We start from the raw sequence: 546,635 nt of genomic DNA on the forward strand, positions 1-546,635 counted from the left end.
GTAAAACAAGGATATTACATCCTTTCTCTCAGCCTTTGTCTTGCCTATTTAGATTGTAAACTCTTTGTCAATGAGAATGTCTCTCAGGTGTTCATATGTAGCACAAGGCGGCCTTAATGTGCTACTATCATACAAATAGTCTTTTTACAAAATTACTATTATACTAGAATAATTATAATATATAAACCATAATAAGTGGGGTTTTATAATGTATTTCTGTCATGGTATGTTGCTTAAACAGAGATCTTTTTTTTTCTTTTAATAAATTGATATGCATGATTTTTTGTAATACCATGGAAGGAGTTCACTAAAGAGCCATCTTCCTGACCCAGTGGACACTGAAGTAGTCAAATTTAGCTTTCCTATGATGCATCCATAAAGCTTCCTCATATTTCAGTGTGTGGACTATTGTTTAATCCTGCTTAAATTGTCAAATCTTTGTGCACTTTGCTTACTTGGAAATTTGAGCTGTAATATTATTTGCTACTGTGGTGTACATAGCTATTTATTCTGATTTGTTTTCTGCCTATTGCACCTTTAAATGAAGAGAAGTTACCTATCTGGCTGCAGAAGCAAATGCCATCTTGTGCTCATATGCAGCCTGCTAAAGAGGAGATAGGCACACTGTGCTCTCTACAGAGAACTTATTTTGTGTTGTGTTTTGTTGCCATATAACAAAGATTATTATAACTGAAAGTATGTGGTTGCACTTGGAATATGGAAAAACAGGTTCTAATTGATACATTATTAAAAATATTGTGAAAAACATCTTTAATTTCCATTTTATAGACTTACCCACTGAAAAAAATTAACAATTACTTTGATTTTAAAAGTTCTAACAATAATGCACAAAATTCTCCCTCGGTTATATCTGTGCACAACCCACTGGAGACAATGGCGCAAAGATGTAACCATGGGCAAAAAACTTAGCCCCAAAGTAAATAAATTGTATTAATTGACAAAAAGGAGTGCTTACCTTGCTGAATATTGAAGTACCACAATATTTAAGCCAAGTTATACAATGACTAATTTATAAATAATTTATTCAGTTACACTATTATTGATTCACTTTTCCTCCTGTTTAATATATATTATGCATAATGATAGCCTGCCAATACAATTAGCTATCCATTGTCACTATGCCATTCATGGTATCATATAAAATGAGTCCGTGAGCACATGTGCACACCAAATTAACCCAATAAACAACTAAGGGGAAAAATAAAACCATTTGTTTATGATCTGTATGGATGTTGTCTCTAATTATAGTACTCTATTGGGAATGAACAACACACTTTTGGAAGAAGAAACAGGTTGTAATAAATGTGCCCACTATTCGCAATCAGTTCTGTTGCGTTGCTTCTGTCTTTATTAAACTGAACACAGAGTAACAACCCACAATGTGTTTTAAAGAATCTTTTAAAACAGCTATTCAAACTATACTGGTATTCTTGAAGTCTCAAAATTCATTTAAGATATTGCTGTTAAAAATACTGCAGCCCACTGGGTGGAGTAAGCACACAGTGGGAAAAGCAAGTTGTTATTAAATTTTACAATAATCTGGAGGAAAATATTGTGACTTCATTTTAGGGTGATTTTTCCCTTCAATAAGGACGAGTTGAAATTTAAAATGTGTACAAGGATAAATATAAAACAGTTTTTAAGAGCATTTTTATGCATTATATTTTCATTATGTAAACTTAGCTAGTAAAGCTCCAAGCATTTTCAGATCAGGGCTATTTAAGCTGAATATTGTGTGTGTTTTAAAGAAATTGCATACTATTTTCCCTTTTCTAAGCTGCTAAATGCAGAAAGTGTACATCCACCTGGTGACATTTCTAGATATAAATGCATACTTTTAAGCAACACATGCCCTTTTCCAAGATTTTTTTATTTTGCATTTAACAAAATAACTGCAAATGTCAGGTATTAGTAGGGTTGAAACAACCTTTTCTATTTTGTTGTCTTTAGAACCCAATCTTTTATTCATGACTTCTCTCTTGGTGCTGGAAGGCAGACTGTGTTGCTATAGCAATACCCTGCATATTCTTGTAGATAGCTTACAGTTTCACTTTTTTTGAACAACAAAGAGCCATTGATACTACATGTTGCCAAAGGTTACAAAAGTTGAATTCTAAAATGAAAATATTTCTTCTATAGAGTTGAACACTGTGTGTGAGCCGCAAATTCAAGGAATCAGGTAAGGCTCTGACCCTTTCTATGTACACTGGTGAACCTAGTATAATCTGTTTGACTCCAATTCATTCTTCAGAATAAAAAGTATTTGAAATATGCTCCTTGTTTTCAGCCCCAGAATTTTTAAATGATTTTAAAGAAAACATGAACTACACTAGGTATAAACCCTTTTTTCCCCTACATTATAATGATGCCAGATAATAAAATGTAATCTGATATTCCTGTTATGATATAAAGGTAAATACACTCTCAATGTCCGTGAGAAGTCACCTTATACAATCTCCAGCTGCCCACAATGGATATTAAATATAGATGAGTGTCCCTCAAGAGTTGTGAAGTATGTTTTTTGTTTCCATCTTAATTGTTTTCTCTTCCAGACATGGGTCCCACAGACAGGTGCTTACATAGTACAAATTCAATAACAGTTCAACAAGCTAAATCAGATAAGGAGTTAGATGTAGAAATTCAGGATTGTGATGGTGAAGAAAAGACACTTGCACTCATGACTAAGTGAGAAGCATCAGCATCACAATAACTTGCAGCTGATCAGAAAGTTGGTTGAGTGATATCATGGACAAAAACGTCCCTGGTGGCTATTACAAACCATTAACTGTTAGTAAACGCTGGGACCTATTTCTTTCATCCCTGATCCCGCTGAAGCACACCACAGATTGTGCAAGTTGTTTGTTTAGCAAGTGTCTCCTGATTAAGTTATTTATTGCCAGCTTCAGAAGTAGGGTTGCCAACTTTCTAATTCCAGAAAACCGAACACCCTTGCCCAGCCCCCTGCCCTGCCCCTTCCCTGAGACCCCACGCCCCGCTCACTCCATTCCCCCCCTCCCTCCATCGTTTGTCTCCCCCACCCTCACTCACATGCCCATTTTCACTGCAAGGCTCAAACAGGCACCAGGAGGCGGCCAGGAGCTGCAACAGTTTGAATGTGGGAGATGGAATGTGGAAGATGGAAACTGGACACCTAGTCACCCTAGCTGCGGGAGACTTCCTGTGCCCACTGGCCCCTCGCCCAGGGGTCTGCAGTGCTGCTGTGCCCTGCGTGAAGGTTGGGCCCCAGAGCGAAGGGGCCAAAGGCTGGCCATCTGGCACTGAGGGGGCTCTGCTCTGCCTGGGCACCGGGCTCCTGGCTGAGTTTTATTGTCTGGTTTTATTGCCTTTTTATTTTCTCTCTCTGATTATGATGGTTCCTGGGAGGACTCCACTCTTCCGGGGGCTGCCTAAATCATCCAGCTGGGAAGGGAGGAGGGTGGCTGGAGGGGAAAAGATGGGGTGGGGGTGGAGGAGAGAGGATGGGGAGAGAAAGAAACCAAGGATGAAAGCAGGGTTGCGGTGAGAGGAGGCAGTGAAGGAGAGGGGGGGTATGTGGGGTGAATGGGGATGCAGGGGGAGGCAGAAGGCTACAGATGCATGAGGATGTAGGGGGCACAGGGATGTATAGGGACATAATGGGAGTGCAGCAGTGTATGGAGGTGAATGGGATGCAGGGCTGTGGGGGGTCAGAGACATGGGGGTGGCGGCTCTGGGAGATGGAGAGGATGGGTGGGAGAGCGCTGTAAGGGGTACAGGGCTGGGATGGGTAGGTGCGGGGGTGGGGAGGGATGCAATGATGGGGGGATTGGGTGCAGGGGGTGGGATGGGGAGGGATGTAGTGAAGGGGATGGGGGCGTGGGGGGATTGGGACAAGGAGGGATGCAATGATGGGGGGATGGTGGTGGGGAGGATGCACTGTGTGCTTCATAAATAACAAAGAGGTTGAATTCCTGCTTTGACTGCAAAATGGAACTCAATCTTAACTATGGAATCATGACCAGCACCTGCATAACACATTTGAATACTAAAGGGCTATGTTGATTGTATGTTTTCTAGACAATTTCTCCACTGGTTCCAGAATGACTTTGGCAGGGTGTAATCCCAGCGCACCCCTTTGTGGCCAAGCAAAGCACACTTCCCTCAGAGCCCTGTACTGAGGTTTGGAAATAAATCACTTGTCCTCCAGAGTCTTTAAACAATATTTTCCTTCTCCTGGAGTCTAGTTTATTTAGTTCATACAACTTCTCCAAAAAGAGCTTCCCTAGGGATCAGGGGTCTTATTAGCCCCATCTCCTCTTTGGGGTTGTAGGATTTTAGTTATCATCTTCCTAGCCCCTAGTTCTCCCCTCATGTTCAGGGGTCTTCCCAGCCCTCCTTCTTATTGCTGGAGTTTTCTGTCAAGCTGCTCCCTCCTTGGCACAGGAGGCCCACAGCTCCCCTTGTTGAGCTTGCTCATAACACTTCTTCATCTGGTCCCTTTCTTCAATTAGTCCAGAAGGTTGAGCAGGCAACCTGCTCCTATTGGTGGCTCTGGGGTCTGAGAGAAGAGGCAGAATATATACAGCTCATTCCCAATTGGTTGCGTGAGACTGTAGTCTTGCCCCGCCCACTCCACAAAGTACCTACTCCCAGGCCCTTAAAGAAACAGGTACTGACTTTCTCCCAAACACTACTTATTCCTGGAACTGCTTCTTCTTCACCAATATGCCTTATTTCCTAGATTTTTTGCATACATCAAAGCCTCCCAAAATCTTAAAGGGCCATGGCATGTGCCCAGGGTGATCTGAGCATTAGGCACACTATCCTTAAGGGGGCAGACTACCCTGTCACAGTGACAGATGTAATTAGTTAGCAAACACATTTGATAACTGAACTGGATATACAAATAAGAACAGAAGAACAGAAGAATGGCCATACTGAGTCAGAGCAAAGGCCCATCTAGCCCAGTATCCTGCCTTCTGACAGTGGCCAATGCCAAGTACCTCAGAGGGAATGAACAGAACCGGTAATCATCAAGTGATCCATCCCCTGACAAATATCATGATTATTTATTGTTATTTGTTTCTGGTACTACCCACTGCATATTAGGCACTTGCCAGATGTTCAAGAAGGTATGAACCCAGTAAAGGGATTCAGACAGAGGCATGATCAAATTGACATGCAAGGAGAATAACTTTAGAAGCTACATTTTGTATGGACTGAAGGGAGACAACATGTGTGTCTGGGAGGCTAGAGAGGAGGCTGTGGAAACAGAAAGAAAAGGACAGATTTTGGAGATATTGAGGAAGAATGAAGGGTGGGATTTGGTTATGGTCCAGATGTGTGGAGCAAAAGAGTGAAATTATAAATAGGAATACAAGCTATATAAGGGTACGAGAAGAGAATACATAGGCTATATACATACTATATAACACTAATATTCTCTTAACTGTTTGTTACCAAGATTCAGTGTCTATTTTCTGAATCATGTGCTATGAAGTCTTACAATGTTGGTTTTAGCTTGCACAGCTGCAAATGTTACTGATAGTCACAAAATTACGGTCTTATTAAATCCTGTCATACTATTTGTCTAAATGAGCTTCTGTTTCACTAAGCGCCACAGGTTTAATATGTGCTGTGTAAAGAATTATTTCCTTTTGTTTGTTTAAAATGAGTGTCCTTTCATTTCAATAAATGTCCTCTTTTTTGACTGTTCCACAATATGCTAATGACAATTAATAAGTAGTCTGCCCTTCATAATCTTATATAAAGTAATCTAATATTCCAAGGAAGGTCACAGTATCCCACCATGAGTGGGAATGTTGACTTGGGCTTCAGCATTTTATCTTTCATCTCCTTTGGGCTCTAAGAGTTTGGACCACGTCACAATTCTCAACTTGAATTTCATAAGCAATGAAATAGGCAGTTGAAGAAATATACAAACATACTGTCTCCAGCTAGGAAGAGGCTACTGTTTACTACTTCACCACAGGCATTCTTCTCTGGTTAGCAATACAGATAAATGGTTAATTATATAAAGGTAACATCTCAGAGCCTATCAAAGTGAGAAAGGAAATTTGGCTCTTCACTGTCCTGCTCCCATCTTTCAACTACAGCACACTTTTGTAGTCTTTGACCCAAGTCTCTATTATTCCAGTTGATAACCAAAGGAAACTGAGGTACAGTTGACACCTTGCCCACCTTTATATGCTCCATAATGTTCAGTAATTAATAAACATATGATTGATTGGTGATCCCTCGATTCGAGGATGATTTCTACCATGGATTTACATATGGGTCCTGAGATGCCTCAGGAGTCCAGTCCTGTTGGAAAGATGTTATTTCCCATGGTAGAAGCCTACACATGATTTCTTTTAATATGGGGAAGCTGGTGCACCTATAGCAACCACACGATCATGACAAGTTGGAGGTCTGGGGCCCAGTGGCAGGGAAAGTCCAAGACGACTGAAGATCTCCACTTGCTGCAGCCGTCATCCGCTTTCACAGCCGTTGAGATCCAAGGACCCTCTTCCGCCTGATCCACTGTTGAGGACTTGAGGGATTGGACTATGCTTTGTCTGGGACCTCCCCTCAGACCCGTTCGCCTTGGGAGACCCTACCAGGAACATGAAGCTCCCAACAACTTAGCTCTGAGGATCACTGGAACACGCAAGCCCCTTCATCACAACAAGGTGATGATCCCCAAAGAGGAAAATATAGGGCCCAATTTTCACTGAACATCTGGGAAGTCCAACTAGCTTTAATTGGATTTGTGGGTGTCCACCACCCTTGAATACCAGGCACATAGTTTCCAACTCTGTGTTCCAAGATTTGAGCAAAAGGTAAAATGAGATTCAATGGCCTATGCTACTATGGTAGAAACCCCCTCCCAAGGAGCAGAAGAGATCATTCTTTCTAAAGGACTGGTTCCATATTTCAGTGCCTTTCACATTAGTGACAACACTCTGATAGGAAACAGAGGAGACATGACTAAAAGCATTTAAAAAAAATTATTAGCTCTTATAACAATTCACATGGGACAAAAGAGTGTTTGAACATGGATAACAGAGAAATTAAACAGATATTGTTGTATACTTATAAAATTGGTAATGGTGCAGAGTCACAAGATTTTAAATAACATGATTCTATAATCAGGGTAAAAATAAATGTAATTTATCTACTATAGGAAGCCTAGTAAAATCAAAATCCAGTTATCTGAAGACTAAGCTGAAGAAGTAACTACCTTTCTAAGGTAATGTGTAAAGTTAAAGTAACTGTTATAAATAAACACAGGAGGTGGTCACAGACTGCCAGTGCCTACCATAGAGTGTATTGATGGCTTCTTGTTAACATGGTGATAATTTTTAACATTAGAAAGCAGAATCTTGAAACCTGGCCTTGTGCCAGCTCTAAATATCTCTGATATAGTGATCGCAGCTGGGCTGCAATAGCTGTTATGAGCCTTTATACTTTTCTTTGTCTTAAAATTGAAAATATGTCTATAACTAGAATTCATGTTCCAAGTACTTCTGTGAGAGAAGGGAGATGCCTGTAGGTAACTGCTAAGTGTTGTGTGTTTTATTACTGCGTCTCTGAACCTTCCTAAAGAAATGGAGGTATTTAAATATCATGTGAATGTTTACAGTTTGCATATTCAGAGACATATACTCATACGTACTCTACATAAATTCTACCTACCACAAGTTCTTATTTTTAAGAACATGGATTCAAAAGATGTGAGACCTACCAAGTCACAGATCTTGACAGCAGCTGGTCAGTTTTAGTGCAGTTTGGCTGGCCTGGAGATCCACTGATTCGGGAGTCAAAAGCTTATCCAGGGCAGAGAAGTCTTTCTGGTCATTCTTCCAGCCCCATCAAATAACTGAGCTCTCCATAAGAACACTGGCAATGATGTTTTAAAGTTGTTAGAAGATGTAAAATGTTGTTCATTGCAATGGAGCCATATGATGCTCAAAAGCTACAAAAGGTTACATTAATGAAGGAAGGATAGTTTTGTCATTAAAATACAGGACTGGGAGCCAGCCGGGGTTCTAGTCCCAGCTTGCAAAGTGACTCCCTGACTCTTTCTTGCCTACCACTTTGACCACTTCTGGCCCCATCACAAATTCCTCCAGACTTCTCCTCCCTTTCAAATCAGAGTCAAGCTCCTCATCATTGTTTTCAAAGCACTAACAACCTGGTTCCTGCTACCTCTCCATTCTTGCCTCCTTTTCTGCTGCTCACCCACAGCACCCAGACTCATCACTCCCTATATGTCCTTTCCTACTTCTGCCTTCTTGTCTGCCTCCATGCCACGTTCTACACATGGAACCCTTGACTTGACCCTCTCCGACAAGTGACTCCTTGAACGGCATGGCTTTCATCAAATCTACATTCTCTAATCCACAACTCCCACTTTGTAGATTAGAGAATGTAATAAACTGTGGAACTGACAAAATCTGAGGAATTAAAAATAATAAAACTGTAGAATTTACAAAATCTGAGTTATAGTTCTCAGCTCCTTCTCGCTGCTTTTGCCTGCCCCTCACCATCACTGCAGCTGCATGCTGCCTGCATCAGTTATAAGCTCTTTTGAGGCTGGGTCCAGGTTGGTTTACATGTCTGTAAAGCACCCCAGCACATAATATTTTGCTGTATGGCATGGTAAACTGAATAGAGAGCAATGACTTTTCAGGTTCTCTCTCATGTCATCATCCTCAGTCAAAACAAAAAAAGGGTTTTTTTTATAGCAGCACTGACAGCTGGTCTTTGGCAGGTGCAGAAGTTCCTCCAACAAGGAAAGTGATGGGCAGGAGGCAATGCTGGATTTGGGGGAACTTACATTGCAGGTATGCAATGTCTGTGCATCACAGACCTCAGTTCCAGGGGTTTTCCCGGCATAGTGGGGACAGGATGCAGGAGGAGTGAGACCAAAGGAGCCTCTGATATGCAGATCTTCCTGTCCTGCCCCTCATTGCAGAGGGGATTTAACACCTATACAACTTTTAGGGTGCCATTTTCACAAAGGTGGAGGCAGAGTGCAAAGTGCACCCACATTTGCACATGCAAACCGCAAATTTCATAACCGAACACACAAGAGGTACATGGAGTTAAAGTTTCTCACAGCTCTCCAATTAATCTTCATGGAAAAGCCTAATCTGTTGGGCAAAGAAATCCAGGGAGAGCACAAAAAGAAGCAAGGACAGGGGGGTAGTCTTGCATAGTAACCCTATTCAAAAGCAACCAAGGGGAGTTCAGGTCATTGATCCAAATCTGTGTGTCTGAGCTACAGTATGGTAAAGAGCTTAGATAGAACTAACAGCAGTTTCTCTCTCTTTCCCCAAACCTCTCCCAAATTCTTTCTCCTTAACCTTGAGAATGAAAAGGACCTCCCTACCTGGTCGATGGCTCTGACTTGGAGTACTTTTAATGATTGCAAGCAACAGTTGTTAGTTTCCTACAGATATAATTAGAAGCAAAATAAAATGTAGAAGATACATGCTTTGTAAGTGTTAGTAAACTCTAGTCAAAAATGTTAGCGCTGAATATGTTACCAATACACAAATCTGTGCTATTTTCAATCTGAAATTCGACCAACTGTTTGCAATGCCTGAATAAAAGTTTCTATCCACCTAAGAAAAAGATGCACAAAAACCCCAATGCAAAAATTTAAGCTACCTAATCTTATATTAAGTGCAGTCACACACATACAATATATAAATATATAACACATATCTACAAATTTATATTTGAATAAACATATAAGAATCTGCTACCACAGATACTATATAAGTGCATGCTTAAATAGAATTTAAATCATGATTAGAACAAAATCAGTTAATTCTTTAAATAAGGTTATACAAAAGATGCACTTCTGAACACACAGGTAAATGCCACAGAACAGATATTTCAGTACAAAACTAGTCAGAACAGCTCTCCCATAGTAATAAGCATCCCCCTTCTCAGTTCAATAATCAAATAGCTCTGACTGGTCAATGTCTGCTTTTGTCCGGTTCTGACCTACATGTTCCTATGAGGGACATCTTTGTCTCACTTTTCTTTGGTCACTGAGTTCATGTACCTCAATAGGCTGAGACTTGCAGTCCATTAACAAGAGTTCTCAGCTCAGCCCTAGGCCACCCAGAAGCCTTGGTGCATGTTCTCACTGAATGGCTTCACTGGTGGCCCATTCAAATGTGCTAATGTCAGAATAAAGGGTTGAATGGAGGAGCCAATGTACACCATTGCTCAGGAAAAGTGACTGCAGCTTCCAACAAAGCCTCCCCTGTGGTGATGTTAAGCAGAGTTATCAATAGTGCTAAGGCAGAGCAAGAACTAATGCTCCAATCATGTCATCAACAGGTGGCACAGATGCAGCCACTTCAATATAGAAATCACAGGGCAACATTTACTGGTAATTCTATCCTCTTTCCAGTTCTAATGTACAGATAAGTGTGCAGATGTCATGTCTCTCTCTCTTGTGCTGTGTCAGACCTCCTTGAACTGAGTTCCTAAAGACTTTTTTGTTTCCTGTTCCTTTTACTATTCGCACAAACTGTAGGCAATGTTAAAGTCTCATCTACAGCAAAGCAAAAATCTTGGGTTTTTAAACTACAGATAAGTAATTTTCTCCAGTTTATTCAAGCAGCTCAAAGAGAACATTTCAGTACAAAAAGGAAACAATTTTGTTATTCACAAGTCTTGCCACACTGTTACACCAATTTGCTAATTGTCAGAATGCACATTAAACTGTCTTGATTTGTCTTAAATTAACAAACCATGCAACCTCTACTCATCTCACTTGACTACAGCTTATTTTTTTCTTCAAGATTTTTTGGGGGGAAATAGGGAATAGGAAAAAAAGTGTTCATAACAATTATGAGGAATGTGTATGAAAAGACTAAATTTGTTTGTTAAGTACATTATGGGCAGTCACTGAACTGGAGGAGACTGTCCTAGCACATAAAAACAACTCCAATTTTCTAGCAGTAGATTTCCATTGCTTTGCTAGTACAGTAGTATGTTGCTAGAGGAGAAATAGAGGCTTCCCTCAGTTAACAATCGTGTAAGAAGGGAAACAGCCACCATCATAAAATACTTCTTCTGAACAAAATGGGATCATTCCACTATGTCATACTTGAAGACTTAAAAACATAAGTCATTTTAAGACCATTCTTATGGGACAGAGGTGAATGAGACAGAAAACACTAAAGAACCACCATCAAGTGGAAATTCCAAACATTTTCCTAGGGCTAGCACTGGAGGACTCCACCTACAGAACAAGTTACTCAAAAAACTGTAAGTCTTGGAGAGCAGATGTGAACTATAGCAAATTACAGTCTATGATACAAGTGTGTTCTAGAGGTTATTGGTGACCCTGATGCCCAAGCTTAAAAGATTTGGTAGTGTAGGTATAGTGCCATGCAGGATATAGTTTGGTTTCAAATCTTACTTCCTTTCTCCTTGCAGCTGGGAATGCTCCGGAGGGGAGAGAGAATGGCAGCATTCAATGCTATGCAGCCAGAAACATAGCAGCTGCAATACAGGAAGGAATTTGAGTTAAACTGCTGTAGAATCAGGTGGGACTGCAGGGATTTGATAAAGATGCACATGTTCCCTAACCTCCTAAGAAAAGCTTTGTCTTGGAATGTTTCTTTATCACTGTACAGATGTTTCTCTCATCCTGTGTGTGTTGCTCCTGAGAGGTACTTTTTAATAGACATGGAGAAATTACAAGCTGGAAACTCATTATGAGCAACATTCAGTCATGCACCAGCAAAAGGTTTAACATTCAGTCTCTCTCACATTATGTATACAAAAACCATTTTAATGGTAGATGTAGTTAGTAAAGGGGGTCTAAAGTTTATTAGCTATAGTTTTCCCTATGCAGTTGTGGTGCTATGTTATCTTGCCTGATTGGCAAAAGGATTTTTAAAAAGTACTGTTTTATTTCAAGTCTCTGGAACACTTTTCTGCTAATTATATGATATTCACCGAATACATGATACACCTCTACCCCGATATAATGCGACCCGATATAACACGAATTCAGATATAATGCGGTAAAGCAGTGCTCCGGAGGGGGCGGGGCTGGGCACTCCGGTGGATCAAAGCAAGTTTGATATTTCGCAATTTCACCTCAGGGGTTTGAGCATTGCCCTGCTAAACCCAGGGTTGTGAGTTCAATGCTTGAGGGGGCCACTTAGGGATCTGGGGCAAAATCAGTACTTGGTCCTGCTAGTGAAGGCAGGGGGCTGGACTCAATGACCTTTCGGGGTCCCTTCCAGTTCTATGAGATAGGTATATCTCCATATATTATTATTTTATTATTATAAGATTTTTTGGCTCCCGAGGACAGCATTATATCGAGGTAGAGGTGTAATGTGAAAATGGTGTTGGTATCTATATGCCTTGACCTGCATAACTAATTTGTGGCTTCAACATTCATTAATACCACAGCTATCCCAGATGCAGGTTGATAATACCATCCCATATGAAAAATCCTATGGATATAAGACAGAGTGATAACTTTTCTATAGAATCCTTAAACCAACCTAGAACTGGGCTATAATTATTTTTTGAATTACATAGGATAGATTAAAAACACTATAGAAAGGATCTTCTATATTAAATTCTACAAATGTTTAGAGCAATTTCTATCAGATACTATTTAAATTCTATAGACTTCTATTATATAGAATTTTTCCATAAGGATTTATACAGTACCACAGCATCATGTATTCTCTCTCTCTCGTGTCTGAGTGTGGGAGTTTGTGAAAGAAGGAAGAAAAAAAGTGAGGCATATCCAGATAAATCAAGTGCTTCCATTTAATTTTTTCCACTACTATTAAGTTTCATTAAGTTACTACTAGTTTCAGTCCCTCCTCCTCCCCCCACATGAGACAGATCCCATGAAGTCAATGAAAGTTTTTCCTGAGTATAAAAAATGTAGTATTGAGCCCTATGTTGGCATACTTCAGCAATCTAGCTAAACCAATACATTTTGTGGCCTCACACAAAATGATTTTATGCAGTTATTTAATTAATTTTGTATTTCACCATAAGATGCTAATTTCTTCCCACACATTAGAACGAACTTGGGTCTGTTTCCCGGAATTAATAGTAAGAACCTTTTCTGTTGTTCCACCTCTAACTGGTACTGCACAGTTTCAAAAGGCTCCTTGAGAACTCCTCTAGCACAGTACCCCAAGGGGAAGCTAACCGCTCCTTTAAAAATTCTTCTCTAATTTGGTTAGAGCAAAAGCTGCTTTTGGTTAGTGCAGAGCCACCTGTTTTTCATTATTTCCCTTTTCTTTATTCTGTATGCCTATGACCTTTAAGGCTCAGCAGACCTCTCTGGAACCTTAAATTGTAAAGTGGGGAAGAAATGCCTGCTGCTTTGCATGACTCAGTCAGTAGCTCCTTGTTGATGCTTTTATAAACCAGCAATAAAATGGAAGCCCAAGAAGCAAACAATATTGTCCAACCCACAACTAGTTTTTTCCTTCTGAATCCCAAATACTCCTCCTCTAAAAGTAACACTTTCACTCTGCTACCCTGCACCTATTACTTTCAGAGTGTTGTGGCACATTCCAGTGATACTGCTCAGTGGGGCACATGCCTAGGCAGTATAATTTCTCCCTCCTTAGGGCATGTAAAGACAAAAAAAATTCCCAAATGATCTTAGGGTAAATTATATTTAATTTTAAAATAAAATAACTTTCCTTAAATAAAAACTACTGGATGTGATTTTTTTTTTAATTTTCTATCAGTTTAGGGTTATAAAGTTGATCTCTTTCCCCTTCTTTTCCAGGTGTTCTCACCCCCTTTCTGATGTAGGAATGTGTAGTGGGCAGGGGAGGCTCTTAGGCTTTCAGACCTGGATCCCAGGCACACACACCTAAGCACATGCTTTTCTTTACTCACAAGAGTGGTCCCAATGAATAAAGTTAAAACACAGATGTGTTTGTAGGATTGAGGCCCAAGTTTTCTCCCTGCCTTCTCCTGCCCTGCAAGGTGTTTCTATATTACTTGCCTGATGCTTCTATCTATGCTTTTTGGTGTTGAGCATTGTACCACTACACATTCCTTTATGTCCAAATTACACACACTTTTGGGGTTCAAAAATGCAGAATACAAGAAATTCAGATATGAATTTAGGCATGTTTTGGAAAGATGGCAGAATGTCACGGATCCTAAGTTAACCTTTTTGGATTATAACGAGACAAACGCCATCCAAAACACTTTTCTCTCTTATGTATGGATGGATCCAAATATAAAACTGGCCCATAAGACACTTCATTTTATGAAATACTGGTGGGTACCAGCCTTCCAAAAAAAGTGTCTAGTTTCATTTCTCTCTAGCCTGACAAACAAGCAAGAAAGCACTTGCATCTTCAGTATTAAAGATGGTCTAATACTCATGGTTCTATTTTTAAAAATAAATAGCAGATTCAGATGTCTATTGTGTGAGATTTGCCATTTTAAAAAAAAATGTTCTCAGGGTCTTATAAGTTCTATAATAAGCAGATCTACCATTTAGTATCACGCTTATATTGATATACAGCTCTCTTGCTTTCTATTGAGTCTCAGATGTGATCACTTCAAAGAGTATCAGAACAAAAGCAGGAAGGGAAAAAAAGTTCCCATTCCTTAATGCACAAATGTGTTGTGTTTCTCTTTTAAAGTTTCACAATTTCAAGAGTCTTCAGCATGTTAATGAAACATCTGCACTACAGCTTCCTAAATAGGTTTCTTTATCATGCAGTGTCATTAGTTAAGGCTTTAAACATTAATAGGTTGCTCATTTTTAGTTAAAAATGACATAAGCTGTTCTAACTAAATCAGTATAAACTACAGAGCTAATTGTGACAGATTATTTCTGTGGGGATCTGAGTGCACACACTCCATAAGAATTCATAACTACATTGCCTCCTAGCTTGGGCAAGCACTGCTCCGCCACAACTTCCACACCGCTAGTTGAGGATGGAGAGATTCAGATTCCCCTTCCCACCTTTTCCAGTTTCACAGTTTCAATCTATTTCAAGTACTAAATATAGGAAACTAGCAATAGGGTGAATCCCATGGGTTTATGGTGTATAGAAGCATCCTCCAGTTGGGATCCTTACCTGAATTTATACAAAGGTTCCACTAGGTACCATGACTGTTCCCATAAAATCAGCCTTCACCGGTTAGGCCCTGGCTCCCTCCCACCCTATTGTGATCTTCTGCAAGGGGCAGGGGAAGCAGAGTCACCATTACTCTCTCCCCACTTTGATGCGACTGGAGAAACCATTAGTCCTGGTTGCTTCTCTGGTGTATTTATGGAACATTTCTTCTTTTCTCTTGCCCCACCCCCAGCCAAGCGTTCCTATCTCCAGATCCTTTTTGTACTCTCTCTCCAATCTTTAGTGCATTTCTGCTCTCCACCCCAGCTGTGGAATTTTTCTTTCCTATTCTCACATCTTTTCCTCCCCTCTATCATGTTGTTTTCCTCTCTCCTGTCACACCACACTCCCTCTACCTGATGCCTGAGCTAAAATTTGCTGATACTTTTTTCTTGCTTGTGAGAAGCAGCAGGGGAAGAAGTGAACATCAGTAGCAACTGACTTCTCCGTAGCATGCAAAGCAGTGGCCTCTGGGTTCCAGACAAGGGCAGGAAACTGCAATCAAGAGAATTTTTGTCCTAACCTACTTGAGAAGGGGGGTGGGGGGAGAGAGGAAGGAGAGGGAGGCTTTGAACAATAGCCAAAAAACTAGGACAGTCTTACTCAAAATAGCAAGCATGCTGTCAATAGTGTTGCTCTATTGGCACTACTAACAGCTTCCTACAAGTAGTGCTATTCCACTTCAATGACTTTGGCCCAGATCTTTAAAGGTATTTAGGAACCTAAGTCCCCTTGATTTCAGTGGGAGCTAGGCACCAAATATCTTTGAGGTCCTGGGCCTTTATGTTGTCATATTTAACCAGGACTCACTCATTTTCCATTTATGATCCCCTATATTTTGCCTGTGAATCAAGACAGTGGCCCACCAAGCAACATTTCCCAGTTCTTGGTACCTAATCTTCATGCGGCACTCTTCTTCCATGATCTGCTTGTGACCCTAAAGGCCCCTTGGCAAAGGGCCCCCAGTTCCTTGCAAACAATTCTCATCTCATACCTGACAAACTCACTACACCAAACACATTGCTTACAGGATATTGGCCATAGAGGGTAACATGTAAGGTCTCTATTGAGCATCTCCCACCAACATAGCGCTGTCCACACTGATGCTTCTGTTGGTGTAACTTAGGTCGCTCAGGGAAGAGTTTTTCATACCCGAGCGACATAAGTTATACTGACAAAAGTGCTAGTGTAGACATAGCCTTAGAGATGGCCAGTTCATGCAGGAGGGCATTTCCACCCCGCCCTGGTCAGCCAGTAAAGTAACAGAAGGTTCTATTGTCTACCATTGCCCCATCATAGAACTTAAGCTATAGTATAGCCATAGCCTAATACGGAGTGGGAAGAGGTACTTTGGATCCATTCACTGAGGCGACATCTGTTGAGCGGGGTGGTTCCTTTAAGGCAGCCAGATCTGCAACAGACTGACCTTTGAGGGGAAAACCTACTTTATTAGATGAGAAAAGTAACTATTAATAAGGATAGATCCTAGTTCACATCTGATGACTTTGTTTTGTTTTGTAACCATTTATTTCCTTCAGTCTCTCTTGTTTCTAGTGGAATCTCTATTCTTTCTTAAATAAATCTTATTTTGTTTCCTTACAAGTGCTGTGTGTTATATAGGAACAGTGGTTTAAGGTTAAACTTGGATACACTGCTCCTTTGGGAGCAGAGGATCTGAGGCCAGGTCTACACTACCGCGGTAGTTCGACGGCTGGCAATCGAAGTTCCGGGTTCGATTTATCGCGTCTGGTCTGGACGCGATAAATCGATCCCGGAAGCGCTCGCCGTCGACTGCGGTACTCCAGCTCGGCGAGAGGAGTACCGCGGAGTCGACGGGGAGCCTGTCTGCCGCGTGTGGACCGCGTCTGAACCGCGGTAAGTTCGAACTAAGGTATGTCGACTTCAGCTACGTTATTCACGTAGCTGAAGTTGCGTACCTTAGTTCGAATTTGGGGGTTAGTGTAGACCAGGCCTGAGACTCCTACGAGTAGCCAGTGTCAGGGGCTGGATATCACAGAAAAATGCTTCAAGGGGACTTGCATGTGCCTCTTGTTATCCTGCAAGATAAAAACAGGTCTGGCAAAGCCCAAAGGAGAGCTCTTGAGTGGCTGAAAGGCTGGTGGTGTGAGGGAGCTAACACCACCAACTTCCACAAGAAAGACTCCTTCAGGCTGGAGGCAAGGGGTAAAAGGTGACCCACAGAGCTGGGTAGCCCAATATTGTCCCAGTACTATAAGATTCTTTCACTTTGTAGATGCTGTCTCGCAAGGAATTTCTTCATTTTGGAGTTTCCATTTCAGAAAGGTAGGGTTAAAAAAAAAGCTAGGTATTATTCCTAAACCAACTGAAATTGCATTTGTGACATCAAAATGGATTTTTTGAAGTAGTACACTGGATTGACAGAAAAGCAGCTGCACTGCAACAAATGAAAGTGGAAATTAATAAGAAACCAAGGTAAAAGAAAGACTATTGGTTTTGCACACCCACAGCAAATTGGCTGGATTTAGAAAAGCTCACTTTGATCTTTCCCAGACTAATTACTGCTCTGTGTTTGACTGTTTTGTGCATTAGTTGCCCTTCATAGAAAAATGAAACTACTGTAGTACACAGCTGTAATACAAATGAAAATGTGACATCCAATAAACAAAGCATGGCAAAGGTCATCCAGTACAATAACTGTATAATTCAACTTTAAAATGTCTTTTGTATACGAATAATGACACATTTAAGGTGGTTTTGAACAATGAACCAATATTAAATGGTGTGAGCATGGGTTTGAGAAAGAGTGAGAGAAACTACATACAAGACTGATACATAGAGTTTTGTGACAAACACATTTTTCAGACCTACTACACAATTTGCAAGATTAAATTATTTTAAAAATGCATAAATATTTTGAATACTTAATCTATGAGGACTCTGGGAATATATCATCCTTACTATAAGAAATCAAAGAATGGTAGTTCCATAGGTATACTTATTTTGGATTTCATAGGTCCATGGTATCCAAAGGTGAAAGAAAAAATAATTGTAAACTAGTGAAGATCAGCTACTAGAAGAACCAAAATTAGTCTTTTAGTCAACAAGTATTCCTCCTCAAGGCTTTGGAGTATATCAGTTATAACAAGAGAAACAAAAAATGCTTTACATGAAAGCAAACTGAAAACTTCACCCATAATAACTGGGTACAAAGCCAGACCTTCACACTCTATAGCTCAAGCGCCTGTTTTTATAGTTTCCTGTATTCCTTCTGAGAGTCTGATTGGGCTTTCAGTCTCCACTCCTGCACACCTGTAACTCCTTGCTTGCTGAAAAATAAGCAGAGCTTTTGGACACTGCAACCCGCAGCAAAGACAACATTGGTCTCCAGATCAGATACTCAGGAGAGGAATCACACGGAAGTGACATTTCATTGTTAACTAACGCCCTAATCATGCAAGCACTTAGACACATGAGTAGCTTTACACATGTGAGTAAAGTTTAGCTTGTGCTTGTCTGCAAAATTTGGTTCTTATTTCTAATGGAGACTATCTTGTCTACCAAAAGAAAAACATTCCTACTTAAAGTTTGCTTGCAAAATTTGTCTTCATTCCACCAGCTACAGAGGCACTAGTTGCCTTCATAACAGAAGTGTTCTCCTGATTCTAACAACATATTTTTATGATTGTTTGCTATTCTGTATTACCATAGTGCCAAGAGGCTAAATATATTGATTTTTAAAAGCTTGGGCTGCATATATTTATAATATAAGAATAACATAATAGTTTCTTTTGCTGTGAACCCATAAAACCTAAAGCTGCCATAGACTGATGCTGTTAGTGCAGCATTAAGCTCCTGATGTGGATTTGTTCTGTTATTCTCCACCATCCAAAAGTGTTATGGGCATTTGGGACCCTACACACCCTTGTATTCACACCCTACACACTACCTCAATCATATTTGTACAAAATATGCCTTGTGAGGTATCACATGAAAGCTAATAAAACTCTGTTTATTAATATCATTGTAAAATGCAGCTGTGCTAGCCTTTTATGTGAAGTTAAGAATTTCCTCTGTATGATGTGACTAGAACATCTTTAAGAGAAGACTACTTAGCCTAGCTAAAGGTGGTAAACAGGTCTATTCCAGACAAAGAAATGTGGAATTACCTCAATTTACAACAAAGCTATTGAGCTAAATCAGCTGGGGTTATCCTGCTCCTGACCTCAAGAGACAGAGAATTAACACGGCTCCTGCGCCTGAGAGACACAGGAGACTGAATCCCCAGGAGGTCTTCCTGACTTGTATGACAAAAACATCCCTTTGGGAATATAATAAATAGAGGCAGACTCCATCTTTATCCTTCACCTTAGAAGAACTTAATATCTTCGGTGAATGCACAGCGATTGGGGCTGTGTATTGCAGAGAAACATCTCTGAGGAGCTTCAGGGCTGACGTTCACTAATTGTTACCTGCTAGGTGAAGTTTGGTCCAGGGAGCCTTGAGGAGTTTGCTGGTGAAAAAGATGGACTGATGTGGCAGGGAGCAGACAGGCAGTCTAATCGCCTGCAAAATGCTCTCTTGCTGAGGCAGAGAGGTAACACAGTGGCTTGTAGCTCAGCAGCGTGTTATGGTACTTCACAGAAGGCATAAGGAGATGTGGCCTCAGTTCCAAACAGCTTACAAGCAAATTTTAGCTATGACATAATTCAAGGTAACAAAGTAAGGAGAGAGTGGGGTGAGGAGTGGCAAAGGTAAGAGCAATACAGTCATGCCATTACATAAGCAGGAAGTACAGTCTGGTGGTTAAGCACTGGATTAGGATTCAAAAGATTTTGAATTTTTCCGTTTCTGTGTAATCTTGGACAAGTCACGTAGGGCCTGATTCTGCACCTGGCTCAACACAGGTGCCAGGGTCCTCCCCACCTGGAGCTGGTTACAGGCTCAGGACCTCAATGTCTCTGTGCCTCAGCTCTCCAGGTGTAAAATACAGATAATAATACTTCCTCTTCCCCCATCTTTTGTCCCTCTTGTCTAATTAGACAGTAAGCTCTTCAGCATGGGGAGAGACAGCCTCTTACCAGGTGTATGTACAGCACCCTGGCACAATGGGTCCTCAGTCCCAGTTAATACATGTGCACATATTGCTGGTTCTGTAATGCTGGGGTTTGTTCATGTATATAAAAATGAGGACATTTTAAAATAGTTTCTATTATTTTTTAAAACTCATTTTTAAGACAATCTTCTAATTTCTGGGTCCCAATTTTTGAATTTATTTGGGGTGGAAAATACTGGGGAGCAGCAGGGCCCACAGAGCCAATGTGGAGGTACAGGACCCTACCTGATGATTGTCTGGATCTGCGAGTTGGCCACATCCTTGTTCTAGATGGCCAAGTCCCAGCCCTGGTAGAATGATAATATGGACAAATCTCCACAACTCCCTCAGAGATTTACTCCTCTTTAACTCCCTCTCATGGGTTTTAACTTTTACCATTGGATAGGAAAGGGGGATGGGCATGCATGAGGAAAATTGCAGCAAACAGGGCCCAAATTATCACATTTCTAGCCCGGTTTCCCTAACCAGTGTGGATAGAATCCCCCTTACCCGCCGTATAACAGTGTTAAAATTCCATTTTACACTCTCCTTTAGAGGATAGGTAAATAGTGTACAATAACTCATTCCTGCCATCTCTCTAGCTGCAGCCACATTGCACCAGAGGATATGGCCCCATGTTTATAAACTGACGATTAGCACTGCTACTTTATATAACAATGCTTAGCACTTTTATCTCCATTGTGTATATACGTCATATATATAGATATGTCTGCCCCTAGACTGTACATTTTCTCATATTAGGTGTATTTGAAAGCCATGTAAATAAAACCTTGTTTAGTTTACCCTATCATGTGTGGATCTCCATTCCTGTAAGCAATCTAAATGAAGACAATATGTTAGACACACAGTTTTCTTAATGAACAGTGTCCCTTCTTTCTTGCAAAAAGAAATGAGCTCATTACTGTAGGGTGGTTTTTTTCCCTCAACGTGGAACAAATTCAAACTTTCCATACTGCAACCTGAGAAAAATCTTTGGAAACAGAAACTGGATTTTTGTTTAGTGACTGAAGCTGTTTCCAATAAAACTGTCCTAACAATCCTATAAAATAATGAAAAATTCTTTCATGTGATATACAATCAATTATATACTAGTGGCTGAAAGGTTTGGGGGAACTCCAAATAGTTAATGCCCCATATTTTTACTTTTTATGGGACAAATTCTGCTTTAAATTAAATATCTAATTAGGGGGAAGCCATTCATAAATAACAACGTGCATTAAATCAGAATGGGATAATAAGAGTGCTAGATATATGCACCTTGTTTCCATAAAGATTTTGGATTCGTTCATTTCAATCCTCCCGAAGTAATGGAAACGTGTTAATTTATTCAACTGCAATTAACATATCTTCACTTTCTTCTCCAACTGGATGTCAAAATTAAAGCTAATGTGTGCCTGAAAATTGAAAAGTGAATTTCATAAATATATATTTTTGAAAGGTTTTCTATAGGAACAAAATATTTCTCCCTCAGTGGTTTATAGATTATTTCCAGTTTATCAGAGATTTTTACCTTCTGGTAAGGAACTCCATTCCATTCTAGGCCAAAAAAAAAAAAAAAAAAAAGCACCTTAGGGTAAAATATTAAGTCTTTCAGGAAATCTCATAAAATTAACTCAACCAATAATGGAGCCTTAACTGTTCCAAAAATGGCATTTTATTCTCTAAAGGCTGGAGTTTGAAGAGTACTTTTAAATGGTTATAACACTACAATCCCATTGTGTGAATATTAAAAGCACACACAAACACTTCCAAGTAGGAAAGAACACGGGGGATGGTCCTTGCACATCTTACTCGGGTGATTGAGCCCATGCAGGATCTGACCCATGACTACAAAATGTTTACCACCACAATGCAGTTTTTCATCCATGCATTTCTATACAGTTTTAGTATTTTGAAAACCTCACATACAGAATTTAAGGGATTACATACTACTAGATGCAAAAGAGTTTCATAACATATTGCAGGAATGGGAACCTGCACAGCAAGTTGCATTATTGTTATCACTGTAAACAGTGCACTGCTTGTACATGGTATGGTCTTTATGCATAATTCCCAGCCTTTAGTTAGAAGAAAAAGCTAATGTAATTCAAAGTAATTTTCTCCTCTACAGCCAATCATAATACTTTTTTCACTATTCAGTTGTCATTACATGTAATAACCCATGCTCTGCTGGAGAAAATAGAAATATATACCTGGGTTTTAAATTAAAGGATTTTTCTCCACAGTTTTCTAAGGTTCTCCTAAAGAACCTTTCCTCGTGAATGTGAGTTAAGGCACGAGTACCTCATTGTATAAAATGAGAATTAGTACTACATACCAAAACAAATGGGTCTCTTCCCTGCTGAGCTATCAAGTACATGACATGACAGGCAATTTAATTTAATTACTTATCAACCATCCCTTGGTGTCTCTGTTATACAAAGAAAGCCAGTGCAGATGTAGTGCTATTATAAAAAATGAAAGTGTCTAGTAATTTAAATATCAGTAATTATTGTACCACGGTTTAATTTTTTTAAAAGGCAATATTGCCAACTGTTGTTCATATGTACGGTTTATATAAAGTCTGATTCTGATCTCACGGTGATGAAATATGGGAGTAATTCACTGAAATCAATGGAGTTACAATAATGAAAAACTGGTGTATCAGGACCATAGTAATTATAATGTACCCAATGCATTATTACACTGGTGTAATTTACACAGTCTTTAAGCCACATATCTGAGATGGGAATTGGGCTCTTATTCGAACATATATACTTAACCTTGCTGCAATGTTCCATTCAGATAATGATAACACAAGCAGTAGGATTGTGCTTGCATATTCATTGTCAGAATATCTAAAACCTCTTCATATTAAAGCTGACAATGAAAGCATTAAGGTGGCAGTTGAGACCATTTTTGAAGTAAGTCATTCATACTGCTTAGAAGATATTTCTTAGCAGAAATCCCACATTGTAGATCCTAATTTCCTATAGACATCCTGTATGAAAGGCAGTGTTAAAATTATGCCTCTGATAAGGTCTTTAATTGTAGTCATCAGATACAATATATTTATATATTTACAGAAATTGACTATGGAGAAAGTTAGTCACTTCTTTTAACTAAACAAAAATAAAGAAAACCATAAGCAGTATAGTGGGGAAAAAATGCGAAATGACAAATGTGTATAGTCACTAGTGGTAAGATTAAAGCTTTTCCATTTTTTAAAATTTATCTTTTATTTTCTCCAATTTGGAGTACAGAAAGGGTAATCTATTTCTTTTATTAAAAAAAGTTGATGTGAACTTTGCTAACAACAATCAAAAAGTTTTCAAATTATTCTTAGAAGAAATTGTAGTATTTCATGCTAAATGGTATCCACTTCAATACAAAGGTAATTTCTCACTCTCAAAAAAATAAAAATCTATATTCTGCTCTTTCTTGCATTTCTCTTTAAAAAACTCACACTAGACAAACAATTTGATCTCTGGACAGTTTTCTCTTAATCTTTTTACTTTTATATTCTGTTTCTAAAAGGGATACTTAGTTTTAACTAGATTGCAATTTTAGTCTAAAAGAGTTGGAACAGATTTTCTAGAATGAGTTAAAAAGTAGTCATTGAGAGTATTATCTGCAGATACTTTTAGAGATGCAACAGCAAGGAACAATTGTCTCTCTAGATTTAATACAGATAATGTTTGATTCTCTGAAACAGAAGTAGTGTAACTGTGGTAAATGCAATATGGTTGGCTTTTTAAAATGTATAGGTTCTATATTAATTATTTTATTGAGCTCATTTTTCTTGCGTGCATTTCTAAAGCACCCATTCTCACCTTAATGTCAAGCCACTCAGTTTGATTGTTTTATTACAAACATTCTGAACATATTTTCTTCTGCGTACACATAAAGTAAAAATATTGTTATACGCAAATTTTAAATGTAATTCTTAAATATTATGCATTTTTCATTTAGAGGAAGTTGCGTTTAAAGCAAGTGGCCAATAAAATAAGAGAGGGTTAATTATCATATGATACGATGAATAAAATGAGTGAGCATATGACTAATAATTTTTGAAGTTACTAGCAAATCATTTCTGATACAAACATCCTTTGATTTCTGATCATATGATTAGGAAATTTTATACACATAGACCATAATACGTGTATTTGCTCTTCTGAAAATGACAAAGGCCCAGATTTTAAAGATATATGGGTGATGCCCTGAATGCTTAAGTCATTTTTGAAAATGGGATGTAGCCATCTAAATGACTTATGCCTTGAAATGCTGAGTAGAGGTAGATCCACAAAAGGACTTAAGCATGGCCACTGTAGGCACCTAAATGCCTCAAAACCCCCATTCAGCTGCTGCTTAACTCAACAGGTGCCTAAATTCCCCAGGCACATAAGTGTCTGCTGGTGGGCATGCATAAAACCGAGCTGCCTGATTCCCAAGCCCCAGTGAGATTAATCTGTCTCTCACCTGCAGGGCCCAATCCACTAGGTGTGCTCAGAGCAAATAAGTGTTTAAATGATAAAATATTAATTGGAGCAGGGACTTGAACTTGACTCTCCCACATTCCAAGAGAGTGCCCTAACCACTGGCATATAGAGTCAATCCCTTGCTTTTTCTTGGTGGCCCAAAGAATATTTAATTATTAATACAAAGTGGAACAGTTTCAAAAGGAGAGAGACTCCCCCAGAATACCCAATAGCCTGGCGATTAGGGCACTCTCCTGGAATATGGGAGACTTGGATTCAAGTCTCTGCTCCAAAACAGGCATTTGAACTTGGGTCTTCCACTGAGCACCCTAACCATTAGGGTATTGGCTATAATGGTGTGTGTGTCACTCTCTCATCTGATTTTTCATAAGCAACGGCTGAGGGATCTAACTCTGGGAGAGGGTTCATGGCTGTGAATCTTGAACAGAAATTGTCATCTCCCTATGGGCCAAAGTTAGGCATCTAAGTAACTTTGAGGGATGGGGTTTAGGCCCTTACCCTCTCCTTAGCTTTTCCTATTGCTTAGCTTAGGCAAATCCCTGCTAAGCTTTCTAGCATATGCATGGGGAGCCTGAGCACCTAACTCAGGTTTGTGAATTCCATTGGATGGCAGGGCATCCAAGTCCTCTTTGTGGATCCAGCACTTAGATATCTAAGGGCTTGTCTTCACTACCCGCCTGGATCGGCGGGTAGAAATCGATCTCTCGGGGATCGAATTATCGCGTCTCGTCGGGACGCGACAATCGATCCCCGAATCGACGCGCGTACTCCACCAGCCCAGGTAGGAGTAAGCACCGTCGACGGGGGAGCCGCAGTGGTCGATTTGCCGCCGTCCTCACAGCGGGGTAAGTCAGCTCGGATACATCGAATTCAGCTACACTATTCGCGTAGCTGAATTTGCGTATCTTAAATCGATCCCCCCCCCCCCCCCCCAAGTGTAGACCTAGCCTAAGTTCTAACACTTCTGTTCCTAAATGCCTAAGGCCTTGTCTACACTACAGGGAAAAGTCGATCTAAGCTACGCAATTTGAGTTACGTGAATACTGTAACTCAAGTCGACATAGCTGAGATCTAGTTACCACGGGGTCCACACTACGCGATGTCGATGGGATATGCTCTCCCATCGACTCCCCTTACTCTTCTCAATCCAGCGGAGTATGGGAGTCAACTAGACCGGCTAAATTGACCACTGATACATCGATCGCCACATGTCGATCCCCCGCTAAGAGTGACAAGCTCTAAGTCATTTTTGAAAATGGGATTTAGGACTTGCAAAACTGAGCAGAAGAATGCCAGACTATCTTTAAGGATCTGGATCAAAGTACAGAAGGGGTCATATAGCAAAAGAATTTTACATCCCTATCAGGGCACAGATACATCATGCAAAACAAAGTCTGAAACTTTTGTCCTAGTTATGTTTGATCCATAAAATAAAAATTTTACTAATTTAGAAATCTGATGCAGAGAAAGAATAATCCATGACTTTAAAAGCTGATCAGAATTTAATAATTAATCTTTTTCTCTATATTTGCAGTGATTGGGATTAATATTTTAAACTGCAGTACTCTCAGAATGTTTACCATAGCTTTCTAATTGAATATTTTCTTTCTTTTTGCAGCGATATTGAGAAGACACACTGAATTTACATTTGAGAGCCCAGATTCAATGTCTGGTAAAATTAGTAGTGAAATTAATTTACTGATACATGGTGGTTGAGGTAATATCTTTTATTGGATCAACTTCTGTTGGTGAAAGAGACAAGCTTTCGAGCTTACACAGCTCTTGTTCAGGTTATTGAATGATGTCAGTTTAGGCCTTTTGGAAACTCAAAAACAGGAATATCAAGAACGTTGCAAATCAGGATAGAGGTGCACTGTCATAGCCATCTTGGAAAGCTATGAAGTACCTGCTCGAATTAACTCTAGCTAGTAATGTCAACCTCTTACGTTCATGAGAAGTAAAATGTACTTAATTCAAAGTTATGGGGGGGGGAAATTGAAAGAAATAATGTTCATTGACTTCTTTGTACATACTACCCTGTTTCTCCTTTGTACACCTTCCTGAAACACACATTCTTTAAATGAAATTGAGGTGACAAATACAATTACTTTAGATAACATGTCAGCCTCCAAATAGTGCAGCTGAAATTGGAGACAAATTGACAGTCATGGAGGGTCAGGGCTGAAGAAAGGACCCTGAATCTCATTCCAAAAAAGAGGGTGGGGCCTCTTCACGTAGCTCTCAAAAGCATCACTTGAGAACCCACAAATACTTTTGAGTAAATAGAAGTTACAATCACTAGTTCTCTGGACAAATCAATCAGTTATCAGTAGGGCTGTTGATTAATCGCAGTTAACTCACGTGATTAACTAAAAAAAAGTAATCGTGATTAAAAAATTAATCGCAATTAATCACATTGTTAAACAATAGACTACCAATTGAAATTTAATAAATATTTTGGATGTTTTTCTACATTTTCTATTATAACACAGAATACAAAGTGTAAAATGCTGACTTTATATTATTTTTATTACAAATATTTGCACTGTGATAAAAGAAATAGTATTTTTCAATTCACCTCATACAAGCACTGTAGTGCAATCTCGTTATCGTGAAAGTGTAACTTACAAATGTAGATTTTTTTGTTACATAACTGCACTCAAAAACAAAACAATGTAAAACTTTAGAGCCTACAAGTCCACTCAGTCCGACTTCTTGTTCAGCCAATCACTAAGACAAACAAGTTTGTTTACATTTACGGGAGATACTGCTGCCTGCTTCCTATTTACTATGTAATCTGAAAGTGAGAACAGGCATTCACATGGCACTTTTGTAATCGGCATTGCAAGGTATTTATGTGCCAGATACGCTAAACATTTGTATGCCCCTTCATGCTTCAGCCACCATTTCAGAGGACATGCTCAATAGCATAGCTGGGGGGGGAGCAGGGGGAGCGACTGTTCCCCCTGAGCACATTCTCTAAACGTGGTGCCTTAGGTGCTGACTCTGTGGGTGCTCTGGGGCTAGAGCACCCATGGGGAAAATGTGGGTGCAGAGCACCCACCGGCAGCTCCCCGCCCCAGCTCACCTCCACTCTGCCTCCACCTCCTCCCCTGAACTCACGGCCCTGCTCTGCTTCTCCGCCCCCCTCCCCGCTTCCCGCGAATCAGCTGTTCGCGCGGGAAGCCCTGGAGGGCAGAGAAGCGGTGCAGGGGCTTCGTGCTCAGGCCCAGGGAAAAGGCGGACGCGGAGCAGAGGTGAGTTGGGGCAGGGAGCGGTTTCCCTGCGCCCCCCCACCCCCCGCACATACGGAGCCCCATGAACCTTTGGCGGGTGGCTGGATTAGCTCCTTTCTAACCAATCAACTGTAGCCGCCTATCAGCTGTTTTGGAAGGGAGCCAGCAGATGAGGAGCGTGTGGCTCCAGTTTCTAACCGGCTTCCATGGCAGGTAAAAGTTGTCCGTTTCCAGGGCAGAGCAGGCTTTTACTTCTCCCTGAGCAAGAAGCTGATATGGCTGTCCCGGAGGAGCTGGATCAGCAGGTCCTCTCTCCCCTGGGCTGTGGGCAATGTAAATTCCCCATGGTGTGGGCTGCTGCTGCTTGGAGGCTGGGAGCAAGAGAGCTGTCTGGATTGCTCTGTCCGCCCCACCCCATTCGCACTCTTTAATGAGTTTCTCAAATGCCCCCTGGGGCTGAGCGGCTGAAAGCCTGTGCGAGTTAGAAAACCACCCCCAGCCAGCAGCAGTGCTAGCAGCCCATGGGCCAGAGGTGCACTCAAAGCACTTCATGTGGGTAAACAGTTCCCACCCAGCTGCTAGGACTGAGACCCAGGAGACAGCAGTTTCTGGCTAGCCTTGGCCAGAGAAGGGGCCTGGAGAGTGCTGATCTCAAGTCTCTCCCACAAATCTGATCGGTTTTATTTTCAGTGTCAGGGCCGCCGGGAGGGGGGGGCAAGTGGGGCAATTTGCCCCAGGCCCCGCAGGGGCCCCCACGAGAAGGGCTGAGGCTGCCCCCCACCCCCGCCATCCCCCCATACCCCCAGCACCTCAGCGCGCGCGTCCAGGAGCGTCCCTGGACAGCGCTGCAGCCGTGTGCCTCCGGCGGGGCCTGAGCTCCTCCCCGCTCAGAGCCGCGTGATAAGGGGGTCGGGCTGCAAGCTCCGGGCCTGGACGCGCACGCTGAGGTTCCGGGAGAGGGGGTAAGTGGCCGGGGCCGGGGGGGTTGGATAAGGGGCAGGGAGTCCCGGGGACTGAAGAGTCCTTTTACCTCTGTACTATAGTTACACTGTTGAGGTTTGCACCAATGTAGCTAATGCCCAGTCAGTGTTTCCATCACAATCAAGGTTTCAATGAGGGTGTTAATAGAATTTCTCTGCCTTGAAATTTGGTATGAAAAGATATAGGGACTAGATAGCCATGGAGGTTGCTGGACTTGCCTTTTCATCTCTTGAGATCCAGGACCAGCTGGTGTGCAGGAGTGCATTCTTGGGGGATTATTAATGTTGCAACAGAACCTAGAGACCTCAGGTAAGATCAGGGCCCCATGATGCTGGGCTCAGTACAGACACCCTGCCCCACAACACTTCTTATCTGAATGGACAAGACCAACAAAGAAAGATTTATTTCCATTTTAGAGATGGGGAACTGAGGCCTGGGCTATAAAATGACTTGCCTCAGGTGAGACAGAAAGTCTGTGACAGCCAGAATTGAGCACACGTCGCGCAAACTCCAAACCAGCTCCTTAATCACAAAACCATGCTTTCTTTCTGGGGGCTCTCTGTTAATATTCCAAATCCAAAACGAAGCTGAGGTGCTTTTCCCTGCCACTGCAGACATTTACTCTCTCTCTGCATGTGATAAAGCATTGCTGCCAGAGATGACTCAACCCTGGGGCTCATAAAATACTTCTCAAGATCAAATATTTTGCTTGTGGAATGGAGCAGATTGGACCAAGCATTTGGAGTTTAAACACAGCAACCCACCCAGTCCTAGGACCTAGAGCTGGTCAGAAATATTCCGGTGAAGTGTTTCTTTGAAGTTTAGCATTTGTTGAAATACAAGTGTTTTGTGGAGTTGGTTTGGTTTCAGTTAAACCTGCCTGGTTTTCTGCCAGGTCACCTGCTTGGCTCCTAACAACCCACCTGCCAGACTGGCTCAGAATCCAGGGCTCCATCCTCCCTATTGAAATCCTCTTCAAAATAGAATTTCCTTCTCCACACAGCTCAACAAGGGACCGGGGGGGTTGGATAAGGGGCAGGGAGGGGGCAGAGGTTCTGGGGGGGCGGTCTGGGGACGGGGAAGGGGGGGTTGGATCGTGGGCATTCGGGGGTCTGTCAGGACTCGGCGGGGGGGGGTGGATAGGGGTTGGGGCAGTCAGGGGACAGGGAGCGGGAGGGTTGGTGGGGAGGTCTTGGGGGGGGGGGGTGGTCAGGGGACAAGGAGCAGGATGGGTCGGCAGGCAGGAAGTGGATGGGGGCCGGATGGGGGCAGGGCCAGGCTGTTTGGGGAGACACAGCCTTCCCTACCCTAAAGCTTATTCAGCAGTTTGAGGCTTGCAGACAGCTATTTAACACCAAGAGCCAAGCTGTTATCTTTTCCCTTCATTTAATTTCAGTGCCATAGGGAGATTCATGTCAGGGGAGGGTAGCTTCATTTAATATTAGCCACTTTAGATTAACAGTGATAGAGCCAAGAGAGCCATGGGGGAGGGATCACATGAGAAGAGCAATATCTACACCACCTATCTCCTTCCCAGCCCTACCAAGGGAGACCCCCCCTCTCCTGCATTCCCCGAGGCTCCAGAGGGGTTAATTCAGTGGTTCTCAAACTTTTGTACTGGTGACCCCTTTCACATAGCAAACATCTGAGTGCAACCCCCCCCCATAAATTAAAAACACTTTTTAATATATTTAACACCATTATAAATGCTGGAGGCAAAGCGGGGTTTGAAGTGGAGGCTGACAGCTTGCAACCCCCAGTAATAACCTCGTGACCCCCTGAGGGGTCCCGACCCCCAGTTTGAGAACCCCTGGGTTAATTTAATTTTAGCACCCTGTGTCCATTCACAGGCATGTGCTATTTTGAGCATTTCAGTTTTCACAACATAGGCTCATCCCAGATTCTGGAACAAGCTCAAATGCTCAGTTCGTGGAGTATGTACATAAGCTATACTAAAGACAAACACACAGTAACCATCTCCAGTTTGTGAGGGATCCCATGGAGCCAGTCTCTAGGAAACAGATAAATTCATGGAGGTTAAGTCCATTAATAGCTATTAGCCAGGATAAGTAAGGAATGGTGTCCCTAGCCTCTGTTTGACAGAGGGTGGAGATGAATGGCAGGAGAGAGATCACTTGATCATTACCTGTTAGGTTCACTACCTCTGGGGTACTTGGCATTGGCCACTGTCGGTAGACAGGACACTGGGCTGGATGGACCTTTGGTCTGACCCAGTACGGCCATTCTTATGTTCTTATGTTCTAACCTAAATGAACCCAAAGTTATGGAGACAGATATGAGTCAAGGAAGCCAGCAGAGTATCAGAAACCTGGAAAAATCTCTGACTGGATGGGCTCAGGCGTTTGGTCACAAGCTGAGGTGGTTCAAAAGTTTTGGATGTTTTTTAAGCAGAATTTTTTTATTGTTTCTTTAAACAACCAAACACAGCAAGCAGCAAATATTTGGCCACACACTTCTGAAAGCCCAAATCATGTTCAGCTTTTCAATTAAAAAAACCACAACAAATTTTGAAGGAAAGCAGACATTGTCCGTGATTTTTTTCTGCTTCTTAAAAACCCCTATTTTTCGATCCAAAAAAAGTTTTGACGGAAAATATTTGTCCAACTCTTTTAATGAGCTTTAGTGCCTTTTAGCACTAGCTGATGCTGAGAACCAGTGATACCTTGTAAAGGTGACTTGAAAAGAAGTTCTCAAAACTGGGTTTGTGCTGAGATACGGAAGGTTTTTAAATGTTTATTTTTCCCAGGGCCCCACAGGGGCCCCCTTGAGAATACAGTATTCTATAGTATTGCAACTTTTTTTTATGGAAGGGGCCCCCAAAATTGCTTTGCCCCAGCCCCCCTGAATCCTCTGAGTGGCCCTGTTCAGAGTCACAGTCAGTGCTTCCCTGAGACATTTCAATTGCTCTTGATGGAAATTAGACGAAGTATTATTGTACATACCTCTGCTTCTCAATCTTTTTTCTTGAAATAGTCAATGGATCCTGGGGACTTTTGTTAATAATAATAATAATATTTTAAAAACCCTCCCGGAGTGCTCTTAATTCTACCTGGTTGTTACAGCCTTAGAACAGGTCTCTTTAGTAACTTCCTTAACATCTGAGTATCCCTTGAAAATGACATTGTTTAGAGGGCAAATTTTCTTAACATTTAAGACATATAGTGTCGTATTGTATTTTCATTTAGACACAATTAAGAATCGTCCAGTTCAGTTACTGTAGATACATACCCAGGATTTCTTATTACATTGTAAAACTGAACTGTTTCCAGAGCTAAAACAGGCTTTTAGATCAGTCATTTGTAAATGCAAGTTCAATTTTTAAATTTGTTTTTATGTTTTGAATCTTTATACCTTTAATATCTTGAACTGGAGTGTATTTTCATTGGTGCTGGAGAAATATCAAATGCATTGTATAAATAGATTACAATGTTTTTAAGACTTTATTTCTAATTGCTGAGTAACTTAATAGGAAAAGAAAGCACACTGCCATTGGAAAAAGATAACATTTGTATCTACTGGAAATACACCCTAAGGCGTCTTAGAGCTGATAGGAAACAAACAAAAGGAAGTATTTCTTCCCACAATACGTAGTCAACCTGTGGAACTCATTGCCAGGGGATGCTGTGAATGTCAAAACCTTGATACCTCCATTGCCCCCATCATCACACAGGCATGAATGGATTTAGCCTAGGAGGCAGGGAAGCATTAGCCCCATTTGGAAGTGGAGAATCTAGGGCACTGAGAGATGAAGTGACTTTCCTGAGACTAAGCAGGGAGTCTGTGGCAGAGCAGAGAATCAAACTCAGAACACCTGAGCCCTGGGCCTGTGCTTTAACCAGTAGGCAACCTTTCCTACCCTGAGGAGGGGAACCTCCTGTGTCACTTTGAGTGAGTGGGTGGAGTCAGGTGCTAGACTGAGCCACCAGGAGAGGGGAGCAGAGAGAGGCAGAGCGGGGACGGGGCTTTGGGCAGAGTGGGGTGGGGCCTCAGGGAAGGGGCAGGGCCAGGTGGGGCACCCGCCAGCAAAACCAAAAGTCAGCACCTATGACCGTCTCCTCCACCCCTGAGCGTGCTGCCGCTCCCCCCTCCCTCCCAGGCTTGCCACGCAAAAGCCTGGGAGGGAGCGGGGGTGTAGGGGAAATGCGGCATGCCCAGGGAGGAGGCGGGGCCGGGGATTTGGGGAAGGGGTTGGAATAGTGCCTTTTTTTATGTGTTCGCTCCCCTTGATGTTAGAACCTGGCTACAGCACTGGATGCTTCCATGCTGATGATGCTCGTTTTAAAAAAAAAAAAAAAAAAAAAAAAAAAAGCACTAATTAAATTTGTGACTGAACTCCTTGGGGGAGAATTGTATGTCTCCTGTTCTGTTTTACCCACATTCTGCCATATATTTCATGTTATAGCAGTCTCGGATGATGACCCAGCACATGTTCATTTTAAGAACCCTTTCACTGCAGATTTGACAAAACACAAAGAAGGTACCACTGTGAGATTTCTAAAAATAGCTACAGCACTCGACTCAAGGTTTAAGAATCTGAAGTGCCGTCCAAAATCTGAGAGGGTTGAGGTGTAAAGCATGCTTTCAAAAGTCTTGAAAGAGCAACACTCAGAACCCAAACCACCAAAAAAGAAAATCAACCTTCTGCTGGTGGCATCTGACTCAAATGATGAAAATGAACATGCGTTGGTCCGCTCTGCTGTGGATTGTTATCGAGCAGAACCCATCATTGGCATGGACGCATGTCCTCTGGAATGGTGGTTGAAGCATGAAGGGACATATGAATCTTTAGCGGATCTGGCACGTAAATATGTTGCAACGCCAGCCACAGGCGCCAACTTTCCTTGGCACCGGTGGGAGCTCGCGCCCCCCCGGCCCCGGCCCCGGCCTCTCCCCGACTCCGCCCCCTCCCTGCCCCTATTGGATCCCTGCCCCGGCCCCACCTCTTCCCCGAGCACGCCACGTTCCTCCTCCCCCTTCCCTCCCAGCGCTTGCCACGCAAAACAGCTGTTTCATGGCACAAGCGCTGGGAGCTAGGGGGAGAAGCAGGACACGGCGGCGCACTCAGGGGAGGAGGCGGAAGCAGGGCCGGAGGTAAGCTGGGGTGGGGCGGGGAGCTGCCGGTGGGTGCAGAGTACCCACCAATTTTTTCCCGTGGGGAAAAGTCCCGGAGTCGGCGCCTATGACACCAGCTACAACAGTGCCGTGCAAACGCCTGTTCTCACTTTCAGGTGACATTGTGAACAAGAAGTGGGCAGCATTATCTCCTGCAAATTGTAACCAAACTTGTTTGTCTGAGTGATTGGCTGAAATAGGACTGAGTGGACATGCAGGCTCTAAAATTTTAACATTGTTTTATTTTTGAATGCAGGTTTTTTTTACATAATTCTACATTTGTAAGTTCAACTTTCATGATAAAGAGATTGCACTACAGTACTTGTATTAAGTGAATTGAAAAATACTATTTCTTTTGTTTTTTTACAGTGCAAATATTTGTAATCAAAAATAATATAAACTGAGCATAGTACACTTTGTATTCTGTGTTGTAATTGAAATCAATATATTTGAAAATGTAGAAAACCTCTAAAAATATTTAAATAAATGGTGTTCTATTATTGTTTAACAGAGCAAGTAATCGCGTGATTAATTTTTTTTAATTGCTTGACAGCCCTAGTTACCAGTTACCAAAAGGAAAATCTGCTGTATAATAAAACACTCTGCAAAAGTAAGCTTCATTAGACATCATCAGCAGTGTCTCTCTAATATTTCCCAAAACCTGAGTATACATGCATTTTAAAAATCAGACATCTTGAAAAACATCATGCTGTGTACACCAAAGGAAAAGACAGATGCTACTGGAAAATATTTCAATGCCAGTGAATTCACAGGCTCCTTCTATAGAACTTAGTGAAAAATTCATGAAATTACAGCAGAATGAATTCTCATGAACACTAAGGTGTTTGTTCCTGTGACACACACAAATGTCCCTCATCTGAAAGTGTCTTTAAAAAAGGTTATCAGATAATAAGCCCATGTCAGACATCTCCAGATGTTATCAGGCAAAAGCTAGAAAATATTTATCACTATTATTAATGGATTGGGGAAGTCTTTTACTAATTGAGTACATTACAAGCAGCCAGTGCATAACCATGGGAGGAACGCACAATAACAGTGCCGTGCTTTGCTTACTTTCACCTATCCAGAAAATGGTTACATGCTTAACTTAAAAATTAGCTTTAAAAGTGTTTCCCACATTAACTATAGCTCAGTAATTAAGAACATTAACAGTACTTAAGAGTTGCCAACAATGACAAATAATCACAGCATCTTTACTTCTTTAGTATCAGATGGCAAACACAGATTCTCCTTGATTTCAATGGAACATGAGTAAAGTTTGTGGGTGTATGGCTGCACACATATGCAGAACCAGGACCATACTCAGGGTCCCATATTTTCCACAGCTGCAGAATGTCATGGAATCTAACCTTTGCTACAAAATTGTTGTCACAGGGTGAGCTGGCCCTTTCAGAGGGTTGGGGCTCAACCTCACCTGTACCAGGTATAGCCTGCCTCCCCAGGTGAAGGGAATGTGTCTGAGATAAGCAGGGGGTCATGTGACTTAGAACCAGGCCTGTTGTGCAATATGAAGGCTAGCCTGCATTCAGTGAGAATGAAGTATTAGTCCTATGTGAGCTTTCAGAGTATGAGAGGAAGGCTGGGGTAAGTCTTGCTGGAGGAACACCTCATCAGGTTCAGAACTAACAACACTGCACCAACAGTATGCGCCATCTAGGAAGGCTGGATGGATGTTTGTGTTCTTTTGAACTTTGTGTTAATAAATCAGGCTCCCAAAAAGGGGGCATTATTAAGAACATCTGCAGTGTGAAGTTTTCTTAACTGGGAAGGAAGTGGAAATGAGGCACCAAAGCCAGACTGAATAAATCCTACTACAATTATGCTCCAGCTTTAATTTCTAAAAAAAGATTGTTCATTCCTCATGATTGCATAGACCATAAAAATATGAACCCAGTGTAGTCGGATGTGCAGTTGTTTTCCACAGTCTGCAGATACCCTGAAACAAAGACTCTGAAAGAGTGTACTGCCCCCATTGAAAAATGACATCAACTATTTCACACTAACCTTTCAGCAGCAACATCTAGCTAATGTACTCATCCAGCACTCCCAAACCAACTTCCACACCTTCCAAGGTACCAAAACCTCCAGTTTGCTCCAACCTTTCTCTTCCTCACCTTTCAACACTCTTATTCATTGTCAATACAAAAACTTGCAGCATGCTGAAAATTGAATTGTAGAAACATAGTAAAAAACTGGATTTTAATAGCAAAATAATCATACAGGTGCCAAAGTACTCGTTGTATTATTTATTTTTATATTTAATTCAGTAACTGCCCCTGTTTGTTAATTTAAGTGAAGCTGTTGCAGAACTTCCAATCTGCCACAAAAACTCAGAGAACTTGACACAGAATTTCAGTCCAGCTTGCTATACATATTTTTGGATACAGTCACTCATCTCTCCCTCTTGGCTTTTCTCCTAGAGATTGCAGAAACTAGAGAAGTTTGAGGTTCCACAAAGCTTCTAAAACTTTAGAGGCCAAATTGTCAACAGGGCTCAACCCAGCCTCTAAATTTACTTGCACAAATTTTGGATGCATAACTATTAATCCACACAAAACATGCCTTTGCCCATACTAATCAGGTAGTTAGGTGTCCATCTGCCTGCTTTTTGGGTACAAATGCAAATGGGTGGATATAATTGTTGCTATGTGTTAAATCACAGGCCACTTTGGGACCATTTGGTTTGCATATTTTGATTTCTAGAACTTCCTAAAAGCACGTTAGAACTTTTAGAATATTTAAAAATAACACTTTAAAAAAAGAAAATTACTTATCATTGAGAAGAGTCAATAGTCACTTCCATCAATGCCCTAATCCAACACTGGTGCCTGCCAGTTTGCGGAGAATATTATGAAGGACAGAGACAACAGCAGTACCTTTACCACTGAAAGCAGTGAAAACTAGACAAAGGCCTTGGTTACACTCGGGAATTCACAGCGCTGCCGCGGGAGCGCTGCTGCAGCAGCGCTGTGAAGCGCGAGTGTAGTCGCGCCACCAGCGCTGCGAGAGAGCTCTCGCAGCGCTGTATGTACTCCACCTCTCCGAGGGGAGTAGCTTGCAGCGCTGCGAGCGAGCATGCAGTGCTGCAGGCTCTGATTACACTGGCGCTTTACAGCGCTGCACTCGCTGCGCTCGGGAGGGGGGCGTTTTCACACCCCTGAGCGCAGCAAGTTGCAGCGCTGTACAGCGCCAGTGTAGCCAAGGCCAAAGTCTTCTCTATCCCCACATGCAAATGCCCTGTACCTGTTAATTCTTTAATCTCTTATCTAGAAACCACAGCCTGATCCTGCAAACAATTCCACACACAAGTAATGATTAGTCCCATTGACTTCAAGATCAAGCCCAAAGATAGCAATTATTTAACTACAGCATCTACAATAAGTAGCAACAAGACATTGCTCCTACCATGACAACAGCATAGGCAGATCTTTGTACTCATACCATGACCTGTTGACTTCAATGAGACTCCACGTGGGTGCAGGCAGGGCCAGTGCACCCCACCCCCCAGCCCTGCGGCAGCTCCCCGCCCCCCCTTCCGCCCTGAGGCGCCCCCCCCCCCCACGGCAGCTTCCCCCACCCCGGGGAGCCATGCGGCAGCTCCCCGCCCCAGCTCACCTCTGCTCCACCTCCTCCCCGAGCACGCCGCCCCCGCTCTAATTCTCCTCCCCTCCCAGGCTTGCGGCACCAAACAGCTGATTGGCGCTGCAAGCCTGGGAGGCGGGAGTAGTGGAGCTGCGACCGTGCGCTCGGGGAGGGGGCGTAGGAATGATGTAAAAAAAAATTGGGGACACCGCTTTTTGGCACCCCCAAATCTTGGCACCCTAGGCAACCGCCTAATTTGCCTAAATGGTAGCACCGGCCCTGGGTGCAGGGGTTCACGTGCAAGGCTCTCAGCACAGGATCAGGGACCAAGACAGCACTATTTAATTTACAGCACCCAAAGTACATACCAACCAAGAACACACCACTTTACTTATCCAGATTGTATAAAACAGCTAAACCTCAGGGATTTAGTAACAAGCATTCACAGAAATTAACTTAGCACTCCCCCTTCTTTAGTCTTCCCTTCTACCCTGCCTCCTCACACTCCCCCCTCCCCCATAAAACAAACCAGCATCATCACATTCTTTGGCCTTACCTTTCTCCCTCAGATTTGGGGTTCCATGCAGGATGACTGCTAGCATTCTTGATGCCTGTAGAAATAAACTGCTTCCTCCAACCAGAGTGCTGGCCAATGTGCCAATAAGTCCCCTTCATTCTTTTATTGTTCTGAACAGTACCTTGCCGTCCCAAAGTCATTTAAAAACCTTCCACAGGGAATCAGTCTCTCTTAACCACATAAGTTTATTTTTATAGTTAGCACAGTAAGTTTAAACTCCCAAATGTGCTGTTATATATAAGATCCTAGAACAAGAGAGGCGGAAACTTGTCATACTCTTCATCCAGTTATATCAGGTTTCATTCAGCATTTTTTCTACGATCAGTTGGTTCCATTTCTGAGTGGCCTGGGGGGAAAAAAGATACAATCTGTTCTATAGTAACTTCCAGACTACTAAATACTAAGGAAACAGAAATAAGGTCAGCAAGGGAACAGCATTAATTTTTACATGTTAAGATGACAATTAGCACACAAAGAATTAGTACAATGCTTGAACAAGATACAGTGGAGAGAATGAAATACAGTGTTGTGCGAGTCCTCTAGAGGTAAACTTTATTGTAAAATTTAATCTTATGCATGTCCTGTTAATGATTTTGGACCAAATATAGTTTTCTTTTTAACATTTCCGTTCCCCCTTTTAAAGACTCAGAGAGAAAAATCTTCAAATCAAGGACTAGAAGGCACTCCAACCTTCCTTCTTTCCCCCCACGTAAGGCTCCTTTAGAACACGACAGGCAGATTCTCATTGGTACAGCTGTATATGCTGCAATGAATCCACTGAGCCTAGGTCAGCAGAAGGTGGTGTGATGAATTGGCCAAGTAGTACAACTGCTGCTTTTCTCTCTCCTAACTGGAAGGTGACAGGTCAGCATGGAGAGAAGGTTCTAGGGCTGCTGAGGGGACAGTTCATGAATAGCCCGTCAGGGAGGCAGGGTGTCTGGGGACCCTGGGGTTAGGGTGGCAGTTGATGGAGTGTTTATTGGGACTTAATTTGCCTAAATCGTGACACACATAGTGCTACCAAGGATTATAAGAATAAAGCAACTCCATGGGACCTGGGGGAGGAGGAGAAGGGGTGCCAGCTGTGGATCTCATCAAGCTAGGCTTTAGGGTGGTCTGTATAATATCTTGACAGATACTGAGGTGCTAGGATGGCCATTATCAAGGCCAGACTGGCTGTCCAAGGTGGGGTGATGAGCAGCAGCGTAGGCCCAGACAGGCAAATCCGTGCTGCTATGGAAACTGAACTAAAATTAAAAAACAAAACAAAACCAAAACAGGGAGGTCACAAAAAGTACTACACTTCCCCATCCCCCAGGCTCCCGCATGCAAGATGTACTGTACTCAGGCAAATCTGCCTGCACTATGGAGACTACTCCTGGAGTTCTCTGTATGTCTGGGCCCATGCTTGCCAAGGTCACCTACATTCAGTGCTCCCAGCTGCTCTGCAGTCATATGAGTCACTCTTTGTTTCCTGTGGAATCACAACGGGGATGTGTTTGATAGAGGCCAGAACCGCTACCTGCTCCTATACATTGTGGACTGAAAGTACTGCATGGCATCCTCCCATATACCCCTTAGGAAGAACTTGGAAACCGCCTGTAATATTTTATGAATGTTTTCTCTCTTTGATTGTCATGGTATTGCTTCAGTATGGTTTGAAGGGAATAATTCAGGCATGAGCTGACCAGCATGTAGACTGGGAAGCAGGCAAACACTTCTGACAGCCACCCATTCACCAATACTCAAAAGGACAATGCAGATGTCAATTCCTTTGAAGTAGGGTTACCATATTTCCACAATCAAACAAGAGGACACTGGGGGGGGGGGAGCCCCGCTTTAGTCCCGCCCCCATCCACTCCCTCCCACTTCCCACCCCCTGACTGCCCCCTCAGAACTCCCAACCCCCCCCGCTCCTTGTCCCCTGACTGCCCCCTCCTGGGACCCCTGCCACTAACTGCCCCCTAGGACCCTGCCCCCTATCTAAGCCTCGCTGCTTCTTTTCCCCTGACTGCCCCCTCCTGAGTACCCCCCACCCTAACTGCCCCCCTAGGACCCTAACTGTCCCCTGACTGCCCCGACCCTTATCCACACCCCCACCCCATATTCACACCCCCAGACAGACCCCCGGGACTCCCATAAATTAGAGAAGTCCCTTAACTAAATGGGAGAATGGAGGAAGGGACTTCTCTAATTTATGGCACCTTTCATTCAAGGCCCTTAGCGCACTTTACAAACAATGAATTTATCCTCAAAATTCCCCCCCATGAATTAGGGAAAACTGAGACCCCAAGATGTTAAGCAAGTTACTCAAGATCACATAGGAAGTTTATGGCACAGCTAGGAATAGAAACCAGGTCCAGTGTCGCCTAATCCTCTGCCTTAACCACAAGACTATCCTTCCACCCATGAAGTATCTCCAAATGATTATTATCAAACGTAGTCATAACCAACTGTAGTCCATTGGGGAGAAATGGCCCTTCCCCCTCTGGGTCTGTGGGCGGCCAATCCACCTCACTAAGTCTCTGGGAGGTCACCTGGCATGGGGAATCAGAGGGGTGATGGAAACTTGAGCGTGGGTCTGTGATCAGGTGTTCGGTCTTGGGTCCGGGTCGGCACGGGGCCCATGGTCCGGGTTCCTGGACTGATAGGGATCTCTGTGGCCAGGAAGTCTTCCATCAAGGTGACCGCCGCATTCAAGGTTGTTGGGCGGTGGCGGAGTACCCAAGCTCTACCATGGGCTGGGAGCACCTGGATGAACTGCTCTAGGGCAACCTGTTCAGCGAGTTCACTCGCCAAGCATTGCTCTGGAAGAAGCCATCACCAGCAGAGGTCTTTAATTTCCTGGACTACGATGTGAGGCTGGGCACCCGGTAGGTCATCATCCAGAACCGCCAACGGAAGGTCTCTGGCATGATGTCGAGGGCATCTAAGATGGCTGACTTCACCCGCCCATAATCTTGCACCTCATCCAGAGGAAGCCCCCGATAAGTGGTCTGTGCAGTCCCGGTCAAGTAGGGGGCCAGGAGAGTGGCCCACTGCTCTTGGGGCCACCCCACCACTACCACTATCCGCTCAAAGATGACAAGGAACGCCTGCCTCAGAGTTGTCCTTGGGTCCCATCTTGGAGAGTCTTAGGGCACTGAAGGAGTGGGGAGATTATGGCCCCAGCCGGTGCCGGACTAGGTTGAGGCAGCAGGGTGGTGAGTTGCTGGAGGGACTGTTGCTGTTGCTCTCGGTGCTGGGCCCCCAGCTCCCGGAGTAACTTCTGCTGCTGGGCCCCCAGTTGCTGCACCAGTTGCTGCTGCTTCTGCTGCTGGCTCTCAGCCAGATATTTAATGAGCTTCTCAAACTCCATTTTTCCCCCCTCTCTCTCTCCCCCCCCCCTTCTTTTAGGGTTCCCTACGGCGGGCTGCTGGAGTCAGGCCGATGGCCGCATTCTCCACCAAGTGTAGTCCACTGGGGAGAATGGCCCCTCTCCCTCCGAGTCTGTGGGCAGCCAATCTGCCTCACTACGTCTCTGGAAGGTCCCTGGCATGGGGAATCAGCGGGGCAACATGAGCATGGGTCTGTGATCAGGGCTGAATGACAAACATTATTACAGAGCCCAGCCCCTGATCAGGACGGGGCAGCAAAGAGTTTCTGCCTCAGGCTGAGCAGAGTAGGGCCTCCTAGCTCTAGCGGAGGGCCGACAAGTGCAGGATTCTTGCCTAAGGTGGGGGGAGAATGCCGACCACAGATTGGGGTGGCAGGGTGGACGCGGGCCCACCCACTCCACTGCATCCCGGCCCAGGGCCCTAGCAGTGGCAAAATGATCTGCCACTGGGTCAGCGGGGATCCTGACCGCAACACGCTGACTCACTCGCTGGCAGCATTGCAGCCGGATGGGGGTCAGCTACCCCTGGGACACTTCCCAACTCCCCCTCAGAGCATACCTGGCTTTGTAGAGGGTCATCCTGGTCGTCGGGGAAGAGGGCCTCTGTCAGGGCTTGCAGCTCCTCTGTGTTTGGGTCAGTAAATGGCCCTGATGGTCCTGCCCAGTCCTCAGCTTCCTCGGGGTCTGCGGCATCCTCCCAGCTCAAGAGCTTGCAGGAGGTATCTGGCTCCTCTGGCAGCTGGGCCCCAACTGAGTTCTCCGGATGGCCTTTTGTACTTCCTGTCCCACCCACTGACTTCCGGCAGGAGGGTGGAGCATGGTGTGGCTCCGCCCACCCGGGGTCAGTGAGGGGCCCCTCCCTCTCCATGTCTGTGAGCGGCCAATCCGCCTCACTACACCAACTGTCTCATTAATTATATTTTTGGGGGGGTAGGGAGAAGCCAAGTTAATATCGGAGATAATGGGAATAGTCTAATGCCAGATTCCAGGAGATAATACTTGCTGTCGAGGCTCCCTTCACTCAATAAAAATATAAATGCACTATCTGGTTAGTTGTCTATAATAAAACCCTTCATGTACCACAGACAAAAAGTGAATACCCATATCTTGCACCCTGCTTGACTAACCAGTCATATCTTTGTTCTATGTTAATCTAAACAATACCAAGCTATTTATATATCGTTAGGGCTGAAAGGACGGAAACAAATAAAGACCATTATTTAAAATGAGAAACAGCTGTCTCTAGGTCGTATCAGAGATTTTCATTATAGTCCCCAGTTCTGATGAAGCGTGACTTAAAAGTGGTTCATCTAAAGGTGTGTTGGAAATTCCTGATTTTATTGCCAAATTACAGGAACACTTAGTTACATCTCAATTTTTTTTAAAAGAAACATTTCCTGGGAAAATTAAAAAACACAAATACAAATATTTTTGGAGGAAGGGGATGCTTCATGAACGTATCAAATAAACAAGCAGCAAGGTATGCTGTAGAAGTGGTGCAACCTGGTTAAAAAATAAAGATAGTTAAAGAATTAAGAATATTTTGTACTTATATAGCACCTTTCATCATAGCATCTCAATCTTCTTCAGACTGATGCATTACACTTGGGCTACCTCTGCAAGAAATGAAACTGTTGAAAGAAAGGCATGATTTGTTTTAATTTTTGCTATTCAGATAGTACAGACTATATAGATATAGATATATATCTGATAGTCTCATCACTGGATTAGTAAATACAGCTAGAGCCATATTCTGCATACTTTTCTCATGCAAGTAATCCCACTATCTGTGTGAATCAGGGGAGCAGGATTTGGTCTGTGATCTGGATATCATTTTATCACATTGCTTCTTAACCTCAGCTTGAATGTTGGGTTACTTTGCATTTAACTGAGCTATAACCTTGTGATATGTGAGCATAACTGTGTTGAAAATATATTGCATATAATCTTATTGTACTAGCTGTTTATCTTAAGGTACATCTACCCGCCACTCTTCTTTTGGTGGCATGTATAGTAAGTACGTGCATAAACACCCCCCGCCCCCCAAGCATGGGTATAAATAGCAGTGTAGCCCGTGAGGCGCACAGCTTTGGCAAGTAGAGTAAAGACACACTTGAAGGGTGTTGGTATGTGAATACATACCCTACACAGCTCTCTACTTGCCCAAGCCTTACCTCCCCATCCACACTGCTATATTTAGCAGTGTAATGTCCTGCTGCCTCCCTCTCTGCCACCACTCTACTACAGGACACTCACTGCAACATGTAGATACACATCACAGTATGGATGCAGCAGGCTTTTCACTGTGACATATAGCTACACATATTCTACATGCCACAGCCAGTAATGTGTAGTGTAGACATAGCCTTAGGGTATGTCTACACTACGAAATTAGGTCGAATTAATAGAAGCCGGTTTTATAGAAATCTGTTGTATACAGCCGATTGTGTGTGTCCCCACATAAAATGCTTTAAGTGCTCTAGTCGGCGGACCGCGTCCACAGTACCGAGGCTAGCGTCGACTTCCGGAGCATTGCACTATGGGTAGCTATCCCACAGTTCCCGCAGTCTCCGCCGCCCATTGGAATTCTGGGTTGAGATCCCAATGCCCGAATGATGCAAAACAGTGTCGCGGGGGGTTCTGGGTACATGTCGTCAGGCCCCTCCCCCTCCGTCAGAGCAACGGCAGACAATAGATTCGCGCCTTTTTACCTGGGTTACCTGTGCAGACAACATACCACAGCAAGCATGGAGCCCGCTCAGCTCAGCTCACCGTCACCATATGTCATCTGGGTGCCGGCAGACGTGGGACTGCATTGCTACACAGCAGCAGCAGCTAACTGCCTTTTGGCGGTAGACGGTGCAGCATGACTGGTAGCCTTCATCGGCGATCTGGGTGCTGGCAGCCGTAGGGCTGCATTGCACCAGCCCCTTGCCTTTTGCCTTTTGGCAGTAGATGGTGTATTACGACTGGTAACCGTCGTCATTGTACAGCAGTGGCTGGAACTCCGTATGTCCCCCAGTCCCCCATCCCCCCAGTCATATTCTGCTGCCGTCACAATGACGATAATGGCTATCAGTCGTAGTTACCTATTACAAGTTGGATCATCACACATTAGCAGAGTCTTCCCTGAGCAGCAGATCGTGCAATAGGCCTGAAGGCCATCGTCATCATACAGGAAAAATGTGGCTATCAGTCTTAGTACACTAACTGCCAAGCGCCCAGAAGATGCCGAGGGCTATCAGTCATGCTGCACCGTCGTCTTAAGATGTAAAAAATAGATTTGTTCTGTATTCATTTGCTTCCCCCTCCCTCCGTCAAATCAACGGCCTGCTAAACCCAGGCTTTTGAGTTCAATCTTTGGGGGGGGGCATTCTGTGTGACAGTTGTTTGTGTTTCTCCCTGATGCACAGCCACCTTTGTTGATTTTAATTCCCTGTACCTGTACGCCATGTCGTCACTCGCCCCTCCCTGCCTCCCTCCTTCCCCTGGTCCGTCAGATACTAGTTTCGCGCCTTTTTTCAGACCAGACGCCATAGCTAGCACTGGGATCATGGAGCCCGCTCAGATCACCGCGGCAATTATGAGCACTATGAACACCACGCGCATTGTCCTGGAGTATATGCAGAGCCAGAACATGCCAAAGCTAAACCAGGACCAGCCGAGGAGGCGATTGCAGCGCGGCGATGAGAGTGATGAGGAAATTGACATGGACATAGACCTCTCACAAGGCACAGGCCCCAGCAATGTGGAAATCATGGTGTTCCTGGGGCAGGTTCATGCCGTGGAACGCCGATTCTGGGCCCGGGAAACAAGCACAGACTGGTGGGACCGCATCGTGCTGCAGGTGTGGGACGATTCCCAGTGGCTGCGAAACTTTCGCATGCACTTTCATGGAACTTTGTGACTTGCTTTCCCCTGCCCTGAAGCGCCAGAATACCAGGATGAGAGCAGCCCTCACAGTTGAGAAGCGAGTGGCGATAGCCCTGTGGAAGCTTGCAACGCCAGACAGCTACCGGTCAGTCGGGAATCAATTTGGAGTGGGCAAATCTACTGTGGGGGCTGCTGTGATCCAAGTTGCCAGGGCAATGAAAGACCTGGTGATATCAAGGGTAGTGACTCTGGGAAACGTGCAGGCCATAGTGGATGGCTTTGCTGCAATGGGATTCCCAAACTGTGGTGGGGCCATAGACGGAACCCATATCCCTATCTTGGCACCGGAGCACCAAGCCACCGAGTACATAAACCGCAAGGGGTACTTTTCAATGCTGCTGCAAGCCCTGGTGGATCACAAGGGATGTTTCACCAACATCAACGTGGGATGGCCGGGAAAGGTACATGATGCTCGCGTCTTCAGGCACTCTGCTCTGTTTCGAAAGCTGGAGGAAGGGACTTTCTTCCCGGACCAGAAAATAACCGTTGGGGATGTTGAAATGCCTATCGTGATCCTTGGGGACCCAGCCTACCCCTTAATGCCATGGCTCATGAAGCCGTACACAGGCAGCCTGGACAGGAGTCAGGACCTGTTCAACTACAGGCTGAGCAAGTGCCGAATGGTGGTGGAATGTGCATTTGGACGTTTAAAAGCGCGCTGGCGCAGCTTACTGACTCGCTCAGACCTTAGCGAAAAGAATATCCCCATTGTTATTGCTGCTTGCTGTGCGCTCCACAATATCTGTGAGAGTAAGGGGGAGACATTTATGGCGGGGTGGGAGGTTGAGGCAAATCGCCTGGCCGCTGATTACGCGCAGCCAGACACCAGGGCGGTTAGAGGAGCACAGCATGGCGCGGTGCACATCAGAGAAGCTTTGAAAACGAGTTTTGTGACTGGCCAGGCTACGGTGTGAAACTTCTGTTTGTTTCTCCTTGATGAACCCTCCACACCCCCCCCCACCCGGTTCACTCTACTTCCCTGTAAGCCAACCACCCCACCCTCCCCTTCCCCCTTCGAGCACCGCTTGCAGAGGCAATAAAGTCATTGTTACTTCACATTCATGCATTCTTTATTAATTCATCACACAACTAGGGGGATAATTGCAAAGGTAGCCCGGGATGGGTGGGGGAGGAGGGAAGGAAAAGGACACACTGCAGTTTAAAACTTTAACTCTTATTGAAGGCCAGCCTTCTGATGCTAGGGCAATCATCTGGGGTGGAGTGACTGGGTGGCCGGAGGCCCCCCCACCGTGTTCTTGGGCATCTGGGTGAGGAGGCTATAGAACTTGGGGAGGAGGGCTGATGGTTACACAGGGGCTGTAGCGGCGGTCTCTGCTCCTGCTGCCTTTCCTGCAGCTCAACCATACACTGGAGCATATCAGTTTGATGCTCCAGCAGCCGGAGCATCGACTCTTGCCTTCTGTCTGCAAGCTGACGCCATCTATCATCTTCATCCCGCAACTTGCTCTGTTCATCACGCGATTCAGCACGCCACCTCTCCTCTCGTTCATATTGTGCTTTTCTGTAATCAGTCATTGACTGCCTCCACGCATTCTGCTGTGCTCTGTCAGCGTGGGAGGACATCTGTAGCTCTGTGAACATGTCATCACGCGTCCTACGTTTTCTCTTTCTAATCTTCACTAGCCTCTGTGAAGGAGAAACATTTGCAGCTGGTGGAGGAGAAGGGAGAGGTGGTTAAAAAAACACATTTTAGAGAACAATGGGTACACTCTTTCACGTTAAATTTTGCTGTTCACATTACACAGTACATGTGCTTTCGTTACAAGGTCGCATTTTTCCTCTTATATTGAGGGCCTGCCGGTTTGGTGTGAGAGATCACTCACGCATGCCAGGCCACAGATTTCAGCTTGCAGGCAGCCATGGTAAGACACAGTCTTTTGGCTTTTTTAACCTTCTTAACATGTGGGAATGGTTTCAAACAGTAGTGCTCTCATTTCCCATACCAAGCACCCGTTGGGTTGGCCATTTAAAATGGGTTTGCAATGTAAAAGGAGGGGCTGCGGTTTCAGGGTTAACATGCAGCACAAACCCAACTAACTCCCCTCCCCCACTCACCCAATTCTCTGGGATGATCACTTCACCCCTCCCCCCCCCACCGCGTGGCTAACAGCGGGGAATATTTCTGTTCAGCAGAGCAGGAACGGGCACCTCTGAATGTCCCCTTAATAAAATTGCCCCATTTCAACCAGGTGACCGTGAATGATATCACTCTCCTGAGGATAACAAAGAGCGATAAGGAATGGATGTTGTCTGCATGCCAGCAAACACCGGGACCATACGCTGCCATGCTTTGTTATGCAATGATTCCAGACTACGTGCTAATGGCCTGGCGTGGTAAAGTGTCCTACCATGGCGGACGGGATAAGGCAGCCCTCCCCAGAAACCTTTTGCAAAGGCTTTGGGAGTACATCCAGGAGAGAGTTCTGGAGATGTCCCTGGAGGATTTCCGCTCCATCCCCATACACGTTAACAGACTTTTCCAGTAGCTATACTGGCTGCGATTGCCAGGGCAAATTAATCATTAATCATTAAACACGCTTGCTTTTAAACCATGTGTAATATTTACAAAGGTACACTCATCAGAGGTCCCCTGTGTGCCCTCAGGGTCTGGGAGCACGCCTTGGGTGAGTTCGGGGGTTACTGGTTCCAGGTCCAGGGTAATAAACATATCCTGGCTGTTGGGGAAACCGGTTTCTCCGCTTCCTTGCGGCTGTGAGCTATCTACATTTTCTCCATCCTCATCTTCCTCGTACCCCGAACCCGCTTCCCTGTGTGTTTCTCCAGTGAGGGAGTCATAGCACACGGTTGGGGTAGTGGTGGCTGCACCCCCTAGAATGGCATGCAGCTCCGCGTAGAAGCGGCATGTTTGCGGCTCTGCCCCGGACCTTCCGTTTGCTTCTCTGGCTTTGTGGTAGGCTTGCCTTAGCTCCTTAATTTTCACGCGGCACTGCTGTGCGTCCCTGTTATGGCCTCTGTCCTTCATGGCCTTGGAGACCTTTTCTAATATTTTGCCATTTCGTTTACTGCTTCGGAGTTCAGCCAGCAGTGATTCGTCTCCCCATATGGCGAGCAGATCCCGTACCTCCCGCTCTGTCCATGCTGGAGCTCTTTTGCGATCCTGGGACTCCATCATGGTTACCTGTGCTGATGAGCTCTGCGTGGTCACCTGTGCTCTCCACGCTGAGCAAACAGGAAATGAAATTCAAACGTTCGCGGGGCTTTTCCTGTCTACCTGGCCAGTGCATCTGAGTTGAGAGTGCTGTCCAGAGCGGTCACAATGAAGCACTGTGGGATAGCTCCCGGAGGCCAATAACGTCGAATTCCGTCCACACTACCCCAATTCCGACCCCCTAAGGCCGATTTTATCGCTAATCCCCTCGTCGGAGGTGGAGTAAAGAAACCGGTTTAAAGGGCCCTTTAAGTCGAAAGAAAGGGCTTCGTCGTGTGAACGTGTCCAGGCTTAATTCGATTTAACGCAGCTAAAGTCGACCTAAACTCGTAGTGTAGACCAGGCCTTAGTTACTTATATGGCTCCCATTACCATAGTATCTGGGTACCTCACAATTTAATATATTATCCTAACAAAACTCCTATGAGGTAGAGAAGTGCTATTACCTCCACTTTACAGACAGGGAGAAGATACTCAGAGAGGTTCTAACTCCTGGACCAACCGTCCTCTCTGCTATGATCTCAGCTTGATTAATACCATATTACACATTTCCTGATTTGAGGACCTATCCTGCTGCTAGGATATTTTACAATTGATTTCAATGGGAGAAATATTGTACCCTATCATAGCTACACGATTTGGTAGTTGAGTATGTGCACGCACACACATTTTATTTATTATATATATAATATGTATGAATTAAAAAAAATTAAAAGTAAGTTCGGTTTTGATACTTTCATACTGTTTTTCCACATTTCTTAACTTTCACTTAAAGTTTCCTTCTGGTAAAAATTGAAAACATACAGTTCCTTTAAAAGCTGTCTTGTTTTTAGTAAACAGTGATTGTGAGAAATTTCTCTTCTCTCTCATACACCTGGAGTCTGCATTATAGTCAGCAAATTCAGAATTGAAATTCTCACCAGGCATCTGATCCTGTATGTAGGTTCAAGAAGAGACTATGTCAATGTTTGCTTAGTTCTTACCTTAGTATTTATTCCAGCTAACCTTGGAAAAAGGGATACAAAATAATCAAGCCAAGTTATGTAATTTATATTCTCCCTGCTTCATTTTACAGTCAAGTAGATCCAAACAATGAAGCATAAATGGTTCATTATAGTCTTCATTGCCACTGTCAGGACCTGATAAAAAAGGAAACGGTGTGTATGTATATTTTCTGTGCTGTATCTCTCAGCATCTGGAACACAGATTAAAATATCATATTTTACTAATGGTTATCAAGGCTTAGTTACTTCTGAGGCAACATATTCAACGCACAGGGCTGATTCTAGAGGCATGCGAGCAGGGCAGTCACTTCCAGGGGGTGCCGGACTGCTGGGTCACTTAGCTTTTTTATTTTTGGGGGCTTGGTCACAGGAAGGTGGGGACTGGAAACATCTTCCAGCCTGGCCAGCAGAACAGGTAAGGCCACCCCCAGATATATATATATAACACACTACAAGGAACATGTACTTCTTTAAAGGTAAAAAGTGATAATCCCTATTCTTATCTTTGTATATGTACCATTTCCTCTGAGACAGATTCATTCCTGTACTGACACAAGTAGCAGATTCAGGAAAGAGGGGTAACAGCTTGCAGGAGCACTATTTAGGGGTGGCAGGGGGCACCTGCCCCCCAAGTTATGTACCACAGCAGAACAGGGGTGCCATTTCAGATTTTGGTACGGGTACCCCCTGCCCTCCCTAAATGGCACCCCTGCAGGCCAGCTCCACAGCGCAGCATGTCAAGCTTGCGCTGCCAGACTCTGTACCCCTTCTCCAGGGAGCGGCACCAGCAGGAGCTGTGCTTCACAGCTGGGGAGCTGATCACAGTGCTGCAGATGCCGGATGGTGTCTGGTGGGAAGGGTAGAAGGAGCTACGTGCAGCTGCTGGAAGTAGGAGACTGGCCGCAGTGTGTGCCTGGGGCACAGAGAAGGAGTGCAGAGGGCTAGGGCCACGAGGGAATGCCGGGGTTAGGGAAGAAGGCACACAGGAGAGGTTGGTGAGAAGGGGTGCAGGAGGGGAGTGCAGGGTTAGGGGAGAAGGGGACACAGGAGTGGTTAGGGGAGAAAGGGGCACAGGAGGGGAGTGCAGAGGTTAGGGGAGAAGGGGATACATGAGCATCAGCATAAGCACTAGGAGGATAAGGGGTGCACAAGTGGAACTATGTGATGGAGCATACATGAAACGTGCTAGGCTGTACGGATCTGTGCCATAAGTGACTGTTTGGGTGGTTAGCTCAAAATGGAGCTGTTGCATTCTCCAGACCCACTGTCTGGCCATGTGCCACTGGCTCTGCTCACTCTCCCTAACCTATGTGCAGGGCTGAGGCCTGGCAGAGCAGTGCCGCCAGCCGGGGGCCTGGCCCTTCCCAGCGCTGGGGTTAAGGCTCTCATTAAAGTTGCTAATCACCAGTTGTACCCACTAGAGGGTGTTTGCAATTTAAACAGACTCCTCCCTGGCCAAGGTTTCACTGAGGACAAGCCAGCAGGCTGAACTGCACAGCCGTGGCTCTTGGGAGGCCTGGCTGAACATCACATTGACACACATCCACGGGGCACTGCTTAGGCCACTCACAGGGTCAGTGCCGTCATGGGGCTGATTCTAGAGGCATGCGAGCAGGGCAGTCACTTCCAGGGATCTGTGCCATAAGTGACTGTTTGGGTGGTTAGCTCAAAATGGAGCTGTTGCATTCTCCAGACCCACTGTCTGGCCATGTGCCACTGGCTCTGCTCACTCTCCCTAACCTATGTGCAGGGCTGAGGCCTGGCAGAGCAGTGCCGCCAGCCGGGGGCCTGGCCCTTCCCAGCGCTGGGGTTAAGGCTCTCATTAAAGTTGCTAATCACCAGTTGTACCCACTAGAGGGTGTTTGCAATTTAAACAGACTCCTCCCTGGCCAAGGTTTCACTGAGGACAAGCCAGCAGGCTGAACTGCACAGCCGTGGCTCTTGGGAGGCCTGGCTGAACATCACATTGACACACATCCACGGGGCACTGCTTAGGCCACTCACAGGGTCAGTGCCATCATGGGGCCTTTGCCACACAGGGCTGACCTCTGCCCTTGCTTTGACCCTGAAACAACTGCATGGCAGGGGCAAGGAGGAAAGGCCTCCTAGATCTCCTAGAATTGGGAAGTCCCAGGCTGGAATTCCAGCTGCGGGGTCTGGAGACTCAAGTTTTCCACAGCTGCTGATGAAATGATGGCTCCTGTCACTCACACATGGATTTCAAATTACAGTGGCCAGCTTTTACTTGACCTTGTTCTATTCTGTAACAACCTTTTCACTGCGCTGAACAGCTCACTGGACACTGGGGTGGCAAAGGAGTAACTCAGGGAGGTACTGCTCTGTTGTGACAGTTCCATAGTCAGTTGTGCTGCACACAACAGCCTTGGAGAGCTTCACAGCACCTATACAGCCTCTCACTGCAAAACACATTAAGAACTAAAGAAAATCAAACATTTAAAACTCATAATCTAGTTGATTTTCAAAATGTAACGTCTCAGAAGCTCTATATATACACACTTTAAAAAAAAAAAGAATAATGGTGCACAAGTATATTCAATATTTCCTTCTGGTTCCAGAATATGTCTGCAATTGAGAGGAAAGGAGAACTCATGTACCAGACAATATCCTGACACAGCAATACACAAATGATCATGGGAGCAGCAGGGGGGAGGCACCATGAAGGGTGCATTAGAGGTGTCAAAAGATACATACATTTGAGTATTATCAGGGTAGAGGTGGTAAGGTAGAAGAGAAAAATGTCAGGCCTCTATTCTTTATTATTTTTTCCTTGGTTTATACAAACTACCATGTCTATCCTGATGATTTGCAGTACTTAAAAACTCCATGGTATTGGTGCAAAGGAGCACCAGAAGAAAACACTATTAGTACTTGAATTGCAGGATGATTATCAAATAATTGCGGCTGAGTTGCAGACAAGACATGGAAAACCGTGGAAAAGTAATAATGGACCTTTATTAATTGCGGTAATTTGGAAAAGCCAGAGAAGACCTATTTGTTTAAGAAAAATTTGCTGGAACAATATAAACACAAGTATTATGTTATGCCTGCTAATATTTTGGATAACCAGACATTTTGCTTCACCTATATTGTATTAATTAATGTGCGGGGCTGACAGCAGGAACCCCAGCCACCAGCCACCTGGGGCTGACAGCGGGAGCCCCAGCCATGTCAGGGCTCCCACTCTCAGCCCCAGGTGGCTGACAGCTGGGGCTCCCGCTGTCAGCCCCCTGGCTGACAAGATTGCAGTGTTAGCCTAATATTGCAGGATCTGCAATTTCCACAGTATCACAAATTAAGTAGGGCCTTAACTATTAGATATTTATGAGTGGAAAAGTAGCAGGAGGGAACCACAGATTCCTGCACAGATATGGAGATGATCCTGAAGGATGGAGCATGCCACAGAATCAAAGGCAACTATGTCAAAGAGATAAAAAGGGGTGGGGAAAGACGTAGCCATCATCAGAAAGGGGGAGGTTATTACATAGAAGTGAGATGGCTATGCTATTGGCCAATAACGACGCGGATTGAAATTTTCTATTAAAAGCAGTCACCACTCTGCACAATTGTGTGAGAAATGACTAAAGAGATGGGGGAAGGCAACCTCTACAAGCAATTTTCTAAGAAGGGGAAGGTTAAATATGGTCTGGTAGTACAAAAGAGAATCATGGATCAAGGGTAGCTTATAAAGAAAAGAGTGGACAGTGCTAGGTTTTAGAGAGTTGTAGAAGGTACCAGAGGTCAAGGAATTTAATATAATGGTGGTAACATAATGAAAAAGTGTGCAGAAATAGACCTTGACAGCAGCAAATGGCTTTTATTGAACTCACATTCCATAACTTATTGGTTCCCTTCAGCATTCAAATAACTAGTGCTTGCAAAAGAAAATTAGGAATTGCTAGTATTCTTCATCCAGGTTTGCTATTTCATAGACCTCTGTTGCACACTGTAAGAGCATAGCACAAAAAATGCCATTCATCATTGAAGAGGGTAGGCCATTTGTGACACTTGTTCATTATTGTGAGATAATACACAAGCGTTCTCATGATAACGTTGAATTTGTTACTTGTAATGAAAGAAATGCTTCTTGTTACCTGTTAGCATGGTGAAATTTTACACTGGGGAAAATGCAATCACATCAGAGAGGAAAACTACTGAGTTTCACCACTCTGCATGATATACATTAGTAGTAAGATTAATCACTCAGATTGGCAGGGGCTAGATTCTGAAAACTAATTAGCTTCCTGCAAGAATAATAATTGTGTATGTTATGTGGCATTAATGCAAAGGTGCAGAAACATCCAAATGAATGGACAGAACAAGTGATCCATCTGGCTGTGAAGTCCCTGATTGCAGAACATCCTAGCTGACGGCCCAGGAGTGCACAGAGGCTAATGATAGAACTATGCAATTTATTTTCTCTCTCTCTCTCACACCCAGATTCCTATTTACTCCCATGGGACTCCTCCCTCTCCCTTTACTTGCTCCAATGTTATCTACTCTCTGTCCTGGCAGGGCCCATAATGTAGCAGTGACCTAGTGGTCACAGCCAGAATACACACCAAAGGTCAAAACCAGAGAGAGTCTGTGACACTCTGTACCTCAAAATAGCACCCTAGGACCCTATAGTCACCACTGTCATATGATGTTTTGTACAATGCATGCCCCTTGTGAGGTATAATTTTAAAAGGTTTGATCTGTTGAACCCTAATACCACATTGAATTGTAGGTACTATCATTGTATGGGAAGTTATGAAGTATTGCTATAGGTTTGTTCCTGAAATATATTGTGAAGAGGAGAACGCCCACAGCTAGCCTTTCAGTAGCAACAAGGATCAGTAACTTAGAAGATGGACTTACATCCGGACCAGCCAGACGTATGTTGATGGCCCATCAAGAAAAATCTACTATCCCATAGACTCCTCAGAGAGAGCACGTATGCAGAGAGGGCTAACTAAATCCCATATCACAACAGGGATCTTTCTAGCAAATGGAAGGTGGTATAAAAAAGGGACAGTGACATCATCACTTGGCCTCTCTCCTCCCCCATCTCAACACCTAGATCATCATCTGGAAGACAAAGATTTTGAACTGGGCAGATTGGTCCCAGGCTGAAAGGGAATTCAGTCTGTGTATTAGGAACTGTGAGCTGCCTGTAACATATATTAGGATGAGAAACAGCTTGATTCCAATCTTGCTTAGTCTGTAGAATTTAGACTGCAAATTTATTTTTATTTCTTATACACCACCACCCCGCTATAACGCGGTCGTGGGGAGCCAAAAATCCCTACCGCGTTTTAGCTGAAACCCCGTTATATCGGGGTAGGGGCGGCAGGGCTCCAGCGGTGATTTAAAGAGCTCTGGGCTTTGGCTGCTGCGGGGAACCCAGGCCCTTTAAATCGCCGGCGAGCCACACTGCCGCAGCCCCGGGGTAGCAGTGGCAGGGCTCCAGTGGTGATTTAAAGGGCCCAGGGCTCCCCACAGCAGCCAGAGCCCCGGACCCTTTAAAGCACCGCCGGAGCCCCGCTGCTACCGCGCTATACGCAAACCCGTGTTATAGCGGGTCGCATTATAGCAGGGTAGAGGTGTGTGACCAACTTTGAGATCTATGCCTGCTGCTTATAATCACTTTAAATCTCTTTCTATAGTTAATAAATCTGTTTTATATTTTACAGGAATTTGGAGCAATCAAATTTTTGAATTGCTCCACTCCAGCTCCGGGCAAAAACCTACTGGTCCGTGCTCCAGCTCCAAGCTCCACTCCAAAGCCCTGATATTTTACCTAAAACAGTGTGGTTTTGGTTGAAGTGCTTAAGGAATCTCAGCTCAAGTTAACAAGGGCTGTTGCATGTCCACTACCCTTTGTTGGTGTGGCAAACTAATTAATGAGCTTGCACTGTCCAAGAGAGTCTTGAGCAGCATAAGATAGCATATTTCTGGGATTCAAGGCTGATGCCTCTCTCTGTATAATTCATGAGAGACTTGAAGAGCCCTTATGTAATTTAGCGGTGTGTGGGGCTCCACATATTGATGGCTGAGCAATCACATCACCCGGAGGGGTTTTTGCTGCTTGTCACTGGCCTAGCTTTGTGAGAGACAGCCTAGGCTGGAGAGTTAAAGGGGGACAGTGGTCCCATACTTCCAGCTCATACCCCAGGATTCCATCACCGAGTCCAAATCCACACTAAAAGTCAAGTGATAATCAAAGCCAGAGTCAGCATCAAAAATCTCACCAAAGGTCAAGCTAGGGTGACCAGATGATAACTTCAAAATATCGGGACCGCCGCCAGGGAATGCCTTTTCAATTGTTACACTCACCGCGTCCGGGTCTTGGGCAGCACTCCAGCGGCGGGTCCTTCAGTCAGTGACGGTCTTCAGCAGCATTTTGGCGGCGGGTAATAAATCCGCCGAAGAAAGAAGTACCCGCCACCAAAATGCCGCCAAAGACATGGACGTGCCGGGTGAGTGTAACAATTGAAAAGGCGCTCCCCCTGCCTCTCACCACCGCCTAAGCAAAATAAATAAATAAATAAAAATAAAAACAGGCTGCTGTGCCCGAAACAAAATATCGGGACAAATGGCGTCCCGACTGTACTTCGGTTGGGACATGGGACAAACTGCTCAATATCGGGACAGTCCCGATTTTAGAAAGAAAGAAAGAAAAGAAAAAGAAATTAATGGAGATATCCCATCTCCTAGAACTGGAAGGGACCTTGAAAGGTCATCGAGTCCAGCCCCCTGCTTTCACTAGCAGGACCAAGTACTGATTTTGCCCCAGATCCCCAAATGGCCCCCTCAAGGATTGAACTCACAACCCTGGGTTTAGCAGGCCAATGCTCAAACCACTGAGCTATCCCTCCCCCCATTTATTGGGACATCTGGTCACCCTAGGTCAAGCTGGAGTTAGGGCGAGGAACAAAGTGTGGTAGCAGGAACAAGAACCAAGCAAGAGGCAGGAACTTGGTTTCAGGAGTCCAGTCAGCAATAGCAACTGGCTGATCTAAGCAACTATTCTCAACCAGGAGTCAGCAGCCCTCCCACAGGGACTATGAGCCAGTTTCAGGGGGTCTGCAAAGCAGGGCTGGTGTTAGACTGGCTGAGGCCCAGGGCAGAAATCTCAGAGCCCCACTGTCCTGCAGCTAAAGCCCCAAGAGCTGCAGCCCTGCAGGGCAGGCATCCTGGTACCCCTCAGGGTGGGAGCCCTGAGCCCCCCAAGCTGCTGAAGCCCCACACCACTGGGCCCTGGAGTTTTTATAGCACGTTGGGATGGCATCAGAAAGAAACAGGTTGAGAACCCCTGGTATAGGCAAAGAGTTGGATAGGAACTGGAAGCTTTATACTGGTGGTGCCCAATTAGCAGTCTGCTGCTAGTCACCTGAGCTTGCTGAGTCAGCAGGTGTAGCCTCTGGTGGGGGGTATTAGCAGTAATTGTATCAACCTGAGGTTCAGAGACCTTTAGTGCCTGACAGCTCCACAGGCGATGGCTGCTGACCTCCTTTGACATAGGAGATGGCCAGTTTCAATCTTTCTAACATGTGACAGTCTCTCTATTTCTCTAGTCCCCTTACCCACAGGCTGTTCCTGCTATTGAGAATGGGTGGGGGTAAGTTTCCTCTTCTGCTACCCCTATTGTAGAGGCTTCCTGCAGCTTCTCCACATTTTGTTAAGCATGTCTTAATGACAAGTCGTTAATCATCTAAATCATTCAGCTAGGAAATATGGTTAAGAATGTTATGTACAAGCCGACTTAGTTATCAAGTAATTAATGGATATTTACTAGCTGCTATCATCCATTCAGATGGCTTTCTTAAGCCTTTTTATAATGGTGTTTAAAATTAAAACTATTTGTGATCATTTTTAAACATGTTTCAGATAGGAGAGAAGAGTTGTAGTTTTAGGGTCAAATGAGACCTTCACACATTTGTCTGGTTGCTTTTGGTTCTTGTTTTTTAAAATCACAAATTTGCACAAACTGCTGAACAAAATGTAGCCCAAAATGTTAAAAGTATGTGCTAAAGTATATTTTGTTTCTTTTTGAGAGCAGGAGGGTCATTTTACTGCACTAGCTAACACAGATGTGACTGGGGTTTATGTTATTATTTACTGTGTTTTAAAAGCAACTGAAGGCTGATTGATAGAAGCATTTTATATGTTAAAAGAATATATAGCAGTATTGTTTCATTTTTAGTAGAACAATTCAAATTTTGGCTGTGGTTTTTAAATGAAACAGCTTTGGTTGTTTTAAACAAGTACTAGCCAGCTTTACACAACAACTATACTTCATGTATCAGCTATTACTAGCTAGTTAGAATTTTATTTTCCTGTGGAAAATTTTTGATGAAAACAAAAATTGTTGACATTTTGTATAGAAAATTTCAATTTTTTGGTGAAAAATCAAAACCCAAAAATTTTCAGTTGAAAACAGAAAAAAAATTGCTTTCACATTTCCAAATTGTCATATTTTGGTTTTCACATGTTTAATTTTCTGATGAAAAGTCAAAACTTTCTATGGAAAACAGATGCTTTTTCCAAAAGTGTTGTAGTAGATAAACCTAATTTTTGGTTGAAAAATAGTTTTGATGGAATATTCTGACCAGCCTTAGATTAGCACAATTAGAAGTTTTCACCTCAAAGGGTCCAAGTGGCTACAAATAAAAACAAAATTTGCTTTGAAGCCATACATTCAGGACCCATTCCCTCACTACTCCCAACCACACACCCCCACCAGCATAGATTCAAGACCACGAGTATATTGTCCATCAGATCCTTGATGTCAGAATCAGATGGGGTAGACTCTGGCACCTTGTGGACTGGAAAGGCTATGATCCTGAAGAGCACTCATGGGAACCAGTGGAGAATGTCCATGCTCCTAACCTGGTAAACACCTTCCATAAAAAACATCTTAGAAAGTCAGGCCCACTACTGCCCAGAGATTGCACTAGGGAGCAGAGTGACGGGAAGGATCACAAGCCTCTAACATGGTCCCGTGGGTCACCAGCCAGAGCTCAGACCAGGTCCACCAGCCAGCAATTCACCTGAACTACTGGAGAAGGGAGTCATTGAACCTCTAGATCACAAAGGACCCCGCCCATGGAGGGAGCTGAGATGTTCATCCTCACCGATTGGCTGGGAAGCTCTACTTAAACCAGAAAGAGGCACATGAAGTTGTCTGAGCAACTAAAGGAATTGTTGGCTGCTAGCTACTATGGACACTATCTACTTGGCTCACTCCCACTTCCTGTCCTCCTTATCCTAAACCCCTGTCTGTTCCTGCTTTCCTGCCTGCTCCAACTCCCTGCTCCTACACCTTACCACTGATGCTGACCCTGACCTTCAGCTTGGTACCTGACTCCAGGCTCCTGCTGCTAACTATTAGGCATGACCACCTATGTCCCAGTCCCTACAGCCATGACCTGTTGAAACTCAGTAGGAGTCTAGCCAGTCCTGCCAAGCAAATGCAGAGGAGCCCACTGATGATGGGGGAAAGTGTGTGCATGCATTTTTTCCTTACAATGTTTTATTTGCATTTACTTCCTCTCTTTCCCCCTGTCTTCCAACTATTTAAATGTGGTGTCCATCCCATCCCCAAGTGTAAAAGACAAAGGTACCAACTTTTCATTATTTTACTGGTCTATTGTGGGAAAATAAAAAGTTAGAAACTAAATTCAAAACAAATTCTTGAACAGTATTATGGCAGTCTGATTACATGATCCATATCGATTCTGGGTCCTGTGCTCAGGTAGAAGTAGAACAAACAGTGGTACAGTTGGCTATGACCCGGGGAGTCTTTCAATGCCAACTGGCAGAGGGCACACCATAGTCTAACATCAAGCCTGACACATGCATTACACCAACACACTGTTGTCATAATCTTTATATAAGGGTGCCATATGAAAATCAGTAACACACTGGTCATCATATTATTCTGTGATGTACTTACATGTGGTGTATAAGGAATTACAGATGTATGCTGGAAATATGCTCTTAAAAGGTTTTTTGCAAGCAGTGCATAAGCCCAACCTGTCCTAGATAAAGGCACGTTGTTCTGCCTGTTTTCCTGTGTCTCGGGTGTAAATTGAGCCAGGTAATAACTCAACGGACAATGAAAAGTATATCTGCATAGAAGGTAAACAAAGTAATCAAGCTAATGAGCAGGAAGGATAAAGCCTACACCCCCCCCCAGGAAGATTTCCTGGCTCTTGAAACAGAGACAATAGTTTTGGGGACATATAAGCAGAACCAGAAAGCTATTTAGGCGTCCAGTACCTAGGAAACAAAGGAAGAGGAGTGGATTTTCTTGGCTTGAAAACCAAGAATAGTGGAATTGAGTATAGGTGAGAAAGAGAGTGTAGAAAAAGATTGTAACTTGTTGAAATTAAGTTTTAGCCACTAGGAAGCATGTTTTATTCTGTTTCACTTGTAGCTGTATCTATCCCCTATTCTTACTTATCATCACTTAAATATCTGTTCTTTGCTAACAAAATTACTCTCGCTTTGTTTTATTACAAAACCATCTCAGTGCTGTGTATTAAACTGAAGGGGGAAGTCCTCAGTTAAACTAACAGGCTGGTGTGTGCTCTGTATCTTTGGAGGTAGCGAATTTAACAATCTCTGTGAGTATCCAGTGAGAGGGACTGGACACTGCAGGGGAGACAGCTTTGGGAAGACTCAGGATTGGAAGGGCTATTGGTGTCACCCTGCAAGGAGTAACCAGGCTGGTGGAAGCCCAGGTGGGGCCACTGTGTGCAGGCTGCTGGTGTCAGGGCTCTGGGCCAAAGCTGCATAGCACAGAAGCACCCAAGGTTACAAGGCAGGCGGTAACATAAACGCTTATTGATCTGGATGGACCCCAAAGGGGCACACTGCCATCTGCTTTTCATTCCCATGCTAGGCTAGATAGAGGGAGAAGGAGCACGTGGAACACTTTGTTTATGTCTTTTATCCTCCTGAGAGATCTTGATGAAACTTTCCTGGGGATACCTTGCAATCCTCTCCAGAAGGCTTCTAGGGATGGTGTCCTTATTTCTTCCTCCATGACAGGACATTTTCCCAGCCACTCTGCAGTGAGTCCAGCTGTCACCATGGCAGCAAACAGGCTAGTGGCATATGGGCCCAGATGGCTTCAGGACACCAGTAGCAGCTGGGTTCTCTCTCCCTTTGTGACCCTCAGGAGTAAGATATCAGCCAAAATCACCACCTCCTGTGGAAAATGTTGCCAATATTCACTTCCATTGCTCTGTACTCATATCCATTGAATAGAGGCCAGAATTTTATAGCTTCATGCAACAGAAAATCTTCTCCCTCCCTCCCATCTCCTCTCTGCCTGGCAATACTCACCATGGTCTGAGCTGGAGTAGGGTTGCCAATTTTGGTTGGACATATTCCTGGAGGTTGGATCACATGACATAATCTTTAATTAAAGATTAATATTTAATTCCTGGAGACTGCAGGACAATCCTGGAGAGTTGGCAACCCTAAGCTGGAGAGCGGTGCTGTGCTGAGGCGCTCCAAAGCTGAAGTGTCAATAAACACTTCTTATTGAAAGTATTTATGGGAATACGGGAAAGAAGTTTTGAAACTTATCTTTGCCCTTTCATTGTGACTGTAAATCTAATGAGGCATGTGTCTGTTTTTATCAGCAGCTTCTAGCACGATGGCCTTGAGGGGAGACTCCTCCACCCCTGCAGAATGTCTGACCCTGATGAGGAGAAGGAAGAGGACTATGGAGGACGTGTTCTGTGAAATCCTACAAGCAAGTGCTGCATCATACCATCAACAAAGGGCCAATATGATCAAGAGCATGGAGAAAAACAGAAAGGACAAGCAGAGGGCCTGGGAGTACCGATAGGACAAGGAGTGGGAAATGTCTACACTGCATTGTAAACTGGAGTTGAACCCAACCCCCCTACTGTCCACACACAAATCTGTATGACTTGGGTCAGTAGCACTCAGGACCCAAGTCTTAAAACCCACCTAGGGCAGAGGTCCCCAAACTGTGGGACACGCCCCCCCAGGGGTGTGTGAAAGAACGTTCAAAGGGAGTGGCTGGGGCCCAGGCCAGCCCCCATGGCTCTGCTCCTGGCCCTGGGTTGCTAGCCCCAGTTGCCAGCCCCACACCTGGGGCTCTGCTCCCAGCCCCAACTGCTGGCCCCACGCTGAGGGGTGCTCAAACAATTTGTATAGTGGGGGTGCTGTATATCATGGAGACTATTTCAAGCTAGTTGGGTGCGACAGCACCTCCAGCACTCCTAGTTCCAGCACCTATGCTGATGCCTGAGGTCCTGGCTGCTGGCCTTGGCCCCCGGCCAAGGCTCCGCTCCCTGCCCTGCCCTGCCCCCAGATGTGGCCCCAGCCTCGGACCCCTTACCCCTGTCCGTGTCCCCACCTTACGGAGCCACAGCCCCACTCCCGGTCCCAGCTTTGGGGTGGGGGGGGGGGCCTGGACAGGAGTAAGAGGAGGGCACAAGGTAAAAAGTTTGGGAAGCACTGACCTAAGGGGTGGTTTTAAGCCCGAGTCCCACTGAGCCTCAGGTCCAAGCTCTGTCATTTTGCAGCGTGGACACCGCTCAAGCCACAGAGCCAAGTTAGAGGGTCGGCATAGGGCAGTATGCACGTTTCATGGTTGTGTGACCCAGATACAGCAACAGTAAACCCAGGTCTACAGTGCAGTGTGTATGCTCAAGCATGGGCTTAGAAGCACTGAGTGCACAAGCGCGGGTCCCACAGAGCCAAGTTTACAATGCATGTAGACATATCAAATGCGTCTTCACAGGCAGCCAACTCAAATGGTGCAGACCCTCATTGCCCTACAGATCCAAACATCCTGAACTCATCAGCCTTTGCACTCACTGGAGAACTCCATGGTCACTGCTTTCTATACCCCCCAACATACCATGTGGGATCCCAGACCACATCCTTACCCCTACTGCTCCATGCCAGGGGACAGCAAAGAAAACCACAGCTTCAAATACACTGACCTGTGAAACCACAGATTAGTGTATGTATAGCCACAACAAACAGAAAACTACATTTTGTTTACACCAATGGACATAAATGTTTACTTCCTTTTCAATAGGAATTTTAAAAGTTTCAACCTGTTAAATTATGTTAGAAGTTTGTATGACATTGTATGTGTTTGTTGGCACTTTGACTTTGTGTACAGAATTTTTGAACTCAAGAAAGTTCAACATTTGGAGAATCAAAGTATCTTGATTAGTTCACAATAAATGCTACAGAATGCACAGCGGCCATCAAGAAATTGAACAGTACTTATAAATGCCCACCAAGCATCACCCAATTCACAGCAGTAGGCAATGCCCCAGGCCCAGCAGTATTTATAATTTGCAGGAGGCACAATAGATACCAGCAGCCAAACCTAAAACACACATAATGTAAAAATTACACAAGACAGACACTATCCCAAGACAGAACACAACTATGGCTGATTGTGAAAATAAACCTTTAATACCTCCCTCAAAAGCATAGCTCCACATTGGGTTTGTGTAATAGCCCTGCTGTATTGCTGTTCAAAGTCAGCAGACAGCCACTCCACCTCAGCCCTCCTTACTGGTGGCAGCTATTCCCCTTTTGCCTCACATATGAAGTACATACCATGCAACTTTCAGAGTGGCAACTGTGTTAGTCTGTATCAGAAAAACAACGAGGAGTCTTTGTGGCACCTTAGAGACTAACAAATTTATTTGGGCATAAGCTTTCGTGGGCTAAAACCCACTTCATCAGATGCATGCAGTGGAAAATACAGAAGCAGGTATAAATACATGAAAGGATGGGGGTTGCTTTACCAAGTGTGAGGTCAGTCTAACGAGGTAAGTCAATTAACAGCAGGATACCAAGGGAGGAAAAATAACTTTTGAAGTGGTAAGAGAGTGGCCTTTTACCAAGGGCAGCTCTATGTATTTTGCCGCCCCAAACATGGCAGTCAAGCGGCTTTCGGCGGCGCGCCTGCGGGAGGTCCACTGGTAACGCGGATTCGGCTGCATGCCGGTCTGCCAGTCCCACGCCTTCGGCGTACCCGCCGCCGAATTGCCGCTGAAACCGCGGGACCGGTGGACCTCCCGCAAGCATGCCGCCGAAGGCAGCCTGACTGCCACCCTCACAGCGACCGGCAGGCTGCGGCTTGCCGCCCCAGGCACGTGCTTGCTGCGCTGGTGCCTGGAGCCGCCCCTGCCTATTACAGACAGTTGACAAGAAGGTGTGAGTAACAGTAGGGAGAAATTAATATTGGGGAAATAAAGTTTAGGTTTTGTAATGACCCAACCACTCCCAGTCTTTATTCAGGCCTAATCTGATGGTATCCAGTTTGTAAATTAATTCCAGTTCTGCAGCTTCACACTGGAGTCTGTTTTTGAAGTTTTTTTGTTGAAGAATTGCCATTTTTACGTCTGTTATTAAGTGACCAGGGAGATTGAAGTGTTCTCCTACTATTCAAGGGACACCATCATAGGATCTAACCACATAAGCCACACCATACGGGGTTCGTTCACCTGCACATCTACCAATGTGATATATGTCATGTGCCAGCAATGCCCCTCTGCCATGTACATTGGCCAAACTGGACAGTCTCTACGCAAAAGAATAAATGGACACACATCTGACATCAGGAATCATAACATTCAAAAACCAGTAGGAGAACATTTCAATCTCTCTGGATAGCCAGTGTACAGCTTCATGAGCCAGGGGAGTAAGGGGTAGGCTGGGTACCCCAGAATCACTACTGGCATTTCCACATCACCAATGGTAATCTGCCAGTTGGGAAGGAATGTCTCTGCTTGCAGCTTTCTGAATGGTCCTGTTCTCTTACAGATGCATGCATCATGCAACTTCCCTGACCAACCCACACTGATATCAATGAAACATCCCTGGTGATCACTAATGTTTGCATAACCAGAGCAAAGTAGCCCTTTTCGTTGATGCAAGGTGGGCTCATGCCAAGATAGCATTATGCATGCCATATATTGCCCCACCGCAGTTCAGGATCCCCATTGCTGCAAATATCTTGCATATTGCCTAGAGTCACAATCCTGCGGTAGCAGGAGATGATAAATGCCCCATACACTTGCATGACAACAGCCATCCTGTAGATTTTCCAACTCCAGAATGATTTCCCACTGACCCGTAGCAATCCAGCATTGCAAGCTTTCAGAGCTTGATTGCCACTTGCTTCTCCACTGTCAATCCAGGTCTGTTTCTGGTGTCCCTGCAATAGAGGGATGAGTTGAGCTCAGCACAGAGATCCAGGAATGTGACCTTTCACTTCTGAAAGTTCTGATGCTACTGCTCGTTGTCCCAGACCCACATTACGATGTGATCTCACATGTCAATGCTCATTTCTCGGGCCCAGAAGCAGCATGCCACCATCTGCAGCTGCTCTGTGAACATCACCAGCAATCTGGAAATTTTTTCTGTATGTCCATCAAAAAACTCTCCTCAAATATATCTTTGTCTTCCTCATTGTGTTTTCAATTGTTGTGGAATTTCCTGAAATCTGCAAGTACAGGAAAATCATACATCCTGTATTTGCAATATTCCTAGGGAATAGTGCTGAGCTCTGTGGGCTCCATGTTTCTGTCAAACATTGCAGAAACTGAAAAGCAATGAATGGGTTTGCGAGATTTTCAAAAAATGGCATGACAATTATGGGATGTATAATGTATTATAGGATGGAGAAAGAGTGCATGCTGGGAACTTGATCCTTAACTCCCAGAAATCCCTGGGCAAATAATTACTGCCCCACAAAATACTACAAAAATGTCCCCAAAGGAACTGCATGGGACACTGGCACATGGGACACTGGATTGCCTACCCGGCACAATGCACTTTGCATTGACACACACACACTCATGGTGAATACATACAGCGCTGATGCAAGCAAACAGGTATGCATGCACCCAAGCGACATACAAGCTTTGGCAGCTTGCATCGACTGAATGTAACTTGCATCAACTGAAGTTTGTAGTATAGACATGGCCTAAAAGTATGGCGGACTCAAATGAGCTTAACAGAAAGTCAGTGGGAATCAGCATGTTTTTCTAGTTAATTTTTGTTCAGAGATGCTTGTGCTGATGCTGTTGGATGCCTGGTCTAAGGTACAATTCACTTTATAAATCAGAACAAAAATAGTAAAACACTAGGTGATGCTCAAATCAGGGCTAAGGCAGAGGGGTAATTGGTGAGTAGGATGGTTTGACATGGCTTCCTGTCCCAGAGAACTCCAAGAAGTCAAGTTTTGTTTCATTTTCCTCTCCCCCTCTCCCCCCGGCCCCCAATTTTATTTTCAAAGTGAAAGTGGGCAGGCTAGAGACAAGATGAACACAGCCTCTGTAACAGCACTTGCCAGGCCTACCCCTTCCCCTGTTTTATTTAAAGATACCTGCTTTTTGGCGGATTGTTTGTATCAACAATTGTGCTGCATTGAGAGGGACTTGGAGGGATCCAAAATGGAGACTGTTCCATTTATAGGGTAATCCTCTCCCATAGCAGGGATTATACCAGTGGGGAGGGAGAACGGCCCATTTTACACAGAACCTTGGAAAGGAGACAGAGAGACAAGGTAAAGTACTTGTTTTCCTTGAGCTAATTGATGTTATTTTGGAGGTGCATGTTCTTTAACTTTAACCACATTTTGTAATAAAGTCACCCAAACACAGAATCTTACACTGAACAGGGTTTTTATTTACCTCCCTGAACTTCCCATTCTATAAAGCACTGTGACCGTTACTGCTGGAGAAGCAGATGGAATCGTTCAGAGCACCCATTGCTCTACAAAAGACTCTGGACTGGAGAGCCATTGGTGGAAGTCTGCGCTGAGGGATGCTGTGAGGCATGTGCTAAGCAGAGACCCATCCCTGTAAATCTCTCTTTTCTAGATTATTCAGTGACAAACTTGGTCAAAGTCAGGTTCAAGCTGATGAAAAGGTTCTAAGACAGTATGAACAGAATTGGGATAATACAATCATAACCTCTTTTCCAATAAAGATATATGTTGAACTACTGTAGTCACCTCACATCCCCAAGAACAGGTATCTGTGAAAGTATTTCAGGGAGAGGAGAGACATTATAATTGTTGCTTTTTAATCAACATTGAATTCTAATTGACTTTCTTATTTTAAGAAAAAAAATAAAGAAATAGAAAGTTCTGGGAACTGAAGTGAAACTTTGAAAATTAATAGTATTGATAACATAAGAAAACTCAAAGTGCCCTCTTCTGGAAGCTGTTACTAACAGCTAGTTAATTTGAAATATTTGTTAAAACCACAGTATTTCTTGTTTCTGATTATGAGGTACATTTTTTCTGACACTATACATTATTTCTGTTATCAGATTATCTCATAATAGTTTGACCTAGGATTGAACTAGTTTGACTGGAAATATTAATCTGTACATTTAAAATATTATTTAACAGAGGGAAATTGTTATGCATGGCCTTTATGTTATAGAAATGTCCTTTCTTTGAAGGAACTCTTCACAGAAGTGATATTATGAATATCATCTGCAAAACCCAGAGCAAGTATCTGAAACTGTAAATAATATTGCACTTGTATAGAATAAGTATTTGACTTAGACTAAAATTATTGATTTGAAATTAATGTTATTAAACCCTATGTTAATATGTCTTGGTTTTTGCCCCAATTGTTTAAGTTTACTTTTGATATTTTTCCATCCCAGGATAAAAGTATTATATTTAATATGTCATTAGCTTGCAAACACACTGAAATGAGTTTTCATAGTGTCACCACTTCTCATTTTGTATTATTCTTGATGCTCCTTTTTATAAATCCATTTGAGGATTTGTCAGCTGAGAGCAAAATATTGAGTGGGTGAATTTTCATTTATTTAAAAAAAAAAAAAAAAAAAGCCAACCCAGCCTAGTTGTTGGTTTAGTGTTCTCATATAAAACACTAATTCATTGTCCAATCCTTTCTAAGTACTTTCATTAGGGTAACCCTTGTTATATGTTTCCTTTTGTTTAATTACATACTTTGTTTCTATAGCAACTAGAAAGCATATAATCAGTTTCAGTTCCTGAGTCTTTACACAGTGATTTTGCTTTCAGCGTACAGTAGTAAAAAAAATAATCCTTCTTTAGAACTCTAGACACTATCTGCTCTTTCTGAATATCCCTTAATTAGTATGCAGTAGGATTAAATCCAAAAGTAGTTCTATTGCAACTACAAGAAACCGAACAATATAACTAATATTATACTGAAATAGAAAATTCAAAAACTATTGCTAACTAACTCCTGCATGAATTTACTGCCACCTTCAGGCTTTCATCAAAATGCATCTCTGGTATAGTTTTCATGTGTCTTCTGGTCAAATTATTTCCTTGAGGCAGATTTAACTTTACCAAGCGTCACTGACTGTTTTGGATTTAATTTCCTTAGGGGAAGTTAAATGAACCATTAGAGTTTTTTGGTTTCAGAAAAAGTATGTAGCCTGGTTAATTTACACACAGTATGAAGAGAAATTCCACATCTCCTTCATAAACTTGCTCTTTCACTATATCTTCCTCTTTTTCTGTCATTTACCACTGAGCCATTGGAAAAATAAGGGCAGTTATATTGTTTGAAGATTTTCCCATTGCCCTGCTCTGTTGGACAAGAATACAAAATCCAGTACATTGGGCACTTTCTCTGTTTTCTCTTCTGTTAAAAAAAAATAAAAACATTATTTGTAGAAATATAGAAAAGGTTCTTAAAGTATATCCAGATTCTGACTCAGAAAGTTAGTTCCTGTAGCCTGAGTAATGTTTGTAATTTAAAGTCTATAATCTCTGCTATAGCATTATTCCACAATACCTCTTGAGTCCTTAGATATATTTATTTTTAAAATAGGAAATCTCTTAAACTCAATAAAGAAAAAGTTTTACAAAACAAAGATGTTTAAGAGCAGAATTAGAACAGTACAACCTTCATTAAACTGCCTAAGCTGGTGTCCTTGATATATACATATATACACCTCTACCTGATATAACGCGACCCTATATAACACGAATTCGGACGTAACGCGGTAAAGCAGTGCTCCGGGGGGGAGAGGGGGGGAGGGCTGCGCACTCCAGCGGATCAAAGCAAGTTCGATATAACGCGGTTTCACCTATAACGCAGTAAGATTTTTTGGCTCCTGAGGACAGCGTTACATCGGGGTAGAGGTGTGTATATATATATATATACACACACACACACACAACTACATTACAAGAACAATATTAAGGTTGCGAAATCTAATACTTAAAAGTTAGAAAATTCCAGAATTAAGGTGTCCTTGGCCCACTTGTGCATGTGCATTATGAAACAGTCTTTAATATCTGATCTTATACTACTTTTTCCATAGGACTCCTGCCTCATTCAGTACACGGGATGGATGGTGCACAATGAATGAGCAGATATTCAGTGTTTTCTTTTATCCTCATTGTTCAGTGTATGACCTCATGCATTGTTTACTGCATACTATTCACACCTAGCCCTGAAGACAGAATTATTAATTTCCTTATGGGCTTCACAAGCATTAATAAAGTTACCTACTTAAAATCTATTTTTCCACATGACCCCTCAGGAAAAAATCCCCTGCCTTATTCAGTGCACAGGACGGATCTGTGCTGGGGATGAATCAAGGCTGTGTAGTAAAGGAGGCTATTCTCTGTAAGGCTAGGTCTACACTACCTGCCTGAATCGGCGGGAGAAATCGATCTCTCGGGGATCGAATTATCGCGTCTCGTCGGGACGCGACAATCGATCCCCCGAATCGACGCTCTTACTCCACCAGCGGAGGTGGGAGTAAACGCCGTCGACGGGGAGCCGCGGAGGTCGATTTTGCCGCCGTCCTCACAGCGGGGTAAGTCAGCTCCGATACGTCGAATTCAGCTACGCTATTCGCGTAGCTGAATTTGCGTATCTTAAATCGACCCCCCCCCTGTAGTGAAGACCTGCCCTAAGACTCCTGCCTCATTTGTTGCAGAAGTTGGAACTTATGCAGTAAATGTGAAGGAGGCAGGGAATTGCTTGCAGGAAGAGAAAGGAGGGTCTCATAGTTAAGGGAAGACAATTGACTGCTTGAGATCTGGATTCTATCCCTGCCTCTGCCAGAGTTCTTGTGTGAGTACAAGTCACTTGAACCAATTGGTCCAATCACACTATTTAAGCCAGAGGAGGCCCATGAAGTTGTCTGAGCAACTAAGTCAGTGGTCCCCAACGCGGTGCCCGCGGGCGCCATGGCGCCCGCCAGGGCATTTATGTGCGCCCGCCTAGTGCCCAGCAGGGGAGAGAAGCCGCGGCACCTGACAGGGACAGAAAACTCAGGCTGCGGGGCGTGGTGTTCTCTGTTCCCAGCAGGCGCGGGGCCCACCTAGTGCCCAGCAGGGGAGAGAAGCTGCTGCCCTGCGCCTGCCGGGGACAGAGAACTCCGGGGCTGCAGGCTGTGGGCGCCATTGTTCTCGGTCCCAAGCAGGCGTGGGGCCGCGGCTTAAGCCAGAGAGAAGCTGCGGCCCCGCGCCTGCCGGGGACAGAGAACTCTGGGGCTGCAGGCACCAGTGTTCTCTGTCCCCGGCAGGCGCGGGGCCCGCCTAGTGCCCAGCAGGGGAGAGAAGCCGGGGCCCCGCGCCTGCTGGGGACAGAGTACTCCAGGGCTGCGGGCACCGGTGTTCTCTGTCCTCGCAGCTTCTCTCCAGCTTCTCTCTTCTGTCTGGATTCATATATTATGCAGGGCCGGCTCCAGCATTTCTGCCGCCCCAAGCAAAAAAAAAAAAAAAGCCACAATCGCAATTGCGATCGGCGGTGGCAATTGGAGGGAAAAAAAAAAAAGCCGCGATCGGCGGTGGCAGTTCAGCAGCAGGTCCTTCGCTCCTAGAGGGAGTGAGGGACCTGCTGCCCCCGAATTGCCGCAGGTGCCGCCCCTCTCCCTTGGCCGCCCCAAGCACCTGCTTGTTAAGCTGGTGCCTGGAGCCGGCCCTGATATTATGTAATATTAAGTATGATGTTTTTCGTATTATTTAATGTACAAATACAAAATAAGCCTTGAAAAATTGTTGGCGCCCACCACACTCTTCTGAAAACATGAATGTGCTACTGGCCACAAAAAGGTTGGGGACCACTGAACTAGGTGATTTCCTGTTGTGGCTCTGTTGGACCCTGGTTATGCCTGCTTCTTGCACCTAAGCCTGTTCCTGCTCTACTCCTGCCTCACCTCTGTCTTCATTCCTGTTCCCAATGTGCTCCTGCACCAGGCTTGGTCCTTGCCTCTTCTTTGGTTCCTGCCCTTATGCCATGCTTCCAACCATCAGTTACTAGTCCTGGCATGACCCTTGGCTTTGGCATTTAGTATTTGACCTTGGCTCTAACCCTCAGCTTCAATTCCTGGCTTGACCCCTGGCTCTGGTAATTGGTAGTTGACTCTGGTGCTGACCCTTGGCATTGTTCCCCAACCTAGATGCCTGCTCTACCCCCTAGACCTGACTCCTGCTCTGACCACTAGGTCACACTGTCCATATCAGATAATAGGAGTCTCTTAACTAGAGAAGTTTTAGAGTAGCAGCCGTGTTAGTCTGTATCCGCAAAAAGACCAGGAGTACTTGTGGCACCTTAGAGACTAACAAATTTATTTGAGCATAAGCTTTTGTGTATTGTTGGGTGGGTTAAGGGAGCTACTGTTGTGGCTCCTTGTGACATGTAGCAGTTTAGACAGTTTAGTGTCCTTTTTCTTTTGTAGAGATGCAAAGTTGGTGTTGTACATGTCTTGTCTAGTTTTTGAAAAGTCTATCCATGAGGAAGTTTGTGTGGAAGGTTGGTTTTTCATGAGAGTATCCAGTTTTGAGAGCTCAGTCTTAATCTTTCCCTGTTTGCTGTATAGGATGTTGATCAGGTGGTTTCGCAGTTTCTTTGAGAGTGTGTGGCACAATCTCTCAGCATAGTCTGTGTGATATGTAGATTGTAATGGATTTTTTACGCTTAGTCCTTTTGGTATGATGTCCATCTGTTTGCATTTGGAAAGGAAGATGATATCTGTCTGTATCTGTACGAGTTTTTTCATGAAGTTGATGGATTTCCACTCCATACGGCTAAATGCAGTGCCTTGCATAATGACAAGTTTCAGAGTAGTATCCCCGATAATATCACGGCAAACCTGGTGGTTGAACTTTGTGACTTTGTCCTCACCCACAACTATTTCATATTTGGGGACAATATATACCTTCAAGTCAGCAGCACTGCTATGGGTACCCGCATGGCCCCACAGTATGCCAACATTTTAATGGCTGACTTAGATCAACGCTTCCTTAGCTCTCGTCCCCTGACGCCCCTACTCTACTTGCGCTACATTGATGACATCTTCATCATCTGGACCCATGGAAAAGAAGCCCTCGAGGAATTCCACCATGATTTTAACAATTTCCATCCCACCATCAACCTCAGCCTAGACCAATCCACACAAGCGATCCATTTCCTAGACACTACTGTGCTAATAAGCGATGGTCACATAAACATCACCCTATATCGGAAACCTACTGACTGCTATACTTATCTACATGCCTCCAGCTTGAAGCCAGGACACACCACACGATCCATTGTCTACAGCCAAGCTCTAAGATACAACCGCATTTGCTCCAATCCCTCAGACAGACACAAACACCTACAAGATCTCTATCAAGCATTCTTAAAACTACAATACCCACCTGCTGAACTGAAAAAACAGATTGACAGAGCCAGAAGAGTACCCAGAAGTCACCTACTACAGGACAGGCCCAACAAAGAAAATAACAGAACGCCACTAGCCGTCACCTTCAGCCCCCAACTAAAACCTCTCCAGCGCATCATCAAAGATCTACAACCTATCCTGAAAGATGATCCCTCACTCTCACAGATCTTGGGAGACAGGCCAGTCCTCGCTTACAGACAGCCTCCCAACCTGAAGCAAATACTCACCAACAACCGCACACCATACAACATAAACACTAACCCAGGAACCTATCCTTGCAACAAAGCCCAATGCCAACTCTGTCCACATATCTATTCAAGTGACACCATCATAGGACCTAATCACATGAAACTTCATGAAAAAACTCGATGTGCTCCACTGACACAAGGAGCATTGTGTGGACATGCACAACCAATGTAATTAAAGCAGCTTATGATCATTGATGTAACTTGTCGACTTAACTCTGTAGTGTAGACAAGGCCTAAATGTGCTATTTTAGATACACTGAGAGGCCAAAAGACTGCTTCTCTCTGACCTCAGGCACTAAAGTTTCTCGAGGACTAGATATCCAGCCTTTGATGTGCAGGCATTCTTGCCTTCTCTCAGCCCTCATATTGGCCTCTACTGGTATGTCTAACACTGCAATTAAAAAGCTGTGGCTGTTACATGGCAACTGACTGGGGTTTGGGATAAGGGGATGTTTAATTGATGTGTAGAGATTCAGGCCGAATGGGACAGGTGAGGTGGGATGGTCCCAGAGCTTGGGCTGCAGCACAAGCCTGAATATCTATGTCATAATTAAACAGCCCCTTAGCCCGAGCCCCAAGAGCTTGAATCAGCTGGCAGGGACCAGCTGTGGGTTTTCAATTGCCATGTAGACATACCCTAAGAGGCTGTCTAACAATTTGGAAATCTGTCTACATACAGCTTATGATTTCTGGCTGATATGAAATTGCTGTGTCATGGAGTGCCTCAATGTGCAGTGTGTCAGCCATGAACTGACAAGGGCTATAGCAAGTATCTGCCAAACCTGGGACAACAGTGGGTATTAAACCTTAATGGTTGTCCATTCAGGTGGAAATAGGAGAAAGTAGGAGAAGATAGGAGAAAGTAGTTTCTCTGCAGATAGTGAGAACAGAACAAAGGAACCAGCGGTAAGACTTAACTCATGTCTACACTAGAGACCTTACAGCGGCATAGCTGTACTGATGCGGCTGTGCTGCTGTAAGATCTCCTGTGTAACTGCTCTATGCTGAAGGGAGAGAGCTCTCCCGCCGACATAATTAAACCACCTGCAACGAGCGGCGGTAGCTATGTCAGTGGGAGGTTACCTGCCAACATAGCGCTGCCCACACCAGCGTGTCTTTCAGTGTAACTTATGTCACTTGGGGGGAAGGTTCACTCGGGGGGTGGGGAGGGTTCCCAGGCCTGAGCAACATAAGTTATACTGACAAAAGTGCTAGTGTAGACATAGCCTCATAAACTCAAGGGACTCACAGATAAAGGTATGGGCAGGACTGAGGAAGAGAGGGGTATGTTTTTGTAGCTGGTGTGGGGGAGAGTTCCTATTTAACTGTGGGACTAGTCAAAGTAAAAGAAAACTGACGTACAGGAGAGAGAGACTCCATGATTGAGAGAAGCCTTGTGCAGAAGGATCCTGGATACCCCAGTTGACTGTCCTAAGTCCAAAGAACTCTGCAGAGCAGAGAGGAAAGTGAGGCAGGAAATTCATATAGATTGATAGATTCCAAGGTCAGAAGGGACCATTGTGATTATCTGGCCTGACCTTCTGCATAACAGACCATAAAACTTGCCCAAAAACATTCCTGGAGCATATCTTTTAGAAAAATTAGAAAATCTTTTAGAAAGATTAGAAAATCAAATCTTGATTTAAAAATGGTCAGTGATGGAGAATCCACCACAACCTTTGATAAATTGCTCCAATTGTTAATTACTTTCACTGTTAAAAATGTATGCCTTATTTCCAGTGTGAATTTGTCTAGCATCGACTTCTGACCATTGGATTGAAGTATACTTTTCTCTGCTAGACTGAAGAGCCCTGATCAAATATTTGTTCCACATTTAGGTACTTACAAACTGTGATCAAGTCACCCTTTAACCTTTTCTTTGTTAAGCCAAATAAGTTGAGCTCCCTGCGTCTATTACTATAAGGCATGCTTTCTAATCCTTTAATGATTCTTGTGGCTCTTTTCTGAACCATCTACAGTTGATCAACATCCTTCTTGAACTGTGGACACCAGAACCAGACAAGAGTATTCCAGCAGCAGTCCCAACATTACCAAACACAGACATAAAATAACCTCTCTATTCATACTCAAGATTCCCCTGTTTAAGCACCCAAGGATTGTATTAGTCCATTTGGTCACTGTCACCCTAGGAGTTTGTGTTCAGCTCATTATCCACCCCCAAATCTTTTTCAGAATTACTGCTTTTCAGAAGAGAGTCCCCCATCCTGTAAGCATGGCCTACCTTCTTTGCTCCTAAATGTATACATGTACATTTAGCTGGTTCAAAATGCACATTGTTTGCTTGCATCCATCCTACCCAGCTGTTCAGATCCCTTTGTATCAGTGTCCAGTCCTCTTCATTATTTACCACTCCCCCAATTTTTGTGTCATCTGCAAACTTTATCAGTGATGATTTAAACCAGGTCATTCACAGGCGCTGACTTTTACTTTTCCCCAGGAGTGTCCCATACCAGCTTTGCCCCGAGGCCCCGCCCCCACTCTGCCCCTTCCCCCGCCTCTTCCTGCCCCTCCCTCAAGGCCCTGCCCTTGCTCTGCCCCTCCCCCACTCCATCCCCTCCCCGAGGCCCCACCCACTTCTTCTGCCCTCCCCTAAACCCCTCCTGAGCCATCAAACAACTGTTTGGTGGTAGTGCCACCCTCTATCAGCTGTTTGTGAGCAGCCCAGCCCCCACCAGCTGTTGGGCATCAGTGGTGGTGCCCCCCCATCAGCTGAGAGGTGTTTATCTAACCTGTTCTTTAAAAAACTCCACTGAGTGACAGGGATTCCACAACGTCCCTAAGTAACTGTTCCAGGGCTTAACTATCCTTATACTTAGATTTCCCCGCCCCCCCCCCCCCAATATCTAACCTAAATTTCCCTTGCTGCAGATTAATTACTTCTTGTCCTAGCTTCTGTGGATGTGCAGAACAATTATTACCATCCTCTTTATAATGGTCCTTAACATATATCAAGACTGTGATAGGGTCCCCCCCTCAGTCTTCTTTTCTCAAGACTAAATATGCCCAGTTTTTTTACTTTTCTTCATAGGTCAGTTTTATAAACCCTTTCTCATTGTTGTTGCTCTCCTCTGGACTCTCCATTTTGTTCACATCTTTGTAAAGTGTGGCACCCAGCATTGGACACACTACTCCAGCTGAGGCCTCACCAGGGCTGAGTAGGGCAGGACAATTACTTCCCATGTTTTATATATGACACTTCTGTTAAGACATATCAGATTAGGGTTTTTTTCCCAACTGTATTTTTGACTCATTTAATTTTTGATCCCCTATAAGCCCCAGATCCTTCTCAGCAATACTAGCACCTAGCCAGTTATTCCCTATTTTGTATTTGTGCATTTGATTTTTCCATCCTAACTTAAATGGACTTCTGAATTTCATCTTGTTGAATTCAGACCAATTCCCTAGTTTGTCAAGATCATTTTGAATTCTAATACTGTCCTCAAAAGAGCTTGCAACCCCTCCCAGCTTGGTGTCAATCTGGGAATTTTGTAGGGCAGGGGCAGATGACAACTCTTCTGGCCACAGGGGAGAGGGGGAAGGAGGTAGCTCCTCCAGCTACAAGGGGCACAGAAAGTCCCCCTCCAAAAGCAGCCACATTTTTATTCCTGAGCATGCCCTTGTCTGCACTCCATTATCCAAATCATTAATGAAAATATTAAATAGTACTGGACCCAGGATTGCCCCTTTTGGGATCTCACTGGATAGGTCCTCCCAAGTTTGACAGCAAGCCATTGATGATTACTGTCACACTGTCTGGAGTGGTTCTCAGTTCCTGATCTGGGGCTCTTTTTTAGGGAGTATTCCCCTCTCCTTACATAAGTTTAATGGCTTTTGGGTCAAGACTCTCATAAGACTGTGATTCGCTCCCTGTGACTAATCTTTAGCTCTTAAAACTCTCAATATCAAGTTTAAATTTTTAACAGTGCTGGGATTATGATCTATAAACCCAATTGACCTGTGGCATGTGAATCCTGCCAAGACTAGGCCAACTGTCACACTGTCTGGAGTGATTCATGACCATGAGTGCTAACCTCCGGGCAGATTGTCAAGAAGCAGGCCAGAGCCCCCAAATTGGTTGTGTGTTCTATAATTAGATTTCACCAACCCGGTAACAAATGTTAACTGCTGAAGCACTATAACAGTTTTACCATGGAGTCACAGGCAGTCCCCATGGGCATTCCAGTCTATCTTGCCACCCCAGTGATAGTTGGTTGCTATACACCAAAGATCACAAAATATTCAGGTTGCTCCCAGTCCCAAGAGACCACTCACTTACCCCAGGTCTACGTGTACCTTAAATCTCTCAGCAAAAACCACACTTGTAGCCAATCTTGTAATAAATTTTTAGTTGGTTTATTAACTAGGGAAAAAATTAATTACAAGGTTTACAGCAAGCAAGCATATACAGAAATGAGTTAGTCTATAGTTTTAAAAGGTGACAGCGCTGTAGTAATCTGTCAGCTCTGAATGTCTTTCAGGGCTAACACAGGTTGATTCTGGAGATCTCTGCTCCTGGTTCATAGCTGCTGTGGACCTGAAAGACTCCAAATAGCAAAAGAGATGAAAAAAAGTCAGCTATTTTTATTTCCTTCTTCTAGAATTCAAGCTGATGGGACGAGCCCTTTTGCACATAGCCTCTTTATGGGTGTGAAGGGGCAAATAAAGTCTTTGTATAGTGATGTCCCACAATGGCCCATTTACTTTTGACAGGACTTCTTGATGGTTAGAAGAGACTTCCTCCTGACTGGGTTCACTGTTTCAGAGCAAACATTTTTTACAGTTATAAAGCAAAAAATTATATTACCTTATAGCATGTGATAAAGATGTTATAAGTGAGATTAATGAAAGCAGCAACTTACAAGCATTTCATAAAGTCTAAACACTAAACACCTTGTTAATAAAGTTCAAGACCCATCTTAACTATACCAACACAGGTGAAACAGACTGGTTTCCAGCAGTGAATTTGTCAGTGCTAAGATGAGGCCTAAAGCCTTGGCAAGAGCTGGCACCTGGTCTGCCAGCATCACAATTACTCCTTCAATATATGTATCAGAGGGGTAGCCGTGTTAGTCTGAATCTGTAAAAAGCAACAGAGGGTCCTGTGGCACCTTTAAGACTAACAGAAGTATTGGGAGCATAAGCTTTCGTGGGTAAGAACCTCACTTCTTCAGATGCAAGACTTGCATCTGAAGAAGTGAGGTTCTTACCCACGAAAGCTTATGCTCCCAATACTTCTGTTAGTCTTAAAGGTGCCACAGGACCCTCTGTTGCTTCCTTCAATATAGTGTTTCAACCAGTTGTGCACTCATCTTATAGTAATTTCATCTAGACCCCATTTCCCTAGTTTGCTTATGACAATGTCACGTGGGATTGCATCAAAAGCCTTACTAAGCTCAAGATATCATGACTACTGCTTCCCCTTATCCACTAGGACAGTAACACTGTCAAAGAAGAAAGTTAGGTTGGTTTGGTATGATTTATTCTTGACAAAATCATGTTGTCTATTCCTTATAACACTGTTAATCCTCTAGGTTGGTTAATAATTCATTCCAGTATCTCCAGGTATCAAAGTTAGGCTGACTGGTCTTAAATTTCCCAGGTCCTGTTTGTCCCCCTTTTTAAAGATAGGCAAACATAGTACCTTTCTCTCGTCCTCTGGAAACTCACCCACTCCCCATGAGTTCTCAAAGAACTGCTAACTGTTCCAAAGTTGAGTCATATAATTCCTTAAGTATCCTAGGATGAATTTCATCAGGCCTTGCCAACTTGAATACAACTAATTTATCTATTCTTTAACCTCTAATTGTGTTGAGCATCTGGTCACCATTAACCTTATTACCGAAGATTGTAGCAAAATAGGCATTAAACACCTCAGCCTTCTTCTTGGCGTCTGCTATTAGCTATCCTTCCCCACTAAGTAGAAGACCTACACTTTTCTTCATCTTTCTCTTGCTCCTAATGTATTTAAAGAACCACCGATTGTCTTTTATGTCCCTTGCTAGGTGCATCACATTTTATGCTTTATCCTTTCTTATTTTGTCCCTACATGGTTGTACTATTCTTTTGTATTCCTCAGCAGTTCATCCATGTTCCCACATTTTGTGGGATTCCTTTTTGATTTTCAGGTCATTAAAGAGCTCTTGATGGAGCAATACTGGCCTCTGCCTATCTTTCCTTTACATTGGAATAGTTGGCAATTATGCCTTTAATATGATCTCCTTGAGAAACTGCCAGCTTTCCTGTATTCCTTTTCCCCTTAAGATTTTCTTTCCAGGGACCTTGCATAGCTATTCTGAGTTTGTTAACGTCTGTTTTGAAGTATATTGTCCTTATTCTGCTGCTCTCACTCCTTCCTTTCTTTAGAAGCATGAAACCTGTCATTTCATGATCAATTTCACTCAAATTGCCTTCTGCCTTCAGCCTTCAGATTGGCAACTTATTCCTCCCTGTTGGTCAGAGTCAAATCTAAAATGGCTCTCTCTAGGTTACTTCCTCAACTGTCTGAAACAAAAAGTTGTCCCCAGTACATTCAAAGATATTATGTTTTGTTCGATTATTTTTCTAACAGATGTCTGGATAGGTAGAGTCCCTCATTACTACCAGCTCTTGTGTTTTGGATATTTGTTATTTGTTCTAAAAATGCCTCATCCATCTCCTCTTCCTGATTCGGTGGTTTATAGTAGACCCCTCCCTTTTATGCAGCTTAGTCAAGTCCCTATAAAGTTCTGGATGTTCTCTGCATTTGACTAAGTAATTGAGTCTACAAATTTTGCCACAGTACAGCTCCCTCCTTTTTCCTGATCACTAATAAATAGGGAGCACTACCAAAACAAATCAACTCCGCTTGAAGTTTCAGCTTTTCTCTGGCAACTGTTATCCATGTTTACTCCAGGGACTTGTCCCTTTTCTTCTGAACATGCAGGAGTAAAATAATTTTGACAGAATATAAAGTAATTCTGCATTGAAATTAATGGGAAAAGCACTGGACCTGGAATGCCAACTTTAAAAATTCCAAGTTAAAAAAAAAGTAGTTAACTTGTATCTAATGCAAAAAAGTTCAGAATCTGTCTTAGCCTCTTACTTGCCAGGCAAATCAAAGAGGTGCTTAGTCTAAGTAGGTCTACACTGCAGCTGGGAGGTGTGATTGTCAGCACAAGTAGAAAGCATCATGCTAGCACTGCTTGAGGTAGCGCACTAAAAACAGCAGTATGGACTGTGCTGCACAGATGGCAATTTGAGCTAGTCACCCATCCCCAAGCCTTGCCAACTCCCTGGGTTTGAGCGTAGGTAGCTAATCTGAGCCGCCGCCCATGCCATAACATCCACATTGCTATTTTTAAAGCATGCTAGCTCGAGCAGAGCTAGTGCAAGTCTGTCTACTTGTGCCGGGAATCTCACCTCCCAGCTACAGTGCAGACATACCCTTCAAATGATTTATTGAGTAAATTAGGCAAGTCAAAAAGTAAGCTATGTGCTTTTTAAACCCATTCTTTCAATATGGACTTCCAATTTCCTCCCCAGCCCCCAAACTCAATTCTGTCCCATTCATATCAGTTGCAGACAGGCATTACTTTGTACCCAGGGCTGACGCTTGCACTACACTACAAAATTTAAGAGCAGCAATTGTGCCATCTGAATTGGGGTTGAACACTGTTTAGTTGCAAATGCTAAGCAAGCCCTTACTTGTCCACATAGTGTCTGAACAGTGTTAAAGGGTTAGTTGACAAATCACATTTGTTAGTGTAGAGCAGGTCTGGAGAGTGTAATACTGGCTTGTTACCAGTAGCAAGGGATAGCATGGCAACAAAGCAGCAAATACTGAGCTTGTGTACAAAGACTATACTCTCAAGATACATGCCCAATATAAACTAAGATTCCCCTGCACACCTATTCTAGATTGTGAACTATTTTCCACAGTGCTTAAGTTTGCTTTATACACATTCCCCTCTCTTGTAGGCAAAAGTGTGTATTAATGTTACTGTAGCCATCTGTTAAAAATGCTTGAGTAATGCATAGTGTCCATATTACAGTAATGCCCACATTCACTTCCCCAAACCTAAATTAATAAAAGTTGCGCATGTACACACTTAGATAGCATTTGTTAGTAACTTGTGCAGTTCCTTCTTCAAAGATTTTGAAAAAACTAAAAAAGTGTTAACTTTCAAATTAACAAGTGTATATTGCTACAATTTTCTAAACAAACCTTGTTTAGTACATGTGTATGACTTATACTTCTATAGGGTTTAAGCTTTCACATATTATAAAGACATGGGGGTAAAGAAGCCAGAAAGACAGAGACTTGTATTACATCTCTGGTTATATAGGTCCATACATATACTGGAATATGGACTTCTATATTTTAGTTTATTGCAAAGATATTGGGTTTAAAAGTGATTTTCCAGTCAAATATCTGTATTCGCCTTTTTAGGTTCTGTGGAAGACAAACATTTCTAGGCAACATTAAAAGCTACAATATTTTTAGCTCTCTTTAGAATTAAACATCTGCAACTCTCAAGGAAAAATAAAAAGTAACACAACTGTACAAAGTCCACTATCACAGATCATTTATACACTACGTTAAAAAATACAAATATTTTATTACAAATTTTTTTATCAAACTGTGTACATACAGTAAGTACTGTCAAAAGCCAACACATCAATTGTTATTTTATGTACAGTTGGCTAATGTTAATGTGACATGCAGTTTATCCTGAGCAATGCTTTTCTATCACTATAAAGGTCCAATATTTTAGACTTTGGGCAACAGTCAAGTAGTTACCACCCTGCACCAGCAATGACATTTCAGAGGTAAAGCAGTTAAGTATTATGTAGGGCAAAAGAGTTTTCCATTACCATGATCAATTTAAGCAAACATGTTTTCCTTGCTCCACAAAGAGTCATCATAATGGACAGTAAAGTGCACACAACCACCAGGAAAAACTTATTTTTCTCGAATCTCACCTGTTATTCTACATGCTCCAAACATGTACTATAACATTAAGGATTTTAGACTCTGCCCCTGAGGTCTTGAAATATAACTTCTGTGCAAGCTTAACTTTCTAAACTGCATGAAACAATTCCGTTATGAAAAGAGTAAAATATGGGAAATTTGGAAAGATGGCATATAGAATCATAGAATATCAGGGTTGGAAGGGACCTCAGAAGGTCATCTAGTCCAACCCCCTGCTCAAAGCAGGACCAATCCCCAGACAGATTTTTACCCCAGTTCCCTAAATGGCCCCCTCAAGGATTGAACTCACAACCCTGGGTTTAGCAGGCCAATGCTCAAACCACTGAGCTATTCCTCCCCCCCCCCCCCCCAGGTCACTGTTAATTTGTCCCAGAGATACCATTTCTGAGGGTACATTTTACTTTTGACAAAGTGTTTTTAGAATATTTGTTTCATAAGACTATAGATCAGACAAGTGCAGCATGCAATATAATACTTTCAGTTATTTACCATTTACATGGTAATATTGCCAGGCACTCATGCCCTCTGTGGACCACATAGCACTGCCTCTACCTGTAGTGTAACTAATTTTACATTGCCTTTGCTAGTGACGTTCTTGCATAACTTAGAAAAGAAAGCCACCAACATTTTAAATTTATTATGGGGTACTAGAAAGTGCTTCTCAAAAATGTCTTAATATTGACTTTATTTTGTTACAAGTGGCATGGTAAACCTTATAAAAGTCAGAGCTGTCCAGGGTCTCAAGTTTAAAAAATTCTGTTCACTTTGGATAAAAGAATACTTAAGTCATTAGACTATTCAGAAGCAACATTTATGCAGACTAACTTACACTCACAAGACAAACATGACAATTCACTTAATATATGAAGTGAACTGCTGGTAAAAAATAATTGCACAATTACCACACAATCTAGTCACCAATAATAAAAGCAAATGTTTTGCATTTTACAAATATTTTTAAATCAGAAGTTCAGCCATTATCTGTGAAGGCATACTTCATATCTTAGGCACTGGACCCAGCTTAGAGGTAAAATGTCTTGGGCAACATGATTAAGAGTCATCACCTATTCAAGGACATCCATATGAAGTTTACGTACAGTACTACAAATACATCAGATACTGCCATAAATTTAATAAGAATACAAAACATTATTAAATACATCTTTCACTTCATGGCACATCAAGCATGTTAACACCACTTGTTATACATCTGAATTAGTAATGGTCAATTGTGGTTATGTTTTATTGAATATTTTCCTTTCTGTAACTGAGAAATATACAGTTTGGATTTACTTCCATCAGGCCTCTTAAACCACACTTCATCATGGTTAATTGTTGTAATTATGGCACTGAAAAGAAAAAAAATAGGATTTAGAAACAAATGATCTTATAAATCAAAGGATCAGCCCCACAAGTAGAGTGCTCTTTTGGAATACTAAATATTTGCATTAAGAAGTACTAGGCCCAGACAGCTACTGCCTCCTTCCTGATTATGTTGATATTTTTAACAACAGAATTCTGTAGCTGACACTAAAGATACATGGATATATCTAGGAACACTATATCTTCACCAATAATTTTTCATCCAATAAAAATGATAGTTCTAATGAATCTCAAACATTTAATTTGGTTAAACACAGCACTCATCTTCCCTTTTAATGTATAGGGTCTATAATAAAAATACAAGTTTGTCTCATAGTACCCATTGAGAAGACCTTATCAATCCACCAATCTGAAGTGGGCTTCCTGGAAAAAAACGAACAAGTCAAACGAAATTGCTCTCCAGCAAAAAGAAAGTTAGGAAGAACTTGTATTTAACTGTTAGCCAGTACACACGTAAAGGAAAAACTGAACTGGTTGGCTAATTGAACTTTTTTTTTTTTTTTTTTTTTTTTTTTTTTACATGGATTACTTAGTTAAACATTAATGCAAACACTTTTGGAGTTGTTTTTCCTCATTGTTCATTAGTAGAAAGCAGTTTCAAGGCACATTCCATACTTTCCTTTGGACCACCTGATTTAAGGATTAAAATATAAATATAATTAGACACTTGATTGCTAGTGGTGTGCCAGTTCAGTCATTATTACTTTGACACTCAGATGAAGAGAATTCACAGAATCATGAAAATGTAGGAAAGGAAGGGACCTCCAGAGGATATCTAGTCCATCTCCCTGAACAGCAGCAGGACCAAATATACCTAAACCATCTCTGATGGGTGTCTGTCTAACCTGTTCTTAGACAATGCCAAAGATGGGGATTGCAAAACTTCCCTAGGTAACAATTTCAGTACTTAATCTTTATAGTTAGCAAGTTTTCCCCCAATATTTAACATTAATCTCCCTTGCTGCAGAGTAAGACCATTACTTCTTGTCCTACCTTCAGTGGACCTGGAGAACAATTGATCACCATCCTCTCTATAACAGTCCTTAACATATATGAAGACTATCATCAGGTCATGTCCCCTCCCTCACCCGCAGTCTTCTTTCTCAAGACTAAACATGCCCATTTAAAAAAAAAAAACACTTTTCCTCATGTCACATTTTCTAAACCTCTTCTCATTTTTCTTGCTGTCCTTTGGATTCCTCCCAATTTGTCCACATCTTTCTTAAAGGGTGACATTCAGTAGTGCTCTCAGTACTCTAGCTGAGGGCTCAGTACTGAGTAAAGTTGGACAATTACCTCCCAAGTCTTACATACGACACTCCTGTTAATACACCCCAGAATGATATTAGCCTTTTTCACAACTGCATAACATTTTTTACTCATTCAATTTGTGATCCACTATAATCCCCAGATCCTTTTCTGCAGTACTATTGCCCACCCAGTTATTCCCCATTTTATATTTATGCATTTGCTTTTCCCTTCTTAAGTGAAGGACTTTGTACTTATCTTTACTGAATTTCATCTTGTTGATTTCAGAGCAAGTCTCTAATTTGCCAAGGTAGTTCTAATCCTCTCCTCCGAAGTGTTTGAAAGTCCCCCAGTGGCATCACCCACAAATTTTATAAGCACACTCTCCATTATCCTATTAACGAAAATATTGACTACTACTGGACCTAGGACAGACCTCCTGCCACTATACATGTCCTCCCGGTTTGAAAGCAAACCATTGTTAACTACTCTGAGTATGGTTTTTCAACCAGTTGTGCATCCACTTGATAGTAATTTTATCTAGACCACATTTTCCTAGTTTGCTTACGACAATGTCACGTGGGACTGTGTCAAAAGCTTTACCAAAAAAAAAAAAAAATCCAAGGTAAGTGTCCACTGTTTCCCCCTTATCCACTAGGCCAGTAATCCAGTCAAAGAAGGTATTAGGTTGGTTTGGCATGATTTGTTCTTGACAAATCCTAGAAGATAATAAATGACAAGTAATAGCCAACAAGGGCCTTAAAAATATATTCTCTAATAATTCATTCCAGTATCTTTCCAGGTATTCGAGTCCGGCTGACTGGTCTATAAATCCCTCCGGTCCTCTTTGTTCCTCTTTTTAAAGACTTCTGGATTTCACCCATCCTCTGAGTTCTCAAAGATATTCTCTAAATTATATTAAAATTGCAACCGTTTACTCAGCCTTGAAATAACTAATATATATTAGAGGATCATGTAGTACTTGGATATTTGCAGTGTACAAATTACATACCATATATTCTCGTTCATAAGCTGAATTTTTTTAGTAACAAAGGGACGCACCAGAGAAGGGGGTCGGCTTATGAACGGGTATAGAGAGGGAGAGGTGGGACACAGCCCCTCCCCCCAACAGAGGGAGCAAGGAGAGGCAGCACAGCCAGCAGAGCCAGAAGGGAAGAGGCGGGGCCAGAGTCTCTCTGCTTCTGGCCACGCTGCTCTCCCCCCAGCCTCCGAAGCAGCTGCAACTCCGGGGCTGGCAGGCTGCAGCCGTGCTGGTCGGCCCCACCCCCCAGGGCACGCTGTGGCCCCGCCACCCGGCTTGCCGGAGCACACTGCGGCCATGCCGCCCAGCCCAGCCCGCTGAAACATGCTGCGACCGCGCTGCCCAGCCTCCCGGAGCAGCTCCAGCCAGGCGAGAGACATCCTCCCCTGGCCCTCCCCAGATAAGGTGGGAAGGGAGGGGATAGAGAGAGTGTGGGGGTCCCGGGCTAGGGGTGGGGTCATGTGGGGGGTGGTCACAGGGATTACTCCCCTAACCCTCAGCTTCTCCCCCCCCAAAAAAATTTCCCCGCCAGCTGCTGTCCCGGCCTGTCAGGGTAAGCAGCTGGCGCACCGGAACACTTTGATTTCTTAGATTTACCTCCGTGCCTGCGGACGCTCGAGGTAAACAAACCATCTCAGCCCACCAGTGGCTTATCCTGATGGCCCGGGAACCATAGTTTGCTGACCCCTGAATTATAGGGTCGGCTTATGAACGGATCATAAAAATTTTCCATTTTTACTTATCCATCTTGGGGGGTCGGCTTATAAATGAACCGGTTTATGATCAAGTATATACGGTAGTTTAAAGCTGTGGTGACAATAGACAACCTCAAAGTAAGAGCTATTTATTTACACAACTCACATCACAGCCCATATCAGATCTCCAGATTATCTCAATAGTGTAAATTTAACATACTCTTAATCGTTGCTGAATGGCATAGCTGCTCTGATGTAGCAGGATCCAGTGCAGGATGAGGCATATGTCAATCAGAGCATGGCTTTCATAGATTTATGTATGAATGTTTGAACACATTTACCTGCGTGATCCTGTCCAAAAATTTAACAAAAGTCTTCAAACTCAATGCAAGGCAAAATGGGAAAGGGCAAAATGATTTCCACAGATTTGTTTCATGACGGTTAATGTAAGTGCTAAAATAAACAATGTATAATTGTATTCAAATTCTTTCCTGCTTCAGCTCTAAACAGTTTTTTATTTTTTTAAACTCCCTGTTCAAATGTTTTCCCTGATCATAAGAGTAACAAAAATAATCAGTAGATACAGTTGACTTCAATTACTATCGTCCAATTCAGATGGATTCCTCCATTACAGAAGAGTAGTTTCTCACACAAACCTGTGTGGCTTTGCATATATTGGATCAAACTCGGCCCTACGATTTACTTGTATCATACCATTGAAGCTGATGGTTGTTGAAGTTTGAAGGTGGAAATTTAGCTGTGAATACATTTATCCATATACTGGGCAGAGGTTCATATTTATCTACTTTTTCAATTTATTGCTTAAAATTCACTGAAATTTAAAAGGTCCTACAGATTCAACATAATTTGTACTTTAATCCATATTTAACAAAGATTCTAGTCTGGGAATAGTTAAGAGGTTCATGTTCTAAACAGAGCTCCAACTTTTCAGAACATCAGACATTTGAAAGCAAGGACACATGATTTACCACTGGTTTAAAGCAGTTGTCAGCAAGTCTGGAAATATTCAGGTAAGATTCCATTTAAAACTGGGTCAAAACTTGATCCAAACTTAATCCCCTTGATCCAAACACACCAAGGAAAAAGTTCCAGAATCTGGTAACAAGTTTCGGGACTTCAATCTATATGGTAAAATCCTGGCCCCATTTAATTCCCATTAACTACAATGGAGCCAGGACTTCACTCATAGATCAAAATCTATCACATCTCTGCCCTCTTACATAGAAATTGCCATACTAGATCAGACCAATGTTCAATCTAGTCCACTGTCCTGTCTGATGTCAGTACCAAGTCCTGTCTTGCCTCTATCAAGTACTAGAAACTACAAAGAGAACATTTATAGAATTGCCTCTCCCAGGTTTTTAATCAGAGTTTTTCCTGAGGTGGAGCAGCTTGTGAAAGGATTCATTGGGGAAAAAATAGGAGCAAGTATTTGACATTTTCAATGGCTTTTTAATTAATGTATTACACAAATTTAGCATGTGGGCTCAGATTTCATTTTTATAAACAAAGTCTGATAGCCTGATGTCCTCTCTTCTATGTGGAATTGCAGCCAGAGAAAAATATAGATGGAAAGTCTAAGGAAATATAGTATTTTAAGTGTGGTATATTTAGTGGGTTAAGATATGGAGTTTTGTTTATACTCATGTTTTAGGTAGGACTGTGAAGTGATTAAAAAAATTAATCGCAATTAATCATGCTGTTAAACAATAGAATACCATTTATTTTAAATATTTTTGGTTTACTACATTTTCAAATGTATTAATTTCAAATTACAACACAGAATACAAAATGTACAGTGCTCACTTTATATTTATTTTTATTACAAATATCTGCACTGTAAAAAACAAAATTGTATTTTTCAATTCACCTCATACAAGTACTGTATGCAATCTCTTTATCATGAAAGTTGAACTTACAAATGTAGAATTGTGTACCAAAAAAACTGCATTCAAAAATAAAACAAAGTCCACTCAGTCCTACTTCTTGTTCAGCCAATCACTTAGACAAACAAGGTTGGTTATAATTTGCAGGAGATAATGCTGCCTGCTTCTTGTTTACAATGTCACCTGAAAGTGAGAACAGGCGTTTGCATGGCACTGTTGCAGCTGGCGTTGCAAGACATTTACGTGCCAGATTTGCTGAAGTTCATATGCCCCTTCATGCTTCAACCACCATTCCAGAGGACATGCTTCCATGCTGATGATGGGTTCTGCTCGATAACGATCCAAAGCAATACGAACTGTTCATTTTCATCATCTGAGTCAGATGCCACCAGCAGAAGGTTGATTTTCTTTTTTGGTGGTTTGGGTTCTGTAGTTTCCGCATCACAGTTTTGCTCTTTTAAGACGTCTAAAAGCATGCTCCACACCTCATCCCTCTCAGATTTTGGATGGCACTTCAGACTCCTAAACCTTGGGTCAAGTGCTGTAGCTATTTTTAGAAATCTCACATCAATACCTTCTTTGAGTTTTGTCAAATCTGCTGTGAAAGTATTCTTAAAACAAACATGTGCTGGGTCATCATCCTAGACTGCTATAACATGAAATATATGGCAGAATGTGGGTAAAACAGAGCAGGAGACCCCCAAGGAGTACAGTCACAAATTTAATTGACATTTTTTTAACGAGCATCATCAACATAGAAGCATGTGCTCTGGAATGGTGGCCGAAGCATGAAGGGGCATACGAATGTTTAGCATATCTGGCATGTAAATACCTTGCAACACCGGCTACAAAAGTGCCATGCGAACGCCTGTTCTCACTTTCAGATGACATTGTAAATAAGAAGCAGGCAGCATTATCTCCCATAAATGTAAACGAACTTGTTTGTGTTAGTGATTGGCTGAACAAGAAGTAGGACTGAGTGGATTTGTAAGCTCCAAAGTTTTACACAGTTTTGTTTTTGAGTGCAGTTATGTAACCCCCCCCCCCCAAATCTGCATTTGTAAGTTAAACTTTCATGATAAAGAGATTGTACTTCAGTACTTGTATGAGGTGAATTGAAAAATACTATTTCTTTTGTTGATCATTTTTACAGTGCATATATTTGTAATAAAAAACAACAATATAAAGTGAGCACTGTGCACTTTGTATTCTGTGTTGTAATTGAAATCAATATTGAAAATGTAGAAAAACATTCAAAAATATTTAATAAATTTCAATTGGTATTCTATTGTTATAAGTGCGATTAATTGAGATTAATTTTTTTATCGTGATTAATTGTTTTGAGTTAATTACGTGAATTAACTGCGATTGACAGCCCTCGTTTTAGGCTATTATTTCAGACATATACATCAGCTGTCAAATTTTATGTATTTTAAATATTAAGGTAACTAAGCCTCTACACTTAGATCATTTGGTACTTATGCTGGAGGAAGGCAAAAATAGATATCTAGAAGAAAGCAGCTCGTTATCTTTTAAGATAGAAAATATTGATAAGTAACTGACATGGCAACAGCTGACTGAAATTGTAAGGTTGGGCTTTCCATTCACTGTATAATGTATGTTATTGTAAATGGGAGTAGGCTATTTGGCTATGACCTTTACCTTGTAGGGCACTCATCTTTCTTATCAATACATATTGTCTGTCCACGTCCATACCACTCTCCATCATAATAGAGTCTTCCTTCTTCAGACCTAGCACAATGCAGATGCTTTTCTAATTTGACAGGTGCTAAAATGATCAACAGAAATATTTATTACTGACCATGCAGATATTAAAGTCAGGTTTATAAATTTATTTTCAAATACTTAGCATATATGCATGTGCTGATGTAGTTAAGTGTTTAGGGCATTGCTACCTTAGGCAACAATCAAACTAAAATCGAAGATAGTTAAGAGAAGAGATGCTTTTTTCTTTTATCTCCTGAAGTAGTGGGGTCCATTAAAAACTCAATTTTCAGGTAAAATTAACGTTAATTTACATCATGGTAACTGTGGTATATGTGGCAAGTCTAAGTATCAACCATTGATCAAATTTCTTCCTCTTTCTCCCCACACCTCTCCTCCTCTCCAATACAATTGTGTCAGTGTACTATGTCATTAACCACAATACCCCAACAGAAATTTGTCACTAAAGAAAGCAACACCTACTTACTTCCTCTTCTCTTGTTCCCCAACCACTTCCTCCCCCTTGTTTCCCTTTCTACCTAACTTGGGCATCTAAGGTGAATATCACCTTGGTATCCAAACATTGTCCCCTTCCTCTCTCCCAAGTTCTGCTCTTCACTGACTCAGAGCAGCAGAGCATAGTGAAATGGATACGCTCTGCTTAACTTCAATTAGCTGCTGCACACAGAGCAGCTGGGGGAGGTAGAAGCCAGAGAAAAAGCATTTATATGCTGCACTGACATGTATCAAGCCAATCCAATCTGTTTCTCTACAAGTCTACTCCTTCTACTGGTAATCTTCCACCATTTAAGTATTAACCTTGATTTTAAAAACATTTCACCATTTAGAAGATACTGAGACTATAATGAAAATAACTATTTCATACAAATATATGTAAGAAAGACTGTCAGTGGAGAGAGCAACCCTATTGTAAATCACAGAGCACAACAGTGCCTCAACCAAGGCCTGAGAAATAAGAAGCAGCTTAGGGTATGTCTACACTGCAGCAAACACAAAGAGACACACAGCATTGAGTCTCAGAGTCCAGGTCAACTGACGAGGGCTTGTGTAGCAGGGCTAAAAACAGCAGTCTCAGAGACTAGGCCCCAGACCGAGCAGGAGTATCTACATTGCTGTTTGCAGCCCCATGGTGCAAGCCTGAGTCAGCTGACCAGAGCTCTGAGACTCACTGCCATGTTTGTTTTTTCTTTTTGAAGTGCAGACATACCCTTAAAGCCCTCTGCTTTCCTTTCCCCTCCTCAACCACTGCAGTCCCTGTTGTGCCTGATAAATCTCTGTTCTGTCTAGATGAAATCTATGCTGTTGTGCTTAATGAGTTTTGTCTTATGAAACCAGAATGTATTAAGCTGTGAGGTTTTTATTACTTACGTTCCGGCTTTACTCTGTGTGGCCCCAGCGTAGCCATTGCCTTGAAGTACAAAAAAGGAAAAAAGAGAAAGTTAAGAAAGCTTACTTTTTGAACATTTATTAAAAAATGCCTTAAGAAAAGTTCTACTGCAGTGCAGCTCTTTAATATATTAGCATTTACATATATATGTTTAAACGCTTGTTCTAAAAAAAAAAAAAATCAAAAATATTTTATAACATTGCACACCACTGATTAGCTGAATAAAAGCATGCAGAGAAACAGATCCATTATCTGCTTTAATGGGCTTTGATTTTAAATAAATCAGGAGCAATTCTTTATACAATATTTTATAGTTGGTGTTATGTCACTCTGCAGATTGCCAACCAAACCCAAAATAGCACGAAACATTCTTAATTCAGCTTACAATCAATAGCTGCCAGATAAAGATTTTGCATAAAGAAAAGCTCACTCAAAAAGCTATAGAAACAAGCCTCTGCCTAGCTCACAGTTGTATCCAAGTACATTCTACGGTTGTGTGTATAATAATCAGTTTTACTCACTCTCAGCCCTACTTAAGAGCTATTAGGGTGAAATTGTGTCTATGGTCCGATATTTGTTCAGCATAATTCCTGCTGTAGTTTAAGCAAAGCAGTTTCCAACTTTATGTGTTGGACCCTCAATTGTGATGGATTTGCCCATGTTCCCTTGTACCATTCAGGAGCACAGTGGACATTTCTGCTTTGTTCACCTTCTTGCACATGTTTATCTCCTACCCACACCCACCTTCAGTGTCTTTTCTGCATATTTTTCAGCTGTATATTTTTCTATTTTGCTTCCCCTCCTCTAGTGCCAAAGAAGAGGAGGAAGACAGGTTGGTTTTCAAGTAGCCATCCAGTTTTATGTGCAGTCTAGAGAATGTTTACAGTCAGGAAGAGAGGTGGATCCAATGTCATGAAGGTGTCCCTGTCCTGATTCTCTCCTCTAGCCCACCTCCCCTTGAACTAGTCTGGTGTTCCACAAGATGGGAAATACTGCTTATACACCCTGGTGACTAGCTGGTTCTAGGTTTTATTAGGTCCAAGGACATTATGGCAGAAAGGTGGTTTTCTAGCCACTGGGGAGGTACAGTCAGGTTAGACCAGTGGTTCTCAACCTATTTACCATTGTGAGCTGTATATGGGGCCCACAATGTGTTACGTGGGCCGCATCTAATACTACATCTATGCCCTGAGTACGTCACATGGGCTGCAGCTCTGTGCTGATTGGGCCGCAAGCAGCCCAGAGGCTGCAGGTTGAGAACCACTGGGTTGGGACTCTTGCCTCGAGTCCCAACTGCTGCACCACCTGACCGACATCTATGTCATAATGAAATATGTGGTGACAGCAAAATAAACTGAATTTACTATAAAATTAAACAAACTACTGTATTTATTCATTCATTTTCACAATTAATTATAAAATGTTTTTGAAATTTTAAAAAAAGCTGCTGCAGATTTTCCAGCATACTGTACCAGAGTAAAACAGAATTTAGGTCCAGCTTGTTGTAGAGTAAACCAGGCCTTCAGTATGGCATTCCCCATTTTACAGATTAGGAACTGAGGTGAAAAGGCTACGGGTATGCCTACACTGCAACAACAACAACAACACATATCCACCCTGCAGCAGCGAGTCTCAGAACCCAGGTCAGCTGACTTGGACTCACAGTGTGGGGCTAAACACAGCAGTTTAGATGTTCCCGCTTGGGCTGGAGCCTGAGCTCTGAAACCCAGCAAGGAGGGGTGGATCTCAGAACCCAGGCACCAGCCCAAGCAGGAATGTCTACACTGCTATTTTTAGGCCCAGAGAGCCCCATGAGCCCAAGTCAGTTGACCCAGGATATGAGACTCACTGCTGCAGGGTTCTCCATCCCCCATCCTACTCCGTTCTTTGCTGTGAAGACGTACCCTAAGAGACATAGCCAAGGGCAGACTACTCAGTATCAGAGCTAAGTTTAGAACGCACATCACTCTGTTCCCTTGCTATAACTATCAGACTTCATTGCAAAAATACTATTTAGCAATATTTATGCTCTCGATTATTTTAATGGAAGCTTGCCTATATATTTGTAAAATGTATGAGAACAGGGCAACAGGCAACAAAATTGACATTCATCCTCCAATCATACCTTCCTTATTGTTGTCCAATCTTCAAGTATATCGAGGTCCTGTAACATATAAACTATATAGGGACGTTGAAAAGTTAAGGGAATCACTTTTTACAGTGAAATTAGCATAAAAGGTCTACAATCTTCATAAATTTTAAATTACTTAGTGACTCTATTCTGCCATTGCTCCACACACAGAATTCCAAATGAAGTGAAAGAGCACTACAAAAATTAGGTCTGGAGAGCCACACAGCGTACAAGTGTCACTTAAGTTTCCTAGAAGCTATCATATTTACAATTACATTAAGGTTGTTATTGTAGAACACCACAGGGATACAAGACTACAACAGACATTACATACCCATTCTGTACTTGACAGACACCAAAACAATCCTTGTTTCTTGTACTCCAAACAGAATAAATCAATCCTGGCAGCTTATTTTTCTACAACACTGAAAGCAAGCATCTAAATTAACATCTTCAGTGCAGTTTCTTAGTGACTCTAAATCCTATACTATTACATGGAAAAATGTTAAGGTTGAGAAATCAAGTATCTGAAAGACTGGAAATACTGAGTTAAAGTTCAAAAGCTCTACCTTAAAATATCAACTCTGTACCACAAGTTGTTAATTACTACAATATACACAAATACAAAACAGAATATTGTAAAGTAGAGTGTATAAAAGTCTTCAGATCTGTCTTGTTTTTTCAACCTCAGCAAGCTATATAACACAAGGCAAGTTTGAAAAAGTTGATAAATTATGAACGTTTAAAGTTAAATCGCCCTGACTTTAAAAAACACATTAGTTTTGAAGCAGTTTGAGAAACTGGAAGAAAAAGTTTAAGTTGTTGAAATTAAACATTCATTACTAATCAACACTTTTAAAAAAAAAATTATTTTGTAGTTCTCATTGTGATTTCAAGTCAAGTTCAAAGACTATGTACTGTAACATACTGAAAGACTAAGAAATTCCAGTATGCATTACATATTGTGTTAGATAAATTTAACCATACTTTAAGAAATAAGCACAAGACAGCAAATTAACATGGATCTCTGTCTGTAAAAATAAGTAAGAACTGCCAATGTATCTTGTAATTTGAAGCTATTCGGCTTGACACCTCCAGCACACAGCCATCCTGTGCATGAATACTTGGAAATTTATACCACATAATTCCTTTTAGCAATTTCTGTATTAGAAGACCAGACGATAGAGTTACATCCAAACAACTGAATAACCACCACTTAAATTTCTGGCACTAGCTAAAAGCATCTCCACTAAGCTGAATTTATGATAATGCCATCTTAACTGAGTAACATTCATTATTATCCACTGTCATTACGACAGGTCATCTTTCTGAGAAATATTCCAATAAAGCAGCAGTCTTGATGTGTGTGTCCCAATTAGAGACACACAGAATAAAATAGACAGTGATAGACTTTAAAAAAGAAAGCCACAACTTTAACTTCATTTCGCTTTTAAATTTTAATAGGGGGACCTAAACACCTCAAATATCATGTGTTTTGAGTCTGATGTGATATTAAATGGCCTCCATACTAAAAAAATATATATATATATTTAGGGTTGATCCCCTTGGGCTGAATCCTAGGAGTTAGGCCTACCTTTGAATTCTCTCATCCTCCCCTGCAAGGGGGAAGTGAGGGTGCATCTGAAGGGTACCTCAGTTTGCAAAGACTTTAGACCTCCCGTTCCTCCAGGCTAAGAGCATCTACCAATCATCTCCTGGGTTTTGTGTTTACTTCTGGAAGCTGGCTCCTTTGAGCCTCTCACCTGCACTGGACATCAGCTGTAAACGGTGACAAAATTATGAATTCACAGCTTTTGAATCTTGTCCTTTCTCCCTATTAACCTAAACCTGCAAACATTAGCAACCCTGACCTCCGGAATTTAAAATATGCAATCAAAAAGTGATAAACATAGAGCTCTTAAGCCTTAACAATTAGACCGCAGTCAGTAAACAAGGTAAAGGATACTCAAGATATGGAGTTCAATTGCACAAGCTACAGAACATAGTACAAGAAAAGGTCAACAAGTAAGTTACTTTCTGCATAGTGTAACTCCCTTTCAAAAAGTTACCTGGAGAGGGGCATCTTTTGTCCAAGTTTTACCCTGTTTTTACTCCACAGTTGAACATTCCATCGTCATCTAATCTCAACCACAATGTCATATTAAGCCTCCTCTCTCCCCCTACTGCCAAATTCTGTCACTGGTACTAGAAGTGTGTTTGGCACTGTACAAAACAAATACAAATCTTTGCCTCTGAAGTTTCCACCTCTGACATCTCCACAAAAAACCCAACCTTCTACCTCTAAAGCGAAGTCCAGATGTTGGTCATTTTACCTCAGTTACTGCAACCTCTTTCTCTAGTTTTCCTGCTTCTGACAGGACTACTTTTCAACCCCTCAAAAATACTGCTATTGATCATGTCAGTCTTCAAATTGCTTCTCTACTATTCACAAATTCAAGTTTCTAATTTTCACCTTCAAAACACCAACTACAACTCCACCTACATTCATTTCATCTTCCTTTTACCTAGATCTCCAAAGCCATCCTCCAGAATCATTCATTTCATCCTCCGTCTCCTGATCCTCATATCATGCCATCCTTATGCTGTTAACTCCTTATTTATCCTTGCGTTCTGGGAAGCTATCATTTTTATTCAAATTTATCAATTTCTTAAACTTCTGAAAGCATATCAATATTGGACTTTAGTGGCTTAACATTATCAGAAAAATGGTTCTACATTTCTTGGAGATTATGTATCCATTGTCCCATCATCTTGCGTAGCATGTGCAAGGAACTGTATGTTTTTTTAAATTAAAGATTGCCAACTCCTTGGAGTGAGAATCATGTGTTTCTCCATGCACCAAGCATAATGACACTACTTACTAGACATATCAAAAAATGCTTTGCTGTCTTACCAGAAAAAGTTTATGGTGAGTTTTTTAAAAGACTAGAATTTGGGATTAAATCCCTCGTATTTTAAAAGATCACTGTCAATGGCCAGTAGAATTAGTTTCCAAATTTTATCTAATTTAGAGTATTCTCTGTGCCTTCTCGCTTACTTTCCCCTAAACTTCCTTTGAATCCTCTCCCTTCACTCCTAAATTGTTCTGTAAGCATGTTTAGAATATGCTTTTCCTCTCTTTTTGGCCTATGTTACTCTCACTGTTATGATTGCTACTATGTAACAACTTCCTTCCTCTGTTTTTGCTGCCTGGAGCTGATGCCATGGATCAGTGTATTGAAACAAAGTCAAAGCAGAAATCTGGCTGACATGTTCAAGAATTCAATTGCTTCTATTTTTGGAAGTGGAAAATTAGATGGAATTAAAAACAGTCACTTTTGCAATTACTCAACAGTGAAACTAGTATTTTGAAAACAGTGATCTTAATCTGGATTTTCAAGGTCACAAAAGGTGACCTTTCAACTAGATTTCCACCACAATTAGAACAAAATCTGTCTGCCAAGAACAGCAGTAAGAAAGTATTTATTAAGCATTCCTCTAGAGTTGAGCATCTTTTTCAATGAGAGGCTATCAGCAGCCTAGCAGCTACACCTCTACCGCGATAGAACGCTGTCTTTGGGAGCCAAAAAAATCTTACCGCGTTATAGGTGAAACCGCGTTATATTGAACTTGCTTTGATCCACTGGAGTGCGCAGCCCTCCCCCCCCCCGGAGCACTGCTTTACCGCGTTACATCCGAATTCGTGTTATATCAGGTCGTGTTATATCGGGGTAGAGGTGTACTAGGAGATAAGAGATTGTTATGGGAAAACGAATACACCAATTATCAGGGCCGGCTCCAGCATTTCTGCCGCCCCCAGAAAAAAAAGAAAGCCGCGATCGGTGGCGGCAGTTCAGCGGCAGGTCTTTCGCTCCTAGAGGGAGTGAGGGACCTGCCACCCCCGAATTGCTGCAGGTGCCGCCCCTCTCCGTTGGCCGCCCCAAGCACCTGCTTGTTAAGCTGGTGCCTGGAGACGGCCCTGCCAATTATGTACCCAAAAAATAGACAAAGGACAAAATACTTGCATATTTGATTGCCATTTATTCAATACTCAGACAAGATACAGTCACCTGCAAAAAAACCACCACACCTGTCCAATCCTTTTGAAATATTAACATTTGATATACATGCTTGGTCTGTTAGATGTGTATTCAGAGATTTCACTTTATTTAATAAAAATCACTGGAAGTGACGTGTCATGGACTTTGTAATCATGCTCACTCTGATATGGTAGGAACTTGTTAAATACAGAGATATGACACAGGGATAGCTCAGTGGTTTGAGCATTGGCCTGCTAAACTCAGCGTTGTGAGTTCAATCCTTGAGGGGGCCATTTAGGGATCTGGGGCAAAAAATCTGTCAGGGATGGTACTTGGTCCTGCTGTGAAGGCAGTGGACTGGACTCCTTGATCTTTCAAGGTCCTTCCAGCTCTATGAGATAGGTATATCTCCATATTAAAAAAAAAAAAAAAAAAACACTGGATAATGTCCCTCTAAACAAAAATTCACTGTTGTAAATGATTTTTGTTACGGATATTTACATGGCAAGGATTTGCAAGCCTGTTAAGACTTCCTAAATATAGTAAAAAAAATATATTATTGCTTAAGCAGACAATATAACAGGAGAACAAGTGGTAAGAAGGCTATAAAACACAAAATGCTGCACAGACAAGAACGATAGAAAAAGGATATCTGATATGACAACTGGTTTCTTTTTATCTGGACTAAATGGATCCTTCCTTTTTTTCCTGGACTGTAGTTCATCATTCCATAATTCTGAAAAAAGCATAATAAGAATGCTACAATTACATTAATGAATTTGATGTTTAACTCTTTTACAGTAAAAAAATTGTCTGACAAGGATATAAATCAGATTTTCTGGTACATGCTCTTTGTGAGAAGAATGGCAATTTTCACATTTTAATGTACTATATTTTGTAGGCCTTAATTTTGGCAGACAGATAAAATTAACAGATTCTCACCATAGCAGACAAGGCATAGTAACATCTGCTCTAACAGCAGATTGTATCTACTTTAAGTTCATTGAGGCTTAGAATAAAGTCTAAAATATAATTAACAGCATTCCACAATGTGATGAAAGGCTCTATAGATGCAGTACTTGCATATAATTGACCCAGCAGTTAGCTACCAGATGACAGATATGACAATTTTCTGCAATATCCTTGAACAGCCTTATTGAATCAAGTTTAACTATCTTTGGAGTCCATTGTATTAAATGAAAAGGTTAAGTATTATTACAGGCCAGGATTGCATGTAACTTTTCGCTGGGGGGGAAGGGGAGTGAGATGGGATATGAACCCAGGCACATTATGAACTTCAAAGGACTACGTTGAGCAATGTACCAGTCAAGAATGGACTTTTGGGACACAGTATCAAGTGTTTGCCTGGTGAATCTCTATAGATTAATAGAATTTCCCACCTGCAGTTATGCAAAAATCCAGCCTGTTGAAATTACAGCCTGAAGAGGGAACCATTGTCTACTGATTACCTGTTCCCAGAACCCGAAGATCAAAGGCCCAATCTATATAAAAGAAAAGACTAACCTATTCATGGGAGTGCTAGTTCTAAGCTAAGGCTGCTATGAACTTGTAACCACAGAAAAAATGCCTTTGTGAGGTATGAAGGATTGACTCCTACCATAGCCCTGGTTGGAGATGGGGGAGTTCTCTGGTAAGCTTATTGGCATACGTGCAAGTTCTTTTCTTTTCTGTAATGTTTTCTCTGTAATGCCTTCACCTTAAGAATAAATGTGATTGCTTATAAAGGACTGTGTGGTAAATTGTGACTACTGGCAATTACAGCTGCTCATATTCTTTGTAGAGAAAGCAAAGCAGAGAAATAGACCTGCTTAGGTAGTCTGGTTTGATGGGGAAATCATAGTGTAGACAGGGAACGCTGCAGCAGGGAAAAAACCCAGTCAGGAGGGAGAGAGATGTGGGTCTCTGCCCAGGAGAGGTGATGGCCGAGGAGCCTAGAGTGGGTGCTCTTAATGGCCCATGGAGGGACAATACAGGTGCAGTTGCCCTAAACTATGACACCAAGTCATTAAAAATCTTTCAAATCCTATTTACCTGAGGTAATGTCAATGCTATGCCTGTCTTCTTCTAATCTTCTGATCTTCTCTTCTAGTTCACTTTGTACAGTATCATACAACAAGAGCTTCTCACTCTGAAACAAAAGCAAGAAATTATAACTTATGCATTCATGCATGTTTATCAACTAAATGCACTTGACATCAACTGATTTAGAAGTTCAGGTGCAACATGATAAGAGTCGCTTATGCATTTAGATACAGCCATGAAGCATAAGCCACATTTTGCACCTGATTTTGAGTCCCTCATCCACCTGCTTTTTCAGTGTGATGTCCCAGCCCCTTAAAGCTTACACTTATTCCAGATATTTCATGTGGATGCAAGATATACAGATATCAAAGAAGGGTGCATGTGCTGAGGATTTGAGTGGGACCATGATAGGAAGGAGATGTAAAGCAAGCAGCTAGATCTCCACCAGAATGTTCTCTAGTTGGACATTATCTCCCATCATGACTGTCTGACGAAAGACTCACAATGAAGAATAGAGAAGATGGTCGACCCATCACTCATGCTCTTCTCAAGATATGAAGTAGATCTAAAGCAAAAATGGAACACAAAGAGCACTGGAAACAGTCTATTGATTAGGTCAGGATAATGAAGAATAAACCTGAATGAATGGCAGTTCTTACCAAATTGGAGGGGCTTTGGGTGTGGGTCAAGGACGTGGATTGTGTGCATTGATCAAGACTTGCCCACTCCTTCAGTCCTATAAAGTCACTCCCAGGAACACAGGAAATACCAGACTGGATCAAATACATGATCAATATAGTCCGGTATCCTATCTCCAACCAAATTCACTATGGACTTCATATTCAGAATGTACTGTAGTGGTACAGATTAGTGGTGTGCAGATTAAATTGTCTATTTACACCTGGTCAAGTTTTCCAAATTCGTAAGTTTTTAAAAATTTAGGAAAAAAATAATTATGTTTTATTAAAACTTCCCCATATTTTAGCCAGATCTAATCTTTGTTAACTATAGTACTAGTAGAAGTTAGATTCTCTTATAGAATTGTATTAACAATTGTCCTTTGAACTTTTTGAACAAATGAAGAAGTGACTGCTCCAATAGAAATAGTATGTCCAGAATAATGCAACCTAGAGTGTTGAACTGAAACACTCCTAAATCAGCAGTGACAACCATACAATAGTTTAAAACATTGTAATTTAATTAGCACTTTTCAAAGGGGATATATAAACTCTACCACCATTCGGTTCCAAATACATTAATGGCTTATCTTTAATTATAGGTATTGTACTAGCCCCTTCCTTCATTGACAAACAGAAGCAGATGCATACGCAAGCCTGGATTCTCTATATAATCCAACAAATACTTCAGCTGCTTTCCCATCCCTCAAGGTTGCTGGCTTTAAAGTTAAGAATGGTCATACCATGGATTTTATTTACACAATAGTACATATTTGACACAATAATTATAAACTGCTTAGATATGGCAATTAGACTTTTAAAGAAATTTAAAACAGTATCTGAAATCCCAGAACTGTGCAAGTCATTTTGCATTATATGAGTTTTGGGCTTTGGGGAAGTACCTTTATTGCTCCTTTCATTTGCTGGGGGGGATAGCTCAGTGGTTTGAGCATTGGCCTGCTTAAACCCAGGGTTACGAGTTCAATCTTTGAGGGTTCTGGGGTTAGGGATCTGGGGCAAAAATCTGTCTGGGGATTGGTCCTGCTTTGAGCAGGGGGTTGGACTAGATGACCTCCTGAGGTCCCTTCCAACCTTGATATTCTATGATTCTATGTCTCCTAAAGGATGACAAATATACATGCATCTTTGGAGGGTTTGGGTTTTTTTGTTTTTATTTGAATTGCAACAGATAATGACTCCTAGAAGGACTGAGAGAAAATGAAGAGGAAACACTCACTAGTCATATTCTCTTTTATCTACAATAGCACCTGAGGCAGTTCAGTTGGCTGAGAAATGATCTGGTACCAAAAAAACAGTTTCTACAGCTGCACCTAAAATTGCACTGGAATTCATCTCTTCTGTAATATAAAGGCTTGGATGCCTGACTTGATTCATGCGAACATATCAGATTCCCTGTTGTCAAAGATATCCGAAATGTAAAGAAAAAAAAAAAGAAAAGAAAAAACCACATGAAGGAAATACAAGAAAAGATGGAGGCTTTGGAAATTCAAGAAGAAAGCACCAAGACGCTTCCTCAAGTCCTTATTAAGGATAAATTGCCAAGATGTAGATAAGAGAAAAGTTATATTTACCTCACTTTTAAATATACAAAATACTTATGTTCATACACATTTAACCCCCATTTAGAATTATAAGTCTGTTTCACAACTTTCTATTGTAACTTCCACATCAGTGAATGAAAGAGGTTAAGGACTTATGTCCGTTAATGTTAATAACCTACAGCGCATTTGAGCTCCTGCCAGTGGGGGAGGGGCAGCACGCTCTTAGAAATGTCCCCTTCCCCTTGTGCAGCATGTGGTCATGCCAGCTGGGACAGACCCACATCATTCTGGGAAGTACTGAAAACTCTGATAATCTGGGAATGCATAAGTAGCCATCCCCCTAGAACCCTCCACCAGCCCCCACTTATCCTGAGAGCCCCCACACACATCCCAGCATCCCTGACATACTTCTTGCTTGTTGCAGCTCCACCAGCTAGTTCCCCATCCCCCAACATCCTCGATTCCTGCCACAGCCCCCAACATCTGCCACTCATCACCATTCACCCTGCAGCCCCCCCCCCCCCACAAACACACACTCCCACTCATCTCATAACCTGTCACCAACTCACCCCCAACTCCTCCCCAGCCACTCACCGGTGTCCTCCCAGCGCAGCACTCCGCTCCCATCCTGAGCTAGAGAGGCTCTGCCCAATCCCAGCAGCTCTGTCACTATCATCACCCACCCTGCACTCCATGAAGCAGGCCAAATTTGAGTGATGAGTGGCTTTGCGACCCTGTGCACCACATCATAACACTACGCATCCAGTGACTGGGGCCCCGACTGAGATGGGGGCCCTGTGCAAGCACACGGAGTGCTTTAGGACAGGCCTGGATTAACCAAAGGCAGGGCTCTCACTGAAGGGGATTGTATTTAGGAATTTGTTTTCAATGGGTCTGTAACTCTTGTGATTTATGTCAAGAGAGTGTCAGATTTCTTTGCTAAGCCTATGCTTTACTGCCATGTTATCCCTGAAGGGTATAACAAGAAAATTGGAGCTCCTACAGCTTGGTGTGGGGGGAGGAAACAAAGGCTTGTCTAACAACTGGAGGGTCAGGAGGGCTAAGGCACTGGGTCTGGAGCGTTGGAAGCCAGATTGCAGGGTCCCACTGCCCAAGAATGGTGTCAGACATGAGGGAGTATGCTTCAGAGATACAGAGCTCGGAACATGATCAATCACTATCCAGACCCAGGAGGCTTAGAAGCACATGGAATTCAATCTCAGTAGACTGATGTCTATTCAGAAATGGACTAGATCAGGTTGTGACAATTTACATCCAGGTAAACAGGTAATAGTATCAAAATATGAAGATCCATATTAGTCCAGACATTTCAAGTATTATATGCACTCACAGAAAGAAATTCTGCTTGTAAAAACAAAAGCTTCTATCTCTGGGTTTAAAGGTTTTGATACTTTTTTCCACCTGAACAAGGATCAACAGAATTACCGTATATACTCATTCATTAGCCCGTTCGTTTATAAGACAACCCCCCCAAAATGGATAGGTAAAAATAGCAAAAACTGTATGACCCTTTCATAAGCTGACCCCATATTTCAGGGTTTGGAAAACTTTGGCTCCCGGCCTGTCAGGGTAAGCCACTTCCCGCAGCTCCCACTGGCTGGGAATGGTGAACCACGGCCACAGGGAGCTGAGGGGCTCTATGCCTGCAAATGCTCCAGGTAAACAAAACGACAATGTATTAGATATTCAATTTAATGATTAAAATCCATCACATTTTGGTGTAGACCCGTTTATAAGCTGACCCCTGCTCTTTGATGCGTCACTTTTTTACCAAAAATATTCGGCTTATGAATGAATATATACAGTAATTGTTCTACAACTCTGTCTATGCAAATACTTTTCTATCTATTGCTGAAATTATCAGAGATTCTACTGAAATAGAAACATGTCTAATTCTCTCATACCCGTTTTTGAATAGTGACAACATTATTTTCTGCCCATAAGCTGCTTTTAAAAATAGAATTATTGCAAAATGTGACTGCTGTATTTATGGTAGAATACCACTAACTATTTTCTCAGATGCCTATTATATAAAAGAGATTCCAAAAATGATCGGAGGTCTTTTCAATCTTAGACGGGCCCTGTTAATGAAAGTAGTATTAATCTTGTTTATGTAAACCAAACTGACACCTAGCTGAGGTCTCATTTCTTTAAGTTGTTAAGGATGTATTTCTTTTGAAATGATAAAGAAAGTTACATCAAAATATTGAAGTTACAGCAATAATACAAACTTAAAATGGACCGATCTTGGAAACTGTTGCACATCCATTAAGGGCAGACTTGATTAGCCACCAGTTTAAACAAGTTGACAATACCTCACAGTGCTGGCGAGAAGCTTGAATTTCACATTCATATTTGTTCTTTACAGACTCTAAACAGAGCTCTCTATAGATACCTGCAACCAGACAAATTACAGCATTATTACTTTTTAAAAAAAGATAAGAGTAACTGATTTCAGAATTATCTGTCAAGATTGCTATTGCTAGTCCTAGAGTAATGCACATATGCAAAAAAAAACAAAAAAAAACTATTTTACATATTGACAGTGTTCAGACAGTACACAGAGTATAAAACTTGTATGGAAAAATAACTGACTGAACTCAAGAGGCTGCAGAGAAAAGTGCCCTCAATTTTGTTCACTTCTGTATTTATGCAGACTACAAGTTTATCTTGCTGGCAATATAGGTAGAAAAGAAACTAATTTATCCCACAAAATTCTGTCAATGCAACACAAGATAGACTTACTATGTTACAGCTTTGCCACTTCTGGCTGAGATAACTTGGTGCATTGGAGGAAGACTGTTTCAAGCAGAGAGCGCAATATTTTTTAAAAAGGTACATGTATGTGCATACAGTGCACTAAGATAATGGGGCCACAACCTGGCTGAGGTCTCTAGGTGCTACCGCAGTACTGTGTTTAATAGTAATGAATGGGAGGCTAACAATAATACAGTAATTAATAAGGCAAGAGAAGAGGGCAAAATGTATACAGCCAAAGTTAGTAGTTCTTGGGTATTACTAACTGTTTGGTGGTCTCTAAGCTGTTCTCAAGTGACGGGCCCACATCACAAGCTTCCACAACCATTGATCTTGTGGGCAAACTTATGAGATAGGCCAAAGATTGAATTGGCCTTCACAACATCCCATGCTTAAAGTATAACTGGGTCCAAAAAAATAATTAGGTAAGTTCATGGTGGATAGCTCCATCAATGGCTATTAGCCAAAATAGTCAGGGACAAACACCATGCTCTGGGTGTCCCTAAACCGCTGACCGCCAGAAATGGAACTGGACGACAGAAGATGGATCACCTAAGAAATTGCCCTGTTTTGTTCATTCCCTCTGAAGCATCTGGCAGCAGCCACTATCGGAAGACAGGTTACTGGGCTAGATGGACCAATGGTCCAACCCAGTATGGCTATTCTTGTGTTCACCTGTGTGACCTAGGAGGACAAGCTTCTTGCTTGGAAAACATGGGAACTGAAGTGCTCATCTGTGGGGAACGGATAAAGCACACGACCAATGTGGTTGCAAGCTGACTCAAACTCTGTTTATTACAAGCTTTCTTTTATAGTCTCTTAACATTACATAACACAATTAGGCTATAATTACACATCTACTGATTGGACGAGAAGGAGAATCATGTGTTTATCACATGTATAGCCCCACACCGATTGGTTCAATTGTTCCTTACATAAGGCCTCATCTTATATAACCACCAGGGGGCCTTACATAAGGCCTCATCTTATGTAACCACCAGGGGGCCTTACATAAGGCCATGATTTATTGCCAGGCAAGTGTCCCATCGTGACCCTTACCCTCTCATGGAAATTTACATCCCCACACTCTTCCATTCTTATTAGTGGTCCATGTTTCTCTTCTCTAACTGGAGAACTTGAATCTCCTGGACAGTCTCTTGCAGTTTTCAAAAATCACTGAATTCTCTGTAACCTCAAATTCTATTTGCATCCATTTCTGCTCATATAAGTTTTCAATTAAGGGCTCTCAATAGTTAAAACAGAATTAAAAACTGTCTTATGCCAGTACATTTGTTTGCAAATTCAGTTGGTCTTTCACAAAGCATTTCCCCAATAAATGAGTACAAATTAGCAATTTCTCTACTCCCAAGAAAAAAAAAGTCTTTTAAAAATTAAAAGGGCATTTTACACACCGATTTGAATAACCACTTTTATTAAAAAATTGTGTCAGCAAATATTCGCTTTTAAAAACTTTCAGCCTGCTTCTCCAACCCTCCCTACACAACAGATGTCAGATTAACATCTTAATCTAGCAATAAGAGACCTAGAATGAACAATTTCTATCACTGAAGTTTTACTCATTTATATCCCCCATCTAACACTGTGAAGAGTTAAGATGTTAGAAGACAAATCATCACGTTTCTTAAATGTTCTTCTCATACTCAGTGAACTGCTTACCAACAAAACATCTTTTCAACTCACTTTTGGGTAATGAGAATATAGTATGGGTAACAGTTTTAGATATTTTTAGAGTTTAAGAAATAGAATTACTATAAAATAAAACTGAAATGAATGCTATTACTGATTAATGGGACATGATAATATAGCACTTCGGATTCAGGCTAGAATTAAAACTCCAAGTTAGTGGAGTGCACTTGCATATCGGTGTGAAACAGCATCTAAGCAAGTTGGCTAAAGAAGTGAAGAGGCTGATAAAGTGTGCTGAGAAAAAATTTGGACTATTTGTTTTAAATCTTTTATCATTTGTTTATAACCTCCCTGGTTGCTAACTGACTGATGGCTGTGTAGCCCAAGGTCCAGTGTGTTTCAGCAGCAGCAGTAAGAACTATAAGTGGACTACAAACTGCTGCATGTTGGGAAAACTTCCTGGGTCCTGCCAGAAGTACCCTCTGCCTTCCCAGCAGGAAGTTTTAGCATTGAAGCAGGGATCCTGAAGCAAGCAGAGAAGAGGCTGCTGGACTGCAATCCTGATGTTTCCTTACAAAATGAAGCTTTGTTTCTGGTCGTTTGTCTCAGCGGGTCTTTACTGAGGTGACCACATGCTGGCACACAATGCCAAGCACACTGAGGAATCTCAAGCCCAGTTCCCCAAAGTTTTGTAAAAAGCTACAAGGCAGACATACCCGATTCTTGTACAATCTCAAACTGGGATGGTGAACAGTAGGGGGATTACAGATGGAACAACCAAAAAACTGTTGAGCTGTATGTCAAATACCATGACAATTTAGAAAACTTCTGTAGCAAAGAATGTAACAACCTGTTTAATGTATTAAACATGAAAAGCTTCTCAAAATTATCTGAGTTTTCCTCTCCAAGAAGTAGGACTATGTGTATCTGTATTTGGATGATTCATGGTAAGGGTGGTGTTCCTTAACACTGAGAACAAGACTACTGACTATGTTAAATATCCCAACCGTGGATAACATTGGTATGTGCGTGTATGGAAGATCTTGCACTTTTCAGAGGACAAATCACAGTATTATAATGCAAATGAACTGAGTAGCTTTCCTCTTCAAATAATTTGTTCAAGAATGAGGTCTAATATTGCTTTATGTCAGCACCTTTCATAGTATTTGAGTTGCTATGTCAGTTTTCTATGATCCCAGCCGGGGCGGCGAGTTGTATGGGCCTGTGGTGCCCGGGCTCCATGAATATTCAGGGCCTGGGGGTCCAGGTCCACCAATGTTCGGGGCCGGATCTCTCCCCCGGCCCCGCCTGCTGCTCCCACGTGCCTCTCGGCCCTCCCTGCTGCCTCCGGGCGATTTAAAAGGGCCCAGGGGTCCCCAGCTACTGCCACCACCGGCAGCGCAGCAGGACTGGCTACACTGTGACATGGGCAGTGTAGTCACCCTTTATAGCCATGGGAGAGCTCTCCCGGCAATAAAAAAATAACCATCCCGAACGAGGGGCAAGCACGGTCTATACTGACGCTTTTCAACGCTAAAACTTTTGTCGTTCAGGGGTGTGTTTTCTCACACCCCTGAACGACTAAATTTTTAGCGCTGAAAGTGGAAGTGTAGACACAGCCTAAGGCGGCTTCCTGCCCGCTCCGCTTTGGCAAGTGGCCAGCACATCCCTGCAGCCCCGGGGTGTGTGTGTGTGTGTGGTGTGTGTGTCCACACACTGCCCCTGCCCCAACCGCGGAGCCACTGCCAGAGGGGTGTGCAGGCCGCTTTCGGGAGCTGGCACCGCCCCAGGTAACCACCGACCCCCTGCTGCACCCCAACCTCCTACCCCATCCCAGAAAGTCACCATTGATGTAGTGTCAGTGTGGATACTGTGTTGCTTACATCAACTGTTAGTGGCTTTCAGGAACCATCCCACAATGCCTCACACTGACAATACAATTGGTACAAGAACTCCTAGTAAGGGTGCGCACTGCCAACATAAGTAGCCAAGCGTGCATACACACACACACAAGTGATTTGATAACTGCAGTGACTGTATTCTGACGTAAGTTAGGTCAACATAATTTAGTAGTGTAGACATGGCCTGACAACATAACTTGTGCAGGGAATGCAGGAAAAGTAGGTTGCAAGAGTTTCTTCTAGAGCAGTGGTTCTCAACCAGGGGTACACATACCACTTGGAGTACTCTGAGGTCTTCCAGGGGGTACATCAACTCATCTAGATAGTGGCCTAGTTTTACAACAGGCTACATAAAAATCACTACCAAAACCAGTACAAACTAAAATTTCACACGACTTCTTTATACTGCTCTATATATGCTATACACTGTAATGCAAGTCCAATATTTATATTCCAATTGATTTTATAATCACATGGTAAAAATGAGAAAGTAAGCAAATTTTCAGTAATTGTGTGCTATGATACTTTTGTATTTTTATGTCTGATTTTGTAAGCAAGTAGTTTAAGCGAGGTGAAACTTGGGGGTACACTAGACTAATCAGACTCCTGAAAGGGGTACAGTAGTCTGGAAAGATTCAGAACCACTGTTCTAGAGGCCAGGGTTTCCTGAGTGACAATAAGAAACCCAAAAAGTGAACAAGGAGTCTGTCCACACTAGCATGGTCCAAGTGAAGCAAATGGAAGCTGCTGAAGCTTACTTCATTATTTCCCCTCGGGGAGGAGTTTACCATCATGTACATCAAGTTCTTTGATAGGAAGTCTCCTCATAGGAAATGCTGTGTCCTTCTCCAGATAAAAGCTGTGTTTAATTTGAGCAGGCTCATTAGTAGGGCCCTACCAAATTCACAGCTGTGAAAAATGCGTCATGGACTGTGAAATCTGGTCTTTTGTGTACTTTTACCCTATACTATACAGATTTCACCAGTGTTTTTCAAACTGGGAATCCCGACCCAAAAGGAGGCCATGGGGGAGAGGGGAGTTGAAAGGTTATATTGGGGGTGGGGTCGCGGTATTGCCACCCTTACTTCTGTGCTACCTTCAGAGCTGGGCAGCCAGAGAGCAGCAGCTTCTGGCCAGGTGCCCAGCTCTGAAGGCAGCGCCCCACCAGCAGCAGTGCAGAAGTAAGGGTAACAATACCATACCATGCCATCCTTACTTCTGCGCCGTTGCTGGCGATGGCGCTGCCTTCAGAGCTGGGCTCCCGGCCAGCAGCCACTGCTCTCCAGCCACCCAGCTCTGAAGCAGCATTGCAGAAGTAAGGGTGGCAATACTGTGACCCCTCCTACAATAACTTTGTTTCTCCACCCAAGTTCCTTTTGGGTCAGGACCCCTACAATTACAGCACTGAAATTTCAGAAATCATGAAATTTATGATTTTCTAAAAATCTTATTACCATGAAATTAACCAAAATGGACCATGAATTTGGTAGGGCCCTACTCATTAGGTAAATCCTATCCCTACCGACACTGCAAAAAAGTTTACCTTTCTTTCCAGCCTTTTGGTCTTTGCAGATTCTAATGATGTCCTCCAAGGCAGCAGGTAAGGGAATGTATAGTTCTAGTTTGGTCCCTGACAGACAGTCTCATCCTCCTGCCCTCTCTCTTTTAAGGGCAAGGGGGAGACCAGGGGGGAGACCAGGAAGAATTATCCAGCAAGCTCTAGTCTTGCTACTACCCTGTGTGGGTCTCGTACTATTCTGGGACAAATAGTACAAGACAAACTTCATTCTCCTAAGCTTCCTGCTCAGCTTCTGATAGCTGACCCTTAATTCCAGCAGTAATCCATCTGTTTAGATTTCATAGCTTTCTTTTTCCTTACTGTTTTCTCAAGATTTGAGAAAAGCCATTTTTGAGTCTAGTGATTATGATTGCTTCCACAACTAACCCAGGCTTTTGGAGTTCTCTAGAACCAACTCCTCTGAATCTGATTCAGAGAGATGACTAGTCTGAGTGGGGAAGACCATGAATTTCTTCTTCAACTTGAAATGTATTCGTGATACAGTAGCTCCGACTGGGTAAGGCCTGCTTACTTTTCTCTCTCTCTCTCTGCCTTTTAGGGTTACTCTCAGATTCTGAAGGAGACAGGGTAATGGGCTCCCCAACTGCACTGAAGATGTGAATGGGTCAGGGAATCTCAATATATTGCCTCTCCATACCATTGTGACTCCAGACTCAGTACTTGCAGTCAGTAGCGTAGCTAGGGGGGAGCAGGGAAGCGGCCGCTCTCCTGCTGAGCACAAGCGGCGCCTTTTCAATTTCTTGGTGCCTTTTTAATTTTTACTCACCCAGCGGCGCTTTTACTGACGGGGTGGCGCGCCGGGTCTTCGGCGGCGGGTCCTTCACTTACTCCAGGTGTGTTCAGCGGCACCAAATGCCGCCGCCGAAATGCCGCTGAAGACCCACGGAGCGAGTGAAGGACCCGCCGCCGAACTGCCGCCGAAGACCCAGCGCGCCGCCCCGTCAGTAAACGTGCCGCTGGGTGAGTAAAACCGCTGCAGCGGGTGGCGCCTTTTTTGGTGATCACTCCCCCGTTTGCTACACCTGGCTACACCACTGCTTGCAGTACAGGTCTGAGGTTTGAGCCAGGGGATCCAAGACCTAGGTTAGGATAACAGGGCACATTACAACAACATATGTCAATCCCAGGGGAAAGACCAATTCTGAAGAGGATATCTAGGATTGAAGAAGGGTTAGGTGATCTTTCTGGGGGAAAGAATGACTAGCCCCCGAAATCCTAAGTTATCCTTGTCCTTATATGAGGGAGCAGTAGGGAAAACCCCATTGAGAGGAACCCACAGAATAAAGAGAAGATCCCTCTTGATCCTCTGGGCCTGACCTGCTTTTGCTTCGTGGCCTGGAGTTGAGTGATGAGGAAAAAGATTTTGGCAGTGCTTGTGATCACCAGCACTAATGATGCAAGCCAAGGCAGTTTTGCACTTTTTCAGATTGTTTAGCTGTATTTCATTTCTGCTGGTTCTCCCTTCAGAGGAGGTAGGCATGGTTCCTCGTGGCTCTTTTCTAACCTGTGCTAGGGGACACCTCTCTCCTACCACAGACAGGTTGACCATCTGTGGATTAATCTGGTTGAAGAGGTCACCATCCAAAAACTTCGTAATGGGGTAGAACAAGAGGAGCAGATCTTTGTTTTCCTCTTCAATTTCTTTGTCATGTCAGCGTACCATGTAACTGCCATGAGGCATGGCTAATACTCTACCTCAGCAGACAAAACGGAGTTGACAAGAGTTCTTATTAAAACTGTATCCAGATGTTAAGATCCAATTTAGCTAAACGCTTGGAGTTTAAAATTCCTGGAATTATTTGTTTTTTCTTTTTTGGGGTCAGAATTGCACACCTGCTGTAGACCCATTGTTAAGGAATTTACATGCCCTATATCCTCTGCACAGTAAGGTCTGGAGACATGGATTACAAGGCAGCTGAACTGGTTATACAAAACTATAACCAGAAACTATTTTAGACAGTGTTAGAATATATTCAGTGTGTTAGATGTTAAAAATTACACGCTTAAGTGTGCTTGTGTGTCATATTGTCTTCTAGCACTGTACGTTAAGGGATCTAACAAGTTCTAATAAAATACAGTAGCAGTTTTAAAGTTTGTAAAAGACAACTCACATCACAACTCAAAACAAGATTTTTAAAGCCATAAAAAAGTACTCAAAAATTTTATCAATTTGAGATTAATCTAAGGGCAAAAGTCTCCTTCACATTTTCATATCCTTTATTTTTGAAATCCTCCGACACTAATAGAAATAGCAGCCCTTATTAATGCAGAAGTGTAATCATTTTGTACAATGCTACAGAGACAGAGAACAGATGCGGCACAAGTTAACATCACACTACCTAGAGTTTAATCAGCCGGTACCTTGAGGAGACAGACAGACAATCTATTACAATGTTGGCTTCTGCTAAAAAAAGGGTCCATTAGATTTCTCTTCTGAGGTATTACAAATTTATAATAGTCACATGTTCTAGAATGAGTCACCTGACTTTAAAGTTGCATAGTAGATCTACACTGTTAAACAGCAACAATCATGTCACATTCCTACCTGCCACCTTTGTTCGGATTTGCATGTTTTCTTGTAAAGCTGCCAATGGTTCCAAGTATTCTTGTGCCTTTCCAGCTATGACCTCCTGTAGTTTTGCATCCACTTGGCTTAATCTTTCTTTGTAAAGTCTTAAAATAAAAATGTAGTGCATTACTTAAGAGCCAATATAAGCAGAATAGCAGAAATGACAGTTTCGTATGCAAGAATTGTTTAGATGATCCCATATCTACAATCATAAAGTTTAATAATCCCATGACAGATATACTAAAACCTAGAAATCTAAATCTGTTGCCACTCTAAATTCCAAGACAAAAGTCACTTTTCAAGTAAACTATTTTCTTTTTGTATACTTCACCCTTCTAGGAAAGATGTACAAGCATAGCATTTCTATCCCTTCTTTCTGAAGGTGGAATCACAGATATTAATGGCATTGCAGAGTATGATCGCTTCACTAAAAAAAAAAAAAAAACCACAATACACTTTCCCCTTGGTGTTGGTGACTAGGAACTGGTGATGGTATACAGAAACTTTTACGACGATTACCCAGATTGGCAGCAACTGACTTATCAAATAACACTACATGCAAAAAGATGAGCAACCTACATGGAAAGATGAGCCTTCATATCAGTTCTCAGTGGACAGATTCTGCATACCACATAAAATATTCCCACCATAACACTAACTGGCACCTTCAGCTAAGATATCGCATACTCAACTGGCATGGAAAGTGAGCGGATATTTTAAAACCTCTAAAATTGTTCCCTTCTGAACAAGCTGATATTAATTGGCAGAGCGATGTGGGAAGAGTCCTTTACCTACAGAACAGACAGGTTAAGTCTGAAGATCACAATGTATCTATCAAACAGTTTTTCCAGTTCGTAAGACAACAGAGCCCCATTCTCAAGTGGAGCCTCTGGGTTCAATAGTGATAACTTTTAAAAAGTGTTGCAGATCAGTTAAGTTGAAAGCTGAATGGTCAACCATCAATACTAGCTCACCTGCTTGTTTTAGTTCTCACTTCATGTCTATTAAAGATAAACCTATCTAGAGCAGTGAAGGAGAGAAGTAGGCTGATAGAACTTAAATAGGTATCAATTGCTGCTAAAGCACAAATTTTTGACCTTACAGAATTATTTCTGAAAACAAAATCTAAATGACAATTCAAAACACACTTTATTGGTGAGACTATCAGCTGAGAGAGAAGTCAAATTTTGCAGTCTGTTATACTGATGTTGAAAACTTAATTTTAGACAGGCTTTTAATTAATGCTGGGGGAATGCCTCTGGTTGCATATATACTGGTACCAATGACATAGGGAAGCAAAAGGGGTCCTGATGCCACCCCCACAAGAATGCAGGTCTACATATATCCCCTCAGCATTCTGGGACAGGAGACTCATGCTGGCACCTCCACCCAGCAACTGCATTTGAGATCCCCTTTCTTACTCTAAATCTACATTTATCTTCCCCCTAAAAATTCTACTGAGAGAATAAAGTAGAAATTTGACTACCCGCACAATTATTTCATCTCAGAATGCCAATTTAACACTATGCTCTTTAAAAAGAGTCAACAGCTGCTGGAATGGTAGAATCCTCTTCCAGATAAGAGTAATTCCTGCAACACAGGAAAAGAAAGACTGACTGTTCGTGGTCACTTATAGCACTACTGAAAGAATGAGCCCCCAAAGGAAGAGACTTTTTAAAAATGTTTGACTACTTACTGATCTTTGAGGTCTGTAAATTGTTTTTCAAGATTGGACATTTCATCTAAGCATTCCATTCTTCTTCTTTCACAGTCCTCATCATCCATTTCTGAAAATTAAAAGGGTTTTTTTGGGAGAATATCTCAGAATAAATTTATTGGAAATGAAGTTACCAGTTTTATACAACTGAAACCCAAGCTAACAATAAACAATTTATGAAAAACTGAGCCAGCTACTGATGTTCTGTAAGCTAAAAGTTTAAGAGATATTAGTCCCTGCTGAAGACAATTCCAAATTTCAAAGCTACCTTACATTTGCTGTGGTATTATAAAAGAAATTAACCTAACTGGGTTTCTTCTAGAATTAGAAGAAATGGAGATCAGTTTAGTTAGTTGAAGCAATAGCAATCCACACAAAATGAGTGCATAGTCCATGGAGTTATATTGGTTATCCATAGACTGATATTTTGTATAGATTAACCTCCACTAAAAAAAGAAAGTCATAGTTCTTCAGTTTTGAAGACTATTTTCATTATATTAATTGCTTTCTTGGTTTTGCAGCCAAAAGAGCTCATGTATAGGAATCTCCCTCATTTATCTTAGTGACTATTTAAATAAATATTTTAAAGCAATGCAATAAAAACAGATTCATCACCATTGCCAGAGTTATTTTATTGACATTTCTGAATATTTCCTTAAATATACTTGCATTTAGAGATCAAAGTACCATTTTTTTAAAAAGCAAGGAATGTTGGATTTTGGCAAAGCTCTTCTGCCAGACTTTCCCTAAAAACTTTGCTTGACACCTCCTATTACCATAGAGGTATGCAGAGGCTTAGTTGCTTTCTTAATTTAGATGCAGATAAATGTTAAATGTCCTAGAAATGGAGAGAATCCCCGATGGTATTGGATACGTGCTCCAAAATATTGAATGTAAATCTTATCTTTTTTCAGGGTGGAATTTGCCTTTTTGTTCTCTATAATGTACAAGAGAACTTGAAAAGTGTTTTTCCACAAGAGTTTCTGCTTTGTTTCCCCCACACACACACACCCTCTTTTAGGAGTTTCTCACCTAATCTTTCCCAGAGGACTTCTTGGCAGAAGAGAAGGGAAAGTGTCTCAAAAAATGCGTATTGTGAGCTCTCACCACTCAAAGGCAGGGGAGTCAGAAGAAAGTTAGCTGGATGCACCAGAGTTCAGCAAGCATGAACAAAAACAAAATTTTAAGTGCGGACACTAAGTTATTTAAAGGACATTTCTGTTCACCCCTACAATATCATGGAATGGAGACAAGAGAATTTCATTAGCACTGAATGTCACAGATCTATTAATGAGGACAGACATAATTCTCTTGTACACAGACAGGTCATCCCCTAGAGCAATTGGTGCCGTCTCTGTACAATACCTTGTACCTAGACTCCAAAATAACCAGGATACCAGCAAAGCACTGTTGACTCAGGAGCTTTTTTGACTAGCTTCTTGACTAGCTTGCCTGGAAAACAGAGACAAGGTGGGTTTGAGAATACCACCTTTTTTTTTTTGGTTCAACTTCTGTTCATGATAGAGATATAACCTCCTGAAGAAAAGCGTATCGGATGGTAACTGGCAAGGTCACTAGGATTTAGTAGTAGTGGTGGTGGCAGCAGCATCTTTAGCACTGGTCAGGCTATTGTCTATTTCTTGGTTAGAAAGGAGAATTTCCTATTTGAGAGACATGCTACCATCTTTTAGGAATGGTTCCAAGTGTTCTCAGCTCTTTTATTAGCTTGGAAGGGTTAAAGACACATGTGACAGTTCCAGTTGCTGTTAGTATTTCCATGACTACTACTTGGACAGACAGGCTGCATTGTTTGAGAGGAAGGGTTGTCTTAGACCCATTGTTCTTGATGTCCCCATGAGGCCACTTCAGATAGGAGTTCTCTCTCTGTGAAGTACAGTGACAATTCCTCACAGATATCCAGATGGAGAGAGTCTGGATTACAACACCAGTTCCGGTCCCAAGGAGCTCTGCTAGGTACGACCTTTTGCCTCCTCCTTAACTGCAGCATAAGTTTGCCATGGGGAATTTTAACAAAGTGTCTGTATCAGACTGATTTATACAAGTACCACTCAAGTCTTCAGCCTCCTTATTTTTTGTTAAACATAGCAATCTACATGGGTGATGACATGGAAGGCAGAGCTTCAATGCCTGCATATCAACAGTTGTCATGTGGTGATAAATGTAGTGCTTGCTGGTTTCTTCCACTCCTAGGCTTCTCGGCTGGATGGAATCTTCTGCAACTACACTGTAATTGGGAGTGGCGTTTAAGCTTTTGGGGGTGGGGGGCAAACTTTGGTGATAGTTTCTTTGTGCCTGGAGACATGATGAAAGGGAGGAAAGGAACAATTTATTATTTGCATTCCATCAGCCTCTAGGAGCCTCAGTCAAGGACCAGGATCCCATAATGCTGTGCGTTCATACAGTGCCTAGCAAAAAGTTGGTCCCGCCAGGGTTATAAAATGTAGCACAGCATCACACACACGTCTTGATTCTCAAAGGTACTGGGAACCCAAAAGTCCAGCTGAAGTTAATGGAAGTTGTGGGTGCTAGACATCTCTGAAAAAGTCAGGCGTGTTCAAAGTTTATTACTTTACACAGCATGGCTTTTTTTTTTTTTTTTTTTTTTTAAATGTATTGTGCACACAGCAAAATACAGATTAGCGGAGTAAGACAAACCAGATGCAAGACTGAATTTCTTACTTTCCTGCTTGAGGTAGCTGTATAAACCAGGGGTAGGCAACTTGCGGCATGTGTGCCAAAGACGGCACGCGAGCTGATTTTCAGTGGCACTCACACTGCCTAGGTCCTGGCCACCGGTCTGGGGGGCTCTGCATTTTAATTTAATTTTAAATGAAGCTTCTTAAAACATTTTAAAAACCTTATTTACTTTACATACAACAATAGTTTAGTTCTATAGTATAGACATAGAAAGGGACCTTCTCAAAATGTTTAAATGTATTACTGGCACGCAAAACCTTAAATTAGAGTGAATAAATGAAGACTTGGCACCCCACTTCTGAAAGGTTGCCGACCCCTGGTATAAATTCTAAACTGATTTTCTAAGGCAAAAAAGTTACCTGCATATACATAGTATACTAATTTAAAGAGGCAACACCTCCGTATTGAGTAAACAACAGTGACTACCACAACTTTGTGCAAAAAACCCTCTCAAACTGAAAGAAATCCAGCAAAATATGGACTACCTTGCAAAAGCTGGTGAAAAATTGCTTTGAATTATACATTTTCCCTTGCAAGATGCTCCTGACCCTGCAAATTTGGCGATTAAAAATGTTTAAACTCAATGTGCATACCTTATTCTCGAGCAACACAAGTAACTGTGTGGTTATTGCAGCTCAGTTTCCCTTATAAACCTAAGTTTGCTCACCAATCTAGTCACCTCAGCCTGAAAACTGACAGGTTAGGTTTACAGCAGATAGAATTTTCCTACAAAAATTGAGGCAAATTGAGGTTGATGTGTCACAACCACACTAATACAATGAACTATATACAAGGGTGAAGAATCACCAGATTTCTACTGCATTAATAACCCAAAGTCACTTTAAAAATAGCCCAATCTGTATACTGAAGTGAAGATTTTTATAAAATACATTGTTATTTGATGTATAGACCAAACAAAAGCTTTAATTAGATACCTAGTACAGATTTGATTAAAAAAAAAAAAAAAGCTACATGCCCCAGCAGAAGTTCATCCACGTTAGCAACAAAGCTATGAGATGGCAATCAAATTCAAAAATCAAAACCCCCATTCTGGTACCTGTATCCCAAGAGAGGGTTGGCAGATGTTTCAAACAAAATATGGCTAATGACAGAATTAAAAATAGCAGTCTTCGTCAGAAGTAGAATGCTTCTGTTGGTGGTCACACATATCACCAGTGAACAGTGCAATCATTTCATTGGTGCAAACTGTTCTCAACAGATTTTGTGTCACTGCATATATGCTCCAACACAAAGAATGTTTTTTAAAAGTTCCTCTTGCATCTTGTTGCACAGTTTTGTTTTTATCAAGTTCATCTGAGAAAATCTTTCAACTGCAGTGTTGCTAGAAGGTAGCGACAGCAACAAAAGAGCAAATAAACCAAGTCCACTAAGTCTTTGTCCCCAGCAGCAGTGTGTTCGAGAACTTCAACCCAAATCTACTCTACTTAGTTGTCTTGAGTATGCCAGTGAACCATAGGCAAAACTCTTTACTGCTGCTTCAACTGTTCAAGGTCTCTACAAAACAATGGTTGATATTTCATCTAGGTCATGCAGGGTTTAGCACAATACAAAGACTTAGTACTGAAAGAGATTTAATCACTGAACGTTTGATGGTGATCTCTGTTTCACAAATTCCAACAAGAAATCTCGACACCTACTTTTGATGTCTTTGACAACAGGAACACTTAGTGTGTATTTTGAAAGTTCCAGCTGAAAAGCTACTCCAAAATAGACTGCACAAAATGGTAAGTAATTTGACTCAAAGGTGAGGTCTTAGTTTAACACAGCGGTCCAGTTCTCAAAAAACACACTGTTTCACAACCCTCACCACAAGGCTCTGGTAGAATGTCATCAATTCCTGCAGCAGCTTTCCTGCATTAGTTCTTTCCAACTGAAACATTTGGTTTATCCTCCAGGCTTCCTGCAGGTTTGGACATAGAAAAGTCAGGTACATTTTATTCACCTGATCACTGTACAGATGATAAAGAAGTTCGGCATCATAGTAAAAAACAAAGAACGAAACTATCTGAAAGTTTAGCTTCAGTTTGAACTGATCAAGAGCCCTGTTCACATAGGGACTAATGGAAAGCCATCTTGTGCCAGAAAGCTTCATCAAACTGTGTTGCTAAGCAGGGTGGCTGTTTCATTGCCTGAAAGAGCTCCAGCTGCTACACAACGACTCCTCCATATGAGTTTCAATAAGCAAGCCTTGAGGTCACGAACCCATCATCAATACAGCGGAATCTGTGTCCAATAAGATGGGGTGCAATCTCATAGACAGTCATATATGGAATTGTGTGTTCTTCTGTTACCACAGAAGGTACTCAATATTGTTTGATGCAAATTAGCTCTACTCCCTCATAAGGCTGCTACCAACTTAACTTCAATGTAAACGTAACAGGGAAGACTAATGAGGAGATTCTTAGCCAGGTGCTCACGACTGTGAATACCAACCTCAGGGCAGACTGTTACAAACCAGGTTACTCCCAGTCCCAAAGGACCAGTCACATACACGAGGTCAACTGCACCTTAGACCTCACACCAAAGATGCTTGTAGCCAATCCTATAACAAACTAAAGATTTATTAACTAAGAAAAAGAAATAAGTTATTTACAAGGTTAATGCAGGTAAACATACACACACATATGAGTTACAATCTTAGGTTCCAAAAGGTAATAGAAGCTGATGCACCACGCAAGCTTTCTACATCCTTTATAGCTAATCCAAGCTAAGCAGCATGGGGATTTCATGCTTATTCTTAGAAATATTGCCCTCTCCAAATGCCAAGCAGCACAGTGATACAGTTCCTTCTGATCATGAATTTTTATTCCCTTCTCCCAGAGTTCAAACTCGTGGGACAAGTGTTTGCACCCATCTCCTCTTCATGGGTGTGGGGAGAGGAGGGAAAAGGCAATCAGTCAACAAAGTCTTTGTTCTTTGATGTTTCACAATGGTTCATTTGGCTGCAATGGGGCTTCTTGTGTACAGGACAAGTAATTTACATTAATTAATGCTGTTTGGTGAGTTACACAGTTAGAGGTTTATAATGCAAACATTCAATATAACTTTATACCACAAGATACAGCTGTTATAAGTGAGATCAATACATGCAGCATCCTACAAACATTTAATCAAATCTAAACACATTCTTATAAACATAAGTTCTATTTTAACAATACTAACATATAGGTGAGCCAGAAAGGCTTCCAGATATGCATTTGTCAGTGTTTAGGGAGGCCTAGGCATGAGCAGGCATCTGGTCTGCCAGCATCACAATGGTACAGTTTACATTTGATGTAAACAGTTGTGTTGTCCACATGCTGTTGGCACCTCAAACTATGCTGTCTCACCAGCTCTCCCACTGGCTCATACAGTTGAACAGCATGGTGGAATGATTGAACATTGGTACTCCACAAGTGAGGAGAGCTTTGGTGGTGAACAAGAGCAGGCCACAGTGAACTTTTGGGCTCCTTCTGAAAGGAAGGACGTCAGCCATTTCAGAGAGTTTCCATTCACCCCAGCAGCTTATGAGAGGTTGGCAGGGAGTTCTGTATCAGACTCCACAGTTCGCATACACACACAAATTCAGAGAACAAGAGTAATATTAGATCAGAAAGGGCCCTGGAATTTTTAGATACAAAATTACAATTTGAAATTAAGTTATATTTAACACAGAAGAGGACTTCTGTTGATTAAAATATTATTTTACTGTTAACAGGCAAGAAGCAACAATAGGATGGGACAAATTATTCATTATTGACTAAAGACTAGATGCAACAAGTAAACAAGTAAGGGGAAGAGGCAACGAAGACAATAGTAATAAGATCAGAAAGTTACATGGACTGAAAATATGCACAACTTACTGGCTCCAAGTAATTTAGTTGTTTTTTAAAATATCCTATCAAGCCATAGCCCATTGCTTGACGTGAACATTTGCAACAGTCATAGCCTGTTATTGGCTTGCATTGCAGACAGCATAAATATGAGGAGGAAAAAACCTTCCTACTCTTACCTTTAGCTCCCTTATATAATTACCCCAACAATTTACTCCTCAGGATGTCTGCCTCACACAAGGCAGGAAGGCAAACAGGGTCCTAAAGTTTCTTCCACTTTGTTCCACGGTTCAGGTGGGTCTCAGCTAGGTTTCAGGTTTCAGACATGTTTCAGTAAGTAATTTTTGTAACTAATGCTTTGTTTCCAAATAATTAGTATTTGTTTACTTCATAAACAGATATCATGGGATTTTAAATCAAGTTAAGCAACCTCAACCCCAATCCTCCTTGAGAATCAGTGGTCCTCTGGACCCTTTCCCCCCTGCATAACGTACTGGGTAGTGTGAATGTGTACTCTTATCTGCTACAATGTGGAATGCACCACCTCAAAGTGTGGGAGAATAATGCCCTCTTCCAGCTGCAGTTAACACCACCATAGACCCTCCATTTCTACATCTGTGTACATACATACACAAGCCAGAATGACCTTCCACCTAGCAGAAGGAAGTGTTTCATGTATACATAACACATATGGAATGGCACACCCTCATGATCAACTGGATTTATCATGCACCTCTGACTGACTCACCTGCACTCTGCCCACTAATCCATCTCCACTAGGATTATTAGTAACATTTCCAACCTCCAAATAGCTTTAAAGTATCTTTAAAAATACTGCCAGTAGTTTATTATATTCCCTATCTCCCAAAATTTGGTATTTCTTCCCTAAGGTTACCCAAACTTGAGAAGCATGATGGGTAATAGTCCTGGAAAAGTAACGGGTTTAAGGTCAGATATCTCACTGCCCTTCAGGTGAGGATTTATAGAGACGGAGATATCACTTCCCAAAAGATCACTCATTTCTAGACCTGGGATGCCTCAGGCTATTAAAAATCACAACTTTATGTATGGGAGAATTGGTTTAGGTAATTTTGGTATGTTTCTAAAATGTATTACAATTTCTTCTCCCTCTAAAGCCTGAAGGGTGGGACTTGTGGTAATTAGGGCAGCCTGTCTTAAAGGTAAAGATAGTAAAAATAGTATTTAAAGTAAATTTCTGAATTAGCTCTCCTATAAGATGTGGCCAATACAGATATACCAAAGGTGTCCTACAAAATGTCTGAGTTCTCATCTGAGATGATGAGCATAACTTGTGGCTTTGACATTCATCACTAATATGTAGGGCCCTACCAAATTCACAGCCATGAAAAACACATCACAGACCAGGAGATCTGGTCCTCCCCCCCCGGCCGTGAAATCTGGTCTTGTGTGCTTTTACCCTATACAATACAGATTTCGGGGGGGGGGGGGGGGAGGGGTGTGTGGAGATCAGCGTTTCTCAAATTGGAGTGCCTGACCCAAAAAGGAGTTGCAGGGGGAGGTCACAAGGTTATTTTAAGGGGATCACAGTATTGCTACCCTTACTTTTGCGCTGCTTTCAGAGCTGGGATGCCGGAGAGTGACAGCTGTTGGCTGGGTGCCCAACTCTGAATGTAATGCCGCACCTACAGCAGCGCAGAAGAAAAGGTGGCAATACCATACCTTGCCACCCTTACTTCTGTGCTGCTGTCTTCAGAGGTGGACAGGCTGAGAGTGGCGGCTAAGTAAGGGCCCAGCTCAGCAGGTAGCAGCGCAGAAATAAGAGTGGCAATACCATACCATGCCATTGCCATCCTTACTTCTGTGCTGCTGCTGGTGGCAACTTTGTCTTCAGAGCTGGGCTCCCTGCCAGCAGCTGCTGCTCTCCAGCAGCACAGCTCTGGAGGCAGTGCCATTGCCAGTAACAGTGCAGAAGTAAGGGAAGCAGTACCGCAACCTCCCCTACAATAACCTTGTGATGCCCCTCACAACTCCTTTTTGGGTCAGGACCCCTAAAATTACACTGTGCAATTTCAGATTTAAATAGCTGAAATCATGAAATTTACAGTTTTTAAAATCCTATGACCGTGAAATTGACCAAAATGGACCATGAATTTGGTAGGGCCCTACTAATATGGCATTTCTAAACTCAGGGGAGTCTTGGTGCTCAAGTGCAGATTGTATTGATTGGTTAACTATATCTAAAACTTCTAGACAACACCTGTTGATAAAATAAACCAACTGGAGTTAAATATGTTAAAGGTAAGCTCACCAATTATTTTCAATACTCATCAAAACTTCATTCCATCCAAAGCTTCTTCCCTTGATTTAAAGCAGAATAATTTGCTATCCAACTCAACCTCACTTTTTGCCGGTGTGAAGCAATATAGTAATTCAACTGAGTTCACAGCCACATTAATATGGACACTAAGGTAATTTCTTTTATTGGACCAACTTGGTGGAAGGTATATATTATGCATTAACCCTTATGCTTAACAGCAGGGGTCTCCAAGTCCCGGCCCCCGGGCTATCTGTGGCCCGAGAACCTCCCCACTGTGGACCCTGGAGGAGAGATGCATGCAGCCACGCTGCGGGCAATGTCTGCTGCAGACGCCGCCCGCTGCAACTCCAACTGGCTGGGGGAGAGGGACAGAGATACCATCACTAGTCACCAGGTAGAGTCACCCATGGTGGCAGCATCATTAGTTGCCGGGCAGAGTCAGCCATGGAGGCAGCGTCACTTTTTTCCACGACTATAAACAAGTCAAAATACCGAACACAACTATCTGATGCACACCTTGCTGCAATCCTGAAGGTTTCAACTGCTCAGTCACTGATGCCAAACATCAACAAACTGACAGAACTGAAGCATTCCCAGGTGTCTGGCAAACACTAAAAACTCTCTGGTTGGCAAAGAATTGTATAAAGTTGTATGACAGTTTTATTATTTCTAAGACATTCAAAATAAAAAATACAATATAAACATTTTCTTTTCTGAACACCATCTTCAGTGACATTATTGGCCCGCTGGGAGGATTTGAGGTCTGGCACTAAAGTAAATGGAGTTTGAGACCCCTGCTTAATAGTCTGTCCCAACCTGTATTTAGCTCAGACACTCTGATGTCCTTCCCCTAACCTGAAGAAGAGATCTGTGTTACTGGAAAGACTGTACTGTCCACCAACAGAAGTTGGTCCAATAAGAGACATTACCTCACCTACCTTGTGCATCTCATATCCTGGGACCAACAACACTACCAACAGGTAATTTCTTGTAAGTGATATGTGGTATTTTAAAAATTATATTTATTCCTTGGAAAGTCTTTTCTATGGAACTTTTGATAAGAAATTTTCTGTAGTTTCTTTAAACACCCATAGTTTATTTAAAAATAAAAAAAGCCTTATTATAGATACATAATATTGTCTTGTAAAAGTTAGCAACTGAACTCCTGGCAAGGGACAAGATGCTACAATGCTGTGTATGGGGAGGGGAAAAAAATAGTAACAACTCAAGAAAGACAGATAAGGAGAAGATGCCATGCAGGAAGGGAGCAGGATAAAATCTTCCACGTAGGGGAAGGTGGGAAAGGATGGGCCCCCCAGGTCAGAAAAGGAGAAACTACCAGATAGGCGAAGGGGGCTGTGGCCCCCACATCAGGTAATAGGGCAAGAAGAAACTGACATGCAGAGGGAGTGTGGTGGCACAGGCTGTGGTCCCATGGGGTAAAGCAAAAAGCTGCCATGAACAAGGAGGGGGTGAGACATATCCCCTTGGAAAGAGGAGGCTCAGAAGGTGCCAGGCAAGGGAGGAGGAGCCGTGTCCACAAGCTGCCATGCAGAGGGGGCAGGCCGTACCCCCGTAAAGGGGGATTCACAAGTTGCCCAGCAGGGAAGAGTGTGGGCTGTCACCCCCACCCCACCAAGAGGAAGGGGATTCAGAAGCTGCGGTACAGGGGAGAAAGGGGCAGACGCTGCCGTGCCGGGAGAAGGGAGCGAGCTGAAGGGGGTGGTGGTCAGAGGTGGAGGGGCGGGGTCAGATGCTGCCGTGCGGGGGCTGGGGCGGACTGCGGCCCCCACAGCAGGGGAAGGCGTTAACGGTCCCCGCAGTGTAATTGCGCGAGCGGCCGCCCTTCCCCGGCATTTGCAAACGGCCCCTGGTGCCCCCGCCCACGAACCCGCTCCCCGGTTACCTGAGCTGTCCCCCTCCTCGGACACGGACGAGCTCTCAGTCTCCTCCTCCTCCGAGGAGCTTCCCTCGTTCTCCCCGTAATCCACCTCCATCTCATCGTGGTTGTTCTCCTTCTTCTCCCGGGAATGGACCGGCATCCTCCCCGGAGATACCGCCGAGCCACAGGACCGCCCTTCCCTCCTCCGCCGCCACCAGCTGCTCCGCCTCCTGCCCGCCCTTCAATAAAACCGCGCCATTCCCGCACGCGACACAACGTAACCCAAGTCCCTGCCGCATGGTCTTTCTCGCCGCTTATTGGTGGCTACTGGGCCGGGGGGGCGGCTCCCCCGCCAAACTCAGCAAGTGTGGTAGGCCGTTGTGCAAAGCATCATGGTAATTGTAGTTCGTCTGAGGGGACTGTAGTTTCATAGCCATGGATTAGATAGGGGAGGTGCCAGGCTTGTGATGAGCGCTGGGGCTGGGGAGGTAGAGGTAGGGAATTCCCACCCTCCCCTGCAATCCTTCTGGCGCCAAGGGTGCTGATCTAATTGAAGGGCTCCTTGATGGTTACAGTTTATGAGTTAGAGCTAGGAATATATGCCAGAGCTGGTTTCATCTCCTCCTGTCAGCCTTGCGCAGCATGAGATGGGTCAGGGGATGGACGGACGGGCTGGCTGGCATTTGGGTGAATGGTCACACTCACAGCAGTACCTCCTGGCCTGGACATCAGAACCTGGCCTAGACATCAGAACCTACATCTGAATACTGAGCTTCAGTGTCACTTCAAACAGCAATTCTCCAAAATGCTTAGAGGTTTTTTGTTTTGTCTTTTAACTGGAATTACTCAATTACCATTTACCTCAAATTAGCTAACACGTTTGTACCTTGGTCTGGACAGACCACAAACATTTATGGTTCACCCTAGGCTGAGCCATTTACCATAGGATTAAATCTCTCCAGCTTCCAATCTGGGGTTCAGCTAAGAGAAGCTTGAATAATGGAGGTGACCAGCTCAAAGCTGATAAACTCCATGGGAAAGAAGCAGCAAAGGTAGCAAGGAAGGAGAGCATGGGGGGAAGCAGATGACTGAAACCTTTAAGCTCGTCGCGTAAGAGGGCTTCAGAAGACAAAACTTTTTAGGCAGATGAGAAGCAGGGAGGAGAGCAAGGAGCTGTCTGTTCTCCCTTCCCTGACTATAATGTTTTATGTTTGCCGTTAAACATATAAGAGGTCTGTATTTTTTTCCACAAATGTATGCATGCAACTTTTCAATGGGGGATGAGTTGCATCTGTGGGGATAATCAGGCCCAAGAGTTTCATTGACTTCCCTCCTCCTGACAAAACCAGCCTTGGACAAGCCTTCCAGGTTCTTGGTTAAATTATTAATTAATAATTATGAATAAATTTTAACTCACCTTCACCTATTTATCTTAATGTGGAGCGCTGCTCCGTTAGCCATATTAGCAATTATGTATTTCACAGCTCTTTAAAATCATTAACCACAAAATTGTGAATTAATGACTACCTTATATCTTTTTATACATAGCAGAGAAACGTATTGCTCAGTCAGATCTTATAACTGTATAATAGACTTCCCTCCCCTACTTTCAGAATAAACACTAATAAAGGAAGGCTTCAAAAGAGTTTTGTAACAATGGGGTCCATGTAAGAACCCACAACACAAAATTTCTCTCTTCACTTAAGGTGTGGACTGAAAGTTGGATGTGACAGCATGAATGTTTCCTTAGATGAGATTGGGATGTATTCAAAGATACCGCATGAAGTGTTTAGCACCAACTGGAGTATTGCAGGGGTTCTCAAACTGGGAATATCAAACCACAGCTGAATCACAAGGAGGTGGGATGGGTAGTGAATAGGAAACTGAGGTTTAAGTATGAGACAGACTTACTAACAGCTGTTTTATTAAACTGTAGCTAGAAAGACTTGTCATAGAATGTAAATTATTACATATATTAATGAGGCCCAAAAACACTGGGCCACATAAATCAGTTACCCATTCTCATATGAAGAGGACAAGGAAAAATGACAAACACAAAAGAAAAAAATACAACCATCTTCTGCGTCGCTTAGTACTTCTTGTCTTGTCTGTATATCCTTTGGCAAAACTGGCAAAACCCTCCTAGCGAAGACAAGGTCTACATAAAATACTTATTAATGGTTACAAAACACCATGAAAAACTACATTTCATTGCTTTGTAATTAGAAATCTGCAGCTTCTCTTTTCCCCCAGTGGGATCTCTGAAAGCAGCTCATCCTCTCAACCAGGAGCAGTCAACTGCTACAGAACCTAAAAACCTCATAATTGGGTTCCCTGTTGCATTGTCAGTGATGCCTTACCTAAAGCATTCTTGCTTTTTAAATATCCCCCCTTATACATGATGCATTGTCTTCTCCCACAAGACCAACCCAACTGCTGCCAGTCCAGCAGCCTATACCAGCAAGTCTTGACTGAGGTCAGTATGGGGCATTATAGTATCAAAGACCATGTATCCAGTTACCCGTCCTGGCTTGTTAATAAAAACATATCACAGTAATGCTCAAGGACACTACATCTTAAAAAACTGTTACTGCAGTGTTTTGGAGTATTACTAATTACATGATTTTGGTTAAGGGAAGTTAAACCACCTCTGTGGGAAGAACAAGCTTTGTGGCCTAAAAAAAAATACAAAAGATCAAATGGAAAATATTTCCATTGCCAACCTCAGAAAGTAGGAGAAGAAACATACCTGTACATGTTGAGTGCTGCAAAGTTGAGAAGGTGTTTCTGTGGTGCTTCCAGTTTTATATGTATAATCATAGAAAAGTAGGACTGGAAGGGACCTCACTAGGTCATCTAGTCCAGTCCCCTGCACTGAAGCAGGACTAAGTATTATTTAGGCCATCCCTTACAGGTGTTTGTCTAACCCAGTGTTCTCAACCTGCGGCCCCGTTAGCACACAGCTGCGGCCCACATGACATCCTCAAGATCATAACTAGGGCACAGCGAACGGGGCACCTGCCCCGGTTGCAGAGGTGGTGAGGAGGTGCAAAAATGGGGCGGTGCAGGATCAGGCCCAGCATCAGCCCTCCTGGCAGGATCGGGCCCAGTGACGTCAGCCCCCACCCCGGCAGGATCGGGCCCAGCAGCATTGCCAGGAGGTATGGGTACTCAGCACCCCTCCACCCCGCAGGATCGTGGGTCCAGTGACCCTGGCTGGAGCAGACTCCCCAGCACTAGGACCGCAGCAGCAGGCAGGCAAGGCACGCTGCATGGCTAAGCTACCTGCAGCTGCGGTAGGAGACTAGCGGGTGCAGGGAGGGCGCTACAGAGGGCCAGGGCTGTGGGGGGTGCAGGAGGCTGGTGCATGGGGAGAGGATGCAGGGGGGGGCTAGGGCTGTGGGGACGGGGGTGCTGCCGGTGCATGGGGGACAGACTCTAGGTGGGGGGGACTGGTGGCTAGGGGCAGTCCCTGGATGGGGGGCTAGATACTGGGGCACAGTCCCTAGATGGGGGAGGGGGGGTTGAGTGCTGAGGGGCAGTCCTTGTGGGGGCTGGGCACTGGGGGAATTTGCTGGGGGGCAGTCCCTAGGTGGGGGTCTGGATGCATGGGGGGCAATCCCTGGGGGGTCCTTTCTGCCTTTCCCTGCAGGGCAAGCACGTGTGCCAGCCTAGTGTTGGGGGGGAGGGCTGGATGCTGCAGGGACAGTTCCAGGGGAGTTGGATGATGGGGGGCATTCCCTGGCTGGGGGGAGGCAGTCTGAGGAGGGGCTGAGGGGCAGTCCCTGGCTGGGGGGCTGGGTATATGTAGGGGTAGTCCTTGGCAGGGTGTGTGTGTGTCCCACACTTGGCAGGGCTCCCATCTTTGTAAGGCAGGCTATGCAGCCTTGCTCTCTGGGCACTCAGATCAGCCGTGCCACCAACAGCAATGTGGAAGTGAGGGTTGCAATACGCCATGCCAAGGCCCACTTATAGAAAATTAATTAATTTTAACAGTTAATGTTTTTACTTATTTTGCTAATTTTAAATCTCTTGGTAGACATTTACCAATGTTGAAATGAAAGGTACTATATTGATTTGAATCGTAGTGCTGTCATATAACAAATACTAAACCTTTTTTTTATGTATAGGTAGTATATATATTGTGTGGATGCGGCCCACATAACATATAGAGAGCTGCATATGCGGCCCACAATGGTAAATATGTTGAGAACCACTGGTCTAACCTGTTCTTAAAAACCTCCAATGACAGAGATTCCACAACCTCCCTAGGTAATTTGTTCCAGTGCTTCATTACCCCTACAGTTAGAAAGCCTTTCCTAATGTCTAACCCAAATCTCCCTTGCTGCCATTTAAGCCCATAACTTCTTGTCCTGTCCTCAGAGGTAATGAGAACAATTTTTCTCCCTCCTCTTTGTAACAACCTTTTATGTAATTGAAAATTGTTATCCTGTCCCCCCTCAATCTTCTCTTCTCCAGACTAAACAAACCCAGTGTTTTCTATCTTTCCTCAGAGGTCATATTTTCTAGACCTTTAATCATTTTTGTTGCTCTCCTCTGGACTTTCTCCAATTTATCCACATCTTTCCAGAAATGTGGTGCCCAGAATTGGACACAATACTCCAGTTGAGGCCTGATTAGTGCAGAGTAGCATGGAAGAATTACTTCTCATGTCTTGCTTACAACACTCCTATTAACACATTCCAGAATGATGTTCACTTTTTTTGCAACAGTGTTACAGTGTTCACTTATATTTAGTTTGTGATCCACTATAACCCCCAGAACCTTTTCTGCAGTCCTCCTTCCTGGACAGTCATTTCCCATTGTGTATTTGTGCAATTGATTATTTCTAAATGTAGTACTTTGCATTTGTCCTTATTGAATTTCATCATATTGATTTCAGACCATTTCTCCAGTTTGTCAAGATTATTTTTAATTCTAGTCCTGTTCTCCAAAAGTGCTTGCAACCCCTCCCAATTTGGTATCATCCACAAACTTTATCGGTGTACTTTCTATGTCATTATCTAAATAAATTATGAAGATATTGAATAGAACAACACCCAGGACAGATCTCTGCAGGACCCCAACCAGTATGTCCTTCCAGCTTGATTGTGAACCATTGGTAATTACTCCTTGATTTTGCTTTTCCAAAAAGTTGTGTACTCACCTTATAGCGGGTTCATCTAGACTTTATTTCTCTAATTTGTTTTTGAAAAGCTCATATGAGACTATCAACAGCCTTACTAAAGTCAAGATATATCACATCAACTGCTTCCCCCCATCCCTGTTTGTCAAAGATGGATATTAGGTTGGTTTGATGTGATTTGTTCTTGACAAATCCATGTTGACTGTTACTTATCACCTTACTTCCAAACTGATTGATTGATTATTTGTTTAATTATCTTTCCAGGTACTAAAGTTAAGCTGACTGGTCTATATAATTCCCTGAGAAGTCCTTATTTCCCCTTTTATAGATAGGTTACCTATCTATATACTCATAAGGTACTATATATTTGCCCTTTTCCAGTTCTCTGCTCTCTCTCCCATCCTCCATTAGTTCTCCAATGACATCCCTGTAAAGAAAATAAAAACAAGTATACCTTACTATAACAGTATAGTATTAGAGTTTGGCGCTATTACTATAGAATAGGGCAATATTTTTTTATAGTGATGGCTGTCACCTGATAACTATAAAATGTGAGTTTGATGGTTTGTGAGTGTATTCATGACTCATGCAATTCACAAGGAGATGATGATGATTATTGCAGAGTGCTGCAAGAATCACAGCTCTAAAGTACATGTAAAAATACGAAAGATAGTGTCTCTAATCTAGGTCAGATAGATCCAATACTGTATACTCAAACTACGGACGTTGAGAAGATCAGCGTAGGATAGACTATATGTCATTTCTTAGGTCCTGTTACAATTTCATGACAACTTTGCAAGGCTGCATCACCCCAGGAACAATATCTATTCATCGGCTACCTGTTCTTTACCATGTTTACTGATGATAATGAGAAAAATAGTTACATATGTTCTGTGGTTTATACAGTCAGATACTGAGATTATGTAGAGGTGTGGTAACCATTCTGTGTTAAAGCAACATTTTTGTTGGTGTCCAGTTCTGCTCCCATTGATGCTAATAGGAGTTTTTTGCAAATGACTTCAGTGAGAGCAATATCAGACCCAGTTATGGAATAGCCTTAGTCACATCATTGTTAAGATTGAGTGGAACTTTCTGTTTAGAACTGATTCTTGAAAGTGCTCTAAAATCCACACGTGACATTGCACTCCATATGTTTATGGAAATATGCTTATGAGTATGAATATAATGTAACTGGAATATGCTTTATGCAAAAGGTCTCTTGTAAGGTATCATTACAAAACTTATAATCTACTGAGTGTGTTCATCCTATTTGTATGACTGTATCATTATTGTATCTAAAGCAAGAAATATAAAGTATTACTGTGAAGTCCTATTGTAACTATGCAAAGTGTGGGCCATTAATGGTGGCTTGGAATCTTGATGGCTCCCATTAACCAGGAAAATTGGTTGTAAATGGCTCTGTTTACTTGCAAACCTTCCTGGGTACGTGCAGGCCAACCCTGAAAGAATGGAGAATGAGGTCTTACAGTGACATGTGATCATGTCACCTGGTACTGGAATCCATCTTAAACCTGGTGCTTTTCCATTTAGAAGGAAAGATGGGAACCCAGAGAGAGACAAAGGATTCCCGCCTTGTGCCAAAGCTATAAAAGGGGGTGGAACAGAACAAAGGAGGCGGCAGTCATAAGAAATCCCCCAGTTACCACCTGAGCTGGAACTAACAAGAACTGTACTGGGGAAAGGATTGGGCTCAGACTAAGAAGGAGTCTAGTCTGTGAAAGAAGCTTATTGGAACATCTCTGAGGGTGTATTCAGTTTCTTAATGTATTAGGCCTAGACTTGCGTGTTTTTGCTTTATTTTACTTGGTGACTTACTTTGTTCTGTCTGTTATTACTTGAAACCACTTAAATCCTACTTTTTATACTTAATAAAATCCCTTTTTTATTATTAAACCCAAAGTAAGTGATTAATACCTGTGGGAGCAAACAGCTGTGCATATCTCTCTATCAGTGTTATAGAGGGTGGACAATTTATGAGCTTACCCTGTATAAACTTTATAGAGAGTAAAATGGATTTATTTGGGGTTTGGATCCCACTGGGAGCTGGGTGTCTGGGTGCTGGAGACAGGAGTACCTGCTGAGTGGTTTTCAGTTAAAGCCTGCAGCTTTGGGAACGTGGTTCAGACTCTGGGTCTGTTTGGAGTGGAGTAGCGTGTCTGGCTCAACAAGACAAGGTTCTGGAAGTCAAGCTGGCAGGGAAAACGGGCTCAGAGGTAGTTTCAGCACATCAGGGGGTCTCTGTGACCAAACCTGTCACACCACATGCAAAGTCAGATTTTCCTGAAAAATGTTATGCCGGTTGAAGGCAGAGTTAGTGGTGTAAATTTGGGATCATTTGGTCCAAGTGTTCCTGAGGTAAAGCCCTTCAAAAATGTATATGATTTTAACATTTTCATGTTCTTATAATGCTTTTTACACTGAGCTAGGGAAAAACTGTGGCCCTAATCCTAATAAAATCTATATAATTGATCTGCCCCTGAGCAGAGGGAGACTGGACCCAGGGTATCCCACCTGGGTTCCCTAACCACTGGATCACAGAGCCATTCTCACATGCTGTCTGTCTCTGGTCCAATGACTATTTAAGTATTTATCCAGAGTGGAACAGTTATTGGGCCAGAGAGAGAGAAAGAGAGGGGCAGGCAAATGGTGGGGCCTTTTGGAAGGGGTGGAGTGGGGGCGGGGCCTTGGGCAGAGCTGTGGTTGAACACCCTCTGGAAAAGGAGGAAGCCGACATCTATGACAAGCACCGTCTCCCTGGCCAGACCAAAGCACAGAGACCATGTGGAGTTCTGACCCCGCCAAACACATGGCTGCCCTGCCCAGAGGAATCTGGGACCACAACAGGATGCCACCCAGTGGCCATGAGGGGATACTATTAGAGATAAGTCACCACTGCAACTTGGACTATAGGGGCCATGCCTCACAATGAAGGGACGGCAATAGGAAGTAGCTCACTGCAGTGAATGTAGTCTCCCTGCTGGGAGGCCCCCTACCCAAGAGTTGACTTACACGGGGCCCTGAACTGGGACCTGGTGGAGTGGGAGGGCCTGGGTTCCCCTACCTCCCCCTCAGCCTTAAAGCCTGGGGCACCTTGATCAAGCAAGGGGCTGGAAGTTGAGTCCTCTAACCACTAGGTTGCTTGGCCCTCCAATTCTCCCTGTTACAGTCCCATTCTATTATTTAAAATTTCTAAAACTATGCTTTCATTTTAGTTACTTAAAAATAAAAGAAAGATAAGGCCTGGCAAATTCTCAAAACAAAAATATTATTTAAAAAAATTAAGGTTGTGGAATTACAAAATCTATTTACTTGTCACACAATTTAGAAAACCAAGCACTTAAAAATAAATCTTGCACTGCCAGCTGGTTGGATAAATTATTCTCATTAAGTATAAAGTAATATATATTTAATATTAAGGAATCAACCTTCAGAGTTAAAGTTATTGTGCTGTAATGAAATGTGTTCTTTTATTATATCAGCAAGATAATGTTGCCAATTCTTGCAATTTTACCATGACTCCTGCAACAGTTGGTATATTTCTTAAAGCTCTAGCTGCTGGGATCACATTATCACCTGAGAACCTCAGCTTTCATTAAAAAAAAAAGTAACCTTTTAGCATTCATACTTAAGGGTATGGTTTTGGCACATAAATTTTTAGTAAATTTCATGGCAGAGGTGTGGGGAAAAGCCTGTAAGTCACAAAAGGGGGCATGAGAGTCCACCCTGCACCCACACCACAGCAGAGATGCATGTACTGTGGTGCTCTGTCTAGTTCCCTGCTCTCTGGGCACTGCGACCTGGCACACAAGATCACATTCAGGTTTGATGTGTCTGTCCCTTTTGCCTCCATCTACGGGGGATAGGCCACAACATCTAGAGCAGTGAGCTGAGACCAGCCTTGCAGGACAGCAACTGCCACTGCAGAGTAAGTGCAGGACAGACTTCTCACAGACTTTATTCAAATTCATTTTACTGTGAACATCATGACCTCTGTGTCAAAATCACAGTTTTACTCATGGTTGCAGAGAAATGCTTGAAAACACAAACCCTAAATGCACCAGAAGTCAAATGAAAAGACAAAAAATGGGGGGGGGGGGAAGATATATTATTTTATAACTCATGACTTTTAAGTCAGACTTAATGTTGGCAGGTGACTTATGATTTTTGAATGCCAGGTGTTGGCTATACTGCCAACCTTAACTTTTGGGGACTTTTTCAATATTTGGAATATTGATATTTTCCTTCTCTGGCTATTGTCATTTTGGTGTCCTGAAGGAGACCCAGCATTGAGTCCTTATATCAAATGTCTTCCCTTCCTGCTCCTGCCTGGTAGCTGTAGTGTCAAAAAAACTGATTTTGCTATTGATCATAAGAAGGTGACAGAGAGAAGTGTTAGCAAGAAATTGAAACTTTATTTCCTGACTCTCTTGGTGAGGGTTATCCCAGGGCTGGGGTCATTCTCCATTGACTCTAATGCCTGCTGTTACCCCAATCAACCCATGGCTCCTTCTGCTCCAGCTACTGACCCAGCTCAGTCCTGTGCACTACTCTCCCCACGCGCTTCCCCAAGCCCCACTCCTTTGCCACCACCCTGGGCGCTGCCCCCTAAGGCAGAGTTGAACCTTCCGCCTCGGCGTGCGTTTGGAACCTCAGCCCCGCTGTGACGTCACGGCGCGGTTGCTACGGGAACACCAGGGGTGTGCCTGACGGCTGTCGTGAAGCAACGGGACTACTAGAGCTGTGGGGGGAGCTTAGGCCCTGTCTCCCCCTTCTTTCGGGCGCTGACTCCGCGCCACTCCCCCTCCCCCGCCGTATCGCTGGAGGAGGCGGTGCTGCCGCTGTTTGCTATGTAGGGGGCCTGGTGCGGGCGGATCCGGAGGCCGCTGTCCACCTCTTGGGAGCGGGGGGGCCCCGACTGCCGGGCCGGGGGGTCCGGCGGGATGTTCTCCAAGAAGCCCCACGGGGATGTGCGGAAATCCACGCAGAAGGTGCTGGACACCCGCAAGGACCCGCTCACCCGCCTCAAGCACCTGCGCGTCCTCATCGGTGAGGCCCAGGGTGGGAGCGAGGGAGGCCGAGGGAAAGGTGTCCTGGCCCAGGGGCCGTGGAGAGCGAGAGGGGCTGGGCGGGGAAAGGTGCCCTGGCCTGGGGTGTGTGGGGAGGGAGAGGGGCCCAGGCTGGAATGGGGGTGGGGGCGGGGGCGGTGCTCCGGCGTGGTGAGCGAGAGGGGTCTAGGCGAGGACGGGGGGAAAGTGCCCCGACCCGGGAGGCGTGCGGAGCGAGAGGGGTCCCGGCCCCGAGGGGCAGAGGGGTGGGGTCACTCCAGTCTGGAGTGTGTTACAGTGCGCCTTGTGGTTAGCGACCCAGGCTTGTGGGGTCCTCCTGATGAGCCCTGGTTGAGTGCTTCCTCCCTTTCTCGGCTGGCGGCGGGGCTTCTTGGCCCAGGTTCCTGGTTTAGAAAAACACAAAACTTAGAGGCTTGTGTCTGCCCAGCTGCATGGGTGAGGGGCAGGGAGAGGGGGGAGGATGGGCGGTGTTGCCTGGAGGGGGTGGGTGGAGTCTCACCCAAAGATAGGAGGGCAGGCCCAGAGCCTCACACCAAACCTCTTTGTTGGCATGATAGTCTACACGGTGTTGATTAAGTGTAAATGACATTAACATTGAGTGTTCCTAAGTAGCTCACGTCATGGAACATCTGCTTGGAACAGGGCTTTGCAGGAGTGCCTGGGATTTTATTCCTGTGGTCCTTGAGCATTGCTCTGCCATTCGCTGAGGCAATTTTTGAGGTGGAGTGAAGGGTTAATTAAATTCATGCCTCCTCTTCCTTCCCCCCCCCGAAGCCCTGTAATATGAAAGACTACAGTAATGATGAGTTTTTTGGAAGTTGAAATTTATTGGAAGTTGTGGATAAAAAGGGAGAAGTTTGTGTGTTTAATTTGTCCTGTGAAAGAAATATATGCTAGATCTGTATAAATACGGCAAAATTGTTTGATATCTTTGAATAAAAACTGCTAATGAGCTTTAATGGCATTTGTAACCCCTCTTATCCACGTTACATAAATGCTTGTATTAGCAAATTTTGTTTGTAAGAATTTTCACAGTAACAGCATCACAAATACTCGTTAAAATGTATTCAGATGTGTATTCGTGCTGGACGTGTTCCTGTAAGCTCCCTTGGGTTTGGGAGTCCTTCAGTTGGAGTGGAATCAGCACTAAGCAGTAGCTTAGTACAAATAGTGAATGATAAGTAATGAATACATGATGCAGTAGTCATGGTGATGATAATTTGTTAGAGGTCAGTAGGTTGAAATAACAAATACATTTTTAAAAATCCAAGTCTGTTCAAGGATACTTGGAGAACAGAAAAAGTGATTACATTCACTGCAAATAGTGAGCTGTGTCCTGTTTTTCTGCCCTGAAATACATTAGGTGCAATTGTAGGTCTGTCACTTTCTCTACGTGTGATTTGAGCTGGGTCAAGAAGAGTGACCTTGGTGCAACTGTGTTTCTTAGTTTTTGGGTAGGAGTCAATGCTCCCGGCTGTTCTTATTTGGGGGGTATATAAGTTTCTCGTCCTTACAGTTCAAAACTGCCAAGAAAAATGGTTATTGGTATTTGTTCCTCTAAATGCCAATGCAAGGGTACAACTGTTAACATGTGGCAGCCTTACAGTTTACAACACTTATAATTACACTGTCTCAAAAGAGGATACTACATCCTTGTAATTAACTTCTCTTACTGCTGGGGTGGGCTGGAACAGCTATCTCCCTATCCTTGAAATCATTAAATTGTTCTTACCTGTTTATACTGGACCAGTTGTGGCTTGTGCTGTGTATAAATACATAAACTGCCAGATAACACAGCTTTTAATCAACCAGAAAGCTCTTAACCGGCATTTGATATTTTCCAATACAAATCTTCAATCTAGTAACCGGGTAGTATACTGCCCAGGAGGTTATGCAATTGCACATTCTGCACTCTACTTTTATTCAAAAGAGGCAGAAGACAAGTAACTTCATCTTCTCCAGTAGCAGCCGTGTTAGTCTGTATCCGCAAAAAGAACAGGAGTACTTGTGGCATCTTAGAGACTAACAAATTTATTAGAGCATAAGCTTTCGTGGGCTACAGCCCACTTCACGAAAGCTTATGCTCTAATAAATTTGTTAGTCTCTAAGGTGCCACAAGTACTCCTGTTCTTTTCATCTTCTCCAGCATTTGAAGAGGTCTGCAATAGGAACCAGCCTCACAAAGGAACAAAATGCAATTCTGAATTTATATTATTGGTTACCCTTAGTCTGTGTATTGTTTTGTTTGATTTGAACTTTGAGTATTTACTTCCACTCCTTTAGAAGTTAGATATGGTTGATAAGAAACAAGGGCTGCAGCTCTATTAGGAACATCATCACAATGTCAGCTAATGGTTCTTAATTAATCTGAGGTTTTTGCAATGACTTTAAAACAGACTAAATCAGTTGGGGCATGTTTTCCTTTGACTTTTCCTCCCCCCACCACATCCATAGAAACACAGCACCTGCCTGTTCCATTTGCCACAGTCTTAGGCCATGTCTACATTACACAGCTTTTACTGACATGGATGTGTCGCTACAGCCATGCTGCTAAAAGTCGTGCAGTGTAGCTGCTGTTTGTCGTCCTGCCTCCAAAAACTTCCACCCCCAACAAGCGGCGTTTGCGTTGTCGGCAGGAGAGCGCTCCTGCCGACAAAGCGCTGTTAACAAGCGCCAGTGTGATCAGCAAAACTTCTTTGTCTTTCGGGGTGGTTTTTTTTTTTTTTTTTTTTTTTTTAACATCTCTGAAAGACAAAAATTTTGTTGTTCAATTGCCAGTGTAGACATAGCCTTAGAGTACAGTCCAATGCATGACTATGTAGACGAAGGCAGATTTGCTGGGTGTGAATCTGTCTCACATCCTTTCTTTTTTTGCCATGATCTGGCTACAAAATTGTGCCTTCTTGCAGATGTGCACTCCTACATATCCGTGAATTGGAAAAATGACAGGACTTATTCTGGATGGTCCTATTGGCACCTCCCACATACACACTTGACAATAAAAGAAATGGATTGCTGATTGTCTGTCTAATCTTCTGTTCTGTAAGGATTACTCCTTCCCTTCACTCCTTAAAAACATGGTGCTCACACACACAGTGCAAGCAAATCTGCTGCTTGTTTACAAAACACTCTGCCTCTTCTCCCATCCTCCTTTCATGATTGGTCTGCAGGACCAAATTTAAAAATATTGGTGCCAGTATCAGATAGATGACTGGTAGTAATAGATAAGGATAACTGTCTGCATGTATTTGGTACACCAGGAGCTGTCCCCTAGTCTGAGCAGTGAAGTGTTGTATCTTCCTGTTTACCATCTTCTGTGACTACTCCACCACATTGTAATAGTGGGCACTCTGCCATATGCTCCAGGGGAGCCAACCCAACCACTCCAGTGTCGTCTCTGGGAAAAGCTTTCCCCAATCTCTGCTCTGTTTTGCTTCCCCCCCTCTTTGTGAAGACTGACTTTTGTACCTGTCAGATCACTTCTTTCCCCAACTCCTGCATATCAGCAAGTTGTAGCAAAAGGAGAATCCCCCAGCCATTTCACATCCATCAGAGAAGATAAGAGTTTACCTCCTTTCATAAACTTTAAACCCCTTTAATGGAGCTGCAAAGTACACTGACAGTAACCTACTTGGGAGCTGAATCTCTGCTGTATACTTAATGTTTGGTCCAGTAAGTGATTGTGTGACTACAGATCCAAGCCCTGGACAGTCACTGCTTTATTAGAACTCTTTGCATGTGTTAATAAAATAATGGAAAAAGGAGAATCAGCTGACATAACTTGTTTAGATTTTTCAAAAGGTCTCTGACAAAGTCCCTCATAGGAGGCTACTAAAATAGTGAAGTACAATAGTCCTGGTAGGAGAGGCAGAGTGCTGGCATGGATCAGAAATAGAAAATAAAGAATAGGAATTGTCAGTTTTCATCATGACAAAGGATTAGCAGTTGGGTGCTACATGGTTCTGTGTGAGGACCAGTGTCTAAATATATTTAAAAGTGGAGGAGGCAAGCAATGAGCTGTCAAAACATGTAGATGACACAATGTTGTTTAAGTTGGTCAAAACCAGAAGAGACCTAACCAAACTAGATGAATGGACCACACAATGACAGATGAAATTTATTGTTGACAAATGCAAAGTAATAGACATTGGAGGGAATCATTTGAATTAGTTTTGCAGCTCAGTTGGTTCTAAAGTAACTGCATCATCTTGAGAAAACTACCTTGGCATCGTTGTGGACAGCTCAATTGAGACTTCTGCTCAATGTGCAGTAGCAGTCAAAAATGCAAACGGTGTTATGACGCATAAAGAATAGGATGAAGACTCGTATGGAAAATATGCCATATAAACAATGATATGTCATCACATAGAATACATCACAAAAAGACTAACAGAAGGTAGAAAGGGTTCAAAGATGGGAGATAAAAATGATTCAGGTCTGGAAAACCTCTCATATGAAGAGAAATTAAAAGGATTGAGACTGTGGACTTCAGAGAGTGCATATAAGTACACAAAATAATAAATGAGATAGAGAAGGTAAAAATGTCTCTTCACTTTTTCTCATTATACAAGAACAAGGGGAAATGCATTGAAATGGAAAAGTGGCAAATTCAAAACTGATAAAAGGAAATATTTTTCACACAATGAAGATACAGATATAATTGTAACAAGATTTTTATAGAGACCAAGACCGTGGCAGCATCCTAAAAAGAATTAAACGTTTCTGTGGATAACAATAATATCCATAATTACAATAGTAAATCTATATATATATTTTAAAGTAGGAACGGATGGAAATCCTTAAGTGTTGGGGCATATCAGCCTCTTGGCTAGGTTGCATCTTTCCCTTGGGTCCAGTTTTCCCATAATTGCCTACTGCAGTGTTTTCTTTCTCTGAAGCAGCTGGTACTGGTCACTGTTGGAAACAGGATTCTGAACTAGATAGACCACTAGTTTTGATCCAGTATGGCAGTTCCTATGTTCATGTGGAAACTTTGTTTTGTAGTCATCAGGAACTTCTGTGTGTGGCATATGCTTTCTTAATGGTATCGATATATTTCAGTGTGGTTTTACTGATCTAGGGTGACCTGGTTTTCTTTAATGTGCTTGGATTTTTAGAGGACGTCCAACTCCACATGCTTTAAAACACAGCAACCTGAAGCAGGGACACTGCTTTCTCCCTGTGCAGGAGAAAGGAAGCTATTCATATGTAAATACCTCCTAGTTTTATCTCTCATGGCCTGCCTGAGGTGACTTGATTACTAATGGGCCATGTCTTTGGAGATGAGTTCCATCTGTTGGGGAAGGCTGCTAGTTGTTCAATCCAGGGGCAGCCATTGAGCCCGTCTTAACAGGCAGGGCAGAGGTGTGCTTCATGCTCCTTATTATTGAGGTGGGTCTTGCCTTCAGAATAAATTAGACTGGAAAATTGCCTTATGTTGGTTTGGAAAACTTTACAGATGCTAAAATTGGGTTTTATGGTAGCGAAGCTATCACTTCTCTGCAATATTTCCATGACTTCCCCCCCATGATAATTGATAAAAATTGCCATGACTAGTCACAGGATTCTTGATCAAAAGATGCTTTTAGTGAATTGTGTGTGTGCACACAGACACAAATGATCAACAGTTATAGTGAATGAACTGCAGAAAAGTTACATAACTATAATGTAGTGCTAAGGAAAACTAAACCCCAGTTTCATTATAGTGGTCCTTCAAATACTGTACTGGCTGGGGTCCCTATTTTCTGTGGTAATACAAATTAATAATACATGATGGCTTTTTTTTTAACAAGGGGTTGGGGAAATTTTTCAGTTAACTAAATTTTTAAAATAAATTACTGTAATGAGGTAGATCATTGACCCTTTCATGAAGGTGAACTTTAACAATGTAGACTTGCTCTGCTGCCATGCCATCAATATCTGAACTGGTGCTTCCACTTGATGAAGCAGAAGGCATAAGAAATATAATATTTTTCAGTCAGACTGTGTAAATGTGCCAAAAAGCAAATACTCCCTCAAATTCCTGTATATTCTGTTTGCTTTGTGGAATCAGTTTAATGTACATTGTTGTAAACGAGATCCTTTGAGAATAAAATATTAGCTTAAGCAGAATGTTTTGTATGTTCTGGTCCTGATAGTTTTAAATATTAGATGCAAAGTTTTCATCAAAAATAAAACTATTCTTTCCCCATTACTTTTTTACTGTGGAATAAAACTAAGACCAACTTAATACCTGCTAATGCAAACCAATTTATTGCTAGTATTGTGTTTGTAAACATGCTCCACAATTGCAGTTTACTCTTTTAAAATTTTAAAGTGGTCGAACTCAAGAATTTTCATCCATAGCAGTCCTGTTTGTTGACTTTGAGTTATCTATAGCTATCTGTAGAGAGGAAATCGGTCTGTACCTTACAGCTGGATGAAACATATGTTGGACATCCAGTTTGACAGGTCTCTTGTTTAATATTTCTGAGATGCTTACAGGTGTGGATTGGCCTATGTAGGTCAAATCAGAAGGGCTTTAAATTAAACAAATACCTGTTTGAACATGTCTGTTATAAAATTTCAAAAGGATAAATATCCAATGGCTTTATACTGTAAAATGGTGCTTTATAATCTCACAATCTTGCAAGGTATAGTAGCTGAAAGAGTTAATGATCCTTCTAGTAAAGGTGATAGAAGGAAGGGGGGGGAAATACTATTGCAAAGAGAAGCATTCTGGAATTTTTTTTAGGGATGATAGGCCACAGAGTTCTTACTGGATCTTTAAACCTGCATTATTTTCTGCAATAGCAGCAGAATGTGTTTTTTCTTTAATGTTAACTGCTATATCTAATCATAGGATATGTTGCTGTTGTTCTTGGCCTCAGTAAAGGAATTGCCTTTCAGTTAAGGAATCTGGACTAGGTTAAGTGTTGGTCTTGACTTGTGAGCCTAGACTAGGTTTGCAGCTTATTTGTGGGGGGCGGGAGCGGGGAGGGCAGGGGCATTGCCAAAGTGAGTTTTGGCAAACATACTGAATAATGAGTTTGTGCTAGGAAACAGTTTAGGATCAGGTCAAAGGTCCAAGCTAGGCAAAGGAGTAGTTTTGGCTTCTGGGGGTGGACTTGGGTTTGTGTGGGCTAAATTTGTGACTTAAGAAGACTTGCAAATGTGGCGGAATGTCTTAAAGTTGCCTCATATCTGTGTCTTGGAACCTGAAGAAGAGCTCTGTGTAAGTTCGAAAGCTTGTTTGTTTCACCTACAGAGGTTGGTCCAATAAAAGGGATTACCTCACCTACCTTCTCTCTTTTTTTTTTTCTTCTCCCCCCGAGCCTAAGTTTTCATTAAAATAAGTTTTAAGACTCCAGTTTGTATGGTTACAGCGAGAACATTAAAAATGAAATAAATGTAAACAAGTGTTGATTCCTCCTGAGTTTGCTGGTAACCTGAAACAACTAGGTTTGAGATACTCTATTTCATCTCAATGGAATGTCGAAATTTAAACCTGATGACAGTGTAAATGTCAATGTTCACTATTTTACTGCTGTTCAGTTTAGCAAAAACATCCAGCAAATGTGCTTGTTCATCAATTTTTGGAATGTTGGAGGCTGAACACCCCAGATGTCAAAACATTCCTCTGGCAACTTCTATAAAGCAGTAATGAATTTTCCATACAAAAATCTGGTTGCACTCAAATAATCTGTGACAGCATTAAAAAAAATTAACATAAAGAAACCAAAATGGATCATATTATATTGGAAGGACTGTTGCATAGCTCTGGGGCTCATGCTGTGTAATTTAGGTCTAATGTACCACATAGGATACAGACTTATTTATAGTATGGGCAGAGTGGTATACACTTTTGGGCCTGATCCAAAGTCCCTTGAAGTCTTTGAGGATGTGTATTGTATGTTTTCACACCCTAATTAAAGGGACATAGGTGTTATATCTTTAACAAAGCTACCCTTCTCCAAACATTTAGTTAGATGTTGGAGTTAAATGGGAGTTTAAAAAGCCTTCCACCATTTTAACAGTCAAGCATTAAGAGAGCTGGGAAACTCCTTAATAGCAATGCTACCTTCCCCGTCTCATATTTGGAATGCAGTAATTTAAGCAATATGGCTTATCAAATGTTTTGTTATCTTATTTTAACATTCTTTGTTAACTTTTATAAGTACCATTAAGTTATGAGAATTTTCTTATGAACTTCTCCAAATGATTAGTTCCTTTATTTAATTCAAAGAGAACTGTCATTATAAATATTGGTGCTTTGTGCAGTTTACTGTAATCTACTGAAAGGCAGCAAGCAGATTACTTGTCTTGAAGTCTGGATTATAGGGTGGATTGTGTGTGGTGGGTTTTTGTTTTTTTGGGGGGGGGGTACCATTTGCCTTCTTGATCAGATGCATGCAGGAATTTTGGACACTGAAATGTTTTCCTATTGATTGCACAGATCATTACAAAAAATGCATTTGAAGTCCTGATACTATAAAGTCTCAATATAAATCTAGCCCTTTGAGTTTTCTAATTATATAGCAGTACTTTGACACGGGTATCTTTGTTATTAAGTTGGTATAACCTGCCTTAAAGTGAGAAAATATATATTTTTTTTATGTTAGTGTTGCCACATACTTCGTGTTCACCCATAATTTTTTGTTATCTTTAAATAAAGAACTATTGTTGAAAACTATTTAAACAGTCAAAATCATATGTAAAAGCAACTATGGTTTGGTTTGGTTTGGTCTTTACGCTTATCATATCTTACAGCATTACATATACAGCATTTAGTAGTGATAACTCTTTGTAGTGTAAATCCTAGTCTTGCATAGATTGTTTACACCTTACCTTGAATATATACCATGATTGTAGAGGAGATAACCTTTTTCTTCTTTTTCTTTTTCAATTTAAAGTTTTGGTAAACTAGATCTGTTGTTCATCGTCGAGTCCTCTGTCCTATGCAGAGAATATTATTTATTTTTAAATTATTACTACTACTACTACTACTACTACTTGGTAGATAAATGAATTTTGCTTTGTTGACTAGATTAACATGGAGATTAATAATTCTACTGGCGCTGTACAGCGCTGCAACTTGCTGTGCTCAGGGGTGTGAAAACGCCCCCCCACCCCCCGAGCGCAGCGAGTACAGCGCTGTAAAGCGCCAGTGTAATCCGAGCCTGCAGCGCTGCAAGCTATTCCCCCCTCGGAGAGGTGGAGTACATACAGCACTGCGAGAGAGCTCTCGCAGCGCTGGTGGCGCGACTACACTCGCGCTTCACAGCGCTGCAGCGGCAGTGCTGGGAAGTCCTGAGTGTAGCCAAAGCCTAAGTAACCATCCCTTGATGCTTTCTGGTGACATAGCCTATTAAAATTATATGTAATTTAACTTATCTTATCAATTTGGTTTAAAAATCTGCACACTATAATACGTAGAAAGTGGGTAAAATGAACAAAACTGTTTTAGTATACTTTGTTTAACTTTATATATTTAAAAAAAAAAAAAACTCCCCAAGTTCCTGATCTTACAAACAGTTTCCTGTGCAGCAGCTGCCCAGCAAGCTATCAATTGCCCGCAGTTCAGCTGTCCCTCCCCCCACTGCCATGTGCTGCTCCTGCCCTCTGCCTTGGAGCTGCTCCCTGAGACTCCTGCTTGCTGTGCAGGGGGGAGAGGTGGAAGAGGGGGGGCTAATATCAGGGTGTCCCCCTCCCCCCTGCTCCTGCATCCCGCTTACCCCATCTTCCATAGAGCAGGGGAGACACACGACAGGGTTCAGGACGGAGGGAGCTTGCTGGCAGCAGCTGCGGTCTCAGCAAGCTGATCTAATTAACAAGGCAGTGTACATAAGAGTAGGGTCAGCGTACTTAAAGGGGAAATGTGCCTCACACTCACACTGTGTGTCTCTGTCTGCGATGCTGTCTCCCCTCCCTCCATTCCTGCTGCCTTGTAGAGAGTGAGAGCTAACCCTTGAGGGCTCAGCCAATTGCTAGTTCATCATTTACCAGTAAGGCATTCCCTGGGAAATATCTCACCCTCTGACTTCACCACCTCAACCAAGCTTCACAATCATCATCACTGTGTACCAGTATTAAATTGATGGTTTAAAACTTATACTGTGTGTGTGTGTGTGTGTGTGTGTATATATATATATATATATATATCTATATATATATCTATATCTATATCTATATCTATATATATATAGTCTTTTGTCTGGTGAAAAAAATTTCCCTGGAACCTAACCCCCTCGTTTACATTAATTCTTATGGGGAAATTGGATTCGCTTAACATCGTTTCGCTTAAAGTTGCATTTTTCAGGAACATAACTACAATGTTAAGTGAGGAGTTACTGTACCTGAAAATGTAGGTATCCAAAATCATCATTAGTCACTTTTTAAAGTCTTGGTTTTAATGTCTGTGTGCCTCAATTTCCCCTCTGTAAAATGGGGATAATAGGACATCCGTATCTTATAAGGTTGTTGAGGATAAATGCACTTAGCTTGTGAGACACTCGGATACTGTGGTAATGGAGGCTATAAAAGTACCTTAGATAAATAGGTCACTGACTTGAATGGAACCTGTGTCCATCCTAGTGACCAGAAGTTGTTGCCATTTCATGATTGGTGGTGTGACTGTAAGGGCTTGGTAATATCAGTGCAGTTTCTAAAGACAAAGTGTCCATAACGCACAAAGCTGTTATCAAATTGCTATTTTGTTCATAGTGTAGGAGACAGAGAAAGTGAACTATCCTCTTGCAACAGTAGATAATCTCCACCAGTGAGCCACATTCCTGTTCAGCAGGGGTGTGTGAGGGAAGCTTGCACTGCCACTAAGTCTGCAGTAGTGATTCTGTGAATCAGTAGAGATCTTTGATGTTCAGGGCTGTCAGTCTAAAAACCCTAAAAATAATGCAGTAAAAAGCTAAATGAAATACAAATAATACATCTTTAAAGCACAGAAATATCCCTCTTTATAGAGTCTGTTTTGCTAAATCCAACTTGAATATAAATACAAATGAGGGGTGGGAGATTCAGTAAGCTAAACTGTATTTAACTGTACTGCATGATGTGGCTGGATCTTTCAATCTACCTATTATGGGTTTTATATATATATATATAAAAAATTTGAGGATGTAAGCATTAACTTCAGAAATGCATGAAATGCACAAGAAAATTCTCTCTCCCTAATGGTTTGAAGTAAACTTAAAAATGGCCATGTTATATTTACTTGTCCCTGGCCACTATAAAACCTTAAGTAGATTTCAGGCATTTGGTACCCATTCATGTGGTCATGTAAAGTTGTTTTACCAGCTAACAGTCCTCGTTGGTGGGTAACTGCTGTCTTCCTTTGGCATCTCTATAATAGGGCTTGTGAAGTACCTGCATATTTTATTTATTTATTTATTTATTTATTTATTTATTTTTCATTGTTAGTGTATTTTTGCATGTGTGTGGAGAATTCAGTGTACTTCAGGCGTGCTTTTTTCTTTTCTTTTTAAAGTACATTAAACCTTTGTAGTTCAAAGTTTTTTTTTTTTGTTTTGTTTTGTTTTTCTTTTTTTGTAGGCCATTAAATTTTTTTTAAGGGATGTGACTATCCAATGGTATTTACATACCAATTGTGGATTTCTTTAATGGTTTACATAATTATAATTTAAATTTTTTTTCTTTCATTGTATTTCTCCTTGCTTCTCTCTGTCAGGTTAACTAAAATAAGACACTCATTTTGTCATAAAATGAACTTGGAAAATGCTCACCTATTTAACTTTTTTTTATTTAAAAAAATCTTCTTTCTAATACATCTAAAAGAACATAAAGACTAGGTTGGAGAAATGGGGGAAAAGTGTTAAGGAAAAGTTGCATATACCATACACAAGGCATACCAGTGACTAGATATTACAGATTCTTACCAATTTTTCAGTTACAAGGTATTTGTTTAAAGTAGAATATTAAAGTATTCTGAAATTTTGAGATTCAGCAATTTGAAAAATGTATTGCCAGAGTTAATTATCTGCTTAAGTACTGCATTCTTATGTTTTATGCTATAGCATGGTGTTAAGTGAACTGTATTTTCCTATTCTACACTCAGAATTTTTGTAATGATGTTGGGGAAGTGAACTTTACTATGGTAGAGCTATTTTTATACAGTTCAAGCTTTGGCCCTCTAGTCTCTAAATATAGAAGTACATTATCCCCTCCCTTCCTCTTTTCCCTCCCCCCCCCCCCCCCCGGGACAAACTTTTCTGACTGAATTACATGGTGCCAGATCTATTTCTGAGACTTTATTTCCATTAGAGCATAGGTTACCAAGAAAACAAGGAATAAATTGGATTGTGTTGGAAATATGTAGCTGCAGATCAAGGATACAGAGATCTATTTGTAACTTAACTTTTGTTAGTTAAGATTGAAGGTGTGTTTCATTATAGTCCCAATAACATCCACAACCAAGATTACACAATTTTCATTAAGAAACAAATGGTACCTTTTTAAAAATCCAAACATTAGTGTCTGGAAATGAACACTGAAGGATTCAGCTTGTTTCCCACTGCTGCATAACCTTTTCTTACTCACTGTCACCCTACTCAACTTTCCTCACCCATCCCATCTTTACCCCTTAAAACTTCAAGAAATATGGAGGGAATCCATTATCAAAGTCCTGTAGAAAGTCACATCTGGCAATTAATATCCAATAGCTGTTCAGCCTACATAAAATAAGCTGGTGGTCTTGGTGCAGTTCATAATGAACGGGTGCTCATGTCACAGAAATCCTCACCACAACTTTCAACTTTGTTATGCTGTCTTGGCGAAGAAAACGATTGAGCTTCCATGAGACTGAACTGCCTTTTTACTCCAAAGGTGGTAAACATCTCTGTTTAGGGTTGAGACATGCTGATGGTGGAACAACATGAGGAAGCAAGTTATACATTTCTAGGAACAAAGAATGCAGGTCGTACCGACAGAATGGTGGACTGTATCCTGGAAAGCAGTGGCTCTGAAAAGGATTAGAGGTCATAGTGGACAAGCAATTCAACATGAGCTCCCAGTGCGATGCAGTGGCAAAAAGGGCTGATGTGGTCCTTGGACGTATAAATGGAAGAGGAAGGAGGTAATTTTACCTCTCTCTACAACTTGATGAGACTGATACCATAATATTGCATCCAGCTCTGGTATTTATATTTGAAAAAGAATATTGAAAAAACGAAGAGGGTGCAGAGAAAAGCCACAAAAATGTTTTGAGGGCTGGAAAAAATTCCTTGCCATGAGAGACTTAGTTTATCAAAAAGAAGATTGAGAGGTGACTTGATCAGTGTATAAGTACCTTCAAGAGAAGAAAATACCAGGTACTAATGAGCTGTTTAATCTAGTAGCGAAAAACATAACAATAATCCATGGGTGGAAGTTAGACAACCTCAAATTAGAATTAAGGCACAGATCTTTAATAGTGAAGGTGAATAACCACTGGGACAAACTACCAAGGAAACTGGTGGATTCTCCATTTCTAATGTCTTCATATCAAGACTGAAAGATATGTCAAACACAAATTATTCAGCTCAATTCAGGAATAACTGGGTGAAATTTTGTGTGTCATTCGGGAGGTTAGGCTTAATGATCTTCTGGTCTTGAAGTCTATGCTGCCACTTCCCATCCTGTACCTGTTCAAAGGATATGGGACTTTTCTCCTGGACTGTTGGTGTGATACATATAATGAGCACCACGTTTCCTTTATAAAACTCAGGTCTGAGGAGGAAACAACATGTAGCAGGATCAGTGCCAAAAGGAGGTGTACTAGGTTGTTCATGAAAAACTACCCTTTAATGGAGGTCCTAAACAATTTTATATTTTAAATAAACCAGCTGTATACTTTGTACTTTCCTGCTGTGGAAGTTGTTTTAGAATTAACAGAAAACTCTTACTACTTTCATACAGTAAATATTTGCATGGCATGTACAAGAGAAACTACTAAAGAAAATATTCTATTCTGATTTGTTTCAATCTGGAGTAATAGAATTTCTTGCAGCAACCATTGACTCTTTAATCATTTTTATTATTTGAACTCCCATAAATTTTGCCATTGCTAGTGCTGTCAAGTAAAATGTTAGGAGGAAATCAGGATGGAATATTTTCACTACTGAAAACTGCTAAAATGTTCCATCTTCTTAATCTTTCTTTTCCCCCATATCATATACTTCAAAGTTATGAGCTGTTTCCTAAAATTATTAAGAAATTCAGATATGTATGTTGATAATTAGTGGTCTAATCAGACTAGGTAGTTACCTAATTGTAATAGTATATCACATCACAGTATCATTGACTCAGCCAGGATGCCAATTGGCTGAGGCTTGGAAAGCCGTGAGGCTCCATGCTGGAGTATTATAGAAACCCATCTTGGAACGCTTGTAAAGAGATAAGAAATATAGACATACTGCACCAGTGTGTAAAACAAGGCTTGTGATAGTGTGGCTTACCTTGGGGTGAGTGCAAACCCCATTTGGCACCAGTACAGCGTGCCTCTGTTAGGGTTTTACATTGGTGTAACTACATGGATATAATTATATTACAGATTTCCTTCATCTAGACAAACCTTTAATTAATCTCTTGAAGGCATAGGAGCGAGGAACAGTATTGCCATTGCTAAACATTAAAAAATACAAATGGTTTAAAAACTGAGATTTTTAAAATCATTACATCACACTTCTTTTGTTTTATCATTTGGGAAAGCCACCCATTCACTGTGTGTGTGTGTGTGTGTGTGTGTGTGTGTGTGTGTGAGAGAGATCATTTCAGGATCATAATGAAACCTTAGTGGACACACAAATGCAGCCTCCCTGCTTGTTGACAGGCAGGATTTCCACTTAGTTCCCCATACCTCAGGGTATAGGAAAGGGTGCCATTTCATTCCTCTCCCCAGTTTGACAAGATAGGCAGCTGCTCCACTCCCATTCTCCTTGCGTGCTCCCCCAGAGATTCTGCCCCCTACTATCACTTGCCCCAGTATTTTCCTCCCTTTCCCTCAGTCTCCTACCGATCACATTCTCCCTCTCTGCTTCCTCATGTGCCCCTTTACTCCCTCCAGTCTGTTTCCTGCTATTCATTCCTTGACTCCTCATTGTTTCATGCCCAGTTTCCTAACATTTTCCCCAGGGTGGATTTGATTTAAATCATTGTTTAAATCACTAGTCAGGAAGACTCGATTTAATCATGGATTTCTACATAAAAGTGCATTCTTGTTGGTTGTTATAACCTTAATACATATTCTTCACAACTCAAAGATAGATGTAGGTTTCATTTTTAGAAGGTACACACTATACATTTTTAAAGTGATTTATTTTGAAAACTTTTCAGATTAGTTTTACAGCTATATCAGAAAATGACTGATTGTTTGTTTGGTTATTTCATTTACCAAAGGTAATTGAAGCAGATATTTATGAAGTCATTGGGAGGTGAACTATTTCCAATTCAACAGGTTAATCATTAATATTTGGAGGATTTTCTTTCCATGCTGTATTAGTAGGAGAATATCACCAGACAGGCATTTAAATTGTTTTATTTAACTAAAACAATAATATTATGTATCCTGGATTTTTTTTCTTCAACAGCAAACATATAATATTTTAACAAAACAAGCATATGAATTTTTGAATTTAGTTAAACGTTCAAGTTTTTTAAAATCAGGCTTGTTTTTGTTAAAATTGTTTTTAACTAAAATAGTTAAATGAAATATTTTTTAAAAACAAATTAAATCGACTATGTCAGCCAGGTCAACATGAGAAACTTAAAATATTGGCTTCTGCAGCTAACTCAGATGTCTTCACCTTCATTTTCCTGTTTGTTTATAATCTGGAAAAGAAAAACAAGCTTTCCTGCTTTTTCAGGTCCCAAACGATTTCTCACTTTGGAATGAATTAGTCCAAAGGAAGAAAATATTCTTTCTATGCTGGCAGAAGAAGCTACTGCTGTTAAAAGTGAGATTATCACTTCAACAGTCTCTGAATCCAAGTGCTTAAGTGACTTCCACCAGTTCACTGGTGTGACTTTCTTTAAAACATCAGCAAACATGTATTTCTTGAATGGTTCACCCTTAGCTCTGAAGTTTATTGTAGTTGGCACTATGGAGGGATGATTGCTGGATGTCCATGTCATAGCCAACTCCTCTTCTTCAGCAGTTAAGGTTTGACCCTGGTACCAAGTATTGAGAATATTTGCAAGAAAATGAGCTGGAAATAGTGCTTTTCCCATTTGTTTTTTTGATGCTTGTAATTTAACTCTGCCATTGCATATTTCTCTTTTTAAGCGCTCACTCAGTTCCTTCCAAATTTCAATAGTGTCAGCAATAAAACAGCTATTTCCCTGCATTTTGTTCAAGGCTACAGAAATAGGCTTCAGGGTACTCAGCATGTGTTCAACATTTCTCTTAAGCCCAATGTTGAGAACTTTGGCTGTGACAGTGCCATCTATTTTTTTCACGATTTTGTTCACTAACTGTCATCAGATTAGGCCAGTTCTTGATATAGTGCTCAAAACAGTACACTACTGAGTTCCATCGCACGTCTTGTGGGAAAGTTAGCTTGGTTCCGCCCACTTTTTTCAGAGCAGCTGCTGCAAAGTGGTTGTTATGGAAGTATTTTGCAATTTGAACAAAATTAGCCTTTATTTCTGGAACACTGAAGTGTTTGGCTAGGAGGTGCATCAAATGAGCACCATATGTTATTAGCTTGGGACTCTCTTCTAAATAACTTCTTCTCATCTTGGATACACATTTGCAGTATTGTCTGTGACCAAGCTGCATACTAGACATTTGAATTTTTTTCAGTTTATCGCTTTTACTGCTACTTCTTGTAAGTATTCTGCTGTGTGTGCATTTCCTGATGTATCAATTGTTTCTGTAAGGAAGACATTCCCTTCTTCTGTTGTCACACAAGCACATACAACAGGATCATTGTGGACATTGCTCCACCCATCAAGACGCAGGTTAACAATTTCATCCTCTAGACTCTTGCACACTGCTCAATTTCTCTTTCATACACTATTATCCAGCAATTTGCCTGCGACATCTGCTCTGTTGGGTGGACTGTATCCTGATCTTAATGACTGAACCATGTTAATGAAGTGTGGGAAAGGAGAGTTTGTTGCATAAACAGGCAATTTTTTCATCAATTACCTCTTTTTGTAATCTGCTGGTTCTTATCACAAACTTATCTATGGTTGTTTCTGGATGATGGAAGGTGTGTGTGTGTGTGTGTTTGTTTGTTTCTTTTTTTTTTCCCCCCTTCCCTACAGGTGATATACTGTGGCTATGTGACATACATGTGACTGAAACACTATCATTGGCAGATAACTCTGAAACTATAGAAAATAATGGTGGTCTTGCAGGTGGATAGTCTTCATAATCCTGTATGTTGAGGATGGATTCTCCTAAACAAAATAAGTCAATGTCGTTATTTAATTATTATTACCATACTGCTCATTTAGTATTACTGCATTCACTGACACTCAGTACTATTTTAAAGGTGAAATTGTAAAAGGAAGATCTGCCTATTTCAGCTATTTATTTTTTATCACAACTGCATCTAAAATGATAGTACCATAGAGTAACAACTATATATTTTTGCTCAAACATGAGAATTCAAGAACAGTCCAGAAGGAAGACAGGCAGTCCTTAAGAAAGAAGCATGAAATAAAAAATTTACCAACCTGAAGGTCCTTCATGTTCGGACATTTTCCTTTCATCATCTTCAGTGCAGCTTCCTCCTGAGAAGGAACACTTCTCATGATGTTGTTTCATTCGGGCAACCAGGCATTGTTGCAATGTTTGCATTTTGCACACATGCCTGTCTTTACCCACAGGTAGAGGAACTTCATTTAAAATATTCCCAAACTGGGTCTCTTTTACGGCCTGCTGCCATTATAGGTTTTCCCTTCTAGTGAGCGAATGATATGGTAGATCTCAAATCAATGGAGGCTATACTCAAAGACCTCAAGACTTCTGGAATATGCTGCTCAAACAGTTTCACTTTTGTTTCTACTGCCTCTCCCTTCCTTCTCACATTTATCTCCAGACTTCTTCTTGTCCAGATCTATTCCGCTCCCAAAAATCTTCTGTTCATTGAACTTTTTAAAACTTTGCACTTCTAGAGAGAGGTAAGAGAGTGACTCTGTGTAAAATTTGCAGAGGGACAATAGGGTTGAGGTCTGTTATTTCTCACATTTATTTATTTAACCTTTTTTGCTGTTAACAAGCATGTTATCTCTAGAGACACAAATCCACAGTTTGAGAACTGCAAAACTAAGCATCTCTGATGGTCTCTTCTAGACTGAGCACTGAGTCCCATTGGGTAGATAGAAAGATTAACCTAAATAATGTATACAGAAGTCCCTGGAGCCCCATAAGATTGGGTCCCCAGGAGTGGCCAGTCCATATAGGTGAACTAGGCAGCCATCTAGGGTGCCAAGTTAAATGGGGCGCCAAATTCAAGGAAAAAAATCAAATTTTAAAAAAAGGAAAAAGATGGGAGGGGGGGCGGAAAAGTACAAATAAAATAATGAAGATGTCATTATTTCACTTCCTGTGCGCGTACGGAAGGAATATGAATTATAATTAATTTCTCTACATTTCTGAGAATTTATTAATATGTCAAATCTTTTTTTATTTACTGCAAAAATAAATATTTTAGCGAATTTTTTTTTTTTTTTTTTCAATTTGCGATGTAGGGTCAAGATGACCCACTCTGCAGTTTTGATAAGCAATAACTCAGCCACAATGAAACACATCCGCCAGCAGCAAGAGCTGCAATGCTAGTGTCACCTAACTCGAATATACATCAAGGTCACATAGCCGGAAATTCATGTAGAATGGAGATATCGCGAGTTGATACATGTCAAACAGTCATTTTAACACACGTCACAGGTAGATGGCTAAGAATTGAGCAAATACTGTGTAAAATTGTTTCTTGATGCCAAAGAATAAAGAACGTTTTTAAGCATTATAAATCCAAAATGTGAGTATGTTTAAGCGTTATTAAACCTTAATGTTATTGGGCCGTATAATTATGAACTTTTCTTTGTTATAACTGGCTCACATGTAATAAATAAGGTCCATAAAAGAAAAGTAACAGCGTTAACACTTAATAGACTATGAAAGTGATGATGTCACACTCAAGCGGGTAACTGTGAGGAAGGGAATTACTTTCCAAATAACTGGTGTCGGGTTATAATGTCGAAAAAGGTCATTTTGTTTCCATGTAAATGCTGTAACTAACTGGTTTAATAGGTAAGTGAGTGTATGTTACTAATCATTGAACCTTTAAGCAGTGAAAAGATGCGTTGGGATGGCTGCAATGTGGTTTAAATAGTCAACCATGTGGTGTCAGCCATCCTTAACGCTATAATGCTTGCAGTCGGGAGCACAGTACATACCAATATTCAAATGCCCCATGGCAGAAAGAGGAAAAAGAAAACCCTCAGGAGCTGAGTATTGTAAACGAAAGGCTGAGAAGGAAAAGGACCAAGCAAAACAGCAGGGATCCTTCCTGGAATATCTTCTCTTTCTTCCAAATAAAGATGGAAGCAGTTCACAGCATCCAGATGAAGGAATTTTACTTGGAGAGAAGGTTGGCTCACATCCGCATGGAAGCAGTTTCGAACATCGAGATGAGGGTAGCTCACATCCACAAAAAAGCAGTTTGGAAACTCAAGATGATGGAAACTTACTTCTAGATGAAGGCAACTCACAGCATCAGACTGATATGGAAGTGGAGAAAATGTATTCACCCTCAGAGGGACATGCAGAAATTGAAGTAAATGAAGTAGAAGGAAGAAAGGATGAGGAAGTTACAAACAACTTACAGTATGGGGACCCAGCTTCATGGCTCAGATGTGATGACAGTGTGCGGCAAATTCTCGTGGAATGTGGACCCGAACAAGTTCATAAATTTCCCTTCCCTAAGGATGGAAATAAAAAGAAAATTCTCTGCTCAGCATTACAAGAGGAAACTCCTTTAATGGGGAAAAAAGTCATCGAAACTGGTTACAATATTCAGTGTCAAAGGACTCTGTTTTTTTGCTTTTGCTGCAAGTTGTTTAGAAATCAAGCAATTGGTACATCACTTACTGAAAATGCTTTGAAGGACTGGAAGAACATATCTTCAATTTTCTCTTCACAGGACATTTGGAATGTTTTCAAAATTGGAAAGAACTTGAATTACAAATGAAAAAAGGAAAAACTATCGAAGAAAATTTACGTGTGATCAAAGAAAAAGAATAATATTGGCAACAAATATTAGAGCGTCTGATTGCTTTAGTGAGTTCTCGGTGGGCAAAATTTAGCATTCCGTGGCCGCAGTAGAAATGAAAAATTATACACTCCAGATAATGGAAACTTTTTAATTTGTTGACTACCTAGCTTTGTTTGATCCAGTCATGAAGGAGCATCTACATAAAATAACTGATTATGAAACACAGGTTCATTACTTAGGAAAAAATATGCAGAATGACCTGATTCAAATCCTAGCAAATGCCATTAAAAAGAAAATTGTAGAAGCTGCCCATTCTGCAAAATACTTTTCAATAATACTGGACTGTACACCAGATGTGAGTCATGTTGAACAAATGACGATCATTCGTTTTGTGGAGATGGAAAAGTCTGCAGATGAAGATAATGTTAAAGTGCTCATAAAGGAACATTTTTTGGGTTTCGTACCACTGACGGAGACGACTGGAGCATTTATGACTGAAACTATTCTACAAGAGCTTGAAACAATGTCGTCATCTGTTGAAAACTTACATGGCCAAGGTTATGATAATGGGAGTAATATGAAGGGTAAAGACAATGGTGTGCAAAGGAGAATGATGGAAATCAATCCTAGGGCCTTTTGTTCCTTGCAGTGCGCATTCTCTGAATTAGGTTGTCAATGATGCTGCTAGATGCTGTTTGGAGGCAAGCAGTTTCTTTGACCTGTTGCAATGTGTTTGTGTTTGTTTTTTCTCAGACTCAACACGCCATTGGAAGATTCTGACTTGCCATGTGAATTCTCTAACTGTGAAACCACTTAGTCAGACAAGATGGGAGAGTTGCATGGATGCTTTGAAGCCTCTTCGCTATGATCTTGGAAACATTTATAATTCCCTAATTGAAATTTCTGATGATACTAACTTTACTGGATCATCTGGCAATACGGCACGTTCAGATGGAAAGGCCATTTGCAAGAGCTTCTGCAAATTCAAATTTGTGGCTTCACTCATTTTGTGGTATAATATCCTTTTCGAGATTAACCTCACTAGTAAGCAGCTTCAGGAAAAGAACCTGAACATACATTCTGCTATTCAAAAACTGCAGCAAACTAAAAATATTCTGGAGGAATTCAGAAGTGATGAAGAGTTTGAAAGAACACTGGTAGATTCTCTCGCGCTTGCTGAAGAAATAGAGTTTCCAACAGAATTGTGAACTGGCTCAGGTTCAATTCGGCAAAAGAAACAGCAGTTTTCTTATGAAGGGGATGAGACACACCCATTCAGAACCCAAAACAAAGGTTCAAAGTGAATTTCTACTTTGCAGTCCTTGATACTGCTAGTCACTCGGTTGACAAAAGATGCAGCAGCTAGAGTCAGTATTTGGCTTTCTATATGATATCCACAGCTTGCAAAAGAAAACGGCAAAACAGATAAGAGAATTTTGTATAAAACTGGAGTCGGCATTGACTCATGAAAATTCAAAAGAACATTGATGCTACAGTTTTTTGTAGTGAGCTTCAGGCTTTTTCAAGACTACTTAAGAAACATTCCACTCCTGAAGAAGTACTGAAATTTGTTTGTGAAAATAAACTCAGACAGTTTTCCAAACCATTTTTATAGCTCTATGCATTCTTTTAACTTTGCCAGTTTCCGTAGCTAGTGGGGAGCGTAGCTTCTCAAAGTTAAAATTGATAAAAACATATCTGCGTTCAGCAATGGTGCAAGAGAGACTTTTTGGACTTGCCACAATGTCAATAGAGCATGAAATAGCTGGAAAACTGGATCTAAAAGAACTAGTGACTGAATTTTCAAAACTTAAAGCAAGAAAAGTCATGTTTTAAGAGCACAGAGTGTTTTTTATTTGGGGTGTTCTGTAAATACAGGTTAGAGTTCATTGAAGAGTTTTCTTATTTCTTTCTGTATTGGATGTGGTGGTAATGGCAGTTAAAGCAGGATAGCGTAATGGATGATTTTGGATTTGTAGTAATAAAAATTATAATTAACATTTTTAATGCATTTTTATTTGAAATTTGACTGAAATATCATCTAGCTGTCGTGTACAAATCTATTCTGAAAATTTCGTGTCTCTATTTTATCTGATCTCAGAAACATTGGTCGGACAGACCAAATAATTAAGCCTCTGGTTTAAAAACAAAAACAAACACGTAAAAACGTTAAAAGGAAAAGAGGGGCAAAATTTCCCAGTTTACCAAAAACCTCAGCCTAGATCTGCCCTTGGGGGTGTGGGCGCCAATTGCGTGGTTCGCCTAGGGCGCCAGTTGCTGGTAGCTAGTCTAGAGACACCCCTGTGGGTCCCTAATCCATAAACTACTGGAACTCATTTACAAAACTTTTCTTAACTGTTACATGAATATATTGTCTCATACTATAGAATTAGTATTTATAATCCCTATTCCATGATGAGATATCCTTGAGCTATACTGTATCTATCTTTAGATAGGTTTTTTTCCCTCAAAAAGCATTTTATAAGGAAGGTTTTTACTTTTATATTAAAAAAAAAAAATCATTTGATTTTTATCTACCCTGATTTCCCCTCCTGATGCCATCACAGTTCCATTCCTGGTCCTCCATATTCTTCTGTCCCCTTCCTAGTAGGGTTGTCAATTTCCCAAGGAAAAACTAGTTTAGGACACGGTGCTGGTAAATACTGGCTTAAACTTGGAAATATAACTGCATTAGTGTTCAAGTGTAGAGTGAATCTTTTCAAACTTTGGAGACATCCATTCAAAACTGAGGAGTAGACTTGGTCTGTCCACTACATCAAAGTTGGTCTTTTGCTACAGAATGCTGTGTGGCTAAATGGCCAACTCTGTTTGTTTCTGATTGCTTAATGCTTCAAGCCTACAACTCTGCATTTTCATGTAATAGAATGTTTTTGACTTTTCAGTTTATATAATATTGAAAACTGAAATGAGCCATCTGTATAACTTCCTGGAGAAAATACCGAACCAAAATGTGTAGACATTCCAATGTTCAGTATTACAAATTCATAGAATATCAGGGTTGGAAGGGACCTCAGGAGGTCATCTAGTCCAACCCCCTGCTCAAGGCAGGACCAATCCCCAGACAGACTTTTTTCCCCCCAGATCCCTAAATGGCCCCCTCAAGGATTGAACTCACAACCCTGGGTTTAGCAGGCCAATGTTCAAACTACTGAGCTATCCCTCCCCCCAATAATTACACATTAATATTAAGCCCACTGTAGTCTTTGTTCAATCCCAAATTAATCTACTTATCTACTGCCTTATGTAACCAAAATTTGAATATGTAACTCAAACTAAGTGTTATGTGGTGTGCATTAACAAAACCGTTTTTAAAATAGAAAATGCCTTAAACTCGGACTAACTAGTTTTTTCTAATGTGATTACAACCATGATTTATCCTGGTAAAAATCACCCGGGTCATCCCTGCTTCCTGGTCCTCACGTGATGATTAAGGGGCCACCATCTTCCCTGAGGGCAATCTGGTATTTGCCCCATTGTTGATAGTCACTTTGGGTAAGGGCAAAACTTTGTACAGTTGAAGTTTTGATGTTGAAAAAGACTGAAGAAATCAGATGTTCATGAGAATCCTTTTAAAATAAATGACAATACTTGGAATGACACTTTAGAGACTAACATTTATTTGGGCATAAGCTTTCATAGGCTATAACCCACTTCATCAGCTTGCTGGAAAGATCCTAGGCTATGTCTCCATTGTTTATGTGCTATATCTGAGAAGTCTCAATTGTATACAGGACTTGGGATAGTTCTTGGGAATGTGGATTCCTATAATGGGCCATCAGCACGTCTGGCTCCTCCATTGTTGCACCTGAAAGGCTGGTTGTGGTTGTTCCCAACTTCACAACATATTTTAGAAACACACACATAGCAAAACTTCATAACTTCCCTACAATGATGGCACATGCAAGCCAACAGGATATTAATGTTCAACAGATCAAGACTTTTAAAATGATACTTCACAAGGCATACTCTGCACAAAATATATAATTTATATGACCATGGTGAATATGGGGATTCCAGGGTGCTGCTTTGAAGCACAAGCATTTGACATCTGTCATTTACACTTTTTGTCACTTATAGCTTATTATGCATGCAGGTAGTTGTGATGTCATTAGATTTAAACAAAAGGGTCAGAAGAACAATGGTGTGAGGAGGACTGTAATTAGGACATTATGGTCAGACAGGTAATTAAAAAGACCTTTATTTAAGGTGGAATGAATGTACAACAATATAGTGAAGGTTTATATACTGACACATTTGGCCCATATAATTTAACTATGTTAATTGTGAAGTATGTGTCCAAGTTTTGGTTAGTTGCCCTACTTTTTTTCCTCTAAAGTATTTTATTTAAGTAATCTTTTTTGGGGGGGGGCAGGAGGAACTACTTATGGGTTTCTAGATACTAGAGTGACTCGCACTCAAGGAATGCTTAAGATAAAATTGGTGTGACACCTTTGTTGATGTCTTGCATGCAAAAATAATTTAAGAAAGAATGGTCATTGTTAGTCTTGCTTAAACATAAATATATACTAAGCAATCCATACCCACCAACTTGAATTTAATTAGCTGGAATTGTAAAAGTGCTTTGACTTCTATATTGAATATATTAGTCATCCTAAACATCTTGCTCTTCTGGTATTATTAAACATTGATATAACTTGATGAACCATAAGGCTAGATAATGAGAGAGAAAAATAACCTTCTGTTTATCTTTCAGAGAATGCAGAGTCCATTGATCTTAAACAGTTTTTTGACCTACACTTTTCACCTATATATTATGTGTTCTTTGAAAATTTTGTGACTATTGAAGTAGGTCTCAAACAAAAAGGTAAGAATTTCAAATGTCTTTCAAATTTGAAATTACTTTCTCTGAAGCTGTATTTATTAACACTTTGAAGCAGGGTTGGTCTTGATTCCATCATTTGTGTGCTCAACTGTTTGGTACTATCTGCGTGGGCTGAGAGATCCAAGGCAGGTTCACCAGTTGGATCACTCTTAGCAAGATACAAAGGGAGAAGCAACTGACACTCATATGGGGCAAGGAGAGACAAGCTCGCCTGCTAGCCCTTCTAATCTTCTTGCAGATTTGAGGATCTTCAAATATTAAGGCTAGCTCTGTTCTTGTAGATTTAAAGAAATAATTTTTTATTTCCCAAAATACTGCATGTTTCATAAAGTGTGTGGTATAACTTGATCTGGAGGGTGGGCAGGTCAAAAAACATCACCTTTGTTAAAAAGTTCTTTAATTCTCTCTTGTTGAATGTTATAACTCCATTCCAGAGCTTGCTTTAATAGTCTGTGAGAAAAATATAAACCAGAACTCAAAACCTTTTTATCTAATAGTGCAGTTTCACATTTTAATGCAGTTAAAGTGAAATCTAAAAGTTTGCTCTGAAACCTAAATAAATACCACTTACACCTAGGTTTTGTATTTTTATCCCTGCAAAATATTTTGCATTTTATATTTTTAGTGACTACACTAGTCATTAGCTCCATAGTTACAGTTGGTTGCAGGTGTGTTCATCTGTAGACTCTAAATATAATGTCAAAATACAGGGTGTCATAACTATAAAGGGAAGGGTAACAGCTCTCCTTTGTACAGTACTAAAATCCCTCCTAGCCAGAGACTCCAAATCCTTTTACCTGTAAAGGGTTAAGAAGCTCGGGTAACCTGGCTGACACCTGACCCCAAGGACCAATAAGGGGACAAGATACTTTCAAATCTTGGGGGGGGGGAAAGGCTTTTGTGTGTGTCCTTTGTTTAAGGGGTTGTTCGCTCTTGGGACTGAGAGGGACCAGACATCAATCCAGGTTCTCCCCATCTTTCTAAACAAGTCTCTCTTATTTCAAAATTGTAAGTAAAAGCCAGGCAAGGCGTCTTAGATTTACTTTGTTTTTCTCAACTTGTAAATGTACCTTTTACTAGAGTGCTTATCTTTGTTTGCTATACTTTGAACCCAAGACAAAGGGGGTTCCTCTAAGCTCTTTAAGTTTGATTACCCTGTAAAGTTATTTTCCATACTGATTTTACAGAGATGATTTTTACCTTTTTCTTTAATTAAAAGCCTTCTTTTTAAGAACCTGATTGATTTCTCCTTGTTTTAAGATCCAAAAGGGGTTTGGATCTGTATTCACCAGGAGTTGGTGAAAGGAAGGAGGGGGGAAGGGTCAATTTCTCCTTATTTAAGATCCAAGGAGTTTGGATCTGTATTCACCAGGGAATTGGTGAAGGTCTCTCAAGGCTACCCAGGAAAGGGAATTAGCTTTGGGATGGTGGCAGCGGACCAGAACTAAGCTGGTAGTTAAGCTTAGAAGTCTTCATGCAGGCCCCTACATTTGTACCCTAAAGTTCAAAGTAGGGATACAGCCTTGACACAGGGTATTATTTTAAACCAATGCAATGGCTTAATGCAATGGAAGGAATGTGAGAAATCTACTTTCTGTGTCTGTAGAAGTATAGACGTTTTGGGTATTTATATTTTTAGTCAATGGCCCTTAAATGACTCTTCATAATGAAAACTACATAATTTAAGGATTCTTTTTAAATTAAATTTAGGTCACAAGTCTCAGAGGGAAGAATTAGATGCTATACTTTTTATTTTTGAGGTAAGATGTTTTGAATCTTCCAGTATTGTTTTTTGACTCAGATAATTTGCCAGAAAAGTTATTGGGTTTTAACACAATGGAACTGTAGGATTAGGCTGTTAGAAGTTGGAGCAAATCATATAATTTCATGGGGAGGGTCAACGAATATGGTTTTGGTAGGCCCATTGGCTGCTTCCTTGGGTGCAACTACACAGGTTAAATATTAACTGCCCAAAAAAGAATGTATTCAGTGTACTTGTAACTGTGTCGGTTCCAGGATATTAGAGAGACAAAGTGGATGAGGTAATGTCTTTTATAGGACCAACTTCTGTTGGTGAGAGAGAAGCTTTCCAGTCACACACAGCTCTTCTTCAATTCTGGAAAAGGTACTTCCAGCATCACAGCAAAATGCAAAGTGGATCTGTTTTTTTTTTTTTTTTTTTTTTTAGGGTAAGTAGTTAGCATGTATTGTAAGGGACCATTCGAGGCAGATTGTTATTAACATCTCTGCAGTCATCCCTGGATCCTACACATGCCTAACACAATATGTGGCATACCTCATCCAGGTAACTAAATGCCCCAATAACTCTGTGTGAGTGAAACCAGACAATTGCTATGCTCTCAAATGAACTCACACAGGAAAATTATAAAAAGACAAAAATATCCTATCACCTGTGGGTGAACACTTCACAAAGAGGTCAGATATAGAATGATCGATCAGTCCTCACCATCAAAGGAAATGTGCACAACACTTTCAGAAGACAAGCTTGGGAGCTTAAATTGATCACTCTGCTAGATACTAAAAATCATGGGCTGAACAGAGACACTGTATATATGGCTTATTACAACAATCTGTAACCCGCTAACCCTCTCTTTTTTTTTTTTTTTTTTTTTTTTTTTTTTTTGTCCTATGACTGCAGAGGTGTTAACAGGCCACTCTACCTTGAATGGTCCTTTTAGACTGTACTAGCTACTTATGCTAAACAATCTGTTCCACATTGGATTTAGCTATGATGCATCTTTCCCAGACCTGAAGAAGAGCTCTGTGTGGCTCAAAAGCTTGTCTCTCTCATCAACAGAAGTTGGTTCAATAAAAGATATTACCGCACCTACCTTGTGTCCCCACAAAGAATGTAATTCAATGGTGAATCAAGCTGTTTATAGCTTGTCATATACTGGAGGTGGTCACATACATGGGATGACACTATAGAAATACCTGTTCATTTATATAATTACAGCGAAATGCTGCATATGCATATTTAACTTGTATCTTGGATGCAGATAAAATTAATTTTCTAAAAATTTGCTTATCTTCCTGTGGGTGGCTGTTTTTTTGGGGTGGGTGGATGCCACAAAAAGACAGCATTATTAATTAAGAAAACTTACATTTTCTCCCTTGATAACTGCTGTTAATCTTTGGTATTTCTAGCATGCGTTTTTAGGTAATAACTGTGTAGTGTGGATTGTTGGCTTTTGCTTTTGTAGAAAATTTTACAACTTCTTCCAGAAAGGATTCACCAGAGGTGGCAGTTTCATAGTATTGGTGAGTTTGTATTTAAAAAATAAGTCTCTTTTTTTTTTTTTTTTTTTTTTTCCTATAAGTGGTTTAAAAAAAATAGAATCAAACAAGATACTATATAAAGTGTAATTGAGTTCTTTAATGTCTTAAGTTTGACAGTTTTATTTGCGTGATAATATAAAGGAGGGGATAGGGATTACTTACTTAAAGTGGCATAATAAGGAGCAAGGACTTGAAACTTCTGCAACTTTTTAAAAAGAAACTTAGTCTGGATGTTCTTAAGCTTCTTAACAATATGGTAACTGATATTATGAAATGGTTTTTCTAGAGAGATCGTTAAGGCACTGTGACACTTGGAGATCACTCAGACCAGCAAGGGCTTCTGTCACTACCTGCCTTGTAACTTCAGGTGCCTTACTGCTATGGCTCAGAGCCCTGATACCAGTAGCCAGCCCACAAGTATAAAGTCTCACCCTGGCTTCCGCCAGAATAGTTACTCCTTTCAGGGTGACCCCAACAGCCCTTCTAGTCCCTAGTCTCCCCAAATCAGTCTATCCCAAGTTCTTAACTACCGGACAGTTGCACTTTCCCCATCTGGTTCATCACTCTCAAATGCATGAAATCTGCCCCCACCCCCCTGACAACAGCTTGCTTTGGCGCGCACACTCCACATAGTTTGCACATTGGAGACCTGCTTTGGTTAAAAATAAACAAAACGTTTTATTTGATAGAAAAATCAGATTCAAAGTCGAAAATTGTAAGGGGAAGCAAACACATACAAGTTACACAGAAGATAAACATAAAGATGCAACCACAAGCTTTCTGCTTTCAAACTAAACTCCCATTTCTAATGAAACTTACCTATTGTCTCTGAAAAGTTTCCCAGCATGCCCACTGCCACAGTGGGGATCCAGCGTTCAGACAGCCTCCCACCTTCAAGATTGTCCACCATCCTACATTTCTATAAATTTTTTGGTATTGATTATGAGAAAAGGAACAGATCTTGTAAGAAGGTGATCTTTCTTCCCCCTTCTGGCATTGAGATGATTGTCAGAGGATATCAAGTTCACCAAGAGTAAATTGGAGATTGCCAAGGACTTGCTTAAAAGATTATCAAGTCTGACCGAGAACTCTGACATCTGAAGTTGAATAAAGAGCAAAGAACATCTTTAAAACGTATTTTCCTTTCAGGCTTGATTTTAAAGAAACTCCTTCACACCGGAAATTCCTTAAAGGTAAGGAAAATAAATACCTATACCTTTGCTTTTGCATTTTTATGTGTATATGTTGTTTTTCTTAGAATAATCACTGGCACAAAAACAGTAACACTGACTAACAAGATTGATTACGTTCATAATAGGCGGCGAACCTTTCAACTTCTATGCACCTGGTTTAGTACCTTGAGAAGTCCCATAGAGGTAAGCAGGTGCATAGCATTTGCAGGATTGGCGCTTTAATTTTTGCTTTCAAGAGGAAAGAAGTCCTGATTTTTACTTTATATGGGGAGAGGAATAGTTTTTGGTTCATTTATATAATACGAGACTTCAGTCTTTTTCTATCATAGTTTTGGTTATGAGCAGAAAGATCCAATAATTTAAGAAATAGATTTTGCAACACTTTGATTACTTTTGAAGAAAAGAGTGGTATTGTTGACATGCCCTCTACGGTGCAGTTCTTTATTGAAAGGGAGAGAGTGTGCAAAAATAGTACTTTTGTACTTTACAGATCTGGTCCTTTTGTTTATTTGTATGCATATGTAAGGAAGCTATTTGCAAGTCTACACACTAGAGTGTAATGCAACTTAAAAAGCCAAGAGACTGACAAACAAAAAACTCCCTTTTTCCCCTTTTAAGATCCGTCGAGAAGGTGTGCGTCTCTTCCTCTTGTGGTTGCAAGCACTTCAGAATAACTGTAGTAAAGAACAGCTATGTATGTTTTCTTGCTTAATTCCTGGATTTTCATCACCACAATCTGAGTATGGACCTCGAACACTAGATAATCTCATTAACCCTCCACTTAATGTTCAAGAAAGTAAGTAATTTAGTAACATTACCCAGTTCTTTACATGGTCCCATTTGACTAACTTTTCCATTGCTCAGGAACTGTAGAAATAACTAAAGTAAGTTGTCTGACATGCTTTCTGTTACCCATAGGGGTTATGGAACCACTAATGAGTGCAGCTGTGCTCAGGGCTTTTAGGATCTTGGTGTCATTCTTGACCCTGACTTTCTCTTCCCAAATCTCTTAGGAACATACGTGTTGCTTTACTGCAGCAGAGCAGTGGTCCATCTAATCCAGTATCTTTACAGTGGCCAGTACCTGATATTCAAATGACAGGTTTATGAACTACCATAGTGGACGATTATAGAATAACCTGCCCATAGGAGAAACTGTAACCTCTAATTGCAGCCTTGTGCCATAAGGCATAAGGGTTTATATCCTTTTATGACTTAATTTTTATACTAGCTAATGCAACTGGATATTTTCATTATTCATATGGTTGATCCTTTGATTCCTACTAGATTCTTGGTCTCAATGATTTCTTGGGACAATGAGTTCCGCAGATCACTCGGAGCAACATTTATACCTGTAGCTGTATCACTAACTCCATAAGACCCCTGTATGAAGATTTATTTCAACTTCACCTTTTCCAAAAAAACAGATTCATAGCATCATCTCCTCTCATATTGGTTATCATAACTAGAGCTGTTCAGAATTTTCTGACAAAACTGGCTTTTATTAGAAACTTGATTTGTCAAAAGTAAAATATTTTGTGGAAACATATCCATTTCAATGAACTTCCAGTGAAACACCACAGGCCATGCTTGGTTTCCCAGCAGCTATCCTGGTGGGCTACTGGGGACACCAGGGCTTCCAGGGGTTGCAGTTTCAGAGCAGCCCCATGGTGCAGATTGTGCCAGGGACCCCAGAGGTTCTTGTTGACTTGTCTATCATCCTGCAGTGTCCAGAACAATAGGAAAGGAGGAACAAACAGGGCAGGACTTACATGCTGTTAGGCAGCAAAGAATTATGGAGGACGAGGAGCTGGAAAAAATGCTCAAGCTCTGATTACAAGAGAGTACAAAATAGAGAAGCACTGAACTAATGTAATTGGAGAGTTTAAATAAACATGTAACTAAAAGCAGCAACAATAATCATAAAATCGGTTTAAGATTACTGACTAATGAAAGAACAACTGAAAGAACCATAGGATAGATATTTTAATTCCTTAAAACAAAAGCGTGAAATCCATAAAGTCAAGCCAAACAAGGAAAATTCCAAAATGCAACGATAACAGATTTTTAAAATAGGGACTCAGCAGATAGATTTAGTAAAATAAGTATTCAAAAGTACGCACAGATAGCCTTGATGATGATGATGATTGATGTGTGCTTACCACATAAAAGTGGAAAAAAGTACAAAGGGCATGGTAAGGCAACTTGTAGGGGACTTATTGGCAAAGTCTTTTAAATTTGAATCACTCTTGGGGTAGGATTTTTGGTTGTAATTTGTATTTGATTTTGTTTTTGTTTTGAGCAGCCAATTTTCCAACACCTGTTTGTCGTAATTTTGCAAAATTAAGGGAAACAATATATTTCTTGATGAAATGTACTATAGAAAATATAGTGCTGGAAGGGACCATGAAAGGTCACTTCATCCATTCCCCTGTGTTGACGCAGGACCAGACATACCTAATCTATGCCTAACAGGTGTTTATCTAACCTGTTCTTAAAAACCTCCAGTGATGGGGATTCCTCAATCTCCCTTGTAGCATGTATCCTAGACCTTAAATTTCCTCATAGTTAGAAAGTTTTTCCCAATATCTAACCTAAATCTCCCTTGCTGCGGATTAATCCCATTACTTCTTGTCCTACCTTCAGTGGACATGGACAACAGTTGATCTCCATCCTCTTTATAATAGCCCTTAATATATTTGAAGACTGATATCTGATTTCTCCCCCCCCCCCCCCCGTCATCTTTTTCTCAAGACTAACCATGCCCAGTTTCTTCATAGGTCAGTTTTTCTAAACCTTTTATAATTTTTGTAGCTCTCTTCTGGACTCTTTCCATTTTGTCCTTCACTTTCCTAAAGCGGGTATCCAAAACTGGACACGCTACTCTAGCTGAGATCTCACCAGTGCCAAGTAGAGCAGACCAGTTATCCCCAGTGTATTGCATACAACACTTCTGTTAATACACCCCAGAATTATATTCGCCTTATTCACAACTGCATCACTTGTTGACTTTCATTCAGTTTGTGATCCCCTATAATTCCTAGATCCTTTTCTGCAGTACTATTTCCTAACCAGCTATTCTCCAATTTGTATTTGTTACATTTGATTTTTCCTTCCTAAGTTTAGTACTTTGCACTTGTCTCTATTGAATTTGATCTTGTTGATTTCAGACCAATTCCCCAATTTGTCAAGGGTGTTGAATTCTAATCCTGTCCTCCTAAGGCTTTCAAGCCCTCCGAGGTTGGTGTCATTAGCAATTTTATAAGCATACTCTCCACCCCATTATCAACATCATTAATGAAAATATTAAGTAGTACCAGACTCAGGACAGACTCCTGTGGGACCCTCGTCGATACATCCTCCCAGCTTAATAGTGAACCATTGATAACTATTCTTTGGGTATAGTTTTTCAACTATTTGCACACCAGCCTTATAATAATTTCATATAGACCACATTTCACTAGTAGGCTTATGAGAATGTCATGTGGGACTGTGTCAAAGAATTTACTCAAATCAAGGTAAATCACATTTGCTGCTTCCCTCCTATCCACCTGTCTTGTAAAAAGGAAATCAAATTAGTTTGTCATGGTTTGTTTTTGACAAATCCATGTTGGCTATTATATATCTCCCTGTTACCTTCTAGGTGCTTACAAATTGATGGCTTAATAATTTGTTCCAGTATCTTAATTAACTGTTTTTCATTTTTGGACAGCGCAAGTGACTGTAGAGGAAATTACTCCACTTGTCCCTCCACAATCAGGAGATAAAGGACAAGAAGATCTTACAAGCTACTTTCTAGAAGCACTTTTGAAATACATAGTAATTCAGGTATGTTCCATAGGTTGCAAACAGAAGAAAAGTAACTATTTTTTGTTTATCTACTGTAATGGACCAACAGCACCATAAATGTACACAGGAATGATGCATTATTTTGTTTCGCCTTCCAAGAGCGTACCTTTATAGAAAACATACTTTCAGAAAGTGTCCATTTCTTGTTTGTACCAAGATCCACAGATCAATCGTAATGGATACTTCAGCCGGCTTAAAACTTGGGAGCAGAACCAGACCTGTCAGTCACTAATAGGAGGGGAATGCTTGGCCTCTGGAAGTTCCCTCCAGTTTTTTCTGCTCCCATGTGGCTGATGGGCTCAGCCCAACTTTACCTGCTGCCAAGCTTTTCTGAGGAAAAATTTCAAATGTTTAGACTAACAGTTCAGTAATATGTCTAATTCCCGGCTGCGTCCCTAGAGCTTCATTGGATTTTTGGGGAGACTGTCCCCTCAGCTCCACTTTTGCTATTGAGGTGTTTCCTCAGCTGATGCCCTTGTAGGCTTCAGGGAGTGTGCTAGGTTGAGGAAAACCCAGAGGCAAAAGGGTCTTACTCGATGTGGGTATGAAGTGTGTTGTTGGAGAGCTCTGCAGGCAGGATGCAGTTTCACCCTCCCAGCACAAGCTGGGCGGGGTCACCTTAGCTCCCTTCCTTTCCCAGGACAAGAAATGAGCCAGGCAGAATTGGAAAAGAATTTGCTCTGGGGCAGCCAGCCCTTTTCTCCCCAAAGTACATGAGGGAAATGAAGCCAGAAGAGCAGACTGCCAGATGGAAGATCGCACCTGAGTCCTATAGCCCGTCAACCTGACCTCTGACTGTGGAGCTCAGCTGCCTCCTCTTCCTCTCCACTGAACCGAAGCTGGAGGGCACTGGACACTGCCCATGCCAGTGAATGCAGTAAGGGGCTTTTGGGCTCAGCTGCCACCTCTAACTCTGCTCCCCTGGCAATCCCAACTCATGTCTGAGGCTCAGACCTCCTGGGAAAACGGATCTCTGATCCATGTAAATTCCATTCAGCAGAGAGGGATCTAGTTCTGGGAGTCAGTACCTTTCTTGAGGAACTCAGGAGGGGCCCATTTGTGGGAGAGGAAACAAATAAACCAAGCCTCTTGGAGGACAGGGAGATCACTAGCCTCTTGAAATATTTTTGGAGTCTTCTGAGCCAGATTTCATACTGCCTCTGAATCAGGCTTATGGGAACAGACTCTGAAAGGGGAAATAAATCCGTTCTGTTTCCCCTGCTCACCTTTCTGAGTGCAGCAGAGCAGATAATCCTCAGTGCCTGTTTCCACTGCTCAGCTCCACAGAGTGCAGCATGGCAGATCAGGGCAGAAAAGACCAGGCCATAAACATATGCTGATTCCTGTAGGTGTGCACCCCTCCCTGAACCTCCCAAGAGAATTCTTTCTCCTAAGGGAAAAAGACCTCCAGTCCAAATCAGCTGAGAATCAAATAATATATCTTCACACTAGATCGTGAGGCAAGAATTCACTGTGAAACTAAGCTTAGGAGGTCTACAGATGCCCAAGGCAAGCTATAGCTATATATTCTTTCTCATGTAGCCTGGAAGGATGTAATAGTGGGGTAGGCATTTCCTGCCATACCTAAAAGAATGTGAAAGTATTGGGCTATCATTCCCAGCTGTCATTGTGGGTCACCATGGCCTAATGTCCAGGTTTTTGTTCCCAGCTTCCCTGCCTCACCACTGCCTCTACTTTCTCCCCTGAGCAGATGGTTATGGAGTGATGAGAGGGGCAGCATCCCAGATCTGGAAGAGTCATTCTTTCCCAGCCTCCATTTTATAAGGCCAGCAGGTTCCCAATTTGTGTACTAGTTAAAATGTAATGTGGTATCACTACTGCATATAAATGTGGCTATCCTGAGTAGTGACTCAGGATTTTTAACTGGGGAGATTTTTACCTGAAAGAGTGGTCTCTTCACTATACAGGCCTTTCAAAGGCAGCCATGCGTGGGCTGGCATCATTTCAGTCCCCTCTCTGGGGCATCTCTCTGGGGCATGAAAACTTCCAGGTGTCATTAGTACAACAAAAATAAAGTCCCCTGACTCCCTAAGTGCCCCTGCATACTTTTACAAGCAGTGCTAACATGGGTGGATAATATTGCAAGTAGGGCTGTCAAGCTATTAAAAAAATTAATTGCACCATTAAAAAAATTATTTGTGTTGTTTAAATGGTATTCCATTATTGCTTAATATTTTTGGATGTTGTCTACATTTTCAAATATATTGATTTCAACTACAACACAGAATACAAAGTATATAGTGCTCACTTTATAATTATTTTTGATTACAAATAGTTGCACTGTAAAAAACAAAAGAAATAGTATTTTTTGATTTCACCTCATAAAGGAATGTAGTGCAATCTCTTTATCATGAAACTTGAACTTACACATGTAGAATTATGTACAAAAATAAATAAATAAATACTGAAAAATAAAACAATGTAAAACTTTAGAGCCTACAAGTCCACTCAGTCCTACTTTGGCCAGTTGCTCAGACAAACAAACTTGGTTACAATTTGCAGGAGATAATGCTGCCTGCTTCTTGTTTACAATGTCACCTGAAAGTGAGAACAGGCATTGGCATGGCACTGTTGTAGCTGGCATCGCAAGATATTTATGTGCTAGATGCGCTAAAAATTCATATGTCCCTTCATCTTCAACCACCATTCCAGAGGACATGCGTCCATGTTGATGATGGGTTCTTGCTTGATAACGATCCAATGCGGAGCGCACCAATGCATGTTCAATTCCATCATCTGAGTCAGATGTCACCAGCAGAAGGTTGATTTTCTTTTTTGGTGGTTTGGGTTCTGTAGTTTCAACATCTGAGTGTTGCTCTTTTAAGACTTCTGAAAGCATGCTTGACCCCTTGTCCCTCTCAGATTTTGGAAGGCACTTCTGATTCTTAAACCTTGGGTTGAGTGCTATAGCTATTTTTAGAAATCTCACATTGGTATCTTCTTTGCGTTTTGTCAAATCTGCTGTGAAAGTGTTCTTAAAACAAACATGTGCTTGGGTCATCATCCGAGACTGCTATAACATGAAATATATGGCAGAATTCGTGTAAAATAGCAGGAGACATACTGTTCTCCCCCAAGGAGTACAGTCACACATTTAATTAACACATTATATTTTAACGAGCATCATCAGCATGGATGCATAGCCTCTGGAATAGTGGCCGAAGCATGAAGGGGCATACGAATGTTTAGCATATCTGGCACATAAATACCTTGCAACGCCGGCTACAAAAGTGCCATGCGAATACCTGTTCTCACTTTCAGGTGATATTGTAAACAAGAAGCAGGCAGCATTATCTCTGCAAATTGTAACCAAGTTTGTTTGTCTTAACGATTGGCTGACCAAGAAGTAGGACTGAGTGGACTTGTAGGCTCTAAAGTTTTACATGGTTTTGTTTTTGAGAGCAGTTATGTAACAAAAAAAATCTGCATTTGTAAGTTACACTTTCATGGTAGAGATTGCATTATAGTACTTGTATGAGGTGAATTGAAAAATACTGTTTCTTTTTTTACAATGCAAATATTTGTAATAAAAAATAATAATAAAGTGAGCAGTGTACACTTTGTATTCTGTGTTGTGATAAAAATCAATGTATTTGAAAATGTAGAAAAACATCTGAAAATATTTAATAAATTTCAATTGGTATTCTATCGTTTAACAATGCGATTAATTTTTTTGAGTTAATCATGTGAGTTAACTGCGATTAATTGACAGCCCTAATTACAGGTAATATGGGACTCAAAATTGTGTGACCAAGAGCTTCTCCCTGGATAAAAAGTGAGTGAGGGGGAAATTGGATTCAAATCTGTTTCATGCAGGTATATATTAGTCTCTGGTTCTTGGGACAACGCAGTTCCCAGCTGTCTGAGTGATACAGTTGAAAACTTTTATGGAAAGCTGAGACTATTCAGTCATCAGTAAAGTCACAATCCTGACTCCTGCCAGGTACTGTGGAAAGGAATACTGGTGATATGGGAAATTGAAGCCGTCTGAAGCACAACAGGAGAAAATACCTCTTTGTAAGAGGCAGCTAGAACAAGTGGAGGGTCAGTAACTGATCTGTCTTGCTCATCTCTATTCAGAGATATTTGCAGGCCTCCTAACCAGCTGCATGTGGCGTAAGACCCCATGTAATGCCAGGCTTTCTCAGTTAGGGAATACTAGAGCCATCTGTATAGCTTTGATCAGATGGGGTCACTGGATATTGTCCAGAGGGGAGACCCTGTGGAGCTGTGCAAGAATTTTAGAAACAGCTCTGTCCCACTTCCAGTCTCAACAACCCATGGAAAGGCCACTACATGAATGAAATCATCCATAATCTTTCTTCAGATCAGAGCATTAAAGCCCTTTCCCCATCCTACTTCTGTCCTCTGAGAATTGAGAACAAACAGAGCACAGCTGAATCATCTAAGTTCCTAAAGGAGATTTTTCTTCAAGAATTCCCATTTTACCATCCTCAGACAATTATGTTTTGCAGCCAGGTGGCAGCCTTTTTCTTTTTCCAAATTTGACCATTATCATTTGAACTGACGTGATTCCAGGGTTTGTCTCTGGGATCATAGTAGCAATATTATTGGCTTTAGAGAAGACTGAAATTTACTTGTCTCTTCCTGGAAAATATTTTTGGTCAGGGTTCTGGAGAGAGAAGACTGAAGAATATATAGAGTGATTTGGTTCCTGAACTATCTTTTGATTCAGGTCAAACAGACACACGGTGCCAGGAAAGTCAGTCATAGGCCTGGGGAAGATGAATACTATTGGGCACAAGGTCTTATTTGAGGAGAATGTTAACAAGATGAAGATGGCCCTAATGATGTGGTGTCACAGAAACAATCTGCACATTCATTGTCTAATCACCTCATTGACTGTCCTCCCCATAATTTTTCACAACTGTGAAAATTTAAAATCCATAAAAATAAAAAAAATGCTTAACATGAATATTTATTTTTATTTGTAGAAATTATAAGAATCAAATTCTGCTAAGCTAAGGTATAATATTCTCAACATTTTAAAGAAAAGGAAGTTTTGTACAATCCAATATTAAATGCTTCATTTGGGCATCCACCTGATTCCAACTCTGCAAGGTCATTCAGTATGTTCTTGGAACCTCATTCTGCATCTTCCAGCACTACCCAGATTGAATCTCTGAAGAAAGTGTCATTATATTTGCTATCCATTAGAGTAGGCTTCCCAATGAGGTTTTTTTTAATTCAGGTTGGGAGCTTTCTTTAACAAAGTCCCATTGTACTTTTAATTCAAACAGGAACTGTTCATAATTGTGTCATGGCATCCATTCCATGAGTAAATTCAAGAACAGTTCTTACTTCAATTAAACATCAGAGTCCAGTTCTTAGGAGCACTCACAATTGCAGAGCAGAGTAGTCCTGTACTGAGATCTGCAGATGGCCATCAGTTGACCAAGTTCTGCAGATTGGTCATCCAATCATAGCCAACACCACTAACTTTCTTTTGCAGAAGAGTTCTCGGTGTCTTACTGCCCTCGACTAGATGGAGGAGAGAGATTATATACAAGTATCTTGTTTTGGATGTCCATATCTGAAGGATAATTTCTGAAAGGGCACTGCTCTGAAAATCCCATTGTAATGGGTCTGTGGACTTTAGCATGAAGAAGAATAGGAAAACTTTTCAGTGCTTACCTGAAAATTTTCTCCTTTGAGTAATAAGGTCCACAGATCTAGTCCATTCTGGAGACAAGTGGATTATCCAGGACAGAGATGTAAACTGATATTCAAGGCTTTGGATATGTTGTCAGTAGGTCAAATTTACCATATTACGCAGTAGGAGAAATTGATTTTTTTTCTCAAAGCATATTTACTCAGTCTGTAATTTAAGAAAGTATATTTGAATTATCCTGGCTGTAGAAGTTACCTGAACTGGAAGGAACTTCAGAAAACAGAGCATACCCCAGCTGTCAGTGATCGACAGGTCTGGTTTTGCTCTCGAGCTGCAAGCAGGCTGAAGTAACCATTGTAACAGATCTCTGGACATTATTGCACAAAAACAGAGGAATTTTTCAGGTAAGCACAAATATATTTTTCTATTTTAGAAGGTAACTTTGAAACAGAAGGATGATTTACTACAAATTAAATCAACTTCTGGAGGGGCCACCTCAGGCTTGATACTCTTAAAAATATGTGTAATCTGATTTCAGTGGGATTCTACATGTGCTTAAAATTAAATATATGGTTAAGTATTCTGTTGAATCTAGAGCTTAGAGGAAAAGCTTTGCATAGTCATATTAATCTCTCAGTTAGCTAGTCCCTCCCACCATTTTGAAAATGTAACATTATAATTATTAAAATGCATACAATCCAGTCCTAATGTAATAATCTCTCTTGTATAATTAAGCAATAGGATCTCTCCTCTTACTTTATCTTTGCTCCGTTTAGCAAATCTTGAAAATGCATTTGACCTTTTATTTAATTAAAACTGAAATTTGTTTGACTTTTGACAACTTAAAAAAAACACTACAGCAAAGTTCTGAAACATTTGATATACTTGGAATATTTGTTTCAATATTTCCCACGTTTCAACCTCAAAAAAATTAATTTTTTTTCTTTAAGGTTAAGAGTTTAGAATGGAAGAACAAGGAAAACCAAGAAAAGGGATTTTCATTCTTGTTTTCATATTTTAAAAAATATTACTTGCCTTATATTTTTCCAAACATCTGTAAGGAGACCAGTTTGTATAACCCTGTACTTGGTAAGTGTTGTTTAATGATTTTACAGATGCTTAAACATTTTGTAACTTGCAATATAGAGTTGCAGCTTTTTTTTGAGTGATGCTGCCTGCAGAGAACTTGGATCAGTTAGGAAATGTGGCCTTTATCTATAATGTATGTTTTCAGTTCTATTGAGTTCACCTATATTAATGGAAGCACCGCTTGACCTCTCTTTTTTTAATTATTTAAGAGCCAGGATGCTGTATTGCTCTGGTTCACTTTAAATAAATTAAGGTAACTCTTACATACTTAAAAAATGATTTTTTTAAAATGTATAGTTTTTGATTTCACCCCACGTTCCTAAAATCTGGGGACAACAGAAGGGAATAACTTAAAGAACAAAATATAAAGGAATGGGATGGGAGGGAAAGGAGTGGAAGGATCAAGGGCAGTGAGGGGAAAGGAGAGCATTATCTATTTCCATCCACTTAAGAATTAATCTCAGGTTTCTAAAAAATTAGACAAGATCTTTTCAAGTTTGTCTTAAGTTCCTCTTCTCCAAAATGTTACTCCCTCTTCAGCTTCTAGGTGAGTCAATCGTAGTGCCAAGCTTCTATCCCAGGAGGCAGTCTGCTGTTCCATCTAAACCATACAAGTGATTTGGATACACTCACTGCTCTAAGAACCAAGTTTAAAAAAAAAAAAAAAAAATCAAACTTAATGCACCCTGAATCATGGATAAATTACATTTAGAAGAGGAAAAAAACCTGTTAGTTCTGTGGATCCAAAAGAAATTAGCAGTGTTGCTCATTGGGTAATATCCAATCCATTGACACAGCCAGATCAGTTGGACTCCATAATACCGTCTAAAGTTTAGTCAAGACAATGCAAATTATATGTTAGCATGTGCTAGGCTGGTCATGTTAAGAGCTTGGCATCTCCCAAACTCTAAATTGACAAATTTTGCATATGTTAAAATATAACTTGCCTTGTGTTAACTAGAGTTTTAAAAGGTGTTGGTTAGATTGAGCTAGCTAACCCAATTTAACAACACACCTTTACATCCTAATTTAAACAAAGCCTATAAGTTGGGGAGGTGAAATTCATGCCACATACTTTCCTCCCACTTGCTGGCCTCCACAAAGGTCAGCAAGGGCTGTTGCAGGTTCCTCAAAACTGCTATTAAAGCCTATGGACTAGAATAGAGGCCCTGAACCCACCATGCCAGGGGTGCTGGAACCGTGGATCTACATCAACATAGATTTCATGATGCTTGTTTTAGTATGACCACCGCCTGTTCCCTTCTTGACCTTCCACACTAGACCCACGTAGACCAGCAAGGATACCTTTTCTGTCCCACTTAAGGAGTGTGTTGACATCACTTTGCATCTGATTCACCTGCATTCTCCCCCCCACAACCCTTAGAGGTTCAACCACAGGACTTAAGTGGTATGAAATAACCCTTTGCAAAATGGGTGAATTACTTCATCTATGAATTGTTGCTCAATAACCTATTTGATCAATTATAAACAATTTTTCATTTCTAAATAAACCTACGACAGTTTCTTCCCACCCTAAATGAAAATGCTGTGCTTGTTTGGGCCAAAGTCCAGTTTGGGTAATTGCATTCTGCCACTTAAAATTGCTCATGTAGTTTTAATTGGAAGGTGGTTTCCTTTACTTTTTGTTCTGAACAGTGGTGTAGTGTTGCTGTTTGCTGTTAAAATTTTGTTGGGTTTCATTCCATATCAGTGGCAGGCTATAGAATTCCTCAATAGAGTACATAATTTTAAAACAGCTTAGGGAATCCTCTGGATAAAAAGGTACTGTATAAATTAAGCTTTACTTGTTAAGAATTGTTTACGAGAGCATAAAGAAACGGTAAATGGAGCAGTTCATCCAATAGGAAAATGTTTGCAGCCTTCTAGGCCAATAATACAATTTCCAGGGGCTGCCTTTTGAAGCTTAATGCTCTACCCTTTTACTGCTATTGAGAGAGACTGTCCCATCCCCTTGTGGAATCAATGATTGTGCTGCACTGGGAGTTTCAAAAATCCAGAAATTCTGGGATTTCAATTGGGTTGGATAGGGCTTTGAGGTGATAGGCCTTTTTTCTGAGGCTAATTTTAAAATGCTTGCTTTTCATCACAGAGATACCACAAATGAGACCAAAGCCGCACTATGTAATGGTAAAGAAAGATGCTGAAACCAATGAAGCGATATATTGCACAAAGGAACCTTTCCTTAAGGCTCGTGTTATTGTCATTCGATGGCTGGTGTCTTTCTGGCTTGAGCCAAAACCTCATACAGGACCTCATATTCCTGGGATGGAAGGTGGTGAAATTGTGCCAAAGAATATTCAGGTATCACCAAATGCACATTTAAAATAGTTTTTCTTTATTTTGAAAGACTTCTTAGTAGTCTTCTGTTGTGATGTCAACACTGAAATTCAACCACTGTATGTTTCTCTTAGGCCTTGTCTACACTGCCACTTACAGCGCTGAAACTTTCTTCGCTTAGGGGTGTGAAAAAACACACCACGATCGATGCTGAGAGCCGCGGCTCCTAGTGCTGGTAGTTATTCCCCTCACGGAGGTGGTTTTATTACAGCACTGGGAGAGCTCTCTCCCAGCACTGGAGCTGGGATTACACAGCCATGTTAAAGCACTGCGTCAGCTGTGTATACATACCTTTTGGTTTTAGCTAATTGAAGAAAGGCTATTTGTTTTTAAATGAAATCTCAAGACCTGAATCCAATTTGGAAAGAATCGCCAAATATTTAAATCTTTGGTTTTTCTACCAAAATAATAGAAATATACTGTGAAGTACTGTTTTCATTCACCTAAAGAAATGTTTTTATCTGTAAATTATTTTTTGGTGAATTGTTGAAGTAAATCTACAGTAATTTCTCTGCATAGGGTGATATGCTCAGTTTTCCTTAAAGCCCAGTCCAGCAATCCAAATTCTATTTGACCTCAGTGGCTCTGTTTGCTGAGGTTTTGTAAGACTGGGTTGTTTGTGATAATACTTCTAAATACTCCCAAGAAATGTCAAATTATAGGTTAGCAAACTGAATGAAGGAAACACAGATTAGAATTCTTAGTCAAGGTTATTGATCTGACTGGACAATAACTGGACTTCCCTTGTGCTTGAGATCTGTACTTTAACTGGCTTCAGACAACCACTAACTTGCTACATAACCTAGTAAATATGTAGTGCTTTGAGATACTTTTCTCACATTGTCTGCAGAATTCTCTGTGCTGTTTTAAGAATTGTATTCAAATTGTATTACTAGAACTATTTTCTTGCTCTTTTGTTTCAGAGAGCAGCTGCTAGCATGGCTTCTAGAGAAGACAGTAAAAACGACAGTGCTGATAGACCGGATAGAAATGCAGAGCCAGAACAATCTCATTCTAATACAAGCACCCTAACAGAGAGAGAACCAAGTTCCTCCAGCCTTTGTAGTATTGATGAAGAGCATCTAACTGATATTGAAATAGTCCGCAAAGTCTTTTCTTCTAAAAGAAGTAATGTAAACTTTCTTACAGAGATATTTCGACAGGTAAAGAAACCCTCAAGTGTGGAAGAATTTTTTTTTTTTTTTTTAATTTAAACCCTGATCATTTATAGCTTTTGTTTCAAATAGGTTGTGTTAAGTAAGAGTGTACATAAGTGTAAAAACGTTGATTGTGTTTTTATTTACACTCATGGTGTCAAGTATCAGGGGGTAGCTGTGTTAGTCTGTATCCACAAAAACAACAAGGTGCCACCAGACTCCTTGTTTTTATTTACATTGTTCTTTTTAAATTTAGGCCGATGGTAAACACGTTGTTTTTTGTTCAGCAAAGTTTGCCATCTGTTTTCCACCTCACTCTCTCTCTTGTGTAGAAAGCAAAAGCTAATTTAAAACAACTAATATGAAAAATCTACCTCTGGTTCCTGGTTTTGTTTTGTTTTTTCATCACGTGAGTGACATAACTTTGACTTCATGTAATGTGGACAATTTTAGCAAAGTTATCTGGGTTCACTGTATTAACTATATTGGGAGCCAAAAATCCTCCATCTGGATTGCCTAGCTGTTCCCTGTCTCATTATGAATCTGGAAAAATGGCAAGGATCAAACAAAGATGAATGGAAGTGGGCAAAGGAGTAGTTCTGTTCCTATATGTCTTTCCTATAAGATAGAGGGTAAATGCACAGATCCTAAGAATTTAAAGTATAATGAAACTTTACAAGAGCACTATTGTACGCAGTTGCATAATTTAACCAGTGCTGTAAAAGTATCCGTGAAGTAATGTGGAAGAATGGTAGGATGCTGTAATTGTACATGCTTAAGTAGGACTTTATGAAGTTCACTTAAAAGAATATCTTAGACAATAAAAACAGGTTAAAGATTTCAGAGGCCCTTTTACCAGTTGATTGTGACTAAGAACCTATAAATTATACAAAATTGACAACATATAAGGTTAAAAACACAGTAAGATACAATGTGAAACTTACTTCATTTGTTCTGCTTAAAGAAAACTTACTGGTGGGAGCTAGAGCAAGGGAAGGGTATTCGCTGTTAAAACGAAGTTGTCACTCACTAACATTCTAATTAGTTATATTGCTAGTTTGCTGTTTCATTGCAATGAAGGGAAATTGAAAACGCTGGAAAATGTTTGAACTTCACATGAAGATGAATGAAAAATATTCTGATATTAAAATATAACTTAGTACTAATTCACATTGACTAGTATTTAATGCATCATTCTACTATATTTTTAGGTGAATCAGTTAATTTATTTTTTGATATCTTACTCTAGTATGAGAGCATTTAAGATGATCAAATCATGTGTTGATCATCTTAGTTTAATGCAGTAAAAAGAGAATTTGAGAAGTTTAGTTTTCAAACAGTATCTAAACCTTGTGTAATTAGGAGGAAAATAACTTTCCATTATATAAGAAGTGATTGGTGTATTTATTAAAAACACTTCAAACAATGCTCAAAGTTAGTGAAGAAGGCATTGCAGATTTGAGGAGGGAGTCAAAATAAGCAACCTGTTCAACTCCTTTTTTCTTTAGTATAAAATTTTCTTAGCTGCTACAGTCAGTTCCAGATTTGGGCTGAGCTGTGGGAAATTTTTTTTTCTTTGAGAAAGTTTTAGAAAAATCCCTTCCTCTGTTTTTCATTTATACAGTGAGGATGGCAAGAGGTGGAATCTGTTTGCTAGATTTTACACTTTACTGAAGCAACCTAAATATTTGCATTTCAAACTTGCAGTGTAAATATGTGGTCCTCACTGTGAAGTGTGTCCGTAGCTGAATATGAAAAGTTTGGGTTCAAATTAAGTTTCTATTTGAAAATGCCATACTGAAGATTCTCAGTAAAGCATCTAAATCTTGAAATATGCATTTTCAAATAGGTGCACTATTCATTTAGACACTTTTCTGGAAATGCATACATGTAAACTGGGTAGTTTTTGGTTAAATGCCTGTAATCTCTTTCATTGCAGTTCAAATTTCTTGCACTCAAGGGCTGTATTTTTAGTATTTATTCTTATTACAGTAGTACCTAGACACCCTGGGATCAAGCTCCGGTTGTCTGCATAGCACCTAGGACATGAGGTGAAAAGAGTGTCCCTACCTTAGAGAGCTTTATGCCTTAGAATGCACTCAGACCACAGAAAATTAGGAAGATATGGGTGGGTTGAGCTTTAAAAGGCTATTAGACTTGTTGAGTCCATTCTCATGCCACCTGAAATGTGAAGGGGAGGTCAACCTTAGGGTTCTGTGTCTGGCTGCTTGCTCCATCCACTTTTACATGCTCACTCTCCAGATGAGACACATGAAAATATCAATGGCCAACAGAGTGGGGGGGAGGAAGTACTGTATTTTCAAAACATATTACAGGGTGGCCAAACTTACTGACCCTTCGAGCTGTGTACAGTAATTTTCAGAAGTTCAAGAGCCAGGTGCATCTGTCAGGGCTTCAGCCTTGCGAGTGGGGGCGGGGGGGCTACCTGCTGGGGCTAGGGGCTTCAACTCTGCAGGAGGGGAGGTGCGCCTGCCAGGGCTAGGGACTTCAGCCGGAGCAGGGCTGAAGCTCTGAGCCCTGGCAGGCACACCTCCCTCCCTGCTGGACAGAAGCCCCTAGCCCCACCACCCCACCTCAGGTCAGAAGCCCTGAGGCACAACCCCCTCAGTCTGATAGGCAGAGAATGGGGGGGGGGGGAGGGGCAGGGGACTCTTTGAGCCGCACTTAACTGTAAAAGAGCCACATGTGGCTCATGAGCATGGTTTGGCCATCACTGATATATTAGGAGCAAAAAGAACCCTAGGTCAGGCATAGGTCCATTGCTGGATGCAGATGATAAAATTATAAATAGTAATGCAGAAAAGGCAAAAATGTTCAGTAGATAATTCTGTTCTTTACCTGAAACAAAACAGGAGGATGTATCAACTGCTTCTGATGTTATGGATGGAATAGAAAGTTTACTATGTAACAAAGGAGGTTGCAAGTCAGCATCTGTTAAAATTAAACATTTGGATAACTTATATCCAACAGTCTTAACGGGACTATCTGAGGAGCTCTAGCTGAGGCTTTCTCTTACCCACGATGTTAATTTTTAACAAATCTTGGAAAACTGAGGAATGGAGGACTGCCAATGTAACTTTAATATTTTAAAAAAGAGTAAAAGGAATGACCAAGGGAACTATAGACTGGTTAGCCTGATGTCAATCCCAAGTAAAATAATGGAATGGTTAATTCAGAACTCAGTCAACAAAAGTATATTTTTAGCCTCTTATGTCAATCAACATGGTTTCATGGAAGATTAGATCTTGTCAAACAAACATGGCACATGCTGGACGGATTAAAAACTGGTTCACTGACAGATCTCAGAATGTAGCTCTTAATGGCCCCAGTTACTGCTGTCTCCCCATTACTAGCAAGGTCCCCTAGGGATTGATTTTTTTTTTTTTTTTGGTCCAATATTACTCAATATTTTTATCCACTATCTAGATGATGATATAAAATCTTTATACAGTTTGCAGATAACACTCTATGTGGTGAGATAGTAAATAATGAGAACAGGTTGCTACTACAGAGTGATCTGAATATCCTAGTTAAATGGTCACAATCCTACAAAATGTGTTTTAATACAGCTGAATGCAAGGTTACTACATCTGGGAACAAAGAATGCAGGCTATACCTATGGGATGGGACACTGTCTTGGGAATCAGTAACTCAAAAGGATTTTGGGATTGTTGTAGATGACCGCCTCAGTGAGCACGCAGTGCACTGCTGTGGCAGAAAGGGCTGATGTGATCCTTGGACGTATACAAGGTGACTATTAAATGGGTGTAGAGAACTGACCTTGCCTCTGTACACAGCATTGGTAAAACAGCTGCAAGAATGCTGTGCCCAGATATGGTGTCCACAGTTGAAGAATGATGTGGGAATGTTAGAGTTTGAAGAAAGGTCACAAAAATGTTTCAAGGGCTGGAAAACAATAATGTGAAGTGAAGCTTAAGGAGCTCCATCTGTTTAGCTTATCAGAGAAGGTTGAGAGGTGACTTGATCACTGTGTATGGATATTTACACATGGAAAATATCTGATAGCGAGGGGCTTCTCAATCTTGCTGACAAAGGCATAACAAGATCCAGTGGCTGGAAGTTGAAGGTACGTTAACTCAACTTGGAAATAAGACTCAATTTCCTTGCTCTGAGGGTAATTAAACATCAGAGGAGCTTACCCCAGTTGAGATTATGGAATCACCATCCTATGGCGTCTTTAGAATTAGATTAGATGTCTTTCTAAAAGACCTGTCTTAATCCAGTTTCTAGAAAAAATTTTTTTACAGGCTGTGCACACAGGTCAGATAAGATGATCATAGTGATCCCTTCTGGCTTTGGAGTCTGTGAATCCATTAATAACAGTGGCCCAGCAGGTGTGGCAACATTCCCTCAGCCACATCATATTTCCTGCACTTTGAAAGCTATAGGGCATTCTGTGTTACAAAGCAAAAATATAAGAAACTCTAAAAGATAGCAGTTGCCTATCCTACTTTTTAGCTGACTTTGAAGTCACAGAATAGCTGGGTGCCATTCTGATACTCCTTTAAAGTGTTCAGTCCTGAAGTTGAGAATGAGTTGTTCATATCAAGAATCATGCATTTCTTTGGGATATTGGTATATCCAATGGCTCCTGGGAAATGCACACTGGTTCAGTTTATTTTATTCTTTTTAATACAACTAGTATAGTAAAAGTGCACAAGCTGGTAAAGTTGTGAATTTAAAAGAAAGTTAAATTTCCAGTAAGTATATTGCATTAACATAGACTGTCTTTGAACATAGCTAAGTTTAGCAGAACCCCAAGACTTACATTAGAGACGGCTGATCTGAGAGCACTTTTGTATTAGCCCCACAGTTACATAATACTTCCTGAAGAGGGCAGCATCTTGCAAGCAAACTGGCTTCCTGACATACATTTTTTTCATAACTATAGTTAGAAAAATGCTTTGTCATCTGATTTGTGCCACTCATTCATAGCAGCAGTAAAACATGGCTTTTTGTTATCAGTACAAATTCACATGGCTAATATAATTAAGAACCCTATTGCCCTTTACTCTTTCTCCCCCCATGTATGGGACTGGATGCAGCAGAAGCTTCCACTGAGCTTTTCTTTTCTTTTCTTTTAATGAGAATTTGGTGTTCAGTATCAGCAGGGCCCCTAAGATCTATGCAGGAGCAGGTCCGCATGGAGTACCACTGGCCGCTGCTCCCTTTCCCTGCTAACTACATCCAGCTCCCTAGCAGCACAGCTTTTTTGCCAGGTGTCACTTTTTCCTCAAAAACTTTCTTTCTGTCCTTCCCCCTTCGCCCTCCTCCCGACTTTCAGGGTGTTCCAGATTGCAGATGGGGAAAGTTAATAAATTAATACTGATGTAAATCAGCATTAGTTTAAATTCCTGCAGAGTGGCTGCAGCAGGAAGCTGTAGAGCGTGATGTCTGGGGTGGGAGCTTTCCTACAGTTGAAAGAAGTGAGTTGGATGTTTCTCGCTTTTCCTTTCCCCAAAGAGACAGAATGTACAGTATAGTGAGTCCTAAAAACTTTTTTTATAAAATTAAGTCACGTCAACTTTCTATCTTCGTATCATATCCATAAATTGAAATGCATGTTCCTGAAACTGTTTACTACTAGCAGTATGGTGAGATAACGTAGTTCGATTCTAACATGTCTCCAAATATTATAACTTTTTTCTCTTCCCCCCCCCCCCCCCCCCAACTAGGCATTTTTGTTGCCAATTTGTGAAGCAGCTGCTATGAGGAAAGTGGTGAAGGTTTACCAAGAATGGATCCAACAGGAAGATAAGCCTTTATTTATGAAAGAACCTGAAGAAATATTGACATCTGTAAATATAGATGGTGATGAAAATGTTGCAGAACATAATTCAGCAGAGAAGGGAAAAGAGAGAGATGAGGTAAAAAAAAAAAATAGACTTCAAATTTAAAAAGACCATTGTTAAATAGATGTCTCATTTCATGAACTATTTAGCATATGTACTTCGTTTCCACATAGCAGTCTGGTTGGTGCAGGAGTTGGAAAAGAGGAATGAAAGGAAATATTGAGGTGAAAACTGTGAAGGGCACAAATCTGTCCCCTCAGGTATGAGTAAATAGAGTAGTAGCACAGTAAAGGTGCCTCCCCTCCCCCCCCCCTAAAAGCTATGTTGCCAAATCCTTCAATTCATGCCTCCACCTCCCCTTCATATTGGTTCTCTGTTCAGATTGTTTATGCAAATGACCAGAAATTTTTTTTAACTCACTTCTAGGGGCCAGCATTAAATAAAACAAACCAAATACAGAAAAATCCTATTTTAAATTAAATTTAAGGGGGAGATTTTCAAAGGCACAGACAGTCTCATTAACTTTCAATTGGAAGCCAGGCACCTAACTGCTCATATGCCTTTTGAAAACCTAATCCTAATCTAAATTATAATAGTGGAATTTAATGTTAGTGATTATGTTTATATTTAGAACTTGACACTGTGTATTCTCCTACCAAGAGCTTCCTAAAAGAAAACTCCTCAGTTTGGGGACCAAAAACAAAATTATAAGTTTCTCTAATAGTCAGATCTTTACCATCTTTAAATGCTGTGGTTATTTTTTTTCAATTCCCTTCAAAATAGCTATAAGCATAAGCATTTTCATTGGTTTTAATAAATAAATAAAGTATGCACAGGGTGAAAGCCAAATGCCCTTGCAGCCTGACTTTGCACATTTTAAGTCTACTGCAAAATTCCCCAGTGACTTCAGTACAAGGAGCCTAGTGTACTCCCTAGTATGGCTTATTAGTAAGGATGTGATTTGGTCACGGATTCAGTGACTTCTTTGGCTCTGGCTTGGGCATATCCTGATTTTGTACATTTTTACCATGACTGCTCTGTAAATTTTGCCTAATTTTACTGTGACAAAATTGTATCCATACAGATTACCTTATGGTTCATTGCTAACTATAAACTAACTTAGGGAGATGGTTTTGTGCACTATATTCTTACACTATATGAAAAATAATTCCAAGCAGAATGAGACAAAGTAGCAATTACCGTATATACTCGTTCATAAGCCAAATTTTTTAGTAAAAAAGGGAAACACCAGTGAAGGGGGTCGGCTTATGAACGGGTATAGAGAGGGAGAGGTGGGACACAGCTCCTCCCCCCCCCCCTCTCCCCAACAGAGGGAGCAAGGAAAGGCAGCAGAGCCAGAAGGGAAGAGGCGGGGGGCCAGAGTCTCTCCGCTTCTGGCCACGCTGCTCTCCCCCCAGCCTCCGAAGCAGCTGCAGCTCCGGGGCTGGCACGCTGTGGCCGTGTCACTCGGCCCTGCCCGCCAGAGCACACTGCGGCCGTGCTGCCCAGCCCGCTGGAACATGCTGCGGCCGCACCGCCCGGTCTGGCCCACCGGAGCAGGCTGCGGCCGCGCTGCCCAGCCTGCTGGAGCAGCTCCAGCCAGGCGAGACACATCCTCCCCTGGCCCTCCCCAGATAAGGTGGGAAGGGAGGGAATGGGGAGAGTGTGGGGGTCCTGGGCTAGGGGTGGGGTTATGTGGGGGGTGGTTACAGGGGTTACTCCCCTGACCCCCAGCTTCTCCCCCCCCCCAAATTTCCCCACCAGTTGCTGTCCCGCCCCGTCAGGGTAAGCAGCTGGCGCGCCGGGACACTTCGTTTACTGAGATTTACCTCCGTGCCTGTGGACACTCGAGATAAACAAACCATCTCGGCCCGCCAGCGGCTTATCCTGATGGCCCGGGAGCCAAAGTTTGCTGACCCCTGAATTATAGGGTCAGCTTATGAACGGGTCATAAACATTTTCCATTTTTACTTATCCATCTTGGGGGGGGTGTCAGCTTATAAACGAACCGGCTTATGATCGAGTATATATGGTAATTTCCCCCTATTACTTTGAATATTTGTTCTGTGACTCTTTTACATTGTATCCTTTTTTTAAAATGCCTGGACATACACCTTCTTCCATTTCCCAGTCTCTGGGAGGCAGGCTGCTCTTTTAGGAGTCATTTTCAGCTCATATTTTCTCCTTTTACTAAAAAAAAAAAAAAAAAAAAAAAAAAGGGGGCGGGGGGGCAAAAACCAATTTTTTTGTTTTTGTTTTTTTTCCTCTGGGAGTTTAAGAAACAAAATATTTTTATGCTTCTTCAGGAAAAAATGACAAACTCTGGTCATGTTCAAAATTCAAGTTGGACAAGAAATGGCTGCCACCAAGATGCTTCCCATAAAATATCGGAAATAGATATTGCTGAGCAAAATATACGAGCCGGAGTACAATCAGTGTTACAGGTACCGAATGCACTTTCCCCCCTCAATTTTATTCTCTCCTGTTTAATGTGTTTTCTTTAATATTGTGTAAATAAAATGTTAATGGATAAAATGGAACATGATTACAGAATGAGTCTCCTGCTGTTCCATAACATCTCAGCTTTGCTAAATGATTGTAGATTTAATTAAGGGGATGGATAATAAAGCTATAATGATAGTTTACTGTGTTCTTATTGACTTCCTGCATTCTTTCTCCATTTTTGACATAACTAACATATAGTGTACAGGACTGCATTTACTACTGTTGGCTCACACAATGAAAAAAATCTTTTTCATACCTTCATTACTACATCAGAAAGTGTACTCCATTCTACAGGTACAGAAAAAATGATCTAAACTAATCCACACTAGAAGATTGTTTGTATGAATTGATGAGTGCTGTCCTGTTTACTTCATGAAATTTTATCTATATTAGAACACATGTGGTGGCTTAATGTTATAGCTGGAGATAAACACTTATTAGATCTTTGTTCCATACTTATTTTAATCATATTATATTAACAGTTTAATTACATTTTAAAATGTAATTAGGTGTTTATCAAATACAAGGATTTTTGGACCTTGCATGGGTGCATTTTAAATAGAAATAACTTATTCAATACTATTGTTGTAAGTTGCAAATGCTGTAGTAAAGATTTAACTAGAGTTGTTTATATAGCCTTTATATTTTCATTTATTTATAACTTCCTGAAAATTCTGCTTTTGGAGTTGAGATTTTCTATAACTGGTCTCAGCACTGAGGTCAATTATTTTGGACATTTTGAGCAAAATGCCTTGTTCTTGTATTATAAGACACTGGAGATTTTTTTTTTTTTTTTTTTTTTTACCTTGACACTTTTTTTTTTTTAGCCTGTTCAGTGTACATTTTGAGTCTCACCATGGGATTATTCAGGTGTATAAAGTCATTTATGAGCACAAGTCTTAGCAGTATTGGGCACTTAGATGTCCACTGAGCATGCTTACAGGCATTTTTTTTTAGTTGTTGAGCGAAAAACCCCAACCTTTTTTAAGTTGAAAGAAAAAATCCTTGAGCTTTCCTGAACTCATCAGGCAACTGGAGCATAAGTTTTTGAAGTTGTAGGCGATAAGATGTTAGCTGAGTCTAATGAGTCTCTGCTTATGTGACGTACTAGGGAATGGGGAGAACTGATCTTTCTCCCTAGCAGACATACAGGCTGCTGATCTTAGTTGTTACTGGGAAGCTTTGCAGGGAGGAGACTGCAAGTCTCATAGGGCTTGTCTATGCAAATTATCTGGTTAGACCTTGCTGCCGTTCATTAACAGTTCCCAAGAGCTACCCCTCTTTGAAATAGGAGTAGAGTGTGGCAGCAGGGTCCACACAGATACTCAGGCCTGATCTGCACTTAAAAATTAAATCGATATCACTGAGGGCATTTTTGCACCTTGAGTCCTATAGTTAGGTTGATCCTAATCCCTTCAGTGTAAACATGGCAAGGTCAATGGTAGCATTCTTCTTTCAACCTAGCTACCACCTCTTGGAAAGGTACATTGACAAAACACCCCTTCCATTGCTGTAGAAAGTATCTACTCTATGATGCTACTGTGGCACAGCTGCAGTGCCATAGCTGTACTGCTGTAACAGCTGTAGTGTAGACATGGCCTTAGTACATAGCAGGCTAGGCTTTTCTGGCATGAAGATAGCTTTTACTGTTTTACCCTATGCACTTCTTTGACAGAATCAAACCAAACAGTAGCAGCAGCAGAGATGTGCATTTGCTCCTCCCTCACTCCATTAACTTTTAACATGGGTCACTACTGTGTTTATACAATGCCTAGTGCAATGGGGGTCTTGGTCTATATCTCGAGCTTCTAGGTACCATGGTAGTAAAAATACTTAATAAAGACACCCAAGAGGATTTTAAGGAAAACTGTTCCTGTAATATAGAATGTATAGACAGATGTGTGACCTCCTGCTTGGGGTACCCAGAATTGTGAGCCCCTGTGTAACTCCTCTCAGCCTCAGCAAGTGAGGTGTGCGTGTTTTTGTGTGTGTGTGTGTGTGTGCTGCTCCCAAACCATGTATGAGCTCCCTGAGACATTAGCTTGTCTGCCTTGCCACCAAACTCTTCAGGACTCTATTAGTCCAAATCTTGCCTTGCAGATAACAATCCGTGAATCCCAACTCCTGAGTTACCCAGAGATGTTTCTCTGGAGTGTCCAGTCCCTCATCCCTGGACATTCACAGAAATTAAGTTCACTGCCTCCAAAGCGAAAATGTACACGCCAGCCTGTATTGCTTGCTGAGGACTCACCTTCCAGTTTAATACACCACACAGAGATATTCTTGTTTTATTACAAAACTGAGTTTATTAAAAAAGAACAGAGATTGAAGTAGTACTACTAATAATAAATATAAGTTATATTATATTATATTAATCTCTTAGAACTGGAAGGGACCCTGAAAGGTCATTGAGTCCAGCCCCCTGCCTTCACTAGCAGGACCAAGTACTGATTTTGCCCTAGAACCCTAAGTGGCCCCCTCAAGGATTGAACTCACAACCCTGGGTTTAGCAGGCCAATGCTCAAACCTCTGAGCTATCCCTCCCTCCTGAATATGAATAGAAGACAAGTGTGGTTACAAAGCAAATAAAACACTTTCTAGTGACTAAAACTTAATTTCAGCAAGTTACAATCTTTGTGTAAGCAAGTTTCTCGCTTACAGTGAAGTTTCCACCACTCTTGCCTTTCAGGCCAAGAGGATCAGCTTTAATAGGCACAACAGGTGCTATACCCTATCGACCCTTAGGTGAAGGGTAACTAAACTGTCTCTTTGCTCCCCTTTATAGTACTTCAAAGTCCATTGTCTTTCTAAGAAAGGTTTCTTGGGGTGCAGATTCTGTCCCCCAGCGTGGTTGTTAAATGGTCTTCTCCCCCTCTCGTTTAGCTTGATGTCTGTTTACTATACATGTAAATGTATTTCTGTTGTCCTTTTGCCTGTAACCAAACAGGTCACATAAGTAAATGCACATTTTTGTCTGGGTTCATTCTGTGCCTCCCAAATGCATTTTAAAATCCTATTTCCAGCACACATCTACAACTTTGTATACAATCCGTGCATACATCGCACAATGATTTTCAGAACCAGTGTGTTGCCAGTTTACATATGATACCTTAGATGACACCTTTGAGAAAGCTATTGTGGCAATAGTGTGTTGGGGCAATGAGTGTGTGAGCCCTGATGTAAGTTACAGTATGGGGCCAGGGGTTCTCTGCCAGTGGCCACTGAAGGCCCCCTTCCCTCTTGTAATGCTGCAGGAGGGTCATGGCCCATAATTAAAGCATGTAGGTGCTACAGTAATACAAATTAATAAAGCACAAAATGGGGAAGAACTAGCTAGGTGGTAATGGTGCTGTAAAGGATTTGTGGTCATAGTGGATCACAAATTGAATGAATCAACAATGTGATGGAGTTGCAAAAAAAGGCTAATATCATTCTGGGGTCTATTAACAGGAATGTCATATGCCAGACACAGGAGTTAATTTCCCCTTTCTACTCGGCATTTGTGAGGACTCAGCTGGAATACTGTGTCCAGTTCTGGGTGCCACACTTTAGGAAAGATGAGGATAAACTGGAGAGAGTCCAGAGGAGAGCAACAAAAACGGTAAAAGGTTTAGAAAATCTGACATGAGGAAAGGTTTTTATAAAAAAAAAAAAAAAAAAAAAAAAAAAAAAGTGGCATGTTTAGTCTTGAGAAAAGAAGATTGAAGGGGGGACTTGATAAGTCTTCACAGATGTTGAGGGCTATTGTAAAGGGGACAGTGATCAGTTGTTCTGTGTCTGCCGAAGGTAGGACAAGAAGTAATGGGTTTAATCTGAAGCAAGGGAGGTTTATGTTAGATACACCTCTACCCCGATATAATGCGACCGGATATAGCACGGTAAAGCAGTTCTCCGGGGGGGCGGGGCTGCGCACTCCGGTGGATTAAAGGAAGTTCGATATAATGCAGTTTCACCTATAATGCAGTAAGATTTTTTTGGCTCCCAAGGACCGCGTTATATCGAGGTAGAGGTGTATTAGGAAACACTTTCCAACTATAAGGGTAATTAAGCTCAGGAATAGGCTTCCAAGGGAGGTTGTATGGAATCCATCATTGGAGGTTTTTAAGAACAGGTTGGACAGACACCTCTCAGGAATGGTCTAGGTTTACTTGGTCCTGCTTCAGTGCAGCAGGATCGACTAGGTGCCCTCTCAAGGTCCCTTCCAGCACTACATTTCTATGATTCTACAAGCAGGATCTGAAGTGATAACTCCATTCATATTGAGTTCTCTTTGACAACAATAAGGAAACTTACAACAAGGTGTCAGAGATTAGCTAAACTATGGATTGGATGAAATGCCAAGCATTGTTGGGAGAACATTAAAGCCTCTGGTATAGTAAGTCCAGAGATGACAACAGTAGCATTGGTTCAGCACGAATAACCTGCCCTTCTTTGATGTGATGTACATTATTCTTGGGCCGGGCCAGGCCACTGATCAAGCCTCCTCAGTTTATCAGAGCCACCGTGACAAATGAGTAAAGTGAATATGCTTTGAGTCCCCAACAATGTGTCTTACCACATGAAGTACAGCTGGCAGAGGAGACAAACCAGAGCAATCAAGAGAGGCAGACGTTCATGCAAGGTATTGTGCTCTCTCTACATTTACTGAACCTTATTTCTGGTGTGTGCTTGAAAATAGAAGGGGGTTTACTGAGTCAGCATTGCAAGATGCTGATGTTTATAAGGACAATGATAGCTGCCAGTAAAAAAGTATGCTTACCATTTCCCAGAGATGAACAAAGCTGCAAATAGAGCCTATAATATTTCTGGTGCTGCTTCGTTCTCTGCCCAAAACCCCCCACGTTAATGTGGCATAGCCAAACTCCCATTCCTGCTGCCTTTGCAACCAAACTGCTTTTTTTCTATAAGCTTCTAGTTATCAGTATAGCTGATTTCATAAGGAGAGAAATAGCAATCATACCCATTTAACTGTCTCTTATTTAAATTTATTAACGCCAAACAGAACACCAGATTGATTTAAGGCATTATGTTTTATTGGGAACCAAAGTCCCAAGCAGTAATAAAGTAATTGGTACATGAAGCCCAGAATTCCTCATTGGCAGGCAGGAGAAGGACAAATATTTAGTACAGATATTCACCTCTGTTCTTTGTCCTTATAATAAAGACAACATTCAAGGGCACAAACATATAAAAAACATTAGGAATTTTGGAAAAGTATGTATATGATTATTCTTCAGTTCCTACTATTGCTTCTAAAAGCACTAATCAAGAATAGACATTTCTGAAACTAATGGTGCACATTCTAAAGAATACATAGTATTTTACCAGTGACTTCCTGAGACAGACCTTAACAAGTCCAGCATACAGCAGCATTCCAGTCCTGCAACAGGAATAAATGCCTGCTGCCAAATATAACTAATCTCTGCTCTGCTTCTTCAACAGACCAGGAAGGCACAGTTGCCATGCTGAGTCTAGAAGGTGCTGAGAGCCCCCTTCCGTTGCAGCTGTTTGCATTTCAGTGGAACAGAAAAGGAAAATTACCAGACCTCCTTCTAAAAACTTGAAGAGGAAAAAGCTGGCAAAGGACTAAATATTGAGCTACAGATACCCAAAGCAGACGAGAGTAAAACTGCAGATATATAACCAATGACTTCATGAGTGTATAGGCCAAGAGATGCAAATCAGAAAGCCAGGCTCAACTTCTGAGGCAAATATTTGAGGCCTCTACTCCCACCATGAAAAAGGAAGAGTGAGAACTTACTCTGGAGTATTAATGTAGTGTCACCTTCCACCAACCTCACTCTGGAATCTTTCATTCTAATAGTGGTTCCTTTAACCTCCACGTTGTCCTTGTCCTACCTGTTATCCTACTCTACTCTTTCTTACTAACACTGTCCCCAGTGACCTGTTTCAATGCCTGTTGAAATCAATGGAAAAACTCCCGTTGACTTAAATGAGCACTTGATCAGGCCCTAAACCTAATGTCTTCCTCAGTGCAATAACTCAGACATTATCCAAATGTACAGTCAATCTTAACAAACTATATTATTTTCAGATCCCAAGTCAGGGTGTGATTGTTTATTAAAAGCTGTATTTTACAATATACCATATGTACCATGGTTTCCTAAAGAATGAGAAATAAAAACGTTGATACCTGAAATATTTTCTCTTCGAGTTTGAATCAAATAAATTAGTCAAAAATTATAGTTGCTGTAATAATAAATACATAAAAGGTACTCCCATACTTAATCAGTTTGAGCATTATCCATATCCAAGAGGTAGGTATTCAAAGTCAGATATTGCACAGCTCAGTTTGTAGCCTACGGCTGTTGAAACTTGATTATTTTCTCTTCTCTCCCATTTGCTGCTGTATTGGCAGAGAACACTTTGCATTAAGTTAGCTTTCCTGACATGGTCTCCTGTCTATCCGGAATTGGAGGCTGCTGAGATGTATTAACTTTGTCTTCAAATTATTCTGTCTGTCTGTTGGAAAACCTCCCCATTTTGTCATATAGTGTTGTATAAACCACAGCATCCCAAAATGGCATTGGGACATACTCTGATAATATCATAACATTTCAAAAGGCGTCTCATCGTCCTTCAGCCTCATGAGGCATATTCTACTCTTTTGGAGGCAGTATTTAAAGCAGTGTCTTGCTCTTGGGGTAATCCAGATATAATTTCATTAACCAGGAAGCAAAGAATAGGCAGGATCCCAAGAATCCCTGTGGTTGCACTCTATTAACATTTGGTGTGCATGGTAAAAATAGTATCCCAGCTGGTACAAGCCGGAGTTCCTGAAACGCCACACATAATGCACTTTGGCAGGCCAGCTAAAGTAAATATCCAGGACATCACATTTGTGATCAACAAAGGCTTACAACACAGTAGATTTAGTACCCTTTCTGGTTGATTTGCTTGGTGCTTTGTCTAGTAGATGGAGAATGGGCAGTTGAGTTCCATCAGTAGATCCATTGCAGCTGGAAAGCCTTATTTACAAATGCTTCTTACCTTAGAGGAATGCTTATTAGTAATAAGAGGCCTCTCTAGGATTGTATATATTTCATTGCTTACCCTGAATGCAATAGCCTTTCCAAGAAATTTGCACATGTATGTGTTCCAGTGGGCTTTAATCTTTATTTGTGGTCAGTCTCCACAATGCATATAGCTATTCTCCTGCTCACTGAGAGAGAGTCTAGCTGTCATGTTAGGCTAAGTTGCATACAGAAAGAATGAAAGGTGTGTCTTTATCTGAATATCCCAAATACCCTACTCTTAGCAAGCAGTGCTATACGCGGTGGGATAAAAACTTCAAGTCCCAAAATATAGAAATTCCACCATCATTATCAGGCACACAGTGTGTGTGTATATAGATACGCTATCATGGTTTTATCAAATATTGCTGTGTGGTTGCAGTGTTACAGAGGACAGCAGTGGGTTTATGCTGTTGGATGTTCTCCAGTTTTAACACAGCCTTGAGTAATTCTCCATATAATATATCTGAAGAAATTTGTACAAATGTTTTATAGAAAATGTGAAAAATTCTCTTCTGCTAAACTGAAACTTAAACTAATTTTATTCTTGAATTTGTCACTCATTAAAGCAGGCTAAACAAGAGATGTACCTATGAAAATTTACATCACTATTCTTTTCTACTGTTATCTGTTGAGTTGTTTTAATCAGAGCTAAAACTGGCTAGCTTCTCAGGCTAATAATTTTAATTGCCACTTCTTTTGTTTATAGGTTTTTATAATAAACTCTTCAAATATATTTCTTCTTGAGCCTTCAAATGAAATTAAAACTCTTTTGGATGAGCACACTGATATGTGTAAACGCATTCTTAATATCTACCGTCACATGGTGGTGCAAGTAACAATGGACAAGAAGACTTGGTAAAAAGCTTATGCTTTTATCTTTAAGATTTTTAATGAACTGGACCAAATATTTAAAACTTTTTAATACCCAGGAAGTCGAATGGGATGGTTTCTACTAAGTGAGTCAATTTCTCTCAACGAGTCACTGTTTTAAGAGTGATGCATATCTAGGTTTACTTTAAAGTATCATTTTGCTGGAGTTGGTGGTATAAAGTACACATGGACCATCTCCTGCCTTCCCCCTGCAAAAAAAAAAAACAAACAAACAAAAAAAACCCTTTAAATAAACCTAGATAACTATTACAACAGGCACATGTGGACACCTCCATCCTAGCTGGAAGGGGACTGCTTAGTGGAAGGGATAGAAATAGATACCCTCAGCACTAGAAGACAGCATCAGTGATGGTGAGAAGAGCTGTGAGGCACAGATAAGCAGCTGCAATCGTTCTTGCTCCAGAGCTACTGAAAAAGTCCTAGACAGGCACCTTTTCTGAGTAGCCAATGCTGAATGTTCATTTGGGATGTGGGGAGGAAGGAGAAGCAGATAATCTGTATGGCCACTGAGGGCTTCTATTCCAAGGCCAGGGCCAGTCTTATCAGCTTTTGGGAAGGTGGGGGCGGTGAATATAGCCATCCCGTTTCCTGGCCTCAACCCTACTAAAAGCTGGATTCAGTACTACTCACTTCCCCATTGGGGGAAATAGTGCTTGAGAGCCAAGAGCTGGGGAAGCCAAGCTCTACCACTTTTGGAGGAAGGATGTTGGGGTTGAATGCCCATTCTACCACTTCCTGTTTGTGGGTATTCTCCCTCCCCCCCCCCTTCATCTCCCATGGTGGTAAGGTGTTCGTATTACCTGTGACCACTTCAGTTTGTTTTTGTGGGGGAAAGGAGCATAGACTTGTTTTTGTTCTCCTTTGTCCCGCTCTCTGTGATCTGGGGGTACTTGTCCACTTACCTAGGAAAGCAATAGGAAGATTCTTTTCAGAGATCTGTGTTGGAGTAGGGCTAGCATGAAGGTAGTGGTTGTATACAAGTTCAGTAATTTAATATTTAAAGGTTTATAATGGTCCTTGTCTGCAACTTATTCTGGTTTCAGGATTTTTTTTTTATGCAAAAGTCCATCCGCACTTTAACCAGCTTATTTTTTTCTAACAAACCAGGTACATGGGGCAAAACCCAGCTCCAAAGCTGAGCCATTTCTGTAGTCAGTCTCTCTCTCTCTTTTCTCTTCCCCCCACCCCTCCGCCCCTGCCTTGTTCTAATGGAATAGTAGAATGCCACCATGGTCTGCTGCAGCAGAGAGCAACAGCAAATCTTAAAATTTCCAACTTCTTTCATTGTAATTTAAATTTCATTGTCCCTTATTGATGTCTCCTGAGTTCTTCATAAGTAGGGCTACCATCACTATGTATCCATATATGGAAAAACAAAAGTAGTCAGATTTGGTTCTCAGCTATCCAGTGGAGACTTGGGAGTAAAATGGGAATCACTAGCAAATTCCAATAGATAATTTTAAATGTAACGCCTTCACAGGCTTCATATAACTTTAAACAAACTTTCAACCAACATTATTCAATTGTGGCTGTGAAGACACTTCTTCCCTGCCATCCTCTTTAGATCTGGTAGAGTATGTTTAGAAAAGTCATCTTCTGTTATGACACCAGTCCCCGGCCAAATACTCTCACTTGGTGCTTTTTTTTTTTTTTTTTTTTAGGGTAGGTTAGGATCAGAAATAGTGATCTAACTAAAAATAACTTTGCTGCCATTTGGGACTCCTGAGAGCCATGCTTCCTTGAGAGAGCAGGTAGACAGCCTTATATGACACATGAAAGGGAATCCGGCAGGGGTTCCTTGTTGTGGCAATGGAGAGAGACCGGCAATAAGGGGCAGGAGTGATAGACTTTTTAAAAATAGACCGATGTTGAGCTGTTTCTGACCCTTACACTTTGTGTGTTTTAAAAAATGTTTGTGTAAGGGGAGAAACATTGACAATGATAATTCATTAAGTGTCACGGCCCAAATATATACTGAAAAAGTAACTCAATTTAATATTGCTTTGCAGGGAGCAGATGTTACTTGTGCTGCTCAGGGTCACAGAATCTGTGCTGAAGATGCCATCCCAGGCTTTTCTGCAGTATCAAGGAAGAAAGAACTCCACTTTAGCAGGAAGACTTGCAGGACCTCTTTTTCAGGCAAGCAAATATAAATTTAATGAGAGTTTAACTTTGCCTATGAGGCTGGTTGGTTGCAACAAAAGCAGTTGACGTGTTTGTCATCTGCAGTGGTATTGTAGCCATGTCGTTCCCAGAGTATTAGAGACAAGGTGGATGATGCAATATCTTTTATTGGACCAACTTCAGTTGGTGAGAGAGACAAGCTTTTGAGCTTACATGGCTTCAGGACAGAAGAAGAGCTGTGTGTAAGTTCAAAAGTTTGTCTCTCTCACCAACAGAAGTTGGTCCAATTAAAAAATATTACATCACCCACCTTCTCTCTTTTGTCATCTGTGAGACTAGAATTTTTAATAAGCATATTGCCTAAATACTGGGACCACTGCATGTTAAAGGGCTAGTTGCATCTAATAATAGCATTACTATATATAACATGCTGACAACTATTTCTCTAAGTTGCGGGTAATTATTTTTTGTTAAGGTCCATCTCCCCTCCCCATACCCCCATTTGCCTGCCAGCTCCATGCCCACCCTGCCCAGAGAGTAAGGTGACCTTATTTCCCTTATCTGAAAACGGGATGCACGAGGCTGGCCTGAGGCATCTGGCATTGCTACTCTTCCCCCTCACCCCTCCAAACATTCCTCCATACCTACCAATTGAGCCAAGTAACAGAAATGGGCCAGGGGGGAGAGGAATGGGTGTGGGCTGGGATCTGGGCCGCAAAGCAAGGTGTGAATGTGTGAGAGTACTTTTGAGCTTGGATTGAGGAGATGAAGCTGTTGGAATCTATGATCAGCTAGAGGTACGATGCCCTTCTGGGGGCTGGGACAGTAGAGGGGCAGGAAGGCTCTGGGTAGTGGGGGGGGGGGGGGCAATGAGACTCCAGATAGCAGCCCTGGGGAGATGGTAGGAGGCCAGGATGTGGCAAAAGCAGGTGATTGGAGACGGATGGGGGAGGGAAAGAGGCCGGTTAGGGCTCCAGGGACTGGCCCCGAAGGACAGTGGGGAGGGCCAGGTTGGGGGCTCGGGGATGGGGACATGAGGCTGGGATTGGGACATGGGACTCTGCTGTTCAGCCAGCCTAGACCCTTAAACCAAATGCCTCAGACCTCCTGAGCCTCCCACTAACTTACATATGCTTTCCCAGAGTTCCACTGATGCTGTGGGCACTCGGGTTAAACTAGAAGCCCATGTTGGGGACAACATGGCAAGAAAACAAGGAATACAGGCTCTATAAAGGAGTTTCTGAACTGCAATCATGTTACTGTTAAAGCACTTGAGAGTTACAGATCTTTGGAAAAATACCCTCTAGTCTGATCTCATCCCTTCTGTGCATTCAAGGATTGCCAGCATTTCCAGCAGGGCAAAGTCCCTCATGGCTTCTTTCCTGCATATCCTGTTTTCATCTGGCAATGGTCAGGCCCCACTTGCTTCAGAGCAACACCCTTCTTAAGTAGTCTCTCTCCTTTTGCAATGTGCTTAGCTGGAAAACTGCAGCCCCACCCTTTTCCCCTTGTAGTGGTTGCCCTACCTGTGCAGAAAACGCATTGTTCCGTGGGGATGGGCCAGCAGTAGAGTCATTCAAAGTAGATAGCCCCAAGTTGCTCTTTTGATGGCTTCTCTGGGGTCTGGAGAATCTCCAGATGCTTTTAAAAAAAGAGAAGAAACAAAATGCATGGGATGTAATCCAAACTAAACTATGTTAAGATCTGAAGAAATCTTTTATAAATCGAACCAATTTGTTCCCACAGTTAAATGACCTAACACACCACACAACTGTGAGTGAAAACAAAAAGGCTTAATCATCACATGGAAATTCATGTAAGATTTGCGTGAGGTAGAGAGGGTGTGTGTGTGTTGTGTGCGCGTGTTGTGGACACTATATGGAAATTTCTATTTTTGTTTCAGACAGTAAAGTCTGATGCTTGAATACTCTTCTGTTGCCTTATGTTAACAAGCCAACTATTGTCACTTAAATTACTTATTCTTTTAGACTCTTATAGTAGCCTGGATCAAAGCAAATCTAAACGTGTACATCTCTCGAGAGCTTTGGGATGATTTGCTGTCTGTAATGTCATCACTGACATATTGGGAAGAGCTGGCCACTGAGTGGTCACTGACTATGGAGACGCTAACAAAAGTATTAGCTAGAAACCTATACAGCCTGGACCTCAGTGACTTACCACTGGATAAATTGAGTGAGCAGAAACAGAAAAAGCACAAGGGCAAAGGTAAGACATCCTGCATTATATAATTTAATTATATAAATTGAGTCTTGGAAGGGGCGGGGGGAAGAGGGAGGCGGGCCCTAATATATGTCTAATTAGCTGTGTCTGTCTACTGAAATGGGACAACTTCTGTTTTTTTGTAGACTATATTTTGTAAATTAAAAACCACTACATCCTAGCATAGGACCCAATCCTGCAAACAGCTTAAATATTTGCTGGATTAAGCCCATAATTACATATTGTGGAGCGGTATTCCTTTCTCTTTGTGTCAGTTTAATTTAGTTAACTGTAAGCATCAATCATAACCATTAATTTCTGATTAGTAATAAGAGGGAATTATGTCCATTTTCTAGTAATATTTGATAGATTTCTAGTAAACCTTAACTAGATTGTAAGCCCACTGCTAACATTATTCACTTTCTAAATCTTTTAAAGTAAACATGTTATTGGAATATTGATTAAAGTTGTAGTCTGGGCTAGTACTTTGCCACTGACTACGAGAGTTCAGGTTTTGGGCCCACCTTGTTTTGTTTCATTTGAGGTGTAAGCCTTGAAGAAGGCCAGTTTTGTCAAAATTACTTTGACTGTAATGATTATTTAAAGAAAAAGGAGCCTCTTAATAATGCATTTGAATGTTGCAAGTTTTTAAATCAGATTAGAGTTCAGTGGTGTAGATATTCAATAGAATGTAGAAAATGGGCTATTTTACAGTCCTGAATAATATGAATGGAGGCAGAGTGGCTTAATAGCTAGACTCAGGAAACCAGGATTCTATTCCCAGGTCTGCAATTGGCCTGCTGTGTGAGTTTGGGCAAGTCACTTCATTTCTTTGTGCCTCAGTTTCCCCATTTGTAAAACAGGGAATAACGATACTGACTTTCTTTTGGAAAGCACTTTCACATCTATTGATGAAAAGCACTATGTAAAAATTAGGTATTCTGTTATGTGGAAATCTGTTATACAGATGCAATAATTGTAATTTTTCTACAGCCCACTTTTTATCTCTTAGAATCAGACCGGTTGAGGTGATAGTCCATTCAAAGCCAAGAGAAAGACACTTGCTATAACAGTTCTGCGTGTCATGAATGAGAGATGATGTATTCTGATGTTTGTTTCTCTCTTGGGAGGGGCAGATAGGAATGTTTCTGTATACTCTTATAATTAAATACATTTCATCCTCTACTTAAATGCCTTATCTTAGGTAGGGGAATCTGTGAAGCCCCAAGAAATCCCTGGTTTTCACTGTATTACTTGTATTCATCCAATCCTCACAATACCATCTTCCTCCTAAATTGGCCTAGAGGTGTCACTCTAAAGCACACTTTCTCTTCTCCCTGTCTTTCATAGCCTTCCCATCCCTGCTACCCACAGTGAAACTGAGATTGAGTCGTAAATTTGCATCTTTTCATGTCATCAGTGTTTGAAAGAGTCTGTTCTCAGATAAGAATGTATGCAGTTAACTGAACATTTGCTGGAACATGTCTTTTGAATCATGGAACAGTACTACACATGCAAGAAAGCAAAAATATCATATATCTTTTTCTGTATTCAGCCACAGAACCCAAAAAAGGAATAAATGATGAAAAGAGATGTTTATCTAGAAGTGAACAGTCTTCATAGAGCTCCACTAAGTCATTCATTATTAAATGTGATTTTGGAGGTGATTAGTCAATTAATTTTTTTTTTTTGGCAAGCTTCCTTATACTTCCTATTTGGTAAGGGTACATACACCCACCTCTGCAAATAGCAATGAGGATATTGCTCTGATTATGGCACATTCTGCAAATAAGATGTATTTTCAATTACTTTACTCCTCATCAAGCATCACTTTGAATGTTGTCGATAAATTCCAAAATATTTAACCTCTTTTCATTGAGGAAAACCAAACCACAATTTTCAGGCATGGAGAACATAATGCTTTAAGTAATGGTGGAAGGGGAAGACCAAGGACAGGGTAGGCTCATTACTACTAATGGGGGGGAGGGTTAGCAATCAATTTGCAAGCACCTATAAGAAGATAATAAGGTGATAAATAACCGTCAGCATGGATTTGTCAAGAAGAAATCGTGTCGAACCAACCTAATAGCTTTCTTTGACAGGGAAACAAGCCTTGTGGATAGAGGGGAAGCAGTTGATGTGATATGATCTTGACTTTAGGAATGCTTTTGATACTGTCTGGCATGATCTTCTCATAAACAAAGTAGGGAAATACAACCTAGTTGGAGCTACTATAAGGTGGGTGCATAACTGGTTGGAAAACCATGCCCAGAGAGTAGTTATCAGTGATTCACAGTCAAGCTGGAATATCAAGTGGAGTCCCACAGGGATCAGTTCTGGGTCCGGTTCTGTTCAATATCTTCATCAAGGATTTAGATGATGGTCTAGAACAGAGTTTCTCAAACTGGGGGTCTACAAGGGTACTCCAGGGGGTCCGCCGGCCCCATTGATCAACTTCTCCCCCTCCCTCCCAGTGCTTCCTGCATGCCGGGAAACAGCTATTCAGTGGCATGCAGGAGGCACTGAGAGGGAGGGGGAGGAGTGGGGTCGGAGTGTGCTTGGGGCAGGGGGTGGAAAGAGGCGTTAAAGAGGGGCAGAGGTGGAGTGAGGGCAGAAAGTGGTGGGGTGTGGGTGGGGCTCTGGGGAAAGGGGTGGAGTGGGGGCAGGGCTTGGGGCTGAGCAAGGGGGTACTTAGTGGTCCAAAACATTTTAAATCAAAATGGGGGTCCTTGGGTTGCTAAAATTTGAGAACTGCTGGTCTAGGAAAAAATATGACCTTTGAGAGAAGGTTGGAGAAGAGAAGACTGAGAGAGGATAGAACAGTTTTTAAGTACATCAAAGGTTGTTACAAGGAGGAGGGAGGAAAATTGTTCTCCTTAACCTCTAAGGATAGGAAAAGAAGCAATGGGACATTGCAGCAAGGGCAGTTTAAGTTGAACATTAGGAAAAACTTCCTGTCAGGGTAATTAAGCACTGGAATAAATTGCCTAGGGAGGTTGTGAAATTGCCATCTCTGGAAATGTTTAAGAGCTGGTTAGGCAAACACCTGTCAGGGATGGTCTAGATAATACTGCAGGGGACTGGACTAGAGGACCTCTTGAGTCCCTTCCAGTCCTAAGATTCTATATCTGGCGCATACTGCTACATAATGGATCAGTATTCTGTGAGGACATACTTCATTTGTTGGTTATCCTTTGTTCATTTGTTTCTTGGAATACAAGTAACTTATTCAAATAGCTCCAGCAGCTGCAGTAGCCATACTGATGTCTGTTTAACTTATTTGGGGATTTACAAAATTTTCATTCAGAATTTACTACTTTCTCTTTGAGATTGTTGCATTAGGATTTCACATAGAGATCAATTTAATATTGAGATCACAAAAGCCTTTTCCTATGAGCTAGTCCTATTTTTTCTCTTTCATGTTGGTGTTAAGATGTTTTAGCATCTTAGTTACTTATGGTGCCTGAATCTTTACGGTGTATAATTATTTTCCAACAAAAATCAATTAGTTAATACATGATTTTTAAATATCTTGCTTTGTATGTCTCACTTCTAATAGAGACAACAAAAGATGAAATACAGTGCACTCCCATTTATCCAAATGGCCTGGGGGACATTCGAATGTTTTGGATAACTGGTTGTTCATATAGATGAAAGTGCTATTAGCTGCAGTAGGGCTATATGGAGAGAGACTGTGGATTTGGTAACTAGGATTCTTGGATAAAGGGAATTTGTATAGCTGGAATTATACTTTATATTAAATGCTTTGGAAATAAAGGGGGAAAAACTATCCACAGTTGTTCATTTTATTTTGTATGGCCTTGCTAAGCTCACTTTTCTTGGGTTTGTGTATTGGAAAGGTCAGAAAGGAATTACAACAGTAATTGCACTAGAAGCTTTGACCTAGTATGGACATATTTCAATTGATGTTGTTTGGATGGGGTTCATAAATGTGGTTTTAAAAAGTTTTGTTCAGCTTCTGAAGTCACATGCTTGGCATTACGAGACTCTACATTTGAAGCTAAGTGGAAATTATTTGAAAAGGTGACCACTGCAAAGGTCTAGTCTATGAACATTTCAGGTGACTAAGTGAATAGATTAAAAATTTATAATTTTTGCAGGAGTTGGGCATGAGTTCCAAAAATCATCAGTTGATAAGTCCTTTTCTAGAGGTTGGAGCCGTGATCAGCCTGGACAGGCACCAATGAGACAGCGCAGTGCTACAACGACTGGATCTCCAGGGACAGAAAAGGCAAGAAGCATAGTACGGCAGAAAACAGTTGGTATGTATCTGTACAAACTGAGATCTGTGACGTGAGGGAAGAGGGAAAGAATTCATAACTGAACATTTTTGTATCTACGTAGTGAACTTTCCCACACAAGTTTCATGTGTGGTAATTAGTAATGTATGTAAATATATATTATGCAATCTTATGTGGTGTTTTTGGGGGGTAAGTGAATAGCATTTTGTTACTTGTATATAGATTTTTAACAAATACAGGTCATGCAAATGATGTATTAATGCGTAATGTTTTATCCAATTGCTTAGGCACAGTTTAGCTGTACTTAAAACAACAACAAAACTGCTTTATGTGTTAGAAAGAGGTGATGACAAGAATAGGCCATCTCAAGAATGATATGCATAGGTGATTAGTATGAGGCTCTCTAAGTAATGCTGTATGGATACATTTTGCACAAAATATGCAATGGATTTCCAAAGTAGAGCAATGAACCGTGTAAAGTATGTGAATCAGCTGGAAGTACTTTGAAGTGTTTTGTCTTCTTGGATATATCCCTAAAACCTCTGGTAACTATAAATAGGCACAAACATGTTCAGAGCTAACTTCCTGCAGTGATCAATGCCACTACTATATTCCTTGAAATTAAAAGGTACGGTGACTAGAGTGAAATCCCTGCAAGCTGCATGGACACTTTTCAAAGACACCATAATAGAGGCCCAACTTAAATGTATACCCCGAATTAAAAAACACAGTAAAAGAACTAAAAAAGAGCTACCGTGGCTTAACAACCATGTAAAAGAAGCAGTGAGAGATAAAAAGGCATCTTTTAAAAAGTGGAAGTCCAGTCCTAGTGAGGTAAATATAAAGGAGCATAAACACTGCCAAATTAAGTGTAAAAATGTAATAAGAAAAGCCAAAAAGGAGTTTGAAGAACAGCTAGCCAAAAACTCAAAAGGTAATAACAAAATGTTTAAGTACATCAGAAGCAGGAAACCTGCTAAACAACCAGTGGGGCCCCTGGACGATCGAGATACAAAAGGAGCACTTAAAGACGATGAAGTCATTGCAAAGAAACTGAGGGCACGTCTTCACTACCCGCCGGATCGGTGGGTAGCGATCTATCTGTCGGGGATCGATTTATCGCGTCTAGTGTAGACGCAATAAAATGGATCCCCGATCGCTCTGCCGTCGACTCTGGAACTCAACCGCAGTGAGAGGCGGAAGCAGAGTCGACGGGAGAGCGGCAGCGGTCGACTCGCCACCATCCTCACAGCCAGGTAAGTCGACCTAAAATATGCAACTTCCGCTACGCTATTCACGTAGCGGAAGTTGCGTATTTTAGGTCGGCACCACCCCCGCCCCCCCCGTAGTGTAGACCTAGCCTAAATGAATTCTTTGCTTCAGTCTTCACGGCTGAGGATGTTAGGGAGATTCCCAAACCTGAGCCGGCTTTTGTAGGTGACAAATCTGAGGAATTATCACAGATTGAGGTGTCACTAGAGGAGGTTTTGGCATTAATTGATAAACTTAACAGTAACAAGTCACCGGGACCAGATGGCATTCATCCAAGAGTTCTGAAAGAACTCAAATGTGAAATTGCGGAACTAACAACTATGGTTTGTAACCTGTCCTTTAAATCAGCTTCTGTACTCAATGCCTGGAAGATAGCTAATGTAACGCCAATATTTAAAAAGGGCTGTAGAGGTGATCCCGGCAATTACAGACCAGTAAGTCTAACGTCCGTACCGGGCAAATTAGTTGAAACAATAGTAACGAATAAAATCGTCAGACACATAGAAGAACATAAATTGTTGGGGAAAATCAACATGGTTTCTGTAAAGGGAAATCGTGTCTTACTAATCTATTAGAGTTCTTTGAAGGGGTCAACAAACATGTGGACAAGGGGGATCCAGTGGACATATTGTGCTTAGTTTTCCAGAAAGCCTTTGACAAGGTCCTTCACCAAAGGCTCTTACGTAAAATAAGTTGTCATGGGATAAGAGGGAAGATCCTTTCATGGATTGAGAACTGGTTAAAAGACAGGGAACAAAGGGTAGGAATAAATGGTAAATTTTCAAAATGGAGAGGGGTAACTAGTGGTGTTCCCCAAGGGTCAGTCCTAGGACCTATCCTATTCAACTTATTCATAAATGATCTGGAGAAAGGGGTAAACAGTGAGGTGGCAAAGTTTGCAGATGATACTAAACTGCTCAAGATAGTTAAGACCAAAGCAGACTGTGAAGAACTTCAAAAAGATCTCACAAAACTAAGTGATTGGGCAACAAAATGGCAAATGAAATTTAATGTGGATAAATGTAAAGTAATGCACATTGGGAAAAATAACCCCAACTATACATACAACATGATGGGGGCTAATTTAGCTACAACTAATCAGGAAAGAGATCTTGGAGTTATTGTGGATAGTTCTCTGAAGACATCCACACAGTGTGCAGCAGCAGTCGAAAAAGCAAACAGGATGTTGGGAATCATTCAAAAAGGGATAGAGAATAAGACGGAGAATATCTTATAAATCCATGGTACGCCCACATCTTGAATATTGTGTACAGATGTGGTCTCCTCATCTCAAAAAAGATCTACTGGCATTAGAAAAAGTTCAGAAAAGGGCAACTAAAATGATTAGGGGTTTGGAACGGGTCCCATATGAGGAGAGATTAAAGAGACTAAGACTTTTCAGCTTGGAAAAGAGGAGACTAAGGAGAGATATGATAAAGGTATGTAAAATCATGAGTGGTGTGGAGAAAGTGAATAAGGAAAAGTTATTTACTTGTTCCCATAATATAACTAGGGGCCACCAAATGAAATTAATGGGCAGCAAGTTTAAAACAAATAAAAGGAAGTTCTTCTTCACACAGTGCACAGTCAACCTGTGGAACTCCTTGCCTGAGGAGGTTGTGAAGGCTAGGACTATAACAGGGTTTAAAAGAGAACTGGATAAATTCATGGAGGTTAAGTCCATTAATGGCTATTAGCCAGGATGGTAAGGAATGGTGTCCCTAGCCTCTGTCTGTCAGAGGGTGGTGATGGATGGTAGGAGAGAGATCACTTGATCGTTACCTGTTAGGTTCACTCCCTCTGGGGCACCTGGCATTGGCCACTGTCGGTAGACAGGATACTGGTCTGGATGGACCTTTGGTCTGACCCGGTACGGCCATTCTTATGTTCTTATGTTCCTGAAGACATTTTTTTTTTCCTGTTTTAAAAATGAGTCATGCTAGATAGTGTTTTAGGTGGATTACTTAATGGAGACTTCATTCATGCTTGTATGACTGACTTAGAAAATGCAAATGTGACTTGGACTAAAAACTTACTTATTATGAGTTATCTCCTGAGATGATCTCAGTTGTTCTCTATTGCTTGAAGGAAAATTGCAGTTGTTTACATTCAAAAGAGAAATTGTTTTTTTAGAAATGTCTGTTGCTGTTTTAATATCTCCATAATGGTAAATGATGTTAGCCTTATTCAGTGAGAGAAGTAATTTTACTGATACTGCCTAACAGCTGGTATGTTTTGAGACAGTTTGAGATGCAGCTAATGCATGTCATCAATTGAATATATAATTGAGGTAGACTTTTAGAAATGCAAGTATTTCTCCTCTTTCCCCCAGAAATTCTGGAGGGTAATTAAAATTTTTAAATCAGTGTTTAAATTAACTGTTAGTTTTCTTAAGAATATCTTAAAACACTATTAGTTTCTACTATTTATTACTAGTGGGGTCTGTTCTGGGTCCAGTTCTATTCAATGTTTTCATTAATGAAGACTTCGATAATGGAGTGAAGAGTATGCTTATAAAATTTGTGGATGATACCAAGCTGGAATGGTCTGCTAGCACTTTGGAGGACAGGATTAGAATTCAAAATGACTTTGACAAATTAGAGAGTTGGTTTGAAATCAACAAGATGAAATTCAGTAAAGGCAAGTGCAAAGTACTACACTTGTGCATTTAATATTTTTCTTCCTAACTACAAAATGGGGAATGAATGGCTAGACAGTAGTACTCCTGAAAAGGATCCAGGAGTTATAGTGGATTGCAAATTGCATATAAATCAACAATGTGATGCAGTTGCAAAAAAAGGCTAAAATTCTGGGGTGTATTAACAGGAGTGTTATATTTAAGATGCAGGAGATAATTGGCCTTTTTGCTCGGCACTGGGGAGTCTTCAGCTGGAATATTGTGTCCAGTTTTGGGTGCCACATTTTAAGAAAGATGTGGGTAAATTGGAGAGAAAAAACGTTTAGAAAATGTGACCTATGAGGAAAGTTTAAAAAAATTGGAGTAGTTTAATCTTGAGAAAAGAAAACTGAGGGGGACCTGATACAAAAAGGATTGTGATCAGTCTTTCTCAGGTCCAGTGAAGGTAGGATAAGAAGTAATATTCTTAATTTGCAGCAAAGGAGATTTAGGTTAGATATTAGGAAAAACTTTCTAACTAAAAGTGTAGTTGAGCACTGGAGTAGGAATCCCTGTTAGAGGTTTTTAAGAGCATCTTACACAAACACCTGCCAGGGATGGTCAACATATACTTGCTCCTACCTTAGCACAGGGACTGGACTAGATGACCTGTCAACATTTCTGATTCTGTGATTATTTGTTTAATTATTTGTTTAGCACCTAAAGCCTCCATCAGGGCTGGGGATCCATTGTGCAAATGTGTAGGAAGACACAATCTCTGCCCCAAAAAGCTTAAAAACCACTTCAAATGTCTGCCTTTCTCATGCATTCAAACACCAATCTGCGTTTCCTGTCTCATGCTGATAAGTTGACCGCTTGTAGTTTGACTAAGTATTCTCCATTATGGTTCAGATACTTAAAATGTAATTATTGGGTCTCTCTCGTTCATTTGTGATTACCCTTGTATGAGAGTTTTCTGTTAACCTTCAGTGCCTTAACAAGATGATACCAAATTAAAGATCCTGTTACATTTTTGCTGTCTCTAATTATTAATTTCAAAAGATAGATATTGTATGGCAGTGGTCCCCAACCTTTTACGTCTGGCCGGTGCCAGACTACGAGCCACGGAGGACCGTGGCGGCGGACGAGCATCTGCCGAAATGCCGCCAGCAAGCGGCAACGTCAATAGGTGTCGCCGCCGACAAGCAGCGTCATCCAGAGGTGTCGCCACCGAAATGCCGCTGAAAATCGGCGGCATTTCGGCGGCGACGCCTCTGGATGCTGCTGCTTGTCAGCCAGCCAGTACGCAGGCGCACTTAGATGCCATGGCGCCCACAGGCACCGCATTGGGGACTCCTGTTGTATGGTTTCATTCCTAAATCACTGAAATTTATCCAGGTCAAGCTATATATTGACCTGATCAGTAACAAACTAATCTGATTTTAGTCTCATTGTAACATAACATCTGTTTGTTTTTTCTCCCCCAAACAATCCTATCGCATGAAAGAATCTTAACAGGACTCTTTTTTTATTAATATAACCATTTAAAAAAAATCATAAATCTCTTCATGCTTACAGGGGAATATATTTTCTGTGCACAAGTGTCCCAGCACTAATATTACAGTTATAAGGTGCAAACCCCAAAAATAGGTGCCAGAGCCAGCCCCCCAAATCCCTATAGGTTTTAAAAAAATTATGAAGTGATTAACAGTCCATTTGTGATATACAGTAACATACTCCAATATCCTTTTGGCTACTAATTTTTTCATATATATTTACAATTTACTTTGTTTGGAATAAGTAATCTGATAATTTTAAAAATTGAACTCTGATTTTAGCTACATTTTTCTGCAAACGTCTTTATCAAACTGTTACTGTACTACTTGACATACAATAAATTAAGTAAAATGTGTAATGAGTTTCCTTCTTCAGTTTTTTTAAATACAGAGAGTTAATGATTTTTAGTAGCCAGAGTTAACTTCTGCAGCTGGTGGTGATGCCTAGCATTAGCAACTAATTTGTTTGAGAACATCAAGGTTCCCCCTCCCACCCTAAATATGTAAGGCTGGCTCTGGTGAGTTAATTGAACCCTGCCATATTTTAATCCTGTGTTTTATTTTCTTCTCCCTCATAAACATAATTCTCATCAGGAGAGGAGAGAGAGACCAAGATCTTAACCCTATGCTAATATCTTAAAGCACTAGGAAGGCATTGCTTTGGTTTCTTATTTGAAATAAATGGAACATAAATTGATTGTGACCATGGTTGTAATTGTAAGACCTTGGTGCCCAGGGGTAGAATATATCTTCTCCTACATTGTAGTTGGTTATCAGATCCTCTTAAATTCTATATGGACTGTGCAAACAGACTTGAATTTAGGTCTGGAATGGAGTCAGTCCTCAGATGTTGTCTTTGATATACAGTATATTTCCTTTGATCGTTGGTAATATACTCCTTATATGTTTGAGTAGAGGAAGTATATGTTGAATATTTTTACGGTAAGAAAAAGATGGGGGTATTTTTCTATCTGTATGTTTTGTAGATGTCTGTGTCACCTCTGTTTTGAGCCATCCTCATGCCAGTACCCATTAGTTGCGCGCGCACACATTTTTGTGTATGTGTTTGACTCGAGTAAAATTCACAGCTTCTCTGATATGCAGTGTGTACATTTATTAGCCTGATCTTATGTAAAGTATTTTTTCAAAAAGGGCCTTTTAACTTTGTATGCATATGGGTTGAAAAATCTTTTGTTGGGCTAGAGTCCAGGATTTGTAGCCTAAGCAGCAGATTCTGATCCTAGAGGTATATCATAACATGAAAAATCCACTAATTACTACACTTGTCTGCAAGAACAATAGTGAATGATGTGAGATATTTACTGATGCATATCTTAGGTGAGAATGTGGCCCCAAATAGTCAACAGGTCAGGGTAAAATAGGCATACAATGAAAACAGCAAATATGGCATATCCATCTGCCTCCTCTACTCCCTCCCACCACCACCTCCCCAAATCAAGATATGGAAGGAGAATAAATATTTTTAATTTTACTATTGCTCTATACAGAGAAAAAATATCAAGACTCTTCCTTGTGAACTTTCAGAATTGTACGGTACAATTTATTGTAAAAAATGCTGCTACACAACCTTCACTCATTTGAAAACCTCAAATCCTGGTAATAAGACTCCCCTTTCTTGACTATTGATACTAATATAGCACATCTTATTTAAACTAAAATAATTTTAAAATTTGAGCTAGACTGGCTAATGCATTCACAGCACCTCATAGGCAGTTGTCTTAATAATATTGATCTGCATTTTTATCTTGGAAAGGCAGTTTAAATTTCCATTATCTCAATTGGACTGTTCAGAAGGCTTTGAAACACTATTCCAGGGCATGGAGTTGGGGAGACAAGCTCCTGATTACAAGGAGCGCTTCATTTTAAGAAGAACAGGAGTACTTGTGGCACCTTAGAGACTAACAAATTTATTTGCGCATAAGCTTTCGTGGGCTACAGCCCACTTCATCAGATGCATAGAATGGAACATATAGTAAAAAGAGGTGTGTGTGTGTATGTGTGTGTGTACACCCCCCCCCCAAACTTTTAGAATAAGATACTAGACCTTTTATTTATTTATTTATTTATTTATTTATTTATTTATTTATTTATTTATAACATACACACACACATACAGAGAACATGAAAAAGTGGACGTAGCCATACCAACTGTAAGAGGCTAATTAATTAAGATGAGCTATTATGAGCAGATTTGTGTTAGGTCTAGTATCTTATTCTAAAAGTTTGGTACATGCTTTGTAGTTTAAAAGATCTTCTAATATCCATGTTCATTTGATTTATTTTAAGATACACAATAATGCGTGCCATGCATCTAATAATAGAATATGGCCTATATTTTAATACTATGGATTTTGAAAATAAAGGAAGCTGGAGCCTTGCACTTACTGTTACTTGTAGACTTCGCAGCAAAGCTACTTCTAGTCAGTTTCTCTTTCATAAACAGAGGGCGTGTCTATACAACACTGAGTTCGTGTGAATCGACCCCACACTAGCTTGCCATACGCTGTCTGTATGGACCTTGATGATGTGCACTAACAGTTCCCTAGTTCATTTTGATCTATCGAGGACTTTGAAATACGACTTGATCAAAGTACACAAACGAACTGACACTAACAGAGACTTAGGGCTTGTCTACCCTGGCACTTTACAGCGCTGCAACTTTCTCACTCAGAGGTGTGAAAAAACACCCCCCTCACCCCCCAGCGTAGCAAGTTTCAGCGTTGTAAAGCGCCAGTGTAGACAGTGCACCAGGGCTGGGAGCTACGCCCCTCATGGTTTTATTGGTTTTTTTTAAGAGCGCTGGGAGAGCTCTCTCCCAGTGCTCTGCCATGACTACACAAGCCAGCGCTTTAAAGTTGCCAGGGTAGACTAGCCCTTAGTGTGTAGGGGGCTAATGCAGAGTAGATTCATACCCCAACTTGCCTCCAGTTAAATGTTTGTGTAGAGAAGCCCTATGTTTAATAGGAAACTGTTTTAATTTAAAACATGTCTTACCAGACTCTCTTCAGAGTGCTTTTAGAACTGTATAATCTCTACACTCCACTTGTCCCATGTGTTTCCTGCTCCACGTACATTGATTCACCATTTTTTTCCTGCATGTTGCTATGTTAGAGGCATCCCTTTAATTGGAGTGATAAGTGTGCTGTGACTAATTCCAACTTGTAACACCTCCATGTACTTCTGATTCCCATGCAGAATAGGACTCCCATATTTTATTTCAAGATGTTTTGAAGATGCATGCAACGGAGTAACAAGTCTATAGATATTGTATTTACTAATCAAGCTTTTTTTTTTTTTAAAGCACTGAAATTCCCATAAAAAAAAATGTCAGTGTATAATGGTTTTTGAAATCATTTAATTAAGATTTTCATCATGAAAATGTGAAGGAGAACACTACTGGAAGATCATGAATTGTATCTTTATAAGCTTAGTTATACTGACAGAAATAAATTGTAATATCTGTTCTTGCTGATATACTGCAAAATGGAAACAAACCAATATTATCCAAGGAACTGTTAAGATTATTGGGAATATGGCAAATATAATTCTTATCCTGCAACCTTTATAGAAGTAATCCCACAAAACAGGGTGGATTGATTTAAATCAGTGATTTTAATTGACGAATTCAAAATCAGCCAGCAAAAATCCTTGATATAAATGATCTGTTTTAATCTTGTTTTGCATTTATAGTTTTTAGTTCTTTTCCTAAAGAGAGGTTGATTCTTGTTGCCTGGTATCCAATAAAACTTGTTGATTAGCAACTAAAACATGCAGCTTTTACGCTAAATTTGATACTTTTTAATAACCAGGAGGAAACATTACATCTATATGTATTTATTTAAGCTTAACACGCATTTATTGAGGTTCTTAATATTTGCATTTTTTTAAAGTTGTTAGAAATGTGCCATTCACGTTTTTCTGATTTATTAGATTAATTTTTACTTGTGATTTGTGTCAAGCTGCATTTGGATGGAAACTGGAATTAAAATAAGAATGCAGAAAAACTGCAATTCAAAATTGTTTATTAATTAACTAAAATCAAACTAAATGAGCTGGAAATACAAGGGAAAAGTAAGTTTATCAAACACGTTTTTCATTTAAAACTAATTTTTTAGACAAAGGAAGTATTTTATCTGTAGCTAACAAATTGAACTGGTTGTTTTTGGCCACCATGTTCACTATGTCCTTCAAGATTTTAGAACTAGTAGATCTCATCCTTTCACACACCCTTTTTTTATTTATAAATTGGAAGTGAAAAACAATCTTTTCAGTCAGCTGTCAGTTGGTTTCTCAACTTTGAATCTGTCATTGAACTGAGCTAGTTAAATAAACTGAAGTAAGAAAATATTCATATCTGGGAAGATTTATCAAATATCCATTTATGTTCAGAACTTACTATTGAAATTTTCTCTACAAATAAGATATTGTTAATCAACTTCAGCTAGATTTTTGTGAACTATTTATTATTTTATTATTCTAGTATTGTGTTTAAACTGAATCTCTGACAAAAAAAAATAATTTTCTTTTAGTATTTTAAACCCATTGGAAATTCTTGAACTGAAAATTGTTGTTTATGTCAAAATCAGGATACTCTTGTTCAACACTAAAGCTAGTTTAGAAAAATAGAACTATAATAGTGTAAATTACTTTTTAGATTAAAATTTCACAAGTTCTGATTGTTTTTGGAATGGTGTTGAACTTGCTGATTTTTCAACCCCTGATGCAGTGGAAAATAATACTATTTAATTAGTTTATCAATTTTGGATGGAAAATCATTGCAACTGTCAGACTAAAGGCATTATTGCTGCTTTACATAAAAAGTTTAAAACTCGAAATGTCTTATGTGTCCACTGATTTTTTTTCTTTCTTACAGCTCTGCCAATATCTGCCGTGCTGAAATGTTTTAAGTTTTAAAGTTTTCTTCCTTTCTTTGTTTCCTCTGTTGCTGCTTTTTCTGTGACACAAGCCTTTCATTATAGTCACTCTTCTTTTTTTTCCTTCCCCACTTCTTTCTTTTCCTTTTTTGAAGCCATGAGAAGCCGATCCATTGGTGAATGTGCTCTGCCATCGGCCTATATACGCAGTGCTAAAAGTGCTCCTGTTCTGATCCATACTTCCAAACCCTTCTTGCCTGATATTGTTCTCACTCCCCTTTCTGATGAGCTTTCAGGTAGTGCCACCTCTGCTAATTTCTGCACCCCCTTTATCACTTTTTTAATCCTTCTGCTTTCAAATTCTGCTAAATCAATAAATTCTTCAAAGTAAAATATTATGGGGCAGCGGGAGGAGAAGGGAAAAGATTAAGAATAAACATTTTGAGTTATGTGAAATATCATGCTATATTTGCAACCCATTCTGGAGCTGTTAGAAGTTAGTGCTGTGCCAATTTTTATTATTAATATGAAAATAATGGAACTTTTCTGCTTTTTCAGTTTACTCAATAAGGGTAATTTAACATCTGGTAATTTAAATAAGGGTAATTTAAATCTGGGGGATAGAATTGCTCTAAAGCTTTATTTGTGGTGGAGGGAGAAGGAGAGGAAAAAGAGGAACAGATTGTTTGTTTGACTGACTTGCCATAGGCAGTCTTTCAACATAAGAGTTTTTGAGCATGCTGTCCACAGACATTGTACTGTCAACATTATGGCAACTGTAATAGAAAAGTAATTTGTGATTGAATATCTATAAGGAGATTATCTTTAGAAAAGCCATGTAGCATGGCAAAATATATTCTACAGTATGCCTGCCTCCTTTTAAAATATATAAAAAGTGGAAAATATATAGTTTAAAATCCCCAAGCAGGTGTGTGTGGTTTTTTTTTTTGTTTTTTGTTTTTTTTAAGAGAGGATAATGTCTTCTGTACAGAGCTGGAGTTTTCTGAAAACATGATTGGTGCTGCAGGATGGTTGGCTGGAAGTTTGACAATAGCGTCTTCTGGAGAATTTAGTTTTTCAACAAATAAGTAAAATTTAGAATTAGCACAAACAAATTTTAAAAGTAACTAGCTGGTTGTGCTAGATGTGTTTGGGTATTTTTTCCTGCTGTTTGTAAGTACCTTCATTAAGCTGTTAGTTTCTTTTCTGCTAACATCCCTCCTTATTATCCCCTGCCTAACAAGGTCTTCATGAAGCAACCCGACAACTTGTTACCTTTCCTCTAAAATGTGCATTCCTGGCTAACCCCATCAGTATTCCAAGGTACTCTACTCTGGGAAGCAGGTTGGACTAGAACAATGGTTTTCAACCCCCCTTTTTTTTCTTCTTTTTTTTTCTTTTTTCTTTTTTTTTAAATCCACAGCCCACCATATCCTGCAATCTTTTATGTGTAAAGAATGGTTGGATTTGGGTCTTTGGATAATTTTTGGGGTTGTTTTTTAGGGGGGCAGTATGGTGTAGTTGATAGAGCACTCGACTGGGATTGACGCTTCCTGTCTCGGCCATTAGTCTGCTGGGTGACCTTAAGCAGGTCAGTTTGCCGCACTGTGCCTCAGTTTCCCCATCTGTAACGTTCTTTCTAAAGTGCTTTGAGATGTGTGGGTGAAAATAGATTTAAAAACTAGATGGTACCAGTATACTCCATTTATAAGAATCGCTGATAAAAGAATCAAGCGCATATAGTGATCAAAACCACTGGGACAAAATAATTCCCTCTACTAACCTATACTCCGCTTGTCAGAATAAACCACTTATAAAAATCAAATCTTCTGGGACAGATGTGATTCTTATAAAAGGAAAGCACTGTATTATTATTTTCATTTATTTATTTATTTATTTATTTGTCAGTTGTTGATCTAAAAAAAGTGGGGTTAGAGAATTTAAGGTTGCTAGGACAGGAAGAAAGTTAATGGTGGGGTCTTGTGCCCACTGGTGTGTTCCTTCATAACCCAACTGTGTTGTTTTACCCTAGTGTTTGAGTTTTGAGTGAAAATAATGCATTGAGGTTTTTGTGCAGAATTTCAATGTAATATTTTTCATTATATACTCAGTGTTGCTTGCTAATGCCATACTATTCTAAAATCTGTTTCATGAAAGATTGGGCTAATCTAAAAAAGCTTCAAATACGCCAGCGGGTAGAATGGAGTTAGGAAGATTAATTAGCACTATAAGACGTCTAGTAGCCCTATTCTGATGCATATTGATCTTTTAATCTGTAAATCTTGATTGAATATTCTCCTTGGTAAAAAATAAAATGCATTCAGTACAGCATCAGTATACTGGTAGATGAAGCACCAAACACTATATGCATACATATGTAATATAAAGAACAATGCAAGTGACCATGATGTAGTGATAAAGCTCCTTAAAAGAGCCTCTACATCTTAAAATCAAACAAACAAAAACCACTCTTCTGACTTCAAAACAATTGATGCTTTTTCCTATATCATCCTCCTCTCCCACAGAAATAACTGAGGCTCTAAACTGACTAACATGTGCTTGGAACACCATGGGTTTTGTTGTTGTTTTAATTAAATGAACACAAATCACTGTAGATCAGTCTTAGTATTTAAAAAGGGAAAAAGAAGGCTTTTACCCCCCTCTCTCTGGTAGTACATCTTGAATTGTGCTGAGAAAAAATTACACCTTCCGGATGCTGTTCTGTGGTGTATAGCATTTGAGAGGTCATTTAAAAAGGAAAGGAAAAATATGCTGAATACTATTCCCCATAATGGAAGGACCCACTCAAAAGTTATTAGCTGCTATCAGAGAATGAAGGCTGCTAATTTGCCTCCTACACATTCTTAGGAGTTATGAATTTGAATACTGATTATCTACTGAATTCCTTTAATGGTGCTCAGAACTGGAGACTGGATTTTCTAAAAATATTACTTTGAAAGATCTTTTTTTTCTGCAGCGGGCCTCTTGCTTTAAAAAGACATTTCCTTCGGTGTGCAATTATAATTATCTTGAAATTGTCTGTTTAAGATAAGCGAGCATTTTTCTACTTTTTTTTCCCCCAGTACACCCAGTGAGTAAGTATTCAGTCTGGCTTGTACTCCATAAAACTAGTTCATTTGAAGCTATTGAGAACTCAATCGTGCCTCTGCCAATAAGCCCTCTGTTAGAGCCAGCATTGCCCATAACAGCCTGAGAGGGAAGCTGCAACCCAGTGAGTCAAGGCTCCACACTTCCAGACCTTTTCTTCCCACTTGTTTGGAGGTAGTTGGATCAGTTTTATAGAGGCTGCATCAGTTGCAGTGCTGTTATCTGTGATGCAGATAGCTGATACAGGAGCATAAGGGGCACAATGTGCTCCCTCCTCAGGGCCGGCTCCAGGCACCAGCGAAGGAAGCAGGTGCTTGGGGCGGCCAATAGAAAGGGGCAGCACGTCCGTGTCTTCGGCGGCAATTCGGCGGCGGGTCCCTCAGTCCTTCTCTTCCTCTTTGAGCTGCCGCCGAAGAGGAAGAGAGGGAGTGAAGGACCCGCGAATTACCGCCAAAGAATGAAGTGGCGCAATTGAGCTGCTGCCGAAGTGCTGCCAATCGGCTTTTTTTTTCCCTTCGCCACTTGGGGCGGCAAAAAGCTGGAGCCGGCCCTGCCCCTCGTATCCTCACACCACCTTCATGTAGTGCAGGTCACCATTTGGCTGGCCTGAGTTAGTTCATTGAAAGATAACACTGGTCTACAATTTTTGAGAAGTCGTCTGCTTCAGAGATAAAATGTGCTATTTATTATGTATTTTGATGTGCTGAATTCAAATATGACAATTAAAACAACTGATTGGCTACTGTTTCTAAGATATTTAAGTTTTTACATTTTATGTCTATGTATATTGTGTAGATAGTAGAGTTTTAATCATAAATTGTAAACCTAGGTCTTTTCATGTGTTTATGGTTGCTTTACATGATAATATTTCACCTGTCCTGTTTATGCAACACTTCAAAAATCAGCAAAAGGGGTTATATAAATAAAATTTATTATGAAACAAAAGGCAAAAAATTATTATGTACATAGTTTAGTCCTATTCAGTGTCTACTCGGCGCTTCTTGGCTTGTCTCTTGTATTCATTAAATGGAGCATCTCTTGTCACTGTCCAGCAATAGTCTGCAAGCATTGATGGGCTCCATTTGCCCTGATAGCGTTTCTCCATTGTTGCAATGTCCTGGTGAAATTGCTCGCCGTGCTCGTCGCTCACTGCTCCGCAGTTCGGTGGAAAAAAATCTAGATGAGAGTGCAAAAAATGTATCTTTAGTGACCTGTTGCAACCAAGGCTTTTGTATGCCTTGAGGAGGTTTTCCACCAACAACCTGTAGTTGTCTGCCTTGTTGTTTCCGAGAAAATTTATTGCCACTAACTGGAAGGCTTTCCATGCAGTCTTTTCCTTGCCACGCAGTGCATGGTCAAATGCATCATCTCGAAGAAGTTCACGAATCTGAGGACCAACAAAGACACCTTCCTTTATCTTAGCTTCACTTAACCTTGGAAATTTTCCACAGAGGTACTTGAAAGCTGCTTGTGTTTTGTCAATGGCCTTGACAAAGTTCTTCATCAGACCCAGCTTGATGTGTAAGGGTGGTAACAAAATCTTCCTTGATTCAACAAGTGGTGGATGCTGAACACTTTTCCTCCCAGGCTCCAATGACTGTCGGAGTGGCCAATCTTTCTTGATGTAGTGGGAATCTCTTGCACGACTATCCCATTCGCAGAGAAAACAGCAGTACTTTGTGTATCCAGTCTGCAGACCAAGCAAGAGAGCAACAACCTTCAAATCGCCACAAAGCTGCCACTGATGTTGGTCATAGTTTATGCACCTCAAAAGTTGTTTCATGGTGTTATAGGTTTCCTTCCTATGGACTGCATGACCAACTGGAATTGATGGCAAAACGTTGCCATTATGCAGTAAAACAGCTTTAAGACTCGTCTTCGATGAATCAATGAACAGTCTCCACTCATCTGGATCGTGAACGATGTTGAGGGCTGCCATCACACCTTCGATGTTGTTGCAGGTTACAAGATCACCTTCCATGAAGAAGAATGGGACAAGATCCTTTTGACGGTCACGGAACATGGAAACCTTAACATCACCTGCCAGGAGATTCCACTGCTGTAGTCTGGAGCCCAACAGCTCTGCCTTACTCTTGGGTAGTTCCAAATCCCTGACAAGGTCATTCAGTTCACCTTGTGTTATGAGGTGTGGTTCAGAGGAGGAGGATGGGAGAAAATGTGGGTCCTGTGACATTGATGGTTCAGGACCAGAAGTTTCATCCTCTTCCTCGTCTGACTCAAGTGAGAATGATTCTGGTGCATCAGGAACCGGCAGTCCTTCTCCGTGGGGTACTGGGCGTATAGCTGATGGAATGTTTGGATAATGCACAGTCCACTTTTTCTTCTTGACACACCTTTCCCAACTGGAGGCACCATGCAGAAGTAACAATTGCTGGTATGATCTGTTGGTTCTCTCCTAATCATTGGCACTGCAAAAGGCATAGATTTCCTTTTCCTATTCAACCACTGGCGAAGATTTGTTGCACAAGTGTTGCAGCATATGTGTGGGGCCCACCTCTTGTCCTGATCTCCAATTTTGCAGCCAAAATAAAGGTGATAGGCTTTCTTAACCATAGTGGTTATACTGCGCTTTTGTGATGCAAAAGTCACTTCACAAACATAGCAGAAGTTATCTGCACTGTTCACACAAGTACAAGGCATCTCTGCTCACTTTGGCTAAACAGAAATGTGTCCCTTTGCGAAATCAAACACTGACAAATAAGAGAGCACGACACTGTATGATTTCTAGAGCTGATATAGGGCAATTTGTTCAGCAGAGTGATGTAAGCTTCGTTATGATTGCATCATCCATGACTTCTGGGAATAACATGATGCAATTCATATCATGTATGACGCAATACCAGCTTCAGATTGCATCATTCATTGTTTTGCCTAAAAAGCAAGTACTGTCCAAACCCAGTCATAGATTTATTCATAGATCCAGTCAAAGCTGTATTTTAGTCATTTCTGGTTTAAATTGAGATCCCTTCCCTTTATAACTCACTTATCCTCCGCCATTCCCAAGTCAAGGATCAGATATACTGACCCAATAGCATATCTTGAAAACTAGAGCCAATCAACAATTTTAAGCATCATTTTTGTTCTCAGTGACCCAGAATTAGTAAAGTTTGAGTACATTTATTTCAGAAGCATTTTGGCTGTAGAGCAGTGTAATCCTCTTGGCTTTATGCCTTTTCTGTCGTGTGCTCCAGCTGCTATGAGGATACCTGCTCCTATCTTCTAGCATGAAATGGGGAGCAAGAGAAATTAATGTCTATCAGAAATATATGAAAAATGTAGTTCCTGGTGCAACACTTTTTTATAATGAAAAGATGCATACCCCTTCATAGTGGCCGTGAGCTGCAGCTTTACTAAATCACATTTCTGCTTGCTTGATATAATATGATGAATGGTGGAGAATTCTTGATGCTCATTCTGTCTTTCAGTTTTACAAGCTGTTCACCATGTTCTTAAGGGTTATTCTGTTGAGCCCTGAGGTTCTGTGTTGTCAGGCTCTAGCGTTGCATTCAGGAACATCAGGCAGTGGGATGGTGGCATGTTTGGTGGATACCAAACGGTTATGTTTAATCACCTGGCAGGTCAATTTTCTCCAAGAACCAAGTAAAATTCTAGATTCTGATAACTGAATATTTGTGGCAATTTATATGTCCAACACAGTGTTTCTAGTGATCAAGGGCACAGAATTGGTAACCGGAGTGGGCTTCACATTTAATTTGTGGCATGAAAGCTCTAAATCTCTTTACCTGATAAGATAAGGAGGCAGCAACATGGCCTGCTCTTGAGAGAATGTTAAACATTAATGTTGCAGCATAAATGCCCAGACCAATACCATTAACCTTTTGCATTCTGTCAGTTTAGGCTGATGACTACAGCTAGTCCATGTAGAAGAGCATCTTAGCATCCCTGAACTGTTCTCCCACTAGGGGTGGCTAATTCTTTAATACTCTTGGAAAGAATCCTATAGAGGCTGTATTTGTAGTGACTCGCTCTTCATAAAACCTTAATTTTTGTAAAGTGTTACAGGAAACAAATAGATTAGCAGGTCCATGTTATGGTAAGTAATAGCAATGAATAGAGGCCAAAATTTAAAGATAATCTGAGTGAACAGGGATTTCACATCCCATTACACTTTTCTTTTAGTATTCTTTTCACATGTGCTTGTTTCAGATCCTTAGCATGTTCATAAGACTGAATACATTTCAGAATGCACAGCTAGATAAGCTAGGAAAACACTGCTTTCGTGACTGCCCCTTTGTGCAGGGTAGATGGTGAATACATTTTCCTAAAGGTAAGATCCTCTAGTTTTGTATTGGATGGGACTGGCAGGGACTCAAAGCCTTTCCTTAGAACCTCACTTGTTCTAATTTCTACCATATGAGGGAGGTCCGATGCTGGCTTCAGATTTATTGACATAAAATATTGTCATAGGCCTTTGTATAGGTTTCTAATGCTGTTGGAGAATACTGCCCAATGGTGTAACCAGAGCCAATTGAACTGGATTGGAAAGTACAGCTATACATAAACCTATGTTGAAAGCTCATTGTCTGCCTTCACTACCTGGCCACTGATTCTCTCTCTCCTGGAGTTACACGTGCATTCCAATGTCCATGTGCATTCTCCCATGCCTCTAAAACTGCCAACCCAGGTGCATGTGGCAAATGCCATATGCTGCTAGTATGGGGAATATCTGACTGGATTAGGCAACTATAATATCTCATGAGAGAGCCTTATAATGCTAAATTCTGTGGGAGGAGAGTTGCAGATGACTAAAGCCACAAGAGATACCACTTGTGCCGTTGAGTGGGCACTGGAGCCAGTAGCCATACCAAACATCTGATCAGTCCATCCATCCCCCTGCATTGGCTCTGATTCTGATCCCAGAGCGGGGGGACCTAACTTACATTGTCAGCAGTGAGCTGGAAAGCTTATTTCTGCAAAGGAACAGTTTCTCCCTGTTTTTGTTACCTTTGGCTCCCAACCAAAGAAGGCCTCTGTTATGGTTTGTGTGCTCAGATGTCCGTTTTTATACTTCTTCACAGGCTTCAGTCCCTCATCATCTCAAAATAGTAATGTTGTCTCTGCTTCTTCCTTGTTCTTTCACCTCACCTTCAAGTGTCTTCCAAATTGGGGGTGGGGTGTTCTTTGAGCGCTGGTCCCTATTTGTACTGTGGGGTGTGCATGCGTTCAATGCATCTGAGTCCAGAAGATTTTTTGATAGCAATGGCTGCTATTCTGCATCTGCACAGTCATCTTCCTGGTGCTTCAGACCGAGGGTATAAATGGCAGCATGGACCAACCACCTCTCCAGTTCCTTTCTACTGCCCCTGGTGTGAAACAGAATGGTCCAACACTTGCTTCCTTCATTGATTTATCTGTAAATATTTGTTATTTTCCGTAGGGTAATAGTTTATACAGATAGTTGTTCAGTGTTGCTAAATTTGGCGATATTTCCCCCCGCCCCCCCAGAATCCCGGACTTTAAGAACTACATCTTTTGTCGCTGATCCTTCCCAGTTCGGTGACAACCACGTCCAGTCTACTGCATTGGAGAAACTCATGTTCACTCCAAGTGCTCAATTGCCAATCCTTTCCTCCAAGAACCTGCAAGGTATGTGAGTACCAACTGCAGAGGTTCCTAATGGACCCAGACCCAGGAGAACCCCTTGTACAATGAGCTGAGGAGCCACAGAGTGCTCCGCCAGGCTCTGTAGACTCCATTACTGCTACCAAGAAAGGTGGGTAAAGTCCTCCACCGTCTCTAAGTGGAAACATTAGGGAAGATCCTCTCATAAGCAGAGGGATAAATCTCCATCTGAGCTCTTTCCTAAGAAGGGAACCCCCTTTTATAAGTCCTTGGGGACGGTACCACAGCAGTTCTTTCCGAGCATAGCACTGAAATGCTGGCTCTGAAAAGCAAGATTGCTTTGAAACTGGCACCATCGGCTACCCCGCTACTATCCAAAGCACCATTGAAAGAAGAGTATTGGCCACAACCAGCACAGATAGTATCAGGATTTTTGACTTGGGAGTCCTCATTGCCAAGATCTCTCATTAAGCTGACTCTGATGGTGCAAGCAGAGAGGAGCACTCATTTCCCCCCTCCATTAAGAGAAAAATACAGTGAATCATAGAATAGAATCATAGAATATCAGGGTTGGAAGGGACCTCAAGAGGTCATCTAGTCCAACCCCCTGCTCAAAGCAGGACCAATTCCCAACTAAATCATCCCAGCCAGGGCTTTGTCAAGCCGGGCCTTAAAAACCTCCAAGGAAGGAGACTCCACCACCTCCCTAGGTAACGCATTCCAGTGCTTCACCACCCTCCTAGTGAAATAGTGTTTCCTAATATCCAACCTGGACCTAATATCCAACCTGGACCTCCCCCACTGCAACTTGCAGTGCTCAGCAAGACCTCCTCATCCTGCAGGATTCTAAGTTTTCCCATTCTTTCAGGCCCTACCATTTCTAGAGACATTCTGACTTCCACTATTCAGGAGTGGCACAACAGGGGAAGTCCTTCCACCAGACCGTCTATTAATCAAGGTCTCGCTAAACCAACAGTATCGTCAGTGTATGCAGAGATTCGGTCTCTGGTATGCTCTACTAGCAGAGATACTATGAAGTATACAGTACCATCAGCACTGCTCATGGAACACAATCCAAGCAGATGATGCTCCTCATGAATATTGGTGCCAAGGGGGCAGAATTTTTATTTACTCATTCAACTCCAAAATTTGGTGGACCAGGCAGCATCAGAAAGGAACAGACACCAGCCAAAATTCACCCCTTCTGATAAAGAGGCTAAGCATTTGGACTTGTTCAGTAGAAAAGTCTCTTCCTCCACTAGCCTGCAATTCAGAATAGCAAACTATCAGAATGGCCAAACTCAATTTTGTGAACTATAACAAATTCACAGAATTTCAGATAAACTCCCACATGAACTTAGTGGACAGTTTGAAGTGCTTATTGAGGAAGAAAAGATTGCGAGATCATTACGGCAGACTGCACTTGCTGTAGTTGACACAGAATGCCATTCAATGGCCATGGCAGTGGTCATGGGGAGAGCATTGTGGGTTCGGTCTTCTGGGTTCCTGGGAGAGGTCCAATCCACGGTAGAGGGCTTGCCCTTTGAGGAGAACTGTCTCATTAGTGAGAAGACAGAAGTCCCTACGCTTACCAAAAAATTATAGGGGAACTGTCCATTTGCTTGGTGTTTATACACCAGCATCCAAGAGTTTTCCATAGGCTACAACCATACAGGCAAAGACCTACTTTCCAACCATTTTTCCACCACAGACCTTATGAGCCTCCAAGGCAGTGTCGGAGGCTGCAAAGAACTACACAGACTGCTCCTCTTGATTTTTACCTTCGGAACCCGGCCATCTCTAAGGAAACAATTATGACAAGATTGTCTAGAGCTGTGAACCAACTCTGCTCCTACACTTGTCTTCCTATACCCAATTTGGAGGCCATCTAGTCTATTTCTTCAACGACTGGTGGACCAAAACATCCAACAGATGGGTTTTCGACATTGTTCATGCGGGATACATGATACAGTTCCTCTCCCTTCCCCTTCACAATCTCCATCCCTGTTCCTCTTCAGGGACCACTGTCATGAGGAGATGCTCGTTCAGGAAAAAGGTTCCTTCTGCATCTGGGAGCCATAAACTCCTCCTCAATAACAAGGAAAAGGGTTCTATTCGATATTTCCTGATTTCTCTCCCCCCACCCCCCAAAAAAGGGAGAATGGAAACCTATCCTAGATCTATGATGACTCGCCATCTACATTCAAGCAGTATGTTTCAGAATGGGAAGGTTGGCAGCAACAATTCTGTCATTAAACAAAGGAGATAGGGATCTCACGTTGAGAACTGTGAACCAATTTTTATATAGATATCCACTCCGTATACAAGAAATTTCTCAGGGTCACTGTAGGTCCAAAACACTATCCCTACAAGGTGCTTCTTTTGGCTTTCCTACAATCCCAAGGGTGTTTTCAAAGGTGATGTCAGTCATGGCAGCTCACCTCCAACACAACAGAATTTCTGTCTTTCCATACCTCGATGATTGGCTGTTGACAGGGAGATCTCATCAATAGGTCCATTCAGCAACAACAGCTCTACTCAAGCTGCTGCGACCACTGGGCATTTGTGTAAACAAAGAGAAATCCATGTTGGTCTCCACATAGATGATCAAACTTTATTAGAGCATCACTGAACTCTATCAGTGTCAGGGCATATCTCCCAAAGGACAGACTCCTGATCATGAAGGCACTAGTCGCAAAGCTTCAAGCCAGTCCACAGACATTGGTTGGGTCATGGCTTACTCTCTTGGGTCACTTGGCTGCCTGCACATATGTAACACTGTTTTCAAGGCTTCAACTTCTCAGCCTATAAGTCTGGCTCAAGATAGTATATGTCCCAAGCAGAGACAGCATGGAAAAACAGGAATCTATCCCTCACAGTATACGAGACTCACTAAATTGATGGAAAAACAGTTACCAATTGTGTGTATGGGACTCCCATTCATTCCCCCTCCACATGAGAAAATACTCATCACAGAAACCTGCTTATTGAGATGGGGCACTCATCTGGGTGAACATACAGCATGCATGAGACGTATGGACTCTACAGTTTGGAATTGCAAGCAGTCCAAACCTTTCATGCATGCGAAAGGTTTCTTCCATACATAAAAACAGGACATGTTCAAGTACAGTCAAACAATATGATGACAGTATTCTATATCAACAAGCAAGGCGGCATGAAATCCAACCCAGCCATCATCCTGTGAAATTGGTGAATCAGTCACCACATCATTCTATCAGCAGTGCACCTTTCAGGGATACACAATATTCTTGTGGACAGCCTCAGCAGATTCCTATCTGGGGATCAAGAATTGGAACTACAGAACTGTCTGGTTCAATCGACATTCCAGCAATGCGGACCCTGACGTGACTTGTTTACAATTCAGGACAACGCAAAATGTAGTACCTATTGCTTTAGGGGCACCCAGAGTAAAGACCCCAAAGGAGAGACATTTCTACTGCATCAGGGCAGCTGATGTACCGCTCTCCACCCGTCCCACTCTTACTACAAGCACTGAGAAAGATGAAGCATCATGGTTGCTCTCAAATAGCCCAGACGTTTCTGGTATCTCTGCATTCTTCAGATGTCAGCTCAACTGCATGTTACAATCTTGTTCTCCAGGCTTTCCTTGCCCAAATGCCTGAGCACAGAGTGGAGGAGCAATCAGGGCCTGATCTTGCTGTCCACCATGCCTTACTTATACATGACAGACAGTGAGACTGGCTAAATTGGCTGTGACAGCTCCTCTGCCCACTTGTTCACAAGGTTGCATATTAGAATGCTAGTAATCTTTTTATCAAAACTTGCTTTTAGCACCACTGGACTTTGAGTTTAAGATTTTCAAAGGACTCTAAGGGAATTGGGTGCCAATCCTATTCATATTGTGTTGGAGTTAGCCACCCAATTCACTTCGAGTCCTTTGAAAATCCACACTTAAGGAAAAAAGTTGTTGAACACCAGCCAATGTTCGCTAGTTAAGAAGGCTCAAAAGAAAGAAATTCTTCCAAAACCTTCACTGCATGTGCACTGTAATGCACTAGTTTTCAGAAAGAAAATGACTAGCTCCAATCCAGCCTCTAAGATCGCACTTTTTCTGGTGGGGGAAAATGTGACATTTCTCCTTGAAAGTCCATCAGCTGACTAACAGACTTGTGGCAAAAATAATAATCTGTATTATACATATAGGACATTTTTACTATGGCTGTAATTATTGAATACAAGTCTTGTCATTTCTTCACCTTTCGGGTGCTTCAAAATTGTGCTATAGCTCCATGAATAGAATAGCAGTAAACTTTCCAAATGTAATCCACAAAATAAAAATGAGGATTTGCAAATTGATCCTTGTAGTTAGAAATGTGATCAGTAGAGTCTACTTAATTTGGAGGCATATCTGCAGTCTTCTATCAAGGAACATTTTTAAATTAGAATCCTTTAAAATAATTATATATGGCTCCATATCCATTTGGGACACTCTGTGATAACTAAAACATACATGACACTTCAGAGAAGGGAGAGTGAGGCAATGTTATTGATGAGGCAAAGGAAGGAAAGATGCCTGGAAGAAATAGATTTGAAGGTGTTGGGCAGAGAGCAGGCTTACTGAATAGGAAATGGGAAATTTTCCCAAGCATTGGGATGAAGAGGCAAAGGAAGCAGTAAATTGAGAGAATAGGGAGGAGCCAGAGGGGGATACTTAATATTGAGCCTTTACAGCTTTCCTCCAAGTTGAGTGCAAAACTCTGATGAAACAGTATTATGACTGAGAATTGAAACGTAGACGAATCTGTTTTTTATAATGTCCCATAATTCAACCATACCTCTGCAAATGTTTTATATTTTCTTACATATCATACAGTCAATCCTAGAAACCTTCAGAATGAAAATATTTGTCTGTAAGAGCTCTAAGATGATAGATGAGAGCCAAAAAATCTGCTTCTTTCTCTCCATCCTCTGAACAAGCCTTCCCTGATTTCTGTGACCCTTCTGCAGATATTGAAGCAGGACCCCTCCCCATAAATTATGTGGAGAATCTCCTGCTCTTTGCCATTTGATCTCAGAGCATGGATCCACTTCCCGGCTATGTGCCTATTCCGTCATGCTCCCCACCAGCTGCTATGAAGTTGTCTGCTTGTCCTGTCTCTCAGCATGAAGGAATGGGTGGGCCCAGCAGATGGGGATAGGGAGGTCAGAGGAAGGAGAGATGTGATTGGGTTGGATTGGCGCATCTAAGAGCCCTGAGTTGCAGCCTTTCCTTCCTTTGCCTAACTACAGACTCTCCCTGTCCTGCAACAACCCCCTCCCAGAATCTTAGGAATGGCTCAATCCTGAAGGGTTGCCAGCTTGACAAAGCCCTGGCTGGGATGATTTAGTTGGGAATTGGTCCTGCTTTGAGCAGGGGGTTGGACTAGATGACCTCCTGAGGTCCCTTCCAACCCTGATATTCTATTATTCTAACCCCAACTAAATCATCCCAGCCAGGGCTTTGCAAGCTGGGCCTTAAAAACCTCTAAGGATGGAGATTCTACCACCTCCCTAGGTAACCCATTCCAGTGCTTCACCACCCTCTTAGTGAAATAGTTTTTCCTAATATCCAATCTAGACCTCCCCAATTGCAACTTGAGATATTGCTTCATCTCAGTGAGGTGTTAACTCAGGTACTTAAAAATTTTGATATTTTTAGTATCATTAACTAATGCACTGCTAATCAAAGTGGGGAAGACAGAAGTAGGGTGATCATATTATGAACAACTGCACTCTGCTGAGAGAGGAATCTCATTTTAGTCACTCAAGTGGGTGCAGCTTATTTTGTGGACAGAGCAGAGCTTGGATGAGTACCAATACCACCTTTTTCTAATCTGCCCCCTGCTTGTCCTCATTAATTGCCTAATCCAAAATCCATTGAAGTCATTGAAGATGCCCATTGATGTCAGTGGGCTCTAGATCAGGCCCAAAGTATTAAGCACATGATAAATTTATTTAATTTTTTTTATCACAACCACACCGTCTTCCCCTCTTCCTCCCCCCCCCCAAATTACTTTTAGCATGAAAATATTTACTTTCTTTTTCCACCTCCACCCCACAAATGGATACATTCATATAACTCAGAAATGGCTATATGGAAGTGTACCTAACTTGTCCAAAATATTCACCTTTGGTTGAATAACAAACAAGAAATTTCAGCTCAAAGGTTAAATTGCTCTGCATACAAGCTCCTTAAACGGGAGGTTTGTAAGGTAACTTCAGGTTCAGTCTTAATTAAATGTTGCTGTCATCGTTTTAGGTGACTGTGAACTAGTAATTCAGAAAATTTTAAAGTGAAGTCAGCCCACTTTCTTTAACATAGGATGGTTAATCTTGCAGTAACATGTCAGAGTGTCTCTCGTTAAATTTTGGGGTGGAATATATCCTGGTTTTAAATACATCTTTGCAGTCCTGAAGATAAGACTGTCTTAATTTAACCTTAATAATTCCTCCATTTTTATGATCAAGTAACCTTGATGGTTAATAATGTTTCTGGCTTTTAAAAAGAATCTGCAGTTAAAAAAACATAACCAGGAAGTGAGTGATTCTAACAAAAATACGGCAGATATTTTTATAATAAAACTCTATTACACATTCCATTAAAAATACTGTCTCGAATAGCTGTAATTCCCATCAGGAAACTGATACTATTTGAGCATCTGTAACAGCCATTTGCTATTATCCATTTTTCTGTATCCCACATCACTGATTTGGTACTATATATTGTGTAATGTTAGTGTTTCCTTTAGCATTTTAGGAAATTTGAGGGATGAAGTTATAGTTTCTCAATTCAATGGATTATGTGAAATGGATTGGTGTGATCTCTGCCCATTTGCTGGGGGATATATATTGGGCCTGCAGAAGCCCTGCACTTCAATTAGTACTAACTTTCACTTGTATTAGCAGCCTAAGCAGAGGGGTCAAGAACTAATAATTGAATGGGCATAGAGTGCTTTCTCCTTTCACCCATAACTATGGTTTTTCTTTTATACTGGTTAACTGTATTAACTATTCTGTGGATGTAAAATTTCAGTTTCTAGGGGCTTGTCTACATTACCCGCTGGATCAATGGGCAGCAATCAATCCAGCAGGGATTGATTTATCACGTCTAGTCTAGACGCGATAAATCAACCGACGAGCGGTCTCCCGTCGACTCTGATACTCCACTGCGGTGAAAGGCGCAGGCGGAGTTGACGGGAGAGCGTCCGCTGTTGACTTACCTCATGTAGCTGAAGTTGCATAACTTAGATCGATTGCCGCCCAGTGTAGACCAGACTTAGGTCTTTAAAGTTCGTGAGAGTTACCAAACCTAAATTTACTTGAATAAAACTGTTTGGTGGTGGTGTGGGTTTTTTTTGTTTGTTTGTTTTGGTGTGTGGTTTTGGGGGGAGAGGGGGAGTAGTAGGTATGGTGGCGTTTGTTTGTTTGTTTGTTTGTTTGTTTGTTTGTTTGTTTGTTTGTTTGTTTGTTTGTTTGTTTGTTTGTTTGTTTGTTTGTTTGTTTGTTTGTTTGTTTGTTTGTTGGAAGTTAATTTGTGTTGTCTTTTGGTCTGGTCCCTGTCCTGGTCTGGTTTTTTGGCTTCCCAAAATGGGATCTGTTAACAGATATTACCACACTAACTGTTATCTGTGTATCAGTTATCCCTTTAGTTTTGCATTCTTGAAGACTAGAAATATGAGGAAAATATCCTTTTAACAATAAAGAATTAAGTTAACTTGTGCTTCATCTATACATGTGTGTCCCAAAGGCCCAAGCTCCTCCACATCTTCTCTTTTTAAAACTTAAGCCTTCATGTATGCATTATGTGTTAGATTAAAAAATAAATTACTAGAGACTGATAAATATTAGGTGTCACCCATTTGTACTGAACATTCTTATTTTTCCAGATAACTGCCATGTTCTCCTCTTGAATTATGTATTTCTCAAGAGTTTAAATCCATGGAGAGTTCTGCTGTTGAGATAATATTACAAGTACCTTTTTTTCTCTTTTGAACATTAGTTAAAATAATTATGATTGAATTATTTAACTTATTGGCACAGCTCTAGCTTTAACTGTACTTCCAAATGTTCCATGATCTCACTGTCCATTTCCATGCATGTTAACGTTTAAGCTGTGTTCTGATGGTCTAACTCATTTATATCATATTCTGTATGGATATTGTGTATGTATTTTTAACAACATTTAATATTGGATAAAATATCTTTGTACTTAAGAAACAAGGCTCTGCACTCTTCTGGTTTTTTGTTTTGTTTTTTTTAAAGCATATCATTAGGATATAGCAGTGAATGATGATAATAATAATAATAATTAATAATCTTTATAGACTTACCTTGTGCACATTACCTATAATTTTTTTTCTACAGACATTGATGATACTCAAATTCTTCCACGTCCATCTCGAGTCAGACATTTTTCACAGAGCGAGGACATGCCAAGCGAAGTTTTTGGTGCACTGAATGAGGAACAGCCACTGCCAAGAAGCAGCAGCACATCTGACATCCTGGAACCATTCACAGTTGAACGAGCCAAAGGTGCAGTTCCTGTCATTGACAGTTCATCCCATCATGCGCCAAGCTTACAGAGTTCCACTGAGACCTCTTCAATATATAGATCCACTGAAAGTCATATTACTGATACGAATAGCAGAGAGTCCTCCTTGGAAGTTGGGGATAGTATTTATGACCATCTCTGTCATTTGATAGGGCCAGTAGATCTTGCAAATACATCCTTTGAACAAAGCCAGTATGTTGACCTTGAAGGTGAAGATGATCTTCTTTCCTCTCTGAGAGAATATCTTAAGGAAAAAGAAGAACCTTGCAGTCACTATGAGATAGATAAATTTGAGGCTTCTCCTCCTGAAGTTGATACAACAGAAAATAGAAATGATAGTTCACCACTGGATGAATTAGAGTATAGAGATCAGACTGTTAAATATGCAAGTAGCAACACTGTTGCCGAAAGAGCTGAACATGTAGAAAAAAACCAAAGTGGCTTTATAAGTAATATTGCACCTACCCAGGTAGACAGTTTTACAAGAAATCAAGCGATCGATAAAGCCAAACAATTAAATATTGATAAACAAAATGAAAGCTTATTTGAGCATGGGTCAAGTAGCCCTGATAACAAAGAAAGGAAGAGATACCTGTACAGACAAACAGCCACTGAAGTTGATGTAGATGTAGCTGTGGAAGTAGCTTTAGCTGAAAAGCCTAGAAGTGCCCAGTTTAATGAAAAAATAACCTACACACGTGTTATGCATGCAAAGAAAGTTCTACCTAAAGCACCATTTAACCCTGAAATGCCTCACGCTACAGGCAAACTTTTACCAACTAAAAGGAGTATATCTGAAACAGTAACCCATAAGGCCAAAATCATGAAAATAACTGCTAAGAAACGAAATAGTGTTCATGTTACTTTTAGACCATCTACTGAGTCTGTTCAATTTTATAACCCTTTAGAAAACAAAGAGGCCCCCTGGAGGGCAAGACTTCGTAAACTCGGTGGCTTCAGTAGTGGTAGTGGTAGTAGCAACACAAGCACCAGCTCATCTGCTGTCTTGGAGCTAGTCAGACCAGGAGTATATAGACCTCTAGATGCAGCCAATGCAGCTTCAGTTAGTAGTAAACAGACTAAGGAATCCACAGAAGCTCAAACACCCATTTTGCAGAAAGAAGGTATTGCAGCTAATCAGTTGCATAATCGTAGTGCACCTAGGTCATCAGGTCAGGAGTCAGGACCACAGCAGGGCTCCCTGGGTGGTGTTTATAAAACTGTTGTACATGCTCTTTCGAAGCCGAAGGCAAATGTTTCCCCACAGAGGCAGAACAGAATACCAGCAGAGGCTCCACTGAGGGATCTGTACAGTCATGTAATGGGCTATTTTGGAAGGAAAGCTGCAGGTGAGCACTAACAGTGTGCACAGTGCAAAAGGAGAAAGGCAGCACCAGTTTGGCTTAATGCAACTGAAGCAAGCTCTTATAAGCAATCAAAAGGCTTTGGGATGATCACTGCTTTCCCTGTTTGGTTATGCATGCGCCTTTAGCCAGCTGAAATTTTCCCCAGCATAAGTTATGTTTACATACTTTAAATTACTAATTTCCCTTTTAAAGATACTTAGTTGAACCTCTTTGCTGCTGAAGACCATCAAGTTAGGGAAGAGGAAGAGACAGTAAATGACCTACCAAGGGATCAAATGCAAGTCTCCCTGCATCATAGCCTACACTAGAGGGCTTTGAAATTCAGCCTACTGTATGGCTTTCAGATATTTTTTTTTTTTTTTAATTTCAAGTGGAATAGTAAGTCCTGGTACCTATTGTTTGTCTGTCTGGTAAAAAGACTCGGCTATCGGCTAAAATTGCTAGTTCATTTAGTATGTTTTCTTCCTCCTCCTCCTTCTCTCCTCCAAAACAAAAAATTCTCCCAAAATTAGGCTTTGAAGTTGAGACTTGGCTTTTAATCAATTATGTAACACATACAGAATATTTTTAACATTAAATAAAACAGAGAAATTTCCTCTTATTTGGATGGTTTCATTAGAACAATCCAATGTGGCTTTAGTAATTTTTTGTTTGAACCATTTCAAAACATGCTTTGGCCTTTCTGTATGCATTCACTGAAGTGGATGCAGTTACACCTTGGCAATCTCTATCATTGCTTTCTTTTTCTTTGGATCATGGATGTGCATAAAGGTCTCATGGTAGTCCTTCTTCAGCTAAATATGGGACCTCTGTGGACTGATCAAACAGAACAAGGCTATTGTTCTAATATTCATCATCTTAGTTCACATTTTAAATAACCTTAAATGAACAATAAATTAACTTTCAGCAGTAAGGTAGGTTTTCCTTTTTACACTGTTATGCTAGCATGATTAACAGAATGTTCTGTCATGCATCCTGCATTGAGATGTTAATGCCACCTGAGGGCAGTCTTTGTAGGCATAGCACAATAACAATCTGGGCAGTGGTACTAGTATCATAATGTCTCAGAAAAAAGATTATTTCTATATCATTTGTTTTAACATATTTTATGTAGTTTCTCCAAGATAAACAGTTTACATTTGCAAAAGTATTGAGACACAAATTATTTCAAAATATCATTTTATTTGAAATTTTGATATTAAGGTCTTATGTTAAATTCATATTATTTTCACTGTAGTCTCCTGAGCGATAATTTTTATCTAAGAATATTAATTTGAACAAATTGCAACCTTAAAGGCTAAAATGCTATAATTAGATGTAACATTCATAGTATAATTAAGGCAATGTAATTCTATAAAATGTGGAAACTAAAAAAAGATAGAAATTAATTAGTTGTTCATAAATCACTGACCATTTAAAGAGTTTTTTGAGTTTGTATTCCATGTTGCACCATATATTATTTTTATTACATAAGATTTTATTTGCAAGTATACTAACTGTATACAGTACTACATTGACATTTATCATATTTCTTTATCTAGTGTACTTTCTTCTCCAGCATTGTTCCTCATTAGAAATAATAAAAATTCTTAGGATTTGTATTTTTTTTTTTTTTTTTTGTGATGTGGAGGAAGGGAGGAGGGATGTATGCAAGCAAGCATTAACAACTTTGAGTAGTGCTTATCTGTAAGCTTTCTTGCTCTTTAAGGTTATACTGGAAATTGACTAACACCTGCTTAGTGGGGAGGAAAAAGGAGATTTACTAATTCTTAAAACTGAATCTATTCAAGAGGAGAAAACTCTTAAATGCATGTTTGGGAAGTAATTTTTTTTTACTGACCTAGGTTTCTTGATTTGATTTCTGTTTTTTAAAATGTATTTTTAAAAGTATCCCTCACTATATGTAGTCATTCATTTGCTTTTAGTCAATAGAGAGGACATGAGTCAAAAGCTGCACCCTCTTGCTAGCGATATTGGCAGTAGCAATACAAATGTTCCTGACCTCATGGATGAGTTTATAGCTGAGAGACTCCGCAGTGGTAGTGCATTGGTAAGCTTTTATGATTTTTTTTTTTTTTTTTTTTTTGCATCAAAAACAATATGCAAATACATTTATAAAATTATTGCTCGAGTTACAGAAATATTTTATTCTGGATTTTAAGAACCAGAAATACATTATTTGAAAATTACTGCCCATTAGATTGTAAATCCTGTTTTTTAAGTCATGTTGCGTGTATATTATGTCACACACCATGACTTTAAAAAACAGGATTTACAATCTAATGGGCAGTGACATAATATTCACACACCATTTTATGCTAAAATTCTTCATTATTGATCCTGCAAACAATGTCACTTCATGCAAATTAGTATTCTGTTGCATCGTCTCTTTGGGTTGAATGGCACTAATCCTGAGCATAGTTACTTGTATGCATAAGTGTTTGCATGATCAAAGCCTGAATGTGTGTATTAACATACACAGTGTGGTATTGTATATTGTTCTGTGAAGGTGTATTCACTGACACAATCTAGAAAACTAAATATTTTTTAATGGTGTATAGTTTGCCTTCACTTCTTTTCTTTTCACTTCTGTTTATCAAGATATTTTTGTATCAATAGCTTTCTGCTCTAGAGCCTGACTTTTTCACTCTTGCCATATTTGATCAGTAATGCCATGTTTGAGATGTCCTCATTCATAATCATGTAAGCAGTTCTGTATTACAAGCATTGGATTGAGTTATCACTGAATGATTATGAAAAGAGGCAGCTGATTGGAGAAGATAAATGTTTTGTTAATTGGCAGCAATGGGAAAGGAAAAATATAAAATTACTATTTTATTGCAAGTTTTTCTGTCAATGAAGAGACTGAATGGGAAGCAATTTAAATTTATTATTTCAAACTTAATGATCACTCCAATTTTGTGTGGCTAGCAAATTCCTTTTCAGTAGGTTGTGGATGTATCCAATGCCGTTCTAAGGTTTGCTTACATATAAAGTTTTCAAAGAGTAGTTGGGCTCCTTAATAGCATGGGGTAAAGAAGGAACAATTTCCATGTAGTTAGTTTGGATTGATTTATCTTCATATCTGATGAATGATAAGTGGCAAGTGATTTGCCTTAAATGTCTGTTCAAATGCTGTTTTTTTCTCCTTCAAAGGTACATCCCATGTTTATCAGATTTGAACTGTTGGTGCACAATATATTGCATAGTCCCAATACAGCCTACAGCATGTATAGAACAAATTGCCAATCCTTTATCTTGTTGCCATGTTCCATTATTCAATTCCAAAACCACTGAATTTTTGGCCAATCTCTGTGTGTATTTAAAGATGTATTTTTTTTAATTACACCATTCAAAATCATTTGACTCAGATGTTACTTATGCTCCTCGTTCTTAGAAAAGATCTGGTTCTTTCTCTATATGATTCAAAGTTGAACATCATGTGTTGTTACTAAGGAATGAATAACCTTCTACTCATAAAATCAAATTAACCCTTACTATAAAATGGAAAATGTTAACTGAATTATATCAAAGTCATAAACTCATTCTATGGTTTTGGTAAATCAGTTTATTCCCAACAAAACAGAAATAGACACAAAGGGCAGATGAGTGAGGAAAAGGGAAGAACTTGCTTTTATAAGTAGGTGGTCAGACATGTTGACTGTGCCTGTTATCAGTTCAGGCAGGAAACCTGGCTCTTACCTCAGTGTTGTAGAAAGTTGTGGTCCCTGCTGAGGTCAGCTGGAATGAGGAATTGAGACCAAGTTGCTGGATGGAATTCTCCCTTGATCTTATGGCAGATTTGTAAAGGGAATGTCAGGCAAGGTCCAAATTGTTAGCCCAACAAGTGCTAAGTTGTTAGATCCATAGACTCATAGAATATTAGGGTTGGAAGAGATCTCAGGAGGTCATCTAGTTCAACCCCCTGCTCAAAGCAGGACCAACCTCAGCTAAATCATTCCAGCGAGGGCTTTGTCCAGCTGGGCATTAAAAACCTCTAAGGAAGGAGATTCCACCACCTCCCTAGGTAACCCATTCCAGTGCTTCACCACCCTCCTAGTGAAATAGTTTTTTCCTAATATCCAACCTTGACCTCCTCCACTGCAACTTGAGACCATTGCTCCTTGTTCAGTCATCTTCCACCTCTGAGAACAGCCTAGCTCCATCCCCTTTGGAACCACCCTTCAGGTAGTTGAAGATCCTAGAAACATCAAACTTATGTCATGAAAACTACACCAACCTGGTGAAACCTGTAATTAAGATTAGATAATAGGGAAAGGACAAAGGAAAGAACAGATCAGGTCTAGTGTTTAAAAAACAAAAAAAAATCCTCTCACCTGTTACCTTTAGTCTCTTAACTTTTAGTTCATAGAAAAGTTCAGGATGTTTCATAAAAAAGCTTTTCCAGATTTTTTGAGTTCTCCATCCTCACCCAAATAGTCCTAACTTGTTAAAGGGGCAATTGTGAGAGTCCAGGAACACACACACAAGGTTTCAAACACTTCAGTCTTTTCTGGGTAAGAAAGGATCTGTAGGTTCCATCGTCACAATACATTGAAAAGGTATTCAAGTGAATATTGAGTATTATGTTTAGTGTCTAGGGAATTAAGATATACATAGCATTTGACTCTTGGTGCATATCGAGATTCTGCTTTCAGTTTTATAGGCTGCAAGTCAAAATTTGTCAAGATTGTTTTATGGAGTTTTTTCTCACAAATACTTAATGAAAGCTAAGGTTGAAAAATTTGTTTAGTATTTTGGAGATAATTTTCAAAATATTCTCTCTCCATATTCTCTGCATCTCTCTAGTTTTAGCAAATATGTTTCACATATTGGCCTCATTCCCAGTCTTTTGAAGTGCATGCACATTTGTTTGTTCCCTATTTTTGATGCGCAAAAAGCCCAATGCACAGGTGTGAGTAAGGGATTTGGGTGCACAATGTTATATGCATGTGCAAGATCCACATTTATTACTGGCTCATTGGGTTTTTTGCACACACAACTTAGGCACATGAAAAGTTCACAAAATGTAGGCCCTAGAATTCTCTGCACTGAGCATTGTTTTTATACAGCTTTAAATACTGGAAGAATGGGTTCAATTATTTTAATAAAGGAGGTAATTTCTAATTAAAACATTGTAACTTGTATCCTTTCAATAAACTACGTGCATTTTACAAAAAAATATACTTTTAAAAAATATCTATATACATCATAATATCTAGACATTTTGAATTTGATTATTTGTGAACTATTTCCCTGAATATTGACATTTGTAAATGTGTGATAACTGCTTGCTGTGAATAAGGAAACTATTAGATTGTAAAATACTTTATAATTCTTCAATTTTTAGAATGTGACAAGAAGAGGAAGCAGTCCTGGCAGCCTGGAAGTTCCAAAAGACCTTCCTGATATATTGAACAAGCAGAGCCAAATGCGCCCTATAGATGATCCAGGTGTGCCTTCTGAATGGACGTCTCCTGCCAGTGCAGGAAGCAGTGACCTGATCAGTTCAGATAGCCATTCTGACTCATTCAGTGCTTTCCAGTATGATGGCCACAAATTTGAAAGCAAGTATATTTTTCCAAAAGTAGTAACGTTATTTTTATCTATGCGTATTAATTTCCATTTTTAAATAGGTTGTATACAGCTGTCTCATGAACAGGATTTCATATGAACATCCCATTGATGTTATCAATAGTTTAGTTAGTGAAGTAATATAGTTCTTGAAAGATGCAGTAATTCTTATTAAAAGAGCTTTATTTGCTATTTGTATTGTAGTAGAGCCCAAAGCAGAAATGGGGCCTTTCTGTGTAATGTGTTGAACAACCACACCACACAACATACCTAGGAAGATATGGTCCCTACACTGAGGAATGTCTTCATGCATTCATTTTGGAAGTCTTTTTTACTTCCTTGAAACATCAGTTTAAATATAAAAAAGTAAAAACCTTTCTTAGTATACAATCTTTTTGACTATGTAGTTAGGAATAAGAACGAGGAGTACTTGTGGCACCTTAGAGACTAACAAATTGATTTGGACATAAGCTTTCGTGGGCTAAACCCACTTCATCGGATGCATGCAGTGGAATAGTGAAGCAAAATACTACCTGATAAGAGACAGCTAATTTATTAAACCATTTTTCTTTGAATTTTTTTTATTCATGCCACTCCCATTCTTGTTAATGGGAAGAGTCTACAAGCCTCACTGAGGACACACCTTGTACAACCGAGAAGTGATGGGTTTTCTTTGGAAAATCTATATAAAGTGTAGGAATTATTTACTTTAGAAGTTAAATAACTACCAGATAAAACCTGTCCTTTCTTACTGGTGTAATTTGTAAAGTGTAAAAAAGCCAAAAAAAGGGGTGAGAACTAAAAATTACAAAAAGACTGTGAATCTCAGTAATGATTGAACCTGGTGATGTTCTAAACAAAAAGAGACCTCAACCATGCTTGTAGCTGTTTCCATCACTTTACACTGACTCAACAGATATTGTAGGCTTCAGAGCGACACGTGGAATGACAATCCTGGAATCTTACTATATAGCCTTAACTACAGCAGAGCGACAAAAGCTACGTTGGCTAAACTGATTTGAGCATGAAATTTTGTCTTTAGTGTTATAATCTCAAAGCTGTTAAATCTAAAACTCAGGATATAAAACAATCAATTTAGTACTATTTGCAGAAAACTGTCATTTGCCATAATATTCTCAATTAAAGTTGATACTTAAATGTTTTCTTTTGGGCACCCTAGGGCTTGTTTACATGGAGACTTAATGCTCGGCAAGCTAGGATGTAAATCTACGTCGCACTAGCATGCTGTTTAGACCATTCTGTGATGCCCTAAAATTTCTGTAGTGCTTCAGAGTGCACTGTGGAACTTGTAGTACGCAGTAGCAGAATCCACATGGCCAGTTAGCACTTGGCAAACTGGTGTGGCATATATTCACACCTTGGTTTGCTGCACACTGTCTCCATGTAGACAAGCCCTCAGTGTTGAGAGCAGATTCCATAATTTGTGCATTATATTATACCTAAATGATGAGAATGAAGTAAAAATATTTGACCTTGCCAACTAAATAGAATGCAGAATATGCAATAGCAGTGTGTTTTGCATAACTCAGTTTTGTGACTGAAACTGGAGAAGCATTTGAAATAGTAAATGGTTTCCTACTTAAATGTTGGTTTTGGAGTAATTTGCTTGAGCTGTTTATTGTTAACATAAAGGGGTGTATACATTTTTACACGGACCATTTTGGAAGTGTCTTTGGTTGGCAATGTTCTTTAAGTTCGTGTTCATCAACAATGGTATAATTAACCACGTAGGTCTTTCCTTACTGTAGATTTCAGTTTTGGCACTGATGCTGGGACACCAGCTTCCACTGAGATTGATGCAATTTCAGGACATCAGCAGAGTGCCGAGGAACAGGAAGTGGCTAGTCTAACTACACTCCACATTGATTCTGAAACAAGCAGTCTTAACCAGCAACCATTGTCTGCTGAAGCTGCAACTATTACTGGTAAAGTAGTTGTAAAAATAAATAGATTTTAATTTCAAATATTTTCCCATTCATGCTGAAGAATACAGGTAGCAACTTTGCAATTTAATATATTTTCTGTGTTCTGTGATATTTGGAATTCAGGTATTGTGTTAATTGAAATCCTTATGAAAACTGAGTGAAATAACCTGACTAGGAAAAACTTCCTGTTGACTTACATGATCAGCAGATATTGACATAGAGTGCTAAGTATATGTTTAGTCTTTTCTGGAAAAACTGACAGATTTATCATGTGGGAAACTGTGAGCACATAATATACTGTATCTCATTGATGAAGTGTTACCAACTATTTTTATCATTACTAGAAAAACAACTAATTTTTTTTATATAAATAACTCTTTAAAGTACTCTGGTATACAGTACTTTTTCAGATCAACTTACAGCTACATCATGGGATGCCTGAGACACTCCTACCTCTTATGTTCTTTCAGGGTGGTCTGTTATGGAGCTTGATGCTTTTGATATGTAAAACATCAACATATGTGCTGCATACAGTCCATGTTCACTTAAATGTTGAGTTATTAGATTTTTCTCTTCTCCCCACCCTTTTTAACGTGGTAAAAATCAACCTCTTGAGAACTAGATCGTGGAAAGAATCTTCTCCAAGGCGCATCCTGAGGAAGTGTCTGAGTTTACTAGGGCCAGGATTTATGGATTCCATAGCCAGTTTCACATCCCTTGTTCTCTAGCTGTTTTGTATAATGCTGTGCCAGTTGCAAGCCAAGGATCAAACATGCTTGCTACTTTGAAGTTTCATCTTTGCGACAGAACATCTGTTCCCTGGGCTGTGGGTTTCTATAACAAATCAAACTCCTGCATTTTGAGACATATTGAAGACATCTCTACTTTTGGCAGATGAGCCATAGAAATACTCTGTTCCTTTCCTGAAGCTGTCTTTATACTCAGAGAAGCATGGTACTAGCTTCCCTTAGACATTGTTTTTAGTCCCCTCCATATTTATAAACTGTAGTGGCTTTGTTCAGTTGTACTCTTGCTGTCTTAACACTTCCATGCCAAAGAAAGGATTAATCTTACTGCCCTAATTTCCTTCAAATTGTTGACCTTTTGGATATTGTTTGTTGAGCCAACATTTCAGGGATAGGCAATTTTTGTTTGGCAAAGATATTTATTTTTGTTAATTTTTTAGCTCTGCTTTCCAGTTTCTTAGTGGGAAATTTTCTTGCTGGAGTATTAACAGGAAATGAATGAGTTTGTCAATCACTGTTCATTCAGTAGCATTAGAGCAAAGTGATTCTGCAGTACGCTTTGTAAGAATTAGAGGCAACTGTGATGGAGTATCCTTTAGTTTTCTCAAAAGAACTCAATGGCTTATCAAATTCTGCATAATTAGTCTGCCCTTTCCTTTCCAACTCCTGTACAGAATTGTTTTGGTCACTATATCTTTCTATGTGGAGAGAGCAGAAAACAGGAGAAGAAATAAAATAAACTTTATTTTAAGAGGTTTTTAAATACAGTACTTGATGTACTCTCTTCCCCATGCCTCCCTCACCCTAAAATAAGTATTTTCTGCTTCTGTGTGGAAAGGAGTAAATAATGTCCTTTTGGAGAAGTCCTGGAACTTATTAGCCTGAAATGTGCATTTTAAATAAGGCCTGAGGAAAAGATGGAGAACAAGCAACCAGTAGCTAATAAAAATCCTTTACCTTTTAACTACCAGAGGGAAACAGTATGCTGTGTTGCAGAGCAGTGCTGAAAGGGGGAAAAGTACTTCCCCAGGATATATTGGTGGTGGTTTTCAGATTTTTTTTATTTGGTGTCCGCTTTCGTGAACTGCTACTATCTTTTTATTATAAGGGCATTAATTACAATTCCATATTTAAGGTTGTGTTGAGTTTTTCACTTGAAGCAGGATAGAAATCCCTGTATTTCACTGTTGAGCAATTTAATTTAGTTTCCTTATTTACCATAATTACTGTTCAGACAACAATTGAATTTACTTTAATGCTTTCTGGATATTATAAATCTAACTTTTAAAGAGAGAACAATTAATTAAAAATCATTGTTTTGCAAGTTAGTCTTAATAGCCTTACCTTTTTTGTTTTGTTTTTTTTGTTTTGTTTTGTTCTTGTAGCTAAATTAGTTGCTTTTGGAACTTCACATACATACATGTTTATCATGACATCTCAAATATAGGCTACATTTGTCTAAATTTTAAAAATCAGACATTTCAACCTTTTCACTGTAACAAGTTTATGCTTAGGTAAGCCAGTGGTTAAATCACATATCTCCCATGTTCTCTGCTACTTAACTAAGCTGCCTGAGCTCAGCTGCTTATGGGGATCTCCAGCCAGCTCCTGACTCAGAGGCAAGGTGAACTGTGAGGCAAGAGAAGCAGAACTGGAGAACAGAAACATATCAGACACCTGCTCTCCTTTCCCAGGCCTGTCGGTAGTGGAGACCTGACAAGGATACCAAGAAATAATAAAACATCAGGAGATGTCTTTGCAGCATTGCTCCCCAGCACTGAATTTTACTTCCCTTGGTAGTTGAAGGAATAAGAATTTTCATTTAGCTACAGTTTGCTTGTTCTTTGTATTTTCTCTGGCCCTATTTTTCACATTCAGGGATTTGGACACCAATTAAGTCATATGACTTAAGCATATATGTAAAATGTATACCTATTCAGAAAAATATTCACTTCAGTGGGACTTAAACACATGCCTAGATGCTTTTACTGAATTGGGATCTTGGTGAAGGAAGGTGGGAAGAAACTTGTTTGGTTGAGAACACTGAAAGTATTGTCAGAGAAAATAAATACTCTAAAACGATTTGTACTTAATGTAGATATTTGTCACTTAATCCATGAACACATTTTGGTATCAATTTATCACTTGACTGATGACTTCTTTCACAGCACTATTCACATGGACATCTGCTTGTGGTGTATATCTTTTCTTGGCCAGATTTGATTATAAAAAGAGCTCAGGGTTTTTTTTAATGTTATGTTTAGAAAACTTTTCAGAAGTTCAAAGAAATAGAAAAGATTTTTAAAGTAACTTTTAAAAAATTGCATTTACAGGCTCTGAAAGTGCTTCTCCAATCCAATCTGCTCTTGGATCCCGATCACAGACACCTTCTCCTGCCACTCTGAATGCAGATCATATTGAGCAGAAGGATCTGCAGCTGGATGAGAAGCTCCACCACTCAGTTTTACAGACACCAGATGACCTAGGCAATATCTGGAATAGAAAACTTTAAAATTGTTCTTTCTTTCTTTTTCAATGCAATATAATTAATAGCTAGTATTCCTTCAGTATGGAACAGTCTCATACAAGGCTTTTATATTAATTTACATTGACAGATTTTGAAACTTTTGAATGAAAATAATTTCCTTAAAGTTACAGAAAGCCCTGTGTTTTTTGTGTACCACTGCAGGTGCTTATCAGTGGATTATTTGGATTATCAGTCCAAAAAACCTTTTAATTCTTTTTATGTTTAAAATCACAACAATTTAATGTAATGTGCAGTATTGTCCAGAACTGCATCATCACTAATACATAAGTAATGAAGCATCATTACATTTATATGATGCTGTAATGTAATTTTAGAATATCTTTTGTTTTTCTCTTCTGATTTATACAAACTCTTAGTTGAGGCTAAATGGTACCCATTTAATTGTGTGGCACACTTGCTTTGTTGAAATGTTTGTAAGTCAAGAAATTGATAGTTGTTTATGGAAAGGTAACTTTTTTCTCTGGCCCTATATGAATCAACTATACCTAACTGCCAAACTTCATGCACAACAAACCCTTAACCACTATGGTGTAAATGCAGTAAAGGTATATAGAGAATATCTACCCTATTGTACATAGCTGCATTTTCCTCCCACATATCCTATATGAACCACTGACCCAAATTCCAGACCCTCCTCCACAACTCACTGACAGACAGAAAAGGATATATATATATATATCCTTTTATTTTATTTTAATAGTGTTTTCCCATAGCCACTATGGCCCAGATTTTTTTTTTTTTTTTTTAAAAAGCACAGTATTCAGTTGGGGCCAGATTTTCAAGAGAGCTCAGATCCCATTTAGGCATCTAAATAAGTGGCCAGATTTTCAGAAGAGTTCAGTATGTTCTGGTGCTGTGAGAGGTTTTGAAAATCTGACCATAAGTGTCACAATTGGAGCTGCTGTGCACCAACACTTTTGAAGTTCTCGCCCTCGTATAAGTACCTAAATGTGAACTCAGTAGAGAGGGTTGGAAATTTTCTGATGGAACATATTTCTGTCAAAAAATGCAAATTTGTCGAAATCAAAACATTCCATGGGAGCATGTCGATTTTCACAAAATCCCAATGGAAATCAAGCACGTTTCTTTCAGTTTCCTTCCAGCTTGCCTCCCCAGTGTTTGCTCAGAGGTTCTAGGCTCCTGGCTAAGTCCTGGAAGCTCTGACTCTCCCCACATGGCAGGCTACCAAGGCTCTGGCCAGCTTGGAGAGCCTCAGAAATGTTTCGAAAGGGTGGAAATTTTTTAACTTTTTCAAAACTCAATTTTGGAATTCTCATTCTGCAGGAAATTTAAAAAATTCATTTTTTCCATTTCAGAGCATTGTTTGTTTATGAAATTCTGGAATTTCTTGTGGTTTCCAGCCAGCTCCTGTGTGTGTGGTGGGGGAGGGGTGGGTTGTTGTTGTTTTTTTTTTTTTAAACTGGCTCCAGTTGTGTGCTGAGCACTTTAAAATCCTAGGCATTTTGAAAAACTAATCCTGTGTATCAAAAATTCAAATCTAACCTCATTCTCTCTCCAAAAACTATATCCTCTGTTTGTAATGCTCAAATAAGATTTTAGATTTTACCATACTGTACCATAAAATACTACACTATGATCCCATATCTCAGCTGCCATCCATATGAAGTGGTTTTTTGTTTTTGTTTTTTGAGAAAACACAGCATTGAATATCCTGACTTTCAAGTGCTTATGCATAGTATTTATAATTGACAGTTTTTAATGTTTAATATCAGTTGATAGATATTTACCAATCTTAACTTATTTAGGCTTTTGGGGGGCTAAGAAAAGTAGATAAACTATCTGCCAGCTGGAAAAGTAGGTTTTATTTGCACTACTTTGAAGTGGAGAGAACTGCATCTTGTGTGATGCTTTCAGGCTCCTGGGCTGAGTTACTGAGTATTGCCCCCTCACTAGCTGACTAAGGAGGGACTAGTGGCAAGATACAGCAGTTCACACTTCCTTCAGGATTCTCTTCCCTAATTTGCAAGTAAGAGTCAGTCATGGTAAATGCTAAAGGAAAAAGGTCCAACTGCTTTAGTGAGTAAGATTTAAAGCCGAAGGCAAATTTTCTGACGATCCTTTGAATGGGGAATGTTGGAGATTTGCAGCTTCATTGAAGCAAAAGTATAAATGAAATGTCTTTAGTAAGGAAAAGTAGACTGATGTAGTTAATTTAATAACAAGATCGGATGACTCAGTGCTAAAGTGGCTAGCTCTATAAGAAATACCTTTATTGTACTTAGTCTGCATACATGCCTTATCCATTTATTACTTGTTTTAAGGAAACTATTCATGATTTAAATATCAGACCTTATTCTACTTTACCAAAGGTTGTTCTTATTGTACATTTTTTCTCTTATTACAGAAACTAGTGAATTCCCATCAGAATGTTGCAGTGTGATGGCAGGGGGCACCCTTACAGGATGGCATGCGGATGTTGCTACTGTAATGTGGAGACGAATGCTAGGGATTTTGGGAGATGTCAATACCATTATGGACCCTGAAATTCATGCGCAAGTTTTTGATTACTTGTGTGAACTCTGGCAGAACCTGGCTAAGGTACAAGAACCTTCTCTACAAACCAGCTTGATAGGGCAAGAGCTTGAGAATGGATCAAAAACTATAAATTTCTGACATACTGCCTCTGTGTTCTTAAATAATTACAGATAAGAGATAATCTTGGTATTTCAGCTGATAACTTGACTTCACCCTCTCCACCAGTTTTAATCCCACCACTGAGAATTCTAACTCCATGGCTTTTCAAGGTAAATACAATAAACCATTCAGTAGATAAGAGACGTTCATATAATATAGAACAATGCTAACATTAACCTGTTACTTCGTTTGTGTAATAAGTACTTTTTTTTAAAAACTGTAGGCAACCATGTTGACTGATAAATACAAACAAGGCAAGCTACATGCTTATAAGCTTATTTGTAATACAATGAAGCGAAGACAAGATGTTTCTCCAAATAGGGATTTTTTAACTCATTTCTACAATATTATGCACTGTGGACTTCTTCATGTTGATCAGGTAAGTGGTTTTTTTTTACATATTTTTTTGAATTCAGATGAGGATGTACAATATAACTGAAATGGAGTCATGTCTCTGTCAGAAAATACTGGGTGGATTTTCAATTAAATAATTCAACTTGGTAATTAAGAATCAGTACTTCAGCTTATATCCTATTGCTGAGCATTTACCTTGGTAAATCACACTCCTAGTAATTACCACAATCATAACCTGCTATGCACATTTGTGCAGGGGTGCAAGGAGGCAGAAGGTGCCCCATTTTTCATCTGCACAGGCTATGCTATCCATATTGCAGGTTGCAGCATGGAGGAAAGAGAAACAAGCAACTTCTGGGAGACTTCCCTCCCTCCTTTCAATGCACCAACCTTTGCAGTTGGGCTGGTGGGAAAGTAATTGTGCCAGGTACAAAATTGGTTCAGATTGCTACTTCTCTTTCCTCCCATCCCAGGAGCAAAGTAGGAACAAAGGACCATATTGATTCTGAGTCACAACGTGGTTCTTGGTCTGCTCCCTGGCTGGTGCAATTACATGCTGCACCATACCTAGTGCTTGTGGTAATATCAAAATCTATCTTAGAATGCAAAGCAATATAAATCTTCACTGTACTTTGGTAGAAATCATTAGCTAATCTTCACAGTATTAACTTCCATTTGATAAGTAGTATTGTCCCAAATTTTCAGTGGAGAAACCTTTATGAAAAGGTTAAGTGACTGTCAGCGCTGGGTTGAGACCTCTTGTGGTGCCAGAATTCCAGACATATGTGGTCAGTGTTGCCATCCTCAAGTGTTCAAAAATCATGGGTCAGGTCCAAAAGCCCATGAGATTTAAAAAAAAAAAAAAAAAAAAATTGGCAGTTTTTTCTTTGTCTTGTTTCTGAGCCTTTAGGACACACTTATGGCATGGTTTCAAGCTTTTCTCCACACCCATGAAGTCTATAAACCTACTGTTTTATGAAAGCGGAGGTTCTCGTGAAATAGGACTCGGGAGAGCGGGGGGTGCTTTTTAGAAAAACACCAAATATTGTGAGTGGGCAACACTGCTATTTTTTCAGAATTTTCTAGCAGTACCCATAGAGGGGCGGCACATTTTGTTTTAGCCTAGTTTATTGTATATACTTAGCATTAGTCAGTGGTTAGTAGAGTGTGTTAGGCCTGGTCTACACTGGGGGGTGGGGGGAAGGAGTCGATCTAGGTTACACAACTTCAGCTACGTGAATAACATAGTTGAAGTCAGTGTACTTAGATCTACTGATCATGGTGTCTTTGCTGCAGTGAGTTGACTGCTGCCACTCCCCCGTCGACTCTGCCTGCACCTCTCATGGCGGTGGAGTACAGGAGTCAACGGGAGAGCACTCGGGAGTCAATTTATCGTGTCTAGACTAGATGCAATAAATTGACCCCCACTGGATTGATCGCTGCCCGCCGGTCTGGTGGGTAATATAGACATACCCTTAGTTGATAGTGTTCCCCGCTGATGCCCGCACCAGGGTTTAAATGCTCTCCTTCATGTGGAGAGGCGATCCCCAACAGCGACACCCCCACATGAGGTGCTTGCTTTGTCTTGGCAAGGCCCACCTTACAGACCATTCTTCAATCTGTAGATCATTCAAGAAGTGCACTTGGGTGGCGCAGGGACCTTCCTCTCAAGCAGCATCTTCTTGAACAGGCCATGCGGCCTGATCCAGTGCTGAAGCCCTCCTTAGGCTGAAGATGGCCGTCAGGCTCAGCGAGCGCTGCCACCTCTCATTCTGGGGCAGGTGCTTCTCCGAAGAGAAAGAGGAGCTGCTCTCCATTATTGGTGCTGAGGAAGAGGTCTCATAAGACCAATCAGGACTGCTCCAGGTCGCGGAGCAACTCCTCTGCCTCACCCAGGAAAAGCACAGATCAGCATGTGACCAGTTCCGGTGTATGGGATGTCATAGGTACCAAGTGGGAAGGGCATAAACCCCGTATCGTTGACTCCAGTGCCAGCCTCCAGGTCCCAATGAGGGTGATGCCAGTACCAGTCTAGTGGACCTGCTCTGCCTTTCCATTCTGTCCTCACCGCTGGTCCAGGACTTTGCAATGCTCACGCCTTCAGCAGCCCCTCCAGTGGAGTGCCCCGCTGAACCTTCATGTCCGTCAGCACTGCACCTAGACGCTCCCTCCTCGTGATGGGCATGGAGCTGGTACTGGAATCGTGCAGGGGCATTGGAACCGGGGCCCTCTTTGGCCCTGCTACATTTGATACCTCAGGTGTTCCCATGGGGGCTCTCATCATTCTGGACATCAATGTACTTGGGTGCTTTGGTACCATTGTTGCCTCCAGGACCAATGCTGCCTGACATGCTCGGTACTGACAGTACTGTGTTAATCGCGGGAGCTGATTCTTGCCTTGTTCTGGACAATGGAGGACTGAGCTATTGGCTCCCTCAGGCGTCACTCCGCCCATGTCGCCGAGATCCAGGGGCTCTGATTCCAAGTCAGAGTTGTCATCCTCCTGCTCCGCATCTCCTAATAAACTCGGGGGGCTGCCAATGGACCAGTGTGGCTCTCAGAATTGGCATGTGGCCAGGATAGAGGACCTTAGCCAGGCTTCTACTGGTCACCAATGCCCTACCCATATCAGTGGCCACCTTGGACTCTGTGGAACATTTCTTGCTTGCAGAGATCCCACTTTTCATCCCATTCAAAGCTGAAGTCACCTGCCAGTTCCACGGTGGTGACTTTGGATGAGCGACAAGCCCAGGCATCAGCAGTCTTTCTCCCTGAGAAGCCACGAGAGTCCTCCCTTCCAGATACATCTTTCGGAGAGGCAAGAACCAGTTTTTGCTCAGCCAGGACCCTCTTCCTCGTTGCTGGATGATGCGGTGCTGCCTGGTTCAGCCTCCCCTTCTATTCCGGAGGGCTTTAAGGTATGCCAGGACCTTTTACTCCACATAGCCACATCCCTGGGCATCCAGGCAGAGTTTCTTCAGGAGAGTACACAACACACTGGTAGATATTAAGTCCACTGTCCCTGGGAGTGTGGCCCTCCCAATCAATGATGTGCTCTTTGAGTCAATAAGAGCCCTGTGGAGTATACCAGCCTCTGTACCACCAGTGGCAAGGTTCATAAAAAAGTCTTACTTTGGTCCCATGCAGGGATTTGAAGGGTTCTGTTCCCACCCATCCACGAATTCCCTGACCATAATGGTGGAAACGACAGCGACCGACAGAGTGGGTTCAAGTCTACCACTGAGGACAGAGACTTCAAGTGGTTGGATCTTCTGGGCAGGAAGGTCTATACCTCATCGTCCCTACGGATGAGGATTTTAAATCAACAAGCTTTGCTGTCCAAGTATGATTTCCTCAATTGGTCAGCCATGTCTAAATTCGAAGACCAGTTGCCTGAGGCTGGAGTTTCAGGTGTTTGTTGTGGAAGGTTGTGTGGTGGCCAAAACGTCCCTGCAGTCCGCCCTTGACATTGCACACACCTCAGCCAGGTGATGGCCTTGGCGGTAACTATGAGGAGGGCTTCCTGGTTGCAAAATTTGGGATCACTTTGGACGTCCAGCCCATTGAAGACTTGCCCTTTGACAGCTGAGTCTTGCTCTTGGACAGGACTGATTATTTGCACTCCTTTAAGGATTCCAGCGCTACCTTGGGGTCCTTGGGAGTGTACACGCCATCTGTGCAAAGAGTCCACTATGGGGCGCAGCAGCAGCAACAATATTGCCCACAGCATTCCTTTGCATGACCTTTCTCTGAAACAGTGGGAATACCCTATAAAGAGGGATAGATCCCACAAAAAGAAGCAGGCAGATTCAGGCTTCGGACAGTCCATATGCCCTCCCTTGGCACCTGCTAAGGGCCCATTTGGAGTCCTTAGTCCAGAGTACTGGTCCAGTCATTATTCTGCCCTCTTTGTCACCCCTCCCCCCCCCCCGTTGGGGACAGGCTGGCCCATTTTTACAATGATTGGGACTTGATTACCTCCTACAGCTGGGTCCTACACACTGTCAGATCGGGCTATGCAATTCAGTTCCTTTCCAGGCCCCCTTCCCACTCCTGCTTCCCGTCCCTCTTCAGGGACCCTTCTCATGAGACACTGTTCATCAAGCAGGTCAACTCTCTTCTAACTTTGGGAGCAGTGGAGGAACACTGGGGCACAGCTGCTTCTCCTGGTACTTCCCGATACCAAAATCCAAGGGTGGGATGAGACCCATTCTTGACCTTCAGGGCCTTAGCAAATTCAACAAGTACATGAAATTCCGCATGGTCACTCTATTGACTACTCCCCACGCCGTTTCAGAACAACTCTGGACCTTCAGGATGCTTACTTTCAAGTCACTATTCTAACAAGCCATAGGAAGTAACTTCATTTTATGGTAGGAGAACACACTTTCAGTATATGGTTCTCCTGTTCAGCCTCTCTTCTGCCCCCCAATCTTCCATAACAACTCCATGCATTTGATGCATATCTCAGGTTGAAAGGAATCCATGTTTTCCCATACCTCAACGACTGGTTACTGAAGGGTGGCTATATAGAAGACCTTCTCGCCCACATTGATACCACATTGCGTTCACTTTAGTGTCTGGGACTCATTTTAAACATCACAAAGTCAACCTTGGATCCAGCTCAAAAAATTGAGATCACTGGGGCCCTGTTAGATTCCACAAGGTTGAGGGCGTTTCTGCCGACCAACTGCTTCCAGGCAATTCAACAGTTCTGCAATCTCAGCCCTCCACGACACTCCATGTATGTCTGAGCCTGTTGGGTCACATGTCCGTTTGCATGCAAGTGGTCCAGTTAGCCAGACTGTACCTTTGCCGTCTTCAGATGTGACTCAGTACAATCTACTGCCTGCCCTGCATTCTCTGAACAGGTTGGTTCGCCTTCCTCCACCAGTCCTAGATTCCTTGCACGGGTAGGAGTCCCCCCGCACTATGTGCTAGGGAGTCCCTTCGCTAGGTCCCTCCAACGAAGTCAGTAGTTACCGACGCTTCCTTTCTGGGTTGGTGGGGGGCACATCTGGACTCATTGAGGGCCTGTGGTCAAAACAGGAAGCCTCATTCCATATCAATGTGGTGGAACATTGAGCCATCCACAATGCATGTTGTGCCTTCTGGGACCGTTTCGCCCGCCTAGTGGTTCACCTACTCACCGACAATACCACTGCGATGTACTATGTGAACAAACAAGGAGGAGGCATTCCAGGTTACTCTGCCTAGAGGCAATCAACCTATGGCAATTCTGCTTCAAAGCAGACATCACTCTGGTAGCAGTCCAATTGCTGGGGGCACAAAATTGTCTTCCAGACATCTCAGCAGGGTTCTCTCCCTGAACTATGAGTGGTCCTTGAAGGTTAGTGTCCTCTGGGTTGTCTTTGAGACATGGGGCATCCATGTGATCGACCCGTTTGTGACGAGGGAAAACAGAAAGCATCCCCTATTCTGCTCCTGAGGGGTCTTAGCCCAGGTTCCCTCTCTGATGTTTTCCACTGGAGCTGGCGGTTGACGCTTCTGTACATCTTTCCTCCTATTCCGGTCATGCCTCAGATATCCTCAAACTCAAGGCAGATCGTGCCCAAGCTCATCCTCGTTGCTCCAGCCGAGGCAGTGCTGGTTCCCTGATCTCCTTGCTCTGTTGGTTCAACCTCTCATACCACTTCCTCTCCATCCCAACCTGCTCACTCAGAACCACGGCCACACTCTCCAGCCTGCGATCAGCTCCCTGCATCTTATGGCATGGCTGCTGCATGGCTGAATGAAGACATAGAGCTGTGCTCGGAGGCTGTCCAACAAGTCCTATTCAGCAGTAGGAAGATCTCCACTAGGATGGCCTAGTTGGCGAAGTGGTGTGGTCCGTGGCCCATGGGACCAAACCAACAGGGACTTCCATCCAGGACATCTTGGAGTAGCTGTTACATCTTCAGAAATTGGGCCCTGCACTCAGTTCACTGAGAGTGCATTTGGCAGCAATATCAGTAGCAATATCATCCCCCCAGTCAAGGGAAATCAGTTTTTTCCAATGCCATGCTGAAAGGATTTCTGAAAGGGCTTCTCTGCTTACATCCTCCAGTCCGAGAACCAGTTCCCATGTGGGACCTAAACACCATTCTGGTTGCTCTAATGGGCCCTGCGTTCGAGTCACTTGCATCCTGTCCACTGCTCTTCTTGTCTAAGGGTACGTCTATACTTACCCGCTGGTTCGGCGGCCAGCAATCGATCTTCTGGGATCGATTTATCGCGTCTTGTCTAGACGCGATAAATCGATCCCGGAAGTGCTCGCCGTCAACGCCGGTAATCCTGCTCTGCGAGAGGAGTACGCGGAGTCGACGGGGGAGCCTGCCTGCCACGTGTGGACCCGCGGTAAGTACCTTGTAGTTTGAACTAAGGTACTTCGACTTCAGCTACGTTATTCACGTAGCTGAAGTTGCGTATCTTAGTTTGAACTGGGGGCTTAGTGTGGACCAGGCCTTAGAAAACTGCGTTCCCAATAGCTATCACATCTGCAAGAAGTTTGTGAGAGTTGCAGGACCTGATCGCTGAGCTTCCTTACACTCAGTTCTCCAAGGGCAAGGTGATGCTGCGACCACACCCAAGGTTTTTATCCAACATGGTCTCTGTTTCATCTGAATCAGGTGGTGTGTGTGAGCTGCACTCTTTCCTGGAAGAACAGTCCCTCCATACTCTGGATGTCAGGCAATGTCTAGCTTTTTATCTAGACAGGAGTAAACCATTTTTGTGCTTCACCTTGCCTGTTCATGTCATATACAGACCACATGAAGGGGGCAAGCAGTCTCTGCACAAAGCGGCTCTAGATGGATAACATCCTGTATCAAGACTGCATATGAGAGAGCTTCGGCTATGCCCTCAGTGGATGCAAGCTCACTCCACGAAAGCACAAGTGATGTTGATAGTATTCCTCAGTGCAGGGCCGGCTCTAACTTTTTTGCCGCCCCAGGCAAAAAAAAAAGAGCGCTGCCCCGCCCAACCCCCCTCCCCCCCGAGTGCCGGGCCGCGGCGCCCAAACCCCAACCCCCCCCCCGAGTGCTGGGCCGCGCCGCCCAACCCCCCCCCGAGTGCCGGGCCATGCCAACCTCCGTCCCCGTCCCCCCCACCCCCCCAGCGCCGCGCTGCCGAAGCCCCTGCCCCCCTCAGTGCCGCACCGCTGAAACAAAAACAAACAAAAAACCTCGAGCGCCGTCCCACCGAACCAAAAAAACAAAAAACCCGAGTGCTCCCCACCACCCCAAGATTGGCCACCCCTTCCAAGGTGCCGCCCCAAGCACGTGCTTGGTCGGCTGGTGCCTGGAGCCGGCCCTGCCTCAGTGACATTTCCATGCTAGACATTTGCAGGGCAGCCACATGGTCATCCATCCATACATTTACAGACCATTATGTTATTACTACATCTTCCAGAATGGATGCAGGCCTTGGAAGGATGGTCCTACGAACCCTATTGCAGTAGACTCTGAGCCCCGCCTCCAGACGGCTTACTGTTTGTGAGTCACCTGAGTGGAATACATGTCTGCATCTACTCAAAGAAGAAACTGTTACTTACTCTAACTGTAGTTCTTCGAGCTGTGATGCAGACATGTATTCCATGGCCCACCCGCTGTCCCCTCTGCTTCGGAGTCTCCTCTCAGGGTCTTTTGGTGTGAAGGAACTAGAGGGGATATGGGCGGCACCAGGGGAGGGGCCAAGGGCACAAGCGCTACCCCTCTACAGGTACTGCTAGGCAAAAGTCTCTTGCTCTGGTGTACTGGATGCGCACACGCCTAAGTAGAATATATGTTTGCATCACATCTCAAAGGACCACAGTTACAGTAAGTCACCGTTTCATTTTAGCCAACTTTCCCCCATGGGTAAATAGAGGCATAGAGGGCTAGATCCACAGAGGGACTGGGAGTGGCAATGCTGAGTATTGCAATTCCTAACTTTTAGGTACCCTGCTTCCTGGTGGAATCCTCAGCCCTGAGCTAAGTGTGAAGGTCCCTATACAATATGCGAGAGTTAGCTGTCTAAGAATGGGATTCACAGAAGCCAGAAAACTGAGTGGGGAGCCACCTGAGCTACTCAATAGGAAATACCAAGGAGAGGGGTGTGATCTGATCCTTGCCTCTGAAAGAGAGTTAGGCACCACCCTGTGGCTCAGAGTTAGACACTTACCTCCACTTGGGATTCAGAGCCATGAACCCTCTCCTGGGTTAGGCACCTAAACCATGTCAGACCTTTTTCATTAAAAATGAGAGGGAGATTGAGAACCCCACCCCAGAATACCCAGTAGCCTGGTGGTCAGGGCACTCACCTAGGAGGTGGAAGGCCTGTTTTCAAATCCCTACTCTGTCTGATTTGGAGCAGGGATTTGAACTTGGGTCTCCCACATCCCAGGAAGTGCAAGTACGTACGTACGTGTGTGCGCGCCATCAATATTTAATCATTAAGGCTGTAAGAAAGTTGTGGTGTTTGAGTTTGGGGGGTGGGGTTTGGTTCAAAGATTGCAGCCACAATTTAAGTTGCAGTTTTGTGTGGTCAGTTCAAGTACCATAAAAGAACCACATTAAAAACAAACAACCCATAAAAAACCCAATTTGAATGGCATTGCAATGCCATGCGCCAAGTCACAGTGCCTCTCACTTAAATTTGGCCCAGCCAGGAGGGACAGCCATGCCAAATCTAAGTGAATGGCATTGTGACCGGCAATTTTTTAAAGCCTGATTAGTCATTTATACAAAGTAGAACAGCTTCAAGAGGAGAGATTGAGAGCCCCACTCCAGAATACCCAATAGACTGCTGGTAGGGTACTCACTTGAGAGGTTGGAGTCCCTTCTTCAGATTAGGCAGAGGATGGATTTGAAAACAGGTTTCCCACATTCCAGGTGAGTGCCCTAACTACTGGATTGGGTATTCTGTGACACACACAAACCCAAATTCCCAATCTGACTGCCCTCAGCTGCCCTTTGTGGAAGGCCCAATCTGGTAGGCTTGCTCTGAAAACACCTACCGCTTTGGGCTCTCTGTGCAAGATAGGCAGGGGAATGCTTATTTTGAGAACTCTTCCACAACTTGGGTGCGAGTCAGGATGCCAAGCAGCTCAGTGGTGTCAAAATGTAGGCAGCTTTTCACATGCCCACCAGCAGCAAGTTAGGCAGGTAGAGAATTTAGGCACCTCCAGGTTTAGGCAACAACTGAGTGGGGGTTTTGAGGTCTCAGTGGAGCTAAAATGTTGGATTTAGGCATCTAAAGTAGCAGTTAGGTGTCTAAATCCCTTTGTGGATCTAGCCCAGAGAGGTAAAAGGCCTGAACAACTCTGTTCCCATGGAAGTCAGTGGTAAAATTTTATCTGACTTGAATGGAGGCAGAATAAGACTTGCTTAAGATTATAGTTAGCGTGTAGCTAGGAATTGAACCAAAGAGACCTAACTTCCAGTTTTCCCCTCCTCTAACCACTAAACTACATTTTCTCTCCTACTGAATTGCAAATTTGAATGTTAACCTTGACCATCAAGGTATGTTACAAAGTCCATCTCTTAGAGAATTTTTCTGAGAAGGATTATATTCTTTATTTTCATGTAAACTGGGGAGTTTTTTATACTGATTGTATCTTGTCCACACACAGATTCATAGATTTAAACAATTCATAGATTCTTAGAGAAATCACAACATGTACCTTAGAAACTGATAATCTTGATTAATGATATATTTCATGGGTTCGCTAAATCTGCATTCACTTAATATATCATGTAATGTATAGCTGCAAACAAAAGAATTTTAAGACATTTATGTCATTCTTTATGTTAAGATTCCATTTACAAATAATTTATAAAGTGTTAATAAATGCTTAGTAGGTATTATAAGCATATTGCAGTCATAAGCAGTACTTGCTATAGTTGGTTATAAGTACCTCAGTAGAAAGTGTAATGACTGGTTATAAGCAACCTGTTGGACTCTACAGTTGATCAGTAAATCTTTAAATTATGCAGAATTTGCTCAGTAATGAGCATAATTACCATTGTCAGTGTGCTTTTTTTGTTTAACTAATGAATGTCATATACTTCTTTCCCTTCTCCCCTCCAAGGATATTGTTAATACAATCATCAAGCACTGCTCTCCTCAATTCTTTTCACTTGGTTTGCCTGGTGCTACCATGCTTATTATGGATTTCATTATAGCAGCTGGTAGAGTGGCTTCTTCCTCTTTTCTCAATGTAAGTGTTCATCAGTTCATTCTCTTTTGTGATTGTATGTAATCATGAGATCTTTTAATAGAAAAAATACTATGCAACATTGTTCTTCAGCTAGTGTGTATTGACCTGTCCCAAAGAGAGAACTTAATGCTTAATTATTGAAATCACCAAGTAGTTCATTAAAACATGACATTATAAAAATCCTATATAGAAGGTATATTATAAAGAATGCAAAAATTTGCTGTTTATTCCTGATGTCTGTTTAGCCTCAGAATTGCAGGAACAATTATGAGATAACTCTTAACTAAAAAACACCACACATAAAGGTGTTTATTTCATCTGTCATCACCCACATGCATATCCAGAGTTTTTTTGTTTTTTTAAAACTTATAGGAGATGTGCCATATTAACAAACTTAAAGGGAAGGAACATTTTTTATTGGTGTATTAAGTCCATGGCAATTTAAATATAGTAAGTTTTGTACTGATGTTGCAATGTATCCTTTGGGACTACTAAGAAGTAAAAATGTTGCAGTTTGCCATTAAATGTTGATAATCCTCCATTTTAGGAGAAGTGCGTTGTATACCGTAGATATTACATTGTCACTGTACAAAACACTCCATGATTCACAGAAGCAATTAAATACCTTTCAGCGAGGGATGTTCATATAATACTACAACCTTCAATTAATGCTCACCATGAGCCGGTGTCATCTTGCTCTGTATACATCCTGAGATATTTAATTTTTAACTGAGCAAGGTTGGCTTTCTCTTCAAAATCTTGAAATATTCAGAGCTCTATTGATGGTGTATATTGAAGACCTCTTGACTCAAGAATGGGGTTCTTTGCAAAATACTGTCTTAAAAAACAACTACTGCCGGTAAATAATTTCCCCTGTATATTGGTTGAGATGATGTAAGCTTAGTTTTTGGATCATCCAGCATAATCTCTTTGGAGTTTGCTATGGTTACCCAATTACTTAAAGCTCAAGCTTTCCCCTTTTAAAATATTAATGACTGTCCCATACAGTTATTTACATAATTATTACTTTGTATTGGGAGAAGGATTTCTGCTTCCAGTGCAGAGAATTTACTAATTCTGTCAATGTTTTAAATTGGATCAATTTAAATTACATGGTGGATTTTTTTTTCATTTTTACAGTGTTTTCTCTTAAAGTGAGTTACACTTGTAATTCCTCCATGTTGTTGCTGTACAGTGCCTTCCAAGAATGGGGCTGGTGGCTCTTAAAATTGCTAGCTTTTGCATTTGTACTTTTAAATATTTATACCTTTCAGTTATTTCTGATCAGCTTGATTGGCAGAGGCATTATTTATCCTTTTAAACTTTCTATTTTGTGTTTGTAAGAAAAATATATAGAAACAGTGTTTTATCACAAAGGCTATTTAAATTATTCTCTTTTGTGGTAATATAGGATATAGAGCCAGTACGTGGTAATGGAAATTTGACTTATCTGTTTCAACACAGCAGCTTATTTAAGCAGTCTTAGTGTATATCACACAGCTGTACTTTTTGTGATAAATACAAACTGCTTGAGTTTCTCTCTGGCCTCCATATTGTCACCAGGATAAACGTAATAAAAATTCAACCTTATGTAAGGTAGTTGGATATTTCATTCTTAGTGCAATCTGAGTAAATATTTTTGTTTTTCCCCATCCGTAGGCACCAAGAGTAGAAGCACAAGTTCTGTTGGGATCTCTTGTCTGCTTTCCTAACTTATATTGTGAATTGCCAGCTCTACACCCAAACACTCCTGACATAGTTGTGTCTCATTTCACAGATGTTAAGGTGGGAATATTGAGAACATATGTATGATATTGCAGCTACCAAGCTGTATTTTTAGTAGTATAGTGTTCCAGGTAATTTTTACTAATATTTAGACATTCTAATGTTCTTTTTAGATCTTCGTAAGTAGAGGACAAAATTTAAGTCCATAAAATTTGTCAAAATAGGCTTTAAACTTCTAAACATGTAGTTATTTTGAAATTATTGTTGATCAACAAAAACCATCAAAAGTGTCTGCATATGTTCCTAAAAGTGAATGTGCATTATTTTGAACATTTCATATGCTTTGTCATTGTGATCACTTAAAAGGTTTCTCAGCTTTAAACATCTCAGAAGAAAAAGACCTGAAGTTTCTAGATGCACTATTTATTCCACTTGCAGTTTATTTTCTTAGGGGCTGCCAAAAGCCCCTATGTGCACCTCCCTGGTGGCCACAATACATTAAAATCAGGGAGACTCCAGCATATGAAGTTTGGGCTCTGTGACAGTTTAGCATAGCTGAAGGCAGTCTGGGTCATGGGTCTGTGTACTACTGAGGTTCTTAAACTGGGGGTCACAGAGTGTATTTGGTGTGTGTGTGTGTGTGTGTGTGTGTGTGTGTGTGAGAAGCTTTAGGAAAAAAAACCTTGCTGCACACATTTTACCCCCAGCAATGAATAATTACCAAAGCTGATTCCTCCAGGCATATCAGGTCCTCAGAAAGCACTGTGCATTTTGATGGATTTTTATTAAGCTTGCGTAGCATTATACAACGTCATTGCCATATGTACACTAACCCATTTGCTACAATGAAGTGTGCACATTTAATTGTACGCATCGCCCACAATTGCAGTTTCACTTTTGCTCTTATTACGATGGGTCGTTGGCTTATTCATGCTACAGATAAAAAGAAACTCAAGTGAAAACCAAAGAAGCCGAAACTGGTTCAAGTGAAGCACCATCGCTGCATATATATCAGTAAATGTACTTGTGTGACAGGAAGCGGGAGGGGGCATAAACTACTACAGACACAAAGAAGGGGGTGTGTGATCAAATACGTTTGAGAACCATTAGTCCACTGTGTCTCTGACTATAGGGATCCTGCAGGGTGCTGCCCCTGCTTCCAATATTAAGAGTGGAATAATGTATGAGGTAGCTCCACAGACCTTGCCCACTGTTTAGAAGTAAATTTAGTTCCCTGCACAAAGCCTGTTTACTTGGGCTTTATGGAAGGTGAATTTCACCAGTAAGAACATTTGGCCCTCTTGACTCAGGCAGAATGACCTACCCACACATTAAGCAGTGGGAGCCATTGTCTGGCCTGTAAGAAAAGGTGTGTGGCCCTTTTAAGGACTAGATAGCCAGAGAGTGACTTGCTGCAGCAACTTCAGCCCTCCAGATGTCCGAAAATGGGGGAGACTATTTAGGTTCATGCCAGTGCAAGAAAAGCTATCTTTTACCTGGACCAGGTGGAGCAGCAGGAACAACATCACAACAAATTCTTCTGGCACCACATGGGAACAGGAAGCAGGGGAAGAGGCATCTCTCCCCCTTCCCCCCCGCCCCCAAGCCCACAGTGGTAAAAGCAGGCATTTGGTAACAGAGGGGGTGAGGTAGGGAACTCTGCTCAGAGCCATAGCAGACTGGTAAGAATGGGGAGGAGCCTTCCCCCTTCCAGCCCGCAGCAGCAGAAGCAGGTGTTTTTAGCAGAAGGGGAAGAGGAGGGAGTTTCAAACTCATCAGTGTGGTGCCACAGCAGTGTGATCAGAACAGGAGAGGGGTATCCCCCACTCCCTTCCAGCCAGCCATAGAGGCATGTTAGAACAAACGAGGAAAGGAGTTCCAAACCCAGCTCAGGGGGGACAGACTGGGACTTGAGGAGCCCAGGGGTGGGATCCTTGCCACATGGGCAAGGGGTTTGACCAAGGTTGGAGGATCCAGGGGTGATCTGTCTGTCTACCAAATGGATTCCCCTTTAGTGGGAGGTAATGTGCACCCTGTGGAAGCAAATGCTCCCAGTGGTGAACCAACTGCATTTCGGGGTGGAGGAGTCATCAGAGAATTGATTCGAATAGTCTGGGCAGTTGCTTCTGAAATTGTTTCCACGGCACTAAAATGTTTACAGGGTGTAGTGAGTCACCCAGAGCCATGACATTTCAATGAAAAATTTGCAGGACAGGAGAGTGACATGACTGGCAGGGGTGAGTGTGACCAGCACCAGATGGAGGTTGCGGAGGCAGGGTGTGGAACTGAGTCCCTTCTGGCCAGTGCTGCAATGGGTTTCTCTAGGGGGGATCTCAGTGGGGGGGTTCAGGGAACTTGCCTACCTTTCCTCTTGGGGGACCTAAGTGTGGGAGGGGAGGGTAGTCCCCCCATCTCCCACATTGCAAGGCAGGAGAAACTGAATCTAGAGGGGTAGCGGAACTAGCAAATAGGCTACAGGGGGTGGATCTGATGTCCTAGGACGGGCGACCAACCTGAGCTTGAGAAGAAGCCAGAATTTACCAATGTACATTGCCAAAGAGCCACACTAATATGTCAGCAGCCCCTCATCAGCTCCCCCCTCTCCAACCTGCAGCGCCTCCTGCTTGCCAGCAGCCCACGAATCAGTGCCTCCCGCTCCCTCCGCACACCTCCGCGATCAACTGTTATGCGGTGCGCAGGAGGCTCTGGTGGTGGTGGTGGGGGGAGAGCAAGGGCATGGCAGGCTCGGGGGAAGAAGTGGAGTGGGGGCAGGGCCTGGAGCAGAGCAGGGGGTTGAGCACTGAGCACTCCCCAGCACATTGGAAAGTTAGCATCTATAGTTCCAGCCCCGGAGTCGGTGCCTAGGCAAGGAGCCGCATAGTAACCTCTGAAGAGCCGCATGCAGCTCCGGAGCCACCGGTTGGCCACCCCTGTCCTAGGAGCTGTGTCGTGGATGTGTGGGACACACCCACCCACCCCCACACACACACACCTATGGCATTACACAGTTGTTGCAAGCTAACCTTTAGTTGTTGCAGCAACTGTGAGCTTCCCTGGGTTGGGGTGGGGGGTCTGGAAGTGGTAATATTGGAAACCCAGCATGGGCCTGAGTTTGGGAGATGGGCAATACTCAGGTGAGGCAGACCCCTCACCAGGGGCCAGGAACCCTTACTGGGCAGGGTGAGGGGGGGTGATTTTTGAGCACCCTACAACTCACCAGCTTAAAAGGAATGTGAATTTGTAGGATCGAATTACTGCCCCAGGGGCAGCAGGTCACTGAAGGTTCCCCAATAGTCAATCATGAATATGGTTATGCTGGGGTGGCTGACCCAGTGGGAGTTCACCAGCTCACTACTATTAAATGTAAAATTTTTAGTGATGAATATGTAGACTTTGCCTCCCTGTCCAATAGTGATAAGTTGACAGAGTGTAAACTGGAGCTGAGCAAGCAGGGCAATCAGATAATCGAGTGGCCAAGGGTGGCTAGAACATGGAAAGCTGCCTTCCTGATCTATACGAACTTTATTGCAGAGGCTTACCCAGTTGAGCCCAGCATTGTTCAAATATATGGATATAATCAGGAAGGCATATAATACATTTGTGGGCATGGCTTGGTTTAACTAGGACGAAGAGTTTAAATTGAAGGTGGCAACGCAAACCGGGATCCAGTGGATCATACCACATCATAAGCTGCTGTTAGAGTGGATGGCCTTACAGAGGTCTGGTTTCCACACTGACAATGGAGCTTTTAGGATCAGATAACTAGTACCTGGATCTTGTAGGGACTCTTCTGGAAGGGCTTTGGAATTGAGGGATATATACTGGGAAGGGTGATCAGTGATACTAACCTTGAGGAGGTCAAAGGCGTATCAAAGAGGCTGGGGTGAATCCATTATTCTGCAGGAGGGTGGCAAGCCCTGGGTCACCCTGTGGAAGCTGCGAGTGCATACAGGGCAATGAGGCCATGGAGGGATGGCCTCTCTTGAATCACAGTGACGGGAATCCCTTCACAATGTATCAGTTGATTAGTTTTAGGATAGGGATTGACGAGGTTGGGGTTTCCAACACATGAATTTGGTTCCCACTCATTCAGGACTGGGGCAGCAACAGCCGCAGTCCAGCTGGGTCTGGGGCTAGCGCAATTCAGGCAATTGGGCGTTGGCATTCTGAAGCATACAGAATGTACGTGAGACCTCAAGTGAGGAATCAGTGTTAATTTTCCTGTGTGTTTGCATTCCATATGCTGGCAAACAGACCGAGCAGACAGTGATGTGGATTTGCAGGCACAGTATAGTTTACTGGGTGCATAGGTGATGTTCCAGGTTACTTGGAGGTTGCAGCTGGGCCTCAGTGGTGAAGCAGTCCTGAGCTGGCATAGAAGAAGGGGCATGTTATGGGATCAGCTGTTGTCCTTTCTGCATACCGTGGTGGCCCAAGAGCAGGTGCCAGATTGTGGCTCACCTTGGGAAAAATGATTTGGGATGGACATCATGATCAGAGCTAAGAGGGACTTGGGACAGATCTTGGAACTTTTTTCAGGAATAAAAAATTATATGGTTGAACATGCTGCTACGCAGGGTGTTGTGGGGAGCTGCAAAGCCCATTGGGTCAACTAGGCTAGGAGGTATGTGAATAGGAAGGAGGCCAATTCAAAGGTGGCATATGAGAATTGGTAATTTCTCATCCGGACATAGCATTTGAGGCAACAGAATTATTCAGGGAAGATGGGCTACGCCTGTCAGACCTGGGATCTGACGTGTTTTTGGCCGATATTAAAGAGGGCATTAGTAGATGTCTGGGAACCTGGCTAGATATAGGGGAAGCGGGGAGGCAGTCAAACTAATTGCTGGTGCTCCTTGTGGTGGATGTCCAGTGCAGGCCCTCCATAGGGAAGGGATATGGTGATCAGATACAATGGATTGATAAAGGATTTAAGAGGTATTCTTTAAAAGAGCAGAAATGGGGGAGAGGGGGTTTCAGGGCTTTTATTACTGCAACAGCAGGGAGCCAATCTCCCCCTTCTTTATAGCCCCCCTTCATCCTCATTTGAGGGGTGGGCTGAGGTCCCAGCAGCAGGTTGTCCTGGGACTAGGATGGGTGAAGGGGGAGGCTTGACAGCAGCCCCTCGCAGCCCCCGTATATGTAAATAGTTATGGAATTATCTGAACTGTACACTTTTTTATTTGCTGAGTACTCCCTGACATTTAGGAATAAAGTTGCAGCCTAATTGAACCACATCCAGCGTCTCCTGTCTCCCTTCCTCATATAGGATTATATCTGGAACACAAGATGCATGTATTGCTTTCTTAGTTTTTATCTAAAATTCTGTGTTTTCAGTATGATACCTGGAACAGTTCATAGTTTTGTATTTTAAAAGAAACCTTTTAATTTAGTGGTAATGTTCTGTAGTATGTATAAAATCCTGGTTCAGTCACTCGCGCTCTCTGGGGCAGCAGGTTTTAAAAGTATTCCAAAGAGACTACTTGCTACCCAGATTTGTGGGAAGCGAGTACTGTGCATCAGTTAATAGCAACTCCTCCAATTAGTAACAAGACTTGATGGGTCCTGAAAGAATACAATCTTGCAGCCTGATGACCATGTTGTGAGGGTTCAAAAGAAGTGAGAGTTCATAACCAGGAAATTATAAGTATGTATTATGTTAGATGTTGGTATAATTTATGAAAATATAATTTTAAAAATGTAGTTCAATAAAACTTCGCTGGATGTGGCCAATTACTTGTTTGTTGTTTCCCTCTCCCCTGTGGTCCATTTCTGTGTGTTTTGAGAAAGTGAGTTCTTCAGGCAGGGTTCATACCTTCCTTTAAAGGGCCTGGTGCACTGGAGGCACTACTAGGAACAAAATAATTTGAAATTTAAGGGGGGGGTGTGTGTGTGTTTGTGTGTGTGTGTGTTTTGTGTTAGATGAGTAAAAAGTCTGATTACTTACGCTTGAGACCCAGCAAAAGAATAAGCCTGTGTATTCTATAGCAGAGCCCTTATATTTTTCTAAAGATTTTTGTGGAGACGTTTCTGACAACTGAGTTTGAACATTTTCATCTTTTGTTTTAGGAACTCACAATCAAAACTGTATTAAGTTCTGCGAGAGAGGAGCCATCTGGTCCTGCACGGTAGGTCATATTTTAACAAGTGATGAAAAGCTCCATATTATTGGAGGCTCTTTTATAATTGCAGTATATTCAAGTAGGTATGTTGTAATCCAAGTTCTCCTTTTAGTGCTTGTCCATATATTCCACTAATGGTGCACGTGCACCCTGCACACTTTTGCCAGCAGTACCTGTTGGGGACTGCATCTGCACCCTGAGAGTCCTCGTGCCTCTGTCCAAGAACATAAAGGACAGGATGACCCCAACCACTCCTCAGTTATTTTTCACACCCTGTGGCTTTGGGTCAGAACTTTGCAATATCCAAGCCCTCGTTGAACTTTGCAGTGTTTTGAGCTCTTGCTCCCTGGACAGCCTCCTAATTGTTTGTAAATAGCTCTGGGTAGTGATTGCTAGGTAGTTGTTAGTTTAGTGCAGGGGTGGGCAAACTATGGGCCACGGACTGCTTCCGGCCCGTCAGATGTTTGTATCTGGCCCTCGAGCTCCTGCCGGAGAGCGGGGTCAAGGGCTTGCCCCGCTCCGCCCGGCGCTCCGCAGCCCCCGACTCACAGTTCCCTTGATGAGTACACCTCTACCCCGATATAACGCGACCCGATATAACACTAATTCGGATATAACGTGGTAAAGCAATGCTCTGGGGGGGCGGGGCTGCGTGCTCCGGCAGATCAGTGCGTCAGCGTGTCTGGCTCTGACACGCTGCTCTGAGTGGCATGTTAAGGGTGCCGGGCCGGGGCCGAGGGGTTGGATAAGGGGCAGAGAGGGTCTCGGGGGGGTGATCAGGGGACAGGGAGCAGGGGGCAGCCACAGCCCAAGGAGGGGAGCTGCAGTGCAGGGTAATATCACACGGGCTCCCGCCGGCTCCGAGAAGTTGGGGAAAACTGGTCCACGTGGGGAAGTTGCAGATCCAGGGCAGGGAGAGGTGCCCGTCCTAGACGGTGCCGTGCAGGTACCGCTGTCCCGGCGCTGGAGGACTCGGCACACAGCGGGCCCGGCTGGCAGGCTGCGCCCCGCTCACAGCAGCGCCAGTCGGGCTCTCTGGGTCCATAGCCCGCCGCACTACCTGCCCGCAGTCAGGGGCTCCGTGCGCCCCGGCGGGCAGCTGGCCGCGATGTCCTCACCAGAGACGGGCTGCGCAGGGCTCTGCAGAGGAGGAGAGATGGGCTGAGCGCGGGCACGCACGGCAGGAGCCGCCTGCCGATCGCTCACCCTCCCCCAGCACCACATGGGCACGGGGTGGGGACCAGGTGCACACAGGCACCTCAGGCGAGGCTGCCACCCTGCTCCCCCTCGCGGACTCAGCCGTTGCGCCAGGCTGGGTGCACTCCGCAGACAGGGCAGCAGCCGCTGGACCAGTTCCCCCTGCCCCACCCCCACGGGGCTCACCCCAGCTGATGTGGTCGAGCAGGTGTGAGCGCTTCCGTGTGCCGGTTCCCCGGGTCCTAGCGCCCCTCCTGGTGCGGCGTGGGGCTCAGCGTGGGAGTCCTGGGGGTGATTAGGGACGGAGGGGGGGGGGGTTGGATGGGTTGGGGTCAGGGGGCGGGAAGTAGGTGGGGGTCGGATAGGGGGCAGGGTATTTGCTGTCTATTAATAACGGAGATGCTCGAGGCCAAAGCAAGTTCAATATAACGCGGTTTCACCTATAACGCGGTAAGATTTTTTGGCTCCCGAGGACAGCGTTACATCGGGGTAGAGGTGTACCATCTTCTGGCATGCATAGCCACACTGCGTAGGCGTGATTTAACCGCGCTGTTTCTGGGATTGTAACCCCACCCCTACATGGCAGTTCCTTTCTCCCCCTCCCCCCACGCGACAGCGCACCCAATCCCTTCCTGGTCTCCTACGGCCCCATCCTCGAGAGCCTCGAAACCAGCCAGGGACCACACCCATCCCAGCTAGGGTGCCATGGCTGTGGTACGGCCGCCTTGGTGTCACTGCTGGCAGGGCCCCTAGGAGTCCCCAGTACTGCTCCCCTCACCTCCCGGCACCACACTCCCATGAGTCCCCCTTCCCCCCACCTCGGTAACATTCCTTATAGAGCCCCCCTCCCACACCGGGCATTCATGACCCACCATACAATTTCCATACCCAGATGCGGCCCTCAGGCCAAAAGGTTTGCCCACCCCTGGTTTAGTGACTAGTTTAGGGCAGTGTTGCTTTTTAATTCATTCCTTTAGTTTATCCTGCCTCTGCTATAGCAGAACAGAAATGTCTGGGGTTTAAGAACTGTCCTTCATGTGAGTAATGCCCCTCAATGATAAGAGCATCAAATGCCAAATGTGTTTGGGAGAAGGGCATATCATTGATAGGTACTCAATTTGTATGTCCTTCTCAAAAAGAACACACAAAGCTAGGGAGCCACACCCGACAATGTTCTTTATGGAAAGTTCAATGCATCCCTCCTCAGATCCAGGAGCAACAAAAGCTGAAAACCTAGAGCAATTATCATGTAAAAATACTCCCATCATCTCATCAGCCCACTTCTTTGATCTTTGATGTGCAAGTAACTAAGGGCAAGCCTCCTGCGGTGCAACTGTACCAATGTAGCTGTGCTGCTGCAGCGCATCAGGTGAAGAAGCTCTGTGCTGACAAGAGAGAGCTCTTCCATCAGTGTAATAAAACCACCTCCATTACTGTTGGAAGCTGTGTCAGCGGGAGAAGCTCTCCCACCAGCATAGTGCTGTGCACACGAGCGCTTATGTCGGCATAACTTAAGTCACTCAGGGGTAAGGGGGAATGTTTGCATCCCTGAACAGCTGAAGTTATGCCAGCATAGGCTATAGTGTAGACATAGCCTCAAGGATCTTAGAATCATAGAATATCAGGGTTGGAAGGGGCCTCAGGAGGTCATCTAGTCCAACCCCCTGCTCAAAGCAGGACCAATCCCCAACTAAATCATCCCAGCCAGGGCTTTGTCAAGCCTGACCTTAAAAACCTCTAAGGAAGGAGATTCCACCACCTCCCTAGATAACCCATTCCGGTGCTTCACCACCCTCCTAGTGAAATTTTTTTTCCTACTATCCAACCTAAACCTCCCCCACTGCAACTTGAGACCATTACTCCTTGTTCTGTCATCTGGTACCACTGAGAACAGTCTAGATCCATCCTCTTTGGAACCCCCTTTCAGGTAGTTGAAAGCAGCTATCAAATCCTCCCTCATTCTTCTCTTCTGCAGACTAAATAATCCCAGTTCCCTCAGCCTCTCCTCATAAATCATGTGCTCCAGCCCCCTAATCATTTTTGTTGCCCTCCGCTGGACTCTTTCTAATTTTTCCACATCCTTCTTGTAGTGTGGGGCCCAAAACTGGACACAGTACTCCAGATGAGGCCTCACCAATGCCGACAAGAGGGGAATGATCACATCCCTCAATCTGCTGGCAATGCTTCTACTTACACAGCCCAAAACACCGTTAGCCTTCTTGGCAACAAGGGCACACTGTTGACTCATATCCAGCTTCTTGTCCACTGTAAGCCCTAGGTCCTTTTCTGCAGAACTGCTGCCTAGCCACTCGGTACCTAGTCTGTAGCAGTGCATGGGATTCTTCCGTCCTAAATGCAGGACTCTGCACTTGTCCTTGTTGAACCTCATCAGATTTCTTTTGGCCCAATCCTCTAATTTGTCTAGGTCCCTCTGTATCCTATCCGTACCCTCCAACATATCTACTACTCCTCCCAGTTTAGTGTCATCTGCAAACTTGCTGAGGGTGCAATCCACGCCATCCTCCAGATCATTAATGAAGATATTGAACAAAACCAGCCCCAGGACCGACCCTTGGGGCACTCCGCTTGATACCGGCTGCCAGCTAGATATGGAGCCATTGATCACTACCCGTTGAGCCCGACGATCTAGCCAGCTTTCTATCCACCTTATAGTCCATTGATCCAGCCCATACTTCTTTAACTTGCTGGCAAGAATACTGTGGGAGACCGTATCAAAAGCTTTGCTAAAGTCAAGGCATAACACGTCCACTGCTTTCCCCTCATCCACAGAGCCAGTTATCTCGTCACAGAAGGCAATTGGATTAGTCAGGCATGACTTGCCCTTGGTGAATCCATGCTGACTGTTTCTGATCACTTTCTTCTCCTCCTCTAAGTGCTTCAGAATTGATTCCTTGAGGACCTGCTCCATGATTTTTCCAGGGACTGAGATGAGGCTGACTGGCCTGTAGTTCCCCAGATCCTCCTCCTTCCTTTTTTTTAAAAGATGGGCACTACATTAGCCTTTTTCCAGTCATCCAGGACCTCCCCCGATCGCCATGAGTTTTCAAAGATAATGGCCAATGGCTCTGCAATCACATCCACCAACTCGTTTAGCACCCTCAGATGCAGCGCATCTGGCCCCATGGACTTGTGCTCGTCCAGCTTTTCTAAGTAGTCCTGAACCACTTCTTTCTCCACAGAGGGCTGGTCACCTCCTCCCCATGCTGTGCTGCCCAATGCAGTAGTCTGGGAGCTGATCTTGTTCATGAAGACAGTGGCAAAAAAAGCATTGAGTACATTAACTTTTTCCACATCCTCTGTCACTAGGTTGCCTCCCTCATTCAGTAAGGGGCCCACACTTTCCTTGACCACCTTCTTGTTGCTAACATACCTGAAGAAACCCTTCTTGTTACTCTTAACATCTCTTCCTAGCTGCAACTCCAAGTGTGATTTGGCCTTCCTGATTTCACTCCTGCATGCCTGTGGCTATCTTCCCCTGCTAGGACAGCTATTATCAGCCTAGGAGGAAGAAAGGAACATTCTAACCCTAAAAAGTGTAAAACTCCACATTTACCCTTGGAGAAGGGTAATGCAAAGCCCAGAAAGGGTCCTTCTGCAACCCATGCAGACTCTGGTCACCAATCCTTAGTACGAGTCACTTCAGTTAATAAGAAATTGCCCACACCAAACCGCATAGTACTGACTATCCCTGTACTAATGCAGTCAGTTCACGTACCTTTGGTACCAGAGTTCTTGGTACTGAGGACTTATATGGCACGTAGAGAGTAATCTGTCTCTTTGATAGTGGTCTCTGTATTAGCATTCACTAAGGTACCCCCTAGTGGTACTGGATGCTTCTTATACCTCGGTACCGAGCACACCAGTAGTACCAGCCAGAAGTTGCATAGAGGGTCTGCTTAGCATCTCTGCCATAATGTCTTCACCACTAAAGGAGGAGTGCTCCTTCTCCTACTCAGCTTCTGATAATGGTGGAGAGCCTCTCCCTCTCATTCCCTGGGATTTAAATACGTACATCTCTGATAGGGAGTCTAGGTCTCATTATCATTACCCTAGTTCTGAAGTTCACAGGAACCCTAGTTCTTGGTATCTTCCACCATGGTCCCCTGCTCCCTATGCTTTACAGCACCTTGGCCCTACTGAGCTCAATAAAGCTTTCAGTGTGCAAATTGGTCAGCATCTGCAACATGTTCCAGGCCTGTATCTCCACTTCCATTGTCGCAAAGAATAGCACTTTTAACTATTCAAGAACCAGATGCTTCTGCTGAACATCTAGACTAAGACTCTGAAGAAGTTAAACTGATGATCTCATTATTGTAGCTCACGTAACCTTGTCATCTCCTCATATGGCTGTAGTTTTGTTAATGCCCTCTTCATAGCCAGAGGACAGTGCATCTTTTTGGGCATTGCTCAGCAGAATGGCAGATGTGCTAGAGATCCTAGTAGAAGTTGTCAAAGGGAAGTCATACAAGCTCTGACATCTTGGATACAACCATGCCAGGTCGTCTAGCGATGCCTGCTAATGAAGGCTTCCTGCACCTTGTGAAACTGCTCTGGCAGAAACTGGCCTCTCTAGCTTCAACTTGCAAGCATTTGCAGCAACAATATCAAGTACCATCTGCAGGTTTCATACAGTTTTATATACATCCTGCTCCAAGATCCTCGTGGTGTTAGCAGTCCATGAAAAGATGAATCATCAAGGTCCTTCCAAATCTACCACTTGAGATAAGGCGCTTAAGAAGTAGACTTAATTAAGTGCAAAAATTGCTTCTTTTTTAAGCCTACAGATGAGAATAGCCAATTTTCTAGCATTACTGGCAAAATTTGACAATTTGAATTACGATAACCTCTCCAAATTGCCAATAAAATCCCACAGGACTGCAGGGGGGAAAAAATTAAGTCTTTGATTTCAGAGTGGTAACTTGTAACACATACATCTCTTTAGGCAGATGTTGATGCATCTGATACCATGGCCAGGACTAAGAAACCTCAATTGTCATGAGATCGTCATCCTGGCTCCAAGCTTCCCGCATTCCTTAGAAAGTACAAGTTATTACAGAAGACCAGTGGTTTGAAGGATATGACTTACTCAGAAGACTAATGAGATCTTGCATTCTTTAGGAGTGTATTCATCTGCTTTGAAGAGGAAAGCAGGTAGGCCTCAGTCTTACCTTACACACTCATATTACCCTCAATACAGACTTTCTCAGCCCCCAAGAAAGCATCAGAAGTTCCAGAGGAAAAAACCATCAGCATCCTCTATATCATCATACATTCATCTACATGCTTGAGGAAGAGAATTTGCCAAGAGCTTTGTATGACTTCTAGTTGCTCTGTTATTTCCCCCCCTTTTGGAAACCATCTTTTTTATTTTCATCGCATTTGGAGAACCATAACAGACCATGGGGCTATGGAGGTAGTAGAACCAGGATACTCCGTTCAATACCACACCCTTTCCACTTGAATTTTCCCCCTCCTTCTCCAGGGGTCCCCCCCACCCCCCATTAGAGCATGCTACATCAAGAAGTTGAGTCACTTATAACTTTTGGTGCAATAAGAGATTCCAACAGAATTCAGAAGGAAAGGGGTTTACTCCCAGTATTTTCTGATACCAAAGGAAAATGGGGTCTCCTGACTAATTCTGGATTTGAGACAGCTGAATACCTTCATCTACAGATTCAAGTTAAAGATGGTAACCCTCGCCTCCATAATTCCCTCCCTAGATCCACAGGAGTCGTACTCAGCTCTTGACCTTCAAGATGCCTACTTCTGTATAGATGTCCATCATGTCTACAGAAAATATCTAAGATTTCAAGTGATCAGTTCCCATTATCAGTACTAGGAATTGCAGTTTGGACTGTCAGGGACACCGAGGGCATTCACCAAATGCCTGGCTGTAGTAACAACCTACTTGAGTAATCAATGAGTCATACTTTACCCATAGATCAACAACTGGCTCACCTGAGGGAAGTCTCCCCATTGACTCTGTTCAGCAGACTCTCCAGCTCTTTGCTTCCCTCAGGGATTCAGTGCACTCCTACTCTTGCAGCTTCCACATATCTCCCCCATTGCGATCCAACCCCCTCCCTGCCTTTGAACTTCTATCTATCATACTGTACTCTTCCCCTTCCCATGATGTACCTGTCAATTGCCATCCACTTCTCTCCTTCTCACCTTACTTACCGATTTTGACTCTGTACTATCTCTTCATTGTCTTTCAGTTTCCCACATTAGCCTTGCAACTGCAACTTTTCATGTTAACTTCCCATTCAATCATTTCTTCTCCCATCTCCTCTCCTTCATCTCTGTTTAGCCTTCATCTCTGGGTCATGTCTTGGACATGTGAAAGTGGCCACTACTTGGATTTCATCTTCACTAAGCAATATTCCCTCTCTGGCCTATCTATTGCTGAATTCTTTCTCTCTGACCACCATCTTCTCCTCTCCACTGCCCTTGATCCTCTCATTCATCAACACTGACCTTGTAATCAACTCCTTAGACTTCTCCCACCATAAAGTCCACCCTTCCAAACTCCTGTCCTGTACCTCACATCTGTTTGCTCTACTCATGCTCTAAAGAAAATCAATGTAGATTTCTTCCACTAAGATTCACCATCTCCTCTTTATTGCAAATATAAAGTATTAAAACATCCATGAGCAAAACCCAAAACCCCATGAGGTTGTCTTTTTTGCTCTGTGTTTGTGGAGCGGGGTACTGGTCCATGACTGAGACTCCTAGGTGCTACGATAATACAAATAATAATAAATAGGTTGTCTTAAAAATCAAGAGATTTTAAAAAATACTGATCTGTTTGTTTTTGTTCTTTCTTAATTTTTTTAAACGTGTAGAGTGTAGCCCTACCCACAATTTGTGTATGCTAATTGCAGTTTGAATTTTTAATCTGAAAGGTATATGCACAATTGCAGGGGTTCTTCCTTTTCCCCCTGCCCTCACCCGCTTGGCAGGGAACTCCACTTTTACCCTATTCTAGCCTCTGGGATGAGGAATTGAGATTCTTGTAAATTTTAAAAATCATTTATATAGCATCATAAATTAAGGTTTTTATGTTTTTCTTCTTTAGGAATCTGTAGTTATATATTGGTATCTTGGAAGGCAGACTAGAAATCACAAATATCATATAGTTTTTATTGCAGGTATTTGAGCATTCTTGGAATCTTGAGTTCTTCTTTCAATGTGTCAGTGTCGATCCTGCTGTAGGTGTGCATGTGCCTCATGCACGTGAGCTTGGACTCTTTTTTGAATAGCAGTGTCTGTCAGGGCTTCTTATGTGCCCTGTGTGAGGGCATAAAGGACGGAGTGGCCGCAACTCTTTCAGTTCCCTCTTACCGCTTGTGGCAGCAAGACAGAATTTGGACTGTCTGACCCAATTCTAATTCATGAAGAAATCTTTTTACCCCTTTATTGAGATTTTTTAGTTGGGCATTCTTCCACCCTCCTCTCCCCACATCCCCCAAAAGGAAGTGAATAAGCAAGGTGAGACCCTCCCCCCCGTACATTCAGATATACCAGGGTGAAATACTTTTCACCAACCATTGGTAATGGCAGATTCTAAACCAACAGGGTTTAAATGCTGTACTTCTTGCAATGATCTGATGCCCTTAATTGGTGGACACAGCAGATGCCTCTTCTGCCTTGGGGAAGGTAATATCCCTAACAAATTTAATATGCCTTTCCTTCTCATCCCACACTGGAAAATCTTGAGATACAAGACTCAAACTACACTTCTTGAAGCAATCAATGAAGTTGCATTCGATCCAGGCATTGAAACAGTCTCCTCAGCTCTGGTTTGGAGGACATCTTCGCAAATGCCCACATCTTTGATTCCAGAAGGGAGAAGAAATCTAAAAGGGTTCCAAGACGATCAACATTGGGGCTGGGTTTCCTGATGCTGGCCACATTGACACCAACACCCGGGGATAGAGATTTGACAAGTAAAGTACCCACACTGAGTGCAAACACAACTCAGAGTGGTCAAACAACAATCCTGCAAGGACTTGAGGCCAAGAGATGAGTGCTCAACCGTCTATGATGTTGAAGGCAAAGTCAGAAAAGAAGGCTTGAGCGACTGTCACACTGGTATAAATATTGAGAGCAAGATCCAACCCAATACAGACTCTGGCACTGACCAGCAAGCCCTTTGACTACTCAGGTATGCCTTCAAGGAGACACCACCACCCTCCTCTTTGCACTGGCACCAGCAATATCTGTGCTAGAATCCCAGCCAGTGACACTGCCATCCCCAGAGATACACTTTTCCTCACTGTCTCTGGGCCACTCTGAGTCCCCTGCTACAAGCAGGGAACCCTCTTCCAAGAGACAGGAGTGGTGCCCTAAAGAGAATGATTTTGAGGGCAGTGCTGAAGTCTTAGGTGTTTACACTCCAGTATCATCCTGTATGTTCTTCTGGTACCAGCCCCCTTAAAGACACAATACCATCTTAATCTTCTTTGGCATACATCAAACTTCCTCCCAAAGGCAGGTTTGACAAGACGGTTGAGAGCCACCCCAAAACCATCCCAGAGTTGACCTTTGGAAGCCACCTTGCCCCTTTTCTATTGAGTGTGACTGGAGATTATGGCCGACACAGGAGTGCTGGACATCATCACCCATTCCCCATCCCTCTTCTGGAACTCTTCTCGCAGGAGCCTGTTACAAAAAGTGGCCTCATTGCTTCATCTAGGAGCCGTAGAAGAGGTTCTGCAGAAGTTCAGAGGGAGAAGCTTCTATTCCTGGTATTTCCTTACTCCAAAGAAGAGAGGGGTCTTCATCCTATCATAGACCTGAGGAAACTGACAGATGCATACACTGCCTGAGATTCAGGATGGTAACACTTGCCTCCATTATCCAGTCACTGCAGGCTCAGGAGTAGTTAATGGCTCTTGACTTACAGAATGCATACTTCCACACTGCCATCCACCTGGCCCGCAGGAAGTACCTGAGATTTACGGTGGGGCCAAGCCATTATCAGTACAAGGTACTGCCCTTTGGAGACTCTGTGGCACCGAGAGTCTTTACAAAAGTACCTCATTGTACGTGCACTCCTAAGGAAAAAAATTATCCATGTATATCCGTATCTAGACGACTAGCTGATCAGAAGCAGGAAGTTCTCTGACAAACCTCAACTACGTGCTACCTCTTTTGCCAGCTCGGCCTCCTGGCAAACTACAAAAAATCATCTCATGATTGAATTCATATGGGCCAGGATAGATTCCATGATGGTGAGGGCATGCTTACCTTAGGACTGAATCCTCTCACTTGAGTTGTTAATAAACATGGTGGTATTGCACCTGGTTGTAACAGTATGGCCTTGCCTCGCATTAGGCCATATGTCTGCATGTACATATGGGACACCGCTTGCCAGACTTCATCTCACGCCTCTTACCACTCTGGCTCAGGTCAGTGTACTCCCCTGTGAAGCATCAGATAAGCAAGAGCTTCAATTCTATCTCGTGTCCTTGCAGTGCTGATCTGGTACCTGCATCCCAACAGTGTTTAAAAATGGGGTACTGTCTGTGACCCATCACCATCCAGACCATTAATCATAGAAGCATGTGGAACAGGCTGAGAAGCCCACCTGAATCATCTGCAAATACACGAGATGTGGTCCTCAGAGGATGTAAAATGACACATACATGAGGGGGTGCCTGCTCTGAAGCAATAACTGCCACAAAGCAATAACTCTGGAACTGGTGCTACCTGCATGACATAACCACTAGCCGTGCATCTCTTGGGAGTCAACATGACTTGACAGATTTTCTAAGTAGACAATTTCTCACAAGTCATGAGTGGGCACTGCTGAAATCCGTCACCTACTTGATATTCCTCCAGTGATAGACCTGTTTGCCATCAAGGACAACATCAATTGCCCAGACTTCTGTTCCACGGGAGACATGAGCCTGGGATGCTTGCCAGACACCCATCTGCATTGAAATTGGGACATCCTTTATGCCTTCCTACTGATTCTCCTAATCTCCAGGTAGATTGCCACAGGCAGATGAGACTAGGCCAGGCTTATTCTCATATCTTGTTACTGTTCTGAGACATTTCTGACTGATGGACCTGTAGCAGATGTTCACGCATCCACTGATCAGGCTCCCAGATTGCTCGGACCTGTTTTTTCAAGATCAGGGTCAAGAATTGCACCCAGAACTGAAATTGTTGCCAAGTTGGCGTGGATGTTGGCTGGCTGAGCACCTGGAAAGAACCGCTCCTCACATGTTCAGGAAATCCTAGTACAAAGCAGAACTGTTCATGAGACATATTCCTTCAAATGGAAGAGACTCACGGCAGCCAAACATGGCCTAGACTCACTGCAGCCACCCCAGTATTGAGGATTCTGGACTATTTGCTGTAACTAACACTCTGGGCTTCCATTTAGTTCAGTCAAGGTTCATGTAGCAGCAGTATCTTCCTCTAATACAGTCATTCTCAGTCCTCTTTCATCCAACAGTATTCAGATTCCTTAAGGGTTTGCTACATGCATATTCATTATTTAGAGTATCTACTGTAGCATGGGAAATCAACATCATCTTTCTAAAGCTTACTGAAACCCCTTCAAGCCCCTCTTGGGGCGCTCCATTTATTATCTTACACTCTAAATAGTCTTTCTAGTGGTTGTCACATCAGACAGAAGAATGAGCAAGCTTCAGGCACTTGTGGTAGAGCCCCCATGCACTTTGTTTCAACAAACAAGGTTGTACTGGACCTCTTGCAAAATTTATCCCCAAAGTGATTTCTAAGTTCCACTTAAACCAGTCAATCAACTTACTTGTGTTCTTCCAAAAGCCAGATTCCATACAAGCAGAGAAGAAACTCCACATCCTAGGAATATCCTGAGCTCTTCAATACTGCATCAACAGGACCAAATCTTTCAACTCTCCCAACGTCTACTTGTGGCTATTGTTGCTCCAAAGGGTCAGGCCATTGTGTCACAAAGACTTACAAAACGGGTAAGTCGTGTCTCACAGTACTACCAGTTAGCTGCTGTACCTCTCCCACCAACTACTAAAGCCCTTTCCACCAGCACCCATGCAGTATCCTTGGCTTGTTTCCAAAAGATACAGATATCAGGAATTTTCAAGGCTATTACGTGGAGCAATACACTCACATTTGTCAAGCATTATACACTGGACTTAGCTACTAGGTCAGATTCCAGATTTGGAAGAACGGTACTCCAATTTCCGTGCAACTGATTCTGCTGATGCTCTTCATTCCAACCATCCGGGGACGATATCACTTGTCAGTTACCTACAGTGGGATCCATACTGACCTATACTACTGTGGTTCTTTGAGATGTGGTAATGTGTGGATCCTGCAAACTGCCCTCCATCCCCGCTTTAGGAGTTTTGGCTTTCAAGGGAGGGTTGCGGCCGCTCTGCAATTTATGCCCTTATACAGGAGCATGAGAGAGCACAGGATGCATGTGCAGCCCAAATGGACACTGCTATTCAAAAGATCGTGAGCTCATGCGCGTGTGTTGGTGTGCACCTGTAGTGAGAGCCACACTGACTGCAACATCTCAAAAAACTACAGTTAATGCAGGATAAGTAACCATTCCTTATCTGTTTTTTGTTATCTAACCTTGTTTTGCAGATGTGTTGCTCTTTGCAGCCTTGGCATTTGGATCTGTGAGGAACTGGTTCATGAATCACATCATCCTCAGATAAAGGAAGCCCTGAATGTGATTTGTGTCTCTTTGAAGGTAAGAGACTAGGTGTGCTGCAATCTGTTACAACTTAAATTAAAAATTATTTACATCTTCAAAATCCAATGTGCAAATTAACTAGTTAATCCTCACAACAACTCTGAATTTGGCAAGTATCATTTTACAGATGAGACTGAGATACAAGTTAAGTGACTTGCCCTACACAGCTCAGTGATGTAGTGTCAAAGGCAGGGTTATATACAGAAGTCCCTGGCTTCCAGTCCTGTGTTCACTCTGAAGCAAAAGAATTAATTCATTTTAAAGGTGAAACTAACATTTTATTACCTGCCAAAGCAAGTCATTGCTTAACATCTAAAGGCCAGGTTGTGTGCTGAAGGGGAGAGCACAAGAAGTATCCCTTCCTTACACACCTGCACAAGTGCCAGTCACATTTCTAGTCCCTGCAGACTGAGCCTCAGGCACTTCTTCCTCATAGTGCAAGCCACCCTAAATGGAGTAGAGGAGGCAGAACAATAGCTGTGTCCCTACTCTTGACCAGTGAGCAACTCTGGCCAGATGTGCAAGGGGGAGTATGCTGCACCATCCTAAGGAATGTGTTACCTGTGCACTTGAGAGCTCCAAGAGGTATTATGCCTTTCTGGGGGCAAAGTGCCTCTCAGAGCTCACATTGGGGCAGTGCAGCACAGTGTATAATCTGAACCTAAAGTAGGTCACAGCTTTGCACTGTTGTAGTTTATGATGAAATTATCTATAGGAAAGAAATAACAGAACTCTAATTTTGGCAAAAAAGTAAAAGAAGAATTGATTTTACTACTGTCTTACTTTAAAATACATTTGTAAAGTTATTATTAAGTACATTTTGTTAATGCTGAGGAATGTTAGTTTGTTCACAAAGATTTTCACTTCCCCCTCAATATGATCTGGGTAATTTATAAAATTAAAACTTTTACAATTTTAGGTTGTGTGGATGTTACTTTGTTATAAAAACCTCTAGATTTTCATGTGTTCTGGATAGCCTGGTGGGGTGAAGGATTGTTGTCCATGTGATTGCTATTTTGGCATTTGTTCACTCATTTGTACCTTATTTAGACATAGGTGCTATACACACACATTTTGAAAAGCAATATATTCAAATATAGCTAGTAGCAATTGTGGACCAATATCAACACAGTAATACTTGATGGAGATGTATAGTGGAGTCATCTTGTTTTTTCCTTTGGGAGTGGTAGGACCTTCATTATTCTGAAACAGCCTTGAGTTTCTGTGGTGATCATTAAGGCTATGATTTAGTCACTGGTATTTTTAGTAAAGGTCACGGACAGGTCACAGGCAATAACCAAAAAGTCACAGTCAGTGACATGTCCATGACTTTTACTAAAAATACCCCTAACTAAATCTTAGATGCTGGGGGGAGGGTGGGTGCTGCTCTGGGGCAGCCCGGGACTAGTTGCCTGGGGTCTGCTGCCTGGGGTCAGCTTCTGCAGCTGCGGAAGTCACGGAGGTCCCGGAAAGTCACAGTATCCGTGACTTCTGTGATCTCCGTGAAAGACTCGCAGCCTTAGTGATGGTATTCTACAGCTTCCTTGACAATCTGGTCCGTTGCCAAACTTGTTCTTCCTTCTTCCCCCCTCAAATATGTAATCTATATTTTTCCCTATTAAAAACTATTGCTTTCTATTCTGTCATTTATTGAATAATCAGAATACCTGTCTTCTACCCATTCATAGCATTTTTATTACCTAAAGATTTTTCAGACTGGTATATTTCTCAACAGCATGCTCGGTTTTCTTAACCTTTCCTAATAAGTCTTATTTTCAAAACCTTTCTTAATTTTCCTTATTTTCACCTGAACTCTCTACAGATAGTCTCTTTTGGCTGTGATAAACAGAATGGTGATGCACCTTTGGAGGCTAACCCGTGCCAAGTGGAGCTGAATAATTACGTTGCTGTTTTCAGCATGGTTCTTTTAGTAATAAACACCATATTGCCGTTGCCTGTTTTGCCACATCACATTTTAGGTGTGACACCTTCTCAGTGACCTGATAGTCTCCAAAATTCTATAACTTGTGCATTTGATGATTTCAGCCAATTTCTGTGTGAATTTGATATTAGACAAATGTCACTATTGCTTTTAACTCATCTCTCCAATTTATCAAAGTTGTGCAATATTTTAATCCTGTCATCCAAAATAATTTGTTTTCCTGTTTGTTCTCCCAGTCTTTTTATTAACAATTATTTTAAACCAGTATCTTGTAATAACTGCACATATTAAGTATGGACCAATTAGTGCTTGTATTGGAAAACACTGCTTCAAGTTGGCAAAAACTTTGGAGCATGCCATCTTTTCTCTCACCTTGAGCACTGGGGTAAAATATCTGCAAATGTACTGTCTAATATGAAAAGTTCATAAATACAGTTCTTCTTCGAGTGATTGCTCATGTGTATTCCACAGTAGGTGTGCATGCTCGCCACGTGCACCGGTGCCGGAAGTTTTTCCCTTAGCAGTACCTGTACAGGGGGAGCACCGCTGCGACCCCTGGAGTGGTGCCTCTATATTGCGCTATAAGGGGAGCTGCGCACTCCCCACACCCTCGGTTCCTTCTTGCTGCCAGTGAAGTTAGTCGGAACTTCAGGCTCCAGCCTTGCTGAGCTTCTCTAGTTAGCCTTAGTAGTACAGTTGTTCCAATAGTTGAATAGTTTCTCAAGTTAGTTGACCGGCTTCAAGTCGTGCAATTCCTGTCGCAGTTCTATGCCAAGAAGCGACCTGCACACTCAGTGTCTCCACTGCTTGGGCGAAACTCACGTAAGTGAGCGCTGCAGGATCTGTAGATCATTCAAGCCGCGGACTAAGAAGGAGAGGGACATTAGGCTTTGCGCTCTGCTAATGGAATCAGCGCTGGCCCCAGCACCAGCACGCCGAACGGACTCAGCGCCCGGCACCGCGTCTTCGGTGTGGAGTGAAGTCCCCTCCACTAGCCGGCACTGCTCTCCCTCCAAGAAGCAGGGGAAGACTCAGCGGCGCCGACAGAAGGAAAGGGGTGAGGCCAGACCTGAGCCAGGCAGCCCGCGATCCCCCTCGGGACCCAGGCCTCCGACTCGCGTTGAGCGGAGCACCCGGTCCCGTCCGCACGTGCCTCCTCTGTGGTGAGGATGCCGTCGACATCGGAGGCCGCACAGGCCGCGTGTGACATCTTAACCCTCCCGGTACCTGGGGGACTGCCCGGGACGGGCCCCCGGTTTCAAGGGAAGCCGCCACTGGGAGCACCACAGACCTCCCCAACGCGGCACAGTCCCCGCTCCAAGGACCGTTCGCTGCCTCGCTCGACACACTCTTCCCGCAGCTTGCGCCAGCCCTCTACTCCACTTAGGCTGACCGGCTCACCGCCCACACGGGAGCCTCGGGGCTCCTCCACACCTCGCGACCGGGGACACAGGCACCAGGACAAGCTCCGCCGACGCTCTTCCTCGCATCGTAGCTACCGTAGCCGATCCCGACGCCGCCGACATCGATGCTCCGACTCGAGTACGCGCTCTACCACACATCGCGCTCGGGACTCCTTGCGATTCACTGGCACTGGCGCGTTGTAGCTCCGGCCGCCGGGAGCAACATCTCGGACAGGTACCGATCCTCGTCGTTGAGATCCCAGTCGCGCGGAAGGCACCGTCACAGACACCATCGCTCTTGCCGCTCCTACGGTACCGTACGGTCGACGGTGACCTCAGCATCAGCACCCAGCCGCCCATCTCCAAGTCGTGCGGCTCAGCGAGAACAAACTGCGCCGCCCGGCCACCAAGTCGGTCAGTGGCATGGGACACCGTGGCAAGGACAGTGGTGTCAATGGGCACTGTGGCCGCAGATGCCCGCCCAGGCCAGATCTCGTTCAGTGGCCGGAATGTCCCAGGCTCCTTCGGCCTCCCCTCCTCAGCAGAGGGAAAAGTCAACGGGTCTCGAGCTGACAGCACCGCGCCCGGACTCTGACCTGGGGATCGACCCACCAGTACCGCCCGACGCCCTAGGCTCCTTGCCAGTCCCCTCGCCGGCACCGGAGGATGCCATAGCGGCACCGCCGCCCATCCCACAGGAGGACTTCAAGGCTCATCAAGAGCTCCTTAAGCAGGTGGCGTCCAGTCTCCAGTTCCGGGCTCAGGAGATGGAGGAGCCGTCTGACTCTCTTTTTAATGTGCTCTCGTCCTGAGCACCGGGCCGTGTGGCCCTGCCTCTCCACCAGGGGGTAGCCAACATCTCGACTACCCTGTGGCAAACCCCAGCTTCTTTGGCCCCCATCTCCAAGAAAGCGGAGAGGAAATACTTCGTGCCGGCTAAGGACCACGAGTACCTGTATTCCCACCCGGCACCTAACTCCCTGGTGGTGGAATCGGTGAACCACCGGGAACGTCACGGTCAGCCCATGCCCACCCCCAAAGACAAGGATGCCAGGAGACTGGATACGTTTGGCAGGAAGGTTTATTCCTTGGCGAGTTTCCAGTCAGGGTTGGCCAACCATCAAGCCCCACTGAGTTGGTATGACTTCAACTTATGGGGGTCCCTACCAAAGTTTGAACCTCTCCTCCCGGAGCGGGACAAAAAGGAGTTCAGGGCTCGGAACAAACAGATGTCCGCCTGCATGGGATGAAAGATTCCCACACCACCCTGCAAACCTTGGGCCTGTACATCCCTCCGGCGAAGGACAAGCCCAGGCCGCAAACTTCGGCTCCTCCTGCTAGGAGCATATACAAGCCCCCGCCCAAGAGACCAAGGGAACAGAGGCGTAGGTCCCAACGTCAGTCCCGCTCGGCCAGGCCCCTCGAAGGGTAAAAGGCAGGGAAAGAGGCGGTTTTGACTCTTTGCAGGGGGCCACCAGGCCTGTTGCCAGGGAAACCCCCCAGTTAATAAAGTTTGTGTTCTGCAACTGCTTGTCTGCCTTCCGAGTGGAGTGGTCCCGTATAATGTCGGACCAATGGGTCCTCAACGCTATCTCCAAGGGCTACATGTTGCAGTTCACCTCACCCCCCCCCACCACCACCACCCTCCGCCCCGGGCGAGCCTCGGGGACCCAGAGCACGCCCACCTCCTAGACCAGGAGGTGGCACGCCTTCTCCGTCTGGGGGCGGTGGAAAGGGTACCAGTAGAATTCCAGGGCAAGGGCTTCTACTCCCGGTATTTCCTGATCTCGAAGGCGAGAGGGGGGCTCTGACCCATCCTAGACCTACGGGATCTCAACAGTTCTATGGTCTGCTACAGGTTCCGGATGGTATCCCGGGCCTCTATCACTCCCTCCCTGGACCCGAGGGATTGGTTCGCGGCCCTAGACCTCCAGGACACATATTTCCATATCCATATATTCGAGGGACACGGGCGCTTCCTCTGATTCCTGGTAGGGGGGGACCATTACCAGTTCACCGTCCTCCCCTTTTGCCTTTCCACGGCCCCCAGGGTTTTTACCAAATGCATGGCAGTGGTAGCAGCCTACCTCTGGAGGAAAGGGGTGCAGATTTTCCCATACCTGGATGATTGGCTTCTCAAGGGCAACTCCCGGACCCAGGTGCAGGCCCAGGTGGGACTTCTCCTGTCCACATGCGCAGATCTCGGCCTAGTGGTGAACGAGACCAAGTCTACGTTAGTTCCGGTTCATTAGAGGCTACAGCCTCTCTTCCCCGAGACAGGTTCGAGACCCTCAAAGGTCTCATTGCCTCAGTCATGGCCTTCCCTGTGACAACGGCGAGGGTGTGCCTTCAGCTCCTCGGCCACATGGCGGCATGCACACTTGTGGTTCACCATGCCAGGCTCAGAATGAGGCCCCTCCAGCTCTGGTTAGCCTCCCAGTATTCCCAGGCCCAGGACGGGCTGAACAAGGTTGTCACGATACCGTCCCAAGTAGTTGCTGCCCTGCAATGGTCGTCCCTCCCGCGCAACATGCTGCAAGGGGTTCCCTTCCGAGAAACCTCCCCCTCACTAGACCTGGTGTCGAATGCCTCAGACCTGGGCTGAGGAGCCCATATAGGGAACATTCAAACCCAAGGGAGATGTTTGGCCTCAGAATTGTCCCTACATATAAACATCAGGGAGCTCAGGGCAATACGGTTGGCGTGTGTAGCTTTCAGCGTGCACCTTCGCGGGAAGGTGGTCAGAGTCCTCACAGACAATACGGCGGCGATATATTACATCAACAGACAGGGAGGAACCCGCTCCTCAGCCCTATGCCTGGAAGCCCTGAGCCTATGGGAGTTCTGTATAGCCCACGATATCTCACTACGAGCTTTCCACCTACCCGGCGTCTGCAATGTGCGAGCTGATCACCTCAGCAGGGTTTTTTCCCACCAGTACGAGTGGTCACTCCACTGGGAGGTCGCCCTACAGCTCTTCCGAGGGTGGGGAGTTCCCCGGGTCGACCTTTTTGCAACCAACCAGAACCGACGCTGCCCACAGTTCCGCTCCAGGGGAGGGGCGGGAAGGGGGGCGATCTCGGACGCCTTCCTCCTTCAGTGGTCGGGCCAACTTTTCTATGCCTTCCCACCTTTCCCCCAATAGGCAAAGTCCTGCAAAAAGTAAAAGCAGATAGGACGCGGGTCATCCTCATAGCCCCGGATTGGGCCCGTCAACACTGGTACGGGACCCTCCTGCAACTCTTAGCGGCTCCCCTGCGGAGGCTGCCACTTCGCCCGGATCGCCTCTCCCAGGAAGGGGGATGCCTCCTCCACCCCAACCTGGACGTGCTTCACCTGACAGCATGGTTGCTCCGTGGTTAGATGAGGAGCAGGGGAGGTGTTCGGAGAACGTCAAACGAGTTCTATTGGAAAGCAGAAAGCCGTCCACGTGGGGGATGTACCTGGCCAAATGGTCCAGGTTGTCTAGGTGGGTGGGGGAAGCGGGGAACTGCTCCAACTCATCCTCGATTACCTCCTGTCCCTTAGGACCCAAGGGCTAGCTCCCGCCTCCATCAGGGTGCATTTGGCGGCCATATCGGCCTTCCACCCGCCGGTACAGGGCCACTCGATCTTTTCCCACAATGTGACCTCCCGCTTTCTAAAGGGCCTGGATCGTTCATTCCCGTATGCTAGGCCCCCCGTTCCGCAATGGGATCTAAACCTAGTGTTATCCCGCCTCACGGGTCCTCCCTTTGAACCCTTGGCCATGTGTTCCTGGTCTCACCTGTCATGGAAGGTGTGACGGTACCTCCCATAAGGCTTTATGGGAGTATGACATAACTGGAATATGTTTTGTGCTGCCTGTGCCATGTAACATATCTCTGTAAAAGTTATGGTCTACTATATCTATTCATCCTATTTGTACACTTACATCATTTTCTACTTGAGGTTAAGAATATGGGCTGTATACTTGCTTGGTTTCTAAGTAAGTTTTGTGAGGCATTTGGTCAGCTTCTTTAGGAAGGAATTCACAAGGTTAAGTACCCGATCAGGAAGCACTTGGGGAACAATGCATCTTGGAATGCTCCAATCCACATAAGACGTCTTCCTGGAGACATACAAGATACCATATGGACAATGGCTTCTGCCTGTAAAGACATGCATGGACATGTGACTTGCCCAGGTGACTCCAGAGCTCCATCTTGGAGCTGGACTTGGCATAGGAGTGAGGAGGGGAGTCTCCACCCACAAGAAAAAGTCTATTTAAACCTGTGGGATACCCCTCCATTTTGTCTTCAGCTGGCTAAAGAGAGAGCCGCCCCACCCCCCAGGATACTTGGAAGAAACTGGAACAAAGGGGTGTAAGTGATTGCTGGACCCAGGCTAAAAGGAGATTAGTCTGTAAAAGGGAGCATTCTGGAACTGGTGAGGATCTCCTCTGTATTCAGTGTTTGATTAGACATAGATTTGCGCATTTTGTTTTATTTTGCTTGGTGTCTTACTTTGTTCTGTCTGTTACTACTTGGAACCACTTAAATCCTACTTTCTGTATTTAATAAAATCACTTTTTACTTTTAAATTAACTCAGAGTATGTAATAATACCTGGGGGAGCAAACAACTGTGCATATCTCTCTATCACCAGTAGGAGGGTGGTGAAGCACTGGAATGGGTTACCTAGGGAGGTGGTGGAATCTTCTTCCTTAGAGGTTTTTAAGGTCAGGCTTGACAAAGCCCTGGCTGGGATGATTTAGTTGGGAATTGGTCCTGCTTTGAGCAGGGGGTTGGACTAGATGACCTCCTTAGGTCCCTTCCAACCCTGCTATTCTATGATTCTATCAGTGTTATAGAGGGCGAACAATTTATGAGTTTACCCTGCATAAGCTTTATATAGGGTAAAACCACATCAGGTGGCAGCTCTCAGGGGGATTTCTGTGATCCAACCCATCACAGAAGGTAGCATTCCTTGTTGCTATCACGTCAGCCCGACATGTCTCGGAGCTTAGGGCCTTGACCTCAGAACCCCCGTATACGGTCTTCCACAAGGATAAGGTCCAGCTTCGCCCACGCCCTGCTTTTCTCCCGAAGGTGGTCTCTGCCTTCCATATGAATCAGGACATTTTCCTACCAGTACTCTGTCCTAAGCCCCATTCCTCCAACGAGGAACGCCGCCTACACATGCTAGATGTGCGTAGGGCGCTGGCCTTCTACCTGGACCGAACCAGGCCGTTCCGGAAATCCTCATAGCTGTTCGTTGCGTCTGTCGTCCCCTAATACGTTCGGCCAATTTCCACCCAGTGCCTTTCCCGCTGGATCACCTTGTGCATATGCACGTGTTATGACCTGGCAGGGGTTCCCCCGCCGCCTATCGTTAAGGCGCATTCTACGAGAGCTCAGGCCTCGTCGGCCGCCTATGTAGCTCACATCCCTATCCAGGACATATGTAGAGCTGCCACGTGGTCCTCTGTCCGCACATTTTCTTCGCATTATGTGATCATCTCCCAAGCACGGGATGACGCCAGGTTTGGTAGGGCGGTACTGCGTCCCAGAAACCCTTAAACTCCTACCCACCTCCATCAGATATAGCTTGGAGTCACCTACTGTGGAATACACATGAGCAATCACTCCGAAGAAGAAAGGACAGTTACCTGTTCCGTAACTGGCGTTCTTCGAGATGTTGCTCAGGTGTATTCCGCATCCTGCCTTCCTTCTCCTCTGTCGGAGTTGTCTGGCAAGAAGGAACCGAGGGTGGGGGGAGTGTGCAGCTCCCCTTATAGCGCGATATAGAGGCGCCACTCCTGGGGTCGCAGCGGTGCTCCCCACGTACGGGTACTGCTAAGGGGAAAACTTCTGGCACCGGTGCCCGTGGCGAGCACGCACACCTACTGTGGAATACACCTGAGCAACACATCTCGAAGAACGCCAGTTACGGAACAGGTAACTGTCCTTTTTGTGTCATGGAGAAACAAGCCAGATGTAGACTGGTACATCAATAATGTCTTGGCTTCCACATAGTCAAGGATTTGGACTCCCAGAGTGGGTTATTTTCTTGTTGGGAGAGGAATGAATGGCTACAGATACAGGAAGCTATATTTCTAGACTTATTGACAAGTACAGTATGTACACCATTGAACAGGAATGTAGATGACAAAAGCAAATTGCTTGCTTATAACTCAGACGTAGCAACTCATTCAGAACTCCAGCCAAGAAGCTATGTCCAAGTATAGCCAGCAGTTTATCTATAAACACTGTGAAGACGCTGCTGTGTCTCTTTTAACCACACTGAAAGTCTCAGCATGAAAGATGCTAATTGGCATCTGTACCACTGCAGCTAAAGGTTATGTACCACTCAATAATATCTTGAGCTTGGAGTGACTTCAAAGCCTTCCAAAAAATACCTGTTGCTGACACCAGTGATCAGAAATGGGTTCAGCTGAACCAGTGCTGAATGTATCCTGTAGGTAAAGGGTAATTACTTAGTTTATTTAGTGCTGTTTTGGAAACCGTAGCTGAAACCTATTCTGAGCACAAGAAATGGGGGGGGAGCAGGGAAACAGCCCAGAAAGTAACTTTAGGAAAATGCATATTGAGGATGTGGATGGACTCTGATGGACCATCCTGGAAACTGTGACTCAGTCCGATCAAAGAAAATCTGGTAATAGGGTAGAGTATCAGCCACACATGCAAGCCCTAGGTCTATTTGAAGAGAAATGATTGAGAAGAGTATTACATAGTTTGAGCAATATCTCATGGACTTATCACCCCTTACTTCCTCTGTGACAGTGTACATTGGTATAATATCTTAATACTACCCTCTGAGACAAAATTTTGCTAATATATAGGCCAATCAAAATGAGACAGATGGTGATATAAAATCTTTGGGGTAGTAAATAATAATGACAAAACAAGTTGTTGTGTTAGAGTGGTCTAAATTGCCTGGTTAAATAGTCACAAACCAAGAAAATGCATATTAATACAACCAAATGTGAAGTAGTACATCTGGGAACAAAGAACTTAGGTTATACCTAAAGGATGGGAGACAGTCTTGGAAAGCAGTGACTCAAAGGACTTAGGCATCATCATAGATAATCAGCTCAGCATGAGCTCTCAGTGCAATGCTGTGGCAAAAAAGGCTAATCTGATCCTGGCATGTATAAAAAGGGGAATATCACGTAGAAGTAGGGAAGCGATCTTGCCTCCATACATAGGATTAGTAAGAATACATTGTGTCCTGTTCTGATGTCCACCCTTCAAGAGGATACGAAAATACTGGTGAGAGTTCAAAGGAGAGCCACAGTAGTTGGAAAACCAGCCATACAGTGTGAGGCTTAAGGAACTCAATATATTTAGTTTATCGAAGAGATGGTTAAGAGGTGGCTTGGTCACTGTGTATAAGTGCTTACGCATGGAAAAATATATCTGATAGTGAGGGGGCTTTTCAACCTGGCTAACAAAGGCACAACAAGATCCCAGGGCTGGACGTTGAAGCTAGACAAATTCAGCTCTGAAATAAGTTGCAATTTCCTGGCTGTGAGGGAACTTGAATATTGGAACAGCTTACCAGGTTGGTGGTAGACTCACTATGGCTTTGAGTCTTGAAGCCGAGATTAGATTTTTTTTTTTTTTTTTTTAATCAGATGTGCTTTAATTGAGTTTCTTGGATAAATTGTATTGCCTGTGTGTGTGTGCAGGGGGTTGGGCTGGGTGGTCATGGTGCTCCCTTCTGGCCTTAAAATCTGTGACTGGGTACCCCTGTTCATCCCCTTTTTTCCTGGGCAGTGGGGAGAACAGGATTACTTGCATTGACTGCAGCATGCTCTTAGCACTTGCAACTCTGCATTAAAGCAATAACCATAATTAAATCTCATGCCCCAGGGCTTCAGTTAGTCACCTGCAGCGGTCAGGAAGATTCTTAAATTCAATAATCTGGACATTCAGGATGTCCAAACAATTCCCAAGTTCCTCCACCCCACTGTCTGTCTCACATAATATTAATAAATTTCTTAATGGGTAGTCATGCAGGTTTTAAAAGATATTTCCAGCAGCCTGGATTTGATTTCAAATTCAGTAAGCCAGTTGCCAAGCTTTCAGTTTTTTTGTTTGTCAAGGTACTGTGGAGATCACCCAGGCACATAAGTAGAGAATCTGTACTCTGCTTATTGTACTCTCAACCACTTCTGCATTATTGTTTAGCAGATCAGCAGAGATTATTTCATCAGGAATAAAAGATAGTTCTGTTTTAGTCATAACCTCTGCAGCTTCTCCTGCTGATTTTAAATTTTCTTCTGCAAATGTCTGCCTTCTTTCAGTCAAATGCAAAAAGGTGGCAGAATCTATAGCCACTTACAAACAAAAGTGCAAAACTAATTGTTTGAGAGACAATAGAACAGAACTAACTGCTTATATCTGCTCATTTGTATCCCTTTGACTGGCTCACAAGAGTCATCCACAAGATCTCTTGATTCTGATGCAGATAAAGAAAATTAACTGAAAGTTTGCAATCAGAACCGTTTCTTGTGCTTCATCAAAGTGTGCAGCTTCACCCATTCTTCCACATTTGAAGATATGAAAAATTCAAAGTGCAGCATCTGTGGCGGTAAGAAGCTGGCCCAGGATGCAGCTTCTTCTCAGAGCATCTGCTGTTTTACTTATGCCACATGAAATGTCTAACCCCTTGTTTTATTGTGCACCGTAATTTCCTTGTCATATTGTTTCCAAAAAGCCATTGTGACAACCATAATTATTTTACTACTTTTTTCTTTTGCAATGCAGTTCTTTTCTGTCTTGAATATTTTGCTATTCAGAAAGTTACAACTACCCTGAATTCCCCTTCCTCTTAATTCTCTACCTGTGCTTCCTTACCCACTAACTCTTAACTTTCATTTTTAAGTCTGCCTTTTTTTCGTTTGTAAGGTATAACGTTCCAGCAGGGGCCATAGAACAGAACTGATGACCTCATGGGATCTCCTGGAAATCCAAGATGCTGTCTCTAAGCATCTTTAACAACTGGGGTCCCTGTTATAACCTCTGTCCTTTATGCCCTTGGAGATTTTTTCAAATATTCCAGCATTTCGTCTTTTCGAACGGAGTTCGGATAGCACGGATTCATCACCCCATACAGTGATCAGATGCAGTACCTCCCGTTCGGTCCATGCTGGAGCTCTTTTGCGATTCTGGGACTCCATGGTCACCTGTGTTGATGAGCTCTGCATGGTCACCTGTGCTGATCAGCTCGCCACGCTGGCCAAACAGGAAATGAAATTCAAAAGTTCGCGGGGCTTTTCCTGTCTACCTGGTCAGTGCATCTGAGTTGAGAGTGCCGTCCAGAGCGGTCATAATGGAGCACTCTGGGATAGCTCCTGGAGGCCAATACCGTCGAATTGCGTCCACACTACCCCAAATTCGACCCAGTAGGATCGATTTCAGCTCTAATCCCCTCATCAGGGAGGAGTACAGAAATCGATTTTAGGAGCCCTTTAAGTCGACAAAAATGGCTTTGTAGTGTGGACGGGTGCAGGGTTAAATCGATCGAACACTGCTAAATTTGACCTAAACTCATAGTGTAGACCAGGGCTAAGAAAACTGAAGAGTGACAAAGTTAAAAGGATTTAATATGCAATGTAAGGAAAAGATATAAGAATTATTAACAGACTTGGACAGACTCGGGTGCTCGTTAGAAGAAAATGCAGCCTCAGAAATCCAAGAAACTCTGGTGATCTAGAAAATAATTTGAAGTGATGGTAATGAAGCAGAAATTGAGGAAGGGAACCTAGATAAACAAGATTATTTAGAAGAAGCTAACCAAGTAAGATCTCTTGATTCCCAGGCAGGATGATGAGCAGTTGATCATATTGCTGCAGTGTATAGGTATTTGAAGTTTATTAAAAATGTGTCAGAATCCTCTAAAATAAATCCTTTAAAATAAAATTCCTCTAAAGGAAATTTCACACACAGCTGTCTTACAGGTACAGCAAGGGGAAGGTGGGAGGAAGATGGAACAAAATGCTACTCACCACCCTTCTGCCTGGCAAAGTGTGGTAAGGTGGAGAGTGGAGGAGAAAGCAGAAGTAAAATTTTAAATAAATTAGAATGCTAAGCATATGTCATTATGGTAGTTAAGTCCTTGTTAACATAAGCTAAATCATGTATTAGTTATAACATCCAGTGCAAGTCACAGTGATACTCTTAAGTAAAGTAATGACCAAGAAAATTCAAGTGTGGTCAGGTCAATAGGAAAAAGTTACCTCAGACTATTGACTATAAAGCCAAAAGATTATAGTGATCCTAGATACAAGAAAACAGAAGCGGCATTTCATCAAATTCAGTTAGATGGCCAAGATTGTCAAAAACACAGATTAGATACCGTTCCCAAGTTTCCTGATGTTGACAGTAATCCTGATGGAACTGATGATCAAATGAAAATTAACACGCATTAAGATTATGTAATCCTTGCTTTTATAATTTAAATTATTTTTGCATTATTCTAAAATTACAAGTTTATAAACAGCTTTATTATGGAAATTATTGCTAATTTATGGATAATGTAAAGACAACTGACTGATCCTAAAGTTCTCTAGCGTAGATCTCCCCTCCAGTCTATGGTGTTACGATGTCCCCCCCTTAATCTATAGATGGGAGGGATATGCAAGGAACATAGGCTATATCTGGATTTAGGCCTGTGAGTGACTTTGACCAAATGTATAACAAAGGTTACATAACATAAGAATGGCCCTACTGGGTCAGACCAAAGGTCCATCTAGCCCAGTATCCTGTCTTCCAACAGTGGCCGGTGCCAGGTGCCCCAGAGGGAATGAACAGAACAGGTAATCATCAAGTGATCCATCCTCTTTCGCTCATTCCCAGCTTCTGTCAAACAGAGGCTAGGGACACCATTCCTGCCAATCCTGGCCAATAGCCATTGATGGACCTATCCTCCATGAACTTATCTAGTTATTTTTTGAACCCTGTTATGGTCTTGGCCTTCACAACATTCTTTGGCAAGGAGTTCCACAGGTTGACTGTGCTTTGTGTGAAGAAACACTTCCTTTTATTTCAGAGTAGCAGCCGTATTAGTCTGTATCCGCAAAAAGAATATGCATCCGAAGAAGTGGGTTGTAGCCCACGAAAGCTTATGCTCTAATAAATTTGTTAGTCTCTAAGGTGCCACAAGTACTCCTGTTCTTTTTCCTTTTATTTGTTTTAAACCTGCTGCCTATTAATTTCATTTGGTGACCCCTAGTTCTTGTTTTATGAGAAGTAGTAAACAACACTTCCTTATCTACTTTCTCTACACCAGTCATGATTTTATAGACCTCAATCATATCTCCCCTTAACCATCTCTTTTCCAAGCTGAAAAGTCCCAGTCTTATTAATCTCTCCTTATACGGAAGTCATTCCATACCCCTAATTTTTTGTTGCCCTTTTCTGAACCTTTTCTAGTATTCCAAGATGTGGGCATACCGTGGATTTATATAGAGGCAACATGATACTTTCTGTCCTATTACCTGTCCCTTTCTTAATTATTCCCAGCATTCTGTTCCCTTTTTTGACTGCCGCTGCACATTGAGTGGATGTTTTTAGAGAACTATCCACAATGACTCCAAGAGCTTTCTTGAGTGGTAACAGCTAATTTAGACCCCTTCATTTCATATGTATAGTTGGGATTATGCTTTCCAATGTGCATTACTTTGCATTTATCAGCATTAAATTTCATCTGCCATTTTGTTGCCCAGTCACCCAGTTTTGAGAAATCCTTTTGTAGCTCTTTGCAGTCTGCCTGGGTCTTAAGTCTTTAGTAATTTTGTATCATCTGCAAATTTTGCCAGTTCACTGTTTACCCCTTTTTCCAGATCATTTATGAATATGTTGAATAGGACTGGTCCCAGAACAGACCCCTGGGGGACACCATTATTTACCTCTCTCCATTCTGAAAACTGACCATTTATACCTACTCTTTGTTTCCTGTCTTTTAACCAGTTACCAATCCATGAGACCACCTTCCCTCTTATCCCATGGCAGCTTACTTTTGCATAAGAGCCTTTGGTGAAGGACTTTGTCAAAGGCTTTCTGAAAATCTAAGTACACTATATCCACTGGATCCCCTTGGTCCACATGCTTGTTGATCCCCTCAAAGATCTAGTAGATTGGTGAGGCATGATTTCCCTTTACTAAAACCTGACTCTTGACTCTTCCTCAACAAATTATGTTCATCAATATGTCTGACAATATTGTTCTTTATTATAGTTTCAACCAGTTTGCCCAGTACTGAAGTCAGGCTTACAGACCTGTAATTGCTGGGATCACCTCTGGAGCCCTTTTTAAAAATTGGCGTCACATTAGCTATCCTCCAGTCATCTGGTACAGAAGCTGATTTAAATGATAGGTTACAGACTACAGTTAGTAGTTCTGCAATTTCACATTTGAGTTGCTTCAGAACTCTTGGGTGAATACCATCTGCTCCTGATGACTTATTGCTGTTTAATTTATTAATTTGTTCCAAAACCACCTCTAATGATACCTCAATCTGGGACAGTTCCTCAGATCTGTCACCTAAAAAGAATGGCTCAGGTTTGGAAATCTCCCTCACCTCCTCAACCGTGAAGACCGATGCAAAGAATTCATTTAGTTTCTCCACAATGGCCTTATCGTCCTTGAGTGCTCCTTTAGCACCTCGATCATCCAGTGGCCCCACTGGTTGTGTAGCAGGCTTCCTGCTTCTGATGTACTTACAAAAAAAAATTGCTATTACTTTTTGAGTCTTTGGCTAACTGTTCCTCAAATTCTTTTTTGGCCTTCCTAATTGTATTTTTACACTTCATTTGCCTGTGTTTATGCTCCTTTCTATTTTCCTCACTAGGATTTAACTTCCACTTTTTAAAGGTTAGCATTGCTAAGAGATGCTTAAAGCAGTTTTTTTGTACATAGGCAAAGAGTTATTAGGATAAAGGCTATATAGTTGTCCTAGTCACTACCCCACTTCTTAAACTATTTCCCCAGTGTCAGAATTAACTCACTGGCATGAGAATGTGTGGAAATGAGTGAATGCATACCCTTGAATAAGTTGTGAATTATATTTTAAACAATCAAGACATTTGAATCTGGGGCCTAAAGTGAAAGCTTGCCTAACAGTTTCTTATCCCATGACAACTTCTTGGGTGCTGATTTCAAGAGACCTCTATTTGCAGTTAGTAATGATTTGGGTTACAATCTGTACATCCTGCCTGGAAATCTTCGATGTAACCCCAAAACAGAGGTGTCAAGTCATTAGTCCCTGATGATCTATAACATCCTGGAACTGCTAATTGAACAAGAGTATCCATTAGGGCAGAGTAGAGGAATCATTGATCCCTAGAAAAGATGCTTATCATTTGGAAAAGGAGGGGGGGGGGGGGACTTTCTCTCACACCAACAAGATACCTGAGCTATGTCCTGCTCTGTTCCCTGGACTGGCCACCCAGGGAGGAGAAGTGAAGAGCACTGAAACAACTAAGCCAAGTCTGAGGTATAACCAAGAGAGGTAAAGATCACAGTTATTCTTTATAGAGGGAGGGAAATATATTAGATAAACCAAGGTTAATATAATCCTTGTGAACAGCAAAGTTTAATGGGAGACAGGTAGCCTACCAAGGAGGCTACAAGGAAATTATTTTGAGTTGTACTTATTTAGAATCAAGACAAAAGAACAGCTGTTACTTTCAGCAGACTTTGAGTCATTTAATCAAGTTAAAGTAAAGGGATTCTCCCATCAACCTTTTTGTAAAACCTTAAGGAGGACTGTTTTTCTTTAACTTAGTATTATTTCATTACTAATTGGCGAGCCAGATAAGTCAAACCAGTGACTTATAGATTGTATTCCAACTATAATATCAGTTTGACCATTGTAATGTATTTCTTGTAAATTGTCAGGAGAACCAACTTCACCTAGCTAATGGCATATTTCGCTTAAAGTAATATTTGTTCTATAACTTTCTGCTTAATCTTTTAATGTATAAAAGACACTCTGAAATGATTTATTTCCTAAATCTTCAACATTAAACAACTATGAAGGAGAAAAAAGTAAAATCCTTAAGTCATGTCTGAGCTCATTCTGTATTTCAGTAACTTAAACTACAGCCCTCTTACTTCTATACAGTTCATTCATGAATCACTTAAAATGATTTTCTGGGTGATCTGAGATTCAGGAATAATATGGTTTAGAGTATTGGGTTTAATTTAGGATGCAGAAAGTTTATATTATTGAGTAAGAATTCCTTTGCATGCTTTTTCCTGTATATTATCTATAAATGTTTTTCTTCAGTGCAGTTTATGCTCTCTGTAAATGGTTGTCTACAGTTGCATTTGTGTTAATAACACTGTGCTTTTTGTGCATGTCTAGCTTAGGTTTGGGGAGGGAGGGGTATGTTAGAATTAAGAATGAAATTGACTCTTAAATTTCTTAAGCCTGTGTCTGCAGTTAATAGTTTAAGGAACAGTAAAATGTATAGGAAGGAAAATAGCCTAACACGATTCTCCGTCTCAATCCTTCCCATACCAGCAGATGTCGCCTAGGGTACAAGTAAGGGTCTGCTGTCCTTGTGTATCCTGGGCAACTGTTTGCATCTCCTCTATGTTATGAAGTCCCTTAAGTTTTTTCCTCACTGAGTATTTTTCAATAAAGAGATTCTAACATGATCTGCTTCAACACATGCCACTTTAACTATGTAAAAGATTTGGAAAACATCCTTTATACCTGAGTGTCCTAAATAAAAGAAATACTTATTCATTATGTGGTACTTTTTTCTTTATAGTCAACTTAGGTGTTTTTTTTTAAATACATTTCTCCCCTGCCTCTCAATACCCCATCTTATGTTTTTACCTGTTCTCTCTCTCTCTCTCTCTCTCTCTCTCTCTCTCTCTCTCTCTCTCTCTCTCTCTCTCTCTCTCTCTCTCGTCTCTCAGTATCCCAGAGTTCCCTTTGAAACTTTGTCTGCTCAGCGCCATTTGGTTCCCTCCACTCTCTCCCTCTTCTGGTAGTCTTCCCCATTTGCTACTCTAGGTCCTGCTTTTTTCTTCTCCCCCCCCCCCCCCCCCGAGCCCTTTATCTTTTCTTACTAGTTTAAAGCTTTCCTCGTTCGCCCTCCTGTCCTGGTACTCTGAAGACTGGCCTCCCACCTGTTCATATAAAGTCTGTTCAATCCATGCCACCACCTCTCCAACAGAAGGAAAATGAATGTTCTATAAATCTGAATCTTTTCACTCTTCATCTACCAGTTTACTTGCATGATCCTGTTGCTTACTGCTTCATTCATTTTTGGTATTGACAGAATCTATAAGAAGGCACAGCTATTGTCATCTGCTTCAGTTCTCAGCTAGGGAGTATTAGCCAATCTGAACATAAATCTTAGGTTTTTTTCCCCTTGATGTGCAGCCCATGGGTCTTTTCTCCCTCTCCTATGAAATCAAGTGACTCCATTTATGTCTCTGATCATAAAGTAATTCATGTTAAATTGAAGATCCGGAAGTGTAAAGCAAAGGACTCATTCCACAGCTCCTCCTAATCTCTTTCTAAATCTGTAATACTATTAATGAGATGTTTGTCCATTCAGTGTGTCATAGCTTGAAATCATGGACAGTCATAAAGTAATAATTACCGCTCATTTCTCTTTTTTACAGTTTCCAAATAAAACAGTTGCACATGTTGCCTGCAATATGCTTAACATGCTGATTCATTATGTATATAGGCTTCAAATATACCAAGCTGATTCACCTTTAAAAATTATTCAAGTAAGTAATTACAAAATATTTTAAACAATTTGCAGTTTTCTAGGGATTTTAGGAAACCATATAATTGAAATTGAAGTAACTAACTTAAGATTGTGATGTGAATGTTTTTATAGATGTTAAGTATAAAGTGTGCTTTTAGTCAAATTAAGTTTGCCGCCTGCATGGATGCACTAGGTAGGTGGAGGAAGGCCTCTGTGGCCTCTATTGCCTCCTTGCACACCTGCATGAGGCAGATATAACTTAGTCCCTAGAGTTCATTAGATAGTGTCTTTTTGAAGTTCAATAAAAATTGTTTTACAAACAACAATCTAACTGGATGCTACAGTTTGTCGTAATTTTAGAAGAATTTAGCCATAGGTATGGTATTGTATCACATTTGCCTGATGACATATTTAAGTTTAAAAGAACTGTAACTTTTAAAGAAAACTATTTATTTATTGTCCACAGATCCTGATAGCAACTATTACTCATCTTCTACCCAATACAGAAGCTTCTTCTTATGAACAGGACAAAAGGGTAATTAGACATTAATCATGCTTTTTTAATATGCTACTGTTATATAACTATGGAACTGCCAGTCATGGCTCTATGATTATGGTTGACTTTTGCCTTAAGGCTGGGATTCAGACTCTTTGTATGTAAAATATAGTATATTCTCCCCGAAATTACAGCATTTATTCTTTGAGAATAGAATGAGTTTTCTCAGAATTTACAAGTAACTCCTCACTTAAAGTCATCCCGATTTAACGTTGTTTCGTTGTTACATTGCTGACCAGTTAGGGAACGTGCTCGTTTAAAGTTGCGCAATGCTCCCTTATAACATTGTTTGGCAGCTGCCTGCTTTGTCCACAGAAAGAGCAGCCCGTTGGAGCTAGCTGATGGGAGCTTGGAACCAGGGTGGACCAGCAGCCCCGCTATCAGCTCCCCACTCCCCTAAGTTCCCTGCCCAGCAGGCTATCAATTGCCGGCAGTTCAGCTGTCCCTCCCCCCACTGCCATGTGCTGCTCCTGCCCTCTGCCTTCGAGCTGCTCCCGGGAGCCTCCTGCTTGCTGTGTGGGGGGGAGAGGGAGGATGGGGGGCTAATGTCAGGGTGTCCTCCTCCCCCCTGCTTCTGGCCCCCCCCCCCCCGCTTACTCCATCTCCATAGAGCAGTTGGGGGACAAGACAAGGCTCGGGAGGGAGCAGCTGGCAGCAGCTGCTATCTCAACTTGCTGATCTACTTAAAAAGGCAATGTACTTAGAGTGGGCTCAGCATACATAAAGGGGCAATGCGCATCTCTCTCTCTCACACTCACACTCACACACACACCATGTGTGTCTGTCTGCCATGCTTTCTCCCCTCCCTCCATTTGTGCTGCCTTATAGAGTGTGAGGCTACATTAACAAGAATGTGTTAACCCTTGAGGGCTCAGCTGTTCTAGTTCATCATTTAGCAGTAAGGCCTCCCTGGGAAATATCCCACCGTCTTCCACCCTCTGACTTCACCACCTCAACCAAGCTTCACAATTATCATTGCTGTGTATAGTATTAAATTGTTCGTTTAAAACTTATACTGTGTGTGTGTATATATATGTATATGTATATATAAAATAGTCTTCTGTCTGGTGGAAAAAAAATTCCCTGGAACCTAAAAGCCTCCCCCCCCCCCCTTCCCATTTACATTAAATCTTATGGGGAAATTGGATTAGCTTAACATCATTTTGCTTAAAGATGCATTTTTCAGGACCATAACTACAACGTTAAGCGAGGAGTTACTGTAAAGCTATTAGCGTTAAAATTAATTTTAAAACTGCTCCATTAATAAACTTAGCACCCTATGTCAGACCTTTTCTTCTTGTCCCTAAAGATCCTAATACCAGAGTATTGCAGACTTTTCAAACTTCCTATATAATTAGTGTATTGAAATCTTGTGCATAGACTACATTTGAAGACCACTTTAGGATTAATTATCATTTTGTATTGTTACCAGGAATAATTTAAAGTGCATTCTTTAGAAGGAGTAACACATAATTCTTTATTAATTCTCTGGAGATTGCCTTCTTTCAAAATGATTGTCATCTCCTGTTGTTCTGAGTGGGCCTGTGGCCATAGAGGCCTGAGGCCCTTAACAAAAATGACCTCTGCTTTCATTCAGCTGCTCCTCAGTGCTCCTTTCTGCCTCCTGATAATAGTGGATTACCATCCCCTAAGGGCAGTTTGGCTCCACTTCTATTGGGAACAATGAAAGGCAATGGCCATTTTTGAAAAGGGCATCTCAACTCAGGGCAGTAAGTAGCTGATTGTGGCTCTCTTGTTCTTGGTCACCCCTCCCTGGTGGAAAGCAGAGCAGTAGGGGACCTACTTTAACTTCTGCCACTGTCATAAGCTCCATCAGGCCTCTCAGCAGTGGAAGATCATAGAGTTGCTCTGCTCCACCACACCTACTCCTTCCTCTTCTCACATTTCACACCCATGGCGATCAGGGGAGGTCCTGGATGACTGGAAAAAGGCTAATGTAGTGCCCATCTTTAAAAAAGGGAAGGAGGAGGATCCAGGGAGCTACAGGCCAGTCAGCCTCATCTCAATTCCTGGAAAAATCATGGAGCAGGTCCTCAAGGAATCAATTCTGAAGCACTTAGAGGAGAGGAAAGTGATCAGGAACAGTCAGCATGGATTCACCAAGGGCAAATCATGCCTGACTAACCTAATTGCCTTCTATGAGGAGATAACTGGGTCTGTGGATAAGGGGAAAGCAGTGGATGTGTTATTCCTTGACTTTAGCAAAGCTTTTGATACTGTCTCCCACAGTATTCTTGCCAGCAAGTTAAAGAAGTATGGGCTGGATCAATGGACTTTAAGGTGGATAGAAAGCTGGCTAGATCGTCAGGCTCAACGGGTAGTGATCAATGGCACCATGTCTAGTTGGCAGCCGGTTTCAAGCGGAGTGCCCCAAGGGTCGGTCCTGGGGCCGGTTTTGTTCAATATCTTCATTAATGATCTGGAGGATGGCATGGACTACACTCTCAGCAAGTTTGCAGATGACACTAAACTGGGAGGAGTGGTAGATACGCTGGAGGGTAGGGATAGGATACAGAGGGACCTAGACAATTTAGAGGATTGGGCCAAAAGAAACCTGATGAGGTTCAACAAGGACAAGTGCAGAGTCCTGCACTTAGGACGGAAGAATCCCATTCACTGTTACAGACTAGGGACCGAATGGCTAGGAAGCAGTTCTGCAGAAAAGGACCTAGGGATTACAGTGGACGAGAAGCTGGATATGAGTCAACAGTGTGCCCTTGTTGCCAAGAAGGCTAACGGTGTTTTGGGCTGTATCAGTAGGGGCATTGCCAGCAGATCGAGGGACGTGATCGTTCCCCTCTATTCGACATTGGTGAGGCCTCATCTGGAGTACTGTGTCCTGTTTTGGGCCCCACACTACAAGAAGGATGTGAAAAAATTAGAAAGAGTCCAGCAGAGGGCAACAAAAATGATTAGGGGGCTGGAGGACATGACTTATGAGGAGAGGCTGAGGGAACTGGGATTGTTTAGTCTGCAGAAGAGAAGAATGAGGGGGGATTTGATAGCTGCTTTCAACTACCTGAAAGGGGGTTCCAAAGAAGATGGATCTAGACTGTTCTCAGCGGTACCAGATGACAGAACAAGGAGTAATGGTCTCAAGTTGCAGTGGGGGAGGTTTAGGTTGGATATTAGGAAAAACTTTTTCACTAGGAGGGTGGTGAAGCACTGGAATGGGTTACCTAGGGAGGTGGTGGAATCTCCTTCCTTAGAGGTTTTTTTTAAGGTTTTTTTAAGGTCAGGCTTGACAAAGCCTTGGCTGGGATGATTTAGTTGGGGATTGGTCCTGCTTTGAGCAGGGGGTTGGACTAGATGACCTCCTGAGGTCCCTTCCAACCCTGATATTCTATGATTCTATGAAAACACACACGAGATGCCATCTCCCTCCCCTTATGCTAATAATAGCATCCTTATGCTGGGGCTTCGCAGCAGCTGGCGTAGGGCACAGCAGAGCTCCACCTCCACCAAGTTTACACTGGCAGGTGGTTCCTCTATTTAAGGAGATTTCTTCTCAAGTTATGTTCTGTCATCTAAATCTGGGACTATAAATACTAAAATTCCTTAATCATCATGTGTTTATTGCATGATGTCACTATCGGGCAAAGTTGATATTATTGCTGTGAAATGGGTATTATGCTTATATGTTTTATAATAAAATATAGTTTCAGAAATCACATTAGGGGTTTTCTTTATTGTCACATTGATAAATATATTTATTAACATATTTAAAGTATTTTGAAGAATTTTGTTGCTGTTTATTTGAACTCAGTTGTTTTATTTATTTCACTGTGGCCACTTGCTTAGGTTTTTAAACTATAAATAAGTTTAATTGTGTTTTGAGATAGTGTTTGACATGAGTTTACCATTATTATTGAACTAGTAGTCTGATCTGTGTTTGAAACCTTGGCGTGTTTGTTGTGTAATGGACAGTGTAAAAATAGCTACTAGAGGAAGATGGGTGTATTATAGAGTGAAATAGTTGTTGACATAGGAAAGCATTTGGATATCCTTCAATGACTATATGGTGCTGTATAGTTATAGCAGCAGATTATGAAGGAAGAATAACCATATTTATAAAGTAGTAAAGGCAATTCAGATAGTTTACTCTTGCATGATCTTTTATTCTCTTTACAATGAGGCTCAAGTGCGACCATTCCACCACCCCACTTACATGTTGTTGATCTATTATTTTAAAAGAATTGGTTTTTAAATGAACTTTGCAAAATCATGGAAATTTATCAGCGCAGGCACAGCTATTCATCCGCCTATCACGATGATGATGATAATGAAAAGCTGTTCATATTGATAGTCCTTGGACAGAATATAAATTGGGGTCTCAGCAGCTAGAGCTTTCACCTACAATATGAAGTTTAGGCATGCAGTAGCTTCTAAGTAACTTTAATGGGGTGGTATTGTCTAAGGTTGATTACCTGTATGGTTAAATTAGGAAGAGAAACTAAAGCAGGAAAACAAAATACAGTAGGAAATGTAAAGCAGTAGGCTGCTATTTTAAGTGAATTGTAACTAAAAATACTGTTGTTACAGTTGGTGGTTTCTTTACTTCTCTGTTTATTGGACTGGATAATGGCCTTGCCTTTAAAGACCTTACTGCAACCTCTTCACACCACAGGAGCTGAAAATAAGACCGAACAATCTGTTCTTAATTGTGTATATAAGGTACTTGTGCTTTACATTGTTTTGTTTTGTTTTTAATGAAAACTTGTAAAGCTGGAGGTGATGTCAGTTATGGGGAATGAAGACAGAACCTTTCTGTTCTGTTTGACTCAAATTCTGTGACTGTACTATAGGCTTCTTCTGCCTGTAAACTTATGCATTTTACCCAGAACTACTTAGTCTTGGGATGTATCCTAAGCAGTTAGTTTTGCCTCATTTTGTGATGGTTTGATCTAAAGAAGTTTAATCATTCATATAGTGCTATAAATAATGTTGGTCCAAGAGAAGGTTAGTGCCAAACAAATAATAGAACACTACCCTAAAGAGTTTACAGTTCAGGGGCAGTGGTGAAGGTCAACCCTACAAACAAGACAATGTATGTAGATTGGAATGTAACCCTTACAGATTGAATTATTTTAACCTTTGTTTAATTTGCTTATTGCAAACATATGGTCAGTGCCATTAAGTGCAAAACAAAGACAGACTTTACCCCTCAAAAATCTTACATTTGAAATGTAGATACATAGAGAATAGGAAATCTAGAGGTAGAGGTTACTTATAATAAACCACTAAGTTATATATTTACTGTATTTTTATTACATATCCCTTTTACACATGCTGCTGTTTTTACTAACCCTCCTTTAATATATCACTTGCAGACAGGAGTTCAGATCCATGAACATACAATGTTTAAAACCATCCCACATTTTTTTTACCCTGTTTAGTGGGTTTCATTGTTTGGTGGTAGGTTTTCTGTTTTTAACAAATTAATCAGAAAATGAAGTAAAGTTAGTAATCTGTTTTGAAATCCTGGTCTTGTTCTAGGTTCTGCATGGATGTGTCTATGGAGCTCAGTGTTTCAGCAACCCAAACTATTTCCCTTTAAGCCTTTCTGATCTGGCATCTGTGGATTATGATCCTTTTATGCATTTAGAAAGCCTGAAAGAACCAGAACCACTACATTCCCCTGACTCAGAGCGATCTTCTAAGCTCCAGCCAGTCACAGAAGGTATGTCAAATTGTCTGGATGAACTCTTATTTAAAAGAGAATAGACAGTCTCTTGGTTTCCAATACTGAAGTTTGTGTCTACATAATGAATTTTAAATTTTATTTAATGTCATTTTAGACAATACATAGTGTTCATCAATATAGAATGAAACAGTGTAATTTTGAACAATTACAACTCAGTTAACTAAAATAAATGGATCTTTTACAACGTAGAAATCAATCTTTTATGGATCCTTCTGCTCATGTGTATAAAAAGTGCAAAATATTGCAATGTGATGTGTAAATGTTTTACTTCTCATTTTGTTTTAAGTAAATGAGTGCACTTAAGTCTTAATTTTGCTCTTTTTTTATAATTTTGTTTTTTATGATCTTCCAAATGTAATTTTATAATATCACTAAACTGACATGACAGAATTTGAAAGACTGTTGAAAGTTTTCTATATTTAAAAATGGATTATTGAAACCTATCATAATTCATTCTGTGCCTATTTTACACATTTGTAAAAAAAAAAATGAAGTTAATTACTAGAATACAATTTTATGTCCTCTACTTCAAACCTCATCAGAGTCAGGAATTAAGAACACTTTCTTCTGAAATAAAGACAGGAGACACGAGAAACTAAGATTTAAAGTAGTGACACATTTCTTGTAAAATGTATCTATCAAATGGCCTCAATGGAAAGAAAATTGAAAAAGATGAGTTTAATATTGATACCAAATACTCTATGTAGTGCTATTCTCCCTTCATATTAAGTTGTTCCCTTTAGGCTTCCTTAAAGGTATTAAGAGCCAGATAAATGCAGAACCTTTTTGTAGCAGCTGTGTGCTAACAGCAGGTGATTTTGTGGTCTGTAGTGACTACGTGCTGTTTTTTTATGTGGGGAAAATGGCTAATCATTGTGCCCTTGTCTAAGGCATGCTTCATCATCCTCAAGTACTTTTTTGGCCAAAGAATTCTAAACATAGAGCTGTCCCCTAATAAGCTCAGTATTGGATTGAACAAGTCTGATTTGAGAACTATTGGCAGGAGGAGCTGTAATTATTAAATTTACTGAAGAATGAAGCAAGGTACTGTATTTGGCTTTTTGTCAAATGGCAGTGGTCTTATTAGCGAAAAGTAATCATCTGCAGGGTCAGAATGAAAGCAGCTTTGAAGGATTCATTCTGTCCTAATTACAGTTTCACCTATACGTATTATGTAAAGCTAATATTTAAAGCATTTGCCAGAATTAACTTCCACTGCATGTTCTATTACAGTGTAGTGAATTGCAGCAGCTTTTTATACCGTGCATCTTTTGTATGCTATAATAATCTGTAATTATGGGTTTGCAGCAAACGCTGTGTGGCTTGTTTAATCTGACAATCTGAAAAGACAACCCTGAATAGATTTTTTTTAAATGAATGCCAGTTGCACAAAGCCTTAGCATCGATTTCTTCATTTTGCATTTCCTCACATGATTGGTTCTTTTATGATTTCTTGTTAAATTTCTAAATAAAGGTAATTCCACGTGTTCCTTATGTCTCCTTAGATGAGATATGGTAACCTTATATGTTGTTTTTTTTTAAAGTTTCAAGGCTTTGTAGATCTGAGTAGGCTAGATTACCAAATGTAATTGACAAACCATAACATAGATTTAATTGCCGCCCTGGCACTTCTTGCCTGTGCCATAACCCAGGGAACAGTACCAAGCACTGTTTTACCCATCCCACAGCATATTCTCTTGCTTGCATTGTGGTAGGTGTGATAGAAGCAAAGTTGATGGATTAGAGTAGTCAGAAGCCAGATCAAATAGGGGGCCAAGTAGTGCATCTCAGCAGCAAAGGAGCATGCTGATTGGCTGCATTTGGAGCAGAAGCACACTATTTGAACTACCATGAAGCCATACCACACAGCACTCCTCTCACTAGACATAGGCTTAGCAGTGCACAGGTACTTTCATACAAACCCGTTGGGGGCATAGATAGGTAGAAGGGGCAGGCGTATTAGTGGGGAAAATGTACAAGGACAAGGAGAGAGTGTGCCAAACTGTACTTAGGACGAAAGCTCATTCATGAGTCTGGGATTAGGGAGGTGTATAGAATTTGCTAATCTGTGTCCATGTCCTCCCTTCCATGTGTTTGTGGCAGAGTGATAGTATAGCTGACTTTTACAAGGAACAGTTCTGAAATTAAATGAAAATCTATATTAGAGTTTTGTTTAAATACCACTGAAATTACAAGATACAAATCTATATTAAAAAAAATAGTAGGAAGGCTTTTCCTGTATTAGCAAAGCTTGCAATGTTAAATACATTTCTTTATTTTCCCAGGGTCAAGTGTTCGTAGAACTCTAAATGTTAAAAATGGAAAAAAATCTGTTAGTTTACCTAGTCCTGATCTTTCAACTGTTGTTGCAGGATTGTTTCCTGTAACAAGTGTGTGAAAGTAATATGTATTTATGCTGAGACAAAAAAAAACCCATACTAAATATTACATAGCTATTGCAGTGTCGCTAGCTGGCAAAATCAGACAATTGTATAAAACCTTTAAAGGGGGAACTTCTTCCACAGCTGCAGGTAAAATCATTTTCTCTTACAAAATTGCATCCACAGATCCCCACTTTTGGGACCTGTGTACTGTGTCCCTTGGACCTCAGACCTTCTTACAGGCTGGTGCTTGGGACATGAGGCTGAGAGCCACTGTACTCCAGGGTCAAAATTATTAAAAGGTGTTCAGCTGTTACACTGTTCTGGATTTTTTTTTATTTTCTTCTTCATATTCCTCTCAACAAATATTCAACCTGCTGTAGATAACTTTCCTTGTAGATTTTAGGTTCTAAAATTAACAAAGGTTTCCTCAACTTTTTGTTCAGTTCTTAGTTTTATTTAAAATAATAAAATAATAGAACTTTTCCCCCTTAAAGTCTTGCCACCATCTGCTAGTATAGTTGAAGGTGACACGTGTATCTTTTCTGGGGGTGGGAGGAGAGAAAGCACTTAATTCACTTCTAACGGGATGCAGTTAGACCAGAACAACTTGTGCTTAGCATGCCTAGGGAAAGGATATTTCTTTAGACTGTGTACAGCTAGCTTGTGTCTTTATCTGCCCCGGAGGTTCAAAGGGAGTAAGAGAGACACTCAGTCATTATTTTCCCACTCAGCTGCACCACTGCAATAGTGATAAGCCCACACGGCCACCTGCTGATCCAAGCATCATAAAGAGGACAAGGAATCCTCCATTCCATGCATTGTCTCAGATTCTGCAGCCCCTGTTAGATCATTGGTGAAAGACCATCAGCCTTCCCATAAAAGAAGGAATCTCAGAGTCTGGAAAAAATAGCCAGTGTAATCTTCTCCTGACAAACTACCAAACAAAAAGGTGTTCCCTTGACATGACATATCCTTAATGTGGCATTTTAGGTTGACACTGTAACTCAGACAATAGTAGTTGTGATAATGCTCTGGAGATTCTCATGGTTACATACTTTGGTCCATTCATGAAAGAGAGGGCAAGATACTGGATTTGTGCTGTAAGGTTCCTAATTTATTTAACGGTAGACTGATGCTAAACAAGGAGACTGAAGAAAACAATATCAGGGCATCCAACCACTTTACTGTTCTTGGGGTCATTCACAATATTCAGGAGAGCATCAACAGTCATCCTTTCAGCTTCAGTAGAGGACAGGTTTCTTTAATAACAACATTACTATCTTAAATGTAAGTATTATTAATTTCATTCAGTGATCTCAAAATAATTTAGTCCCTGCTACTTCTTCTAAGAAGGGATCCTAGAGAGAACCAATCAGAACTTCTGTGTGGGTCTCCTTTATAAAGACTGTTGGGGATAATAGATTTAGTTTTCCCCAGCATAACATAGTATCACTTCATACATCTCATTCCTTGGTATAATAGAGAAGGGCTATAGCCTGACATTATTTTTCAATTATTTAATATTTATATTTAAGTTTTTCTATGGTACTTCTCTCAGCATCTCACCAACATTAATGAATTTATCCTTACAGAAACCTTGCGAGGTTGGGAAATATTCCCATTTTACAGATGAGGCACAGAGAGATTTATGGCTCAGTCCAGCTCCCTTTTGAAATGAAGGGCATGACTCAAACAGGAAGTCTGTGGGAGAGCTGGGACTAGAACTTCTAAATCCCAGTCCAGTGCTTTACCCACTACACCACCTTTTCTCTTCACAAGACCATTGTGCTGCATCCTCCTCCATATTGCTTTAAGGGGCCTTTTCTTGTGAGTTTGAGGTAGGAAATTGCCTCCCTTCTAGAAATGGGAGCAATAGAACACATACAGTTCCTTCATATTAGCAAGAGTTGTTTACTTTCAGTATTTTCTCATTCTAAAGAAGTCCGGAGTCCTTTCTGCACTAGTAAACTATATGAAAAGATTCAACAGGTTTTTCATGATGATCAGATTTTGGGTGGTGACTATAGAAATGAAAGCTGTGTCCCATCTACAATGCAGTTAATCCCTCCTGTACTACTTCCCTTTTCTGGGCACCATGAAATTGGCTTGCCAGATCTGATATTCCTAGTTCTTGATTTGGCACGTCCTCTGTTCCTGCGAATCATGTCCAGTCTTTTCTACCAGAAAGAATGGTGAGTGTTAAATTTGGATTTTGTCTTCACTATTTTTATCAAATTCTCCCACAGTTGCTGTAGAACTGGTGCAATTCCACTGGTATTAACAACAGTGAGAGCGGCAGTGTAAACCACAAAGGCAGATCTGGGGGCTCATCAGTTGGAAACAAGAGAGGAGAAAGACTTGGGGGTATTAGTAGATCACAGTCTAAGAGCCACCAATCTTATTTGGCCGTGAAAAATTCCAGTCACGCATGTTCAAGAAAGTGAATTCAAACTGGAACATGTGTAGAAAAGGGCTACTAGGATGATATGGGGAATGAAGAAAGCTTATCTTACAAGAGGAGACTAAAAGAACTTGGCTTGGTTAGCCTAGCAAAACAAAAGTTGAAAGGGGATATGACTGCTCAATTTAAAGACATTAGGGGTGTAAACACCAAGGAGGGAAAAGCGCTATTTAAGCAAAAGGAAAATGTTGGCACAAGAACAAATAGGTATAAACTGGACATAAATAAATTTAGGCTGGAAATTAGAAGTAGGTGTCTAACCATCAGAAGAGTTTTAAGATGGAGCTTCAGAAGTTTATGATGGAATTACATGATGAAGTTGCGTGTGATAGCAAAGGACTAGACTTGATGACTCAGGAGGTCCTTTCTGGTCATATGTCCAATGTTCCTATGTAGATCAATGAAGTGGGCAGACTGAAGGAAAGAAAAACGGAGTAGAATTGTCTAAGTCAAGGGAAAGAGAAACTGAATGTAAGGGAGAGAAGGAACAGGAGTGTATTCATTAAGGTGGTTTCTCATCTCTCAGTTTATATAATTTGGTGCTTATGTTCTAAAAGGATTAATCACTTATCAGAGCAACAAAGAGTCCTGTGGCACCTTCTAGACTAACAGACGTATTGGAGCATAAGCTTTCATGGGTGAATACCCACTTCGTCAGGCGCACATTCACGAAGTGGATATTCACCCACGAAAGCTTATGCTCCAATACGTCTGTTAGTCTAGAAGGTGCCACAGGACTCTGTCACTTTTTACAGATCCAGACTAACACGGCTACCCCTCTGATTCGTCACTTATCAGAGTAGATCAGTTATTACACACTTACAGTAAAGATGGTTTGAAGGGAGCTAACTACACATTGTACATGGGCCAGAGCAATATATGCCATGCAAATTTTTGTCAGATATATGCTAAACAACCATTTGGAGTATTCTGCATACTTTTTTTGTAATATGTAACTGTTTTTGTTTTGGTAGAGCAGTTCTTAAAATATACTTTGACTAAATTTATAATGAACCCTCAGCCCCTCCTTCCCTCTTCAGGGAATTCTTTCTTTTCTATAAAGAGTGGGAACTCTAAGAAAGAAATTCCAAGTTTGTTGGGGGGAGGAAGTTAATGGGTTTCCAATAAGTGGCATTCTTAAGAGGCAGTGTGCTCAAAAAAATAGGACACTGCTCTGGAAGTCAGTAGACCTGGATTCTATTCTTGGTTCTGCCACTGAACTGCTGCATGACCTTGGGCAAGTCACTTCACCTCTCTGTGGTACCCCTGCCACCCTTTGTCCGTCTTTTCTATTTAAACTGTAAGCTCTTTATGGCACAAGTTACTCTCTGTGGAGCATGTGCGTGCATAAGTGTGTACAGTGTCTAGCACAATGCAACCTTGATCGCATTTGGGGCCTTTAGGCAATACCATATAGAAATTACTGATAATCAATTCACAGAGCGGCAATCACTTGCTCATCTCGTTATCAAGCTTTCATTTCTTTTAAAAGCTTTCAGTCGATCTGTTTTTACTCTATGGAGACATATATACAAACAAGGATGGATTGATGCATCAACTAAAGCACTTAAGGGTGACTCAAATTTGAAATGCCAACAAATTGGGAATCTAAAGTTGCTGTGCTCCTGGGAACCCAAAAGTAGTAGTATAATATTTGTTTGTGCTAGTCACTTAGAGTAAATATCTGCAGCAAAGATGATCCAATAGCAGAGCTCCCTTTACTGGTTATACTTCTGGGGGAATTCTGCGCCACTGCTCGTGTGCATAATTAATGAGCTGTGCATATTTTTAATATTTTACGCAGAAAAAAGCTTCTGCTGGAATGTTGCTGCAGTTCTGCCTTTTGCCCACCAGAGGGCACTGTGGCACTAGAACACAGCAGCTGCTCCCAGCCAGCTAGGGAAGAGAAAGAGCCTGCCTTCTTCACAGCATCTGTCGGGCCAGGGGCTATGGGGAGATAGACAGCGTGGAGCTGCTGGGGCTAGTGTGGGAGGACAGACTCTGGCAGGGGCTGAATGGGAGTGGAGTTGCAGGGCCACATGGGCAATGGGGGAAGGAGGTGCCGAGCTACAGGGGGAAAGGGGATGGCTGAGTGGGGGTGGATGGACACATGGCCAGGGATTGTAAGGACACAAGAGGGTGCAGGGGCAGATGTGCCTGACTGAATGAGAGAGGCTAGGGGTCAGACAGGGTCTGCATGGAGGAAGCTCCCTAACAGTTCCTCCCCGTCCCGTCCCCCCCAAAAAACCTGTTCCATATTTTTCCCACCCATACCCAATAACCTTTCAAGCTCAGACCCAGGCTCCTTCCCAGCAATTACTTCCCTGTCCTTCAGCTCCTCCATTATCCCTGACTCCCCCAAGCCTTTCCACTCCTTCTGAGAGGTGAGGGAAATATGGTTCCATATTGTAGTTTAAATGAATTATTACTCAGGGTTCTGTATTAATATGCCTAATAAGGAATCTATTTGTCAAAAAACATTTTCTGAATCTTTTTTGTTGTCTGTATTGTTACAGCCATACTTGCTGACAGGTATTTTGAAATAAATGACCAAAAATAATTGAAACTGGTGTGATTATATTGATCAAATATATATAAAAATAAAATATACCGAATTTTGCAGAATTTGAGAATATTGTGCACAGAATTTTTAATTTTTTGGTGCAGAATTCCCCCAGAAGTATGGTTAGTACTGTCTTTGATAAGTTTCACTTTCAGAGTCTCCCATTCATTTTCGCTAGAAGACTTGTACAAACTTGCTTGCAAGTCCTTACTACTTTTCAGCAGATGGCACTATAACTTAATTTCCTTGCATGCTTTCCATATCTGGGCTTTGAATTCAACTTAACTGATTGTTTTTAAAGAGTCTCTGTTTTCAACCATGAGAGAGACTAAAGAAGCCAGAATATTTTTTTCTTCTCTTGTCTACATTGTCAAATCCACTTAATATGTAATGATACTACATTTTCAGCTATTTTCAAATCATTTTGTAAACATTAACTAGGAGCTTGAATTTTGCCTATTTTTTGGCACGCAGTAGAATTTGTTAAATGATTTAAATAGTTAACATCTGGCTGATGCTGTTCAGCTATTCCAAATTCAGACTTTGCTTTTGTGAAGACTTGTGTAAATTAACATTCTCAAATGATTTTTAGATATTTTAAACATTGTTGTATTTATGCTTTCTGTTGCACTCAGAAGACAAAGATATATGTATCAGTAATTACTGTCAACAGTTAGAGCAAAATGCACTCAACACTTTGCTAAATGCGGGCATTAAATAATTTTTCCAAAGTGCTCAAGAAACCTTGTGCCTTAAACTGTTTTATGTATATTGTTAAGCAATATTTATTGCTTAGCATAAAAATTACTGTAACTTATATAGTATAAAGGAAATGGTTTGGTTTACTCCAGTTTATCCCGTAAACTGGACATTGAGTATGTTCTCTTAAATTTTGCATGGAAAGAGGAAGAGGCTAGAAAGGAAAGAGGCAGTCCAATACATTTCTACTAAAAATCCAAGGAAACCCACACTTTCTAGTAATATTTTACAATCATGTATAGACTACCTAATTCTGAGAAATGGGGCCTTGTTTCTTTTCTCTGTCTAAGAGGAGGATCTGCAGGGAGCCCCATTATGACTTGCATATTCAGGACTACTCAGCCCTTCTGGTGCAAGCTGTGGCTGAACGAAGCTCTGCTCTGGCACACTCCCTCCACTCCCTGTGCTCTGTTCCCAATATACCCTCTCCTTTCATTTACAGTGTAGAGGGGGCGGGGAAAGAGGAAAGGGTTTAGTAGTACCAGTGGAGAGCTCCCATGTGCAGGAAGAATTCTCCACCAGTTATCGTCAACTGGTTTAAGGCCACTTTGCACTGTATAAGTATCACAAAGTGGACTTAATGGACCAGAGAATCCAGCGCAGAGTGTGGTTTAAAAAAATAATTCTTAGGCATGTTTGGCTTGTTATAAAAATTATGAAACCTTTGTTACAAATTAATATAATTTCCAGAAGAGTGGAAAATCTTTGGCAAAGAAGAAAGAATAGAAGTCCCATTTTTCTCTGGTACCTTTAGCAAGATGAAACTTAGACAGAATTGACAAGATTAACTTGCCTCTTTCCCCTGCTGATTTTCTTAGAAATTTTTCAGACAGAAATTTTTCATATGTACATATTTTTTTCAGTTTCAAAGTGAGATTTTTATTTTCTGTTTTGTTACTGCTAGAGTTTGTTGTATATAAATAGCCTGGGCTTTGATCAATGTTTTCAAATGATCCACTGTCATTCTTAATTTAACCTGGAGCTGTATACTCCCTTGGGCAATTAGGGCGATTAGATTTTTTTTGCGCACACTTATAGCTGTATTTTTCCTCATCAGAGTACTACTGTGTCAAAATATAAAAATCTGTTGCTTGGGATGTTGGGCTGATTATCATGCAATAGCTTCTAGTTCAGCAGCAACTTAAGATCTATTTTCAATAATTTAAGAATCACTATTGTATATCTAAGTGGACCCATGCTCTACATAAAAGCTATGGTGAGAAAATGGGCTAAGCTCTACAATTATAGAATGTTTATTCTTTCTGTAACGGTGTGATTATTTTACTTTTTTCTTCACACTTAGAACTAAAGTTCCTGGAAATCCATATTTTTCCCTGGTTGTTTTAGGTGTGTCCTAGTCTCATAAAGTTCATTCTTTGTTGAAAAATCTAGGCAATAAAAATCCAAAATAAATGTTTAAATCTCCATGTTGCTTCCCCAAAATTTAATTTTTAAATACAGTGTTCTTTGTTTTACAGTGAAAACTCACATGCAACAAGGCTTAATCTCTGTTGCTGCTCGTACTGTGATAACACATCTGGTGAACCACTTAGGCCACTATCCGATGAGTGGAGGCCCTGCTATGCTAACCAGTCAAGTTTGTGAGAACAATGACAATCCTTACAGTGAAAGTCCTGAGCTTTCTCCTGAACTTTTTGAGAGCCCAAACCTGCAGTTCTTTGTGTTAAACAACACTACTTTAGTCTCTTGTATACAAATCCAAGCAGAAGAGAATATGCCGGGAGGAGGATTGTCTGCTGGACTTGCATCTGCTAATTCAAATGTCAGAATTATAGTGCGTGATCTGTCTGGTAAATACTCATGGGATTCTGCCATTTTGTATGGGCCATCATCTTTATGTGGATTATCAGAACATACTTTTTTGGCGCTTTCTGTATTTCAGCAAGAGAAACCTGAAGATGCCCCATCATCTGAGCATGTAGAGGATGTATCTGTAAGGGATGGAATTGCACTTCAGGTAAAAAGGAAATTTAGAGAAACTGTGCCAACGTGGGATACAATTAGGGAAGAAGAAGATGCTCTTGATGAACTGTTACATTATTTAGGTGTCACTAGTCCTGAATGCTTACAGAGAGCAGGCGTCTCACTGAACATACCTGCTCCTCAACCTATCTGCATCTCTGAGAAACAGGAAAATGATGTCATCAATGCTATCCTTAAACAACACACAGAAGAGAGAGAATTTGTTGAAAAACACTTCAGTGACTTAAATATGAAGGCTGTGGAACAGGATGAGCCAACTCCACAAAAGCCCCAGTCGGCATTTTACTATTGCAGATTACTTCTCAGTATATTGGGAATGAATTCATGGGATAAAAGGTAAAAAAAAAAAAAAAAAAAAAATCAAAAAACAACAACAAAACCCTGTTTTTTAACACAAATTACTATTGGTTTAAAAGTACAGTGTTTGGTAACAATTATGTAATTCTCCTTCATCATTTTATTAATCCTCCTAATTTTAGGCAGTAGAACTGGTTAGGCTAAGAATGCCTTTGGCCAACTGACAGCAGAATTTTTGAGATGGGGGAGTGGGCATCTACTAAGGAGGAAGAAGGTTGTTTTATTACTTTCATCCCACTGTGTGGAGAGACTGGGGAGAGGAGGGAACAGCCTGCTGATCTTGTTTCTCCCCAAGATCCATGCAGACAGGGAGATTGAAGACAGATGACCTCCTTTCCAGCTCAGTGCAGGGATACTATTGGTGGGAGAATACCCTCTCTCCCTACTCTGCTCTCCTCAGCAGCTCCATTAAGAAACCTTAGATTGGTGGAGAAAGACACCCTTGCTCCCACCTCTCTGCTCTCCTTCCATGCTTCTGTAGGGATATGGGGAAGACAAAGCACCTTGCCCTACCAGACCTAGGGTTACCATACGTCCGGGTTTCCCCGGACATGTCCAGCTTTTGGGTCTTTAAATAGCCGTCCGGGGCTAATTTGTAAAAAGCTAAAAATGTCCGGGATTTCTCCTGGACGTCTATTTAAAGATCCAAAAGCGGCTGACAGGGCAGCCGCGCCGGCGGAAAGCGGTACTGGGAGCAGCATGGAGCGGCCGCGAGAGGTGGGTGCGGGCGGCCCGGCTCCCCCTGCCTGGGCCTCCCCTCGCCCGCCGGGGGGCATGGGCTCCTCCTCTGCAGCACTGCCCACCGCGGGGCTGGGGCTCTCCCGGGGCTCTGCCCTGCACGCGCCCAGCACCCCCAGGGCTGCTCCTGCCTCCCTGGGCTGGCCCCAGATCCCCTCCCCCGGGGGGCTGGGGTCCTGCTGCGGCTTACGCCCCTCTGCCTCCTCCGCGAGGCAGGCAGCCCCAGGGGGTTGAGGCCGTGCCACCCCTTCCCCAGCTTCCCTCCAGCAGCCCCCGCACCGCCCTGCCGGGTCTGTTCAGCACTCGGCCCCACCGGGTCCTGCCCTGCTTCAAGCAACCCCCCCACACACACACACCGTGCGGTGGCCAGGCCTGGGGGGGACTGGGGGAGCCGCAGCAAAGCCTCGCCCGGAGCTGGTGCAGGAGACGAGCCTGGCTCTCAGCCCAGGCTCCGGCATCAGCCTGCAGCCGGGAGCGGAGCCACCCCCCGCCGGCTCAGCTCAGCCCAGCCCTGCTCTTAAAGGGACAGGGACCCCACCGCGGCTTGGCCCGGCCTGGGGCACGTGGGGGGTGTCGCCTCACAACCATTCCCCCGCCTGGGAGGCCCGGTGAGGGGGGTGCTCGGCACCATAGCAGTGCAGAGGGGAGGCCAGCGATGCACCTTACTCTCTCCTGCACTGCCAGCCACGGTCTTGCCTCCTTTCCCCAGCTCTGTGAGGCACTGTACACCTCAGAGCAGCAAATGGTAGCAGATTCTGCTGTCTCCAAGCAGAGTCTAGCCCTGAGTGTTTATTTCCGCAGCAGTGAGGTTTTCGGTTTGGTGCATTCACTCCTGATCTCCCTGGTAAAGTGTAACAAAAGCCCTTGGCATTCATTTTCTCAGTGTTTCTGGGAATACCCTTTTCAGTTTCATAGATTGATCTGGGATCTTTCTTTTGCTGTTTCCGGAGAGAACTGTTGACAGCAGGGAGATATGTCCCTGACTAGAGGACAGGAAGCAAATTTGACTAGACCAGTTGTGACTTCCTTTTTATTTGTTACTATAAAATGTATTACACACAAATAGATTGCTAATGAACTTCCAGCTTTGGGTTTCTGGAAAACAACTCACTCTAATACTTGGAAGATGCAGGGACCTTTGGTCTTAAAAAATGAAACATCAGACTCATGAATTTGGGCGAAGTGCAGTGGTCCATTTATGAAATTTCTAAAAACATGATTCAAAAAATCCTTCTGAGACTGTATTTTAATGCTGAGATCCCAATAGCCTTTCTATAGAAATAGAAAGTAAAACAAAGACATTCTTGCTCCAGGTCAATTAGAGCAGTGGTTGTCAATGTTTCCAGACTACTGTACCTCCTTCAGGAGGCTGATTTGTCTTGAGTACCCCTCACTTAAAAACTATTTGCTTACAAAATCAGACATAAAAATACAAGTATCACAGCACAGTATTACTGAAAAATTGCTTATTTTCTCATTTTTACCATATAAATTATCAAATAAATCACGACTTCCAGATTGAGAAACACTGGTATAGTATATAGAGCAGTATAAACAAGTCACTGTCTACGATGATGGTTGCATATGCTTCAATAATTAGTTTGGCAAGGCCTTCTATATCAAAGTTACACACATTTTTACACAATATCAGGCAAACCAGCTTGGATCTCTCACTATTCATGTCTCTGTACTAATTGTGCTCTGCATCATTTCACAAAAAAGTTATTTAACTGAGCTTGAAATTTGTCATTATACTGAGATTTCTAAAAATACCCTTCTAGAAAAACTTCCATTTGGCTTCCCAGTAAAGAAAAGGACTTCATATAGCTTGTTTGTTTGAACTTCGAGGCCCATACAGTCCCTGAAATGACACTGCCTTGGTTAGTGTTGTGCCCCATTTCTCACAGTACTCATGATGGGTTGGATTGTCACAGCCCAGCTCAGCCACACAAGGGAGTAAATATTATCTTTTCCAAGTAGACCCCGCTGATATGGGGATGCCCCTTTAAAGGAAGGCCCCAGGACAGGTATGGACAGGGGAGTCCCTCCAGTGGAGGGAGAGGTGAGTGTCAGAGGTAGGGTTACCATATGTCCGGATTTTCCCAGACATGTCCGGCTTTTTGGTCCTCAAATCCCCGTCCAGGAGGAATTTCCAAAAAGCCGAACATGTCTGGGAAAATAAGGAGGCATGGTAAGGGGACCGCCTCCTCCCCGGGCTCCAACTTTCCCGGCTCCTGCCGCTCTCCACCATGGCGGGGACCGAAGCAACTTCCCCAGCGCAGCAGCCGGGGGGAGGAGGGGGAATGTGGGATGCTCGGGAGGGGGCGGGGTTGGGGTGGGGAAGGGGAGGAGTTGGTCCGGGGGCGGGGAAGGGCGGGGCGGGGTCCCGTGGAGTGTCCTCTTTTTGCACAATTGAAATATGGTAACCCTACCGGACCCAAACTCTGGAATAGCAGCAAGTTTGTTGTTGCTGTGTTACTGGTAAACACCCTTTTGTCCTGCCTGAGGAAAGAGGATGCATGTGTCCTCTCCCTAGAAAAGTGCACAAATATTTGTAAATCTGAAAAGGAGAGAGTTTTTTTTCTCACATTTTTTCAGTTTGCATAATCTTGAATGTTGCAAATAACAATAGGAGGTAAAAAAAAATTCAGTGAGAAAGAGAGGTACTTTTTGTGTTGACAGTACCATTTTTTTGTTTTTGTTTTTTTTAAAATATAGAATTCGTATCCCAGAATGTAAGGGCCTTTCTAAAATCATCACTCTCTCTGTTGAGTGAAATGCTGAATCAAAATACTTACCTACTGTGAAGGGAAAATGGATATTCTATAGACCTAGAATAAGTCTGGATCAGTAAAATAATATTGCAGTCATATGAGTGAAACATTTTGATCACAAAGAACTTTGGTAGCAAATGGGTTGCAACCATTCTTAATATTTAATGGGCCTTTAGTTTGCCAAAGCAGCCTGTTTTCCAATGGGTACTGCTCCTAATCTCACTTCAGTATATTTTATGAGTATCTTAAGTAGGTTTAAACATTGGATAGTGGTTATTTTGCTGTAACATAACTGTTTCTTAAAAAAACAAAAAGGATTACAGATGACGAGGTGGGCTGATGTACTCTGTCTTGCTCTGCAATTCAGGAATGTAGAGTTCAGTTTTTAATGCACTCTCTGGGCTGGTAGATTATGGGGAAACCTGCTTTATAGTGATAGACTCAATCTATTTTACAAAGAGAAAGTTAAGGGTTGACTTGGATATAGTCTATAAGTATCTACATAGGGAACAAATATTTTGTTATGGGTTCTTCAATCCAGCAGAGAGAAATATAACACGAGCCAATGCTGGTAGTTGAAGCTACACAAACTGGACTGGAATTTGGTGTAAATTTTAAATTAGTTAACCATTGGAACAATTTTCCAAGGGTCATGAAGGGTCTCTATCACTAACAATTTTTAAATCAAGTTTGGATGGTTTGGTACAAGATACACTCTAGGAATTATTTTGGGTAAGTTCTATGGCCTGTATTATACAGGAGGTCAGGCTAGATGATCACAAATGGCCCCTTCTGGCCTTGGGATCTATGAATCTGTCATGTATCACTAAGCAGCTATCCTCAGGCCTACTACGTAGTAAATGATATGGGCTCCAAAGGGAGTCCTGTCCAGTCTTCTGCAGACAGCTGAAGTCACTAGGTTGAGAGAGGAAAGTGGGCATACGTAGAGTTATGCTGAGGACTTTAAGAAGGATGCAGAAGACCTTCTGACATAAAATTGACAATGTGTATAACTTATTTTTAAAGGAAACTTGAGAAGGCAAGAAAATTGTGGGTGATTGCATGACTGGAACTGAAATATGTTCTTGTATTTTCCTATGCCCATTACTGGACAGGTAACAAAAATGTTATTAATTTTTCTCTGTTTAGAAGGAGCTTTCATCTCCTGAAAAAAAATGAAAAGTTACTTCGAGAACTTAGAAATTTGGACTCAAGACAATGGTAAGTTATCTTTTAAAACTTGCTAATAACCTAACTAATTTATTTAATCATTTTTATTTTTCAAAGTGAGTTTGTAGAACTATTGTTTATATGGAATTGGAGACTAATTTATGTTCCAATAAGTGATTCATGTTCACTAAATTTTGGAAGCAGTACATGCTAAAAATTAAGTGAAACTAAAATGAAATGAATATTTAATTAATAGATTATCCTGAAAGAGAATAAACCCCCACCCCCAAAACAAGCAATTCATCTGTCAAATACGATTTTTTCTGTGTTCCATGAAAATTATGCAAAACGTGTTATAATGCCCAAATGCTGTACTTGCATATCTAATAAAAGGGATACATTCTAAAATTCAGTTCCAATAGTTTTGAAACTAATTTTATAGCTGTGGATCAAAGCCATCAATATTTGAGGAGGAATGAAAGTGATTAGAGTTGAGGTTCTCATGGAAAGCTAAAGCTATTTCAGGATGAACTAGTGACCAGCAAAGGTTTCAGTCACTGTCCACTGCAAGCCACTTTTTCAGGCTTGTAGTTTCTCTTTTAAGATGTTTTATTAAATCTTTTATGAATGGACACCAAAGTAGCATCTGAGGGCATTTAAGTACATTGTATGTAGGCTCTCAGTAGTGGATGTTAGAGAAATATCATCTAGTACATAAGTGGCATTGTTGTTGAGATCTCAGTGTTTATTCCCATCGTAGGTTAGCTTCAAGAAAAGTGAAAGTTTTGGAGATGCATTTCGTTTTTAAAAGATCTTAAATTTTGCTTAGTGCTCTTTCTCTTTATTGGGAGGGTATTTTTGAATATGAAAGACAGTATTAAATGCATTAAAGAATGGGCCAAGGAATTTACAATTTGCTGGCTACTCTGCATTTTGTCAGTTGTCCTCCAAGGACCACATGACTGTGTCAACAGCTATAGAATTAGTAAATTCAGAATTAGTAGGACAGTTGTGGGAAACTGTTAAGTTGCTCGACTCTATATCTACCAATCAGCAATCCAGGGACACAAGAAGTTACCTTGCTACTTGAGGATATTAAATTCATCTTCCTGAGACACATTTATCATTCACAAGGATTACCACTATTAATGATAATGATGGGTCTTCTTCATAATGTAAAATAATGCCCAAACCATAGGTTTTGCTTATTTCATGTCTTCAGCTATAAATATCTTACTCAACTTTCTGAATACATTATTATACCATTTGTTGCTGCTAATTTCAGCCAATGTCCCACTATGCTGAATTGATCCTTCACACATGAAAGTTCCTATTGGCAAACTGTAAAAGAGAAGGCAAAGGAATAGAAAAGAGGATAAGAACATGAAAAGATAGAAGATGGTCAAAGAACAGAAAGAAAGAGACTTTTTTAATTGTACTGCACTTTCATTGCCTTTTTGATACTGAAAGCTATGATCTGTGTGTAGTGCTTGCATTTTCTGTCTCTGTGTTAAGACTTGAAAGTAAACTCTTACTCAGTGACAATCCAATGACAATCCTATGTTTTACAGCCGAGAGACACACAAGATTGCAGTATTTTATGTTGCTGAGGGACAAGAAGATAAACACTCCATCCTCACTAACACTGGAGGAAGCCAAGCCTATGAGGATTTTGTAGCAGGCCTTGGTTGGGAGGTATCTGTTTTAAGTTTTATTTATATCTTCTGAGTTTTGTGTTAGATTGTAGAAAACAAATATAAAATGGGAGGCTGATTGTTTTTTCTCTCTACTCTTCCATCTCTATTATTCCTTATTACTGCTCACAATTACCGAAACATCTTATTCTGAAAATAGGACACTAAGTTTGAAATTGTGGTTATACTTATGTCAGTGATGCTGTATAAATGAACTGTTGAGACAGCAAAGCTTTACTGGCTTTGAAAGGTGAACCTGTGGAAGCTTCTACATAATCGGAGGCTGTTCAACAGTGTGCAATAAGCCACCCTGTTCCTGACTTGTATACACTAAATAAACTATGTCTGTATTGTTGTGTAGGCCTGAAAGCTGTTAAATCCATTTAAGGTTCTGCACATTGCTCAGATTTGGGAGTTGGAGAAATAATGGCATGCTGCTTCTCTCATCCTCTTCTCCCTGCCTCTAGAGAGCGAGATAGACACACATATAACCCTATCTCTTTCACCAAGAAATGGATTGTGTGGCATAATCATATAAGTACCACTGCCACCATTAGAGCATTAGTTAAATATAGTTCTATTCTACTGACTCTCCCCTGGTCCAAATTCTCTTTGCTACACTAATCACCATCCCTTTCTGGCTGCTCAAGACAGACCCCCACTACCATCAGTAAGAGGATGCTTTAGGTACAGACCTGTCCAACGGAAGTGCAGGAATCATCACTGCTTCTGGCTCTCTTGGAAGTGCCACCTGAAATTAATATTTAATCGTTTGCTTAATGATCAATAAACGGTAGTAGCTTAAATGACTAAAGCTTGCTTTTTCAATTTGTACGTTAATTCCAAGGCAATATATCAGCTCCTGACTTGAGCTGTGAAAAAGCTTTGAGCAAAGCTGGCAAATTTTGGCTTGCCTAGTGACTTTCCACACACATTCTAAGTGTAGGGAATTTTTCTTCTTGTCAGAAAGCATCAGTTTTCACTTTGTGAGAATGGAAAATTGTGAAATTCAAAGACATAACTGAAAATTTGCAAATATGATGGTAAGTCTTAAATGTGATGGAAACAGACTTTTTTACAATTAAAGAAGTTTTGTAAACCTGATAAAGTATTATTATGTATTATTTCAGTTCTGCAGCAACATTTTTACAAAGTTAAATCAAACCGATTCAAATGTATTTAATCTCACACTAGCCAATCATGTATTTGCTATTATACCAACAAAAAAATCCAGAATTTCATGCCAAGAGGCTAAAACATTTAATATGCTGCTAAGGAAAGTAATCCCAATTTTAAAAGGCATTTAATTTAGATTTATAATGCGGATTACTTCTGACTTTCCTCCTCAGTGTTCAGGAATGGGAAAAAATATGGGACAGCAATATCTGTGTTTGTGATGGGGCCAGCAGAACTATAGCAGTTGCCCTTCCTCCCTGTTGGAAAGCCAGAACAATCATCATGGTTCTTTATGTGGTAGTTCCCCATGTCTTCTGAGGAGAAGAAAAGCAACTGCTAGTACTGGCTCTCAGGAGAGTGTCAAGATGCCGCTGTTTCCACTCTTGCTTTTTTCCCTTTAACCTTTACCTCCCACCAGTCTCTGAGATTGTTATACCCTTTTGTGCCAATAAATATAGATGTTCCTTCACTGCAGTTAGTTTCTTTTCTAATTAAATCCTTCTAATTAGTGAGCCTCTGCTCCTTTAGATAAACTTAATAGTACAAAAGGATCAGCATCAGAACAGAATTACGGGTTTTTTAAATGTATATGATGATTGAAAAGGCTTTCTCTGAAAAGTATTTTACCACCAGATATTACTTTTTTTCCCCTAATGTTACATGGGCTTTGATCTTAGGTGAATCTCACAAACCATTGTGGTTTTATGGGAGGATTGCAAAAAAACAAAAGCACTGGATTGACCACTCCATATTTTGCTACCTCTACAGTGGAAGTAATGTTTCATGTGTCAACAAGAATGCCTTCTGATTCAGATGACTCTTTAACAAAAAAGGTAGGTGGTTTTGAATACAGCATTTCCCTTAGGTAACAGTATATCAAGGGATTTTAGGAAATCATTCCTTAAAAATAATTAGTAGTTTTTTCTAAAAATAATACGCTTGTTCCTCTAACAGTTTATATATTATTAAAGCTGGTTGGGGCGGGTGGACTATAGTGTTATTAAATTACTTTCTACCAACCAATTATTTTGCCACAGAAGATGAGTTCTGTCACATTTGTACATCTTATTGCTGCTGAGGTCACAGGAATGGTGAGGTAAGGAGAGGAAAAGGAACAGAGTTAATAGTCTGTGTGGAAGAAAAAGCTCCAAATCTGAATGACATGTTCTAGTCCTTTGAGACTTCTGGATGTGAACTGTTAACGTCTCGAAATAGCTGATGAATACATGGTTCAAAGATGAATGTTTCAGTTATTCTGCAAGTCTTGCAGCTAAGCGTGTTCATAGAACATTTGCCTTTAAAAGAAAATCAAAATGTTAGGAACTTGACAACATTTAGTGAATTTAGTTGTATTGCTTTGGTGATGACACAAATGTTCAGCAGAAGTCTGCTCTCTTATATCCACCGTAAGGGGAAAATGGCTTTCTGTATTGGTATTTTTTCTTTAGAATTTAATAAATTCCATATTAGTGATGATAAGTTGAGGCCTCGAACATGTGTCCTATTACAAATGAACAATTGGCTATCATTAGACTGTCCCCCCATCCTCTGTACATATATCTTCAGATGTGCTAATCCATTCAGTAGACACATTAATGAGCACTGGTTGAAGTGTAATATTGGAGGAAGTGAGGCTGGTTGACCTCAGCATGGAGTTTAATACTTGTAATTAAATTAGATAGTCGACAGTAAAGAAAGAAATAGCCATGCCTCTGGCAAACTTCAATTATTAATGACTTTTTTTTGTTCTTTTTGTTCAACTTGAAGAAAATAATTTATATCTTTTTATTATCGTTGTTGTTGTTGTTTTGTTATAAACTGACTTTTAATTCTAAAAGTGGCATTATACATTTTTTTAAACTATTAAAATATTTTTCTTCCACGCCTAAGATGGGTACTTCCTACTCTACTCTTTTATTTCATAAAGTGCAGTCAGTGTATTATTTAGGTTTCTAAACAAATTATTAAAGTATCTTAAAGGTTGATTTTACTCAACTTTTTAATGAGAGTATAACTAAAGTAATAATATGATTCCTTTCTCTGCCCTTTTGAAGAAACCACTGTACTTTGCATACAGAAATATGTATCAATAACCTTTTTGGATTAGAGTGATTAAAAAGCAATGTGGGGAAAACATAATGAAAATTATTTCCACTATTCGTGAAATAACTAAAAAAATAAAAAAACAACATGTTACAGATTTCAGCAGAAAGTGCAGCCTGAATCCTATATCTGTTTTCAAGAGAATTCAATCCTTTCCACATAGCTAATACCTTTAGCCACATTTCAGAGCTGGTCCAGTCCTTTGGTGATGTAATTTTTTTTAAAAGTACAAACCAGTCACCATTTTCTCAGTTAGTTTGACATTCTTTCCTAAATCCCATTTCTTTCCGCTTTCACCCATAATCATAAGAACATAAGAACATAAGAACATAAGAACATAAGAAAGGCCGTACTGGGTCAGACCAAAGGTCCATCTAGCCCAGTATCTGTCTACCGACAGTGGCCAATGCCAGGTGCCCCAGAGGGAGTGAACCTCACAGGCAATGATCAAGTGATCTCTCTCCTGCCATCCATCTCCATCCTCTGACGAACAGAGGCTAGGGACACCAATCTTACCCATCCTGGCTAATAGCCATTTATGGACTTAGCCACCATGAATTTATCCAGTCCCCTTTTAAACATTGTTATAGTCCTAGCCTTCACAACCTCCTCAGGTAAGGAGTTCCACAAGTTGACTGTGCGCTGCGTGAAGAAGAACTTCCTTTTATTTGTTTTAAACCTGCTGCCTATTAATTTCTTTTGGTGACCCCTAGTTCTTGTATTATGGGAATAAGTAAATAACTTTTTCTTATCCACTTTCTCAACATCACTCATGATTTTATATACCTCTATCATGTCCCCCCTTAGTCTTCTCTTTTCCAAACTGAAGAGTCCTAGCCTCTTTAATCTTTCCTCATATGGGACCCTCTCTAAACCCTTAATCATTTTAGTTGCTCTTTTCTGAACCTTTTCTAGTGCTAGAATATCTTTTTTGAGGTGAGGAGACCACATCTGTACACAGTATTCGAGATGTGGGCGAACCATGGATTTATATAAGGGCAATAATATATTCTCAGTCTTATTCTCTATCCCCTTTTTAATGATTCCTAACATCCTGTTTGCTTTTTTGACCGCCTCTGCACACTGCGTGGACATCTTTAGAGAACTATCCACGATGACGCCAAGATCTTTTTCCTGACTCGTTGTAGCTAAATTAGCCCCCATCATGTTGTATGTATAGTTGGGGTTATTTTTTCCAATGTGCATTACTTTACATTTATCCACATTAAATTTCATTTGCCATTTTGTTGCCCAATCACTTAGTTTTGTGAGATCTTTTTGAAGTTCTTCACAATCTGCTTTGGTCTTAACTATCTTGAGTAGTTTAGTATCATCTGCAAACTTTGCCACCTCACTGTTTACCCCTTTCTCCAGATCATTTATGAATAAATTGAATAGGATAGGTCCTAGGACTGACCCTTGGGGAACACCACTAGTTACCCCTCTCCATTCTGAGAATTTACCATTAATTCCTACCCTTTGTTCCCTGTCCTTTAACCAGTTCTCAATCCATGAAAGGACCTTCCCTTTTATCCCATGACAGCTTAATTTACGTAAGAGCCTTTGGTGAGGGACCTTGTCAAAGGCTTTCTGGAAATCTAAGTACACTATGTCCACCGGATCCCCCTTGTCCACATGTTTGTTGACCCCTTCAAAGAACTCTAATAGATTAGTAAGACACGATTTCCCTTTACAGAAACCATGTTGACTATTGCTCAAGAGTTTATGTTTTTCTATGTGTCTGACAATTTTGTTCTTTACTATTGTTTCAACTAATTTGCCCGGTACCGACGTTAGACTTACCGGTCTGTAATTGCCGGGATCACCCCTAGAGCCCTTTTTAAATATTGGCGTTACATTAGCTAACTTCCAGTCATTGGGTACCGAAGCCGATTTAAAGGACAGGTTACAAACCTTAGTTAATAGTTCCGCAACTTCACATTTGAGTTCTTTCAGAACTCTTGGGTGAATGCCATCTGGTCCCGGTGACTTGTTAATGTTGAGTTTATCAATTAATTCCAAAACCTCCTCTAGTGATACTTCAATCTGTGACAGTTCCTCAGATTTGTCACCTACAAAAGCCAGCTCAGGTTTGGGAATCTCCCTAACATCCTCAGCCGTGAAGACTGAAGCAAAGAATCCATTTAGTTTCTCCGCAATGACTTTATCATCTTTAAGCGCTCCTTTTGTATTTTCATCGTCAAGGGGCCCCACTGGTTGTTTAGCAGGCTTCCTGCTTCTGATGTACTTAAAAAACATTTTGTTATTACCTTTGGAGTTTTTGGCTAGCCGTTCTTCAAACTCCTCTTTGGCTTTTCTTATTACACTCTTGCACTTAAGTTGGCAGTGTTTGTGCTCCTTTCTATTTGCCTCACTAGGATTAGACTTCCACTTTTTAAAGGAAGTCTTTTTATCTCTCACTGCTTCAATCACATTCTTCAATGATTTAGACTATTCTGAGAGGCAGTATGGTCTTAATGAACAGGATACTACACTGTGTGTTAGGAGACCTGGATTCCATTCCTAACTCAGCCACTGACCTGCTGTGTAACTTTGGTCTTGTCACTTTATCTCTCTATGCCTCTATTTCCCCTCCCATCTTCTGTCTATCTATTTAGATTTTAAACTCTTCAGGGTAGAGAATATCTCATGTGTTTTATACAGTGCTTCTGATTCCAGTTGGAACCTTTATAACCTATATGTACACTTCAGCAGTACACACAGTAGTAATCAAAATATTATTCTTTATTCTTAAGGTGTGCTAGATACAGTGTGCAGCATGTGACCTTTTACAACAGAAGATGATTTTTATTTCACATTTATATAACTTGTTGCTACTGAGGTCACAGAAATAGTGATATAGGGGGAGGAAATGAAGGGAGATAAAAAAGGGTATGTCTACACTGAAAAAAAACCAAAACCCTGCAGCAACATGTCTCAGAGCCCTGGTCAATCGACTCAGGCTTGCACTATAGGGCTAAAAATAGAAGTGTAGACCGTTCTGCACAGTCTGAGACCCATCCCTGTCGCTGGGTTTCAGAGCCCAAACTCCAGTCCGACCAGGGATGTCTACGCTTCTACTGAGCCCAAGTCAGTTAACCCAGGCTGTGGGGTTTTTTGTTTTGTTTTTGCAGCGTAGACATACTCTAATTGTGTGGAAGAAGACCTGGGATCTTGAACTGTCACTGAGGATTTTGAATGTGTTTAGCCATGTTTTTAAGTGTTATTTATTGTACTTTGGTTGGCTGAAGAATTGTTGCTGGTTTCTATATTGTAATGTGCCTAGAGGTAGAAGATAGGTTCATCTTATAAATGGAAATTAAATTTAATTAAAATAAAACTTCTTCCTGCCAGCCCAACCACTGCAGCATCAAGATTCTAGTGCTTCAGATGCCAGGCCAATTTAAAACTTATTTTCTATCAATCTTTCTGAATAGTAAATAAAATTTTAAGTATCTTGGATATCTCAGAAACACTGGAGTCAAGAGATAACAGGGAGCAGAAAAGAAGATGAATTGAAAAGGAAGAGAAGGGAGTGTTTTGGAGTTCTGAGATCGGATTAAAATTTATCCTTCATCTTTGAATTTTTCTAAGTGAAAGGATATGTCAAAATAGAAAATATTATTTTAAATACAGTTACAAAAGTAACATAATGAAAGTGTCAAAATTAAGATAGAATTCTAAAATCTCGCAAGTCACAATGGGAGTGATATCACAGATTCGCCCATGCAGCTTACCCCCTGTCTAGCTACTGCTAGCACTTTGAGGAAATTTGGAGTGGGAGGGTGTGAAAGTGTCTTAATTAATATATTATACATATGGTGTTAAAACAAAAAAGGTCATTTTCTAATTATTAGCCTGTTAATCCAGCTGAAACTTTTGGTGACTATATAAATGACTCAAGCTTAGTTTGACATTGTCAAAGCCCTTCAAAAGAATTATAGACCTATAATTCATAGCTAATTGTTTTGCTTTGATTTTAATACAAACTGGGTGATTAAAGGCATAAGGCCATAAAGCATGGCCATTAGTGCAATATTAGTATTTTTATAAAATTGCAATTAATCGCATCCATTATTATTTTACAGGAGTAAAAAAATTAGTGTTAAAACAACATTTTATGAAGAACTTAACCAAATATTTGAAGGTGCCTTAGATAGACGCTGAATATATGTAACTTTGCCAAAAGTAGCTGCAATAAGAAGCTGCTTCCTAAATTTTTCTGCTGTGTTGTGTTCCTCCTGTACTTCTCTAGTGAACTTTATTTTTGAAGTAAACAAAATAAAATTTGAAGACTAGCTTTCATTATAAAAGGAAATAGTTTTTTCCCCCTTTCCTTCTTTAGATAAGTGGGTACTAGAAATTACAAATAATTTTGGCAAGAGTTCAAGGGTTAATGCAAGAGATAAATAAAAGGAATTTTCTGTAAATTGAGCCCTGCATTATTTCAGTTGTCTTTCCTTTCCAAACCTAACTCATTTAATTTTAAAAAGTAAATACTTAAATTTTTCCTGACAGTGTGCTTTGCTTTTTCTATCATTTATTACTTCAATTATACTTGGTATCACTTAGAACAATCTGCCATTTGGAAATCTCAGTGTAGCCTGCAGCTTAGTATTAAGTCTGGCTGGTATTGTAACATGTACAGCATATGACACTAATGTATCAAAATTAGATTTGATCATCCCTCCTGGTTATATTTATTTCACATTTCTTTTGTATTCAGTTAACATAAACATATTAGGAAAGCTGACACATGGTGATGGCTATATAGTAAGAATATTTTAAAGTATTTTGATTTAAAATTGCAGATAACTTGGCTTTTCCAAATTGTTGAGTGTTTTTACTTATTTTTAACAATGGAGAAGAGGTTCAAAGCATATACTGTAGCTGAAATGGATAAATTATCTTTCTATTGTTTAATCATTTGTATATGGTCGTGCCTTTAATCCCCAACTCAGATTGGGGTTCCATTATGCTAGCCACTGTTCATGCACATAAGAAGAGACCAGTCTCAGTCCTGAAGAGCTTATGATCTAAATGGGCAAGACAAAGCATGGGGGGGGGGGGGAAGCGTTATTACCCCAATTTTCAAGTGGGGAACTGAGGCACAAAGGGCCACATCCTCATCTGGTGTAAATTTTCTTAACTCCATTGACTTCAATTATGCTATGACAATTTATAAACATAATCTTTGAGTGATTGTCCACACGGATTCCACTCTTGGTGCATTTGCATCCTAGGCTCAGAAGATTGGATTATTTTAAATAGCTGTGTCTGTTGGGGACACACATGCACCCTGGGCACCCTCTCACTCCCTATAGCAGAGAGTATAAAGGCTGGGGAAGCCACAACTCTCACTAATTTTCTTCTTACCACCTATGGCAGCAAGACAAAACCTTGTAAAGTCCACATCCCTTGCTCTGAGCTGGTTCATTTCTGTAGTTAGTTAACTTAGATAAATTTTCTTTGCCTACTGGCTTAAAAAAAACCCTCCAAAACTTTAGATTTATTCAGAGTAGTGATAGGTTTCCTTTCCCTTGTACAAGGGCCTACTCCCTACAAGAACTTAAAATGTTTGACTTCAAGTTGCAGGGGTTCAAGATTTGCCTCTTCTCTGAAGCAGCAATGTTGGTGAATGATGGACACTCCCAATGCCCATACTGCCTGAAAGAGAGTTGTGCTTTGGAGCACTGCCCAGTTTACAAGTCCTTCTCCAAGAGGATTCAAAAAGCATAAGAACATAAGAATGGGCATACTGGGTCAGACCCCAGTGGTCCATCTAGCCCAGTATACTGTCTTCCAACAGCGGCCAATGCCAGGTGTTTCAGAGGGAATGAACAAAACAGGGCAATTATCGATTGATTCATCCCCTGTCGTCCACTCCCAGCTTCTGGCAGGCAGTGGCTAAGATACCCAGAGCATGGCGTTGCATCCCTGACCATCGTGGCTAATAGCCATTCATGGACCTATTCTCCAAGAACTTATCTAATTCTTTTGTGAACCCTATTATACTTTTGCCTTCACAATATTCCCTCGCAATGAGTTCTACAGGTTGACTGTGCCTTGTGTCCTTTGTGTGTGTTAAACTGCTGCAAGGGAGGCAAAACTGAAACTCTTCCGCCTGGAAGTGTCCATGCAAGCTCCACTGGACCCCAGCAGACCTTCCAAGAAGCTCTAGGTACCAGGCGCATCCCATGCACTGAATGTCCTGGTGAGCCAAGACACCACCCCAGGCTCCTGTGAAACCTCATAAGCCCCAGTGGCATTGGTGACGTCTTCAGAAAGGGTCTGTAAGGAGCATCGCTCTGGGGATCAGGACAGGCACCTAAATGGGGGATGGAAAGCCTCCCCTAAGGCTTACTCTTCTAAATGCCTAAAGAAATGGTGTCCCATCTCTGTGTGCCTGCACCGAAACCCAAGCTAGCACCAGTGGTCTTTCCCACGCCAAGAACCGTACTGCCTCCAGTACCATCAGCAAGTCACTGACCATGACACCAAATCTCCTAGCACAGAGTACATTGGTCCTGTCTGCCTCTGCACTGAGAACCATGGCACTGAATACTTCTGTACCAAGACCCATCACTACAATACTGCCCACATCCTTGACACTAACTGAGACTTTGACTTCGGTCACTTGAGGACTCTGTATCTGCACCAGACGAATATTTCTGTCAACATCTTTTCCCCCAATATTCTCGTGGTTCAAGCAACTCAAGAAGAATCATAGCAACCAGAGCAACCCAAATCTACTTCTTGGGAGAACAACCCAAAGAAATTAGATCTCTTTGGGAGGAAAATATATTTCTCAGCAAGTCTGCAAATAAAAGTAGCAAATTATCATTGCTTTTGAAATACAATGTCCTGCTTTGGGCAGACTTTCTAACTTCATAGAGAGGCTACTGAAGGACCAGAATGAAGAACGGAAATCCCTCATGAGGGCCAGCTCACAGCTTGAACAGTGTTAGAGGCTACACTCGATGCATCAGATGCTGCAGACAGGACAATGGGCACTGCTGCGGCAATGAGAAGATTGCAGCAGTCTTGGAGGGAGGTCCAAGCCGTTATAGGAGACCACCCATTTGAGGGCAGTGAGCTCTTTAATAGTGGCATGGATGAAGCACTCCATATACTAAAAGACTCGAGGACATTCATAAGGTCCTTTAGGGCTATATGTCACAGCCCCAAAGAGGAAACATCAAAGGCAAAAAATCATTTTAAGACAGACTACTGTCTCAATATTAGCCACAGAAATGGTCCTCGGAGACCCTAAGGAAGTTAATGATTTCACTTGAGGTGACCATCTGCCTTGTCCTTGGCTTGCCCCACAATCTAAGGCACCAGGCAAGATCCAGTTTTGACTCGTTTATCGAGAATTTGGTTGGAACACTTGGGATCCACTTCCAAGACATCTTTTCGCAACTACCTTTCTTAATTCCAGTAGGCTTGGACTGGGATAACTTTGGACTGTTAGAGTCCTCAAGATAATCCGCATGAGGTATCCCATCCAGTTTCAGTCTGCTCCATTCCTCTTCAGGGACCCCTTGTGACCCTAACAGCATCCCAGTGCACGAGAACAAGGGGCTCATTGGTATTTGGTAGTGAGTTTCAGCTGATAACGTAAGAACGGCCATATTGGGTCAGACCAAAGGTCCATTCAGCCCAGTATCCTGTCTACCAACAGTAGCCAATGCCAGGTGCCCCAGAGGGAGTGAACCTAACAGGTAATGATCAAGTGATCTCTCTCCTGCCATCCATCTCCACCTTCTGACAAACAGAGGCTAAGGACACCATTCCTTACCCATCCTGGCTAATAGCCATTAATGGACTTAACCTCCATGAATTTATCTAGTTCTCTTTTAAACCCTCTTTTATAGTCCTGGCCTTCACGAGCTCCTCAGGCAAGGTTGACTGTGCGCTGTGTGAAGAACAACTTCCTTTTATTTGTTTTAAACCTGTTGCCTATTAATTTCATTTGGTGGCCCCTAGTTCTTATATTATGTGAACAAGTAAATAACTTTTCCTTATTCACTTTCTCCACACCACTCATGATTTTATATACCTCTGTCATATCCCCCCTTAGTCTCCTCTTTTCCAAGCTGAAAAGTCCTAGCCTCTTTAATCTCTCTTCATATGGGACCCATTCTAAACCCCTAATCATTTTAGTTGCCCTTCTCTGAACCTTTTCTAGTGCCAGTATATCTTTTTTGAGATGAGACTACATCTGTACACAGTATTCAAGATGTGGGCATACCATGGATTTATATAAGGGCAATAAGATATTCTCCGTCTTATTCTCTATCCCTTTTTGAATGATTCCTAACATCCTGTTTGCTTTTTTGACTGCTGCTGCACACTGCATGGACGTCTTCAGAGAACTATCCCCGATGACTCCAAGATCTCTTTCCTGATTAGTTGTAGCTAAATTAGCCCCCATCATATGGTATGTATAGATGGGGGTTTCCAAAATGTGGACTCATTTGCAATATTTTAGAAAAACAAATTCTACATGTTCTATTCCAGAGAGTGCCCAGCCTTGGGCTCCCTCATGGACACCTTTCTCATACCATGGGCTCCAGGAAGCTGAGACAAGATGCCAATCACGTTATCATGATAGTTCTGGTATGGACCACACAATTCTGGTATTCAGATTTACTGACTGTCACTATGAACACAGGTCACCTATATGTCCTGCCGCAACCTGTTTTCCCAGGATAGTGCTTGGATCCTACACCTTGACCCAGTGTCCCTAGACCTGACAGCCTGGATGTTAGATGGATGGATATACACAGAGAAACTGTTCTGCTACCATTCAAGACATTTTGCTGGAAAGCAGAAAACCTTCAACCAGATTTCAAACAGTTTTCTATTTTGGCATTTCAGCAACAACTCACCATTGAAGCTTTAATTTAATCAGTATTGGACTATCTACTTTAACTAAAGCAATTGGGATTGTCCTTCAGCTCAATAAGCATGCACCTGGCAGCAATCTGTGATAATCATCTGTCTGTCCAAGATCACACAGTCTTCTCACATCCCACAAGGATGACATTTCTAAGAGACCTCAACTCATGCTTTCCCACCAGTCAAGAAACCCTCTTCTTTCTGGGACCTTAACAGGACTTGATGGGTCCACATTTGAGCCTATGCTACCTGCTCTTTCTACCACCTGTTAATGAAGACAGTTTTTCTGGTAGCCATCATATCAGGTAGGAAGATGGAAGAGATCTAGGCTTTCATGGCAGGTCCCCCATATATGATCTTTCACAAGGACAGCGCCACTCTGAGGCCTCACCCAACTTTTCTGCCTAAGGTAGTTTCCAATTTTCACATCAATCAGTCAATTCATCTCCCCGTTTTCTTCCATAAACTGCTCTCTTTCCGAGATGAAATAAAACTCCACATGCTCAATGTTGTAAGAGCATTGTCCTTTTATTTACATAGGACTAGGCCATTCAGGTGTATGCCTTTACTCTTTATGGCATTTGTTGAGAGGATTAAGGGACAACCCATGTCACCTCAGAGACTAAGTGGGTCTGACTGTAATAGGACTTGTTAACCATTTGATTAAGAAAATTCCCCTGGATGTATTGGGGATCATTCCACTAGAACTAAAGTGACCTCTGCACTTTACATCCCCCATATCCGAGAGATGTATGGCAGCAACATGGAGGTTGATCCATGCATTGGATTGAAAAGACTGGGGAAAAAATGGGTTTGTTTAGTCTGGAGAAGAGAAGACGGGGGGAGGGGATATGATAGCAGTGTTCAAATACGTAAAAGGTTGTTAAAAAGAAAAGGTGATAAATTGTTCTCCTTAACGGCTGAGGACAGGACAAGGAGTGATGAGGCTTAAATTGCAACAATGTCAGACATTGCTTCCTAACTGTAAGGGTAGTTAAGCACTAGAAAAATTGCCTAGGGAGGTTGTGGAATCCCAGTCATTTGGGGGGTTTTTAAGAACAGGGTAGACAAACTGCTATCAGGGATGATCTAGATCAGGGGTCGGCAACCTTTCAGAAGCGGTGTACCGAGTCCACATTTATTCACTCTAATTTAAGGTTTCTCATGCCAGTAATACATTTTAATGGTTTTAGAAGGTCTGTTTCTATAAGTCTATAATATATAACTAAACTATTGTATGTAAAGTAAATAAGGTTTTTAAAATTTTTAAGAAGCTTCATTTAAAATTAAATTTTAAAATGCAGAGCCCCCGGGACCGGTGGCCAGGACCTGGGCAGTGTGAGTGCCACTGAAAATCAGCTTGCCTGCCACCTTCGGCACACGTGTGCCATAGGTTGCCTACCCCTGGTCTAGATAATACTTAGTCCTACCTTAGTGCAGGGGTCTGGACTAGATGACCTAGCGAGGTCCCTTCCAGTCCTATATTTCTATGATTCTATGATTTACCATTCACTATTGCCTGGTACAAGCAATCCAGATCAGATGCTAGCTTTGGTAGCAAGTATCAGAGGGGTAGCCGTGTTAGTCTGAATCTGTAAAAAGCAACAGAGGGTCCTGTGGCACCTTTAAGACTAACAGAAGTATTGGGAGCATAAGCTTTCGTGGGTAAGAACCTCACTTCTTCAGATGCAAGTAATGGAAATCTCCAGAGGCAGGTATAAATCAGTATGGAGATAACGAGGTTAGTTCAATCAGGGAGGGTGAGGTGCTCTGCTAGCAGTAGAGGTGTGAACACCAAGGGAGGCGAAACTGTTTCTGTAGTTGGATAGCCATTCACAGTCTTTGTTTAATCCTGATCTGATGGTGTCAAATTTGCAAATGAACTGGAGCTCAGCAGTTTCTCTTTGGAGTCTGGTCCTGAAGTTTTTTTGCTGTAAGATGGCTACCTTAACATCTGCTATTGTGTGGCCAGGGAGGTTGAAGTGTTCTCCTACAGGTTTTTGTATATTGCCATTCCTGATATCTGACTTGTGTCCATTTATCCTCTTGCGTAGTGACTGTCCAGTCACAGATACACAGATACCCTCCCACCAACAACACAGGAAGAAGAACTCCACATGGATTCCTCCTGAGGGTCGAAATGACAGTCTGGACCTATACATAGAATGCTTCCGCCGATGTGCACAGGCAGAAATTGTGGAAAAACAACATCGCTTGCCTCATAACCTAAGTCGTGCAGAACGCAATGCCATCCACAGCCTCAGAAACCACCTTGACATTATCATCAAAGAGGCTGATAAAGGAGGTGCTGTTGTCATCATGAACAGGTCTGACTACCAGAAGGAGGCTGCCAGACAACTCTCCAATACAAAATTCTACAGGCCAGTTTCCTCAGATCCCACTGAGGAATACACTAAGAAACTGCACCATCTACTCAGGACACTCCCTACACTAACACAGGAACAAATCAACATACCCTTAGAGCCCCGACCGGGGTTATTCTATCTACTACCCAAGATCCACAAACCTGGAAATCCTGGACGCCCCATCATCTCGGGCATTGGCACTCTCACTGAAGGACTGTCTGGATATGTGGACTCCCTACTCAGACCCTACGCCACCAGCACTCCCAGCTATCTCCGTGACACCACAGATTTCCTGAGAAAACTACAATGCATTGGTGACCTCCCAGAAAACACCATCCTAGCCACCATGGATATAGAGGCTCTCTACACAAACATCCCACACACAGATGGAATACAAGCTGTCAGGAACAGTATCCCTGATGATGACACAGCACAACTTATTGCTGAGCTCTGTGACTTTATCCTCACGCACAATTATTTCAAATTTGGTGACAATATATACCTCCAGACCAGTGGCACCGCTATGGGCACCCGCATGGCCCCACAATATGCCAACATCTTTATGGCTGACCTGGAACAACGCTTCCTCAGCTCTCGTCCACTCACACCCCTTCTCTACCTACGCTACATTGATGACATCTTCATCATCTGGACCCATGGGAAGGAGACCCTGGAAGAATTCCACCATGATTTCAACAGCTTCCACCCCACCATCAACCGCAGCCTGGACCAATCTACACAGGAGGTCCACTTCCTGGACACCACAGTACAAATAAGCAATGGCCACGTTAACACCACCCTATACCGAAAACCCACCGACCGCTATGCCTACCTTCATGCCTCCAGCTTCCACCCCGGACACACCACACGATCCATCGTCTACAGCCAAGCACTGAGGTACAACCGCATCTGCTCCAACCCCTCAGACAGAGACCAACACCTACAAGATCTTCACCAAGCATTCTCAAAACTACGATACCCACACAACGAAATAAAGGAACAAATCAACAGAGCCAGACGTGTACCCAGAAGCCTCCTGCTACAAGACAGGCCCAAAAAAGAAACCAACAGAACTCCACTGGCCATCACCTACAGCCCTCAGCTTAAACCTCTCCAACGCATCATCAGTGATCTACAACCCATCCTGGACAATGATCCCTCACTTTCACAGACCTTGGGAGGCAGGCCAGTCCTCGCCCACAGACAACCCGCCAACCTTAAGCATATTCTCACCAGCAACCATGCACCGCACCATAACAACTCTAACTCAGGAACCAACCCATGCAACAAACCTCGATGCCAACTCTGCCCACATATCTACACCAGCAGCACTATCACAGGACCTAACCAGATCAGCTACAACATCACCGGCTCATTCACCTGCACGTCCACCAATGTTATATATGCCATCATGTGCCAGCAATGCCCCTCTGCTATGTACATTGGCCAAACTGGACAGTCACTACGCAAGAGGATAAATGGACACAAGTCAGATATCAGGAATGGCAATATACAAAAACCTGTAGGAGAACACTTCAACCTCCCTGGCCACACAATAGCAGATGTTAAGGTAGCCATCTTACAGCAAAAAAACTTCAGGACCAGACTCCAAAGAGAAACTGCTGAGCTCCAGTTCATTTGCAAATTTGACATCATCAGATCAGGATTAAACAAAGACTGTGAATGGCTATCCAACTACAGAAACAGTTTCTCCTCCCTTGGTGTTCACACCTCTACTGCTAGCAGAGCACCTCACCCTCCCTGATTGAACTAACCTCGTTATCTCCATACTGATTTATACCTGCCTCTGGAGATTTCCATTACTTGCATCTGAAGAAGTGAGGTTCTTACCCACGAAAGCTTATGCTCCCAATACTTCTGTTAGTCTTAAAGGTGCCACAGGACCCTCTGTTGCTTTTTATAGCTTTGGTAGGGCATTCTTACAATCTTCGTTCAAATAGAACTCCTCTAATCCACTTCTAGGCAATTGCTTGTAGGTCACCAAGAGTGGAATCTGTTTGGACACTCACTCGAAGAAGAGAGAACCACAGCTTACCCTACAGTAACTGTGCTTCTTCAAGATATGTTCACACAGATTCCGTAGCCTGCCTTCCTTCCCTGCTAATCAGAGTCCTGCTCCTATGAGATTCTGACTGAAGGAACTGAGTGTGGGTTTAAGCTACCTCACCCTTTATACACTGTTATAAGGAGTGCTAAGGTGCAGGTGTGGCCCCCATGGACAAAAAAAAATCATCTTGTGTGCATGGGGCACACGCACATCAGAGTGCAACTCTGTGTGGACAATACATCCTGAAGAACCAGTCACTGTAGGGTAAGTAACTGTTTTATGTGGCCCTGAGAGAGAATTGACTTGTTCAGGATCATACAAGAAGTCTGTGTCAGAGTCAGGAATTGAGACTTAGGAGATGTAGGTTCAGTACAGTACTGGGCCACAAGAACATCCTCCATGTCTGCTAGAAATGTGAGTGTCGCTTTTCACTGAGTCTTTATTTTAAAAACTCTTATATCCAGTTACAAACCAACAGAGAGCAGCACAAACTTGTAATAATGCAAAGAAGGCCACTAACAACCTGTTTAGGCCCTAAAATTTACCCCCTTTTAAGTAAATCCTAAGTAGTATTCTAGGAGGTTTGTAGGTTATATTGTTAAATCATCCTCTACTCAGTGGTATCTGTTTATTATCCAGAGATGCTGCATAGGTTTTACTTTTATTCAAAGTACAGATATGCTCTTAAAATGACTGTGTAAAAGAGGCCCTTTCTTATTTAATGTGTGTGTGTGTGTGTGTGTGTGTACGCGTGTGTGTGTTTGTTGTTTTGTTTTGTTTTGTTCAGGGTAGTATCTGCTGACTACTTCTTACTCTTATCAATGCAGAGCCAGCCCAGTTCAAAGAGTGAGTTGGATTCTGTTCCTTGAGTAGCATCAACAGAATAGTTTACAAAATAGTTTACAGGTAACGCTGTGTAAGCTAAATGAAGGCAATGGGCCAACAGAAATGTCATCTGTGGTATAATATGGGATTGAAAAGGTGTAACTGAAGACTTAATTTGTCACATACAACCTTTGTTATTGGTGGTGATGTGCGAGAGGGAAAGCAGTTCGCTTTCTCAGATGCCAGGTTGAGTTTTCAGGGTTGTCACTTAGTGGGAGGAAACATCATTTTAGCTATACACTGAACACATTAGATCAGGAAATCCATTGAGAAATAATAACACGGAGCCACCTCATGCCATTTTTACAATGACTTTTCAGGAAAGAACACATTTTAACAGAAGGTGAATTTTGGAGCATAAGGTTGAGATTTTCAAAAGTGTTCATCATTGGCCTAATTCTACTTTCATGAAAGATGATTGGAGTTTACCACTGACTTAATGGAAGAGTTCAGCCAATCATGAACAGTTTTGAAAGTCACATCCTAAATGAGTTAAAAGTATTTCTTTTAACCTAGTATATTATTGTTCCGAATGGTTTCAGTGGTGCACATTTTGAAACTTCTGGCCATTGAAAATTTGCAAGGGTATTCAGGCTTCAAGAAAAAATAAACACTTAGTTTCAGTGGTTTTTGGAGCCATGGAAAATCCAGATTACATTTTTCTCTATGATTATTTTATTTGATGGTAGCCCATTTCCAATCTGGCAAGAGGAGCAAAGTTCCAGATTCCTCAAATACAGATCTTGTAGCCACAGATTCATTCAAACTGCTTTTGAGAATTGATATAGAAAGATTTCACACTTACAAACTTAGTCCCTATTAATCTTGGTGTGAAGATTTAAAGTATTTTGGTAAGTCAAATACAAGCCACTGCGCATCTTCTACCAATTTTATTAGGGAAAATTGTAGATTTAACTTGGAAATATTCTATATTGTCACAGCTGTTCATTTAAAAAAAGTCATACCTGACATCAACATACTAAACAGACCTAATTGTGAATGTTTGCTTTGACTTGCATCTAAATCAGGGACATTGCAATGTGGTTTGGATGTGTCCTCTCTCTGCACCCCACAAATTCTTCTTCAGTTCATTGTCATTTGGAATACAAGCCTTGGCTATATCTGTACAGCTGCAGTACTGTGTACTCAGCTGTTAAAAATTTTGTTTTTCCCTTCTTTTTCCAGCTAAGACATTTAGGAAATGACGAAGTGCACATTGTCTGGTCAGAGCATACTCGAGACTACAGGAGAGGAATAATTCCTACAGAATTCGGTGATGTTCTTATTGTTATCTATCCAATGAAAAATCACATGTTCAGTATCCAGATCATGAAAAAACCAGAGGTAAAAATTTATTTTGTTTTCCCCTCATGTGTTGACTAACTTTTGGGTTATTTAAATATATGTTGCTGTTTTTTATGGTGTGACATATTTAATCCAACAAGGTAATCCTTCTTTAATAATGACAGTAGTAATAGCTACAAGATAAGTCATGTGTACTGAGTGCGGTGCAGAGAGGAAAATAAGCAACTGTGAACAAAAGGCCCATAATCCCATCAAGCAGTTCTGATAACTAATATAAACTGCAACAACAAAGGTTATAGTATTTTATGTAGTCACTTGAACTCTGAGATTAGATTAAATTAAATTTAGTCTGGTTTGTTATATTTGTATTGTATTGTATTAGCACATGAATCCAAATCCTAGTTCTTTGTCCTGAGCTGGCTATCTCTTCCTCCTTGCTCCATTCAGTATTACCACTTTCCTTTCCTTCCTCTCTCAGCCATTTCTACCTTTCCTTTAGACTGCCACACAGGAATTCAGGCCCAGATTCAGAAAGGTATTTAAGCATGTTGGCTTTAAAGGGACTATTTGTCTTGCTTAAAGTAAGGCATATGCTTAAATATTTTGTTGAACTCGGGACTTAGTGTGGTTGCCTCCCTGTCTCATAGCCATGCTCTTTAACGGCACCAGATTGACCATTCAATGTGGATTGAGCAGCTGTTGGACTAGAAGCAGCAATGAATGATTGGATCGCTTAATTCTTAGGTGTGATGTCAGTTGCATGGATTTACAGATTTGTATTTTACAACACTGGATTTTGTTTACTATAAATATGAATACTAATAAGCTACATGAGAGAAATATGAAGTCAACCATATGGCACTGAGTGTGGTATGGTAGTGGCATTCATATGGTATTCAGGATAAAACTAATGCCATAAATGGTATGGTACTACCAAGGATGCACACATTTTAATTAAAACTACATTTTTCTCTTACTTGAAAGTATGAGGGGTTGCATTATTGCCATATTTTATTACTATTTTTAATTGCTTTAAATAAGAAGGGAACATCCTTGCCCTAATAGAATCTTCCATTAAATGGAAAATGAATGACTTCACCAATCAAACTAGATAACTTCAAGATTCTCAAAATTGAGTAATGGCAAAAATAGTGCACTAAAACTCTTTTGTAGTGTGGATCACATCTTAGCAGACAGATTGCCTATTGGGTATCTCTCCCATTTATGATCACATATAGACCACCTCTCTTCCTTTTTACAGTCATATAAAATCCTTGTGGTGGCAACTACAGCAATTGTTTACATACACAAAAAGGAAGGTATTTTATATATTTTTACTTTTTTTGATGCTATTTAGTAGCTAAAAACAAAGTGCTGGGTCTCTTCTTACTTGAGACCCAGCACTGTGTAACAAGCCCTCTATCTGTGAAACACCAGCAAGTGCTCCACAGATCCCCAGAGGTCCACACACAGCTGCTCCAGAGTGATGGGGGAGTCCCAGATGCTAACTGGTCAGTGAAAAATATAATGTCAAAATATTAGAGCCAGATAATTCTGTGGACTTTTGGTCCTTAATATATGTATATCCCCAAACTTTCTGCTAGTCTCAGCCTAACTTATAAAACTGTGCTTATAAGTTTGTGTATGCAAAGCCTGAATTTGCAGACATATCTGGTAGTTAGCCATGTATCAATCTATTATGTGTACACACATGCAAGATTTGACATCAGTGAGTTTCACATGAAGTTAGCATGATAAATACTAGAATGAAGGAAACACATGAGAGCAAATAGGGAATCATGCCTTCCACCTGTAATCATACTTTTTTATTTTTAATTTGTTTAACGTATAAGCAAAAAGCATTCAGACTGATTTTATTATTCATGTACTTATCTACCAAAGTGTGCTAAGTACAGTACGCACACAAAGTAGACATGGGGGTAAAATCCTTGCCATTTTCAAATCAACAGCAAAACTCCCATTTACTTCAGTGGGGGTCAAGATTTCATGTGTGGTTTCTGCTTCAAAAAGCATACAGTCTAATTGTAGATACGATATAAAAAATGAGAGCAACAAATGGGGGAAAAGAGAGTGGTGGATAAAGATCCAATAATAGTCAGATGACAGTTATGTGCACATTTAGATAGTTCCACACTGCAGATTCATGCTGTATCTAAAGATGTAATTTTTTTTAAGTGAGTAATCATTTCCCCTCCCTTAGCCTTTGAACTTCATTAGTGTCACATATATGACTTACTATTAGGCTTTTGGCAGAAAGTGTTGAAAATAAGCCTGTATGAGACACACTATTCAAATGGTTACTTAAAACAGAATGTGCAGAAAAATTATCTGTTACCAAGTTATATGGCTATGTATTTTCATGAAAGAATAGGTCTATCACAAATAATTGTTGTGATTAACCAGAGATGAGGAAGAAAAAGAATGATGAGCTCTCCATTGTTAATGTTGATTTCTAATTGTTATAGCAGAGATTTCATATTAGGGTTGAATTTATTAATTTCTGATTCAGGTTCCATTCTTTGGTCCACTCTTCGATGGCGCTATTGTTAATGGAAAAATTCTTCCTATTATGGTTCGTGCAACAGCTATAAATGCAAGCCGAGCGCTGAAATCACTGATTCCATTATACCAAAACTTGTATCCTTTTCACCTGTACAGTTTTAACATACATTGATTTTTCAGGGCTAAAGATATTTTTCTCATGGGTTTTTTTTTTTTTTTTTAAACCTTAGATTTCTATCAATTTAATTCAGGGAATATATTTTAAACCGATTTTTTTTTTAAGAAACTTCAGATTAATGCTTTAAAATTGCCAAATGAAGACCCTTTAGTGCTATTAAATAAGGAATGACGGTTTCACATACAAGTCCATTTCATATACAGATTTTTCCAAAAAGAGCTGATTTGTGGTATTAGCAACTTGTTCCTTTAGTGAAAGTAGATATTTGTTCATTGTTAACATTGTGTAATTTTGTTTTTCAATCCAGATTGTTTTTGTTTCAAAAAGAGAAAAATTACTTTCTATTATTGCTGCTTATTAGCTTGATTATTATGGTACCTGATACATAGTTGTATAATACAGTTAAGAACACCAGGCCATCATCAGAACTACATAGGCATGTCTTTGTAGAGAAGACTGAAAAGTTTATCACCTTTTCCTGTTAGAATTTTATATTTCTGTAAACTTCAGAACAAGGAGCTCCTAAGAAAATAAGATTACAGCACAACATGAAGTGAAAATAAAAACATGAGGTAAACTAGTCCACTTTTTAAAAAAAAATAAAAAAATTAATACCACTTGATCTAATATAGCTACATACTTTTATCCATATATATATATATATCATTACATAGTATATGGTTTATTTTTTTACATTTCTCCCCTTTCTAAGATTGACTTCTACTGTTATTGTTTTTGAACTAATAAATGTATGTTCTTGTTGTATCTATTTTAAGTAATGAACAGGAGAGTTTAAATTTGAATTAAGATTTTTTTTCAACTTTGTACGTTAACTTCTACCTGCGGTATAGATTTATTGCCTTGCATTTGTCAGCCAATAGACTATTACTTAAATGTTCTGTATTCTTTTAGAAATTGTCTTTGTAGTAGTTGTGTAATTTTGCTTTTATTGTCACATTTCATATGATGATATAGATTTATAGATGGATGATGGTCTATCACATTGATCACATTTAATGACATTTCTGCAGTGTTCTGGTTGATCGATATGCAGATGCACCATTATTTCACTTTTGAAGAGGTCTGATTATTTATTTTTTCCTGTGTCTCGGACTAGGAATTCCAAATGTGTTGCCGTCATTTGACCTCAAAAGAGCTGGGGCCTATGGGTGTACTGACCCATGCAGGGTGGACAGTTGAAAGTTACTTGCCTTGAAATAACCTTCTATGTGCTCTGCAAAGTAGCAGTGTATCTGAGCTTTTGTGAGGAGTATTGTGCATATAACAAATCCCACAGACTTAACCTGCAGGTTTGTAAATTCAGTGCCCTGAAATTGTCCAGGACCTGAAGGTTATATATACTGGGAGAATTCCTACAAAGATTGCAGATTCTGTGCTCCTAATTGTAGTTGCTTATCTACATCTACATCATTATTATATACAGTGGTCACCATTTAAATATGGATGTTTATCATTTTAAATCATTAGCATTGCTTTCGTATGAAAGGTATTCTCTGTATGTTGTTGGAATTTGTGACCCCATTTAGCATGCACATTAAGTGTCAATGTACTGGGTACCGGTTTTAAATGACTTCATTATTAATTGGTGACATAGTGTGAATTGGCATCTGCCTCTGCTCGGATTATGTGTTGTGTTCACTGCTCTTCATAATGCTTTGAAGATAAAAGGCTTTATCTACTGTAAATGAAACACTTTCATTATCTAATCTTCATGATACCTCTGTGAGGGATGTGAGCAGGGCTTCAAATACCTACTTTCCCAGGATGAATAAAATGTTTTCTCTGGTGAATTGGGCTGTGAATCCCTTGCCTGCTTCTATGGAGAAGAGAAGGACAGAATAGCCCTGTTGCTGCTCCTTTAGAAGGAGGGAAAGGGAGAAAGACGGAGCAGAGTGGCCCACGCATACTAGTCCATTTTTAGGAGGGGAGAGGATGAAAGAGAGAGACTAGTTGGAGCCTTTACTTTTCAGAGGGTAATCAGGAGAGAGGAGCAGAGGGCCCAGGTGGAGAGGTTTATGATAGGTCAAGGACCTTATGCATGTCCAGCAGTGGGGTGGTTGCAGCACAACAGAGAAAGAAGTAGCAGGAACCAAATTGATTTTTATTTGTTTGTTTTGTTTGGACGGGAGGGGCAGATTTAATTGGGGGCAGCATTGTGATTTATTGATGACATTGAAGATGGGGCAATAATAATTAAATTAGACTGGGTTTTGAGGGGGCAGGTCATGACAGACTAGATCAGTGTTCTGGCAAATGAGTGTCAGAGACGTTCTTCAAACCCTGTAGCAGACATGCCAACCCCGCGAAAAAAATGCAGAAATTGGGCTTGTTTTTGGCTTAATTGGCTTGTCAGTTGCTTGTTGGCTAGTTTTTGGCTTGTAGCTTGTTGCTTCTTTTTTTTAATCAGCTCCTGGCAAGCAGGGGCAAGCAGGAGCAAGTGGGGGAGAGAGTCAGGGGTGCACAGCAGGCCCACCACAGTCCCAGACTGCACCCCGAGGAGATCTAGTCATATAGAGTGTTGGGGTTCTTAGGGATTGGCTTGTTTTGGCCTTGTCTTGAAATGGGATTAGCTTGGTTTTTGGCTTGTCGGGGTGCTTATTTACCACGTGAAAGTTGGCAGCTGTGCCCTGTAGTTGAGTATTCTCTCCTTTTTGAAGATGGAGAAATTGAGAGAGCGATGTTAAAGTTGTTCAAAACCACTGTAGTAGTTGATTTTAAAGCCATGATTAGAACACAGGAGTCTGACTCCAGTCTGATATTCATCCCACCATGCCATGTCCCCATTCAGTATGTAGTATATGCTACCTGGAAGACATTTTTGGATTACTGTTGGTCAGGTGATACCCAGCTGTGTACTTCTCCATATCCGGAAGGGGCTTTTTGGTGATATATAAAGCCAAGGTGGAGGTCTCTAGAGCCCCAGTTATTCAAACACATACATGCTTGCTGGGACTACTCACTATGTGTAGGATTGCACTCTGTGCAAGTCTTTGCAGGATTGGAACCTGAAAGAGTAATGGTGACTGAAGGGAAGAGTCTGGGGTCACTGTCTAGGATTTCAGTAACTTTGTGTTTTACTGTTTCAAAATGTTATGGCTCGTGTGTGTGTGTGTGTGTGTGTGTGTGTGTAATTTCTGTAACTGTTTTGCAATTGGAATTTTATTATAGGTATCATCCTTGAAAATGTTTTTGCTATTCTAATGGGAGATAACCAACTGTGTATGAATTCCCAGTGCAGTGCTGTAACTAAGAGCTTGAACATGATCCTTGAATGTGTATCAGGGGAATATCAAGTAGGAGCTGGAAGCTGGTACTACCTCTGTATATGGCATTTATGAGACTCTTACTAGAATACTGTCTCCAGTTCTGGTGTCCACACTTCAAAAAAGATATTAGAGACCTGGGAAGGGTTCAGAAAAGAGCTACAAGAATGACTCAGGGTCTGGAAAATATCTTTGTAGTGAGAAGCTCAATCTATTCAGTTTATTCAAGAAAAGATTGAGGTGACTTGAGCATGGTCTATAAATACCTACCACTGTAATTTACAGTATTGTTATAGCTGTGTTTGTCTCTCTCTAATCCTGGGACCATGTTGGGTCAGTGTGGCAAGGCACCTCCTTCGTCTCACTAGGCTTAGCACTTCCCCCTCTTGTGATGGTGGGCCTGGGGTAATCAGCCCCACTCAGGGCAGGTTTGCCTTCCCCATTCTGTGCTCCTTTGGTCATATTTTCAGGGTAGGCCTCAGGGTCAGCCTAAGGGGTGATCCTCCACCAAACAAAAAGGAAACAGTCTCATAAACACAAAAACCCAGGGGGGCCCCTTTCACTGCCTCCTCGCTGGTGCAGGGTGTCGTCCTGCTGGTTGCCTTGGGGTGTCAATCCTTCCCCTAGCAGGCACTCAGGTTTGGCTGTTTCCCATATGGGAAGGAGCACAGCTTCTCCTGGAGCAGCTTATGTCCCTGCTGCCACTAGCCTGGAAGGAGCTTGCCTCTCTCTTTCCCCTTTCTCTCACCAGAGGAGGGGTTTTAAAAGGTTTTAATTCGATTCAGGTGTCCGGTCTGACTTTATCACATCAGGTAATATCTTTTATTGGACCAACTTCTGTTGGTGAAAGAGACAAGCTTTCCAGCGACACAGAAGAAGAGTTCTGTGTGTCTCAAACAGAAGTCGGTCCAATAAAAGATATTACCTCACTCCATCTTGTCTTTATAAATATCTATACAAGGAAGAAATTTCTGATAGAAGAGGGCTCTTTAATCTAGAAGAATAAGGTATGAAAAAGATCCAATGGTTGGAAACTGAAGCTAGACAAATTCAGACTAGAAGTAGGTACAATTTTTAACAGTAAGGAGCCATTAGAATAATTAGGGACCTGATGGATTCTTCATCACCTGAAGTCCTTTCAGTCAAGACCAGATATCTTTTTAAAACAAGTTGTTGCTCAAACAACAGTTATGGGATTGATGCAGAAATTACTTGGTTAGAGTCTATCGCCTGTGTTATGCAAGAGATCAGACTAGATGATCATAATGGTCTCTTCTAGCCTTAAAAACTATTTCTTTGTCTCCTCTCTCAAGATCAACATGATTTTAAATAATTTCAACTACTTAGAGAGGCCATTTCCCTTGAGTTGTAGTTAAATTACCTCTTGCATATCTACTGTTGATTTGTTCTAGGTCTTCTAGCTTGCTTAGAAAGCTTAAGTTCAGTATTTGCATGATATAAGTATAGATAATTTTTTTTCTTCTGGTGTTCAGCTTATGTCTCATGAACAATGGAATGTTCAAACTCTCCACAATTTCTGATTTTTCCTATCAGTTGGTAGGTTTAGTACATAGAACATGATGATATTGAGTGGTCTTGCTCATTTGTGGATCTTTAGTGAGAATATGTGATCAAGGATTTCCATACAGTTCAGTGAGCTAATCTGAATTTGGTAAAGTCAGAGGATGTTTGTTCCAATTCATAGTGCCAATACAGAAGCCTTTAAAAATCACATTTTGGGTCAATCAGGAATTTAGAGTCTTATTTTACAGTTGTTCCCTCAATCCCCCTCAATTTCTTAGATCTCCAAAAATCCTTGGTTCCCTGAATTCCCATTTATTGCCCACTCCCCAAATCTTTGTGTCAAAAAGCCAGTCTTTTGGACAAGTAAGGCTTGGTATAGCACCTTTTAGTGCCACTAATGCCATTCTTGGATCCACCAAAAAAGTTGCTGGCAAAATAATGAAAGGCACTCTCTCTCCAACAGCTAAGCATACTGTTAGTATGCTACAGCCACCGTCAGAGCAAATGATCAATCTAGGATCTTTATATCCATGGGGTAGTACATGTAATGCTGTTGGATTGCTGAGTTAGCCCATTACTCACCTGCTTGCTTAGAAGAGGAAAGGTGGGGGCCTCCATTATATAAAAATAAGCTTTCATGGAGAGAATGTTTCAGAAAACATGCATGTAGGTTTACAGAAAAGGGGGTAGTTCTATTCTTGACTCAAAAACTTTGCCATTCAATATAAATAATTTGTTTACTTTGATAAACTTTGCTCGTAAGAGGCTTACAGTGCTAGCAACTCTAAGTGTGTTGGAAATAGGCACTGTATGAATCTTTCCACACCAGTGCATAAAGGTCTTGAACTACAACATGATCTTGCTCTTGCAGCTCTCTGCTAGGAGAGAGTGACAATCATGAAAAAATTTTTTGGAGGTTTTGTAATGTGGGCTAATGTCCTTTAAGGATTCTGCCTAAAATTTAAAATAAAAGGAAAAGGAGGCAATATTAGTAAAGTAAGATATATAAAGCAGGGTTGATAGGCTAGGAAAGACTATTTTCCTATCTTTTTCTATTTATAAACACCTGGTTTCTGCCTGGAGGCTAACTGGTCTTACATTTTCTTTATAGTATATTCCTGAAGAGTTAATAGTTGAAACATTGTTATCAAACCTTTAGCCTTTCAACACAGCTGTTTTAATGAGAACGGAAAAAATCTTCCTTGTACACCAATACATTACTCTTCTTTCTACATCTTTTGTTTTTCATATTCATTTTGAGTCCTTATTGTTTCCATCACTTGTTTTATTTATGAGATAATGTTTTGAGGTTTCACTTCAAGGTTGAAAAAACTGCGAAGTTGCTTGTAAAATTCAAACGTCTAATGAAGGAGGGGCTTACTTGATTTATTTGATATGCTTTCTACTGATTTGCCCAGAAGAGGGCCTTGCAGGAAAACAGATCTCATATTTGTTGTGCCTCTTAGACGAACATCTGTCTTCAGATAATCTTTCCATGCTTTAAATTCCATCTTACTTCTATTTTAAAAATAAAAATGATGTGAAGTAATAATATATCATAAACTGAGAAATTTTGTACCATTCAAGTTCTGGGGCAGATTTTTTTAATTTAATTAAGAAAAGTTCATATTGATCTGGTAAGTTTTCAGGCTGTCGTTTGTGAATAGTCAATAACCTTTTAACAAATATATATTATAGCACTTTATTTTTTTTTCTGCATGTTGTTCAATTTGTAAAATTAAAAATACAACTTTCACTACAACTTGCAATGCTCTGAGGTTTTTTGTCTTGTGTGATCTGGAAGTGCTTATTGTTCACAATTCTAGTCATAAGTTTCTTCATAAACATGGGAACTACTAACATAGGGTAGGTCTACACTTACCTCCGGGTCCGGCGGTAAGCAATCGATCTTCTGGGATCGATTTATCGCGTTGTGTCTAGACGCGATAAATCGATCCCAGATCGATCCCCGAAGTGCTTGCCGTCGACGCCGGTACTCCAGCTCGGCGAGAGGAGTACGCGGCATCGACGGGGGAGCCTGCCTGCCGCGTCTGGACCCGCGGTAAGTTCGAACTAAGGTACTTCGACTTCAGCTACGTTATTAACGTAGCTGAAGTTGCGTACCTTAGTTCGAAGTGGGGGGTTAGTGTGGACCAGGCCATAGAAATATAAAAGTAGAAGTCAGGAAGGGCACTGGTTCACTAATGCCAGTTTCTTTTTTCCTCCTACCCCAACCTCCAACTACCATATTTCTCCAGTCTAGGAAAGAAAAATATCAGCATTTTGTATTCAATTAATATCATATATTTTGCATCAGTAGTTGAATACCCAATATAAATGTCATAAGGGGTGCTTTTTCTCTCTCTCTTTCATCCCCAAATAGAGACAGAAGAGTTCCCAGGCTACCAGGGCAGTCCCTAGGGAGGTGCAGGGCCCGGGGCATAAGCGCCCAGTTGCTATCTGCTGGGGGTGCTCCACCCAGGCCCAGCCCCCACTCCACCCATTCCCCAAGGCCCCACCCCGCATCGTCACGCCTCTGCCCCGCCCAGATCCATCCCCTCCCCCGAGTGCGCTGCGCCCTCGCTCCCTCCCCACCTGCGCCTCCTAATGCCGCGAAACAGGTGATCGGCTGGAGGCGCTGGGAGGGATGGGGAGGACTGATCAGTGGGGCCCGCCAGCAAGCAGGAGGCACTGGGGGGAGAGGGAGGTTGGTAAGGGGGCTCCTCCTCACTCCCGCCTCACCTCACCTCCCGCCTCCTCACAAAGCACAGGGCCCCCCAAAGCGTGGGGCTCGGGGCAGTCGCCCCCATTCGTCATACCCTAGGGATGGCGCTGGAGGCTACCACTGATCACTGTGACCTCCCCTGAAAATGGGGAAATATGCATCCTCTTGTAGTTACCCCTGCACTGAATTTTGCTGCTGCAGTTTTGTTCAAACTACCGTACACCTCTAGGACGCTCACCAAATTGCACCATATTTCTGAAAACCCAGAGCATCCAAGATTTGGCTGTGGGATTTCAAAAGTACAGTATAGTTTGGGGCATAAATACCTGTTGTAAAATGTACATCACTGACTCCCCCACCACAGATGGAGGGGAATGGACAACAGAGATAATTTTAAGTCTTCAGTATTGATTTTTTTCCCCAGACAGATATCTGGGCATTTCCAATACCGTTATTTTAGGTGAATATTCACACCATCCCTAATCATAAGAGATTGCGTATGTAGATTTATGCTACATCATCCAAACAGATGATCCCTGCTTAGGGTGACCAGACAGCAAATGTGAAAAATCGGGACAGGGCGTGGAGGGTAATAGGAGCCCATATAAGAAAAAGACCCAAAAATCGGGACATCTGGTCACCCTATCCCTGCTGAGGTGCGCCAAAGGAAGGCCGGATGTCCAAAGTCCATCCCACTGTGCCATGAAGGAAATTGCTTCCCAGGTCCAAGCAAAAAATCACAACAGTTAAGCATTTTCTATCCAGACTCACTAGCACATTGTCATGGGTAGATTTGACAATTATTTCACAACTAAATTGTACTAAAAACTCTCCTCATCTTCTAACTAGTTCAAGATTAAATAAGTTAGTTTCACATGTGAAATATAAGAATTGATTTACCCTTAAAAATTGGGAGTATCCCAAGATGTATGCTAATTTAATATCAGATTATTTTTAATAGTTTATTCAGGTATTCCAGTTTCAAAGCAACGAGCATAGTGTACGACTTTCTGCATTAAAATAAGATTACCTAAATATTAGAGAGCAGAGGTGGGGTTAAAATTGTTTTACATTTAACTCTAATAAAAGTTCAAACTATTTTTCTATAGTTTTTTTTTATTATGAACAAACGGGTTTATTTATGCATTTGTCATTGATTTCAAAAGGACATTTAAACAATGAGTAGTTATAAAAAAGACTACTTGAAGGAAATATATCAGAAGGATTTGGTTTCTGTAAACCAAAGTCAGCTCAGGTACTCAAAACAGCAAACCTCTTGAAAACCCAAGAAAAGGAAAATGTCTTTTAATTCATAAGAAATCATATATTTAAAAATTCTAAAATCAAATAAATCATTTTAGGATCTTATGTTATAAACTGAGCTATTTCTAAAATAAATTACAGATGATGCAGTAGTCCTATAAACAGTTTTATCTTTTTGAATTTTCACTATGTAAACTAAATTTCGTATGGATAATTGTACTGCTGTGTAAGCTGTTTTATTCCCATTTAAAAAAAAAAAGACTAAAATTCCAAAGCATAAATTGTGCTATATATGTTCGTTAAATGTAGTTTGAGCCTTATCTCAGGGACATCTTACCTAACTATATATCTAATGTTGTTCAGTAAATGAGGGAGAGTATTGATTGGCATATGCTGCTTAAATCGATCATCCTGACAGCCAGAATTACAGTAATCTGTCAGTATTGATGACTGTCTTTCAAGCTTTGATAGCTCTCCCTCGCTTGTCATGTCTTGCCTTACTTGTATTTGAAGTGCATTTTCTTGCAAACTCTGGTTTTGTCAGGGTAGGTACTTGATAGTGTTTTTTTGTCCCTTGAGTCCAATTTATTGGCTTGATCATGCAATTAGAGTTAAAATGCAACACTGGGGAGCAAGATTAGGTAGTGTTCTGAGTAACAATTGGACCTTAAGGGTAGTACAAGCTTGTTCTCAGACATCATTTATTAGTAACCTGTTGAAAGAATAGAATGTTTTTGCAATGAATAATTCCAAAGCATCACTTTAAATGCCTTGATTTTAACCACTAGAAACCACTGATTGAATCAACATTTGTGATTGGTTTTTAAACTCTTGTCTTGTTGTTTGTCACATAGACACTTCAAATAACTGCAAAAGCTGTGTTAGGGATATATGTATCAAGCATATGTGTATTTTTGTAAGGACACATAAATACTTTACTTCATTTTCTTCATTGCATATTTCTCTCTTTAGAACAAAGGATATTAGAACGATAACAGTAACTCAAATTATCAAAAGCTAAAAATTCTGCCCCTCCCCAAACTCAAAAATGCTGACTTTTTTTCACAAGCTTTTGTTTCTTTTCATTAGCTAGATCACTATTAGTTTAGTGTAACAATTTTAGCATCAAAAACACAGGTTATCAATAATTGTTTCTGAATTAGTAACATGGCTTTGTTATCAATTCTTCTGTTATCCAGATTCAGGAGACATGTTGGAAAGAGCTGAAAGAGCCAAATATAAATGAGGCAAAAGTGACTGTGCTAGCATAATTTTGCCACTCATAAAGCTGTATTATGAAAAACTCTCAAGGTGGGCTACTGGCATCACTGGTCACTTTCTATTACAGGAAAAAAATATTTCGGAGCCACATACTTTCATATAGTTGATGGTATGTTGTACTGTAGATTGTTCTTGTCTCAATTTTTGTATGAATTGACTTTGCCCACCTACGTTAGAAAAATGAATATTTCAATTCATTCCCATATCTACCTATCTACCTGCCTATATCCGATATATATTATTCAACTGTGCGCACAGAATTCCTTCAGTGTATTTACTGTTTTATGTAAGGAGAATTTTTGTTTAAACAGAATTTCTGTGGAGTGCCCTGAAAAGCAGTAAGGTAGTTCTGAATCCTGTTGTTCTCTGGGACCCCCATACAAGTTCTGGAATTATAACTACATGTATAGGCTTAATAGTGAGGAGTTGGTGCTTGCCTTGGAGAGGTCTCATTTGTACCTGTTAGTGTCTCACTCCCGTTTTAAAGTCTGAAATTTAAATATACTGTTCTTGAACTCGGTGGAGTAATCAATATTTAATTACACCATTGTAAAATATACTTGAAATGGTTTTATAAAAAACAAATATGGGATTTTCTCTTGCTGCAAGAGAAGATGATGACTAATTCAATCTTAGGAAGTATGATCTCATTGTAGCTAGCAGGAAATTAGTTTTTGTTAATACCTGTTTAACCTCATTAATTTAACGTTTTGGATAACAAAAGCCTTGTGTTAAAGTTTAAACATTCTTGCCCCTTTTAAATGTTATAGCTCGTACAAACATCCCTGATACCTCCCAGAAGTTCTCCAACAAAACCGGGGAAGACTAGACTTGATATTCCTGATATTTCTAAGGTTTAAAACAAACCCAATCAGAATTAAAAAAAAAAAAAAAAAAAAAGACACCTTCTTTTATACATCATAGAGAAGCAAAACATTGTATAAATACTGTTTTAAGCCTTTGCAGGTCATCTTCATCAGCAATAATAAATGTAGACTTCACATACAATTCAACTATGGATTATATATGGAGATATACCTATCTCATAGAACTGGAAGGGATCCCGAAAGGTCATAAAGTCCAGCCCCCTGCCTTCACTAGCAGGACCAAGTACTGATTTGCCCCAGATACTTAAGTGACCCCCTCAAGGATTGAACTCGCATCCCTGGGTTTAGCAGGCCAATGCTCAAACCACTGAGATATCCCCCGCATATGGTAATAATTAGAAAAGTTTTATGCGTTTGCAAAAGATGTCTGATTCTATTAATCATGGCTTTTTTTGTTTGTTACAAGCAAAATTAACAGACAGCACTCTTGTAGAAGATGACAGTGGTTTCAGAAGAGTTGGTTGAGAATATTGTCAAATCTATTTCTGCATAGATCTACATATGGTCATCAAAACAGTTAGATCATGCTATCCTGCACCAGCTGAGAGATTAAAAAATATATATTACTAAGAAATCTGAAAAAAGGGTAGGATCTACATGCCCACTTGTCTTCTGTGTCTTCCAACTCCCTGGTTTTGCAACTGTTAAGGAAAAAAACCTATATATCTAAACCTGTGTGTGTGTGTCCATGTCACTATCTATTTAGAGATAAATGTGTAATATATCACAGTACTCAAGTGATCAGGCCATCCCAAAATGGTACCAGTAAAATCATACACACACCATTATGTATTATGCCACATATTTTACAGAAAAACTCAAGAAGTCATTATAAAACAAATATTAAAAATCAGTATTGCAATAATTGGAATTACCATATAAAAGTCAGGAGATCATGAATCCTAATCTTGGCCCTGCTAAAAAAATTAATACCCAATACATTTTTATACTTTTTTTAGGAATACTTTAAAATATTTTAATTGCTGATTAATTCCATCTGACAAATATGGGTCACAAATTTATCTTTCTTTTCCTTCTGAATGTTTCTCCTCTCAAACATATAAGAATGCAGGCTATTAAAAATCTTTTAATTTCCATTTGCCAAGCCACAGTTACCATCCATCTGTTCTTGCCAATTGTGAAAAAGGTTCAATTTTCAGCAAAGCCATGCATTTCACAGAAGGTATGTGAAGTGAAATTTCACAGGGGACGTGATGGATCCTGATTCTTAGTGATAAACCTTTGGGGCCAGCAGGGTTGGCATATGGTTCAGCATGATATGAAGGCTTGGGTTCCCTGGCTTCACTTCTTTGGCGTGGAGCAGATAAAACCTGGCTCTTGAGTATTGTTTCACTGGACACCAATCATGGGCAGCAGGAACTGCCCATTTAACTCTCTGTGGGAAGGAAGCCCAGACACTGTTCACAATAGTACTATTATAGGGTTGCAAACTGCTCTGAACAGCTTGACAGCACAGGGAAGGAGGGGTAAAGGGCTTGCTTTGCTAATTGCTGCTCAAAATAAGGAAGGGGAAAATAGCTGAGAACTGATACTTATTTTCATGTGTTTTTTTGCATAAAAGAACTTTTTGTTACAAAAATCAAACAGAAATGGCATAATTACACAGCTGCCTTTACATAATTTCATTAATTTCATGCTTAATACTTGATTATCTAATATCTGTACAAGAGTTTGCCTGTGTAAGGAAAAATATTTTCTTCTCCTGTGATAGGAGAAGCAAAAGCATGAAGAAAATATATTCAATTATAGATTGGACTTAGTAACAAAATTTATCTTGTTAGAAGTTTACTTATCCTGTACCGGTGTTGAATTGCAAACAGTTAATTCATTTATGTGTGTATAAATGTAATATTATTTCTACTGGGCACTTTGGCATATTTTCGGTATTTCTAATTTAGTTCTATGAAGTCCTATCATTTTTAGTGGTGTCTTCACAGGAAGCTTTTTAATACTTTTCTTCTTGTCTCTGTCTGTATATACGTACAATATAATCTTATACTTCTGATGGTATGAAAACATTTGAACTCTACATTCATGTTAGAGCCACAGGGTAAAGAGTCAATTTGCTTCCAGACAGTTATCCTTAGCTAAAAATGTAGTCTCTGCAAAGAGTACAAGATTTAAATCAGTGATCCAATCCTACTGTTATCAAGCAAAATCTTTTAAGGATTTTTTTAAAAGAAAAAAAGGAAGGGTGAAAATCATTTCACATACATAAGCTTTACTCAGATAAAATGCAAGGAGTTTGGGGAGATGAAATTCACCTCTCCAAATCTAGAATCAGGGTATCGGGCTCTAGTGCACCCCCCATTATATCTACACAGGCCTCTGGAGTAGAGTAGCAATTGCAATCCCTCTGCACTGCCTGTGTAGTGTAGTGAGTAGAGCAACTGGATGCTTTTAAGCATCAGTCTACTGGCCTGCCCCATCCCTGTCCTCCACAGCTGCTTCTGTGGGTCTCACATAGACACCCCACAAAGACATGCAAGAGGCTGCCTGTGTGCCGACGCTGTGTCTGCTTTTGCCAGCATAAGTCCCATAGAGGAGCTTATGTGGTGCTAGTTCTAATGGTGTTTAAAATAAACCACACATATTGCCCTATAGTCACCTTGATCCCTACCTTGAAGTCCTTAATAAGACAAATTCTATTCAAGTCAAAATAGGAATGTTGCCTTAGTAAGGACTTCAGGACTGGACCATTATTTTTATCCAGGTCTATCTCACTGTTTTGTTTTCACCTCCTATAGCCTGTGACTAAAACACAGACTTTGAAGTGTCTGTGAATACAACCATTCGTGTCTCAACCTCTCCACTCATGAATTTAATTGGTAGTCCATTATAGATGTGAAAAATTGGTCTTTGTGGTATGGAGATCCAATGGTGAGCATAGCTGGGAATCCTCAGCTATGCAAGATTTATAGAATGAGAAACAGAGAACCAGCAAACGATAGTAAAATTTAGAGTTTCTACTAACATGATTTAGTAAATATGCCCTTGCTATATTTCAAAAAGATAATTCATTGAATGCCCATTCTTCCTCTTACTGTACGAGTAGATTATATTTAAGTCAAGATTAATGGATAGATTTTAATGTTAAAATCCAGTCTCTGAGCTTGTCATTCCCTAGAGGCATATAGTGCATTAGTTTAAGCCAGTATGCTGCTTATCATAGATACTATGACACTGTCTTAAATGACAGTTTACTGTACTTTGTTACTGCTTACTGTCGTAATAAAATCACTATTTTGTGTTCTTGATAATTACAATATTAAGTAGAAACTTAATTTGATTACTGCACATTTAGATACAGATAGCTCTTAAGTAATTGCCCACTGTAAAATTTCTGATATTCATTTTTTTTTAGGTCGTCTGTCAGTGTCTAAATTTAATACTAACTCCAGATGCTTGCTTTATTTAAGTTAGCTGAACTAAAACATCTCTGTGCTGAAAAGAAATCTACAACATATTTTTTTTCAGTGCAAGTGATGTCTCTTATCCCTTAGCTTTTCTCACGTGAAAGCCCATGTTTGTTTTAAAAATCTTTAAAACAGAATTGGTTGATGTTTGCATTTTGTCTGTGAGCTTAATAAAATTACTTTAGAATTCTAAAGGGTAGAAGTATTGTTTTACATTGTTGCTGAATCAATGACTTTTTTTTTTTTTTTTACTTTGAAATTGACAGAACTGGTGCTTAAAATGTTTGCAATTTTTGTTACCTAAGGAATTGACCAAATCAATAGTTAAGAATATATTCAATATACTTATTTTAATATTTATATAAAATTTTATACAACTTTGGTGTTTTATTATTTAATACTTTACCTCTGAAAATATTAATTCTAAATTGAGGATTTAGGGTCACTCCTGTGGACTTAAATTTGTAATTCTCCACAGATACAGTTAATCTGTTAAAATGTTTTCATATGAACTTCAGAAGAGAAGGAGTTGTAGCTTGCTGCAGTTTTTCTGACATTTTTCATTTAGTAATTGAGTGTTGTAAGTGGTTAAGTATGGTCCAAATTTTATCCTACCCAGCTTGTATTAATGTGCCTACACTCACACTGCCTTAGCACCTGTTATGGATTTTGAGTCATCTGGCAGCCCGTGAGACTTAGATAAAGAAGTACCAGGTGTCCTGCCTGTCTCTTAATTGAGACGCATTGTAAACAATATAGACTTGGCAATATGGTTATAGGGATGGATTAAAGCTCAGCTTTGTCTGCTCTGACGAATCGCTGCTTTTCCTTCATGCAAGATACCATAAACCACTGAAGAATTTAGTGATAAGATCTGATGGCACAACATAAAAAATAAACACTGTGCCCCAACCTGTAATATGTCTAGAGTGTTTCTAGAAAGATTGTACAACAGTATGTTAAATATACTGTGCTGCTGATGCATGCTCTATTCACAGTTTCTGACAAAAATATAGCACTTGTGGCACGTGCTTACTTTGTATAAGTGAACACTCCCCCTATTTAGCCTAAGTTCATGTAAAGTGAATGTATATGTTAAGAAAATGTCTATCAATATATTATTTGTCAATAAATTAGGTAAGTTGTAATATTTCCTTGGAAAAGCCCAATGTATATAACTTTATTTACACTGTGCTTGTTTTGCAATATCTTCAGCCTTTTACATTGTTAGCTTACTATCCTTGTAGTGACCTCATGGCCTCCTATAGCTAAAAGGAAATAAGTACCCGCTCCCCCAAGTGGTAAATGTGCATTTTGTGATATAGGTCTCATAAAGGCTTTTTAAAGTAATTGAAAAGAAATTAAACTACTTTTTTGGAACAAAAAGTAACAATTAGGTGTCCTCTTCTTGCTTGACAATTTCCTATTTGGGAGTGGTGAGTTTCATAGCCTTCTTCCAAAATTCATGCTTGTATGTCAGGCTGTCATGCAGATTGATCGCTCTGAGGTCTGGTGATGTCCTGTCCATGTACGGAGACTTTAGTCTCCCCCTTGGTCATCTTCCATTCATGATCATTGCAAGAGCTATCCTATCAATATAGCTCTCAGGTCTCCACTAAATATGCCCATACCAACATAGCCTAGCCTCCCTCAACTTGTCTTCAATTGGAGCCATCTGCATTTCATTTCCTCTCACATACTGTCCAACCATTTGACCATCTCAACATCTTCATTTCTGTGGCAGTATGTGTACTGGTTTCTTTTCTAGTGGCTGGCCAAGTCTTTGTTCCATACATTAGAATGGTTGAATTACAGTTTTAAACACTCTATCTTTTAACTTTATTGACATCATTTGTCACAAAGAACTGGGGTCAGCTCCTGCTATTTCTGCCAAGCAGCTTTAGTATGATGCCAGGCATCATTCAGGAGGGCACCATTGATCCTAGGTATTTAAGTTCTTTTGCTCTTCTACACTATCTGCCTGTGATATCCTTTATGATGATTCCTCCTCCCCCAGTTACCATAGCCTTGGTCGTACCAACGTTCACGCTGTCCAGTCTGCTCAAAATTATGTTGCCATTATTCAGCGTTGACTGGCAAGGTCTCAGTCTTCTGCACCTATCACTAAAACATCAGCAAACAGCATGTTTCCAGGTAGCTCCCTTCATATATTCTCATTTATTACATCCATGACAATTGCAAACAAAAAGGATTCAACTCTTACCCTTAATGTAGGCCAGTGTTTACTGGAAATTCTCTACTGTAGTCCCAGTTAGTTTTGACTACAGTAGCCACTCCATCATAATAATAGTTGGGAATTGGTCCTGCTTTGAGCAGGGGGTTGGACTAGATGACCTCCTGAGGTCCCTTTCAACCCTGATATTCTATGATTCTATGATCCTGAATAAGACAAACGTCACCAAACTAATTCTATTGGTACGTGATCACATACCTTCTCCATATCCACAAAGACCATGTCAAGTTGCTGTCTCTTTCCTTTGAATTTTTTCATAAGGTTTTATGTACAAATGTGGCATCAGCTATTCTCCTTCCCACCATAAATCCATGTTGACCCATCCAAATTTCAATTATTCCACGCAGACACTTTTCAATAATTGTCTCCCATGTTTTCATAGCATGTGACGACAGCTGGGAATACTGGTGCCACGCTTAAAGACCCCAGACCACACCATCGTCACCCCGACTGCCAGAACTATGCTGGAAAAGACCCTGAAGGACACCATCTGCTGCCACTACACCGAGAACCTCAAGCGGAAGCTGGAACAGGGCAAGGTGTTCGAGGTGTCCAGCAAGTGGGACGCCAGCAACCACTTCCTCCCCGGGGGCAGCTTCACCAGGTTCGCCGACTGGCGGTTCGTCCACAGGGCCCGACTCAACTGCGTCAACTCCTTGTTGATTTTGTAAATGCCTATGTCACACTGTCTGGAGTGGCTTACGACCTAAGGGCAGACTGTCAAAAACAGGGCAGACACTCCAAACTGGTAGTGTGTTCTGTAATTAGATTTCACCAAGCCAGTAATGCACGTGAATTCCTAGATTACTTTAACAGTCTTATCATGGAATCAGATTGTCCTCTTAGATTCTCACCCAGACAAACTGGACTTAGTGATAAATGGTCAATTACACCAAAAATCATACCACATCCATATTGCTTCCAGTACCAAGAGACCTGTCATTTACCCCAGATCAGCTGATACTCTAGCTCCTATACCAAAGACAATGCCTATAGCCAATCCTGTAATTGACTGTCTAAAAGTTTATTAACTAGGAAAAAGGAATGAGAGTTATTTACAAGTTAAAGCAAGCAAATATAAACACAAAAATGAGTTACCATCTAAATCCTAAGCGTTGTAGTGATCTGTCTATTCAAAGTGTCTTTTGGGGCAGACCCAGGAGGGTGAGGAGTTTAAAGCAGTGGTTCTCAACCTACTTACCATTGTGAGACACATATGTAGCAATCTGTGTTATATGGGCCACATCCACACAATATATATATATATATATATATACACTTCTACCCCAATATAACGCTGTCCTTGGGAGCCAAAAAATCTTACCGCGTTATAGGTGAAACCACGTTATATCGAACTTGCTTTGATCTGCCAGAGTGTGCAGCCCCACCCCCCCCAGAGCACTGCTTTACCGCATTATATCCGAATTTGTGTTATATCAGGTCGCGTTATATCGGGGTAGAGGTGTACTACTATATGGCCCTGAGGTTGTCACATGGGCTGCAGCTGTGTGCTGACTGGGCGGCAAGTTGAGAACCACTGGTTTAGAGTTTCTGGCCCTTCAGAGTTCAGTCAGCCATAAGATTCAGTTTCTTCTTACCAGGGATTTTTATTCCCTTCCCTTCCCCTCCCCAAGAGTTCAAGATGATGGGATGAGTTCACCTGAATGTCTCCTCTTCCTGGGTGTGTGGGGGAGAAGCAATCAACAACGTATTTTGTCCTCTGATGTTCCACAGTAGTTTGTCTCGTGTCTATGGACCTTCTTTTGTTGGGCAGGAGACAACACCTTATGTGGCAAACTAGCATTTCACACTTGGTAATGTTTCTGTCCTGACTGTGGGAGTTTATAGTTTCAGAGCAAACACTTTTACAGTTAAAGAGCAAACATATTACTTTATAACATGGGATATAGCTATTATAAGTCATATTAATGCATGCAGCACCATATAAGCATTTCATAGTCTAAACACTAAATACATTTTTTTAATACGAATACCAATTTTGAGCAAAACTAACATATGGGTGACCTCCTCTGGTCTCCAGCTATCAGGTTGTCAGTTCTTAGTTAATGCCTACAAGAGCTGACATCTGGCCTACTAGCGTCATAGCCCATTCATTCTACCAGCAAGTATTTGCAAGTTGAGGATTCCCATTTTCTAGTTAGTGGTGAAATGAAACTTTGTTCCTTTGCCCCTAAAGTAGTCTGCAAATGTGTCAGTCATAACCATGCCATCTACAATCAAATCACAGCATCCAGAGAGGCAGTGGTTCCTGTATTTCTGATAATCATTCATAATGTCCACATTTTGAGTTTCTCTTGCTATTTAAAAATGTCCTCTTAGCTATGTTTTGGTCACACAGTAATTTTAGGCTACCCTTAAAAAAGCCTCTTTCGCCTGAGGCAATATGCTCATATGTGCTCAAAGGTTCTACTTTCATGCAATATGGTGATGTTGCAGTATAAATGTCTAGATAAATTGATAGTTATACAGAGATGCTTCCATTTTAGCAGCTCATCTTCCAGTCCAGTAAAACTTTCCCTTTGCCTTTGTTAGGCTTATGGTTTTGTGTACATATATGGTCTAAACCAGTGGTTCTCACCTTTTTGGGCTCAAGACTCATTTATAAATATTTATGGCCTGTCTCAACCCAGTAAATAATCTGGAGGTGGAGGCCCTGGGGTGGTTTCCGTCAGATCCTGCCCCCTGTGTGGGGGTTGGGTCCTGCCCAGCACTCACCCCAGAGTGGTGGCTCCTGCAGCCCCTGTGCTATGGAGCTCGCTGGGCTTTGCTCTCCACTCCAGGTGTTGCAACCTCTGGAATTGCAGCACCGCTCAGGTTTGGCCCTGCCCCCTGACTCTCATTTGTGTGAGTGGAGTTGTGACCTGCCTCATGGGATTGAAGTGCCACTCATTCAAATTTGGCCTACCCGGACTCGTTGTCATGATGGCTGAGCTAAACCAGAGTAGTGCTGGGACCCCAGAGGTTGCAGTGCCTGGACAGGGAGGCAAGCCCAGCCAGCTCCATGGGACAGGAGCTACCACGTGACCCTTTGAAACATTCTGGTGACCCAAATTTTCTCTCTCAACCCATAGGTTGAGAAATCCTGGTTTAAACCGTTGGCATGACTTAAAAATCAGTACAGATTGGAGCTCCCACTCCATATGACAAAGGATTGTGAATCAACTCAGAGGACTGTACAAAGCAGTGTTACATTGCAAGTGCCTTTCCTCCTAACTGGAGATCATCTCAGTAATGGAAAAACTGTGGGTGGAGAACCCATTATTTCTTTTTCTCCACTTGGGAACCTTCAGAGAATGCCACCCCTCCTTCCTCATGCTGTTATGAAACTGTTGAAAATGTTATGAAAGGTGTGTAAAAAGTTCTGCTACCAGTTTCTCAGACCTGATCAGCTTTTTGGTGTCTTCCCAGAGAATGTTGGTGTCTTCCCAGAGATACCTTTCTGTCAGCATAGATCTCCTCTCTTGTAGGCATATTTTGCCCCTCCGATATCATATAACACTGTTGAGCCAAAATCTTGGAACCTTTGTGTGAGCCTAGGATATTTCAGGAGTTCAAATTGGTCTTCGAAGTATTTTCAAATGTTCTCAAAGACTAGAAAATCATCTGATTAATGCATAGGCTTAGGCTTAAGCATAAACATCTTATTGATGTCAAATCTCTGAAATGATAGGTCACTTTTTCTGTTCCTTAGAAAGATTCTATAGATTAACTATCATTTGTGATTAAAGTGTACCATTTAAATTTGTTCACAGTAAGTTCTCTTGAACCCTTATATTAATGTAGTTTCACGTGCTCTCTTTAAGGAGATGTGTCTTCATAAATTTCAACTATTTGAGTTAGCATTTCAATTTGAATTAGTGGACCACATGTGTCTCCGCTAACTCCCTCAGTATGAACTTTCATAAATGGGAATCGGTTCTCCACAACACAGGTTGTTTATGAATACCATCTCAATCAAACTATTCTCTTTCTTTGTTTCTTCCAACATCTTGCAAGTACTTTGAGACTATGGTAATGATGTAATAGATTATAGAGCTGTCAAATGAAATATTGTTAGATATAATGTTAATTTTCATAGCTAGATGTTGATTGTTTTTTCTTTTCTCATTTGAAATTAATATTTATTTGACCTACAAAATAGGATGCATATTACTACCTCAGTCAAACTAGTACTTACCATAGGTCTTCCCAGTTTATTGTGAGGATATAAAATCCAAGTTCTCTTATCTGTAAAATAAGGTTATATAGAAAAATAGTGAATTGTATTCATATGCTACAGCAATGCAGTCTGGCCTGTTTCTAGACGTTTTGGGGGAGCTGTTACTGAGAAAAGATATAGGCAGAGCTCAGGTTATTTAAATAAATGAAAGTGAATTTGAGGAGATGAGTTTAATATAGTGAGGAGGGGGGAGGAAGTCAGCAAAGGTGTTTATGGAGGAGGAGTTATGATCAAAAGTTCAGGAGATGAAGATGTTTTTAGCAGCAGCATTTTGTTAATGTGAAAGGCAAAGAGGTGAGAAATGGGGAGGCCAGAGAGGATAGGTTGTACTAATCAAGTTGAAAGATGACAACACCATGGTTAGAAGTTTTAGTGGTAAAGAGAGGGTAGAAAGGATGAATTTTGGTGGTGTTGTAGAGGAATTAGTTATGATACAAAGGAAGAAAACATAAAATTCACAAAACATCTAGGATACAATTTATTTGTATTACCATAGCACCTAGGAACCCAGTCACGGACCAGGACACCATTGTGCTAGGTGCCATACAAACACAGAACAAAAAGACAGCCCTTGCCTCAAAAGCTTGCAATTGAAGTATAAGACGAGACAACACATGGAGACAGACACAGGTTAGTATAAGGAAACATTGAAGCAATATTGGTCAGCATGATAGGCAGTAGTATTAGTGCACAGGTGGCTAACTATGATCAATATTTTTATAGTCATCACGGCAAAAGTTTTAAAGAGATTTAAAGGAAAATAATTAAGTAGTTTTACAGATGTTTACGGGGAGCTTCTCCCACTCATGAGGAGCAGTATGGGAAAAAGCACAAAAGTGATTGCTGGAAAATTTGACAAGTGGCTGATGGAGACTGACATCGTTGGGCAATCCGAGATGGGAGCCAACATTTTGATAGTGAAAAAGAGATGATAGAAAGGGTTGTAGTAGGCCATGAAAGACCAGAAAAATGAAGACAAGCAGCTTATGTATTATGCAATAGAAAATGGGGAGCCAGTGGAGGGATGCAAAGAGAGTGGTGACATGGTTGAAAGCAACGGGCTAGAATGATCTTTGCAGCAGCATTCTGAATGGATATGAATGGGGTAAGATTGCATTTGTCAAAGCCAGAGAAAAGGCAGTAATCAATATACAGTGTGATGAGAGCTTGGATGAGAGTTTTAGCTGTGTGGATGAATATGAAAGGCTGTATCTTAGAGATGTGATGCAGAAAGAATCTGCAAGATTTAGATGCAGCCTGGATGTGAGGGCCTAATGAGTAGTCCAAGTTGAAGATAAAGATACTAAGATTGTCAACAGTAATAGAGGAGGAAGAGTGATTAGGAGGAGGAACATGAGAAGTTGCTTTTCTGACAGATTGCCTACTCATATTTAATGTGACAACCAAGAGTTCAGTGGTAGTTCCCCTGTGCATATCAGTAGTTCTAAAACTGTTTGCATATTTACAGTATTAATAGATGTAATTGAAAGATAATGAATACATATGTAAAATGATTTAGTTAATGAATACCAGTGTTAATAATTGCAATGATTGAAGTGAGTGGCATTTAAAATGTGTAAGGGTACTGCTACTGTTTTCTTCCTTGTATTGATAAAATTTTGAAGAATAACTTCTCCTGCAATAAATACAGCTTAGTAGTTTCTGCAAAATCTGTAGATTTTGCTTTAGACCTGTGAATCTTCACTTGAAAAAGTGCCTGTCTGACAAGTAATCTTCCCTTTTTATCCATTGTCTTTCATTGCATTTAGCATGTTCCTAATAAAATTAGTTACCAGTAGTTCCAGATTTAAATTTGTCTGCTTGTGTATGTAGACACTTTTTCTCCCAGATTCTTCCTCTTTTGGTCCATCCTTGCATCCTCCCAATCTATCTATATTGCCAATGCTAGTGGCAACATCCATTCACAATGAGAGTACAGCTTGAGTTGGCCTATTATTTTTAGCCACTGAGTTTATATGTGCCACTCAATTTATAGGTGCTAATAACTCTTCCCTAGAGAGCAGCCTTTTAAAGGATAAATATCTAGCCTATTATGAATAGAAGTAGAAATTAACTACTGTATCTTATAGTTGCTATTGCAGATATTCACATCCATATACGATTTATAATTAGATCATTTCAACCATGACAATCAACTTGTTTGTCGGTTTAAAAAATAAAATTACTCTTGGGTTGTGAATTAGTAAATTTCCAAATGCTGCCAAGTATGTTAGTCTACATAAAACCCAAACACTCAGTTATTCGATTCTTAATATATGAAAGCTGTTTGTTTTAAAGAATTGAGCATTGTCTCCATACAATATGGAATAGTAGTAATTCTGGTCTTGGCTTTCATGTTTAAAAAAAGCTTGACAAGGATGCTGTTTTCAGCCAGCTATTAGAAATTCTATTAAATGTTGATAAAATGAGCAACTTTGCTAACCGGATGATTTTGCTGGGTGTGCTAAGTGAAGTTTATATTAGTCTTGCAGCATTGAGATAATATAATAAAAACAAGTACTGCCCTACTAAATCAGCAACTGTACCAGGACTGTTTTTTCCCCCCCTTAGACTTGGAGGTATGCATCCAGATTGGGAATTTCCTGGTCTCTTTCAAAATACTAATTTTGCCTCATTTCTGCCTTATTTATGTATAAGCTTCAGATGTAACAAGATAAACTAAAAGGTTTCATTTAGAGACCTCTTAAAGTAGAGCATTTTTAAAGCAGGTAGGTGTCTCTACCCTAGTTTTCCATGAAACATTTTATCCATTCAAGCAGACTTTTAAAAACAGCTTGTTTTGATAGCAGCCTGTTCTCCTGTGGGCCTTCAGCCTTTGCTTCCTGGCAGCACCTTTGGTGCGAAAAGAGAGTGATCAATTGGGAGACTATCAGTGCCAGCATGCATAGAGTGATAAGTTAACACACCACTGGGAATTTCTAGGGCCCACCAAGATACTTCACTTCTAATGTGCTAACAAGCTCATTTTTCTACCTCTTGCCTCTTCAGTTATTTTTTTTCTCAGAAGAGCTTAGAAGTTGAGTGCATCAGGCATAATGAAAAGCTCTGTAGGAGGGAGAAGCAATAACCCCATTTTTCTCCTTTCAGCCAAATAGAAAATTAGCTTCTGGTAATACACAAAGGCCAGTATTTTTTGTGCAAGGGGCACTGCTGTGAATCAAAGGACTCTATTAACTGCAGAAAATTCAGCAGCTGTGAATCTCCCCCAATGAAAAAAAGTGCTTTTCAACAAGTTGTGAGATATGTAGTATTATTTAGACTTCAACCATCAGTTTCATCCTCTACCACTTATATATAGCCTCTTAAAAACTGTGCTATATTAGTCTCCTGTGCTAAGGCTCAATACTGTGTATGTCCCCCAACCTAAGAACTTGATAATGGAGGGTTTTTTTATTTCTTCTTGTCCTAGTGTTTCCATTATAATGTTTTCGGGGTAGAATTCTTCTGAGGTTCAACTATCTCAGTATTCAGAAAGAATTTCAAAAATTCCAGAGAGACAGTTGATTTCAATATTTATATGTACTCAAGTTGTGGTATAAGCAAAGAATACTATGGAGCCCATTTTATTTGATGGAAAACTATTTTAGATATTGTATTTATTGATTTTGGCCACATTTTTTATTAATTAGAGTAATTTACTCAAATATACTTGGTTGTAATTGCTTCCTGTGTGATATTTACATATAAGGATTCTCACTACATATCCCTTTTAATTGCTGAAATATAATCGTGAAAGCCAGAAGAGTACCTAAAACGTATTATCTTCAGTCCTAATTCAGGGCTGAAATTTTATTGCTTATCGTAATTGAAAATGGCAGGCTCATCTGTTTAATAGTATTTAGTGCTTAGATATAGCATTTTACATGTTCTGCCTACTTTTCACAACACACCAATGAGAAAGATATGTCGCTATTATCCCCATTTTACAGAAAGGAAAACTGAGTCCAAAAAAGGTAAAATAACTTCCCTAAAAATACATGGCAAGTCACCAGCAGAACCAGGCTTAGAACTCAGGACTTCCAAACTGCCAACCCTCAGTTTGTTCCTCCACTCTGTGCTGCGTCTTACTAAAATATGCAAACAAAAATATGTTAATGGAAATGTTAATACTTGCAAAGAGTAAATCATTTGTTAAAAATACACATGTTAAGGAGAATATACTGTAGGATTTTTTTTTCTTTTATGCTTATGTAAGATATTTAAATATGGCCTGCCTAACTCAACACACTGAGTCCAGCTGGACAACTTTAAAAGTTGTGGAAGAAAAGGTTAACTGATTTCTCAGTTCAGGAACTATACGACATGAAGTCAGCATGGTAGTTTTTCTTGATAATTGTATGTTGCTGCCTGCTGCTCTACATTTTGACAGCCATTTCCATAGTTGCTTTCATGAACAGCAGAAATATTCTCTTTTTTTCTCGCTCTCTCTGTGCTAACAGCACAATCAGGCCTGCTGGAACAAGAAGCCTGGAGAGGGTTCTTCAAAAGCAACAACACTTCAAGATGCTGGTCTCCAGTCAATAATATCAGAGAGGGAGAATGTGGTGAAAAGGAAGTACGGTATTTTGCTGTCAGTGCCCTCCGACACTCTGTTAGCCAGTATTTAGAGGTCCTGCAGATTCTTTACAAATATGTCTGCTTTTTTTAATGGCATAATTGACTAGGTATTTTTTTCTGATACACATTTTAAGCTATGTATTTATCTTAACTGCATGAATTTGTTTAGGGATTATGGAAACAGTTATTTTTCATTGAAAATATATAGAATTTTTTTGAGAGGAGGAATCTAGTTTGTTGTTCGTTAATGATAGTTATTTTTCACAATATACCCCTACAAATTACAATTACAGAATTTTTAAAACCTAATTTTAAACAGTATTATAACTAAGTCAGTTTGCTGCTTTAGAAAATAATCTGTAATCTTAGGTTGATTGAAACAATTTTGAGGTGCATAAGAAAAGAATGTAAAATTGACCCAAAGGCAGCATGTAGCCTTATTCAAAGATATTTTGCTTTAGCTTCATCCAGCTGTCGAACAGTATTATAATCGAAATAGCCTGAGCCATGAGGTACACATCAGAATATAACTTATCCCAATGTTCAGAAGGAGTTCAGATCCAGAGTTTAGGTTCAGACCCATCTCTAATTAATTTTTTTTGTAATGTATGCCGCACTATTAAACTATCATTTTATTGGCTAACTAAAATAATGTTATGTAAAGATTTGAGAATAATTTAAATTAATCCAAAAATGCCATACTTTCAGTGTTAGTAAACTGCGAATGGTCATTGAAATTTATAATATGCACGTACATGAATAAATTTGCTAAAGGGAATAACATAGCTGAATTACTGAGTAGGCTTTAGTGTTTAGCAAATGTGTGATCTGACTTTAAGTTGATCCTTAACTCTTGGGTAAACCAGCTATGAAGAGAGAGCTCGATATCTGCAAACCATTGTTCAACACCATCTAGAGCCCACAACTTTTGAGGACTTTGCTGCTCAGGTTTTCTGTCCAGCACCCTATCACCATTTGCCCTCTGATTCAGGTAAGAAATGCCTTACCTGAATTATCTTTCATAGTGTTTAATGACACTTAAAATGCAGTATCCTTACTTATAAAATCTGTAAATTCCAAACTTTTATGTATTATGAAGACTGATCATTAATCTGAAAATGTACAAAGTGATTTTATATTTTCATATTTGAGCGACTGTGTAGTTCATAACCACAGGAGAGTTGCCTTTCGTTCCTTAGTTTGTTGCCTGGCACTATGATTTGGCAAAATATTTTAGTAGAGCAACCAAGTTCTATATTTTTACAATGAATGTTTATCATATGCTCATACTAAATCTCATAAAAATCTAGGTACATGTGACATTTCATCTGGGCTGCAGGCTGATGAATCCTTAAGTATTATTCCTAGACCTTCTCTAAGACAGCTTTAGGTTGCTATCTTGCTGTAATGTGAAAGCTCAAATTAAAATGCCAAGAAAATTTTGTATTCACCAATTTTATATTTTCAAAATATTAAGAAGCAACAAAATTTTCAGATCCATTTTTTTCTTCCTGGTAACTTTATCTTTAGAAGTCTGTTTTATAAGAAGGTACTGCATTTTCAGTTACTAATAAAAATAATAATCAGTAAGAAAATGAGTAACTCAAGGCCTTCCTGTTCTGATGATGATTTCGTGACTCCTTATGATTATTTCATTTATTTTATTTCCCCTCTTTTTAGATCATTAAATATCAGTTCTGTTTATCTGAAGGTAAGACAAAAAGTCCAAAAAAAAACATTTGTTCTTATTACTTTTACTAAAGCACTAAGCTTTTAACCAAGTTGTATGCAAACTTTCCTTGTTACCCTTGTTCACTCTAAAAAGAATTTCACGTTGATTGAGAAATTTCCACTACATTTTCTTCAAGTTTTTGTCTTTTACTAATCCCAGGTCTGCATGAAACACTAACAGTGGTTATGGGATTAAAGTAACTAATGGTAGACACAGTTGTTGAACTAGTAATACTTTATTGTGTTGACCTTTTGTTTCTCAGCATGAACAAGTAGTACTGGATGGCAGTGGTGTGTTTTGTACCCTGTACTGTCTTGCATTGATGTTGGTAGATAATCCATAATGGTGCTGTAGGAGAGGAGAAGAAGAATGCATAACACTTGAAATTTTGTTGTTGATAAACTTGTGTAATTTTAATGCAAAGTAAATCAAAATGCCACCATTTGAAAAGCTATGATTCGCACATTTGCAGTTGAGTAAAATCAGTTCAGTTTTCTTCTTAAAACAATAGATAGAAATCAAATGAGATTAGAATTGGTAAATCGGTACTTCTTTATATTTGGTTTTCTGATTGCAAAAATGTCTAAGATCTACAGAAATAAATTCTAAAACGCACGCTTCATTAGTCCAGAAAAGATTAAGGACATCTTTAAAATACTGGAAAAGCTTAAAAACACTGAGATTACTATGTTTGAAAAGATAACAGTAAGTAGGGGAAGCTAAATTTAAAGACAATAAATGTTAAACTGAGGAAATATGTTAAAGTGACATGTTTTTTACACATCTCTTAATCAACCAGCAGACTTGATTGCTACAGGATATTGACCTATTTGAGATTCAAAACAGAGTTCATAAGAAATTTAGAAATAACATTTATATTTACATTACTAGTGTTTATTTAAAGAAAAAATACCCTGTGCTGCCTCTTCCCTAATGGTATTCAGTAGTTATTCCACATGGTTTTCAGTGTTCTAGGCCCCAATTCCATTATTTTAATAATCTTATGGCAAATGTCTTCTTAAATCTAACCAAGATCTCCAAGACCAGTCATATGTTAGTACAACTGATGAAGATAGGCTTTATAAGGAGGCAGTGCATACAATTTCACCTTTTAGGGGAAAGAAGATTAAACTTATAGAAAGTGTGAAGCTAAGACAAAATCACCAACTGCTGTAAATAAATTTGTCCCTGACATCCCGTTGGTCAGTTTTGATGTGCCAAAGTTTTGACCATATTTGAAAAACAGGGCAAATTGAACACTGTTGAATGATAAAATTGTGCTTCAACACACTGATTACACTGCTCTACAGCCAAAATGCTTCTGAAATAAATGTAGTCAAACTTTACTAATTCTGGGTCACTGAGAATGAAAATGATGCTTAAAATTGTTGATTGGCTCTAGTTTTCAAGATACGCTATTGGGTCAGTATATACGACCCTTGACTTGGGAATGGCGGAGGATAAGTGAGTTATAAAGGGAAGGGATCTCAATTTAAACCAGAAATGACTAAAATACAGCTTTGACTGGATCTATGAATAAATCTATGACTGGGTTCGGACAGTACTTGCTTTTTAGGCAAAACAATGAATGATGCAATCTGAAGCTGGTATTGTGTCATACGTGACATGAATTGCATCATGTTATTCCTAGAAGTCATGGATGATGCAATCATAACGAAGCTTACATCACTCTGCTGAACAAATTGCCCTATATCAGCTCTAGAAATCATACAGTGTCGTGCTCTCTTATTTGTCAGTGTTTGATTTTGCAAAGGGACACATTTCTGTTTAGCCAAAGTGAGCAGAGATGCCTCGTACTTGTGTGAACAGTGCAGATAACTTCTGCTATGTTTGTGGTGAAGTGACTTGTGCATCACAAAAGCGCAGTATAACCACTATGGTTAAGAAAGCCTATCACCTTTATTTTGGCTGCAAAATTGGAGATCGGGACAAGAGGTGGGCCCCACACATATGCTGCAACACTTGTGCAACAAATCTTCGCCAGTGGTTGAACAGGAAAAGGAAATCTATGCCTTTTGCAGTGCCAATGATTTGGAGAGAGCCAACAGATCATACCAGCAATTGTTACTTCTGCATGGTGCCTCCAGTTGGGAAAGGTGTGTCAAAGAAGAAAAAGTGGAGTGTGCATTATCCAAACATTCCATCAGCTATACGCCCAGTACCCCATGGAGAAGGACTGCCGGTTCCTGATGCACCAGAATCATTCTCACTTGAGTCAGACGAGGAAGAGGATGAAACTTCTGGTCCTGAACCATCAATGTCACAGGACCCACATTTTCTCCCATCCTCCTCCTCTGAACCACACCTCATAACACAAGGTGAACTGAATGACCTTGTCAGGGATTTGGAACTACCCAAGAGTAAGGCAGAGCTGTTGGGCTCCAGACTACAGCAGTGGAATCTCCTGGCAGGTGATGTTAGGGTTTCCATGTTCCGTGACCGTCAAAAGGATCTTGTCCCATTCTTCTTCATGGAAGGTGATCTTGTAGGCTGCAACAACATCGATGGTGTGATGGCAGCCCTCAACATCGTTCACGATCCAGATGAGTGGAGGCTGTTCATTGATTCATCGAAGACGAGTCTTAAAGCTGTTTTACTGCATAATGGCAATGTTTTGCCATCAATTCCAGTTGGTCATGCAGTCCATATGAAGGAAACCTATAACACCATGAAACAACTTTTGAGGTGCATAAACTATGACCAACATCAGTGGCAGCTTTGTGGCGATTTGAAGGTTGTTGCTCTCTTGCTTGGTCTGCAGACTGGATACACAAAGTACTGCTGTTTTCTCTGCGAATGGGATAGTCGTGCAAGAGATTCCCACTATATCAAGAAAGATTGGCCACTCCGACAGTCATTGGAGCCTGGGAGGAAAAGTGTTCAGCATCCACCACTTGTTGAATCAAGGAAGATTTTGTTACCACCCTTACACATCAAGCTGGGTCTGATGAAGAACTTTGTCAAGGCCATTGACAAAACACAAGCAGCTTTCAAGTACCTCCGTGGAAAATTTCCAAGGTTAAGTGAAGCTAAGATAAAGGAAGGTGTCTTTGTTGGTCCTCAGATTCGTGAACTTCTTCGAGATGATGCATTTTACCATGCACTGCGTGGCAAGGAAAAGACGGCATGGAAAGCCTTCCAGTCAGTGGCAATAAATTTTCTCAGAAACAACAAGGCAGACAACTACAGGTTGTTGGTGGAAAACCTCCTCAAGGCATATAAAAGCCTTGGTTGCAACGTCACTAAAGATACATTTTTTGCACTCTCATCTAGATTTTTTTTCCACCGAACTGCAGAGCAGTGAGCGACGAGCATGGCGAGCGATTTCACCAGGACATTGCAAAAATGGAGAAACGCTATCAGGGCAAATGGAGCCCATCAATGCTTGCAGACTATTGCTGGACAGTGACAAGAGATGCTCCATTTAATGAATACAAGAGACAAGTCAAGAAGCGCCGAGTAGACACTGAATAGGACTAAACTATGTACATAATAGTTTTTTGCCTTTTGTTTCATAATAAATTTTATTTATATAACCCTTTTGCTGATTTTTAAAGTGTTACATAAACAGGACAGGTGAAATATTATCATGTAAAGCAACCATAAACACATGAAAAGACCTAGGTTTACAATTTATGATTAAAACTCTACTATCTACACAATATACATAGACATAAAATGTAAAAACTTAAATATCTTAGAAACAGTAGCCAATCAGTTGTTTTAATTGTCATATTTGAATTCAGCACATCAAAATACATAATAAATAGCACATTTTATCTCTGAAGCAGACGACTTCTCAAAAATTGTAGACCAGTGTTAACTTTACTGAAGATGCAGACCTTAGAAAGAGCTGTCACCTTCATTATGGTCACTACAGTTGTTTCTTAGAAGGTGATAGTTGTGGCTGATGCTATGGTCTCCATCGCCATAGTATCTCAGCACTTCCCAAGTATTTAAAAATTGAAGTATGGAGAGGGGTAACTAGTGGTTTTCCCCAAGGGTCAGTCCTCGAACCGATCCTATTCAACTTATTCATAAATGATCTGGAGAAAGGGGTAAACAGTGAGGTGGCAAAGTTTGCAGATGATACTAAACTGCTCAAGATAGTTAAGTCCAAAGCAGACTGTGAAGAACTTCAAAAAGATCTCACAAAACTAAGTGATTGGGCAACAAAATGGCAAATGAAATTTAATGTGGATAAATGTAAAGTAATGCACATTGGAAAAAATAACCCCAACTATACATACAATATGATGGGGGCTAATTTAGCTACAACAAGTCAGAAAAAAGATCTTGGAGTCATCGTGGATAGTTCTCTGAAAATGTCCACGCAGTGTGCAGAGGCGGTCAAAAAAGCAAACAGGATGTTAGGGATCATTAAAAAGGGGATAGAGAATAAGACTGAGAATATATTATTGCCCTTATATAAATCGATGGTACGCCCTCATCTCGAATACTGCATACAGATGTGGTCTCCTCATCTCAAAAAAGATATACTGGCACTAGAAAAGGTTCAGAAAAGGGCAACTAAAATGATTAAGGGTTTGGAACGGGTCCCATATGGGAAGAGATTAAAGAGGCTAGGACTCTTCAGCTTGGAAAAGAGGAGACTAAGGGGGGATATGATAGAGGTATATAAAATCATGAGTGATGTGGAGAAAGTGGATAAGGAAAAGTTATTTACTTATTCCCATAATACAAGAACTAGGGGTCATCAAATGAAATTAATAGGCAGCAGGTTTAAAACAAATAAAAGGAAGTTCTTCTTCACGCAGCGCACAGTCAACTTGTGGAACTCCTTACCTGAGGAGGTTGTGAAGGCTAGGACTATAACAGAGTTTAAAAGAGAACTGGATAAATTCATGGTGGTTAAGTCCATTAATGGCTATTAGCCAGGACGGGTAAGGAATGGTGTCCCTAGCCTCTGTCTGTCAGAGGGTGGAGATGGATGGCAGGAGAGAGATCACTTGATCATTGCCTGTTAGGTTCACTCCCTCTGGGGCACCTGGCATTGGCCACTGTCGGTAGACAGGACACTGGGCTTTGGTCTGACCCGGTACGGCCTTTCTTATGTTCTTATGAAGTAATCTCTCTCTCTCAGCCTATAGGAGAAATAGCTTGTTTAGCTTATAGGCGCTGGACTTGCAGAATAGGTGGACACACTAAAATGATTTTGTTTTAAGTGAGCTTTTCCTGTGTTTGAGACAAACAATAGAATGGCTATTTTGCCTTCATATTTGTCCTGCCTGTATCCGAGTCTTTGAATACAATAACCTGGGACGTAGTAACAATAACCTTAGGTGAGCTAATACCAGTCCCTAGAGTAAGACAGGTTTCTCTGATGCAGAGTAGACCAGGATACTTGTCAATGTTAAAATCATGGATGTGGAAGGGTTTATTGACAATGTGAGGCTCAGATCTTTAGCTTGTTGCTGAAGAGTTTTTTTCCCTTTCCTGTTTTTCAATCCAATGCCACGGACCATAGTAGATAATTATGCTGATTCCTATAAACAAAGGGTTCCTCTAGCACAGTTCATTTGGTCACAATATTGTGTCATGAGATCAGTCTGGATCCTATGATCATTTAGCCCATCCCTGAACAGGGCAGGAGCCTTTTTATCCCATAGACAATAGTTTAGTGACTGAATGTTTCAAAACGTTATTCACACAGTTCTTCCAGCCCCCTGTGCAGTAGATATGTATCCCAATTTACAGGTAAAGGAACTGGTGAATATTGAGGTTGTGACTTGTCCACCTTGGACAGAAGGCCGTGAGATTTAGTATTTTAGTTATGGGACCGGGGATTAGGATGGAGGGACTGAGTTTTAATCTCAGTTCTTCCATTAATTCAATGGTTTCAGAGTAGCAGCCGTGTTAGTCTGTATCCGCAAAAAGAACAGGAGTACTTGTGGCACCTTAGAGACTAACTAATTTATTTGAGCATAAGCTTTCGTGGGCTACAGCCCACTTCATCGGATGCATGTAGTGGAAAGCATGTAGCCCACGAAAGCTTATGCTCAAATAAATGTGTTAGTCTCTAAGGTGCCACAAGTACTCCCATTAATTCAATGTAACTTTCTCTCTCTCTCTCTCTATTTTCCACTTATAAATGGGAATAAAGATGCTCACCTCTTTCTGGAAGGGGATTGTAAATTACAATGGATTGTGATGTTTGAAATTCAGGAGCAAAGGAACAGTAGAACTGCAAAGGTTCGTTATTAAGGCTTCAGGGCTGGGGAGAGAACTCAGGAATTCCCCTGCCTATCCCTGCTTTAGGTCAAGGTACTTGCAAGGATCATAATTACAGCTGTGAGAGACTGCAGTTTCCATCCTGCAGAAAAATTTTAATCTTTGATCTTTTTTATTCCAAATCTGAGCGAAAGACCAGAAATGCAAAATCTTCCCTAGAAAAGAGAATTTTGGGGGGGGGGAATTTCTGTTTAAGAACTGACACAGAATTTTCAAAAAAATTCCAGGCCAGCTGCTCAGTCAGGCAGTCTGGAACCAGCCAACCAAAGTAGCCGGCCCCCTTGAAAGTCGCAGAGCCCACCAGGTGGGCTGCAAGGGATCCTGGGCAGCCTGGTAGGCTCATCTGTGTACTGAATGAGACAGAGATCCAGTGTAAAAAATAGTATGTGATCATGTAATTCAAGACTATGTCTTAATATACATGCACAAGAGGGCAGAATTAAGGTTGCATGGGCATCCTTAATTCTGGCATTTCCTAACTTTTGAGTGCTTTGCAACCTTAATAATGTTCTTTTAACATAGTTTTTGTGTGTATAATTTCCTAGGTTTTTAAAAAAGCAAACTGAAAAAACAAACTTCATCATGTGGCATCATATGGATACTTACATAGTTCATCAGCAGTATTGGAATCTTTCGATCCACCATACAGATCTCTGCCACTTGAGCTAATGGAGTAACTGATAGCAGTAGTAGGTTGTCATCCTCTATGTGGGTGGGTCCAGCAGGGGAGGCATTGATAGCACAGGAGACATAGGCTCCCTGTTGTCAGTTCCACTGCTTGTCCCCGGCCCAACCTACAACATCCCAAAACTGCAACTGTAGAGAAAATCCAGCTTCACCCTTTCAGCCCGGGTCTGGAACATGTTCAGCGAAGATAAAATTTTCAGGGAATTTAGCTCCAAAGCTCTAGGAAGTCTCTGAGTATATGCAAACTGATTTTTCAAAGACGTAAAACTTGGGCAGATTTTCATGGGGAGCAAAAAGTACATCCCTGCAACAATGACTCCCCTTCCCCGTCCCCCACCACCCCACCACCACCCTATTAAATTTCAAGTCCTGTTCCAAAGCATAGGAGTACTAGAATTTCTCAAAAGATCACTGGAGTTTAACATGGGCAAAATATATTTCTTCCTATCCATCTTCTCAGAAATGACTGGACTGTTTTGTTTTAAACTTTCAAGAAAAATTCAGCCAAAGGCAGACCCCCAGCATGGAAAAATTACGGGCCAAATGGTTTGAAGTGATAAACAACTAAACACAGGGTCTTATCATGGAAAGTCTTGGATAACAGGTGGTGCAACACGCCTTGGGAAAACAGAATTTTAAAATAGGGGTTATTTTTAATGTTTTAAAATTTTGGAGAGTCAGAATTGGCCAGCAGAATGAGTTATATGTACCTGGATTCTATAGGAATTCATGAGGTCAAATACTGTATATCAGCAGCTCTTGGGTCCACCACTTCAATCATTTTCAACTCATATACAAAGGTGAAAGTATAACTATATTTCCCCCTTTCTTACATCTAAATATATTTAGCAATTGTAAAAGTAAGCATCTTTTCTTAAATACCACAACCAAAATAGCTTTTAAATTTGTCTTTAAAAAAAATGAAAATATAACAATTAAAATTTTAGTTTCCAACTTTCCCATTCTGTTCACCACTAAAATGAGCACAACTGGCTGTGAAAGTATTTTGAAGCTTTATTATGATCACTGAATATTCTAACCACCTAGCCCATCATACTACTTTAGTCTAACATGGTCAAGCATCAGTCCTCTAAAAAATGGGGATGACCCTTTGGTAATTGTCTTTCAAATGATTTGACATAATTGTTACTAAGTCATCTTTTTTTCTAATAGCATTTTCTGCTTCTATTTCATTTGTCAACTAGGTTCTTTATTTTTGTTTAGGCTTGCTATAATTTGAATAAATATATAAAGATGGCCAAAATAATATTTACATGAAAAACTTAAAAACTCTGAAGGGGAATTTAAAGTTGCAAATTGATAGCTATGACATCTGGAACACATTGCCAGTAAATTTATTATTTTAATCCATCCATTGTTATCAGAATTAAATCTCATAAACTGATGTTATTCTTCACTCTTCTGGTTTTATATGTTCAGATGTAGAACACACCTTACATGACATCTCTTCTTCAGTAAACCCAAGTCTGTTACCCGCATTTTAAAGTTTTTAGATTATACATAAACTTACATTTTCTAATGTCTGTCTTCAGTAATTGTAAACAAAATATTATGTAACACTGGAGTAATACTTCAATCAAAATTGTACGTTATTTTTGAAGTATTTATCCAGTGTAATTGGTGGTTTTCCTTTTGAAAGCTGGTGAATGTTAGAATTCTCTTAATGCTATAGGTAAAACACCATGTTCTGATTTACCCTTTGACTTACACAATACAGCTCAAATGTTACACTGATATTTTTCCCTATTTCATCTTTTCAGCTGATTCCTTTTTTATGCTAGGTGTAATTCTGAGCATATTAAAAATGTGAAACAGTGATGATGAACAGAAGCAAAGTATCAAACTTCCATTTTTATTTTTCCTTCTGGGTTTTTTTAAGGAAGTATTGAACTGTTTTCACAAACTTTTAAGAAGAGCTTAAGATAGAGTGATTGGCATGTGTTGCATTTGTACTAAATAAGACTGCTGGATCTAGGTGATTTTATAGAACTCTTTTTTTCCTTTCTTTTTCCTTATAACTCTTAGTCGGTAAGTATAACTCCTGATTTCAGAGCTATTGCTCCATTACGCATACTAACCTGTCATTCTCTTTAACCTGTAGCATGAACAGCAGTTACATAATGAAATTCTATCTATTCTGTCATCTGTGCTCATCTGTTAATGCCCTTCAACCTTTGCGGTTCGTGTCTAGTGTCTCATACCTGTTACTTTTATCTTTTCTTCCCCCTCCCCCACTTGTGTCCACTCCTTCCTCATCACTTCTTCATTCTCAACAAAGAAAGAAATGCTGTGATATTTCTTCTCCTTCTAAAACCTCCACTAGAAAGCACTGACCACATCAAGGTAAAGGGCAAAGGCTTGAAACGGAAGGTCTTTCACACTAGCTGTGAATGGCATGCTGTGCAAAACATCCATGGTTTTCTATTCTCTAATTCCCATGATTTGAAATGCTTTAATTCATTATAAAATTAGAGCAAGATAGAATTTCAAAAAATGAAGAGGGTGTGTGTTTCCCCACTTGCATTTTTTATAAGGCATAGTGAGTTAGGCACTATCGTACCGTTCCAGATTGTTTGGCAATGCAGTACCTAGTTCATGAACAGAATTGCTGTCACCAGCTGGGGAACAAATAACACAGTGCCTTTTCCTCCCCCTGTCACTTGGGTGGGTCATGTCAGTTTGAACAACATGAGAAGTACTGTGGTCTCTTTGGAGTAGGCAGATGATGGATCAGACAAGTAGAACATCTGAGTTGTTAAATCGGTTTGGTTTATGGCAATATGTTTTAGGTACATACTTCTGACCTGAGTATGTGATTTCACTGACCACTTTAGGGCATCATCAAAATAAATTATATTCAGCGATTTATATGTGTAATAAAGTGATCCCCTCTATGCATTGAGCTTACGCTGAGGAGTGGTAGCCTCAGTTTTGATTGTTACATCTATATTGTAGAGAAGAGGCCAGGGAACGGGAAAAATATAGGTTGAAATTCTGGTCCCATCGAAGCCTATTCAAGTTTTACCTTTGATTTGAGTGGGATCAGGATTTCACCCATAATTTCTATAGGCCAAAATTATCAGTAAGGATTCCGGTAATGAGATAAATCAATCTGCCAGGCTGTGCTACAAGTTAATTATAATTAGTTAAGTCTATCTGTTAGAGTTGAGTGAATAATGGAGTTTGTGGTTTGCTGGCAATTCTGAAAATTCAGGAAAAAATTGTTTTGAGTTGAAGTGAAAATAGAATTCCTTGGGTTGTTGGGGGGCATTGTTTTGTTTTTTGTTTTGTAATGAGAAAAATTGGAGGGAAATGAATTGGATCAAAAACTAAATGTTTAATTTCAACCCCAATTTTTTTGATTTCAGACATTTTCACAGAAGCAAAGGCTTTGATTCACAAAATTCAGGGGATGAGCTGGGGGAAGGAAAGGCCTCTTTTTTATAACTCTTAATTCAGTGGTTAGGGTACTCACATGGGATGTGGGAGACCCAGGTTCAATTCTCCCCTCTGCCTCGTGTAGAAAAGGCATTTGAACTTCAGCATCTCCGCAGTGCAGGAGAGTATCCTAGTCTCTGGGCTATGGGATATTGTGCTGTGGATCTTTCTCAATCTGTTCTGTTGAAGCTGTTCTATTTATTATAAATAGTCACTGGATTGGGGACTTACACTTCAGTCATCTCCCACATCCTAGGCGAGTCCCCTAACTACCAAGCTATAGAGCAGAGGTCCCCAAACTCTGGGGCACGTCCCTCAGGGGCAGGGAGGAATGTTCAGGGGCATGCCTAGGGCCCAGGCCAGCCCCCACAGGGGACAGGGAGGGAGGGCCGCCCCACCACAGCTCCAGCCAAGGCTCCACTCCCACCCCTGCCCCCAGTGTCAGCCCCCTTATCTCTATCCACGTCCCCCCTTCATGGAGCTGCAGCCCTGCTCCTGGCCCCAGCCTGGGGAGGGAGCGGGCACGGACAACGGAAAGGGAAGGCACAAGGTAAAATGTTTGGGGATCTCTGCCATAGAGTCTGCTGGCTTGTTCGTTGTCATTCATAGGAGCAATCCATAGTCATTGGGACAGGGAAAGAGAGTGAGAGTGACTTGATAAGCCAGGTGGTTAAACCTAGAATGTAGGAGACACCAGTTCATGTTCCTGCTGCAATTACTACTTAAATATTTATTTTAAAAAAAAAAAAGTAGAACAGCTTTAACAGGACAGATTGAGAGAGACCCACACCAGAATATCCCATAGCCCAGTGGCTAGGACAATCACCTGCAATGTGGGAGATGCAAGTTCAAATCCCTTCACTTCATCAGGGGAATTGAACCTGGGTTTCCCATATGCCAGGAGAGTATTCTAAGCACTGGCTAAAGCAGCAGTTCTCAACCCACAGGCTGCATGCAGCGGCAGCCCAATTAGCATGCAACTGTGGCTCAGCTGTTTACTAAAAAAAATTCAAAATGTGCTGCTCTGGTCTGGCAAGGGGCGGGGCTGGCTGAGGGGAGTTTGGTCAAAACTATTTGGCAAATTCAACACATCACTGATAGTTTCAGCTGAACTGAAACTGCATTTTTTGGGCTAATAAACTATTCAAGGAAAAAAATTCACCCAACTGTTTATTGTAGATACTCAAGAGGGACTGATGAACACAGTTATAAATCTCTGCACACAGAAATAATTAGAGAGAATGCAACTTTGATCTCTCATTTGTTACTTTTTCTTTTGCATCTTTTTGTGGGAGAGGATGTTGAGGACGGAAGAGTTGGGTGGTGTGGTTTTCATAATGAGCTCTCAAAAAAAGTCTCTGGGCCTTCTGAGGGTGCTCAGGTAATGAGTTGCCTTCTGTAATCTTAAATTCATCTTGTTCCTTTTACAAAGAAAATAAAGCATGTAGAACATCCAATTAGTAAGATCTGTTCAAGCTTCTGCCTTGTGCATCTGGAGGAATTTGTCTTCTCGTGCTTTTTACTAAAGATTAGGTCCTACCAATGGGGGCCCCTCAGTGATCCCCTTCTCCCAGTTCTGCCTTTTCAGTTGCTTTCCTAGAATTCACTGCATACTCACCAAACTGTTAATCCTTCACATTCTGACTGCCAAGTGAATTTGCTTTCTCTCTGGTTATAGTTTGATTAATAACTCTCCATCCTTGAAGAAAGCTGTCGTGTTTGCCCTCCTGACAAGAGGAATGGTGTTGTCCATTTCAGTCCTGTCTCATTGCAGAGATTGAGGTTTACAGTACCTTGTAGACTAGGGAGAGTTTTTGGCATAGCTTTTTCTTTAGGGGTTAATTTGTTCTCTTGCTACTTTTGTTCAGTGAAGTTTCACACAGTTGGTAAAGGGTTTGTATATGCTGCGCACTGATGGCGTAGCTCCAGTTCCCATCTGTTCCCTGTCTGTAGATTTCCTTGCTGTGAGTGAGGAAGACTGGACTAACAAGCTTGGTGTCCTCTGCAGGCTCCTGCCCAGAGACCCAGCCAGGCGAAACTCCAGCAGCAGTGCAGGTGGATGGGACTGATTTAGCTTCTCCAATGTCTCCTCGGACTAGCAAGAGCCGAATGTCCATGAAACTTCGCCGCTCCTCTGGCTCAGCCAACAAGTCCTAAACATTGAGAAACCTGCAGCTTCCTAATAAACAGTGATCAGCAACCCCCTAGTGCACTGACTCTCTGCTTTCAGTTAAAGGAAAATGTTCCTGATGTGTCTCTCCCATAGCCAGCGCAGCCTTTTCCTGTACATTTATTTTAGACAGCGACACTGGAATTTTATTTGTAATTTAATATTTTAGCTTTTGTTGTGGTTTTTTTTTTTTTTTTTTTTATAAAACTCCAGGCTGCCATATTATTTTCAGTGTAGTTTCTTCTCTGCACTTTTTACCTTCCAGGATGATGATGTCTAAAGTAGCCACTTTTAACCCTGTTGTTAACCTCAAGGCACACACGGAATTGGAGACTGCAGTCTTATTACATTTTATTTATTGTGCCCCCATTGCAATTTTCTTTGTAACAGAAATAAATAAATATGTACAATTTGAAAATGAATGTACAATTTTAAATTCCAAATACATTTGTAACGTCCTCATCAAATGTCACAGATATTGTTCATGCACAGGATGTGTACAGATTATTTATGTTATAAGAATAAAATACTTAAAATAAATGGTCTTTTAGCATTTCAGAGTTCAAATGAGAGAATTTGCTAGCAGCACCAACTCCTTCACTATGTAATGTGTCATTTCATAACTGTGCAGGTGATGCCATAACCTATGCCCAAATACCAGAAAAAATCACTGTGCTGAAATTCTATTTATGCTTGGCTTCCAAATATTTTTATAATGTTTGCTTTCTAAGTTGTATCAATAGTAAATTCTATTCTGTTCTGAAGCTGTGGCCTTTATCATCAGGCTGCTGGGTCTAGATCTATATTGCTCTTTCTTACATAAAAGCACTTTTCTGATGTAAATTCATTGCTACAGTGATGTGTACTTTCGAAGAAAAGGGAACATGCTCCAGAAGTCTGACCTGAAATACTGGGTTTTTTTCTAACCATATAGGTGTAGATTAGTACACATTCCACCCACCAAGAGATATTTTCCTACAGGCGATGAAATGCTCACAGTTGTTTTGAGTTGGGCATATTCTGTTTTAATGAAATGTAGCATGGCATTGGTACTAACTGCATGTGTAAATATATCATAAGGCAACAATAGAAATATAAATTATGTATTGTCATTCATGTAGTATCTACAAATTTGTAATGGTTAAAGAGAAGACATGCTATTTAATAATACAATAAAATTATTCTTACCACCTTCTTTATATTATTCATTCCTCTGCAGAGATTGGACTCTTGTTATTCAAATCAATGAGAGTGGCTTAGTCTGTTATCAGATAAATTAGAGGGTTTGGGAAGGGTTGGTGTAATGTGTGATTTTGTTTTCATCCTTACTAAATTTGGTGTAAATTCTTAGATCTCTAACCTTAGCCCCTCGTAGTGCTTCCAACACAGATCCTCTGAAAACTCTTCCCCAGAGCCACTAGGCTAATATGCAGTACCTAAAGCAGGTCAAATAATACAAAGCACCTATGAGAACATCTTGCTGTGTGAGGTATGCGCTCTTAGCTCGTTGCAGGAACAGCATTTGGTGGTCATTATATGGTTTTAGTCAGTTCTTAGTTCATTATATTTGATTGTAGGAGCAAAGATTAAGGCTGGTGATGTGATAGTCTCATTTATTAAGTGAGTTTCTCCAAGAGAGAATTTACTTTAAAGAAATTAATTAGATTTGTTTAAAACCTCCCTTTAGACTTTTGATGCTTTTTAAAAGCCTTCCTAGAATACCAAATTACCAAAGCCCCTTTCGTTTCTCAACAGATCGCTGCAAAGATGCACTTATGAAATAATAGCACTGTTCAGATAAGTTCTGACAAAACGTGTTGTTGAGCTGGAACTTTTGCTTCAGCAGTTTTGTGTGAAGGTTTTCCCCATGTTTATAGATTGACTCTTCTGAGTTTTTGGGCCAAACAAGAGAAACACCCCTCTCATGCATATTTGTACTTAGGAAACTAGCATTGTATCTTTAATCTTTTGTTATACAAGTCTCACTACTCCATGCCTTCATACTTTATATTTGTGTATAAAGAGATGCTAAACTGTGAAGAAATAATTACTGTAGAGGAAGCCAATCCAGCTATTTTTAATTGATTATTCTGCTCATTTGAGAGGGTACAGGCGCTGATTATTTTAATCTATTAGTCTATACAAAATCACCTGCTAACCCATTCCCCAGCTAGCTTCAGGAAAAGGATTAGTTTTGTTTTAAATACTTTATTCAGATATCACTTTTGCCTAAGTTACCATCCTATTTTGAAATAAGTATTTGTATGCAGAGATTCAGGAGGAAACATCACTACCTTTGCACTCTGAATGTGATGTTCTAAAACATTCAGACAGATCCCTACAAGTGAGGAAATATATTGCCAATGCACTTAATATAGAGAGAGACAAGGTGGGTAAGATAATCTTATTTTTCAACAGGCCACTTCACCTTGAACGGTCCCAAAGGGCTGGTCTACACTGGGGGGGGGGGGTCGATCCAAGATACGCAACTTCAGCTACGCGAATAGCGTAGCTGAAGTCGAAGTATCTTGGATCGAATTACCTAGGGTCCAGACGGCGCGGGATCAATGGCCGCGACTCCCCGTCAACTACGCTACCCCTGCTCGCTCTGGTGGAGTTCCGGAGTTGACGGTGAGCGCGTTCGGGGATCGATATATCGCGTCTTAACGAGACGCGATATATCGATCCTGGATAAATCGATTGCTACCCCGATATGGCGGGTAATGAAGACTTACCCTTAGAATGTGTGTTAACTACTTATGCTAAATAATCGTGACATGGAATACCTTTCCCAGACCTGAAGAAAAGCTCTTTGGGGCTCAAAAGCTTGTCTCTCACCAACAGAAGTGGGTTTAATAAAAGATGCGTCAGCCACCTTGTCTCTCTAATATCCTAGAACCCAGATGGCTATAATACTGCAACCTTAATGTTGTGTGTCAATATAGGAGGGGCGCTTATCTCATCTGCTCTTTAGCAACATCGTAGAAGGACTGTGTCGTCTTTTAAGCATAGCTAATGTTCACAACAGCAGTAGAGGGGCTGGAGTTTGAGTTAATTGAGAAAGAGGGGATTCGGGATCGTAGCCGCTTGGAATCCTGAGCGCTGAAATGGATCACTTACAGGCATCCTGTTTGATGATTTTGTACTGGTGCTCTTTGCCCGTGTTCTGGATAAAACACAATGCCAGGAATGTACCCATTTCTGTGTAGTGCCGTGGCCAAGCTAGCAGCCCACTAAAATCGCAAAAGTTTTCCAACCTCCAGTTAAGAGAGGAGCGTTTCGTCTACACTACATTTTCTAGAGTATACAACATACAGTGATCAGAAAAGGCGCAAATAGCTAACAAACGGTTAACAATTCATATTTTAATAACCAACAGCAGACAGTACGGTTAATTCTCCATAAGTATTGCTAGTTATATAGGACTTGACACTGACTTAATATGAACACTTAACTTTATGTACTTTAATACAGGATACAGCGAAGAAAACACTTCATAATAAATTATTAAAGTTGAGGAGCTGGGGCTTCTATTAAAACAGTTTAACTAAGCCAGTCTCCTTTTTCACGAAAAATAATACTCTTCTTTTTAAATAGGATATGCGGCTGTACTTCTATCCCGGGGGAGAGACTGCAGAAGATTATTTACTTTCACTTTGTCAGTAGCCGCTTCCCCAGCACTCCCCAAAGCCCACAGCCAGCCCGAGATTTTTATGTTTGGATAATTTTCGTCCTTTCAAGCATTATATAGGAGCTCTTCAAAATACTGTTACTAACTTTCAGTGGTAAGGGGGCCATGCCTAGATCCAACTCCCCAACTTTATTGAAAATATGACGCTTGTCACTAATTCTCTCTCACTTCTTGGACTCACAGAATATACATTGCAGTCTAAGTCCATTAAGGCAGCAAGGATAATTCGTAGTCAACTTGTGGTTGACTTATTAAACTTTTGGCATGATGGCAACGGGACTTTTCGTTCGCTGCCACTTGGCAGCCTCTCCCCTGCCCCTTCCTGATTTTTCCTTTGTAGACATGTATGCACACACTGCGACTTTCCATAGGAATTACAGCTTGGATAGGATTCGTTTAGCTTACCGGTGGTTTTGAAGAATCCTATCAAATCAACTATTTAAACTATAGGAGAGTCATTAACACTGCAGACTACAACCAAATACACCCCTTCCCCCGGGAGCACTAGACATTTCAAACACCAGTTTAGAGGGACTCTGAAAGGTGACAGTTCAGTCCCTATGAACGAGATTCCCCTGTCAGGGCCCGTGCCTTCCCATGCCCTCTTACTCATTAGCAGCCTGGTCTGACCGCCATCTGGAGCAGAAGGACCTGCCTGTTCTCCGTGGGGTGGCACTTGTTGATGTGCCTGGTGAGCCCCGGCGAACTGAAGAAGGTAGCAGGGCAGTGCTTGCAGGAGAAGATCTGCTGCTCCCCTTCCGTGGCACTGCTCTCGGGCTGCACCATGGGCAGCAGCAGCTCCTCCCGCACGGCGTGCCACAGCCGGTGCTTGTCCCTGATGTCCGCCGAGGGGAAGTGAGCCCCGCACAGGTGGCAGGGGAAAGTGATCTGGCCCCGCTCCAGGGGGCTGTAGGCCGTGGGCCGGGGCGCCTCGTGGGTGCTGAGGTGCTTGCGCAGGTAAGCCTGGCGGCGGAACTTCTTGTGGCAGTAGGGGCAGACGAAGACCTCGTTGCCGCCGGGGATCGGGCCCGGAGGGGCCGCCACCCTCAGCCCCTCGCCGCCCGCCCCGCACAGGGCGCTCTGGCCGGCGGGCTTCAGGTCTCGGCAGCAGGAGCTGTCCGCGGCGCTGGGGTGCTGATCCTGCTCGGGCGGCGGCGGCGGCTGGCGCGGCCCCTCTGGGGCTGCGGGGCGCGGCTCGCTGCTGTTCTCCTTCCCCTCAGAGGGGCACGGGGCGCCCGAGGGCTTCTTGGCGCCCGGGCCGTCGGCGGCGGGGCGGGGCTTGTGCCAGCGGCGGTGCGAGGCCAGGTTGGCCGGGCAGCTGAAGATCTTGTGGCACTCGGGGCAGCGGTACTCGACGCGCACGATGCGCGAGCAGCGGTGCTGGGCCAGCGCCAGCGGGTCGGCGTACTGCTCCTTGCACAGCTGGCAGATGAACTCGCCCAGCGGCGTGCGCCCGCCCGCGGGGGGGCCGGCCCTGCCCTCCGGCCCTTCCGCCTTGATCCGCAGCCCCAGCACAGGCGACGTGGTCACCTCGTCGGCGAAGCTGAGCTTCCGCAGGGCCTTGGGCTTCTTGGCCGGCGCCTTGGCCCGGGGCGGCCGCTTCAGCGCCGGGCAGAGCGGTTCCTGGGCCAGCCGGCCGCCCGGCGCGGGGAGGGGCGTGCGGGGCGGCAGCAGGAGCCTCTCGGCGGGCGGGAAGGACTCGGCGGAGGCGGGCGAGCTGAGGCAGCGCTCGAAGAAAGCCTTCCTCAGCCCCGCCGCGCTGCAGGCGCCCCCCGCACCCCAGGCGGCCGGTCCCTCGGGCGGAGTTGGCCGGCAACTGGCTATCCCAGGAGCTGGCTCCGGGCTCGGCGGCGGGGCGACCGGCTCCCCCTCCTCCCGGGCGGCTTTGGGGAGCGGGGACAAGGGTGGGCCGGCCCCCGCGGCCAGAGGGGGCTCCTGGGCGGGGGGCACCTGTAGAGGCTGCTGGAGGTCCCTCTCCTGGCGGCGCACCCTGTAGGAGCCGCCCGCCCTCCTGCTCCGCTTCACCAGAAACCCCCGGGGCATCTTCCCGCGTGCGGGGCGGTGGCGAGGGCCAGGGCACCGGGCTGAGCCTGCAGCCCCCCAGGAGCGCTGAGCATCGCGGCGCCGCCTGCCCGAGGTGCATTTATACCTAAAGGCGCCTATTGTTTGCCAAGGCGTCATCCTCCCTTCAGCAAAGGGCGGCCAATGAGGAGTTGGAGCCGCCGCTGGATGAGGGAGGGGAGGAGGATGGGCTGGGAAGGGAAGGAGCCTCAAGTGTGTGGGCGGGGGGGGGGGCTCTGAGTCCTGGCTAGAGGGCCCCTCCGAACACCCTCACCGCTAGGGACAGAGGGTCTGAGCTGGCGCAAGGCGTCCAACGCAGGCCACAGCCCACGCAGACTCTGCCCTTGGATCTTCATGGTCCCTGCCTGGGGTTTGGAATTACACCAACCAATACACCCATCCAACGGGAGAGAACCCCCTTCTGACCACTCTGTAGCTAGACCAGCTTAGCTCCCCCCAGCCCAGCGCTGGGTATGGGCTGCCACAGGAGCCCCAGGTCTCTGGTCTGACGGCTACCAAATGTTATCTTGACTAGAGACCCTGGGAGTTCCAGGCAGGCTCTCGGCGACGCTTACCCTACAGTTCCCAAGACCATGGGAGTCCAGGGAGTTACCTTACGGGAGCTTCTCCTGGAATGACCGTTCTTTAAAGCTGGGGGTAGGTTAAGTGAAAGAAGCAATTTCTCTTCCCTCTAAAATCCTGGAGATTGATCTAAATGAGTGAATTGCACGTGTTTATGTCCTGACTGTCGCTGGTTCTTCAGTGTATCTGTCCCGCTATTTCCTCCTTCCTTGGGGCCCCACCATCACTTACTCCCTCTTCTGCAAGGCGTTTGCCTGGTGGACTAAGACATTTTAGATCTTCTTATAACAATGGATCAAATTCATATCCCCCGTCATCAAGTGCATCCTATGAGGTGAATTTAGTCCATCTCACATCAAGAAATGGGATAAATTTAACAGGAAGTCCTCCACTCCCAGCCTTGCAAGATGTCCTCCTCCTGAGAAGGTAGGTGAAATATATCAATGTGGGGGTCGTTTTCTCTTTAATTACCAGTTTACATCCATCTAATTGACATGTCTCTAGTCTAGATCTAGTTTGCTAAGTTAGGTTTTTATTCCTACCCGAAAAAAGGCAACAGGAAGCACAAGCACTTACAGCCTCTCCCCATTCCAGCGCTCCTTGGAAAAAGAAGCACCAGGACTTTGTAAAGGATTGGCTTCTATGTGTGTTAAAGAGGTGGTACCCGCTCAGCTACACTTGACTTGTTCAGAAAGTTAATCATAGGTTTTTCCTTCTGTAGCGCCTATCAGGTCCACCCCACTAGACAGTGCTGGGTAGGTGGTCCCAGTTGTACATTTGTTAGAGCTTTGTCCAGTCTAGTTTGAAATGATCTAAGCTGTCTGCCGTTGCACTTTGGGATGGAACTGGGGCTGTGTGTCTGTCACTGTGTTTCTCTTCAGGGGTATGTCCTCTACTGCCAGGCACCAGCACTCTCATTACCATACAGCTGCTGGCCTGCTTGCTGCAGCTTCACACTGTTGGAGAGAGAGAGGGATGGAGATATGGGACAATTTAATGCACTGAACCATTGGCTTGTGTTTTCATTTCAAACCGTGCCTCCTAAAGCTCCAGGGGAAAGGGCTTTTGTCTGCCAGCTACCGCACCTTGGTAAATTAAGTCCCAAGCAGACTGTGAAGAGCTACAAAAGAATCTCACAAAACTGGAGACAGCTTCTGTCTGAGGAGAGATTAATAAAACTGAGACTTTTCAGCTTGGAAAAGAGACGACTAAGGGGGGATATGATAGAGGTATATAAAATCATGACTGGTGTAGAGAAAGTAAATAAGGAAGTGTTATTAGGGATGGTGTCCCTAACCTCTGTTTGCCAAAAGCTGGGAATGGGCAACAGGGGATGGATCACTTGATGATTACCTGTTCTGTTCATTTTCTCTGGGGCACCTGGCATTGGCCAGAGTCAGAAGACAGGATACTGGGCTAGATGGACCTTTGGTCTGACCCAGTATGGTCATTCTTATGTTCTTATGTAAAAGGTCAAAATAGTTAGTAATTTCCCCCCAAAAATTAAATTTTCCTAGCAGAAATTCTAAGATGTCTATTCCTTTTACAGTCCTAATCCAGCTAAAGTAAAGTGAAATACTTCTAATAGAACTTCTACTAGGCACAAAGGGACAAAAAGATTAAAATTAAAAGACCTTCTAACTTCAAAGTGTCTGTGTGACAGAAGCTGTGTTAATTTGCGAGGGAAGGAGCAAAATTATCTGTGTGTTGAGGGGAGAAGAGGAGAATTATGCAGGATTGAGTCACTTCATTTCATCCACATCAGGTTGGTTCTTTTGCAATACATTCCCCATACATACCCACACACCTTATTCATGGCCTTGTATGTGTGATGGACAGTTTGTGAGTATAGCAAATAGAGTGGTAGTGCTGTTTGATAATGCAGTAATCATTTCCCCTTAGAAATGCTGTTGTCTGAGAATAGAACAAGGTAAAAGTGCAATGATAGAATTATATGGGGAACAATTGTTTAAATTCTCCCTGGCTTTGGCCCACGCTATCAGTTTCTCACATTCTTGAACACTGGAATTGACTCATTTATCGAAAATCATTTTTAAAAAAAGACATAGGGTATTGGTAGCCTGTGATATACAAAAGGCCAGACTAGATTATCTGGTGGTCCTTTCTGGCCTTAAACTCTGTGAATATATCTACCCAGCAACTAAGCACCTGCACCTGGCCTGTGCCAGCTGACTCAGGCTCACGGGGCTGAGGCTGCAGGGCTGTTTCATTGCTGTGTAGACTTCTGGGCTCAGGCTGGAGCCCAGGCTCTAGGACCCTGCGAGATGGAAGCATCCCAGAGCTTGAGCTCCAGCCCAAGCCCAGAAGTCTACACAGCAATGACACAACCCCGTAGCCGGACCCCCGCAAGCCTGAGTCAGCTAGCACAGGCCAGCTGTGGGTTTTTCTTTGCTGTGTAGAAATACCCTAAGAGTCTATGACATCCACGGTGAGAGGTGAATTGTATGTAGACCTAGTGTGTGTGAATACTGTATAATGTATGTGTAGCATAACATATGACAGAGTATGGCAAAATGAAGGGTTGTACATGTATTTCTAATTAAATTATGGAATAACATAGCTTGTCAATACAGTACAATACAAATGATCCCCTGGTGAACGTTCTTTAGCCCGGAAAAAAATTATTATGGGGTATGTGAAGAAGAAGGGGACCAGTGCAAGCAGTGCCTTTAAATCAAGAACTTATAACAAATAGCAGAAAGGATGAGGTCTTTTGGTCAGGTGCAAGTTCAGAGGTTTCCTGTACTGATTCATAACACTAAATCCATATTTCTCTTGAATACATGTGGTGATGGTACCATGATGAATACTTCTTACTGTTAGATTCTTTCTCCTTCTCTTTCCCCTCCACTGTTTATTACTGCCACTTGTGGCATCTTGTCTTAAATGGGATTGAAAACTGTGGGGGGCAGAGACCATATCTTCCTATGTGTTTTACAAGACCCAGCACTGTCCTAAGTGAGACGTGTCATCTCTACTATAATACAAATAGATTATTCCATTAATTGATCTGATAGGAAATTTTTCCTGATATCTGGTTTGGCTTTTCCTTTTCTTAGCTGCCATTGCTTCCTTTGGTCACTGTAATTAGCACTTTCCCATTGTACTTGTTACTGAATAAATATGCCTCTTTGATATTGTGTCCCCATGTTATACCTCTCTTCTAAACTGTACATATAGAATTCTTTCCATTTCTCCTTATAAATAGCCCCTCTAATAATTCATTCACTCTTTTAAACTGGTAGTGGTTTGCTACCAGTATTTAAACAAAGGATTGTCATACATATGTCCAATTTAGGTATAGATGCTACAGACAGCAGGGGTGAGGACTGGGCAATCTAATAATGTGTTTTCCTATTTAAACAACAAAAGCTTCTCCATTAATAAGCAAGAATGGAGCTAACACCAGTTGGCAAACAAATGCATTAAGTGCACTTGCTGGAAATCTATCATTTTTCCCCCCGAAAACTATACTGATTCTATTGATAATGTAACTCAATGTTCAACTGGTATTACTTGCAGTGGAAGCAGGAGTTGAAAATCTTGCAAAGGGGTAGGTCTGGAGTTATCCTCCCAATGGAAATGTTTAGAGTATTACTTCTAAGGGCATTCTGCGCCAAAAAATTAAAAATTCTGGCCACAATATTAAAATTCTGCAAGTTTTATTTGTTAATAAATAAATGCAGAGGCTCCAGCATGGCAGTGGGGAGCACAGGCCACTGGCTGCACGAAGGTGGGAGATCACCCTGCAGCTCCCACCCCCACGACACAGACTCAGTAGTGTGGCGTGGGTGAGAGGATTTTGTGTGGGACAATCTGGGTGCAGGCAGCTCAGTGGGGGGGGGGGTCTGGGTGGGGGGGATCTGGATGCACACAGGCTCATTGGGGGGGTTCCAGGTGCAGGTGCACTAGGACTCTGCAGGGGCTTCCAGGTGAAGGTGGTTGGGGCTCAGTGGCAGGGCTGGCTCTAACATTTTTTGCTGCCCCAGGCAAAAAAGAAGAGAGCCGCCCTGCCGTACCCCCCTCCTGCGAGCGCCGCTGAAATCCCCGCCCCCCAGCACCACACCACCCGAAGCCCTGCCCCCCAGCGCTGCGCCGCCTGAAGCCCCGCCCCCTCCAAGCACTGCGCCGCCTGAAGCCCCGCCCCCCCTCCGAGCACCGCGCCGCCCGAAGCCCCCGCCCCCGCTCCGAGCGCCGCACCGCCGAATCCAAAAAAATAAAAATAAAAAAAAAATTTTGAGTGCCGCCCTGCCCCAAGGTGCCGCCCCAAGCATGTGCTTGGTCAGCTGGTGCCTGGAGCCAGCCCTGCTCAGTGGACAGGTCTGGGTATGGGGGTCTCAGCAGAGGGGTCTGGGTACTGGGGAAGTGGGGCTTGGTGAGGTGGGGGTCTGGGTTCAGCTAGTTGGGGGTCAGTGGCATGGGTGTGGAGCACAGGGGGTGCAGGGGGTGGGGCATCAAGGTGGGGGTTTGAGTGCAGGGAGCTCAATGGGGGGAGGTCTGGGTGCAGGGGTGGGGTACAGAGGCAGGGGGTCTGGGTGAAAGAGGCTCCAGGTGCAGGGGTTGAGGTTCAGTGGGGTGGCTTTCAGGTATGGAGGGCATGGGAAGGTTCTGGATGTACCAGGTGAGGCTTGGCAGGGGTGTCTGGGTATGGGAGGTCCAGATGTACTGAGGTTGGGTGGATGTGGGAGCAGCTTCCCGTACAGTGACCCCTCCTCCCACAGCTGAGGAGCAATGGGGGCAGGAAGCTGGGGAAGATGCTGAGCCTCCTGCAGCTGGGGGAGGTTTCTGGGGGTGGGTCTGACACAGCCCCAGCAACTCCTTGCAGAGGAAGAGAAAGTCCCGTCCTCTCCTGTCTTCAGCCCAGCCGGGACTAGCAGCTGATCCCAGCTCAGGGTAGGAGCCACTGACTGGGGTGTCCCCAGCCCCATGGTGATTTACCTTTCTGTCGGCTGCTCCAGGTGTCTGAAATGATGTACATGTACTGCTAGGGAGTTGTGCATGACTGCTCTTACAGCTTCCCTTTGCTTCCCTGTCAGAACGTAATTTTTCTGCGAGGAAGCAAAGACATCTGCAGGAGACATGAATTCTGCACTTGCAGAGTGGTGCAAAATTCCCCCAGGAGTAGAGTATGCTCATTGTAACGTGGCCCATTCCAAAGGCAAAAAATTACTCTTCAAAGGTACTTTTATGAGCCCTAGAAATAAGTCACCTCTGGCAGGAGTGATTTTGCAGTATTTTGAGAGGAAGTGATTCCGCTAGAGACAGGGAATTCATCTCAAGCTTTCTGTTAATCTGGGGGCAGAATTTTAAGAAGGGGCTCCCAAGGAGTTTATGAATGTGTATTGTGTTGTGGGACCCAAAACCCAACACATATGCTCTACTTTTGGTCTCATTATAACAGTGTAGGGAGGAATTGTCACTTCTAGTGGTCTTATAAGAGCATTCTACAAATATACTGGTGAAATTTGTGTCTGGGTGTTGCAACTACATTATGCATCATGCCTATGCTTAATTCAATATCTCCTATTATCTCCCACCCTGTCCCCTTTTTGCATTGCTGGTTTCTAGGCAGCTGTTTCCAATTTTATATATTTGCAGTGTATTATTTCACCACCCATCTCTAAGTAAATTACTTTGAATTTATCCACATTGATTCTTGTTACATTGAGTTCTGTTGAATTTCTAAGCTCTTTAAATTGTTCTACAGTTTTATTTGATGGTCTTCTGTTTATAACTCTTCCTAATTTTGTACCATCAGCAAATCTCAGATAATTTATTAAAATATTTCATAGTATTAGCTACAATAAAGAACCCTATAGAAACTTATTTGATACTTCATCCAAGTTTGATGTGCCATTTATGGCTATTGACTGTTTTCATCTGTTATTCAGTTTTATATTCATGCTATCACTTTATCTAGACATCTTTCCAGTTTTTCAGATTGCAACTGTAAGCTCCTCAAGTTGCGGACAATCCTTTCTTGAATGTCTGCAAAGTGTTTAGCATATGGTAGGTGCTACCAACAATAAATGATGATAATATCTCATGCAAGAACTTTTCAAAGGCAGAACTGAAATCCAGGATCCAAGTGAAGTAAATGGGAGTTTGCCTGCATAATGATCTCAAGATTTGGCCCACGATATAGTATATGTATTATGTTCCCATTATCTATTTTTAATTTATTTTATTTAAAATAAAAAAAAAACAGATTTGCCTGGTATGACCTGTATTTATAAACCTATCATGGTGCTATTAACATATGCCACTGCCCATCAAGTTATGATTGTCTAAGCATTTAGAGATCTGTTCACTTATTGCCAACTTGGATAATAATTCTTCTTATCAAAAATTCCTCCCATGGTTTCAAATTGATAAATTATTCTTCATTTCTCTAAAATTCTGTGGTACTACTGATTCAGAATGGCTTGTACGTACCAACTCGCAGGTGTTGCATTTCTGTGATAGACAAGCGATGATCCCTTTGTGTTTTCTGTAGACTCTGTGGGGATTTTTTAGGATGATATTTGCTTTAGTACTGGAAGTCAGTTTGAATGGCATCCAGTGATCCAGAATCAGGAATGATTATTACAGGGGAGAGATTACAGGTAGGAAGGGCATACATGGTAGTTTCTCTCCCGATGTGAACAAAAATAACCATCAGAATCTGCACAGAAGACTTTTGTTTGAGTTTTGATGCCTCTGTAAATTCTACAGCTAGCAGAAAATAAGGGAAAATGAAAGAAACATGATAAATATGTGTAAACCCAAGATATGTATTGAATATAGTGGAAGAAGATTTCAGCTGGGTGCTGTTGGACCTGTAAAATTGTCTCCATTGTTATTGCTGATATAGCAGAGATGCCTTTTCCTTGGGGATTAACCAACCCCAGAGTCAGTGCAAAGCCGAAAAGGAGTACATCTTGTGAGTTTGGGAGGAGGTGTATCCTCACTATAAGGGTAATAGTGGGAATTAAAATAAGAGGGAGTATAGCTCCTCCACCCATGCTACAGACAAGCTTTTGAGCTACACAGAGCTCTTCTTCAGGTCCGGGAAAGTTACTCCAAGTGTCACAGCAAAATGCAAGATGGAACATATTGTTTAGCATAAGTAGCACATACTGTAAGGGACATTGAAGGTAGAGTGGCCCATAGGTTTTAACAGGCCATTCTACCTCGAATGGTCCCTAACAATATGTGCTAATTGCTTATGCTACACAATCTGTTCCACCTTGCATTTCGCTGTGATGCTCAGGGTACCTTTCCCAGGCTGAAGAAGAACTCTGTGTTGCTCAAAAGCTTGTCTCTCTCACCAACAGAAGTTGGTCCAATAAAAGATATTACCTCACCCCCCTTGTCTCTTTAATATCGTGGCACTGACACAGCTACAACTACACTGCATACAAAGTCTAAACATTTGATATTTATAATACTATGGATTGGAAACGAGCCATGTGGCACTACCCAGCCTTGCATACACTCTGTCGTCTGCTGTGTGCCTGTTTGAGGACAGCAGCTCCTTTCAGATACACTTCTGTTCCATTTGCTTTGTCCTGCAACCGCAAGATAATGCAAAACCTCATCACCAGCTGATGTTGAAACCCGTGACAACAGCCATCAATATTGGTGAGCTTTCCCTCCTAGACAGATGTACTTTAACCACTGGTTATTATTTTATAGATACAACATGCCTATTGGGCTCCCTAAGCACATGTACAGGATTCAAAACAAGTTGACTCAATCATAATTCAGTCAGCTGTTTTCATGACCACCCAAAGAAAACAAGAACTTTAGATTCCTCTAGCTAATTTCCAAACGCAAATGCCCCATGTAAATAGACATGCCTTGCAGTTTTCTCTGAAGGTCAACAAACTAAGTTAGACCACTGAGGGCAGTAAGTTTCAGCAGGGCTGGATTAAGGCAGGGGCTTTAGGAGCTGCAGCCCAGGGCCCCGGCTAAAGGGGGGCCCTGCAAAAATAAATCACAGGCAGCGATCTCCAACTATGGGCCACTAAAAGTCCAGTGGCGCAGCAGAGCTCAGGGCAGCTGCCTGCATGCCATGGCCCCGCCCTACTCCCGGAAGTGGCTGGCTGCTGGCATGTCTTTGCGGCCCCTGGAGAGGGGGGAGGCGGCTCCGTGCGCTGCTCCCACCCCCAGCACCATCCCTGGCGGTGTTTGAAGGTGCGGGCAGCGCATGGAGATACGCTGTCCCCCTCCCCCCAGGGGCCGCAGAGACGTGCCAGCAACCAGCCACTTCCGGGAGCAGCGTGGGGCTATGGCCGGCAGGCAGCCAGCCTGAGCCCTGTTGCGATGCCAGCCGGGAGCGACCCATGGTAAGCATCTCCTGGCCGGAGCCTGCACCTTGCACCCCCTCCTGCACCCCAACCCCCTGTCCCAAGTCAGAATCCCCTCCTGCACCAAATTCCCTCCCAGACCATGCACTCCCTCCCACACCCCGCACTCCCTCCTGCACCCCAATCCCCTGCCCCAGATCAGAATCCCCTCCTGCACCAAACTCCCTCCCAGATCCCTCACCCTCTCCTGCACTCCAACACTCTGCCCCAGCCTGGAGCCCCCTCCTGCACCCAAACTCCCTCCCAGGAAAAAGACTTGTATACAGGAGCCCCACAAAATCTAATAGCCCTGGGCCCACAGGAGAGTTAATCCGGCCCTGAGTTTCAGAGTTAAATGTTGTACCACTGGTACCATTTGTCTGCAAGCTCCTGAGGACAGGAATGTGTTGTTCCAGCCCTTATGCTTAACTTTGGGATTTGTTAACTCAAGCATCTCAGCTGTCAGGACAGAGCACTCAGAGAGAGGCAGTTCCAAAGGGTCTGGAATTAAGCCATATAGGGCTTTATAGATCAACACCAATATCTTGAATTGTACCTGGAAATGAATTGGAAGCCAGTGCAGGCTTTGGAGGACACGTGTAATATGCTTTCTGAATGAAACCACCACTAAGTGGCCAGCTGCATTTGATGTTTCTGAATGGTCCTCGGGGATAAAAATGAATGAGAATGCATTACAGTAATCCAGGCTGGAGATGACAAAGGTTTGAATAACTGTGGTGAGGTCTGGATCTAAGAGGAAAGATTGAAAACTCCTTGCTAGACTTAGATGGGGGAGAGGTGAGCTCCGTGGCTACTTCATCAAAGAGAAAGTACCTATGGACTAAAAAAGGTCATCACTAAAAATAAAATAGAAGATGAATATAGGCAAAGAACTAAAGAACAATTTCCCTCCTTCACCTCATTTTCCTCCCCATCGTAGTATGGTGTTATTGTGAATTCTTACCCCACAAGCTTTTTTATATGTTAGAATTCAGAATAAACTTGACTTTTCTATCATCTCTCACCATCTGTCATCTGTTTTATAATTAAAGGAACAGTAAATGGAGGCAAGAGGGAAGCAGCCTTGTATGATTCATGCCTCTATAACAACATAGTTAGATCAGAGATACAGCCCCTAGGCCTGAGCACTTTATGCAAACAAAATACAGATTGTTTTGGTGGCAGCATAAAACATTTACTCTTCCTTCTTGAAGTAGGCAGCCAGTTATCTTGCTGCACATGAGGACAGGGGTTGGTGACAGAGGTTGAAGGAAATATCTGCAGTATGAGACTTTGTATTGTCTAGTATAACTGATCTTTCTGGTAAATTAATTGTGTTTTGTTTTAATTGAGGACACTTTATTTCAGGGGGGAAATTATGCTAACAGCTGCTTTGTTTTCCTTATTGCTTAAATTCAAATGTTAAAAAAAAAAAAAGCTTACTTAGTACAGGACATGAAACACTTTGTTCTGTGAAGATATTCAGGCTACAGGACAAAGGTATTTTAAAATACTTTTAAAACATTTTGAATGGTTTTCCAGTGTTTTTGGTTTTGCCTCTAAAGTAAAGTTAATGGCCATTGAAGGCCTCAATCAAGATCAGGACCCAGTTGTGCTAGGTGCTGGTATACACATAAGAGAATTCTCTGCCCTGAAGAGTTTCCAGTCTAAAAACATAACAGAAAAGACAAAAAGACAAAATAGATAAAAAGTGGAAGAAAATAACTCTCCATTGTACAGATGGGGCACAGAGAGATTAAATGACTTGCTGGTGGTCAGTGCTGAGAACTATCATAGAATATCAGGGTTAGAAGAGACCTCAAGAGGTCATCTAGTCCACCCCCCTACTCAAACCAGAACCAATCCCCAGACAGATATTTGCCCCAGATCCCTAAATGGCCCCCTCAAGGATTGAGCTCACAGCCCTGCATTTAGTAGGCCAATGCTCAGACCACTGAGCTATCCCTGCCTCCCTAAACTGGATCTCCTGACTTCCAGTCCAGGGCATAACCAGAGATCATCTTTCCTCTCCGTAGATAAGTTTTATTTAAAAATAAATTCCTAACCAATCAATATTTCTGAAAGACAAATGTCCTAAAAGAGAAAAAAATTCTAAATAAAATAATTATAAAGCATAACTAACAAGAAATATGTGAAACAACTTACACAATATGTGTTCCCAACAGCAGTTCCCAACAGTTCCAGGCCTTACTGTTGTCTGTCCTCAACCTCAGTTCCCTTCCCACCTTCATATACTGTCACTTTATGTGGTTTTGGAGTAAAATTTTCAAAAACATTTAAGTGATTTAGGAGTCTAAGTCCCATTCTCAAAGGTGATTTATGGCTAGATCCACAAAGGGATATAGGCATCTCACTGCCACTTTAGGGTCCAGATCCACAAAGGTATTTAGGCTCTTAACTTTCATTGATTTCAGTGGAAGTTAGGAACCAAAATACCTTTGTGGTTCTGGGGGTAGGAGCCTAAATACAATATTTAGGCGCCACTGAATTCCTCAAAACCCCCACTCAGCTGTTGCCTAACCCTGGAGGCACCTATGTTTCTGCCAGTAAAGTCCCCTAGGCAGCTAAATTTCCACCAGTGGGCAAGCTCAACACTTCCTAAATCCTGACGCCACCGAGCTGCTCTGCTTCTAGTGCAGTTACCCCGAAGCCCCAGTGGGATTCTAATGCTAAATGTTCCTCCAACTATCTCACCTTTGGGGCCCAGTCCAGTAGGGATTCACACAGTGAGGAAGAGATGGTGCTCTTATGCCCAAGGCATTCCCTGGGATGTAGGAGATGCAACTTCAGGTTCCCAGTATGCCTCGGGCCCTACCAAATTCACAGTCCATTTTGGTCAATTTCACAGTCATAGGATTTTTAAAATTGTAAATTTCATGATTTCAGCTATTTAAATCTGAAATTTCACAATGTTGTCATTGTAGGGATCCTGACCCAAAAAGGAGTTGTGGTGGGGGAGGGGCTCAAGGTTATTGTAGGGGGGCGTTCGGTACTGCTACCCTTACTTCTGTGCTGCTGCTGGCAGCAGTGCTGCCTTCAGAGCTGGGTGCCCGGCCAACAGCTGCCATTCTCTGGCTGCCCAGCTCTGAAGGCAGTACAGAAGTAAGGGTGGCAATACTATGACCCCCTAAAATAACCTTATGACACCCCCCCTGCAACTCCCTTTGGGGTCAGAACCCCGAATTTGAGAAAAGCTGGTCTCCCCCATGAAATCTGTATAGTATAGGGTAAAAGCACACAAAAAACAGATTTCACGGTCCCTGATGTGTTTTTCATGGCCCTAGTCACTGAACTACAGGGTATTTCTCAATCTCTTCTGTTGAAGCTGTTCCATTTTGTATAAATAATTAAATATTCTTTGGTGTAGGGACTGGAACCCTGGACTCCCAAGTGCATGCCCTAACTACTTGGCTACAGAGTCATTTTCACTTTCTCCCTGGCCCAATGAATACTGAAGTCTTCCACAGAAAGTGGTTAGGGCACTCACTTGGGATGCAGGAGATCTGTGCTTAAATCCCTCTTCTAAATCAGACAGCATGGGGATTTGAACCTGGGTCTCTCACAACCCACATGAGTACCCTAACTATTGGGCTGTTGGTTCTAAGGGAACAGCTGTGTCATCACCATAGTTTTTCAAGAAAGGACTGACCTGATGCCTAATTCCAGGAGAGATTTCACACCTGTGAACCCTGAGTTGAGGGAGGTGCCCCCTTCCTGCCTGCAGTTAAGCACTTAACTACCTGTGGGGGGCAGGGCCTAAGCCCAACTCTTCTCCTCAGCATTTCTCATTGACTAGCTTAGGCAGCTCCCAACTCAGCTCACTGGCTTCTGTGAATCCCTCCATTCTTAGGCACCTCACTCTCCCCAGGCATTGTATAGGGAGCCTAGGTGCCTGACTCAGGGCTGTGTATTCCATTAGGTGTCAGGGCATATAAATGTTAGGTGTGGTGATGCCTAAATCTTTTGTGGATCTAACCTGTAGGAACCTAAATCAGACTGGTTTCAAAGGGAGCTAGGTGCCTAAATATCTCTGAAGAGCTGGGCGTTAGGTGCTTTTGAAAATTTTATCTTTGGTCTAATTTAGGTCCTGATGCAAGAAAGGGATTAGCCCTTTCCTTCTAGTGCAAGCAGGAAGGTCCACCCTCGTGCATCTTTTTGTAGGATTGGACCTTGGGGTATCAATCCTGCAATGAGCTCCATCTCTGGTCTCCCTCTCTTTCCCTCCTCTGATGTCATTATTACATCCTATATCTTTTATTCTAGTAGGACAGTCTTTCCCTCCATCTATTGCCAGCCCCTGCACATGAGGGGGAAGAATTTCTTTTTCCCCACTCCCTTGAATTAGCACACATTCTCTTCCTCTTGCTTCTCACATGACACACACATCAAACTGCTCCCCACTCCCTCATGTTATCTTAAGTAATTAAAAAATTCAAAATTAATTAATTAAGGCTTACAGCAGGATAGGGCCCCAGCACTGACAGCTAATGCTTTATCCCACCGTGTAGCCCTGCTGCTTGGAAATATAGTCTCTTCACAGAGACATGATTTACACACCTGAGACAGCCATGAAATGTGCCAGTGTGTTGTTCATGCAGCCAGCCTCAGAGCACATGTAGGATATTGTGAGAGTAGCAAGTAGAGCTGTCACCACTCAGTAGTGCCATAATAATAGTTACTTCCTCATTTAAAATATTTATGCTCCCCTCCCATGTAATAGTGCAAGGAAGAGACGAATACTTGAATATCTGTGCGATTATCACCAGGATAATGCATATTTCTTGCCATCCTTTACGGGGGGGGGGGGGGGGGCTAGCGATGCTCAGAGTAGGAGGTGAAGTCATCTGGAAAAGATGCAGTGCAAATCTCTTTGTGTGTACTGTGTGGGTGTCTTTTTTAGGGCCTTACCTTCCTGTGTCTCTGTGAGTCTTTCAACCTATAAAGATTATAGCAAAATAGACTATGTTGCCATTGTTACGTAACCCTGGATCTTCAGTGTATCGGTTTCCTTGCTGACAAACGTAGGCCTTGGCCACAGCTACGAACTCCTTATCCTTAAGGATTTCGTACAGTATGATTGCTATCTGTGGTGCTTGTAGCTATGAAACTGAAAGGAGGGGTGCTTCTGCATACTGCACCTTTAAATGGAGAGCTGCAGAGGTGACTTTGAGGCAGCTGCCATTTTGTGTTTACTTTCAGACACAGAAGGTTACTGAGTCACTGTGCTCTCTCTCACATGGAGACTTTATATTTGTTCTTTCCCTCCATTGTTTTGCTTAAACTGAAATAAGTCATCAGGCTTTGCTCTTTGTGCAAGGGAAAACTGAGCATATCCCAGCTGTCTACATGTGGATCCCAGCCTCCCAATGCTAGCAGTTTTGTTTTATTTTTTTCTGTGCTGTGCTGCCGTCAGCTGGTTCCTTTGCCTGTTCTGTGCTCCTACCTCCTCTCATGGAGGGAGAGTTAATATGGAAACTGTCAGGATTAACTAGCACTGATTTTCCCAACAAAAGCTCCTCTGATTTGGAGGGCAGCACACAGCAGAAGGGCAGTCATCCATGATTTTTTCCACCCACCTAACTTGTGACCATATCGCCCCAGTTTCTCCATATTTCATCAGCCTCACAGATCTCTCTCCTGCCTGAGATGTACATAACTCCTGCTGGGAAAATATCACCTACATTTTGCTTTCCCATGCAGAGGGTTCTCATCAACATTTTGAAATAAGCTCCAAACAAGTGAGCCTCAGAACAGATGGGAGCACAGGAGCAACAACACAAACTCAAATGTAATAGGAGAGAGAGAGAGAGGGACAGATGGAGAGAGAGACAGGTCAATGGAAAAAAGTGGAAGGGAAGGGGAGGACAAGAAGAAGAGGAGGAAACCAGTGTAGGAAGCAGATTAGCGTGCATCATATAAAAACTATCCAGAAAATTATAAATCATTTAAAAAAAATACTGTAAAACACATCCAGAAGATTGGGTGACTGCATGAATCACAAGAGTAGCAGAGAGAGGAAAGTGAAGATTCAGAAAGAAAATGACAGATGTAACTCATTTTGCTGCCTAAACCATTGTACAAAGAATCTGGGGTGTGGTGACTTAAAGAAAGCTCTGGTGGAGTGACCAGCCTCTTTTAAAAAAATTAACACTTCCAAAGTTTTGCTAAGCCAACCTGGTGGCCTAGAGGGAGTGCCAGTCCCTACAAACTCCCATTGTGCACTAATGGTTGGGAATATCAGACAGATAAGGCTGGAGGATTTCTCCTGCTGCAACATTGGACCCTTGTGGTTGCATCAAGACAGAAGTTTGGCCTATGTTCTTGGTGTATAGCACAGGAAATATAGGGGTCTTGTGGCCAGGGCTGTGCAGTGATGCCCTGATAATACTCCATCCAGAGAGTTAGAACACCTTCCTAATGGACAGGGAAAATGTGATGGTATTTCAGGAAGGTCTAAGGTTTAAGCTTAAGGCCCAGGTCCTCAAAGGTATTAGGTGCCTAATTATCAATGATTTCAGTGGGAGTTAGGCACCTAGATACCTCTGGAGATTTGGGCCTAACTCCCCTCCTCAAGTCAGTCCCAAAATCCATTTCCTTTCTGGGGATTGGTCTCTGCTTTAAATGAACAAATATCTGGGGCAATTCACAAGGAGATGAAGGACTCTCTCCCAGTTGCATGAAGGGGAGGGTCACCCCAAATCACAAATTATCTTTCTCAAACTAAGATATCCAGTATTAATCTCATCTTTCTGAAAAATGTCTTTTTAACCAAAAAAATACCTTTTTCATTGCAAAGGAAAACAAAACATGGAGTTTCAACAAGAAATCAAGTCATTAGACTTGCAGGCAAAAATGCTCACTGGCAATTGCCATGCACACATCTCCAAATACATCTGTTTTGCTTCTTTCTTGACATCTGATTAAAGTGTTGCTATCCTGTCTCTTAATTAAAGTGTTTGGAGGCAAGGCCCAAATATCACTTATCTCTACCAAGTTCACTAGCTCCATACTTCTCCTCGTACAAATATGTTTTGCTATAAATTACTGGCACTGTTTCTGTTGATAGTCAGTATAATCAAACATTTGTAAGCATGCTGTCTCTTCAATCTGTTCAGTTGATGCACTTTACCTGATCTTTCATTAAAGTAATCAAAACACTTGCTGTGCCGCATCTAATGAATGTTGCATGTATGATTAAGTACTTTCATTCATATTGCAAGTTTGATTTAATGTAATCTGCCTTTCAGACAGCCATTAGCCTAGCTCCTGCGTGAATTCGATTAATTGACTGAATTCTTCCAGATGTCCATTAAGTATTACAGGAATTTCTATGTAAAAACAGCAGGGACTGTCTAGCAGAGAACCAAACAATGATATGTTATATTGCTGCCATGACTTACAAAAAGCTGGATTCATTTTCATTAATAAAACATCTGTACTCCTGCACAGCTATGCATCAAGATGCATTTATTTTATATGTTTATTTCTTTTATGACTATAAATAGATAGTTAAACAGAAGCACAGTGTGTTCAGCTAGAAGATACACAAACAGAAATATATTTGAAATGGAAATAGAAATAAAAATAACAGAGCTAATACTTAAAATAAGAATTAGAGATTATAGCGGGCAAGGCAGTGACCATTATAGCTGAAGGCTGCATGGCATTTTCTATTCTGAGGGTCTTTTTTCAGAAAGTTATGAATTGCAAGATATTCACCGTTTGGGCTGAAATTTCCCAGGCCTGGTCTCTGCATGACGACATGATTTTCCTCTACAGTTTGAGCAAAAAAGGCCCTACCATTTTTCAGTGACAGGAGCTATGGAAAATATACATTTCACCATTATAAAAAAGGATTATTGTAAACAGCATCACAGTCAAAATAGCTGCTGAAGTTTGGTTTGTTTATTTGTTAATTTATTTCGGGGGGTTTGTTTTGGTTTGGTTCTGGTTTGGGAGTTGGGTTGGGGGATTGTTTGGGGTTTTGTTGTTGTTGTTATTTGTTTTTATTTGTATGTTTGTTTAAGTTGCAGTTTGGAAGGGGAAGTCTTTACTGCAGAGCAGTGCATAACTTTGGCTCAGAGGAAATTGGTTTTGATTTGACTGTTTGTAAATTATATTCAGAGCATGTGCAGCAGATATTTGAGTTTGCGAAGTGCATACCTGAGGAATGCTGTGCTATACATGCACGTATAGCTAACTTAGCTTTGCAGTAAACTGCGGAGATCCCCCAATTGCTCTAAAATCTTCCTTGTTCCTGCTGCTTTCCCCACCAAAATGCCCCCTTATCCTTGGGGAATGCGCATAGGACTGGGAGCCGTGGTGGCCTGCAGCTCCTCTGCCAGCTCTACTCTTGACGCATGTAGAAGCTCTGCAGGAATTTAAGGCTGACCCGGTGAAGCTGAGAAACTTAACATAATCCTCCTCTGAGGATGTATTTTGTCCCATTGAAATCAACAAGATTTAAACCTACATTTAGAGTTACACAAAGACTAATGTGCTCTGCTGAGTCAGAGCTTTACTCCTGCAGTTAAGCTCCTGCCCAGATCCTAATGTCTCAGGACCACTCAATACTATGGAGCCTTTCTCCTGTGAAGTTCAGGGGGGCTGCTTTAGTTCCACTGTGTGCTTCATGGGACCACTTTAGCAGTCTCCACCAGAAGGGACATGCTGAATCAGTCCATCCCTACGTTACCCTTGCTGTGCTCTTTACTTTGTGCTTCCCACACGGCAGCTGTGCAGGCTCCTTGAAGAGGTACTGCAACCTCCAGCTGTGGGAAGCTTGCAGCTGCTTTTCACTATTGCAGACTTCCAACTGAAAGACTTTTCAATACCAGGGACCCTTCCATCTGGTTCAGATAGCAGAAGCTGGTGCAAACAATGGACAGTGAGGCTCTGCTGTATAGGTGTAATAGGTGCTTTTCTCTCTGGGAACATTCAAAATTGTATGTTAAAATGCCTTTTGGGGAAGGAGTAGCCTATACAGGAGGGATGGTCTCCACCTTAACAAAATGGAACCAGACTGCTGGCACATAGAATAAAAAGATTTTAGAGGATTTTTCAAACTAAGGGCTGGAGGAAAGCCAACAGGTGAGGAACAGCACACAGTTTGGGTGGAGACATCACTTAGTGAGGAATTTATTAAAGGGGGAACTCTATATCCTAGTATAGAGGATAGGAAAGAGGTTGGTAAAGTAGAGGTAGGAGCTAGTGAGGAACAGTAAATGTAAAAGAGTCCCATTTAAATCTAACACATGAAGGCAAGCAACTGTATATTGACAAAGTGCTTATATACAAATGGTAGAAGTCTAAATACCAAGTTGAGTGAACCAGAGTGCCTGGCATTAAATGAGGATGTTGATATAATAGGTTGATATAATATGATATAATATAATATATCACAGAAACTTGGAGGAATGAGGATAATCAATGGGATGCAGAAATACCAGGGTACAAAATATATAGGAATGACAGAGTAGGTTGCACTGGTGGGGGAGCATATGTTAAAAAAAGAATAGAGTCATTTAAGGTGAAAATCTTAAATGAATCAAACTGTACCATGGAATCACTATGGATAGAAATTCCATGCTTGAATAATAAGAATATAGCAGTAGGAATATACTGCTGACCATCTGACCAGGATGGTGATAGTGACTGTGAAATATTAAGGGAGGTTAGAGAGGCTACAAAATCAAAAAACACAATAATAATGGGTGATTTTAACTATCCTCATATTGTCTGAGTAAAAGTCACCTCAGCAATGATATTTCTAGAAATGCAGAGATAAAATGACTGCTTCTTGGAGCAGATAGTCTTGGAACCCTTAAGGGGAGAGGCTTGGGCAGCGGGTTAACCACCGGCTTGAGGAGTCTAGCCCCGGGCCACTCTGCCACCCCACCCGAGGACCTGCCCTCCTTCCCCCACCAGAGCCTCCCAAGCCCCCCGCAAGGCCACCAGCCTCTCCCCCCCCAACCCCAAAGCACAGGGCGGTTGGGCAGCGGGCGGCCCCCCAGTGCGTGGGCCCCTCCGGCCCCCAAGCACAGGGCAGGCAGCCCCAGTGCCTCCAGCCCCACCCCCCGTACTGGGTGACCCCAGCCACCCCAAGTCCTGGCCACCCTAGCCCCAGCCCCAGCACACTGTTTCCCTGAAGAGGAGCAGGCAGCAGCCTGCCTGGGCTGAGGCCAAGCAGGGAAGGGCAAGCAGGGCTTTGGGGAGGAGCATGGGCAGGGCCACGCCAGGCTGTTTGGGCAGGCACAGCCTCCCCCAGCCTATGCAACGCGCCGCCCATGGGGAGAGACAACTTTTCATTTAGTCCAAAGTGGAGCACAGGAGCTGGTCCAAAAGATAACTCGAAAACTGCTTGCTAATAGTGGCCATGATGTAATTAACTTTAGCATCTTTCTAGGGGAAATCCCCCCCAAAAATCACTAAAGTAACATTAAATTTTAAAAAGGGTAACTACACAAGAATGAGGTTGCTAGTTAGATGAAAACTAAGGTCACCAGGGTAAAATGCCTAAAAGAAAGTTGGAGACTACTTAAAAACACCATAATAGAGGCTCAAACTAAACGTATACCTCAAATCCAAAAAGACAGTAGTATGACCAAAAAAATGCCAGCAGGGCTAAACAGCAGAGTAATGGAGGCCCTCGGAGGTAAAAATGCATCCTTTAAAATTAGGAAGTCAAATCCTAATGAGGAAAATAGGAGGAAGCACAAACTCTGGCATGCAAAATGTAAAAGTATGGTACGGTAGGCCCTAGAAAGAATTTGAGAAGCAACTTGCTACAGATGCAAAAACTAACTGTAAAATTTCTTTAAGTACATCAGAAGCAGGAAGCCTGCCAAACAGGCAGTGGGGCCATTAGACGACAAAGGTGCTAAAGGAGCACCCAAGGAAGACAAGACCATTGCAGAGAAGCTAATAGGAATTCTTTGCTTTGGTTTTTCTGCAGAGGATGTGCGGAAGATATCCACATAAGAGCTATTCTTTTTTAATGTGTCAATAGCAGAGATTTTAGAACAAACTCAAATTGCAGAACTACTAACTGTAGTATGTAACCTATCACTGAAATCAGCCTCTGTATCAGATGACTGGAAGGTAATTAATGTAATACCATTTTTTTAAAGGGTTCCAGAAGAGATCCTGGCAATTACAGGCCAGGAAGCCTAACTTCAGTACTGGGCAAATTGGTAGAAACTATAGTAAATAACAGAATTGTCAGACACATAAATAAACATGATTTGTTGGGGAAGAATCAGCACGGCTTTTGTAAAAGGAAGTCATGCCTCACCAATCTATTAGAATTCTTTGAGGGGGTCAACAAGCATGTGGATAAAGGTAAGCCAAAGGCTCTTCAGGAAACTAAGTAGTCATGGGATAAGAGGGAAAGCCCTCTCATGGATCAGTAACTGGTTGAAAGATAGGAAACAAAGGGTCAGAATAAAGGGTCTGTTTTCACAATGGAGAGACGTGAACAGCGAGATCCCTCAAGGATCTGTATTGGGACCAGTACTGTTCAACATATTCATTAATGATCTGAAGAGTGGACTGAATAGTGAAGTGGTAAAGTTTGCAGACAATAGTTAAGTCCAAAAAAGACCGTGAGGCATTACAGAGGGATCTCACAAAACTTGGTGACTGAGCTACACAATGGCAGATGACATTTAACATTGATAAATGCAAAGTAATACACATTGGAAAAAATAATCCCAACTATACATATAGAATGATGGATTGTAAATGAGCTGTTATCACCCAAGAAAGAGATCTTGGAGTTACCATGGATGGTTCTCTGAAAACTTCTGCTCACTGCACAGCAGCTGTCAAAAAGACTAACAGAATGTTAGTAACCATTAGAAAAGGGATAAAAAATAAGACAGAAAATATCATAATGCCACTGTATAAATCCTTGGTAATTCCACACTTTGAATACTGAATCCAGTACTGGTCGTCCCATCTCAAAAAGGATATAGTGGAACTGGAAAAGTTCAGAAAAGGGCAACCAAGCTGATCAAGGGTATGGAATGGTTTCCATATGAGAAACTAAAAAGATCAAAGCTGTTTGTTTAAAAAAAAAAAGAGACAACTAATGGGGAATATAAGAGAGGTCAATAAAATCATCAATGGTGTGGAAAAAGTAAATAGAGAGTATTATTTACTCTTTCCCACAATACAAAAACCAAGTATCACCCAATGAAATTAATAGGCAGCAGGTTTAATACAAACAAGAGGAAGTAGTTTTTTACACAGTGCACAATTAACCTATAGAATTCATTGCCCTGGGATGTTGTGATTGCCAAAAGTGTAACTGGGTTAAAAAAAGAGCTAGATAAGTTCATGGAGGATAGGTCCATCAATGGCTATTAGCCAACATGGTCAGGGACGCAACTCAATGCTTGGGGCAACCCTAAATCTCTGAGTACCAGAAGCCAGGATTAGAAGACAGGTGGATCACTCCATAAGTGCTCTGTTCTGTACACTCCCCCTGAAGCAATGGTATGGGCTTCTGTTGGAGACAGGCTACTGGGCAAGATGGACCGTGATTTGGCACCAAAAAAAAAATCCAAACTCTAATCCTGCATCTTGGCAGGGGATTAGACTAGATGAGTGGTTCTCAACCAGGAGTACATGTACCCCTAGAGTTATGCAGAGGTCTTCCAGGGGGTACATCAACACATCTAGATATTTGCCTCATTTTACAATTGGCTACATAAAAAGCACTGCAAAGTCAGTACAAACTAAAATTTCGTAGAGACAATGACTTGTTTATACTGCTCTATATACTATATACTGAAATGTAAGTACAATATTTATATTCCAATTGATTTATTTTATAATTATATGCTAAAAATGAGAAAGTAAGCAAATTTTCAGTAATAGGGTGCTGTGAAGCTTTTCTATTTTTATGTCTGATTTTGTAAGCAAGTAGTTTTTAAGTGAGGTGAAACTTGGGGGTACGCAAGACAAATAAAACTCCTGAAAGAGGTACAGTAGTCTGGAAAGGTTGAGAGCCTCTGGACTAGATGACCCTTGTGGTCCCTTCTAACCCTATGGGTCTATGATTCTATAACAAAAGTATTTCGACTTGATAAGATGTAATTTCTATTTTTTTCTAACATAGTGAGTTCTCTATATAATAGTTTCCTCTCTATTTACATCTTTACAGGTATTTGTTTCCTTTTCTTTTTCTTCTCTCTCGTTTTTTTATTATATTCTCTACTGCGCTCCTGTAACATACATGGATATACAAATCTTATAAGTCATGTGCAGTTTTTTAGAGTTCAATGTTATTTCCATTCTGTATAAATAACACCTTAATAAAAATATTACATAACAATAGTTATGCTATGAGCCATTACCACAATACTCCTATAACTTGTTAAAAGAATGAACCTGTAAAATGAATGCATTTCAGCACAGTATACCAAAATCTATGCAATAATTCACTTAAATGGTCTCAAACAACAAAATCTGTTGCCCTAGTGTATGTTCTTTGTTCCAAGCTTATGCATCTGAATGACTGCACTAATATTTGTAATAAGTAGATGTTTTATTGTCTGTCAAAGCTTCAGACTGAAAAGCAGTTTGTGGAACTGAGAATTACACTGTGTGCAAAGAGGTGAATAAGAAGCAGAAAGAAGTATGACACCTGCTTTACCTTTCTGAAGCCACAGCAGTGCTGAACAGTTGCATTCAGAGAAACATTTCCCTCCTTTGTAAAACATCAGAAATCTGATTCACACCAAAATGAATAATAATTGCTAGATTTTTAAGCATAAGAGATGTGTGTAAATATCATGCATATATGACTAAATTAAAAATTAAAAGCATCTGGGCAAATTAAAGCCATTGGTAATTTACAGTACAGTATTTTTTTATCCTAAGGCAAATGTGGCCAAGTCACAACTTCTTTTGAAGCCTGAGGGATTGAAAAATTGAATCAGCAGGCTTTGTTATTGATGTTTTTCTAGCACAAATGTTTTGCAATCTCTGTCTTTCATGTGTCTCTTACAAATAAGTAGAATTGTGTGATGAATCATCTTAGCTATTAATTCATTTAATGGATTCTTATCTCACCCACTGAAGTCAAAGCAGTTTTTGTTTCTGTAGCAATCCCAACCTCAGTGGTAAATATTGCACCCAAATACCAACTTTTTTGGAGGTTCACTATATTTGCTTTGTGCCTGAGACTCTTGTAATATTCAGTCATTTGTTTTGAAGAACAAAATAAAGGTAGACACCTTGGGCTAGATCCACAAAGGGGATTGACTTAGGCTGAGTGTTGCACTGCCTAACTGTAGGCACCCTGCTGCCTAATGGAATCCACAGGCCTGAGTTAAGTGTCCAGGCTCCTCACACAATGCATGGGGGAGTGAGGGACCTAAAAATGGAATCCACAAAAACCAGCAACCTGATCAGGGAGCCACCCACACTAGCTAATAGGAAATGCTGAGGAGAGGGGTGGAGCCCAGAGGCAAGGTAGATTTGGGGGTTGCCTAGTTTGAGGATTCTGCTTAGGCATGAGATAGGTGTCTCGATTTAGATAGCTGTGTACATGCTCACTGGCAAATTTTTAGGCACCTTGGAGACTTTAGTGGTGGAAACTTAGGCCTCTTGGGACTTTTGGCACCTACCATGTTAGATGGCAGCTGAGTGGGGGGTGAGGGGTGGGGCGGGGGGGTTGAGGATCTAAATTTTTTGGATTTAGGCACCTAAAGCGGATGTTAGGCACCAAAATCCTGTAGCAGACCTTGCCACTTGAATTTATCATGATTTCATTCACATATTTGTAAGATGTATTTCAATGTAAAGACTTGAATTCTTTGTGAAGGGTTCAAAAGAAAAATTGACCTCTCTTCATAACCATCATCCCTGGCTGAGGAAAAACATATATGTGAAAACCATGCTATAGTCTATCTTTACTCCATGCATGGAACCCCATGTAATTTAATGGGAGCTTTCAGTAATGAGAGAAAGCACTATATGAAATATTTAACATTTGTCAAACCTTTATAAAAAAATAAATCTAACAGGGACCATTACAAGGCGAGAAGCAAATGAAGCAGCCACTGTAAAGCACAGAAAAGTGGTGCATTTGGAACAGTCAAACAGGAGTAATTCAGGTGAATAAGTAGGTCCCTACCAAATTCACACTCCATTTTGGTAAATTTCACGGTAATAGGATATTAAAAATCTTAAATTTCATGGTTTCAGAAATTTAAATCTGAAATTTCACAGTGTTGTAACCATGGGAGTCCTGACACAAAAGGGGGTTGGGGGGGGGGGTTGCAAGGCTACTGTAAGGAGGGTTGCAGTATTGCAATCCTTACTTCTGCACCACCGCCAGCAACAATGCAGAAGTAAGGGCACCAATACCATACTATGCCACCCTCACTTCTGTGCTGCTGCTGGTGGCGGTGCTGCCTTCAGAGCTGCACTCCCAGCCTGCAGCCAGGGGAGTTTCCCAGAGGTGAGTCTGACCCAGCCCTGGGAGTGGCCCATGCCATGGAAAAGGAAGTCTCATCCCTCCCAGCCCAGCCTGGATTAGCAGCTGGAGTCCAGTGCACAGTAGGAGCCCCCGTCAGGGGTGTCCCTAGCCCTGCCCCTCCCCAGCTCTGGGCCCAGTGCTTGGGGGTTAAAGAGGTCTTGGGCTGGCTGTATGTGTATGTGGGGGTGACCACACCACACTCACACATACCCCAACCACAGCGCCCTGGGTGGTGGCCCATGTCGCCCACCCATAAGGCCGGTCCTGTCCCCCGAAAAAGTAATGACCTACCCCACAAAACCATGCCACCCTCACTTCTGCACTGATGCTGGCAGCAGCACTGCCTTCAGAGCTGGGCACCTGGCCAGCAGCCACCACTTTCTAGTCGCCCAGCTCTGAAGACAGTGCAGCGGTAAGGGTGGCAATACCGCAACCCCCCTACAATAGCCAGATTTCAAGGGGGGAGATGAGATTTCATGGTCTGTGACACATTTTCCTGGCTGTGAATTTGGATAAGAATAGACTGGAATGTCCCTGTCCTAATAAAGTTCTTCCCATTTATCACTAAAAATCTTGCACACCTTGTCGTACTAGCCTTCTGCAGAAAAGTTTTCCACTCTGCAACATGCCTCCTCCAGTACAATGTGCCTGCAGTTGGATTTGTGCGATTCCTGTATATACTCACAATTCCACCCTCCTACCCCAAAAATCAGTCTTGGGCACCTTCTCTGGTCCCACCAAGCTACACCCCAACAGCAGAAACTGAATGGCTTCCAGAGGCGCTAGTTAGCTTCCTGAAAGCATATGGATTTGATTGGATGGATCAAATTTTCAAAGGGACTGCTAAATGTGCACCAGCAATTCTGGTCTAATATTGTTTCACATCCTGCTTTTGTTCATGGAAAATAGAGGTGAAAAAATGCACATACAACATTGGTATTGCAAGTTTAAAGGTTACTTTTAAAAATGTATCCCAATATGTTTTTCTTTTGCTTAATTTTGAAAATCCTAATGGAAGGGGAGTGAGCAGAAGGCATGAGCTTTGGACACTCTTTCTACATAGCAAAACTGAATCATATTGGCCTGGTAGTCACTAGTCTTTTTTTCTTAAAGTTTCCCACCAGTTCTAGCAATGGTGATTAAGGCTACATTTATGTCATGGAGATCATGGAAGTCAGAGAATCAAAGTAAGAGACTGCCATGCTGCCTCCACCAGGAGAACGGGTGAGAGATTTATCTACCTCTTTTTCATTGAGATTTTTATTTCCCAGTTAAGGCATATCTACATTACTACAAGAACTGAATCAGGAGACTCATTTATAACATGGTTGTTGTCACCCAAACTACTTAAAACATAGTTCTGTCTTGTAAACTATATGGGATCTAATCATATTTTAACCAATCCCCAAATGATTGTTTGGAAACAACTTTGTAGCCAGGTCCCCTGACACAGTTCTTACTATAGTGTAGGTGAGACCCTAACCAGGAGAAAAAATCTGGCTCGTTAGCATTTGAGATGTCAGTGGAGAATTTATCTGCTCTTTAGAACAAGCTACAGCAGAAAGCAGTGCAAGAGGTTTGATGTATGATGCAGTAATATTCAAGCCTCCATACCAAATAGCAACTGCTCCAGCCTTATCAGAAGGATTGATAACCACAGTATCCTGTACAGGAGAGCTACCTAAGGCATTGTAATTCTCCGGGATTGGGCTACTGCACTGATCTCTTACATAGAAATGTATTCATGAGGTGCCACGGATGGTTAGAATATTGTGAGGCAATGGATTAGCCTGACTTTTAACAGCTCCAGCTGGAAATTGAGTGGTTTTGTCTGAGCCCAGGGAAGGAGGAGCAACCTTTCACTGTTATCTTCAATTTGTGAACAGCTCAGGTATTGTTAAGCAGAGGAATGGCAGTTCCTTCTTCTAAATACTACTCTTGAGTGTCGCATTTGCTGGTGATCCAGCTCCAGGAGGAGAGAAAGGATCCACACTTTTCTATATTTCAAGAGCTAATGGAACCATATGAAGTTAAGAATATATTATCTATGATCACTAAAACCAAAGTAAAAGAAATCTTACTAGCACTAAGTGCTGTTTGAATTGCACTATTATCTGGCACAAAGACCTTAAACAATGTATATCACACCAGGGTGCATCCCTCTCTGGACTCTGATCCATAATCCCCAAAGGCCCAGAGCTCTTAGAAGGTAATCTCTTTCAACAATGGGATGAGCTGGGAATCATATCCTTTCAGGATTTATATAAAACTCAAACACATATGTCTTTTGGGAGGATAAGAGCCACTTAGCTTGTCCTGAATTCATATTTTTACAGCAATCCTTTTTATATCTGTGGTATTTCTCACCAATGAGGAAAATTGTTTTATTGAAATGCAACTGGTATCCTCTGTCTGCCATCACAGCATGTTATGGACTTCATGGCCTGTTCAAGCCAAGGGAAAGCAGGCCATGCCGAATGTATTGGACACAACTCCCCATCCTGGCACAAGTCCCATCATTTTATGGTACATTCTTTCTTCAATAGCCATGTGTTTTCTAAACTGTACAGAGACAAGAATGAGAAATAGTCAGATGAGTGGGCAGGCAGCATGGGAAAGGAGACAAGCTAACTGGTATCTTTTGTGAGACTGGCATCAATGAATACTGACCCATGCCAGGGGGCATTAACCTGTTGTAATCTTGACTGATGACAGGTGTCTGTTGCCAAGAAATAAAGACCAATCTCCTACCACCCCATCATTGTGTTACACCTTTGTTACACCTCTTACCCAGCTTTTAAAGGTGCGTCTTTCTAACTGAGCTCAGTAGCTGTGCTCTCCCCAACTCTCTGGAGCCATGGGCATTTTATCTCTATGACAGGTCATATTTTAATTGTCAGTATGGTTCATATGATGCAGTGGAATGCAAATTACTTTGAAATCAACCTGTTCTGTGGTTAAGTTCTTGGTTCTTTTGCAAGAGGAAGGAAAATGGACACACAAGAAAGTCAGCCTTTTCCTCTTTAACTACAGTAAACGTCTTCTTCATCCCAACCATTTTCCAGGGATGTGACAGTCAATTTTGGGGGCAAAGACAAAAAACAACAAGTAAACCTAAACTAAAGAGAGAGACAAAAGGAAGAAACTAAATGAAACCAAAAAACAATTAAAATGAGTTCAGCCTTTGGCTGTTAGTTGAGCTTCTTTCATTCCTCCTTCTCCCATAAATTTTGTTTTCTTATTCTTCTTCTCTTGGACATCCAGCTAGATGGTAACTCTTCTAGAAACTGACAGGGTGGCCGCATCTTGTTAGCTCTTCATATTTACCAAGGTCCAGCTCTTCCCAGCCAGCAACACCAGACACTTGGAATCTGTTGTAAAGTCCTTTCTGTCTGGGAAAAGTTCCAGTATTATTAACTATAATTTTTCAATGTAAGTTTTGCACTGGCAGGGCTTTTCCAAATCCACAGCAACAGTACAAAAGAGTCTGACAATGCACTGTAGGCCTTCAGACTTATTTCCTGTCCCTTCATAGAGAAGAGCAGAACAGTGATCAAAAGAGTAAGGGAAGAAACTCGGAATTAAAACCGAAAAATCTAGAAGTAACTTAATTCTATTCCCAAATCCTAAATTATAGTCTTTACCTATATTCACTTGTTTTCAAAATGTAAGGTACATCATAATTCTGTTCCCTATGTCACTGCATGTAAACAAATAACTAGAACTGGGTAACTACTGCAGAACCATTTGCATGAGTATTTGCCCAGATTTTAAAATGGTTCATGCTCCTTTTGTATTTGCTTTTTGTTACCATTGAGGCAATCAGCTTTACTTGTGGGAAAGACAAGTACTTGTGGATATTTTATAGGTCTGGGAAGCTTTGTGACACAATACGGGACCAGGGACCCAAAATCCCTCACCAGAGGCCTTGCACAAAGATAGTTAAACCAGCTAGGCAGCATCCAACTGCACCCTTAACATCTAGCACTGGACACTCAATTACTTGAGGCAAATTTGACAAAAGAATTTAATATAAAGTCAGCACCCAGCTAATCTTACAGTAGCCTAATTTTACTGAGAATGATGCCTTGGGAAACATATATGTAACCCAGAGAGGGAAAAACTTAAAATGTCCTAATCCTATTTATCTGCTGCTTCTTCTAAAACCATTACCTCTCCCCTAGGGTGTGCCTATGCTAGAAAATGTGCTACCTGTTTTCCATCAATGGTGCTGCTGCCTTGGTGCCTTCCACTCAAAGCTGGCGTTTATGACATGGTGATCCCTGTTTACAATAGCCAGGGCCGGATCCAGGTTTTCTTCCGCCCTAAGCGGCAAAAAAAAAAAAAAAAAAAAAAGGCCAATCAGCAGCACTTCGGCGGCAGCTCAATTGCGCCGCTCCATTCTTCGGCGGCACTTCGGCGGCGGGTCCTTCACTCCTTCTCTTCCTCTTTGGCGGCAGCTCAAAGAGGAAGAGAGGGACTGAGGGACCCACCACTGAATTCCTGCCGAAGACACGGACGGGCTGCCCCAATAGCAGACGCACTGCCACCCCTTTGAATTGGCCGCCCCAAGCACCTGCTTCCTTAGCTGGTGCCTGGAGCCGGCCCTGACAATAGCACTCACCCTGTTTCCAGCACTGCTGCAGCTAACCTGGGGCTGGAAAACAGGTACAACACATTTTAGTGTAGACAGGCCTGAGAGAATTAAAGCTACACTGGCTTCTTCAATGAAAGGCTCCTGCAAATGAAAAAGGTTATACTCATCCAGTCAGGGAACAGAGAGAATATCATGTGACTTAAGTGACCAATCCTTAATAACCAACACAGCTTTAATTTTCAATATAGAGTTTCAAATACAGCAAATTATTCACAACAATTAATCCATAGAATAAACAAGAATATGCCAAAAATGCATTGCAATAAACTGGAAAAGAGGTCAAATTCATGTAGTAAATTATTTACTCAGCTCTTCAGATTACATTTCAGGGCCAAACTAGGCCAGTTAAATTAACCTGAATGAGATTTTAACTTTGTAAGTCAATAATACTTAACAAAAATGTTTCTCACCTAGAGATCTTCACTCTCTTGCTTAACAAAAACTTTATCATGGCTGATATCATCCCTTTTAGTTGACAATATGCCCAGATATACTCAGAAAGCAATTTTAAAATATTTAAATGTTTGTTAGATATTTTTATTCAACCTTAGCAAAGGCCCTACACCTCAGAGAGAACTATTTACTATTTAGTTAGGTGCATGAAAATAAGTATGGCAATGATTTTATTACAATGGGGAAATGTATTTTGGCATATAGGTCTGAGAACAGAACTAAGAGGCAGGAACCTTCTGAGTGCTAGTCCCAGCTCTTACTTGACTCATTGCGTTGTCCTGACAACCCACTTAGACCAAAGTTTTCACAAGTGGCCTCTGGTTTTGATTGCCCCACTTGACACCGTGGGCCTCATTTTCAGAAGTGCTGTATGACAAAATTCCCAATGGCTTTAATAACAGGAAAGGGGACCCTCAACATGCTTTATATCAACAACTACCGACCATTGCCATAGCACTTTCATCAGTGGCTCTTAAAGCACTTCACAAAGGTGGCGAAGGATCAGACCTGGTTTTAGTTAGAGAATCTGGAGACTCAGAGAACTGATTTGCCCAGGGTTATACAGTGAGTCTGTGGCAGAGTCAGAAATAGAACACAGATTTTCTCAGTACTAGTCCTGTTCTCTGCCTCCTGGACCACACTGCTTACATCTCTGACTGCCAATCAAGGAGCAGGGTTGCGCAATTCCAAAGGGAATCTCATCCTATTTTTCAAGGCCTATGGGGTGTGGCAGTTATTTAGGACCTTGCAGAGGGTAGACTTTAAAAGGGAGGAATGTTGGGATTTCTCATGTCCCTGCCTCTTATTGCGTTTCAGCTTTGGGAAGAATATGTGCTCGGAGATCTCTATTTTAAAAAAACAAAACAAAACAAAACAAAACAACACTGCTAACAGCTGAATGTCTCACATGTGATAACAAAAATAACCTATGCAATGTGATAGAATGTAGTCAGTGTGGGGACACATATGTAAAGAAATACCATGTTTAGACAGAATCTTTTCCAAGTAAACACAAATAGACTGGTCAAAAAATGGTTTCCTTTACCATGGAAAATTTTGACCTTTTGTCAAAAAGCAAACAGAAACAAACAACTGAAACAGTATTTTTGGCCCCAAACTGGAAGCTTTTCAGTTGTCAACCAAAAATTTTTCAGGTTTTGGATTTTTGGATTTTCCCACAAAAAATTGAAAATATTCAAGGAAAACGGATGACAGGTTTCAGAGTAGCAGCCATGTTAGTCTGTATCCACAAAAAGAACAGTTTGATATCAAACTGTCTGTACTGGGCTATCTTGATTATCACTTCAAAAGGTTTTTTTCCTCTTACTTAATTGACCTCTCAGAGTTGGTAAGACAACTCCCACCTTTTCATGCTCTCTGTATGTGTATATATATATCTCCTCAATATATGTTCCATTCTATGCATCCGAAGAAGTGGGCTGTAGCCCACGAAAGCTTATGCTCAAATAAATTTGTTAGTCTCTAAGGTGCCACAAGTACTCCTGTTCTTTTTAAGGAAAATGGATGCTTTCCACACACAAAAAATCACTTAATTGAAAACTGAATTTTCTATCCCAAAAAAGTTTGTGTAAAATTTTTGATCAGTCCTAAACACAAACAATTACCGGGAAATGAGGGATGCTGGTGCCACTAGAAAGAATTCTGTGACAGGTATCTTTCTCTTAGCACCTCTTTTGTACAGTATGATGCAGGAGAAAGAAGTGAAAAAAATCACAGATACAAGAAACATAGCCATTTAATCCATAATATGGGAATGCATTTCTGCTCTTTTTCCCTCCCTAGATTCATTTTATGTTCCCATCAGAAGGTTAATTGTGTTAACAGGAGTTACGGCCACAAGGGAAAAATGTGATTGAATGCTGAGTGCACTTTTAGCTGATAACCTCCAAGTGAGTGAAAGGGCACACAGAGGGGTTGATCTCCTCTAAAGGGGTTGTCAGTCACTCAGGAAAAATGCAGCTGTGGGAGAAATGGCTTTATCTCCCAGGACACAAGGAAGAGCAGCTATCAAAATAATCTCAAGACTACTCTTTCCGGTTTATATGTCTATGTCTATGGAACTGACAGCTGAGTTATATACAAGCTGCTGGCTTGCTTGTGTGAATGAACAAACGGACATGACTCTATGCACATTCTTGAAGACTGATTACATTGCATGAAAATGTGTAATTGCCAAGAACTGAACCAAACTATTTATAGCGCTCAACATAAGTGCTGGAACTAGGCGTGCTAGGGGTGCGGCAACACCCCCTGGCTTGAAGTGGTTTTCATCATATAGAGGGTTTACAGTTTGGTTCAATGCCTCTCAGCACCTGCAATATACAAATTGTTCCAGCACCCCCGACTCTCAATATCTGGGGTGCAATCCTGAGCCCATTGAACTTAATGACAAAACTCCTATTGACTTAAATGAAACTAGGTTATCCCAGGATTTTACTAGAGCAGTACTGTGTGGTTTTCCAAAGTTTTAAACTTGCTTAACATGCATATAGGAGGCTCACATGAAAAACATAGACTTACCTCCCCATTTGGCCCATTACATTCATGTCGGACTTGCCCTGCACTATTGCATTGAATTTATGGTAGTCAGCTTGGAAGAGAGAGGACTAATAGTTTTAAGATTAAATATTTCAATAGACTGGGACTGATGAGAATAGGGGTTGTGGGGGACATCTGCACCAAGTAGAGAGGGGGCAAAAAGGAATTGTATAGTGTATTTCAGATGTCTGAACATAGGCCACTTCAGTCATGATGTACTAGAGCTGGTGTGTTTTAAAGGGGAACTTCTAACACTAGGAATATGAGCTTTCCCTTCCCTCACTGCTATAGAGAACTGTAGCAAGATCTTGGAAGAACCTGAATAATGATGGCAAATGATGAGTAACTTGAGCTGCATCTCTCCATCACCACGAGAGGAGATGGGATGCTGAGGATCAACCGTCCCTCCTCACTCATACTGCAAATCTGCTGTCTTTACTCACAGTGAGTACAGTTGCTGCAAGTATTGCCTCTGAAATATAGATCGAAAATTGTGTGTGTGTGTGTGGGCATAAAATGTATGTTTGCGCTAGTTCTGAAGAGAAAGCATGAAAAATAAAAGCCTAGATAGTTTACTTTAAAATGCCCAAATATAAACCAACCTCTTTTTTTCCCAAAGCTTCCAAGCACAAAGAAAGTTCTGTAATGTTACCATCAACAATACAACTTGAACAAAACAACCAAAATGCTTATTGACTTGGTAGCAGGGAAAGCCAGTTTGAAATATTTCATTCCTAACACCAGTTAAGCAAGTATGTGTAAAGTGTAAAGCCTGCACTTGTTGATTTCTGAGGTAAAAATCAATAAAACTGTCCATAACATATAACTCTTTGGTTTACCTCTCCATAGAAATCAAAAGAGAGTAATTAGATTTCTGCCTGACTAGCAGGGGTAGAAAACTGTTTCATTTTGGATCAAAACCTTCCCAGTAGATTACACTTTCTAGCCACTGCCTATCAACACTTAACAATTGCTTTTGTATTTGACTTTGACAGAACTACCAGAATGTTACTGTCTAATTTTCAATGTAGCTGATGCAAGGTTTGTAGTTTTACTCTAGTATCAGATTTTAAAATTAATTCTCCCCACTCCATATTTTTACATTTTTTACTATATACAGTGTTTTGTAACATTCAGTCTTGCTAACGGTATAAATAATTTAAAAAAACAAAACAACAACAAAACACAAACCGACCTCTAATTTACAACAAGAAAAAGCTTAATCTATTATTGATGAGCCAGCTTTTGGATTCAGATTTAATACTAGACAAGCAATTGTCTGACCCTGAATTGTTGCTGTGTTTCATATTCAAATGAGGCTGACACTGTTGCATATATTCTCATCTGATGACATTTTAATATCACCAGATGCTATTGCCTACACAGGAGATAACTGCTTCAAATGCAGCGTCTTTCTCTCTCTAAACTGGATGATATTAAGAGGGCAGGCATAAAGCAGGTCATATTTCTAAATAACGTTTTTCTACAATTTCTAGTATCACTATATTCTCACATTGCAACAGTCATGGAGTCCTTCAACAATAATAGCTTCTCTACGGCAAAATGTCACTCCGAGTTTTGATCTTCCTTAACTCAGCAGCTTTTGAACATTATGAGAGCATGAAATATCAAATAACAGATAGTGCTGGCAACAACTTCACATGCTAGATAGAGAGTAATCAATTGGAAAATATGTGACAACTTAAATTCAAGTTCTATATAATGAGTGGCTTTGATGGATGGCTGCAAAGTATTCATGCTCTAAGACAAAGAGAACTTCCCCACTGAGCTCCAGACCACAGAAAAGCTTCTGAGCTAAATCCCCCTCTTGGCTGCCCAGTGGCTCCCATTACAGTCAGTGTGAGCTTTATGTGTGCATTTGAGGGCAGTTTGTGCATTTGAGAGCTTAACAGTCCTTTACATTTTCATGATTCTGAACATTTTAAAAATAAAATTCTGGCCTATTAAAAACAATCTGTGTAGTTTGGAACTGGCCAAAGTATATATGTTTGCAAATCCTTAGTCTACAAATCTTAGACTTCAGTATTTATATAAATTAGCATGTAGTTAGACTGTAAACACTAGGGGGCTGGGATTCTGTCTTCTTCTGTGAGTCAGACAGATCACATTTGGCACTTAACAAATAGTATGTTATTATTTGTGTGGGGGGGCGCTTAGGGGTGGCATTACCTCTGTGGCACTGTCTCTGGCCTCCACAAAGAACTCTCTGTGGGGCCAGGAAGGATGTGGGTTAGTGATGAATGTTCTCTTCCCTCCCCACAGCCAACTTTATGGGCAATCTATGTAAAAGTTAATGCAAACTGAGGTTGTATTTTTAAGCAGTGCCCCTCCATGCAGGGAGCTGGAAGTGGTCAGCTAGTCCATGGCTGCTGTGGAGATGGCTCTGGCCTCAAGCGGATCCTCCAATATCTGCGAGTTCTAGAAGGACTAACTCCCTCCCTTCCTCCCTGATCTAGTGACTACCCCGCAAGGTCAGTGTTGTGTTTTTTTTTCTTCCGCAGGCCTTTCTGTAGGAGCAAGGGAAAGATGCTCTCAGCTGAGACATAAATAAAACATAAATAAATAAATTCATACTCAATCAATCAAATCACTCAGTTTGCTGACATCTTAGTAGTCAGTGTCAGGGAAGGTGTAGTTTCCCCATCCCCATCTCCATTTTTATATATTTAACACTAAATATAGAAATACCTAAAATCTCTGAATACTTCTATATGCTCTTCATAACTGGTCCCAACCACATATCTTTCCATTTCAGAGTGTTCCTGGATTGCTCTGGCAGCCCTTTGGTTCCCACCCACAGTGCTCACACAGTGTCACCCTTATCTCATGTGATATTTCTGGAAGCAATTATCCATATATAATACAGTCATCAAGTCAAATTCATTGCTGGCATAAGCTGTCACAACTTCATTGACATCAATAGAATGGCCACTGCTTATGCCAAAGGCAAACTGCTGTCTACTTATATGGCCCTCATCACCATCTGAGCACAGCACAATCGTTAATGGACTTTATGCTCAGTAGAAGGGGAAGCCTTATGACTACTTCACAGGTGGGAATCTGAGGCAGAGGGTAGCTGAAGTGATTTGCTTAATCTCATGCAAGAAATCTGTGCCCAAGCCATGAACTCAACCCAGCTTTCCTGAGTTCCCGGCCAGTGCACTCTCCTCTAAACCGCCCTTCTTACCTTTGACCTAGCATGTTTGTACTAAACAAAAGAGATGTCACAACTCCTTAAAAGGTTATTCATTCTTTTGTATGCCAGCACTCAACAGACAATGAGTGTGGATGCATATGTGTGCCATCTTAGAGCTGCATGGGTTAGGGATGACCTGGTGTAATAGCAACACTGTCATGCCAGGAGACACCAGGGCTGGCAGGAGCTGAAAACACAGTGTAAGCATCTCTCTTGGGCCCTGAAGAGAGGAAGTGTTTGTGTTTCCTTTGACTGACCTCCTGTGTTTGGCACTGATAGGCTTTGGTTAGAGGAAGACTGATCATAACAGCTGGCTTTTGAATTTGGTGTAACAAAATGGGAAGATAAATATGGTGTTCTTACATGGCATTGTAACCCCAAAAAGAAAAATGCCAGGTTCCCTGGGTGCTGTAAGCTGGTGTGGCATGCACATCCAGAACCAAGGTCATTGAGCAGTACTGAAATGTTTCCTTTTGTAAATATATGTAGGTTTAAAATGATGTGGGAGCCACTGGTTACATGTGGAAGGAGGCAGTCTGGCTCATATATAAATATGAATACTTTTGTTTTTAACTTTAGCCATCTGGGGGGAGAGTAATTGCTCTTCTCACAGCAAGTGCCCATCACTAGTGGTTTTACATGTAGCAGTTAGATACGGGTGTTCATTTATTTTACACCATGTGTTTACAAGGAAATAACAGAGATTAAAGGAGAGAACGTAAGCGTTTAACCTGGGAGTGTCCTACACTGCAAGCAAATGTGTTGTCCAGTCCTGTATGTAGAGCACAGGAGCAGGTGGATAATATATGGTTGTGAGGATAGCAAAGCACTATGGCGTCCATAATTCATTCAAGCAGAGGTGCACTGCCACTTCTGTTAAATATTCAGGTACTTGTTGCCTAGACACTATAGTGATTGGGGCATTAGGAAAAGATCCTAACTTGGGCTTGATATTTTTATTATGAATGGAAATAAAGTCATTCTAGAGCTCCTCTGCACCCAGAAGGGAGGCATTAGTGCAATGCACTGGCTTCCATTCTAAGGCTAATGTTCTGCTCTCTGAGAAGAGGTACTGTGGTGGCAGTGCTTTCATCACCTGCAGGCAGAAGAGAACCTTGCATCACTTGACACAGGCTCCTCTGGCCAATTAGGGAGCAATGCTGCTTGGCTCCAAAGTGAGTCCGAGCCAGGCTGCTTCTGCTGGAGTGATAGTGGTAGCCGTGGTCCAGGGTGGGGAAAACAGGGGATCTTCAGGGTGTTTAATGGGAACAATCATTAATGGGGGAAATAAGTGAATGTTAAAAGGTATCTGAGGCACTGGGCTATTATACCACAGAGGAGCAATGTTCAGCTTAAATGTAAGAATAAATACAAATGTAATGGAACCTTTTGACTTCTTCATCACCCCGCTCTCACATTACTGATGAATATAACTCTGGGTTTGATCCAAAGCCCTTTGAAGTCAATGGCAGTCTTTCTTTTGGCTTCCATGAGCTGTAGCTGAGGCTCTCGGTTGGCCAGCCATCCTGCCTGGAAACAGATCTGCACGCTGCAGAGCAAGGGTTCATGATTCTTGCTGGCTTCCTACCACACAAAGGCAATTGTTACTCAGGAATGGAGCCTGTTATTATTACTATCTTCAATAACCACACCCTTGTCTTTTGGCCCCCTCATTTTGTTCCCGGAGGTTTAGCATTATGTCAAGGCTGGAGTGTGCTTTACACAATTACTTGATGACAGAAAGTAACCAGGAGGAACTATTTTACAGTTCAGTATGTGCAGTTGGTTGAGCTCTGTTTGAACTTGGAGCTGAGAATACCACCACCCTGCCCCCAAGAGTGAAGCCTATTGAATGTCAAAACTTATTGCACAAGAGATGTCCAGGTCTATCTCTGTCACTGTTATTAGGAAAAATTCCAAATGCAGATCTACTCACAGAATCAGAAACTAGAGATGGAAAAGAGCTAATGGACCAGACTTTCCAAATGGGCCAACACAACCTCCATTTGTGTGCACACAACACTGTCTGTGCACTCTGAGTTCTGACAGCTTTTTTGTAATTAAACCCATTTGTCATAATGGCTTTTCCACATACAGAGTCAGATATACTCAAATAGTGAGTTCTAGTGGCTTTATGCATGGGTATTATTGCTTGAGAAGTGCATTTGTAGGCATTTTGCATATAAAGTTACATACACACAAATGGGGGGCACTTTTTGAGCATTTGGCCCATTAAGTCATTCCCCCATTTATTTATCATCAATCATCATCATCATCATTATCATCATGGCAAATCCCAAAGTGATGTAGCCTCCTTGTAGATCAAGCACCATAGGAATCAATGTCCTTAAGGTGGTCATTAAGGTCTTTAAGGTGGTCTGGCTGGATAGTCAGTTTATGTCTATCATTGGTAATCTAAACTAGACTCCATTTTATGTTTCAATCTATTTGGCTATAGCATTGCTGTTCCCAAAGTGACCTGTTTCCACACCCAATCTATACCACTTACCAGATTCCAGTAGATTTAGCCAAAAATTACCTAATTCTAAAACAATGACTCTGAAGTTTCTCTATACACTCTTTATATGAGATAAGTATGTACATAAACAACTGTGTATGGCTCAGGACCAGACTAGGGGAAGGGTCAATTCATTGGTTCCACTCCAAAATTAAGTTTGGATTCTAAACACTTTGGAGGGTATCATATGGAGACCAGTGGAGGACCCTGAGGCAAAATATCATATAGGCCCTGATTCAGCAAAACACTTAAGCACATTTTTAATTTTAAGAACATGCTTAAATTCTTTGCTGAATTGGAACCATAATCACTTTATTGTTTGTATTTTATTGTGGGCAGGGGACAATCACTTTATTAATAAACTTTAGCACCCAAATCACAGTTATATAATAAATAATACTATGTTTTTGTCTGAATCTGGTGTTGCACTTGACTCTGCAGCTAGGCTTTTGGGCACTCTATACTCTTTCTTCTTGGTCACTCAAGTGATTTTTATTTTTGTACCAAAATGACTGGTTCCCCCCACCCTTGTTCTGTTCTCTGCTCTGTACATGAAGAACCTTCCTGTCATTATTAAAGTCACACCAGTCAAGAATTGCTTTCTTGACATGTAACAGGCTGAAACATAACAGACTTTGAAGAGTTATGCAACTGTGCATTGGTCTATGGTGCTTCTTTCTTTTCATTCTGTTTTTTTTTTTTTATAGGATGTGTTTATGTAAAAGATCCATGCAATTCCCTCTGTCTGTCTGTCTCAGCCTCACAGGCATAGGAATTGCATACTAGCTATTTCCAGGCAGGCACTGTTCTTAGACCTTTCTCTATAGATGCCAATTAGAAGATTAGCGTCTTTTCTCTCTCCCTCTTTGCTATTAAATAGTCACACAAAAGCTGAGCTGACAAATTGCTCTCTCCATGGTGTTGGACAAAGACAGACAATAGATCATCATCATTTACTATACTCAAATCCTATTAATCACAGATTAATGAGAACATGTCTAGTGGGGGAGAAATTACCAGAATGTGGGCATATTGGCTTGTTACTCATGGAACATCTGCTCTAGCTTTACCTTTAGTGTCATGTTATCTTTTATCACATTGAAATAATGTTTGCTCCAGAAACATAATTAAGATAATGGGGGCCCTTCCTTTAACAATTACTGAGATACAGTAGGATTAGATTTCTTAGCCATTTGGTTTTAAAAAATATTCCACAGCCCTTTTCTGAATGTTTTGTTTTCTCTCGTTATTACTATTTTATTCATCGCAACATAGTTTTGGGCCCTGCTATAATAGAATTTATTATTTATTTTATATATTCTTTTCAAGCCCCTGAAAATTATATGATTAAACCTTAATGCCCAGTACTGGGGCTAAAGTTTAGCTTTCAGTTTTTATAACTTAAAGAAATGTTCCAGTTTCCAGAGCAGCTAGTCTTCTTCTTCACTAATTCACATTACACTAGCATCCCAAAGTGTGATATTTAGTGTGAAATATTTGCACTTGTTTGTTTACTTTAAGATATATATATATATATATATATATATATATATATATATATATATATATATATATATATATATATATATTAGTTCCATAAAATAATATTATTGCTGTTGTCACTTTTAAAGACTGTTGTTAAAGGAGGCACCTTTGTGTGTATATTGAATCAGTACATTCGACATTTATCCTGCCTTGAATCTTCTTTTTGCCTTAATTCCCCTGTTTGCCTTTAAGACCTGAAACTTGAAGTTTTGGGTTTAAGTAATTAGTCTTCTTCTTGAGGCCTGCTAATGCTGTTATCCCCTATTACAGGGGGAAGCTATTGCAAGGATAAATAGCAAAGCAATTACATCTATCATCAACCGATAAATAAGGAGGGATTGCAATCTATACGTGTGATCATGTACTTTAAAAATTAATTGGCCCTTGTTCTTAATGTCCCGAGTACTTACTCGTCTCTGCTGGAGGGCGGCAGTGATTAGACCTCAAGGCTGGTGTGTGGATTAGCCGTGATCTAAGGCTTTGTGATTAAGCCATGATTCAGCACCACAGGGACAAGAACAGCTCCTGCAACTCTGAGCTACCAGGCGCGCGGGGAGGGGGGAATTACAGAGAGCTTCTTAATTAAATTTTAATTATTGCTAATTAGAACTACTCTGGATTTTTTTAAACATCCCAACAAGGGAGGCAAGGGATGATCCTGCCTTTTTTACTGCTCTGTTAATTAGTTTCCTGAGGAGATGTTTGAAAGAGCAAGGTCAGGCTTGGGCAGCACCCAAGTTTTAGCATTGCTTGGGCATGGAGGTGGGCCAGATCTGGGGCATGTAGAATGTCCAGCTCTGAGGGTAACTTTTCCTGGGTTAACATGTCTTTGCTTCTGTGATGATATGAACTATGGGCCTGATCCAAAAACAACTGAAGTTAATTGGAGTCAGGTTTCTAAGTGCTTTTGCAAAACCCACTAGACACCTATCTACATTTTTTGGAGCCTAAATCTTTTGGAAAGCTGGCCCTTGGTCTCTCTGTAAAATAGGGATAATAGCATTTCCCTGCCTCCTGGCATGTTGTGGGGATAAATATATTAATGTTTTGAGGTGTTCAAAAACTATGGCTATGGGGAGCACATAAATACCTAAATACATCACCCACCACCAACTTTTATGACAGACTCTAGCAAATTTACAGTCTGGACATACACAGCAGAAACACCTGGGCTACTACTCATGCCTGTGTCTTCATTTAAAAAAAAAAGAGCATGCCTAGGCTTTGACATTGATGGTAGGTCCTAAGAAGAGCAGTCTGGGTTAAAAGCACTGTTTTAAACTCTGTGAACCTAATTGTCCTCTCATGTGCACTGGTGTAAAACATGGGTAACTCCATTGAAGTAATTGCACTGGCCCTGGCGTAAAACAGGTGTAAGTGAAAAGAGAATGAGGCCCTGGGTCTAGCTGAAATGTGTGAAAATATGAAAAGCACTATATAATCGACTATTATTATTATATTTGCCAGTTATATTCAATGCCTTTAAAATGTAATTCTACAAAGAAAATATATTTCAAGCTTTCAGAATATTCCTGCTAGCAGCCTATCAAGCCTCAAAACCTATTTCTGCTTCATTTGTGTACATTACCCTGATTCTTGCACTGGTGTAAATCAGGAATGGCTCCACTGAAGTCAAAGGTGTAAAACCACTATGAGAGGAAATTCAGGTCTCTTAGCTTTAAGGGAATTAACTAAGACCCATTTACTCTGGAAACTCTTTATAAAATTTGAATTACATTTTAAATCCACAGTTAATTTCATAATTTATCTCCTTAGATAATAATGTTAAGAGTTCTATGTGGGTACAAATCCTTATGTTAATTACAGTAAAAATACATCAAATCAAATTAAATTTCTAGAATCAATATTAGTTGTCCAACTACCATCCCTAATGACAGCCCTACCTTTCATTTGGAGTTTTATTAATGCATGTGTTATTTTTGTCACCTTCCTCAGCTACAAACAAACCCACTATATGTCAATTTACACCTGATAACAATCATTTTTCTTGAACTTATCTTCTACACCTGATGATAAGATGTGTCAACACCTATGCAGTGTTGTTTTGTTTTGTTTTTTAATGGTGCTAAAAGACTTAGCTTCCAGTCATTTTAATTACAATAACTGAGACTGGAAACAAAGAATAAATAAATACAGCTATCTTTCCTGATCCCTGCTTTACATCTCATAGAACATCTTATCATGCACTAACTGCCTACCCACCCCTCAAAAAATAATCTGCTTAGATTTAATTACTTCCTAACTTGTAAATCAGTCAGATCATGAGTACTATTTTAGTTAACTATCTCTCCAGTCTGCTTATTTGTCATCTATTTTCAGGTCTGTTGACTATGGTCCTGCAAGTACCAACCCCTCCAACAGACACTGTCGTAATAACAAGCAAGACTTTACAATGAATGCCTCGAAAATGTTACATTTGGTGCATCTCATTTAACACATTTGATCTATGGATGGCTCCCTCTAGCAGTCTGAGGGACTACTTTCTGTCAGCCATAGTGTAGATGAACTATGTAATCATATTATAACAGCTGCACTGTCGATGGACTTTGCTTTCCAAAGCTTTATAACCAAATTTCCATCTTAGCTGCTCACATCTCTAGGTTTTACCTTAATTGCAACAAGATGGTGGCAACTTCATGTATCAACAATTTCTTTAGGTGAAACCATTTTCAGGTTGAGTTGCATGGCTCCTTTAAAGGATGACAAAGAATCTTCTTTTTTTAATTCAATGCTGCCTTAAAGTAGAGCACTACAAAAGCAGGGTTTTTTTCTTGGTCCTGAAGCATCCTTTAATTGGTTACAATACTGGCATTTTCTTTTTACCTTTGTTGTCACAGTAACTGAATGCCAGTAAAAGATTCAGGGGACACAGATTATATATGAGAAAGTTAATGTGTATGTCCTATGTCGTGGCATAGGATTTGCACAGGAAATTCCAGTTAGATTAACAAAAATTACCTGCATAAACATTTATACACACAACAATAGGTTACATAGGAATGTACCATTTTCTAAGGAAACTCTTCACCATTAGCTGTAAAAAGCTTGTCCAAGATTAGCCCATATTGTGGTTACACCCATTGTCTACATTTTAAAAATTTCACGTCACTTTTGTATTATTCGAATACTGATAAAAAGTCCAGTACTAATAGATATTATATAGTTACTATTATATAAAAGTTATAACCTTGAAAATATTTATTAGCTTATGTTCAGAATTATCCCCCCTCTGTACAACATGTCAGCACCCATAAAGCCCCTGTGGCTCCCTAATTAATATTAATATTTATTATTTTACAGTATTAATACTTATTTTATACTATCCATAAGTGTGCTAGGCACTTCACAAGAAAGGCAGGAAATGAAGGGAAGCCAGTAACAGGTTTTTTTTTAAATTAAAGTTAACATAAGAATGTTTTCCCTCTAGTCTAGGAATAGTGTGGATGTCTGTATTTTGCATCTCAGTGAAATACAAGGAAAGATCATTCATTTCTTGATTTAGACTCTGATCCTGCTCTGCATTGGCACAGGCTTCTGCCTACATGGAATAACTTGCTGTTTGGAGCTGAAGGACCCAGTTCTTCAACTCTTCACACATTCTGATAGCACTTACCTGAGCCAGTGCTATTCAACATGAGTAAGGTTTGTAGAATTGGCCCCTTAGGGTATGTCCACACAGCAAAGAAAAACCCAGGGCTGTCCTCTGCCAGCCGACTCAGGTTTGCAGGGCTCGGGCTACAGGGCTGTTTCATTGTTGTGTAGACTTCCAGGCTCAGGCTGGAGCCCAAGCTCTGGGACCCTCCCATCCCAGAGGGTCCTAGAGCCTGGGCTCCAGCCTGAGCCCAGAAGTCTACACAACAGTGAAACAGCCCTGTAGCCCGAGCCCTGCAAGTCCAAGCCAGCTAGCACAGGCCAGACGCGGGTGTCTAGTTGATGTGTAGACATACCCTTCAGGAGAAATTCAAGAGAATAATAGATGGAGCTGTCGGCAATGCACAACTCTCACTGACTTCAGTTGGAGCTGTGAGCACTCAGCATTTCTGCAAACCAGGCCCAAGGTGTCTCAAGTTGGCACTCAGAAAATGAGACAGGGATCCTACCGACAACAGTCTCTCTCACTACACAGCCCAGCAGGGCCGGCTCTAGGATTTTTGCTGCCCCAAGCAGAAACAATTTTGGCCGCCCCCCCCCCCTTTTTTCTTACCCCACCCCCGTCCCCCCCTCAGCTCCGCCCCTTCCCCAAATCCCCAGCCCTGCCTCCTCCCCCCAGGCTCTCAAGCCTAGGAGGGAGGGGGAGAAGCGGCGCGCGCGCCGCGGCCACTCAGAGTCTCCCCCTCCCTCCCAGGCTCTCAGCTGTTTCGCGCGAATCAGCTGTTTCGCGCGCCGCGGCCACTCGGGATCTCCCCCTCCCTCCCAGGTTTGAGAGCCTGGGAGGGAGGGCTAGCAGCGGCGCGCGAATCAGCTGTGAGCTAGGGCGGCCGGGGTACATTTTTAGGGGCGGCATTCTGGCGCCGGCCATGCCGCCCCTAAAAATGTGCCGCCCCAAGCACCAGCTTGTTTTGCTGGTGCCTAGAGCCGGCCCTGCAGCCCAGATTCATCCCCGAGCAGGTCTAGTCTATGTATGGAAAGGAGCAGGGGTCCTATAGAAAAAATAGAATCATGGGACTGGAAGGGACCTCGAGAGGTCATCTAGTCCAGTCTCCTGCACTCATAGCAGGACTAAGTATTATCTAGCATGTGATCACATGATTAAAGACACTATCATAGGATATATGCACAAGGGGGCTGAATTAAGGTTGCACACACGTTCTTAATTCTAGCATTTTTTAACTTTTGAGTGCTTAACTTTGCAACCTTAATGTTCTTTTAATGTAGGATTGAAGGGTTTTGGGGGGAAGGTTGGTTATCTTTTTGTGTAATTATATTATGCATTGTATTTTTATGCAATAGGCACTGATGGTGGCCTAGAAATAATAATACAATGTATGTGTTACTTTTTCCTTAAGATTAATAATGTGGAAGCACAAGAAGACCTATACCCCTTAGGACTCATCTCTCCCAGATACTTAGACATTCTGTTTATTTGCTGCAAGAGAAAAATAATACAGGGACGTTAAGTGATTTCTCTAAATCTACTGAGTGAATCAGTATCAGAATTAGGATTAAAACTCAGGACTGTCATGCCTGGTGCTCAGAACACTATACCACACCGCTATAGCGACCAAACCCTAAAGTTACTACTCCAGTAGAATTTTCATTGGAGGCAACTGGAGATTTGCCTAAGTAAAGACTGAGTTAGAATTCAGGCCATGACACTCAGAGTTTAAATTTTTTAAAAGTACACTGATTTTTTTTTAAATCATAAGATTAATCAGTTTTATCTACTAGTTGTCAGGGAGCAAAACAATAATCAGGCCTCCCTATCAGAGAGAGTCAATATTTTCACATACTCATCTGCCAAAATGAAGGATCTGTGCCATGTTCCCTCCCCCACAAATTGTGGTCCTTTTGGGGAAAGAGGCATTAAGAAGGAGTCACGTGTTAGGTGTTTTTAGGAGCACTTTTGACAACATCTCCAAAACATCATGTGCATAATAAAATCCAAGGGAGGATTTACAACAAAGCAGTTAGTGCTGTGTGGTGTAGGAAGCTGGATCCAAACCAAGATACTTATTAGAAGATTGAATGGTTTCCAGCAGATGCTGAAGAAGGGTTCTTGATATATATTAGCAGGAGAAAGTGTATAATGAGGAAGTGTGGGCAAGGGTTATGCAGAAGAATCTAAGTGAGATTGCCAATGTGAGGATCATGCAATGGCTAAGCCAACTGTGACATGTGGATGAGCAACAGGCTGCCAAAAAAAAAGTGTGCCATCTCAGAAGAAGCCTCACAGTTAGCATGAGCAAGGGGAGAGACTTGCAAGGGTGACTATGAAACAGGGTGACATCATGCAGAGGAGAAAGGGCTAGAAGTCTGAGGGGTAGACCACAGAGCAAGCACAACCGCAGGAGGTTTAGGCCCAGCAGACGCATGGGTCTTGAATCATGCAGTGTTGGAATCTGAGCTTTGGGCTGACTAATGTTTCACATTACAAAATACAAAAGAACATTTATATCTTAATGTATAATATTTAAGATCAAGTATGTCTAATTCTATTCATTTTTTTAAAGTTTGGTACCAAAACATATGTCCAAATCAAATAATGTTAATGGGGAAAGTTGGGATGTTGAACAGCCTATGAGGGGGCTGAAATATTTAGATAACCCTCTCCTTCCTGAAAGATAAAGGGTGCATTTTCCAAGAGTTTAAAAAAACAAAGTTATCTCCAGGGTCACCTACATCCCTATGAGAGGCTGGAGGTAAGGTATTTATTGGAAGAGGTCTTGATAAAGTCTAATTAACATTGTTGGTTATGTTATTTGTGAAGTATTTTTATTGTCTATAGACTGCATTTTACCTCTATGTTTATAGTTAGCCTCTTTTTTTAATAACCCCTAGCAGGGGGTTGTACCTTATAACCTGTAATGTATTGTGTAGAGCTAAGAACACATTTATTTTTGTCATTTTCCCTTGACTTGTGTCTATTGCACTAAGGAACAGCAAATTAATGAGAGAAGGAAGTAGTCTAATCTGAACATTCTCCAAAGGCATTACTGTAACCTCCTAGAGGGATCAAGGACAACCCTTAGGCCTGAGCACTGTATCCAAACAAAATAAGGAATATTGATGACAAGCTTTTGGGTGTGCAAATGTAACCCAGGCCTGATTGGTGTGGCACTCTGTCCCCCTCTAGTGGCACCTAGCCCAGTTAGAAATTGATGGCTCTGCTACATGCTAAGAGGCATGTGCTTTTTACCTCATGCCGTACAGGCTAATACACTAAGCTTCAGAGGTGCCAGGTTTGATCCCGATTATGACTGGAGGCTGTTGGCATTACATAAACACCAGCCATGGCAGTTATACTGTCTAGCGAGATCTCATTATGAATGGGCACTTTATGAATACATAGACCGACAAGATATTCTTTAGCATTTTATGTAATACAAAATATGTCACATACTTTGGGACTCAGCTGAGAAAAGTACACTGTGATGGGGTGTACCTATCCCACCCTGGCCCAGAAAGGGTTAACTGCGCATTGCAGGCTGAGGAGGCCACGCCCCCCCACCCCACCCCTGCTGGGCATGCTTAGCCTGGAGACAGGATGTAAAAAGAAGCAGCCCAGCTCAGTCTGGGCAGGCTGCTGAAGGGGAAGAAAGCAGACTGCAGGCTCTTTCCTTGGAGCTGCTACAGCCCCCAGCCACAGAGCCAAGGCACGCTGAGCCCCGGACAGATCCCAGGCTGCCTGCGGAACACAGAGAGGGGACCAAGCCATCAGGAGCTGCAGCGGACGAGGACCCCAGAGATCGAGGGGAACTGTGGACCACCACAGCGGAAGACAGAGTAGGAAGCAGCCATGGGGACTTATACCTTGCTCCAGTTGTAGAACCAGGGAACAGGTCAGCGTGTTTCAGGGGATCCCCACTGACTCAGCAGCGAGCACCCTCGCCCCTGCCAGGGCCCTAGGCTGGGACTCGGAGAAGCCGGGAGGGCCCCAGTCCCCCTACCCCAGATGCCACACTCCCCTAGGTGGCGTCCCTCTTCACCGATGGGCCAATAGCCCACACAATCCCACGGAGGTGAGCAACTTATATTGACTTTGGCCAGTGGGCCACGCAGCCCTGTAAGGAAGAGCTGCCTACTGACTTGGGCCATCAGGCAATGCCACGCTGAGAGTGAGGGCAGTCCCAGGGACTCTGGCCACTAGACCATACTACCTCGCTTTATAGTCAGGGTCACCAGTATAGAATCTAGCCAGCACCAGCGCCACCCTTGTTTTTGACCATACATGAGCTGACTCCCCGTAATGAGGTGTACCTACCGCATGACACACATTTACATTGAAGCAGGCAATGCATTGCTATTCACATGTACAAGCATTGCCATAACCAGTGGTAGATCACTGTCATGGAAATTGAACCTGTAACTTCTGCATCTGAACACAGGAGCCTCAACTGCTTAAGCAAACAGACAAAGCTCTCTTAGCTATGGCTGCAGCAAGTTCATCCACCTTTACCTGTGGCCCAGCAACTACAAGAGGAGGACAGAGTACCATATCAAATGGGTTACATATACGATATGCAGATATATAAAGTGAATGGTGGGCATATGAGAAAAGAAAGGCATGTAATATGAGTAAACAAGAGAGGGTGGTACTGATGGAATTAAGACCACCTAACTCACATGTAATTGGGGATCACACACATGTCTTAATCATGAGAACATCCTCCCCTCACAACTGTAAAACAAAGTTTCACTTGCAGCCTTGAAATGAATCACTCAGTAAAAACAATTAGCAATGGAATGACACTAGACAGCTGCAATTATCTAAATGCCTTCCTATTAACCATGTGAGAGACTAAATCCTCACAATCAAATTTGTTAGTGAATGCTAATTACAAACTAATAACATTTAGTTTCATTTGATTAGGTATAAGAATTCCACTCCAATATGATTATATTACACAGAATGACTTTTTTAAAAAAAACATAGCCTGAACCAGAGAAAATTAATTCTAACATTGACAGACAAGCAGAAGAGACCTGTCCTTTTTGTAATTATTGTTATTCCAGTCTATAAAAGTTGTGATGAAGTAGCTTGTGTACATGTGTACTGGTGACACCTAGTGGAGTGTGAAGGATCTGCCTTGGTATAACTTTTCTTGCTTCTAGCTGAGCTAAGTGACCTGCTGTTTTGCTAAACTGTCAGGATACTGTGCTAGTGAACTGAATGAAGCTACTGATGCTGAATTTTAATGAGTGTGCCCCACAAATGTAGCTATGAGGATGACCATTTATAGCCATAAGCTGCTGTGAAAGGGGCATAAAATAATCACACTCGCTGCAACTCTTAAAAACAGAGAGCAATGATTAATGTCATGCTCTAGCCATCTTCACTTGGCAGACCCAGGAACATCACGGTGGGAATTGACAGTGGATAGTGTGGCAGTTTTCACTGCTGATTCAGGTGCTGTACCTCTTCTAAAGGAGGCAACAGAATTCAGTGGATAGAGCACTGGTATGGGAGTTGGTAGACCTGAGTTATATTCCCTGTTCTACCATAAAGTTCAATGAGACCAGGATTTCAGCTTGTGTGTGTGAACCTGGGCTAGTAAAATTAACCTGTGTCATAGTTTCCTCATCTTTAAAATAAGGATGCTAATTCTTACCCACCTTTGTAAAAGTGCTATGAGATCTACCAAAAAAAAATGCTGTAGAATTACAGTTTTCAGGTCATTTGATTTGGTACCTTCCCTGAGCCCTATATTTGAAATGTAAAAATGCGTTAATATTCAGCCTTTAACTAGCACCTCACACCTTCAAAGCCCTGCACAAACAGTAACTAGCTACACCTAGATATAACATGTCTCCCATAGTTGTGTCAAGAGGAGGCATGGTAATCCCATCACCTTTTATATCCTGTTGAATATATAATTTCCATGATATAATGTGGTGATGACACATGATAAATATCTAGCTAGAACATAATCAAGACAGGGATTTTTACTCCATTCATATAATTAATTACTCCAAATCATATAATTTGCAAAAATTTAGTGTGTCCAGCATCCAGATACCACAGTGATAAGCACAGAATAAAGGTCTAGCTTAGTCACATAAGTGTATTTTATGTGCATTGCTCTTGGTTGAAATACTATTGACTTTTAAATAAAAGAGGTCTCTCTCTGTTTGTCAGTTATATTCAAACTGATTTCATGGAATTCTGTTTTTTGTGACTTAGCCCAATTGCTCAGTTTATGTGATTCAGCCCCATATGAAACTTTTTGTAGGGAAGAAAAAATTCTAATGGAGTCTTCCCCTTCTCTCCTAAAAGCTTATCATGCAGAGATCCCATCTTTCTGACTGGGTTCAACTCCTTCCAGAGACTGTTAATGCTGCTTTTTGGACAGGAGGAAGGGGTCACTAGAGAGGGATAACACAAAGCTCTCTCTCCCACTCCAGAGCTTGAGTGCACTGTGCTGTAGAGTTTGCGGATCCAGATGAGCTAGCGAATCCAGGACTAAGTCATAAATGTGAGGTCAGATGTGCTACAGGACAGTTGATGTGCTGCCACTAGAACACCTGGCTGGCCTGATTCCATGCACTATAACAACACTGCAGATGAATCCTTTATACATAATCAGATGAACCTGAAGGTTATTAGATTTTAATTAGCATTCATTAACACAATTGATTGTGTGGATTTAGTCATTTAAATGGCTAATGGTAGGATATTTGGATAAGTGTTGCTGTCTAGTGATATTTCTTTAGCTAATTGTTTTTATTGAATGAATTTATTTGGAGAATGCAGGTGAAACTTGTTTGCAGCTGTGGGTTCTATAGACATGTTTATGGGCCTTATCCAACTCCTAATACTTTGATGGGTCTTTGAGAGGGGACATGTTGGCTCTCAGGCTGTTCTTTAGAACAATTTAGGAACTATTTTACCCTCTGCATGATGCAACGACACTCTAATATAATTTTAAATAAAATCTGTAACTGTAACTCACCCAATTTAGGTAAAATGAATACGGAAACATTTGTGTTGAGAGAGTTGAAGTTCTACAGATTTGTCATCAACATCAGAAGCGACCCTGATCAGGACATTCCAGTTATATAACAAAGCAACAAAAGTTGAAAAGCCAGAAAATTCAGAGTTAAGTTTAAAGTTTTCAGGGGGGGAATACAAGTATCTGGAAATTCAAAGATGATGTTCCATAAACAAACTGAATTCTGCTCCAACAAAAAAAGTTATAAATTTCTACTGTTAACTCCTCTCCTTTGTCTGTGGGCAATAGGGCCTGTCTAGACTATCCAGTCTGTTTCACAGAATGAGATACTCTGTGGCTTGTGGTTCGTATTCATACAATGAATGGGGTCAGGATAATTAGCTAGTCATATGCGCGTGACTGGCTCTCCAACCCACATTCAGTAATATAATAAATATAGTGATATTCTTATCTCTATACTGACAGCTGTGGCGGGATAGATCTGAATTTCTCGGGTCTTGGCTATACCATTTATTATTATTTATATCACAATAGCACTCAAACTATGCTAAAAACCAAACAGACACACAGGAAGTCTCCGCTCCAAAATCTTATAATCTAAAACAAACAAAAAATGCTAAAGGCTGGGGAAAGGCATACAACATACAAGCTAAGTGATCAGGGTAAAGAAAGACATGCAGCTTGTTCGCTCCATTGGGAGAGAGGGGGGTTTTGAGCTATGTGTATATAGAGGATCATGGGAATAGTTTATTTAACCATTATTAGTTGGCTAATCCCTTGCAGGCATCACAGTAGACATGGGTCTTAAGGAGGGATCCTAATGTGGAAAGGTCTGTGGCCTTGCAGACCAGCATAGGGATAGTACCCCATGCAGAGCAGGTGCTGTGGAAGAAAGAACCGAGATGGTTGTAGGAGACATGCAGCATTGTGACTTGTAGGTGAATAGTAGCTACTGGTGGGAGACAGAATTGTATGTAGAGGGTAAGACATGAAAACAACATGGCCCTTGACCACTGAAGAATGGATAAGGACAGATTTTTGCTTTGTATGTGAAGGGTAAGAGGCAAGAGGATGGATCCTGCACAGTACCAAATGCCCTCAATTCCCACTGACTTGACCTAAAGGTGCCTAGCATCTTGCACAGTTGTGAGGAGCAGCTGTTATTGGCGGGGAAGGATTTGCAAAGGCCAGACAGGTCTGTATTGGAATGCAGGCCTCAGCAGGGCACAGGGCTGCAGTGAAGAGCAGGTTCCGGTTTCTCTTGGGTTAGATCAGGGGTAGGCAACCTATGGCACGCGTGCCAAAGGCGACACGCAAGCTGATTTTCAGTGGCACTCACACTGCCTGGGTCCTATATATTATAGACGTATAGAAAGAGACCTTCTAAAAACATTAAAATGTATTACTGGCACGCGAAACCTTAAATTAGAGTGAATAAATGAAGACTTGGCACACCACTTCTGAAAGGTTGCCGACCCCTGGGTTAGATGCATGTTAAGTAAGAATAAAATAATGTAATTGTTGAATACAAGTACTCCTTGTTTTAAGGAGCAGGATAATACAACTGCCTCTCCATGGCCTGGGAGAAGGACGGACACACACACACACACACACACACACACACCCTCATGAATCTCCCCTGCACACAGCGTAAAACCTGACCTTTGGACCTAGGCCACCTGGCAATAGCAAGACAGCTTTCATTCAGTATGAAGCAGTCAAAAACTTGAAGGGAATGAGCTGAGTTAGGAAATCATCCCAGAGATGTATGAATCAGCGTCTGGAGGGGAAGAAATCACGTAAAAACCTCATGTCCCCGCAGCACCCACCCTCTTCACAGACCAAGTCTATATTGTGAAAGCCTGCTTTGTCCTCCCTCTTCCCCCTTCTCTTCTGTTTCTTTTCGTTCTTCTCTCTAACTGATACAATTCTATCTATGAATCATCAGTTGCAGTGTACTTTGAGAGGGCAGGAGTGTTGCTTCCAGTTCCTCTTTACTGTATCTCCCATAACTGAGATCCTAGCACAGCTCTCTAAAGCCTGGTCTACACTACGAGTTTAGGTCGACTTTAGCAACGTTAAACCGAATTAAGCCTGGACGCGTCCACACGGCGAAGCCCTTTTTTTTTACTTAAAGGGCCCTTTAAACCGGTTTCTTTACTCCACCTCCGACAAGGGGATTAGCGCTAAAATCGGCCTTTGCAGATCGGATTTGGGGTAGTGTGGACGGAATTCAACGTTATTGGCCTCCGGGAGCTATCCCACAGTGCTTCATTGTGACCGCTCTAGACAGCGCTCTCAACTCAGATGCACTGACCAGGTAGACAGGAAAAGCCCCGCGAACTTTTGAATTTCATTTCCTGTTTGCCCAGCGTGGAGAGCACAGGTGACCACGCAGAGCTCATCAGCACAGGTAACCATGATGGAGTCCCAGGATCGCAAAAGAGCTCCAGCATGGACCGAACGGGAGGTATGGGATCTGCTCGCCATATGGGGAGATGAATCAGTGCTAGCTGAACTCCGTAGCAGTAAACGAAATGGCAAAATATTAGAAAAAGTCTCAAAGGCCATGAAGGACAGAGGCCATAACAGGGACGCACAGCAGTGCCACGTGAAAATTAAGGAGCTAAGGCAAGCCTACCACAAAGCCAGAGAGGCAAACGGAAGGTCTGGGGCAGAGCCGCAAACATGCCGCTTCTACGCGGAGCTGCATGCCATTCTCGGGGGTGCAGCCACCACTACCCCAACCGTGTGCTTTGACTCCATCAATGGAGAATCACACAACAGGGAAGCGGGTTCAGGGTACGCGGAAGATGATGATGATGAAGACAATGAAGATAGCTCACAGCAAGGAAGCGGAGAAACCGGTTTCCCCAACAGTCAGGATATGTTTATCACCCTGGACCTGGAACCAGTAACCCCCAAACTCACCTAAGGCGTGCTCCCAGACCCTGAGGGCACACAAGGGACCTCTGGTGAGTGTACCTTTGTAAATATTACACATGGTTTAAAAGCAAGCGTGTTTAATGATTAATGATTAATTTGCCCTGGCAATCGCGGCCAGTACAGCTACTGGAAAAGTCTGTTAACGTGTATGGGGATGGAGCAGAAATCCTCCAGGGACATCTCCAGAAAGCTCTCCTTCATGTACTCCCAAAGCCTTTGCAAAAGGTTTCTGGGGAGGGCTGCCTTATCCCGTCCGCCATGGTAGGACACTTTACCATGCCAGGCCAGTAGCACGTAGTCTGGAATCATTGCATAACAAAGCATGGCAGCGTATGTTCCCAGTGTTTGCTGGCATGCAGACAACATCCATTCCTTATCTCTCTTTGTTATCCTCAGGAGAGTGATATCATTCACGGTCACCTGGTTGAAATGGAGTGATTTTATTAAGGGGACATTCAGAGGTGCCCGTTCCTGCTCGGCTGAACAGAAATGTTCCCCGCTGTTAGCCACGCGGTGTGGGGGAGGGGTGAAGTGATCATCCCAGAGAATTGGGTGTGGGGGGGGGGGAGTTGGGTTTGTGCTGCATGTTAACCCGGAAACCGCGGCCCCTCCTTTTACATTGCAAACCCATTTTAAATGGCGAACCCAACGGGTGCTTGGTATGGGAAATGAGGGCGCTACTGTTTGAAACCATTCCCACATGTTAAGAAGGTTAAAAAAGCCAAAAGACTGTGGCTTACCATGGCTGCCTGCAAGCCGAATTCTGTTGCCTGGCACTACATGAGTGATCTCTCACACCAAACTGGCAGGCCCTCAATATAAGAGGAAAAATGCGACCTTGTAACGAAAGCACATGTGCTGTGTAATGTGAATAGCAAAATTTAACGTGAAAGAGTGTACCCATTGTTCTCTAAAATGTGTCTTTTTTAACCACCTCTCCCTTCTCCTTCACCAGCTGCAAATGTTTCTCCTTCGCAGAGGCTAGTGAAGATTAGAAGGAGAAAACGGCGGACTCGGGATGATATGTGGGATAACTCACATGACTGGAGTACTGTCATGGATGGATATAAACTGTTCAGGAAGGACAGGCAGGGCAGAAAAGGTGGGGGAGTTGCATTGTATGTAAGAGAGGAGTATGACTGCTCAGAGCTCCAGTATGAAACTGAAGAAAAACCTGAGAGTCTCTGGATAAAGTTGAGAAGTGTGAGCAACAAGGGTGATGTCGTGGTCGGAGTCTGCTATAGACCACCAGACCAGGGGGATGAGGTGGACGAGGCGTTCTTCCAGCAACTAACAGAAGTTGCTAGATCGCAGGCCCTGGTTCTCATGGGAGACTTTAATCACCCTGATATCTGCTGGGAGAGCAATACAGCGGTGCACAGACAATCCAGGAAGTTTTTGGAAAGTGTAGGGGACAATTTCCTGGTGCAAGTGCTGGAGGAACCAACTAGGGGCAGAGCTTTTCTTGACCTGCTGCTCACAAACAGGGAAGAATTAGTAGGGGAAGCAAAAGTGGATGGGAACCTGGGAGGCAGTGACCATGAGATGGTCGAATTCAGGATCCTGACACAAGGAAGAAAGAAGAGCAGCAGAATACGGACCCTGGACTTCAGAAAAGCAGACTTTGACTCTCTCAGGGAACAGATGGGCAGGATCCCCTGGGAGAATAACATGAAGGGCAAAGGGGTCCAGGAGAGCTGGCTGTATTTTAAAGAATCCTTATTGTGGTTGCAGGAACAAACCATCCCAACGTGTAGAAAGAATAGTAAATATGGCAGGCGACCAGCTTGGCTTAACAGTGAAATCCTTGCTGACCTTAAACGCAAAAAAGAAGCTTACAAGAAGTGGAAGATTGGACAAATGACCAGGGAGGAGTATAAAAATATCGCTCAGGCATGCAAGAGTGAAATCAGGAAGGCCAAATCACACTTGGAGTTGCAGCTAGCAAGAGATGTTAAGAGTAACAAGAAGGGTTTCTTCAGGTATGTTAGCAACAAGAAGAAAGTCAAGGAAAGTGTGGGCCCCTTACTGAATGAGGGAGGCAACCTAGTGACAGAGGATGTGGAAAAAGCTAATGTACTCAACGCTTTTTTTGCCTCTGTCTTCACAAACAAGGTCAGCTCCCAGACTGCTGGACTGGGCAGCACAGTATGGGGAGGAGGTGACCAGCCCTCCATGGAGAAAGAAGTGGTTCGGGACTATTTAGAAAAACTGGATGAGCACAAATCCATGGGGCCGGATGCGCTGCATCCGAGGGTGCTAAAGGAGTTGGCGGATGTGATTGCGGAGCCATTGGCCATCATCTTTGAAAACTCATGGCGATTGGGGGAGGTCCCGGATGACTGGAAAAAGGCTAATGTAGTACCCGTCTTTAAAAAAGGGAAGAAGGAGGATCCGGGGAACTACAGGCCAGTCAGCCTCACCTCAGTCCCTGGAAAAATCATGGAGCAGGTCCTCAAGGAATCAATTATGAAACACTTAGAGGAGAGGAAAGTGATCAGGAACAGTCAGCATGGATTCACCAAGGGCAAGTCATGCCTGACTAACCTAATTGCCTTCTATGAGGAGATAACTGGGTCTGTGGATGAGGGGAAAGTAGTGGATATGTTATTCCTTGACTTTAGCAAAGCTTTTGATACGGTCTCCCACAGTATTCTTGCTGCCAAGTTAAAGAAGTATGGGCTGGATGAATGGACTGTAAGGTGGATAGAAAGCTGGCTAGATCGTCGGGCTCAACGGGTAGTGATCAATGGCTACATGTCTAGTTGGCAGCCGGTTTCAAGCGCAGTGCCCCAAGGGTCGGTCCTGGGGCCGGTTTTGTTTAATATCTTTATTAATGATCTGGAGGATGGTGTGGACTGCACTCTCAGCAAGTTTGCAGATGACACTAAACTGGGAGGCGTGGTAGATATGCTGGAGGATAGGGATCAGATACAGAGGGACCTAGACAAATTGGAGGATTGGGCCAAAAGAAACCTGATGAGGTTCAACAAGGACAAGTGCAGAGTCCTGCACTTAGGACGGAAGAATCCTATGCACTGCTACAGACTAGGGACCGAATGGCTAGGTAGCAGTTCTGCAGAAAAGGACCTAGGGGTCACAGTGGACGAGAAGCTGGATATGAGTCAACAGTGTGCTCTTGTTGCCAAGAAGGCTAATGGCATTTTGGGCTGTATAAGTAGGGGCATTGCCAGCAGATCGAGGGACGTGATCGTTCCCATTTATGCGACATTGGTGAGGCCTCATCTGGAGTACTGCATCCAGTTTTGGGCCCCACACTACAAGAAGGATATGGAAAAATTGGAAAGAGTCCAGCGGAGGGCAACAAAAATGGTTAGGGGGCTGGAGCACTTGACTTATGAGGAGAGGCTGAGGGAACTGGGATTGTTTAGTCTCCAGAAGAGAAGAATGAGGGGGGATTTGATAGCTGCTTTCAACTACCTGAGGGGGGGGTTCCAAAGAGGATGGAGCTCAGCTGTTCTCAGTGGTGGCAGTTGACAGAACAAGGAGCAATGGTCTCAAGTTGCAGTGGGGATGGTCTAGGTTGGATATTAGGAAACACTATTTCACTAGGAGGGTGGTGAAGCACTGGAATGCTTTACCTAGGGAGGTGGTGGAATCTCCTTCCTTGGAGGTTTTTAAGGCCCGGCTTGACAAAGCCCTGGCTGGGATGATTTAGTTGGGAATTGGTCCTGCTTTGAGCAGGGGGTTGGTCTAGATGACCTCCTGAGGTTCCTTCCAACCCTGATATTCTATGATTCTATGATTCTATGTTCTCGGAGCTCCAGATGTCCTCCCACGCTGACAGAGCACAGCAGAATGCGTGGAGGCAGTCAATGTCAGAGTGCAAAAAGCACAATATGAACGAGAGGAGAGGTGGCGGGCTGAAGAGAGCAAGTGGCGGGCTGAAGAGGATAGGTGGCGTCAGCTTGCTGACAGAAGGCAAGAGTCGATGCTCTGGCTGCTGGAGCATCAAACTGAAATGCTCCAGCATATGGTTGAGCTGCAGGAAAGGCAGCAGGAGCAGAGACCGCCGCTACAGCCCCTGTGTAACCAACAGCCCTCCTCCCCAAGTTCCATAGCCTCCTCACCCAGACGCCCAAGAACACGGTGTGGGGGCCTCCGGCCACCCAGCCACTCCACCCCAGATGATTGCCCAAGCATCAGAAGGCTGGCCTTCAATAAGAGTTAAAGTTTTAAAGTTTTAAACTGCAGTGTGTCCTTGTCCTTCCCTCCTCCCCCACCCCTCCCGGGCTACCTTGGCAGTTATCCCCCTAGTTGTGTGATGAATTAATAAAGAATGCATGAATGTGAAGTAACAATGACTTTATTGCCTCTGCAAGTGGTGCTCGAAGGGGGGAGGGGAGGATGGTTAGCTTACAGGGAAGTAGAATGAACCGGGGGGGGGGGGAAGAGGGTTCATCAAGGAGAAACAAACAGAAGTTTCACACCGTAGCCTGGCCAGTCACAAAACTTGTTTTCAAAGCTTCTCTGATGTGCACCGTGCCCTGCTGTACTCTTCTTACCACCCTGGTGTCTGGCTGCGTGTAATCAGCGGCCAGGCGATTTGCCTCAACCTCCCACCCCACCATAAATGTCTCCCCCTTACTCTCACAGATATTGTGGAGCGCACAGCAAGCAGCAATAACAATTGGAATATTGGCTTCGCTGAGGTCTATCCGAGTCAGTAAACTGCGCCACCGTGCTTTTAAACGTCCAAATGCACATTCCACCACCATTCGGCACTTGCTCAGCCTATAGTTGAACAGGTCCTGACTCCTGTCCAGGCTGCCTGTGTACGGCTTCATGAGCCATGGCATTAAGGGGTAGGCTGGGTCCCCAAGGATAACGATAGGCATTTCAACATCCCCAACGGTTATTTTCTGGTCCGGGAAGAAAGTCCCTTCCTCCAGCTTTTGAAATAGACCAGAGTTCCTGAAGACACGAGCATCATGTACCTTTCCCGGCCATCCCATGTTGATGTTAGTGAAACGTCCCTTGTGATCCACCAGGGCTTGCAGCAGCATTGAAAAGTACCCCTTGCGGTTTATGTACTCGGTGGCTTGGTGCTCCGGTGACAAGATAGGGATATGGGTTCCGTCTATCGCCCTACCACAGTTTGGGAATCCCATTGCAGCAAAGACATCCACTATGACCTGCACGTTTCCCAGAGTCACTACCCTTGATATCAGCAGGTCTTTGATTGCGTTGGCTACTTGGATCACAGCAGCCCCCACAGTAGCTTTGCCCACTCCAAATTGATTCCCGACTGACTGGTAGCTGTCTGGCGTTGCAAGCTTCCACAGGGCTATCGCCACTCGCTTCTCAACTGTGAGGGCTGCTCTCATCCTGGTATTCTGGCGCTTCAGGGCAGGGGAAAGCAAGTCACAAAGTTCCATGAAAGTGCCCTTACGCATGCGAAAGTTTCGCAGCCACTGGGAATCGTCCCACCCCTGCAACACAATGCGGTCCCACCAGTCTGTGCTTGTTTCCCAGGCCCAGAATCGGCGTTCCACGCCATGAACCTCCCCCAGTAACACCATGATTTGCACATTGCTGGGGCCTGAACTTTTTGAGAGATCTATGTCCATATCAATTTCCTCATCACTCTTGCCGCCGCGATGCAATCGCCTCCTCGCCTGGTTTTGCTTTGGCATGTTCTGGCTCTGCATATACTCCAGGACAATGCGCTTGGTGTTCATAGTGCTCATAATTGCCGCGGTGATCTGCTATGGCGTCTGGGCTGAAAAAAGGCGCGAAACTATTGTCTGACGGAGGGAGGGAGGGAGGGAGGGAGGGGCGAGTGACGACATGGCTTACAGGTACAGGGAATTAAAATCAACAAAGGTGGCTGTGCATCAAGGAAAACACAAACAACTGTCACACAGAATGCCCCCCCCCCAAAGATTGAACTCAAAACCCTGGGTTTAGCAGGCCGTTGATTTCACAGAGGGCGGGGGAAGCAAATGAATACAGAACAAATCTGGTCCATCTATTTTTTACATCTTAAGCTGGCAGCAGACGGTGCAGCATGACTGATAGCCATCGGCATCTTCAGGGTGCTTGGCAGAAAATGATGTACTACGACTGCTAGCCATCATCGTCAAGACGGTTCAATAGGCCAGGAGACAAAACATGTCTGCCCAGGTGCCTCTGATTGAACTCACTGAGGAATACGACGATGACGGCTATCAATCGTAATACACCATCCACTGCCAAAAGGCAAGGAGCTGCTGCTGTGTAGCAATGCAGCCCCACGTCTGCCAGCACCCAGCTAGCCGATGACGGCTACCAGTCATACTGCACCGTCTACTGCCAAAAGGCAATTAGCTGCTGCTGTGTAGCAATGCAGTACCACATCTGCAGGCACCCAGATGACATATGGTGATGGTGAGCTGAGCTGAGCTGAGCAGGCTCCATGCTTGCTGTGGTATGTTGTCTGCACAGGTAACCCAGGTAACCCAGGTAAAAAGGCGCGCATCGATTGTCTACCATTGCTCTGACGGAGGGGGAGGGGCCTGACGACATGCACCCAGAACCCCCCCGCGACACTGTTTTTGCATCATCAGGCATTGGGAGCTCAACCCAGAATTCCAATGGGCGGCGGAGACTGCGGGAACTGTGGGATAGCTACCCACAGTGCAACGCTCCGGAAGTTGACGCTAGCCTCGGGCTACGTCTTCACTACGGGAGGGGGTCGATTTAAGATACGCAAATTCAGCTACGCGAATAGCGTAGCTGAATTCGACGTATCGCAGCCGACTTACCCCGCTGTAGGGACGGTGGCAAAATCGACCTCTGCGGCTTCCTGTCGACAGCGCTTACTCCCACCTTCGCTGGTGGAGTAAGACCGTCGATTCGAGGATCGATTGTCGCGTCCCGACGGGACGCGATAAATCGATCCCCGAGAGGTCGATTCTACCCGCCGATTCAGGCGGGTAGTGTAGACCTAGCCTTGGTATTGTGGACGCGGTCCGCCGACTTAATGCACTTAGAGCATTTTATGTGGGGGGACACACAATCGACTGTATAAAACCGATTTCTATAAAACCAGCTTCTACAAATTCGACCTAATTTCGTAGTGTAGACGTACCCTAAGCCTATATAACATAGGAACCATTTTCAGCAAACAATAAATACACAACACCAACACAAGGTGGCGCTATTTGATTTCACTTTGTTCAGTTTGCTCAGCAAAGAAGGTGAAATGCAATGGCCTGCTGACAATGGCACAACTCCGCTTTGCCAGATTATTGGCGCACTTATAAGGGAATGTCAGTTATGTTTACCTGCACCCTGTCCCTTTGAGAATTGGAGCTAGGGTGACCATATGTCCCGATTTTATACGGACAGTCCCAATATTTGGGCTTTTTCTTATATAGGCTCCTATTACCCCCCACCCCCATCCCGATTTTTCATACTTGCTGTCTGGTTGCCCTAATTGGAGCTCTGCTGAGGATGTCAAAGGGGGCAGTTCTGAGGAGCAGTGTGTGGTTGCAGCAACAGAGTTTGGTGTGCTCTGAAAGGACTCAGCAGCAGTAGGGTTTGTGCAAGCTGTTTGTTTGGTTTTTGATACTAAGTTTAATAACTCTCCAGTTTTTAAACTGTCCATGGGCTAGGAAAGTAACATTATGTACAGAATAAATATTCAGCAGCAACAGGGTAAACTAGGCTATGAAAGCAGTAAGACATTTATGTAAAAATTAGAGATTTATCAAAACCCAGCCTGGCAAGTCTATATCTTAATAATGTCTTTCAACTCCCAGAGTAGTTAGTGTAGCTGCATCCTAAAGAAAAGCAAGTGGTTTTCTCTTAAACACATCTGCAGTGTTTAATTTGAGGCTTCTGGACAATAAGCCTACATATAACTTCTGCTAGGACACCTTTGTAAATCCAGAGTGTCTCTGTTGAAACCACTGGAGTTATTTCAGATTTACACTGGCGTAACTAAGAGCAGAAGATGTCTTGGTGTCTCTTTAAATATTTGTGTATTTTAAACAGAGCTACCTCACATGGGGTTACTTGTATGCCAGGGCTCTAAAAGAGTGCTGTGATACACAGATGTGCAGGGGGGGTTTCAAAATGCACACAGATGAGAATATAAGAACAGCAATTCACTCAGACCAATGGTCCATGTAGCCTAGTATCTTGTTTCTAACAGTGGCCTGTGCCAGATGCTTCAGAAGGAATGAACAGAACAAGGCAATTATCGAGTGATCCATCCCTTGGCATCCAATCCCACCTTCTCACAGATGGAGATTTAGGGACACCCAGAGCATGTGGTGGCGTTGTTTTTAGTAACTATAAATTAGATATTAAAAACACTTCTACCATTTCTATTGTTTCAGCCTACAACCAGTGCTGCACTCTTTATTTCATGTAGTGGGCCTGAAGCTATTCTTGTGTATAATCTGGAATAATTCCTTTGGATTTAGAGGATTTGTTCCAGAATTATACTGGTGTAACTGCTATTATATCCTCCAGCATCTTCAAACTCTGTTCCATCAGAAAGTAATTTTTAGCCACCATATGAGCAGGAGCTTTATTTTCGTTTCACCTCAATTTCTTCTACTTGCTGTTCCATATTAACCATCCATTTGACAGAGCTGTTTATTTTAGATTCTAATGAAGTCAGTTTCCTGCAATGATTCCACAATCTGTATAAAGTGATTGTAATAGCTTCATAAGACACAGGCTGGGAGAAGCTGGAGAAGTTAGCAATACCACACAAACTGGGGGAAAGTCCATTTTTTTTTAATTTTTATTTTTGGCATGTTTCCAGTTCATTATTCCCTGCCACGTGCTTCCACTCTCTTTCAGCCAAAAAGGAGGCTTGTATTGCCAGCTAATGACACTATATTTAACATAAAGTGAGAACTCTGCTGGGAGCTCAACAGAGCTGCATCTGCTTCTCTTTGCAGCTGGCTCTTTCCAGACTCCCTAAGTTTTGCTTTACGACAGGGGTAGACAACCTATAGCACACATGCCGAAGGCGGCACGCACGCGAGCTGATTTTCGGTGGCACTCACACTGCCCGGGTCCTGGCCACCGGTCTGGGGGGCTCTGCATTTTAATTTAATTTTAAATGAAGCTTCTTAAACATTTTAAAAACCTTATTTACTTTACATACAACAATAGTTTAGTTCTATATTATAGATGTATAGAAAGAGACCTTCTAAAAACATTAAAATGTATTACTGGCATGCGAAATCTTAAATTAGAGTGAATAAATGAAGACTCGGCACACCACTTCTGAAAGGTTGCCGACCCCTGCTTTACGACATGATATACAGACCAATATTCCTTGCACATGTTAATGGGAATCATCAATACATTCTGACAAATTAGTAGCCATCATACATTCAAAATAACCCTTATAGACAATGTAGTATATGAGGAAAGTGAACAGGACCAGCCAGAAATTTTCATCTGAGAAAGAGCCAGATTTCATTAGATTGACCAAAATGAAATGATATTGTTTTACCCTTCAGATACCTTACATTTATAAGATGCATTTAGTCTGCCTCACAAATTTCTGCTATAACAGTCTCAAGAGTTGATTTGCCAACTCCAAACTGGTTAGTCATGGATCTGTAGCAGTCTGAGGTAGCCAGCTTATAGATGGCTATAGTGACTCACTTCCAGACTGGCAAGGCCTCCCTTATGGTGGTGTTGGGGACAAGCTGATCACAAACCTTCAGGAATGCCTCCTTCTTCATGTAAAAGTTCTGGACCCACTATTAGTCATCCCAGGTCCGCATGACAATGTGATCCCACTAGTCTGTGCTTGTGGCCCTGCTCCAGAAGTACCAGCCTGTATAGGGGGAAACTGCAGCTAAGGCAACAGGCATGAACAACATCAGCCGGGTCATAGCTGGCATGTCAGTATCCTACGAGATGCCTTTGGCAGTTCAAAAACTCCTGCCAAAATGCCCACCAGCATCTTGCAGATGTTTTGCCTTATTCCCAAAATAGGACTGACAGTGAAAGGTGAAGAAGTTCTTCCACCAGTTTAGGATCCATGTTGATGGCGCTGGCTGATGGAAGCATGCAGACACAAAATGGCTCAGTTGGATGTAGTGGCAGGCTAAAACCACAAAACACTTCAGTTCAACTCCCAGAGGACAGACAAATTCTCCTGCAACCCACTATGGATTAAGTCCTAGAATGGCTACACCTGGTGATGGCACTACGCACCCTGGGATATGATGGTATATACCCACAGAAGCTGATATGCTGACTCAGGTCTGTGTTGGGCAATTTGGACATGCCAGCAAGGTTGTAAGCCCCAGGTTTCCAATGGAATGTGGATACTCTGGCACAGGCTTGGAAGCACTGAGTCTGCAGGTGCTGGTCACACAGACCCGGGCTTACTATGCTGTGTAGACATAGCTATGGAGGTCTCCCATCAAACGGCTTGAGGAGCTACATGGATCTAAAAGCACATGTAACAACCCTAAGACCAGACCTAAACTGACACAGATGAGCCTGGACTCAGATTTCAGTGATCTGAACATGCCTGTTTTTTAAAATCCCACTTTAATTTTCAAACCATAATGTTCTACTAATTGTTAAACTAGTATTTTAAAAACAGGATTGAAATTAGTTTGCTCTCTGAGACACTGGACTCCAGTGAAATTGCTGATGTCAAAATACCACTTTGGTGGCTGAAATCGGCAGGTTCAGGAATGTTGATTTTAATTGAAAATGTCATCTGAACACAATTTTTATTGTATTGTTATTTACACTGCACCCAACAATGTGCTCAGTGCATTGCAGGCAGTAAGGAGATGAAGTCCTGTCCTAAAGAACATAGTCTAAACAAGTGCATCTGTAAATGCATCTACTCGTGTAAAATTTCAGATTGCCCTGCTGACCAAGTGATGCAGCTTTAGTTGAACCTTTTTTGAGGGGCTCCTTTGTTTTTGGTTTCACTACACTGTCCGGAGTCAGGGTGAGTGGTATAAATTGCCTTTTCCTGCTATGTTTGTTGCTTACCTGTCCTTGAGATGAAGTGGAAGGAAACCGTTAACAGATCTCTGCACTGATAATCACAAAGGCCTCAGCAGGGATGCAGCTGGGGGACCAATTCTGGTAAATCAGAGGCACCACAGTCACAGCACTAGACAGTTCTGTCTATTAGGATGGAAATCAGGAAATCACAGTCTAATGCTTCTGCTTATGGAAGTGGCACGAGAACATTTCATCTTCCTTAAAACTGATGAAAATCATGCTGCCTCTTTTCAGTGCTACAGTACCCAGGGCTGCTTTTAAAATCTCTCTCAGCTGTTTTACGGGAGTTAGACTTGATACAAATATATGGGTTTTGTGGCACAGCAGTGCTGAAAATTGAGTTCCCAGGCCACCCAGAGCTGAACAGACTTTTACTGAATCTAGCTCTCAAGTGTCAAAAATATATTTCCGACCTTATTCATAATATTACTTCTCATGGATATAACCCTTTATATGTTCAAAGGGCTGTATAACAATACAGCACCTGTATTATTATCCCCATGTAATAAGGAAAAACCAGGTAATTCACAGGTATCACTGAAATCCTTTGAACTGAATGCCATGCTAGTCTTCACACACTTCATTGTGAGGGGACTGCAGTGGTCTGAGATAAAAAAGATATAGTGACTGATTCTCCTCTCACACTAGTGTAAATCAGGAGTAATTCCAGTGAAGTAAATAGGGTTTCACAGGTGTTAAACTGGATTAAGTGAAAGGAGAATCAGGCCCCTAGGACAAATTTAGTTTGCTGTAAATGGTTGCAACTCTCATTGAATTTAATGGGTGTTATACTCACTTACACCGGGACTAAATTTGATTTTTAATATTATCTTATGAACCGTGGGCCAAATTCTGTCCTTGGGTCCACATGCTCAGCTTCATTTGAACTCTATGGAAGTGCATCCAAGCCTCTGACACAACTTTTACATTCTGTTGGTGGATTGTCTTTGAAAACAAATGTGATATATTGTACATAACTAAAAGGGCAAAAATCATATAATCAAAAGCTGATCAAGTTGGTTTGTTTCCATTTGAATTAATTAATCTTGTTACTTGCATAGAAAACTCATAATCGGTTTAGAATGTTCTAACATTTTCTAAAACTAATGTTCACAATAATATAATAGTGCCAATGACCTGCATTACTACTTAAACTCCTTTCTTTTCTATCATTTTGTACTGTTGTTATTATTATTAATCATGTTTATTATGGTAGTGCCTAAGGGCCAATTGTGCTAGATGCTGTACAAACAAAAAAAAGGAGCTTGTCTCTTCCCCAAAGAGCTTACATTCCAAATAGACCAGACAGACACAGGGTGGGGGAAAGGGATAGAACACACAAACAGAGTGAACAATGTGATGGCAGCAAATGGCACATCAGTTCCATGGTTTTGGTTTCAGGGTTTTTTGGTGGGTTTACTAGGAGGTGATCAGCTAAATGGAAAGGAAAGGAAAGGAAAGGAAAGGAAAGGAAAGGAAAGGAAAGGAAAGGGGGTGAGGGGGCAGGCCAGGGGAGAAGAGATTGTGGAGTGAAACTGAAGTGAAGAGATTGTGAAGAAGGGGGTGGGTTGGAGCAAGCAGCCAATCATCACAGAGAAGAGAAAGTCCAATCAAATCAGCAGAAAGTTATCTGAATAACCAAAGGCCATGGCTTTGACTGCTTCTTCTTCTACTGCTTGGAAGCTCCACTGCAGTTTTCTCTCAAGACCACGTGGCCTGAGGTGGGGAGGGGAGGCACCACCTAGCTCCTTGTGCACCCACAGCATGGGAGTCTCCCCTGCACAGTTCTCAGTCCAGCTGGACCCCACCCCACTTTACCCCCTGTATTCTACTGCAGTAGTCCCTGCTTTGGCTGCTTCTGCCTCAGGACCGACATTATTTATCCATTGTGTATGCTATGATGGGTGAAGTCATGAGTTACAGAAGAGAACTACTTTGTTTTAAATATACATCCAGCTGTCTGGCTGTATCTGCCTGTATGTCTCTTGTCATTTACTTTCACTGTAAGCTCTTTGGGGCTGGGACCGTCTTTATGTTCTATGTTTGTACAGCACCTAGCACAATGGGGTCTTGGTCTGTGACAAGGTGCTACGGTAATAAATGAATAAATAATAATAATTGCAACTTCTCTCAGTATAAACAAACCTGGCTCCAATAAATGTACAATATTGCATAGACTCAGGCCAATTCCCACTAAAGTCAAGGGGGAGTCTTTCCACTGACTATCCTGAGGACTGGATTGGACCTATATGAAGAGGCTATAAAGTAACTTTCCGGTGTTTAGTTATTTTAAAATGTTGACATTCCTGAGGGTTGATTCTCTCCTTTAAAAGAACCTCAGCTCCATCCTAATTACTTTTGTCTGGGAGTTCAACCCAGACTGACCTGGCATCTGGATCAGTTAGAATATAAAAGTATGTAGGATGTAAATGTTTATAGTGTACATTTAATTTTTTTAATCCCAAAATCACTAGCAAAATGTAACTGATGCTTCAACCATCTTGTCTGGTCCATATGTCTCGTAGATATACAAGTTAGAGCACTTCCTGCTCCTCAAAAAATACGTTCCCCATATTCCAACTACCTGGCTGCCTTCCCATCTGACTACTCAAATGCAAGACCATGGTGGGTCACAATTGCTATATGATGTACTGGACACTCCTCTCTCCTCAACAAACCTTATCTAGGGTCTGAGCAATGATATTCCACAAAGGCCCAGCAGATGTCACCGTAGACATTGACTAGCCGCCTAGCTGTCCTCTTTAGGTAGAGGCTTCATCATACCCTGTGGGGATGTAAAGTTCCATGAGAGGGTAAGGGTCACGATGGGACACTTGCCTGGCAATAAATCGTGGCCTTATGTAAGGCTCCCTGGTGATTATATAAGATAAGGCCTTATGTAAGGCCCCCTGGTGGTTATATAAGATGAGGCCTTATGTAAGACCCCCTGGTGGTTATATAAGGGCTTGTCTACACTACAAAATTAGGTCGGATTTATAGAAGCCGGTTTTATAGAAACCGGTTTTATGCAGCCGACTGTGTGTGTCCCCACATAAAATGCTCTAAGTGCATGAAGTCGGCGAACCGCGTCCACAGTACCGAGGCTAGCGTCGACTTCCGGCGCATTGCACTATGGGTACCTATGGGTACCTATCCCACAGTTCCCGGAGTCTCCGGCGCCCATTGGAATTATGGGTTGAGATCGCAATGCCCGAATGATGCAAAGCAGTGCCGCGGGGGGTTCTGGGTACATTGCGTCAGGCCCCTCCCCCGCCGTCACAGCAACGGCAGACAATAGATTCGCGCCTTTTTACCTGGGTTACCTGTGCAGACAACATACCACGGCAAGCATGGAGCCCGCTCAGCTCAGCTCACCGTCACCATATGTCTTCCGGGTGCCGGCAAACGTGGGACTGCATTGCTAAACAGCAGCAGCAGCTTACTGTCTTTTGGCGGTAGACGGTGCAGCATGAGTGGTAGCCTTCATCGGCGCTCGGGATGCTGGTAGCTGTGGGGCTGGCAGCCGTAGGGCTGCATTGCACCAGCCCCTTGCCTTTTGGCAGTAGATGGTTTATTACGACTGGTAACTGTCCTCGTCGGACCTAATTTACAGGTTGCCTGAAATGCTCGTAGATTATTGTAGCCTGAGCGCCTTTACCAATCCTTCTGGCTACTGTACAGCATATATTGCTACACAGCAGCAACCCCTTGCCTTTAACCGTCCTCGTTGGACGATGATGGCTTCCAGTCGTAGTATACTATTTTCTGCCAAGTATTGTCTGCTAAGCACCCAGAAAAGGCCGAGGGCGATCTGGGTGCTGGCAGACATATGGCTGGCTCACGTAGGGTTACATTGCTACCAAGCACCCAGAAAATGCCGAGGGCTTTCAGTCATGCTGCACTGTCGTCTTAAGATGTAAAAAATAGATTTGTTCTGTATTCATTTCCTTCCCCCCTCCCTCCGTCAAATCAACGGCCCGCTAAACCCAGGCTTAGGAGTTCAATCTCTGGGGGGGGGGGCATTCTGTGTGACAGTTGTTTGTATTTCTCCCTGATGCACAGCCACCTTTCTTGATTTTAATTCCCTGTACCTGTACGCCATGTCGTCAGTCGCCCGCCCCTCCCTCCCTTCTTCCCCTGGTCTTTAGATACTAGTTTCGCGCCTTTTTTCAGACCAGACGCCATAGCTATCACTGGGATCATGGATCCTGCTCAGATCACTGCAGCAATTATGAGCACTATGAACACCACGCGCATTGTCCTGGAGTATATGCAGAGCCTGGACATGCCAAAGCAAAACCAGGAGGACCAGCTGAGGAGGAGGAGGAGGCGATTGCAGCGCGGCGACGATAGTGATGAGGAAATTGACATGGACCTCTCACAAGGCACAGGCCCCAGCAATGTGGAAATCATGGTGTTACTGGGGCAGGTTCATGCCATGGAACGCCGATTCTGGGCCCGGGAAACAAGCACAGACTGGTGGGACCGCATCGTGTTGCAGGTCTGGGACGATTCCCAGTGGCTGCGAAACTTTCGCATGCGTAAGGGCACTTTCATGGAACTTTGTGACTTGCTTTCCCCTGCCCTGAAGCGCCAGAATACCAGGATGAGAGCAGCCCTCACAGTTGAGAAGCGAGTGGTGATAGCCCTGTGGAAGCTTGCAACGCCAGACAGCTACCGGTCAGTCGGGAATCAATTTGGAGTGGGCAAATCTACTGTGGGGGCTGCTGTGATCCAAGTTGCCAGGGCAATGAGAGACCTGTTGATATCAAGGGTAGTGACTCTGGGAAACGTGCAGGACATAGTGGATGGCTTTGCTGCAATGGGATTCCCAAACTGTGGTGGGGCGATAGACGGAACCCATATCCCTATCTTGGCACCGGCGCACCAAGCCACCGAGTACATAAACCGCAAGGGGTACTTTTCAATGCTGCTGCAAGCCCTGGTGGATCACAAGGGACGTTTCACCGACATCAACGTGGGCTGGCCGGGAAGGGTACATGATGCTCGCGTCTTCAGGCACTCTCTTCTGTTTCGAAAGCTGGAGGAAGGGACTTTCTTCCCAGACCAGAAAATAACCATTGGGGATGTTGAAATGCCTATCGTGATCCTTGGGGACCCAGCCTACCCCTTAATGCCATGGCTCATGAAGCCATACACAGGCAGCCTGGACAGGAGTCAGGACCTGTTCAACTACAGGCTGAGCAAGTGCCGAATGGTGGTGGAATGTGCATTTGGGCGTTTAAAAGCGCGCTGGCGCAGCTTACTGACTCGCTGTGACCTCAGCAAAAAGAATATCCCCATTGTTATTGCTGCTTGCTGTGCGCTCCACAATATCTGTGAGAGTAAGGGGGAGACATTTATGGCGGGGTGGGAGGTAGAGGCAAATCGCCTGGCCGCTGATTACGCGCAGCCAGACACCAGGTCGGTTAGAACAGCACAGCAGGGCGCGGTGCGCATCAGAGAGGCTTTGAAAACTAGTTTTGTGACTGGCCAGGATACGGTGTGAAACTTCTGTTTGTTTCTCCTTGATGAAATCGCAGCCCCCCCACCCACCCGGTTAACTCTACTACCCTGTAAACCAAGCACCCCAACCTCCCCTACCCTCCCCTCTTCAAGCACCACTTGCAGAGGCAATAAAGTCATTGTTACCTCACATTCATGCATTCTTTATTAATTCAGCACACAACTAGGGGATAATTGCAAAGGTAGCCCGGGATGGGTGGGGGAGGAGGGAAGCAGCACACAACTAGGGGGATAATTGCAAAGGTAGCCCGGGATGGGTGGGGGAGGAGGGAAGGAAAAGGACACACTGCACTTTAAAACTTTAAAACTTTAAAACTTATTGCTGTGGAAATCATCTAGGGTGGAGTGATTGGGTGGCCGGAGGCCCCCCCACTGTGTTCTTGGGCGTCTGGGTGAGGAGGCAATGGGACTTGGGGAGGAGGGCTGGTGGTTACAGAGGGGCTGTAGCGGCGGTCTCTGCTCCTGCTGTTGGTTACAGAGGGGCTGTAGCGGCGGTCTCTGCTCCTGCTGCCTTTCCTGCAGCTCAACCATACGCAGGAGCATATCACTTTGATGCTCCAGCAGCCGGAGCATCGACTCTTGCTTTATGAGTACAAGTTGATGCCACTTCTGCTCTTCAGCTCGCGTTTCAGCACGCAACTTCTCCTCTTGAGCACGCGACTTCTCCTCTTCAGCACGCGATTCAGCACGCCACCTCTCCTCTCGCTCATATTGGGCTTTTTTAAAATCAGTCATTGACTGCCTCCACGCATTCTGCTGTGCTCTGTCAGCGTTGGAGGCAGTCTGTAGTTCAGTGAACATTTCGTCACGCGTCCTTCGCTTCCTTCTTCGAATATTCACTAGCCTCTGTGAAGGTGAAACATTTGCAGCTGGTGGAGGAGAAGGGAGAGTTGTTTAAAAAAGATACATTTTGGAGAACAATGGGTACACTCTTTCACGTTAGATTTTGCTGTTCACATCACACAGCACATGTGCTTTCGTTACAAGGTCGCATTTTTCCTCTTATATTGAGGACCTGCCGGTTTGGTGTGAGAGATCACTCACGCAGTGCCAGGCCACAGATTTCAGCTTGTAGGCAGCCATGGTAAGACACAGTCTTTTGGCTTTTTTAACCTTGTTAACAAGTGGGGATGGTTTAAAACAGTACTGCTCTCATTAACCATACCAAGCACCCGTTGGGTTGGCCATTTAAAATGGGTTTGCAATGTAAAAGGAGGGGCTGCGGTTTCAGGTTTAACATGCAGCACAAACCCAACTAACTCCCCTCCCCCCCACACCCAATTCTCTGGGATGGTCACTTCACCCCTCCCCCCCACCGCGTGGTTAACAGCGGGGAATATTTCTGTTCAGCAGAGCAGGAAGGGGCACCTCTGAATGTCCCCTTAATAAAATCGCCCCATTTCAACCAGGTGACCGTGAATGATATCACTCTCCTGAGGATAACAAAGAGCGATAAGGAATGGATGTTGTCTGCATGCCAGCAAACACCGGGACCATACGCTGCCATGCTTTGTTATGCAATGATTCCAGACTACGTGCTACTGGCCTGGCGTGGTAAAGTGTCCTACCATGGCGGATGGGATAAGGCAGCCCTCCCCAGAAACCTTTTGCAAAGGCTTTGGGAGTACATGAAGGAGAGCTTTCTGGAGATGTCCCTGGAGGATTTCCGCTCCATCCCCATACACGTTAACAGACTTTTCCAGTAGCTGTACTGGCCGCGATTGCCAGGGCAAATTAATCATTAATCATTAAACACGCTTGTTTTTAAACCATGTGTAATATTTACAAAGGTACACTCACCAGAGGTCCCCTGTGTGCCCACAGGGTCTTGGGTGAGTTCGGGGGTTACTGGTTCCAGGTCCAGGGTGACAAACATATCCTGGCTGTTGGGGAAACTGGTTTCTCCGCTTCCTTGCTGCTGTGAGCTATCTATGATGTTCTCTCCATCCTCATCTTCCTCGTCCGCCGAACCCGCTTCCCTGTCTCCAGCGAGGGACTGATAGCACACGCTTGGGCTACTGGTGGCTGCACCCCCTAGAATGGCATGCAGCTCCTCGTAGTAGCGGCATGTTTGCGGCTCAGCCCCGGACCTTCCGTTTGCGTCTCTGGCTTTGTGGTAGGCTTGCCTTAGCTCCTTAATTTTCACGCGGCACTGCTGTGCGTCCCTGTTATGGCCTCTGTCCTTCATGGCCTTGGAGATCTTTTCTAATGTTTTGCCATTTCTTTTACTGTTTCGGAGTTCGGCCAGCACTGCTTCATCTCCCCAGATGGCGATCAGATCCCGTACCTCCCGTTCGGTCCAGGCTGGAGCTCTTTTGCGATACTGGGACTGGGACTGGGACTCCATCACGGTTACCTGTGCTGATGAGCTCTGCATGGTCACCTGTGCTCTCCACGCTGAGCAAACAGGAAATGAAATTCAAACGTTCGCGGGGCTTTTCCTGTCTACCTGGCCAGTGCATCTGAGATGAGAGTGCTGTCCAGAGCGGTCACAATGAAGCACTGTGGGATAGCTCCCGGAGGCCACTAATATCGAATTCCGTCCTCACTAACCCAATTCCGACCCCCCTAAGGCCGATTTTATCGCTAATCCCCTCGTCGAGGTGGTGTAAAGAAACCGGTTTAAAGGGCCCTTTAAGTCGAAAGGGCTTCGTCGTGTAAACGTGTCCAGGCTTAAGTCGACTTAACGCAGCTAAAGTCGACCTAAACTCGTAGTGTAGACCAGGCCTTAGATGAGGCCTTATGTAAGGAACAATTGAACCAATCGGTGTGGGGCTATACATGTGATGAACACATGATTCTCCTTCTTGTCCAATCGGTGGATGGGTGATTGTAGCCTAATTGTGTTGTGTAATGTTTAGAAAGACTATAAAAGAAAGCTTGTAATAAACAGATTCAGAGTTCAGCTTACAACCACATTGGTCATGTGCTTTATCCACTCCGCATCGGTTCCCCACAAATGGTGACCCTGACGTGATTCAGCTTGAGACCCCACAAATGGTGACCCCGACGTGATTCGGCTTGGACATCGAGGCAGCCGATTAAAGCCTAAGAAAGAAAAGGAAGGTACTGAAGATGAAAATGAGGAAACTTCCAAAAGCAATAATGCAGAGAGGAAGAAGAAGAAGAAAAAGCATGAGAGGAATAATACAGCTCAGGTGGAAAGAAATGGAAATGGTAATCATAATGAAGAAGAAAAACAAACACATATAAAGAAACAAAAACGTAAACATGCAGAAGAACCTTACACCAGAACAAAAAGAATGAAATATATAAAAACATCTGCAGCCACAGAAACTGAAAAAAGTGAGGATGCAGCCATGGAAACTAAAGAAATTGGGGATGCAAATAAAGACTGTCCAAATTCTCCTATCACGTATGCAAACACAGCCGACTGAAGCGTTCGGTGAGAAAAGGCGGAGGTGGCAGCCACGGCAGGAGGTACCGGAGGATACCGGCTCCTGGTCGTCCGAGAGAGACGTTCGTGAGCTCACAGGTGAGCGGCTGCATTCCATAAAATGGGCTCTGCTTTGTCTGCAGAGGAGGAGACGGTGCATGATTTTATTACGCATCGCTGAAAAAAAAAAAGGGGAGAGAAGCTTCCCTCTGACGCTTTGTCCCGTTTACTGAAATGGGGACAAAGACGCGGGTTTTTGTTATACCAGCAACTTATGAAGTGTATCTTGTAACAAATTTAATGGGTGCTGACTTGAATAACATTGTAAAGTGCCAGAAGCTAACAGATGACCATATACAGTTTCTCATCTACCAGTTAATTCACCAACCCGTTTGCCCCGAAGCCTCCGGCATACTCTTCGAACAATATCCCGGGCGGCTCGGGCCCCCCGGACCCCGTAAGGCGTTGGCACGAACTTATTAGGGAAGCCCATATAGATGGGAAATTTGCGCCCGAGGCTTATCCAGTAGTGACACCGGACCTGCACTTATTGTTTGTCACAGCCTAGACACCTAATAATGCTGTACTTCCTTATTTAAGAAAAAGGGGGGAGGTGTGGGGATGTAAAGTTCCATGAGAGGGTAAGGGTCACGATGGGACACTTGCCTGGCAATAAATCATGGCCTTATGTAAGGCCCCCTGGTGGTTATATAAGATAAGGCCTTATGTAAGGCCCCCTGGTGGTTATATAAGATGAGGCCTTATGTAAGGAACAATTGAACCAATCGGTGTGGGGCTATACATGTGATGAACACATGATTCTCCTTCTTGTCCAATCGGTGGATGGGTGATTGTAGCCTAATTGTGTTGTGTAATGTTTAGAAAAACTATAAAAGAAAGCTTGTAATAAACAGATTCAGAGTTCAGCTTGCAACCACATTGGTCATGTGCTTTATCCGCTCCGCATCGGTTCCCCACAAATGGTGACCCCGACGTGATTCAGCTTGAGACCCCACAATACCCATCCTTCACTAGCTTGGCAGACGCAAGTCTTGAGGTTGCTACCAAAGCTAGAGGCAGTCTGTGTAACAGCTGTCAAACCACTGAGACAAATTAATCAAGTTATCAGAGAAGCTTTGCTATTGTAAATGCACTTTTGGGGAGATCAAAACATCTGGCTTCATATGATTTGTCTTTATTTATGATTAAGTAATGTGATGCTCTTCTCCTAAGGTACTGTAGCCTCCAAAACCTAAACTGCTGCTTGCTGAAGAGTATATATGAAGGCATGAAATGGCTGTGAAAGTCTGGCACTTCCATTCCCATTGGTCAGGAAGTGGGTTGACCCTGGTGTCACTTTCCATCCTTCTGCTGCCACCTACACTTTTTAACCTTGACTACACTAACATAAAAACTTAAAATAAGCAAATCTAAATGCTGGTGCATCTGAAAAGGTCTTTCTTTTGGGAGAATATTTTTTTTAAAGTAACTCAGTGTTTACTACTGACAAGTGTTGGAAGCATGGAAGGCATTGGAGAACCCACCCATTTAAACCAGAATGGGAAGTTTTGAAGTTTAATTTCTGTTTGGCTCCAGCAAAGCACTGGGTGCAGGCTACAGGATTCTTATTATATTTTATTCCTCCGATTGCCATAGCAACAAGGGCAAGAAAAAAAATCTTTACTGTTTCTACAGCACAGACTTCCAGTTAGTGAGAAAGAGATGGATTTGTTAAATTATACTTCCCTTTGAAAGACAATGATTTAACCAAAAAGGGCAAACATGAAAACTCCATGACCCTGAAATTTTGAAAGAAACAGTTGTGGAGCTTTTATGAACCCTTCCAAAAGGCACTACTTTGTTCTTCCAGGCCTAGCAATTAATATTGTTACTTCTTATAAGAAAGTCCAGTGATATGGCAGCTGGCCTGAAAAAATTTGGACCATCTGCCCAACGAGCACGACCTCTTTCCCCTCTGCCTCTTCCTCTATCTTTGGATTTTCTCATAATTTTTTTTCTGAGCGGCTCCATCCCAGGGGAGGAAGACAAGAAAATTTCTCAGACATTATTACTCAGTGTGGTTGCAGGAAAAAATTCTTCATGGGGAAATCCCCCATGTCTGAGGAGAAAAAGCAAAATTCAGCAGGAATCCCAGTCAGTTTAGCTTGTTGAATCCACACGTTGGCCTAGAAGTATTTTTTATCAGTCTAGGTGCTTTCAATTTTTCATTTGATCCTTATCAGTGGATGTCATTGCACTCAATAGGCATTATCAGAGAGGGATATCTAGATAATGGGTAACAATAAACAGCATACCATTGGCAAAATGAGTCACTTTTCCTGAGAAAAATTGATTATTTAAATACTTACATTTTTGGGAGGGGGAAAAAGTGAATTAATCTTTGACAAGTACTGTCTCAACTGGGGTGGAAAGGGAACTCCACTGTATGTGCCTGATCCTGCCCCGGAGAAGTTAATGGGAGATTTACCATTGACTTCACTGGATGCAGGAGGAAGTCCTAGTAGGCTTTACACTTAAAGAAGTGTTTACGGGCTACAGTTGTGCAAATTAGGGCTTCTGAATAGTTAAAAGATTGTCAGATTCCAAACTCATCTCGGGTTTAGATCTATTTCGTGTTGCTGTTATTGACTATTAATGCTGGGTCTTACATTTAAATAGTGCCTTGCACCACAGCAAACTGACATATTAGAGAGAGGGGGCTCACCCAGCATTGGAGTGAAATACAGCAGCTTCCTTGCACCAATACCACATAAGGACGCTACAGCATCCAGCTGCAACTCCAGGGGCTTTTAGGTAAGCACCATGTGAACAGTGAAGATGTGGCCACGACAACCCTACTCTTTGCGCACACAAAAAACCCCGCGGGATCTTCAGGAATGCAAGCGGGTTGGAGGATGGCTTGTGCGCATCCCGTCCCGAGGCGAATAGGGAAGGGGGACTGGCGGGGGAGCAGGCTAGTGGCGGGAGTAATAGCACCCCCGCTGCCCGTGGTGTATTATTAGCCCCACAGGGAGGATGTATGAGGCCGGGGTCACGAGCATAGGTGAAGGGAAAGCCCAGGGTGGGGAAAAGGCGGCGAGTTCCCTAAGGCCGGCTCCCAGGGAAGTACCTGGGGGAAGGGGCTTAGTCACAGAGCTGTGCTGTACTGTACCAAGTACTTTCCCTCTGGTGATTAAAAAAAATGGGGCGAGGGGCGGGCTAGTCAGGGGATTCCTCCGTTGCGAGCCTCGCCTGGGCTTTTTATGTAACGCCGCAGACAGGCACAGGCTGGTTCTTGCTGTTTGACTTGCTTGGAAATTCCCAGCGGCTCGTGCTCCGCCCCTTACAGAAATCCCCTCAGCAGAGGGCGTATATCCAGCGCCGCCGCCCGCCGCGGCTCTCACACAGTGCTCGCCTGCCGCCGCCGCTGAGCCTGGACTTGGGTCGCTTGCGAACGAGCCGAAGGGGATCTAGCGCCTGTGCTAGCGGAGGCCGAGCCATGTTCCAGCCCAGCTGCAGCCCGGCTGGCCGGCGGGACTTAGCGATGGAGCCGCTGAAGAAGGAGCGGCAGCTCGGCTTGCTGCACGACGACCGGCACGACAGCGGGCTGGACTCCATGAAGGAGGAGGAGTACGAGCTGCTGGTGAAGGAGCTGACGGACATCAGGCTCGAGCCCCAGGAGGAGCGGGGGGCGCCGCACCAGCCGGCCGAGCCTTGGCAACAGCAAGTGACTGAAGACGGAGACACGTAAGTGTGTGTCCTGCGCCGGTTGTACGGAGGGGCCCGGGCCCGGGGCGTTACGAGGGGAACATACGGCGCTGTGGTCGGCGGGGGAGGGGGCTGCGCTGAGACCCTCGCCGCCGTGTACAGCCAGGCGGGCGCGCGGGGCTGTTGGCCGTAGAGTTCGGTGTCCGGAGCTGGCCGCCCGCCAGCCCGGCCGGGAGGGGGAAGTACAGAGTGTGCTGGCGGCGCGGGGCGGGGCTGGCGCCCGGCTGGGCGGAGGGGGAAGGTGCCGTGGAAAGTCCCTGGCCCGCTGCCAGGAACACTCCGCTCATAACAACCCCGCGGAAAACACCAGGCAGCGGCCTCTGAAAACCCCGGGCTTGCGAAAGCCGCCTGCTGCCTGTGCACGTGACTGCTGGGGCATTGCCCGGGGCTGGCTGCTGGGACCCTGGCCTGATGTGACACCCCTCCCCCCCGCTCATTGTTCTCGGACCGACTTTGAGGGGTTGTTTTTTTCTGTTCCCTCTTGTAGATTTCTCCACTTGGCAATTATTCACGAAGAAAAGGCCTGGAGCGTGGAAGTCATTCGCCAGGCAACTGCCAATCCTGCCTTCCTGAACTTTCAGAATAACCTAAACCAGGTACTTTAAACCATCTGCATTCCAGCCCAAACAAGCCAGACGGCCCCGACCCCCTTGGTGACTTTAGTAACTTTCTAAAACAAATTTTACAAATGACAGATATTTAATCAACTCATATAGGACACCTCTTCCCCTGCCCCCCCACCCCCCCCCAAAAAACCACAAGATTGCCCAGGACAAACTTGTGTTTGTGTACAGCCAATATTCTCCTCCTTGACAATGGCATTTTAAAGCACCATTGCTTTAAAATATACTATGGTGGGTTCCACTCATCCATTGTTTGCCATACAAAAGATACCTTTTATTTGTATCTCCCTCTGCTATCAAGAGAGCCTTAAATCAGTCACTCCCAAGCTAAAAGGGAACTCTGTTGATTCTTGAATACAGTGTTCCTGGTGAGCACGAAATATTAAGCAAATTCTTATGTTATTTTTAAGAATCTAGAATCACCAAGTGGTTGAAGGGCTGTGTGCTCAGATGCTGTCTCTAACATATTTCCTGTTTGTAATGTACTTTACAATAGTTTTGTTTTTCTTTTTTTTTATAATAGACTCCACTTCACCTGGCAGTAATCACAGATCAGGCTGAAATTGCTGAGATTCTTCTCAAGGCCGGATGTGATCCAGAGATCAGAGACTTCCGAGGAAATACACCACTTCATATTGCCTGTGAGCAGGGCTCTGTCAGAGCTGTCAGTGTCCTCACTCAGTACTGCCAGCAGCACCACCTATATTCAGTCCTACAGTCTGCCAACTACAATGGTAAGCATAAATAAAATTCTTAGCATCTAGTGCTTCTGTGACATAGATCTCAGAGAGCTTTATAAAGGTGGATAAGCATTATGATTCCCATTTTACAGATGGGGAGGCTGAGGCCTAGCAGTAAAGTGACTTCCCTGAAATCACACTGCAGTCAGTGCTGGAGCTGGGAATAAGTTCCAGCCCTCCTAACTGCCAGTGCTTTATTCTGGCTCTCACACTCTTCAACTTTATTCTCTGGTTTTTAGATAAATAGCTAAACAGTGCTATTTGGTGTTTTTTTAATTGTAGACATTTTTCTGTTATTTCTTTTTTGTTAAAACAAGTTCCAGTCTAACACTGGGTGGGGGGGAAAAAACATAGCATCTAAGAAATAAAGATGCCTTTTAATTTATCTGATCATCAATGCACAATATAAAGTTCGTATAGGACAATTTACGTTCAGTTTGGATAATGGTGATTGTATTTCAAACCGAAGATATGATGATAGTGTGTTAGAAGAGTGTTTAGACTAAAGTGACTGATAATGCATTAAAGTAGAAGTACTTAATTTTTACCTATGTTCTTGTTTTACAGGACACACGTGTCTCCATTTGGCATCTATTCACGGGTATCTGGCTATAGTAGAATATTTGCTGTCCTTGGGAGCAGATGTCAATGCTCAGGTGTGTATTTGAAGCTCTTTGTTTATCCAAAGATGATAGTGCTGGAGTAGGAATGTACAGTTTTGGTAGTGCCAAGCCTAACTATCCTGACATTAAATTACCTGTTTTATTTTTACTAACCAGGAGCCTTGTAATGGCAGAACTGCCCTCCACTTAGCTGTAGACCTGCAGAATTCAGAACTGGTGTCGCTTTTGGTAAAACATGGGGCTGATGTGAACAAAGTGACCTACCAGGGCTATTCTCCATACCAGCTCACATGGGGAAGAGACAGCTTCAGCATACAGGAACAGCTGAAACACTTAACCACGGCTGACCTACAAATGCTACCAGAAAGTGAGGATGAGGAGAGCTGTGAATCAGAATCAGAATTCACAGAGGATGAAGTAAGTAGTTATTTTCACCCTTTTATAAGGAAGAACTAAATTTTGCCCTTATGTGCATCTACATGGCTCGCATTAAAGTTGTCGGGGAAACATGCACACAACTCTTAGGTTGTGTTTTTTCCTGATGCTTTGATGGCCTATTAACTGTATTACATATAATTCACCTACAAACTTAAAGTAAACTAAAAAATTTAAATAGCAGGCATTGGGAATATAGTACAAGACCTAAGCATCGGACACCCAGAGCTAATCTATAACATTTACTTACAAAATCAAAGTGTAAATTAGACAACCTTTCCTCTTACTCTGGGCCAATTTTTTGCAGGTGTTAATCAAGCAAATCCTCTCCCAACCCCCATGATTTCAAAGAGAAATTTGTTCATTTAAGGAACATGAAATCTAGCACTCTATTTTTTTATCAGGATTTTATTGAATGAGCATTAGAAATGCAAATATAAAAGCACACAAACAGCATATACAAATAGGGGGGAAAGAAGGTTGCTAAAACTAATGTCACAATATGTGCCTCTCTCTCCATAGTCTTCTGTTGGAGATAGCTAGTGTATCTACTGCATTTGTGACAAAGTTTTGGTTTGTTTCCTTCTCAAGTATATATTTCTCCACATGACTTTCAAATTTTTTCCTCTTAAGAATCTATATTATCATTTATTATTGAATACTTCTAAAGAGTTCATTTCAAATCCTGCTTGCCTTAACTCTTGTGAGCAGTGTTGTTGAAGTCAAGGCAAGCAGAATTTGGCCTGAGATTCTCCAAGGTGAACTTGAATGCTACTTGTAGAACTCTGCATTAACCTATATATATATATTTTTTTTTTCCTTCTAGATAATGTATGATGACTGTGTTATTGGAGGACGACAGCTGGCATTTTGAAGAAGAGGTTTCTCTTAAAGGACATGACTATATATATATATATATGTATAGGAAGCTGACATATTTTCTTTAAAAAAATGATAAAATGTGAAAAAATATTGAAATACTACACTGCACACCATGGACTACATCATTATAACAGCAGGTTTCACATTCTGACCCATACTTTTACTAATGGGAGTTGGATGTGTAACATCAGTAGAAATCTATGTTTATTTGTGCCAGTTATGGATTAACTGGTCGTCAAAATGTATGAACAGTATGAGGACAACAGACTACTGGATCCACCTGAATATTCGTTTTGGGTACAAGAATGTATCTGAGAGATGACTAGTGAGTTTTTCTGTGGAGTTGCTTCCCCCTACATGGCTGGACAGGTTCACATGAGTATCCCATCTGCTGGAAGAAATTGCATAGATTTCTGTTGGGCTGATTGTAATCGCTCCTAATGACTGACCTCAGCTGCTCTTTGTACTGTAATGCAGAGAGAGGAATTGAAACAAAAGAATGACCTCTTAGCTTTTATGGGAAAGGTAGCAATAATGTTAACTCTGTGCATTGGAAACAGTGTATTTCCCTATGGATGTGGCATGATGGCTAAACTTTTAGCAGTTGTATATCATGTATATATTGTATATTTTGTTTATAATTATTTTGATACCTGAGATGTATATTTATTAAAAAATGTCAAGTCCTTGGTTTGTCATTGGACTGGTTCACATTCCTGGCTTTTAGAGGAGAGCTAGCCCACTGACCCATCTATCTCTCATCTGCAGCGATGAGGAAGAAAGTTTATTCAGACCCCAACACCACAGTTATTAATGCAGTGAATCTCTGCTGGACAAGAGCCTTGAGTTAACTTTCTTTCTGGGAACCACATTTCTACCATCTTCAGTTCCTCTCCCTGCCTTACAAATCTGATAGTAAATATTTTTCCTCTCCCACAAGAATAGAGACATCTGCTCTAGCGCCAACACCAAATCTCCTACATGAATTGTCAGCAGGTGTGTAGAGTGTAGCCCTAAAACAGGAGTTCTCAATCTGGGGGTTGTGACCCCTCAGGGGGTCGCAAGGTTATTACATGAGGGGGTCACAAGCTGTCAACCTCCATCCCAAACCCCGCTTTGCTTCCAGCAGTTATGGTGTTAAATATATAAAAAGTGTTTTTAATTTATAAGTGGGGGGTCACACTCAGAGGCTTGCTATGAGAAAGGGGTCACCAGTACAAAAGTTTGAGAGCCACTGCCCTAATGCATCATTTTCTCCAGTCCCCCTTCATGTATGAAGTCCCTAGCGGTCTGACCTGCATTGTTCCTAAATCCACCAGGCCAAAGTTAATTGCACTCATTGTAGGCCAGCTAAGAATGTCTCCCTAAGCCGTGATCAACAGCAGGTTTAGGTTCTTCTCAGTGTATAGAGGGAAAGAGGAGTAAGTGGGTCTCATCCACTCTGAGAGTTCATCAGACTGTTCTCTTCAGCATCTGCAGAGACAAAAATCATCTAGCCAAATTCTCCTCTGCAGATGATCACCTCTTGGCTCAGAGGATGGTAGCCTGCTTTAACTTAAGTCACTGATAGAGGGGTCCCTCCCCACCTCCAACATGCCCACTCCTTCCCAGCCAGCAAGATCCTGCTCTGCTACCTTTATGCCAGCAAGGTATTCCCCTCTTACCTGGGAAATTCTCTGCTGGCCATTTACAGCCAGACTCCAGCCACTTTGCACCACCTGAGAGGCACAAAGGAGCTGGATTGTATTGGTGAATCTGGACCATTAACTTTAAGAGGGGACCTGCACCTCCATTCTCTTCTTGGTGGGCTTTATGGAACAAGAACTGTTTTAAGACATGCCCCTGGTCCAGTGGCTGCTTTTCATGGAGCAGAATGGCTCAAAGGGCTAGGCTCTTGCTGATTTGCATTGGATCCAAAGGTCAGTGTGGAAATGATTACATGGGAAATTGTCATCCTGAGTCAGTGTTTTTTCTCTGCCACCCTTTTTTCCCTAACTTGTCCAAGGTGCATGCTTTGAAACTTCCTGTTGGCAGAAAAGGTCATTATTGAGCATCAAGCCTGTGTGATCTTCCTTTTTGAGGAAAGGCTGAAAAATTGACAGACACACCCAAGGTACAATCCAGACTAGTGAGTAGCTGGGTCCACCTGCCTTTTACGCTACTTTGCTGCTGTAGCTTCCAGTCTGGACTGCTCATAAACAGCCTGCAGCACAGTGGCGCTGGAATGCTTTTTATAGTGGGAGTGCTGAAAGCCAGCAAAACTATCCCCAAACTTTTTACCTCATGTCCCTCCCCTCCCCCCACCAGCTGAGGCCAGGAGCAGGGCCATGTCTCCAGGAAGGGGGGCCATGGACAGGGATAAGGGGGCCGAGGCTGGGGGCAGGTGTGGGGCCAGTAGTGGAGCCCTGCGTGCTCAGATACCAGTGATGGGCATGGTACAAAAAAAACTACATAGATACAACATAATTGCAAAGTATAATTATTACAAGGGCAAATGATAAGAACTTAAAAGGACAAATCAGAAAAATTACAGTGGAACCATGCTATTCAGGAAGTAATGATGTATTCCGTGCTGCAGAGTTGAACATGTGAACAAATATAATTTACCTATCAATGAGATAGTATTTCCTTATAATAAATGTGCAAATGAAATTACTTCACCGTATAAGGAAGTTATGCTACTAAACAAATCACTGCCAAGTTAAAAAAGCATTTGTTAATTTCTTATTTCTCCAAAGCATCATCAAAAGCACTTTATTTAATGTGATTTCTCACATTAAATAAACATATTCACTAACTGAGATGAGGCGTGTATATGTCTTTTTGTAAGGACTTGTCTGCACTTGAAATTTGTTCTGGGCTAACCTGAATTATTTTGCATTAAAGTGACTTGTATAAAAAAAACTAATTATTTTTGCTGCAGATCATCTGCCATTTTAACACGTTCTTAAACCCACTTTGGGAGTGGGTTTGCTGAGATTTGGAATGAGTTTACCTGTAACAAAGTCAGTGTGGATGCAGCCCAATCCCAAAATAACTGTTGTGTATCTGCCAAGTCCTTTCCTGGTATACTCACATTGCTTTGTTGGAGTGCCCTGTACCTGTGCACCGTATGCTGTTCCAGGAGCACCCTGACTGCTGTACACAGCAGGTGCTATCCTTTATGACTCCAGCTCACAGGGAGTTCACATACTGTGTCACATCCTCTTGATTATTGATAAGTCATGCATCATACTTCTGCATAGACCCATGCTGAGATCCTGGACTTCACTGCCCGCTACTGAGAGGCGCATATACAGGCCCACCTGAATGGCAGTCACTTAGCACAAGTGTCTAAGCCGGTATCACAACAAGTGCAGGACAGGGCACACAAATGGGACCCAAGCCAGTGCTGCAATAAGGCAAAGGAGCTCTGTCTGGGCTATAAGAATTTTAAGGACAACAGGACAGATGAAGGAACATGCATGGTCTCCAGCTACCGTGTTTGCTGGAGATCCCGCCACTCAACCACTAAATTGTGTGGACTCACTGACTGATCCTGAAATCCAGATTCTCATCTGACTCCAGGGCAGACACAGATGTGGAAACCCAGGACCAACCTGGTGGTGGGGTTGGTCTACCCTCTCTCTGCCTCCTGGTCTACCAACCCCATCACCAGTTGCTCAAAATGGTGGCCATGCCAGAGAATGTACCAATGTTCCATTCCGCCTTGATGCTTACTGCTCTCTCTTCTGCCCGGTTGACCCACCATCATCTGCACCAGCCCTGGGGGCACCACCTGGGCAAACGGTAGCATGGCATCTCTTCCTCGTTTGCCCATTGCCTTTTTTTATCAGAATCCTTCTCTATTTGGGGGACACAGTTCAGGGTAACAGCCTCCAAAGTAAGGACAGCTTGCACCAGTTCACAGGCAACGAGTAACCTGCCTCTGCTGCACTCTCTAGCTAGCCATCTTCCCCGAACACCACAGGCCATCTGGCATCTGTTAGCCCTTTTCCCAAGTTGCCACAACAACCACAGCCACACTCCTCTACCACAGGCCCAGGGGTTCTAGACAACTGGGGAAGATGATGACACAAATGCAGTAGCTGAGGATAATGGCGAGGCAAACACCTCTCCTGACCTTGAAAGCCCAAACTTGTCTGCACACAACTGGTTTAACTTCAAATGGCTTTTAGCTTTGCACAGCATTATGTATGTTCAAGAACATTTTACTGCTCAAAACATTGAACTGGGTGTGTCCATTGTAATTTATTAAGAAACCATTGAAAAGGTCTTTATATTCATGATTTGAGTCCTGCACAATTCATTGAAATGCCCAGCTTCACTGTCATAAAATCCACACATGCACTATACTAAAAGCCACCCATTAAGTATGTTAAAATCCTTCCACTAATACATATGAAGATACATGCAGTCACCATGATTACAGCCTTATGTGAAAATATGTGGAAGTTCACAAATGGCCTCTAGACTCAAAGAAGGAGCACAGTGCAGCCCTGACTCTGTACCCCTGAGTAGTTGCAGCATTTTGTGGACGTGTCCTCTCTAGCTGTTCAAAATGTTCAGCAAGTCTGCTCACCTCCGTCTCCTACCCTTCAGCCAGGCTGTCTCCCTTGCTCTCACAAATGTGCCAAACACAGCAAGCAATTATCATAAGAGGCAGATAGCTCTCAACAGCCTCCAGCCTCAGCCTCAGACTTCTCCATCTACCTTTCAATCTTCCAATTGCATATTTCACTGTCATTCTGCAACTACTCAAGGTATAGATAAACAGCTCCATTCTTCTGCCCAAGTGTCCAGTAAAAGGCTTCATAAGCCACAGGAGCGGAGGGGTAAGCTGGGTCACCCAGAATGACAGGAGAAATGGCAACACCATCCATGTCCATAATGACTATTGGAGCCAAAGTACTGTTTGTCATTGTCCAGAGTTTCCACAGGGAACTGGCATCATGGGCCTTTCCAGAGTACCTCATGTTAATACTGGTGAATCTTCCTTGGTGATCAACCAGGCCTTACAGCACAATGGATCAATTACTCCTTTCTGTGGATGAGCTCCAAGGCCTGCTGGGGAGGGGGTGGGAGGGAGCAAAGAAGAGGCTCATAGGTCCCATCAATGGCCCCAGTACAATTCAAGAACCCCAACCATGCAAACCCATTAATTACTTCCTGTGCATTGTCCAGACTTATGGCTACTTTGCCAGTAGTGCACACCTCCATGACAACAGCTTTGACAGCTCCAACACTAAACTGGTTAGCTACTGACTGGTAGCAATCAGGGAGGTGAGCTTCTGGATGGTGATGGCCACATCTTTCTCCACATGGAGGGGAGCTCTCATGAAGGTCTTCCACCACTGCAGCTGCAACGATTTCTAGGAAAGTGGCTTTCTCCTGACCCACCAGTCAGGGCTAGTTGGCTAAGCCCAAAAGCTGTGGTCTCATAGATGACAGGTATAATAGGCCAGGGGAGGCTAAGTCTCCCCTGCAGTGCAGTCGCTGACCTGTCGCCTTTGAGAGTGTGGACGCCTGGACCATTGTGGCCCTGACCTGCACTCCGCCCCGAGGCCCCTTCCTGCTTTGTCCCACCCATGCTCCACCTCTTCCTGTCCCTGCTCCTCCCCTCTTCCCTCAAGATGCCACCACCCGTCGCTTGCTGTGGAGGAGAGGAGGGACTCAGTGAGTGGCGGGCAGTGGGGGTTTCGGGGGGGGGTGTGGAGTGATGCAGTGGGTGGGAGTTCTGGGGGAGGAGGAAGGGTGAAGGAGAGGAGGGACACGGTGAGTGGCAGGGGTCTTGAGGGACGGGGTGGAGGAGAGGAGAGATACGGCAAGCAGCCAGCAGTGGGGGTGTCGGGGGAGGGGGCTGGAGCAACTTGGCGGGCGTGGGGTCTTGGGGGTGGAGGAGAGGAAGGACATTGTGGGCAGTGGGGGCCTCAGGGGAGGAGGTGTGGAGAGACTCAGCAAGCGATGGGTGGCGGGGCCTTTGGGAGAAGGGGTGAAGGAAGGGAGGGACTCGGCAAGCGGTGGGGGTGTCAGGGGTGTGTGGAACAATTCAGCGAGCGATGGGTGAGGGAGCCAAGCATGAGCAGGGCCTGGGGCAGAGTGAGGGTGGAGTGTGGGCAGGGCCTCGGGGGAGGAGGCTGAGTGGGCGTGGGGCCTTGGGACAGAGCATGGGGCAGGCCATGGTCCAGGTGCCGGGGGGAGCTTCTGGTGCTCAGGCCAGTCTCCCCAAATGCCAGGGCCATGCACTGCCCATGTGCGGTCCATCAAGTAAAGCTGCTCTAGGAAAAGATCTAGGAGAAGCATCTGCTCAATTTCAGCCTCCTCCTCCTTCTCAGGCACCCTAATTTCCCTGGTTCTGAAGTCATTGCATTAATTTAGATATGCTTGCAGCAGGCTGCTTATATTCATCACCAGGAGGATTGCAGCACTTCCCATTTTTTCTTCCATGCTGCCTGGCAGCACTTTGAAAATGGGGCTGGGTGCCTCATAAAAAACTGATGGGATGAAAGAAGAGGACGCAAAGGAATTATTTAGTTTGGCCCCAAGTTCCAGAATTCCATCGCTTTCTGGTAGGTATTCCACAATGCACAGCATGAAAAATCCCCAAATGCATACAACACAGCAATGGAGCAATGCACCATGGGATGTTCGACCAGAATGCTGAGCATTTCTTTCAGAACATCACAGTGCTGTGTGGCCACAATGATACAAAGCAAAAGTGCCTTAATCCCTGGATAACAATGTGGATTGGACACACTGCTTATGAAACAATTGTTGTGGATCACTTGATGCTGATACACGAAACCCACAACAAATTTCAAGTGTAGACATGTCCTACGATAGGTGTCTGGCATGTCATTTGTTTGCAGCTGTCATGTATCTGCTGTTAATGCACTGAAATTCGGGGCAGTTCTTTAGAATGGTGTCTGATAACATAATTTGATCAGTTTATCAAGAAAAGAAGAAACTCATAATCGGCTGCAGGTCAGCTATATAACGGGGTGACTTTTGAGGATGGCAAAAGTTAAAGACAGAGTATGCCCTTGACTCCTGTGCTTTGAGATGGCATCAAAATTCTGGCTGCCTTCCATGCAGGTGTGCAAGGTGGCAGGAAGGACTCCCCCCACACTCTCGTCTCCCTTACACACCCATGCAGGAGTACCAAAATCTGGCCCTTAGTTTGGAGAACCAGACTGGGTGAATAGGGGATGTCTCCAGTATGGCAACCCTTGTATTCAGAACTGTTATTATGGCACATGCTGTGCTCTTACTGAGACACAAAGAACAGGGTTTCTGAGCAGAAAATCATGGCTGTGGCTTTTTAGGTCTTTGTTATCACAACCTTTGTCCCTTTCCCCTATGGCCGCCTCATGACATTTCCTGAAAACAGACATAAGAAAATCACAGCCCTACACAGAGCCAAAAAGCTGTCCCATGGGCTAACGATTAGCGTTTGCATTATCATGTTATGCAAGATAATGGGCTCTGGGTAGCATTAAGATCTGTGCAATGTTTCATTTCTGACTGTCAGTTTCATGCTAAGCTTTTCATGTCTAATAGTCCTACTTACAGGACTCCGGGAAAAGGGCTTGCTATTAGATCCTTAAGTACATCATCTGTTCTGTTGTTGGCAGAATAATTCTGCTTCTCCTCCTCCCTTGTCACCCCTCCCTTCCCCTTCAGCCCCTGCCAGTGCTTCTCTTTGGACACACTATTGAAACCTTCCCATGCACTTCATCAGCTCCTCCCTCTCCTCTCAGGTGCTCACCAATTTTTTTAACGACAGAATTAATTGCATCTGGCACTTTGGTCCCCTCCCCGTCCTCCTTTGACTATGTCAGTCAGTTACTGACTCTGAAGTCGCTTTGCTTCAATGCACCTCATATTCCTCCTTAATTTGGACCCCGATCTCCTTGTCTCCTTCCTTCATTTCCTCACTCACTCTCATTCAGACTTTTAAGCCTCCACCTTCATGAATGTGTTACATTTTTTGTCCTTAAAGAGACCTTCCCTCATCCCCACTTTCCTCTCTAGCTGACATCTTTCACCACCCCATCATCTTTCGGCTTCTTGATCATCCTGGTCTGCTTCTTGGTGCCAAGACTTTATACTTTGCCAACTTTCTCCTAGATCCCCTCCAACTGGCTTCTGCTCCCTTCACACCACTGAAACTGTCTTCACTAAAGTCATTGAGGACTGCATCCTTCCCAATCCTTAGGGTCCCTGCTCTGTATTCTCTGATCCATTGGAGACTCTCTGAGTGAGCTCACTCACAATGTGATTCATAAATCTACCTCTTTGCCAAACGCTTCTCCCAGGCTGCCTAATCTTGCAACTCTGCCTGTTTCTCTGATATCTACTCCTGAATATCCCATTATTTCCTTAAACCTAATGCAGCTAATACTGAACTTCCTATTTCCTCCTATGCCGGCTCCTCTCTCCGTGAACTCAATTCCCTGTGTCAGCCGCCTTGTCTCTCCTACTCTCAACACTGGGATCATCTTCAACTCCTTCTCTCCCTGCCTATAACCTGCCCAGGTATTTATACTACGACAGCTGAATACCTTCACCGTGGTATAAGGAAAACCAACAATGCACAAGAGGGAGACTGGAGGCCAGAGCCAGTTTTGCACCACTCTGGTTCTAAAGGGGTTTCCTTTCACTTGCACCAAAGTAAATCAGGAGTCACGCCACTTAATTCAAAGCGGTTACAGATGTGTAAAATTGGAGGCAAATCTACTGTGGCTAGGGCTGTGAATTGGCATCACAGTTCAATTCTTGGCTCTGCCCCGATGGCTACCTTGGGCAGCTAGCCCATCCTGCCACTCACGCTGCTGTGGCTACACTCCATTTTTAGCATGCTAGCTGACTAGGAACTAACGTGAGTATGTCTCCTGGAGCTGGGAATCACACCCCCAGCTCCAAGTGTAGACATACCCTATGTGTCATACAGGGCTTAGCATGATGCAGACCTATCTCAGCTGGGGCCTCTAGGCACTACTTAAATGCTGATAATAATAATCAGGCCTGTTGACTTCAATGGAGCTACTCGCTGTTGGGATTTTCGCTCTTTACGCAACAAATGGAATATCAAAGAACCACAAAAGCACACTGTGGTCCAAATAACTGTGTTTACTATCTACAGTAGATGCCACTGAATAGCAACCTAGATAACAATAACTTTCAGTTAATAGAAGCATTTTGTCTGGAGCCAATACTGTCAAACTTAGTGTAATGTTAATTGCTCCAGATGTGGGCAACAGGCATGCCGGCTATTTGTAAAAGCCGCAGCTGTGCCTGCAAGCAGGTTTGTGGGGCTGCAGCCAGGGAAGGAAGTGGTGGGACGTGCCTTCCCTGACTGTAGCCCCAAACTTATCTGTGGCCAGTGCTCGGCACATCCCAGTGCCTCCTTTGCTGGCTGCAACCCCCCCTAAATCAACCTGAAGCTGGTGCTCCGCAGACCCCAGTGCTTCCTTCTGGGGCTGCAGCCAGGGAAGGAAGCTCTGGGACTGCACAATACATCTCCTTGCGCTCTCTGGGCTACATCCTGCCCTGCCACAGGGTGGGGGTGGGGGGACCAGTGCTGGGCTCGACACATCAAAGTCCTTCCTTCCCTGGCTGCAGCCCTGTAAACCCACCTCTGGCTGGGGCTTTCCATTGGCAGAGGGCACTGGGATGATTTGAGTCCAGGCCTCTGGTTCCAGGGCAGGACACAGCCTGGAAATTGCAGGGAGAAGTACTGTGCAGCTCCGCACAAGTAGCATATCCCCCTCCCCATTGCTACCCGGCCTGAAGTCTATCCTGGGGCCCAGGATTGGCTTGATCTGGCACTTCCATCCCTGGCTGTAGGCCCGCAAACCTGCTTTCCACTTATTGGCAACTTTTTGCTGTCCACCAAGCGGCTGCTAGAAAGCAGAATCTACTGTATACACAACATGCAATGCCTCCCGACATATATACACTGCTGCTTTGCAGGGTTCTGATGGCTTCTGGAGCGTAGAGAGCTCACAGTCTATTTAAAGGGATGCCACCCACTTCCTGTACTTATGTAAGTGAGATCAGCATCAGAGGCTAGATGCCTCAAGGGAATCAGCAATGAATGGGCAAGGACACTGTGATTTTGGAGGCTGAGTGGTGAGCAAATATTTTCTGTGCTCTCTATTAATTAATAATATTTTTTATTACTTTGTATTGTGGTAGTGCCTAGAGCCCCAGTCAGGGACCAGGGCCCCATCATGCTAGGTGTTGTATTTAAACAAAACAGTACTTCTGAAGACACTTCAATTGTGTATTAATTCACATTAAATGTTTGGCCCTTTCTGGTGTGAAAAACAGTGGGAAGGAGGAACACTGTTGTAGAGGGTCCCAATGGTGGGGAGAAAGCAGGAGGAGTATCCTCTCCGAGTGAAATCTGATCCAGGCAAGGAAAAAAACACTTTGCAAGTGTGAGCCCAGGCTAAAAATCAGCCCTGGCAGGGGTTGTGTAGGATGCAGGGAGAGAGAATGAGGCAGGAAAGCCCCCATCATCTCCTTCAGCTCAAAAGGCATTCAAGGTGTGAACTGATACCCTATTGTCGGCTTAACCCAGATATTCAGGAAACAGTCCCCAGCTAATCTCTGTTACAACACTGACTTGTATGAATTCTCGCCTACTCCCCTCTCTACATTCACATCAGAGCTTAGATGGGCCCATTTAAATGCTGACACATTTATCAAGTAAGAGCAGTATAAGAAACAAACCACCCACTCTGGGCTGAACAGAAAAGCCCCTGTTCTGGCTTTGCCTTGGTTTGTCTCCCTTCCCCTGGCCCTATCACCACTCACATTTTCCCAGGACTGTTTCCTTCCCCACATTTTCCAAACAGGACTTTCCAGTCAAGCTGTCTCTACAGGAAGGAGGTTGGGGTTTTCCCCACTCAGCCATGATTGGGATTTTTCCATTTTATTTCCCAGTGTAGACAGCCCAGCAGCAATTGCAACATGGTCCATTCATTACATCTCTAGCTAACAGGCACATGACTTCTTTGTTGAGGTACTGCCATAAGATTCTGCATACAGTCCACACTAAACAGCAGATGTAATTGACATGTTGGTACAAAAGCCAGGAGCCACCAGAGGCTGGTGTGACCCAGGGCTCCTACCAGTGCAGCTGAACCACTGATAGCACTAGTGGGAATTTCCTGATAAAATTCCTAGTGGGCGTGGTGTGCTGTTAAGAGATCAGCCCTGAAGCTTTGACAAGAACCCTCCCATAGGCTTGGGGGGGGGGGGGGACACAGAATCCAGATGGGGCTCCCATTTTGCTGACTAGTCATTGTATTACTGGCTGATTCTGCTAAATGTGGCACTAAGAATGGATCTGTAGAGCTAAAATGCTACATGAACGTGCAGCCACCTTCACAGCACATCTGCAAATGAGGTTTCAGAGTTATCCATTATGTAGCTTATTGAGGCAAAACCAAAGGAAGAGAATTGGCTTGGGGTGGAAGCAACCACTGGAGCCCATAACATCTTGCCTTAACTACCATGTTCTAGAGCAGGGGTGGCCAAACTACAGCTCGGGAGCTGCATGCAGCTCTTTTACAGTTACAGTGCAGCTGGTGGAGCCCCCCCACCTCATTCTCTGCCTACCAGACTGGGAGGGCGGGAGGAGCTCAGGTTTTTTGCCCTGGCGGGGCTAATGGCTTCTGCCAGAGACAGCTGGTGCCTGCTGAGAAGGGGGGGGGGGCAATTTAAAGATTTGCCTCCCCCAACAGCCTGAGTCACACATCCCCCAGGCATGCCCCCCCTTTTACCCTCAGCAGCCCCTCCCTGCAGCTCCCAGGTGTTACTCCAGTGGAGAGGCAGCAGCAAATAGATGGGACCTGCAGGGAGGGGCAAAAGCTTTAGCTCAGCGGGAAGTGGCAGCAGAAAAAGCAGCAGCTATCCCTGCAGCTCCCAGCTGTTTGACGCTTCCTCTCACCACAGCCACAGCCACAGCTTGCTGGCTCCAGCAGTAGGGTTTCCAAGTTTCTACTTGCACAAAACCGAACACCCCTGCTCCGCCCCTTCTCTGAGGCCCCTCCCATGTCCCGCCCCTTCTCTGGGACCCCACCCCTGCTCACTCCATCCCCCGCCCCCTGTTGCTCCCTCTCCCCACCCTCACTCACTGGCTTATTTTCACCTGGCAGTTTCAGGGGGTTGGGGTGTGGGAGGGGGTGAGGGCTCCAGCTGGAGGTGCGGGCTCCAGGGTCGGGCCAGAAATGAGGTGTTCAGAATGCGGGAGGGGGCTCCAGGCTGAGGCAGTAGGCTGGGATACGGGAAGGGGAAGGGATCCAGCTGGGGATGTGGGGTCTGGGATGGGGCCAGGGATGAGGGGTTTGGGGTGCAAGAGGGGGCTCCAGGCTGGGGGGTGGAGCTGAGGGGTTCAGAGTATGGGAGGGGGCTCTGGGCTGAGGCAGGGGATTGGGGTGTGGGAGGGAGTATGGGCTCCACGCGTCACCTCTGGCTTCTGATCAGCAGAGGGGGAGGGGGTCTCAGGGCTTCAGCGCTGCGGGGCGCACCTGCTGGGGCTTGGGGCCTCAACAGGAGCAGGGCTGAAGCCCCAAGACTGGGCAGGCACCTCCCACAAGGCTGAAGGCCCTATCCCCACCATCCCGCTGTGGCTCTGAAGCCTTGAGCCCCAGCAGGCCACACACGCTGGCAGTGGCAGATTAGCCACTGGGCCGATGGGGCCCATGCCCAGGGACCCCAGCCAACTGTGGGGAGCCCCCAGAAAAAGTCCACCGCCCAGCAGCGGAAGCCCGGAGCCCCGGCTACCGGGCAGGAGGGTGGGGCGGGGAAAGCCCCCATGCTCCAATCCCACTCCCCAGCAGCAGCAAGGGAAGCTCCAGGGCCCCCAAACCTGTCCCCAACAGAAGCTGCAGGGCAGCAGGGGAAGCCCCCAGCACCGTGACCCCATCCCCGGCAGAAGACTTTTGCTGACTGTGCAGTCATGCTTTATTATTATTACTTATTTGCACCCATGTGCCAGGTGCTGCCCCCAACATAAAGCGAGATACAGACCCTGCCTCAAAGAGCTGATGAGTTTTACTCAAGAAGCTGTGTTGTTCAGTTATACAGTATGTGAGGTACTGTACTGGAAAATGGCAATATTCCCTGCAGTTTTTCAGTGTCCCTGGTAAAGGGATCCTGAACCTTTCACTGCCAAGTCACAGGTCTGAATATATCTCCAATTGGTAGGGACTGGAAGTCAGAATCATCTGATGGCTGTTCAGGGATATACAGTATATGAAAGCAATGGCTGGTTTCATTCCAATTTTTCCTGGCCAATGGGTGTCCATTCAAATATACGTCAAGGCTGATAGTCATATTTGGTTTTTGGATTTGGTCTAATATTCATATCAGACTAGTAATAGCAGCTTCACTGAGACTTTGCCCAAACAAACTATATGAAGCCTAGATCTATTGGAGCTTTGCTGACCTGGGTGGGGGGGAAAACCCTTCTGCAGAGGGGGATTCACACCACCCACTTGCCCCCCACATTCAGACATATTTGAGTTCTGCCTCCTGTCTAGTGGCCTGTGGCATTTCCTGATGGCCTAGTACAACATCCCACAGCAGCTGTCTGGCTTAGAGGTGCACTTGCTCCCACCTTTGTAATTTTGCCCTGCAGGGGAAAAAATGTGACACTGAGATGTTGCAATGTCCCATCATAAAGGAACAAAAAGAGAGATATCTCCCTCCTGCGCCTGAAGTACCGTTGGGTATTTCATTCTTTGCAAACTATTTTAGCAGCTCAGGGGAAACTGAGACTTTTCTGTGGAAATCAGGGCACCTGGCAACCCCGCAGGGAGGGCAGGCAACAAACCTGGCAGGCTTCACCCTCAGTCAGCTTTGTTTAAATAAGCAATTAAACTGCAGGATGACAACGCGGGAAATTTCACAGCACACATAGGAAAATCATGAACATTTATATTGTTGTTTACACATGGGTGTGCAAGCTCCGTGACAATGAATAGGTACAGATTATACTGGCTAGTCCCTTTTCCATTTCAAATTTTATTTCATCTCTGCAGCGTCAACAGCTCAGCACTTTATATATGCAAAGGGCTTAAACTTTCCCCACTGCATCATCTTGCATGGTTATAATCAGCTTCTGCCCGTACTTCAATGGGAAATTTATAATAACAATGACACGTACGTATATAGTGCCTTCATCTCAGGATCTCAAAGTGCTTTGTCAGTTTCCTTTCTGCATCAAGCTCTTTGACGGGAGTTCAATGCAAAAATGAGCTGACTAGGATCGAATAGCCCTCGTCAGCTTCCTTTTGCAAGTCAGTTCTATGGCTAAAGAGCTTTACGAAGACAGGAACTGACAAACCTTCATTTTGTTTTGCATCAAAGGCTTTACACAGTTGGAAAGGGAAACTAAGTTACTTTGCAACCAGCTCCCTTTGAAAAGCAAGTAGAGGGAAACATGACAGATACTCCCCAGTAGATGTGGTGATCTAGGAATTCTTTTTTGCCTATCCCTAAAAATAGCCTTGCCAGGGGCAGGAAAGCAAGAGAATCAGTGGGACCCATGTATTATATAAAGTGAAAGAAAGGCCATTTTGACTTTGGGGACTACAATTCCACTTCATGGGTCTTGTGAGCTGGGTTTGTTCCTGTATGAGAGATTATTATGTCATCTCAGTGGAATGATAGCCCCAGAATTCCCTTCTATTCGTCACATATTTTGTATGTCATAGCTGGTTAGCCTATTATGAAAATCCCTGGTTTTGTAAAGAGCCAAATTTTCAGCCAGCCTCAACATGGTCTTCAACTGTGGGTGACAGATTGCACGGCCTAATGAAAGGCATCCACCCACCTCACACACACAAACCCCACATTTCCTGTTCACCTGACCTGCATATGCAAATACAGGGTTTGCACACACAAAACAAGTGCACACTACTAGTTGCATGCACAAAAGTGGTTGTACAAAATCAAAATCAAAGCCCAGGTCTGAAAATCTGGCCCACGGTGACCAAGAATTTTAGCACTGGTCACCTCTTGTTCCGAGAAATGGGTAAAGTGAGTTCATGCAGAAAACCTGTCACACAGAGAGATGTTTCTGTGTCCTAGCTGTCACAAGTACCCTGCACACGAGAATAAAGACAGGCCCAGTCAGCAGAAGGGGACCATATTTTCAAAATCAAAACCGGGGGGGGGTGACTTTTTTGGGGGTTGCCAAACAATCCTTCTAGAGCCAACCTAGATTTGTTCTTTTAAATGTGAACTTTTGTCAGTCCTTCCAGCTTGAGTCAAAAGCGACATATGCATACTTCTCAGAGTGGAAGATTTTCTCCATAATTTAGTGCACTGAGTGAGTTTATCATGAAAAGTTGAATCAGTGGGTTAACATTCACCTGAAGCAAAAAAGCAGCTCTGATAATATCTATACCCATTCACCTTTTCTCTTCACTCCAAACACCATTCATCAGCGTGATGGCTCATTCCACTGAACTACCTGATCCTGGTAAAATAAACACTAGTCTGTGTAGCAGGATGTCTTGAACACACATTTTGTAGTTATAAAAAAAAAAAAAAAAAAAAAATTTGATGACACATAAAACTAGGGCATTTCAGGTGTCCTGAAAGAAGTTCCTAGGACTTTGTATGAAAAAAAAAAAGCAGGACATATGGTCACTTTAGGTCAACCAAATATTTTGCTCATTGTTATACGAAGTATAATCTGTAGTCTGTAAAAGGTTGAGAATCCCAAAATCCTGTATTTACTGAAAGCTGAAAACAGAGCGGAACCGCTGTAAGAACAACCCTCCCTCCACAGCTTGCCTAGGCAGTGGGAATAAATTTCACTGTCAAATGAGGATCCAGTTTGAAACCTGACTTTGACATTCATGCCGTTGGCCCTTACTAGAGCTGGGAAGCTGTAATTTGAAGAGAATTTGGTTCTGTCCAGATCAGATGCCACCATGGCACAAGCCCAATAAAGGGAGGAACTAGAATGTGAGGAACACTGAGGCATTGCTGTGCTCCATCAGCAAGGAATTCCCCTGGGGGCCCAACAGGATGAGCAAATGCAACGTGCTAGAATAATAAATCTCTTCCCCGCATGTGAATCCTCCCAACATGTTTATGATGTAGAGAAGTAATTGCTATTTGTGATTCCAAGCCCAGAAGGGACCATTGTGTCTGGTCTGACCTCCTGTAAAACACAGGCCATAGGACTTTCCCCAAAATATCCCTAGAGCAGATCTTGTAGAAAAACATCCAATCCTGATTTTAAAATTGTCAGAGAATCCACAACAACCCTTGGTAAATTGTGTCAATGGTTTTACAAATGGGGAAACCGAGGAGGAGAGTTTAAGTGACTTGTCTCGGGTCAGAGGGTGAGTCACTATCAGAACTGGCCTTAGAACACAGGTGCTCCTGGCTTCCAGTGCTGTGCTCAGACCAGTAGGCCTCACAGCCATTATCATACTCCGAGATCAAAGCCTCTTTGCCCATCTAGGGAGGCCCAGACCCTGTTAACTGGAAGGAGCCTGCTTTGGTGCACCACAGGAAGCCAAAGAGTAGATGTCTTGAGATCAGAGGAGTGCTGTAGAGAATTGTCCTCTTTGTTAACACACTCAGTCCTGTAAACAGGATTTGTAAGTCTCATACTGAGCTGAGGACAAACACCCAGTGATAATGATAATCAGGGGAAAGGAAAGTACAAAATGAGAGTAGTCATTGAAAACATCACTGTTAAAGGGTTTGATCCTGAGAGATGCTAAGTGCCTACAAATTCCACTGAAATCAGTGGGTGCTCAGCACCTCAGGGCTTGTTTGTCGGCGTAAGTAATCCACCTCCCCAAGAGGTGGCAGCTAGAATTCTTCCCGTGACCTACTACTGTCTACATTGAAACAGACTCCAAGGAGAAACTGCAGAACTGGATTTAATTTGCAAACTGGACACCATCAAATTAGGCCTGAATAAAGACTGGGGGTGGATGGGTCACTACAAAAACTAATTTCCCCCCTGCTGATACTCACACCTTCGTGTCAACTGTTTGAAATGAGCCACCTTGATTACATTAAAAAGAACAGGAGTACTTGTGGCACCTTAGAGACTAACAAATTTATTAGAGCATAAGCTTTCGTGGGCTACAGCCCACTTCTTCGGATGCATATAGAGTGAAACATATATAGAGGAGATATAGATATATATACACACATACAGAGAGCATGAACAGGTGGGAGTTGGCCTCTCAGAGTTGGTGCTCTCTGTATGTGTGTATATATATCTATATCTCCTCTATATATGTTTCACTCTATATGCATCCGAAGAAGTGGGCTGTAGCCCGCGAAAGCTTATGCTCTAATAAATTTGTTAGTCTCTAAGGTGCCACAAGTACTCCTGTTCTTTTTGCGGATACAGACTAACACGGCTGCTACTCTGAAACCTTGATTACATTGGCCTCATTAGTATTCACCCCTTCATGTCAACTGTTGAGAATAGCCCACTTCCACCTTAATTGAATTGGCTCATTAGCACTGACCCCCCCACACTTGGTAAGGCAACTCCCATCTTTTCATGTGCTGTGTATTTACACCTGTCTCTGTATTTTCCACTCCATGCAGCTAATGAAGTGGGTTTTAGCCCACGAAAGCTTATGCCCAAATAAATTTGTTAATCTCTAAGATGCCACAAGAATGCCACGTTGTTTTTACATCAAAGATTAGATCATCTTAATAATGTCACTCGGGGCACATGGATTTTTCACACCCTGAGTGACATAGACGTGGCCTTTGTTCCCGGCAAGCTGGGATGTAAATCTACATCACTTTAGCCTGCTGTGCACTAAGTCACCATGTGGACCCTGCTATCACATGCTAAAAGTTCTGTAGTGAGCAGTAGGTAGTAGGACTGTTTCAAACAGCAGAAGGGAACTTTTAGTGCATGGCAGCAGGGTCCACACGGTGACTAGGGTATGTCTACACTTAAAACACTACAGCCGCTGTAGTGCTTCAGGATAGACACTACCTACACCAATGTGAGGGGGGGAGAATCTCATATTGGTATAGGTAATCTACCTCCCCAAGAGGCAGTAGCTAGGTCGATGGAAGAATTCTTCTGTCGCTATAGTGCTATCTATACAGGGACTTAGGTCAGCTTAATAACACCACTCATGGGTATGAGTTTTTCACACCACTGACCAATGTAGTTAAACTGACTTAATTTTCTAGTGTAGCCCAGGCCTTAGTGTGCAGAAGGTTAGAATGCTGTAGATTTACACTCCCAGCTTGCTGGGCACTAACTCTGCATATAGACAAGCCCTTAGCTTTTAGGGGTTTGGCTTTGTTAGAATGCACAGCCAGGTGTCAAGTGACTGACCCACTTTGCCTGGATGGCAGATTTCTCTCTTTTACTAGCTGGAAAGTCCAGGACAGGAAAGAAGGAAGTGGAGGAAAGCAAGAAGTGGTGGTAAATGCAAATATTTGAAGCACAGCAAAGGCCCAGCATGTAAGGCATTTCTAGCATGTGCCGCACTGCAGCATCTGAGTACATATACCATTTGATCATGACACTTCATTGACTCTGCATGGATCTAGTACTGAAAGCAATTTTTCTTGTCCAGAAGCATGGTTCTACATGTCCCTTTAGTCCCATCGATGCCCATAAGGATCCTCTTTCCAACAGTCAGTCATGAGATGGGGAAGAACTGTGCCATGAAGATGCACTCTGAAAAGTGAGAGCTGAATACACCCAGCTGCCTTTGACGTAAGCAACAATGTAAAAAGAGGAAATTATTTTTGAGCCATGCGTATGCTGTCCAAGCTGCGTGAAACAACACGCTAGCCGTGTTGTAACTACCTGTCTTGCTTACAGATCTTCGCTTAGGCCTCTATCCCTCGGCTTTTGGCTGCACAGTTTTAACTTTGGAGCTAAGCGTGATCCTGTGTAAATCAAGAGGTGCTCAGGTGTAGTCAGTGGATGTATACTGGGTGAGAGGAGAATCAAGCCTTATGTTTCTGTATAATATTTAAAGGTGTGTGGGCTACCAAGAGTAGAGTTATGTGGCTCAGTTCTGAAGGGTGTTTGGTCACCCCCAAAAGGTTACCTAAGCTCCCATTGACTTTGATGAAAGCTGATGGTCAAACCCAACTAGAAGAAGTAGTGACAGAATTGAGCTCTTTGTTCAGTTTTATCAAAAGCGTGAAAAAAAATCTTTTACTGATAAATAGCAGGCAATTTTAGCTAGGACCTGTAATAATACTAGTTAGTGTGTTCAGAGCACTGCATAAAATTCTCTCAGCACTCAATGTACTATTATACTCTGTTGGGGGAAACTGAGGCAGAAAGGTGAATTGATTTGCCCAAGGCCACTCAGCCAACCCAGTGGCAGAGTTAGGATGAGACCAAAGAGAGCCCTGGCTTCCAGTCCTGGGCTTGGTCCACTGAAGCAGGCTGCCACTCTGCTGAAGATAAAGCATTCCCATCCTTTTTAAACAAATTGAACCAAGTAGTTTGAAAAGTGTGGATTTAAATCACTATAAACACCAAATAGTCTGAGTCAGTTTAATCTCACTAAAAGGCAGGTTTTCCCCATTCTTCCCATGCGCTCAGAGAGAGCAAGGAATGGTGATCGAAGAGGAGTTCCAAGAAGCAGGACACCGTTTCTCAAGACAGTAGAGAGAGTCAAAATGTTTATTTAAAAAGGTAGCTCCCCACAGACAAGCAGCAGCCTGGTCTACTGGACAGGGCACTGATCTGCACTCAGGTGAGCCATGTTCTATTCCCAACTCTGCAACAAACCTGTTGTGTGACCTTGGCAGAGTCTCTTTCTCCTTTCCCATGCTTTGTCTATTTAAAGTGTAAGCTCATTGAGACAGTGACTGGCTGTAAATGTGTGTTTCCACAGTACCTAGCACAATAGGGCCCTGATCTCAGTTAGGATCTTTAGGCAGCAGTGCAATATCAATAAGGAATAATCATAATTGCTAAAATTATGGAGATATCCTATCTCCTAGAACTGGAAGGGACCTTGAAAGGTCATCAAGTCCAGCCCCCTGCCTTCACTAGCAGGACCAAGTACTGATTTTGCCCCAGATCCCTAAGTGGCCCCCTCAAGGATTGGACTCACAACCCTGGGTTTAGCAGGCCAATGCTCAAACCACTGAGCTATCCCTCCCCCCCAGTTCTTCATCAATGATTTTTTAAACCTAGAATAATGTAAAGAGGAAAAAGCCTTTGGATGCACGTAAGCCAAGTCATTCAGAATGCCCCAGTCATTTGGAAATTTAGCAGGATTTCTCATCAAACCCGGGGCCTTGCACATTGATAGGTTTCACCTTTACTCAGCCCTGCTCAGGAAGGCATTGCATGCAAATGCAAACCTTCAACTTTTAATACATGCAGCTTTCGAGAGCCTCTATGCGAAAATCAAAGGATCAGATTTTCCTACAGCCCCTCAGATCGCTTTATTAATCACCCAGGACCAGGCTCAAATTTCTTTTGAGGCTGAGAATTGCCCACTTAATCACCTCCTGCGTCACTCCCACCTAGCTCAGCATCAGAGGGAGAAAGAAATGATTTATCTAGGGACTTACTCTAACAGTGCTTGGGGCTGAGCTAGGAAACATCACATGAATCACCCTTGCATCGTGTTTAAAAAGAGAAATGCAGAATAGTAATGCTAGCATGACGGTAAAATGCACAAAGCGCTGGTGAGGCTTCCTTCCCATTGATTGGGCCTCCACTTCCTGCTCCTTCTGCGCTCGGTCAGCTGGACAAAGCCTAGTCTATTTAAAGCTACTCCTCAGTGAGCTGTTATCACATGACTGACTGCAGCACCATCAGTTGTTTTCCAGGATTAGGGAGTGGGTTAAAGTCAATGACGTTGTCCAAACAAAAAAACCTTCTCCTCTTCCTCATATGAGTAATCCCATCAGGGTCAGTGGGATTGCTCATGTGAGTAAGGAAGCAGGATGTGGCTTTAAGGGATACATTTTCTCTCTAGTGCCCATCATGAGTAACTCAGCTGGAGACTGGGGAGCTCCATGGTGGGAAGGAGAGAAGAATCAGGTGATGGAGCCGAGAGGAGGTGTTCTGTGGAAGCTACGCTGTCTGTTACCTCTACGGCCCCAGCACACACATACCCCTTCCTGGAGAAGGGAAGATTTAGAGAGCTACATAGCAAAAGATCCTCCGCTCCAGCCCTGCCCCACCCCACTCCTGGCCCATCCTTATATCTCTGATGTCAGACACAGAGATATGTTCTCAACAGAACTGGGATATGCATAACATGGGGCCTGTGCAACCTGCCCCTCTTATACAGCAGAAGGCCTTCCACATACAGAGAAGGGACAAGATTTGCACTGCCCTCATATAGAGATGTGCTTTTTCCACCTCTTACTACAATATTAGGGTCCTTCTCTGTGGTGTATAGAAAACTGTGTTAAAACTATAAGCTATGGCTTTAAATGTTCAGGGGGGTTTCCTGGTCCTTGCTTGCAGGCTAGGGAGCTCTGTAGGGAAGCGTGTAATCAGAGTCAGTCAGTCTGCACAGAGCCAGCGTACAGTAAGGAGGGGAGAGCTGAGCGGCTCTGTTTTAGGGAGCAGCCTGCTTTCTCTCTCTCTGTTTTGGGGTTCTTGTTTGTTATTGTTCTGAATTCTAAAAAATAAAGCAGTGTTACACTCCAAACCTCCAGCAGAAGTATTTATGTTTTATCTAGCTTCTTTGTGTGTGTGAATGTAACATTCTCTAATATTCATCATCAGAAAGCCCTGTGTACCCAAGGTAAAAAAGCATTGCAAAAAGAAAGCTTGGCTGGAATACATTAGCTCTGTCTACACTACTAGCACATTCATAACCACAATTCACTACTAGGGCAGCTCCATTAGTGAGCAGCAGAAGCTATAATGTAAAGGGGACTCTGGTATTTTTACCACCACATTGCCTAGACCTGCTCTGAGCAGGGTTAGATGGTACTGTGGTAAAAACACTGGTGGCTGGTCTACACCTATGCTCCCACCCACACCAGTGCTAATACAACCATGAGAAATGTCAAGAGAATTGCTAGTTTAGATCATTCCTTCTACAGCATAGATTGGAAGCTGCGGGTATTGCACCTGCCCCACTTTAGCCAGTTCTCACAAATCCAAGTCAACACAGTGCAGGGTCCCATATATGCAAGTCACCCAAAAGCCCCACCTCCCAGTCGTAGTGCTGGGCACTCTGGCATGAGGGCTTGTCCATTGCAAGGACAAGTAATGTGACAAACTATTTAATGCAATGAATGTCCATACAACAGTTTCCTCCCAAAGGTGAAATCTCAGCACTGAGCCTAGGTCACTGGGCTGGGCTCTAAAGATCTCCATCATGGGAAGGGTTGGAGGAATCCTCTCAGACGGCCTCTGAAGCTGCTCTACAGAGGCTCCACTGGCCTAAAGCCACCCAACCCTGAGGCTTGAGAGCAGTGAGCTGCAGCCCAAGTTGCAATGTCCACATTGCTACTTTTAGTGCACTAGCCCCGTGGGTGCGAGTCTGTCTCACCTGGGCTGGAGGCTCGCGCCCTGCAGCAATGTCAATACACCCTGTGATGCTGTAGGCAAGGCTGGCTGATACTGGTGACTTTCTGCACAGTGTTGCTTGCCGAGTCAACAGCCAGCCTCAGAGTTTTAGTACAATCTCTCCCTTTCTCAGTGTAACCCATGCCTGCTTGGTGGGGCCAGACAAATTGTGTCTGCTGCTAGTGCATATGTATTCTCTCTGCTCTAGTTGCACAGAGATGGTGGAGTGCTGTGCTGGAGAAAGGAGGGCTCAAGAGACATAACAGGAGAAAAGGTGAGAGGGAATAACAAAAAGCAGCAGGAGCTGCAGGGAGAGAGAGGAGGAGGAGCCTCTTATGTACCTCTCCTGCACCCCCAGGAGCCTGGACTGATTAACATCAGCTTCTCAGGGAGCTTCCTGTTTCCTGCTGCTTCCCTGAACCCACTTGAGGAAAACAGGCAGTCAACTGAAGTAGTAGGAGCCAGTTAGGCCCTTAAGACACTGATATCTTCCCTCACTCAGGCCCTGCTACCAGTCTGCTTATTTGTCCCCTTCAATTGAGTGTTGAGAGCTACTATAGCTGGCACAGAACAGCAGTCATGAGTGAAAGAAGAAAATGTTCCTTTGGGGCAGCATTCAGAAAAAGAAAGCAAGCAAAGGAAGCTTTTCTATCTAAGCAGGAAGGAGCTCTCCTTAGATACATAGACACAAATGTTCACTGTGAGCCTTCTGGCCCCCGTAAGGATGTGAGTGGTGAGGAGATGCCTGATCTTCCAGTTAGTCAGAGTGCAGGTGACCTGGCAGCTACTGCAGCATCCCTATCTCCATCTCAAACAGATGTAACCATGCACATTCCTGAAGAAAAGTGTAGATCAGAAGAGTGTGGTGGAGGCGCAAGAAACAGCTGCTGCTGAGTTTAGTTCCTTAAATCTAGATGATCCAGGACTGTGGACCCACTTGAGCAGTAGCCTGAGGGATTTCCTTGTACTGCATGGGCCACAGCAAGTGAAAAACTTCATGTTCCCCAAAGACAATGAAAATAGAAGTTTCCATCCAACACATTACTGGCGTGAAATCCCCAATGGTGACAAAGTGGAGAGGCCACGGCTTATGTACTCAAAAATCCAGAATGCTGCATACTGTTTTTGTTGCAAACTCTTCCAGTCTAATGTTCTAACCACATTGGGTTCTACAGGAACAAAGGACTGGAAAAATCTGGCTAGAAATCTGGCATGCTATGAGAAGGCAGCAAATCACCAGAGAGCATTCCATAGGTGGTGTGACAAAGTTCCTCCTCTATCTTGGCGAGTCCTGCGCTTATTGGTGGATTTTCTTGCCTCAGAGATTCACCATGTGGGTTGGGGAACAGCCCAGAGACCTTCCCCTCTGGAAGAATCCACAGTCCAGGTCAATTGGGAGGTTTGGGGGGAACCCGGGCCCGCCCTCTACTCCGGGTTCCAGCCCAGGGCCCTGTGGATTGCAGCTGTCTATAGTGCCTCCTGTAACAGCTGCATGACAGCTACAACTCCCTGGGCTACTTCCCCATGGCCTCCTCCAAACACCTTCCTTATTCTCACCACAGGAACTTTCTCCTGGTGTCTGATAACGTTTGTACTCCTCAGTCCTCCAGCAGCACACCCTCTCACTCTCAGCTCCTTGCACCTCTTGCTCCCAGCTCCTCACACTCCCACCACAAACTGAAGTGAGCTCCTTTTAAAACCCAGGTGCCCTGATTAGCCTGCCTTAATTGATAATAGCAGCTTCATCTTAATTGGCTCCAGGTGTCCTAATTAGCCTGCCTGCCTTAACTGGTTCTAGCAGGTTCCTGATTACTCTAGTGCATCCCCTGCTCTGGTCACTCAGGGAACAGAAAACTACTCATCCAGTGACCAGTATATTTGCCCTCTACCAGACTCCTATACCCCACTGGTCTGGGTCTGTCACAGTGGAAAGAGCTTGAGATGAGACTAAGGTTAAAGGCCACCATAGATGATCAGCATCAAGAGATGATTGCATCAGAGTCTCTTTACTGGCAAAATGTTCTGAAAAGGTTCATTGCCTTTGTGAGAATGCTTGATACCCAAAACCTAGCACTGTGTGGCACTTCAGATCAGCTGTATGTGCCAAACAATAGAAACTTCCTTAAAATTGTGGAGCTGATGGCTGAGTTTGATGCTGTGCTCCAGGAGTATCTAAGAAGAGTCACCACCCAAGAAATCTACACACACAACTACCTTGGAAAAACAATTCAAAATGAGATCATACAGTTACTGGCAACAAAAGTCAAACAGAAGATTGTGGCAGATCTGAAGTCAGCAAGATATTACTCTGTTATTCTGGACTGCAGACCTGACATCAGCCATACGGAACAAATGACTTTAATGGTGTGTTTTGTAACAACAACAGAACCTACTGAAAATGTCCCTGCAATGGTGACTGTCAGAGACCATTTTCTAGATTTTATTGACATTGATGATACTACAGGAGCCGGTATGACAAATGTGCTTCTTAAAAAGCTGGAAGATATGGGAGTTGCGATAGCTGACATGAGAGGTCAGGGCTACGATAATGGTGCCAACATGAGAGGAAAGAACAGAGGAGTGCAGACACGGATCCGAGAGTTAAACCCTCGAGCTTTTTTTGTCCCATGCAGTTCTCATTCATTGAACTTGGTGGTCTCTGATGCAGCATCAGCTTCTAGTGAGGCTGCTGAATTTTTTAATGTAATTCAAAGCATCTATGTATTTTTCTCTGCATCAACTCATCGATGGCAAATTTTGAAGCAACATCTGGGAACATCCTCTCTGACACTGAAACCACTGAGTGCCACATGATGGGAAAGTCGAGTGGAGGCGATAAAGCCTATCAAACACCAAATTGGGAAGATAGATGATGCCATAGTTGCCATTATGGAGGATAATGCTATGACAGGAACTGTTCGTGGGAGAACAATGGCAGAGGGAAATGGAATCACCAGAAACATACATAACTTCAAATTTCTGTGTGGCTTAGTGTTGTGGCATGACAAACAGTTTGAAATAAATGTAAGCAAGAGACTCCAAGGTGTTGACCTTGATATATCTGGAACAATGGAACAATTGGACAAAGCAAACTCATACCTACAGTCTTACCGGTCAGATGAGGGATTTCAAAACGTTCTGAAGAGTGCACAGAAGTTGACAAAGGAACTTCACACTGAAGCTATTTTCCCACCCATTCAAGAATACAAGAGTCAGTGAAGAAGAAGACATTTTGATTACGATGCATGGGATAATCTCATAAGAGACCCCAAACAACAATTCAAAGTTGAATTCTTTAACCCGGTACTAGATTGTGCAATACAGTCAGTTGAAGAATGTTTCATGCAGCTCAAGGAACACAGCAGTATATTTGAGATGTTGTATGATATTCCAAAACTCCTCACTATACCTGAAGAAGACCTACACCAGCAATGCAGGGCACTAGAGACAGTGTTGACACATGATGACATGTGCGATATTGATGCGAGTGATTTAGGTGATGAACTGAAAGCCTTTTCAAGATACATTTCAGCAGGATCAACTCCAAAGGCTGTTCTGGAATATATGTGCACAAATAAGATGACCACCCTCTTTCCAAATGCTTTTGTTGCTCTGCGCATACTTCTAACACTTCCTGTAACAGTTGCCAGTGGAGAATGCAGCTTCTCCAAGCTGAAGTTAATAAAAACACATCTACGCTCCACAATGACACAGGAGAGGCTGGTCGGCCTTGCAACCATCTCAAAAGAGCATGAGCTGGCCCAGACTGTGGACCTCCAGGATGCAGTTCAAATCTTTGCAACCAAGAAGGCACGGAAAGCACCACTTTGATTATTCAAACAGATAAAAATGCGAGTGTTTACTATGCAGATAAGAAAAGTTACATTTGCTGTTCAGGCGATTGAAAGTTAAGTGCTACTTATAATTTTTGAACAAGGCATTTTAAGTTGTTAGTTCTCCTTTATTGGGGTAGGTAGCAGAGCAGTACCATGGGAGGGGTAGAACAGAAAGAAGGCAGAATTGAGACCTTTCAAAGTTTTGGCCCAAGCAAGGGGACATGGGGGCGTCATTTGAGCTCCCCACCTCAGGTGCCAAAATGTTGTGGGCCGGCCCTGGTGGGGCACTCTGTCCCCCTCTAGTGGCACCTAGCCCAGCTAGAGATTGATGAGTCTGCTACAGCCTGAGCTAAGAGCCACATGACTTTTAGCTCATGCTGTAGAGACTCATACACTAAGCTTCAGAATTCCCAGGTTCGATCCCACCCACCCATCAACGACCAGGATCTGTCGGTGTTACACCAGCATTTAATTATACTGCCTCTTTGCAGTTTCCCTCTACTCAGGGAGCAGCAGCCAGCTCTATGGAACAGCTTCCAGCTGTTGAGAATGCGAAAAGCCTTGCCAAATGGAAGCTCGCATACTTAGTAGGTTGGCTCCCACAAAGGAGTATTTACGAGTCTGTCCGCCCTTTTATTTGCATGATTAGATCTGGACGATTAGGGGATAACCAAGCCAGTTTCTACAACCTTTGTAGCAGGAACAGCCAGCCCTTCATTTGGTCACTTGAGAGAACTCATAGACTTTAAGGTCAGAAGGGACCATCATGATCATCTAGTCTGACTTCCTGCACATTGCAGACCACAGAGCCTCACCCACCCACTCCTGTAATAGAACCTGACCTCTGGCAGAGTTACTGAAGTCCTCAAATCATGGTTTAAAGACATCAAGTTACAGAGTATCCACCATTTACAGTAGTTTAAACCTGAAAGTGACCCAGCCGTGCCCCATGCTGGAAAAGAAAACAAACAGGGTCTCTGCCAATCTGACCAAGGGAAAGTTCATTCCCGACCCCAAGTATGGTGATCAGTTAGACCCTGAGCAAGACCCACCAGGCATATACCTGGGAAAGAATTCTCTGTAGTAACTCAGAGCCCTCCTCATCTAGTGTCCCATCTCCAGCCATTGGAGATATATATGGATGTGGTGCCAATATTTATACATGCAGGGAACCTTCTGTCACTACTATTTGCAGCAGCATCTTTAACCCAGTACTTTGACTACAGCTTCCACAGCCACTCATCTCCATTCATCCTCAGTGGGTCCTCGAGCAGTTCCGCAAGGAGCTGCTTTCATTAGTGTGAATCTTTGCGCAACATGAGAACCAGCACTTTGCCTAGGACAGGGTGGGCAAACTACGGCCCGCAGGCTGGATCAGGCCCATCAGGGCTTTGGATCCGGCCCGCGGGATTGCCACCCCCATAGTGCGACAGGCCCCGCGCTGCTCCCAGAACTGGATGGCACCCTGCAGCTCCCATTGGCCAGGAACAGGAAACCGCAGCCAGTGGGTGCTTCGGGGAAGGTACCCACAGGTGAGGGCAGCGCACAGGGAGCCTGCCCTGGCCCCGGTGTGCACTGCTGCCACCCTGGAGCCGCTCCAGGTAAGCAGCGCCGGGCTGGAGCCCGCATCCCCCTGCCCTGAGCCCCTTACTGCACACCACACCCCCTCCTGCATTCCAACCCCCTGCCCTGAGCCCCCTCGTACACTGCACACCCTCCTCCATCCCAACCCCTTGCTCTGAGTCCCTTCCTGCACACTGCACCCCCTCCCACACCCCACACTCCCTCCCGCACCCCAACCCTCTGCCACAGCCCTACATCCAGGGCCAGCTCCAGGCACCAGCTGAGCAAGCAGGTGCTTGGGGCGGCCAAGGGGAAGGGGCGGCACGTCGGGCTCTTCGGCGGCAATTCGGTGGAGGGTCCCTGTCCCTCTTGGAGGACAGGACCTGCCGCCGAATTGCCGCCGAAGAAGAAAGCGGCGTGGTGGAGCTGCTGCCGATCGCGATTGCGGCTTTTTTTTTTTTTTTTTTCCGCCGCTTGGGGCGGTAAAAACCCTGGAGCCGGCCCTGCCTACATTCATGGCCCTGCATGCAATTTCCCCACTCAGATGTGGCCCTCGGGCCAAAAAGTTTGCCCACCCCTGGCCTAGGACTTTCTGCAGTCAAAGTTGCTGTTAATTGTATAGCAAACTAATGGTCTATTCACCTGTGTCTCAAAGGTGAGCAAACCTGGGGATAGCCACTATTGGGAGCACTTTGCACCACAAAGTGCATCAGTCACATTGAACTGCTATTGAACTGTACGTGCTACACAAGCCATTTCAAGCAGCTTCAGGGTGAATGGATTGCATGAACAAAATAGAACATTTTGCAAAGGACTTGGAATTCAACACACCATAGGGATTTTGGAATTGCCAGAGCAATGGTCCATCTAATCCAGAGGCTGCTGGAACAACTTGTATATTGCGGGTGCTGAGAGCCATTGAACCAAACTGTAAACCCTGTATATGATGGAAACCACTTCAAGCCAGGGGGGTGCGGCACCACCCCATACCCTTAGTTCCAGCACTTATCCTGGTATTGTGTCTCCAATAGTGACCAATGCTATAAGCTTCAGAGGAAGGCATAAAACTCCCAACTAATTGTACAGAACTAACAGGGAGGGATTTCTTCCTGAACCCAGCTGGCAACTATCTTGTATCCTGCAGCAGAAGGATTATCAGCCTTTGTAATTTGATCCTCACTAGTGCAGCTCCTGTAGGATGAATCTGCAATGCCACTGAAATGCCCCTGTCTTTGCTAAAAAAAAAAAAAGAAGACTCTGCATTTATTCATTAGTTACACAGGGTAAGTCAGCACTTAGATACCAGAGTGCTAGGCTCTATAAAGAACCCTAAGATCAGATAGGCAGATGGATTAAGTAGTGACACAAGGAAACTGGCAACCAAGATGTCAAATAGTCTCTACCATTCAGAGCGTAAATTCCATAATGTATTCATGAGACGTTAGTGAGACTTACTGTGGCTTATGTGATTCAGAGATTCCTCCTAGAACGCCAGAGATTCATTCACATGAAGTACATGCACATGAAGCTGACACCAACCAGAGACTTCTGCAGCACAGTGTGGACAGGGTGACTTCACCACAGGAACATACTGAACAGTGTTTTCCCCTTCGGACTGCAAGGGCATCACTAAGTGTTTTCTAAAGCTTTTCTGTTCAATTTTAATTCTTTGTACTATTAGGCCTGTAGTGGTGCCAAAATACATGGAAGTATCTAGCATTAAAGCTATTTATTTTGCCCAAGAAGGCAGAAACCCCCACCAGGGCCGGCTCCAGGCACCAGGCAACCAAGCATGTGCTTGGGGCGGCACGTGGTAAGGAGCGGCCAATGTTGGGGTGGCGGGGGGCAGCGCGGCGCGGCGCGGCGCTTGGTGGGGGGGGGGCGTTCCGGCGGCGCAGCGCTCGGCTGAGGGTGTTCGGCGGCGCGGCGCTCCACGGGGAGGGGTTCGGCAGCGCGGTGCTCGGCGGGGGGTGTTTGGCGGCACGGTGCTCCGCGGGGGGCGGGGGGTGTTCGGAGGCGCCGCACTCAGCGGGGGGTGTTTGGCGGTGCTCGCGCGGGGGGGGCTTCAGCAGTGCAGCACTCTGCGGGGGGCGGGGGTGTTCGGCAGCTCGGCGGGGGGCTGTTCGGCGCTGCGGTGCTCGGCAGGGGTTTCGGCGGCGCGGCGCTCCGCAGGGGGCGGGGGTGTTCGGCAGCGTGGCACTCGGCGGGGGGCGAGGGGTGTTCGGCAGCGCGGCGGGGGCTGTTCGGTGGCGCGGCGCTCCGCGGGTGTTCAGCAGCGCTCCGCTCAGCGGGGGATGTTCGGCGGCGCTCCGCGTGGGGGGGGTTCAGCAGCGGGGTGGGGGGTGTTCGGCAGCGCGGTGGGGGGCGGCGGTTGTTCGGCGGCGCGGCGCTCGGCGGGGGGGTTTCGGCGGCGCGGCACTCATGGGGGGGGGTGTTATGGCGGGGCAGCGCTTTTTTTTGCTGCTTGGGGCGGCAAAAAAGTTAGAGCCGGCCCTGACCCCCACAGAGATAAATCTGTTTGATTAGTCCAGGAACTCTGTATAGTTTACTTATAGGGTCCTTACACCATTTGATTTAGACCCCAGCTTCCCCAGAGTTCAGGCGTGTTTGGATCCAGAGTTTTGTTGTAACTCATCTCTGCTGGCAGCTAGTGCTAGATTGAACAAGCTGTCATTGTACCATGCTAGAAGCCAAGAAGAATGCTGGGGTAAGGATTCTGCAGGCCTATCTGGAAGACAGTTGTGGGCAGGGCCTGCTCCAGGCACCAGCCGAGGAAGCTCGTGCTTGGGGCGGCAGATTCCAAAGGGCAGCATTCCATCTAATCCTTTTTTTTTTTTTTTTTTTTTGCGCTTCACTGCTTTGGCCGCCCCTGCAGGTTTTTTCTTTTTGGTTTGCTGCTCCCGCCGCCCTGTAGGGGGCGGAGGAGGGGAGCGCCCTGCATCAAGCCCAGCAGGGCAGCCCACGTCCTTCCCTGCCTGCCAACCGGAGCGGCGCAGAGCCCTCCCGGCAGGTGGCGCAGCGGGAGGGGCCGCGTGGCAAGCGCCCCGCTTAAGGAAGCCCTGGCCGCCCCCCTTCTCTCTCCCCACCCTGCTGCCCGGGGTCTGCAGGGCCGGGCGTCCCCCTGCACCCACGCTCCCACCGCCCCGCAGGTATTTTTGTTTTTGTTTTTTCTTTCTTTTGCCGCTCCGGCAGGCTGGCCAGTTTGTTCCCTCCCCCCCCCCCCCCCCCCGCCTTGCCGCTCCGGCCGGGAGCAGGTTTGTTTCCCGCCCCCCCTTCGCCGCTCTGGCTGGCCGGCCAGTTTGTTTCCCCCCCCTTCACCGCTCCGGCCGGGGGCAGGTTTGTTTCCCGCCCCCCACCTTTGCTGCTGGTTTGTTTTCCTTCTCCCCTCCCCCCCCCTTGCTGCTCCGGCCGGCTGGGCGTTTTTTGCTTGGGGCGGCAAAAAAGCCAGAGCCGGCCCTGGTTGTGGGCACCTGGAGGCAGTACCGGGTTTACCATGGCGCTATGGCTCCGGGCCCAGAGTCAGAAGGGGTCCCAGCCAGCCTGATCCCCTGGCCGGCTGAGCCGGCCAGAAAAGCTGCCCCCGCCCCTGCTCCACCCCCACCCTGCCTCTTCCCACCCCTGCTCCGCCCCAGCCCTGCCCCCACTCCACCCCTTTCCCTGAACAACATCCTGGGGGACTGCAGCAGGGATTGGGAGCGCCCTGCACTCATCAGGCGTCGGGAAGTGGAGCAACCTGGCCCCAGCCTGCTCCGCGCCGCCAGTGAGTGCTGGGGGGCAGTTCCCCCCTGCCCCCCAGTCCCAAGGCTGGGATCCAGGGGAGCAGAGCGGAGTGGGCTGGGGCTGGGTCACTCCACTTCCCGCTGCCCTGTGAGTGTGGGGTCGGGCCCGCTCTGCAATCACCAGGCGGCTGCGGCAGGAAGTGGAGAGACCCGGCCCCAGCCCGCTCCACCAGCTCGTGCTGGGGGGCGATTCCCCCCTCACCCCCTCAAGCCTCACTGCCAAGTCCCTGTCCCACGGGGGTGGGGGAGGCTGCTGGGTATTCTCCCACCTCCGTGCAGCCAGTGGCCTGTGCTCCTCACTGCCATGGTGGAGCTTCAATATTTATTTATTGTAAAAAAAAAAAAATTGCAGAATTTTAAAATATTATGCACAGAATTTGATGCGGAATTCCCTCAGGAATATGGGGCGCTGTACAGCTGTGATGTTGGGACTGTGAAGGGGATGCTGGACAGTAGGGGATCTGTGGGTGGGGGAGCTGGGCAGGGGGTACAGTGTGCAGGGTGCTGTGCAGTTGTGGTGGGAGGTCAGCGGGAGGAGTCTCTGGGCAGGGAGTGCTGGGCATAGCAGGTCAGGGGCATTGGGCATGGGGATCTGTGGGGGAGGTCTCTGGGCGAGGGGGCGCTGGGCATAAGGGCAGGGCACTGGGCAGGGGGGCAGTGTGTGTCTAGCAGTTGTGGGTTTGTAAACAGTGCCCTTGTGCTGGGCTGAGTGGGGCCACTCCCGATGCGCTGCACCTCATTGCCCCCAACCGGCCCCTCGCTCTGCGGACCATCCCCCATCACATGCCCAGTTCCCCAATGGGGGCTCACAAATATATTTGGCGTCAGGCCCACAAAAAAGTTAATCCGGCCCTGCCTGGAGGAGAGCCAATAGGGCCATCTGCACAACAGCTTGTGAAAACAGAAAAGAGGTTGGGAACCCTGCAGCTGAGTCTGTCAGAGAGGAAAAAAGGCTAGGGCTGGGAATAGTGCTAGGGGAAGGTAGGCACTAGGCAGGCATGTCAGGCCACAAAACTCAGACAAAGAGCTGAATCACAAGACAGTGTGTTTGAATTGCTGTGCTGAACTGAGGAAAGGCCACTAGCAATTACAACTGGAGAAGGGTCCGTTGGCTTTTGGTGTCATCACAGCTGAGAGACACAGTGAGTGTGTGTTGAATTTAGTTATGCTAGACATAAGCCAGTCTGTATTTTGAAGTTCAACCCGCAACCATCCTTGCAAGAAATAACCCACCCAGACTTATCCAATGTAAAGCTGTTCTGTCCCATGTCATCGATTTCTATTTCCTGATGTTTGGGCTGCCTTCAGTTGTTAATTTATGATACTGTTGGGGCTTCCATGCACTCGGTTAGCTCAGGTAAGATGGCAAGCTGGCTTATCTCGAAAAGACATCTGACATCAGATAAACTGAGCCGCAGCCTGCAGGGGTTTTTCATCAGTCAGTCAATTAATCAAATAAAAGCAGGCTCTGCTTCAAGTCCTTACAAGTCCCTTCATAAAAACAACAAGGAGTCCGGTGGCACCTTAAAGACTAACAGATTTATTTGGGCATAAGCTTTTGTGGGTAAAAAAAACTCATTTCTTCAGATGCATAGAATGCTTTCCATCAGTCTGGAGAGTGGGAGGTACAGAGACAAAATGGAAGCCAATTAGCTTAGGGAGGATCTGATAGAGCCATTGCTGTCAATGTTGGGAATTTCTAAGGCTCCTCCTCAAGTTAATTGCTCCCCTCTGCACATTTGTTTTGTAGGCATGCCTATATAAAACTAGTCTATATAATCAGAGCAAATGCTGGAGCCCCAGACAGAATTTCAACCTATAGAGAACTACTAAAGCAGCTTTTTAGAGGGGTATCTTGTTAGCCTTGTGCATGCACATCATTTTACATCCTGTGTGTGTGTTTAGGTGTTTTAGATGGCTTGATGTGTCCAGCCAATATTAAAAAGTGGGTTGTGATTTCCATACCAGTGGTCGAAAGGGTAGGTCATTTTGAAAAAATGAAAATGTGATGTTCCCTGCTCCTAAACTGAGGGGTTTAAGAAATTTCCCATTAGGCTGTTAATGGAAAAACTGACTTGATCAAACAGGGTAACTGGAAAGTTTCAACAGAATGTGACTACATCTGAACTGTTTGCGGCTGGCAGTAATGTTTTATTATCCAATAGCACCAAGGGAAAATCAGCCTGTATTTGAAAGATATTGACAGATTTATCAAACCTTAATCTGCTGCTATGCTGCACCTTAACCAAACGGCTGGGGGAGTAAGAGAAAGGGATGCAACATGGAGAGAAACTGACAAAAGTAGGTATTTTTACTGTGAAACTGAATGTCTTTTTCTTAGCAACCTAGCCAGGGCCATAACTAGAGCTGCCCAGGGTGCGGAGCTCGGGGGGGGGCACAGCAGGATCAGGCCTAGCTGTGTAAGCTCCTCCCCCCTTGCAGGATTGGGCCTAACAGCATCAGGTGGAGGCCATGGGTGTTATTTGGAGTGGGTGGGGTACTGCCTCCACAAACAGAGGCCTGGGCCGGGGATGGAGTATGGAGCTGCTTTTCTTGCCCACTGATGCCTCTGCAGCTGGATGCTGCCTCCGGGCACTGGTTGTCATCCTCTTCTGCATGTGCTGGGTTCCCTGCACAGCCAGCATCCTGTTTTCTGTACAAGGCTGGGTGAGTGCCGGGGGGGGGGGGGGTGAAAGGGAAGGATATGGGGGAAGGGGGCTGAGGTGGGAGGAAGAGGCAGTGGGGAAGAAAGGGGGCTGGGATGGGTGGGGATGTTGGAGGTGGGGCAGGGGACAATGGGGAAGAGGGATGGGAAAGAGAAGGGGATGGGGAATGGGGAGCAGGAGCCCCGCAAGCAGTGTCCCGTCAGCATTGGCAGTAGCAGCAGCTGGGGCTCTCCCATTAAGCCAGCCCATCCCCTCCCTAGCACTGGCAGCCCACCTCCACTGGATACCCCTCCCATAGGTACCCCCTCAAGCACCCACCAAATATTCTTCCCACTACCCAGACACCCTCTCCAGTACCCCCTAAATACCTCCTCTAGCTCCTCCTCCCCCCAGTATTATCCTCTATGTGGGAACTTGAAATATGGTAACCCCAGGGCTCACTCCATTCTCACAGCCTTGGTTTCCAGAGCTGCGGGGAACGAGTCCACCCTACCAGCAGCCTCCTGCCCTCAGTGCCTAGGGTGACCAGACAGCAAATGTGAAAAATCGGGACAAGGGGTGGGGGGTAATAGGAGCTTATATAAGAAAAAGACCCCAAAATTGGGACTGTAAAATCGGGACATCTGGTCACCCTATCAGTGCCTAGAATGGGCACTGGGCTCGTGGGCCAAGCTCAGAGCTCGAGCTGTGTGACCACAAGCCCAGTAGCCACGGGGCTGGGGCAGGGCAGTGAAGGGAAGGTTCTGCTCTGCGCACAGGGAGTGTGGGGAGAGTGGCCAGGCTGCAATGGCAAGTCCCTGGGCAGCGAGCAGGTGTGATCAGGCTGTTGAGAAGCAGGTGCCCAAGAGGGTTGAGTACTTCAGGGAGCACCTCGGGGAGCATCTCCGGCTCCATGGGCAGAGCCCGGCTCCAGGGGGTGTTGCTGGCCAGTGCCAGGCTTCTTCGGGGCAGAGGCAAGAGCGTGTCAGGGTGCAGCTCAAAGCCGTGCTGCCTGGCCGCCCTGCCAGGGGAGTGCCCAGCTGCGCAGAGGTAGCCAGATCGGGGAGCAGGGCAGGAAGGGCTGCTGGGCCCAGTGTGGTGTGTGTAGTTCTCTGCCTGTTGTGATTTAGTTTTCTTGAAAGATGCAGAACACAGAAAGCAGGTCTCTGCTGGTGGCAGCTGTTATTTTGAGTTCCATTTGTCCAGGCTTTCACTCCTGCAACTGGCACTGCGGTGTGATTGAGAGAGTACAGTGCCCCCCACTCCAGCGATTGCAATTCAGATGCACACAGTGCATTGTATTCTCCCTGCATAGACTCTGAGATTTTTCTTTTCCCTGGGGGTGCTCCACTCCCACTCTGTCCCCAGGCCCTGGCCATACTCTGCCCCTCCCCCGAGGTCCCGCCTCGGCTCCGCACTCCTCCCCAAAGCCCCTCCCGACTCACTGCTCTCCACCCTCCCCCAAGCTCCTCCCCAGCTTCCAATCAGCTGTTTGGTGGTGCCTCCTATCAGTTAATTGGGGGCACTGCCAAACAGCTGTCAAACAGCTGGCTGGTGGGTGCTGCGCACCCACTGTTTTTTTTTTTCTGGGTGTTCCAGCCCTGGAGCACCCATGGATTTGGCACCTATGCCCCCCAGCACTCCCTGTGAGCAATGCAGGGTCTGTGGATTGTTGCCCCTATCCTACAGGTCCAGGCACTGCCTCCTGCAGTAGGTACGTGGGTTGGGATCTTCAAAATTGCTTCCATTAAAATCAATGGGCATCATTGTTGTACCCCTCTGGTCTCACTGAGGGCCCCCCGCATGTGTTAGGCTTCTTGGGTGAACTCCTGTGACTCCCACTCACATACCAGGTCCCCTGGGCACCAACTGTGATTACTCCATAAGTTCAGCTTGGTTCAACACCTGCAAGTCTTCCTTTAGGAAGCTCTGACCAGTGGTGGATGCAGTGACCCAAACTTTGTTTTAAGAAAACAAAGTGTTTAATCTCAACATAGGAACAAAGCATAACCTGAGAAAAGGGGTTTAACACAATAAAAGGTCTACACACACATCTATCTTACCCATAGTCCTAGGTTGGCCTGTCATACCCCAGACACTGCAACCTTTGGAACCTGGCTATACATTAGCTCACTAACCCTGTCTCCCCCCTTCAGGGAGTGTGGCTCTTTTTAAAACCAGCCAAAGGCCTTGGTTTTCTCTTGTCTTGCTTGAGCCTGGTTAAACCAGTTCGGGTGGCTCCCCAGAGACTCAGAGTTGTACTTCAAAGCGTTCTCGGGTGTCTGTGGTGCAACTGTTATCAGGACATTGTACCCACTTCCTCCATATGTGCAGTCAGCCTGTGATGAATTAACCCCTTATAGACCTACAGTAAACAACACAATAACAATCAGACTAACAGAACATATAATATTCATAAGCTATTTCAGGCAGCTCCCATGTCTTTCCCAGGCATTTTACCATTGCCTGCAATGGGAGCACAGTTAGGCTAACTCTGAGCATTTTGAAAATCCCACCCATAATGTTCATGGTATATTTGCACCTATTCACATTTTGGGTTTGTTCTGTTCCTTTCTTTGAATGGTCCTGTACTACACCAGGATCTGTTCATGTGACAAGAGGGACACATACCCACGTTTGCAAATGCTCTGGCGGAGGGTCAGCATTTCCCATGGCACCCACTGACAGACAGACACACGACCAGGGCACTTGACCATCATGGCAAATACTCTTACTGCTCAAGGAGGTCAGGAGCATCATGTTCTCTTCTTATTAGTCAGCAATTTGTGGAACTGAGATGTTGTTTTTTCTCCTTTTTGGATGCTTTGTTTTGCAGCTGCACTATTGGTTCCCTCTCTTGCATTTCTCTCTAGGAATCTGAGGCAAACTCTCTCTTACCAGAATTTGGAGGTGGGGCATTTGTCCAGGCCCTTCAATGCAGTCCAGTGAGAGTCCCATACCTGACTCCATACTCAATACCAGGCATGGGGTTGTGTCAGGGAGACAAGGCGTGCAGAGCATGTGCTGGCCTCCTGGGTGAGCAGGTTCTCTTGGGGTTTGGATGCGGAAGTGGGATTATAGCCTTGCTGTGCAGCTGAACTAACAACCCTCTTCTGTTTTCTCTTTGACAGATCTCAGGTGTGTGGGAGATGCTGCTGAGGCAGTGAACACATTGCCATGGCAACCCCCTCTAGCATGTACGTGGTTGTAGGTGCCGCCTGACTGTCTGCCAACTAGCCATTGATTTTGTCTATTATGGTTTTTCAAGTGAATCACCATGGGACAAAGCAAACAGAAAAGTGTACATCTGTTAAAGAATCTTATTAAACTGTTCTTCACCCACCCCATCCCCCCAAGAGTATCCCCTGCACTTGGCTCTGCCTAGCCCCACCTACACACTGTTCAGGGCAGGCCTGAGAGCATCTGAGGCAACACTTGTCTGGTCTTGGCCCTGGCCCCTTCCATACAGCCTCCCTGTCACCCCCGCTCTCATATTTTGTGGATGGGGGGATGGGGGGGGGGACTGGGAGCCTATGTGGAAGGGACCAGGGCCAAGACCAGACAAGTGTTGCCTCAGATGCTCTTAGGCCTGCCCTGAACAGGGGGTAGGCGGGGCTAGGCAGAGCTGAAAGTGCATGGGCTGGTTTTAGGGATACATGCAGCCAGTAGGGGTGTGGCTCAACAGATGGCAGAGCCAGAGCTCTGGGCTGTCAATACTTTTAGTAAAGTGGGGTAGGAGGATTGTGGGAGTGCAATAGCCACTTATTAACAGTGGTGCTGCACTATTGCAAGTGTACATAGAGGTGGGTGCAACCAGCCTTCCGTAGAGCTAAAATGCCCCATGCATTTACAACTTGAAATATCTTCAGACGCTGTGGGGTTTGACCTGAAATAACTCCCTATACAAGGGCTGCAACTAGACCTTAGATAGGGTTCTGAAATACAGTCAAAGTGTTCAACATATGAAGCTCTGGCCAAATGCCAGTTACCAGGCCAACTGGGCATCCTGCCTTAATTTTCAAACTAGACACCTGATTGTTTTAGTTTTGATAGTTATTTAAAAAGACTATTTTGCACGTACCTTTTGCCAGTTCCTGTTTACAGTCCTTGTCACCATTTTTTTTTTCTGGTCTGCTGTTATGATTCCTTTCAAGAATAAAACAGTCTCTGCCTGCTTTCTGCTCACTGCCTGAGTTAGAGGGTCACACACATTTGTTAACATCTAAAAAGAGGTTTTAATCAAGCATTATGTGAGAATAAGCTATTTCCTGAGCAATTAAAAAGGATAAACTGGTAATTTCCAGCTAGAACAGACAAACAGCAACAATACTGCCAATGCTGAGTGTTCAAAAAATGAGTCAATCCCTCTCCCCCCACAATCATATATATATTTTTTTAAATAATACTTTTAGGGTTCTTTTTATTTACCTTCTTATTTTTGAAACTTTAAGTTCACGTTTCTCCGTAACCATAAGGCCTAGCAAGATTTTTTTTTTTTTTTTTTTTTTTTAAACCAAAACCTGAGATCCTCATGTATTCCTGTGGTTCGATGTCGGGCTTTAAGAAAACCACCAACTATTGTGGCAATTGGCAACACTGCAGCTAACAGCTGCCAATTGCTAAACTGCCAATTTAAGGCAAAACTGTTTAGCTCTGACCAATCTAAAGGGCGAGCTAATGCCAGACAGGCAAGCTGGGCAAAGTTCTAGTAAAAAGCTATGCTACAGAGGGGAGTTATGCCTTGTCTGTGTCGGAGATGTTACACTGGTCCCTTCCCTGGCTCAGTATTGATTGCAAAGTATCCAGTTTGTCTCCACAAGGCTGGCTCCAGGCACCAGTGAAGGAAGCAGGTGCCTGGGGCAGCCAATAGAAAGGGGCGGCACTCCATCCGTTGCTGGGGCGGCAATTCGGTGGCGGGTCCTTCACTCACTCTTTTCATCTTCGGCAGCAGCTCAATCGGGTTTGTCTCTTTTTCTTCACCGCTTGGGGCGGCAAAAAAGCTGGAGCCGGCCCTGTGTCTCCACATACAAATGTGCTGCAGTTAATTTTGGGGGAAGCAGCAATTAGCATAACTTGTCCCAAAATTGTATAGGAGAAAGAATTAGGGTAGCCTGATTTGGTGCAGACTCAGCCAAGTGCATGACAGTGTGAATGATGCACAGGGATGCATTGAGAAATGAGAGCTGCCATTGCAGTGGCTCTCAGAGCTGACGGCTCCCTCAGCCAGCAGACCTTATTAGTTCAGCAGCTATGCATCCTTAACGATTGCCCCCCAACCATTGTGCCACTCAGACACCATCCCTGAAATCCCCCAGCACCTGCTCTGCCATGCTGTAACTGCTGATCCAGCTGTGCAGTGCTGGCTAAGATGACAACATCTGTCCCTCTTCACCCCAGGTTCTGTTCCCTGATTCCAGCCATGCCTCTGCTCTGGTAATGGCAGGCCTCCTGATTCATTTCCGTGTTTCAATGAAGCTGCCACTGAATTTTCAGTCTGCTGCACTGCTGCGTTGTCACAGCCAGGGAGCCTGTGCAGGATTTAGGCCTGGCTTGCTGAGGAGCATATGGACCCTTGTGTGCAAGTGCTAAGTCTTATTATTCCATTTATTAATTACTAAGTAATTAAGTTTTCCTTTACCACAAAGGATCTAGACTGAGCGCCAGGATCTGGTCCCAAAATTCCAAATGTCACCTTGGATCTCCTGCTTTCCTATCTGATTTGAACTGATGCGAAAATTATTAACAATGGGGCATGGACTGTATTTTTGTTCTGTGTTTGTACAGCACCTAGCACCATGGGGTCCTGGGCCATGTTTAAGGCTCCAAGGTGCTATAATAACAAATTAATAGGCATGTTTGCGAATATGACCATATTGATGGGTCACTAGGTCTACAAAAAGAACGAGGAGTACTTGTGGCACCTTAGAGACTAACAGATTTATTTGAGCATAAGCTTTCGTGGGCTAAAACCCACTTCATTGGATGCATGCAGTGGAAAATATAGTAGGAATATATATATATATATATATATATACACACACGGAGAACATGAAAAAATGGGTGTTGCCATACCAACTATAATGAGAGTAATTAATTAAAGTAGGCTATTATCAGCAGGAAAAAAAAACTTTTGTAGTATTTCAAAAGAACAGGAGTACTTGTGGCACCTTAGAGACTAACAAATTTATTAGAGCATAAGCTTTCGTGGGCTACAACCCACAGACTAACACGGCTGCTACTCTGAAACCTGTAGTATTTCAAGTAACTCTTAAAGGGGACCTCTGCAAAAGATGCTATGTTCTTTAAGGTGTGTGTTTAAAAAGTTAACAATCTGCAGCTTGGCGGTGAAAATGTGAAAAGAATGAGCCAGATTTTTCTGCTAATTTGTTAGTTAGGTTTTCTTTATTTTTGTTTCTATCTGAATTGTAAATTCAGGATGCCAGCTCCACAACGTTTTCCAAAATGGGGTATATTCCTCCTGTGTTTTTAGTGGCCTTGCCCCACAACTGAACTCAGCAAAAGAGGGTTAGGTTTTTTTTCTCCCTTTATTTTTTCACTTGGCTATTTTTTTGTTGGCTTACTGTCCGCTGTGGCAGAGACGGGGCAGGAAAAGAGCAAGATGAACTTTAACCTCAGTGCACATGGCTCTTTGCAGCTTACTCAGTTCCTGCTGCAGGGGGACTTTAAGAGGAAGATGATCAGCTTTGTCTCAAAACCCAGCTTCCTTTATTGCAGTCAGTAACCAACCTCAGGGCTCTAGGAAAGAAATGAAATAAAATGGTGCCACTGCTATGGAATGCTTGCTAGCCACTCCATCAGTACCCATTTTAATACCTAGTGTGGGAGGATCAAGCCTATAGTTAGGTTGGTTTTTATTTTCTAATTTGCCTGCATATTTAGCTGAGCTTGAAAGCAGGACCAGTTTTGGGCATTTGAAGACCTCCAGAAAGATTCTGCTTTGGAGGCCATTTTCCCGTGCACCCTTCTTATTGGCCTAAACGTAGGTATAGCTAGTGAAGAGCCAGATAGTACACTCAGCCAACAGCACACCCCAGTGTCCCAAAGGGCAGTGGTTTTCAAACTTTTTTCCTCATGACCCAGTTGAAAATTGTTGATGCCTGTGATGCAACATAATTATATCTTTTGACTAGAGTTTTCATAAAATCATAATATTGAAATACATTCCAGCGTAACCCACTTTACATAACCAACACTAAACCCTAGCCTTGGTAAGCCAATGGTAAAGAGTATGGGAGGTGGCCCAGAGTAGGGCAGAGGATGTGGTGCAGGGGTGTGGGCTCTGTCTGGGGGTGAGGGCTCTAGGGTGGAGCTGGGGATGAGGGGTTCAGGGTGCAGGAGGGGGCTCAGGGCTGGGGCCAAGGATTGGGATGCAGGGGGGTGAAGGCTCTGGCTGGGGGTGTGGGCTCTGGGGTGGGGCCAGGGATGAGGAGTTTGGGGTGCAGGCAGGCTGCCCCAGGGCTGGGGCCAGAGGACTCCCACCAGCCCTCTGCCCACCAGCAGCAGCTAGCTCCGGGGGAGGGGTCTCCCTCTCTCCCCGGCCGCAGCAGTGAGCTCTGGGGACGGAGGAGAGGCCCGCAGCAGCCCTGCACGCCCCAACTTGCTCCCCTCCCCAGTTCCCACCCACTCTCTACCTCTCTCCTCTCCAGGTTCCTGCTGCATGGCCCTTTAGAGCTGCTGCACAGCAGTGATCATTATAATTTGAATCAGCAAGGCGACCCACTGCCTGACATTCCGCGACCCAGTACTGAGTCACGACCCGTACTTGGAAAAACACTGTTCAATCTAGAGTGTACTTTTGCATAAGACCAGCCAATACCAACTGCAAAGCCCAAGGGCAAAATCTGATAACGATCTCCCATTTTTTGCATACAGAACATTTTATAGTTCTGTAATGTCAAAGCCACTGCATTTCCTCAGGAGGCAGAGTTGAAATCAGGAAGGAAGCTGTGTAAAATTGGGATTTCCCAGACTCCAGCAGTGTCTCATAAAAGGGTGCTTCTGAACTAGCAGAAAGTTTGGAAATACGGAAACCAGAAGGGTTTCTCCCTCTCCCCCCCCCACACTTTTTTTCTTCACACTGACACCCACTGTAGCTTGGATTCCAGTTCTGTGACATCTCTCCCACCTCAGGCAGGAGGATGGGTTTGTGAGCCCTACTCTGAGCCCAGAGGGCTCACACAAAGCATTAAATGGTATGAAGATTGAAAGGTGACAAATGCACACAAAGCGCCCTCCACAGGCAAATGAATTAATTTTAAGTCCAGATGCTTCTACACAGTAAAGAGTTTACTGGCAGGACTAGGGTCAGACTACAGTTCTTTACTATGGATATAACATGGTTTGGTTCTGCCCACATTGGTCCCAACTACTTACAAAATCAACCAAAACCAGGTTCCATCTTGCAGTGTAGACAGGTCCTAGCCACATTTTAACTGTTCCCAAATCACACAATCACCTTGGACAAGATCTATAGTGTTTAAGTATGGTAGTAACCTAACAGTAGTCTAATGTAGTTTGATCTTAGTTGTGTTTCCATCTACAGTGTAAAATCAGCTATGCTTAAGGACCTGGTTATAAATGCCACACTTTTAAAACATGATGCGGTTCTATCTACAATACCAGAAGGAAATGTATTTTAACAAGGTCACACAACATAGATAATGTATGTGGACAGGACTACACTTTTGGTGGAGGAAGTGTCAGTGTTTACACCAGGAGTAGGCAACCTATGGCACACGTGCCAAAGGCGGCATGTGAGCTGATTTTCAGTGGCACTCACACTGGCCAGGTCCTGGCCACTGGTCCAGGGGGCTCTGCATTTTAATTTAATTTTAAATGAAGCTTTTTAAACAGTTAAAAAACTTATTTACTTTACATACAACAACCGTTTAGTTATATATTATAGACTTATAGAAAGAGACCTTCTAAAAACGTTAAAATGTATTAGTGGCACACAAAACCTTAAATTAGAGTGAATACATGAAGACTCGGCACACCACTTCTGAAAGGTTGTTGACCCCTGGTTTACATCTTGGAACTGAAATAAATACTGAGATAGCTCAATGGTTCTCAAACTTTTGTACTGGTGACCCCTTTCACATAGCAAGCCTCTGAGTGTGACACCCCCCCCCCCCCCCCCGCCTTATAAATTAAAAACACTTTTTTCTATATTTAACACCATTATAAATGCTGGAGGCAAAGCATGGTTTGAAGTGGAGGCTGACAGCTCGTGACCCCCTGAGGGGTCCCGACCCTCAGTTTGAGAACCCCTGAGATAGCTGCAGAGTTTAGGATGACTTCCAAGCAGACTGGTTTCAGATTACTCCATTTTCAATAGATTAAAAGGTATACCTCTACCCTGATATAACGTGACCCGATATAACACGAATTCGGATATAACACGGTAAAGCAGTGCTCGGGGGGGGGGGGGGGGTCTGCGCACTCCGGCGGATCAAAGCAAGTTCGATATAACGCGGTTTCACCAATAACGCGGTAAGATTTTTTGGCTCCCGAGGACAGCGTTATATTGGGGTAGAGGTGTATTTGGATAAAAGATCTCCAGAGGCATGAAGGATATCCAGATGGCTGTGTGCACTAATGTATTTATTTTACATTTAAGCATTGCTATAGAGCTCAGTATCCAAATGCTGCTGTTGCTACTTGCTGATCATCGGAATTCCCAGTAGCGGGTAGTCCTGCCTTTTCAAAGGGCATGACACTGATAAGATTAAGCACAGTTCTTTTGCTGCTCCCTTTGGGGGTGGCTGGAGGGTGGGGGAAGCCTGCTTTGACTCCTCCCTGTCATTAGCATTTTAGTGGCTATTAGCTGCTAACTTTTAGGTCCTTTGACTGATTCGATCATTTTGCTGTTCTGCTACTTTACAACTTTCTTGATGCCTTTAAAAACAACAGCTACAAAGTTTTTCTGGGCTCATCATAGTTTTCACATGAAATGAAGGAATATTTTGTTGATGCCCTCTCATCCATATCAAAGAATCACATCTAGAACATGTGCATAATGGGTTTCAAACATGGTCACAAGCGAAACTGGTTCATAACAGTTTATCAGCCTATGTGGACAGCAGCCAAACCATGTTAAAAAAATATATTTGGCATTGTCAATGGCAGGTGTTTGGGGTAAATAGTTCCCACAATTGCTAACAGTGCGGCACAGTGTCTCCGCCGGGTACAATAGTGGGCGACATAGCCAAAGGCTCCTGCAGCAAGTGAGCAGCATGAGATGACAGTATTAGGCCAGTGGGAGCCTTGTGCACACAAGCGGGATCACCAGTGAAGCTACACCAGTGTTAATAATAGTGGGAAATGTTTGCCAGCATAACCAAGCACAGACACAGCTGAAACAAGCTAAACAGGTTTTGCTGCAGCCATAGGGTTGCCAATTTTGGTTGGACGTATTCCTGGAGGTTTCATCACATGACCTAATCTTTCATTTTCTTTCATTCCTGGAGATTCCAGGACAATCTTGGAGGGTTGGCAGCCCTATACAACCATGTTTACTCACTGTTTCTAAACACTGTTCTACAGTCAATGAAAATGGGGCCAGTGGGATCACTGATAGTGCCATAGTGAGGCACAAATGCTGTTTCGAGGTGGGATGCTCGCTGATGGATGACTAGGGCAACAGCCTTGGACTGCTGCTAAACTAGGACATGGTTATTTTTCTTTCCAAATTTACGAAAGTGGGTGAACAAAAATGAATGCACAATTTTGCTCACAGTTGTTGCAAATGCACAGTCATGGTAGTTGTATACATAAAGGGCCAGAGAGAGATTTGAGCAAGACTGGGGCTTGCCCCTACAGACCTCTACAAGGGAGCCCATTGGCAGAAGAGGCTGGATGGAAAAAGGTGGGGAATGGGCAGAACCTTGACTCTGTCCATCCTCCCAACACAGCTGAGCTGACCAAGCAGCCAAAGTAACCTGCTCTTGGAATAGACCAGTAGCAAATTCTTCCACCCAGAGTGAGGGGAACCTGAAAGTTGTCACAATTCATTCCCTGGTGTGTTCCTGGGGCAGCTCAGCTATCCGTTGAGAATAAACTTTTAAATCTAGTCCTTAATGAGCCAGTTTTACACACAATTGTAATAACTATGCGGGTACGTTTTGTATGTGAATTTTTCCTCCATATGTGTTTCTGAACATTTGGGCCCAAGTCGCAGAACACTTACTCCAGTTGCAGTGATGAAACCTGATTTTACTTTTGTTGATGGGCAGTGCTACCGCAGTGTAGTGTCGATATACAAGTGTGGGAAGGGAGAGAAAAGGGGGAAAGTGGTTATTTGTCCTAGGGGAAGCCTTCCATCTCAAGTTATTTTTAAAAAAATACCCCCAAACTTCAGCAATCTGCTGTGTGTGATCCCTTTTTGCATGTACAAGTTCAGGGTCATGTTTTTACATTTTGACAGGCCGGAACTGCTGAAAATCCAGCCTGCACTGAGCAAGCACTCTTCAGGCATGTCCTCGAGAAGCCTGAAATAGTGACTCTGACCCTGGAAGCTGAAACAATGAAGCCATCCTCATGCTCCACTTCCACGAGGCTTTTTTTAGAGCATTTTGGCACCGCCAGCACTGTTGCACTGCACCAAACCATGCAGCCATACATGCAAGTTCCTGCTTGCCACAGTGCAAGAACACACCCTCCCCACTTTGTGATTACATCTGCTCCTAAATGGGGAAAAGGTCACATACACAATAATAGTTAAAGCAGCTCAAAGAAGAGTTCTAGCAGCAGTTGCCAGGTCATGCTGCAGAGGTTTTCTGTCCAGACATGTGGAATCATAGGCGCCAACTTTCCCCGGCACCGGTGGGTGCTCGCGCCCCCCCCGCCCCTGGCCCAGCCCCGACTCCCTTTCCCCACCCCAACCCTTTTCCCAAAGTCCCCACTGCAACTCCGCCCCCTCCCTGCCCCTATTGGACTCCTTCCCCGAATCCCCATCCCGACCTCGCCTCTTCCCTGAGCGCGCCGCGTTCCCCCTCCTCCCACCTCCCTCCCAGCTCTTGCCGCGTGAAACAGCTGTTTCGCGGCACAAGCACTGGGTGCTAGGCAGGAAAAGCACGCACGCGGCACGCTCAGGGGAGCGCCGGTGGGTGCAGAGCACCCACCAATTTTTCCCCATGGGTGCTCCAGCCCCGGAGCACCCACGGAGTCAGCGCCTATGTGTGGAATCAGCACCAAAGCCTGCAGCTTCTTCAGTCTACAGACAGTTAAGCGCTTTGGATGGGATTCACAAAGGGACTCAGGCATTGCAGTAGTGAGCCTCACAGCACCTAACTTTCAGGCACCTAGACAATCAAAGGAACAACACTGCAGCTCCACCAAGCCCAGTTAAGTGCTCCCTATACAATGAATGGGACCAGGCAGGCACCTTAGACAAGCCCCAAAGCCAGGACACTGAGGGGGGAGCCACCTAAGCTAGCCAATGGGAGATGCTGATGAAAGGGGTTTGTGTTAAGCCCCACCCTTCTCCTGGACATAGCCACCCAAGTCCAGGCTGCCAGAGGGATGGGGGGCACCTATCTCTGCTTAATGATCCATGAATGGGAACCTGCCACCTAAGGGATTTCTTTCAGGAATGAGTTAGGTGCCTGCCTTAGCTCCAAAAAATGGCCAAATGGCCCAATGACTATTCCACTGTGGATAAATATTTAAATAGTCATTGGGCCAGAGAGAGAGAGAGAGAATGACTCTGTGGACCATTGGTTAGGGCACCCACCTGGTAGGGGAGACACTCCTAGGTCCAGTCCCCCTGCTTCAATCACTTTCATCATTTAGCCACAGTGGAACAGCTCCAACAGGAGACTGAGGAAGCCCTACATCAAAATACCCCACAGCTCAGTGGTTAGAACACTCATCTGAGAGCTGGGAGAGCCCCTGCTCAAATTCTTTCTCCCCCTCTGGCAGAGAGAGGGAAACTGAACCTGGGTCTCCCACATCACAGGCTCTAACCACTGGGCTAAAAGTGATCAGGTGGGTGGCAGCAGCTCCACCTCCTCCTCCTCCTCCAAGTGTATTGTGAATGGGACCTGATCTGGTAGGCACGCTGTTACCTAGCAACTCTGTGTTCTTGGGGAACCAGGCGCAGTACCCAGCCTGTCTGACTCACGAAAGACCTTCCTCCCACCCCAAGCCTCTGCTTGAACCAAAACCAATCAGAAGCAAGATTTACAAAAAGCAATGAAAAGGCAGTGTGAGACACACCTAAACCCCTGGGATAAGGGGGACAGGATTAAGGAAACTCCTCTAGCCTCATTTGCATTGAAGATGGGACAAGGACGCATCTCCATTAGCATACAGAATTGGGAACAGAGATTCCAAGGCAAGAATTGCATGAAACTCTGGGACCAGAAAAGCAGGGAAGCACTGCATGACGGGGGAATCTCTGCTCCAGATGTTAATGAAACCACACCTGCACACACCCAGCTCAGTAGTCATCAGACCAATTCTAGTAATAAATCCTTTATTGGTATTCAAAATAGTGATGCTCCCTAATTGCATTGTGAGCTCCCTCCAAGGAACACGGCCCATAGCCAGGAATGATCAGTTCCTATGGTCTCGTCTGAACAAAACAACTTTGGTATACTCCCTTGAGACATCTGTTTACACAAATAAATCTAGTGTTCTCCCTTGAACCACTGTTGTTTCTCTATAAAAACCCTACCCATGCTCAAGTAAATGTTCTGATGCCTGGATCCAAAATATGCATCAGTTCCATTGGGACTTCATCTTCTCCTGACTGATCGTGCTGCGGGCTCTGCCTGACTCCAGCACTCCAGACCCTCAGCTATCACCACCACTTGGGACCCGTGATCAATTCAAGCCTCACAGAGTGGTGAGAACCCAGTTCTCTCTTTCTCTAGGTATAGCCTTCTGACCCTGAGTTGTGTGATCAGTTATAGTTTTCTAAACTTGACTTTTATAATAAAAATTTAAGTTAGATTTAATATAACTGTTTTGTTTGGCTCCTTTATGATTATTATCTCGCAATAAATAACTTTCATGGTTAAGCTGGTTGCTTCTCTCTCTTCCCCCCTCGTGGGTGTTTTTTGGTTTCCTCATTTGCTCTGCAGCAATGCTCCTCATACCTAAGCTAAAAGATCCCTACAGCGCCCAAAAATCCTGTGGGGTTTGCTCATCAAGTTGGTTACTACCAGAACAATTGTAATGTGAAAGTAGGGATAGGGACATGCTGAACCTGGGACATATGAGGGTGGCAGATTGAAAGTGCTGCTCGACCCAGCCTGTTCAGGCGTACTCTATTCCGGTGCGGTGCCCATTGCATATGAGGGTGACAGCTTGGAGGTGCTGTTCAACCCAGCCTGCTAAATCCAAGGGCCTATGAGGGTAACAGCTTGGAAATGCTGCTGGACCCAGCCTACTGAGTCCAGAGACATATAAGGGGTCAGCTTGGGAGTGCTGATTAACCCAGTCCTTTCAGACACACTGTTAATGTGTGTTCGTCTGATTCTGGGGCTGGAAGAACGCAGCCCTCGGGAACCTAGGTCCTGCAGGACAGCTCCATTTGGAAGGAACTTGCAGTAAGAAGTAGAGCTCCATATGAGAACACAAGTGACACAAGCAGTACATTGATAGAATTAGACTCCCCCTCCCCCAAAGAGTAACCCTAATAAATGAGCATACCCCAAAGTAACAGGCAAATATGGTAACAACGCTCAGAGGCTGCCTATTAGATCAGACCCCACAAATTACTTAGGTGGCCGAATGTCTATCTTCACCAGTTCATGCATCACTCTGGAGCTTAGGTGGGAGATAGGCACCTGGGCACCTAAAGGGGGGAAGCAGTGTATATGCCCCAAGGTCTAAAAGTTGGGCACTCGGAACTTTTACAGCAGAAAGTTAGGTGCCAAGTGTAGGCACCTATAGGGTGAGGTTGGAGCCAAGCAGAAGTTTTGAAAATCACAGTGGTACTGCGCACAGGGAGTTTAGGCATCTAACTTGCTTTGTGGCTCGTACTCTTCATTCCTTCTTCCACAAACACTGCTTTTTGTATCATCAGAAAGGATAAATAGGATGATCCATTTTACCTTCTCTATCATTCTTTACAGTTACTTCTCATTCACATCCTCTTTAATTTAAACAGTCAATCTTTTCCACTCTCTCCTCATACTGAAGACTGTCCATGCCTCTAATAATTTTTGTTACCTGTCTCTGGACCCTTGCTAGGTTCTTTTTGAGATGATCAGAACCTTGTATTCCAGGTGAAGGCATGCCATTGATTTATAAATATTCATTATTTTCATTTGGTATTTTCTATCCCATTTTTGTACACCCCAACATTGTTTGCTTTCTGGACAGTCACTGCAAGTTGAGCAGCTGTGCTCATTCAGCTCCTATCGAGATGCTCAGGTCTATTTCCTGAGTGGGAGTAAGGAAGTTGTAGGTGTCACTGCAAATAACTCAATGTAAAAAAATTGCCTTCAGTGAGCATTGTGGTCATCCAGAGGATGTGACTATTTTTAAATTTTGATGGCTAATTTTACAACAGTTCTGTATCGTGTTTATTTGAAATGCTGCTCACTAAGCCTGCTAACGGACACTTCCCTATGAGGTGAAAGGGACAGTAGTCATATAGTCTTAGAACAGGTGTACTTTAAACATTTAATGCATCTCACACACAACAGAGGTGCTGTTTTTCTGTATCTACAGAAATTTGGGAATTGGCACAAGAAATAGAGAAAAGCAGAGCAAAATGGAAACTATTTCTTTAGGCAAAAATTGAAGGACCAAAAAATTATTCAATCCTTTTCTTCCATAGACAAATCTAGCCCAGTGAGTCTGATTTCAAATTATGGTGTTTCTATAGTTTTACTTTTGACATTTCAAACAAGTATGACCACAGTTCATATTCCTATGAGATTTTGGACAGGCTGTTTTCCATTGTTACAAGTGTTATTTGGACTACTACAGCAAATACGCAGTACAAAATAAATCTGTACTTGCAGAATTAGCTGGAACAAACTATGACACTTTAATGACATCCTGTCTGGAAAATGACTGAAATGAAAACTAACTCCTCTAAAAAACCATACATGATCAGGGTAATTATGCTACAAGAAAACATGCATATTCACATATTAACATGATAAGCTTCACTGAGCCTGAGACTATTATATCTGTCAGGCAGTGACCTGTCATTTTAAGTTCTCAGAACAGTAGCAGCTTTTGTTTTATGTCTAGTAAGAGAAAAATCCAATGCTAATCTTTTGCTTTCCACATGTCAGCAAGCTATATAAATTTAGTAGCTACTTCTAATAACTCGGTCTGCAAGGTACACTCCCATGCTGAGAATAAGTCTAAAGTATTACAAGAAAGGGTTGGTTTGCTTTTTTAAAGCAAATTTTTTTGTACCAGTAATTCCTATAGCAGATGACAGATTTTCTCTCCCGACCAAAACTTTTTCATTGTAGGTACTTAGGTTATCAGATTAACAAGGCTTGCCACAAATATATGGGAGGGAGGTAAGGGGAATGCAATATCCTTGGTCATGCCATTAACGTGTTGAGTGCATATAAGCATGGATCAATTTACTAGCTTCCTGTACAAGGAAGTAAATGTCTTTACTGAAAGCTTTCCAATAAGACAGTGTGGTCTGGCTTTGTCTACTACAAACTGGGCAAAGATCCGTTCCATTAAATAGTGCCTGAAATATTGGAAAGTGATACTACTGATCATACTACCTGACTTTTCATCTTTTGTTTCCAAGGTGAAGACAAAGAAATTGCCTTGACAGACTCAGGTTGGTGGGGTTCATGCTAGTGCTCTATAAAAGCTGTGTAGACAGCACTTGGAAGTTGCAACTTGGGCTCTGAAGCCAACCCAAGTCTGTCAACTGGGCTGGGAGGCTCGCTGCAAGTTGTAGGTGAAGCTTACAGTGCAATAGCTACCAACAGTCATACTGTTGGGATAAGTAAGGGTTAAGTAAAGACCTGGGAAACTGCTGGTGTGCTGGCATGGTATTAGGGAATAAAAGCACAGGCAAGCACTATTTCTCTGCATGATGGAAAGGATGGCAACCTATCTCCTTCCTTTCTGCTTATTAAGGATTGATAAGTGTTGTAGCTGCATAAGGAATGTGGGGGTCTAAAGGATACTCTTTGTGTAAAGCAGTGTTATCTCTCCCGTCCCTTCTTTTCCCAGCTACTTAAACAAGCTCGGGGTCACGGCCCCTTCCTCCATCCCCTGTGAACTGCTGATTAAGGGAACTTGTAGCTACAAATAGTGCAAAGAAATGTATCTTCAAGGGAAAAAATGTCTGTATAATCTGCATAATGCTGTAAACAGTAAACCGGGGCAGGGAAAATTACATTCAGTATATGACAGGTTTCAGAGTAGCAGCCGTGTTAGTCTGTATCCGCAAAAATAACAGGAGTACTTGTGGCACCTTAGAGACTAACAAATGTATTAGAGCATAAGCTTTCGTGGGCTACAACCCACTTCTTCGGATGCATATAGAGTGAACCATATATTGAGGAGATATATATACACACACATACAGAGAGCATGAACAGGTGGGAGTTGTCTTACTTAATTGGCCTCTCAGAGTTGGTAAGAGGAAAAAAACTTTTGAAGTGATAATCAAGATGGCTCAGTACAGACAGTTTGATAAGAAGCAAGTGTGAAAATACTTACAAGGGGAGATAGATTCAATGTTTGTAATGGCTCAGCCATTCCCAATCCCTAAATAGGGATTGGGAATGGCTGAGCCATTACAAACATTGAATCTATCTCCCCTTGTAAGTATTTTCACACTTGCTTCTTATCAAACTGTCTGTACTGAGCCATCTTGATTATCACTTCAAAAGTTTTTTTCCTCTTACTTAATTGGCCTCTCAGAGTTGGTAAGACAACTCCCACCTGTTCATGCTCTCTGTATGTGTGTGTATATATATCTCCTCAATATATGGTTCACTCTATATGCATCCGAAGAAGTGGGTTGTAGCCCACGAAAGCTTATGCTCTAATACATTTGTTAGTCTCTAAGGTGCCACAAGTACTCCTGTTATTTTATTCAGTATATGGACGTTCATATTACTAAATAAGGGGTTTGGGGGTGTTGTAGTAAATGTAGGTATTTACATATTAACTTAGATAAAAGAGTGTGATGTGATTAACTCAGTGTTTACTCGACAATTGGGTTGAGGGGAACAAGTACGGCAATAAAGAATCCCGTCTACTCAATCCACCCCTGGGTTCCCCTGCTCTTCCTCTAACACATACCTTCTAAAAGAACCGAATTATAGCCAGAATGCTTACTGGAAAAGTAAAGCCTTGTCATTTCATTTACCAGCTGAATGTGGTTAACCAATAGCTGGGTCGGTCTCAATGGCCTGACTTCCAACAAAGCACAGCAAGGTAGTTGCTATGCTCCACACAAAACCATGACCTTGAATCAGGTAGTCTACAGAGACAACACGGTGATACCTTATAAAAGAAATGATTGTAGTAAATGTCTTTCCTTTTCACAGCTCACATGCAACACTGATCATGATTAATGAACAGGTAAAGTCAGTCATATAGAATGGGGGAGGGGGGAGAGAAGGGGCAGGGGGATGTTATGGTTTTAAAGAATAGGTCTCATCTTTTTTTAAGCCACACTGAGCACTTTAAATTCTGAAGGATTTAGCAGCAGTAAACCCTTGATTTTATATTAAAAGTGCTTTGGAATTTTTTATTTTTTTAAATTAGATCAAGTTTGGCATTTTCTAACTCTGCCTCCTACCTTCCTGTTTTGAAGCAGGCTTTGTGGGCACCGGTCTAACTGCATCTGTAGTAAAAATCAGAGCAGCAGCAAGGAACAGAAAGGCAGAGTCCTGCCCTAAGGCACTGTTTAGGGAAAAAAGAATATTCTTCCTCTAAGGAGCCAGACTGAGGTTTGTAGTGAATGGCACTACAGAAACGTACAGAAATATTACAAGACAAAATCAGAACTAAGCATAACAATCCCAAATGAGCATGGGCAGCATTTTGGGTTAATAGTGACACAAAAAGTTAGTCATGCCAAACCTAGGGAATCAGTTCATTACCATATTTTCCTTCAAGAACCCATTAGGCAAGAGGCAAATTACTGCAGAAGTGTTCCATCTATCAAATATTTTGAATTATGTATTCACAGCACTGAAAAAACAAGCTCGTTTTAAACAAAGTATGGCAATTAAAGCAGACACCAAACGTTTTCAAAAACCTCTGTTTTATTTGGACAGAGTAAAATACACCATATAGCATTCCATTTTCAAACCATAATCCAGAGCCATTAATAAGTGTTTTCTTTTTACCAAACATCCTGGCCAGAAGCACAGTCAATGCGAGTAGGAAAACTAGTTAATCTCTCTCTGCTAGAGCTACGAGGTGCGTATCAATCTCCGCTTCTGTAAGGATCCTAAAGGGGGGGGAAAAAAGAATTCTGGAAATAGTTTTGTTTATTCTTCTCCTTAACCCACCACCTTCCATCTTTAATGTCCCCACAAATAAATGTAAGTAGTACAGCTGCATCTTTTGTCTGTTTAAAATAATTGCTACAGCAATGAATGAGCCATGCTGATTATTTTTGAAAAACCAACAGGAGAGTCTAGGGTCCTGGCGAGCAATGGGGACAGTGGTGGGACAGAACAGGTCATTAGTAATACCCTTGCAAAGCTGATGAGGTAGCTACCATGATGTACTGGGGTGGGGGGAAAAAATAAGAGTGGTCCAAAGTAATCAGTAGGACGATTACTCCAAAGGGGATTCAAATTTTGTGGTCCTCTTTTCTTGAAAGGATGGCTATGACCAGATTATGGAAGTCCCTCCTCCCCCAGCATACACACCCACTGTCAGGGAATACAAGGGCAGAGCCTTAGCATGGGCCCTTGAATGGCAGCGGCAAAAGGGGAGCATGGCAGTAGGTGCCCTGTTAGGAGGGAATCTTCTGTGCCATTTAACATTGAGCTAACTTGCATTTAGTCTTCCTAAAATGTATGAAATGCAAAAAGCCAGCATTATTTCACCCTTAATGTTGCATTAACAAGCATTCAAGTTAGGAAATCCCAAAAACTGATGTTATACCATGCTTGCATGGGTTAAAAACATGTTATATAATTTTTTTTTTTTTAAAGTCTTCCTGTCTAGTCAGAGCTTAAAGTAGGGCCACAGTTCCCAACTGCAAAGAGTGATCTGAAAGGACGTCACCAAACTCTCCCCCACCCCAAATTTTTAGAAAATGGCAAGTGATTCCCCCCCCCCCCCCATGTCTTTTCATTTCCATCTATATTTTAATCTACCTTTATGAAGGGATGGAGTTAAAATTAGCCATTCATAACCAGGAAAGCACACTAAGTTCCACTACAGTCATTTAACTTACCTGAATTTAGGGTTTTCAACTGTAACTACTCCAACTTCTAGTTCCGAAGGTTTGAAATCAATGGACAGAACAGTAGACAGGCAAGTTATTCCTGTCTAAAAGTAAAAGTTAGATAAAAGATAAATATTGAAAAAAGAGCACTCAAAATATTGTCAAGACCTACCCATCTTTCAATTTCAAGTTAAATCACTCCCTCTCTCCCCCACATACTCCCACATTTTCAAATATAAATTGCTCCTGTAGCAAAATTCAGGTCTCTCTCTTCATCCCAGGCAAACAACATACAAGATAAGGATACCCTTAATAATCAGTGTATCTTAGGATTTCCTGATAAGAAAATCCAATAAGTTGTTTACCATGCAAAGGTTAAAATCTTTTGATTTGAGTTGAAAATAGAACACATTTACCACCAAAAAAACCAAAACAATCTAGACATCTTAATTACAAGCCAGTTTTACCTTGGTGGTTATGTGTCTGTTTTTTTTTTTTTAGGACATGGAGTCACCACCATGCTTTTCACAAACAGATACACAAGTCACTTGTGCATTTACTATTTTATGTTATTCTTTTTTATAACATGCCCTCATATTGGGGATTTAAGAAATACTGCACTTAACCATGATTATTACCTTTTCTGTTTTTACTAATTATCCAAGGTATGTGTTACAAGTTCTCTCTCAACCTCTCTTTCTATACTTAATCCTGCACTGAAGTCATAATTGTAATGTTGAAGCTATCTTCTCATAATGATGAAGGGACAGAAAAGATCTTTTGTAGGTGGCTAGCTGGCTGAATTGATTTTAATGTTGCTGATATTTAATTGAATTGTTAATGGTGCATTAGGGTGATGAGAGCCTTGGATAGGCATCTTCCTAGTTACTTAAATTGAAAAATAAATAGAAATGCAATAATTTCTGAAACACTAAACTGACGTGTTGTAGTAGAATTATGCCTTCAATGCAGGGTCCAGTAGAAGCCAGATTATGAAAGAATCTTTTTAATCAAACACACATACAGCCTTTCACAAGGATCCTGGAAAAGCATGAAGATGCCATCAGGTTTCTTGGTTTTGCTCAGCAGAGTCATTTATCATGGCTGACTCAAATTTTAAAAGGAACACTTAATAGGGTCAACATAGGCCCAAAATATAGGTTTGTGAAGATATTTTTACACAACCTTTTTTTTTAAAAAAAAGCCACCAATAGAAGTGTTTCTATGAATTGATTGGAACTCATTTGCATTTAAACATTCATTTCAAGCCCAGACCTTCATAAATAGTTGCCTTAGAAGGATTCTCCAGATCCGCTGGCCAGACACCATCAGCAACATCTACCTCTTGGAGAGGACCCGTCAACTTCCAGCAGAGGAAGAAATTAGAAGGAGAAGGTGGGGACACACTACGCAAGCAGCCAACCAACATCACTAGACAGGCATTGCGGTGGAACCCCCAAGGCAAGCGGAAAAGAGGCCGTCCAAGAAACACCTGGCGACGCGACCTTCAGGCTGATAGCATAAAAATGGGCTATACCTGGAACCAGCTAGAGCAAATGGCCCAGGATAAAGGACTCTGGAGATCTGTGGTTGGCGGCCCATACCCCGATTGGGGTGACGGGCATGAGTGAGTGAGTGATTTGCTTCCAAAACATTGCAGTGCTGTGCATTAAAAACAGAATATGAAACTGACTAGGAATAGCCTCAATCTACTTCAATTGCCCAATGTGAGTGATATACAAGATGCCAGGAAACAATGGCAAAAGAATAAATTTTATTTTTGAGACAACTATTTTGGATGGGATATTCAAAGGAGTCTGAGGGAGTTAGATATTCATGTCACATTGAAATTCAATAAGATTTGAGTGCCTAGCACCCTTAAGGCTCTTTTGAAAACCACAGTTTTCAGCTCTAATAATTTTGGGTGTTAAAATTATGACTGCTTAATTGTCCCTATAAGGCTGTAATTTATAACTGAATATAAGCAATGTGTGAACATGTTCTAACGCTAACAAAGCTTTTCAAAAGCTCACACAGTAGTGCAGACTTGAAGAAAAACCCAAACAATTTAGCTAAAAACCTCTCAATTCCATTTCTAAACATGTATCAGTATTTAAATAAGCCATCTCCTGTTGATTCCTGCAGTGGAGTCAATTTTATTTTAAGGTTATTACAGTTTATGTGACTGCAGTGTTTGGTGTATCACAAGTTCAGCATTATGACTTAAGAACAAGATGAGACAGGAGAAATAGATGGGCCATGAAGAGGATTGTTTAAACTCAAATCTCCTATGTTTAGCTGAAACAGTAAGGAAAATTATCAAACACAAGATAGAGTGTTGGCTTATTTTATAAGTAGTTTACATTTTAAGGCTGTGTCTTGAATGATAATTTCCATAATAGCTGGCTTTATACTTACTGCATGTACACATATGCAATAACGGGCATACAATTGCTGAATGGAGTATCATAGGACAGTGCATTTCTATACCCAGCCACACACTGCAGAGCTAGTGCTAGGATCAGGGTGATTTCCTGGCCCTTCATCTTTCCTCCAGTGGAAAAGCAGGATAAATAGTACCAATGCACAAGAGATTAGAGTGTAGTGGGACTGATGCTCAATGGGGACATACTAGCTTCCATAACTTATTTTTAGGAGCTACTTGTTTTGTGGTCAGTTTCAGAGGAAAGAAAAATACAACTGAACCCCCCCCCCCCCCCCCGACACCCACCTGATTTACAGAAAGTAATTTTAAAGTCTGCCCTAAAATGCAGAGTAAACTCACCACTTCCCTCGCTGAAAACAGCACTATAATCTCTGGCACAACTGCACTTTTAGTACCTTGCCCCTCTAACAGGCCAAATATGGAGGATCAGGAAGTCAGTATCTTCCTATCAAGGCTTCTACTCATAGCCCTATGGATATACATATGCATTAGAGGGGATGCATCCTTGACCAAGATGATTCTAGTGTTGCTGCTGCAAAAAGCATGTGCACTTATCACAACACCAACTGTCAGCACTGGTGCTACAGTAACTTCCTATTTTAAAGTGCTTTCTAGCATGCAGGTTGGTTTAAAAGCCTTTAAAACCATCTTCAGTGACTTGCTCTTCAGAGAGCAAATCCAAGATGACAACTACAAACTGAGGTGGCAGGATTTTCTGGCTTCCACAATGCAGGGTCCTGAACAACCAACATACCTAAAATGGCAATGGTGACTCTGCAGTAATAGGCCAGGAGCATTGAAATTTGATAACCAAATAAATGACTTTAGTTCAGTTTGTGCCAATATAAGAATCCTATTTCTAAAAGAAAAAACAGCCTGTCTATATTCAAAAGAACTTGTAGGTGGAACAAAACAACATTTCACTACTTTTGTCAGTTTACAAGGAGGAAAATATTACACAACCAACAACTAAACAATGACAACATTAAGAAAATCCTTAAGGCAAAGCATACTATATATAGATATTGGAGGGCAAATGGTGGCAAGTAATGTCAATGTGTATGTGATTTGTGTGTTTTACAAGGAATTTTCGATACACAGAATAAGATGTCCCACTAGTGCCATTACCCCATTTGGGCATATGAACAGCCTTATGAAACACTGATACAAAAAATGCATAGCACAAGCACAGGCAAACAGTTTGGTTAGCGCTATTTAAGCACTTTCAAAATTAAGATTATTTCCTAGTGAAAATGGCTGCTTACTATGGCAGTGACATTGGGCACCATAACAAAGGAGGAAACACAATACTTCTTTGCATCATAACCCTTTACACAAGTACTACAGGTAGTGGAGCACTTTTGGCTCAGTTTGATTTCCCCCTACTGGCTTACCTCTACTGTCTGTTCAAACGTCCAGTCATATTTCTTCTTCACTTTCTTTTCAAGAAAGCTGGTTGACTCTGTTTGTTTGACCCCCGCAGCTGTGGCCTTGAACCCACAATAGTAACCTGCAGGATCACACTTGTATACCTGAGGGCCATGTTCTTCATCAATACCAATCAGTATCATGCCTTAAAAAAAAAATAAAAAAAAAATAAAAAAATTTTTTTTTTATATAACTGAAGTGTCATGTGATTGGGGATTCTGACTTTTAGAACATAGACTCTCCTCTAGTATGAACTGGGACAGTGCAGAGTTAAATACCTTTTTGGACCTAGCCCCATTATTCTGAGGTTCATGTTTCCCCTTTATCACTAAGGTGACATACCTCTCAATTGTGCCTCATTTCCAAGTATGTACCTCATTTTAGAGCAAACCAGATTTTTATCACACACAAAGCAAACCATTCATTAAATGCAGAAAATGTAATGCAGTGTTGACTTTGCAACAGAGCCACAAGGTCAGGTAATACAAAAGTTAAGGTTCCAGTAACAAGGTAAAATCAGCTGCAGTGCACATCCTGTACTATTTATTGTAGAATGTCATAAATTAAGCATACATTTAACCTGAAAAAAATAGGAAGTTTTACAAATACATTGCATAGTCAAGTTAAGTACATTTTTGACTGACATTTTAACTTTACAATATTGCCTCACACTGCACTACATTGCATTTCTATTTAATTTCATAGATTAAAAAAAAAAATAAGTGAAGGAAAAGAAAACTTCAAAAACAATTAAAACTTGTAGATCTTAAAAGCTGCACTGGTAAAATCAGATGAGCATCTAAGATCTTTGAACTACTAATTTTACACATGTACACGTAATAAACAGATGCTAAGTTGAGATTTACATTCAGTATGCAATTTTAAAACAGTAAATTAAAACCTCAGAATACTCTGAACAGATTAAGCACCATAAATAGAGCTGGTTGAAACTTGTATTTTTGATCTACACTAATTTTCGGGTTTTTTAAATTGGGGTTATTTCGCATTGAAATGAAACCAAATTTCCCAAAATTTCTCAGCAAAACCAAGAAACTTTTCAGAAACACCAAAAGATGGTGTTTCCGTATAAAATTTGTGAAACTGACAAGAATGTCAACTTAATTGAGCTGCTGCTAGTGCTCCCAGTGTCTGCAGCTCTGCTGCAGCCCACCTGTGGCCTGTCCCTGGCCCCAGGGAAGTCTGCATGTTGGGGCTACCCCAGAGCTGCAGAACCTTTAAGCCAGTCCCGGGACTTCCAAGCTCTGTGGAAGGGATCCTAGAACCCCTTAGAGTCCCTGCTGGAGCGGAGGTTCTCTAGGCTTCCAGGCTCCCTGCTGTGGAGTTGGAAGCCCAACCTCAGCTACAGGTGAGGCTCCTGGGTCCAAGCAGGGAGACTGGAAGCCCTGGCCTGATGGGGCTACGCTTACAGCAAGACTCTCAGAGCTTCTAGGCTCCGTGCTCTGGTGCCCTCCCTGCCGCACAGCTGGGAGCCTAGAAGTCCCAAGGGCTGCTAGGCTCCCTGCTCCACGTGAGGGAGTCAGATACTTCATGGTCCCTGAAGGCAGGGCTACTCTGGAGCTATGGACCCTGGGATCCAGACTGCAAGCAGCCCACTCGGAAAGCAGGCAGGTTTCCCAAAACGTTTTGCCTCCTTGAAACATCATTTTTTGATTAAATTAGGTTTCCTCAGAAAGTGTCTAACCAGTTCTACTCATAACACCAAGGGGAAATACTATTACACAAGAAAAATTGACACAGAGGTTAAATGGTTTGCCTGAGTTCATATGGTGAGTCAATAGCAGAAACAGCAAAATAATCCCACAGTCCAGACTCCAACACCCCTGTTTTAACCATTAGTCACCACTACTCTTTACATTATGCCCATATCATTTTACATATCTAGAAAAGTTGGTTAGAATTTGTTCCCATATGTTTAATTTAAAAAAATAAAATCTGTATCTCTTAGATTTATCCATTTGGTACACTTGAGTATACTTACAGCAACCAAGAGGCCTCATTTCAGCATTTTGTGTGTAGACCTGAGAAATATCTGCAATCCTTTTACACAGCATATCCACTGGGATCTCATAGCCGTACTTGTATTTCCAGTTAGCAGCCTCGTAGCGGGCTCTCTGAACCTGAGACCTGCTGTCAGCTAATATAAAAGACAAAATATTTACTCCCACTAAAGTAAGCATTACTTCCACTAAAAAATGTTTAGAGAAAGTTCTTGAAAACACACCACATTGCATTGCTGGATATGCTGTTGATAGCACTAATCTGATCTCCATCCTGGAAGATCCTGATGTGCTAAATTTAAACTAATTGTCAGTTTGTAAATAGCAAATCTCTTAAGCCTCATCTCCAGTTTTGGATTACAGGAGTTTGCAAATATCAACATAACATGAAATGAAATGAAGTAACAAAAGAAAAAAGTATTTAAAAAATTTGGATATTTAAGCAGAAGGTAAATTAATTACCTGTCATTCCTGTCATTACACATCCAATAGTTTCAGTAATTCTGAATAAATGAGTCACTGTGCTGGAATCCAATAACTTGTCCTAATGGACAAAAATACTGAAATAATTTAAAAGAAACAATAGTCCTTTACCCACATATAAAAGACATATTAATATCAGATCACTGAGGCCAGGTCTACACTACAGGGGAAAAACATCCCCCCACCCCGAGCAACGCAGTTATACCGACTGTAACCTCCCCATGCAAACAGTGCTATGTTGATGGGAAAGCTTCTCCCGTCAGTGTAGGAGCGTCTTCACTTAAGTGGTGCAGCTGTATCAATGCAGCATTTTAAGTGTAGACCTGCCCTCAGGCCAACAAGAGGCAGAAATCAGAAAATTAAGGTGGAAACTGTCTTCCAAGCACTCCATTATCTACTCTCAGCATGGAAAAGGGGGAAGTTCCAACATAACACTGCATTTGCAAAGAGTCGCTGAACTTCCATTATAAGTTCCTAGTATCTTGTTCTGCAGAAACGTGGGAAGAATTTCTACTACTATATTCAAGTGATCAGTCATAAATAGGTAGCAAAGGAAGAAGGGGACACAGCCCAACATTCGTCAAAGATTAGTCACTGAGGGGAAATGGAGGAAGATGAAATCCTCCTCCCCAGGACAATTTTGAGGATCCCTATACAAATATTTAGGAACCCCTAGTATGTTTGCTGCTCTTCAAATTAGGAGTTAAATTTTTCTCATCTTGCCGGCTTCTCTTCCTCAGCATCGCTGTGTCACTCCATCCAATGTGCTGACAGACATTTACTGAAGTCTTGCTCTCTGTACCACTGATACAGTGCTTTACAGGTAAGGTTTCAGAAGAGTAGGACTGGGAAAAATGCACAGGTAAACAGTCCCACACCTCAAAGACAGATGTATTCTCAGGTGGTCCAGGGCTTTGCAATAATGAAATTAAGTGGTGTGGAGTTGGGGTGCTGAGAAGACGCTTGAGCAGCAAAGGGGAGGCAAGTCAGGGCAGGCACAATGGCAAACAGGTATTGTTTAATTCAGTGGTTTTCAAACTTTTTTTCTGGTGACCCAGTTGAAGGAAATAGTTAATGCCTGTGACCCAATGGAGCTGGGGCCGGAGGTTGGGGTGCAGGAGGGGGTCAGGGCTCTGGGCTGGGGCCGGGAATGAGGGGCTTGGGTGCAGGAAGGGGCTCAGGGCTGGGGCAGGGTGTTGAAGTGCGGGATTGGGGCGCGGGCTTACCTCCGGTGGCTCCCAGTCAGCGGTGCAGCTAAGGCAGGCTTCCTGCCTGTCCTGGCACCGCGAACTGCACTGCACCCCGGAAGTGGCCAGCAGCAGGTCCAGCTCGTAGGCACCACCCTCCCTAGCTCCCATTGGCTGGTTCCCGGCTAAAGAGAGTGCGGAGCTGGTGCTCGGGGCAGTGCGCGGAGCTCTGTGGCCCTCCGCTTCCGGGGCGCAGCGCAGTGTCAGAAGAGGTAGGGACTAGCCTGCCTTAGCCGGGCAGCACCGCCGACGGGACTTTTAACGGACTGATCGGCGGTGCTGACAAGAGCCACCGCGACCCAGTGCCTTACATTCCGCAACTCACTACTGGGTCGTGACTCGCAGTTTGAAAACCATGGGTTTAATTCACAGACACACGGCTGATAATTTCACTAAATTTACTATTCACATTCCAAAAATAGGTTTGTGTTTGTTTTACTTACAGGTACTTTCTTCTGTGTTACAATTACTGCACAATCTTTCCCACGAACAGCTACTGATGTAAGGCCACCCTGGTTTATAGCCTTAAAAGCATATTCTAGAAAGATACATATAAAAATAATCAGAAATACTTGTACCATTGCCACTAATATGTTTGGGGCAGAGCCTGCAAGTCCACCCCACACACACACACATATCCCACTGGGGATTGAGCCCTCTTGTTTGCAATAGCTTGTCCCAATGGACAAAAATACTGAGTTTGACTCTCCTCTGTTCAATTAGAGTGCTGAACAGTATTAGGCATTGGTGTTGCTCTCCCTTTTAAAATTTGAAACAAGAAATTCTGTGTCTCTGCCAGAGAGCAGGCAAGCAACATAAAGGTTTAATAAAAAAAAAAACAACAATCAGGCAGTCAAGTCAGATTTAAGTTTGAAAGTTCAACCTTAACTTATTGAAGGTGGTAAAGTTATATTAAATATAGCATATAAAATACAGTTTATTATAAACCTTACATATAGTAAGCTACACTACAGTGCCAAGTACTTATGCTTGGCTTGATTTTTAAGTCTTAACAAGATCTGCAAAACAAGCCAATTAGAGGAAAAGCAGTTCAGTGGTTGATTGAAATGGCCCAATGTTAAAACATTAACCTGGAACCTATGTAAAAAACTGAATAAAAAAACCTTTCCACTTGCAGAAAGTAAATGGTTATAATTTTAAAGCCACCGGATTAGATATTAATTAAGACTTATTAAATCAAAACTCAAGCCTGTACTGTAATTTACTGTAAGAATGAATAAGCAATTCCTGTTTATTATATTACATACACCGCACTTAATCAATGGAAACAATTTGTGTCAGAGAGACTATATAACAAGAAAATCACAAGGGGCCCAGAAATCAAGGTTGAGCTTTCAGCAGTACCTCAACATTTTCTGGATTCTGCATCTTAACACTGCATTAATGACTTTAATCCCCAAAAAGGAATTTTATTATTTATTTTATTTATATTTACCTAGAAGAAACCGACAACTCAAGTTGTAAATTCAATTATCTAGAATTATTTGGCTCCATCTCTTAAACCATGCTGCTGTTGACTATGCCCTCCCAAGCACCTAAGAACAAGCAAGTTCCCCGTGATTTTTATTTGGTAACTTGCATATTAAAAGATGAGAGCTTATAAATTCATATTTACATAACACCTACTTATCAACCACTTAACTATTGGCACTAGCTAAATTTGTAACTAGTAAACAAAATTTATGCTAATAATGTTCTGATTAAGTATTCATTATAAATTGCTCTACCTCAGTTTTCAGGGAGACATCCGAAGAAAGCCTTTTTTGCAATTTAACTTGTCCCAATTAAGTAATTGTATTGCAATAGTATTTGACATTTATACAGGCTCTTTCATCCTTCAGCATTTCAGTGGTACTGTGCATATGTATTCAAACTGCAGCAGGCTCTGCACAGCATGCAGAACTTCACAACAATGAGAAAAGAGGAAATTTTGAAACACACCTATGCAACAAATTCTACTTGAAAGAAACCTCCCCTTTCTAAGGCTGACACAATAGAAGACAAGTAAATGCCCGTACTCTGAGGCAAGTTAACAGCAACAAGGGGTGCTTATGAAAAGAACTGTTGCCTTCTCCAAGCTTCCATGCATCATTTCAGCAGCAAGTTTCTCAGCTTTGGGAAGTAAACGACAAAGTTCTTCCTGAAGTCAGCTCTTCCATATAGCGCACACAGTCACATTCTATGTGCTACCCAATTGTTTTCAACATTTAATTTAGCAAAACTACACATACTGACTCGTTTGTCCCCATGTTAAATCTATATCCTAAATCTAAAACAGTTTTCTTATTTTCAAATCAGATTGTCCCAATTCAGTTATTATACTGCAATAGTATTTTGTAATTATGCAGAACCACAGTTCTTTCTCTAACCCAACGGGATTCAGCATTTGACTAACTTGGGTATGGCAAGTGAGTGAAAGAGCTTTGCACTGCCATGTTCAATTCCCAAGTTTCTGGTTCCCTGGATGGCAAGAGGCTAGGAATATTGCAGAAGCATAAACACACACAACCACCACCCTTCAAGCCAGTGAAGGTGCTGTAACAGTTAGATCCTAAGAATAGCACTCCCATCTAATCCAGTTCTCTAACTGGAGAGATGCTCTAGTAAAAATATTCATGCTCTAGTAAAAATATAACATTAGGGATCTATTATCGACCACCTGACCAGGACAGTAATAGTGATGATGAAATGCTAAGGGAAATTAGAGAGGCTATCAAAATTAAGAACTCAATAATAGTGGGGGATTTCAATTATCCCCATATTGACTGGGAACATTTCACTTCAGGACGAAATGCAGAGATAAAATTTCTCGATACTTTAAGTGACTGCTTCATGGAGCAGCTAGTACGGGAACCCACAAGGGGAGAGGCGACTCTAGATTTAATCCTGAGTGGAGCGCAGGAGCTGGTCCAAGAGGTAACTATAGCGGGACCGCTTGGAAATAGTGACCATAATACAATAGCATTCAACATCCCTGTGGTGGGAAGAACACCTCAACTGCCCAACACTGTGGCCTTTAATTTCAAAAGGGGGAACTATACAAAAATGAGGGGGTTAGTTAGACAAAAGTTAAAAGGTTCAGTGACTAAAGTGAAATCCCTGCAAGTTGTGTGGGCCCTTTTTAAAGACACCATAATAGAGGCTCAACTTCAATGTATACCCCAAATTAAGAAAAACAGTAAAAGAACTAAAAAAGAGCCACCGTGGCTTAACAACCATGTAAAAGAAGCAGTGAGAGATAAAAAGACTTCCTTTAAAAAGTGGAAGTCAAATCCTAGTGAGGCAAATAGAAAGGAGCACAAACACTGCCAACTTAAGTGCAAGAGTGTAATAAGAAAAGCCAAAGAGGAGTTTGAAGAACGGCTAGCCAAAAACTCCAAAGGTAATAACAAAATGTTTTTTAAGTACATCAGAAGCAGGAAGCCTGCTAAACAACCAGTGGGGCCCCTTGACGATGAAAATACAAAAGGAGCGCTTAAAGATGATAAAGTCATTGCGGAGAAACTAAATGGATTCTTTGCTTCAGTCTTCACGGCTGAGGATGTTAGGGAGATTCCCAAACCTGAGCTGGCTTTTGTAGGTGACAAATCTGAGGAACTGTCACAGATTGAAGTATCACTAGAGGAGGTTTTGGAATTAATTGATAAACTCAACATTAACAAGTCACCGGGACCAGATGGCATTCACCCAAGAGTTCTGAAAGAACTCAAATTTGAAGTTGCGGAACTATTAACTAAGGTTTGTAACCTGTCCTTTAAATCGGCTTCGGTACCCAATGACTGGAAGTTAGCTAATGTAACGCCAATTTTTAAAAAGGGCTCTAGGGGTGATCCCGGCAATTACAGACCGGTAAGTCTAACGTCGGTACCGGGCAAATTAGTTGAAACAATAGTAAAGAACAAAATTGTCAGACACATAGAAAAACAAACTCTTGAGCAATAGTCAACATGGTTTCTGTAAAGGGAAATCGTGTCTTACTAATCTATTAGAGTTCTTTGAAGGGGTCAACAAACATGTGGACAAGGGGGATCCGGTGGACATAGTGTACTTAGATTTCCAGAAAGCCTTTGACAAGGTCCCTCACCAAAGGCTCTTACGTAAATTAAGCTGTCATGGGATAAAAGGGAAGGTCCTTTCATGGATTGAGAACTGGTTAAAGGACAGGGAACAAAGGGTAGGAATTAATGGTAAATTCTCAGAATGGAGAGGGGTAACTAGTGGTGTTCCCCAAGGGTCAGTCCTAGGACCTATCCTATTCAATTTATTCATAAATGATCTGGAGAAAGGGGTAAACAGTGAGGTGGCAAAGTTTGCAGATGATACTAAACTACTCAAGATAGTTAAGACCAAAGCAGATTGTGAAGAACTTCAAAAAGATCTCACAAAACTAAGTGATTGGGCAACAAAATGGCAAATGAAATTTAATGTGGATAAATGTAAAGTAATGCACATTGGAAAAAATAACCCCAACTATACATACAACATGATGGGGGCTAATTTAGCTACAACGAGTCAGGAAAAAGATCTTGGCGTCATCGTGGATAGTTCTCTAAAGATGTCCACGCAGTGTGCAGAGGCGGTCAAAAAAGCAAACGGGATGTTAGGAATCATTAAAAAGGGGATAGAGAATAAGACTGAGAATATATTATTGCCCTTATATAAATCCATGGTTCGCCCACATCTCGAATACTGTGTACAGATGTGGTCTCCTCACCTCAAAAAAGATATTCTAGCACTAGAAAAGGTTCAGAAAAGAGCAACTAAAATGATTAAGGGTTTAGAGAGGGTCCCATATGAGGAAAGATTAAAGAGGCTAGGACTCTTCAGTTTGGAAAAGAGAAGACTAAGGGGGGACATGATAGAGGTATATAAAATCATGAGTGATGTTGAGAAAGTGGATAAGGAAAAGTTATTTACTTATTCCCATAATACAAGAACTAGGGGTCACCAAAAGAAATTAATAGGCAGCAGGTTTAAAACAAATAAAAGGAAGTTCTTCTTCACGCAGCGCACAGTCAACTTGTGGAACTCCTTACCTGAGGAGGTTGTGAAGGCTAGGACTATAACAATGTTTAAAAGGGGACTGGATAAATTCATGGTGGCTAAGTCCATAAATGGCTATTAGCCAGGATGGGTAAGAATGGTGTCCCTAGCCTCTGTTCGTCAGAGGATGGAGATGGATGGCAGGAGAGAGATCACTTGATCATTGCCTGTTAGGTTCACTCCCCCTGGGGCACCTGGCATTGGCCACTGTCGGTAGACAGATACTGGGCTAGATGGACCTTTGGTCTGACCCAGTACGGCCTTTCTTATGTTCTTATGAGAGATGGGGACTGAGAAAGGTCGAGAAAGTGAGGTGGGGAAGAGAAATGGTAATAACTGCAGAAAATAATTGTGTACGTGCTATATAGTAGAGAAAATCCTCTTGACTTGGCAAGGAATTCCAGAGACTGCCCAATCTCTCCCCAATACATAAGAAGTTTGCTAGTAAGATAATGCACAACTGAGAACACTTTTAGAATGAAAAGTACAGTATCTGGACAGTCTAGCATTACACAAATCAGTGGTTTATGTTTTTTCATTGGTATGGCAGCCAACACAAGCGTTTGGAACTAACAAACATTCATGGGCCATCCAAGTAAGTGAAGAGTCAACCTGAAAACTGATTAATTAAAAATATTATTTCTGAGTAGCCAAGTCACATTCTATTACTTTGGAGCTAATTCCCTCCCCCCAACTACTTCAGGTAATCACCTAGCAAACCTAGAATGCTAAATTCTCATTTTATTTTGATTACTTTATGGGAATTATAGACCAGTCAACCTAACTTCAATACCTGGAAAGATACTGGAACAAATTATTAAACAATCAATTTATATGCATTTGGAGAACAGAGTTTAAAGTAATAGTCAGCATAGATTACAAATCATGCCAAACCAACCTAATTTCCTTCTTTGACAGGTTTACTGGCCTAGTGGAGAAGCCGGAGATATGATACATCTTAATTGTAGTAAGGTTTTTGACACAGTCCCACATGACATTTTGATAAGCAAACTAGGGAAATGCGGTCCAGATTAAAATTACAATAATGTGGGCACACAACTGATTGAAAAACTGCACAAAGAATAGTTATCAATGGTTTGCTGTCAAACTGGGGGAACGTTATCTAGTGGGGTCCCACAGCGGTCTGCCCTGGGTCCAGTACTATTCAATAATTTCATTAATGACTTGGTTAATGGAGTAGAGAGTATGCTTATAAAGTTTACAGATGACCCCAAGATGGGAGGGATTGCAAGCACTTTGGAGGACAGGATTAGAATTCAAAATGACCTTGACAATTTTGAGAAACAGTCTGAAATCAACATGATGAAATTCAGTAAAGACAAGTGCAAAGTTCTACACTTAGGAAGAAAAATCAAATGCACAAATACAAAATGGGGAATAACTGGTTTAGGCAGTAGTACTGCTGAAGAGGATCTGGGGGTTTATAGTGGATCACAAATTGAATGAGTGTCAACAATGTGATCCCAGTTTTGAAACAAGCTAAGATTCTGGGCTGTAGTAACAGGAATGTTGCATGCAAGACACAGGAGGTAATTCTCCTGCTCTAGTTGGCACTGGTAAGGCCTCAGCTGAAGTACTGTGTCCAGTTCTGGACTGCACACTTTAGGAAAGATGTGGACAAATTGGGGCAAGTCCAGAGGAAAAGGAACAAAAAAGATAAGAGGTTTAAAAACCTTGAGAAAAGACAACTTTGGGGGGACCTGAAAACAGTCTTCAAATATGTTAAGAGCTATTATTAAAAAAGATGGCAATTGATTATTCTCCATATCTGCTTCTTGTCTCACCTTCAAAGATCAGCTTAAGCTGCAGCAAGGGAGATTTAGATATTAACTAACTATAAGGATAATTAAGCATTGAAATAGACTTCCAAGGGAGTTGTGGAATTCCCATCATTGGAGGTTTTTAAGAACAGGTTAAACAAACACCTGCCAGTGATGGTCTAGGTCAGGAGTAGGCAACCTATGGCATGCGTGCCGAAGGCGGCATGCAAGCTGATTTTCAGTGGCACTGACACTGCCCGGGTCCTGGCCACCGGTCCGGGGGGCTCTGCATTTTAATTTAATTTTAAATGAAGCTTCTTAAACATTTTAAAAAACCTTATTTACTTTACATACAACAAGAGTTTAGTTCTATATTATAGACTTATAGAAAGAGACCTTCTAAAAACGTTAAAATGTATTACTGGCACGCGAAACCTTAAATTAGAGTGAATAAATGAAGACTCGGCACACCACTTCTGAAAGGTTGCTGACCCCTGGTCTAGGTAAAGTTGGTCCTGATCAGTGCAAGGGGCTGGACGAGATGACCTCGAGGTCCTTTCCACCTTTACATTTCTATGATTCTATGACACCCTAATGACATGCAGCACAAACTAAAAAAAAGTCCCCTGTATGCTAATATTCAAATGGAAAATAGTTATACAAGTATGGCAGTGGCATCATCAGTGGAAAAACTGTACTAGGACATCAAAGAGCAAGAGAAAATCAAATTGGAGATAAGACAAATTATTAAGCTACCAAGGGGATGTCCAAGTGACTGATGCAGATTGTTCCCTACATTAAGATGTGTTCTTTTGTACCATTTATAATCAGAGAGTTCATGACTAAATTTAACATAAGAATGGCCATACTGAGTCAGACCAATGGTCCATCTAACCCAGTATCCTGTCTTCCAACAGAGGCTGGTGAATAGAACAGGGGAACTTATCAAGTGATCCATCCCTTTACTAACTTTACTTCTGGAGGCTTTTTTAAAATTTGATTACATTTTCTTTTTTTAAATAAAAAAAGCACTTGTGACGAACTTGAAATGCATTCCCAAAAATATTCAATATTAATCAAACTAAATGGATTTGTTCTAACAAATGTGATAAAGCTGTGTTTCCTATGATTCTCAATGATGGCTCCATAGCACAGTTTAATTGATTCATAAATATTTTAAGTGTTTACATACATATTTGTTTGTAAAAACATATACATTAACACCACACTACACGCATTACATAAAATAAATAAAGACAAATTTATCATACACTTGCTTTTAGCATCAATGGTACCTTCAGAATGCAGGAAACCCTCTTACTACTCTTGCGCTCCCTATACTACACTTAATCTACACTTGAAATGCTACAGCTGCACCACTGTAGTGCTTCAATGTAGACACTACCTACATCAACAGGCAGGGTTCTCCCATTAGTGTAGGTAATCCACCTCCCCAAGTAGCTAGGTCAACAGACGAATTCTTCCATGAACCTAGCGCTATCTATGCTGGGGGGGTTAGGTTGGCTTAACTACGCCACTCAGGTGCGGATTTTTCACACACTCGAGCGACATAGCTGGGTCAACCTAATATTTTAGTGTAGCCCAGGCCTTAAACATTGTTGATTTCTATTACTCTAGTGGGACAACTATTTTCAACACCAGCTTGGGTTGGATAACTAGGGGAGTAACTGCTGCATTTGACTAAGGCAATGGGTTCTCCACCCACGGGCTGCTTGTGGCCCAATCAACACACAACTGCGGCCCATGTGACAACCTCAGGGCCAACAGATAGCATACATAGTGTGACTGAGGCCCACATAACACAGAGAGCTGCATGTGCAGCCCACAATGGTAAACAGGTTGAGAATCACTGGACTAAGGCGTAAGGGTGCATTTATCAGTTAATCTTTGTACAGCACATTTAAAATGGACAGCACTATACAAGAACTAAACTGACATTTCTAGCCAAATTTTCAAAGTCACCTCTCTTTGTGCTGCTCAACTTTGTGTATACAAAGATCTGCATGTGCATTTTCATGCCCTATTACCTGCCCACACTAGTGCACATGTAAGTTCTATCACACATGTAGACCAAATGACAGCACACTGAGCATGCATGCACATATTTGCATATCTAATGGCATGCAAGCACAAAGGCTAGGCTAAGGCCCCCTTGAAAATCTGGCCCTTTGCATCAAACAGTTCCTTATAACATAGGCACACCTTAGTCAATTTTAATACATTTTAATTTGAATACATACTTTTCCAAAGGCATTAAACTCTTGCTCCATTAACACACAGAACTAGGCCTATTTGTACAAAAAGAATAATCTATATAGCCAGTAAACCATTTTCAACAAGTTTTCTACAGATATGATTATGCTAGTGACTATGGAGAGGATATAATTTCAAAAAAGCTCTTTACAACCTATTTGATAATCACATATTTACTTTATTTGTACTAAAGTAGTGTTGAGAAGTCCCAACATGTTTCTCCACTGGTTTAAGTAAATTTGTTTAAAAACACACTTCAAATTAAACTGGTGGCATATTCTCATGTACACAACTCCGCCCTTTCAAATCTGTCTCCTAAAATAGGGACACTGTAGGTACCCTGACATCATGGTGATGGGCACCGTATAACCTAGATTGGGCATTATAGTTTTATTCATCCTGGGCTGGGGACCGAGAGAAGAGGAGACTCTCACCCGGGGATGGATTTCGGAAGCAGGGCGTTTTACAATGCCCCCCACGGTGCGGAGAGGACTTTGCTGGGGTGGGGGTGGATTTTGCGGAGCCGCTGCCCCCGCGCTAGGGAAGGAAGATGATGGGGGCGACCCTGCCGGGCTGGTTACGCTCCCCCGCGAGCTGTGCGTCGGGGCATCTCGTGGGCGCGTTGCAGCCTCCGCGCCCCAGAAGCGTTTGTGGGGGGAGGGGCGTGCTGAGCTCCCGCCCCCCATGACGGTGCAGTCCGCGCTGGGACGCTGCCCCTATTGCAACCCCCCGCCCCGGGAAACGGCGGCAGCGTCACCCCAATCTCGGCAGCATCAGACCCGAGCGCCCCTGGAGCAACCCGCACAGGCGCCCCGGAGCGGGGTGGGCCCGGCCTGCACCATGACGGGGCAGTTCGGCGGCTGCCAGGCCGGACACTCACCTACTTGGTAGAGGCGGCCCTCGGGGGAGAAGATAGTGATGTGGCGGTCGAAGCCGGCGCTGGAGCCTCGGGACATGGTGGGGGGAAGGCGGCAGCGGCGCAGGGAACCGGCCGGTAACGCAGCGTGCAAGGCCCGTTCCCACCAGCCTGAGTCTGGGAGCCGCTCTGGGACAGGGAGTGCTTCCGGGACACGCAAACACGTGCTCCTCCGCGCAGGCGCAAATAACACACCATCGATCCGCCAGGGCCGAGGAGCCGCTAGCTCGCGTATAGTCGCGACACGCTGCGACAGCACGCGCTCCCTCCTCTGCGCATGCGTGCAATCAACAGCCTCGCCTCCCCTCCCCCCATGCAGCTACAAACCCCCGCCTACTCCGCAGACGCAGGAGCGTGAGGTGCTTTGATACTGAGCATGCAAACAAAACGGCAATTAGCGCCCCTTCACTGCGCAGGCGCTCTGCTGTCCTCTTTCTGGCGGGGGGGGGGGTGCTGGCTCTCGCCTGCTCAGGCAGGGAGGTCGCTGTGACCTTTGCACCTGCCCCTAGCGCACAGGGCCGGCCTGGGGGAGGGGGGGCGCTGCACCCTTTGGTGATGGCCCTATTAGGGCTGGAGGTGGCCAGCATCATCCCCTTTTGCCAGCGGGGAAACTGGGCTGCCACCACAGCCTAACCTAGCCTGTCCTGGGTGTGGGAGCATTGCCACCCGTCCACATTGGCTTGGAAGTTGCATAGGGTTACCATACGTCCGGTTTTTCCCGGACATGTCCGGCTTTTTGGTAATCAAACCCCCGTCCGGGGGGAATTTCCAAAAAGCCAAACATGTCCGGGAAAAATACTCCCTGGCTTACCTTAGAGCGGGCGCTGGGGGCTGCTGTGCTCCCTGACTCCTGGGCTCTGGAAGCGCCGAGCTGCCCGAGCGCTACCGGCTTCGGGCAGCCCCCATGCCTCCGGACCCTGCGCCGCCGGCCAGGCACTTCCCCTCCCGGGCTCCGGGGGCGCAGGGTCCAGAGGCATGGGGGCTGCCCGAAACCGGTAGCGCTCGGGCAGCTCAGCGCTTCCAGAGCCCAGGAGTTCAGGGAGCACAGCAGCCGCCGGAGCCCGGGAGGGGAAGTGCCCGGCCAGGGGCGCGGGGTCCAGAGGCATGGGGGCTGCCCGAAGCCCGAGCACTACCGGCTTCACGGTTTGCCGGGCAGCCTCCAGACCCTGCGCCCCCAGGCGCTTCCCCTCCCGGGCTCCAGCTGCGCTGGGGAAGCGCCGGCCGGGGGCGCAGGGTCTGGGGGCTGCCCGGCAAACCGTGAAGCCGGTAGCACTCGGGCAGCCCTTTTCGCGTGGCTGGGAGGGAGGAGGGGGAATGCGGGCGCTCAGGGGAGGATGCGGAGTTAGGGTGGGGACTTTGGGGAAGGGGCGGAGTTGGGGCCGGGCCGGGGTTGGGAAAGGGGCGGGGCTAGGGCCCCGTGGAGTGTCCTCTTTTTTTATTTTTTAAATATGGTAACCCTAAAGTTGCAATATTTAAAAGTTTAATAATGTAATTCACCAGTGAGGCATGGGACACCGGTGTTCACATGGGCAAGGCTGTCTGGGAAACTGAGGGCCAACAAATCCAGCTGTCCTCAGACTCAGGAGATGATTGCACTATTGCAATTTATTGCTGCCACCCAGCCCCTGTTGCATATTGAAGACTCATAGAGTGGCCACACAGATACCCCCAATATGCAGTTCCTACATTTTGGGAGCACCGTGTGACAGATCAGGCTTGTAGCTCTCACATGTTGGTTCACCTACACCTTCCAAAAGAACTGGTGTGAAGCAGATGGATGGAACATGTACAAACTCATGTACAACCAGCAGTATACAATTTGGAAAACTCTGGCCTCGGACAAGTTGGGATGTTGATCCTCCCAAGGCAGAGAAAAGCAGTTTGGGAAGTTGCATGACCCTGGATCCATTCTACTTCCCCTGTGAACATGCTCTTCTAACTATAGGAGTGGCTGGATCTTTGCAAACAGACCACCTCTTCTCCCTCCCAGTGGTAACCACAAATATAGCTACAGCTACACTTATTACTTTAAAAAAGACACCTTAAAAAAAAAAAAAAAAAAAAGGATGCTTCTCCAAATACACCAAACACCTTTGACCTTGAAAGGGTTTTTTAGATGTATTTTTAACACATTCCCAGCCTCTGTCTCTGAAGCAGTATTATCTAGCCCAAGCAATCAAAAATCATTAGATAAGTTCCTAAAAAGTCAAGATTGGTTTAAAAAATCTTACATTTTAAAAATAATATATGGGTTCTTTTTATTTGCTTTCTGGGCTTTTTTGTATGTTTGAGACTTTAGAGGTCACAATTTCTAGCTTTACTCCATAATTATGAGGGCTAGAAACTTTTTCAAAATGAAAGTTGAGATTCTTATGTAAATTCCCGACTTCAAGATCTCTGGCTTTAAGAAAAGCCAATATTGCAAAACTCATGACAAAAATCACAAGAGACAAAATCACACTGAATTATCTGAGCACCTCACAAGATTAATCAAAAAGGCTACCGTGACCCTAGTGTTTTTGCACCGATGGTGCTCAGTTCAGCCCTCAGACCAGATGGGCATCAAACTACACCACCTCCGACCAACCTCCCCTAAAAGGCAGATGTACTTGTTTGAGTGAGGAAAGGGAGAGGGACAGGGAATCAATACCCAACCAGGAGGAGTAAAAGAACAACAAAATCCCTTGCACTCAAAGCAAAGGAAAACAAACAGAAAGGGTATGAAGGGGGAGACAATATGGACAGAAGATAAAGAGGATAGACAAGGCAAATGTGCTCAGAGGGAATGTAGGATGCCCAGCATCCAATGCGTGCAGAAAGAAAATGTATTGCTCGAAGGCATGTAGAAGGCATTGCTCAAAGGCAATACATTTTGGATTTTTTTTTCACTTTAATAGAGAAAGGAAAAAGCAAGAAGTTTTAGAGATCACTGTAGTTTCTGCCATTGGTTTAAAAACACACCACCACGGCTTGTCTTAGCTTAATTAAAACAGAGCTTTAGACTTGCACAAATTGCAACAATGTTATTACCCTTTCCTGATCCCAAACACATTTAGGTAACAACAGGAAAATAGTCGCTTACTTGGACTACAGTTGAGCTTTTCTCAATCAGAAATCATTACAGCTTTAAGTTGCTCTACACTATGAACAAATTACTGCATTTTTAAAACTTAGCAACTATGGTTGTAAATAAAACATGGTTTGATCCTGCTGTGAAGGTGAGAGTGAATTGTGTTCCAATACTATTGCCAAATTGTGACAAAACTCTTAAGTTGTGATATACACTCACAAACTAACATCCCTGCAGTCTAATATTTTCTGAACACTGAAAAACTGCTGTGGTTCACATTTGACATGTTTAGAAATTATTCATCAAAAATTTCAGAAAATTTGGTCTCAGAAAAAACTCTTTCATATAAAAAACTACATCTCAAAATAATATTTTTAAAGAATTTGTTTTTGTAATAAAATATGTCCGTCAAGTTCTCTTTTAAAAGAAGGAAATCTATTGACCTCAGAATAGAAGTTTGGGCTTTTATTTCTGGACAATATTTTTCCAGAGCCGCATCATCATACCGCAAGACATTTGAAAGACTGATTCTCTATATCAGTATCTAGTACAGAGGGAAATTCCCCACCATAAAGCCATGAACATAATCCTCTGTTGGCATTGGATTTCTCCTGCTGGGAATTATTATTATTTTATTTTGCAATTATGTCATTAAAAGAGCTGGGAAAGCTATGTTCCAATACCATTTCCCTTTTAATATAATAGAACTAGGTGGAATATGTCTCTTTGGCGAAATGCTGCATGTTTGCATCTGCATTTTGGATCGTGTTGTATATTTCATGCCTTTAAAAAATTACTTTTTTGAATTTATTACAGGAGAACAAAAAGTCTCTCTGTGCATTAAAATACACTGGCACTTTCCCCAATAGTAGGGGTTCTCAAACTTCATTGCACCGCGACCGCCTTCTGACAACAAAAATTACTACACGACCCCAGGAGGGGGGAACCAAAGCCTGAGCCTGCCCAAGCCCCATCACCCCAAGTGCGGGGAGGCAAAGCTAAAGTCCCACAGCCCCAGGCTAGGGGGCCAAATCTGAAGCCCAAGGGCTTCAGTCCCAGGAAGGGGGCCTGTAACCTGAGCCCTGCCGCCTAGGGCTAAAACCCTCAGGCTTGGACTTGGGCTTTGGTCCCGGCTCCTGTCCCCAGCAAGTCTAAGCCAGCCCCGGCGACCCCATTAAAACGGGTTGTGACCCACTTTGGGGTCCTGATCCACAGTTTGAGAACCACTGCCTTATAGTAAGTAACCCACTCCATAGGCACACAGAGAAAAAATATAAATACAGCAATGCAAATATTGGAAATATATGGGGCTAAAGGAGATAGCTTCCAGAATCTTTTTGTTCCTTTTGGAAAAGCAGTTGGAAGGGGAAATGGACAGAATTACTGAATATTCAGTCTGATTGCCAAGCAGTTGTGGCAGTAGGTTATATACTCAAGTATTTTGAATCAAAGATTCAATATCTCATTCAGACCAAAGATTCAATATCTCATTCAGACCCACGATGGATAAAAAAATAAAAAGCTACCTAATACCAAAGGGCATGAGAGGGTGGATGACATACCCCATTCAGAGCGCCTCTCCACCAGTTGCCTCAGCCCATGCAGCATGTTAACAAACTTCACACCATGCTTTTATATCAAAATACCAGCCAAGAAATAAAATGGATTTTTTTTTAGTCCAGTCCTCATCATCTCTCTCAAAGTCTTATAACAATCACATGCTCTGCCACAGGAAATCAGAACTACACAGGAAGGCTGTTGTCTCTGATTTTTTTAGTTAATATAGGGTACGTCTACGCAGACCTAGGAGATGCAATTCCCATCTTGGGTAGATGTGCATGCACTACCTCTGCTCAAGCTAGCCAATGCCCCAGTACCAGCCATCTCCATCCAAAGCACACAGTTGAAAAATGTGGATCAATTCAAGTATCTGGGCAATACCATCTCCAGTGAGGGTTCCCTTGACAAGGAAATTGCCTTCAGAATCAGTAAAGCCAGCCAGGCCCTTGGCTGACCATCTCTCTACCAAACTGAAGATCTATACTGCAGTAGTTTTAACATCTCTCCTGTATGTTTCTCAGCCATGAACTCTCTATAGATGGCATATCAAATGAAGGCTCCAGCTGGGGCTGAGCATGAGTAGTTTGGGGTGTGGGAGAGGCTCAGGGCTAGGGCAGAGGGTTGGGGTGTGGGGGTGAGGGCTGCAAGGTGGGGCCAGGGATGAGAGGTTCATGGTGCAGGAGGGGGCTCAGGGCTGGGGCAGAGGGTTGGGGTGAGGGGGGGGAGGGCTCTGGCTGGGGGTGCGGGCTCTGGAATGGGGCAGGGCTGGGGATAAGGAGTTGGGGTGCAGTCAGGCAGGACTCCACAGTCCCCCCAGCCCTCTCCCCCCCAGCAGCAGCGAGCTCCGGGAGAGGGGTCCCCCTCACCCCCCATCCCGGCAGCACACTCACCCGGCACTGTCACTGCATGTGCTCCTAGGGGCCAGGCCCCTCTCAGGTCCAGGAAGCCTCCTCGCCTCCGCTGTGGTGGGTGCCAGGGGGGCGGGGAAGGGCTGCCATAATGTGTGTGCCTCCTCCCCCCACAGGCAGCGACTGCATTGCCACCTCAGCCTGCTGCCGGCACCGCTCCCTTTTGTAGCCGGCAGTGGCCGGCGAGGGAGCACAGCGCAGAGCGGCAAGGCAACCGCTTGCTGCCCAGGGCACAGGCAGGGACCTGGGGGATGCCTGTGGGAGCAGCAGGCAGGGCCGGGGGACACTCCGGGGGAGGTGTGCGGGGGCAGCAGGCGGGGCTGGGGAATGCTCCAAGGGAGGCGCGTGGGGTGGCAGGTGGGGCTCGAGGAGACACCCGGCCCCGAACATTGGTGGAGCTGGGCCCCCAGGCCCTGAATTTGCTGGAGCATGGGCACCACGAGCCCATATAACTGACCACCCCTGGTCGTCCATACAAGCACTTCAAAGACAGCCTGAAGAGCAGTCTGCAATGGGTTGGCATTAATCCCAAACTTGAGCAAATGGCTCAGGACAGGACTCACAGGTGGTCTCTGACAAGATCAGCATGCATCAGTTTTGAGCGGGATCGACTAAATCGTTTCCAGGCTGCACATGAAAGGCGCCATAGAGCTGTATCTTCAAACATCATGGATACAGACTTCCCATGCTCATAGTGTACAGTGACTCTGTACATCAGGGTTTGGTCTTCAGTCATATGCATAGCCACGGATGAGATTTGTGATAACATTGTCAACATCGCCAGCAATGAACTACCAATCTCAGCTCAAGCTAGCTCCTAAAAATAGCAGTGTAGCCACAGTGGCACAGGCAACAGCTCAGGCTAACCACCTAAGTACAATGCCGCCTAACCCGTTAGTCAGGGGACTAGCCCAAGCAGCCATCTGTGTCCCTGCAGCCACACTGCTACTTTTAGGTGCTAGCTCTAGAGCAGAGCTAGCGTGTGTCTGTCCACTCACCCTGGGAATTACACTTCCCAGCGGCCATGTAGGCATACACTTAGTGCTAATGAATGATAAACGGACATTCCTGGAGATTGAAAATCTATTTAAAGAACAGTAGAATCAGTTCAAGCTTCCTCATGGGGCTTGTGCTGTCCTTCTAAAGTTTAGATTCTAAACAATGGAGACTTTCATCCTTCCTACATATAAAAAGTTCTTAACAATAACTTCATAAGAGTCCTGCGGTGAGGCAAGGAGGGGTGGGGCAAATGGGGGAAGGAGGTGGGGTGGGAGGAAGAGGCAGTGGGGAAGGAAAGGGGATGGGATAGGGCAGGGGGAGGGGGATGTGGGAGTGAGGGGAGAGAGATAGGGCAGGGGAATGTGGGAGTGAGAGAAGGAGGATGGGGGAGGTGACATTGGGGAGAGGAAGAGGGAGGGGATGGGGCAGGGGACAGTGGGGAGGGGAATGGGATGGGGAAGAAAAGGGTATAGGGGAATGGGCGGGGGGTGGGAGGGGAGCCTGGTATATGGCTTCTCCTTAGCAGCAGCAGCTGGGGCTACTCTGTTAAGCAGGCCAATAGAACCCCCACTCCAATAAGCCTCCCCTCCCCTGCACCTGGACCACCCTGACAAGCCACCACACCCAGACTCCCACCCCACTGAGCCCCAACCAATTGCACCCAACCCCCCCGCTAAGTCCCCCCCCAACCAAATGCCCCCACCGAGTCCCATCCCTCCACACCAGGCCCCAACCACCTTCACCTGGACCCCCTGCAGAGTCCCATTGCCTCTGCACCCAGAACCCCTCAATGAGCCCCTGTGAATCCAGATCCCCCACTGAGCTACTCACACCCAGATTGCCCCACACAGAACCCTCTCACCCCCCACCTGGATTCCCCTACACTAAGCCCCTCCACACTTGGATCCTGCTGGGTTGAACCTGCCTACCCACACCTAGTATGCATGGTGCAGAGGGGCAGGGACTCAGGGTGTTTCTGGGGCAGGCCTGGCCCTGGCACTGTGTCAGGGTCCAGTGCAGCCTCATTACCAAGTCCCTGTCCTTGGGGAGGAGGGGCTGCATGTGATCGCCTGTCTCCGTGCAGTCAGTGGCCTGTGCTCCCCACTGCCATGCTGGAGCCTCCACATTTATTTATTGACACATACAATTTGCAGAATTGTAAAATACTGTGCACAGAATTTTTATTTTTTTGGCACAGAATTCCCTCAGAAGTATACTATGTGGTACAGCCCCAAAGCTTCCAGTAATCATTTTGTAAGAAAATTCTCTTTTGCTGGTAGATCATTTTATTTTGGTCCTTAGATTTAA

General features: G+C 42.6%; 5 protein-coding genes across 12 annotated transcripts; 2 read left to right on the top strand and 3 right to left on the bottom strand.

Moving 5' to 3' along the window:
- Nucleotides 1-82,960: 82,960 nt before the first annotated feature.
- On the bottom strand, nucleotides 82,961-124,726 carry BRMS1L (BRMS1 like transcriptional repressor). The gene is made up of 10 exons (XM_065403640.1): nucleotides 124,544-124,726; nucleotides 113,767-113,857; nucleotides 112,047-112,174; nucleotides 103,933-104,012; nucleotides 99,367-99,463; nucleotides 97,967-98,050; nucleotides 93,269-93,333; nucleotides 91,125-91,164; nucleotides 89,673-89,799; nucleotides 82,961-83,084 (listed from the first exon to the last, which is right to left on the bottom strand). Exons 1-10 carry the CDS (start codon nucleotides 124,677-124,679, stop codon nucleotides 82,961-82,963), a joined length of 972 nt encoding a protein of 323 aa, XP_065259712.1. The 5' UTR covers nucleotides 124,680-124,726.
- A 9,900-nt stretch (nucleotides 124,727-134,626) lies between these two features.
- RALGAPA1 (Ral GTPase activating protein catalytic subunit alpha 1) lies at nucleotides 134,627-380,639 on the top strand. 6 transcript variants are annotated; one of them, XM_065403818.1, is made up of 42 exons: nucleotides 134,627-134,732; nucleotides 159,698-159,808; nucleotides 161,537-161,586; nucleotides 163,051-163,108; nucleotides 164,276-164,319; nucleotides 164,938-165,115; nucleotides 168,032-168,147; nucleotides 174,772-174,910; nucleotides 177,021-177,232; nucleotides 178,192-178,431; nucleotides 184,143-184,334; nucleotides 186,566-186,703; nucleotides 194,508-194,656; nucleotides 196,702-196,831; nucleotides 198,805-199,042; nucleotides 203,158-203,319; nucleotides 213,794-213,934; nucleotides 230,736-232,271; nucleotides 234,215-234,339; nucleotides 237,640-237,856; nucleotides 239,633-239,809; nucleotides 242,889-243,041; nucleotides 245,469-245,662; nucleotides 245,770-245,868; nucleotides 245,982-246,137; nucleotides 256,182-256,310; nucleotides 257,970-258,095; nucleotides 264,105-264,163; nucleotides 276,986-277,094; nucleotides 296,074-296,184; nucleotides 296,632-296,700; nucleotides 301,285-301,416; nucleotides 302,239-302,422; nucleotides 312,092-312,953; nucleotides 317,636-317,707; nucleotides 319,228-319,351; nucleotides 321,204-321,359; nucleotides 338,038-338,196; nucleotides 340,688-340,815; nucleotides 367,198-367,322; nucleotides 370,715-370,717; nucleotides 380,491-380,639. In XM_065403818.1, the coding sequence occupies exons 1-42, from the start codon at nucleotides 134,627-134,629 to the stop codon at nucleotides 380,637-380,639; spliced, it is 7,758 nt and encodes a 2,585-aa protein (XP_065259890.1). The 6 variants fall into 6 exon arrangements, with proteins under 6 accessions (XP_065259890.1, XP_065259892.1, XP_065259889.1 ...); XM_065403820.1 differs by having other exon boundaries at nucleotides 230,736-230,903; XM_065403817.1 differs by lacking the exon at nucleotides 370,715-370,717.
- Nucleotides 380,640-384,955: 4,316 nt separating this feature from the next.
- INSM2 (INSM transcriptional repressor 2) lies at nucleotides 384,956-386,524 on the bottom strand. The gene has a single exon (XM_065404320.1). The coding sequence runs from the start codon at nucleotides 386,522-386,524 to the stop codon at nucleotides 384,956-384,958; it is 1,569 nt and encodes a 522-aa protein (XP_065260392.1).
- Nucleotides 386,525-462,699: 76,175 nt separating this feature from the next.
- On the top strand, nucleotides 462,700-467,067 carry NFKBIA (NFKB inhibitor alpha). Its single transcript, XM_065402660.1, has 6 exons — nucleotides 462,700-463,057; nucleotides 463,566-463,674; nucleotides 464,225-464,435; nucleotides 465,009-465,097; nucleotides 465,221-465,481; nucleotides 466,326-467,067. The coding sequence occupies exons 1-6, from the start codon at nucleotides 462,810-462,812 to the stop codon at nucleotides 466,371-466,373; spliced, it is 966 nt and encodes a 321-aa protein (XP_065258732.1). The 5' UTR covers nucleotides 462,700-462,809; the 3' UTR covers nucleotides 466,374-467,067.
- A 52,909-nt stretch (nucleotides 467,068-519,976) lies between these two features.
- Nucleotides 519,977-538,976, bottom strand: PSMA6 (proteasome 20S subunit alpha 6). Of its 3 annotated transcripts, none has more exons than XM_065402309.1 (7): nucleotides 538,759-538,976; nucleotides 529,199-529,293; nucleotides 527,488-527,569; nucleotides 527,007-527,162; nucleotides 524,974-525,152; nucleotides 521,143-521,237; nucleotides 519,977-520,182 (listed from the first exon to the last, which is right to left on the bottom strand). In XM_065402309.1, the coding sequence occupies exons 3-7, from the start codon at nucleotides 527,501-527,503 to the stop codon at nucleotides 520,125-520,127; spliced, it is 504 nt and encodes a 167-aa protein (XP_065258381.1). In that variant the 5' UTR covers nucleotides 527,504-527,569; nucleotides 529,199-529,293; nucleotides 538,759-538,976; the 3' UTR covers nucleotides 519,977-520,124. The 3 variants fall into 3 exon arrangements, with proteins under 3 accessions (XP_065258381.1, XP_065258379.1, XP_065258380.1); XM_065402307.1 differs by having other exon boundaries at nucleotides 538,755-538,916; XM_065402308.1 differs by lacking the exon at nucleotides 538,759-538,976 and having other exon boundaries at nucleotides 527,488-527,585; nucleotides 529,199-529,270.
- Between the last annotated feature and the right edge of the window lie 7,659 nt (nucleotides 538,977-546,635).

This window comes from Emys orbicularis, chromosome 4 (assembly GCF_028017835.1).
Source record: "Emys orbicularis isolate rEmyOrb1 chromosome 4, rEmyOrb1.hap1, whole genome shotgun sequence".
Lineage (NCBI taxonomy): Eukaryota > Metazoa > Chordata > Testudines > Emydidae > Emys > Emys orbicularis.

Coding starts and splice junctions, on each gene's coding strand:
- BRMS1L (XM_065403640.1), bottom strand. CDS start 124,679: ATGCCGGTCCATTCCCGGGAGAAGAAGGAGAACAACCACGATGAGATG. Junction 104,013..112,046: donor AATCCGAACAAAGGTGGCAG/GTAGGAATGTGA, acceptor GTCTGGTTGCAG/GTATCTATAGAGAGCTCTGT. Junction 83,085..89,672: donor AAAGATGAGTGCCCTACAAG/GTAAAGGTCATA, acceptor TTTTCTTTTCAG/TGCCATAATTACAACAATTA.
- RALGAPA1 (XM_065403818.1), top strand. CDS start 134,627: ATGTTCTCCAAGAAGCCCCACGGGGATGTGCGGAAATCCACGCAGAAG. Junction 301,417..302,238: donor TTCTTAATTGTGTATATAAG/GTACTTGTGCTT, acceptor GTCTTGTTCTAG/GTTCTGCATGGATGTGTCTA. Junction 319,352..321,203: donor TAGCAGGCCTTGGTTGGGAG/GTATCTGTTTTA, acceptor CTTTGATCTTAG/GTGAATCTCACAAACCATTG.
- INSM2 (XM_065404320.1), bottom strand. CDS start 386,524: ATGACGCCTTGGCAAACAATAGGCGCCTTTAGGTATAAATGCACCTCG.
- NFKBIA (XM_065402660.1), top strand. CDS start 462,810: ATGTTCCAGCCCAGCTGCAGCCCGGCTGGCCGGCGGGACTTAGCGATG. Junction 463,675..464,224: donor TTCAGAATAACCTAAACCAG/GTACTTTAAACC, acceptor TTTTTATAATAG/ACTCCACTTCACCTGGCAGT. Junction 465,482..466,325: donor CAGAATTCACAGAGGATGAA/GTAAGTAGTTAT, acceptor TTTTCCTTCTAG/ATAATGTATGATGACTGTGT.
- PSMA6 (XM_065402307.1), bottom strand. CDS start 538,830: ATGTCCCGAGGCTCCAGCGCCGGCTTCGACCGCCACATCACTATCTTC. Junction 529,294..538,754: donor GGGCCGCCTCTACCAAGTAG/GTGAGTGTCCGG, acceptor GTATCTTTCTAG/AATATGCTTTTAAGGCTATA. Junction 527,163..527,487: donor TGTAATGACAGGAATGACAG/GTAATTAATTTA, acceptor CTTTTATATTAG/CTGACAGCAGGTCTCAGGTT.